Source organism: Acanthochromis polyacanthus, chromosome 5 (genome assembly GCF_021347895.1).
Source record: "Acanthochromis polyacanthus isolate Apoly-LR-REF ecotype Palm Island chromosome 5, KAUST_Apoly_ChrSc, whole genome shotgun sequence".
Taxonomy (NCBI): domain Eukaryota; kingdom Metazoa; phylum Chordata; class Actinopteri; family Pomacentridae; genus Acanthochromis; species Acanthochromis polyacanthus.
The window spans coordinates 2,972,735-3,529,633 of record NC_067117.1 but is presented as its reverse complement, the minus strand read 5'-3'; the positions used below and the strand labels follow the sequence as shown (position 1 = coordinate 3,529,633).

Sequence of the window (556,899 nt, the reverse complement as noted above, 5' to 3'; positions counted from 1 at the left end):
CATGTATTGGCCAAATTTGAGGTCCATTGGACTTACCCCCGATGAGTTATTAATCAGAAAAAATTTACAGTTCATTCAAGATGGCCGACTTCCTGTTGGGTTTAGGGCGTGGCCATGATTGACTTTTTCGTGTGTCCTGATGTGCTGCACACGCCCCCCAAATATTGTAGCTGTTGATGAAATGTTGTGGCAGTTGGCCTAATGACCACTTTTTTCAATTTTACAGGGGGCGCTATGGAGCCATTTTGCCACACGTGCGCAACTCCCATAAAATATCAAATTTTCATTGATTTGTTGCAGACAGTTGTGTCCAGGACTGAATTTTTAAAAATAAACTATGAAAAGGCTGAAAGCTCTCACAATCCCAGGCATCTTCACAAGTGCCTCCAGAGCCACATGCAATGAAAAGAAGTGATGAAATAGAATAGAATATGCGTTGTTGTAATTATACAGTGTATAACGAAATTGGAAAGCGTCTCCTTTTCAGTGCAAGAATATCTTAAGAAATAGTGCAAAACAGTCTGTTTACAAATTTACATGATAAATAAGAGTGAATATAAATAGCAGAGTGAATGAGGCAGTGGTTTATATTGCACATTTTTAATTATATTGTTGTCTGGGTGTTGGACAGTATTAAAAAAAGACACAAAATGACCACAAATAGACAAAAAATGAACACAAAAAGACAGAAAATTATCACAAATAACGTAAATGAAGTCACTTTTCCTGCAGCTCTTCGGTCCTTCCAGCAGGTGTGAGTGTTGAGCTTCACTGCACAGAAGAAACCTGCATGATTCATCGACGTCACTGTGTGTGTGTGTGTAGATGTGTGTGAACAGGTGTGAAACATGTTGTGTTGCATGTTTTCACATAGAGGAGAGAGCAATCAACAGATGTCTTACATTATGTACAACTGTACCGTGTGTGTGTGTGTGTGTGTGTGTGTGTGTGTGTGTGTGTGTGTGTGTGTGTGTGTGTGTGTGTGTGTGTGTGTGTGTGTGTGTGAGCGCGTGCGTGTCTGTGTTTTGTCGGACAGTGTCACTGAACTTAATGTGTTTTCATTTTTGCATTCCTTCCTCTGCTGAGCACCTTAAAATGACATATTGACAGCTCATTTTATTTGGCTCTGAAGAGGACACACACACACACACACACACACACACACACACACACACACACACACACACACACACACACACACACACACAGATCAAGTGTGTGTGTGTGAGATTCATTTTCAGCTCTGAATTCTGATTATGTTCACCAAGGCCACGGATGTAATGAGGTACACACACACACACACACACACACACACACACACACACACACACACACACACACACACACACACACACACACACACACACACACACACACACACACACACACACACACACACACACGTTTGTACTTCTATCTTAGTGAGGACATCCATAGGCGTAATGCATTTCCTAGAGCCTTACCCTAAACTTAACCATCACAACTGATTGCCTAAACTTAATCCTTACCCTAACCCTAACCAAACCTCAATTCATACCTGTTCTCTAAAAACAAGTCTTCACCCTCAAACATGGCTGTTTCAAAGTGAGGACCAGCCAAAATGTCCTCCCTTTGTAAAAATGTCCTCACTTTGATAGTTAAATGCAGAAAATGGTTCTCACAATGTCGCAAGTACAAGTACACACACACACACACACACACACACACACACACACACACACACACACACACACACACACACACACACACACACACACACACACACACACACACACACACACACACACACACACACAGCCCTGTAGCTGGAGGATGATTGGTCGACTCCCGGAGCTCTGATTTCCTGCGCAGTCGAACGCGCCAAGGTCACGTCTGCAGCCGACTCAGTGTGTGTGTGTCTGTGTGTCTGTGTAGACGTGTTTTAATGTTTGTGTGAAGAAAATAAAGTTCAAAAGCATTTTAACGTAACAGACAGACAGTGAACGCACCACAGACTGTATTTCTCGGGCTTCTTATCATGGTGCGTTCAGGTGCAGTGGAGCTTCTGTCTGGAGCCTCTAATTAGCTGCTACCTGTGGAGCAGCGTCTCTGAGCTGGAGGTCTGAGGAGAACTGTCACAGCGACGACTAAACCTCGTGGATTTGATCTTATCAGGCTGCTGGAGGAGCGTTATCGTCACATCCATCCCAAATATGAGAGCCGGCAGAGAGCAGCAACACCAGGAGTTCTGCTTCATCAGAGGAGATTTATGATCTTTATACCGACACATATCTGAGGTATAATAGATCTGGACGAGAAAAAGACATAACATTAGTAAAACGAAATAGAAAATGACCATAGAGACACAAAATGACTTATAATAGACCAAAAAAGACCACAAATAGACAATAAACAACACAAGGAGACACAAAATGTCTCAAAACAGACACAAACCAACTAAAAAGACACAAATTAACAAAAAAAATGACACAAAATGACTCAGAAAGACACAAAATGACCTGAAAGAGACATAAACTAACTAAAACTGAACCGAATTTCCCTTTCAGGGATGAATAAAGTGATTCTGATTCTAAAAAGACACACATTTACTTTTACAAAAACCTGACACAAATACAGCACAAAAATGACACCAAATGACCACAAAGAGACACAAACTAACTAAAAAGACACACATTTATTAATAAAATACACAGAATGACCACAAACAGACACAAAATGACTCAAAAGAGACAGAAAACAATCACAAAGAAACACAAATCACCACATAAAGACACAAAATAAGTCAAAAGAGACACAAAATGAGTCAAAACAGACATAAAATAACCTCAAAAAGACACAAAATGACAACAAGGAGACAGAAACTAACTAAAAAGACACAATTTTACAAAAAGACACGAAATTAACACAAAGAGACACAAAATGACCACAAAGAAACAGAAATTAACAAAAAAGACAAAAATTTACTAAAAAAAGACACAAAGTGACTAAAAAAAAACACACAAAATGACTCAAAAAAGACACAAAATGACCACAAAGAGACAGAAACTAACTAAAAAGATACAAAGTTACTTTTAAAAACATGACACAAACAAACCACAAAACGACACAAAATGACCACAAAGAGACAGAAACTAACTAAAAAGACACAAATTTACTAAAAAAAATGTCACAAAATGACCTCATGCTTCAGTCCTACCAAACAGGGTCTATTGTTGTGAGAAGCAGCTCAGATCCTGTCAGTTTCTGGTTTCAGAGGCTGTGTATTAATCAGCCTTCAGCTGCGATCAATCAGGCTGATGGACAAACCGATCGGTGCTGCTTCCTGCTGCTCTGGACAATCACATGAAGACGAGGATCTTTAGTCGCTGAGGAGCCTGAAATGAACCTGGAGCTCCATGAAAAGCCGTCTGGTCCTCAGTTTATGGGCCGTCGTGCTTTTTGTGTGTCTGTTTATGAGGCTCTAACCTGCACAGCAGAATCACCAGCGGCCACAAATTATAGAAACCACCGAGGAAAATCTGCTTTCTGTTCGGTTGTAAAATCCTCTGCAGGAGAAGACTGGAGCTGAGGCTTTTATTAGACCATATTTGTTGACATAAAATAAATCAGCGGAATGGACTGTTATCAGCTGCTGTTTACAGAGTATCACGACTATACACACATTTATTGTTGGATCTCTGAGATACTGAAGTAAAACCTAAAAACAGACAGATTCTCAATGGAGTTCTGAACTGTGTCTTTCTTGGGTTTCTAAGTAGATTTATAGGAATGTCTTTTTGATCTATCTTACACATAATGACCAAAACCTTAAAGAAAGACTGGATTTGTTGCTGTATGGTTCCTCAAAATCTTGTTTTTGTTTGTAATAATTTACTTTTTTTTGGTTTTTAGTCTGAGTTTGTGCACTGAATTATTGAATTCTTGGAATGTCTTTATGATCTATCCTGGACGTCTACAGAAGGGTTTGCTTAGGTGTTGTTTTCAGTAAACACTTTTGTGTTTTTAGTCATTGTTTGTGCAGATTTTGAGAAAGCAAAGAAGCAGAATTCTCTACCAGCACCTTCTATTTGCAGTAAATCATGACTATACATTCAACTGTCACTGGATCTCTGAGATACTGAAGGAACAGTAAAAACAGCCAGATTCTCAATGGAGTTCTGAAATGTGTCTTTCTTGGGTTTCTAAGCAGATTCATAAATGATCTATCCTTTACATAATGGTTTGGTTAGGTGTTGTTTTCCCCAAAAACGACCAATGCCTGCTGTTTTCCATCTGTATTATTTAACAGTTTTGTGTTTTTAGTCTTTATTCATGTACATTTTGAGTAAATAAAGCAGCAGAATCGTCTGTTAGCAGCTGCTGTTTACAGAGTATCATGACTATACATATAACTGTGTCTTAGGTTTCTAAGTAGATTTATGGTCCTGTCTTTATGATCTATCCTGTTTGTCTATGTTGTGATTAAAAGCTTAAACATCCATCTGTTTGGGTGTTGCTATTCCAAAACCAAAGAAACAGATTTATGGGTATGTCTTTATGATCTATTCTGTACATAATGATTCAAAACTTAAAGATTGATTGGATTTGTTGCGGTTTTGTTTCTAAAAATCTATTAATTCCTGTTAGTTTTGGTCTTTCTTTTTGAAGTCATCTGGTTCTAATGCAACAACGTGCAGCATAAAATCAAATCACAGAAAGATTTCCGCAATAAAACAGCGGGATTTGTTTTGTGTTGTGACCTGCAGTATTAAATATTAAACCATTCTTGCTGTGAATCTTTTTAAGTCATGCCATGTTTCCTCCTTCATCTGAATTTATTTAACTTCTGTTTCATTATTTTGCAGCTTTTGTCTGAAAACTTCGTCTCCACCCTCCTCTGTTCCTCTCCGGTGTCTCGTTTGATCTCTCTTCCTGTAGAAACGAGTGTGAAAATCAGTTTAGCTGTGTGTTAAAACACCAACATGGCTCCTGTTAGCGTAGTTCTGCCTCATGTTTCTGTCTCTGCGTTGCCTCCTCCTGAAAGAACGAATCAATCAGCGCTTAATGAGCTGCTGCCTTGAGAGGAATCCCGGCTTGAGGAACAGACGAGGCCTCTTATTATCCCGCCGCCGCCATCAGACCCACTCAGGACTTTTATTCTCCGTCAGAGAACGTCGCCGGAGCATCAAAGTGGGATCTGCAGCCGTCAAACCGCTGAAGATAATGAGGGGAATCGTCTTCAGGAAGCAGCAAGGTGAGAGTCATGATGAATCTCCCGTAACGATCCTCCAATAATAATAATAATAAAAAGAAACACATCAGAGATTCGGTTTGATGTGGGAACTCTGCAGGGAAGACAGAGTTAGGACTTGTTTTATCACCGACGTGAAGCGTTCGTGTGGGTGTTCAGCAGGAAGTTAGATTTACTGAAGTCCAACTCTTAACGTGGAGTCATCGGTAAAAGTCTGATTTATGAACTGTGGATTCATCAGAGCCTGCAGCACTTTGTGAGGACACGTTATTATCCTGTTAATTTCCTTCAAATGTCTTCATGATTTCTACATAAATCAGCTGATATTCATCTATAAATCACAGGATAATTACTGACAAAATACTCCAGATTTACCTTTAAAACAGTCAATAATTATGTAAAAAAGTGTCAAATACCTGGATATTAGTGCATGCATTCTTCTTCTCCTCCAACTTCTTCTTCTTCAACTTTTCCAACTTCTTCTTCTATAATTTCCCTAAATTCTTCTTCTTCTTCTTCTTCTACAATTTTTCTTCTTCTTCCCCAACTTCTTTTTTCATAATTTCTTCTTCTTATCCAACTTTTTCTTCTTCTGCTCAAACCTTTCTTCTTCTCTTCCTCCAACTACTTCTTCTTCTTGTCACAATCCGCTCCTCTGTCCTGTCTGTCTCTGTCTGTTTGTCTCCCATCCGCTCTTCTGCCCTGTCTTTCCCCTACAGCTCGGTGCCTGAGTGGAGTCTAGCTCCTCAGCTGACTCCACTCAGGCAATCAACTACCTGCACGGCTCCCGGACAGCTGACGATCATTCACTAACGACTCACCCCTGCAATAAAGACCGGCTCAGCCTTCCACTCCCTGCCAGAGCGTTAAACAAGAACCACGCAGTTCGGTTTGCTCTCTAGCCCCCTTCATGATCTGTTTGTTAAGTTTCTGCCAACTTCTGACCTTGCTTTCTCCTGCCTCCCTCAGATCAGCTGTCCGGGATCCCACGCCATCCTCCTTCCCCTCCGGCTTCCCCAACAAACCTTCACCAGTTACGCCTGCCTGGACCCCCCACTCCTGCCTGGATCCCTCACTCCTGCCTGGATCCCTCACTCCTGCCTGGATTCCCCACTCCTGCCTGGATCCTCCACTCCTGCCTGGACCCCCCGCTCCTGCCTGGATACCCCACTCCTGCCTGGACCCCCACTCCTGCCTGGACCCCCACTCCTGCCTGGACCCCCACTCCTGCCTGGAGCCCCACTCCTGCCTGGAACCCCCCTGCTTCTGCTCCCTGGCTTTTCCCACCCACCATTATTCATCCCCTCCAATAAATCCTTTACATCTCCTCTGGTCTTGGAGACGTGGTTCTCTGCTCGGGTCCAACTCGCTCGTTGTATGACAGAACGCTCTGGCCAGACATGGACCCGGAGAACTCGCTGTCAAAGCCGGACTGGCTCACTCCACCCGACATCAGGCAAGTCCACCAAACCTTTCGTCAGCTCACGGTCAAGTACCAGAAGATACTCAGTAAACTCACTGTTTTAACTGGCCAGGTATCCCAGGTAGCTCCCGACCCTGCCCTGTTGGTTCAATACAACCAAGCCTTTCAGGATGTTGCCGCCACTAAGGCACAATTGAACCAAAACATCGCCCTGCTCACTCAAGTTTCCTCATCTGCAGCCCAACCCGCGCCATCTTCCCCCCCACCAGCCCCAGGCCCAGCCAACACCCAGACCCTAACCGACGACACCTCCTCTCCCTTCTGGGGAACCCGACTAGCTCTCAAACCACCATCTAGGAAGCAGCATGTTCCCCGGAGAGGAGACACCCAGTCCCCGCCAATCGTGGAGCCGGTCATTGAACGACCTGGCTGCCTAGGACACCATACCAGGAGGTGCCGTGGCTCCCGCGATCTTGCCCCATCACCGCCCCTCTCTGACCCCCCACCCGTTGTCCACATGTCGTCCATCCTCCTGACCTCGGCTCCCCAGAACCGGACCCCGACCCCGACCTCTGCTCTCCAGAACCGGACCTCCGTTCCTCTCAATCAGACCCAACCCCTAGACACGCCTTGGGACATCTTCTCCTCCTGCGATGAGCACAGCGTTTATTTCAACACGTTATACGAGTTGTGGGAGAAGTGGAGGGAGGATCCCCAAGACGCAACCATAACCCTGGGCCGCAAGCTAGCAGGCCAGCGACCCGGATTAGCCAACCACTTACCTGCTTACATCTGTGACTTCCTGAGTGCTCCTCTGAGCGAGCCGCCTACTGGCTCCCCAAGCAGCCAACCGGGCCCTGTCTCCCTGCCGTCCATAGAACCACCTGCCAAGCGGCCGGGCCGTCGAAGACGTGAGGCCAGGAGGCATCGTGGCCCCCCGGCTCCAGTCTCCGCAGAGGTCGACGACGCCCCGCCTCCTGTTTCCGCGGAGGTCGACGACGCCCCGCCTCCTGTTTCCGCGGAGGTCGACGACGCCCCGCCTCCTGTTTCCGCGGAGGTCGACGACGCCCCGCCTCCTGTTTCCGCGGAGGTCGACGACGCCCCGCCTCCTGTTTCCGCGGAGGTCGACGACGCCCCGCCTCCTGTTTCCGCGGAGGTCGACGACGCCCCGCCTCCTGTTTCCGCGGAGGTCGACGACGCCCCGCCTCCTGTTTCCGCGGAGGTCGACGACGCCCCGCCTCCTGTTTCCGCGGAGGTCGACGACGCCCCGCCTCCTGTTTCCGCGGAGGTCGACGACGCCCCGCCTCCTGTTTCCGCGGAGGTCGACGACGCCCCGCCTCCTGTTTCCGCGGAGGTCGACGACGCCCCGCCTCCTGTTTCCGCGGAGGTCGACGACGCCCCGCCTCCTGTTTCCGCGGAGGTCGACGACGCCCCGCCTCCTGTTTCCGCGGAGGTCGACGACGCCCCGCCTCCAGTCCCCGCGGAGGTCGACGACGCCCCGCCTCCAGTCCCCGCGGAGGTCGACGACGCCCCGCCTCCAGTCCCCGCGGAGGTCGACGACGCCCCGCCTCCAGTCCCCGCGGAGGTCGACGACGCCCCGCCTCCAGTCCCCGCGGAGGTCGACGACGCCCCGCCTCCAGTCCCCGCGGAGGTCGACGACGCCCCGCCTCCAGTCCCCGCGACCTCAGCGGCCTTAGAAGGGCATAAGGCCATCCCTGAGCCCCTTAGGAGGCTCTGTGCCTTCCCTTCTGCACCGCCCCCGGAGGGGCCCCTGGATCCTGCGCCGCCCCCGGAGGGGCCCCTGGATCCTGCGCCGCCCCCGGAGGGGCCCCTGGATCCTGCGCCGCCCCCGGAGGGGCCCCTGGATCCTGCGCCGCCCCCGGAGGGGCCCCTGGATCCTGCGCCGCCCCCGGAGGGGCCCCTGGATCCTGCGCCGCCCCCGGAGGGGCCCCTGGATCCTGCGCCGCCCCCGCTTCCCGAGGAGGCCGTCGACGCCCCGCCCCCGCTTCCCGAGGAGGCCGTCGACGCCCCGCCTCCGCTCCCCGAGGAGGCCGTCGACGCCCCGCCTCCGCTCCCTGGAGCCTTCTCCAAGTCCATGAAGAGGCCTTGCGCTTCCCATCCTGCTCCGCCCCCGGAGGACCCACCTCCAACCCAGTTGTTTGTCCGGCCCCCGGGCCGCCCGCCGGAGCGGTCCCTCTGCCCTGTCCGGCCCCCGGGCCGCCCGCCGGAGCGGTCCCTCTGCCCTGTCCGGCCCCCGGGCCGCCCGCCGGAGCGGCCCCGCCTGTCTGTCCGGACCCCGGGCCGTCCTCGGAGGAGGACCCTCCGGCGAGTCCGGCTTTGGCCGGCCCCGCCTCCAGGCCCCCCGCTGAAGCGTGCCCTCCGCCCTGACCTTTCTCAAACCGTCCCGCTTTCGGGCCGTTCCCCAAGACGGACCCACCGGCTTGCCCAGCCTCGACCAGGCCGTCCACCGGAACGGACTCTCTGCCCTGCCCATCCACGTCCAGTCCGACCCCCAGGCCGTCCACCGGAACGGACTCTCCGTCCTGCCCATCCCCGGCCAGTCCGGCCCACGGTCCGTCCGCCGGAACGGATCCTCCGCCCATCGGAACGGACCCTCAGGCCTACTCATCCCCAGCCAGTCCGACCCACGGTCCGTCCGCCGGAACGGATCCTCCGCCTATCGGAACGGACCCTCAGGCCTACTCATCCCCAGTCAGTCCGACCCACGGTCCGTCCGCCGGAACGGATCCTCCGCCCATCGGAACGGACCCTCAGGCCTACTCATCCCCAGCCAGTCCGGCCCACGGTCCGCCCGCCGGAACGGACCCTCCGCCGACCGGAACGGACTCATCGGCCCACTCATCCTCAGCCAGTCCGACCCACGGTCCGTCCGCCGGAACGGATCCTCCGCCCATCGGAACGGACCCTCAGGCCTACTCATCCCCAGTCAGTCCGACCCACGGTCCGTCCGCCGGAACGGATCCTCCGCCCATCGGAACGGACCCTCAGGCCTACTCATCCCCAGCCAGTCCGACCCACGGTCCGCCCGCCGGAACGGACCCTCCGCCGACCGGAACGGACTCATCGGCCCACTCATCCTCAGCCAGTCCGACCCACGGTCCGTCCTCCGGAGAGGACCCTCCGCCCTGTCCATCCCCGGCCTGTCCGGCCTACGGTCCGTCCTCCGGAGAGGACCCTCCGCCCTGTCCATCCCCGGCCTGTCCGGCCTACGGTCCGTCCTCCGGAGAGGACCCTCCGCCCTGTCCGTCCCCGGCCTGTCCGGCCTGCGGTCCGTCCTCCGGAGCGGGCCCTCCGCCCTGTCCATCCCCGGCCTGTCCAGCCTACGGTCCGTCCTCCGGAGCGGACCCTCCGCCCTGTCCATCCCCGGCCTGCCCTGTTCTCAGTTCAGTCCGGTCTAGTCCCCGTCCTGCCCTGTTCTCAGTTCAGTCCGGTCCAGTCCCCGTCCTGCCCTGTTCTCAGTTCAGTCCGGTCCAGTCCTCAGCCTCGATCAGCTCAGTCTCTGTCCAGCTCAGCTCAGTCCAGTCCAGTCCTCAGCCTCGATCAGCTCAGTCTCTGTCCAGCTCAGCTCAGTCCAGTCCAGTCCTTTCCTTCGCTCAGCTCAGTCCAGTCCAGTCCTTTCCTTCGCTCAGCTCAGTCCAGTCCAGTCCTTTCCTTCGCTCAGCTCAGTCCAGTCCAGTCCTTTCCTTCGCTCAGCTCAGTCCAGTCCAGTCCTTTCCTTCGCTCAGCTCAGTCCAGTCCTTTCCTTCGCTCAGCTCAGTCCAGTCCTTTCCTTCGCTCGGCTCAGTCCAGTCCAGTCCTTTCCTTCGCTCAACTCAGTCCAGCTCAGTCCAGGCCAGTCCTGCCCTCAGTTCAGTTCAGTCCTGTCCTCAGTCTAGTCTTTAGTCCTGTCCATGTTCATTTCCTCTCCCAGTCCAGTTGTGCCAGGTCCAGTCCCAGCCTTGAGTTTCCTTCAGTCCCTCTCTCGTTTCTCTCCTTCCTGTCCCTCCCGTCCCCCCCGTCTTTCCCTCCCTCCCATCCCTCCTGTCGTTTTTTCTGCTCTTCCTGTCCTTTTTTGGTTCCTTCCGCTCGGTCTGGTCCCTGTTTGTATGCGTGTCTCTGTCTGCTCCTTGTTTGCCCCGGTGGGTTTGGTTGGGTCCATGGGGCGCCGGGAGGCGCCCGTTGAGGGGGGGTACTGTCACAATCCGCTCCTCTGTCCTGTCTGTCTCTGTCTGTTTGTCTCCCATCCGCTCTTCTGCCCTGTCTTTCCCCTACAGCTCGGTGCCTGAGTGGAGTCTAGCTCCTCAGCTGACTCCACTCAGGCAATCAACTACCTGCACGGCTCCCGGACAGCTGACGATCATTCACTAACGACTCACCCCTGCAATAAAGACCGGCTCAGCCTTCCACTCCCTGCCAGAGCGTTAAACAAGAACCACGCAGTTCGGTTTGCTCTCTAGCCCCCTTCATGATCTGTTTGTTAAGTTTCTGCCAACTTCTGACCTTGCTTTCTCCTGCCTCCCTCAGATCAGCTGTCCGGGATCCCACGCCATCCTCCTTCCCCTCCGGCTTCCCCAACAAACCTTCACCAGTTACGCCTGCCTGGACCCCCCACTCCTGCCTGGATCCCTCACTCCTGCCTGGATCCTCACTCCTGCCTGGATCCTCACTCCTGCCTGGATCCTCCACTCCTGCCTGGACCCCCCGCTCCTGCCTGGATACCCCACTCCTGCCTGGACCCCCACTCCTGCCTGGACCCCCACTCCTGCCTGGACCCCCACTCCTGCCTGGAGCCCCACTCCTGCCTGGAACCCCCCTGCTTCTGCTCCCTGGCTTTTCCCACCCACCATTATTCATCCCCTCCAATAAATCCTTTACATCTCCTCTGGTCTTGGAGACGTGGTTCTCTGCTCGGGTCCAACTCGCTCGTTGTATGACACTTCTACAATTTTTCTCCTTCTTCCAGCTTCTTCAATTTCTTCTTCTTCCCAAATTCTTCTTCTCCTTCTTCAACTTCTCCAACTTCTTCTGTTCTTCTTCTTCTTCTTCTTCAACTTCTTCATGTTCTACAACTTTTCTTCTTCTTCTCCAACTTCTTTTTCTCCTTCTTCCAGCTTCTTCAACATCTTCTTCTTCCCAAATTCTTTTTCTCCTTCTTCAACTTTTTCATGTACTAAAACTTTTCTTCTTCTTCTCCAACTTCTTCAATTTCTTCTTCAACTCTTTAAACTTCTTCCTCTTTAACATACCCAACTTCTTTTTCTTCTCATATTTCTTCTGCTTGTTTCCCAAACTATTCTTCTTTTTATCCAGACTCTTTATCTTCAACTTCTTCTTTCACAACTTCTTCTTCTTCTTCCTGTTCTTCTTCCCTTTCTTGCTGCTACCTGCTTTAGCATCAAGTCTGTTGGCGCTGTGTCTAACCTTGCCAGCAAGTGGATTTCTCGCGATATTTGTGAGTTCACAAATCTCTCAAGAAACCATCTTGCCCCGCTCCCGCCTTCACTTTTTGTACAGCACCAAGTTGGTTCGGGCCAATCACGAAGCAGTATTCGTGTGTGGGGCGGGATATCCGGGTGTGAAGACGACACCAAGCGCCAGTAGAGCAAAACAAACATGGCAACGGAGGACAACGATCGTGTAGATGCTGCTATTAAGTCAGTTTTAGCTGAATCTCCTATCACTTCTTTGAAGGAACAACAACGAGAGGCGCTTTGCACATTTCTGGATGGTAAAGATGTTTGTGCTTTTTTACCTACGGGTTTTGGTAAGAGTTTAATCTACCAATTGGCTCCGCTCGTTGTGAAGATCCCGCGATTGGCTAAAAACAAACCTGTCAGAGGCGGGACATACTGTTGCATTGTCCAATCCGTGCCTCTTTCCTCCGAACGGATTTACATGGAGCGGTCCCAGATTGATATTGTGGAGTACTATCAAGTACTACACAATTATTAATCTGGCTATTGCCAGGTTACGTTGTGTCCTCAATTAAAACAAATTCAATTATTCTTTACTGGTTAAATTCATTATGGATCTATTTGTGTTCTTTTTGTCTCTTTTTTTTAGTAATGTTGTGTCCTTTTTTTGGTCATTTTGCATCTTTGTTGTCACTTTTTGTCATGTCTGTGCAGCCACAGTTGTCTTCCTCTATGTGCTGATATAAACTATTGCATTAAATCCAACCCGTCCCGGCGTTTGTCTAGAAAAAGATAATATTTTCTCTTCAGCAGCTGCCTGGAGCAGAATCTGCAGTAAAGCTTTGCTTTATTATCTCTACCTCGTATTTCCTGCTGAGTTTTTTTGTTGTTGCGCGGCGTATAATTGATTTTGCTTCAGTTCTGCTGCAGATAATTTACGACGTCGCCGTCTCTTTGTTTAAAAGCTCGTTTTATCAGCGGCCTTGCTCCCCGCTCAGACAGAAACGTAAGCCGGCTGAATGTTTCTGGAGAAGCAGCTGCTAAGATAGTGTGTGCAGTATGAAGAAATACTCAAGTTGCTCCTGCTGGACGGATGGTAAACACAGCATGTCCAGAGAATAAACGAGCAGCTAACGGGTGAAGCATCCATCCTGACTACATGTAACCAAGCTTCTCAAATCTTTTCTGACTGAATGAAACTGGAACCATGTAGTTTACTCATTTTGTGTCACTTTGGTACAGATTTGTGTTAAATGTGATTGCTATTTGGTCCAACCTACTAAGACTGGACATCTGACTTGCATAGAAAAGTGAGGAGGGTTTGTACACGGACATGAAACAGCCAACAAGTGAAAACACAGACAACAGGAAAATAGGCACAAAACAGACAAAATGCATGCACAAAACAACAGAAAAAGAAAAAAAACAACAAGTTTTAGTTGGTTTGGATGGGTTTTTATCAATTAGGACCATTTTAGCTAATTTTGGACAGATTCCGAGTCTGTTATTTACACCCCCTGTTAAAAGTTTTAGGACACTGTCTCATTCAAATAAAGTAGAACCTGTCCTACAACTTTTGACAGGGGGTGTATTTCATCATGTGGATGGGATCAGGGCAGGACTCTGATCATACATGTAAAGTTTCAGGCAGATTGGAGCATGTTCAGGGCATTTACACAGCATTTGAAATTTCATGGCGAAGGATCAAAATTCCAGAGGCCGCCACGGACACGCCCTTTGACTTTGGAAACAGATTTTAATAACTTCGGATCATTAAGGCCTCCTGTATGTACTGGCCCAATTTGAGGTGAATTGGAGTTTCCCCCTAGGAGGAGTTCGGTCTAGAAAAAACTGAAAAATGGGCAAAATCTGACATTCAACGCAAAATAGCTCACTTCCTGTTTGGTTTGGAATGTGGCTGTCACTGACTTTTTTGTTCAGCCTGATGTGCTGCATATGTGTACCAAATTTGGTAGATACACCCCCTGTCAAAAGCTGTAGGACAGGTTCTACTTTATTTGAATGAGAAAGTGTCCTAAAACCTTTGACAGGGGGTGTACTTTAATTCACTTTTGGACAAGTTGATGCATTTTGGAAAAATACCTCCAGTTATTTTGTTTAATTAGAAGTTGCTGAGGTTTAATTGTTTAATCCAGAGCTGCATTTAGGGGCTATTAATTATGTGTGAACTAAGCTAAATGCACTTCTATCTGGTGAACTTTTTTAACGGTTAAGCAGCTCTCTCCTTTTTCTTTTTTCTTTTTCTTCCTGTTTCCCATCACTGACAAAACTTTAAAGCAGGAAGATACCATCTGTCTCAGCCGGTTACCTGCCAGGGAGAGTCCATCTCCACGTTCTTTTAAAAGGCCTCGTTTCTTCCCACAGCCTGATCTATTGATCTCTGAGTCAGCAACAGTGACCGACTTTTAATACACAACAGACACACAAAGCTAGAGGAGAGTTTGATTAAGCTAATCAGCCGCGATCATCCGAGAAGATTACCGAAAGTGATGTGTGTGAGTTTGCTGCAGTGTGTCTTTGTGCTTCTGTTTGTGTGTTGCCAGGCAGAGAAAGGTCTGACGATGCAGATAAGTTTCTGTCTGGTTCTGCAGACGTCGTATCTGTTTCTTGGATCGCCTCTGAAGCAGCGCATCGATTCGCTGCAGAAAAGAGCAGTGGAGCCGTTTTCTCATTCGCCGCCCGTCGACCAACTCCTGCAGCCGAATCCAAACTCCGTCAGTTGGACTTCAGGACGATGTATCCATGCCAAGATGCTTTCCATTTTCTTATGTTCTCCTTTACATGAGAAAAAAAGAAAGTATTGGTCACTGTTAGTGCAAGTTGATTCAAATTTATGAAGAAAAGTGATTGATGCTGGCCTACAGGGTCTGTCGAACAACACACAGGAAACACTCAGAAAGAAACGAACAATCAAAAATAGATGGACATACACACTTAAAACTGTCTAATGGTGGCAAAAACAGCCAAATTAGTCATTTCAGAGAGGCTCTTATCATTTACGACCATTTTTCATTTTTTCAGTTTTGTGCGAAATCCAAATGAATTTAGGAACTCTTTAATCATTTTGGACAGGTTTATATCATGTAGGACCATTAAAAACAAAACTTTTTCACTCAAATTTGGAGTATTTTGGATACATTTCAAGTTACTTTGGAAAACATTTAGTTATTTTGGACAGACTTCTATCATTCAGGATATTTTTTTAGCCCATTTTGGAGAAATTATGAGTCAGTTTGGACAAAAGTCATTTTGGACAGGTTTATAACATTTAGGATAATATCTACTCACTTTGGACAAATAATGAGTCATTTGTACACATTATTGGGTCATTATCAAAGATTTTGGGACAGGTTTGGGTTGTTTTGGACAGTTAAAACTCATTTTGGACAAATGTTGAGTCACTTTGGGTTAAACATGGACGTTTGCCATCTCGGTAAACACATCTTTCACCACTTTCTGACGTTTTTTAGATCTAACAGCTAACTGATCACCTCTGAAAATAATCGATAATGAAAGCAGTTGTGAGTTGCAGCTTTACTGGCACCCTGTATTTTTCTCTCCACAGGTCCAGCCGTTGGAGCTCCAGTTTCAGTTTCTCTTAGCTGACGGATCATTACCCTCCTCCATGAAGCTCCGCCGGGACTCGGCTGTCACCTCCCCGGCGGCTGGGACGAGTCGACCGGCGCTGAGGCGGTTAAAAGAACCACGGGTCGGTTAAAGGAGATAAATAGTCCTGCTGCCCTGAGGACAATAACTGTATCTCCTCTCTCCCCGTAAATACTTCTGTAAGAGAATCAATATGAGGAGGACCTGATAACTATCTGTCTCTGGGTGCCAACGTCGGGGTGTGTATGTGTGTGTGTTTGGTGTGTATGTGTGTGTGTGTGGTGTGTGTGTGTGTTTTGTGTCTATATATGTATGTTTGGTGTATATATGTGTGCATTGTGTGTGTGTGGTGTGTGTTTATACAGGGTGGGAAAGCAAAATGTCCTATTGACAAATTTGAATGTCCTGCCCAAACGGTGAGGGTAATCAAAACAATAATTAAAATCAAAGTTCCTTACCTTTAACCAATCTTTTTAGTATTTGTCAGACCTTGGTGCATTGTGAAGTGAGCAAGCAACAAGCAAAACGCAACAGGGTTTGTGATCTCCTGGATGCCCAAATCCCTCAGAAGGACATTGCCAAGATTGTTGGCATCAGTGAGAGGACCATTCGCCACATCCAGCATGCCAGACAATCCAGTTTGGGCACCAAGAGATCTCCAGATGGTCCTGGGAGTCTTGGGCTCAGATGGCAATAAGATGCCCCCCTACTTCTTCAAGTCAGATCAGAAAATTGGGGCTGATGTGTACTACAAAGTTCTGAGATACACCGTTTTGCCCTGGCTGAAGGCCACCTACCCTGACAACAACTATGTGTGGCAGCAAGATGGGGCTCCTGCTCACACATCAATTAAGGTCCAAAAGTTCTGTGAGGAGAATATGGCGAACTTCTGGCCCAAAGGCATTTGGCCCCCGAGCTCACCTGATCTACACCCCCTGGATTTTTTCTGATGGGGCGCCATTGAGTTGAGGACTAATACCACCCCTCATGCCAATATGGATTTACTTAAGGCTGCATTCTCCAGGGGCTGTATCGAGGCCTTTATCATGGCTGATGGAGGACAGATTGAATAAACATGTTCTGAAATCTTTAAATTTGTGTTCTTCAAGAAATCAGTTCAAAATTCCAAAGAATAAAAAGGTTATACCCATTTGTAGTTGTTTTTACCTGACAGGACATTTTCGCTTCCCCACCCTGTGTATGTGTGCGTTGTGTGTATATGTGTGTGTTTGGGGCGTATATATGTGTGCATTGTGTGCATATGTGTGCGTTGTGTGCGTATGTGTGTGCATTGTGTGCGTATGTGTGTGTATGTGTGCGTATTGTGTGCGTATATGTGCGTATGTGTCTGCGTTGTGTGCGTATGTGTGTGTTTGGGGCGTATATATGTGTGCATTGTGTGCATATGTGTGCGTTGTGTGCGTATGTGTGTGTATGTGTGCGTATTGTGTGCGTATGTGTGCGTATGTGTCTGCGTTGTGTGCGTATGTGTGTGTATGTGTGTGTTTGGGGCGTATATATGTGTGCTTTGTGTGCATATGTGTGCGTTGTGTGCGTATGTGTGTGTATGTGTGCGTATTGTGTGCATTGTGTGTGTCTCCCTTTGGTGCCTATTACTGAGGATTGTTGTTCAGGAGCTGCTGTGAGGCTCCACAGACCGTCGACCAGAACATCCATCCAGAGCATGAAAGTGATTTTGTCTCAGGCCAACACAGGATTGTAAAACTCTCTCTTTCTCCCCGTCCACAGTTTTCCTCGTCTCTTTGGATCTCCTCTCTGCGTCCTCCACTCCATCTTCAGTGAGATTTTCCTGTTTTATCCCAGAACTGACAGGTTTAAAAAACCTGCAAACTTGTCAAAAATCACCATAACGACGGCGTTTATCAGCCAGAAACTGTAAAAACTGAAAGAATTGTTGGGCTTTCAACTTTTCGGCGGTCCTTGAACGTGTCGTGTGACTTGACTGATCTTAAAAATAGTTTGTTTGTATCAGATCCTGTAGACAGCGGAAAATTTTAACCTCATCATCACAACATAAAGACACAATAAGAGATTAATTCAATCGCATGCCGAAGAGTAAAGTTGGGTCTTCAAAGTCTGAGAGGTTCTGTCATTAAACAAACTGATAGTGGTCTAACTGGGATATGATGCTACAAAAATGCAAGAACCTTATTGTTCTGAACTCATGGGTTGGAAAGACATACAAATTACAAATAAAATAGCATGATTTATCAGCCAGAAACTGTAAAAAAATCATCAACTTCCTGATGGTCCTTCAGCAAAATTAACCAAATCTGAGTTTTCAATCAAAACATTTGATCAAAATCACTTAATTCTACGTGTCTCATTTCAAAAAATCTACAAAATAACTCATTAGTACCAGATACTGTAGACAACCGAAGAATTCTAAGCTCATCATGACAACAGAAAAAGTGGAAATCAGGGTGTTGGACAGTACTTCAATCGAATGCCAAAGAGAAAAGTTGGGTCTTCAAAGTCTGAGAAGTTCATGAAAAGTTAAACTGTTAGTGGTCTAACTGGTGTATGATGATGCAAGAGATGCAAGAACCTCAACTTCCTGAACTTCTGGGTTTGAAAGACACGGTTTCTTCAAAAAAAAAAAAAAAGATGACATGATTTATCAGCCAGAAACTGACAAAAACTAGAGATATTCCATTAAACATTTCCAGCTAGAACAGTCCTTTACAACATTAACGATGTCTAGACTGGATTTATGATTCATTTAATGTTATATTGCTTGAAAAAAAAATGCTTTTCTTCCAAAAATAAGGACATTTCCAAGTGAGCCCAAACTTTTAAACGGTAGTGTAGGTCACCTCTATTTTCAATAAAGTCTTTTTTAAGCGTTAAAACAAACGTACCCACAATAATCACACATCCTCCTGAACACACTTTTCTGTGCGTCCTTTCCGTCACCTTCCTCCTCCCTCACCTCTTTAATCTCCTGCTGGCTGTCCTTGGCCTGCAGTTGAGATTCAGTTTTTCCTGAAAACCTCCTCTGTTTCTGGCTGCCTCCTCCTCCGTCATTGATCCACAGAGACCGTCCCATTACTGCGAGGCGAGCAGGAGGGAGGCTGATGGACGGATAAATCTGAAGGACGTCTGGACCTCTAAGAAATAAGAACATCTTCCAAACCCAGCTCTTTAAATTTAAATCCTCTCCACAGCTGAAGGAAAAACAGTGTGGTTTTGAGCGATCTGCGGGCCATTCCTGCCTTTAATAACTATTTGTCAGCAGGCGTGATGCACCTCGACTGCTCGCCGGCGGCGGCCAGGCTTGACAATGCTAATTCCTCAGGAAGCCACGCTGTCTTAAGCAACAAGTGAGGAGTGTGCATGAAAAATGGGCCAGAAAAGCCCCGCTGGAGCCGAGTGTTTGTGTTCCTCTTCCATTCTGCTGGGGAGAAATGAGGCGGCGCTGGCAGGCGGAGGCTTGGTGTTTGCATTGGAAAGTGCTCAGAAGCAGCAGGTGACACACAGGAGGCCTCAACGCCCGGCTTTTATATCCGAGGAGGAGTGGGGACTCTGCCCTCGAGCCTGTCTTTGGTACGTCGAGTCAGCAGAAAAACAGGCTCTTCAGAGACAAAAATGTTTTCTGCCAAAACATCCCAGCCTGCAGTGCGGTTTCTGCTGCTGTGGTTATTGAAGCGTCATCGTCTCGGTTTATTGTTCAGAAAGTTTGCAGCGACCTGAAGCACAGACTGAGGATGTTTGATATTTAACTGAAAACTGGAACCAAAGCGTGGCTGTTGTCTAAACTCACACTGTGGGATCATGAAGAGTGGGCACTCTGTCCTCGAGCCCTTCTTTGATATTTCTACCTGAAACAGAAGAGAAACTTTAAAAAGATAAATAAAATGTTAGAAAAGGCAGAACAGCTGGTTGTAATTTGTGATATTAAAAAGTCTCTGTTCAAATCTGGCCAATTTACATTTCACTCAAATCAGCAATTTTTTTTTAACAATACTTTCTACTTGACCATCAAGAGATGCAAAATGAGACAAAAAGACACAAAATGACCACAAAAGACAAATTACCAAAAAGAAGAAACACAAAATTATCTCACCCCAAAATACAAAATAGCTAAAAAGAGACAATTTTCACAGACACACAAATCATTAGATGCAGAATTGAGAAACACAAAATGTCCACAAAAAACTGAAATTGCAAGAAAATTACACAAAATGACCACAAAGAGACACAAAACAACCACAAAGACACTCTAAATTACCAACGAAAAAACACAAAATGGGCAAAAAGAGAAACAAAATCACCACAAAGAGACAGAAAGAGTTCAAGGTGTTGACTTTAACGCTAAATTCTCCAGTTATTGGTTTGAGATCTGGAGAATTCGGGATGTTCTGGATGAAAAAAACAGACGTCTGGGTTCCTGAAACCACAGAGCACCTGCAAACACAGAACTCATATAGGGTGGTTTGTCTAATGCGGCTACGAGGTTAGCATCAGAGCTAACACCTCAAAGTTCCTCGTTGATAACACGAAACACTAACAGCTGCAGACAGGACAAATAAAGTGTTTACCAGCCAGTGCTTCTGACTGTATTTCAGCCTTTTCCTACACGCTGCGGCCTGAATGGGAAATGAAAGGAGGGGGTGATACGTGTCAGGCTCTGCTAAAAGGCTTTGAACTGCAGACTCCATTATGTACTCAGTGGTTATAATAACTGATAAGACAAACAGCTGTCTCCTCCCGGCTGCTTCGCCTCATGAAGTGGCTGCTTATTGTAAAGCACTCCAAGCGCTGAGAGCCGACGCCGTACGAAAGGAAAAACCGGCGACAAAGCGAAAGCGGTGGAGCAGCGGGCCGAGATGTCCTTCTCCGAGCTCGTCGTTACCGCTGCAGGCTGTGTTTTCTGAATGTCAGCGGCACAGTTTGATGTCGCTCTCAAAATGCTGGTTTCACACCTCGGGAGGCTGCGTGGTAAATACCGTGACCCAATCAACCTTGAGCGGCATTTGGCAGAGCGCTGGAGGACAGCGGCGCCACCTAATTTCTGCTTAAATTATCAGCAGCCCCAGAACAATCTCTGACTGAAGGCGGCGGATATCTGAGGACGGAGCAACAGGAGCTCAGTTTACAGTTTACTGAGGAAAAATAACAGTTGTCAGATGCGATAATGTCTTACAGATTAACCCTCTGAACCCTAAACCACTGAAATTAATCCACTGGAAACTGTAGGAACATAAAGAATTGTCAAATATACATGTGGCTACAACTGGATAATGAACAAAATCTAGCTCTAAAATAGCGACATTTAACCAAAATTACTTTCTTCTACATGTCTCATGTATAATAAAATCTCAATGAGTAAATAAAATCAGTGATAGTTCTGCTAATCATGGCTGCAGTGGTTGTCCTCCAAAAATAAGTCTATAGATGCCAACAAAGACATGCAAAACAACCCAAATCGAACATAAAACCAATCTTCCTGTTGTGTTTTGTGCATGGGTGTCAATTACAATATTGTGCGTCTTGACCAGATACATATTTATACCAAACCTCATAGCTGTAGGTGACACGTCCAGGTAGTAGAGCCTGTTTGAAATTTTCCAGACGGCACTATTGAACCGTTTTGCTCACATCTTTGCAAGTTCCATAAAATATTACATTTCTGTGCAAATCTTCATGAGTTTTCAAGTATTTTTAGGCCTTCAAACTTGTGATACAAAAACTACGAAGAAAAAAACCCATGAGATTCAAGAGGGTCGTCGTTCCATTCCATACTCGAACCCTAACAGTCTGAGATTTAAATGATGTTGTACACTAACTTGTCAGTCTTTTAAATCTTTTCTTACTTAAGGATTCCTCTTAGCATTCGTGTCGTCCTGTGGGTCAAAACTGAGCTGTTTTAAAGTTTGAAAATGTGGAAGAAAATATATTTTCACGGTGATAACGTCCACATTTTCCACATTTTTTGGGAAATTTTTGAACATTTTTGGTGGAAACAAAAGAAATGTTAAAAGAAAAAGCTTCTTTCAGAACATTCACCAAAAATCAGCCAAAATCCAGTGAAATTTGCTGGATTTTGGCTGATTTTTTGGTGAATGTTCTTAAAGAAAATATTAGAAGTTCTACAGATATATATGTAATCACTTTAGATGTATTTAGAATTTTTGGGGAAGATTTTTTTTTACTCATTTTTTGAAAAATATTTACAAGAATTTTCTTTTCAAGTTTGGGGGATTGATTTAACATAAAACTTTTGAGGGAAACTTTTAAGGAATTATTGGAATTTTCTTCCTAAAGATTTTGCCAATTTTCAGAATTTGGGGGAATTTTTTTTGCTGAATTTTAGTTTTTTTTCAGACAAGGAAACTGTTCTGGCTCCATAAGAGCCACTTATATTTCTTTTTTTGTGTTAAAATTTGTTCATAGGGACTTTATTTGTTGTGTTGTTATGGTTTGACACTGTCCGGTTTATTTTGGTGTGACACCGGAAGTGATGCTGCCGACCACTTCCCGTCTAACGGCAACAGACAACGGCTGAGCTTCTTTTGTACCTGCCACACTGCGTTTTAAGCCAGCGCAGCCTGTAAGTTACTGGAATGATATGTTCTGCAAGCGTAAGCTTAGTACTAACTGCTAGGAGTTGTATAAGATGTTTCATGCCAGTAATTTATCCAAAATAATATGTTTTGCGAGACGTTAGCATAGACGCTAATTAGCCGTTCGCTAGCGTTAACGTTAGCCTGTTAGCCCGATAGCCCTTTGTAGATGTACTCGGCTGTGTAGTAGTCAGGAGACATTATGATTTATTCTTTACATATCAGCTTATACACAATATTCTGTTTCTTGTTTACAGTTTTACCATTCACTCGTTCATCAAAAATCCATGCCATGCATCCAGCAAATAAATAGGCAACAACGGTGTGTTTTTTTTCTGAGGTGATGGTTATCTGCCTGCTTAGCAAAGTGCAAGGGCAGGACAGAAGCAATTCTTTTGGCGCCGTAAATGAGGACAGCAGGAGGGTTAATGGAAGCTTTTGTAACTGTTCTTACATGTTTTTTTCATGTGTTGTTGTACAGTTTTTACTCTCTCTGTGCTCATGTTTCTTGTTTCTGTAGCACTGATAAATGACCACTTTTAAATAGAGTTTATTATTCCCATCTGACATTGTAGCTTTTTAGGAGTTTTTTTGCTGTTTGAGTCCTGTCTGTGGTAAATGTCTGATCGTGGTGCTGACTCTGGATCAAACGGCTTAAATTATGATGTACAGTGTAATAAACGGAGCCTCCGTGGCGATGTGATGAAGGCCAAACTTCCTAACAGAACCTCTTTGTTCTGGCGCTCAGTGTGAAACTGTCATCGGTTCGAATGTTTGCTTAGAATAATAATAATAATAAAGCCTATGTGTGTTTAGATGTGAAGGATTTTTATCACAGAGGAGCCCAGAGCTGCTCCAAAGTTTCCTGACTCGCTGCTCGGCGGTCCAGCACTCGGTGTTGGAACCTCATTACACACTGTGGAATCAATTTCTCCAAAGTTACGAGCAAATTATCCACACGGAGCTGCGTGCCTGGAATGAAGAGGCTCTTATTTAAATACAGCAGGCCGGAGAGTGGAGCTCTCTGCTGAGGTCGTCGTGACTTCAGGGGGAGGACCGAAGCAGCAGGAGTTTTTTAAAAGAGGAAATCAATGATGCTGCTGCAGAGCTGTGGAGGCAGTAATGAGGCAGGAGGAACACAGGACGCTTTGCTGATCTTTGTCCTCATTTTGCATCTCTGTGTGGTTATTTCATACCTCTGTGTAGTCATTTTGCATCCTATTTAACTAATTTTGTGTGTCTTTGAAACAATTTTTGCATCTCGTGGTTTTTTATCACCTTTTTGGAGTGATTCTGCATTTATTTATCATTATTCTGCATCCTGTTTTAATAATTTGTTCCCTTCCTGTGATCATTTTGCATCCCATTTTGTCTGTTTTTCTGGTCATTTTGTGTCACATTTTAGTCTTTTTAACATCTCTCTCGGAGCATGTCTTCATTTTGCATCCTTCTGAAGTCATTTTGCATCCCATTTAACTAATTTCATGAATTTCATGTGTCTTTGTGACCAGTTTGCATGCCATCTCATCATTCTTTATCATTTTGTGGTCATGTTGCGTGTCTTTAATCATTTTGCATCCCTTTGTGGTTATCTTATACCTCTGTGTATTCATTTAGCACCTTTTTGTAGTCATTTTGCATTTATTTATTATCATTTTGCATCCCATATAGCTAATTTTTTGTCTCTTCGTGATCATTTTGCATCCTATTTTATCGTTTTGTGTGTTTTTTTGGCAATTTTGTCACATTTTAGTCTTTTTTTACATCTCCCTTGGGGCATGTCTTCATTTTGCATCCTTTTGAAATCATTTTGCATCTTGTTTTTAGCCATCTTTGCATCTCATTTTTGACCTCCTTGTAATCAGTTTGCATCCCATTTAACTAATTTTATATGTCTTTGTGACCATTTTGCACGCCATCTTGTCATTCTTTAACCTTTTGTGGGCGTGTTGTGTGTCTTTAATCATTTTGCATCTCTTTGTGGTCGTGTTAAATCTCGTCTAACGTTTTCCCTCTGTCTTAATTTTAGATCTTGTTTGAGTCGTTTTGCATCTTTTTGTGTTTGTTTTGTGTATCATTCTTTCCATTTTATCTTCTTGGGGCTTGTGCGGTGTCTCTGTTGTCTTTTTGTGTTTCTCTGTGGTGTTTTGGTGGTTATTTTGTCTATTTTCCTTGTCCATCAGAACATGCTTCTAGCCGTTTCCACTCACCAATGTTTTTGTGACCGTATAATCATGCCACCAGTAATAACCCTGCAGATGATAAAACAGAAGCACCAAAGTGATGTCGGCCTTTACGAGATGACGGATAAGATCAAATAATTGAAGTTGTAAACTACAGAGAGGGTTTGTTTTCCGTCCTTATCTGGCAGTGACGGATGGACGGCTGCTGCTCATTCGGACTTTTCCCGCGTCTGATGGTCAATTATGTTCAGCTGGGATTGGTTCAACAAATCAATTTATGCCGGCTTCCACTCCGAGAAGCCGTCAATGACCGTGAATGACAATGCAGGATTATTGCGTCCAAAGTCGTGCACAAAGACAAAGTGGAGCACGAAGGCAAAGACGCTGAAGGCAAACAGATGTAGAGGAAGGCTTCAAATCCAACAGCACTCTGTTTGTTTGCTTTAGCTGTGTTTTCCTCATTTCATTAGAAAACGCAGTTAAGTCACAGATTTCATGCGATTTGTCCGGACCATCTGCTCGGTTTATAAGTTTTCTGCCACCAGCAGGCGGCTTCAGGAAAGTCCAGCGGAGTCGGAGCTGACGGTTTGTGATGGAGGTGAAAGTCTCCTGGTCCAAGCAGCTGATTGATTGTTTTTATTATTTTATGTTGTTTCCTGTTTGCTTTTTGTGCAGCAGATTGTAAAAGCTGGTTTTAAATCCCCTTCATCACAGTGTTGATTTGTCTTTATCGTAATGTCTCAGATTTGAACGCTTATTTGAAATGTTTATGAAATGGTTTTCATCATCTTTGGTCTGAATGTAAATCATCTCAATTATTTTCTTTAAAAATGAGATAATTGATGATTTAAACCAGTTTCTATTTGTGGTTGTTTTTGTTTCTTTCTAGTCATTTTGTATCTCTTTGTGGTCATTTTGTGTTGCTTTGTGATGGTTTTGTATCTCTTTGTATTTATTTTGTGTCTGCTTGGAGTCGAATTTGATCTCTTATTTTCGGTGTTTGTGTCTATTTGTTGCCATTTGTGGTCATTTTGTGTCTCTTTGTGGTCTTCAATTTCTTATCTTCCTCGTCTTTGCTCTCATTTCGTCTTTTTTTGTTGATTTGGGTTCCTTTTTGGCCCCTTTGTATTTCCTAGTGGTCATTTTGTGTTGCCTTGCATTGAATTTGTCCTATTTTTTTTAACTTTCTTGTGTTTCTTCTTAGTCATTTTGCATCTCTTTGTAGATGAATTTGATCTCCTTTTGGCTGTTCTGTGTTTCCTTGGAGTTGCTGTCTGTCTCTGTACGGTCATTTTGAATGTACTTTGTACTCGTTGTTGTTTGGGTTCCTTTCTGTATATTTTGTGTTTATTTGAGGTCATTTTGCATCTCTTTGTGGTTAAAGTTTCTCATTTTTGTTATTTTTGTCTTTCTGGTATTTTTGTCTTTGTGCTTGTTTTTGTCTGTTTTTGGTCATGTTTTTTTGCATCTCTTTGTGGTCATTTTGTCTCTTTGTGGTAATTTTGTGTCTCTGTGGTAATTTTCTGTCTCTTTGTTTGCAGTATGGTGGTAGATTTATTGTAATTTCTCTTACAGAGAACCATAATTTTTTTTCTCAAAGGAAACTCAGGAAGATTCACACCTGCTCACACTTTCCAAACATGACTTTTGAGGAAAGGTAATAACTTTTGTGTGTCTGTTCCTCATGTAAACACCGGCTGAATACTGAGTGAGTATCAGTGTCAGGAACACTGCAGGCAGTACATCAGTATGTAAACACCTCAGAGTCTCAGCTTGGATAATATTTGGAATAAAAAGCAATTAGCTCTGTTCTGTTTGCCACAGGGAGAGGTGTATGTCTGCATGCTAAACAAACACTCACCAGGCTTCTCTTCATGTTCAAACATTACATTTTCATTCTCTCTAAGTTCTCCTGTGTTAATTTAAAGACCACAAAATGGGTCCAGGAGGAGAGTCCGAGTGAGACGCAGGAAATGATCCCAGTATTTTCACTTTAAGATGGATTTTCCTCCTGGCATCTGTCTGAACATCGGCCCACTGTTCATAACCGCTCTGATTATACTTAACTTGTTACTGTGAGCTCATGTCAATGTGAGAATTACCACAAAAAAGCAAGACAATCCAAATGTGACAGAAAATGACCACAAGATGATGTGACATGACCAAAATGTGACACAAAAGGCCTAAAAGATGAAAAATGTGGTACAAAACAACCACAAAAAGTTGTAAAATGATTAAAGTATCATGCAGATCGATGAGAAAAAGTACAACAACTAAATTGGAATACAAAACAACCTCATTAAGATGTCAAACAACCAAAATGTGAAGGAAAATTGGCCACGAGATGATGTGACATAACAAGAACGCATAGCAAATGATGCCAAAAAGATGTAAAACAGGACAAATGTAACAGAAATTTAACATGAAATAATGTAAAAGTGCCAAAATATGATGTCAAACATCTACAAGATGATGTGACTTGACCAAAATGTGATGCACAATGACACCAAAAAAGATGAAAAACGACCCAAATGTGACAGAAATTTAGCATAAAAAACTGCCAAAATGAGACATAAAGGGCCAAAAAGATGTAAAACAACTAAAGTATGTTGCTAAAACAACCACAAAGTGTTACTATGTATTAATATGATGTAAATCTATGAAAAAAGTACAACTAAAACAACCTTATTAAGATTTAAAATTACCAAAAATTACAGGAAAATGCTCACAAAGATGTGAAATGAGCAGAGAGTCAAACAAAATGACCAAAAAAAGAAGCAAATGTGAAAATGTGTGAAATTTAACATGAAGAGGTTTAAAAATGTCAAGTTGTAATGCAAAAAAAAAACACACAAGATGATGAGATATGACCAAATGTAACATCAAAGGCCAAAAATAGATATAAAACACAACCACAAAAAGTTGCAAAATTACTAAAATAGGATGCAGAGAGTCAGACAAAATGACCAAAAAGATGCAACACAGAAAGAATGTGTTTGGGGTCACCCAGAAAATTTCATCTTTTCCTTGAAAACTCACACTTTTATTCATGTGCCAACATTACATTTTGACATTTTTACACTTTATGTTTCTGTCAGTGGTGCTCATTTATAAAATGTATGGTTGCAGAAAAAACTTGTTCCGATCACCTGCAAATTCTTTCTTAGTTTGTCTCTCTCATTATAGCACAATGCTTTGTCTACATACAGTTGTTCATGCACACACCAGACATACTGACAGCACACACACACACACATACACACAGTCTGGTTTGCCATTCCCGTGGGGACTTACCATTGACTCCCATTCACACCTAACCCCTAACCCTTACCCTAACCCTAACCTTAACCAACACCAAAACAATGCGTAACCCAAAAGAAACTTTTTTGTACTTTTACTTTTTTCAGTAACAACAACATGGCCAAGAAAACGCAGTTGCCACCCGTGGGGACCTCATTTTAGGTCCCCACCGTAAGATGAGTCCCCACCGATATAGATAAACATGTACACACACACACACACACACACACACACGAGTTCCCCGTTTTCGTGAATAGATATTTACACTTATACACACTTATGGCCCATCTGGGGACCCGCTATGAATTTACATCCATGCCCGTCTGTGTAAGGGGACATGCTTAGAGATTGTTCTTGTAATCTTAGGGACAGCCAAGATTATGGCTGAAACTGTTTACTGACCCGTGTAGGCCACACTGGTATGGTTGTTTTAAACATGTATTTCTGTTAAACAGTGAGTCTTGGTCGCTCATCAGGGTTTGTAAAGGTGGACAGACATTTTTGCTTTTTTAGGTTATTGGGTGAGAATCAGAACTCTCAAGTGTATTGATTTGGGTCATCGCTTTGATTTAGATCAGAGAACTTCAACCTCCAGTTCCAAATTGCTTTGTTTCATTACTGTGTGTAGTTGTGATTTACTCTATGATCTGATGCGGTGCTGCTGTCTCTCTAATGCTGCTGTTTTGTGATTCAGATTAGTTTTTTGTTTGAGCCATAGAAACGAAATTGTTTTTGGTAGAATAAGGGGAGAAGAGTTTATATGCCACTGAATATCATTGTGCATATGTTGATTTATAACTGTGGCCAATATTATGTCTGCTTAATGTGTCAGTGTGTCAAATTTGTGCCACTTCATTGTGATTTTATCAAACAAAAATAGAGATTTTTAGAGTAAGGTGATTTTTAGAGGAAGCTGCTGCTCTGTCAGAATTTTTCAGGTGAGAACGACAGTTAACTTATAAATGCTTATTTATGTCAGTTACTCTCTTAATTCACACGACAACATGCTCAAACAGAAGCCTTGATTTAAGGGAGAGATTTAGGTTTTCCAGTGAGGAAAGGAAAGTGAAAGTAATGGGGTTTTTTATTATAAAAGTCTGGAGGACAACAGTAGGAGATTAACAGCTGTGAAGTGGATACAATTGAACATGGATAGTTGAATAGCTGGGTGTGGCTCTGGTTTGTGTAATCTGTTATTACTGAATAAAGTTCGATCATATCGCCTATATGTTCCTCCTCAGTTTGCTTCTCTTCCTTTAGACACACAGTGAGGCTGTTGAGACACACAAGAAGAAGACCAATTCAAAATACAAGAAGGAACAGAAAACAAAGCTAGAAAGTACAAATAAATGAACAGAGGGGGACACAAACAGGAAAACACAGAAAGCATGGAGAAGGAAACACACAGGATAATAGTCTAACAGAACACGACAAGAATTTAAAGACAAGACATGGATCAGGCCTCTGTTTTCGAATTGTTGGACACAAAACCAGCACAAGTCTTCATCACCAACCGACTAAACTAGTTTGACAACTTGAACAACATGAGCTGATGTTTCCTGTTGGTACATGAGTCAGTTCTCTGGAATGAAACACACCCCATGAGTTACAGGTGAAAAAAGAGAAGTTGTGACAAAGCTCCACCCCTCACCTGGCTCACCTCAGACGCACCAGGAAACAGTTTGTGATTATTAATCAGTAAAGAGAAACTCAGACGATCAGACGGAGCTTCAGCGTCCTCAGACTGAGTCCAGCTACAACACTGCTGGTTCCAGCTGCTGACACTCCAAACACTGAAGGTGAGTCTGAGCAGAAACACCACTCAGAGTCAAAGGAGATTTCAGAGAACGCAGTGACTCACTGGACTCTGTGTCTGCTGTGTTTTAATAGTGATTTTTAATACATAGCAAATATGTAAATTAACACTTTCAAAGTAAAAAAACTAAGCAAAACTAACTCTAAACCACACACACACACACACACACACACACACACACACACACACACACACACACCTTCTCATTTAGTGTTTTTTCTTTATTTTCATGACTATTTCCATTGTAGATTTTCACTGAAGGCATCAACACTATGAATGAACACATATGGAATTATGCAGTAAACACAAAACTGAAATAAGTCATAATAAATATTTTAGATTATTCAAGCCAGCAGCAGCAGTGATCACACTCATTTCCTCCAGTAAGAATATGTTTTAGTTTTATGGATTTATGGACGTGGACTTCTGGACTCAGTTCGTCCAGCAGTGATTGTTGGACTGAACCTCCTTTATTACTGGGAGACAATCACCACCAACAAACATAACATTAAATCCAGCTGCTGACAGATGTGGGTCCACAGACTCTGTTCAAGCAGGAAAACCTTCTCAAGATGCTGAACTGTCAGAACTCTGTTGTCTATGATTGAAGTAAAATGACCCTGACTCACTGGACTCTGTGTCTGCTGTGTTTTCAGCTTCAATCACAGAACAAATGGCTTCCAGATCAGAGGAGGATTTCTGCTGTCCGGTCTGTCAGGACGTCTTCACAGATCCTGTTATTCTGTCATGTAGCCACAGCTTCTGTAGAGACTGTCTGAAGACCTGGTGGAGACAGAAACCAACACACAACTGTCCACTTTGTAAGAGAAGATCTTCAAGAGAAGATCCGCCTTCTAACCTGGTTTTAAAGAATCTGTGTGAGTCCTTCCGTCAGCAGAGATCTTCAGAGTCACTCTGCAGTTTACACTCTGACAAACTCTTCTGTCTGGATCATCAGCAGCCAGTGTGTGTCGTCTCCAGAGATTCACAAAAACACTCCAACCACAGATTCAGACCCATTGATGAAGCTGCACGACAACAAAAGAAGACACTTCAGGAAACTCTGAAGCCCTTAAAGGAGAAGCTGAAGGTTTCTGAACAAGTTAAAGTGGAGTTTGATCAAACAGCAGAACACATTAAGGTCCAGGCCCGACACACAGAGAGGCAGATTAAGGAGCAGTTTAAGAAGCTTCACCAGTTTCTGATAAAGGAAGAGGAGGCCAGGATGGCTGCACTGAGGGAGGAAGAGGAGCAGAAGACTGGGATGATGAAGGAGAAGATGGAGGCTCTAAGCAGAGAGATAGCAGATCTTTCAGACACAGTCAGAGCCACAGAGGAGCAGCTGAGAGCTGAAGACGTCTCATTCCTGCTAAACTACAAGGCTGCAGTGGAAAGAGTCCAGCGCTGCCTCCTGCTGGAGGATCCACAGCTGCTCTCAGGAGCTCTCATAGACCAGGCCAAACATGTGGGCAACCTGAGCTTCAACATCTGGAACAACATGAAGGACATGGTCTCCTACACTCCTCTCTATCTGGACCCAAACACTGCACATCCAGAACTCATCCTGTCTAAAGATCTGACCAGTGTGAGACGAGGAGATAAACAGCAGCTTCCCGATAATCCAGAGAGGTTTGATTATTACTTCTCTGTTCTGAGCTCTGAAGGCTTTGACTCAGGGACTCACAGCTGGAATGTTGAGGTTGGAAAAAATAAAATCTGGCAACTGGGTGTGTCAGAAGAGTCTGTCCAGAGGAAGGGAGAGATAGAGTCTGGATTATGGGGAATATCCTTCTATAATGGTAAATACTCAGCAGATTCACCACCAGCTCCCTCCACTGATCTTTCAGTGCAGAAGAAGCTCCAGAGGATCAGAGTGAATCTGGACTATAACAGAGGAAAGTTGTCGTTTTCTGATCCTGATACTGAAACAAACATTCACACCTTCAATCACACTTTCACTCAGAGGATGTTTGTGTACATTTACACTGATGGTAAAGTTCAGATTTCCCCATAGGTCTCAGTGACAGTGGAACAGATCAGTTAGAGATCAACAGGATCAATAGATTCAGAACGTCTCCTTGTTGTTGTTCTTTGTGTTTGTTGTTTTTACTAGTGGCTGTTTTTAAAAAAAAAAAAATCTGTATTGGGCTATTTCTTTTTCTGTGTCGAAATAGGTGCGAATCTAAAAAAAACAAAACAATATTTTTACCTTCATGCTCTGAAAATTTTCAGATTCAGGGGGAACTTTTTCAGATTTAGTTAATTTTCAACAAAATAACCAAGAAACTGTACTTTAAATTTTATAAAGTTTCCAACCAGTAAAAGTGATTCATGTTTGATTACATTTATGAGAAGTTCTTCACATTTGAACTCAGTTTTATTGAAAATATTAATTCAGTTGAAGTGTTTTCTATTTATGGTGGACATCTGTGTTTTAAGTTGGTTGCTGCATTTTAAGGTAGATGTCTGGGTTTGTGTATTTTATAGTTTTCATTTTAACACAAAAAACAGATAAATGTAAGTGATGTAAACAACAAAGATCTGTATTTCTTTAAATGTAACATGTCTGAAACTAGACTATTTTTCACTGCATTTAATAACTAAAGTATTCTTTTTTTTAAAATCAATGAACCTCAACATTTCACTGAAAATGGCTTATTTAATATCAAAAGGAGTTTAACTGGTGTTATGGATTTTCTGTGTTTTGTTAAATTGTAAATAATAACTAGTAAAATCCGAGAAAAATATTAATTTACACGTTGCCTACAAAAGCAAAAGCAAAACAAAGACAAAGCAAGACTGCAAATAATAAAATCTGTTTATTTTCACTGTTAATTATTTGTTCTTTAACAATGTGTGACTTTAAAATTACAATATAGTTTTTTGTTGTAGTTAAATCAGTTAAATATCAGAAGTCAGATTGTTTTCTGCAGTTAGAGATCAACAGGATCAATATATTCAAAATGTTTCTTTGTTTTAGTTTTTCTGGTGGTGGTTTATTCTTAATAGTGTTTTTGGATTTTTACATTTAGTGGATAAAAGTGGCGAGAATCTAAACAACAGCAAGAAGAAAGCAATATTTGTACCTTCGTATTGTTATTTGTTGTAACAGTATGAATATTTACAGATTTTGGGGGAAAATGTTTCAGATTTAGTTATTTTTTAATAAAATTAAAACAAGAAATTGTACTTTAAATTCCATAAAGTTTCCAATCAGTAAAAGTGATTCATATATAAATGTAACACTTTTGTTTTTGCTCCCATTTTTTATGAAATGAACTCAAAGATCTAAAACTTTTTCCACATACCAATATCACCATTTCTCTCAAATATTGTTCACAAATCTGTCTAAATCTGTGATAGTGAGCACTTCTCCTTTGCTGAGATAATCCATCCCACCTCACAGGTGTGCCATATCAAGATGCTGATTAGACACCATGATTAGTGCACAGGTGTGCCTTAGACTGCTGGGTGTGGCTCTGGTTTGTGTAATCTGTTATTACTGAATAAAGTTTGATCATATCACCTATATGTTCCTCCTTAGCTTGCTTCTCTTCCTTTAGACAAACAGTGAGGCTGTTGAGAAACACAAGATAAGACCAATTGAAAATATAACAAGAAGGAACATAAAACAAAGCTAGAAAGTACAAATAAATGAACAGAGAGCGACACAAACAGGAAAACATAGAAAACATGGAGAAGGAAACACACAGGATAAGAGTCTAACAGAACATGACAACAATTTATAGACAAAACGTGGATCAGGCCTCTGCTTTCGGATTGTTGGACACAAAACCAGCACAAGTCTTCATCACCACCTGACTCAACTAGTTTGACAACTTGAACAACACGAGCTGACGTTTGCTGTTGATACATGATTCACTTCTCTGGAATGAAACACACCCATGAGTTACAGGTGAAAAAAGAGAAGACGTGGCAAAGCTCCACCCCTCACCTGGCTCACCTCAGACACACCAGGAAAGAGTTTGTGATTCTTTCTTGGTTTAGAGACACTCAGACAATCAGATGGAGCTTCAGCGTCCTCAGACTGAGTCCAGCTACAACACTGCTGCTTCCAGCTGCTGACACTCCAAACACTGAAGGTGAGTCTGAGCAGAAACACCACTCAGAGTCAAAGGAGCTTTCAGAGAACGCAGTGACTCACTGGACTCTGTGTCTGCTGTGTTTTCAGCTCCACTCTCAGAACAAATGGCTTCCAGATCAGAGAAGGATCTCTGCTGTCCGGTCTGTCAGGACGTCTTCACAGATCCTGTTCTTCTGTCATGTAGCCACAGCTTCTGTAGAGACTGTCTGAAGACCTGGTGGAGGCAGAAACCAACACACGACTGTCCAGTTTGTAAGAGAAGATCTTCAAGAGAAGATCTGCCTTCTAACCTGGCTTTAAAGAATCTGTGTGAGTCCTTCCGGCCACAGAGATCTCAGAGATCTTCAAAGTCGGTCTTCACCAGTGAAGCTGCACAAGAACACAGGGAGAAACTTCAGGAAACTCTGAAGCCCTTGAAGGAGAAGCTGAAGGTTTCTGAACAAGTTAAAGTGGAGTTTGATCAAACAGCAGAACACATTAAGGTCCAGGCCCGACACACAGAGAGGCAGATTAAGGAGCAGCTTGAGAAGCTTCACCAGTTTCTGATAAAGGAAGAGGAGGCCAGGATGGCTGCACTGAGGGAGGAAGAGGAGCAGAAGACTGGGATGATGAAGGAGAAGATGGAGGCTCTGAGCAGAGAGATAGCAGATCTTTCAGACACAGTCAGAGCCACAGAGGAGCAGCTGAGAGCTGAAGACATCTCATTCCTGCTAAACTACAAGGCTGCAGTGGAAAGAGTCCAGCGCTGCCTCCTGCTGAAGGATCCACAGCTGCTCTCAGGAGCTCTCATAGACCAGGCCAAACATGTGGGCAACCTGAGCTTCAACATCTGGAACAACATGAAGGACATGGTCTCCTACACTCCTCTCATTCTGGACCCAAACACTGCAAATCCAAAACTCATCCTGTCTGAAGATCTGACCAGTGTAAGATTTGGAGATAAACAGCAGCTTCCTGATAATCCAGAGAGGATTGATTTTCACAACTCTGTTCTGAGCTCTGAAGGCTTCGACTCAGGAACTCACAACTGGAATGTCAACATTAGAGACAGTACAGACTGGGCTCTGGGTGTGTTAGAAGAGTCTGTCCAGAGAAAGGGAAGGATCCCATCTGGATTATGGGGAATATGGTTCTCTGAAGATAAATACTGTGCAGGTTCACCACCATCTCCCTTCATTGTTCTCTCAGTGCAGAAGAAGCTCCAGAGGATCAGAGTGAATCTGGACTGTAACAGAGGAAAGCTGTCCTTCTCTGATCTTGACACTAAAACACTCATACACACCTTCAATCACACTTTCACTCAGAGGATGTTTCCATTCATTAACACTTGGGATAAAGTGAAGATTTTACCAGAGAAGGTCTCAGTGACAGTGGAACAGATCAGTTAGAGATCAACAGGATCAATAGATTCAGAAAGTCTCTTTGTAGTTGTTCTTTCTGGTTGTGTTTTTTTCTGAATTGTGTATTTCACTTTGCATTGATTGATTTTATGTTGAAACAGGATGAATATTTTCCAATTCAGGGAAAACCTTTTGAGTTTTTTATTTTTAAGAAAATAATCGAGAAATTATACATTATTCTATATTCTATAAAATTTACAAACAAAAATGATTCATGTTTAATTATTCTTATGACAAGTTATATTTCAATTCAATTTCAATGAAATTATTGATTCAGTTGAAGTGTTTTCTGTTTAAGGTGGATGTCTGGGTTTGTGTTCATGTTTTCTGTAACGCTGCAGATAGAAGAGCTGAATCTGTCTCTGGTGATGTATCTCATACAATCTGCATTTTCCATGATCTTCTGAAAAACTGACTCATATAATTAAAAGTGACCACGGAAAAGACAAAAATTGCAAACAATACCAAGTGAAATCACAGAAAAAATGTTTACTAACTTGTTGACTATAAAAAACAAAACAAAACAAAAACAATCCAGCACTGTAAATAATGAAATATCTGTACTGTAACAAATGACAGTCTGTTCTTTTACAATGTGTGACTGTAAAATTACAATATTTCTTTTATTGTAGTTAAATATCAGGAACCGGATTGTTCTTCTGAGCAAAGAAGTTGCTTCTGGCAAAGCTATTTTTACCTAAGAAATTATGAAATAAAATTGATGACTACTGTAGTAAACCTAGAGTACAGCTTTTTTAAATGCAAAGAAATTTTTTTCGACTGATTAAAAATGAGAAGACATGAAGTGAAATTTGTGACATTACAAATCAAAACGAGGAGACATTATTTCACTGTTGCTGTTTTGAAGCAAAATAATGATTTTCCATTATATTTATAAAATGTCATCTGAAACCGGTATCGGTAAGGTCTGTGATCTTTTTAGTAAAATTTTTTAATTGTATTGAGATCACAAAATTTTAATATTTTTATGAGATATGAAGATATGCAGTCATATTTAATTAGTTGAAACTGTTTATTGATAAAATTAATGCTGGAATAGTTAAATGTTTGACCAGTGAAATATTTCAGCTAAATACATCAGTAAAACCTAATTTTCTGGAGATTAAAGTCAAATCCTGGAATATTTCAGTCAAATTCACGAAGTCCTGATTCTTTTTTATATGTCTCTTCTGGTAAGTTTCATGAGGTATTCAGTCAAATGTTTGACTTTTAAAGTCAAAGCTCAGAAATGATCGAATGTTTCTGCGTTTGCATCTAAAACACTTTGTGTAAAATTGCCGTGAATAGAAATTTGTGCCACCACAAACTTAATGTGAATGATTCACATTTGAATTTGTGTCACTGAACTTGAATGAGAAAATAAAAATCTGATTTTGAATCATACAAGCTGCTTTTTATTTATGAAACTGGAGCTGTATATTTCAACCTGAAATTGAATTCCGTTGCTTTCAAACTATATTTAATCCTCAGTCAAAATTCAACTTCTACATTTGGTTTTCATCTGCTGTCTAAAGAAATGGTTCTGCTGTATTTGGACGGAAATTAAAACACAGTACTGTAGTACAGACTTAGTTCTGCATCACTAACCGAAGATTGTGAAGAAGAGAGGTGAACGCCGGAAACTGTCCTGATGAGAAACAGTGAAAGAAGAGTCATCTGGCCAGTATAGTTGGTTTCAGTGTTATTGTAATCTGATTACTGGGCTTTATGCAAAAACAGCAACAGGCAGGTTTGACTTTACTTAATTCTGCAAAAGGTTGAATTCAGGAAGAAATGAGTATTTTACAACATACTGTGGTAGCATTCACACACTACTGGCTCTATTAATTGACCAGAGCAGTGCAAAGATGTGAATAGAAACATCTTCCTATCACACACATACAGACAGATAGTAAGGCTGTTGAAACAGTGCTACGAAGTGCACATACACACACAAGGTCCCCGTTTTGTGTGAAAAAAATTACACTCATGCACACATACAGCATCTGGGCACTCAAAATAACGCTTAAATACATGACCCTCTGTATACAGAGACTAGCTTGGCAATTATTCTCATAATCCTAGACACAACTGATAGCTTCCTGCTAAAACTGCTTGCCGAAAGAGGGCATAAAGCTTCTTTGAAAAAATGCAGGACGGCTGGGAACAGGTATAATATTTGGGCAAACAGGGTAACAGAGAGTAGTCTTCCTCAAAGTTGGAAATAATTTCACGAGCTGCTTATGCACCTATCAGATACATTTGAAATGAACACACTCACATACGCACATATGAGGCCCCATTTTGATGAAAGGTACTGACACACTCATACACCTTAGGTTTAAGAACCTACCACCTGGGGACCCAGTTATCCACTTACATATGCAAGCCTCCGTTTAAGGGCAGACACTTCGATATTATTTTCATTTATTTTGAGACCGGTCGGGGGTGAGAGAAAATTAAAGTTACATTCACACTAGAGCGCAATGACACCATTCAAAAGACACACCACCCATCCACCCACACACAAACACACACACACACAGATGTCATGCTGTGTACACATGCAACAGATGTGCTTAAAATGCTCATACACTCACACACGAGTTCCCCATTTTCGTAGAAAGATATGTACACTTATACACACTTATACTACATCTGGGGACCAGATATGAATTTACAACCACGATCGGCTGAATTAGGGGATGCGCTTAGAAATTATTCTTGTAATCTTGGAGACAACTAAGATTACTGCTGAAACTGTTTGCTGACCAGTATGGGCCACACTGGCATTGTTTCTTTGCACATGTATTTTTCTTAAACAGTGGAGTCTTTGGTCACTCATCAGAGTTTGTAAAGGTGGACAGACAATTTAGTTTTTCACGCTATTGGGAAAGAAGTCTCATGTGTATTGGTTTGGGTCATTGCTTTGATTTAGATCAGAGAACTTCAACCTGCAGTTCCACATTGCGGTCTCTCTAATGCTGCTATTATGTGATTTTTCTTTGTAGAGCATTCAGATTACTTATTTGTTTGAGCCATAGAAACTAAGCTGTTTTTGACAGAATAAAAGAAGAAGACTTTATATCCCATTGAATATCATTGTGCATGTCCTGATTTATAACTGTGGTCAATATCGTGTCTGCTTAATTTGTTAGTATATGAGTCAACTTTTGCCACGTTGTTGTGATTTTTATCACACCAAGATAGATTCTTAGAGCAAGCTGCTGCTCTGTCAGATAGAATCTTTTAGATGAGAATGACAGTTAACTTGTAAATGTATATTTATATCAGTTACTCTCTCAATTCCCATGACATGCTCAAACAGAAGCCTTGATTTAAAGGCATTATGGAGGATGTTTTTGTTGTTTAATTTGTCTGATTCACATAAAATGAATATACTGACCTTTAGTGGACTTGTATGTATGGTTTCTAAAAGAATTTTTTTAAAAAAAATTACTGTGGACATGGCAGGACCTGAAAAACATCCGCCAATCAACACGCTCGGACTGAGGCGTTTGCTTTGCTCCCTTTCCTGTCAATCAAAAATCTTCCGGCTCAGGCCCAGTTACATAGATTATGTACGCCTTGGACTTATGTGTTTTGTGTATGTGTTGCTTTGGTATAGCTTCGTAGTTTGCTGGCGACTTGTTTTGCTAATCTTTTTTTTACATAATGGCAGATAAAGATCCAGGGGGACCCAGCCGTAAAAGAAAGTCATTTTTTGAGGTCAGAGAAAATAAAAGACAACTGGATCGCGAGAATGCAAAAACAAAAGTGATTATTGGTGAGTCATTTGGGCGATGGCGTCAGCTCAAGCAACAAATGGACCTAAAGACAGATGCCTTGGTTGCTAAATTCCTTCTGGACAGGTAAAATGTATTATTGTATTATACCGCAGCTGTAGGCAGCTTCATGAGTGCTACGCAAGTTTCTGGAGGGGGGCGTTTCTTCGTAAATGCTAAGAGGGGGGAGGTTAGAGGAGGGTGAGGGAGAAGTTGTATGTGCGCATGCGCATGCTACGTTCAAAGTCGTAGGAAATTAAATCTCCTCTAATGTCTTTAAGTGAGAGATTTAGGTTTTCCAATGAGGAAAAGAAGCTGAGAATAATGTATTTTTAAATCAGTCTGGAGGACAATAGTAAATGATTAACAGCTGGAAAGTGGATAGCATAAAACATGGAAAGCTGAATAGATGGGTGTTATGCTGGTTTGCGTAATCTATTATTACTGAATAAAGTTTGATCATATCGCCTATATGTTCCTCCTCAGCTTGCTTCTCTTCCTTTAGACACACAGTGAGGCTGTTGAGGCACACAAGGAAGACAATTAAAAAAAAACAAGAAGGAGCAGAAAACAAAGCGAGAAAGCGCAAACAAATGAACAGAGGGAGACACAAACAGGTAAACTCAGAAAACATGGAGAAGGAAACACAAACGAAAACGAATTATCAGACAACAAAAATTTAAAGACAAGAAGTAGACCTGGCCTCTGATTTCAGACTGTTGAACACAAAAGCAGCTCAAGTCTTCATCACCGACCGAGTTAACTAGTTTGGCAACTTAAATTGCAGCTGACGTTTCCTGTTGACGCATGATTCAGTTCTCTGGAATGAAACACCCATGAGTTACAGGTGAAAAAACAGAAGACGTGACAAATCTCCACCCCTCACCTGGCTCACCTCAGACAAACCAGGAAACAATTTGTGATTCTTTCTCAGTACAGAGACACTCAGACGATCAGACAGAGCTTCAGCGTCCTCAGACTGAGTCCAGCTACAACACTGCTGCTTCCAGCTGCTGACACTCCAAACACGGAAGGTGAGTCTGAGCAGAAACACCACTCAGAGTCAAAGGAGCTTTCAGAGAACGCAGTGACTCACTGGACTCTGTGTCAGTTCAATTAAATTCAAACACTTTATTTATCCCTGAGGGTCAATTAAAAAGGCATAAAGAGCAGCATCAACAAGGAACAGGACAAGAACAACAGAACATCAGACAATAAAACTGACACAAAGTTCTATAGTTTAAATGTAAAAACAAAGTTCTATAATTTAAAAACAAAATTCTATCATTTAAAAGCGATTGACATGTCAAAGTGCTCTGTGCTTCACTCTAAGGTGCTATGTACACTTAGTTGTGGGGTTCATGCAATGTCTAGACAGGAAAGGGTCAGAGTTCAGAAGCTGGACTGCTGTGAGTACAAAAGTGGAACTCCTCCTTTTTGTTCTACAGCGTGGACATCTTAACCTACAGCCTGATAGGAGCCACTCAAATGCTAATTGTAATGTGTGTGAGGGGTCATGTAGGATCCTGTGAGCAGTGCAAGTTATTTGCTGGTTGCAATATATTGAAAGGGCTCTAACAGGGTGTCCAATGATTGTAGAACAGACTCTGGTGAGTAAGTTTGTGCGGTCCTGCAGATTAACTGAATTAAACTACAAGATGAATGAAAATGTTAACATGCTCTCAATGAAGGAGTGGTACGAAGTCAGTAAAAGTTTTTTGCTCACCCCAAAAGAACTCAGCTTCCAAAGAAGGTACTGTCTCTGGTGACACTTCTTGAGGATCTCCTCTGTATTGGAAGAAAACCACTAGAAGGCTGTCAAATACGGTGCCCAAGTATCCATACTCCACCACCACCTCCAAGGACTCCCAATCAATGGTGGTAGTGATGGCCTCTGCCAGTTGTCTCTGCTTGCTGGTGAATGTCACAATCACCTCTTTGGTCTTGGTTGGGTTCAGCTGGAGACCAGCGTCCTGAAGAGCAGAACTATTGTGTAGATTTGGTGCAGAGAGAACAGGACTGTGTGATCAGCAAATTTAACCAGGTGACAATGAGGCTGGCTGGACCTGCAGTCATCAGTGCAAAGGATGTAAAGAAGTGGTGATAAGACACAGCCCAGTGGGGAGCCGGTGGAGGTGTCAAGGATGTCTGAGTGTAGGCCGTTAACAAGCACCCTCTGTGACCGGTTGGTTATAAAGTCAGTAATCCACAAAGTGAGCAGGTGATCCAAATGGAAGCAGGTTACTAACATCTCAGCAAGAAAATGTGGCTGCATGGTGTTAAACACTGATGAGAAGTCCACAAACAGGAGCCTAGCGATGGAAGAAGGAGTGCATGGATGCGTGTGCATGGATGGTCTCCAATATGAATATTATAGCATCATCCAATCCTCAACCCTGCATGGGAACTGCAGTGGGTTCATAAAGTTATCAACAGATTTGGTGATGAAGTTTTCAACAATCCTCTCCATTGCTTTCATCACCAAGGACGTCACTGCCACAGGCCTCAGGTCATTTAGCACCTTGATGGAGCCCTTCTTGGGGAGGGGGATGACAGTGGAATGTTTCTACTTCTGGGGCACTGTGGTGCAGTTCATTGAGGTCTGGAAGAGTTGCTGGAATACCTTCCCCAGCTGCTCACCACAGTTCTTAAGGGTCTGCCCACATATGTTGTCAGGTCCAGTGGCAGTGTTGGATTTTGTCCTCTTGAGGGCTGTCACCACCTCTTCCCTTGTAAAGGTGATAGTGGAATTCCCAGGATGGAGTGAGGAAAGGATGTCCTTGAGCTCTGAGCTGCTGTCCTTTAAAAATCTTGTGAAGAAAGAATTGAGGTCATTAGATAAAGATGTTATGCTACTGCCATCAACCTGGATGTGTTTACGTCTGGATGTTGTGCAATTCAGAGCTGCCATGTTCTTTAGGCCCTGCCAGGCAGAGCGGAGGTTCCCCTGGGAAAAGGAGACTTCCTCCTTGTTCCTATGGTTCAGCTTGGCTTTCTTGATTGTACGCTTCACATCTCGATTAACCTCCTTCTTTTCCTCCTCTGAAACACTATAAAAAAATATTTTCTTCTTATTGAGTATTTGTTTTAATTCTTTAGAGACTCAGTGTTTATTGTTACGAAATACTGTAATGGTTTTGGTTGGGATTATACTGTCTGCTGTGTTTTCAGCTTCACTCACACAATAAATGGCTTCCAGCTCAGAGGAGGATCTCTGCTGTCCGGTCTGTCATGACGTCTTCAAAGATCCTGTTCTTCTGTCATGTAGCCACAGCTTCTGTAGAGACTGTCTGAAGACCTGGTGGAGACAGAAACCAACACATGACTGTCCACTTTGTCAGAGAAGATCTTCAAGAGAAGATCCACCTTCTAACCTGGCTTTAAAGAATCTGTGTGAGAACTTCCAACAGCAGAGAGCTCAGAGGTCTTCAGAGTCTCTCAATGAAGCTGCACGACAACACAGAGAGAAACTTCAGAATTCTCTGAAATCTTTAAAGAAAAAGCTGAAGGTTTCTGAACGAGTTAGAGTGGAGTTTGATCAAACAGCAGAACACATTAAGGTCCAGGCCCGACACACAGAGAGGCAGATTAAGGAGCAGTCTGAGAAGCTTCACCAGTTTCTGATAAAGGAAGAGGAGGCCAGGATGGCTGCACTGAGGGAGGAAGAGGAGCAGAAGACTGGGATGATGAAGGAGAAGATGGAGGCTCTGAGCAGAGAGATAGCAGATCTTTCAGACACAGTCAGAGCCACAGAGGAGCAGCTGAGAGCTGAAGACGTCTCATTCCTGCTAAACTACAAGGCTGCAGTGGAAAGAGTCCAGCGCTGCCTCCTGCTGGAGGATCCACAGCTGCTCTCAGGAGCTCTCATAGACCAGGCCAAACATGTGGGCAACCTGAGCTTCAACATCTGGAACAACATGAAGGACATGGTCTCCTACACTCCTCTCATTCTGGACCCAAACACTGCAAATCCAGAACTCATCCTGTCTGAAGATCTGACCAGTGTGAGACATGGAGATGAACAGCTGCTTCCTGATAATCCAGAGAGGTTTGATGAACACTTTTCTGTTCTGAGCTCTGAAGGCTTCGACTCAGGAACTCACAGCTGGAACGTCGACATGGGAGACAGTAAATACTGGGAACTGGGTTTGCTAGAAGAGTCCATCCAGAGGAAAGGAGACATAGATTCTAGATTATGGGGAATATGGTTCAATAATGGTAAATACTCAGCAGATTCACCACTAACATCCTCCTCTGTTCTCTCAGTGCAGAAGAAGCTCCAGAGGATCAGAGTGAATCTGGACTGTAACAGAGGAAAACTGTCCTTCTCTGATCTTGATACTAAAACACTCATACACACCTTCAATCACACTTTCACTCAGAGGATGTTTCCATTCATTGCTACTAATGGTAAAGCAAAGATTTTACCAGAGAAGTTCTCAGTGACAGTGGAACAGATCAGTTAGAGATCAACAGGATCAATAGATTCAGAAAGTCTCTTTGTTGTTGTTCTTTCTGGTTAGTGTTTTTTCTGAATTCTGTATTTGGCCTTTGATTGATTGATTTTATGTTGAAACAGTATGAATATTTTCTGATTCAGGGGAAACTTTTTGAGTTTTTTTTTAATTTTTAAGAAAATAATCAAGAAACTGTACTTTAAATTCTATGAAGTTTCCAGTCAGTAAAAGTGATTCATGTTTAATTACATTTATGACATTTTTTTATATTTCAATGTAAAGTGTTTTCTGTTGAAGGTGGACATCGAAGTTATAATGTGGACAACTGGGCTTTAAATGGATTTCTGGGTTTATGTAATGTATGATTTAAATTTTACATGAAAGTCCCACAGATGACAAATGTAAACTGTAAATAATATTCACATCAAATAAAAATTATTCTGTTATGGAATGAAGAAAGGTATACATTTTTAACTGTTGTTCTACAGATTTTCTCTGATTTGGTAAATTATAGAAATAATTATTTTCCCTTTAGCTCTGCCTCTGATTTCCTGCAACATTACTAGGAAAATAGACAGTGTATAGTACAGTGCCTTGTGAAAGTATTTGGCCCCCTTGAACTTTTCAACCTTTCGCCATATTTCAGGCTTCAAACATAAAGATATAAAATTTTAATTTTTTGTCAAGAATCAACAACAATTGGGACACAGTCATGAAGTGGAATGAAATTTATTGGATATTTTAAACTTTTTTAACAAATAAAAAACTGAAAAGTGGGGTGTGCAATATTATTCGGCCCTTTTACTTTCAGTGCAGCAAACTCACTCCAGAAGTTCAGTGAGGATCTCTGAATGATCCAATGTTGTCCTAAATGACTGATGATGATAAATAGAATCCACCTGTGAGTAATCAAGTCTCCGTATAAATGCACCTGCTCTGTGATAGTCTCAGGGTTCTGTTTAAAGTGCAGAGATCATCATGAAGACCAAGGAACACACCAGGCAGGTCCCAGATACTGTTGTGGAGAAGTTTCAAGCCGGATTTGGATATAAAAAGATTTCCCAAGCTTTAAACATCTCAAGGAGCACTGTGCAAGCAATCATATTGAAATGGAAGGAGTATCAGACCACTGCAAATCTACCAAGACCCAACCGTCCCTCTAAACTTTCACCTCCAACAAGGAGAAGACTGATCAGAGATGCAGCCAAGAGGCCCATGATCACTCTGGATGAACTGCAGAGATCTACAGCTGAGGTGGGAGAGTCTGTCCATCGGACAACAATCAGTCCAACACTGCACAAATCTGGCCTTTATGGAAGAGTGGCAAGAAGAAAGCCATTTCTCAAAGATATCCAGAAAAAGTCTCGTTTGAAGTTTGCCACAAGCAACCTGGGAGACACACCAAACATGTGGAAGAAGGTGCTCTGATCAGATGAAACCAAAATCCAACTTTTTGGCCACAATGCAAAACCATATGTTTGGCGTAAAAGCAACACAGCTCATCACTTTGAACACACCATCCCCACTGTCAGACATGATAGTGGCAGCCTCATAGTTTGGGCCTGCTTTTCTTCAGCAGGGACAGGGAAGATGGTTAAAATTGATGGAAAGATGAATGGAGCCAAATACAGGACCATTCTGGAAGAAAACCTGTTGGAGTCTGCAAAAGACCTGAGACTGGGACGGAGATTTATCTTCCAACAGGACAATGATCCAAAACATAAAGCCAAATCTACAATGGAACGGTTCACAAATAAACGTATCCAGGTGTTAGAATGGCCAAGTCAAAGTCCAGACCTGAATCCAATGGAGAATCTGTGGGCAGAGCTGAAGACTGCTGTTCACAAACACTCTCCATCCAACCTCACTGAGCTCGAGCTGTTTTGCAAGGAAGAATGGGCAAGAATTTCAGTCTCTGGATGTGCAAAACTGATAGAGACATACCCCAAGCGACTTGCAGCTGTAATTGCAGCAAAAGGTGGCGCTACAAAGTATTAATGCAAGGGGGCCGAATAATATTGCACGCCCCCCTTTTCAGGTTTTTATTTGTTAAAAAAGTTTAAAATATCCAATAAATTTCGTTCCACTTCACGATTGTGTCCCAATTGTTGTTGATTCTTGACAAAAAATTAAAATTTTATATCTTTATGTTTGAAGCCTGAAATGTGGCGAAAGGTTGAAAAGTTCAAGAGGGCCGAATACTTTCACAAGGCACTGTATGTGAAAGACTTTTTGTCCCCACAACCTCAAGTAAAGACTGTACATCAAGTTTATTTAATGCGGTAAAAGGAAACCATTATTACACAACAAAACAAATGTATTTCTCATGTCCTCCTGGGTCAGCTGACAGTCAATGCTGAAAACAGAATTTCCATTTCCAAGTCGTTTGTTTTCTTATCCTTTTAAAACTATTGCAGGATTCACTCAGTACATAATGTGGCATTTTAGGCTTTTCACTTCTTTTCATGATTCGTCGATTAACAAAATACGACAGAAATATACTCTGATATTAAGAGAAAGAACTGCATTAAGAGTGGATGAGTTCTTGGTGCTGAGGTCTGAATCTGTAATCTGACAACAGTAATCTGTTTGACAAATTTAATTTAAAAACTACCAGTAAAATGTTGATTCTTTCCAGTGGGTATCACCTCCAAAATGGCCACACTGGCATCATTTCTTTGCACATGTATTTCTGTTAAGCTGCATGGGCCCGAATACGGGCCCAAGATGGCCGGCTGAAGTTTAACGGCAAAACCATTTTTAGCTTCAAACGGGACGATAGAAACACTATACATCCATGGAAAGCTTAGAGTCTCATGAATCCGCCGGTATAAACCACTTTCAGATGTGATTACCACAGCGGGTAATATAAACACATTTCTAAAACAAACAACAAAAGTTTAAAGGGACACATAAAGGGCATAACTCACCTTCCGATGGTCTTTTACCAATCAACGATGAAAATAATCCACAAAAACCGGCCATAATCCAAGAGTAGTCATCCAGATAATACTAGCAAGTATCATATTTTGTCCAAAACATGTCAAGAAATAAGTAAATAATTCACAAATAGCTCGGCTCCGTGCGCGTCCACGTGGCGCATGGTGGCGCTGCGCGTTCCATAAGTCACTGCATTTTTATCCATAATTTTATGAAGCTTTATGTTATCTTCACGATCTCGGTCAGAAAATGGCGACTGGAGCCTCTGCCTTCGATCCCAGCCGCGTTTCAGCCAATCAAGTGACTCATCGCTGCCTCCGAAGCCGGAACAGCCAGGGTTTTGCAGCCCTGTGTGAGTTTTCACAAAATGAGAGGAGGAGATAAACAGCAGCTTCCTGATAATCCAGAGAGGTTTGATGGATACATCTCTGTTCTGAGCTCTCAAGGTTTCATCTCTGGAACTCACAGCTGGAATGTTGAGGTTGGAGACAGTAAACGCTGGACACTGGGTGTGTTGGAAGAGTCTGTCCAGAGGAAGGGAATCATTTTGTCTAGATTTTGGGGAATATTGTTCTATGAAAGTAAATACTCAGCACGTTCACCACCATCTCCCTCCACTGTTCTCTCAGTGCAGAAGAAGCTCCAGAGGATCAGAGTGAATCTGGACTGTAACAGAGGAAAGCTGTCCTCTGATCTTGATACTAAAACACTCATACACACCTTCAATCACACTTTCACTCAGAGGATGTTTCCGTTCATTGCTACTAAAGGTAAAGTTCAGATTTTACCAGAGGTCTCAGTGACAGTGGAACAGATCAGTTAGAGATCAACAGGATCAATAGATTCAGAACATGTCTTTCTTTTACTTTTTTGTAACACTGCAGATAGAAGAGCTGAATTTGCCTCTAATGATGTATCTGATGCAAACCAGAGTGAGAATGTGTGAGTGAATGAATAATGGGTCCATTGTGAAGCGCTTTGAGCGGCCAAAAAAGCGCTATATAAATCTAATCCATTGTTATTATTATTTATAATCTGCATTTTCCATGAACTTCTAAATAACTGAGTCAGATAATGAAAAATGACGACAGAAAAGACAAAAAATGCAGATAATACCAAGTAAAATACCATTAAAAAAATATGTATTTACTTGTTGACTGTAAAAACAAAAGGCAAAACAACAAAAAGCAACATTGTAAATAATAAAATCTGTTTTTTCACAAATAATAATCTGTTGTTTAACAAAGTGTGACTGTATAATAACAATATTTCTTTTACTGTCGTTAAATATCAGAAGTCATATTGTTATTCCTTTAAGGAGATGTTTGTGGCTAAACTGCGTTTACCTATGAAATTATTAAAGTTGCTCACTACTGTATTAAAACTTATATCACAGCTTTTTTTGAATGCAAAGAAAATCTATTGGACCGATTAACAGTGAGAAGATATGAAGTCAAATTTGTGACATTTCAAATAAATATGAGGATATATAATTTCACTGCTGCTATTTTGAAGCAAAATATTGATTTTTCCTTAAATTTATAACATCTTGTCATTTGAAAACTGTATCGGTCATGTTTCTGATCTGATAAGTAGCATTTTTCATTATTTTAAAATCACAAACTTTTCCATTGCAATAATGAGATTTGAAGAGATGTGAAGTTATATTTTATAAATTGAAATTGTATTTTCTTAATATTAATGCTAGAAAAGTTAACTGTTTGACAAATGAGATATTTAAGCTAAATACATAAAAACTTAATTTTCAGAATATTAAAGTCAAATCCTGGAATATTTCAGTCAAATTCATAAAGCCCTGACAGTTCCCTTATGTATCTATTTCAGTAAGTTTCATGAAATATTCAGTCAAATATGTGATCTTTAAAGTCAAACCTTAGAAATGACTAAATATTTCTATGTTTGCATGTGAAACACTTTGTGTAAAGTTGTTATGAGCAGAAATTTGTGCCACCAGAAACTAAATGTCAGTGATTCTGATTTAAATTTGTATTGCTGAACTTCACTGAGAAAATAAACATTTGAATTCTGATCATATAAATTGTTTTATATATTACACTGGAGCTGTACTTATTTAAACCTGAAATTAACTGCAAAAGTTTGAAATTGATTTTTTTTCTTTGCTCTAAAGCTGTAATAAATCCACAGTGAAAATTCAACATTCTGTTTTCTTCATCTGTCTAAAGAAATGGTTCTGCTGTGTTGGATTGTAATTAAAACACAGTATTGTAGTACAGACATGAATTCTACACCACTGACTGTAGTGAATGCAGGATTTGAAGAAGAGAGGTGAAATACTGAAACTGTTCTAATGAGAAACAATGAAAGAAGAGTGATCTGACCGATATAATCGGTATAAACATTACTGTAATCTGATTATTGGGCTTTATGCTAAGAGAACTAAAAGCCTGACAAAGGGTTGAAATATTGAATATTTTACAACATTCTGTGGTAACATCCACACACTGCTGGTTTTATTGGTTCACCAGAGCAGAGCAGAAATGTTAATGAAGACATCTGTCTTTCGTCTGTTTACTGCTGTCTGTTTAATTGTTGTGTTGTTACTTCATGTTTATTCATAAACTTTGCACTGTTTAGATCTTTCTTTAACAAAACTTTTATTCTGATAAGCACTCTACACATGAATATTTTATTCTGAAGGACTCTCTCTCAGAGAAGCAGGAAGTATAGTTGTGACAAGACGCAAACAGAGAAGATGTCAAACGTTTGCTGTCCGGCTCTTGGTTCAGTTGAATACGACCAACACAAAGGAGGCAATACGGTAAGTAAACATTTATGTTGCATAAATTGGTTAAAGATAGAAAGAGATTGCATATAAATATTAAAAAGCAACACTTTTGCATTAGACAAAAACTACTTGTATTTAAAAGTTGTTGTTTTTTTTACACAGAAAAATGGACAGGACAGCATGCATCGTTTTATTTACATTTGTTTCAGTTTTTCTCCATATTGATGTACCAAATGAAGAGCCTACAGTAAATGGTAAAGCTTAATACACAACTCTGTCATTTTTGGAGCAGAGTTTAGCTCACTGTTGAGCTGAAGCACATATATACACTTTGGTGAGAACAGCATAATTGCACCTCTTTACATTTTCCTTAACCTGAAAGTGCTAAACTAGAATTGAACAGAAAAGCGACATTGGTGTGTTTATAAACATTCATATATACACATACGAGGTCTTCATTTTTGTGGGAAAACATTTACACAAATACACACTCATACAATATCTGGGGACCCACTTATAACCTTACACAACCCTCAGACCGCAGTTGTAAGGAAATTTATGAGCTGTTTACACAACTACTAGATGAACTTTAAACAAACACACTCACATACATACACTTAAAGTAACTGTTTTAATAATAATAAAAATAATAAAACTTTATTTATAGAGCACTTTTCATGCACAAAATGCAGCCCAAAGTGTTTGAACAAAGTGATATAAAATATAACAGTTAAAAATAAACAGAGTAAAACAAGGAATACAACAATAAAAACATAAAACAAGAGAAATGCTAAAACAAAACAATAGCCGTGACAATAAAATCAACCAGAATAAAAAGCCAAATTAAAGAAATAGGTTTTCAGTTTCTTTTTAAAAATAGCCAAAGATTTTGCCAGTCTCAGATCTGGAGGGAGAGTGTTCCATAATTTAGGGCCATAAAAAGAAAAAGCAGCTTCACCCATTCTTTTGAGGGACACCTTGGGGACAGCTAAAAGACAGGGAGTAGAAGATCTGAGAGGTCTGGTAGGGACATAAGAAGAAAGGCAGTCACTGATATAAACAGGCGATAAATTATTAAAAGCTTTGTAAACAAATAAAAGAACCTTAAAATCAATCCTAAAAGAAACAGGTAACCAGTGCAGTGATCTGAGTTGAGGACTGATGTGCTCTCTCTTCCTTGTGTTTGTTAAAATCCTGACAGCCGCATTCTGAATAATTTGTAGTTTTTAAGTGTTTTCTTCGGAAGATTTGTAAAAAGGGAGTTACGATAGTCCAAACGACTTGTGATAAAAGCATGAACAAGTGTTTCAGCATCTTGTTGATTTAAAAAAGGTCTGATTTTGGTGAGGTTTGTGAGATGAAAAAAATGATGTTTTGGCAACTCTTTTAAAATGGCAATTGAAGGAATGTATTTTCACTCATACACACTTTAGGCTTAACAACCTACCATCTGGGGACCCGCTAATACACTTACACTGCTGTTCAAAAGTTTGGGGTCATGAAAACTCACAGTTTTTGTCATCTGCTAATATAATTGCACAAGGGTTTTCTCATCATCAGTTAGCCTTCAAATGATTAGCTCACACAATATACCACTTTTCAAAAATCATCCCTTTCCATTTATGACAATGAGGTCAAGAACAAAGGAAATCCACTCCGTGTTTTCTTGAATACCTTATCAGTCCAGTTCAAATAACCAACTCAAGTAATCCACTTCATGTTTTGAAGCAATCCAATGAATAAAACAATCAGAATGAGGAAGCTCTTTAACACTGTTCATTCACTTCAAGGGAAGACAATAATCCAAACTAAGGACACCAATGTTTGGTTCAGGAACGGAGGATTAAATGAAGAGAGGAGAGGCAACAACAGACAGACGGTAAGAACTGGTTTCACCTCACAGATAGTTGGAACACTTCCAGCAGGACTGAAGTACTGCAGGACAGAAACTCTTCACCTGAATGAAAAACACTCAGAGAGAAAATTTGTGACGCAGGAAGGGAACTGACTTCCTGTTTTCATGTGCCGTAGCCTCCAATCATCTACTGCTGTCACAAACTTTATTTAAACCTTTGTTTGATTGTTGTCAGTCCTGATTGTTGTGATTGCTGTAAGCTGTGAGACGTTGCAGAACATTTTAGATTTAATAGAAGAAAATCACTGCTGCCACTGACCTTTGAAGCTATCCTGCCTGTTGCAGCACGTTGAATAACCAAAGCAACCATGGTGGAATGTAACTAAGTACATTTACGCAAATGAGCACAGATTTGAAGCACTTAAACAGCTTTTGGTGCTTTAAAAATGTCACAAAACACAAAAATGTTTATGTAATTTAGTACATTTACTGATGTGATTACAGATTTGAGATGGCTATGCAGAATTTCCCACATAAAATATAAATTTTAAAATTACATTAACATCATTTACAAATTTAAGCCATAAATTAAATTGACCAACACTTTATTTGAGTACAGCTGAAATAATTAGTGGATAATCAGTTAGTGAACTGATAATTGTTGACAAAACTGGTGATGAGATTTCTGATTGCTTTAGTTTTGTTAACAATGAAACAATTGATTAATGAAGGGATTTTGGTTATTTTACATCTATTGTTTAAAAATGAACTATTGTCACACATTTACTCCACAGTTCTGAATTGTTTGCTTAACTAATTTAGTTTTTATGTTCTCCATACTTCATCCAGTCATCCTCAGCATTGGTTCATATCAAACCTTTAATCTGGGCTTTAGTTAAAATTTAACTACTGAACTTTTTTCAAGTATTTTTATGGTCTGGAATTCATGAGTCATTGCTTTTTTTTTTTGCCAGCAGCAGCAGAGGAGGCAGAGCAAAAGCGAAACTACACCAAATACCATGAAACCAAACAGCTGAAGACAACAGAGCTAAGGAGAGGTACTCACACACACAGGGGAAAACTAACAACTGAGGGAGCAAACAGGCTGAGGTCAGTCCAAAACATACAGGAGCACAACAGAGTCCAAGAGGGGGAATCCACAAAGGGGGGAGCAGAAGTGTCCATGAACCAACGTAGTCCAGAGGTGGTAGGTTTGGGTGGGGGAACTGAATCTGTGAAAACAAGTGAGTCAATGATCCAGCAAGGCTTGAAAGAAGGCACAGACCTTAAATAGCTGAGGTGGAGAACAGATGAGTAGTATTTAGCTGCTTACTGCCACTGACACTCATGGCAGTAATCAGCTGGTAGAGTGCAGGTAGCTCAAGAAGGTGAGTGACTGGGAGAAAGAGACAGGAGGGAGAGATGACAGACAGAGGGAGCCAAAGGAAAAAAGTCAAAACACACAGATGAGCAATAATGGAGAAGGAAAGGAAAAAGGAGGAAGAAGGGCAGGATCATAACAGTTCGAGTTTTATGGATTTATGTGGACTTCTGGACTCAGTTTGTCCAGCAGTGATTGTTGGACCGAACCCTCTTTTATTACTGGGAGACAATCACCACCAACAAACACAACATTAAATCCAGCTGCTGACAGATGTGGGTCCACAGACTCTGTTCAAGCAGGAAAACCTTCTCAAGATGCTGATGTTGTTGATGATCTGTGTCTGCTGTGTTTTCAGCTTCACTCACACAATAAATGGCTTCCAGATCAGAGGAGGATCTCTGCTGTCCGGTCTGTCAGGACGTCTTCAAAGATCCTGTTCTTCTGTCATGTAGCCACAGCTTCTGTAGAGACTGTCTGAAGACCTGGTGGAGACAGAAACCAACACACGACTGTCCACTTTGTAAGAGAAGATCTTCAAGAGAAGAACCAACTCGTAACCTGGTTCTAAACAATCTGTGCGAGTCCTTCCAGCAACAGAGATCTTCAGAGTTTTTCTGCAGATTCCACTCTGAGAAACTCAGACTCTTCTGTCTGGATCATCAGCAGCCAGTGTGTGTCGTCTGCAGATATTCAAAAAAACACTCTAACCACAGATTCATACCCATCGATGAAGCTGCACAAGAACACAGGAAGATACTTCAGGAAACTCTGAAGCCCTTAAAGGAGAAGCTGAAGGTTTCTGAACAAGTTAAAGTGAAGTTTGATCAAACAGCAAAACACATTAAGGTCCAGGCCCGACACACAGAGAGGCAGATTAAGGAGCAGTTTGAGAAGCTTCACCAGTTTCTGATAAAGGAAGAGGAGGCCAGGATGGCTGCACTGAGGGAGGAAGAGGAGCAGAAGACTGGGATGATGAAGGAGAAGATGGAGGCTCTGAGCAGAGAGATAGCAGATCTTTCAGACACAGTCAGAGCTACAGAGGAGCAGCTGAGAGCTGAAGACGTCTCATTCCTGCTAAACTACAAGGCTGCAGTGGAAAGAGTCCAGCGCTGCCTCCTGCTGGAGGATCCACAGCTGCTCTCAGGAGCTCTCATAGACCAGGCCAAACATGTGGGCAACCTGAGCTTCAACATCTGGAACAACATGAAGGACATGGTCTCCTATACTCCTCTCTTTCTGGACCCAAACACTGCATATCCAAAACTCATCCTGTCTAAAGATCTCACCAGTTTTACACGTGGAGATAAACAGCAGCTTCCTGATAATCCAGAGAGGTTTGATGGATACAGCTCTATTCTGAGCTCTGAAGGCTTCAACTCAGGGACTCACAGCTGGAATATTGAGGTTGGAGACAGTAAACGCTGGACACTGGGTGTGTTGGAAGAGTCTGTCCAGAGGAAAGGATGGATACAGTCTGGATTTTGGGGAATAGGGTTCTCTAGAGATAAATACTCAGCAGGTTCACCATCAACTCTCCTTACTGACCTCTCAGTGCAGAAGAAGCTCCAGAGGATCAGAGTGAATCTGGACTGTAACAGAGGAAAGCTGTCCTTCTCTGATCCTGATACTAAAACACTCATACACACCTTCAATCACACTTTCACTCAGAGGATGTTTCCGTACATTGCCAGTGGTGATAAAGTTCAGATTTTACCAGAGAAGTTCTCAGTGACAGTGGAACAGATCAGTTAGAGATCAACAGGATCAATAGATTCAGAACATCTGTTGTTTTTTCCTGAACTGTATATTTGGCTTACTACATTTCTCTGTAAAAATAGGTGAGAATAAAAAAAAGTATCTTTTCCGTCATCGTATGAATATTTTCATAGTCAGGGGAACTTTTTCAGATCTTGTTCATTTGTGATAAACTACCCAAGAAACTGTACTTTAAATTCTATGAAGTTTCCAAACAGTAAAAGTTGTTCATGTTAAAGTTTAAGTTGAAGTGTTTTCTGTTTAAGGTGGACGTCTGGGCTTGGGTTCAGTTTTTATGCTCAGCCTGCCAGTCAAAGATCAGTTATGATCCAGCAAAACTGTCAAACATGTTGCCAAAAATAATTTCTGGATCAAAAGTTGGAGTCATCCCAAGAAAGAGTCTTCATGCAGTCTGCAGAGTCTGATGCGAATAATGTTCATTCAATCCCGAGGCTGTAAGAACAAACATGAGCAAAATCTAGAGATTTTAACTGACTACACAAAGTCATAAATAACTATGGAGAATTCTTCTAAACTGTCTTCTTCCATTCTGGAAAGCCACAAACCATCGTCTTAAGAATCAGTCAGGATGTATGTGATGTAATCATATCAAAAGTTTTACCACCCTCTGTTTTATTTCAGATAGATTGGGATTATTTCTGCTTCGCTCACCGTGACCTTGGTTTCAACTCACGAGTGCAGACGGAAAGAGGAAATGCAGCCCCCTATAAACTGTTACGAATCGAGTGTGGTAGAACCCAAGCGCAGACTTAACAGACCGGCCACAGGTGTTAGAAGGAAAAAGGTTTTATTAAATCAAAAGTCAGGAATTACTACAACTAAGGATGGAACTTTGGGGGCAGCGCAAAACCAAACTACTCTAGTACTTACACGCAAAAACACAGAGGTCCTAAGAGGTACTCACTTAATGAGAGAATCAAACAACCAAACGAGCGGACAGGTTGAGAATACTTCAAAACGCAGAGTCCAAGATTGCGAGTCCGAACAGAGGGGAAGCAGCTGAGTCTAATGATGGCAAAATCGGAACAGTGTTTGGTATGCACTGAAACCCCAGTGGAACTTGTGATTCGAAACGCTGTTCCGAGGTCTGTATCAGAAGGACGATATCACGTGACGGTTCCATGTCGCGTTCCATGGAACGCCAACTGGTTTGAAACATCACGGTTGTTTTTGTTTCAGTAAAACGGAAGTGAATATGCGATGATCAAAGTGAACACGCGATGATCAAAGTGAACACGTGATGATCCTGTTATCCTTTTCCTAAAATTTAATAGTAAATAAAATACTACCATTACACAATATGAAAATGCCTATTATATGCAAAATATATCCAAGTTACATATATACTTTATATATAAAATAATCATTTCTTTTGCCCTGGCGTGATTATCTGTAAAACATTTAAAAGCAGTTGCAATCTGCAATTTTTTGCGAAGTCTTACCTCTCTGAGTGTCTTGTACTGAGCGTGCTTTTGGACTGAGAACTTAAAATGGATGGTGGTGGAAATCAGGTCATCTGTCTGGGAACACTTCGACCTTCCTGAAGCAAAAAAAGTGAAATGTTTGCATTGCATGCAACAGCTTGCATTTTGTAGTAATACCACAACTATGTGGAGACACCTGCGAACAAAACATCCGGACGTCTGCACGTCTAGCGCTACACAACCAAGTGCTGAATCAAACCGAGGCCAGCATGGTGTTTGTGGTAATGTATTCATGTCATTTTTATACACCTATACATTTATTGGTAGAGAGTGGAGTGAGAAGCTGTATTGATGCTACAGTGGGGAATTATACTGTCATGACAGCTCCAGTGTGCAGATAACGTGCCAGAAACAGAGGACCACACAGAAATCTCCATAAACACCTGAAAGAATAGCGCAAATAACACATAGTGCAAAGAAGTTGAAATACAAAATGGACAGCAATACAATAGTAAAAATTTACAAATGGTCAAAAATGAAACTTGAAAAAAAACATAAAGATTATTTATTCACATTTGTCATTACAAGAAATACAATCACTAAAAGAGATCATATTGTTCTACAGTTACATATAGTTACATAGATGTACAGTATAATACATGAAGTTGCACGGCAGCATTCCTTCTAACTCAGTCTTTTCTTGTTCTTTGACAGGGAGGCAAAAAGAATTAGATGAGGCCCTAGTTGACCTTATTGTGAAGGACTCACAACCTTTTTCAATTGTGGAAGATGAGGGTTTCAGGAACTTAGTTAAAAAAAACTTGACCCCAACTACATCCTTCCATCCAGGAACACACTGAAAACAATGCTGAAGTCCAGATATACTGAGACCAAAGAGAAAGCAATGGCTCAGTTGAAAAAGGTCAAAACTGTCAGCTTGACCTCAGATATGTGGACATCAATAAACATGGATGCTTACCTAGCAGTTACATGCCACTTTATTGATGAGAATGGAAAGCTTTCCACCACTGTACTTGGGGTCACTAATTTTCCTGAGACTCACACAGCTGAACACCTGAAGGAGGCAAAGAGCACTCTTTTACGTTCATGGGGGATCGGGAAGAACATTACATGCTTAGTCACTGATAATGCTGCCAATATGATAGCTTGTGCACAACGTTTGCAGGTACGTCATGTGCCTTGTTTTGCTCAAACACTGAATTTGGTGGTGAAACAAGCCATAGAGCAAACTCCTGCACTGCATGCTCTGCGTCTTCAATCTAGGCAGATAGTAGGCCTCTTCCGATCTAGTGCCAGTGCTAACCAGAAGCTTTTGGACATCCAGCTGCGAATGGGAAAACCAATGATGAAACTAATACAGGAAATAGAGACAAGATGGAACAGCACTTATGCAATGTTTGAGCGTCTGCTGGAGCAGCGTGAAGCAGTGGCAGCAGCCTTGGCCTGCTTGAACACAATTACAATTTGGAGTGACAACACTGCTGTACTGTTTGAGCGTGTTATTTTGAGATTGGCCACCAGATGTCGCTGTGGGGAGATGTTTCGAACGTTCCATAGGTTCGATTCTTTTTCTGAATCAATTGTTCCAAATGATTTGATCGCTTGATCGTTCCATTTTTGCCATCCCTAGTTGAGTCCAAAGATGAAGCAGTCCAGAAAGGAGTGGGTTTGTGGTGAACAGCAACACACATTTCTGTTTATTTAGCTGTTTTTAATGTGCCTAATGCTGACGTCTGTCCAGAGGTTTTAAGTATAAACCCACATCCTCTTGAGCAGTCATTCTCAGCAGTGCAGTCATGCTATCTGACCCTGTGGTTCCTCATTCTGGGCCTGATGCAGGTGTTGGACCTCAGCTCGGCCTCGCGGCAACACAAATCATTAAAAAGCGATTATGAGGGAGCAAACGGCGGCATCTGAAAGTCAGCCAGGAGTGAAATGGGACCAGCTGCTGCTCAGTGCTGCCTGCTCCCTGCTTTGTTAGCGGGGTAAGTGAGCCTGGAAGCCCAACACTCTGAACCTGGTGCAGCCCACTTTGTTTGGCTAATAAAATGCCTGCTGTGCACAGTTATTCACGCCTCCATTCATGCCTCTCAGTTAGACTACGCTCTGAGGATCAGGAGAGCCTCAAAGAACTCTTTGGTTCCTTGAAGAACCTTTAACACCTCAATCCAGAGAAGTTCTAATAACTTCAGACGGGGTTCCTGGAGGACTTTTAGGTGCAAGACACTTTATGCATGCATTTGCATTATACTTTACTTGATTTATTTGTACAACTTAGCTTTAATGTAATTGTGTACACTCCAAAATACAATAGAGAAGTCATGATTTGAATTTTACCCCACATGCTGTAGCTGCAATGCATTTTTGTGGAGGTTTTTTTCGTTTAATTTGAGTTGTCTTTGTGGTTTTGAATCACATTTGGCTTGTTTACATCTTCCTGAGGTTGTCTCCATTTAGTTTTTTGGTCATTTTGCATTTTTCTGTGGTTGTTTTGAGTCTATTTTGGTAGTTCTACATCTTTTTGTGGTTGTTTTGTGTCATGTTTTGGGTTATTTTGCATCTTTCTGTGGTTGTTTTGTGTCTCGTTTTGGTCATTTCATATCATTTTATGGTTGCTTTGCATCATATTTTTTATGTTTTCTTTAATATCCAAAGCTTGGTTGCATTTAGTTTTCATTGGCTGGATTTAATTTTGGTCATTTTGTGTCTTATTCTATTCATTTTACATCCTCTTGTGGCTGTTTTGCATCCCATTTTAATGGTTTTACATCTTATTTTTGGTCACTCAGTGTCTCTTTTTATTCATTTTAGATCTTTTTTCTCCTTGTTTTGTGTTATCTTTTGGTCATTTACATCTTTTGTTGAATGTTTGCATTCAATTTTGGCCATGCAGTGTCTCATTGTATTTATTTTACATCTTTTGTTGGTGTTTTGTGTTATTATTTTGGTCATTTTCCATCTGTTGGTGCTGTTTTGCATTGAATTGTGGTTAGGTATTGCTTCATTTTATTGTTTTGCATCTTTATGTTTTTTTGAGTTTACTTTTAGAAAACTTGACCCGTATAAATTTATTGTATAAACATTCCTAACACTGACTTCTGTGCACATTTTTACAGTGAACATGATGATCTTGGGTTTTTGTTGCTAGCTTTGCTTCTAGTTTGTGAATCATTCCTGTGTGTTTTCCTTTTCTGTTTCTTGTATCTCTCTGTTTGTCTACGCGTAGGTTTTATGACTCTTTTCAACTAATTCATGTTTTAATTTTGAAACCTGCTTTCCTCGTGCGTCGCTTGGGTTTTTACTAGTTTGCTTTTTCACTTCCTATTGATTGTCCTGATTAGTTTCACCTGTGTGCAGTCTCTCCAGTCAGTTCTGAGAGTTTAAACACTCTTGTGTCACTCTTTTTTTAACTTCCTGTTTTCATGTAAGTTTCTTTTACTTTTGCTTCTGGTTTGTTGATTACTGTAGATTTTGGATGAAGTTTGCCTGGATTACCAGCTGCATTTTGTTTGTTTGTGTGTACATGCAGTAAGTTTTGTTTGTTTTAAAGTTTGTTCTTTTCCACAACCTCAGCAGCAAACCCCACATACTGTATGTGAAACATTTTAGTTGTTGCCCATTTTGCTGATTTTTACATGTTTTTTTGCAGCATATTTAGGTTGTTTATATCTTCCTGAGGTTGTCTCCATTTAGTTATTTGGTCGTTTTGTGTCTTTTTATGGTTGCTTTGGTCACATTTTTGGTTGTTTTACAAATTTTCCCGATCGTTTGCATTTTTTAAACTTCAGTCCAAAACTGATGCAGAGAATGGAAACTCTGCTTCCCCAGTCAGTTTGCTTTATTCTGCTTTGTTGAAGATGAAGGAACGCTAACGCAATATATTCATCCTGAAGCACCGTGCACAATGATGGAGGCTAGTAAGTATTATTTTTTTAACTTTTAGACTCGTGAAGTCCTCTAAAATTTAATTTCTATGGTGTTATAAAGATCTCAAATACTGACATCACAAACTATGTGCCACTTGTTTTAATTGTGGTAATTTTACATGTTTAAGTTGTTTTTCTGTCTTGTTTTGAGATAGATAGATACTTTATTAATCCTGAGGGAAACTGTAACTGTTTGTCTTCTTTTTTACAGAGCCTGACATGTTTCCAAACCATGACATGTACTTTTGGTGTCTTAACTTAACAAGCAAAAGTGTATGAGAGAGCGGGATATTTTCCTTGAACTAACCACATAGATTTAATGTTTGAACTTAACCAGATAATGTGAGAAAACCTTTAGTCCCAGACTGATGAGCCCCTGTCCACGTTGGGATGGGAACTCTGCTTTACTGGGTGAAAGTCCATCGCTGGTTTCTGGACGACTCTTCTTCTTCTTTTCCTTTCGGCTTTTCCCTTCAGGAGTCTCCACAGTGAATCAATTGCCTCCATCTAACCCTGTCTGCTGCATCCTCTTCTCTCACACCAACCACCTTCATGTCCTCTTTAACCACATCCATAAACCTCCTCTTTGGTCTTCCTCTCGGCCTCCTGCCTGGCAGTGGGAAACTCAGCATCCTTCTACCAATATATTCACTCTCTCTCCTCTGGACATGTCTTAACCATCTCAGTCTGGCCTCTCTGACTTTATCTCCAAAGCCTCTAACATGTGCTGTCCCTCTGATGTACTCATTCCTGATCCTATCCATCCTGGTCACTCCCAAAGAGAACCTCAGCATCTTCAGTTCTGCTACCTCCCGCTCTGCCTCCTGTCTTTTCCTCAGGGACACTGTCTCCAGACCAAACAACATGGCTGGTCTCACCACAGTTTTGTAAACCTTTCCTTTCATTTTAGCTGAAACTCTTCTATCACACATCACACCTGACACTTTTCTCCTGCCTGCCTGTACACGCTTCTTCACCTCTTTTCCACACTCTCCATTGCTCTGGACTGTTGACCCTCTCTGATGTTTTATTTCAAAACAAAACTTCCCTCTAGCAATGCAGGCATCACCTACAGACACATGACATTAATGCAGGATGAAATACACCAGAATGAGCCTTTAACATCTCTTCTGCTCCTCAGGACTGAACTCTGGTACTGCATCTTCAGTTTTTTTGTTGTTTTTTTTTAACATCCTCCAATGAGACATTCCTGTATTTAGAGTCAAACCCCAGCAGCTGGAGGTCTGTGCTGATGCAGTGATGTGTGGCAGCTGTCTGCTGTTGGACAACAAACCTGCCCACCGTCTTCAAACCTTTTCACGCTTTTGTCAAACACCATCAATCAGCGGCTGATTTGACAAAAGGCCCGGCAGAGCGCTGGCTCGAAGCTGCAGACGCCGCAGGGACCCAGCCGGGCCGATCTACGTGTCCGTCCTCCATCCAGCAGAGCCGGGCGTCCATCTCAATCATCCTCACCCTCCACCGGCCCACGGCGAGCGTCCCCCCGGGGCACGGGGGAGGCAGCAAGAAGAAGAAGGAAAAGTTAGGCTGAGGAGAAAGTGCAGCTGCATTACAGGTTTTCTCTGCTTAACCGTCCTTATACCTTGTCTTAAAAAAAATCCCAGAATTTCTAAAAATTTGCAAAACCTTCAGGAAGAAAATTCCAATAATTCCTTGAAAGTTTCCCTTAAAAGTTTTATTTAAAAAAAATAAAAATCCCCCAAATTTCCCCGAAAAATCCTTGTAAATATTTTCAAAAAATGAATAAAAATCTTGAAAAAAAATTTCTAAAAATATCTCAAGTTATTACATATATATCAGGAAAACGTCTAATAATTTCTTTAAGGACGTTCACCAAAAATCGACCAAAATCCAGCGAAATTCGCTGGATTTGTTTTTTTGTGTGTGACTGTTCAAGTTTTTTTTCCACCAAAAAATGTTCAAAAATGTTGAAGATGTGGACATCAGAAGTTTCACTGTGTAAAATATATATTTTTAAACACCCTTTAAGCTGTAAAACGAGTCGGTCTGACCCACAGGATGACACCAGGGTTAAACACCACAAAGACAAACCGATCTCTTCAGTGTTTCTGTGGCGTTTAGCCGCCATCCCAGGTGAAGGTAAGGGGCTCGAGTAAATCAATTTTTTTCATGTTTTATAACTGAAGTTCACGTCAACCCTCTGTCTGTGTGTAATGTGTAGTTTCTCAGACATCGAAGACGTGCAGATTCTGATGAAAACGCCTGCTCACATAGAATTATTTGCATAAGTTTATTACAAAGAAGACCAGGATCGATCAGGCACCGTGGATACCAGGAGCATTCTCAGCCGGTATGGATAACTCTGCTTCAATCACAGAGAGAGCTCACTTATACAGGTTTGTGTATGCAGAGTTCTCTTCACATTTTTCATCACAAACAGGTCCTCATTTTCTCCATATAATGTTCACCATTCCAAGATGTCCCAGGCACAAAGACCTCTTCTGTTTAAGTATTTCTAGGAGTAACACAGACATTCCCAAACTATTGTATGAGCAACATCTACCTCTGGTCAGATACTAAAGAAGAGGAAGCTCATGTCTGATACTAGAAATGTTATCTGGAGATGGGTAGCGGTAAGATGTTAACCCTTTGATGCAAAATGAACAAAAAATGTTTGTTGTAAAACCACCACAATGGTGTGCAAAACAACGACAAGAGGACAGATAGAAAGCATTTTTTTTCTGGAACATGTCTTTCAAACTACAAGAACTTGAAAAGAAAGTAGCATTTTGGGTGGAATAAGCCTTTAACAATGAAAAATCTTGGAGAGAAATTTACATTTTTGTCAAAGATGCATGTAAGTCTATCAGTACCTGAACAGAAAGTATTACTTTTGGTGGACTAGAACATTAAGAATTTGTTATTTTTGATGGAACAAATCTTTAAAACTACACGAACTTGGACAGAAAATAGTATTTTGGGTGGACTATACCTTTAAAGCTATAAGAACTTGGACAGAAAGCAGTATTTTTGGTTGAACAGATCATTAAAACCATAGGAACCTGGACAGAAGGTACTATTTTGGGTTGACTATACCTGTAAAACTAAGTACCTGAACAGAAAGTAATATTTTTGGTGGACGAGAACTATAAGAACTTGGACAGAAAGTGATATTTTGGGTGAACTGTATCTTAAAACTATAAGCACCTGAGCAGAAAGTAAGATTTTTTTGTGAAATAAACCTTCAAAACTAAAAGAACTTGGACAGAAAGTGATATTTCTTTGTCAAATATATCTTAAGAACTATAAGTTCTTAAAGAGAAAGTCGTCTGTTTGGTGGAATAACCCTTTAAAATGATAGTAACCTGGACAGAAAGTAGCATTTCACACCACCTGAAACTTTGCATTGGAGCTGTAACAACTGAAAGTGTAAAAGTTGTAGCTGTTTCTGTGATTCTTCACAGCGATGAACAACAAAGAGCCTCTGGGCTGAACTTCAGTCCTGCTGAGTAAGCAGGAAAGAGCAAAGAAGACATCCGGGGTGAAAATCCTCCATAATTTATACTGCAGGTGAGCTCTGCCGGCTAATGTAGCTTAATATTTAATTTAATGGTTCTGGCACAAAGTTCCACTCCTGAGCTTGTGTGTGGGACCTGTTGTGCAGCTCCTGGAGGAACGCTTTCACACCAGCCTTCAGCTCGTCCTCGGCAGAAGATGAAGTGAAACCGAGATTATTAAGAGGCGGTTCAGGTGAAAGGGAAGGACACAGTTAGCAGCAGCCTTCAGCCCGGCTCTCCATGTGAAAGAGTTTGTGCTGACTCTCAGCAGAAGGTAGGAACCTCTGTGAAATATTCACCGAGTCTGTCCGGGTGCAGAAAATTACTCTAAACGGCAATATTTGTAGTGGAAAGTGTTGACGTGAGATGATGGGAGCTCTCCAGAGGAAAACAGACATTCGCAGAGTTCGCAGTGTTTGCAGATGTTTATTGCTCGGGGCTTCCTCGTCACATTTCGCTTCATCATTCGCCAACCAGCCTCAAGAAGCAGCAGGAAAAACACACTTGTGTCCACAGCAGAGACATCCCCAGACTGTGCTGCAGATTTCCCAGTTTGTTAGAAATGAAGATATCTGCAGGCCACATGTCAACAAGGAGATGAAATATAAACGGAGAAACAAAAACAGTATTTCTGATGGAATAGACCTTTAAGACCATAAGACGTTGGACAGAAATCAGTATTTTAGGTGGACTAAGCATTTGAAACTAAAAGAACTTGGACAGAAAGTGGTATTTTTTTGTCAAATATGTGTATAACGCTATCAGTACCTGGACAGAAAGTAAAACTTTTGGTGCACCAGAACTATAAAAACTACAAGAAGTTGGACAGAAAGTAGTATTATTGATGGAATAAACCTTTAACATTTAAAAAAAATTAGGCAGCAAGTGGTAATTTTGTCAAATATACATTTGAAGCATCAACATCATGATGCTGCCACCACCATGCTTCACGTCATGATGCTGCCTCCACCGTGCTTCACGTCATGATGCTGCCACCACCATGCTTCACGTCATGATGCTGCCTCCACCGTGCTTCACATCATGATGCTGCCACCACCGTGCTTCACGTCATGATGCTGCCTCCACCGTGCTTCACGTCATGATGCTGCCACCAGAGTGCTTCACGTCATGATGCTGCCACCACCGTGCTTCACGTCATGATGCTGCCTCCACCGTGCTTCACGTCATGATGCTGCCACCACCGTGCTTCGCGTCATGATGCTGCCACCACCGTGCTTCGCGTCATGATGCTGCCACCACCGTGCTTCGCGTCATGATGCTGCCTCCACCGTGCTTCGCGTCATGATGCTGCCTCCACCGTGCTTCTCGTCATGATGCTGCCTCCACCGTGCTTCTCGTCATGATGCTGCCACCACCGTGCTTCGCGTCATGATGCTGCCACCACCGTGCTTCGCGTCATGATGCTGCCTCCACCGTGCTTCGCGTCATGATGCTGCCACCACCGTGCTTCGCGTCATGATGCTGCCACCACCGTGCTTCGCGTCATGATGCTGCCTCCACCATGCTTCGCGTCATGATGCTGCCACCACCGTGCTTCACGGTGGGTTTTTTGGTGTGCTAATGATGATATGCAATACATACCGTCTAGTCTAATGCATAAAAAGATGAGTTATGCGTTATACGTAACTTTTCAACAGGGTTGCTTGGAATTTGCTTTTGTTCTAATGTATAGTTAGATCCAGGAATACTGATCTACCAGAGACTGGACCTTTCAGATACAGGAGTCTTTATAGTAAAATCATTCAGACACATTCACTACAGTCAGATAATCTCCTTGTCACTAGAATTAGATGAGTCATTTTAATGAACTACTTTGCAGAAATATATTTTCACTTTAATTTGAGTTTTTTCTTGTAAATTCTTGCCAAAAAAGTCAAATTAAATAGACCAAAGACTACATGTTGAAAAGCAGTAAAAGGGAAAAACTTCTGAGAGGAGTGAAAACTTTTTTTTTAATGGTTACTTTAATTTGCTACTTGAGCTGAGTGGATAAAGTGCACAAATTTTCCAATAGATTTTAATTTCTGAGATCAGTCAAAGCTGCTAACTGGACCCACAGAGGAGTTTTTATTCTGCCAGAAAACTCACAAGTTAAGCTCACTCACACTTTAAAAGACTTTGTCGAAGAGGTCAGGACATTTTCTCTCAACTTTAGAGGCAACAGGAAGATAAAATCAGGCCCCAAACTTCCACTCGTACTGCTGAGGAGACTCTTTTCCCTCTTCTTCTCCGTCCTTCCTGTCCTCTTTTGCTCTTTTTGGATTTTCTGTGCTCCTATTCTGAAGTGGCTGACTGTGTGGGTGGAAGAGATGAGTTGTTTGTGCCATGCTCCTTTAAATCAAAGGCGAGGGGAAGGCTGTGCTTTAATCATATTTCACGCCGACCTCACTTATCTTCCTCGCCTGTTGTTTAAGGCCTGTCACAGCAGATATATCAGCCTCTGTCTGACTGCTACAGCATGGGAAGGCTGCAAACACACTGTATTCTGTATTCTCACTGACTTGACAAATTATGCAGAAAGAACATAAGTGTAAAATAGCCGACAGGGCGGCGGCCTGCTACGATGTGGAAACAGGGCGCTGAGCAATGAGAGGAATCACAATGCATTCACATTTTCTCTGGAAATGCCAAGGTCTAGCATTTTTCCTGAAGTAAGCAGGCAGTCAGGCCTGCAGTCCATGAACTGTTTCGTTTCTGTGACGGCGCACAACAACAGCAACACAAAAAGGCAGCAGCCTGAAGGTTACAGTGACGAACTTCTGACCTGAAGATTCAAATCCACCCGACGATGGCGAGAACGACGAGGTGAGACGACAACTACAGCAAATACAGTAAACAATAGAGGTACACTACCTTTAAAAGTTTGAGGTCACTTAGAAATGCCCTTATTTTTGAAAGAAAGGCTGTTTTTTTTCAATGAAGATAACATTAAATGAATTAGAAATGCAGTGGAGACATTGTTAATGTGGTAAATGACTATTCTAGCTGTAAATGTTTAATGGAATATCTCCGTAGGGGTACAGAGGAACATTTCCAGCAACCATCACTCCTGTGTTCTAATGCTACATTGTGTTAGCTAATGTTGTTGAAAGGCTCATTGATGATTAGAAAACCCTTGTGTAGTTATGTTAGCACATGGATAAAAGTGGGAGACTTCATGGTAAACAGTTTAAGAACACCGATCAGGCAAAACATTATGACAACTGGCCTAATATTGTGTTGGCCCCCCTTATGGGGTTAGAAACGCTCTGAACCATTGGGTCTGGACCAGAGATCCTCTCAGGGTGCCTAATAGGATCTGGACCAGGATGCTGGCAGAGGATCCTTTAGGTACTCTGGGCTGTGCAGTGGGGTCTCTGGGAATCAAACTTGTTCCACTGCATCCTGTTGACGCTTCATCTGGAGGTCTTAGACGACTGTCATGTTCCTCAAGAGGTTTTTGCGACGTGGTGGGATCCATTTTCCTATTGCCAAGAAACACAAGTTTTATAAACACATAGGAAATGCAACAAGTCACACTAAATATACAAATGAATTCTACACACATGCATTACCGTTTAAATATTGCTTATTTAATGTCCTTGTCCAAACCAGTTGTGCTCTCTGAGGAGTCCTTAATTATCCCCCGAACACGACTCTGAGCTGTAAATAAAAACAGGAAACTGATGCGGGGCTTATTTATTATTTAGTGTCGGAGGCCACTGTTTAAGATTGGCAGTCTTTGTTAATTATTTTTTTGATTCTTCTGTAGCATTTAATTAATTGACAGCAGTAATTAATTCCGGGGGTGTCATTCACACTTTAATCTGCAGCCACCGTCTGCCGCTGTTTACACACCGCTGACTTTATACAGGACACATGCAGCCCTGCAATGCTAACCTCTCACCTCCCTCATATATTAACGGGAGATACGCACCATAATTAAGCTTATTAATTTCCCTTTTTATGAAAAAAAAACAGCCCCAAGTCTGTTGTTCCTGCCTGCACACGCTTAGGGAACTAGTAATGCAATATTTTATAGATAAATATGTATAAGCTGGTTTCTGGCTGAGAGGAAAACATTATTGATGATGAAAATCATTACAGGTGCAATATATTTTTCAAAAAAGCTCATGGTCTTGTCACCAGGGGAAACATGCTAAAGATTTATGCCTCTTTTTTCTTTTGTCTCCTGCATTTGAATATTCACGGCAACCAGGTTTTGTTTCAAATGGGAACACTCACATTAAGTCTCATGTTTGTAATCAAAGCATGTCTGAAAATAAAAGAAGAGATGCGTTATTGATCGCTGCAGACCGAGCACTGCAGCAAATTTAACGTCTGAGAGAAACGGGTGGAGAATCTGCAGCTCATGTTAATTAGATACAGACAGAATAAACAAACAAAGATGTACAGCTACATGCAAAGTTATTCAACCCTCTTGTCATTTTTGACATTTTGGCAAAATGAACAACATTACAACTGCAGGCGATTATCAAATCATGATAGGGGAACAGTTAGCGTTTTGGAATATGAAAAAATGAGCAATACTGCTACTAGTGGTAGGCGGACTAACTGACTCATGGAGGGCAACACCCAGGCAAGAGCAGTGTAAACACTAGACTAAAACTGAAGCAATAACAAAAAGCGAAGCACTCATTGACTCGATTACTTTAGATTGTACTAAGAAACAAAAGCAAAGCACGCTAATGGCTCGAAAACTCTAGGTTTAACTATGGAACTGAAACGAAGCACAACTAAACAACTCTAAGGCTGGACTATAAACTAAAGCAGAGAGCACTCTGGCTTACTGTAGGACAAAAGAAGCTTACGAAGGTTACAAAAAAACTCTAAAGCAAGGCAAAACGAGAACTCAAGCTGGCGGATGCTCGGACTGGACTCTGGCTTGGCAGGTATGGATTCCAGGGCAGTAATGGTAAGACGCCAGGTGGAGTGAATCATCTCTTGGAGGTTTGTCCTTAGAAGCGGCTGCTGTTTCGGGGAATTCAGGTGGAGGACAGTCAGTTACTATGGGTTGGTACGTACTCAAGACTGAGGCCCCATCCACACGAAGACAAACCGAGGTCTAAACGCACAAGTTTCTTGCCGAATCTGTGTATCATCCACACGAAGACGGCGTTTTGGGGGTCTGTAAACGATCATTTTTGAAACCAGGTTCCTGAGTGGAAAGATTTTGAAATCCCGTATACGCAGCTCCGTGTTCACTGGCTCTCCGCTACTTTTCAGATACGCTTGCGTCATAGTTTTGTATCTTCATTGACACGCCTGCGCCACACACGGCAACGACAACAACAATGGCGGCGTACAGTGTAGCAAACATGCTGATGAAGCTAGTGACCCTACTATCCCTGTTGCAGCAAAATCTCCTTCTTCTCAACCACCACCGAGTTGAACAAACAATTATCGAGGACACATTACGACACTTTATGGATACACCCCGGAAAAGGACCCACTGTTTTTTCTTCTGTTTGCGCGTGTTTCCGTCATATCGTTACAGCGCCCCTCGAGGTCTGTCATGTGCTTTACAGCGTTTCCATGCGTATCGAGTGCATTCATGTAGACACACACATTTTCTGAGACGCCTTCGTCTTTATAGCGATCGTTTTTGAAACCGTTAAGCGTTGGATGGGGCCTAAAACTTAGAAACACGAGCAATGGTTACAAGGCGTGTCACAATCCAGCATCGAGAGATGGGTGGCGTCTGGTTAAATAGCAGAAGAGGGAGGCTTGACTGATCGAGCTTCCACCTGTTCCTGATCAAGATGAGCCACACCTGCCACCGCAATTATCCCCCGGAGGCACCTAAAAAGGGAGAGAGGAAAAAAGGAGAGGGAGAGAGAGCACTAGCCAGAGCTGCCAGCCTGACACAAGAGTACCAATGGGGGGAAACCCAGCAGGTTCCTCGAGGTTCTTCTACTTTGAAGAGCGCGTGATGAAATCTTGCACGTCATTCTGAAACCGATGCTGCACAAATAACCATCAAAACTGGGAAATGCTGCCCTTCTGATGAAATCTGTGCAGACTGTGTGACCGACGAGGACGTTTCTCCTGCAGCTTCCTCTGAGGTTTGACCTCAGATCCAATAAGAGGGAGAGTCACAGCTGTGTGCTCGGCTCCATTTGTTCAGCGGCGAGGAGACGATCCATCACACGACAACCGCCGGTCACATGACAGCGGTCAGACGACCACGGAGGGACCAGGTGAGGACATAAAACTCAGACAAAACGAAACGAGAGCTTCACACTGTCTGGATTGTGTTTCTTTGTGGTCACTGTTGTGTCTTGTTTAATCGTTTTCTGTGCCTTTGGTGTCATTTTATTTCCGTTAGTGCATGTTTGGTGCCTCTTGGCGACCACGTGGTGTCTTTTTGTGGTCATTTTAAACAGTTTTTGTTGTAGTTTTCCATCTTTTTGTGGTGATGTCAGGTTTCTTTGTGTCTTTGCATTTGTCTTTGTGGTCATCTTTTCTTGTTGTGCCTTTGACTTCATTTCTCACTTTTGTTTTGTAGTTTTCCATCCCTGTTCAGTGTTTTTGTGTTTCTTTGTGGCCTTTGTTTGTCTTTTTCATGTCTTTGTCATCATTTGGTCTCTTCTGAGTTGCTTTGTCTCTTTTGTGGTCATTTCTCATGTTCTTGTTGGAGTTTTCCACTCCTTCGTGGTGGTTTTGCATTTGTTCTTGGTGTTTATGGGTTCCTCATGTTCATTTTGATGATTATTCATGTCTTTTTTTCATTTGTTGTTGTAGTTTTTCATCTTTTTGTGGTGTTTTTGTGTTTCTTTGCATTAATTTGTGTCCTTTTGTAGTTGTCTTGTGTGTCTTTGGTCTTATTCTATTTTTCTTAGAGGTTATGTGTGGCCATTTTTCTACATCTTGTGGTCATTTTTCACTTTTTAGTTATAATTTTCCATTGAGTACTGGCTGTTTTGTGTTTCTTCTTGCATGTCTTTGTGGTCATTTGGCTTCTTCAGGGTTGTTTCGTGTCTCTGCATCGATTTTCCTGTTTTTTGATCATTTGCACCTCTATGTGATCCTTTTGTGGTCATTTTTTTCACTTTTTTGTTGTAATTTTCATCATCTTTTGTGTCTCTGTGTTTCTTAGTGTCCATTTTTTTAAACTTATGTTATAGTTTTCCATTCCTTTGTGGTGTTTTTGTGCTTTGAGGTACAAATTCTCATCTTTTGTAGTGGTTTTGTGTTTCTTCTTGGTGCTTTGGGGCTTGTTTTGTTCAGTTTCATGTCTCTGTGATTATTTTTTTTGTGATTTGTGGTCATTTTTCACTTTTTTTGTTATAGTTTTCTGTTTAGTCTTTGCACATCTATGTGGTCATTCGGTCTCTTCGGGGTTTTTTTTCTTTTCTTTTTTATTGCATTTTTGTGCTTTTTTTGTGGTCATTTTGATGAGGGTACAAAAAACGGGACACAAAATGACCACAAAGAGACGCGTATCAGATTAGTAGCGACTGCACGGAAACGCGAATGTTTCTGCGGTTGTTTGTTTTGGTCGTTCATTAGCTTTGACAGAATTAAAACCACATTTGTTCCGAGTGATTTATCTCCGTGTATTTATAGAACGGCCCTCGTCTGTATCCTCTGTGGCGTTTTGTAATTTTCCCTCCGCCTCCTCCACAAACACAAATGAGACGCGATGTGTCGGCAGTCCATCACCGCCCTGCTCCTCAGCCGCTCCGCCATCTCCTCCTCATGACTTATTGAACAGGTCGGCCAGCTGCGTTTCCTGTGTTGCTAGTAATGGTAGTGAAAGCCATTTGTCACAACAACCCTCACCTTCGCTGGAGGAGAAACTGCAGGAAAAAAGCATGTCAGGACATAAATGATTGCCACCTTGATCCCAGCTGCCCACCAATCTTCCCCTTGCCACTTTCTGAAAAGCTGCGACACGGTCAGGTCGCTGAAATCCATACATTTCAAATGAAACAGCCGTTGTTCCCAGAGATTAATACGTCTCACCGGGAGTAATACAGGAAAGCTTGATGTACCTGTCAGGAAAATAAACGGCAGAGAAAAGAAACACAAGTTTGAAATTATCTTTGAGTGCGGAGAGGTGCACAAGCTGCCTGCGGGTTTGATCTCCACAAAACTAATCCCAGCCGGTGTTTACAGCTGCTTACCGTGGATTTTGGTTTTGACTGTGAGAAATTTAACACTATTTTTCTGATAAAGAGGCTTTGAGTTTGACAGAAGAAGCAGAAAACGTTATTATCTCCTGCCACAGGTTGTAGACAGGCTGCAGTAATTCACTGAAAAGTTTCAGCTAATTAAAAACACAGACCTCCACAAAGCAACTCCTGTCTCTTTCAAAAAGGATAATTCTGCTTCATTTTGGCCCGCTGTGGTTCCTATTAAAATCTTTTGCGCTCCCTGCAGCTTTTCAAAAATCATTTTTAACATAGAACCTGTTTTCAGACTGTTATGCTGCTGTTATCGCTGGGATAATTTACACTGAGACTTTTTTTTGTAGCATAGTTCGAAACAACAGTTGGTATTTATCATATATGTTTTATCTTCTAAGCCTATTTTCTGTAAACTTTATGTTTTGGACTGATTTGGTTCATAAGCTGGCAGCACAGCAGAGCTTTATAGGTATGACAGCTGTGGTGAAACAATATCTCAGAATTAGTCTGACAATTAGCCTGACAGCTAATCTGACAGTAAGTCATAAAGCTAGTATTACAATTAGCCTAACAGTTAGTCTTACAGCTAATTTGACAGTTAACCTAAAAGCCAGTCTGATGATGAGCCTGACAGCTAATCTGACAATTAGCTTGATAGAAGAGCCTGCCAGGTAGCTATACAGTTGGACTGACAGCTAATCTGACAGTTAACCTGAAAACTAGTCAGACAATTAGCCTGAAATCTAGTCTGACAATTAGTCAGCCATACGGCTAGTATGACATTCTGATAGTAAGTCATAAAGGTAGTATTACAATTAGCCTGATAGCGAGTCTTACAGCTAATCTGACAGTTAGCCTAACAGTCAGTCTGATGATTAGCCTGACAGTTAGCTTGACAGTAGAGTCTGTCAGGTAGCTGGACAGTTGGTCTGACAGCTACTCTTACAGCTAATCTGACAATTAATCTAACAATCTGATGATTAGTCAGATAGTTAGCCTGACAATTAGTCTTATACTAAGCCTGACTGTTAACCTACAAATTAGCTTGACAGCTAGCCTGACTGCAGAGCTTTACAGTTAGTCTGTCAGTTAGCCTGACATCTAATCTGGCAGCTATCCTGACATCAAGTCCACACTCGTCTACTGACTTGCAAGTATGGACTAGTGAGAACCCCTCCCAGTTAATGTGCAGCTGGAACACCAGTGTACTTGATGTCAACACCTCAGTTCATCTGATGTGTTTATCTTTACCATGAAAAACAATAAAATGGAATCAGATATAACACAGCCCTGCATATTTATGTTTTAAGATAAAAACTGTGTGTGTGTGTGTGTGTGTGTGTGTGTGTGTGTGTGTGTGTGTGTGTGTGTGTGTGTGTGTGTGTGTGTGTGTGTGTGTGTTTATATATATATATCTCCTCACTTCAAGACTGGTCAACTCAGTTTTTAAAAGGTGGACTCTCGTTTGGTTTGACTGTAGACAAAACAATCTGGTTTTATTTACGGCTTTAACACGAAGTACAGAAGTCCCAACCCGGTCTCACGGGGATTCGTGAAACTGTCACGTAAGTTTTAGTTTCGGTTTCGTGCGCACCAACACGATTTCGTCATGTTTTTCGTGCCGCTCACCACGAAATGTTTTTCGCTGTGGTAATCACATCTGAAAGTGGTTTATACCGGCGGATTCATGACGATCTAAGCTGTCCATCGGCGTATACTGCTTGTGTGATCGCGTTTGCGGCCGCCGGCCGCCGGACATTCTTGAAATTCCTATGCAAATTGGTAAGTGTACCACCGGCTTATGGTTAGGTTATGGTTAGGTTAGGGTTAGGGTTATGTTTAGGGACGATGTCATGCAAAATATAGCGTTGGATTCGCCACGGTTTTACATTAAAAATATAATATACACATTCTTTTGAAATACGTTCTGAGTGGCACGAAAAGTCCGCCGTTTAAAATACATTGGTGCGCATTTCGTGGTGAGCAGCACGAAAAACATGACGAAATCGTGTTGGTGCACACGAAACCGAAACTAAAACTTACGTGACAGTTTCCCGAATCCCCGTGAGATCGGGCTGGAAGTCCATGGTTTTGTTGCAGGACATGGTGACGAGAAAATGCACACACAAAGTGCAAGTTCATCCATGTCAAACATGAAAAACAAACAACAAACTAGAGGATATTGTTGAGTAAGCCAAGCAAACATTTACTCAAGCACACCGCAAAGGTTAAACATTTCTGACTGTCGCTTGACATCGTCCATTTGTTGATGTCTAAGAGGTTTCCTTCAAGAAAGAAACATTTTGAAACATGATCCTGTTGATCTCTAACTGATCTATTCCACTGTCACTGAGAACTTCTCTGGTAAAATCTTTACTTTCCCACCAGTATAAATGAGTGGAAACATCCTCTGAGTGAAAGTGTGATTGAAGGTGTGTATGAGGGTTTTAGTATCAAGATCAGAGAAGGACAGCTTTCCTCTGTTACAGTCCAGATTCACTCTGATCCTCTGGAGCTTCTTCTGCACTGAGAGAACAGTGGAGGAAATTAGTGGTGAACCTGCTGAGTATTTACCTTCAGAGAACAATATTCTCCATAATCCAGACTGTATCCATCCCTTCCTCTGGACAGACTCTTCTAACACACCCAGTTCCCAGAATTTACTGTCTCCAACCTCAACATTCCAGCTGTGAGTTCCTGAGTTGAAGCCTTCAGAGCTCAGAATGAAGCCATGAAGATCAAATCTCTCTGGATTATCAGGAAGCTGCTGTTCATCTCCTACCGTCACACTGGTCAGATCTTCAGACAGGATGAGTTCTGGATTTGCAGAGTTTGGGTCCAGAATGAGAGGAGTGTAGGAGACCATGTCCTTCATGTTGTTCCAGATGTTGAAGCTCAGGTTGCCCACATGTTTGGCCTGGTCTATGAGAGCTCCTGAGAGCAGCTGTGGATCCTTCAGCAGGAGGCAGCGCTGGACTCTTTCCACTGCAGCCTTGTAGTTTAGCAGGAATGAGACGTCTTCAGCTCTCAGCTGCTCCTCTGTGGCTCTGACTGTGTCTGAAAGATCTGCTATCTCTCTGCTCAGAGCCTCCATCTTCTCCTTCATCATCCCAGTCTTCTGCTCCTCTTCCTCTCTCAGTGCAGCCATCCTGGCCTCCTCTTCCTTTATCAGAAACTGGTGAAGCTTCTCAAACTGCTCCTTAATCTGCCTCTCTGTGTGTTGGGCCTGGACATTAATGTGTTCTGCTGTTTGATCAAACTTCACTTTAACTCGTTCAGAAACCTTCAGCTTTTTCTTTAAAGATTTCAGAGTTTCCTGAAGTTCCTTCCTTTGTTGTCGTGCAGCTTCATTGATGGGTCTGAATCTGTGGTTGGAGTGTTTTTTAGAATGTTTGCAGACGACACACACTGGCTGATGATGATCCAGACAGAAGAATTTGAGTTTCTCAGAGTGTAAACTGCAGAAAGACTCTGAAGATCTCTGAGATCTCTGCTGCTTGAAGGACTCACACAGATTCTTTAAAACCAGGTTACGAGGTGGTTTAGACTTTGAAGATCTTCTCTGACAAACTGGACAGTCGCGTGTTGGTTTCCGTCTCCACCAGGTCTTCAGACAGTCTCTACAGAAGCTGTGGCTACATGACAGAAGAACAGGATCTGTGAAGACGTCCTGACAGACCGGACAGCAGAGATCCTCCTCTGATCTGGAATCCATTTATTGTGTGAGTGAATCTGAAAACACAGCAGACACAGAGTCCAGTGAGTCACTAAGTTCTCTGAAATCTCCTTTGACTCTGAGTGGTGTTTCTGCTCAGACTCACCTTCAGTGTTTGGAGTGTCAGCAGCTGGAAGCAGCAGTGTTGTAGCTGGACTCAGTCTGAGGACGCTGAAGCTCCGTCTGATGGTCTGAGTTTCTCTTGACTGAGAAAGAATCACAAACTGTTTCCTGGTTTGTGTGAGATGAGCCAGGTGAGGGGCGGAGCTTCGTCACAGCACTTCTCTTGCTTCAACTCTAACTCAGGGGTGTGTTTCATTCCAGAGAACTGAATCATTTGTCAGAGGGCGTGTCATTTGTGTGTGTGTTATCTGACTGAAGAAGATCTTCTAAATGCTTTTTTTCTGCTCTGCTGCACAGGCAGCTTGTTTGAAGCACAGAATCGTTCATTTTTAGAAGGTTTAAATCTGAATTCACTGCACCCTCTTCTGTATCAGAAAGAATCAGAGCAGAATTAAATTCAACTTTTGCAAACACAACACATTCCTATGATTCAGTGCTTCACCTTCAGATTGATTTGAATACATTTGAATGTTAAACTGCTGCATAAATAAAGACTTTCTCTGCCATTGGTCGCTTTGAAACAGACTTTTCAAAGAGCTTCATAGTCCATAATAACGTAGACACTTTAAATGCAATAAAATAAAGAATCCTGTTGCAACGACATTGAAAATGAACTTTTTCAATGTGCTTTTCATGGACGGTCACACAATCTGTGGTTACTGTCTGTAATAACAGTAGGACGGCATCAATTTTTGTTGTATTTTACTTGTTTTGTGTCTGTGTGGTTATTTAATGCCTTTTGTGGACGTTTTGTCTCTTTGTGGTTGTTTTGTGTCAGATTATACTTGTTTTGGCTCTTTGTCGATTGTCTGTCTGTATATGTAGCCCTGTGACAGACTGGTGACCTGTCCAGGGTGTCCCCTGCCTTCGCCCGAGTCAGCTGGGATAGACTCCAGCACCCCCCATGACCCTAGTGAGGATAAAGCGGTGGATAGAGAATGGATGGATGGATGGATGGATGTCTCTTTGTCAATGTCGTGGGGGATTTTGTAGATATTTTGGCTGTGTTATATTACTTTGCTTAGGATTTTTTTGTTTTGTGTCCAGCTTTTCGTATTTTGTGTTTTGTTGGATAGTTTGTCTCTTTGTGGTTGTTTTGCATCAATTTATGTCTGATGTTAGAATCAGAATTAGAATATTTATTGTCATTGTCACAAGGACAACGAAATTACGCTCGGAGCATCCATACAACAGAGTTGATAAGTGCAAAAAAAAAAAAAGACCTCACAGTAATAAATATCATAAATAGTCCAGTACTCACAATAATAAATACTAAATACCGTAAATCACCCAGTGCAACAAAGACATAACCGTTGGGGAAGAAGGATCACGAGAGAGGGGGGTGGTGAATAGTGACAATCTGCAACTATGCAAACCAGATCAGATTTATAATTGGTGGATATGGTTATTGTCCGTGAGAATGGGGGAGCAGAGAGGGGAGAGGGGCAGAATTGAGTAGCCTCACAGCCTGTGGATACAGACTGTTGGCCAGTCTTGCAGTTTTGGCCTGTATGGACCTGTACCTCCTCCCTGAAGGCAGCAGGTGGAAAAGGTGGTTAGCAGGATGGTGCTGGTCTCGCATGATGTTGTGCACTCTCCTCAAGCAGCGGGCGGAGAAGATGGTGTTGATCTCAGGGAGAGTAGTTCCAATGATTCTCTCCGCAGCATTGACCACCCGCTGGAGAGCCTGTTGGTCAGCCTTAGTGCAGCTGGAGAACCACACTAAGAACCCATATGTCAGAACACTATTGATGGCACAGTTGTAAAAGTTCACCATCGAAGGTCTGGGGATGCGAGTGCTCCTCAGCTTCCTCAGGTAATAGAGGCGTTGCTGTGCCTTGCCCACCGCTGTGGCAACGTGGTCACTCCAGCACAGGTCCTCAGTCAGTATTACTCCCAGGAATTTGAAACTTCTCACCCTCTCCACCACATCGTTGCCTATAAAGAGCGGTTGGTGGTTGATGCGTCTTTTCCTATGGAAGTCCACCACCATCTCCTTGGTCTTTTTGGTGTTTAGAGCCAGATTATTATTGAGACACCATGACTCCAGATGTTATTTGTTTTGTATGTCTTTGTGGTCATGTCATGTCTGTTTTTGGATGTTTTTTCTCTTTTTGGTTGTTTTGCATCAATATTTGTGGCATTTTAATTACTTTTTATATCTTTGTGATCGTTTTGTGCCTTACTTTCATTACATTACATCAATTTTTGTCTGATTTTGCTTCTTATCTCTCATCCATCCATCAATCCACACACATCCATCCATCCATCCATCCATCCATCCATCCATCCATCCATCCACACACATACTATCCATCCAAACCTAGTTTTAGGGCTCAGAGGGTCTAAAAAGAAGCCGTTTTGTCCTCTTACATCAGTTTTCCAACAGCCAAATGACTTCCAGATGTTTCAACTCTCATTTTATTCTAGCGACAGGCAGAAATATCTCCTCACCTTAAGATTTGTCAGCTGTTTTTAAAAGATGGACTCTTTGTGTCCCTATAGGGAAGAAACAGCTCAACAACCAGGACCTTTGGTTTGGTTGTAGACAGAACAATCTGTTTTTATTAAAGGCTGAACAATGAGTACAGAAATCTAAACACCCCTCCAACAAAATACTCCAACAAAATACTCCCCTTTCTTCTTCTTGTCACCATTTTAAATATGTAGTCCTCCCAAAATTCTCAGTTTTCCTCTAAATATGGTGACAGGATAATACGCACACAAAGTGCTAGTTCATCCATGCCAAACATGAAAAACAAACTAGAACCAAGCTAAAAGCTATTGTTGAGTAAGCCAAACAGACGTTTACTCAAGCACACTGCAAAGGTCAAATGTTTTTGACTGCTGGTTGGCATTGTTCATTTGTTGATGTCTAAGAGGTTCAGTTCTTTGACTTTTTCCTTCAAGAAAGAAACATTTTGAAACATGATCCTGTTGATCTCTAACTTATCTGTTCCTGTCAGGCTGGCTGCTGCCAGGCCTAAATAGTGCCTCCCTTCTCTCTCTCTCTCTCTTTCAGGGTGGCTCAGCAGTGCAGTGGCAACGGCAGGTGTGTCTCATCAGCAGCGCACAGCCAGAAGTAGGAGCAGGTGGAGATCGTTCAATCAAGCACACCCTGCCTCAGTTTAACCAGACGCCTCACAACCCTCAAACGCTGGATTGTGACACATCGTGTAGGAGCTGTGTAGACATTGTTGCCAGTCAATTCATGTTTGTACTCTGTTCTACAGTAATCTCCACTGTCTTCATCTCTTCTAGTTGTGGCTCCATCTGCTCCTAGTAGAGTTTCCTACTCACCATCAGCACTGGATCTCAGTCTCCGTCTCAGCAAGAGAGGACTTCACCCCAGACCGTCACACACCTTTGGGCGTCTCTTCCATTCACCTTCCGCCTCCATTGCTCTCCACCACCTGGCCCTGCACTCTGGCTTCCTGCACGGTGAACCGTCCCGAGCATACCTAATGAATTTGTGTTTATTCTGTCGTCGATCGTAGCATCTGCTCCCGTACCGAGCAGCCTTTGAAGTAGTTGTTAATCGTAGCATTCCCTCGAACGTAGAGGTTAAAGTAATAGGTTGTTTCGTAGTGTTAAAGTGTTGCCTACCGAGAGTTGTGTGATTTGTGTTATTCGTAGTAGTTGTAGTTCCAGCCACAAGTAGTCGCTGTGTGTATTTTTGAGATCGAGGATTTAGTTTCTGGTTGTTGCCACCATCTTGGTTGTAGTTTTTGGTAAACCTCTGTAAATAAAACCCTTTTATGTTTAACTGAGACTGTCTGTCATTTCCTGAGCCGACCCAAAATCCTAACAGTTCCACTGTCACTGAGACCTTCTCTGGTAAAATTTGAACTTTACCATCAGTGGCAATGTAAAGAAACATCCTCTGAGTGAAAGTGTGTATGAGTGTTTTAGTATCAGGATCAGAGAAGGACAGCTTTCCTCTGTTACAGTCCAGATTAACTCTGATCCTCTGGAGCTTCTTCTGCACTGAAAGATCAGTGGAGGGAGCTGATGGAGACCACGCTCAGTATTTACCTTCAAAGAACAATATTCTCCAAAATCCAGTTTGTATCCATCCCATCCTCTGGACAGACTCTTCTACCACACCCAGTGTAGTGTCCAGGTCAGAGGGTTGTGTATGTAAGGTTATAAGCAGGTCCCCAAATGCTGTATGAGTGTGATATGAATGAGTATGTTTCCTATCCTTTTCACCTGAAAGATTCTGTTTGACAGAGCAACAGTTTACTCTGAAAATCTCTATTTTTGTTTGATTAAAATCACGACAAGGTGGCAAAACTTTGAGCCATAAACTAAGTGATTAATCTGGCACGATTTTGACCACAATTATAAACCAACACATGCACAATGATACTCAATGGGATATAAACTCATCTCCTTTTATTCTACCAAAAACAACTTGGTTTCTATGAAAAAATCAATTAATCTGAATATTTTACATACAGGAATCTCATAACAGCAGCATTGCATCAGATCATAGAGTAAATCACAACTACACACAAAAATGAAAGAAAGCAATTTGGAACTAGAGGTTAAAGCTCTCTGGTCTAAATCAGAGTGATGACCCAAACCAATACACTTGGGTCTTGTTCTTCTCTCCCAATAACCTAAAAACCAAAAATATCTGTCCACCTTTACATGCTCTATTAAGAGACCAAAGACTCCACTGTTTAACAGAAATATGTGTGCAAAGAAACGATGCCAGCGTGGCCATTTTGGAGGTGACGCCCACTGTAAAAAATGAACATTTTTCTCATGGTTTTTAACTAAAATTCTCAAACAGATTACTGTTTTTTCACAGATTTTCCCCATTTTGTAAAAAATTTTAATAAATGGATCAAGTCACTCATGCCTCGGACACAACTTATGGGCAGAAATTAATCTGAAGGATTTATTTTTGAGTTTGTATTGCTCATCTTCAAAAAAAAAAAAATTGGAATCATATAATTTGAATCTCTTTGCTCTCAAAGTATTCCAACATAGTAATTTAACTTGTTCATTTAAACAAGAGCTACAGGGGTTTAACTACATGTGCAGCGTATAAGACAGCATGTTTAAAGAGAAGCAAAGTCTCAGAGGTAGTGACTTCTTGTAAAAATGAGGCGGATGGACAGTAGTTCAGTGGAGCAGAGATGAGGGATGAAATCTAAACAGTTCAGTGATTTACAGGATATAAAGTGGTTCAGGGTTGGGATTCATAAAGACTTGTTCTGCTAGTTAGACTGATTGAAATGTTCATCCTGTGTGAAGAAACTGTTGTGGTCTGTGTCTGTTTTGGACTTCAGTGCTGTGTAGTTCCTACCAGAGGACTTGGAGCAGGTTGTGTCCAGGGTGTGGTGGGTCTGCAGTGATGTTACCTGTCCCTCAGGAAGCAGAATATTCAGCCTGTCTGCACACATGTACAGGCAGAAAAAAAAACATGACAACTAAAACCTGTACATCAATATTCCTGTTAGAAATGAATGTTAACCAAACTGAACTCCAAATGTAATTATTACAATATTCTTTGGTGGCTTTTACAGACTTGCAGCTATATCAGTTCATCAGTGCAGGAATGTGTGACGTAAATATGATTTACGCAGATTTATTTATGTGTATGGCAATAAGTCAAAACTTACTTTTTATGTTTTATATAATACAGAACAATATTATATTATTTACAACACTGTATAATATATCATCCAATATAATATAATAGCAAATACTATAGCATAAATTCTACAATATGATACAATGTAGCTTAACTTAATGTAACATGATGTAATAAATCATAATATAATATAATATAATGACATCATATAATGTATTGTAATTTTAAAAAATACATACAATGTAATTTCTTTCACTCCTCTGAACTAATTTCAACAGTTTCTACAGCTGAGTCATCAACATGTCTTTTAGAGCCTATCCCAACTAAACTGTTCAAGGATTGTAATTGGTGCTATATAAATGAAATTGAATAATACACTGTCTATAATTTAACAAATCAAAGAAAATCTGTAGAACAAGTTCAAATTATATACCTTTAGTTATTGCATAAAAGAATCATTTTTATTTGATGTGGACATTATTTACAATTTTGATTTGATTTTTAAGATTGATTAAATGAAGAAAATTCCATTGTGATTTTACTCATTGTTTTCTGTAGTTCAATGATACAGTGCAAATCTGTAAATGTAATTGAATATGAATCACTTTTACTGACTGGAAACTTTATAGAATTTAATCTGCAGTTTCTTGTTATTTTATTGAAAAAAATAATTAAATCTCAAAAAGTTTCCCCTGAATCTGAAAATATTCATAGAATGCAGGTAAAAATATTGTTTGTTTAGATTCTCATCTATTTCTACAGAGAAAAGTAAAAAGCCAAATACACAATTCAGAAAAAAAACAACCACCAAAAAGAACATCAACAAACAGACATTCTGAATATATTGATCCTGTTGATCTTTAACGGATCTGTTTCACTGCCACTGAGACCTTCTCTGGTAAAATCTGAACTTTACCACCAACTTTGTCATCAGTGTAAATTAATGGAAACATCCTCTGAGTGAAAGTGTGATAGAAGGTGTGTATGTGTGTTTTAGTATCAAGATCAGAGAAGGACAGCTTTCCTCTGTTACAGTCCAGATTCACTCTGATCCTCTGGAGCTTCTTCTGCACTGAGAGAACCGTGACAGGAGCTGATGATGAACGTGCCAAGTATTTATCTCCATAGAACCATGTTCCCCAAAATCCAGACTGTATCTTTGCCTTCCTCTGGACAGACTCTTCTATCACACCCAGTGTCCAGCGTTTACTGTCTCCAACCTCAACATTCCAGCTGTGAGTTCCTGAGTCAAAGCCTTCAGAGCTCAGAACAGAGAAAGAAGAATCAAACCTCTCTGGATTATCAGGAAGCTGCTGTTCATCTCCTCGTGTCACACTGGTCAGATCTTCAGACAGGAGGAGTTCTGAACCAGCAGTGTTTGGGTCCAGAATGAGAGGAGTGTAGGAGACCATGTCCTTCATGTTGTTCCAGATGTTGAAGCTCAGGTTGCCCACATGTTTGGCCTGGTCTATGAGAGCTCCTGAGAGCAGCTGTGGATCCTCCAGCAGGAGGCAGCGCTGGACTCTTTCCACTGCAGCCTTGCAGTTTAGCAGGAATGAGACGTCTTCAGCTCTCAGCTGCTCCTCTGTGGCTCTGACTGTGTCTGAAAGATCTGCTATCTCTCTGCTCAGAGCCTCCATCTTCTCCTTCATCATCCCAGTCTTCTGCTCATCTTCCTCCCTCAGTGCAGCCATCCTGGCCTCCTCTTCCTTTATCAGAAACTGGTGAAGCTTCTCAAACTGCTCCTTAATCTGCCTCTCTGTGTGTCGGGCCTGGACCTTAATGTGTTCTGCTGTTTGATCAAACTCCACTTTAACTTGTTCAGAAACCTTCAGCTTCTCCTTCAAGGGCTTCAGAGTTTCCTGAAGTATCTTCTTTTGTTGTTGTGCAGCTTCATCGATGGGTCTAAATCTGTGGTTGGAGTGTTTTTGTGAATCTCTACAGACGAGACACACTGGCTGATGATGATCCAGACAGAAGAGTTTGAGTTTCTCAGAGTGTAAACTGCAGAGAGACTCTAAAGATCTCTGAGATCTCTGCTGACAGAAGGACTCACACAGATTGTTTAAAACCAGGTTAGAAGGTGGATCTTCTCTTGAAGATCTTCTCTTACAAAGTGGACAGTCGTGTGTTGGTTTCTGTCTCCACCAGGTCTTCAGACAGTCTCTACAGAAGCTGTGGCTACAGGACAGAACAACAGGATCTGTGAAGATGTCCTGACAGACCGGACAGCAGAGATCCTTCTCTGATCTGGAAGCCATTTATTATGTGAGTGAATCTGAAAACACAGCAGACACAGAGTCCAGTGAATCAATGTCACATGAAAACATTCACATTTCACTTCAGTCATAAACAACAGAGTTGTGACACTTCAGTGTTTTTAGTTCAAAAAGCAGCACAACCTCCTCAAATCTTTATGTCGTCACTCTGCATCCAATTTGGTTCTTTTACATCTCTTTGTGGTTCTTGTAGTGGACATTTAAATGTCCAGTACAAGACAACCCTCAACAACTTGAGGGTTGTTTTCCACTCCTTTAGAGAAATTACTTTCTCATCTTCTAGCACAGTTGCTGAGATTGGTGATTTGGTTCTGTTTCTATTATTATAGGTTGCTTTGCTCTTTTTTTACATTAGTGATTGTTTTACATCACAGTTTGAACATTTCAAAAGTGGTGTCAACAGTTAATTATTGACTCAGATCTGTACTCATTTGAGTAAATGTACTTAATTACATTCCACCACAGTTGCTTTGGTTATACAACGTGCTGCGACTGGTAGGATTGGCTCAAAGGTCAATGGCAGCAGTAATTTCCTTCTATTGAATCTAAAATCTTCTGCAAATTCTCACAGCTTACAACAATCACAATCGTGACATGCATACTGTTGATTCTTTGTAATTGAATCATTAATTGAAAAGGCCGTGTTCTAAATAATCGCAATGTGGAGTTCAATTAATGAGCTCATTTATTTGGTGGATAACAGATGTCAAACAGGTGACTCTCACATGAGAACGATGGCAGCAAATGTTGTACATGCTGGTTACAGTGCATTTTTGAGTGAAACTGAGTAAAACAGGTCATTGCATTGTTCAGAGGAAGAGCATACTTTGATTAAAAAGTTGTTTGGATGAAAGAAAATGATCGGCTGCTCGGCTACAATGATCTCAAATGCTTTTAAATGGCAAACAATACCAGCAAGACGTGGAAGAAAATGGAAAGCAATCATTCGAATGTATCGAAGAATCGCCAAAATGACAAAGACTCAGCCAATGATCACCGCCAGGGAGGTCAGGGAAGGTCTGAAGTTACTTGTGAGCACTGGAACAATTAGAAGATGTGAAGCCAAGCTATGGGCAAGAAGCCCTCACAAAGTCGTATTGTTGCAAAAACGACGAGCTGAAGACATTCCGACTGACCAAAGAACACAATGACTGCCCTAAAGAGAAATGGTGCAACATTTTGTAAACCGATGAAAGCAAGATTGTTATTTTTGGGTCAAGACAAACACTGAATTTCAAGCCACAATACACGGTGAAGACGGTGAAGCATGGTGGTGGAAGCATCATGATGTGGGGATGTTTCTCATACTAAGGAGTCGGGCCCATTTATCACATAGGGATCATGGATCAGTTTGAACACATCAGAATACTTGAAGAGGTCATGTTGTCTTATGCCGAAGAGGAAATTACCTAATTGGATTCCGTTCATTTTGTCCTTTCTTTTTCTAGAATAGTGTGACTGTTAAACCAACAGCTAAATTAGGAAAGTATGATTTTACCTTGCTGACATATTTCGACTGTGTCTGGAGTCGTCGTCAGAGCGTCATCCGATGTGTGATGACGTGTCCTTTTTATCATGTGACTGTCAGACCGGCCATGCCCCCCGCCATCCGGTGGTCTCTGGAGGATGGAATCCCAGGTATTATAGGTTGTAGGCCCCCTCGTCCCGGTTCATGGAGCAGCTCACCCTCTTCTTGATCTCAATGGCCTCTTTAATCCATTGTATTTGTTGGCCTCCGATGTTAAAATGATCTCCTGTCCCAGTCCATGATGTGATTATTTCTTTGACAGTGGTCCGTGACGACTGATTTTGTTTTCTTGATTGGCTTTTTCTTTTTGTGCTCTTGTGAGTCGTCCAGTTGTGTTGAATGATGTACCTGTTTCGCCAATGTATGTTTTCTCACAAGATTTGAACGGAATTTCATATATGATGTTGCATTTATTGTCTGGTTCTATTTTATCTTTTGGACAAAATAATAGCTGCCGGAGTTTTGTATGTAGTTTCACTGCTGTGTTAATGTTGTGTTTTTTCATTATGCATTGTATGGGTTCTGTTCTCCCTCGGATATATGGAATGGTGATTATGTACAGAATTATGTGCATAATCAGATTCAGACAGATCTGTCAGATCGGCCACATGATAAACAGGACACGTCATCACACGTTGGATGATGCTCTGAAGAATATTGCAGATACAGTCGAAACATGTCAGAAAGGCAAAACCATACGTTCCTTATTTAGATGTCGGTTTAAAAGTAACGCTATTCCATAACAGGGAAATCACATAGAAATGGACGATTAAACAAAACAGCCACCCCAAACATACCAGCAAGCGAGCAGCATCTTGGTTTCAGACCAACAAGATTAAAGTTATGGAGCGGCCAGTGCCATCCCTGGACCTAATCCAATACAAAACTTGTGGGGTTACATCAAAAATGCTGTTTCTGAGGCAAAACCAAGAAATACAGAGATACTGTGGAGTGTCATCCAATCATCCTGGGCTGGAATACCTGTTCACAGGTACCAGAACTTGGTCAACTCCATGCAATACAGATGTGAAGCAGTTTTCAGAAACGGTGGTTCTACAACTAAATATTAATCCAGTGATTCACAGGAAGGTTAAATCTTAAAGCAGTTATCAGTTTATATAGTAAATATTGGAGTTTGTTAAGAAAAAATGCAGACATTTCTAAGTTCTCTGAAAGCTCCTTTGACTCTGAGTGGTGTTTCTGCTCAGACTCACCTTCAGTGTTTGGAGTGTCAGCAGCTGGAAGCAGCAGTGTTGTAGCTGGACTCAGTCTGAGGACGCTGAAGCTCCGTCTGATCGTCTGAGTGTCTCTTTACACAGAAAGAATGAAAAACTGTTTCCTGGTTTTTCTGAGGTGAGCCAGGTGAGGGGCTGAGCTTCCTCATACCACATCTCCTGCCTACCCTGTTATTCTGTGTGTGTTTCATTCCACAGAAATGATTAAATCAGTTTAGCTGGTAGTGTACAGCAGGATGTCACAAGAGTCGAAAATCAGTTTTAGGTTTAAGTCAGTGAAATAATAGTTTGCTGCTGTTTGCACACAGATGAGCTTCTGACCACAGAATGAATCCAGAAAAACCTCATCAATCTGTTCAAGCTATAATCCATATGAGGGTTATGATTGACTTTTTTTGAAGGCTTAAATTTTCTCTTACATTTAAACTGAGTTTCAATCAAACAAACAAACTTTGATTGATTGAAACTCACCCAGAATCAGAGATTATTTTATTATCAGTCACCTTCAGTGTTTGGAGTGTCAGCAGCTGGAAGCAGCAGTGTTGTAGCTGGACTCAGTCTGAGGACGCTGAAGCTCCGTCTGATTGTCTGAGTGTCTCTTTACTGAGAAAGAATCCTGGTTCATCTGAGGTGAGGGGTGGAGTCTCGTCATCCTCTTCTCTTGCTTCACCTGTAACTCAGGGGTGTGTTTTCTTCCAGAGAACTGAATCATGTATCAACAGGAAACATCAGCTGATGTTGTTTAAGTTGTCAAACTAGTTGAGTCGGTTGGTGATGAAGACTTGTGCTGGTTTTGTGTTCAACAGTCTGAAAGCAGAGGCCTGATCCACATTTTGTCTTTAAAATTTTTGCTGTCTTCTGTTAGACTCTTTTCCTGTGTGTTTTCCTTCTCCATGTTTTTATGTTTTCCTGTTTGTGTCTCCCTCTGTTCATTTATTTGTACTTTCTAGCTTTGTTTTCTGTTCTTTCTTGTTGTATTTTGAATTGGTCTTCTTCTTGTGTGTCTCAACAGCCTCACTGTGTGTCTAAAGGAAGAGAAGGAAGCTGAGGAGGAACATATAGGTGATATGATCAACCTTTATTGAGTAATAATAGATTACACAAACCTGCACCACACCGAGCTATTCAAATATCCATGCTTTATTCTATACACTTTACAGCTGATGGTCACCTACAATTGTCCTCCAGACTTCTAAAAAATACATTCAGTCTCACTTTCCTTTCCTCACTGGAAAACCTAAATCCCTCCCTGAAATCAAGGCTCCTTTTGAATTGAGAAATCAACTGAAATGAATTAACGTATGTAAGTTTACTGTCCTGTCACCTAAACTATTTGGGTCAATAAGTGTCAATAAGCAGGACCCCAGATGGTAGGTTCTTAAACCTGTAGTGTGGATGACTGTCAATAACTTCCTTCAAAACGGGGACCTTGTGTGTGAGTGTGGTTGTTTAAAGATCATCTGGTAGGTGTGTAAACGGCTCATGAAATGCCTTCCAACTGAGGTCAGAGGGTTGTGTATGTAAGGTTATAAGCAGGCCCCCAAATGTTGTATGAATGTGTATGTGTGTAAATGAGGATGTATGTGTGTGATATGAATGAGTATAAGTTTGCTGTCCGTCTCAACTGAAAGATTCTATTTGACAGAGCAGTTTACTCTGAAAATCTCTATTTTTGTTTGATAAAATCATGACAAGGTGGCAAAACTTTGACTCATAAACTGATTAATCTGGCACGATTTCGACCACAGTTATAAATTAGGACATGCACAATGATATTCAGTGGGATATAAACTCTTCTTCTTTTATTTTACCAAAACAACTTGGTTTCTGTGGCAGAAACAATAAATAATCTGAATATTTACATACAGAAATCTCATAACAGCAGCATTAGAGAGACAGCATCACAGATCAGATCATAGCGTAAATCACAACTACACACAAAAATGAAACAAAAAAATTTGGAACTAAAGGTTAAAGTTCTGTGGTCTAAATCAGAGCAATGATCTAAACAATTACGCTTGTGTCTTCTACTTCACTTCCAACAAGCTAAAACACTAAAATTGTCTCTCCACTTTTACATGCTCCGATGAGTGACCAAAGACTCCACTGTTTAACAGAAATACATGTGCAAAGAAACGATGCCATGTGGCCAATTTGGAGGTGACGCCTCCAAAACTGCACCTTTCAGAGTGTCCTTTAATTGTGGGCAGTCTAAGGCACACCTGTGCACTAATCATGGTGTCTAATCAGCATCTTGATATGGCACACCTGTGAGGTGGGATGGATTATCTCAGCAAAGGAGAAGTGCTCACTGTCACACATTTAGACAGATTTGTGAACAATATTTGTGAGAAATGGTGATATTGTGGATGTGGAAAAGGTTTTAGATCTTTGAGTTCATCTCATAAAAAATGGGAGCAAAAACAAAAGTGTTGCGTTTATAATTTTGTTGAGTGTATTATTAGTAGGGCTTCTGTGAAGGGTGGGGCATCCCATCCATATGCGTCGAGTTGACCAGATGAACCAGTTTCTTCCACTGCTGGTGTTCTTGGGCCAGCAGCCCTGCGTCCTCCACAGCAACTCCGTGATATTTGAGGTCACCCGCAACGACGTCGAGCCATCGGGTGCGGGGCTTGCTTCGTGGTCGTGTCCAGCCTACGGAGACTGGAGAATGGCTCTCGTTGGATGGTCAAGCGGAAGGCGGAGGACATGACCAAACTAGTGGGTGTGGCGTTGCGCGGGCAAGCAAGATGCTCTGGGCTGGCAGGTAAGGGCACTAAGCACTGCGTTGGAAACCTGCTGGGGCAACCTGATGATTTCGATGGTTCTGAAAGCCCTGCTACCAAAACCATCTATTCTTGCAGCCAGAGTTTCATTTCAGGGCCATGTTTCTGAGCCATAAACCAGCATGGAGAGTACTGCTGAGTTGTAGATGTGGAGCATCGTTTTGCATGAGATAGTCTGGTGCCACCAGAGTGGTTTCCAGAGAAACTGCAGAACTGATGGTGGCAGGGCTCTTCTGCGAGGTTAGTATGTTGTCCAAAGTGTCACAAAGACATCATAGTATTGTATGTCATCCAAAATGTCACAAAAATGTCATAGTTTAGTATGTCATCCAAAATGTCACAAAAACGTCATAGTTTAGTATGTCGTTGTTTTGGACAACTGCTCTCTAGGGTTTTTTTCACAGCCCACTTCACATTATTTCATCATATGGAATATTTTTACGAAATGTTGAAAAAATGGCATTTTTTTCGACATACTACACTATGGCATTTTTTTTGGATGAAATTCATGATGATTTTTTTTCAAAGATAACTGCTCTATAGTGTCTTTCACGGCCTACTTTACATTATTTCATCATATGGCATGTTTTTATGACATGTTGAAAAAATGGCATTTTTTTCAACATATTATACTCTGGTGTTTTTTTTGGACAAAATTCATCATGAGTTTTTTTCAAAGAAAACTGGTCTATAGTGTTTTTCACTGCCTACTTTACATTATTTCATCACATGGCATGTTTTTTTTAATATTTTGTTTTTGCTTTTATTTTTTGATAGTTGCAGTGAAGACAGACAGGAAACATGGAAGTGGAGTAGGGGGAAGACATGCAGCAAAGGGCCATGAGCAGGAATCGAACCCGGGCCGCTGTGTTGGAGACCAGTCCCTGTACATGGGTTGCCCGCTTAGCCTGTTGAGCTATACGGGAGCCCCATGTGGCTTGTTTTTATGACATGTTGAAAAAATGGCATTTTTTTTCGATATATTATGGCGTTTTTTTTGGACAAACTTTAAGATGAGTTTTTTTTCAAAGAAAACTGCTCTATCGTGTTTTTCACGGCCTAGTTTACATTATTTCATCATATGGCTTGTTTTTATGACATGTTGAAAAAATGGCATTTTTTTCGACATACTACACTATGGCATTTTTTTGGACAAAATTCATGATGATTTTTTTTTCAAAGAAAACTGCTCTATAGTGTCTTTCACGGCCTACTTTACATTATTTCATCATATGGCTTGTTTTTATGACATGTTGAAAAAATGGCCTTTTTTTTCGACATAGTATACAATGGCGTTTTTTTTGGACAAAATTCATGATGATTTTTTTTCACCGAAAAGTGCTCTATAGTGTTTTTCACGGCCTACTTTACATTACTTCATCATATGGCATGTTTTTATGACATGTTGAAAAAATGGCCTTTTTTTTCGACATAGTATACAATGGCGTTTTTTTTGGACAAAACTCATGATGATTTTTTTTCAACGAAAAGTGCTCTATAGTGTTTTTCACGGCCTACTTTACATTATTTCATCATATGGCATGTTTTTATGACATGTTGAAAAAATGGCATTTTTTTTCGACATACTATACTATGGCATTTTTTTGGACAAAATCCATGATTTTTTTTTTCAAAGAAAACTGCTCTATAGTGTTTTTCACGGCCTACTTTACATTATTTCATCATATGGCATGTTTTTATGACATGTTGAAAAAATGGCATTTTTTTTCGACATACTATACTATGGCGTTTTTTTGCACAAAATTCATGATGATTTTTATTTCAAAGAAAACTGCTCTATAGTGTTTTTCACGGCCTACTTTACATTTTTTCTTTATATCGCATGTTTTTATGACATGTTGAAAAAATGGCATTTTTTCGACATACTATACTATGTAGGGGGGAAGACATGCAGCAAAGGCCCGTGAGCATGAATTGAACCCGGGCCGCCGTGTTGGAGACCAGCCCCTGTACATGGGTTGCCCGCTTAGCCTGTTGAGCGATACGGGAGCCCCGTGTTGCTTGTTTTTATGCCATGTTTAAAAAAATGGCATTTTTTTCGACATATACTCTGGTGTTTTTTTTGGACAAAATTCATCATGAGTTTTTTTCAAAGAAATGTGCTCTATAGTGTTTTTCATGGCCTACTTCACAATAATTCATCATATGGCATGTTTTTTAAAAGTATTTTGTTCATGCTTTTATTTTTTGATAGTCGTCGTGAAGACAGACAGAAAATGGGGAAGCGGAGTAGGGGGAAGACATGCAGCACAGGGACGTGAGCAGGAATCAAACCCGGGCCGCTGTGTTGGAGACCAGCCCCTGAACATGGGTTGCCCGCTTAGCTTGTTGAGCTATACGGGAACCCCACATGGCTCGTTTTTATGACATGTTGAAAAAATGACATTTTTTTTTCGACATACTATACTATGGCATTTTTTGGGACCAAATTCATCATGATTTTTATTTCAAAGAAAAGTGCTCTATTGTGTTTTTCAGGGCCTACTTTACATTATTTCATCATATGGCATGTTTTTACGACATGTTGAAAAAATGGCATTTTTTCGACATAGTATACTATGGCGGTTTTTTTTGGACAAAATTCATGCTGATTTCTTTTTTTCAAAGAAAAGTGCTCTATAGTGTTTTTCATGGCCGACTTTACATTATTTCATCATATGGCATGTTTTTATGACATGTTGAAAAAATGGCCTTTTTTTTCGTCATACTACACTATGGCATTTTTTTTGGACAAAATTCATGCTGATTTCTTTTTTTCAAAGATAAGTGCTCTGTCGTGTCTTTCACGGCCTACTTTACATTATTTCATCACATGGCATGTTTTTAATATTTTGTTTTTGCTTTTATTTTTTGCTTGTCGCAGTGAAGACAGACAGGAAACATGGAAGTGGAGTAGGGGGAAGACATGCAGCAAAGGGCCGTGAGCAGGAATCGAACCTGGGCCGCTGTGTTGGAGACCAGCCCCTGTACATGGGTTGCCCGCTTAGCCTGTTGAGCTATACGGGAGCCCCATGTGGCTTGTTTTTATGACATGTTGAAAAAATGGCATTTTTTTTCGATATATTATGGCGTTTTTTTTGGACAAAATTTCTGATGAGTTTTTTTTCAAAGATAACTGCTCTATAGTGTTTTTCACGGCCTACTTTACATTATTTCATCATATGGCTTGTTTTTATGACATGTTGAAAAAATGGCATTTTTTTCGACATAGTATACAATGGCGTTTTTTTTGGACAAAATTCATGATGATTTTTTTTCAAAGATAACTGCTCTATAGTGTCTTTCACGGCCGACTTTACATTATTTCATCATATGGCTTGTTTTTATGACATGTTGAAAAAATGGCATTTTTTTCGACATAGTATACAATGGCGTTTTTTTGGACAAAATTCATGATGATTTTTTTTCAACGAAAAGTGCTCTATAGTGTTTTTCACGGCCTACTTTACATTACTTCATCATATGGCATGTTTTTATGACATGTTGAAAAAATGGCCTTTTTTTTCGACATACTATACTATGGCATTTTTTTTGGACAAAATTCATGATTTTTTTTCAAAGATAAGTGCTCTATAGTGTCTTTCACGGCCTACTTTACATTATTTCATCATATGGCATGTTTTTACGACATGTTGAAAAAATGACCTTTTTTTTCGACATACTATACTATGGCATTTTTTTTGGACAAAATCCATGATTTTTTTTTTCAAAGAAAACTGCTCTATAGTGTTTTTCACGGCCTACTTTACATTATTTCATCATATGGCATGTTTTTATGACATGTTGAAAAAATGGCATTTTTTTCGACATACTATATACTATGGTGTTTTTTTGCACAAAATTCATGATGATTTTTATTTCAAAGAAAACTGCTCTATAGTGTTTTTCACGGCCTACTTTACATTTTTTCTTTATATCGCATGTTTTTATGACATGTTGAAAAAATGGCATTTTTCGACGTACTATACTATGGCATTTTTTTTTTTGGACCAAATTCATGACGATATTTTTTTCAAAGAAAACTGCTCGACAGTGTTTTTCACGGCCTACTTTACATTATTTCATCATATGGCATGTTTTTATGACATGTTGAAAAAATGGCATTTTTTTTCGACATACTATACAATGGCGTTTTTTTGGACAAAATTCATGATGATTCTTTTTTTCAAAGAGAACTGCTCTATCGTGTTTTTCACGGCCAACTTTACATTATTTCATCACATGGCATGTTTTTTTAATTTTATTTTTTGATAGTTGCAGTGAAGACACAGGAAACATGGAGGTGGTGTAGGGGGAAGACATGCAGCAAAGGGCCGTGAGCAGGCATCGAACCTGGGCCGCTGTGTTGGAGACCAGCCCCTGTACATGGGTTGCCCGCTTAGCCTGTTGAGCTATACGGGAGCCCCATGTGGCTTGTTTTTATGACATGTTGAAAAAATGGCATTTTTTTTCGATATATTATGGCGTTTTTCTTGGACAAAATTTCTGATGAGTTTTTTTTCAAAGAAAACTGCTCTATCGTGTTTTTCACGGCCGAGTTTACATTATTTCATCATATGGCATGTTTTTATGACATGTTGAAAAAATGGCCTTTTTTTTCGACATAGTATACAATGGCGTTTTTTTTGGACAAAATTCATGATGATTTTTTTTTCAACGAAAACTACTCTATCGTGTTTTTCACGGCCTACTTTACATTATTTCATCATATGGCATGTTTTTACGACATGTTGAAAAAATGACCTTTTTTCGACATACTATACTATGGCGTTTTTTTGGACAAAATTCATGATGATTCTTTTTTTCAAAGAAAACTGCTCTATAGTGTTTTTCACAATAATTCATGACATGGCATGTTTTTTTAATGTTTTGTTTTTGCTTGTCACAGTGAAGACAGACAGGAAACATTTAAGTGGAGTAGGGGGAAGACATGCAGCACAGGGCTGTGAGCAGGAATCGAACCCGGGCCGCCGTGTTGGAGACCAGCCCCTGAACATGGGTTGCCTGCTTAGCCTGTTGAGCTATACGGGATACCCACATGGCTTGTTTTTATGACATGTTGAAAAAATGGCATTTTTTTCGACATATTATACTCTGGTGTTTTTTTTGGACAAAATTCATCATGAGTTTTTTTCAAAGAAATGTGCTCTATAGTGTTTTTCATGGCCTACTTCACAATAATTCATCATATGGCATGTTTTTTAAAAGTATTTTGTTCATGCTTTTATTTTTTGATAGTCGTAGTGAAGACAGACAGAAAATGGGGAAGTGGAGTAGGGGGAAGACATGCAGCACAGGGACGTGAGCAGGAATCGAACCCGGGCCGCTGTGTTGGAGACCAGCCCCTGAACATGGGTTGCCCGCTTAGCCTGTTGAGCTATACGGGAGCCCCATGTGGCTTGTTTTTATGACATGTTGAAAAAATGACATTTTTTTTTCGACATACTATACTATGGCATTTTTTGGGACCAAATTCATCATGATTTTTATTTCAAAGAAAAGTGCTCTATAGTGTTTTTCAGGGCCTACTTTACATTATTTCATCATATGGCATGTTTTTATGACATGTTGAAAAAATGGCCTTTTTTTTCGACATAGTATACAATGGCGTTTTTTTTGGAAAAAATTCATGACGATATTTTTTTCAAAGAAAACTACTCTATCGTGTTTTTCATGGCCTACTTTACATTATTTCATCATATGGCATGTTTTTATGACATGTTGAAAAAATGACCTTTTTTTTCGACATAGTATACAATGGCGTTTTTTTTGGAAAAAATTCATGACGATATTTTTTTCAAAGAAAACTACTCTATCGTGTTTTTCATGGCCTACTTTACATTATTTCATCATATGGCTTGTTTTTATGACATGTTGAAAAAATGGCATTTTTTTCGACATGGTGGGTTTTTTTGGACAACATTCATCATGAGTTTTTTTCAAAGAAATGTGCTCTATAGTGTTTTTCATGGCCTATTTACAATAATTCATCACATGGCATGTTTTTCTTAATATTTTGTTTTTGCTTTTATTTTTTGATAGTCGCAGTGAAGACAGACAGAAAATGGGGAAGTGGAGTAGGGGGAAGACATGCAGCACAGGGCCGTGAGCAGGAATCAAACCCGGGCCGCCGTGTTGGAGACCAGCCCCTGAACATGGGTTGCTCGCTTAGCTTGTTGAGCTATACGGGAACCCCACATGGCTTGTTTTTATGACATGTTGAAAAAATGGCATTTTTTTTCGACATATACTCTGGTGTTTTTTTTGGACAAAATTCATCATGAGTTTTTTTCAAAGAAAACTGCTCTATAGTGTTTTTCACGGCCTACTTTACATTTTTTCTTTATATCGCATGTTTTTATGACATGTTGAAAAAATGGCATTTTTTTCGACATGGCGGGTTTTTTTGGACAAAATTCATCAGGAGTTTTTTTCAAAGGAAACTGCTCTATCGTGTTTTTCATGGCCTATTTTACTATAATTCATCACATGGCATATTTTTTGATAGTCACAGTGAAGACAGGGAGGTGGAGTCGCGGGAAGACATGCAGCAAAGGGCCGTGAGCAGGAATCGAACCCGGGCCGTTGTGTTGGAGTCCAGTCCCTGCACAGGGGTTGCTCGCTTAGCCTGTTGAGCTATACGGGAACCCTACATGGTTTGTTTTTATGACATGTTGAAAAAATGGCATTTTTTTCGACATACTATACTATGGCATTTTTTTGGACAAAATTCATCATGATTTTTTTTCAACGAAAAGTGCTCTATAGTGTTTTTCACGGCCTACTTTACATTACTTCATCATATGGAATGTTTTTATGACATGTTGAAAAAATGGCCTTTTTTTCGACATAGTATACTATGACGTTGTTTTTGGACAAAATTCATGATGATTCTATTTTCAAGGAAAACTGCTCTATAGTGTTTTTCATGGGCTACTTTACATTATTTCATCTTATGGCATGTTTTTACGACATGTTGAAAAAATGACCTTTTTTTCGACATACTATACTATGGCGTTTTTTTGGACAAAATTCATGATGATTCTTTTTTTCAAAGAAAACTGCTCTATAGTGTTTTTCACAATAGTTCATGACATGGCATGTTTTTTAATGTTTTGTTTTTGCTTGTCACAGTGAAGACAGACAGGAAACATGGAAGTGGAGTAGGGGGAAGACATGCAGCACAGGGCTGTGAGCAGGAATCGAACCCGGGCCGCCGTGTTGGAGACCAGCCCCTGAACATGGGTTGCCTGCTTAGCCTGTTGAGCTATACGGGATCCCCACATGGCTTGTTTTTATGACATGTTGAAAAAATGGCATTTTTTTCGATATCTTATGGCTTTTTTTTTTTTGGACAAAATTCATGATGAGTTTTTTTTCAAAGAAAACTGCTCTATAGTGTTTTTCACGGCCTACTTTACATTATTTCATCATATGGCTTGTTTTTACGACATGTTGAAAAAATGGCATTTTTTTCGACGTGGTTTTTTTTGGAACAAAATTCATCATGATTTTTTTTCAAAGAAATGTGCTCTATAGTGTTTTTCATGGCCTATTTTACAGTAATTCATCACATGGCATGTTTTTTTTTAATATTTTGTTTTTATTTTTTGATTGTCACAGTGAAAACAGACAGGAAACATGGAAATGGAGTAGGGGGGAAGACATGCAGCAAAGGGCCGTGAGCAGGAATCGAACCCGGGCTGCTGTGTTGGAGACCAGCCCCTGAACATGGGTTGCTCGCTTAGCCTGTTGAGCTATACAGGATCCTCACATGGCTTGTTTTTATGACATGTTGAAAACATGGCATTTTTTTCGACATATTATACTCTGGTGTTTTTTTTGGACAAAATTCATCATGAGTTTTTTTCAAAGATATGTGCTCTATAGTGTTTTTCATGGCCTACTTCACAATAATTCATCATATGGCATGTTTTTTAAAAGTATTTTGTTCATGCTTTTATTTTTTGATAGTCGTAGTGAAGACAGACAGAAAATGGGGAAGTGGAGTAGGGGGAAGACATGCAGCACAGGGCCGTGAGCAGGAATCAAACCCGGGCCGCCGTGTTGGAGACCAGCCCCTGAACATGGGTTGCTCGCTTAGCTTGTTGAGCTATACGGGAACCCCACATGGTTTGTTTTTATGACATGTTGAAAAAATGGCATTTTTTTCGACATACTATACTACGGCATAATTTTTGGACAAAATTCATGATGTTTTTTTTCAAAGAAAAGTGCTCTATAGTGTTTTTCATGGCCTACTTTACATTATTTCATCATATGGCATGTTTTTAAGACATGTTGAAAAAATGGCATTTTTTTCGATATACTATACTATGGCGTTTTTTTGGACAAAATTCATGACGATATTTTTTTCAAAGAAAACTGCTCTGCAGTGTTTTTCATGGCCTACTTTACATTTTTTCTTTATATGGCATGTTTTTATTTTATTTCCGCCCAGTTCTTTTGATGGAGTCGTCAGGAGACTTCTTCTTAAAATCAAAAGTATTTATTACAGCAACATTGAATGCGCGATACAGAGCTCTGGGCCTGAATCCTCTGTCCCTAACCAACAACAAGTGTTCGGTCAGTTCGGATGGAATCAGACCGCTAACCGTACCTGGCCCAGTCTTCTTATACTCCAACAGTGCGTATAGCTATCCAGGTCATGTTGCTGGCCGCTCCCTCCAGTGCTGCGTTGGTCCGCTCTCCTCTTTCAATGCAGATGTTTTGTCATTATCGCTCACATAGGAATGACTTCACCGCTGCAAAGCAAGATCAGAGACTGCACACACAACAAGCTCAATGTTCTTTACTGATTACGGCTTACGTCAAAAACTGTCTGTACTTTTATTATCAAAAACTGTCTGTATTTTGATTATCAATCACCTTATGTCTTGATCATGCTTGCATTCAATCACATGAGTAATAAGTCAAATAAAGCATAAGCTCCTTCTTATCGATTCTGGACTTCTCTTTGTTTCATTACAGTCACACCATGGTAATGATGCTCTTGACTTTCCTATTCCTCAGAACCAATATAACTCTTTAATATGCACTCTTAGCAAATCATAAAACACACCATTTCCCACAATTCCCCCTTTTGGCCTAAGCTAACCTTAGGCCAACACAAAAGATTTTACACCATAGAGGATACAGGCACTAGCTCCTCTTCTTCTTCAAGTGGATTTTCTGCCATGAGTGCTCTGAATTCATCGCTCAACATTACCTCGGACACAGTTCTGCTTATTGTCTTAGTCATGAGTGTTCTGAAAAATGGAATGATGCAACAAGTGAATATGAAGAGTAACAGCATTATTATGAGAATAGGTGTGCTCGCATAGCTTTCTTTTCTGGATCGTTTTTAAGTTGATTTGCTAATTTAAGAACTGTTTGTGTGAGCTCCTCAAGTTCCCAGTGCATATCGTTCATCCTGTTTCCTAAATCTGCTGTTCCGTACATGGGGAGAAAGCGTCCTAAAGAAGACTCTTATATCTGAGACGAGTGGTGGAGATCTAGTTGTGGAAGCGTCAGAACGTTTCCTTCGTCTTGACGTTGCACGACGAATGACGGTAACACCTGACTTGGGAATCACAAGAGCTGCAGGCTGTAGTTTAGCTAAATAGCACGCCCCACACCACCCATGGGGGAGATACAAATAGACCCTAAGGCCATGGCCCCAAACGTGGTCAGCCGGGCAGGAGAACCCTCCCGTGTGTGGAACCCCTATATTTATAATAAGTTCAGACACCCATCCCATCACATCGCCACGGATTCCCACGGCAGTGAAGTTGATTAGTTTTGCCCAACCTTCCTCACACCGAGAACCGCTGCACAGGGGATGGCTTCAAACACCTTCCATAGGAAAGTAATTCGTACAGTTTGCCACGCCAAGGTCCACGTCTCCCTCAGCACAGCTCCTCCTAAAACACAGTGATGGTGTGTTTGGATACAATTTTACCGTCAGATATGTCGTCCAAAATGTCACAACAACATGATGGTTTAGTATGTCATCCAAAATGTCACAAAAATGTCATAGGTTTGTATGTCTTACAGAATGCGACAAATAAGTCATAGTTTAGTATGTCGTCCAAAATATCAGAAATAAAGTCATAGTATTACGTCCTGCTGGTGGCGCTAAGGGGTATGGGGCAGGAAATAATACAAGAAAAACCAAGATGTAAAATGGAAAACTAAAATTGTGAATTTAATAATCAATGAAGTAAGTTATACAACAAAAGGTGTCCCAAAGGGTAAATACAAATGATACAAATGATGTTTAACAAACAATAAAAGTAACTAATTAGATAACAAAAATAAGGATTTAACTAAGTCAACTGGTTTAACTAAAGTTTAGCTTCTTTAACGGAAACAACAAAGGCTAAAGAAAACTAAACATAACAAGTGTCTCAACTAAATACAAGTCACAAAATAACAAGGCTAGCCAAGGTGACAGAACCAAAATGAAGAGACACAACACAACGAGGGACTGGGCCAAATGAGCCCAGCCGGCGAGCAGCTGGAAACAGTTCATATTTAACGGGGCGCCAGAACCAGGTGGCCACAGATGATTGGCTGAGGGCACAGGTGGAGAAGCCAATCCACAGGACTGAACCAAGGCGGGAACTCAGGAACCAACCAGGACCGGAGGGAGGAGCCACAACATTTCACGGGGTCCACAGCGTCTCCAATCACCACACACGAGTCTCAAGCAGCATATTTGCATACAAAATAAGCAGAGAAGCACGAGAGGCAGCGTTACTAACTAAGGGCCGAGCTGAGCCCGTAACACATAGTTTAGTATGTCGTCCAAAATATCAGAAATAAAGTCATAGTTTAGTATGCTGTTCAAATTATCATAAATAAAGTCATAGTTTAGTATGTCGTCCAAAATATCAGAAATAAAGTCATAGTTTAGTATGCTGTTCAAATTATCATAAATAAAGTCATAGTTTAGTATGTCGTCCAAATTATCATAAATAAAGTCATAGTTTAGTATGTCGTTCAAAATATCGGAAATAAAGTCATAGTTTAGTATGTCGTTCAAATTATCATAAATAAAGTCATAGTTTAGTATGTCGTCCAAAATATCAGAAATAAAGTCATAGTTTAGTATGCTGTTCAAATTATCATAAATAAAGTCATAGTTTAGTATGTCGTTCAAAATATCATAAATAAAGTCATAGTTTAGTATGTCGTTCAAAATATCATAAATAAAGTCATAGTTTAGTTTGTCGTCTAAATGTCATTAAAACATCATAGTTCAGAATGTCCTCTAAAATAACAACAATAGGTCCCAACAAACATTTTTCAATTCCTCCCACCTGCTCCATATTTTGGTCATCTATGTAGCACACCCCAGCCAGAAAATGGTGAAGCTCTTGATGTTTCACAAAGGATTTATTCACATTCAGCTGTCAGCCTTATTTTGAACACAAATTCACCTTTCTGTCCTTCACTCCTTTCTTCAGGAAACACCGTAAGAGCCTGTTCTCATTCCAGTTCGGTGCTTTGAAGTTTAGACACATTCTTTGTTGTTTTTCAGCTCTTCAATCTGCAGCGTCACATAAAACCTGAACACAAACACATCTTAAAACCCAGACATCCACCTTAAAACCCAGATGTCCACCTTAAGCAGAAAACACATCAACTGAAACAACATTCTCAATAAAGCCAAATTTAAATATGAATACCTTGTCATAAATATAATTAAACATGAATTACTTTTATTGATTGGAAACTTTATAGCATTTAAAGTACAGTTTCTTGTTTTTATGTTTTATATTAAAAATGAACTAAATCTGAAAAAGTTTCACCTGAATCTGAAAATATTCATGCTGTTACAATGAAGGTTAAAATTTTACAGTCAGACATTGTTAAAGAACAAATAATTATCAACAATGAAAATACAGAGACTTTATTATTTACGGCTTTGGTTGGTCTTGATTTTTCTTTACAGTCAACATGTAAATTAATACCTTTTCTGTAATTTTACTCATTATTATCTACAAATGAACAAAACACAGAAAATCTGTTGAACACCAGTTAAAATCATTTGATATGCTTTAATATTTAATCAGCCCTTTTCGGTGAAATCTTGACTTACATTTATTTTAAAAAAGAGAGAAAACGTTGGTGAGTTAAGTGCAGTGAAAAATATTCTATTTTCAAACAAGAAGTTACTTTGATAGAAATACAGATCATTGTACACATTATTTACATTTGCCGTCTTTTTTGCGTTAATATGTAAAATGTATCATCTATAATTTAACAAATGAGTCAATTTGTAGAATCCGAATAAAAAAGCTATTTCTAACATTTTTCAATCTTTAATCCAAAAACATTTTTAAACGGCAAACATCTGTGGAAAAAGTTCTATTTTTCTGCTGATTTACAAACAGTGGAAACATTTGTTAAAATACAGAGTTTTGGAACCAAAATGACTTAAAATTTGGATCTGTTTTTCTTTTGTTTTTATGGTCATAATGTATATTTATCATTATTGGATATGATCTATAAACTGACAACACAGAGAAACCCTGTTCAACAACAGCTCACAATCATGCAAAATATTCATCAAAAATACATAAACTTTGGGACTTAAAGACAGTCAAAGAAAGATTCAGCTTTTTAATTAGCAGTGTTACATAAAAGTGGAACAGAAACCACGTTAAAACATCTGCCCTAAATAGAAAACATTTTAACTGAATTAAACATGAATCCCTTTTACTGATTGGAAACTTTATAAAATCTAAAGTACAGTTTCTTGATTATTTGATTAAAAGTTAACTAAATCCAAAAAAATCCACTTGAATGTGAAAATATTCATGGTTTGAAGGTAAAATGTAAAAAAAGAAATATAAAAAGACAAAAATGCAACCACCAACAACAACCAGAAAAACAACAACAAAGAGACGTTCTGAATCTATTGATCCTGTTGATCTCTAACTGATCTGTTCCACTGTCACTGAGACCTTCTCTGGTAGAATCTTTAGTTTACCATCACTGTTCATGATCAGAATCATCTTCTGGGTGAAAGTGTGATTGAAGGTGTGTATGAGTGTTTTAGTATCAAGATCAGAGAAGGACAGCTTTCCTCTGTTACAGTCCAGATTCACTCTGATCCTCTGGAGCTTCTTCTGCACTGAGAGAACAGTGGAGGGAGATAATGGAGACCATGAATAGTATTTATCTTCAAGGAAGCTTATTGCCCAAAATCCAGACCGTATCCTTCCCTTCCTCTGGACAGACTCTTCTAACACACCAAGTGTCCAGCGTTTACTGTCTCCAACCTCAACATTCCAGCTGTGAGTTCCTGAGTTGAAGCCTTCAGAGCTCAGAACAGAGATGTGAATGTCAAACCTCTCTGGATTATCAGGAAGCTGCTGTTTATCTCCTCGTCTCACACTGGTCAGATCTTCAGACAGGATGAGTTTTGGATGTGCAGTGTTTGGGTCCAGAATGAGAGGAGTGTAGGAGACCATGTCCTTCATGTTGTTCCAGATGTTGAAGCTCAGGTTGCCCACATGTTTGGCCTGGTCTATGAGAGCTCCTGAGAGCAGCTGTGGATCCTCCAGCAGGAGGCAGCGCTGGACTCTTTCCACTGCAGCCTTGTAGTTTAGCAGGAATGAGACGTCTTCAGCTCTCAGCTGCTCCTCTGTGGCTCTGACTGTGTCTGAAAGATCTGCTATCTCTCTGCTCAGAGCCTCCATCTTCTCCTTCATCATCCCAGTCTTCTGCTCCTCTTCCTCCCTCAGTGCAGCCATCCTGGCCTCCTCTTCCTTTATCAGAAACTGGTGAAGCTTCTGAAACTGCTCCTTAATCTGCCTCTCTGTGTGTCGGGCCTGGACCTTAATGTGTTCTGCTGTTTGATCAAACTCCACTTTAACTTGTTCAGAAACCTTCAGCTTCTTCTTTAAGGGCTTCAGAGTTTCCTGAAGTTTCTCCCTGTGTTCTTGTGCAGCTTTATTGATGGGTCTGAATCTGTGGTTGGAGTGTTTTTGTGAATCTCTGCAGACGACATACACTGGCTGATGATGATCCAGACAGAAGAACTTGAGTTTCTCAGAGTGTAAACAGCAGAGAAACTCTGAAGATCTCTGCTGCTGGAAGTTCTCACACAGATTCTTTAAAACCAGGTTACAAGGTGGTTCTTCTCTTGAAGATCTTCTCTTACAAACTGGACAGTCGTGTGTTGGTTTCTGTCTCCACCAGGTCTTCAGACAGTCTCTACAGAAGCTGTGGCTACATGACAGAAGAACAGGATCTGTGAAGACGTCCTGACAGACCGGACAGCAGAGATCCTCCTCTGAGCTGGAAGCCATTTATTGTGTGAGTGAATCTGAAAACACAGCAGACACAGAGTCCAGTGAGTCACTGCATTCTCTGAAAGCTCCTTTGACTCTGAGTGGTGTTTCTGCTCAGACTCACCTTCAGTGTTTGGAGTGTCAGCAGCTGGAAGCAGCAGTGTTGTAGCTGGACTCAGTCTGAGGACACTGAAGCTCCGTCTGATCGTCTGAGTTTCTCTTTACCGAGAAAGAATCACAAACTGTTTCCTGGTTTGTGTGAGATGAGCCAGTTGAGGGGTGGAGCTTCGCCACAGCACTTCTCTTGCTTCAACTGTAACTCTGGGGTGTGTTTCATTTCAGAGAACTGAATCATGCATCAACAGGAAACGTCAGCTGATGTTCAAGTTCACTGTCTGTAATAAAAGTAGGACAGTCTGTGGTTAGTTCACTGTCTGGAATAAAAGTAGGACAGCAGAGTTTGTCATTCATCCATGAGATTAGAATGTTTTTTTAACTCATTTTCAGATTAACACATCAGAGGAGAATTCGTCTGTATCTCAGGGAGCTTCGACCAGAAGAAGAGTTTTATTCCATTTTTCCAGTTTGTTGAATAAAACTTTGACCTTCCTTCTGCCTGATACAACAAAACCACAAACACAGTTAACCTCCACTTGTCAAGGAAAATAGTTTCTGTCAGTTCAGGGACTCTGCAGTGAAGAACACAACCTTTAGTGTTCCACTTTGATGTGCATTATTAAAAACAAGAAGACTTATTGTGGATGTTTTGTTTCTTATTGTGCTGTTGCTTGTCTGATTTTACTTCTTTTGCGCTGTTTAACAACTGATGTGAATTGTTGTGGGTCTCTTTGTGGATGTCTAATACTCATTATCACTGTTTTGCATCATTTAATATCATATTTTAGTTCGTTTTGTGTATCTCTGAGGTCATTTTCTATATTTATGCTGGTTTTGTATCTTATTTTGGTTGTTTTCCATCCATTTTTGTCACATTTTACTTATTTTGTGTCTCTTTGTGTTTGTTTTGCATCAGTTGATGAATGATATTATTTGTTTTGTTTCTCTTCTTGGTTGGTTTGTGTCTTATTTTGGTTTTTTCCATCAATTTTGGTCTTATTTTGCTTGTTCTATGCATCCTTGTGGTTCTTTTACATCAGTTGATGGATGATATGACTTGTTTTGTGCATCTTTGTGGTTATTTCATATCTCTTTTTGAATGAATGGATGGATGATTGATCCTGTTGATCTCTAACTGCAGAATAACAATCTGACTTCTGATATTACACTGATTTATCTACAGGAAAAAATATGCTGTAATTTTACAGTCAGACATTGTTAAAGAACAAATAATTATCAACAATGAAAATACAGAGACTTTATTATTTACGGCTTTGGTTGGTCTTTATTTTTCTTTACAGTCAACATGTAAATTAATACCTTTTCTGTAATTTTACTCATTATTATCTACAAATGAACAAAACACAGAAAATCTGTTGAACACCAGTTAAAATCATTTGATATGCTTTAATATTTAATCAGCCCTTTTCGGTGAAATCTTGACTTACATTTATTTTAAAAAAAGAGAGAAAACGTTGGTGAGTTAAGTGCAGTGAAAAATATTCTATTTTCAAACAAGAAGTTACTTTGATAGAAATACAGATCATTGTACACATTATTTACATTTGTCGTCTTTTTAGCGTTAATATGTAAAATGTATCATCTATAATTTAACAAATGAGTCAATTTGTAGAATCCAAATAAAAACTTATTTCTAACATTTTTCAATCTTTAATCCAAAAACATTTTTAAACAGCAAACATCTGTGGAAAAAGTTCTATTTTTCTGCTGATTTACAAACAGTGGAAACATTTGTTAAAATACAGAGTTTTGAAACCAAAATGACTTAAAATTTGGATCTGTTTTTCTTTTGTTTTTATGGTCATAATGTATATTGATCATTATTGGATATGATCTATAAACTGACAACACAGAGAAACCCTGTTCAACAACAGCTCACAATCATGAAAATATTCATCAAAAATACATAAACTTTGGGGCTTAAAGACAGTCAAAGAAAGATTCAGCTTTTCAATTAGCAGTGTTACATAAAAGTGGAACAGAAACACATTAAAACATCTACCCTAAATAGAAAACATTTTAACTGAATTAAACATGAATCCCTTTTACTGATTGGAAACTTTATAAAATCTAAAGTACAGTTTCTTGATTATTTGATTAAAAGTTAACTAAAGCCAAAAAAATCCACTTGAGTGTGAAAATATTCATGGTTTGAAGGTAAAATGTAAAAAAGAAATATAAAAAGACAAAAATGCAACCACCACCAACAACAACCAGAAAAACAACAACAAAGAGACGTTCTGAATCTATTGATCCTGTTGATCTCTAACTGATCTGTTCCACTGTCACTGAGACCTTCTCTGGTAAAATCTGAACTTTATCACCATTCTCAAAGTACGGAAACATCCTCTGAGTGAAAGTGTGATTGAAGGTGTGTATGAGTGTTTTAGTGTCAAGATCAGAGAAGGACAGCTTTCCTCTGTTACAGTCCAGATTCACTCTGATCCTCTGGAGTTTCTTCTGCACTGAGAGAACAATGAAGGGAGATGGTGGTGAACGTGTATAGCATTTATCTCCAAAGAGCCCTATTCCACAAAATCCAGACCGCATCATTCCCTTCCTCTTGACAGACTCTTCTATCACAGCCAGTGACCAGCATTTACTGTCTCCAACCTCAACATCCCAGCTGTGAGTTCCTGAGTTGAAGCCTTCAGAGCTCAGAACAGAGATGAAATAATCAAACCTCTCTGGATTATCAGGAAGCTGCTGTTTATCTCCACGTCTCACACTGGTCAGATCTTCAGACAGGAGGAGGTTTGGATGTGCAGTGTTTGGGTCCAGAATGAGAGGAGTGTAGGAGACCATGTCCTTCATGTTGTTCCAGATGTTGAAGCTCAGGTTGCCCACATGTTTGGCCTGGTCTATGAGAGCTCCTGAGAGCAGCTGTGGATCCTCCAGCAGGAGGCAGCGCTGGACTCTTTCCACTGCAGCCTTGTAGTTTAGCAGGAATGAGACGTCTTCAGCTCTCAGCTGCTCCTCTGTGGCTCTGACTGTGTCTGAAAGATCTGCTATCTCTCTGCTCAGAGCCTCCATCTTCTCCTTCATCATCCCAGTCTTCTGCTCCTCTTCCTCCCTCAGTGCAGCCATCCTGGCCTCCTCTTCCTTTATCAGAAACTGGTGAAGCTTCTCAAACTGCTCCTTAATCTGCCTCTCTGTGTGTCGGGCCTGGACCTTAATGTGTTTTGCTGTTTGATCAAACTTCACTTTAACTTGTTCAGAAACCTTCAGTTTCTCCTTTAAGGGCTTCAGAGTTTCCTGAAGTTCCTTCTTTTGTTGTCGTGCTTCTTCATCAATGGGTCTGAATCTGTGGTTGGAGTGTTTTTGTGAATGACTGCAGACGACACACACTGGCTGCTGATGATCCAGACAGAAGAGTTTGAGTTTCTCAGAGTGTAAACTGCAGAAAGACTCTGAAGATCTCTGAGATCTCTGCTGCTGGAAGGACTCACACAAATTCTTTAAAACCAGGTTACAAGGTGGATTTGTTTTTGAAGATCTTGTCTTACAAACTGGACAGTCGCGTGTTGGTTTCTGTCTCCACCAGGTCTTCAGACAGTCTCTACAGAAGCTGTGGCTACATGACAGAAGAACAGGATCTTTGAAGACGTCCTGACAGACCGGACAGCAGAGATCCTCCTCTGATCTGGAATCCATTTATTGTGTGAGTGAAGCTGAAAACACAGCAGACACAGAGTCCAGTGAGTCACTGCGTTCTCTGAAAGCTCCTTTGACTCTGAGTGGTGTTTCTGCTCAGACTCACCTTCAGTGTTTGGAGTGTCAGCAGCTGGAAGCAGCAGTGTTGTAGCTGGACTCAGTCTGAGGACACTGAAGCTCCGTCTGATCGTCTGAGTTTCTCTTTACCGAGAAAGAATCACAAACTGTTTCCTGGTTTGTGTGAGATGAGCCAGTTGAGGGGTGGAGCTTCGCCACAGCACTTCTCTTGCTTCAACTGTAACTCTGGGGTGTGTTTCATTTCAGAGAACTGAATCATGCATCAACAGGAAACATCAGCTGATGTTCAAGTTCACTGTCTGGAATAAAAGTAGGACAGTCTGTGGTTAGTTCACTGTCTGTAATAAAAGTAGGACAGCAGAGTTTGTCATTCATCCATGAGATCAGAATGTTTTTTCCACTAATTTTCAGATTAACACATCAGAGGAGAATTCGTCTGTATCTCAGGGAGCATCGACCAGAAGAAGAGTTTTATTCCATTTTTCCAGTTTGTTGAAGAAAACTTTGACCTTCCTTCTGCCTGATACAACAAAACCACAAACACAGTTAACCTCCACTTGTCAAGGAAAATAGTTTCTGTCAGTTCAGGGACTCTGCAGTGAAGAACACAACCTTTAGTGTTCCACTTTGATGTGCATTATTAAAAACAAGAAGACTTATTGTGGATGTTTTGTTTCTTATTGTGCTGTTGCTTGTCTGATTTTACTTCTTTTGCGCTGTTTAACAACTGATGTGAATTGTTGTGGGTCTCTTTGTGGATGTCTAAAACTCATTATCACTGTTTTGCATCATTTAATATCAGATTTTAGTTCGTTTTGTGTATCTCTGAGGTCATTTTCTATCTTTATGGTTGTTTTGTATCTTATTTTGGTTGTTTTCCATCCATTTTTGTCACATTTTACTTATTTTGTGTCTCTTTGTGTTTGTTTTGCATCAGTTGATGAATGATATTATTTGTTTTGTTTCTCTTTTTGGTTGGTTTGTGTCTTATTTTGGTAGTTTTCATCAATTTTGGTCTTATTTTGCTTGTTCTATGCATCCTTGTGGTTCTTTTACATCAGTTTATGGATGATATGACTTGTTTTGTGCATCTTTGTGGTTATTTCATATCTCTTTTTGAATGAATGGATGGATGATTGATCCTGTTGATCTCTAACTGCAGAATAACAATCTGACTTCTGATATTACACTGATTTATCTACAGGAAAAAATATGCTGTAATTTTACAGTCAGACATTGTTAAAGAACAAATAATTATCAACAATGAAAATACAGAGACTTTATTATTTACGGCTTTGGTTGGTCTTTATTTTCTTTACAGTCAACATGTAAATTAATACCTTTTCTGTAATTTTACTCATTATTATCTACAAATGAACAAAACACAGAAAATCTGTTGAACACCAGTTAAAATCATTTGATATGCTTTAATATTTAATCAGCCCTTTTCGGTGAAATCTTGACTTACATTTATTTTAAAAAAAGAGAGAAAACGTTGGTGAGTTAAGTGCAGTGAAAAATATTCTATTTTCAAACAAGAAGTTACTTTGATAGAAATACAGATCATTGTACACATTATTTACATTTGTCGTCTTTTTAGCGTTAATATGTAAAATGTATCATCTATAATTTAACAAATGAGTCAATTTGTAGAATCCAAATAAAAACTTATTTCTAACATTTTTCAATCTTTAATCCAAAAACATTTTTAAACAGCAAACATCTGTGGAAAAAGTTCTATTTTTCTGCTGATTTACAAACAGTGGAAACATTTGTTAAAATACAGAGTTTTGAAACCAAAATGACTTAAAATTTGGATCTGTTTTTCTTTTGTTTTTATGGTCATAATGTATATTTATCATTATTGGATATGATCTATAAACTGACAACACAGAGAAACCCTGTTCAACAACAGCTCACAATCATGAAAATATTCATCAAAAATACATAAACTTTGGGACTTAAAGACAGTCAAAGAAAGATTCAGCTTTTCAATTAGCAGTGTTACATAAAAGTGGAACAGAAACCACGTTAAAACATCTGCCCTAAATAGAAAACATTTTAACTGAATTAAACATGAATCCCTTTTACTGATTGGAAACTTTATAAAATCTAAAGTACAGTTTCTTGATTATTTGATTAAAAGTTAACTAAAGCCAAAAAAATCCACTTGAATGTGAAAATATTCATGGTTTGAAGGTAAAATGTAAAGAAAGAAATATAAAAAGACAAAAATGCAACCACCAACAACAACCAGAAAAACAACAACAAAGAGACGTTCTGAATCTATTGATCCTGTTGATCTCTAACTGATCTGTTCCACTGTCACTGAGACCTTCTCTGGTAAAATCTGAACTTTACCACCAGGAAAAATATACGGAAACATCCTCTGAGTGAAAGTGTGATTGAAGGTGTGTATGAGTGTTTTAGTATCAAGATCAGAGAAGGACAGCTTTCCTCTGTTACAGTCCAGATTCACTCTGATCCTCTGGAGTTTCTTCTGCACTGAGAGATCAGTGAAAAAAGTTAGTGGTGAATCTGCTGAGTATTGACCATTACTGAACAATATTCTCCATAATCCAGACTGTATCCATCCTTTCCTCTGGACAGACTCTTCTAACACACCAAGTGTCCAGCATTTACTGTCTCCAACCTCAACATTCCAGCTGTGAGTTCCTGAGTTGAAGCCTTCAGAGCTCAGAACAAAGACGCAATCGTCAAACCTCTCTGGATTATCAGGAAGCTGCTGTTTATCTCCTCGTCTCACACTGGTTAGATCTTCAGACAGGATGACTTCTGGATGTGCAGTGCTTGGGTCCAGAATGAGAGGAGTGTAGGAGACCATGTCCTTCATGTTGTTCCAGATGTTGAAGCTCAGGTTGCCCACATGTTTGGCCTGGTCTATGAGAGCTCCTGAGAGCAGCTGTGGATCCTCCAGCAGGAGGCAGCGCTGGACTCTTTCCACTGCAGCCTTGCAGTTTAGCAGGAATGAGACGTCTTCAGCTCTCAGCTGCTCCTCTGTGGCTCTGACTGTGTCTGAAAGATCTGCTATCTCTCTGCTCAGAGCCTCCATCTTCTCCTTCATCATCCCAGTCTTCTGCTCCTCTTCCTCCCTCAGTGCAGCCATCCTGGCCTCCTCTTCCTTTATCAGAAACTGGTGAAGCTTCTCAAACTGCTCCTTAATCTGCCTCTCTGTGTGTCGGGCCTGGACCTTAATGTGTTCTGCTGTTTGATCAAACTTCACTTTAACTTGTTCAGAAACCTTCAGCTTCTCCTTTAAGGGTTTCAGAGTTTCCTGAAGTTCCTTCTTTTGTTGTCGTGCAGCTTCATCGATGGGTCTGAATCTGTGGTTGAAGTGTTTTTCTGAATCTCTGCAGACGACACACACTGGCTGCTGATGATCCAGACAGAAGAGTTTGAGTTTCTCAGAGTGTAAACTGCAGAGAGACTCTGAAGATCTCTGAGATCTCTGCTGATGGAAGGACTCACACAGATTCTTTAAAACCAGGTTACAAGGTGGATCTTCTCTTGAAGATCTTCTCTTACAAACTGGACAGTCGTGTGCTGGTTTCTGTCTCCACCAGGTCTTCAGACAGTCTCTACAGAAGCTGTGGCTACATGACAGAAGAACAGGATCTGTGAAGACGTCCTGACAGACCGGACAGCAGAGATCCTCCTCTGAGCTGGAAGCCATTTATTGTGTGAGTGAAGCTGAAAACACAGCAGACACAGAGTCCAATGAGTCACTGCATTCTCTGAAAGCTCCTTTGACTCTGAGTGGTGTTTCTGCTCAGACTCACCTTCAGTGTTTGGAGTGTCAGCAGCTGGAAGCAGCAGTGTTGTAGCTGGACTCAGTCTGAGGACGCTGAAGCTCCGTCTGATCGTCTGAGTTTCTCTTTACCGAGAAAGAATCACAAACTGTTTCCTGGTTTGTGTGAGATGAGCCAGTTGAGGGGTGGAGCTTCGCCACAGCACTTCTCTTGCTTCGACTGTAACTCTGGGGTGTGTTTCATTCCAGGAAACCGAATCATGCATCAACAGGAAACATCAGCTGATGTTCAAGTTCACTGTCTGGAATAAAAGTAGGACAGTCTGTGGTTAGTTCACTGTCTGTAATAAAAGTAGGACAGCAGAGTTTGTCATTCATCCATGAGATTAGAATGTTTTTTCACTCATTTTCAGATTAACACATTAGAGGAGAATTCGTCTGTATCTCAGGGAACTTCGACCAGAAGAAGAGTTTTATTCCATTTTTCCAGTTTGTTGAAGAAAACTTTGACCTTCCTTCTGCCTGATACAACAAAACCACAAACACAGTTAACCTCCACTTGTCAAGGAAAATAGTTTCTGTCAGTTCAGGGACTCTGCAGTGAAGAACACAACCTTTAGTGTTCCACTTTTATGTGCATTATTAAAAACAAGAAGACTTGTTGTGGATGTTTTGTTTCTTATTGTGCTGTTGCTTGTCTGATTTTACTTCTTTTGCGCTGTTTAACAACTGATGTGAATTGTTGTGGGTCTCTTTGTGGATGTCTAAAACTCATTATCACTGTTTTGCATCATTTAATATCAGATTTTAGTTCGTTTTGTGTATCTCTGAGGTCATTTTCTATATTTATGCTGGTTTTGTATCTTATTTTGGTTGTTTTCCATCCATTTTTGTCACATTTTACTTATTTTGTGTCTCTTTGTGTTTGTTTTGCATCAGTTGATGAATGTTATTATTTCTTTTGTTTCTCTTCTTGGTTGGTTTGTGTCTTATTTTGGTAGTTTTCATCAATTTTGTTCTTATTTTGCTTGTTCTATGCATCCTTGTGGTTCTTTTACATCAGTTTATGGATGATATGACTTGTTTTGTGCATCTTTGTGGTTATTTCATATCTCTTTTTGAATGAATGGATGGATGATTGATCCTGTTGATCTCTAACTGCAGAATAACAATCTGACTTCTGATATGACACTGATTTATCTACAGGAAAAAATATGCTGTAATTTTACAGTCAGACATTGTTAAAGAACAAATAATTATCAACAATGAAAATACAGAGACTTTATTATTTACGGCTTTGGTTGGTCTTGATTTTTCTTTACAGTCAACATGTAAATTAATACTTTTTCTGTAATTTTACTCATTATTATCTACAAATGAACAAAACACAGAAAATCTGTTGAACACCAGTTAAAATCATTTGATATGCTTTAATATTTAATAAGCCCTTTTCGGTGAAATCTTGACTTACATTTATTTTAAAAAAGAGAGAAAACTTTGGTGATTTAAATGCAGGGAAAAATATTCTATTTTCAAACAAGAAGTTACTTTGATAGAAATACAGATCATTGTACACATTATTTACATTTGCCGTCTTTTTTTGCGTTAATATGTAAAATGTATCATCTATAATTTAACAAATGAGTCAATTTGTAGAATCCAAATAAAAAGTTATTTCTAACATTTTTCAAACTTTAATCAAAAAACATTTTTAAACGGCAAACATCTGTGGAAAAAGTTCTATTTTTCTGCTGATTTACAAACAGTGGAAACATTTGTTAAAATACAGAGTTTTGGAACCAAAATGACTTAAAATTTGGATCTGTTTTTCTTTTGTTTTTATGGTCATAATGTATATTTATCATTATTGGATATGATCTATAAACTGACAACACAGAGAAACCCTGTTCAACAACAGCTCACAATCATGAAAATATTCATCAAAAATACATAAACTTTGGGGCTTAAAGACAGTCAAAGAAAGATTCAGCTTTTCAATTAGCAGTGTTACATAAAAGTGGAACAGAAACACGTTAAAACATCTGCCCTAAATAGAAAACATTTTAACTGAATTAAACATGAATCCCTTTTACTGATTGGAAACTTTATAAAATCTAAAGTACAGTTTCTTGATTATTTGATTAAAAGTTAACTAAATCCAAAAAAATCCACTTGAATGTGAAAATATTCATGGGTTGAAGGTAAAATGTAAAAAAAGAAATATAAAAAGACAAAAATGCAACCAACAACAACAACAACCAGAAAAACAACAACAAAGAGACGTTCTGAATCTATTGATCCTGTTGATCTCTAACTGATCTGTTCCACTGTCACTGAGACCTTCTCTGGTAAAATCTGAACTTTATCACCATTCTCAAAGTACGGAAACATCCTCTGAGTGAAAGTGTGATTGAAGGTGTGTATGAGTGTTTTAGTGTCAAGATCAGAGAAGGACAGCTTTCCTCTGTTACAGTCCAGATTCACTCTGATCCTCTGGAGCTTCTTCTGCACTGAGAGAACAATGAAGGGAGATGGTGGTGAACGTGTATAGCATTTATCTCCAAAGAGCCCTATTCCACAAAATCCAGACCGCATCATTCCCTTCCTCTTGACAGACTCTTCTATCACAGCCAGTGACCAGCATTTACTGTCTCCAACCTCAACATCCCAGCTGTGAGTTCCTGAGTTGAAGCCTTCAGAGCTCAGAACAGAGATGAAATAATCAAACCTCTCTGGATTATCAGGAAGCTGCTGTTTATCTCCACGTCTCACACTGGTCAGATCTTCAGACAGGAGGAGGTTTGGATGTGCAGTGTTTGGGTCCAGAATGAGAGGAGTGTAGGAGACCATGTCCTTCATGTTGTTCCAGATGTTGAAGCTCAGGTTGCCCACATGTTTGGCCTGGTCTATGAGAGCTCCTGAGAGCAGCTGTGGATCCTCCAGCAGGAGGCAGCGCTGGACTCTTTCCACTGCAGCCTTGTAGTTTAGCAGGAATGAGACGTCTTCAGCTCTCAGCTGCTCCTCTGTGGCTCTGACTGTGTCTGAAAGATCTGCTATCTCTCTGCTCAGAGCCTCCATCTTCTCCTTCATCATCCCAGTCTTCTGCTCCTCTTCCTCCCTCAGTGCAGCCATCCTGGCCTCCTCTTCCTTTATCAGAAACTGGTGAAGCTTCTCAAACTGCTCCTTAATCTGCCTCTCTGTGTGTCGGGCCTGGACCTTAATGTGTTTTGCTGTTTGATCAAACTTCACTTTAACTTGTTCAGAAACCTTCAGTTTCTCCTTTAAGGGCTTCAGAGTTTCCTGAAGTTCCTTCTTTTGTTGTCGTGCTTCTTCATCAATGGGTCTGAATCTGTGGTTGGAGTGTTTTTGTGAATGACTGCAGACGACACACACTGGCTGATGATGATCCAGACAGAAGAGTTTGAGTTTCTCAGAGTGTAAACTGCAGAAAGACTCTGAAGATCTCTGCTGCTGGAAGGACTCACACAAATTCTTTAAAACCAGGTTACAAGGTGGATTTGTTTTTGAAGATCTTGTCTTACAAACTGGACAGTCGCGTGTTGGTTTCTGTCTCCACCAGGTCTTCAGACAGTCTCTACAGAAGCTGTGGCTACATGACAGAAGAACAGGATCTTTGAAGACGTCCTGACAGACCGGACAGCAGAGATCCTCCTCTGATCTGGAATCCATTTATTGTGTGAGTGAAGCTGAAAACACAGCAGACACAGAGTCCAGTGAGTCACTGCGTTCTCTGAAAGCTCCTTTGACTCTGAGTGGTGTTTCTGCTCAGACTCACCTTCAGTGTTTGGAGTGTCAGCAGCTGGAAGCAGCAGTGTTGTAGCTGGACTCAGTCTGAGGACACTGAAGCTCCGTCTGATCGTCTGAGTTTCTCTTTACCGAGAAAGAATCACAAACTGTTTCCTGGTTTGTGTGAGATGAGCCAGTTGAGGGGCGGAGCTTCGCCACAGCACTTCTCTTGCTTCAACTGTAACTCTGGGGTGTGTTTCATTTCAGAGAACTGAATCATGCATCAACAGGAAACATCAGCTGATGTTCAAGTTCACTGTCTGGAATAAAAGTAGGACAGTCTGTGGTTAGTTCACTGTCTGTAATAAAAGTAGGACAGCAGAGTTTGTCATTCATCCATGAGATCAGAATGTTTTTTCCACTAATTTTCAGATTAACACATCAGAGGAGAATTCGTCTGTATCTCAGGGAGCATCGACCAGAAGAAGAGTTTTATTCCATTTTTCCAGTTTGTTGAAGAAAACTTTGACCTTCCTTCTGCCTGATACAACAAAACCACAAACACAGTTAACCTCCACTTGTCAAGGAAAATAGTTTCTGTCAGTTCAGGGACTCTGCAGTGAAGAACACAACCTTTAGTGTTCCACTTTTATGTGCATTATTAAAAACAAGAAGACTTGTTGTGGATGTTTTGTTTCTTATTGTGCTGTTGCTTGTCTGATTTTACTTCTTTTGCGCTGTTTAACAACTGATGTGAATTGTTGTGGGTCTCTTTGTGGATGTCTAAAACTCATTATCACTGTTTTGCATCATTTAATATCAGATTTTAGTTCGTTTTGTGTATCTCTGAGGTCATTTTCTATATTTATGCTGGTTTTGTATCTTATTTTGGTTGTTTTCCATCCATTTTTGTCACATTTTACTTATTTTGTGTCTCTTTGTGTTTGTTTTGCATCAGTTGATGAATGTTATTATTTCTTTTGTTTCTCTTCTTGGTTGGTTTGTGTCTTATTTTGGTAGTTTTCATCAATTTTGTTCTTATTTTGCTTGTTCTATGCATCCTTGTGGTTCTTTTACATCAGTTGATGGATGATATGACTTGTTTTGTGCATCTTTGTGGTTATTTCATATCTCTTTTTGAATGAATGGATGGATGATTGATCCTGTTGATCTCTAACTGCAGAATAACAATCTGACTTCTGATATTACACTGATTTATCTACAGGAAAAAATATGCTGTAATTTTACAGTCAGACATTGTTAAAGAACAAATAATTATCAACAATGAAAATACAGAGACTTTATTATTTACGGCTTTGGTTGGTCTTTATTTTTCTTTACAGTCAACATGTAAATTAATACTTTTTCTGTAATTTTACTCATTATTATCTACAAATGAACAAAACACAGAAAATCTGTTGAACACCAGTTAAAATCATTTGATATGCTTTAATATTTAATCAGCCCTTTTCGGTGAAATCTTGACTTACATTTATTTAAAAAAAAGAGAGAAAACGTTGGTGAGTTAAGTGCAGTGAAAAATATTGTATTTTCCAACAAGAAGTTACTTTGATAGAAATACAGATCATTGTACACATTATTTACATTTGCCGTCTTTTTTGCGTTAATATGTAAAATGTATCATCTATAATTTAACAAATGAGTCAATTTGTAGAATCCGAATAAAAAAGCTATTTCTAACATTTTTCAATCTTAATCAAAAAACATTTTTAAACAGCAAACATCTGTGGAAAAAGTTCTATTTTTCTGCTGATTTACAAACAGTGGAAACATTTGTTAAAATACAGAGTTTTGGAACCAAAATGACTTAAAATTTGGATCTGTTTTCTTTGTTTTTATGGTCATAATGTATATTTATCATTATTGGATATGATCTATAAACTGACAACACAGAGAAACCCTGTTCAACAACAGCTCACAATCATGCAAAATATTCATCAAAAATACATAAACTTTGGGGCTTAAAGACAGTCAAAGAAAGATTCAGCTTTTTAATTAGCAGTGTTACATAAAAGTGGAACAGAAACCACGTTAAAACATCTGCCCTAAATAGAAAACATTTTAACTGAATTAAACATGAATCCCTTTTACTGATTGGAAACTTTATAAAATCTAAAGTACAGTTTCTTGATTATTTGATTAAAAGTTAACTAAATCCAAAAAAATCCACTTGAATGTGAAAATATTCATGGTTTGAAGGTAAAATGTAAAAAAAGAAATATAAAAAGACAAAAATGCAACCACCACCAACAACAACCAGAAAAACAACAACAAAGAGACGTTCTGAATCTATTGATCCTGTTGATCTCTAACTGATCTGTTCCACTGTCACTGAGACCTTCTCTGGTAAAATCTGAACTTTACCTTTAGTGGCAATGAGTGGAAACATCCTCTGAGTGAAAGTGTGATTGAAGGTGTGTATGAGTGTTTTAGTATCAGGATCAGAGAAGGACAGCTTTCCTCTGTTACAGTCCAGATTCACTCTGATCCTCTGGAGCTTCTTCTGCACTGAGAGAACAATGAAGGGAGATGGTGGTGAACCTGCAAAGTATTTATCTTTATAGAACCATATTCCCCATAATCCAGACTTTATCTCTCCCTTCCTCTTGACAGACTCTTCTATCACACCAAGTGTCCAGCGTTTACTGTCTCCAACCTCAACATTCCAGCTGTGAGTTCCTGAGTTGAAGCCTTCAGAGCTCAGAACACGGGAGTAACGATCAAACCTCTCTGGATTATCAGGAAGCTGCTGTTCATCTCCAAATCTCACACTGGTCAGATCTTCAGACAGGATGAGTGCTGGATATGCAGTGTTTGGGTCCAGAATGAGAGGAGTGTAGGAGACCATGTCCTTCATGTTGTTCCAGATGTTGAAGCTCAGGTTGCCCACATGTTTGGCCTGGTCTATGAGAGCTCCTGAGAGCAGCTGTGGATCCTCCAGCAGGAGGCAGCGCTGGACTCTTTCCACTGCAGCCTTGTAGTTTAGCAGGAATGAGACGTCTTCAGCTCTCAGCTGCTCCTCTGTGGCTCTGACTGTGTCTGAAAGATCTGCTATCTCTCTGCTCAGAGCCTCCATCTTCTCCTTCATCATCCCAGTCTTCTGCTCCTCTTCCTCCCTCAGTGCAGCCATCCTGGCCTCCTCTTCCTTTATCAGAAACTGGTGAAGCTTCTCAAACTGCTCCTTAATCTGCCTCTCTGTGTGTCGGGCCTGGACCTTAATGTATTCTGCTGTTTGATCAAACTCCACTTTAACTTGTTCAGAAACCTTCAGCTTCTCCTTTAAGGGCTTCAGAGTTTCCTGAAGTATCTTCCTGTGTTCTTGTGCAGCTTCATCGATGGGTCTGAATCTGTGGTTGGAGTGATTTTCTGAATCTCTGCAGACGACACACACTGGCTGATGATGATCCAGACAGAAGAGTTTGAGTTTCTCAGAGTGTAAACTGCAGAGAGACTCTGAAGATCTCTGAGATCTCTGCTGCCTGAAGGACTCGCACAGATTCTTTAAAACCAGGTTACAAGGTGGATCTTCTCTTGAAGATCTTTTCCTACAAACTGGACAGTCGTGTGTTGGATTCTGTCTCCACCAGGTCTTCAGACAGTCTCTACAGAAGCTGTGGCTACATGACAGAAGAACAGGATCTGTGAAGACGTCCTGACAGACCGGACAGCAGAGATCCTCCTCTGATCTGGAAGCCATTTATTGTGAGTGAAGCTGAAAACACAGCAGACACAGAGTCCAGTGAGTCACTGCATTCTCTGAAAGCTCCTTTCACTCTGAGTGGTGTTTCTGCTCAGACTCACCTTCAGTGTTTGGAGTGTCAGCAACTGGAAGCAGCAGTGTTGTAGCTGGACTCAGTCTGAGGACGATGAAGCTCCGTCTGATGGTCTGAGTTTCTCTTTACCGAGAAAGAATCACAAACTGTTTCCTGGTGTGTCTGAGATGAGCCAGGTGAGGGGTGGAGCTTCCTCATACCTCTTCTCTTGCTTCACATTTAACTCTGGGGTGTGTTTCATTCCAGGAAACTGAATCATGCATCAACAGGAAGTTGAAGTTCACTGTCTGTAATAAAAGTAGGACAGCAGAGTTTGTCATTCATCCATGAGATCAGAATGTTTTTTCACTAATTTTCAGATTAACACATTAGAGGAGAATTCATCTGTATCTCAGGGAGCTTCTACCAGAAGAAGAGTTTTATTTCATTTTTCCAGTTTGTTGAATAAAACTTTGACCTTCCTTCTGCCTGATACAACAAAACCACAAACACAGTTAACCTCCACTTGTCAAGGAAATAGTTTCTGTCAGTTCAGGGACTCTGCAGTGAAGAACACAACCTTTAGTGTTCCACTTTGATGTGCATTATTAAAAACAAGAAGACTTATTGTGGATGTTTTGTTTCTTATTGTGCTGTTGCTTGTCTGATTTTACTTCTTTTGCGCTGTTTAACAACTGATGTGAATTGTTGTGGGTCTCTTTGTGGATGTCTAAAACTCATTATCACTGTTTTGCATCATTTAATATCAGATTTTAGTTCGTTTTGTGTATCTCTGAGGTCATTTTCTATATTTATGCTGGTTTTGTATCTTATTTTGGTTGTTTTCCATCCATTTTTGTCACATTTTACTTATTTTGTGTCTCTTTGTGTTTGTTTTGCATCAGTTGATGAATGATATTATTTGTTTTGTTTCTCTTTTTGGTTGGTTTGTGTCTTATTTTGGTAGTTTTCCATCAATTTTGTTCTTATTTTGCTTGTTCTATGCATCCTTGTGGTTCTTTTACATCAGTTGATGGATGATATGACTTGTTTTGTGCATCTTTGTGGTTATTTCATATCTCTTTTTGAATGAATGGATGGATGATTGATCCTGTTGATCTCTAACTGCAGAATAACAATCTGACTTCTGATATTACACTGATTTATCTACAGGAAAAAATATGCTGTAATTTTACAGTCAGACATTGTTAAAGAACAAATAATTATCAACAATGAAAATACAGAGACTTTATTATTTACGGCTTTGGTTGGTCTTGATTTTTCTTTACAGTCAACATGTAAATTAATACCTTTTCTGTAATTTTACTCATTATTATCTACAAATTAATAAAACACAGAAAATCTGTTGAACACCAGTTAAAATCATTTGATATGCTTTAATATTTAATCAGCCCTTTTCGGTGAAATCTTGACTTACATTTATTTTAAAAAAGAGAGAAAACTTTGGTGATTTAAATGCAGTGAAAAATATTCTATTTTCAAACAAGAAGTTACTTTGATAGAAATACAGATCATTGTACACATTATTTACATTTGCCGTCTTTTTTGCGTTAATATGTAAAATGTATCATCTATAATTTAACAAATGAGTCAATTTGTAGAATCCAAATAAAAAGTTATTTCTAACATTTTTCAATCTTAATCAAAAAACATAATTAAACGGCAAACATCTGTGGAAAAAGTTCTATTTTTCTGCTGATTTACAAACAGTGGAAACATTTGTTAAAATACAGAGTTTTGGAACCAAAATGACTTAAAATTTGGATCTGTTTTTCTTTTGTTTTTATGGTCATAATGTATATTGATCATTATTGGATATGATCTATAAACTGACAACACAGAGAAACCCTGTTCAACAACAGCTCACAATCATGAAAATATTCATCAAAAATACATAAACTTTGGGGCTTAAAGACAGTCAAAGAAAGATTCAGCTTTTCAATTAGCAGTGTTACATAAAAGTGGAACAGAAACACGTTAAAACATCTGCCCTAAATAGAAAACATTTTAACTGAATTAAACATGAATCCCTTTTACTGATTGGAAACTTTATAAAATCTAAAGTACAGTTTCTTGATTATTTGATTAAAAGTTAACTAAATCCAAAAAAATCCACTTGAATGTGAAAATATTCATAGCATGAAGGTAAAATGTGAAAAAAGAAATATAAAAAGACAAAAATGCAACCACCACCAACAACCAGAAAAACAACAACAAAGAGACGTTCTGAATCTATTGATCCTGTTGATCTCTAACTGATCTGTTCCACTGTCACTGAGACCTTCTCTGGTAGAATCTGAACTTTATCAAGAGTGCCAATGAACGGAAACATCCTCTGAGTGAAAGTGTGATTGAAGGTGTGTATGAGTGTTTTAGTATCAGGATCAGAGAAGGACAGTTTTCCTCTGTTACAGTCCAGATTCACTCTGATCCTCTGGAGCTTCTTCTGCACTGAGAGATCAGTGAGGAGAAATGGTGGTGAACATGCTGAGTATTTATCTTGAGAGAACCATATTCTCCATAATCCAGACCATATCAGTCCTTTCCTCTGATCAGACTCTTCTATCACACCCAGTCCCCAGTATTTACTGTCTCCAACCTCAACATTCCAGCTGTGAGTTCCTGAGTTGAAGCCTTCAGAGCTCAGAACAAAGATGGAACGATCAAACCTCTCTGGATTATCAGGAAGCTGCTGTTTATCTCCTCCTCTCACACTGGTCAGATCTTCAGACAGGATGAGTCTTGGATGTGCAGTGTTTGGGTCCAGAATGAGAGGAGTGTAGGAGACCATGTCCTTCATGTTGTTCCAGATGTTGAAGCTCAGGTTGCCCACATGTTTGGCCTGGTCTATGAGAGCTCCTGAGAGCAGCTGTGGATCCTCCAGCAGGAGGCAGCGCTGGACTCTTTCCACTGCAGCCTTGTAGTTTAGCAGGAATGAGACGTCTTCAGCTCTCAGCTGCTCCTCTGTGGCTCTGACTGTGTCTGAAAGATCTGCTATCTCTCTGCTCAGAGCCTCCATCTTCTCCTTCATCATCCCAGTCTTCTGCTCCTCTTCCTCCCTCAGTGCAGCCATCCTGGCCTCCTCTTCCTTTATCAGAAACTGGTGAAGCTTCTCAAACTGCTCCTTAATCTGCCTCTCTGTGTGTCGGGCCTGGACCTTAATGTGTTCTGCTGTTTGATCAAACTCCACTTTAACTTGTTCAGAAACCTTCAGCTTCTCCTTTAAGGGTTTCAGAGTTTCCTGAAGTTCCTTCTTTTGTTGTCGTGCAGCTTCATCGATGGGTCTGAATGTGTGGTTGGAGTGGTTTTCTGAATCTCTGCAGACGACACACACTGGCTGCTGATGATCCAGACAGAAGAGTTTGAGTTTCTCAGAGTGTAAACTGCAGAGAGACTCTGAAGATCTCTGAGATCTCTGCTGCTTGAAGGACTCACACAGATTCTTTAAAACCAGGTTACAAGGTGGATCTTCTCTTGAAGATCTTCTCTTACAAACTGGACAGTCATGTGTTGGTTTCTGTCTCCACCAGGTCTTCAGACAGTCTCTACAGAAGCTGTGGCTACATGACAGAAGAACAGGATCTGTGAAGACGTCCTGACAGACCGGACAGCAGAGATCCTCCTCTGATCTGGAAGCCATTTATTGTGAGGGAATCTGAAAACACAGCAGACACAGAGTCCAGTGAGTCACTAATTTCTCTGAAAGCTCCTTTGACTCTGAGTGGTGTTTCTGCTCAGACTCACCTTCAGTGTTTGGAGTGTCAGCAGCTGGAAGCAGCAGTGTTGTAGCTGGACTCAGTCTGAGGACGCTGAAGCTCCGTCTGATCGTCTGTTTCTTTACACAGGAAGAATCACAAACTGTTTCCTGGTTTGTGTGAGATGAGCCAGTTGAGGGGCGGAGCTTCCTCATACCTCTTCTCTTGCTTCAACTGTAACTCTGGGGTGTGTTTCATTCCAGGAAACTGAATCATGCATCAACAGGAAGTTGAAGTTCACTGTCTGTAATAAAAGTAGGACAGCAGAGTTTGTCATTCATCCATGAGATTAGAATGTTTTTTCACTAATTTTCAGATTAACACATTAGAGGAGAATTCGTCTGTATCTCAGGGAGCTTCGACCAGAAGAAGAGTTTTATTCCATTTTTCCAGTTTGTTGAAGAAAACTTTGACCTTCCTTCTGCCTGATACAACAAAACCACAAACACAGTTAACCTCCACTTGTCAAGGAAAATAGTTTCTGTCAGTTCAGGGACTCTGCAGTGAAGAACACAACCTTTAGTGTTCCACTTTGATGTGCATTATTAAAAACAAGAAGACTTATTGTGGATGTTTTGTTTCTTATTGTGCTGTTGCTTGTCTGATTTTACTTCTTTTGCGCTGTTTAACAACTGATGTGAATTGTTGTGGGTCTCTTTGTGGATGTCTAAAACTCATTATCACTGTTTTGCATCATTTAATATCAGATTTTAGTTCGTTTTGTGTCTCTCTGAGGTCATTTTCTATCTTTATGGTTGTTTTGTATCTTATTTTGGTTGTTTTCCATCCATTTTTGTCACATTTTACTTATTTTGTGTCTCTTTGTGTTTGTTTTGCATCAGTTGATGAATGTTATTATTTCTTTTGTTTCTCTTCTTGGTTGGTTTGTGTCTTATTTTGGTAGTTTTCATCAATTTTGTTCTTATTTTGCTTGTTCTATGCATCCTTGTGGTTCTTTTACATCAGTTTATGGATGATATGACTTGTTTTGTGCATCTTTGTGGTTATTTCATATCTCTTTTTGAATGAATGGATGGATGATTGATCCTGTTGATCTCTAACTGCAGAATAACAATCTGACTTCTGATATGACACTGATTTATCTACAGGAAAAAATATGTTGTAATTTTACAGTCAGACATTGTTAAAGAACAAATAATTATCAACAATGAAAATACAGAGACTTTATTATTTACGGCTTTGGTTGGTCTTGATTTTTCTTTACAGTCAACATGTAAATTAATACTTTTTCTGTAATTTTACTCATTATTATCTACAAATGAACAAAACACAGAAAATCTGTTGAACACCAGTTAAAATCATTTGATATGCTTTAATATTTAATCAGCCCTTTTCGGTGAAATCTTGACTTACATTTATTTTAAAAAAGAGAGAAAACTTTGGTGATTTAAATGCAGTGAAAAATATTCTATTTTCAAACAAGAAGTTACTTTGATAGAAATACAGATCATTGTACACATTATTTACATTTGCCGTCTTTTTTGTGTTAATATGTAAAATGTATCATCTATAATTTAACAAATGAGTCAATTTGTAGAATCCAAATAAAAAGTTATTTCTAACATTTTTCAATCTTAATCAAAAAACATTTTTAAACGGCAAACATCTGTGGAAAAAGTTCTATTTTTCTGCTGATTTACAAACAGTGGAAACATTTGTTAAAATACAGAGTTTGGAACCAAAATGACTTAAAATTTGGATCTGTTTTTCTTTTGTTTTTATGGTCATAATGTATATTTATCATTATTGGATATGATCTATAAACTGACAACACAGAGAAACCCTGTTCAACAACAGCTCACAATCATGAAAATATTCATCAAAAATACATAAACTTTGGGGCTTAAAGACAGTCAAAGAAAGATTCAGCTTTTCAATTAGCAGTGTTACATAAAAGTGGAACAGAAACCACGTTAAAACATCTGCCCTAAATAGAAAACATTTTAACTGAATTAAACATGAATCCCTTTTACTGATTGGAAACTTTATAAAATCTAAAGTACAGTTTCTTGATTATTGGATTAAAAGTTAACTAAATCCAAAAAAAACCACTTGAATGTGAAAATATTCATGGTTTGAAGGTAAAATGTAAAAAAAGAAATATAAAAAGACAAAAATGCAACCACCAACAACAACCAGAAAAACAACAACAAAGAGACGTTCTGAATCTATTGATCCTGTTGATCTCTAACTGATCTGTTCCACTGTCACTGAGACCTTCTCTGGTAAAATCTGAACTTTACCAAGAGTGGAAATGTACGGAAACATCCTCTGAGTGAAAGTGTGATTGAAGGTGTGTATGAGTGTTTTAGTATCAAGATCAGAGAAGGACAGCTTTCCTCTGTTATAGTCCAGATTCACTCTGATCCTCTGGAGCTTCTTCTGCACTGAGAGAACAGCGGAGGAAATTAGTGTTGAACCTGCTGAGTATTTATCATTATTGAACCATATTCTCCATATTCCAGACAGTATCCATCCTTTCCTCTTATCAGACTCTTCTATCACACCAAGTGTCCAGCGTTTACTGTCTCCAACCTCAACATTCCAGCTGTGAGTTCCTGAGTTGAAGCCTTCAGAGCTCAGAACAGAGATGTCTTCAGCAAACCTCTCTGGATTATCAGGAAGCTGCTGTTTAGCTCCTCCTCTCACACTGGTCAGATCTTCAGACAGGATGAGTCTTGGATGTGCAGTGCTTGGGTCCAGAATGAGAGGAGTGTAGGAGACCATGTCCTTCATGTTGTTCCAGATGTTGAAGCTCAGGTTGCCCACATGTTTGGCCTGGTCTATGAGAGCTCCTGAGAGCAGCTGTGGATCCTCCAGCAGGAGGCAGCGCTGGACTCTTTCCACTGCAGCCTTGTAGTTTAGCAGGAATGAGATGTCTTCAGCTCTCAGCTGCTCCTCTGTGGCTCTGACTGTGTCTGAAAGATCTGCTATCTCTCTGCTCAGAGCCTCCATCTTCTCCTTCATCATCCCAGTCTTCTGCTCCTCTTCCTCCCTCAGTGCAGCCATCCTGGCCTCCTCTTCCTTTATCAGAAACTGGTGAAGCTTCTCAAACTGCTCCTTAATCTGCCTCTCTGTGTGTCGGGCCTGGACCTTAATGTGTTCTGTTGTTTGATCAAACTCCACTTTAACTTGTTCAGAATCCTTCAGCTTCTCCTTTAAGGGCTGCAGAGTTTCCTGAAGTTTCTTCTTTTGTTGTCGTGCAGCTTCATTGATGGGTCTGAATCTGTGGTTGAAGTGTTTTTCTGAATCTCTGCAGATGACACACACTGGCTGCTGATGATCCAGACAGAAGAGTTTGAGTTTCTCAGAGTGTAAACTGCAGAGAGACTCTGAAGATCTCTGAGATCTCTGCTGCTGGAAGGACTCACACAGATTCTTTAAAACCAGGTTAGAAGGTGGATCTTCTCTTGAAGATCTTCTCTCACAAACTGGACAGTCCCGTGTTGGTTTCTGTCTCCACCAGGTCTTCAGACAGTCTCTACAGAAGCTGTGGCTACATGACAGAAGAACAGGATCTGTGAAGACGTCCTGACAGACCGGACAGCAGAGATCCTCCTCTGATCTGGAAGCCATTTATTGTGAGTGAATCTGAAAACACAGCAGACACAGAGTCCAGTGAGTCACTGCGTTCTCTGAAAGCTCCTTTGACTCTGAGTGGTGTTTCTGCTCAGACTCACCTTCAGTGTTTGGAGTGTCAGCAACTGGAAGCAGCAGTGTTGTAGCTGGACTCAGTCTGAGGACGATGAAGCTCCGTCTGATCGTCTGAGTTTCTCTTTACCGAGAAAGAATCACAAACTGTTTCCTGGTTTGTGTGAGATGAGCCAGTTGAGGGGTGGAGCTTCGCCACAGCACTTCTCTTGCTTCAACTGTAACTCTGGGGTGTGTTTCATTTCAGAGAACTGAATCATGCATCAACAGGAAACATCAGCTAATGTTCAAGTTCACTGTCTGTAATAAAAGTAGGACAGCAGAGTTTGTCATTCATCCATGAGATTAGAATGTTTTTCACTCATTTTCAGATTAACACATTAGAGGAGAATTCGTCTGTATCTCAGGGAGCATCGACCAGAAGAAGAGTTTTATTCCATTTTTCCAGTTTGTTGAAGAAAACTTTGACCTTCCTTCTGCCTGATACAACAAAACCACAAACACAGTTAACCTCCACTTGTCAAGGAAAATAGTTTCTGTCAGTTCAGGGACTCTGCAGTGAAGAACACAACCTTTAGTGTTCCACTTTTATGTGCATTATTAAAAACAAGAAGACTTGTTGTGGATGTTTTGTTTCTTATTGTGCTGTTGCTTGTCTGATTTTACTTCTTTTGCGCTGTTTAACAACTGATGTGAATTGTTGTGGGTCTCTTTGTGGATGTCTAAAACTCATTATCACTGTTTTGCATCATTTAATATCAGATTTTAGTTCGTTTTGTGTATCTCTGAGGTCATTTTCTATATTTATGCTGGTTTTGTATCTTATTTTGGTTGTTTTCCATCCATTTTTGTCACATTTTACTTATTTTGTGTCTCTTTGTGTTTGTTTTGCATCAGTTGATGAATGTTATTATTTCTTTTGTTTCTCTTTTTGGTTGGTTTGTGTCTTATTTTGGTAGTTTTCATCAATTTTGTTCTTATTTTGCTTGTTCTATGCATCCTTGTGGTTCTTTTACATCAGTTTATGGATGATATGACTTGTTTTGTGCATCTTTGTGGTTATTTCATATCTCTTTTTGAATGAATGGATGGATGATTGATCCTGTTGATCTCTAACTGCAGAATAACAATCTGACTTCTGATATTACACTGATTTATCTACAGGAAAAAATATGTTGTAATTTTACAGTCAGACATTGTTAAAGAACAAATAATTATCAACAATGAAAATACAGAGACTTTATTATTTACGGCTTTGGTTGGTCTTGATTTTTCTTTACAGTCAACATGTAAATTAATACCTTTTCTGTAATTTTACTCATTATTATCTACAAATGAACAAAACACAGAAAATCTGTTGAACACCAGTTAAAATCATTTGATATGCTTTAATATTTAATAAGCCCTTTTCGGTGAAATCTTGACTTACATTTATTTTAAAAAAGAGAGAAAACTTTGGTGATTTAAATGCAGGGAAAAATATTCTATTTTCAAACAAGAAGTTACTTTGATAGAAATACAGATCATTGTACACATTATTTACATTTGCCGTCTTTTTTGCGTTAATATGTAAAATGTATCATCTATAATTTAACAAATGAGTCAATTTGTAGAATCCAAATAAAAAAGTTATTTCTAACATTTTTCAATCTTTAATCCAAAAACATTTTTAAACAGCAAACATCTGTGGAAAAAGTTTTATTTTTCTGCTGATTTACAAACAGTGGAAACATTTGTTAAAATACAGAGTTTTGGAACCAAAATGACTTAAAATTTGGATCCGTTTTGTTTTTATGGTCATAATGTATATTTATCATTATTGGATATGATCTATAAACTGACAACACAGAGAAACCCTGTTCAACAACAGCTCACAATCATGAAAATATTCATCAAAAATACATAAACTTTGGGACTTAAAGACAGTCAAAGAAAGATTCAGCTTTTCAATTAGCAGTGTTACATAAAAGTGGAACAGAAACACATTAAAACATCTGCCCTAAATAGAAAACATTTTAACTGAATTAAACATGAATCCCTTTTACTGATTGGAAACTTTATAAAATCTAAAGTACAGTTTCTTGATTATTTGATTAAAAGTTAACTAAATCCAAAAAAATCCACTTGAATGTGAAAATATTCATGGTTTGAAGGTAAAATGTAAAAAAAGAAATATAAAAAGACAAAAATGCAACCACCACCAACAACCAGAAAAACAACAACAAAGAGACGTTCTGAATCTATTGATCCTGTTGATCTCTAACTGATCTGTTCCACTGTCACTGAGACCTTCTCTGGTAGAATCTGAACTTTATCACCAGTGCCAATGAACGGAAACATCCTCTGAGTGAAAGTGAGATTGAAGGTGTGTATGAGTGTTTTAGTATCAGGATCAGAGAAGGACAGTTTTCCTCTGTTACAGTCCAGATTCACTCTGATCCTCTGGAACTTCTTCTGCACTGAGAGATCAGTGAGGAGAAATGGTGGTGAACATGCTGAGTATTTATCTTGAGAGAACCATATTCTCCATAATCCAGACCATATCAGTCCTTTCCTCTGATCAGACTCTTCTATCACACCCAGTCCCCAGTATTTACTGTCTCCAACCTCAACATTCCAGCTGTGAGTTCCTGAGTTGAAGCCTTCAGAGCTCAGAACAAAGATGGAACGATCAAACCTCTCTGGATTATCAGGAAGCTGCTGTTTATCTCCTCGTCTCACACTGGTCAGATCTTCAGACAGGATGAGTTCTGGATGTGCAGTGTTTGGGTCCAGAATGAGAGGAGTGTAGGAGACCATGTCCTTCATGTTGTTCCAGATGTTGAAGCTCAGGTTGCCCACATGTTTGGCCTGGTCTATGAGAGCTCCTGAGAGCAGCTGTGGATCCTCCAGCAGGAGGCAGCGCTGGACTCTTTCCACTGCAGCCTTGTAGTTTAGCAGGAATGAGACGTCTTCAGCTCTCAGCTGCTCCTCTGTGGCTCTGACTGTGTCTGAAAGATCTGCTATCTCTCTGCTCAGAGCCTCCATCTTCTCCTTCATCATCCCAGTCTTCTGCTCCTCTTCCTCCCTCAGTGCAGCCATCCTGGCCTCCTCTTCCTTTATCAGAAACTGGTGAAGCTTCTCAAACTGCTCCTTAATCTGCCTCTCTGTGTGTCGGGCCTGGACCTTAATGTGTTCTGCTGTTTGATCAAACTCCACTTTAACTTGTTCAGAAACCTTCAGCTTCTCCTTTAAGGGCTTCAGAGTTTCCTGAAGTTCCTCCCTGTGTTCTTGTGCAGCTTCATCAATGGGTCTGAATCTGTGGTTGGAGTGTTTTTGTGAATCTCTGCAGACGACACACACTGGCTGCTGATGATCCAGACAGAAGAGTTTGAGTTTCTCAGAGTGTAAACTGCAGAGAGACTCTGAAGATCTCTGAGATCTCTGCTGCTGGAAGGACTCACACAGATTCTTTAAAACCAGGTTAGAAGGTGGATCTTCTCTTGAAGATCTTCTCTTACAAACTGGACAGTTGTGTGTTGGTTTCTGTCTCCACCAGGTCTTCAGACAGTCTCTACAGAAGCTGTGGCTACATGACAGAATAACAGGATCTGTGAAGACGTCCTGACAGACCGGACAGCAGAGATCCTCCTCTGATCTGGAATCCATTTGTTCTGTGAGTGAATCTGAAAACACAGCAGACACAGAGTCCAGTGAGTCGAGGTGAAAACATTCAGATTTCACTTCAATCATAAACAACAAAGTTCTGACAGTTCAGCATCTTGAGAAGGTTTTCCTGCTTGAACAGAGTCTGTGGACCCACATCTGTCAGCAGCTGGATTTAATGTTGTGTTTGTTGGTGGTGATTGTCTCCCAGTAATAAAGGAGGTTCGGTCCAACAATCACTGCTGGACGAACTGAGTCCAGAAGTCCATAAATCCATAAAATTAGAACATGTTCTTACTGGAGGAAATGAGTGTGATCACTGCTGCTGCTGGCAGATAAGTTGACATCATTCAGTTACAGACCATAAAAATACTTTTAGAAGGTCCACAAGTTAAATTTTAACCAAAGCCCAGATTAAAGTGTTGATATGAACCAATGCTGAGGACGACTGGATGAAGTATGGATACATAAAGGACAAAATTAGTTGAGCAAACAATTCAGAACTGGAGAGTAAATGTGGGGCAGTAATAAATGTCATCACAAGCCTATCAAAAATGATCACATTATTAGTTTACTAATTGATTACCAAAATTAGCCATTATTTTGTAATTGCTTTACGTCACATTTTGAACATTCTTACATCTCTTCTGATCATCGTGCACCACATTTAGGCCATTTCTTGCTCTTTTTATGATTGTTTTCCCTCACAGTTTGGTTGTTTAACATCATAGTCGCTATTTTGTGTAACTTTTAAAAAGTCTAAAGTGCAATCAACAGTCATCACAGTAATTATCGACTCAAATCTGTATTAAAGGGATAGTTCGGGATTTTTGGCATGAATCTGTACGGCATCCCCATCAGCAGTGTTGTTCATTCACACAGACTTACTGCCGACAGCGTCCAGTGAGCAGAGATCCGGTCCGGTTTTGGTCCAGACGAAAGTAGTCCGGCAAGTTTGCTGGGGTCACGAAAATAAAGCGTTTTTCTTCTCAAACCAATATGTGTTGGAAAGAGTGATATATTTGCATTACAAAACCGTTGTCCACGAAAAAGTCAGACCTTGTAAACGACTGGCACTATTTTCTCTCCCTTCATATCACTCCGCGCTGCCTCCAGCTGGCAGCCGCGCAGGTTTCACTTTGTTTACTGCTCGTAAAGTTAACAACAACAACATGTCTGACTACGACAGCGACGATGAATATGTTGACTTCAGCATTCAGCCAAGGGGATATCTTTATGAACCCGAATATACTGAAGCCGAAATTCACCAGATGGAGTTAGAACGGGCAGAGAGAGCTAAAAATTAAGAGACACCTACTCACCAGTGGGGCTTGGGACCTTAAAAGTATTAGAAATACTGCACAGAAGTGTTCTAACACCCCTGGGTTCCATTCTACACAAACTTGTGTGATAACTTAGCAAACTGGAGCTTTCTAGGTACCTCAGTTTGGAAAATATGAGCTCCCAAAGTTGGACGAGATTTTTAATTGGCTATTTTTGGTGGCAAAAATCTCAGTGTGGCACAGGTACCAGAGACCCCAAATTTTTCTACAAGACAGTTCCATCTGTCTTCTATCACTGTACAAAAAAGCAGCAGGGTTATATTTGTAGTTACTGAGATATTCTTACTCAAAATGGCATGGGTGATGTCAAAATGGTTTTTTGCTTTTCAGTACTTTAAATTGGGATACAAGTATTAGTAGTCATTCCAATGGTAGTATTATGTATGTTTTGTTCTTTTTGAAATGTTAGTTGTTAAAGGTGACTACCTTCAAAAAGTGTAATGACATGTTGACACCCATTTGCAATGCATGCATGTAATTATAACACACACATACAAATTACATGTACTAACTTGAACTCAGGGAGCTCTGTAGTAGTTTATGGTTGAGTAATTTAAAAATACAACAATAATGTTGAATTTTACAGTATCAGTGCAGTGGGATTAAACATGTTAAATTTAATTGTACAATGTCATGTTACAAGCAAAAGAACCTAAACCTAAGTTATAACTTAGGTATACCTAAGTTATACCATTACACTTTTTGAAGGTAGTGATTCACAGGAAGGTTAAATCTTAAAACAGTTTTAGTTTATACAGTAAATATTGGAGTTTGTAAAGAAAATGCAGACACTTGTAAGTTCTCTGAAAGCTCCTTTGACTCTGAGTGGTGTTTCTGCTCAGACTCACCTTCAGTGTTTGGAGTGTCAGCAGCTGGAAGCAGCAGTGTTGTAGCTGGACTCAGTCTGAGGACGCTGAAGCTCCGTCTGATCGTCTGAGTTTCTCTTTACTGAGAAAGAATCTCAAACTGTTTCCTGGTTTGTCTGAGGTGAACCAGGTGAGGGGTGTAGTTTCGTCACACCTGTTCTCTTTGCTTTACCTGTAACTCAAGGGTGTGTTTCATTCCACAACAATGACTAAACCGTTGGCACGTCAGCTGGTAGGGTGCAGCAGGATGTTGAAACAATCTAAGTTTTACTTGTTTTATGTCTCTTTGTGTACGTATTGTGTTTCTCTCTGTGTTTTTTTTTTTTGCATCAGTTTTGTCTGATTTTACTTGCTTTGTGTCCCATTTTGGTTGCTTTAGGTGACTTTTTGGATGCTTCCGATCACTTTCTGTCTCACTTTAGTGGTCTTGTGTGTCTTTCTGGAACATTTTGCAGGTGAAGACGAAGTTTCCCCTCACCCACTGCGTGCCACTTTTCTTTCTCCTTTCAGTTCTGTGGAGTTTTTGGGTCCTTCGCTGTGTTTAATTGATCCGTCGGTGTTTGAGCGGCCCGTCTCCCAGCGCTGCTTTCGCCCAGCTGGAGGTCTCGTCTGGAACCTGTTTTGCAGTCACAACGTGGGGATGCAGGAGATCAAAGGCCGGAGCAGAACACATCAGCTGCTGCGCCTCGTCCAGCCGCCCAGCATGGCGCCTTATCAGAGTGGAGCAGGAAGAAGTCGTTTCCTCGGTGGACTGCAGCCTGAGCAGGAAAATAGAGAAAATATTTAGGTGAAGGTGTGTGGCAGAGGTGGCCCGATGGGAAACTCGTTTACAGTTTGCTGAATGTCTTGTCAGCATGCTGTGGAAGCATCAGAATGAAACACGACATACATGTGGAAATAGAAAGAACTCAAGTCTGACAACAGACTCCTTTCCGTCATTTTGGCTGTTTTGTGTCTCAATTTATTTATTTAGCATATTTTAACATCAAATTTCCTTCTTGTTGTCGTTTTTTTTTTTTGTCTCTCTGTCGGTGTTTAGTGTCTTTTGTGGATGCTTTGATGTATTTGGTGACGGTTTTGACTTGTTTTGTGTATCTGTGTCATAATTTTTTGTCTCTGTCGATATTTACTGTCTGTCACTGTCTGCGATTGTTTAGTGTCTCTTTGTGAATGTTTTGATTGATTTTGCATCTCATTTTACTTGTTTTGTGTCCCTTTGTTGATGTTTTGGTGATGCTGGTTGTTTTACATCATTTTGTTTCTGATTTTGCTTATTTTGTGTGTCATTGTTTTGTGTCCCTTTGATTGTTTTGCTCAATTTTGCATTGGGTTTCACTTATTTTGTGTCTCTGTGGTCATTTTTGTCACTTTGTTCATGTTTTGTCTCCGATTTTGGTTGTTTTGCATCATTTTGTGTCTCTTTGTGCTTGTTTTGTGTCTGTTTTTAGTCGTTTTCTATCAGTTTGTCTCTCATTTTGCTTGTTTTATGTCTCTTTGTTGAAATTTTTGTCTCTTTGTGATTGTTTTGCCCAATTTTGCATCTGATTTTACTTGTTTTGTGTCTTCGTGGTCATTTTTGTCAATTTGTTCATGTGTTGTCTCACATTTTGGTTGTTTTGCATCATTTTGTTTCTAGTTTTACTCATTTTGTGTCCCTGTGTTGTCATTTTGTGTCTCTTTGTGGATTTTTTGTGTCTGTTTCTGGTTGTTTTGCTCAATTTTTCATCTGATTTTACTTGTTTTGTGTCTCTTTGTAGTTGTCTCGATTCATTTGGTGTCTGAATTTTTGTTGTTGTGTTTGATATTTGTTTGAGGTCATTGTTGAATTCTTTGCGGTCACTTTGTGAGTCTTTGTGGTTGTTTTGTGTTTGCTCTGTGCCATTGTTTACATGTATCTGTGGTCACTTTGTGGCTGGTTGTGATTGTTTTGCATCTTCTAGAGTCTATTTTGTAGGGTTTTGTGTGACCTTCTGATCATTTAGCATCGTTTTGTGGTCACTCTCGATGGATCTTTGTGGTTGTTTTGTGTGTCTTTGTGGTTACTTTGCATTTATTCTCTGAAGGTTTTCATCTCCTTAAGGTCACTTGGTGTCTCTAAAGTTGCTATAAGTCATTTGCATATCTTCTTCGTCACTTTGTGTCTCTTTGTGGTTGCTTAGTGTCTCTAATTGCTTTACCTCTCTTTGTGTTTGTTTTTTGTCCGTGTGAGGTTGATGTCAGTGTCTTTGTGGTCATTTTTGTGTCTCATTGCACCATTTTGCCTCCCAGCCTGAGCCTCCTGACACTTCATGCCTGGTGTGTCAGTGTAATAATCCATTCATGAGTCTCCAGTATATTTAAAAATGACGCCCTCCTTAAATGTACGACACCCGACTGAAGCGCTGCAGGTGATGATGAGTTTAAACACCTGGGAGTTCACATTCACCTCCAGCTCCACCAATGCTGCTCCTGCTGCTGACTCATTTTATTTCTGTGACAGTGGGGACTCTGTAAATAAGTGTAAGCCTACCAGCAGACTCTGGCTGCTTTATGGTGTTCTTCTCTTGTAAAGTAAATCTCCTTTTAATGCAGCCAAGAAAAATCCCTGCCGACCGCAAAGCTATGAGCAAAAAGTGTTATCAGACTTCTAAGCGGCTCAGGCCATCTGTTACCCAAAATAACTGCAAGAGCAGCCGTCTGACTCCCTCTCTGTTCTGCACTGATGTACATTTATTTACCCAGAGAAGGAGAGAGGAGGATCTGTGCAGCGCCGCAAACCTCCAGGGCTTTGTTCTCCTGAAAGAGATCAGTCATCAGTCGCCGCTGAGCTGCTCAATCCCAGAATGACATCTTTTACACCGAAGCTCAGCAGAACAATTTATCTGTCGACTCTGAACGCAGCCTGAGAAAGAAACCGTGAGACTATGGATGGATGGATGGACGGACTGATGGATAAATGGACAGACGGACGGATGGATGGATGGACGGACGGATGGATTGATGGATAGATGGCTGGATGGATGGACAGACGGATGGAAGGAAGGACGGACGGATGGATAGAAGGACGGATGGATGGATGGATGGATGGAAGGAGGGATGGATGGATGGATGGATGGATGGATGGATGGATGGATGGAAGGAAGGATGGATGGATAGAAGGATGATGGATGGATGGATCGATGGACGGACGGACGGACGGACGGATAGAAGGACAGATGGATGGACAGAAGGATGGATGGATGGACGGATGGATGGATGGACAGATGGATGGATGGATGGAAGGAAGGATGGATAGTAGGATGGATGGATGGATGGATGGATGGAAGGAAGGATGGATAGTAGGATGGATGGATGGATGGGTTTCTAGATGAGGGCTGGATGGATGGATGGATGATGGATGGATGGATGGATGGATGGATGATGGATGGATAGAAGGATGGATGGGTTTCTAGATGGAAGGATGGATGGATGGGTTTGTAGATGGATGGACGGATGGATGATGGATGGATGGCTGGATGGACGGATGGATGGATGGGTTTGTAGATGGATGGATGGATGGATGGATGATGGATGGGTTTGTAGATGGATGGATGGATGGATGATGGATGGGTTTGTAGATGATGGATGGATGGATGGATGATGGACGGATGGGTTTGTAGATGGATGGATGGATGGATGGATGATGGATGGGTTTGTAGATGATGGATGGATGGATGGATGATGGACGGATGGGTTTGTAGATGGATGGATGGAATTGTAGGAACTGATTATAGACTTGACTTGACAACTGGTTCCAACTTGATTTTAAACTGGTTTTAGACTCGGTTTGCACTTAGTTTAGGGCTTGCAAGAGTAAATGAAAGATTGAATACATGAAACATTACAAGAATACATTTTTAACTGGTATTCAATTCAATTTAATTCAATTTTATTTATATAGCGTCAATTACAGTCAAATTGTCTCAAGACGCTTTACAGAACCCATATGCCTGACCCCCAGAGCAAGCCCAAAGGCGACAGTGGCAAGGAAAACACCCTTTTAACAGGGAAGAAACCTCGAGCAGAACCCGGCTCTATATAGGGGGGACCCATCTGCCTGCTGGTCGGGCGGGTTGGGAAGGACAGGGTTTTAAACTTGGATATGGACTGGTTTTGAAATTGTTACGGACTGCTATTGGACTTGACAATTTCTACTTTCATTTAAGGATGAATTTGGACTTTTAAGCTGTTTTAGGTTTTAGGCTGGTTCATAAACTTTGTTATGGACAGACTTTAGACTGGCTGAGGATTGAGAATTGGATTTGATTGGACTGGTTTTAGACTGGTTTAGAGCAGGTTTACAACTAGTTTTGGTCATTGGTATTTTGATTAAAGGCTAGTTTGAGACCTGATTTTAAATTGGTTTTAGACTTGCTGTGGATTGAGATTCTGACTCGATTTTGACTGGTTTATACTGGTTTTAGATTGAGTTTAGACAGATTTTTAACTGGTTTTTAAACTGGTTTTAGCCCGGTTTTACACTGCTTTTGGACTGGTTTAGATTGGTTTTAAACTGGTTTTAATTGCTCTTTGGCAGATTTTTAACTGGTTTTGGACTTGGTTTCTGGTTTGGTTGTAAACTTTTTGTAAACTGGTTTCATATTTGGTTTTAGACGGAATTTAGACAGATATTAAACTGCTTTTTGACTGGATTTGGACTTGGTTTTAAACGAATTTTGGACAGATATTAAACAGTTTTTTGACTGATTTTAGACTTAGTTTTAGACTGAGTTTACGTTGGTTTTAGGCTGTTCAACTGGTTTTAGAATTAATGAATTGATGCGACATTGAGACGCTTCCTGATGGTAATGGAGGAGAATTTAACATCTATATTTTCCCTCTTTCTAACTCTCAGACTTGGCCTTAAACATCTTGTAAACTCTCCCTTTATCTTTGGTTGAATCTGCTCATCACAGTTGCTGCACGGTGTCGGCTGGATTGACGGATCGGCCGCTCGCCGTTTTTTTTTTTTTTGTCATTTGTATAGTTCTTTTGTACATCTTTTTGGTTGTTTGTATCGAAGGTTGGTTGTTTTGTGTTGATTTTGGAAATTTTGAGTCTAATTTTGGTAAATTTGTGTCTAATTTTGGCTGTTTTGTGTCTAATTATGGTTGTTTCTGTCTCAGTTTGGTTATTTTTTGTCTAATTTCTGTGCCCCACACACCCCACTATTTGAGAAACACTGTTTTAAGGTGGATGTGTGAGGACCTTGTAGGTGGAATACTTCCTGAAACCAACCTTTTAGGTCAACATTCAAAGATTTAAGGTGAAATATTCCTTTAAACCAACCTAAATTTCATGTTTTGATCATTACCAAATGAAAAACCTCAACCCAGACTCCTCATAATGACGTCTGAGATTTATGCTGCTGTTATTTGTTTAGTCCAGACTAAATGACAGAAATCCACAACTGTAATTTTATTTCAGGACTCGGTTATTAAATGTCAAAACAATCCCTGTGACTCTAAAAACTCAATAGCTTTACAAACTCTAAGATTAAACTCCACAAGGATCCAAAAGAAGTTGGACTTCTGCATGAGAGCTTTAGTTATTCTTCATCTACTTCCTGAAAAGTTTGGTTAATAAAAAAAGACTAAAACTAAGATTTTCAGCTGAACTAAAGACAGACTTTGTGATTTTTCTGCGCACATGTTGTGTTGTTGTAAACTTACTCTTTCACCCCCTGGAAACCAGCGTTTGTCCTGTTTTTGTGTCGCTCCTAGACAGCCAGTCATAATGTTTTTTGAGCAACACACCATACTATGACGTTTTTACAGTGAAGGTTCTACTATGGAACCAGTTTGACATGTTCAGGCGTTCTTTGTGTGAAAACTCAGAGATTTCAGAGATCAGAGGTTTTCAACTTTCTTTGTTAACTTTCTGCTTCAACGTTAAACTAAATTTCCTTCACTAAGCCAGCCCTCTGGACTTCCAGTAAGCTGTGTTCCTATTGGCTGTCCAGGTGGCTGCTTGGTGTCATCAGGAACACCTGAGCAGCTCAGTGTCTTCCTGCTTTATGTCTGCAGTCAAACATTTCCTCTGCTTCTCTTCACTGAACCGGGTTTGGTTCTATTGCTTTAGTTTGTTCTTTAGGCGTTGGCTTGCAGCTTCCAGCAGTAAAATCCTCTTTAATGTGTTTCTTGGTGTGTTTTAGGGCTTTGTACTGGATAGTTGTCTTGGTAAATGTGGTTCTTTAGCCACAGTTAGCACATGGTGCTAATGTGTGCAGTGATTAGTGGGTTTGGTGCAGCTGAGTTGTGTCTTTATCTTGGCTGTAGTGAGTCTTTAGAGGTTTTTGGTTGTTTGTGAACCAACGTTGGTTGTCCAGAAGGTAAGAGTTCCTGTCCTGATTCTCTGTTTAAAGAGCTTCTCTGGTAGGCTGCAGGAGACTTTAGCGTTTGGGTTGTGCTAGTTTGGTTTTTGTACGGTTTCATTTGGACGACTATCTTGAGGCCCCTCCATGTGGTTTAGTGAGGTTTTCTGGAACAGTTCTACAAAGCAACCTGCAGAAGAGACTTTGAGAGTTTTTAGGAAGTTCTGGAGACCAGACTGTAGAGCAGCACAAACATTTGTCAGCAGTTTGAGCAGGAGAAGGTGAGCTTCAGAGTAGAAATGAGAAGGAAACCTTGTTGACCCGTGTGGTGAGGTCCTATACCAAGAGTTTGAGCAGGTTGTGAAGAGTCTGTAGTTCTTTGGTCTGAAAGCACCAGAAGAGTCGACTCATTAAAGGAGAAAACAGGAGATATTGTTGGTTCTTCTGTTGCTCTGCAGTTTCCTTAGACTGAATATCAAGTTTCTATTTCAAATGATTTACCGTGTGAGCCCAAGAACACTTCAGTAAACTCCCTCCATCCCCTGAACAAAACATATTTTATTACCATGTTAAATCTTTTTTTTTAATGTTTTTGAGTTTTAATCATAGTTTGTTCTCTTTGCTTGTTTAGTTTTGTCATCTGTGTGAAAGGTGCTAAACAAATAAAATTGAATTGATAAACTGAATAAGTGACTAACTCATGATTGTGACAACAGAAGTATTTTTATTGTGATTTAAAGGTTTGTTTCATTTTTAAGGTTGGGGTTAAAAATCTTGACAGGAAAAAAGATTAAAGAAATAAACATTAAAAAGGCAATTAAATCAAAGGAAAAACATTTAATACAATAAAACTTTTAAAAAGAAAATTAAACATTAAATACAATTAAATTATATTTAACAGTAAAAATAGTAATTTATGAAATTAAACAAGATACAAAACATGTAATTATAAAATGAAACATTTAAAAAAATATTAGACATTAAAGATTAAATATTTTAGATAAACATTTAAAAAGTAGAATTAAACAAGAATATTAAACATTTAAAAAGACAAAACATTTAGTTAAAAAATTAAATCTTTAAGACAATAAAACTTTAAATAGGAATTAAACAGAAAATACAATGAAGCATTTAAAAGAAAATTAAACATTAAAAGGTGTTAACATTTAAAAAGAAAAACCTTCAAGATTTTATCTAAAAATTAAACATTGGGAAAGAAAAACACATTTTTCAAACAAGCCGATAAAACAATTAAACATTAAAAAGACAAAACATTTAAAAATTAAATCAGACATTAGAAAAGAATAAAAGGTGAGAAAAGAGCAAAACTAAATATTTAAGAAGAATCAAACTAAAGACAAAACATTTGAAAAGACACCAGTTAGACTTTAGAAGATCAAATTAAACAGAAGAGACGATAAAACGATGAAAAAGAGCAAAAACAGATCAAGGTCTGAAAGCGTTTTCTAGGCTGAAATGAAAACATCAAGTTGTTTCTTCAAACATTTCCTCTTTCTGTGTTCTTGGTTTGATTGTGGACAGATTTACTAAGAGCTCATTTCAGAAAACTGCTTTCCAGATAAAGTCTACTAGTAGTTGAAGGCATCGATCAAAATAATGTTACCTTCTGATCTCCACAAACTTTACTGTTCAGTGAAGAGAATCAAAGTTTGTTCAGGATTTCTAAAGAACCCACAGGTGAAGGTCTGAGAAGAACTCAGATGGATGGTCTAAATGTGAAATCAAGACTCATGGTCACAAGTTTTAAGGCTTCTGTTCACCACAAATTTCAAACTAACACAGAAGTACTGAGAAACTTTTAAAACTTCAGTCCTCAGACTGTCTGAAGGTTCAAACTAACACAGAACTACTCAGGAACTGAGAAGATATCAGTCCTTGGACTGTCTGAAAGTTAAATCTAGCAGAGATCTACTGTGGGACTTAGAAAATTTCAGCCCTCAGACTGAGTGAAAGCTCAGGTCCTGAGGACTCGGGAGGTGTGGAGGCTTTGGAAAGTCTTGGAACTGAGGGTTCAACCCTCCAGCACAAAGGCTGAAGTCCAACCTCCTGAGAAAAACGGTCGAGTCGAGACGCAAGTTAAAAAAAAACCTCAAAAACGACAAAAAATAGATGATAAATGTGCAAAAAAAAAGAAGAATTAGTATCTGAGCAAGTAGCTCAGGGGGTAAGAAGAGAGACTACCAAGTGGAAGGTAGTAGGATCAAGACCTACCACTGGCATTTTTCTTCCTTTCTTTGTCTAAGTTTTTCAGAAAATTTAAGGAGGATCTGCTCTTGAACCAGTGACCTGCAGCTCCATAGGCCAACCCTTAACTCCTTAACTCACTGAACTACAGATCAGATAAAAAGACATAAACTCGTCGTCCCTTTGACATCGTAGTTTCTGTTCCTAATAAAGTGACCACATGGGTGGAGCCAAGGCGGAGTCTGGGTGGAGTCAGGGCGGAGAGTAGGCGGGAAGGTGGGTGGCAGCCTCCCCCCCCCCGAGGAGTTTTTCGAAAATCCGAGTCTTGACGGGTTTTCTCGAGTTTCTGGAGTTTCCACGAGGTCAGAGGCAGAACAAGTTGTCATGAAGAGGTGTTGAAGGTGAGGATGGAGTAACTTTTTACAGCGACTAGAAGGAAGACGACTAGAAGAGCAGGTCTTTAACCAGCGTCCCTAAAATCCATGGAGTCGCTCCAGAGAAATGAAGGGAGGTCAACTTTTATCAGCCTCCATCCAGATGTTCAACTTGATATCTTTACTTTGAGATTTTTAGCACCACAAACCTTTAGTATCACACTTTATGATCATTTATTAGGACTTTAATGGAATCCAGCAGCAGATTTAGTTTTTGTTCACAAACTTTATTCTTGTCGTCGTGGGACTGCAGGATTTAAAACTGTTCCTTCTATCTGACCTTATGTTTATTAGTTTTAGTGGAGAAAGTTATTTTAATTGTCCATTAGTCTGTTAAAAACCAAATAATAAATTGGATTCGTCAAGAGGTTTAAATTTCTTACTTTTTCATATTTTAAATATGACAAAAAATATAAAAATAAAGCGTCTTGAGACAATTTGACCTGTAATTGGCGTTCTATAAATAAAATTGGATTTAAATTGTATGTATCTTGTAATGTTGGAGGAATTCAGCCATATATGTTGGAAAACACATTTTCTTTGTCCATTAATCTGTTGATTCTTTTCTCCACTAATTCATTTCTTGTTTTGGTTTATAAAATGTCAAACCCAAATATATTCAGTTTACTGTCATAAAAACCAAAAAGATTTACATTCATGATGCAGGAATCAGACAGTTTTTCACTTTTATCTTAGTTTAGTCACAAAGATCGCTGATAATGTGTGAATTGTTGCAGCTTGTGAGCCGTAGAAGGTTTTAATGTTTGGGGCCGAGTGTCAGAAAACCTTTAGAAACCAACATCAACAAAACACTCAAAGATTTTAACATCATTAAAGGGAACTCCAACTTTTGCATGACAATGTCTAATTAAAGGACATTTATTTCCAACGTAAATGTGTGATATTCATCCTCTGGAGCTTCTCTTCACATCGTCTTCCACCTGGACTGGTTTGGTCGGGAGCATGAGCAACAAACATGTGAAAAACTGCACTTTAACATCAATGAATGACACTGAAGTTTAATCTCTACATAAATGAGACTGAGTCTGGATGTGCTGCTCTGTCATTAACTCCTAAGTTTAGGGAAAGTTCAAACAAAAGAGGACAGTTCAGATAAGACTAGAGAATGAGCTGATTTTGAACAAACATCTCAGACTTTCTGAGCTTCAGCACCTCCAGCAAGATATTTGAACAACAAGCAACTCCAGAGATCCAGAAGTTGCAGAGTTAGCTTTAGCTGAGCCACAGAACATGTGGGACGCTAACCTAGCAAACATTTCAGACTTTTCTCTGTGAATTCTGAGAAATAATTTCCTATTTAATGACAGAGCTACACATCTGAACTCAGCCTCATTAAAACAGACTCTAATTCAGTGTCATCCATCCATATTAAAGTGCAGTTACCCAAAATGTTTGTTGATGAGCTCCAACAAAACCTGTCCAGGTAGAAGGCCACTTTGACAAACAGGAAGTGGAAGATTCCAAACAGATTTATAGAAGGGGGAACCGGACTGTACTAAGTGTGGTCCAGTATAGAGGGGTGTTTTGTGGGTTTTTAACATAGACTGTATATATGGTGGACGTAGCATCTGGCTCCAGAATTGAAGCCCACCCGGAAGTGTCAAAAACTTGCAATATCACGCCGTCCGCTAGGGTTGGCTCCAAAAAGCTTTATCTCCATAGACCCCAATTCATTTTTGGAAAAAATAAAATTTGATAGACTGATTTTCTACAGCTCAGGATTTTTTCCCCGTTAGTTTTCATGGTCAAAATGAGAGATCAGGTGGCCGATCTTAAAATAAATCAATACTGAATTTTAAATAAATCGTTAAAGTTGGCGGAGCCAGGGGGCGTGGCTATACTTGATGGACAGCAACAGAAGCCTCTGCGGTAAAATGTGGGCGGGATAAGAGAGTCCTCAGCCAATCCTGCCCCTAGTTGCTCTCCAGTCTGTTTGATGACGCTTTTTACGTCACTGGCTCCAAAAAATCCAAAACGGCGACCAGGAAGTAGCAAAATCCAGGCTTCATTTTCTCGGCGTTGAAACCAACGGGTGACGTCACGGTTAGTTTACGCCTGGTTTTTAACCCCACAATATATGTTTGACTTTGTTTTTTCATAAATTTAAAAGTATATTTATATGAAGCTAGGGTCATATGGCCAGCCCTACCCACCAGAAGGATTCATCATTGGTATATTTTCATATACATGGCAATCCTTGGACTGCTGCCTACCTACATTTGCTCCTTAACAGCACAGAAAAGTTGCGATCGTCACCCGCTCCGCTCACAAGATCATCTGTTGCTCTCAGTTCCGTATGTTCGTACTGAGCTGGGTAAAAAGGCTTTTGCTTATTCTGCACCTTCTGCCTGGAATGTGTTGCAGAAAGACTTCAGAAACTGCAAGTTCTTGAGGCCATTTCCACAACTTGTACTTGTTTTTTATAACTTGTTTGTAAATGTTATTATTGTTGTTCTTTTTTATTTATTAATTAATTTATTTTTTGTATATTAATCATGTCTTAACTGTGTGATTTTATAACTGTTTTGTATTTGCGGCTGCCTATCTTGGCCAAGACTCCCTTGAAAAAGAGGTTCTTCCTGGTTAAATAAAGGTTAAAGTAAAAAAATAATAAAATAAAGATGAAAATTCACAGATATAGTGTGGCCCCCAGTAGGGCTTGGGGAAAAAATGAGGCCGTCTTTGTCATTAAAGTTGCCCATCCCTGAATTAGAGTGTGAAGTTTCGGACAGTCTTCCTCTCCTTTAACTCGTTGCTCGCTGTGCTCTGGGTGGTAATTCCAGCCCTCCATGGTATGAGGCTCTAGAAAAGTTGGCCCACTTGGCCCATCGCATGGCAGCGGTGTTATATATACAAATACAGCCACCATTCCCACTTCGCAATGGTCGGCCGCTAAAGCAGAACCGACCCTTTTCTCGCCTCGCTCCGAATCGCTGGAACACCTCGAACTTTTTTCCCTTAAAAAAAAACCCTTCTTTCCCCGTTCGGCCTTATCAGAGAAAAAAAATCAGAGCTGAGGTTGAGAGAAAAAATTGAGCCTGGATGTTGAGAAGTTTCTGTGTTTTTTTTTTCATAAGGGGCCACAAAGTAAAGCAGCCGAGTGGGCGTGAAGGGGAAACCAGGACAAAGTGAGCAGCCACTTGGTATGCTGGGATGTTCTGTGGTTCTGCGTGGGCGCTGAAGGAAACCTGCAGCGTGAAATGTGGACGTACGTAGAAACGCATGCTGAGATGCTCCCGGCGTGAGCTAATCAGGGTTCCTCCTGCAGAGACGACGAATGTTTGACTCCGACTAAAGAGGCTTCAGGCGACATTTAGAATAAAAGAAACACATACAGAAGTCTACAGCAGTCATTAATTAGAGTTTAATTTCCTAGAACATTACAACAGAAGTGACCACCTCTGTGTGAGTCATTTGTGTTATTTTGTGTCGATATCTGTCTTCTTTGTGTCGTTTGGCGTCTTGTTTGTGTCGTTTGGCGACTTGTTTGTTTCGTTTCGTGTTTTGTTTGTGTTGTTTGGTGCTTTGTTTGTGTCGATTGGCGTCTTGTTTGTGTCGTTTGGCGTCTTGTTTGTGTCATTTGGTGTCGTTTGGTGTCTTGTTTGTGTTTTTTTTGTCTCATTTGTGTTGTTTTGTCCCGTTTCTTCCTCCTGATTGCTTTTTCTTCTACTGTATGGAAAATGACGAGGGGCTTTTCTAGTTATGGTTGGATCTTTAACCCTCAACCCAAAGACACAGAGTGATGTTTGGGATGTGACTCGTCAAACTCACTCTGTCCTGGCATAATTCACTTCTCCTTTATTCTTTGCGACTTGAAATTTGTCCAAAATGACAAAAGTCTGTCAGAAGTCACCAGAAACTTTCCTATGACGACTCCAAAATTGTCAAAAGTTACTCAAAGCTGATCCAAAATAACTTGGAACTTGTTGAAAATGACTCTAAACTTGTCCCAAAGTACTCAAAGTTGTCCAAAAACATTCAAAATGATTTCAGATTTGTCCTTAATAACAAAGACTTGTACAAGCTGAGTTCTCAAAATGACTCTAAATGTTTCCAAAACAGATCAAAATGTGTCCAAAATGCTGAAAATCTGTCCTTAATGATTGAAACTTAAACAAAATTACTGTAGCATGGCTCTAATCCTGTCCAACATGACAACACACAAAATGACCATGAAGAGTTGCCAAATGATTTTGGTCGTCTTTGTGGTCATTTTGTGTCTTTGTGGTCATTTTCTTTGTTAATTTGTGGTTATATTGTGTTTCTTTGTGGTCATTTTGGGTCTTTGTGGTCATTTTGTGTCTTTGTGGTCATTTTCTTTGTTAATTTGTGGTTATTTTGTGTTTCTTTGAGGTCATTTTGTGTCTTTGTGGTCATTTTCTTTGTTATTTTGTGGTTATTTTCTTTGTCTTTGTGGTAATTTTGTGTCTTTGTGGTCATTTTCTTTGTTAATTTGTGGTTATATTGTGTTTCTTTGTGGTCATTTTGGGTCTTTGTGGTCATTTTGTGTCTTTGTGGTCATTTTCTTTGTTAATTTGTGGTTATTTTGTGTTTCTTTGAGGTAATTTTGTGTCTTTGTGGTCATTTTCTTTGTTAATTTGTGGTTATATTGTGTTTCTTTGTGGTCATTTTGGGTCTTTGTGGTCATTTTGTGTCTTTGTGGTCATTTTCTTTGTTATTTTGTGGTTATTTTGTGTTTCTTTGAGGTAATTTTGTGTCTTTGTGGTCATTTTCTTTGTTAATTTGTGGTTATATTGTGTTTCTTTGTGGTCATTTTGGGTCTTTGTGGTCATTTTGTGTCTTTGTGGTCATTTTCTTTGTTAATTTGTGGTTATTTTCTGTGTCTTTGAGGTCATTTTGTGTCTTTGTGGTCATTTTCTTTGTTAATTTGTGGTTATTTTGTGTTTCTTTGAGGTCATTTTGGGTCTTTGTGGTTGTTTTGTGTCTCTTTGTCAGACATATTTCGGGTAAAAACAGAGCGTCAGGATCCAGTTCAGGAGCTCATATTTTAAATCAGTTCTGTCATTCTTCAAACACGACATCATCCACAGTTTGCTCCGTCTCTAAACAAACTCTTTAAATGCAGCTCAGTTTAAACGAAAACCTCAAAGGCCTGAAATGAGAAACCATCAGATGATTCAGTTTCCTAAAAACACTAAAACCAGCAGGAAACGTTCTGTTCGGCAGTGAAGCTGACAGGAAATGAGATTGAAGTGCTCTGAATGAAGGACGTTAAAGCAGTGTAAACAGTAAATAAGGCTCAGAGTGGATCTATGGCAGCGGCTGGTCGTAGAAGTCTCTGAATGTGGCCACCAGCAGCTCCTACATCTGTCTATGAAGGTGTTTCTAAAGCATGTTGTCATGGTAACGGCAGCTCCGCTCCATGCTGCAGGAAGTTAAAGGAGAAGAGAAAAGATGCACCGAGCTGCGAGTGTTTTCATGAATCGCTGCTCCATCTTTTATTTTTTAAACACTTTTTCTGGTAGATAAAATTTAAAAAGAAAAAATTATTTTATTCATTCTGCAGGAGTCGTAATTCTCCCGTTACAGCTTTGTTTCTTTGAGCGCTTTAGGTAGAGTTTGGAGTCATTTTGAACATATTTTTACTGCTGGACAAGATTTACGCCACCCTGTGGTGAATTTCAGCATTTTTCAAGTCATTGAGGAAACATTATAATCTGCTATGGAAACCTTCTGAGCCTTTTTTTGACAAGCTTTTTCCATTTCAGGTTATTTCTGACATGTTTTCAGTCCTTTTTGCAAGTCAAATTGTACGAGTCTTTGTTATTAAAGACAAATCTGAACTCATTTTGATTTTTTTTGACAATTTTGAGTACTTAAGGGCAAGTTTTGAGTCATATTTGACAAGCTTTTGTGATTTTGCTCAAGTTTCAGGTCATTTTCAGCATATTTTCAGTCATTTTGGACACATTTTCAGTCATTTTTGGTTTGTTTTCAGTCATTTTAGACATATATTCAGCCATTTTAGACACATTTTCAGCCATTTTGGGAATGTTTTCATGCATTTTGGACATATTTTCAGTCATTTTGGGCATGTTTTCAGTCACTTTGGGCATGTTTTCAGTCATTTTGGACATATTTTCAGTCATTTTGGACACATTTTCAGTCATTTTGGGCCTGTTTTCAGTCATTTTGGACATTTTATGAATAATTTTGGCAAAGATTTGAGTCATTGTGTCCAGGTTTTTGTCATTAAGGACAAGTTATAACTCAATTTGAATTATTTATATCGTTATTTTTTGACAATTTTGAGTAGTTTGATGCAAGTTTCAAATCATTTTGGACATGTTTTATGATGCTGGACAGATAAGGTGTCATGTGGTAAATCTGGTCATTAAGGACACATTTTTGTCATTTTGGACAGGTTTCAAGTCATTTTGTACATATTTGGACATTTCATGCCTCTGTGTGTTAATTTTGTGTATCTTTGTATCTCTTTATGGTCATTTTGGGTCTTTTGTGGTCATTTTCTGTCTTTAAAGGCCATTTTACATCTGTTAAAGATGATTTTGTGTCTCTCTGTGGTAGTTTCTCTTGTGTATTTGATCATTTTGTATCTTTTTGTGGTCACTTTGCATCTCTTAAAGATCACTTTGTGTCTAAGGTGTTTTGTGGTCGTTTTTATGTCTCTTTGAGGTCATATTTGATCTCTTTCCTGTGTCTTATGTCGGTGTTGTTCCGCTTTATTGCCGACCTGAGCAGCCTCTGCAGTTAGGGGCAGAGAGTGATGACGTGACTCGGTGTTTCTCCGTCATCAGCTCCTGGAAGATTCCCACTCTGGTTGTGTGTGCGGTCCCCATCCATCACCGGCAGCCGGTGGGTGCCCGGGCGACGCTGTGTTTATGCAACTTAAAGAGCTTTTCTCTGCCCCGCCACATTGATGTATCGCCCGGCAGCCCAGAACAGATGATGTGTGCACCGGGAGGATAGCAGAATGGATGAGGGGCCGGCCAGCCCAGTGCACCTCGCTGGGAGAACCTGTCGATATTCATGTTAATAACGACAGCCAGAATGGAGTGTCGGGGATGAAATGGGGTCGGCCGTCGCTGTGGTTTTTGTTGGAAGATTTAAAGGCTTTTACTGGGAATGTTTCGGCTTTTTACTGCACAGCGGAACATCTGCCAATAGTGTTGTTTATGACAGAAAGAGTGAAGGCTGTGGAGTGAAAGAGGACCATAGAGGTTTAATGTGACCTGGGTTTGTTATGACTATGTTAGTATTGGGGATTGTACATCTTTTTGTGGTCAGTTTGTGACTCTTTGTGGTCATTTGTGTCTCTTTGTGGTCATTTAGTGTCTTTTGTGGTCATTTTGTGTCTCTTTGTGGTCATTTTGTGTCTTTTTGTGGTCATTTTGTGTCTTTTGTGGTCATTTTGTGACTCTTTGTGGTCATTTGTGTCTCTTTGTGGTCATTTTGTGTCTTTTGTGGTCATTTTGTGTCTTTTGTGGTCATTTTGTGACTCTTTGTGGTCATTTTTGCAAATTGTACTTTTGAATTTGCTTCTCTTTGTGGTCATTTTGTCTTTTGTGGTCGTTTTGTCTTTTTATGCGTCTTTGTGGTCATTTCGTGTCTCCAAGTTCATTTTGCGTCCCCTTTTGGATATTTCGATGTGTATTTGTTTTCATTTTGTGTCTCTTTGTGTTTGCAATGCGCCCCCTTGTGATCATTTTATGTCTCTTTATGGTCATTTTGTCTCTCTTTGTGATCATTTTTCTTGATTTTCTGGTTGTTATGTCTCTGAGGTCACTTTGCATCTCTTTATGGTCATTTTAAATCTGTTTGCAGTCATTTTTAAATCTGTTAAAGGTGATTTTGTGTCTCTTAAAGGTGATTTTGTGTTCTTTTATGCTAATTTTGTGTCTCTTGGTGATCATTTTGTTTTGTTTTTTTGTGATGATTTTCTTGTTTCTGTGGTTGTTTTATGTCTCTTTGTAGTCATTTTGTGTTTCAAATGTCATTTTGTGCCTTTTTGTGACCATTCTTTTGCCTCTTTGTGGTCATTTTGCGCATATTTGTTTTTATTTTGCATCTCTTTGTGGTTTGTTTGTGTCTGTCTGGTCATTTTGCACATATATATGACAATTTTGTGGTCATTTTGTGTCTTTTTGTACCAATTTTGTGCATCTTTGTGGTGGGTTTTGTCATTTTGTGGTGATTTTGCATCTCTTTGTGATCATTTTGTGTATTTTTGTGCTAGTTCTGCATCTCTTTCTACTAGTTTGGTGGTTGTTTTGCGTCCAGTTGTTTGGACTTCTTTATCTGCTCTTTTTTTGGTGGTTTTGTGTTTCTTTGTGGTTGTTTTGCGTCTTTCTGTGATTATTTGCATTTACAGGGAATGTCTGCACAGTGGAACATCTGCCACTGTTTGTGACAGAAAGAGTGAAGTCTGTGGAGTGAAAGGGGACTGCCGAGGCTCTAATGTGACGTGGGTTTTGTTTTGAGTGTTCGAGGTTTTTTGGGATGTTGTGAGACATTGGAAGTGACAGCGCTGACTGCTGAGGCTGTTTCAGGTTCTGCATTTACAGCCGAAGCTCTGATTGAATGTTGCTGACTTGGATTTAAATTAACTCTGAAATCTGTAAATTTCCATGAACGCCTCATTGTGAGCTGGTGAGAGACGCAACGGAAAAAACTAATATTTAACCTTTTCAACCCTGAACAGACTGTTTTTGTCTCATTTTTTCTTCACTGTTGGATCATTTTTCACTGCAATATAAAGTCCTGCAGCTCTGTGGAAACAGAATAGAGCTCAGAAATGTCTTCTGTGTTTTTAAAACGGACATATTACTTTAACAGAGTCATTCCATCTCAAATCGTCAAACTTTTAGAACAATTTCTGCTCAAAAATCTCTGATCTGCCTGAACTTTATGAAGATATTTTTAAAGATGTTTGTGAAGTTTTTTTGCAGATTGAAATTTGAGGTTGTTTTTGTATTTGTTGACATTTTTTTTCTCTTTGTGGTGTCACCTTGTAGTTATTTTGTGTCTGCAATGTCATTTTGTGCATCTTTGTGGTAGCTTTTTTTTATTTTATTGTGAGTTTGTGCATTTTTGTGGTCATTTTGTGACAATTTTGTGATCATTTTTCTTGATTTTCTGAGAAATTGAGAGGTATTCGGGGATCATCTGTGACTGATTTAGGAATAGGTTTAATAATTGACTTGTAGCATGCAGAGGGGATAATACCATGTTCAAAGAAAAAATAGAATAAATCATAGAGCACGTTCAGGAGTGATGGAGATTTTAAGACTTCATTCTCTTCCACTTCCATAGCCTTCCTCAGCTTGGCCTTTTTGAGTGCATCATCCACTTCCTGCAACGTAACGTTAAAAGTAAGGAACCTATCTGACTGGCACCTATCAGTAGCACCACTACTCATGTAAAACTCAAGATCCTCCTTCACTTTAACAGAGACATCATAAGACACTGAATCCAAACTATTCGCCATTCGTCCAGAAAATAGAATAAAGAAATCCTGTTCCTGTTTTTTGACCACAGCACCATTTTCTAAAATAACTTCCATCAGAATGACCTTACCCAACTTATTGATCTCTTTCCATAACTGTTGTGGATTGCTTGTTTGTAAATGATCGAGCTTTAGCGCCTGACCTCTTAAAAATCTTCTTTTATAAACTCTTAAATATTTACCAAAGAGCGATTGCTTCTGCTTATAGTTCCCCCTCAGCTCCATTTTATCCTGTAATACCATGGAATTAAGAAACTCTCTTTCAGCTGTTTTACACTCATTCCATAACTTTTGAAGATGGGCATTCCAAAAGGGTTTTGAATTTCCTTTAAAATTCTGAAGGTTTTTATTAGTTTGTATCGTTTAGCATGAATTAATTTCATCACTTATCAATTTACAAAAACCACTGTACCACAGATCAACATCATTCTGAGTATTTTGACATAATTCTGTTTTTTCTCCAAGCTCCAGTACTGCAGTTTGACATGGGGTGGATGTCAGGAAGGTCTCAGCGAGTGGCCTCTGTCTTCTTTTAGAATCACAAACTAATGCAACACATACAAGCCAGCTCACCAAACTTGCTAGTGCTACATGCTAGTGCTACATGCTAATGCTACATGCTAATGCTACATGCTAAAATACTGCACTACTTCAGCCATGCTCAGCACAGACAGAGACCATACAACAAGACTTCATCAAAGATGCAAGTACCAACGGCTAACTGCTAGCTGCTAATGCTACCTAACAAGAAAAACAAACAAAAGAAAAAGACAAAGACACTATTTTTAAACCACTGACTTACCTGAGATGGCTGAATGGTCCCAAAAAGATCCTTTCAGGCCACTCCCCCACCTTTTCTACACTTCCTCTTCCTGGATCTCTGCCCATTGGAGGAAGGAAAAGAAGGCGGGGCAAGCAGAGTGAAGGAGAGGGCGTGTCTTCTGGGGTGGGTTTGCATCTCTCTGTGGTCATATTGTGTCTCTGTGGCCCTTTATCTGCTTCTTTGTGGCCATTTTGTGTCTCCAGGTTCATTTTGTGTGTCCTTGCGGTGGTTTCATGTCCATTTCTTGCCATTTTGTGTGTCGTTGTGGTGGTTATGCATCCCCTTGTGGTAATTTTCTGTCTTTTTGTGACAATTTTGTGTGTCTTTGTGGTTGCTGTGTCATTTTGTGTCGTTGTGGTCATTTTATGTCTTTTTCTGATCATTTTGTGTGTCTTTGTGGTTATTTTGTGTCATTTTGTGGTCATTTTTGATGTCTTTGTAGTCAGTTTGTGTCTTTGTTGACATTTTGCATCTCTTTGTGGTCAGTTTGTGTCTTTTTGTGTTTTTTTTGTGTCATTGTTGATCTCTTTGTAGTCAGTTTGTGTCTTTGTTGACATTTTGCATTTCTGTGGTAATTTTGTGTCTTTTTGTAGTCAGTTTTTCGTGACCATTCTTTTGCCTTTTTGTTGACATTTTGCATCACTTTGTGATCATTTTGTGTCTCCAAGTTCATATTTCTGTGGTTGTTGGTTTTTTGTTGTCATTTTGTGTCTTTTTTTGACCATCTTTTGCCTCTTTGTGGCAGGTTTTTTCATTTTGTGGTGATTTTAAGTCTCTTTATGGTCATTTTGTGTGTTTTGGTGCTATTTCTGCATCTTTTTTTACTAGTTTGGTGGTTGTTCTGCATCTCTTTGTGTTCTTCTTGTATCCTCGTGTTTCTATCCGACTCTGGGAACCTTCAGTTGTTCAGCGTCTCTATCTCGAGCGTTTATAAAAGCAGCATGTCAAAGCTTGAGCCGGCCAGTCTTGCTCTCTTTCAGCTCCTTACTGAATGAGGGAGGCGGTGGTGTTGGCGGGGGGTGACAGGATTCTTTGGCAGGCGGGTTAATAACTTGCTTTGCTCTGGACGCCTTAAATTGGTTTCCATTGACACCTGCTATCTCTCAGCCGATAGCGGCGAGGACCTCATCAGGTGTAAAGACGCTGATGCTGTGGAGTCAAATAAGCCTCTATAACTTTTACTGACGCCGTGTCAAATCCTCCAGACCCGCGGTGACGTCGTCTTTCAGCTCCGTCACTCCTGGACCGACCTCGATGCCCGGCAGAGATAAACCATTCACATCCATTCATTCTGCTTTAATTGCCTCGCCACGAGGTTGGGCTTATCTCAAATTAGACGCTCGAATATTGAAATATTTGTCATTGCCGGGCTGTTCTTTTTGTTCCTGTTTTGTCAAGAAGAGGAAGATGATCCGGTGCGGGGCATGAAGAGGCAGAGATGAACGTCTGCTGAGAAACAGGAAGTAAAACTCAGCAGTTTGAGCTTTAACAGCTGGAAGTAAATAAAAGCCGTCATCATCGTCTGGTATTAAACGAGCCCAGCAGGTAAATTATTAACGACCAGAAGATCAATAACCTCCATCATGAAGGAAACAGATTTTCTATTGATCAGAAACACTCTGAGCTTCAAGTTTCAGTTTCGGAGCTTTAAGAGCTGCAGTCAGTAATGAGCTCGGCTTTATTTTTTGTCTTTGTCCGAATTAATATTTATCAGGTTTCCTTCAGTTCTTGTGTCTTTTTGTGCTCATCTTGCGTCTCCTTGTGGTTATGCTGTGTGTTTTGTGAACATTTTGTGTGTCTTTGTGGTCATTTTGTGTCTTTCTGAGGTTGTTTTGTCTCTTTGTGTTTATGTTGTATCTGTTTGTGGTTGTTTTTTGTCTCTGTGTGGTTATTTAGTTTCTCTTTGTGATCATTTTGTGTCTTGTTGTGCTTGTTTTTTGTCTGATCATTCTGTGTTTGTGGTAGTTTTCTGTGTTTTTCACGGTTTTTGTTTGTTAAGGTTTTGTGTGTCTTTATGCTCATTGTGGTTATGTTGTGTGTTTTTGTGTTCATTTTTTGTCTCCTTGTGGTCATTTTATCGTTTTGTGGTCTCTTTGTGGTTGTTTTGTGTCCTTTTGTGTGAATTTTGTGTTACTTTGTGGTCAGTCTTTGTGTCTTTCCAGTCATTTTGTGTTTCTCTGTAGCAGTGTGTGTCTTTTTCTGGTTGTTTGTGTCTCTTTGTGGTGCTTTTTCACATCCTCCTGGTGTCTTATATGATCTATGATGGTGATTTTTTTTAAAAATTTGTCCCACCATTTCCAAGAAATGGCCACAAAATCCCAAATCCAGGTTGAAGAACTCGGTTTGCAGCCTGTGAGGAAACTTCCAGTCCGTCTCCCAGTGCTCCCAGTTTACAGCAGCTTCAAACAGTGGACTAAAAGTAAAAACCAACGAGCTCGTGAAGCCTTTGTGTTCTCAGGTCAGGATTAGTCTTTAATTAAGCTCACATCAACGTTTCCCTTCCAACTTAGGAAACTTTCTCCAGTTATTAGTGGAAGGAGAAGCTTCCTTTTGCGCTGCAGTGGCTCCGCAGAGCTTCGTCAGCAGGTTTCCTCATATCACCGTCCTAATGCTCATCTCATCCTGCCTCCTACAAACACTAATTGGTTTGGCGGTGACGGATCTAATTGGACACTGGAGGTTGGTTGTGTGAATCCACGCGAAGCCGGCGCTCTTATCTGCCGCTCAGAAAGACGGATGAGGACGAACCGCCTCGTGATTATTTCCAGGGGAATCGGCGTGACGGCGGGGGAGGCAAAGTTTTTTAATCCTGTCCGTTTGTCCGTCTGAGACTGAAGCTCATAATCACACTGTTGTTTTTTTACATTACTTTAACACACTGATATCATTAAAGTACACACTAGTGTCGTCATTAGTTAAGCTGAAATCTGTCCTCTCTGATGACAGACACAGAAAAAGACACAAACAGCGTCTCTATGTCCTCTTCAGCTCGACAAAGTCAGCTTTGTGTGTATTTGTGCTCACTTTGTGACTCTTTCTGGTCATTTAGAGTATTTTTGTGTCTGTTTTCAATTTGTTCGTTGTCCTTTTTAAATTCTTTGTCATCGTTTCCCGTTCCTTTATTGTGGTTTTGTGTCTTTTTGTGGTCATTCTAAGTCTCTTTGTAGTCATTTTCTGTGTTGTTGTGATGTTTTGGGTCTTTGCTGTCATTTTTTTTCTTCTTGTAGTGGTTTTGTGTCTGTTTGTGTTGGTTTTGTTTCTGTTGTTTTTTCGTCTCTTTGTGTTGGTTTTGTTTCTGTTTGTGTTATTTTTTTCATCTCTTTGTGTTGGTTTTGTTTCTGTTTGTGGTATTTTTGTGTCTCTTTGTGTTGGTTTTGTTTCTGTTTGTGGTATTTTTGTGTCTCTTTGCGTTGGTTTCGTTTCCATTCGTGGTGTTTTTGTGTCTCTGTGTTGGTTTCGTTTCCATTCGTGGTGTTTTTGTGTTTGTTTGCTTTGGTTTTCTTTCTGTTTGTGTTGTTTTTTCATCTCTTTGCGTTGGTTTCGTTTCCATTCGTGCTGTTTTTGTGTCTCTTTGCATTGGTTTTCTTTTGGTTTGTGTTGTTTTTTCATCTCTTTGCGTTGGTTTCGTTTCCATTCGTGCTGTTTTTGTGTCTCCTTGGTCATTACTTCTCTCTCGTTTTGCCCTGAGGACTAAAGTGAGTCTTCAGTGATTCCACACTCCATTTCATTGCTGTTGTTGACCTTTAGTTTGTCGGTCGCAGCGGTTTTGCGTTGTGTAGTTGATCCCAGATCCCTGCTGTTGGCTGTAGGGCTTGAAGCTGTCGTCTGGGTTCCGTTCACGGCTTCATTCTGTCCAGACATTCAGACCGATGCCTCCCAGTGTCTGGGCTTTGATGAATCCTGGATGAATTACAGTTAAAGTCCTCGCTGTTGTTGTCTTAGTGTGTCCACAACACACAGCAGAGTGTTGTTTCGTTTCTGTTAGTAGTTCTGTGTCTCTTTTTATTTATTCCATCTATTTGTGTCATTGTTTACTTCTTTGTGGGACGTTTCTATCCCTTTGTGATGGTTTTTTATGTTGTTTTGTGCCTCTTTATTGCCATTTTGGGTTTCTTTATGGTTCTCCTTCACCTGTACTGTAGTTTTCTATCACTTTAATAGAAGTAATTTTACATAAACTAAATTTAAATGTCTTTACAGTAAATGTTCTCGTCCTCCTTCCCTCCCTGATTGTTGCTGAAGTCTCTCTAAACCTCCTTGTTTTTGGCGACGGGCCACCACGATCCCCAAACACACATTTATTCTCCTGCAACACAAACTTATCTCGCCGTCGTAGATAAAGATTTTTATAGCGAGCGAGGGGTTATCAGAGCCACGCGTTCAGGATCTGCAGACGTTCTTTTATCGACGATGTTCAATGGAAAACAAGCCTCTCAGGAATGAAGACGGAGTGCTTCGTTTTCCAAAAATCGCCCATGCGCTGCAGATATATGAAGTTTTTATCCTCAAAGGGACCAAGTTAAATCTCAATTTCAGGCCCAAGAAACAGAGTCCATTGAAGAGTTCATTTTGTGTCTGTGTGCGATCGTTTTGTGTGTCTTTTTTGGTTATTTTGTGTTTCTGTGGTCCTTTCTTGTCTTTTTTTAGTCTTTTTTGTGTCCGTTTTTGGTTGTTTTGCAGTTTCTTTTGGTCATTCCTCGAGTGTTTTTGTGGTCTTTTGTGTCTATTTGTGGTCATTTTGTGTGTCTTTGTGGTTATTTTGTGTCTTTGTGGTCTTTTTGTGTCTCTTTTTGGCAATTTTAAAGTCTCATTTGTCGTTCTGCACAACTTTCTGATTGTTCTGCATCTTTCTTTGGTCATTTTCTCTCTCAGTCTGGTTGTTTTGCAGTCTCTTTTGATTTGTTTTGTGCGTTTGTGGTCTTTTTGCATGTCTTTATGGTCATTTTGAGTTTCTTCATTGTCATTTGTGTCTCTTTATGGTTTTTTGTATCTATTTATGGTCTTTTTGTGTCTCTTTATAGTCATTTTCTGTCTCTTTGTCGTCATTTTGCATCTCTTTACGATCATTTTGCGTTTCTTTGTGGTCTTTTGCGCCTCTTTATGGTGATTTTGCACCTCCTTGTGGTTTTCCTTTGACGGCCACCAACGATCCCCAGACACACATTCGCTCTCCACCTATGACATGAACTTATCTCGCCGTCGTAGATAAAGATTTTTACAGCAAGCGAGGGGTTATCAGAGCAGTGCGTTCAGGATCTGCAGACGTTCTTTTATCGACGATACTTAATGGAAAACAAGCCTCTCAGGAATGAAGACGGAGTGCTTCGTTTTCCAAAAACCGCCCATGCGCTGCAGATATTTGCAGCTTTTATCCTCAAAGGGACCAAGTTAAATCTCACTGTGAGTCCAGTTAAGAAGCTTTTACGGACACAAACACAGCAAACAGCGTGCAGGGATTGTATATAAAAAAAATAACCAAATGTTTTTATTTCATGTTGATACATTCTTGGACAACACCACAGAATAGTTGCATGAGTGGCCAAATGTAAATCTCTCCCACAACGTTGGCACATAAGCAGCAAGGGCAACATGAATATACTGAGTACAAACAGTAGAAAACATACATGCTTCCTGTTTTTTTTCCCCCAAAACAAGTATTTTTCTTTTTTTTTAAATATATACTCTTCTTTTTCTCCCACAAGTTTCCAGGAAAATAAGAAACCGATCAAAGCCATATTCTGCCGTGTGAGAAAGAATCCGAGTAAAGGAACGGAAAATAAAAGGAAAACCAGAAACGGTACAATTCAGAGCAGACAGGTGGAATCGACTGTGCCGTGAGGATTCTTTTTTTTTTTACTTCTTTTTTTGTTTTGCTTTTTTCTCTTTTTTTTTTAAATCTGATTCGGTTTCAACATCGAACATATCAGGCATGCATTGACGACCTCGACATCAACACCTTTTGGTTGCAGTCCATGAAATCACCGGATATTCAGCCCGTTATCATCATCATCATCATCATCATCATCATCAGCAAACACTTAGAAAACACTGGAGAAGTCGTGTGTGTGTGTGTTTGTGTGGAGAAGGAACACACATGTCGGGATGGGAAAGCTTTCATCAATGACCACAGACGTCTCAAACAAACACCACCTTTTTTCGTTTTCTTCTCGGCTCTGCGCTCACGGCCAGCGGACCGTCAAAGTCAAGCTTTTTTCTTTTCTTTTTCAGACTCGCAGACGGTTTTTACAAGCGTCTGACGGAGGAAAAAAAATGATGGATTTCCAAGAAAATGCTACGAGTTTGGATGGAACCTGTTGGACGATTAAAGCCTCTGAAAGCTGGGTTTGGATCATGAACCTAAAAATGGTGTGAACACTGAGAGGAGTCAGTTATTGGAGTGTAACTGCTGGTTTCTCTGCTTACTGTGAAGTCCAAGTGCAGCAAAGGTTTTAAACACTAAAGCTGCAATAACTGATGATCTGTTCATTAGTTTCACGTCTAAATTCTGTGACTGCAGCGTCTTAAATGTGAATATTTCCTGGTTTCTTTCCTCCTCTATGACAGTAAACTGTACATTTTTTGGCTTTTGGAAACACTGATGGACGTTTTTCACAGTTTTCTGACATCTTACAGACCAAACAGCCGGCCGATTAATCCTTAAAATAATAGTTAGCTCGAGGAGGAACCGTCATCAAACCAGACTCCAATTTAAAAAGTTCAATTAATTTTTATTATTTTTAGCTCTGATTTGGTCACATCCAAATAATTTTAGAATCAGATCAGTTATTAGTTGATGTTTAACAGAACAACGTCCAATAGAGCCTTCAGTCTACAATCTACAATAACTGCATTTTTAAATTAGATGATTTTTTCAGAGCTTTTCTCAGTGAATAGTAATTATTTTACAGAGTTTTAATCATGTCAAGTTCTTCTTGTACTTTATGACTTTGACTTCATGAGATTTTACTAAACTTTAAAAGGTTTGTAGAAGCTTTCTGTTGCCAGAATCAAATCTGAAGGTGTTAATAATGCCTTAAACAATGTTAATGTCCTAAAAAATTGGATAAAAGAGTTTAAAGATGTTCCAAAAAATACAAAAAATATGATACCAATGTCTGCCATCTTGGAAAATGGCTTCCATTTTTACTTCATTCCAAATTTGCAGCCAATAAATGCCAAATTTGATGCTGGTTTGGTCAGTTATCTGCATGTATTTCAATAAAAATAATAATAATGATGTTCATGGCTGCCGTCTCACAGCAAAGAATGCGAGGAAATAAATTTTCAGTGGCTTTACAGACGTCCATTTTTTTTGCTTGCTTAAAGGTTTTTTTGACGTTTAAATGACAAAAATCAGAGTCCGGTTGGCAGCGTGAGCAAAGCCCTCCAAATCCCAAAGCGAAGAATATGGCTTTAATAAAAACGAAAAATAACAAAAAAAACTTTGTGCATCCAAGAAGCAAAACAGAACCAGAACCATCGCAAACGAAAGCAACCGGACCGACCGGAGGAGGCCGACGTAACGCCATAAAGACCAGCACACGGGTTGACAGGAAGGTTGGAAAACTTGCAGTTTGGAAGTACGTAAAGAGACGAGGGGAGGCGGGCGGGCTCGTGGTCGGCTGCTTCGTTTGACATCATCGGCGTGGAAACCCGTCAGCGCCGCCGAGCGCCACCTGGAGGCTGCAACACGACCGCCGGCTCCCACCAGCAGGTTATTTTTTTCATCTTCCTCGCCTTCTGTGTGTTTTTTCTCTTTTAAAAGCGCCTCCGTCTCTTTGCTTTCTCTTCGACCGAGTGAGTGTCTGAAAGGAAAAAGTCCCAGCAGGCTTTGCTTCTCAGTCTCTGGCGGGCAGTGAAGCACACGAAACTTTTAAAATAAAAAAAACATCCTTCCGTCCGTCTATTTTTTTCTCCGGTTTCTTGTTTTTAGCCAGCAGGGCAGGAGACCAGACATCTCCCGCCGTCATCGCTCTCTCTGCAGTCTGATGGAGGAATGCCATTAGATCACAAGGTCGTTGTAGCTCACATATTTCTTCTTGGCTGCTGGACCTATTAACGGGCAGAGAACAGATAAAAAACAAAGATCAGCGTCGCTCCGTGCGGCTGCTGTAATATTAAAGATGAAGGTTAACGACGGAGGTGAAATGAGTTAATGGCGGAGGTGAATTCAATCATGGCCGTGGTTTTAAATAAGACTTGAGTTATGAACTCTCAGCAGCGAGGACACCGACGGGCGGCCTCATTACCAACCCAGCTGTCTTTACTTTACTTTTAGCTCAGAGGTCGGCTTTTCTGGGTGTTGAGAGGTCATAAGTCAAGAGTTGGAGGCAGCAGAAGACGAAACGAGACAAATCCTGAGCTATTAGTTTGTGCAAAAATAAGAACTCTGAATCATTGAAACTCTCTTTAGTTAGGGGCGCTGTGTCGCTGAAATAAGAGGAGAAACCAGCACAAAGAGGATAAAGAGCTGGAGGTGGACATAAATCAGCTTTCTTAGTTGGTTGCACTGGGACATGAGTTCGTCACACAAATTTTAATCCACTTTGCATGCTGGGAAACAGTCGTCTTTGCAAAATAATGTTGATGATGTAAAGAATGTGACTTGAGACTTCATATTTGATGTTAATCTGTCAGCCCTGAGTCAGGTTACAGAGTTAATCCAATATTAATCCTGATTTTGGCTTCACACAATTTAAAGAACACGACTGACTGCAAACCTGTAGATAAATGCAGCCTTGTCCTCTGACTCTGTTCACGCTGACAATAACTGATGGAGACTAGAAGCTTCTCTGTGCACAATGGAAAATTGTCCATAATTATTGAAAAATTGGCCAGAAAGTTTTGAAATGCGTCCAAAATGTATCAAAACCTGTCTGACACACTCTAAACCTGAGCAAAATGTTTAACAAAATGAACTCCTCTGGTTTCAGGTAAATCTCTGTTAAAAACAAAGTCATTCAAAATCACTCAAAATTTGCCCCAAATGTCTGCAAACTTGTCCAAAATTGCTGAAATTATTAAAAGCATCTTGAAACTTTTCCAAAATTACTACAAATTTATCCAAAATGACTCAAAACTTGTCCAAAAAATATTTAAAATATGTCCAAAATTATCCCAAATTTGTCAAAAACTGCTGAAAACTAAACTTGACCAAAGTTTTTAACAAAATCAGATCATCTCAGACTTGTGGTGGATTTGTTCTTTTGTCCGTTCACCAGTTTAAAGTCCAAAGATGTGTCATTTTCCATCACAAATAACAAAAAAACTCCATATTTTGGAGCTAAAAACCAACAAATGTTGAACATATTTGCTTTAAAAGTTCATCATTAAGGGTTAAATTTCTCTACAACTCTACATAACTGGGGGATCCACTTTCTGTTGTTTGGAATTATTGCTAAAAACAGCTGAAAATGTGCAATAACAGGAAGTATTAATTCTTGCAATTTATTTCGTCCATGTGGGGTTTTCTCTTGTGCTTTGGGTAGTTTGAAGTGAAACTGTTGATACATTTTATTCCACATCTTTGGTTTAAAAGTTGAACCAGTACAAACTTTCTACATCAGGCTTGAATTTTTCTTCTTGAAGTTTTAAATATTGTCTCAGACTTGCTGTTGGTTTGTTCATGTGTCATTTTCTATCATAAATCCTAAAAATCCCAATATTTTGTAGCTGAAAACCAACAATTGTTTGCTTAAAGGTTAGCCATTGAGGGTTAAAATTCTCTTCATAACTTGAGAATCCACTTTCTGTTGTTTGGAATTATTGTTAAAAACAGCTGAAAATATGCAAATATTATTAATTCTTGCAACTTATTTTTGTCCATGTTGGGTTTCTCTCATACTTCAGGTACTATGAAGTGAAGCTGTTGTTCAATTATATTCCAAGTCTTTTAGTTTAATAGTTTAACCAGCAGAAACCCTCTAGATGAGACGTTTTACATTAAAGACGGCATCATTTTCATTGTTGGGAGGGAAATCTATGACTGTGGGGTTGTTGGATGTACAGGATGTGATTAATCTACTGAAACTTCAGTTTCTACATTAAACTGCATAAACATCAAAGGTCTACAGGTTTTCAGTTTCTTGTTTTTATAAATTGTGCAGCAGAAGCAGCTTCTGTTTCAAAGACCACACCGACTGCAGAGGCATGAAAATAGAGCCGTCAGACTCTAAATGAGGCGGCGTTCCTGTAGATATCTGCCCCCCTGCAGCTCTGCTCCCCCATCCCCGCCTCTGGAGACCCTCGGTGTTCGTTCGGTGACAAATGGCCTCGAGCCAGAAGCCCTTCATCAATCACGCCGGGAAGATAAAAGAGAAAATGACTCTGTTTGCATATTAAGGCCTGACGGTGTCACTGAACCACTCTGACTTCGCCATGATGTGAAGCAGCCGGCGACGAGTCCGACGGGCCGAACGTCCAATCTGAGAAGATCTACGACCGCAACGTCCGACTACTGATGAGGTACGGAGCGGCAGCAGCTCCTCAACTGGTAGCAAAAACGCCCCGAATTACACTAAAATTAACAATTCAGTATTCGTGTCAAATCATCAAAGGCCTTCTGCTCAACCATCAAACTTTTTTTTAATGGATATTTTAAAGTTTTAGACTGATATGTCAAGTATGTCCTAAGATAAACTTTTCTTCTAATTGCCCATCGACCCACTTTGAGCCGGGGCTATTTTTGAACCACAACATCTCACGAACTATTTAAGATAAAAGCCGGAAAATGTAACCGTTCATTCTCATTGTCTCATTGATTCAGAATCTGTAATGCTGGACTTATCCGTCAGAAATGATACAAGGAACGACTGATTAGATTGTGGGAGTGTTTCTGAGTCCCATCAATTCCCTCCGCCTGCTACATATTTAGGTCACGTGATTCAGTATCCGTACATAACCTACACATGCAAAACATACGCCTGTGCTCACCACAACGTCATTGTATGTGGGGGTACGTCTATATTAAATAGCCACATTCTATGTTCCTGTGATTTTTGCCACAATTTTTTTCAAGATTTCAGCCCTAGTATCGTATCGTAGTACTTTTCTTGTTTCATTAAATGGGGTTACTGCCTAGCTCAGCTTTAATGCAGCTGAATATTTAAACTATTATCAAAGGGTTTCCCTCTTGAGAACAGTTTTATAGACATTAATGGTGCTAACAGGTAAACCTGACATGCTCTCTGATGTTCTTCTGCTTCTTTCTGCTTCTAAAATCTACCAGATGTTTTGAATGGAGTTAAAAGAAAACAACAGCTTGAGGTGAATTCATTCATCGCTCACTGCTATATTCCTACATCCATTCCTCAAAATGAAATTTCAGGGGGGACTTACGTACGTGGAAGTGTAAAAAATAAGGCAAAACCCCCAGAGGAATAAATGCTGTAGAAGCATTTCACTCGCAAGAAAAGACGGCTTGTCAGGATTCTTTCTGAGAGCAGCTGGAGACGTATAGAAGCCTTTGTTGCATAAGGAATCAGCGTTTGGAGAAAGGCAGAGAGGCCCTTATAAGAGGAGAATCAGACAGATTTGGCCTTTGAAGAGTGGCCGGAACCAGAAGAACGGAGGAGATAGAAGTCTTTGTTGTCGGGGAATAGGCTGCAGGAGCAGAGAGGATGGAGGAGGAGAGGAGGGTATGACTGCAGAGACGAGATGAAGCCGTCTGAAGTGACTGAAGGCTATTACAGAGTCGATGGGTGAGGAGGAGGCGAGGAAGCCAGATTGGAAAGAGAGAGGAATTTTCATAAATCGAGGGACTGTACGGCCGGTAAACCTCGAGGCCGAATGACAGAATTGAAGAGGGGGAAGCGGTGTTTGGGGCCGACAGATGGCCGGTCCGGTCTGCTGGGAGTCCTGACCGAGCTGCTGCTGCTGCCAGCTGGGCTGCTGCTGCTCCACCAGGAGTCGGTTCTGAGCAGGAAGCCGGGCCGGCCGCCACCGTGTGGATAACACAGCAGCCCCCCGCCAAGCCACAGCTAACAGGACTGATTGATGAGCCATAATTATCGGCTCTCCGTGGGCGGCACCGGGGACGCTCTCCTGCTGGGCCTTCATTATTTATACTCACAGCCGTGGCTTCACGTCCACCAGAGCCTCTGCTCCAGTGGCTTCAATACAACCTCACATTTAGCATTCCTCTCATCAGTCTGTAAATGAACAGCATCACGACTCCACATCCGCTGGAGACTGCAGCTCCCTCCGAAGATAACAACCGACGCAACTGCTTAAAGAATGAACATGGAGCAGATTTCTATATCAGAGCTGCAGCTAAGAAACTCCACAAACGTTAACATTACTTCAGCTACCCCAGTAAAACACCAAGCAACTTTGCAACACAATCGGAAATCTATCACTGAACCACTTCTGTGTCGGTGATGCAGCCATTGGAGCTTGATACCCTAATTCCTATACCAGCTAACATTGCTAACAACCAGCTAACAACATAAACAAACATCTAATGTCACTCACAACTCGTCAACAACATAAAGAAGCACCTAAAAATACAAACAACCATCTGACAAACAGACAACTTTTCTAGCAATGCTAATAACTAGCCAAGAATGCTGATAAACATCTAATACTGCTAACAATCAACTTACAACACAGACAAAGAGCTATCATCCCTCACAACCTGGTAACACCTACCTACCAACATTGTCAACTAGCCTATGTTGCTAACAATAAGTTAAAAACAGTAATCTCCAGCTAACCACGGCTAATGTTGCTAACAATCAGTAACACTGACAGCCATCTAAAAACATTGAAAAACAGCTAATGTCACTTGCAACCTAATAACATCCATAACAAATACTTCATGTTACTAACAAATGTGGAAATAACAGTAACCCGCTAACAAAAAGCTAATATTGCTAATAACAAGGTAACAGCACAAACAACCCCAAACAATAGTGATGAAAAACGAAAATTGTTCACAGCCTGCTAACAACAAAGTAAAATTACTAACAACAATAACCACCACACTGACTACTAGCTAACATTGCTCACAACAAACTAAAAATACCAAATAAACAAACAGCCAATACAATGGAAAGAACGACAAGAAACTAAAGTTGCTTGAAATTAGCTAACAATAACAACCACCCAAGAACACAAACAACTCACACTTTTCACAAACAGCTATTGTTGCTAATACCCTGCTAACAGCTAGCAGCGTTAACAACACTGACAAACAGCGAATATTGCTAAATTTGGTAACGATGCAATGAAACCACTAAACGACTGACAAGAAGCTAAAGTTCCTAGCAAACTTGCTAGCATTTTTCACTCACAGCTAATGTCGCTAACAACTGGCATTGTTAACAACACTGACAAACAGATGCCACTAACAGCAAGAAATGAAAAGCGAACAGTGCTAACAATCAACCAAGAACACTGACAAATGGCTAAAGTCGCTAACAACAAGCTAACAACCAGCTAACAGTTGGTTAGCATCCTTAAAAGCTGGACAGTACAGTATTTTTAGAATACTGTACTGGTACTTTTACTTCAGTAAAGTATCTGAGTACTCCATCAGAAGCTGCAGCTGAACACAGACCTTGTTTTTGTCAGTTTATTTGTCATAAAATCGTAGGCTAAAGTGCAGCCGGAGCTGTCCAGCAGCAGCAGCAGTAAATGTGCTGCTCAAATCAGACACAGTGAAGAGGCAATTTATTTCTATTTAACTCTCTCTCTGGACCGACTCCCTCCTCTTCTCCTCAAACCTCCACAAGGAAATGGATCAAGGTCAGGACAGCAGCAGCAGAAGAAGAAGATTAATTTGCTCTTACCTCTGATAAATTATGAAATTAGCCTGTCGGGGAGAAAAACATTATTTGGTGAGTCGTCCCTGAGGGAATCCCACTGCGAGCTCACATTTCAATTCGTGCACTTTTCTTTATTTTTTTATTTTGAGGAACATCTGAAGATTTACTTTAATTTTTCTCAGTGACTTGGAGCAGAAAAGGTTGTTTTTGATGGAAATTCAGCGAAGTCAGTCTTTAAGACGTTTCAGTTTGATGTTTACAGAATCCTGCAACAGGAAAAACACCTGTATGACATCATTGTTGACCTGCTGACAGCTGAACAGGTGAGAGGACTCGCTTCCTGAAGTTATCACGACATCAATTTTAACCCACAACAATCTCCTCTTTTGATTTACAATTAAGTCAGAGTCTTTGTGGCTGTTTTGTGTCTCTTCATGGTCATTTTGTGTCTCTTTGTGGTCATTTTGTGTCTCTTTGTGGTCATTTTGTGTCTCTTCATGGTCATTTTGTGTCTCTTTGTGGTCATTTTGTGTCTCTTCATGGTCATTTTGTGTCTCTTCATGGTCATTTTGTGTCTCTTTTGTGGTCATTTTGTGTCTCTTCGTGGTCATTTTCTGTCTCTTTGTGGTCATTTTCGGTCTCTTTGTGGTCATTTTGTGTCTCTGTGGTCATTTTGTGTCTCTAAATGGTCATTTTGTCTCTCTTTGTGGTCATTTTGTGTCTCTTAATGGTCATTTTCTGTCTCTTTGTAGTCATTTTGTGTCTCTTCATGGTCATTTTGTGTCTCTTCGTGGTCATTTTGTGTCTATTCATGGTAATTTTGTGTCTCTTAATGGTCATTTGTGTCTATTTGTGCTCATTTTGTGTCTCTTTGTCAGATGGTTTTCCACCAATCAACACTGTGTGAAGTCGTATTAATCCATCACAGTCGAGCTGAGACGATTATGCTAATCAATACATCTGACAGGTATCTTTCTTTAAGAATCAATCGCTTGTTCGCCGTCAGAAAACAGTTTGAACGGCGTCGTTCGTCTTTATTCTGTCTGAGCAGCTGTCAACAAGCAAAAATGAGTTTCCTGTCACAGAAAACTGGCAGATATTCTCATCAGAGGATCAATCGGTGCGATCTAAACTTATTGATTGATCAGCTGGAGCTCTGTGGCGTCCGGTGAAGAAGCAACCGTGTCTCCAAGAAATTAAGTTATTGAGTTATTTTAATTAAGTCTTTAAACTGCAGTTTCTGTTTGAGTAAATAAGTTTGTGAGGAGGTCGGGGTTAGATGGAGGGTCGACAAGGCTCAGAACCTTTATAAACATTATTTATGACATCCTGCAGGTGATTTGGTTCAAGTTTACAAATAAATACACACTTTATTACATGAATGTTTAATTAATAACTCAGTCTGATCCTGAGTTTCCATTCTATTTGGGAATAATTCTCTTATAATTATACTTAAATTCAGTTTGCAGTCTTGAATTTCTGATTGCTATTTCTCAGAGACACGGCTGTAGAAACTTTAGATTACCTGATTTAAACACACGACTAGCAGCCGTTGATGCATTTAGTAAAATCTTCTTGTTCTCACTGAGAGTCACATGTTCAGTAATTGTGACGCTGAAGCCGGTTAGCATCAATAAATCTGCTGTTTGTAATATTCTATGACCTAAAAACATATCAACTCACTGTTTTCTTCCTGTAAAGAACTTTGATTTGTTGTAAACTGCTGAATCAATAAAGTTTCATTGATTTATTTACAACAAAGCTTTGTTTTATAAAACGAAAACTGCATCTGCAACCATTTAATCGATTCAATTCGTCACCGACTGTGTAGTTTTAGTGATTTAGAAAATAAACGTCTAAATCCTCTGATTGAATGCTAGTTTTCTGTTTCACTACAATTCAGTAAAAATAAAATAAAAGACAGAAAATGAACAGAGGAAGTCCTAAATCTGTATGGTAGCGTCTCAATCAAAGAATTTCCTTTCGGATTAATAAAGTTTAATCATATTTCTTCCCTTAAAAGAGGAATTTGTACAAATTCAGGGATTTAGGCTTCTTAAATGTGAATATTTTCTGGTCTCTTTCCTCCTTTGTGACACTAAGCTGAATACTTTGTGACAAAACAAGACATTTTCCAGCATTTTATAGATCAAACAACTGATCGATCAATCCAAAAAATCAGTGGATCAATTAGCAACACAAATCATCATTAGTTACAGCTCAGCTCTGAAATATCTCTGACAAATCAAGGAGCTTTTTCACTACTTTATGACATTTAATTACCTAAACAGAACACATTTTTAAAGAAAAAAAGTCTAAATTCTGTGATTTTGGCTTCTTAAATGTTAATATTTTCTGGTTTCTTTCCTCCTCTGTGGACATAAATTGAATATTTTTGAGAAAAAAAAGACATTAATCGCCATTTTCTGACATTTTATCGACCAAACAACTAATCGATCGATAGAGAACCATCCTCAGGTGGTTGGCAGTTGTAGTTCTGCTCTGAAGATGTCTCTTTGGGCGGATTTCTGATGTTTGATGGCCTCGGTCTGCTTTTAGTTTCAGTCTGAACCTGGGACTCTCAGCAGTGAAGAGAAGCAGAAGAATTTACTAAAGTTTTCCCTCAAAGAAACGGCTTCAGCGTTGTCGGGTTACAGAATGACATCAGAGCTCCTGCATCGCTCTACTCACTGTTGGGGTCGACGTTCTCGCACAGCTCCGTCTTGGCCTCGCCGTTGGGCCGGTCGCTGGCTTTGTGGGACAGCCGGGTGGACATGGTGGCCGCCGTGACGACCGCCTTGAAGGACCGCTTCCTCTTCTGCACGTTGAGCTCCGGGTGGAAGATGATGACGTAGACTTTGGGCATGTAGAGCATCCCGAGGGCGACGGACGCGCTCAGGTTCATGGAGATGGTCAGCGTGGTCGTCTGGATGTAGAGCTGCAGCAGAGAGAGAGCCGATAAAAGCAGAATTTACCAGAAAAACTCGGTCTGTCCATGAGAACAACAAATTATGACCTCAGAATCAGTATATTCAGAAGGTTTTACCTTCAAACTGTGGATGTTACAAAGAGTTACGCGCAGTTAAAGTACGGAGAAGTTGTAATTTTTTCACATTTGTATCACTTTTTTCATTATTTTTTCCCAGTCATGAACAAAATCCAACTAAATGAACCAAATATCACCAAAATTATGAATAAAAGTGGTGTTGAAAAGAGTCAAATAGCCCCATAAAGATATTGAAAAATGTAATAAAATGCTTGACAAAGATAAAAAATGGTGAAAAGGAGAATGAAATAGCCCCACATCATTGACAGGAAGAAGAAAATGTGAACAAAAGGTTCATAACTATTAATAAAATGTAAGAATATTAATAGAAAGGCTCGAAAATATTGAGAAAAATAGTAGAAAAACAGTAAAAGAATACCCAAATACAAGAAAAATAACCATAAAAGATGCACAAGAACCAAAATAAGATGACAATAGAAACAAAAATATGTAAAATGACCAAAGCAATATAAAAAACAGCCACAAAAAGATGTAAAATTACATAATGAAGACAAATAGGAGGCACAAACTGTTGCAAAATGACAAAAACAAGATACAAAACAAGCACAAAATGATGTAAAATTACCAAAACAATTATATAATGAAATAAAATGAACAAAACGGAACAAAAAACAACCACCAAAAGAATGAAATTACCAAAATGAGACAAACAAGCACAAAAAGAAGTAAAATGACAAAACAAGACAAAACTGAAACAAAAAGATGTAAAAATTACAAAAAATAAGCCACAAAACAACCACAAAAAATGTAAAATTACAACAAATAAGCTACAAAACATGTAAAATAACCAAAAAAAGACAAAAAAAACCCCAACAAGAAACATAAAATGGCCAAAATAAGAGACAAAACAGCCACAAAAATATGCAAAAGGCTAAAAATGACAAAAAACAGCCACAGAAAGATGCAACATTGCAAAAATAAGCCACAAAGAAAACACAAAAACACTGGTATTGGTTACACAAAACAAGCAAAAAAAGACGTAAAATTACCAACATAACACACAAAACCACAACAAAAGGTATTAAATTACCTAAAAAAGAGACAAAACAACCAAAAAAATATGTAAAAGCACCAAAACAAGACAAAACTGAAACAAAAAGATGTAAAGTGACCAAAATAAGAGGCAAGACAGCCACAAAGAGGTTTAAAATGGCAAAAATAAGACACAAAACAAGCAAAAAAGATGTAAAATTACCAACATAACACACAAACCCACAACAAAAAGGTACAAAATTACCTAAAAAGAGACAAAACAACCATAAAAATGTGCAAAAGGACCAACATAAGTCCCAAAACAACAACAAAAGTCTCTCAAATAAACGTTACTAAAACTTAAAGCTCCCAGTTTTCCATACTTAACGATTCTCTTTACTCAAATACAAAAAATAAAACATAATTCTGTCCATTATTTACACGGTAATGGAGGTTTATCAGTAAGATTTCTGCCTGAAAAGGTTCAAGAGACTCTGAAGACGAAGTCAGAGTTTCTTGTCTCTGCAGTAAATATCATTAAAACTAATTAAAGACCAAACTCTGGTAATTAGGAGTCGTGATCGGGACTTTACAGGAAAACACGGCGGAGTTACGACGTCGTTTACGAGGCGCTGAATCTCCATCGACCGTCTGAACCACAACCAAAGATTTGTTGGAGAACCGAACTCCTGAGGCTTTTTACGAGCGGCTGAAGGATGCTTTTTATTTCGTCCTCGACCCTCTCTACTGCTTTACGCTCCGTGTTCATTGCCTTTGAATCCGTGGCCCCGTGAACCCAACGGAGCGCCGATATGGGCCCCAGATGAACGCCTGAAGAGGAACGCCGAGCCGTAATGGGCTTCCTCTCGTCTTTATGGCCGTCGCCGTCTGACGGATGATGTGAGGATTCAGAAAGCAGCAGCAGAAACCGTCAGACGTTTTCTCGCTTCGCTGAACACATCAGAACCCTCTGGAGCAGCCGGCAGGTTCAAAAGGATGTTTTTATTCAACAAAGAGAGACTAAAACGATGCCAATTATCAGCCAGAAACTGTAGAAACAGAAGAAATCACTGAAAATGAGCCAGACCTGATCTGAAAACTGTGATGTTTTCATTACGTCTCATTGAAAATTCTGCAAAAATAAAGTGTTTGCACCAAGTTCTTTATAAAAGATCAAGAAATAAAAAACTTCCTGGGGTGAAATGTTGCTCCTACGCAACTAAACTGCAATTTTAATGAAATTTTGAAGGAAGGAAATGACAAAAATAAGACACAAAAGATGTAAAATTACAGAATGAAGACACAAAACAGCAACAAAAACATAAAATGACCAAACAAAGATGTAAAGTGTTTGCTCTCCTTCACTCTGTTTCCACAGAGCTGCACGGCTTTTTTTTTTTTTTTTGCAGTAAAAAATGAACCACGGTGAGTAAAAAACGTAAGAGGAACTACAACCAGCCAGAAGGGGGAAGTCTTGATGATTTTTTCTGGAAATTTCCAGCTGAAAAACCTCCTTCAGATTTATTAAGAGCAGCTCCACAGCTGTGAGGTCAAACTGAACAACCTCTGGCTCTGCGGGTCCAAAACGGCAGCGAGAATCACAAAGAATGTAATTTAACGGCTTCTTCACAGCCGTGGAGGTCAAAGGATGATGGACGGACAGCAGACCTGGTGGCCGGTCGCAGCAGGAAGGACTCTGCTGCAGAATGAGGTGAACTGAGCTGCTGTGATGATACAATATCTGTAAATCCCTCTGCACAAAACCACAACGCTGCTATTCAACAAAAACCTGCTGCATGTAGATGGAGTCTGAAAACGTCCTTTTGTGCTGCAGACAAACAGAACAATGAAGAGATGGAAACCGTAAAATCCACCTTTGATGGGATTTCAAAGCAGCACAGCTCCAGCGTGTGCGTCAGTGTTTGTCATCTGTTGCGTTTGAAGAGTTTGTGTGTCAGCGGGGCGTAAACGGTCCATTAATTAGCCAAACGAAGGGCGAGGGTTCATTAACGCTCCGAAGAGACACATGGAGTTGTCTAACCCTGACCCAAAAACGACACAAAACCACCACAAAGGACGAAAAATGACCACAAAGAGAAACAAAATGACCAAAGATGAGCACAAAGTGACCCTAAAACAACACAAAACCACTGTAGAGATACAAAATTATCTCAAAGAAGTAAAAAAAAAACCCCTGAGAGACCCAAATTGACCAAAAAGAAACACAAAACCACCACAAAACGACTTAAACCACTGCAAAGACATGAAAAAAGAGATGCAGTACAACCAGAAATTGACACGAAAACACCACAAAGAGACACAAGATGACCATAAAGAGACACTGAACCACTGCAAAGGGACACAAAAGCACCACAGAGACACAAAACAACCACAAAGAGACACAAAACAACCACAGAGACACAAAACAACCACAAAGAGACAATAAACAACCACAAAGAGACACAAAACAACCACATAATGATGAGACAAGGACACACAACCACCATGAAGAGACACAAAACCACTTCAAAGCGACACAAAATTACCACTGAGACATAAAATTACCATAGAGATACTAAACCATCACAAATAGACACAAAATGACCACAAAGTGACACAAAACTACCATGAAAAAGTGGAAAAATCCACCTTTGATGGGATTTCAAAGCAGCACAGCTCCAGCCTGTGCGTCAGTGTTTGTCATCTGTTGCGTTTGAAGAGTTTGTGTCAGCGGGGCGTAAACGGTCCATTAATTAGCCAAACGAAGGGCGAGGGTTCATTAACGCTCTGAGGAGTCGAGGTGGGAGGGGAAACGCTCAGACCAGCGGCATGCTGGGAAACTGGGGCAAAGTTGTTGTTCACGACATTCAAGCATCCATCCGACTACATCTGTTGTGTTCAATGTGTGTCCAATATCCTGTTTCAAAGCTACATCAAACAGACACAAAACAACCGCAAAAGGATGCAAAATGACCACAAGAAGAAACAAAACCACCACAAAGATGTGGAAGAAGACCTCAGTGATGCAAAATGACCAAAAAGAAACACGAAACCACTGCAAAACAACACAACCACTGCAAATACATGTAAAAAGACTGTCAACAGACACAAAATGACCACAAAGAGATGCAAAAGGACCACAAAGAGACACAAAAGGATGACAAAGAGACACAAAATGACCAGAAAGAGACGCAAAATTCTAAAATTCTACAATTTCATTTAGCAGACACTTTTGTCCAAAGCGACGTACAACACAAGCAAGAATTCAGACATAAGGAAAAACCTTTAGTAAGTGCAAAAAGTGCTTCAAGTGCGATTGGTCAAAGGTGTTGCCATCCAGTAGCAGAAGTGCCAACCACCCCCCCCTTTTTTTTCAAATGACCACAAAGAGACGCAAAATGACCACAAAGAGATGCAAAATGACCACAAAGAGATGCAAAAGTATGACAAAGAGATGCAAAAGTATGACAAAGAGATGCAAAAGGATGACAAACAGACACAAAGCCACCACAAACAGACGCAAACGACCTCAAAAGAATCTCTAAGAAACTCAAAATGACCTCAAACTAAAGCTGAGCAGCAGCAGTTCCACACTGTGGTCACAGCGAACGTCTTCTCTTCCAGCTCCTCTGCTCTGACCTTAAATCTTCTCCTGTTTCGCATCTCTATCAGTTCTCCCGCCGTCGGACGGAAGCAGCCGAGCGTTGGGCCTCATGTGGAGGCGAACAAACTACAGTAGCAACAATTATGTAAGAAAACAGCGGGGAGCTCAGCTGGACGTCTGCTGCACACAGAACAAAGAAAACAACATCACGCTTCTCTTTCTACTCGTCCTCCAGGGAAAACACATTCAGAGGCAAACAATGAAGCACGTCAGAGATGAAAACATGAACAACAACGCTCAGCCACGAACAGATAGGTGACTGAAGACGATCCCACACAGGAATCAGCTGACAGACGAGCAACGTTTGGGTGAAAAGGCAGCCAGATGTGCAACAAGAGAGACAGCTGTGGGTCTGATGCGTGACCATGGAAACGGAGAACGTAAACATAATGAAACGTGACGCAGACATCTGGAGGAGCAGCAGAGTTAAACGTTACGGAGAAACGCCTGAAAGGGTGGCATGTGAAGGAATGTTCAACACAACGCAGAGACACAAAACAACCACAAGAATGAGCCCAAAGAGAAAAAAAAGACAACAACAAAGTACAATAAAATAACCCTAAAGATACACAAAACGACCACAAAGAGATATAAAATGACGACAAAAACATGCTCGAAGACCACAAAAAGATGCAAAATGTCTACAAAGGCACGCAACACAACTCCAGAGGGGCACGATGTGATGCAAAGAAACACAAAAGACCCATAAAATGACGCAGAGACCCCAAAGAGAGGCTGAAGGACAGAAAAGAGACGCTAAATGTCGACACAGAACAACAGTAAAGAGACACAAAATAACCACAGAAGACGAAGAAGACGAATAAGAAGACAAAGAAGAAGACGAAGACGACGAAGAAGAAGACAAAGAAGAAGAAGACGAAGAAGACAAAGAAGAAGACAAAGAAGAAGACGAAGAAGAAGACAAAGAAGAAGATGAAGAAGAAGAAGACGAAGACAAAGAAGAAGACGAAGACAGAAGACAAAGAAGATGAAGAAGAAGACAAAGAAGACGAAGACGAAGAAGAAGACAAAGACAAAGAAGACGAAAACGAAGAAGATGAAGAAGAAGAAGACGAAAACGAAGAAGATGAAGAAGAAGAAGGAGGACAAGAAGAAGAAGACGAAGAAGACGAAGAAGAACTGCTTTGAACCAGAACCAACAGTAAACATCAGAAGACATCTGGACTCTGATGATGAATCTTACATTTCTAGCTCCTCGTTTGTCTCGCTTCAGTTTCCGACTATCAAACTGTTCCTCCTGCATTGTTCTAGTTCAGAGGAATGATAACGAGGATCTTCTCATCTATTCAGACGTCCAGATTTGTCTCTTAGAGGTGTGTGAAGAACAGCAGCTTTAGGATCTGGACCGTCTGGATTCTGCTGCAGGTCTGAGCTTCCATAAAGAAACTGTGTTCACTGACCTACATCCACTCTGCAGATGACTCATGCAGTACTCCTGAGCACATGTGTGCACGTGTGGGTCAAGGACTCCGTATTCTAATTCAACACGATATAAATGGAAAGTGTCACCAGAGAGATAAAAGAGGCTGAAGCTACTGAACCGAAGCCTGAGCTCCTCTGAATACAAACATTCATTATTTCTCCTCCATTACATTACGGAGGCAAACATTGTAGGCTTCATGGCATACCGCAGCCTTCCATCCAATCTGCATGTGATTTGTGAACTTGGAGAAGTTTTATGACACAGAAATGTTCCTATAAATCCCACCTGGTAGTAAAGCTGAGGTGGTCCATGTTAACCCTCCTTCAGGAGATAAATCCTCCACCTTACTTTCATTCTCTGAACCACAAAACCACCAGCAGGGTTCAAACTTTCTGTTTCTATATTAAAAATGTTACCAAAAATCTGCCAGAAATGTCTGACTTTTAACTTTCTGATGGTGCTTGAAATTCTTGTCATAAAAGCTAAGCTTAAACCCCTCCTAAAATCACTGTATTTTCAGTAAAAACATTCCATCAATAAAAAAAATAAAGTCAGCATGGCTCAGGAACAGTGAACAGAGGAGCAGGTTGATGGAGATCCATTTAGCATGGAGAAACATGTTTCTACAGATGATGAGCAGAGACTCAAAAATTGACTGAATACTGTCCAAAATGAATCAGTATGACCATAACGACTCAACAATAGCCATTTAGAACAAGTTGCAAGCAATTCTGGACAGTTTTCAAGTTATTTCAGAGAAGTTTTGAATCACTTTGGGCTGCTTTTTGGGTCATTTTAGAATATTTAATGCTACCTAAGAAACATGACCACAAAAAGATGCAAAATGACAAAAAAACACGCAAAATGACCATAAATTGATGAAAAATGACCACAAAATGATGCAAAATGGCTGCAAAATTATGCAAAATGACCGCAAAAAGATGCAAAATGACCACAAAAAGATGCAAAATGACCAAAAAAAGATACAAAATGACCGCAAAAAGATGCAAAATGACCGCAAAAAGATGCAAAATGACCGCAAAAAGATGCAAAATGACAACAAAACAATGCAAAATGACCACAAAAAAGATGCAAAATGACCACAAAATGATGCAAAATGACCAAAAAAAGATACAAAATGACCGCAAAAAGATGCAAAATGACCACAAAATGATGCAAAATGACAACAAAACGATGCAAAATGACCACAAAAAAGATGCAAAATGACCACAAAATGATGCAAAATGACAACAAAAAGATCCAAATAAGCAAATTGATAACAAAAGATGTAAAATGACAACAAAAACACACAAAATGACTACAAATGGCATGCAAAATGATGACAAAAAGATGCAAAATGACAAAAAACGCAAAATGACAACAAAAACACGCAAAATGACCACAAAATAAGCAAACTGACCACAAAAAGATTCAAACTTACTACAAAACGATGCAAAATAACCACAAAAAGACCCAAAATGCTAACAAAAGACGCAAAATTATCAACAAGTCACAGCTGTTCTGTTTCCATGAAGGCACAGGACTTTATCTGGCAGTTAAAAATCAGCCCACGGTGAGTAAAAACCACCCAGAACCTGCTGCAGGTCAGAGTGTTAGAAGTGACCAGTAGAGGGCGACATGCTGCTCTGGGTGGGTCTCTGAGGTCCACTCTGATGGATGACTCCCTGCTGCTGTGATGATCCCTGAGGCCCCTGTGTGGCCCCCGGCTGATTAATGAAGTGTGATCAGGATTCCTGAGGACGCTGCATCGCCGCCCTGCTGACTGTGTTTAGATTTATAGCTCACATGTGGAATGTTCTGTCTGGGAAAGCTGCACTTTCACACATCTTTGAGTGTGGTGGTGTAAGGAAACACAGACGGAGTGGCTGTGAAGAAGCCTCTGATCCGACCGGAAGCCTCACAATCCCTCAGAGCAGGAATCGAAGACGCTGCCACTTGTTTACGGTGATGTGGCATCAGAGTCGGCTGTAATGTATTCAGAGCTTTAACCGGTGCTCAGAGACGAAACAAACGTCAACACAAAGTCAGGTTTTGCTCTGACGCTGAGCCAAACCAACACTGCTCTGAAGGTACGCTGATTAAAGAACAGATTATTCAGCTACAGGACTCCAAACAACTCACAGCCAACAGATTGTAACACAAGATTCGTGGTTTTGAAAACACAGAGCTCAGCAAGCAACAGACAAAAATGACTATAAAGAGATACAAAACAACCACAAAGAGACACAAGAGTACCACAACAATTCCTTAAAACCAGTCGTCTATGCAGCATAAATGTAAATCTGTCCACGTGTTCAGCTTCTTTCATTGAAAACTCACCTGAAATGCTAGGCTAATGCTAATGCTAATTTAGCAGCACATGAAGGGTTAAACTGGAGACAGAATGAGAGGAGATTAGATGCAGGATCACGGCTGTGGAGGAGGAGGAAGAGGAAGATGTTACGCAGCGATAAGAAGGGAAATGAGGAAAGGTTAAGTGGAGGTTTGGTCTGGATGATGAATGAAAGGGAGGAGCAGGAGGAGCAGGAGGAGGAGGAGAAAAAGGACGAGGAAGAGGAGGAAGCAAATCAGGAGGTGATAAAGGAAGATTAAGAGGAGCTGAGAGAGATGGAGGAGGATGAGGAAGAGGGGATGAAGGAGGAGGAGGAAGAGGAAGATGTTACGCAGCGATAAGAAGGGAAATGAGGAAAGGTTAAGTGGAGGCTTGGTCTGGATGATGAATGAATGGGAGGAGGAAGAGGAGGAGGAGGAAGAGGACAAAGAGAAGGAGGAGGAGAGTTCAGAGTGGAAGACTGATGGAGACGTCAGAGAGTTTATGATAAAGAAAGATGTGGAGGAGCTGAGAGAGATGGAGGAAGATGAAGAGAAGGAAGAGGAAGAGGTGACGAAGGAGGAGGAAGCGAAGGAGGAGATGATGGAGGAGTAAGAGAAGCTGAGAGAGATAGAGGAGGAAGATGAGAAGGAGCAAGAAAGTCAGGATGAGGAGGTGATGAAGGAGGGTGAAGAGGAAGAGAAAATGGTGAAAGAGGAGGAGCTGAGAGAGATGAAGGAGGTGGAGGAAGAGGAGTTGATGAAGGAGGAAGTGAGAGAGATGGATCGAAGAAGGAGGAAGTGATGAAGGAGGAGGAGGAAGAGGAAGCGAAGGAAGGTGAGAGAGGAAGAGGAGGAGGTGATGAAGAAAGAGAAGGAAGAAGAGAAGGAGCAGGAAAGGGAGGAAGATGATGAGAAGGTGTTGGAGGAGGTGATGAAGGAGTTTTTTTTTTTCAGTTAGAATCAGTTTAAATGTAAACTAAACACTAAAATAATCCAGCTGCTCTGACTAAACATCCTGATCTTTGGTAGTTTCTGGGTTAAACCAGGAAACCTTAAATCAGAATAAAAGACGCTCAGCTGGACTTTTCTTAATTAGTGACTGAAAATTTAAACCATGCAGTTTTCATTTTGTGTCGAGCATCAAATCCAGTCCTGATGTAAAACGTCGACTCTAACCCGTCGGTCTGCTGGAGGTTCCAGATCAGACTTTAGAAGAGTCTGTTGTCTTAAACCGACCTCATTAGCTGCTGGAAGAGCTGAAGCCGACCAGACAGAAGAAGCTCCGCAGTGAATCCACGCTGACGCTGAGGCACATAATCAATACGTTAGAGGAGGATGTCGTTGGAGCAGATTACACGCTGCTGGATTCCTCTCGGCTGCGACCTCGTCGTGTTCGTACGGGTGTTACAGAACCGACGGGTTAAAGGCCTGCTTTCATTTGCATTTCAAACATTTGCTCTACTTTAACCCCTTCACGCCTCCAGTTTGCTTTGTTCTCCTCAGCAGCTTTACAAGAGCAAATATTCTGCACATTAACAGCTTCTATTGGAATATATTTACATGATTTAACCTTCTAAAGGAGCAGCGTTTTCTTTGAAAAAAATGACAAAATTACATCGTTCACCAGCTGGAAACTGTAAAAATGACCACAAAGAGACATAAAATGACTGCAAAACTATCAGAGAGGGATCCAAAGAGACAAGAGGGACACAAAACCTGCTAAAAAGATGCAAAATAACCACAAAGAGACTCTAAAGTACTAGAAAGGGATGTAGAACAACCACAATGAGACACAGAATAGCTACAAAAAGTTGTAAAATGACCACAAACAGATGCAAAATGAGTCCAGAGACACACACAGTACCACAAGGAGGCAAAAGCAACACAAAACCTCCACGCAGAGATTCAACATGACAGCAAAGATTCAAAGCTGCCAGAAAAAGGCCAAAACTGCAACAAAGATGTACAAAATGATGACAAAAAGGACAAAATAATTATACAGAAACACAAAACTACTACAAAGGCACAAAGACAAAAGACGCAAAACAGCCACAAAAGATGCAAAATGACAAAAACAAAACACAAAATTATTGTAAAGGGACACAAAAGTAATACAAGGAGATGTAACACAAATACAGTGAAATGCAAAGTGACCACAAAGAGATAAGAATAAAAAGGGGCACAAAACAACCAAAAAGGATGTAAAAGAACTACAAAGACACAAAATAACCATAAAGAGACTCAAAAGTACGACAAAAAGATGTGAAATGACCGCAATGAGACTCAAAGCCAGCGTGAAATGATGAAAATTCATCACAGAACGACCACAAAGAGACACAAAATGACAAAAAAACACAGAATGACTATAAAGGGACATAAAAGTACTACAAGGAGATGCATCATAATGACAGTGGCAGGTTTTTGTTTACAGTTTTCTTGACTTTTAGTTGATGAAAACTAAATTATAAAGGTGTCCCCTTCTGCTCAGAAACATTTCTTTGCAGTTTTGTTGATTGAATAATCATAAACATAAAAGATTTGTTCGGCTGCAGTTACTGATTTAGTCATTTGTTGGTTATTTTCAGGATTGTTTGTATCAGGAAATACAGAAAAATGTGGATCAGTGTTTCCTCAAAGATGGCAAATGTCTTCTTTTATTAAAAAATATAGTAAAAACAGGCAAATATTAGCAGATTTTAGCATCACAACTAGAGCAGATTTGCAGTTTTTCTTGTCATATTTCATTATAAACTCAATATTTGCAGTTTTTTTTAACTTTAAAACTAAAATTATAATGGTGTCGCCTTCTGCTCATGAAGATTTTTGCAGTTTTATTGACTAATTAATCAAAAATAATAAAAAAAAGAATTGTTAGTTGTGGCAAAAGGTATTAGCATGACAGCTAGTTAGCCTGACATTACCTGGCATTAGCCTGACCGTTAGCTGAACTGTTAGTCTGAAAGTTTGGGGCCGTTTACACGAGCACGCTTGCAGGTAAAAACGTCAAAATATTTCAACAAAACACCCTATTGTTTATACGAGGACGGTGTTTTGGGGGCCTAAAAACGCAAAAATTTGAAACCGGCCTCCAGAGTGGAAAAGTAGAAAACGCTCCGCCGTTACGTTTCCGTCTAAACAGCAAAACTTTGCCGAGATCTGACCACGTCGCGTACGCGATTACGTCACATACGTACGCCAGTGCTTTGGTTTGCCGGCCGGTACAAGGACGTAAACAAAGATGTGTGATTATTTCCATCCTTCGTACCTTCAAGCGACTCTGGCAGCTCTATGTACACTACAGGAGTCGTACCAACAAACGTACAGAATCTGTACAGTTTCCATTCATGAACATTTACCACGGTGGAGATCCGAAAAGGGAGATAGTACGCATGCACGTAGACATAGCAGAGTTTTATCACAGCGCCACCCAGCTGCCTGGCATGCATATCCAATCGATCTATAGAGTCACCGTATATACGCAGATTTCCTTCAAAACTGCTCGTCTAAACGTGAAATAACAGGACGCCACTTTTGCGTTTTCTGTTAAGATGGTCCTCGTGTAAACGGCCCCTTAGCCTTCACATTTATACCTGATCTAATACCCGACAGGTGTTAGTGCTGTGGCTAACGATAGCGAGTTATTTGTCGGTTATTTTCAGGATTGTTTGGTCAGAAAATGGCGAAAAATGTCGATCGGTGTTTCCACAAAGATGACAAAGGTCTCGTTTTGCCAAAGATGTTCAGTTTTCTGTCACAGAGGAGGAAAGAAACCAGAAAATATTCGCATTTTAGAAGCACAGAACTGAGACCTGTCGGTTAATTGATTATCAGCATCAACAGTTTCAGCTCCGGTGTTGCGGCTGCTGACTTTGTGGATTCTGTTTGTTAGATGTCGACTTTGCAGCCACTCACCTATCAAAAGAGAGTTTCTTCTGTCGCTATCAGAGCTGAAGAGATAAAAATATAATCTCCAGAAGGAAAAGAAGAGCTGCTGCATGGCGACACCAAAAAGAAACGACTGGCTGAGATCTGTTCTCGTCAGAAAGCGTCTCCTGATATCTCTGAATCGCTGCTTCAACAACAGCCTTCTGTTCTTCTTCCAGCAGCAGCAGCGGTCTGATAACGCTGCAAGTGCCGGCCGTGCTGCCGCATTTTGATCTCCGGTTTTCTATGTAAAGTGGCCAATTTTGTCACAAATCGGCCTCGAGGGGCTTTAAGCTGCCCCCCGCCGCCCTCAGAGCGCCGCCGGTGCCCACAACCCTCTTCACTCCACATGTTGTTTGTCTTGTCGGATCCTCTGCGGTTTTATGTTCTGCAGCTCTTATTTTACTCCAGTGATTTACAGCACAGAAAAGAAACGCTTAGAATCACTTTAATGTCAAATGATTCTAAACCGTGTCACCTCTCATGAGTCATAAGCTGAACAGTCGAGTATTTCCTTCTAAAAACAATCTTTTTTTAAAACTTTTTGTGGTCTTTTGTTGTCTTTATGTGGTCATTTTTTGTCTTTGTGAGGTAATTTTCTGACTATTTGTGGACATTTTGTCATCACTTTTTCTCTTTTTGTGGTCATTCTTCGTCTTTTTGTGTTTTTTCTGACTTTTTGTGGTCATTCTTTGACTTTCTGTGGTCTGTTTTTGGTTTTTTGAGGTCATTTTTTGACTTTTTGTGGTAATTTTCTGACTTTGTGGTCATCTTTTGTCTTTTTGTTGACGGTTAGAATCACTTTAATGTCAAATGATTCTAAACCGTGTCACCTCTCCTTATTCATAAGCTGAACAGTCGAGTATTTCCTTTTAAAAACAATCTTTTTTTTTAAATTTTTTGTGGTCTTTTGTTGTCTTTTATAGTCATTTTTTGTCTTTGTGAGGTAATTTTCTGACTATTTGTGGTCCTTTTGTCATCACTTTTTCTCTTTTTGTGGTCATTCTTCGTCTTTTTGTGTTTTTTCTGACTTTTTGTGGTCATTCTTTGACTTTCTGTGGTCTGTTTTTGGTTTTTTGAGGTCATTTTTTGACTTTTTGTGGTAATTTTCTGACTTTGTGGTCATCTTTTGTCTTTTTGTTGACGGTTAGAATCACTTTAATGTCAAATGATTCTAAACCGTGTCACCTCTCCTTATTCATAAGCTGAACAGTCGAGTATTTCCTTTTAAAAACAATCTTTTTTTTAAATTTTTTGTGGTCTTTTGTTGTCTTTTATAGTCATTTTTTGTCTTTGTGAGGTAATTTTCTGACTATTTGTGGTCCTTTTGTCATCATTTTTTCTCTTTTTGTGGTCATTCTTCGTCTTTTTGTGTTTTTTCTGACTTTTTGTGGTCATTCTTTGACTTTCTGTGGTCTGTTTTTGGTTTTTTGAGGTCATTTTTTGACTTTTTGTGGTCATATTTTGACTTTTTGTTGACGGTTAGAATCACTTTAATGTCAAATGATTCCAAACCGTGTCACCTCTCATTATTTATTAGCTGAACAGTCGAGTATTTCCTTCTGAAAACAATCGAAAACAGCGGCTGCATGAGCGGCAAAGGTGTTCAGATTCACCACAATCACATCGGAGCTTCTACGGGAGAACTAAGAGAAAGTTACTCAAGAAAGATCCCAGCGAGGACGTGTGAAGTACTGAAGAAACTAAAGGTTAGAATCTCAGGAATGGAAGAACTTTAGCTGCATTGAGTTCCTACTAAACCACCCAACTGTTCAACCCAGAAGTAATCTGATTACTGTGAGGCAGTACAGTTTGACGTTTGGGTGATCTTTCACAGCTTGTACCGGCTGACGGTGTAAAGTGTAGGACACTGAGGAGGAGGGCCAGGTGGAAAACACAAACATTAATGGAGGCCATAAAACGCAGGCTGCATGAAGAGAAGACATTAGCATTACAAATAGCGCCGTCTCCAGTTAAATCAGTCGGACGGCGGCGGTTTCAGCTGTAACGATGTCTCCGAGGTTTGACCTTGGTGCTTTGCATAAGGAGATGAACGGACGTGGAGGGGAGCCGAAGAAGAAGAAGAAGAAGAAGAAGAAGCGGCGTTCTCGGCTGATTTATTCATGAACTGCAGATCGCAGCTTCACGTCGCCACTCGATACACGAAACCACGATGTCGACGCTAGAATGGGACGCCATGGCAACGAGGGCTCTCCATTAACGGTCCGCATGAATAAAGCCGAGGCGGTCACAGGAAGAAACATCTGTTTCCTGACAAACAACACAGCTGTTCTCAGAGCGGTTCTGGAGGTTCCTACGTACATTCAGAGCTGCAGATCCTCAGAGTCTCCACCGTTTTTGGTCAATTTACCGTCATTTTCTGTTTTTTTTTCTTTTATGTCTCTATGTGGTTGTGGTCATTTCTGTGTCTGTGATTGTTTTATATTTCTCTGTGATCATTTTGTGTCTGTAAGCATTTTGTAGGACATTTGTCATGGTTTTGCATCAATGTGTTGGTTTTCTGTGTTATTGCGGTCATTTTGTATCTTTTTGTAGCCGTTTTGTGTCTATTTGTGGTCATTTAGTGTGACTTTTTCATTACTTTTTGTGTCTGTGACCGTTTTCTGTCGCTCAGTGGCCATTTTATTTCCTTTTGTGTTTTAGCAGCACAATTTTTATCTATTTGTAGTGGTTTTGTTCAGTTCAGTTCAGTTCAGTAAATTTATTTCAAACCTGCACACAGCTCTTTTGACAACAGACATAAAATTATATCTTGGTTTGAAAAGGGGATGGATGAAGCAAAAGCTTTTAAATTTCCAACCCCCCACTCACCATCACAAAAACATTACAATACAAGAAAAAAAAAACAACAAAAACAAAAACTAACTACAGAGATAAACATACAAAGACAGACGGGCCCACCTTCGCTGACTCTAACCCCCACCCAACTCATCATCAACATCATCCTCATCATCATCATCGTGTGTGTGTAAGCACTTTTCCAGTGCCGCACACATCCACACAGCCAAAGGCATCAGTCTCTCTGTTGCAAATATTTCAACATAACATTCCTTTTAAATGCTTTTTTAAACTGATTAATATTTTTGCAAGCTCTATCATCTTCTGCAAGTTTATTCCATAATTGAACTCCACGAACAGAAATACACATTGATTTTAAAGTATTCTCACTTTTGGTTGATAAAGCATATTAGTTCCTCTCAAATAATAAGAACGATGGATATTTCTATCATGAAAAAGACTTTGTATATTTGCAGGAAGAGAGTTTCTAGATGCCTTAAACATTATTTGTGCTGTTTTAAAATCGACCAAATCATATAATTTCAGATCAGACGATTTTAGAAAAAGAGGATTAGTGTGGTCATAATACTGTACACCATGCACAACTCTTATTGCCCGCTTTTGTAATACAATTAGAGGAAGTAAATTGGTTTTATAACAATTACCCCAGACTTCAACACAGTAATTTAGATATGACATTACAAATGAATTATATAAAATGAGTAGTGCACTATGATTAAGAGCATGACTAGGTCTCCTCATAACGCCGACACATTTGGCAACTTTTGTTTGCAAATAACTAATATGTGGTTTCCATGATATCTTTTCATCAATTACAACACCTAAAAATACATTTTGTTTCACTCTCTCAATAGTGATGTTGTCAATGATAATTTGTACAGGTATGTCATGTCTTTTTTGACCAAATGACATAAGTTTTGTCTTTTTTAAATTCAAGGATAATTTATTGGCATTAAACCACTTCTTTAGTTTAACTAATTCAACCGTTATCTGCACCAAAAGTTGTTTCATATCATGCCCTGAACATATTATATTTGTATCATCTGCAAAAAGTACAAATTTAAACAATTTGGATATTTTAACCATGTCATTAATATACATTATGAATAAAGTGGGACCCAGTATTGATCCTTGTGGAACCCCACATGTTACATTCCTAGACCCTGATTTATTTTTGTCCATATGTACATATTGAAGTCTCTCAGTCAAATAACTTTGTAACCATTGTTTGACTATTCCTCTGATGCCATAGCTCTCCATTTTATTAATTAAGATTTGATGATCGATGGTGTCGACTGATTTAACTGGAGTGCTCCCTGTAAGTTAATGTTTTGACCGTGCGATGCATCATAATCATCCGATCTTGGCCGTTCTTCAGCTCTCGGCGGTAAAAAGTCAGATTTTACTTCCACCGGTCCGTCTACTGGGACCTTGAACCTGCAGCGTATTCATCACAATTCGACACCATCTGATAAATCCTGAATGAGTGCGACACCGCCTACACACAGGAGGACACACACGCCATATCTGGCTGTTACATTTACAGCAAATCCCTCTTCAGGCGACAGCAAACAGCTTTTATCGGCATGAGAATAGGACGCCGTTGAGCACACAGAGGCTAATCCCCCTGCTTTATTTCACATTAGAAAACCTGCACTGCAGCTCCATGTGTGTGTCTGTGTGTGTGTGTTTGTGCGCGGCGTTTTTCCATCCGTTTGTTCAGAATGAGGTGGAAAAGTTTGTCCACGGCTCCGGAAAGTAAAGAAATAACCTTAAACAAGCATCACTCTGTGAAATCTAATCTGATGCTTTAAAAGACCTTTTAAAGACAGTTCACAAGAATCTGCTGTGGTAGCTTTGCCTATTTGTAGTCATTCTTTGTCTTTTTGTGGTGATTTTCTGACTTTTTGTGGTCATTCTTTGTCTTTTTGTGGTCATTCTTTGTCTTTTTGTTGCCATTTTTGTCTTTTTGTGGTTATTCTTTGTCTTTTTGTTGCCATTTTTGTCTTTTTGTGGTTATTCTTTGTCTTTTTGTGGTCATTATTTGTCTTTTTGTTGCCATTTTTGTCTTTTTGTGGTTATTCTTTGTCTTTTTGTGGTTATTCTTTGTCTTTTTGTGGTTATTCTTTGTCTTTTTGTTGCCATTTTTGTCTTTTTGTGGTTATTCTTTGTCTTTTTGTTGCCATTTTTGTCTTTTTGTGGTCATTCTTTGTCTTTTTGTGGTCATTCTTTGTCTTTTTGTTGCAATTTTTGTCATTTTGTGGTTATTCTTTGTCTTTTTGTGGTTATTCTTTGTCTTTTTGTGGTCATTCTTTGTCTTTTTGTGGTCATTCTTTGTCTTTTTGTTGCCATTCTTTGTCTTTTTGTGGTCATTTTTTGTCTTTTTGTGGTCATTCTTTGTCTTTTTGTGGTCATTCTTTGTCTTTTTGTGGTCATTCTTTGTCTTTTTGTGGTCATTCTTTGTCTTTTTGTTGCCATTTTTGTCTTTTTGTGGTTATTCTTTGTCTTTTTGTGGTTATTCTTTGTCTTTTTGTGGTCATTTTTTTACTTTTTGTTGCCATTTTTGTCTTTTTGTAGTAATTCTTTGTCTTTTTGTGGTTATTTTTTTTACTTTTTGTTGCCATTTTTGTCTTTTTGTAGTAATTCTTTGTCTTTTTGTTGTCATTTTTTAAAACTTTTGTTGCCACTTTTGTCTTTTTGTGGTCATTCTTTGTGGTCTGTTTTGCCTTTTTGTGATCATTTTTTGCCTTTTGTGGTCTTGTTTTAGTTGTTGTGGTGTTTTTGTGACTTTTGTGGTCAATTTTGACTTTTAGTAGTCATTTTCTGACTGTTTTTGGCATTTTTTTTTAACTTTATGTGGTAATTTTCTGTCTTTCTGTGGCCTTTTTGTCTTCTTCTGACTTTTTGTGGTCATTTCCTGTCTCTGTGGTCATGTTTTAACTGTTTGTGGTCATTGTCTGATGAATTGTGGTCATTTTTTTTAACTTATTGTGGTCTTTTTTTCCACCTTTTGTCTTTCTTATTATGTAGACGTTCTGTGTTTGTTTGTGGTAGTTTCATGTCTTTGCTGTTGTTTTGTGTCTTAGTTTGTCTTTCTGTGGTTGTTTTGTGTCTTAGTTTGTCTTTCTGTGGTTGTTTTGTGTCTTAGTTTGTCTTTCTGTGGTTGTTTTGTGTCTTGGTGTGCATCTCTTCGTGGCAGTTTTATGATTTTTGTGGTAATGTTTTGTCTTTTTGTGGTAGTTTTGTATCTGTTGATGGTAATTTTCTGTTTCTTTTTGGTAATGTTCTGTCTGAGGTCATCTTGTGTCTTTATTCATGTGTCGTGGTGATACTTCTGTGTTTTGTGTCTATTTTGTGTCTAAATTTGTGAGTGTGCATCTCATTGTGGTAGTTTTATGCTTTTTGTGTGCGTTGTGTGTCCCTTTGTGGTAATTTTTTGTCTTTTCTGTTCATTTTATGTCTCAGTTTCTCTTTTTGTGGTCCTTTTGTGTCTTGTTTTGGTTGCTTTGCATTTTTGTGGTCATTTTTTTCCGGGTTTTGGCTCGTTTATGAGGTGGTTGTTGTGGTTGTTGTGTCTCTTTGCGGTGATTCTACATTTCTCATCTTCATTTTGTGTCTCTTAAATCATCTTTGCGACAACATGTGGCCTTAATTCATGACACGTTAACGATCATCATGCTTTCTGTGGCTGTTTTATACACGTGTGTGTGTGTGTGTGTGTGTGTATGTTTTGTGCACTCTCATTAGTGTCAGTTACATGTACATAGATATATATGTGTGGGAGGATATTTGTTTCTTCTCTTGATGTTTTCTTGACGTGTTTTTCTTTCCATTTGTCGTGCCTCTTGAACGCAGCCTCCTCACCCCTCCTCCTCCTTTTATGACATCACTCTGGCTCCTCCCCCTCATGGCATCCGACCTCTTTGCCTTCCCTCTTTATTTGCTCGCCACCTGCGTGTTTCTGAATGTAAAAGTTGTGCGCTTCCGTGTGTGTTTGTGTATTCTCTGTGTGTTTGTTTGTGTGCTTGTGTGTGTGTTTGTGTATTCTCTGTGTGTGTGTTTGTGTGTTTGTGTGCAGCAGCTCCTTCTTCTTCATCTCATCTGTATTCTGCTCGTCTCAGAGCTGGTGGGTAACGACAAGCAGCAAAGGCCGAGATGTCACTGCTGCTGACGTCAAGCCTCCACACACACACACACACACACACACACACACACACACACACACACACACACACACACACACACACACACACACACACACACACACACACACACACACCTCCATCCTCGCTGTGTTTACGGCCCGTTCAGACCTGCATCATTCATGTCAGTCACATCATCATTCAGACATGAGTAGCAGCGCTCTGAGCTCTAGGAGGTGATTCAGGGACAGTTTGTGTCTCGTTGTGGTGATTTTACATTTCTTTGTGATCACTTCACATTTTTGGTTGTCATGTTGTGCCTCCTCGTTTTATTTCACTTTGTCATTTTGTGAGTTTTTGTGGGCGTTTTGCATCTTTGTGGTCGTTTTGTGTATCTTTGTTTTTACTTTGTGCCTTTTTGTGGTTGCTTTGTGTCTCTGTTTCTTTTGTGTCTCCTTTTGGTTGTTTTGCATCTATTTGAGGTTGTTTTGTGTCTTCATGGTTGTTTTGTGTCTGTTGTCATTTTGTGTGTCTGTGGTGCAAAACACCGACAAAAAGACACAAAAGATTGTGTCTTTTTGTCAGTGTTTTGAATCTCTGTAGTTGTGTCTTTGTGGTTGTGTGTCTTTGTTGTCATTTTGTGTCTCTTCGTGGTTGTTTTGTGTCTCTTTGTAGTTTTGTGTCTCTGTTTTGTTGTTTTGTGTCTCTGTAGTTGTGTCTTTGTGGTTGTTGTGAGGGTCTTTGTTGTCATTTTGTGTCTCTGTGGTTCTTTTGTATCTTTTTGTGGGTGTTTAGTGTCTCTTTGTGGTTGTTTAGTGTCTCTTTGTGGTTGTTTTGTGTCTCTTTGTAGTTGTTTTGTGTCGCTGTTTTATTGTTTTGCGTCTCTGTATTGTGTCTTTGTGGTTGTTGTGTGTGTCTTTGTTGTCACTTGAGGTAGTTTTGTGTCTTTTTGTTGCTGTCGTTTTCTGTGTCTTTGTGGTCGTTTTTTCCCCTTTTTTGGTTGTTTTGCCGCTTAGTGTCCTTATTTTACATTTTCCTGGTCATGCTGTGTTTCTTTTTTTTATCATTTTGTTTGTTTGATTTTGTTTACTGTGGTTTTGTGTCTTTTTTGTTGTCTCAGAGCTATTTGTGGTGTTTTTTTTTAACCGTTTTTCTGGTCATTTTGTGTCTCTTTTCAGCCATTTTGTTCGTCTTTGTGATCATATTTTGTTTTGCACATTTTGTTGCCTTATTTTTCTTTTCTTTTTGTCTCTTTGTGTTCATATTTTATCTTATTTTGCTGCTTTCAGTGAAGTCTTTTCCCAGCTTTCAGCATTGATCCTCACTGAGAGCAAAGACTCGGCTTGCTTCCAAAATCACAGAACGTTTTCGTCATCCACTTTCTCCACAATGTCACTTTTTTTTTTTTTTTGCAAACTCTAGCTTCCATAAAACTAAAACTTTACTGTGATGAAAACAGAGGCTAACAGCTTCCAGTAATGAGGCTCAGCGGTAATGAATGTAATGCAGAGTTTGACTAATAGGAGCTGAAGTTTATTACATTATCATATTTTGTTGGCAGCAGTCTTATGTCGTCTATCTGAGTGTGAATGGAATCAATAGAGGGTCGCTCAGGACGTCTGCAGGACTTCAACACTCAAACAGGCACAGAATCTTCTCAAAAAGACCTCGGATGAAATTATAAAGTCTTAAATTACACGTAAGAATTTTGTTCTTTCTTGCCATTAACAGCAACACAAGTCAGACATTTTTATATATAATAATATATTATTAATGTTCAGAATTTCAAAGACGACCAATGACCACACAAATGAAACACAAGACACCAAAAACAAAGAGCACAGAATGTTCAAAACAAATAAAAATTTCCACAAAATGCTAGAACATGACTCAGAGATTCAAACAAATGCTCAGAAAGAAAAATGAGCAGGAAGAGAAGTGGCTCTGATTTCCAGGTCAGTTCTGCTGTTTTGCGTCTCTGTGGTTGTTTGTGTATTTTGTGGTCATTTTGTGTCTGTTTTTGGTCATTTTGTTTGTCCTTGTGGTTGTTTCTTGTGTCTCTTTGTGGTTTTTTGTACGCCTTTATGCTTGTTTGTGTATTTTGTGGTCAATTTATGTCTATTTTCGGTCGCTTTTTGTGTCTTTGTGGTTGTGTTTGTGTCTCTTTATGGTTGTTTTGTGTATTTTTTTGGTTGTTTTTGTGTCTTTGTGGTCATTTTGTGTCTCCTTTTGGTTGCTTTATGGGTCTTTGTAGTTGTTTTTTGTGTATTTTGTGGCTGTTTTGTGTCTCTTTGTGGTTGTTTTGTGTCTATTTTATGTCTCTTTGGTCGTTTTGTTTGTCTTTGTGGTTGTTTTTGTGTATTTTATGTTTCTCTTTGGTCGTTTTGTTTGTGTTTGTGGTTGTTTTTGTGTCTCTGTGGTTGTTTGTATATTTTGTGGTCATTTTATGTCTATTTTTGGGAGCTTTCTGTGTCTTTGTAGTTGTTTTTTGTGTATTTTGTGGTTGTTTTGTATCTCTGTGTATTTTATGTTTCTCTTTGGTCATTTTGTTTCTCTTTGTGGTTGTTTCTTGTGTCTCTGTGGTCATTTTATATCTCTTTTTGGTCGCTTTGTGGGTCTCTGTGGTTGTTTTTGTGTATTTTATGTTTCTCTTTGGTCGTTTTGTTTCTCTTTGTGGTTGTTTCTTGTGTCTCTGTGGTCATTTTATATCTCTTTTTGGTCGCTTTGTGGGTCTCTGTGGTTGTTTTTGTGTATTTTATGTTTCTCTTTGGTCATTTTGTTTGTCTTTGTGGTTGTTTCTTGTGTCTCTGTGGTCATTTTATATCTCTTTTTGGTCGCTTTGTGGGTCTCTGTGGTTGTTTTTGTGTATTTTATGTTTCTCTTTGGTCGTTTTCTTTGTCTTTGTGGTTGTTTTTTGTGTGTCTTTGTGGTGGTTTTTTGTGTCTCTTTGTGGTTGTTTTCCGTAAAATGTCTAAAATGTGACTCGGAGATTCAAACAAATGCTCAGAAAGAGACACGAAGCAACTGAAACGAGGAGGAAAATGACCAGAAGAGAAGTGGCTGTGATTTCCAGCTTAGTTCTGCTGATGATCTGATGTCAGTCAGGCCTGTATGAGTGTATCTGACTGAAAACCGGCAGCTCATCGTCGGTGTGGAGGAGGTGAAATCACAGCGGAGCAGCTGATGAGGCCTGACGTCTGCAGCTCTGCAGGAAAAACCCTCCGAACCGAACATAAACCCTCCTATATCTGTTTCCTCTCCGCCGTCTTCTCGCTTTCTCTTTGGTCTCTGGGCTCGGATCGCTCTGTTTCCTCCTCCTCCTCCCTCTGCTGCTTTATCTCACATCTCTTATCTGTCGGCTGCAGCTTTTTATGATCCTTTTCCCTTATCGGCTGCTTCTCACTACAAAGTAAATAACTTCACCTTATCTTCACATTTGTGACCTGTTAATTATCAGGAAGAAGACACCTGACTGACGACTGATGTTTAACTTTCTCTGTTCCTGCAGCGGAATCCGAAACTGTTTGAACTGTTTGATTGATAACGCGGCTGTAATTCCAGATGGTTTCATTGAATCAATACACATCAACAGAGCTCAGTTTGATGCAATTCTCAACGCGTCTGACTTTGTTTTTCTCTTTTACTGCATAATTAAAGCACAACGCAGAAAAAAAAGTGACAGAAGAGAAGAAACAGTCAAACTAACCGTCAACTGGAGGACGAAAACATACAAATGAAACCAAATCAAGACGAGAAACAAGCAAACAGAGACGTAAAATGACCAAGCTGCACCAGAACCAAAAGCACAAACAAAATCCCAAAAATATGTTGCAAAACCACACTAAAGACAAAAAAATGCACAAAAAAGGCACAAAATGACCAAAACAACAACAGTTATGCAAAAAAAAAGGACCAAAATATGGTGCAAAATGAGTAACAGAGCAAATTCTGCAAAACATGACCAACATATCATTATAAAGAGCAAAAAGAGCCAATCAAATACCAAGAAAGGGAGTCAGATACATACAAAATGACCAAAATGATGCACAAAACAAACTGAGGGACAAAACTACTCAAACGAGGCAAAAACACCAAAATGAGGCACAGAACGACCAAAATGAGGCACAAAATGACCAAAATGAGGCACAAGATGACCAAAATAAGATACAAAACGACCAAAACGAGGCACAAAACGACCAAAATGAGGCACAAAATGACCAAAATAAGATACAAAACGACCAAAACGAGGCACAAAACGACCAAAATGAGGCACAAAATGACCAAAATAAGATACAAAACGACCAAAACGAGGCACAAAACGACCAAAATGAGGCACAAAATGACCAAAATGAGGCACAAAATGACCAAAATGAGGAACAAAACGACCAAAATAAGACACAAAACGACCAAAACGAGGCACAAAGCGACCAAAATGAGGCACAAAATGACCAAAATGAGGCACAAAATGACCAAAATAAGACACAAAACGACCAAAACGAGGCACAAAACGACCAAAATAAGACACAAAACGACCAAAACGAGGCACAAAACGACCAAAACGAGGCACAAAATGACCAAAATGAGGCACAAAATGACCAAAATAAGACACAAAACGACCAAAACGAGGCACAAAACGACCAAAATGAGGAACAAAACGACCAAAATAAGACACAAAACGACCAAAATGTGGCACAAAATGACCAAAATAAGACACAAAATGACCAAAATAAGGCACAAAATGACCAAAATAAGGCACAAAACAATTAAGATGAGGCACAAAATGACCAAAGCGAAACATTAAATTGGCACAAAACAAAGAAGAGTTGAGAAATTTCACCACAGATGGAGCTTGACATGTTAACAGCACTTTCAGTCCTCATTTAAAGTGTTGCAGGAGCTCTAGGAGCAGAGCATCACTGCACAAGGAAACTTATGGTTAACAGTTATGGCGACCAAGTATAAATAAGTTGCTGCTTTTTTCCTTCTTTTCCCCTATTTTCTGTTACTGTTTCCTTTTACTACAAGAAAAACTAACCAAAAACGGCCTCGCAGCAGGAACAGCTCAGTGTGTGGGGTGAGGAGCAGAGCTGTGTTCAGCTTTAGGATCGCCTCTTTGAGCAGATTATCAGAGTGGCCTGATGCAATGTGAGTGGACAAGTGTTCCCCTGAGGACAGGACAGCGGTCCATCAAGGTTTAGTCCAGTCCATGTCTGAGACACTCAGAGCGGCTCAGTCCTTCCGGTGAGATCAGACCGGAGCGAGGCGGTGTCACCTGATAAGGTTCACCTCCAGCAGCTCTAATCTCTGCCTCTGGCTCCGAGCTTCAATCACCGGCAGCTCAGGTATTAGAGGGATATTTGTACTTCATCAAAACGCAATTTAAATTCACCCCGCCGCTAATGCCGGAGAAGTTCAAGAGAGGCTCCAGAGTTCAGCCTGATAGTGTTGCTGTTTCACGGATTCTACAGGCCTGTTACGCAAAGTTTTTAAACTCTAACAGAGCTGACGGCTCAGGGGCGTTATTTGGAATTTTAAGGTTTTTGTGCCGTTAAGAAGATTTGGTCAGCACCTCGTCTAAAAAGAAGTGATGTGACAGAAGAGAAGCCAAAGGCCAAAGTAGAAAAGTTAACAAATGGAAAAAAGTACGAAGACGAGATTTACAACGAGCAAAATCAGACACAAAATGACCAGGACAACCAAAACTAGACGTAAAACGACTGAAACAAGAGGTGAAACAGCCAAAACAAGACGCAAAATGATCAAAATGAGGAACAAATAGACCAGAGCAGTCAAAATAAAATTCAAAATTACCAAAATGAGACACAAAATATCCAAAATGACACCCAAAACTACAGAAATGAGATGCACAATGTCCAAAATGACACACAAAACTACCAAAATGAGAAGCAAAAACGACCGAAATGAGACCCAGAACTACTGAAATGAGATGCAAAATGAGACACAGAACTACCACTGTGGCTTCTCTCCACATACTCATGCTCTGTGTTGTCCACTGTATGCTGGAATACCAATAAACATCCCACTACACCAAACTTTGAAAGACTCTGAGTGAAATTTCTTCCACAGTTGTAATCTTCTAACCAAAGGAAAACATTGATATTAATAAACGTAGAAGGTTTCCGTCTGGTTCTTACCTTCTCCGCTGACTGCGACGTGCCGAAGAAGATGGGGATGAAGGCGAGCCACACGATGCAGGTGGTGTACATGGTGAAGCCGATGGGTTTGGCCTCGTTAAAGTTCTCGGGGACGCCGCGGGTCTTTATGGCGTAAACAGTACACGTCACCATCAGCAAGATACTGTAACCCAGCGAGCAGATGATCTGCAGATCCGTGATGTCGCATTTCAGCACGCCTCGCGCCAGGTCCGGGTTGATGGTCTTCTGCTCGTCGTAGTCCACGATGGTGTTGGGCGGATCCACGCTGAACCACACCAGAACCCCCAGCAGCTGCACCGAGATCAGGCTGGAGGTGATGGCCAGCTGCGAGGTGGGGCTGATCAGCCGCGGCGCCGTCACCGACTTCTTGCCCTGTTCGAAGATCCGGTAGATGCGGTTGGTTTTGGTGAGCAGGGCGGCGTAGCTGATGCACATGCCGAGGCCGAGGAAGATCCTCCTGAAGGAGCAGACGCCGACGTCCGGCTTGGCGATCATGACGAAGGTGATGATGTAGCACAGGAAGATTCCGGTCAGGAGGACGTAGCTCAGCTCGCGGCCCGACGCCCGGACGATGGGCGTGTCGTTGTAGCGTACGAACGTGGCCATGACGAAGATGGTGGCGATGATGCCCAGCATGGCCAGGAAGACGGGGATCACGGCCCACGGAGAGTGCCACTCCAGCTTGATGATGGGGATGGGCTGGCAGGACGAGCGGTTGGCGCTGGGCCTCATGTTGTAGGAGCACAGCTTGCAGTTGAACTCGTCCGGCTGGTACTGGTAGCCGTCGCAGGGCTCGCAGTGCCAGCAGCACGGCATGCCCTTCACCACCTTCTTCCTCTCGCCGGCTTTACAGGGAAGGCTGCAGACGGAGGTGGGAACGTCCTGCTCGCCCCGAGGCCACTGCATGTCCTCCATCTGCAGAGGAAACAGCAAGCAGAACCAAGAGTCACTGGAATCAACATTCAACATTTGGCTGCTTATCTTACCAGCTGATTCCTGATAAACTGAACTAAATGCGCTACTTTGGCTCTGATGCAGCTGCTTCTCTGTAGTCAACACCAGCAATAACTGATCGTTTATGAAATCAAATGTGTCAAAGATTGAACAGAGACGTGCACTTTGAGACTGAAGTGAAGCTTTATAAAACAGCTTCTACCACTGACAGCCCATAATAAACAAATATAACCAATCTAAAATGAGATGTAAAACAACCAAAATGAGAAATGCCTCAATGAGACACAAAAACAAAATAAGACGCAACAAGACCAGAAAACAAACACTAGGAACAACTAAAACTGAGACACAAAAAGAGCAAATTGTGACACAAAATGTCTAAAAGGAGACACAAAAAGACCAAAATGAGATTCAATAAATCCCAAATGACGCTCAAAAGAATCAAAATGAAATAAAAATGACCCAAATGAGACAAAAAAAAAAATCCAAAACAAGACTCAATACATCCCAAAACAGTATTAAAACTGTCAAAATTTGCCAAATGAGAAAAAAAATTAGACACAAAACGACCAAAATTAGACACAAAATGTCCAAAATGACATTTCAGACATCCTATATAAGACTCAAAACAGACAAAATGTGCCAAAAAACGAATAAAATAAAGCACTAAACAACCAAAATAAGAGAAACAACCAAGAACAGGTCACAAAACAATTAAAATGAGACACAAAATGTCCAAAATGAGACTTCATACTTCCCAAATATCACTCAAAACAGACAAATGTGCCAAACAAAGACAATAAAATGAGATACAAAACAACCACAACAAGAGAAACAACCAAAAACAGGTCACAAAACAACTAAAACTAGACACAAAATGTCCAAAGTGGTACTTCATACATCCCAAATAAGATGCAAAACAGATAAAATGTGGAAAAAATTAAAGTGCCATGCAAAACAACCAAAATCGGACAAAACAACCAAGCTGGGAAAACAAAATGACCCTATTGACACAGAAAATGTCAAAAATGAAAACCGCCACCAAACTGTTTCAAACCAGTTTCCTTAATTACTTCAAATGTAAAGTTAAATTATGTTTAAAAAAACAGCCACACATGATAAAGGTTACAATTATTTTGATAAGAAGTGAATAAAGTGCAACACTGCAGACAAAAAGAGACACAACATAACCTAATTTTTTATACAAAATGTCCAAAATAAGACTCAAAACAACCGGAATATTACAAAACATCGTCAAAAACAAAGTGGAAGTAGCAGATGTTGCTGAGGTTGGAAGAAAAAACTTAACCTGAGGCTCAAAATGAGCACTAAAGAGTCCAAATTTTGACAAAATCCATCTAAAATGACACAAAAAATCACCAAAATGAGACCAACTATCCGTAAATAAGACGCAGAACTACCAAACTGAGACACACGGTGTAAAAGTCCACCACACCGTGAAGCCGGTTTTCAGGATCGACTGCGGTTTTTACGACGTCTCGGCCTCAGATTTATCACGGAGATCTGATCTGACGTTCAGCTCGGATTTGCTTTGGCTCGGGCTTGTTGCTCCGGCTGAGGTCTTATTGATCTGACAGCTGACTGCTGCTAATGAGTAATGAATACTCTATTAGTGGAACGTCAATACGGATAAATTCCACCTGGATCTACTCCGACTGCAGCAGCGATGAGTGGGAGGACCGACGCACAGCTGGAGGGTGGAAATCTGGTTGGTCTAGATCCTCAGAACCTCCTCTAACACGAACAGTCAATGTTATTATGAACCGGCAGCTCAAGCTTCTTTCACGTGGGAAAGTTTAGTCATCCATCCATCCATCCATCCATCCACCACTTTATCCTCACTAGGGTCGCTGGGGTGCTGGAGCCTCAGCACAATTAAAAAGAAATGAAGGGCAAAACAGGAGCAAATGTTTCCAAAATAAGAAGTAAGACATCCAAAAATGAGAGAGAAGACAGCTAAGATGAGAAAAAAAATCAACAAATGAGATACTAAACAACCACAAATGTCTAAAATGAGAGCTATGACATCAACAAGATGCAGAAAACACCAAAAACAAAGACAAAAAACTAAAATGTAAAATGAAAAAACCTAAAATATGAGGCATTAAACAGCCAAAAAAGACCTAAAATGTCCAAAGTAAGACGTATAATGGTAATAAAACGCAAAACCAACAAAATTAGACTAAAATGGATAAAATGAGGCAAAAAAAATGCCTAAAATGAGAAACAAACTGTCCAAAATGAGACACAAATTGACCAAAATGAGACACAATTGTCCAAAATGAGAAAAAAATTGTCCAAAATGAGACACAAACTGTCCAAAATGAGAAACAAATTGTCCAAAATGAGACACAAACTGTCCAAAATGAGACACAAACTGTCCAAAATGAGAAACAAATTGTCCAAAATGAGACACAAATTGTCCAAAATGAGACACAAATTGTCCAAAATGAGAAACAAATTGTCCAAAATGAGACACAAACTGTCCAAAATGAGAAACAAATTGTCCAAAATGAGACCCGCAAAATGCAAAACCATGAAAATGAAGTAAAATACTCAAAATGAGACCCAACAAAACAACAAAACGAGACAAAGATCTTTCAAATAATCTCCCTAATGAGATGACAAATTGTAAAACCAACAAAATTCGATACTAAACCATCAAAATGGCCAAAATGGACCAAAAAAAAAAAGTAAAATGAGTCTTTTAACATTATTAATATATAAAACTACCAAAATGAGAAAAAGAAAAACATCCAAAAAAGATGGAAAGTGTCCAAAATGAGATGTATAATAGTAGCAAAATGTAAAACCACCAAAATGAAACCAGAAAAGCATCTAAACTGAGATATTAAACAACAAAAATTAGATGCAAAACAACCAACAACTTCACATCAGGAGTCATGACGTCTGTAAAACGTCTAATTTTATTCAACCAAAGTCCAAATATGTAAAAACATTGAGCTTACAATGAGATATGACAAAGAAAGCAGGACATTTTCACATCTGACAGGCTGTGGAAATGTCAAATTAATCAATCAGGCTAAGATAAAGAAGCAACAACCTCTGAACATTTCTGTCAGGTGCTGCAGTTAAACCAGTTCAGAGCCGTCTGTCTGAGTTAATGCTCCAATTCTGGAGCTTCTTTACTTCATGGAAACCAGGAAGCCGACGACAGTTTGAAAAGTCTGACATTATTATTAATAATCCATTTGAAAAAGGCGGAGCGGATTAGGCAGAAGTGTCCTGAATATTTAATTTTCAATATGCCATTATTTGAAACGAGCTAAAATGCAAAAAGCCTGAAAATGAGTTCCAGAGTCTGGAGAAGCTCTGCTGACTGACGGGAGGCCGGAGAGTCTTATATACACATTTAATACCAAAGAAAACCCGCTAAACTACCAAAATGAGGCATAAAATGTTCAAAATGAGATGCTAAACTACCAAAATGAGACATAAAATGTTCAAAATGAGATGCTAAACTAACAAAATGAGACATAAAATGTCCAAAATGAGATGCAAAATGTCTAAAAATAGACCTAAAATGACCAAAATTAGAAAGAAAACTTCCAAAAATAGACACAAAACTACCAAAATGAAACAAAAAACTACCAAAATGAGTCAAAAAAGGTCCAAAATGAGACACGAAACTACCGAAATGAGACATAAAATGTTCAAAATGAGATGCTAAACTACCAAAATGAGACATAAAATGTTCAAAATGAGATGCTAAACTAACAAAATGAGACATAAAATGTCCAAAATGAGATGCAAAATGTCTAAAAATAGACCTAAAATGACCAAAATTAGAAAGAAAACTTCCAAAAATAGACACAAAGCTACCAAAATGAAACAAAAAACTACCAAAATGAGTCAAAAAAGGTCCAAAATGAGACACGAAACTACCGAAATGAGACATAAAATGTTCAAAATGAGATGCTAAACTACCAAAATGAGACATAAAATGTTCAAAATGAGATGCTAAACTAACAAAATGAGACATAAAATGTCCAAAATGAGATGCAAAATGTCTAAAAATAGACCTAAAATGACCAAAATTAGAAAGAAAACTTCAAAAAATAGACACAAAGCTACCAAAATGAAACAAAAAACTACCAAAATGAGATAAAAATGTCCAAAATGAGACACGAAACTACTGAAATGAGATTCAAAATGTCTAAAAATAGACCTAAAATGACCAAAATTAGAAAGAAAACTTCTAAAAACAGACACAAAACTACCAAAATGAAACAAAGAGCTACCAAAATCAGACAGAAAATGATCAAAGTCTGATGCCAAACATCTAAAGTGAGACTTAAAATGTTCAAAGTGAAGCGAAAAATGTCCAAAAACAGACATGTAATTTTGGATATTAGGCGCTAAACCTCTTAAATTAGGTATAAAATATCCACAATGAGACCCAGAATCGTGTAAATTGGACACGATCTGTCTGAAATCAAACTCAAAGCGTCCAAAAATCTCACATCTAACGTTAATGAGTTGTAAAATTACCAAAAAGAGACGCAAGATGCTCAAAATGAGACAGAAAACATCCAGAATGACCAAAGTCTGTGAGGAAGCAGAGGAGACTTTAAAATGCAGCGTATTATTATTGTTAATATTTCATCTGAACGGGACGGAGAGGATCAGTCACAAGTGTCCTGAATATTTAATTTTCAATATGGGATGATGTGAAATGATGTAAAGATCCTGTAAATCAGGTCCAGGCTCTTGTTGAAGGAGCTCTGCTGATTTATTGATGTCAGAAACTGGTAGAGTGAGACGTTTAATACCAACGAGACGTAAAACTACCGAAATGAGACAAATAATGACCAGAATTAGACACAAAATGTTAAAAATGATTATAAAAATCACCAAAACCATACACAAAACTTCTAAAATCAGACCTATAAAGTCTAAAGCCTGATTTAAAATGACCAAAACTAGAAATAAAACTTATAAAATAAGACACAAACCTTATAAATCAGACCTAAAGTGACCAAATTTATACCTAAATGGACCAGAATGGGACACATAATGACCACAATTAGACACAAACTGAGCAGATTTAGACCTAAAATGACTAAAATTAGACATAAAACGTCTAAAATGAGACAAACTGATCAAAATTAGCCCCAAAAATATAAAAATTAGACCGAAAATTACCAAAAAATTCTAATATAAAACACAAACTGGCCAAAAATTGACCTAAAATGACCAAAACTAGACCTAAAATGACCAAAACTAGACCTAAAATAACCAAAACTAGACATAAAATGACTAAAATTAGACCTAAAATGTACAAAACTAGACCTAAAATGATCAAAACCAGACCTAAAATGACTAATATTTGACCTAAACCAGACCTAAAATGATGCATAATGTCCTAAATGAGAGCTAACATTGTGGTAGGAGCTCTGCTGACTGAAGCAGTGACTGTGTTTTGGTGGTTTTAGTGTCTGAAGGTTTCTGAAGGACTCGGGGGGAATCCAGGATGATGCCGTGACCCACAGCTGATCAGTTCCACCAAGCCGAGGACGTCCTCAGACAGATTATCTACAAAGAGCAATCTGAATGAGCCGTTGGTTCCGGCACCCGGAGGAAAGTTAAAAACCCACTCTGGATGTTATCTCCAGCCGCCCTCACCCCGACTCCCCCAGACTCCCAGCGTGGAGCCGATAACCTGCAGGATGAAACGCTGCACCGAGCCGACGGCCTGATCGGCCCCGGGCTGCTGTTTGGCCACGGTGAAGATCCAGAAGCAGAAAGAGAGAAAAAAAAAAACAACAGCCTCTAATCCTCTGAAAGGCAGCCGGCCAAACCGAGGAGGAAAAAGAAAAGAGAAAAGCATCTCTTCCTCCCACTCTCCTCCTTTCTCTTCACGTCTATTGTGGCTTTCTGGGCACTTCATCACATCCATCCATCACATCCATCATCACATCCATCCATCACATCCATCATCACATCCATCCATCACGTCCATCCATCACGTCCATCCATCACATCCATCCATCAATCACATCATCCATCCATCCATCACATCCATCAATCACATCCATCCATCCCATCCATCAATCACATCCATCCATCCCATCCATCCATCCATCCATCTCATCCATCCATCCATCCATCACATCCATCATCCATCCATCCATCCATCCATCCATCCATCCATCACATCCATCCATCACATCCATCCATCGCATCCATCCATCGCGTCCATCCATCACGTCCATCCATCACGTCCATCCATCACATCCATCCATCAATCACATCATCCATCCATCCATCACATCCATCAATCACATCCATCCATCCCATCCATCAATCACATCCATCCATCCCATCCATCCATCCATCCATCTCATCCATCCATCCATCACATCCATCATCCATCCATCCATCCATCCATCCATCACATCCATCCATCGCATCCATCCATCACGTCCATCCATCACGTCCATCCATCACGTCCATCCATCACATCCATCCATCACGTCCATCCATCACATCCATCACATCCATCTATCACATCATCCATCCATCCATCACATCCATCAATCACATCCATCCATCCCATCCATCACATCCATCAATCACATCCATCCATCCCATCCATCCATCTCATCCATCCATCCATCACATCCATCATCCATCCATCCATCCATCCATCCATCCATCACATCCATCCATCCATCACATCCATCCATCACATCCATCACATCGATCCATCACATCCATCCACCCATCACATCCATCCATCACATCCATCACGTCCATCCATCACATCCATTCACCCATCACATCCATCCATCACATCCATCCATCCATCCATCACGTCCATCCATCACATCCATCCATCCATCACATCCATCCATCCACCCATCACATCCATCCATCACATCCATCCACCCATCACATCCATCCATCACATCCATCCACCCATCACATCCATCCATCACATCCATTCACCCATCACATCCATCCATCACATCCATCCATCACATCCATCCATCACATCCATCCATCCATCCATCACGTCCATCCATCACATCCATTCATCCATCACATCCATCCATCACATCCATCCATCACATCCATCCATCCATCCATCACATCCATCCCATCCATCCCATCCTCAGCTTCTAACGCACGGTCACAGCTAAGCAAAGACCTCCACCGAGAATGATGCATCCAATGCCAAGGAGATATGAAACTATTGAGATATCAAAATGAGACACAGAACATCCAGAATGACCCTATTAGTCACAGAAAGTTCCATATGACACTCAAAACATCAAAAATGGTACAAAAATTTACCAAAGTCTGCTGAAAAATGTCTAAAATGAGACATAAAATGTTCAAACTGAGATTTTAAAAAAATGTTCCGAGACACAGAACTTCCAGAATGAGACATAAAATGACCAAAATGATGCACAATGTGACCAGAGACAAATAACCTTTAAAATTAAGCACTAAATCTCCCAAATCAAACCGAAAATGTCCAAAATTAGACCTAAAATGTCCCGAATTAAACATAAAATGATGAAACTTAGACATAAAAAATTTCCAAATTAGATTCAAAATGTCCAAAATGAGACACAATGTGCAGAATGTGACCAAACAGAAACACATACAGGAACTGAACCACTAAATAAGACATAAAATGACCAAAATGTCAACATGTAACACTGAAAATGAGAGCCTGCCTGCCTGCCTCTCAAACGGAGCTCAGACGCCACAAACCGGATCAATCATTTAGATGGAGACAGCATCTGTCAGCGGGGCTCTTCAATAATTCACTGAGGTCTTTGAAGAGTGTCACAGCTGCTGGAGAACCAATCAGAACCCTGAAACCCGCCACATGTTCCTCTGCAGCTGGAGACCGTCCTCATCAGAGGTTCAGTCCAACAGGCTTCAGACGAGATGAAATAAACACAATTCAAAGTCAAACCAGACAATATATGCCGTCAGTACTGAAGGAAATCTCTCAGAATATTCAGTCTGCTTTTGGAGTCGACGGCAGCTAAACGATGACAAAATGTTGTTTGTAATTATTGTCACAACATGCCTGAGAGGAATTTACTGCTGCCAAAAAACAACAACAGACCAGAAACAGATAAAATGACAAAGATAAAATGCAAACCAGCTAAAATGAGACTCTAAACAACCACATGGTGTAAAATAAGAGGGAAAGTGAGCGAAATGAGACACAAAAACATGGGAAAAAGAAGATGTACAACAACCAAAAAGAGACAGAACAGCAACAAACAGACGTAAAGCAAAAAAAAAATATGCAAGACACATCACAAATAGATGCAAAAGGAACAAAACAACTATGAAATGTGTATCACCACAAAGAGACGTAAAACAAACACAAAACAACAATACAGACACAAAAGAGATGAAAAAGAGCCACAAAGAAACACAAAACAACTATAGACACACGAAACAACCACAAAGACACACAAAAAAACAACCACAAAAAGATGCAAAACAACCACAAAGAGACACAAAACAACCACAAAAAGATGCAAAACAACCACAAAGAGACACAAAACAACCACAAAAGATGCAAAACAACCACAAAGAGACACAAAACAACCACAAAAAGATGCAAAATAACCACAAAAAGATACAAAACAACCACAAAGAGACGTAAAAAACACAAAGCAACAATACAGACACAAAAGAACCACAAAGAAAAAACAAAACAACTACAGAGACACACGAAACAATCACAAAGAGACACAAAATAACCACAAAAAGATGCAAACAACCACAAAAAGACACAAAACAACCACTAAGAGACACAAAATAACCACAAAAGACACGAAAACCACAGAGACATAAAAAACACCAAACAACTACAGAGACACACAAAACAACCACAAAAGATGCAAAATAACCACAAAAAGATGCAAAACAACCACAAAAAGAGGCAAAATAACCACAAAAAGATTCAAAACAACCACAGAGATGTAAAACAATTACAGAGACACACAACAACCACAAAAAGACACAAAAAACACAAACAACAACAAAGAGACACAACAGGGACAGAAAAGAATAACAGATACAGTAAAAACACAAATAGACACAAACAACCACAAAGAGAAGCAAAACTATACAAAGTGTTGTCCTAAAACAAACAGCGAAAGAAGCAGAACATCTGATAAACCCAACGTGAAACTCTCTGTTTTTTTCTAACAATCTGTGATGCTCTTTAATCACTCAGCGGATGTTAAGAAAGGATCAGGGCTGAATAATGAGCTTAATATCTGTCACCAGGAGGTCCAGATTCCTGACTGGACGGCTGATGTTGAAGAGAAACAAACTAAAAAAAAACCACAAGAAAGAGCCGAATTCTGCAGATGTTTTCTTTCTGCAGCGAGTCCAAACAACCTCCTCCTCTCCTTCTATTCCCGTCTTCCCGGCTGGTCTTATCAGTCCTCGGCAGACCTCCGGCTGCTCTGCTCTGCTGTCACACCGCCGATAAACCGCCGGCCCACCTTCGTGTCGTGTGTGCTGCGGGTCAGGTGAAAGAGGCCCGACGTCGCTCCGAATAAAGACGCTGTAAAGTGTCCAGAACAAACAGCTGGGAGGCAGCAGAAAGAGCACCCCGTCCTGCCTCTGCAGATAAAGCGCCTCTTTCTCTGCCTCTTTCGCTCCGTTCTCTCTCCTTTCATGTGTTCCTGTTTCTGAAGGTATCACCCAGAGACCCGACAAATTCACCGACAAATCAACAACAACACAACTCCTCCGAGCTTGAATCTAATCGGCCACTAGCAGGCGTAAAACAGCCACAAGGTGAGGCAAGAAGAACAAAATAAACTGCAAAATGAGACACAAAACGACCTCAACGAGACACAACACAGCCAAAATGTGATACTAAGCGGTAAAAAGTGACATAAAACAGATACAAAGAGACACGTATACACAAATTACACCTAAATTAGACACAAAACTTCTAAAATGAGACACAAATTGACCAAAAATGAATAAAGTTGGACCTAAACGTACCAAAATCAGACCTAAATGAGCCAAATTAGATACAACACTTCTAAATGAGACAATCTGACCAAACGTCAGTGTTGGGCAGTAACGTCACTACAAATAGCGTCGTTAGTAGTTTAACTACATTTTTCTGTAACGACGTGGTAGTGTCGTTGTTTACAAAATCAAAAAACGTTTCAACAGCTTAGCTGATCTTTTGGTCATGTAGCGCGGTAGCGAACGCAAAAAGCTACATTAAAAATGATTAATGTTGAACTGCTTGAAGCGGAGCTTTCTGCTCTGCTGCAGTCTCATCTCACACTTTTAAGGATCAGACAGTGACATCCTCTCCAAACGCCGACATGTCTGTGTCGACCAATAGAAGCGGAGGAACTGTTGATGTCGTCATTCAACAATCCCTTCCACTGCATCCACACACACACAGACGCTCGCTTCAGTTTTTGAGTTTTTGTGAAAAAACGGAGAAAAGTTGTTTTCAGATACCTACTGTGCCAACCCAGTGCGAAGTTTCTGTCAACTTCAAAGACGTCAAATACAAATGTGAGAACCCATATACAGGTGACTACCGAATATGCACAACCAGCAGCCATTAGCTAACCACCACATGTCAACCGCAGTATAAGATGCACACACAAACGAGCTACTTTTCAACATCTAAAATTCGCGTGGCAGTAAATTAATTAAATTAAGCGTAAGGTTGTGGTGGCAGTGTGTGAATATGTATAAATTGGGGGATTAAATAAACTGATACATATAGGAGGGAAGAGGTATGGGAGAAAACGAGGTAACAGTAAAACCAAAATCTGTCTTCTTCAGTATTACTGTTGACACTAATGAGCAAATGGCTGAAAAAAATAACAGAAAGGGAAACAAAAGTGATGGCATAAATGATTAAATATCTTAATCTTACACTCAAGACCAAAATTGAGTTAAGTAGTAGTGGATACAGCACTTTGGGAAAGCATTGAATGATTTTACATAGATATTAGACTTAAGAAATAAAACTTGATTTAATACCCAAATTATGTATAAAATTGTCTTACTATAATATTGCTTACTTTATATGGAAATGATATCAAATGTAACCTATTATACCCTCCAATGTAAGTGGTGTGTTAATATAAGCTACTGCAACTTAATTATCAGATACATTATGTCTGCAATACAAACTAAAAAGAAAATCAAAACAATGATTTCTAATGTAAAAAGGTTGATTCATTTTAAATATAGCTCCACATATTCCTCAGTGTATCAACTTACTAAGTTTGGAGCACTGAGAACAAAAATGATGGTTTAATAATAAACAAGTCAGCATTTTCTTGTCTCCGTTTGACTGACTTCATTAGTCCCTGAAATTTTTTGGTAAGAAAAAAAAGGAACTTGAATGTATTAAGCTACTTTGGCCGTATTGCTGTAGCTTAGCTTGCTACATTTCTGTGGGTCATCGCTTCAGTGTAGTAAAGCTTGATTTAACACGGAGTAGCTGGTAGCTTAGCTCATTACAGTTTCCAAGTAGCTTGCCCAACACTGCCAAACGTAGCCCAAAAATGACCAAAACTTAATCTAAAATTACAAAAAATAGACCGAAAATGATCACAACCAGATCTATACTAGACCTAAAATGACCAAAACCAGATTTAAAATGATCAAAACTAAACATAAAAAGACCAAAATTAGACATAAAATGACCAAAACCAGACTTAAAATGATAAAACTAGATTTAAAATGACCACAACTAGATCAAAAATGATTAAAACTAGACATAGAATGACTGAAATTGGACATAAAATGACCAAAACTAGACATGAAATGACTTAAATTAGACATAAAATGACCAAAACTAGATGTAAAATGACCAGAAGAGACCTAAAATCACCAAAACTAGACATAAAATGATTAAAACTAGATGTAAAATGACCAAAACTAGACATAAAATGATCAAAAAAGTCTTAAAATGACCAAAGCTAGACACAGAATTATCAAAACTAGACCACAAATGACCAAAACTAGACATAAAATGACTGAAATTAGACATATAATGACCAAAACTAGACATTAAATGACTGAAATTAGACATAAAATGACCAAAACCAGACTCAAAATGATAAAAACTAGATGTAAAATGACCACAACTAGACCAAAAATGATTAAAACTAGACATAGAATGACTGAAATTGGACATAAAATGACCAAAACTAGACATGAAATGACTGAAATTAGACATAAAATGACCAAAACTAGATGTAAAATGACCATAAGAGACCTAAAATCACCAAAACTAGACAGAAAATGATTAAAACTAGACATAAAATGACCAAAACTAGACATAAAATGACCAAAACTAGACCTAAAACAATGTTTCTTTTACATAGGGTTGTGTTTACTGTGTGTAGTGTTGTGTTTTTGTATTTTGTGTATTTTTGACGGTTATTCTCTAAACACCTAATCCTGCCTCTCATCATCTCCTTCCTCCTCCTCCATGTTTCCCACAGCTGCAGTTCTGTGTTTGGCCTTCGAGGGGCTCCACGTCCTTCACTTCCTGACTTTAAAAACCCTCACAGTGATGGGGATCTACACACGGTTGCCATGGAGACGTGCTTTCTCTCTTTTTTTCTGGCCTTGACTGTGGATCGCCCCGCATCCTCCTGACTGTGTCGTCGTCGCTTCATCACCCGACTGCAGCTGCAGCACAACACATTTCATTCCCTCTCTGCGGAGAAAAGCTGATTTTCTGTGACTGTGCGGCGGCCGGATGCTCGCTGAACATCGTCTCGGTCGAGTCACGCTCGCTCAGCCGCTCGCCGCTCGAATGCAGTCGCAGCAAACTGCAAAAACAGCGAGTGTTTGTCAGAGCGTGGAGGCTCAGTTTGTTCTGCGGTCACGATCCTTAAAGATTTCACAGTGAAAACACAGAAACTCTGTTTTGACGTTCACCCAGACAGCAGACAGGAAGATACTCAACACGCCTCATAAATCTGGGCTCAAACGTCGCTGATAGTTCAGGAGATTTGAGCTAAATCTGAAGTGGTGGGTTCACTTTTAATAAAAGAGCGGAACTTGTCGACTCTGAGGCCCCAAACACTTTCAGATATGGAGCCGTCGCAAAAATGCAGCCACTGAGAGACACAAAACAACCACAAAGAGACACAAAACAACCACAAAGATATGTAAAAATTAACAAAACCACAAGAGAGACATGAAACAACCACAAAGACACAAACAACCAAACCAAATTAGACACAGAATGAGACATAATACAACCAAAACAGTCATAAAATAGACACAAAGAGATACAAAACAACTAAAGAAAGAAGACATAAAACCAACACAAAGAGGTGTGAAACAGCAACAATTAGGTCCAGGAACACTTCTAGAGACACAAAATGAACAAAACATGCAACAAAAATACAACCAAATTGACACAAAACAGCCACCAAGAGACATAAAACAGACAAAAAGAGATGTGACAGAGGCAGAAATAGTCTAAAAACAACAACAAAGAAGTGCAAAAAGAGACAAAAAATGACCGAAATTGGACATAAAACAGCCTCACATCAACAAACAGTCACAAAGAGACGTAAAACAACCACAAAAGACACAAAACAACCACAAAGAGACACGAAACAACCATAAAAAGACACAAACAACCATAAAGAGATACAAAACAACCATAAAGACACAAAACAACCACAAAAAGACACAAAACAACCACAAAAGACACAAAACAACCACAAAGAGACATGAAACAACATAAAAAGACACAAAACAACCATAAAGACACAAAACAACTAACAAAAAGACACAAAATAACCACAAAAAGACACAAAACAACCACAAAAGGCATAAAATATCCACAATACATAAAACAACCATAAAGAGATGTTAAACATCCAGAAAATGATGTAACACAACCACAAAAAGACACAAACAACCAACAAAAAGATACACAACAACCACAGAGACACAAAACAACCACAAACAGGCACAAAACAACCACAAAAAGACACAAAACAACCACAAAGAGACACAAAACAATCACAAAAAGACACAAAACAACCACAAGAGACACAAACAACCACAAAAAGACACAAAACAACCACAAAGAGACACAAAATAACCACAAAGAGACACAAAACAAACAAAAAAGGCACAAAACAACCACAAAAATACACAAACAAGCACAAAGGGAAACAAAACAACCACAAAGAGACACAAACAACCACAAAAGTCATAAAATATCCACAATAATACATAAAACAACCATAAAGAGATGTTAAACATCCAGAAAATGACGTAACACAACCACAAAGTGACGTAAACTGAACAAAATAAGGTCATGAACATTCAGCAAACTGTAGTAAAATCACATGTCGCCTCTTAATAATTGCTTCTGTTAATTAGAAAAGTAATCAAAACTTCTGATCCGACCAGCGGGCAGCTACACAAACACACAAACAGACACACAATCTCACAGCGGCTAGCTTCCTCCCTGTTATTATTATTTGCCGCACTCATTAAGCCACCGACTGTGGATCGTGATTAAATTGATTAATTGAACGGAAAAGGGAAATAAAGCGCGCTCAGTTAGCAGATTAGCAGCGCTGACAGGAAACGCAGCGATCAGAGCGGCGTCACCACGGCGACAGCATCGTTCCCGCTGCGGTGATGTGGACGTTACCGAGGACGACCAGAGGCATCAGCACAGACAGGAAGTGAGGAATCAGATTCTCCTGTCCCTGTTAATGATTAAAACACATCAAAAACATTAGTAAACTATTATTATTATTATTATTTTAAGGGGCTAAAGCTACTTTATAATTGATAAATTTTGGTCTCTGAACTGATTGAAACTGTTTTTTTAATTATCTAATGATTGTAGACCTATGGTATTATTATTATTATTGTTACACAAATATAGATGAATAATAATAATAATAGAGCAGTTTTTTCAAATGTCCACGGGTGTTTAACTATTAATTTTTTCGAACTTTTCCATGCAGCTCTCCTCATCAGCTTTAGAACAAGTTGTTGCAGTGATTTTCATTAAATATTTTAATTATTTAGCATCATGTCCACCAAATCATCACAAAAAAAAGGTGAAAATCTGAACAAATCCAGCAGGAAATAAAGCAAAATGATCCTTTTACATCTGGACAGTTCAGCAAAATTAGCGGTTCCTTAAAGTACACTGCAAAAACTCAAACTCTTACCAAGTCTGTTTGCCTTGTTTTTAGTCTAAATGTCTCATCACACTTTATTTAAGATGAACTCACTTAACAAAGGACATTTCAGCAGGATGGAGGGACTTATTTTAGTCAAACAATCTTGAAATTATCTTGCCTTAACCCTTCTGTCGTCCTCGAGGTCAAATTGACTCGTTTTAAAGTTTCAAAATGTGGAAAAAAAAATATTTTCACAGTGAAAAAGTCCACATTTTAAATTTTTTTTGGTAAATTTAAGAACATTTTCGGTTTAAAAAATAAATGTTAAAAAAAATGTTTCTTTAAGAACATTCACAAAAAATCAACCAAAATCCAGCGAAATTCGCTGGATTTTGGTTGATTTTTTTTGTGAATGTTCTTAAAGAAAATATTAGAAGTTTTACTGATATTTATGGAATCACTTTTTTTAGGATTTTTTAAGGAAGATTTTTATTCATTTTTTGAAAATATTTACAATTTTTACATATATAATTTTATTTTTTAAATGTTTATTTCTTGCCAAATTTGAGGATTTTTTTTTCAAAATAAATAAAACTTTTAAAGGAGACTTTTAAGGAATTTTCTTCCTGGAGGTTTTGCAAATTTTTCTAAATTTGGGGAATTTTTTGCTGAATTTTTGGATTTTTTTCAGAGAAGGAAACAATATTTTTCAGTGCCGTAAATGAGGACAAGAGGACGCCTAAGCTTTACAATCCTGGTAAAATGGAGCTTAAAATAAGTTTTCCAGCTAATTTTAAGATCTCAACGTTCTAAATATCAAATCTTATTTCAAGAAATCTTACCAAGACTTGTTCTATTGGCAGATTTTTCACTTACTTCAAGGTAAAAGCTCCTTGAAATAAGTTTTTATCCTTATTTTGAGAGGGGCATTTTTTTTCTTCAGTGTAGAATAAGGTGAGAAAGGAGCTCCTGTAATTATCTACTTTATAACCAAACTCCTGTCTAAAAAAATCTCGCTGCTGCAGTGGAAGAGTTTAAAAGTTCCCACAGGTTTGTGTTGTTCTTAAAGCAGAGATATCAGGAGAGTTTCGTACACGACTTCCCGAACGGCGGCGAGGATTAAAACCGATTTAAATCGGAGAGGAAAGAACCTTCCGGCCTTTACTGTTAATCCCGGGAGCGACGTTCGACGTCTTCTTCGCCCCGGCGTCTTTGATTCCTGCGTTATTTCAGCTCCTAAACGTCCCGCTGACAGTTTCAAAGAACAGCTAGGAGGGTGTTTTCACTCCACAGGTGAGAAATCGAGTGCCTTTGTTCTCTCGTTCGGCCGCTGAATACATCTGAATAAAACACCGTCTTCAAAGGAATGTTGTGGGGAGGGGGAAAAAACGGGAAAATAAGAAGAACTGCATTCCTTTTCAGACACAACACAAGACAGGAGACGAACGGCATCCCTTCAGTTCGTCTCTGAGACATTAAACAGGCCGGAAAGGATGTAAAACAAACACAAAGAAACAAAAATGACAAAAATGGGACACAAAACAACCACAGAGTGATGCAGAAAAAGAAGGAATAAAGCAACAACTAGGACAAAAACGATGAAAATGAGGCACAAAGCAAAGTAATTGAGTAACTAAACCACTGAAATGTAGCATAAAATCATTAAAATAAGCCATAAAACCACTAAAGTAAGGTAAAAACACCACAATGATTCATAAAAGCATGAAAATGAGTCACAAAGCCACCAGTGTTGGGGAAAAAATGCCAAATTTAGGCGCTAAATGTCAGTAATAAGGTATAAAATGAAGAAAACAAGCCATAAAAACAACAAAAAAGAGCCACAAAACCAACAAAATGAGGCTCAAAACCAACAATACAAAGCCTAAAATCATGACAATGAGTCACAAAATCATCTAAACGAGGTAAAAACAACTAAAACGTAAGGAAATTAGGAACAAAACGTGTAAGATGACAAGAAGAGGCACAAAACAACCAAAAATGAGGCATAAAACTACCAAACTAAGGCACAAAACAAACAGATTGAGTCAGAAAGCCACAAAAATGAGGAAGAAAGCAACAAATATGACAAAAAATAAAGAAAAGTCACAAATTTAGGCGCTAAATGCCAGTAATGAGGTATAAAATTAAGAAAACAAGGCATAAAAACAACAAAAAGAGGCTCAAAACCAACAAAATCAAGCCTAAAATCATGACAATGAGTGACAAAGACATCTAAATGAGGTAAAAACAATTAAAATGTTAGAAAATTATCCACAAAATTTCCAAAATAAGGCATAAGATGTCAAGAAGAGGCACAAAACAACCAAAAATGAGGCATAAAACTACCAAACTAAGGCACAAAACAAACAGATTGAGTCAGAAAGCCACAAAAAAATGAGGAAGAAAGCAACAAATATGACAAAAAATGATGAAAAGACACGAAACAAAGTAATTGAGTCACGAAACCACAAAAAATGTAGGATAAAATCATGACAAGAAGCCATAAAACCACCAAAGTAGGCCAAAAAACTAGCAAAAACCTGAGAGTAAAATGATAAAAAAAGCACAGAAGCACCTAACTGAGGCTCAAAACCACCAAAATGATGCCTAAAATCACAGAAATGAGTCATAAAAGCACCAAAATGAGGCATTAAATGACAAAACGAGGCACAAACACAATAAAAAAGAGGCAAAAAAACTTCCAAAATTAGCCCCAAAACATCAAAATATGCCTAAAATCACTGAAATGAGTCATAAAAGCACCAAAATGAGGCATTAAATGACAAAACGAGGCACAAACACAATAAAAAGAGGCAAAAAAACTACCAAAATTAGCCTCAAAACAACCAAAATGATGCCTAAAATCACAGAAATGAGTCATAAAAGCACCAAAATGAGGCATTAAATGACAAAACGAGGCACAAACACAATAAAAAGAGGCAAAAAACTACCAAAATTAGCCCCAAAACAACCAAAATGATGCCTAAAATCACAGAATTGAGTCATAAAAGCACCAAAATGAGGCATTAAATGACAAAACGAGGCACAAACACAATAAAAAGAGGCAAAAAACTTCCAAAATTAGCCCCAAAACCATCAAAATAATGCCTGAAATCACAGAAATGAGTCATAAAAGCACCAAAATGAGGCATTAAATGACCAAACGAGGCACAAAAACAATAAAAAGAGGCAAAAAACTTCCAAAATTAGCCCCAAAACAACCAAAATGATGCCTAAAATGACAGAAATGAGTCATAAAAGCACCAAAATGAGGCATTAAATGACCAAACGAGGCACAAACACAATAAAAACGAGGCAAAAAACTTCCAAAATTAGCCCCAAAACCATCAAAATAATGCCTGAAATCACAGAAATGAGTCATAAAAGCACCAAAATGAGGCATTAAATGACAAAACGAGGCACAAACACAATAAAAAGAGGCAAAAAACTTCCAAAATTAGCCCCAAAACCATCAAAATAATGCCTGAAATCACAGAAATGAGTCATAAAAGCACCAAAATGAGGCATTAAATGACCAAACGAGGCACAAAAACAATAAAAAGAGGCAAAAAACTACCAAAATTAGCCCCAAAACAACCAAAATGAGACAGAAAACCACTAAAAAAAGAAAAATTCTGCATAAAATGACTGCGATGTGATGTAAACTGACAACAAGGACTGAAAAACTGACGGAGAATTGTCCTTATGACTATTGAGCTTCTCAGCGGTGTGATGATAACCGGGCTGTTTTCTGAATCAAACATCTTTTCAGCTGATGGATCCAGCGGTGCGGCAGGAAGGCGGCTTTTATCGAACGTTTCTGAAGCAACGAGCGCAGCGGAGGAGGAAAACCAACGCTGAAGATGTGACCACAGGACGCTTCACATTTATCATGGATGCAACCAGCAGAGCAATTCATTCTGGGAGCATCACGCTGCGATTTAAGAGGCGAGGCATCTGCATAACGCTGAGGTCAAGGCCGCTTTATTCAAATCAGGAGCTTCCAGCATGACTCACTGCCTCCAAAACTCTCCTGGAAAACTTTTAAACCGATTGCTGGGCTGAAATGAAGACAGATGTATGAGCAAAACGACCAAAACGAGGCAGAAAATGACCGAAATCAGGCACAAATTGACCAAAATGAGGTATAGCAGGACCAAAATCAGGCACAAAGCAAGCTAAAGGAGACACAGAATGACAAAAACGAGGTAAAATTAGCCACAAAACAACCAAAATAAGGCACTAAATGACCATAATGAGGTACAAAATGACCACACTGACAGAAAATTATGAAAATGAAGCACAAAAAGATAAAAAAAAAATATGTAAGAAGCAACAAAATTAAGGCAAAATTACCAAAAATGTAAAAAATGACCACAATGAGACACAAAATGACCAAAACTAGACATAAAATGACCAGGAAACGACCAAAATGTCAGACAAAAGGACCAAAAACAGGCAGAAAACAACCAAAATGAGGCTTAAAATGACCACATTAGGGCACAAAATGCTGACAATGAAGCACAAAATGACCAAAATGAAAAAAACAGGGATTAAAACAACCACTATAACGCATAAAATAATGAAACTGAAGCACAAAATGACAACAAAAATGAGGCAAAATTGTGACACAAAATGACCATAGCCAGGCACAAAATCAAATGAGACAAAAAATGACCAAAACAAAGCATAAAACGACAAAAATGAAAACCTGGCACAAAAAAAGGCAGAAAGCAACCAAAAGGTGACACAAAACAATCAAAATAGGACACAAAACAACCAAAATGAGACACAAAATGACCAAAACAAGACACAAAACGACCAAAATAAGACACAAAACGACCAAAATGAGACACAAAATGACCAAAACGAGACACAAAACGACCAAAACGAGACACAAAATGACCAAAACGAGACACAAAACGACCAAAATAAGACACAAAATGACCAAAATGAGACACAAAACGACCAAAATGCGACACAAAATGACCAAAATAAGACACAAAATGACCAAAATGAGACACAAAACGACCAAAATGAGACACAAAATGACCAAAACGAGACACAAAACGACCAAAATGAGACACAAAATGACCAAAACGAGACACAAAACGACCAAAATGAGACACAAAATGACCAAAATGAGACACAAAATGACCAAAACAAGACACAAAACGACCAAAATGCGACACAAAATGACCAAAATAAGACACAAAATGACTAAAATGAGACACAAAATGACCAAAATGAGACACAAAACAACCAAAATAAGATAAGACACAAAACAACCAAAATGAGACACAAAATGACCAAAATTAGACACAACGCAACCAAAGAGGGGCACAAATCCACCAAAAATGATGCAGGTTATCATGAAAATGAAGAATAAAATGACGAAAATGAGCGAAAAAAAAACAACCATGATGGGGCATGAAACGACAAAAATGAGGCAAAAATCGACCAAAAAGACATAAAACTATCAAAATCTATCAAAAATACCAACATTAGGGTCAAAATCACTGAAATTTTGGCAGAAAAACAAATAAAATGAGACAGAAATAAAGCAAAACAACAAGTTCTCCATAGAAATTACCACAGAATGAGCAATTAAAGCTGAACGTTCCTCACATTTAAGGCAAAAAAATGTATTCATATTGAAACACTTTATTATGAGAAAGTCTTATTGTACTTTCATCTATTTCTCATTTCACATCCAGCTCTCTTGCTCTTTATCTGCCGGCTCGCTCCTTTTGTTTGCTTCAGATGAGCTCATTTCTCTAATTCGTGTTGCATCGTGTCGATACATGAACTTTCTGATGAATTTGCTGCTCAGTCTGCTGCAGTTTCAGGGTCGCCGTTCTAATATTTCTGTTTCTCGTTGTCGAGGTGGGAGGCTGAGTGGGAGTCTGATCTGAAGAACGCCGCATAAATTCATTTACCATCCAGGAGTTTGTGTTTGGAGAAGACGGAAAGTTCCGGTTAAAGCTCAGAGGACGCACTGGAAGGCTTAAAATGGATTATTTCTCACCTCACCGAGAGCAAAAAGACCAAGATGAGGCAGAAAATGACCAAAAGTTGGCACAGAATGACAAACATGAAGCATAAACCAACGAAAATTAGCCGCACAACAACCACAAATAATGCATAAAATGAGGAACAGAGGCACAAAACACCCCAAATGAGGCATGAAATGACTACATTCTAGGGCACAAAATGATGAAAATGAAGCATAAAATGACACGAAGTAGTCAAGAAACAACATAAAATAGGCAAGATGACCAAAATGAGACACAAAACTATCAAAAATGAGGCACGTAATAAGCCAAACTTGGCACAAAACGACAAAAATGAGACACAAAATGACCTAAACATGGCACAAAACAATCAAAATGTGGCACAACACAACAAAAGAAGGCACTAAATGATCAAACTAAAGCACAAAACGACCAAAATGAGACAGAAAATGACCAAAAAAGGCAAAAAAATGACCAAAATGAGACACAAAATGACCTAATTGAGTCAATTAATGACCAAAACCTGGCACAAAACGACCAAAACGAAACAAAAAATGACCAAAAAAGGCAAAAAATGACCAAAACTTAGGCACAAATCAACTAAAATGAGGCACAAAATGACCAAAGCAAAGCAGAAAACAATGAATGTGATACATAAAATTATGAAAATAAAGCAAAAAATGGCAAAATTGGGCAAGAAATAACAAAAATTAGGCAAGATGACCAAAATGAGACACAAAACTATCAAAATGAAACACAAAATAACCAAACTTGGCACAAAACGACAAAAATGAAACACAAAATGACCAAAAAAGGCAAAAAATGACCAAAAATTAGGCACAAATCAACTAAAATGAGTCACAAAATGACCAAAACAAAGCAGAAAAAATTGAATGTGATACATAAAATTATGAAAATGAAGCAAAAAATGGCAAAATTGGGCAAGAAATAACAAAAATTAAGCAAAAATGAGGCACAAAATGCGAGTTTGTGTTTGGAGGCGACAGAGAGTTCTGGTTAAAGCTCAGACTATTGACTGGAAGATGGATTTTAGAGCACATCAGAGACTCTTAAAACATGATTCTGACATCCAGGGCTCATCGGAGGACTGAAGCCAAACTCCTGAAGCAAACCTTAAAGACCGAGGTCAGACATCCTAACGAGGCTCAGCGGATCCTCCTCTGCTTTCACACATGAAAGATCTCAGAAAAAGTGGCTGCTGAAGGGTCGCTTTCACCTCTAACAGCCAAGGACGCCTTCCACCCTTTGAAACCGCCGTCTGATCTCAGCAGACCTCGAGGAAGCTTCCCGCAGAAGCACCGGGACAAAGACGAATAGATAAAGCTCAAGAACATTCAGTTACAAACTGAAGGGGTTCTGGGTCATTTCAGGGAAAAGTGTTGGAAGTTTGAAGCATTAGAGTCCGAACACGGCTGTCCGAAAACAGGAAAAGAAAATCTGCCTGTCCGCATTTACATGAAGAGATTCTAGAAAACAACGGAGCAACATCAAAATGACCACATTAGAGCACAAAACAACCAAAACGGAGCACAAATGAGACACAAAATGACAAAAAATAGGCACAAAACCATCAAAATGACCGCATTAAAGCACAAAACGACTAAAACGGAGCACAAATGAGGCACAAAACGACAAAAATTAGGCACAAAATCATCAAAATGACCACATTAAAGCACAAAATGACCAAAACGGAGCACAAATGAGGCACAAAATGACAAAATTAGGCACAAAACCATCAAAATGACCACATTAAAGCACAAAACGACCAAAACGGAGCACAACTGAGACATAAAACGACAAAAATTAGGCACAAAACCATCAAAATGACCACATGAAAGTACTACCGGTGAAAAAATAAATAAACAGAGCCTCAAACGCTGCTTCAAGAAAAAAATAATTTCAATCGAGAGGTTTGGCGTCATAAAAAAATGAAAAATGTTGGAAATTTGCAGCATTAAAATGTCAATCAGAACCCTAACAGCCGATCCGTCTGTTTCCACACAGATTCCTCCATGTGTGTACGTTGTGTTGAGTTGTGTGTGTTTTGTATGTTGAGTTGTGCGTCCGCTCCCTGCTGAGCTCTTTGACAGCAGCTATAATCGTCCTGTCAGATCACTGAGCTGCTCCATGTGTGTTTGAGGACTGGATGTTTCCTTCAGAGACACCGAGAAGACTTTAATTATGAACAATGTTAACCCTGGAAACCCGAAACCTGCTGCAGAGTGTCAGAGATGTGTTCGCTTTAAAAAAACCCAAAAAAACCCAATGAAAATAACAAAACAAAAAGCCAAGGCACTAAATGAGCAACATGAGAAACAACACAATCAAACCTAGGCATTAAATGACCAAAACCAGACACAAACAACCAAAAACAGGCACAAAATTAACCAGAATTAGCCAGAAAGCATCAAAATCAGACAAATATCAGCAAAATGAGACAGAAAGGGACCAAAACAGACAAAAATGAAACAGGAAATGACAAAACAAATAACATTTAGGGTAATTTTGTTTCTCATTTGAGTAAATTTGTGTCTTGTTTTAGTGACTTTGTGGCTCGTGTTAATAAATTTGTTTCTCGTTTTCATAACTTTGTTTCTCATTTTAATAATTTTCTCATTTTCATAACTTTGTTTCTCATTTTAATAATTTTGTTTCTCATTTTCATGAGTTTGTTTCTCATTTTTGTCACTTTCTTATTTCAGTAAATTAGTTTCTCATTTGGTTAATTTTGTTTCTCATTTTCATAACTTTGTTTCTCATTTTAATAATTTTCTCATTTTCATAACTTTGTTTCTCATTTTAATAATTTTGTTTCTCATTTTCATGACTTTGTTTCTCATTTTTGTCACTTTCTCATTTCAGTAAATTTGATTCTCATTTGGTTAATTTTGTTTCTCGTTTTGATGAATTTTGTTTCTTATTTTGGTAAAATTGGTAATCTTCAATTTCACTATTGCTTGTTTTAGTCATTTTCTGCCTCATTTTAATAATTCCCCTTTATCTATTGTCATTTTTTGTCTAATTTTTTTTGTAATTGTCTGATTTCGATGCTTTGTCTCATTTCGGTTGATTTTGTTTCTCATTGTAGTTGTTATCTTAAAACTAAAAGTCATAGGAGTCGCTGTAAAAACCATCATGTCGTACATGGTCTTTAGAAGTGGATGGACATTTTTGTTTCTTTGGGATTAATACATTTCTGTCTTCTGTTTTATTGTGTCTTATCTTATTTGACCTAAAAAAAAACAGAATACAGACAATAAAGGCTCAGTTTCAGTTTCTTTAGAGTCGCTGCAGTTCAGTCCTACCACAGCTTATATTTCCTTCAGAAGAACTGAAGACAATTTAGATTCCAGTTGGATTTTTCTCTTTTCTCTCGGTAAGACGAAGCCACCAGCCTCCTGCCCTCAGTTATTGTCCTCATCCACGTCTTTTAACTGCATCTGATGAACGTCTGAACCTTTCCCTGGATCCGTCCCGGCTCTGAGGGTCGTAGAAAGGCCACGTTCCTGAGTCTGTCCTGGTTTTATTGTGGGCCTTTTATCATTTTTATTCTCCATCTCTGCTGTGAAGGCGTCGCTTTCTCAGCTCTTCCTCCCACGTTCTGTCTGTTTGCTTTCAAAACCTTCGTCTGCTGACTTCAAGTCTCACAGACATTTTCAGGGTTTCAGTGACGTCCTGTGACTCTTTATTTTATTCATTAGTTCACAGATAAAACGCTGTTTTCTTGGGATTCTGCGGTAAAATGTGTCACTGGTTCAGTGAATGGATCTGAAGAGAAGCTAAAAGCTGCAGTGAGTCCAGTTTGTACACCTTAACATTATTTATTGTTGTTTTCTCTTTGCTGGGAAATTATCAATATATATTAAGTAAAATCACATTAGTAATTGCAATAATACACTCAACAAAAATATAAACGCAACACTTGTTTTTGCTCCCATTTTTTATGAGATGAACTCAAAGATCTAAAACTTTTTCCACATACACAATATCACCATTTCTCTCAAATAGTGTTCACAAATCTGTCTAAATCTGTGATAGTGAGCACTTCTCCTTTGCTGAGATAATCCATCCCACCTTAGACTGACCACACTAAAGTTTGGAGCAGAGTCGGTTCTACGAGAAACGCTGAGGAGAGACGGCTGTGAACGGCGCTTTAACTCAACAGGAAGTGAACGTTTGAACCGAGGATCACATCTGGAAACATCAGGAACCGTCCAGAACAGAGACGTGATGAGATTTATCGACAGAGCCAGACTTTATTAGAAGTTTAGATCATTTTAGATGAGATTCAGGCTGATCGTTTCAGACCGGCTGTAGAAAACATGAATCCACATCCTGACATGATAAAACTGAAATCTGGTCAGTTTCTATGTTGGGTTTGTCTCTTTTCTCTCATTTTGATGCTTTCTGTCTCATTTCACTTACATCTGTCTCATTTTAGTTGTTTTTGTTTAATTTTCTGTCTTATTTTGGTCATTTTTGCATTGAGTTTTTGGCATCAAATTTGTAATTTTTTCTTACATTGTGCATTTTGATTATTTTTGATTATTTTCTGTCTCATTATCAGTCTCATTTGGTGATTTTGTGGAATATTTTTTCATTCTCACCTCATTTTATGATTCATTTTTGTCTGTTTTTGGTAATTTTCTGTCTCATTTTAAGTATTTTTTGCCTCATCTTTTGTCTCATTCTGATGTTTTTTCTCATTTTAGCAGATTTTTTCTTTTTTGGTGCTTTTTGTTCATGTTTGGTGATTCTCATTTCATTTTCAGTTTCGTTGTTGTCTGTTTTGGTCATTTGCAGTCCCATGTTTTGTAATTTTTGCCTCATTTTTGTTTCTCATTTTGGACATTTTTTGGTCTCTTTTGGGTTATGTCTGTCTATAGTGCCAGGCTTCCTTGAAAACTTAGCAAATTTTAGACTGGATTTCACTGAGGTAAAATATTTATTTCTGTTAGGGCCAGTTTTGGAAAACGCCGGTACATTTACATCTACAGTACCAGATTTCAATCAGATTTTTGCCACTTTTAGGGCAGATTTAACTCAGTTTTTTCTGTTTTTAAAAACACAAACCCAAACCGCTGCATAAACATCCATAGAACCAGACTTCATTTACTATTTAACTAATTTTCGACTTTATGTCTTCAGCTCGTTTGGTTGCTTTTTGTTTACGCAGAACTTCCTCTGTCCCGCTGTGTTTGAAAAGTAAGAATCCAGGTTGTTTTTCTTCAGCAGATTAAAGTCCTTTGAGGCTGGGGAGAAGTTTTTTATCGGTAGCTTTGTTCTTGAGTTTTGACGCTCAGGAGGCAGCACCACTGCCAGCAACAGAACAGGATTAAAAAGCTGCTTCTGTAACGGGTTCGACTCGAGTGTTGGAGTTGGAAAAGTGGATTCGGGATAAATTAAATGTTGTCACTGTGTCGTCCTGAGCTCAGCAGTCTGTGGAAGTTATTAAATGATGTTTGCTGGTGTCGGTATAATGTGCAGACTCATCATCGGCCGTTTCCTAAATGAAGCCTTAATCCTGGATGTGAACTGTTTAATCCACCCACAGCAAGGCAGATTACATTGTGGTGCAGCTCTGATTACAGAATCCAACATTTCCTCCCGTTTATGAATTATTTACGTGACTTCGGCCATCGTCTCATCATTGTGGGTTTTAAATCCGTGGTGCAGGTGTTTGTAACGTCAGACAAAAAAACGCAGAGACGTGAATTTAATTTAATCATCTCAGCTGGTTTTTCTTTTTGCTATTTCCAGCTGTAAATGCTTTGTGGTTTTTTATCCAGTGTTTTGTCTCTCTGGCTCTCATCAGTGGCGAAAGGAAACGGATAAAATAAACAAAATCAAACTTTAATATCAAATTTAAAAAAAAATCTCCTGCCATTAGCATCAGACAGCTCATGTAAGCTCTTGTTGAATGTTCTTAGCATCTTTTAGCTCCCATTAGCTAAAGAAAGCTTCAGCTGAGTTCCCCTTTGAGCTCCGGATTACTTCTACCAGCACCTGATTGATTTTTTGCAGATTCAATTAGCTTCTATTAGCTCCTGCTAGCTCTATATAGTACCTATTAGCTTGTATGTTAGCATTTGTTAGCTAAAAATATTCCTTGTAAACTCTTTGTGGCTGCTATTAGCTAAAGAAAGTTTCATTTAGCTCCCGATTTTCCCTTTAAGCTAGCTCCGGATTGCTTCTGTTAGCACCTGATTGCCTTTTCGTAGATTCAATTAGCTTCTATTAGCTCCTGCTAGCTCCCGATAGCACCTATTAGCTCGTATGTTAGCTTTGTTAGCTAAAAATATTCCTTGTAAACTCTTTGTGGCTGCTATTAGCTAAAGAAAGTTTCATTTAGCTCCTGTTTTCCCCTTTAAGCTAGCTCCGGATTGCTTAGCATCTGATTGCCTTTTCGTAGATTCAATTAGCTTCTTTTAGCTCCTGTTAGCTCCAGATAGCACCTATTAGCAACTTTATCCACTGTCTGCACCAGACATCTTGTTTTAGCCTTGAAGTTTACTTTTGATAGCTCAGTATAGTTCCTGTTAACTCCTCATGGTTCATGTTAGCTGCTGTCACGTAAAAAAAGTTTCATTTAGCTCATGTTTTCCCCTTATTTTGGTCCCTTGATTGGATTTTTGTCTGATTTTGGCCATGTTGTGTATCATTTTTGCCAAATTTTTGTCAGATTTGAGTAATTTGTTGTCTTATTTTGGTTGCTTTGTCCCATTTTCACTTAATATTTTGATCGTTTTCATCTGATTTGATCATTTGATGAATTTCTTTGGTCTTTTTATGTCATTTTCGTTACTTTGTCTCATTTTGCTGCTTTTTCTTAAAATCCCATTGTGGTCATTTTCGCCTCATGATTGTCTCATTTGTGCAATTTTGTCTCTTTTTTGGTCATTTTTGTCTCATTTGGGTAAATTGTCCTATTTTGGTTGTTTTGTCTCATTTTAGCGTCATTTGTTCTTTTTTGTCATATTTTGGTCATTTTCACCTCATTTTTGTCTGATTCCAGTAATTTTGTGTCCATTTTTGTCATTTTGGTGTCATTTTAGTCATTTGTTCTCTCATTTTGGTTGTTTTGTCTCATTTTGGTAATGATGTGACTTATTTTTGCTGTTCTTCTTACTTTGGTCCCTTTTGTCTCATAATTGTCTGATTTTGGCCATCGTGTGTCCTGTTTCAGTTATTTCTGCCTCATAATTGTCTGATTTTGGCCATCGTATTTCCCGTTTCAGTCATTTCTGCCTCATAATTCTCTGATTTCGGTTGTTTTGTGTCCTGTTTCAGTTGTTTCTGCCTCATAATTGCCTGATTTTGGCTGTTTTGTGTCCTGTTTCAGTCATTTCTGCCTCATAATTCTCTGATTTCGGTTGTTTTGTGTCCTGTTTCAGTTGTTTCTGCCTCATAATTGCCTGATTTTGGCTGTTTTGTGTCCTGTTTTGGTCATTTTTGTCTCATTTCCTTAGTTTCTTATTCATTTTGTCACAGTTCTCAAATCATATTTATTTCCAAACAAAACAACGTTCCCCTCAGCACCGTTTTGAGAATCCGTTTAGTTGTGTAGAGATATAATTTTGTGGAGACTGAACTGTGATGTCGATGCATTCTAAGCATCATCGATTAAACCATCGGATGGTGGCAGCAGAAATAAATCTTTTCATAACCCTTCGTTTTGCTCAGCTTTTATCTGCAGGTTTTCATCTCCAACAACCTCCACTAACGAGCAGCTGAGAGGTGAAACTCAGGATGGAGGTGGCTCAGATCAGGTGAACAGAATCCCCACTGGGAAACCTTTTTCAGATTCAGATCCAGGCCCAGCGGGAGCAGCAGGACGAGGCGTCCGCCGACCTTTGAGGGCTCGTGATGATTAGTTCAGGCCTTGAGAAGAACAGACGTCCTGCAGGTTGACGGACGAGTCGAGCAGATGTACAAACCTCCACAGGCTCTGAAGTGTCAGAATGATGAAGGATTTCAGAGCCGCTGACGTTCGGACTGTCGGCGCCGAACGATCCGAGTCAGCGATCATCTGTCAGGATCCAAAGACCACCGAGGACGGAGGAGGCTGATCCAGGAGCTAAAAGTCCATATAGGACGGAGGTTCGACTCAATTCTGGCTCATTTTGGTCATTTAGTGTCTCATTTTTGCCTATTTAGGTCATTTTTTGTATTATGTTGATCATTCTGTGTCTCATTTCGGTGCTATAAGTTAAATTCTGGTAATTTTTATCATTTCTGTCTTATTTTGGTCATTTTTTCCTCATTTCTGTAGAATTTTGGTCATGTTGTTCAATGTGTTTGTCTTTTTTAGGTTATTTTGCCACATTTTCTGTCTTATTTTGATCATTTTGACTCATTTTCTGTCTTATTTTGGTTACTTTAATCTCATTTTCTGTCTTATTTTGGTCATTTTGCCCATTTTCTGTGTTATTTTGGTCATTTTTATCAGTTTTTTTGTCTTGTTTTGGTAATTTTTCCATATATTCTGTCGTATTTTGACTCATTTTGGTAATTTTGCCCCATTTTCTATCTTATTTCGGTCATTTTCATCTAGGTTTCTATCTTATTTTGATCATATCGCCTCATTTTCTGTCTCATTGTGGTAGTTTTGACTTATTTAGTCTTATTTTAGTTACTTTTATCAAATTTTCTCTCTTATTTTGGTCATTTTTATGAAATTTTCTGTCTTATCCTGGTAATTTTCATAATTCTGTCTTATTTTGGTAATTTTGCCTTACTTGCGGTCTTATTGTGGTAGTTTTGCCTCATTTAGTCTCATTTTAGTTACTTTTATCAAACTTTCTGTTTTATTTTCGTCGTTTTCTTCTCTTTTTCTGTCTCATTTTAGTCGTTTTTGCCTCATTTTAGTCATTTTTGGGTCATTTTCACCGTTTTTGTTTCACATTTTGGTTGTTTTTGCCTCATTTTGGTCAGCTCATGTATAATTTTTGCCGTATTTTGTTCAGTTTGAAATATTTTTCATGCTGCTGTGAAAGGACTGTGCCAATTCCGCCAATGAAACATCCCTGTATCATAAACCAGGATTTTACTGAACCAGTGCGTGAACAGGTGCTTCCTAATGCTAACGCTAACAGGCGGTCAGAGACAGAAAGCAGCTCAGAGTTTGGATGTGAAAACTACATTTCCTGAGGAGAAAAACACTGAAGCTCTTCCACCAGAAGAACACCTGTAACCACGGTAACCGAACACAAAGACACTGAGGAGACTTCAGCTCGTGGCTTCGTCTGCTCCCACACAGCGCCGTCGTGTATTTCAGGGTTTCATAAGTCCACGTTTGAGCTGAAGTCTGCTCTAACTGGGGCAGAGCAGCGCTGACTAAATGAGATTTGTCCCGAGAAGTTTTCTGCCGCAGCGTGAACACGAGTGGATTCGGGCTGAGAGAGTCGTCCCGCTGCAGATTACGGCCACATAAACCCTGACGGAGGCCCATCAGACCGAGACGCCTCCTGATTGACCCATTAAGCTCCAGCAAAGCCCCGTGCAGGCAGCAAAGCAGAGCTACAGCAGAATGGAGTCCACTGCTGTATGTACGGAGACGACTAACAGGAAGTTTACGACAATCCTGCGTCTGGTTCAGAATCATGACAATAAAGTCACAGAACCAGACAAGTCACAGACGTCCACGTCAGGAGAATTCAGTCACACATTACAGCAGGAGTTTCCTTTCATCACTGGTCGTTTAGTGTCTACTGTTGGTCGTTTAGTGTCTACTGTTGGTCGTTTAGTGTCTATTGTTGGTCGTTTAGTGTCTATTGTTGGTCGTTTAGTGTTTATTGTTGGTCGTTTAGTGTCTATTGTTGGTCGTTTAGTGTCTATTGTTGGTCGTTTAGTGTCTACTGTTGGTCGTTTAGTGTCTACTGTTGGTCGTTTAGTGTCTACTGTTGGTCGTTTAGTGTCTACTGTTGGTCGTTTAGTGTCTACTGTTGGTCGTTTAGTGTCTATTGTTGGTCGTTTAGTGTCTATTGTTGGTCGTTTAGTGTTTATTGTTGGTCGTTTAGTGTCTATTGTTGGTCGTTTAGTGTCTATTGTTGGTCGTTTAGTGTCTACTGTTGGTCGTTTAGTGTTTATTGTTGGTCGTTTAGTGTCTACTGTTGGTCGTTTAGTGTTTATTGTTGGTCGTTTAGTGTCTACTGTTGGTCGTTTAGTGTCTACTGTTGGTCGTTTAGTGTCTACTGTTGGTCGTTTAGTGTTTATTGTTGGTCGTTTAGTGTCTACTGTTGGTCGTTTAGTGTTTATTGTTGGTCGTTTAGTGTCTACTGTTGGTCGTTTAGTGTCTACTGTTGGTCGTTTAGTGTTTATTGTTGGTCGTTTAGTGTCTATTGTTGGTCGTTTAGTGTCTATTGTTGGTCGTTTAGTGTCTACTGTTGGTCGTTTAGTGTCTACTGTTGGTCGTTTAGTGTCTATTGTTGGTCGTTTAGTGTCTACTGTTGGTCGTTTAGTGTTTATTGTTGGTCGTTTAGTGTCTACTGTTGGTCGTTTAGTGTCTACTGTTGGTCGTTTAGTGTCTACTGTTGGTCGTTTAGTGTTTATTGTTGGTCGTTTAGTGTCTACTGTTGGTCGTTTAGTGTCTACTGTTGGTCGTTTAGTGTTTATTGTTGGTCGTTTAGTGTCTACTGTTGGTCGTTTAGTGTTATTGTTGGTCGTTTAGTGTCTACTGTTGGTCGTTTAGTGTCTACTGTTGGTCGTTTAGTGTCTACTGTTGGTCGTTTAGTGTCTACTGTTGGTCGTTTAGTGTTTATTGTTGGTCGTTTAGTGTCTACTGTTGGTCGTTTAGTGGTTATTGTTGGTCGTTTAGTGTCTACTGTTGGTCGTTTAGTGTCTACTGTTGGTCGTTTAGTGTCTATTGTTGGTCGTTTAGTGTCTATTGTTGGTCTTTTAGTGTCTATTGTTGGTCGTTTAGTGTCTACTGTTGGTCGTTTAGTGTCTACTGTTGGTCGTTTCATTTCCCATTTTGCATCTTTTTGGGTCTATTTGTGGTCATTTTGTGTGTCTTTGTAGTTATTTTGGATCCTGTTTAGTCATTTTGTGTCTTTTGCAGGAATTTTGCACCTTGGCTGCAATTTTTGTTTCTCCTTGCAGTCATTTTAGACATTTGTGCATCTTTGTTGTGGTAATATCGTTTTGCTTCAGCTTGTGGTCTTTTTGTGTCTCTTTCTGGGCATTTTGCGTCTTTTTGGCCGTACTTTTGCACCACAGATGTTCTTTTGCATTTCAATTTTGAATCTTTTTGTGATCATTTTGTCTCTCTGTGGTCATTTTGTGCCCCAGTTGTTGTTTTGTGTCTCTTTGAGGTTATTTAGATTCTATTTTATTGTCATTTTGTGTCTTTGTTGTTCTTCTGTGTTTCTCTGTGGCCATTTTGCGTCTCTTGTGACTCTGTATTTATCCTCTTCTAGTCATTTTGCATCTTGGAGGTTGCTGTGTGTGTGTTTGTGCGTTATTCTGCATCTCTTTGTGGTTTGTTTGCATGTCTCTGTTGTCATTTTGCCTTTCTTTGTGGTGTAACTTTCCACAGCCTCCAGCAGGACTTTTCTTCTTTTCCTCTGTGAACAGCAGCAGTTCAGGTGAAGGTTACTTCTCCTCTCCATGCACCTTTGATGTGGAGCTGAGAAGCAGCTGCACGTGTTCTTGGACGTATAGTTTAGGTAATGGCTCCCCTCTGAGAACGCACGACGCAGCACAAAGGGAAGACGAAGGCAGAGGGGCGATAACGGGCCGAATAGCAACAGCTCCGCCACATCTGGCACACCGGAGGCTATCGAGGTGAATAATTTAGTGTTGTGAAGAGGCACAGACATGGCCTTGAATGCAGAAGCACAGGCAGCCCTACACACTGCTGTGTACCTGCCACACGACAGGCTTTAAATCTGGACAACGGTGGAAAAACAAAAGGAAACTCCGTTATATTCATGTTTATCTTTCTGGGTTTAAGGTTTTAAAAGCTCAGTTCCCTCCTAGCAGTGATATTGCTCTGTCGGTTTATCAGTTGTGGTCATTTTCTGTCTCTTTGTGATGGTTTTGCATTTGGTTGTTGTTTTTTTGGTACTTTGGAGGCTTTTGTGTCCTGTCTCTTGTTGTTTTTCATCTTTGTGGTCATTTTGTGTCTTTGTGGTCATTTTGCTTTGGTTTGTTGTAATTTTGTGCATTTTTGTGGTCATTTTGTGCCTCTTTGCGGTCATTTTGTGTCTCTTTGCAGTCATTTTGTGTCTCTTTGTGGTCATTTTGTGTCTTTGTGGTCATTTTGCTTTGGTTTGTTGTAATTTTGTGCATTTTTGTGGTCATTTTGTGCCTCTTTGCGGTCATTTTGTGTCTCTTTGCAGTCATTTTGTGTCTCTTTGCGGTCATTTTGTGTCTCTTTGCGGTCATTTTGTGCCTTTTGTGGTCATTTTGAGTCTCTTTGCGGTCATTTTGTGCCTTTTGCGGTAATTTTGTGTCTCTTTGTGGTCATTTTGTGTCTCTTTGTGGTCATTTTGTGCCTTTTCTGGTCATTTTGTGCCTCTTTGCGATCATTTTGTGTCTCTTTGCGGTCATTTTGTGCCTCTTTGCGGTCATTTTGTGCCTCTTTGCGGTCATTTTGTGCCTTTTGTGGTCATTTTGTGTCTCTTTGCGGTCATTTTGTGCCTCTTTGTGGTCATTTTGTGCCTTTTCTGGTCATTTTGTGTCTCTTTGTGGTCATTTTGTGCCTCTTTGTGGTCATTTTGTGCCTCTTTGTGGTCATTTTGTTGCTCTTTGTGGTCATTTTATTTCAGTTTGTTGTATTTTTGTGGTCATTTTTGTGGTCCTCTTGTGGTTGTTCTGTATTTATTTGTGGTCTTTTTGCACCCTGGTCGTCATTTCAGTTGTCCTTGTTGTCGTTCTGTTTCTCTTGTGGTCCTTTTGCTTTTCATTTCTAGCAGTCATTGATCAGTTTCTTTCTGGTTTGTCTTTTTTTTAAACCAACTAAAACCAGAACATTCATCGGGTGGAGCTGAGCCTCCTCCATCATCAGCTCCTGTACATCTCCACAGTCAGGACACACAATTCCAACACACACTGGATTTTCATACCGTCACACGTCTGATGCTTTATCTTAGATGGATCACACTCGCACACAAACAGACACACACTCCCATCACAGTAGAAGCCAGTCAGATCCTCCAGTGCGCTACCAGAGTGATACCAGAGAAAAGTAATTCTCAGGAGAAACTTTCTGGAAACCGTAAGCTGTTCCTGAACAAATATAATTCAGCACCAAAGTCTGAAAGTTTTCCAGCATCAGAGAAGAAAAATGAAACACAGACAGCGGCCAGAGTAATAAAACAGCGCACAGTACACCTGTGTCTCTTTATAGTCATTTTGAATCCATTTATTGTAGTTTTGCTTCATTTTGTGTCTTTATGAGGTCATTTTATTGTAATTTGGAGTCTCTTTATGGTCATTTTGCATCTAGTTGTTGTCATTTCGCTTCATTTTGTTGTCATTCTGTCTCTTTTTGGAGTCATTTTTGCCTAATTTTTGTGTCTCTCTGTTTATTTTGCATTGATTTGTTGTCATTTTGCAGTCATTTCACATCTTTCTGTTGGCATTTTGTTGGTGTTTGGAGTCTCTTTATGGTCATTTTCCATCTAGTTGTAGTCATTTTGCTTCTCTCATGCACATTTTGTGTCTTTTTTGAGGACATTTTGCCACTAGTTGTTGTCATTTTGCTTCATTTTGCATCATTTCTTGTCTCTTTATGGTCATTATGCATCTAGTTGTTGTCATTTTGTCTCTTTTTGCTGTCATTTTGCCTAATTTTCGTGTCTCTGTGGTTATTTTGCATTGATTTGTTGTCATTTTGCTTCATTTTGTAGTCACTTCACATCTTTCTGTTGGCATTTTGATGGTGTTTGGAGTTTCTTTATGGTCATTTTCCATCTAGTTGTAGTCATTTTGCTTCTCTCATGCACATTTTGTGTCTTTTTTGAGGACATTTTGCCACTAGTTGTTGTCATTTTGCTTCATTTTGCATCATTTCTTGTCTCTTTATGGTCATTATGCATCTAGTTGTTGTCATTTTGTCTCTTTTTGCTGTCATTTTTGCCTAATTTTGTGTCTCTCTGTTTATTTTGCATTGATTTGTTGTCATTTTGCAGTCATTTCACATCTTTCTGTTGGCATTTTGTTGGTGTTTGGAGTCTCTTTATGGTCATTTTCCATCTAGTTGTAGTCATTTTGCTTCTCTCATGCACATTTTGTGTCTTTTTTGAGGACATTTTGCCACTAGTTGTTGTCATTTTGCTTCATTTTGCATCATTTCTTGTCTCTTTATGGTCATTATGCATCTAGTTGTTGTCATTTTGTCTCTTTTTGCTGTCATTTTGCCTAATTTTCGTGTCTCTGTGGTTATTTTGCATTGATTTGTTGTCATTTTGCTTCATTTTGTAGTCACTTCACATCTTTCTGTTGGCATTTTGATGGTGTTTGGAGTTTCTTTATGGTCATTTTCCATCTAGTTGTAGTCATTTTGCTTCTCTCATGCACATTTTGTGTCTTTTTTGAGGACATTTTGCCACTAGTTGTTGTCATTTTGCTTCATTTTGCATCATTTCTTGTCTCTTTATGGTCATTATGCATCTAGTTGTTGTCATTCTGTCTCTTTTTGCTGTCATTTTTGCCTATTTTTGTGTCTCTCTGTTTATTTTGCATTGATTTGTTGTCATTTTGCAGTCATTTCACATCTTTCTGTTGGCATTTTGTTGGTGTTTGGAGTTTCTTTATGGTCATTTTCCATCTAGTTGTAGTCATTTTGCTTCTCTCATGCACATTTTGTGTCTTTTTTGAGGACCTTTTGCCACTAGTTGTTGTCATTTTGCTTCATTTTGCATCATTTCTTGTCTCTTTATGGTCATTATGCATCTAGTTGTTGTCATTTTGTCTCTTTTTGCTGTCATTTTGCCTAATTTTCGTGTCTCTGTGGTTATTTTGCATTGATTTGTTGTCATTTTGCTTCATTTTGTAGTCACTTCACTTCTTTCTGTTGGCATTTTGATGGTGTTTGGAGTCTCTTTATGGTCATTTTTCATCTAGTTGTCATTTTGCTTCTCATGTACATTTTGTGTCTTTTTTGTGGACATTTTGCAACTAGTTGTCATTTTGCATTATTTTTTGTCTCTGTGGTTATTTTGCATCAATTTGTTGTCATTTTACTTCATTTTGTAGTCAATTCGCATCGTTTTGTTGGCATTTTGTGTCACTTTGATGTAATTTTACTTCATTTTGTTTTCATTTTTTTGTCATTTTGTATTCTTGTGGTCATGTTTCATCCCTTTGGGGTCATTTTTTATCGTTCTGTTGTCATTTTGCATCTCTGTTTTTGTTATGAATTTCTTCGTGGCCATTTTGTGTCTTTTTGCAGCCACTATGTGTGGCTTTATGATCATTTTGAGGTTCTTTAGGGGCATTTTGCATCTCTGTTGCCTTTATGTGTCTCTTTGTGGCCATTTTGCATCTTTTTATTGTCATCTTGTTTCTCCTTGTGGTCATTTGGTCTCACTAATTTATCCAAACTATTCACTTACTGTGTGTGTTTGATTTTGCACCAAATAAAACCGTAAACTGCTCCAGAAGAAACATAATGCAGCGCCACAGAGCCTGAAACTCTTCCAGCATCAGAGAGGAATAATGAAACACAGACAGCAACTATTAAAACTGGAGCTGATCGATGATGACACAACCAGCTCTGATAACACGTCCGTGAACCACACAGGAAGTGGCCTTTCTCAGACTGGACGGAAAATAGCTGCAGCCGGTGCAAATAACGGTAAACTCGGCTCCATTCCTTCACATTTGCTGCAGCTTCACTGAGGTCCATCTGGCCGGATCACACGGCCTAATAAATTGGTAAACCTCTCACACAATCAGATAATCTTCTGTGCTATAAGTCCTGACCGAGCCTCCAATTAGCTCCAGCATGGAAGAGCCAAATCTGGTGTAAACTGGCCGGCTAATCCTCCAGCGAGTCCCAGTCTGAGTCAGACGGAAACACATCAGCAGCCGGCCGACGTGGCGCTGGGACTTATTAATACAGTCAGATGCAAATTCTCCAAAACCTCGCCCTCGCCGAGAAAAGAACAAGCGAGCGGATGTTTTGCGATGTTATTGTGCAAGTCTGCAGTTATCGGAACACGAGATCGGATGTAATTAACGACTGCAGGATGGATCGCTGCCGTCGCCGCGCTGACACCCGCATGCATATTCATGTCGACGCTAACTGTGCATCTGCTTTCAGCACATCTGATGCTGTTTTACATTCTGCTGTCGCCCGAAAATAGATTGAGCTCCTGCGTCTACAGCTGGATCGACCTGTGAAGGGGCCCCTGGGCGACATACGGGGCCCGACACACAGCGGTTCTCAATCAAGGATGTGTCGATTCACTCCGTTCTCCCCAAAGAGAATCCAGGAGAAACATTTATTCCCTTTGTTTTCGGCTAAACCTGTTTCCATTTTGGTTGTTGTGGCAGCAAATCAAAGGATTTATCCTCCTGGTGTGAGACTCGGGTGCAACACTAAAGTCAAATGAACAATATCAGACTGGCTCAGATGGAAAACTATCAGTCGACAATGAGACAGTTACCAGATAGGGCTTGAATGGAGTAATGATGTATAGTAATCCAAAGAAAAATCTATTAAGAAAAAACAAATAGTACCTTCTCTGAAACCAGTCAATTAGATCCAAGGGAAAAAACAGAAATCTGGATGTTATCGAGAGATCAGAAATGTCTGCAAGATGACTACAAAGAGACGCAAAACCACCACAAAATGACAACAAGAAGACACCGAAACAACACAGAGACATAAAACTGCCACAAAGAGACACAAAAAACACCAAAGAGACTCAAAGCAACCACAAAGACACAAAATGACCACAAGAAGACACCAAAACAAAACAAAGAGACATCAAGGAACCACAAAGAGACACAAAACAATCACAGAGACTCAAAGCAATTACAAAGAGACACAAAATGACCATAAAGAGACTCAAAGAAACCATAGAGACACAAATTGCCAACAAAGAACTCTCCCCCCAAAAAAATCAGACATGAAATGACCATAAAGAGTCAACAAAACAATTACGATGACACAAAGCCACCACAAAGAGAAGCAAAACAAACCACAAAGGGATGCAAACCCACCGCAAAAAGACACAAAAACAACTATAGAATGACACAAAAAAACCCACAAAGAGACAAAAAAGAAGAGACGCAAAATGACTACAAAGAGGTAGAGATACAAAACTACCACAAAATGAAACAACAACTACAAAGGGACGCAAAATGACCACAAAGAGTCACAAAACAACTACAATGACACAAAACCACAACAAACAGACACAAAATGATCAAGTACAAACAGAAAACAATCCTCAAGAGACAAAACAAGGTTAAAAAGACACAAAATGACCACAAAAGTACACAAAATGGCAATAAAGAGGCACAAAATGCAGTTAATCTGTTGATGAACTTGAATGCATTTTACCCGCAGCCTAATTAGCCTGAATGAATTCTGGCTATTTTATACTGAAATGATATCGACCCAAAAAAAACAGACCAGCCGCACATAGTCAGATGATTTCTGGAACTAGAGCTACATCAACTGGGGAGCCAAGCAAACAAAGAAAAAAATATTGAGGAACACAACACAGACAGTTTAGTAAGTTAGGAGCTGACTCCAAACTAACTCAGTGACGTAATTGTTGTCCTGCGGTGGGATTTCCTCAGCACAAGCCTCAGAAACACTGAGAACAGCATAATAAAGACTCATCTCTGTGCAGTCCAAACTAGTTCCCAGCACTCAACACACCACAAACGTCTCTTCACAACAGAAATAACGACATCTCCTCAACCCCATGTTTCGCCATCTTCAGGATCGTCATATTTTCCACACTCTGCACGATTTCACCCTCAGATTAACTGTGTTGTATTTAAAAACTCACGTTGAGCTGCAGCGTCTCCGTCCACTGTCCAATCACACGGTATCCTGGTCCGCTCACGTTGTTCCACTGGTACTGAAACAGATCATAGCGTCCGGGAGCGTCGCCGTTACGGTTGAACGTCACCGAAGTACCAGCACTTCCTGTGGAGGAGAACAGGTATTTGATCAGTCGACACATCAATGAATCCACAGTTGTAATGGTCTCCATGTACATTTGGTAAATGATAAATGTAAAACTACCATCAGGAGCAGATTTCAACTCTTATTTGCTGATACAGGTAAAGTTATAGAAAGACATCCTAGTGTCACTAAATTCATAGAGACAGCTAACTACACAAAAAAAGTCACAAAACGACAGCTAGCTACACAGCTAAAGTCACAAAAAGACCACAACCACTGCTAAAGTAGCAAAAAAATGCCAAAAGCTACAGCTAAAGTCACATAGAGATAGCTAACTGCATGGCTAAACATAAACAAAGGTCCAACAACAAGCTAAAGTCATAAAAAGATAACTAACTACACAATTAGAGTAATAGGAGGATGGCTATCCTGCTGAAAAAATTCAGAGAAACCATCAGGCATATTCTATTGGTTTCTAATGATTCCTGATGGTTTCTAATGGTTTTTCCTAATGGTATTCTAATGGATTTTCTAGCAGGGTAACTCCAGGCCAAAGTTCAAGAAAGATTGCCAAAACCACTAACGTCATAGAAAGACAGCTAACTGCACAGCTAATGTCAGAGAGTCCACAACCATTGCTAAGGTCATCAAAAAATGTTAACTGCAAAGCTAAAGTCATGGCGAGACAATTAACTATGCAAATAAAGTCAGAAAAGATAGCTAACTGCACAGCTAAAGTCACAAAAGGCCACAACCACTGCTAAAGTAGCAGAAAAATGCCAAGTACAAAGCTAAAGCTACAGCTAAAGTCACATAGAGACAGCTAACTGCATGGCTAAACATAAACAAAGATCCAGCAACAAACCAAAGTCATAAAAAGATAACTAACTACACAACTGGAGTAATAGGAGGATGGCTAACTACAGGCCAAAGTTCAAGAAAGATGGCCAACACCACTAACGTCATAGAAAGACAACTAACTGCACAGCTAATGTCAGAGAGTCCAAAACCATTGCTAAGGTCATCAAAAAATGTTAATTGCAAAGCTAAAGCCATGGAGAGACAATTAACTACGCAAATAAAGTCAGAAAGGATTGCTAACTGCACAGCTAAAGTCATAAAAAGACCACAACCACTGCTAAAGTAGCAGAAAAATGCCAAGTACAAAGCTAAAGCTACAGCTAAAGTCACATAGAGCGAGCTAACTGCATGGCTAAACACAAACAATGATCCAACAACAAGCAAAGGCCATAAAAAGATAACTATATACACAATTGGAGTAATAGGAGGATGGCTAACTACAGGCCAAAGTTCAAGAAAGATGGCCAAAACCACTAACGTCATAGAAAGACAACTAACTACACAGCTAAAGTCATAAAAAGGTGGCTGGCACTGCTAATGTCATTAAAAAATGACTAACTATACAACTAAAGTCATAGAAAGACAAATGGAAAAATGTTCACTTTATTATTCCCTTAGGTAACTCCATTTTAAGTCATAAAAAGGATGGCTAACAAATGTTAAAGTCATTACAAAACATCTAAATACAAGTTTAAGTCAAAGTAATGATGGCTAACAATGCTAAAGTCATAAAAAAGTGTTTACTACAAGCTTAAGTCATAGAAAGACAGCTAACTCCATGACTAAAGTAACAGAAAGACAGATAACTACATAGTTAAAGCCATAAAAAGAATCCCCTAAAACGATGGCTCACAATGCTAAAGTCATAACATAAAAGCTTACTACAAGCTGAAGTCATAGAAAAACAGCTTACTACATAATTTAAGTCATAAAAAGCTAGCTAACTGCACAGTTAAAGTCATATAAAGGATGGTTTTGTTAAAGTCACAAAAAACAGCTTGCTACAGAATTAAAATGATAGAAAGAGCCATAAAAACAATTGCTAACAAAGATAAAGTCATAAAAAAGACAGCAAACTACACAGCTAAATTCATGAAAACCTTAAGATTTAACCATCAACATCTCTTATAACCAGTAAATCAATATTCATCACACTGGAACTACTGGCTGGTCTACAACGTTAGCTGTCTGTTTGCCTGCAATGGTACATTTATATTTCATAACATTTTACTGTCTGTAAAAACAGACGATAGCGAGTCGGATGCAGCTTAACTCATCTCGTCCAAACATGCTTTTTTGTGGTTTAGCTGAACTGAGCAGCCGGCGGACAGAAGACGGACGTGACAGCCAGCGTGGTTCTGACAGTTTCTCTGAGAGGATTTTGGAGGACGGCTTGTCTCTCCGACTTTGTTTATTCGTCTGTTTGTTTGTGCTCTGCGGCGCCGTGGAGACCCCCTCAAACACATTGTTTTTATTTTATTCACTTTGACTCACGCCGCTCTGCAGCAGGCCACGACGTCTCTCTTTCAAGTCTCTATTTAATTTACAGCAAAAAAGGGGGAAGGAAGGCGGACGGGGAAAACAGAAATGTAGTGAAAAGAGAAGAAACGGGGGGCTGGCAGACAGAGGCAAGAGGACAGAGTGTTGGTTAGAATGAAACGCAGAATATGCAGATATCCTCGGGTCAGAAACGACTGTTTTGGCAGGAAGCTCTGCTGATTACTGCAGCGTTTTTATGAGTATTTTTTCTCTCAGCACCTCTGGAGTGTAAAAGTTGCTCGGTAGCTGCAAACACCGTTACAGGATGCTTTTTCTCTTTCATATTCTGCCGTGTGTTTTATTCATCACAGCTCTGTTTGCGTGAGACACAAAGGCAGAGTTATTTTTATTTGTGAGCGTGTGCATGAAGCGTTGTTCGTACAGATTAAGAAAACATGCACGCATGTAGAAGCATGTCTGGTTGTTGCATGCTTGGTGGGATTAATGTTGGCAACCTGAGATAAGACCAGAATAAAAACTGTCAGAGTTCTTCCTCTGTCTGCGCCTCTTTCAGGAAGGAAAATGTCAAACACGTCTGTTTTTATTGCTGCATTTTGTTTTCATCGATACGCTCACTGTGGCACTTTGGGAAAACATGAAAGATTTACAAAGATATTTGAACGTTTCCTCGCAGAACTGCACTGTTTCCACTCAGGTTTTGTGTGTGCACAAAGTGAAAATGTGTATATGAGATACAAAAAACACAGAATCCCACAAGGAACACTGTTTTAACACAAAATATCTGAGTTTGACTGTCTGGAATTACAATTACAGATATCAGATACAGACATCATCATAGAAAGACAGCAAACTACATGATTAAAGTCATAGAAAGACAAGTAACGAGACAGTTAAAGGCAAAAGAAGACAGCTACCTACGAGGTTCATGATGGCTAACAAGCTAAAATCATAAAAAGACAGCTAACTACATAACTATAGTAAAGGAAGACTGCTAAATGCAAGTCAGTCATAGAAAGACAGCAAACTACACAGCTGAAGTCATAAAAATGATGGACAACAATGCTAAACTTATAAAAAGATAGCTAACTGCACAATTAAAGTAAAAGAAAGACAGCTAACTGCACAATTGAAGTAAAAGAACGACAGCTAACTTCAAGCCTAAGTCATAGAAAAGCAGCTAACTACACAGCTAAAGTCATAAAAATGATGGCTAACAATGCAAAAGTCATAAAAAAGACAGCTAGCCACAAGCTAAAGTCACAAAAAGGATGGCTAACAATGCTAAAGTCATAAGAAGACAACTAACTACAAGCGGAAGTCATAAGAAGACAACTAACTACAAGCGGAAGTCATAAAAACAGAGCTAACTACACAGCTAACGTCATAAAAAGGCTGGCTAGCAAATGCTAAAGTCATTAAAAACAGCTAAATACAAGCTAAAGTCATAATATTGGTGGCTAACAATGCTAAGATCATAGAAAGACAAATAACTTTATAATTAAAGTCAAAGAAAGACAGCTAAAAACACAACGGAAGTTATTAAAAGGATGCTTAACAATGCTAAAGTCATACAAAGACGGCTAACTACAAACTAAAGTTCTGAAAATGATGGCTAACAATGGTAAAGTCAAAAGAAGAGAACTAACTACAAGCTGAGTCATAAAAAGAAAGCTAAATACACAGCTAAAGTCATAAAAAGGCTGGCTAGCAAATGCTAAAGTCATTAAAAACAGCTAAATACAAGCTAAAGTCACAATTTTGATGGCTAACAATGCTAAAATCATAGAAAGACAAATAATTTTATAATTAAAGTCAAATAAAGATAGCTAACAGCACAGCGAAAGTTATTAAAATTATGTTTAACAATGCTAAAGTCATAGAAAGACAGCTAACTACAAGCTAAAGTTATGAAAATGATGGCTAACAATGCTAAAGTCAAAAGAAGAGAACTAACTACAAGCTCAAGACATAAAAGGTAGCTAATAACAGGCCCAAATCATAGAAAGACAGCTAACTACACAGCTAATTATAAGATAAATTCATTAAAAAAAGAATGGCTAAAAATGCTAAAGTCATAAGAAAACAGCTAAATACAAGCCAGAATTACAGAAAGGCAGCTAACTACATGATTAAAGTGATATAAAGACAGGTAAACGCAGCTAAAGTTATAAAAAGGATGGACACTTCAAATCAATGCAGTGCTCTAACGTACAAAACACTATATGAATAAATCCTGTCTGTGTGCAGAGTTCTTCCCTGTTTGCTCCTCATTCAGAAGGTAAATGTCAAACACATTTGTTTTCATCAGTTTTTATCACTCTCCCACAAAACATTAAGGCTTTACTGTGATATTCAGACATTTCCTCACAGAACTGCACTGAGTTTTTTTTGGTCCACAAAGTGAAAATGTGCATGAAAACAAGTGGCTGGAAACCCAAGAAGATCTGCTGAGCCACAGCTGCCTGGTTCAGAGCCAGCAGCAGACGCACTGATTAGCCCGAGATGCTGCAGGATTAGACAAGATAACACTTTATTGTGCGCTCACATGGAAATCTGTCCTGCAGCTCATGCTCCGACAATCAGCAGAACCATCACAGAACATAAAAGAACGTTTGCAGGAACGGTTTGGGTGGCAGCAGCAGGGGGTCCTTCACCTTCTCGACTCCTCTGTTGATTCAGTGCAGCTACAGCTTAAAAACCAAAGATTTCTGCTTAATATTAAGCTTCTTTCATCTGCAGGAACAAAGCCCTTATCGGCTCCTTTCATGAGGGCATCAGAACAAAAAGAAATGGCATTTACTGGATGTAATTCCACTTCTATAAGAACGTAGGAAATAGAACAACCAGCCACCACAAGGTTACGCTCCTGCATAAACTGCATTCTTTGTCAAACTGAGACTACAGTGCATGAAATTGTGAATTACTTGAGGGTGAGCCGAATCTTTGAGCATGTTCCGACTACAGGAACGTCTTTCAGGGACGATTTTAATGTAGAAAATGGAAACTTTAGAAAATAAGTAAATTAAAAAGAATATAAACAAATAAGCAGGCTAATATTTCAAAAGCTGGGGGAGGAAAGTCTTGAAAAATAACCAATAAACACCAGTGAATAATGTCCACATTTAAAAAAAAATCTGTATGTTTACAACATCTGACTGAAAAAAAATACACAATTTTTACTGTAATTAAAATAGCAAAAAATAACATGTGATTTTACAGAGTTTTCATTAAAAAAAGAGGTAAATAAAGAAGTAAATTAAGTAATAAAAAGGGGGAAATACTAACTGTTATTTTACATTTTTTTTCAGTTTTGATAAAAGACAGATGGTATTTAAAAAATTAAAATCCAACAAAAAACATAATTTACTTTTTTCATTATTAAACAAAATGGAAAACAGCCTGAGACTGTAAATAATGTCCACATCAAAAATCTGGATTTTTAAAAATAATAATTTCTTCTATTTACCACATTTGACTGTAAAAAAATACATTTTTTTCTTTTATTTAAATTGGCAGAAAAATTTAATAAAAGTTATGTCTATCAAGAAATGAATTTTTTTTACATATTTTTCCTGTTTGATAAATTACAAATATTACCCAGTAAAATGACAGAAAAAATATTAATTCATTTGTTTGCTCTAAAAAAAGCAAAAATAAAATGAAAAACAGACCAAACTGTGACTAATGTCCACATCAACAATCCGTTGTTTTTTTTTGTTTGTTTGTTTTTTTTTACAAATTTGTTATTTTTCAGTGCCTGATTTTAAAAACAAAAAACATTATTCTACTACATTATGTCAGCTAAAATATCATTGTCTTCCAGATATTTGCCGTTTGTTTTTAATTTAAATTTATTTTTTTAAATCATTTTACAGCTACTGAATTTCTAAAAGGGACAATGTTTTTATGTTGAATTGAAAGTAATTAAAAATATCTTGAAGTGGAATTATGAAATGTCAGAATTTAACAACTGGTAAAACTGACAGAGTTTATCCTGGAAGAATGACGATGTTGCGATCTGAAATGTTCTCTCCCAGACAGATCCAGTCTGGATGTTAAAATGTCGTCTCACATCCTGAACGCTTGTAGTAAATCTACTCAGAGGAACACTTTGTTCCTGCTGATTGCTTTTTACTAAAAAAAAAATCACCTTTATGAAGAGTGTCTATCTGAGCTGAAAGCAAACTCGACAGAATTCCTCCAGTCCTCTGATGTGAAGCACATCTAATATGCAAATCTGATCACTTCTCCTCCGCTGGAGATTCAGAGCAATTATCCTCCCAGAAGTGGAAGACTTATCTGAGATCGCAGGTCTGGATCTGAAAACCAGTCCAGACGAAGATAAAGCAGAAAACAGCAGCTTTTACTGCTTCTCCTCTGGTCTCAGGATCATTTGCTTTTTAAAAAGTGACCTTTATAGTAGAACCACAACTACAGATGATAGTTTTACTTCTTATTATGCACCATAAATACACACACGTGCTAAATATAAGAAGAAATGCCAGAACTAAGTGCACTCTTAGTAGTAGAAGAACCTCAAAGAATCTTTTTTTTGCCTCCAAATAACATGCAAACTGGCATTTTGTATCTCCGTAGTCTTCCAAAATAACCACAGAGACACAAAACAATCACAGAGATGAAAAAGCGATCAAAAAACTGAAATATTCCACAACGAGACACCAAATCAAAGCAGACTCTATAGATAAAGAAACAAATCAATGAAAAAGATGTACAAAATGATCACAAAGAACCACAAAGAAGACAAAAACAGACACAAAATGACTACAAAGAGAAACAAAATGATCACAAAGACACAAAAATGACCATAAAAAGACACAAAACCACAAAAAGAGATGAGACACAAAACAACCACAAAGAGACACAAAATGACCACAAAGAGATACAAAACAACCACAAAAAGACACAAACAACCATAGACACAAAACAACTACAAAAAGACACAAAATGACCACAAAGAGACACAAAACGACCACAAAAATGGATGAGACACAAAATGACCACAAAAAGACACAAAACAACCACAAAAAAAGATGAGGCACAAAACAACCACAAAGAGACACAAAACAACCACAAAGAGACACAAAACAACCACAAAGGGATACAAAATGATCAGAAAGAGACACAAAACAACCACAAAGAGACAGAAAACAACCACAAAGAGAGATCAGGCACAAAACAACCACAAAGAGACACAAAACAACCATAAAGAGACACAAAACAACCACAAAGAGACAGAAAACAACCACAAAAGACACAAAACAACCACAATAAGAGATGAGGCACAAAACAACCACAAAGAGACAGAAAACAACCACAAAGAGACACTAAACAACCACAAAGAGACAGAAAACAACCACAAATAGACACAAAACAACCACAAAAAGAGATGAGGCACAAAACAACCACAAAGAGACAGAAAACAACCATAAAGAGACACAAAACAACCACAAAAAGAGATGAGGCACAAAACAACCACAAAGAGACAGAAAACAACCACAAAGAGACAGAAAACAACCATAAAGAGATACAAAACGATCACAAACCCAGTAGATTCTGTGTATTATAGAAATATGAATATTTTGTTGTCGTATTGAACTAAAGTAAAGCATTAAAGATTCGTATTCCTTCATCATAAAATGAACCAAACTGATTAAATTCTGTTCATAATCATGTCAGGTAACTCTACAACACGGCTGTAACACGGTTCCTCCTGGACTTCCTGTTTGAACTCTCCCTCCAGCAGACGGTTTCCTGAATTGAGCTGTTAGAGGTTCCTCCAGGAACCCCTGAAGCAAACAAGGTTCCTCTGACGTCCCCAGAGCTCCTCCAGGCTCTTCTGGTTCCAGCTCACCCTTTATCCAGAAACATCTCATCTGCTGCTCTTATGTATAATTCCTCCCAGGAAACAAGCTCAAACGGACTCCACGTTTTGTTCATAAAATACAGTTCTGGTCCTCTTAGACGCTACGGATGGAAGAGAAAACGACATGAACTGGTCCAAATGTACGATAACGTTAGCGGGAGATGTAGAGTTTCTGAAGGATCTAGTCGGCTTTCATTTGAAGGAGCCATTATTATGCTAGTTTGTGGTTTTATAACTGTATTAGATGTTCACTTATGTAAATGTTAATTTTCCTCATATCGTGTTGTTGCAGCGTCTCCTCTCAAGTAAACGTCTAAAATGTTCAGTTTGAATTGTTTAAAGAGCTAAATTTAAATTCAGAGCCGAGGCACCCCTTCTGAGATTCTCTTTATGGGAATTTTGTCTCTTTGTGGTTGTTTTGTGTCTTTGTGTGGTTGTTTTGTGTCTCTTTGTTTGTTTTGTGTCTCTTTGTGGTCATTTTGTGTCTTTTATGGTTGCTTTGTGTCTCTGAGTTTTTTTGTCTCTTTGTGTTTGTTTTGTGTCTCTGTGGTTGTTTTGTGTCTCCTTGTGGTTGTTTTGTGTCTCTGTGATTGTTTTGTGTCTCTTTGTGGTCATTTTGTGTCTCTGAGTTTTTTGTCTCTTTGTGTTTGTTTTCTGTCTCTGTGGTTGTTTTGTGTCTCTGTGGTTGTTTTATGTCTCCTTGTGGTTGTTTTGTGTCTCTTTGTGGTTGTTTTGTGTCTCTTTGTGGTTGTTTTGTGTCTCTTTGTGGTTGTTTTGTGTCTCTTTGTGATTGTTTTGTGTATCTTTATGGTTGTTTTGTGTCTCCTTGTGATTGTTTTGTGTCTCTGTGATTGTTTTGTGTCTGTTTGTGGTCATTTTGTGTCTCTTTATGGTTGTTTGTGTCTCTTTGTGGTCATTTTGTGTCTTTTATGGTTGTTTTGCGTCTCTTTATGGTTGTTTTGTGTCCCTTTGTGATTGTTTTGCATCTCTGTGGTTGTTTTGTCTCTCTTTCTGGTTGTTTTGTGTCTCTATGTGGTTTTTTTGTGTCTCTTTCTGGTTGTTTTGTGTCTCTATGTGGTTTTTTTGTGTCTCTTTCTGGTTGTTGTCTGTCTCTTTCTGGTTGTTTTGTGTTTGCTTGTGGTTGTTTTGTGTCTCTGTGATTGTTTTGTGTCTCTTTGTGGTCATTTTGTGTCTCTGAGTTTTTTGTCTCTTTGTGTTTGTTTTGTGTCTCTGTGTTTGTTTTGTGTCTCTGTGGTTGTTTTATGTCTCCTTGTGGTTGTTTTGTGTCTCCTTGTGGTTGTTTTGTGTCTCCTTGTGGTTGTTTTGTGTCTCTTTGTGGTTGTTTTGTGTCTCTTTGTGGTTGTTTTGTGTCTCCTTGTGGTTGTTTTGTGTCTCTTTGTGGTTGTTTTGTGTCTCTTTGTGGTTGTTTTGTGTCTCCTTGTGGTTGTTTTGTGTCTCCTTGTGATTGTTTTGTGTCTCTTTGTGATTGTTTTGTGTATCTTTATGGTTGTTTTGTGTCTCCTTGTGATTGTTTTGTGTCTCTGTGATTGTTTTGTGTCTCTTTGTGGTCATTTTGTGTCTCTTTATGGTTGTTTGTGTCTCTTTGTGGTCATTTTGTGTCTTTTATGGTTGTTTTGCGTGTCTTTATGGTTGTTTTGTGTCCCTTTGTGATTGTTTTGCGTCTCTGTGGTTGTTTTGTCTCTCTTTCTGGTTGTTTTGTGTCTCTATGTGGTTTTTTTGTGTCTCTTTCTGGTTGTTGTCTGTCTCTTTCTGGTTGTTTTGTGTTTGCTTGTGGTTGTTTTGTGTCTCTTTATGGTTGTTTTGCGTCTCTTTATGGTTGTTTTGTGTCCCTTTGTGATTGTTTTGCGTCTCTGTGGTTGTTTTGTCTCTCTTTCTGGTTGTTTTGTGTCTCTATGTGGTTTTTTTGTGTCTCTTTCTGGTTGTTGTCTGTCTCTTTCTGGTTGTTTTGTGTTTGCTTGTGGTTGTTTTGTGTCTCTTTATGGTTGTTTTGTGTCTCTATGTGGTTGTTCTGTGTCTCTTTGTGGTGATTTTGTGGCTTTTATGGTTGTTTTGTCTCTCTTTCTGGTTGTTTTGTGTCTCTCTGTGGTTGTTTTGTCTCTCTTTCTGGTTGTTTTGTGTCTCTATGTGGTTGTTTTGTGTCTCTTTCTGGTTGTTGTGTGTCTCTTTGTGGTTGTTTTGTGTTTGCTTGTGGTTGTTTTGCGTCTCGTGGTTCTTTTGAGATGTCAAACAACCACAGAAAGACACAAAATGACCAGAAAGATGTAAAACAACCAAAACCCCGGTCGATTCTGTGTTTTATAGAAGTATTTATATTTTTCTAATGTTGTCATCTTGAACTAAATTAAAGCATTAGATATTGTTATTCATTTATCATAAATGAACCAAACTGATTTAATTCTGCTTATAATGGTGTCTGAACCAAACAGAGGTCCAGCTGCTGGGTTAAAAGCTACGGATCGACCTTTAGATCTGAAACCGGTTCCCTCGTTTTCCGGTCGATATTTGACTCCTGGTTCCAGAAAGATAAAACTTTGGAATGAAACCTTTTGCTGCACATTTTATCTCAGAGAATTGATCGTCTTCCTGTGAAAGATTCAACATGTGGAGGATTTGAAGCGGGGCTGAGAGCAGAGCGGCTGATTCTTCTTCTTTTATTATTTCTTTGTCTGAGTAATTATAAGGACTGCCACTTCCATTTTAAATCAGCACATTGCAGCTTTGCTAATTACCTGATAAAAGAGTCTCTGCGGGGCCGATTTGCGAGGCCCCGTCTCATGCATTAAAACCATAAAACCGTGCAGATTAATATTAGGAGTTCCACAGGTTACGCTGCAAATAGCCCATTATGAAAATTGAATATTGTAATATTTATAGAACCGGTTAAAGGAAGGGAAGTGTTTCACATTTAAGTTCTGTGTGAAGTCCAACAGGTCAAAACCCAACAAGTCATCTTTACATGTCTGTTTGTGGTTGTTTTGTGTGTCTTTGTGTGTGTTTTATTGTTTCTTTATGCTCATTTTGTGTCTCTTTAGGCTGTTTAATGCCTAAATGGTTGCTTTATGCTTCTGTGTGGTCAATTTCTGTCTCTTTGTGGTTGTTTTGTGTTTATCTGTGGTTGTTTTGTGTCTCTTTTAGGTTGATTTATCTCTATATCTCGTTATTTTCTGTCTCTTTGTGGTAATTTTGTGTTTATCTGTGGTTGTTTTGTGTCTCTTTTTGGTTGATTTGTCTATTTGTGGTTGCTTTGTGTCTCTTTTGGCTTATTTCTTTCTATATCTGGTTGTTTTCTGTCTGTTTGTGGTCATTTTGTGTTTATTCGTGATTGTTTTGTGTCTCTTTGTGCTCATTTTGTGTCTTGTTGTGGTTGTTTTGGGTTTGTTTTTGGATGATTTGTCTCTATTTGTGTTTGTTTTGTTTTGGTTGATTTGTCTATTTGTGGTTGTTTTGTGTCTGTTTTTGGTTGTTTTGTCTCTTTTTGTGGTTGTTTTCTGTCTCTTTGTGCTCATTTTGCGTTTATTTGTGGTTGTTTTGTGTCTCTTTGTGCTCATTTTGTGTCTTGTTGTGGTTGTTTTTGGAGGATTTGTCTCTATTTGTGTTTGTTTTGTGTTTTGTTTTGGTTGATTTGTCTATTTGTGGTTGTTTTGTGTCTGTTTTTGGTTGTTTTGTCTCTTTTGTGGTTGTTTTGTGTTTCTTTATGGTTGATTTGTCTATTTGTGGTTGTTTTATGTTTGTTTTTGAATGATTTGTCTCTATTTGTGGTTGTTTTGTGTTTTGTTTTGTTTGATTTGTCTCTTTTTGTGGTTGCTTTGTGTCTCTCTTTGGCTGATTTCACTCTATATCTGGTTGTTTTGTGTCTCTTTCTGCTCATTTTGTGTCTTGTTGTGGCTGTTTTGTTCCTTTCTGTGATAGTTCTGGATCTGTAGAGACCTCGTGGGGATTTTGTGTCACTTTATTGTTATTTTGAGTCTCTCTGTGGTGATTTTGTGGTTATTTTGCAGTTGTTATATGACTCTGTGTGCCTTTGTTTGTTTGTTTGTCCTGTCATGCTTGTTTTGTGTCTCCTTAGGCTGGTTTATGCCTCTATGGTTGTTTTATGTTTCTGTGTGGTCAATTTCTGTCACTTCCTGGTTATTTTGTGATTGTTTTGTGTCTCTTTGTTATATTTTGTGTCTCTCTGATCATTTTGTGGTTGTTTTATGTCTCCTGGTGTTTGTTTTGTGTCTCTTTCTGGTTGCTTTGTGTGTCCATTGTGACTATGTGTTTCTTTTTAGTCCTGTTTTTTTTTGTCAGTGGTTGTTTTGGATTCGCTTTGTGTATCCGTGGTGACTGTGTGTCTCGTATTTTCTTTTTTTTGTTCGTTTTCTGTCTCTTTGTGGTTGTTTACCATCTCTGTTTGGTGTCGGACCTCCTGACTGCGGTTCTGTCTACATTCATTAGTTGTTGTGATCAAACAGTTGTCTAGTGTTCACTGTGATGAGCCTCTTTTAGCTCCAGTTTTGCTCTCCACTGGCTGCTGGAGGAAACATCTGGATCTTTAGCGTACAGAGGCTGAAAAACAGCGAGCTGAACGTTAATTCTTCTGATAAAAACCTCCTTCCATCCACGGTAACGGCATCATTTCCCTCCTTTAGAGAGTAAACCATCAGCTCAGCCTTCAGCCTGGGTCGGCTGCCAGAGTAAAGACAATAACGCCGCTACAATAGCACCGCATTACATTTGCATTTTGGCCGCAGAAGAACTTATAAAGCGTCTCCGTCTCCCGTTATTGGACGCCTGGAAAGCCGAGCAGGTTATGAAACTCCTCAGGCGCTTTATTCTGCAAAACGCTGAACGGGAGGAAAGTTTGTGAGGATCCACAAGTTCCACCTCCTGGAGGAATCGATAGACGGGGCAGTAAAAGTCTCATTATTACCCCTTTAAAGAGCAGATATTAACCACTTGTCCCGTTTGTAAACTTGTTCAGTTTCCTCCACTGATTCAGACTTTAGGGGTTTTACCAACAAGTTGTTTCCTTCATTCGTCTCCACAATAAAACATGTTTAAAACTGAGGAAGAAACTGGAAAACAACAGGATGTATTTCTAATTTTATGGTCATTTTGTGTCTCTTCTTGGTTGTTTTGTGTCTCTTTGTGGTTGTTTTGTGTCCCTTTGTGGTTGTTTTGTGTCTCTTTGCGATCATTTTGTATATCGTAGTTGTTTTGTGTCTGTTTGTGGTCATTTTGTGTCTCTTTGTGGTTGTTTTGTGTCTCCTTGTGGTTGTTTTGTGTCTCTTTGTGGTTGTTTTGTGTCTCTTTGTGGTTGTTTTGTGTCTCTTTGTGTCCGTTTTGTGTCTCCTTGTGGTTGTTTTGTGTCTCCTTGTCCTTGTTTTGTGTCTCTTTGCTATTATTTTGCATATCTTAGTTGTTTTGTGTCTGTTTGTGGTCATTTTGTGTCTCTTTGTGGTTGTTTTGTGTCTCCTTGTGGTTGTTTTGTGTCTCCTTGTGGTTGTTTTGTGTCTCCTTGTGGTTGTTTTGTGTCTTTTTGTGGTTGTTTTCTGTCTTTTTGTGGTTGTTTTCTGTCTTTGTAGTTGTTTTGTGTCTCTTTGTGGTTGTTTTGTGTCTCTGCGATTATTTTGCATATCTTAGTTGTCTTGTGTCGTCATTTTATGTCTTTTTGGTTGCTTGGTGTCTCTGAAGTAGAAGAATGTCTTTATTGTCATTATACAGAATTGCTATCACTGAAGGGGGAAGCTAACCACAGCTCTCTCTTGTGTCTCTTTGTGTTCATATTCTGTCTCTTTGCTATCACTTTGTGTATATTTATGATTGCATTGTGTCTCTTTGCAGTAGTTTGCCTCTGTCTAGTCATTTAGTGTGTCTGTGGTCGGTTTTGTCTCTTTGCGGTGTTTTTGTTGTGTTTCTTTGTCGTCTTTTACGGCTGTTTTGAGCCCCATTGTGGACATATTTCAGTCTCCTATAAACCTGACATCATATTTCAGCCTCTCCTTTTAAATCCAGCTCAGGTTTTCAGACCTGCCTCGGCTTCATTTGGGTGTTTTGATAGAATCGCTTTAACAGATTCATAAAACGGCTTCATAGGAGAGGGACGGCGGTGACGGCTGCAGATAAAAGCCTCTTTAGGAGTCGACGTCGAGGCGTTTTATCAGCAGCAGCGTTTTTATCGGCAGTCTGACACTCTTTCTGTGCGGCTCGTAAACGTTTTCTGGCCTTGAGGCTCAGATCTTTACGGCTCACCGTTGAAGCTGACGCTGCGGATGTACTTGAGCAGCTTCTTGCCCCCGGCCAGGTCCATCTCGGGGCAGATGCCGGAGTTTTCTGGACACAGGTCTCGCTGCATGTTGTGGAGGGCGTGGGCCATGGCGTAGACGGCGTCGATCACGAACTGGACCTTCCCCTCCTGCTCGTACTTGGAGTCGATGCCGATCCGCTCCTGACCTGAAAACACAGCAGACACGTTCAGAAATCACCGCTTTGCTGCGAGAAACACGGAAAACGAAGGCAGCGGTTTGAGATGAACTTGTTCTGCGGTTCTGCTTTCACCCTGGACGGTCTGAAGCTTCTGGTTTTATCAGTTTGTCTTCAGAAATGTTGACATAAACTAAATAAAGCAGTAAATATTTCAGCTGCTAGTTCTCACAAAGAAAATAAAACACTGGAAAATAATACAAATATAAATAATATGAAATAATTAACATAGACATTGTCAACAAAAAATAATGTTTTAATTCTTTTTCTTTGGCTTTTAAATGTTTAATTACATTTAAATCAGCAAAACACAGATTGATTTTTCCCATTTTTTTTTGTTCAATTACAGATAAATCCTCAATTTTTGCTGTATGTTTGTATCATGTCGTTATTTGTAGTTGTTGATATTTTTGTTGTTATTTTATATCTTTGGTCCTTTCAGGCACTTTATTGTGGATATTTTTTACGCTTTTGTTATAATTTTGCATCTTTTTTTTGTTATTTTATTTGATTTTGTGGCTGTTTTATGTCTTTTTGTTGTCGTTTTATATCTTTTTGAGGATATTTTAGATCTTTTTGTGATCGTTCTACATCTTTTTGTGGTTGTTTTACACCTTTGTGTGGTTATTTTGCATGTTTTTGTCGTTTATATCTTTTTGTTATAATTGTATGCCTTCTGTATCCATTTTCAGCTTATTGTAGTTGTTTTATTTGATTTTGTGGTCGTTTTTTTATCTTTTTGTTGTTTTATATCTTTTTGAGGATATTTTATATCTTTTTGTGATCGTTCTACATCTTTTTGTGGATATTTTTTACGCTTTTGTTATAATTTTGCATCTTTTTTTGGTTATTTTATTTTATTTTGTGGTCGTTTTATATCTTATTGAGGATATTTTATATCTTTCTGTGATCGTTCTACATCTTTTTGTGGTTGTTTTACACCTTTTTGAGGATATTTTGCATGTTTTTGTCGTTTATATCTTTTTGTTATTATTTTATGTCTTCTGTGGCTATTTTCATCTTTTTGTGGTTGTTTTACACCTTTTTGAGGATAGTTTGCATGTTTTTATAGTTGTTTTACATCTTTTGGTCGCTGTTTTATGTCTTTGTGGTCGTTTTATAACTTTTTGTGGTTGTTTTACATCTTTTTAATCTTATTTTGCATGTTTTTATAGTTGTTTTACATCTTTTGGTCGCTGTTTTATGTCTTTGTGGTCGTTTTTTTATAACTTTTTGTGGTTGTTTCACATCTTTTTAAGATTATTTTGCATGTTTTTATAGTTGTTTTACATCTTTTGGTCGCTGTTTTATTTCTTTGTGGTCATTGTTTTATAACTTTTTATAGTTGTTTTACATCTTTTAGTCGTTTTATGTCTTTGTGGTCGTTGTTTTATAACTTTTTGTGGTTGTTTTACATCTTTTTAATCTTATTTTGCATGTTTTTATAGTTGTTTTACATCTTTTAGTCGTTTTATGTCTTTGTGGTCGTTTTATAACTTTAGCTGGTTGTTTTACATCTTTTTAATCTTATTTTGCATGTTTTTATAGTTGTTTTACATCTTTTAGTCGTTTTATGTCTTTGTGGTCGTTTTATAACTTTTGCTGGTTGTTTTACATCTTTTTAATCTTATTTTGCATGTTTTTATAGTTGTTTTACATCTTTTGGTCGTTGTTTTATGTCTTTGTGGTCATTTTATAACTTTTGCTGGTTGCTTTGCATAATTTTGTGGTCCTTTTGCATCTTTTTGTGATTAATCTTTTAAATTAATTTCCATTTTTTCCACTCTGATTTCACTGGATGCTGCAGGACACTGACATCCAGGCTTTACCACTTTTAGCACCACCTGAATTCTGTTGTAAATTAGAATATATGTTTTTTAATTATCTGATATTAAAGGTGTTTGATGCATCGATTTATCTGCAGCAGTTTAAAGTTTAGCAGAAGAACAGCGGCTCTGTTGATTGTTTGCTGAGTCACTGATGACAATGAAGGAGACGCATGCAGATAAATTCAGACAATCAGGAGGCGACGGCATTCCTGTGAAGAACAATTACTGAGCTCAAGAGGCTAAAAACACTGAAGCTGTTTGACTTTAGAGAGACTCTTCTGCTTCTTCTTACAGTTATTTTAGTTTCTCTTCACTTCTGACTGAAGCAGGAAGAGAAAAGTTTCCTCTGTCTGAACCCAACAACCCGAACCCTGCCGACGATTTATCAGCAAGAAACTGTAAAAACAGAGAGAAACGGCGGTTTTTCCAACTTTCAGACAGTCCTTGAACTCATCATGTGTGGTATTTAGTTCCAACAGGAAAATTAATAAAGTTTCAGGTTAAAATTGCGAAATTTCAACAAAATCCCTTCATTCAAAATGTCTCATTTTAAAGTTTCTCTGTTGGTGTACAAAAAAGCAGATTGAGGGTTGCATCTTTTTGTTGATATTTTGCATCTTTTTGTTGATAGTTTGCATCTTTTTGTTGATATTTTGCATCTTTTGTTGACACTTTGCATCTTTTTGTTGACACTTTGCATCTTTTTGTTGATATTTTGCATCTTTTGTTGACACTTTGCATCTTTTTGTTGACACTTTGCATCTTTTTGTTGATATTTTGCATCTTTTTGCTGATATTTTGCATCATTTTGTTGATATTTTGCGTCTTTTTGCTGATATTTTGCATCTTTTTGTTGATATTTTGCATCTTTTTGCTGATATTTTGCATCTTTTTGGTGATATTTTGCATCATTTTGTTGATATTTTGCATCACTGTTGATATTTTGCATCACTGGTGATATTTTGCATCTTTTTGCTGATATTTTGCATCTTTTTTGTCATTTTGCATCTTTTCTTATTTCTTTTCCATCTTTTTTTGTGGCCATTTTACATTTTTTTGTGATTGCATCTTATTGATAATTTGCATCTTCTTTTTTTTTTTTTTTATCATTTTGCATCTTTTTGAAGTTGTTTTTTATCTTTATGTGGTCACTTTACATGTTTATGTGGTTGTTCTACATCTTATTGTGGTTATTTTGCATAATTTTGTTGCCCTTTAGCATCTCTTTGTGGTCCTTTCACATCTTTTTATGATTATCTAGCATCTTTTTCTGACTGTTTCACATATTTTTTGGGATCCTTTTGCGTCTTTTTCTGGTTGTTTTACATCTTTTGTGGTTAATTTATGCCTTACTGTTGATATTTTTCATCTTTGCTGATCCTTTTGCATCTTTTTCTGGTTGTTTTACATTTTTTTGTGGCTGTTACACATGCTTTTGTGCTTATTTTGCAATTTTTAATGGTAATTGAACATCTTTTTTTGATGTTTTACATTTTTTTGTGGTCCTTTTGCATCTTTTTCTGTTTGTTTTACATTTTTTTGTGGCTGTTACACATGCTTGTGCTTATTTTTGCAACTTTTTATGATTATTTAGCATCTTTTTGTTGATGTTTTATATCTTTTTGTGGTGTTTTTGCATCATTTCTGGTCTTTTTTTAGCATCTTTTTAGGGTAATTTACATCGTATTGTTGATGTGTTACATCTTCTGCTGGCCCTGTTGCATCTTTTTCTGACTGTTTTACATATTTTTGGGATCCTTTTACATTTCAGCTTGTCACATATGTGTCTGTGTTGAATTCTCTGTCAGTAATAACATCAGGATTGTGCGTTCATCTCAGCAGATTATCATTTTCATCAGGGTAATGAAACAGAAAGCAGCAGATGCAGAGTTTTATTCGACGTGTCGGTGGACGCCGTTTTCCCTCCACAAACACCCAGTTCAGTAATTAATGCAGAGAATCTGGTGTAAGTCACAGTTTTCGGAGGGCGTTTGATCTGCAGTCTTTTATAGAAGCAGAAAATACTCAAACGTTCATTTGGACGAGTTCGGCGGCTTCAGGACAAAACCAGACGTTAATTTAAAGTCTTCCCTGCAGTTTCTGCTAAATGGGTTAATAACACAAATAATTGCCCTAGTTGTGGCAGCGACTGTTTATCCGGGGGTAAAAAGCGTTCGCCTCGGAGGAGCGGCAGCATCCAGCAGGTCGACCTACTGCTGAGAACATCTGAAGCCGCAGACGGACTCGTTAGCTTAAATCCAGTAAAGTCACGTCTGAAGGCAGCAGCAGCTTTTAGTCCAGTTTAATGAGTGTTTACTGCAGCTCTGCCCACCACAGCCACGTTTCTCTTCCTAAATATTTAAAACAAAACAGCAAATGATTCACGGTTTCATTAGGAAGTCGTCTGAATATTTACAAACCCTGCGATCGCCTGGACAGCGCTGAACGTTTTACAGAAAAAGTGAGAAATAAACAACAGAAACGCAAAGAGAAAGTCACATTTATGAGCTTAAAATTTTAAGGATGAAGTTGTAAAATTGTTTTAAAAAAAAAAGGAAAAATAATAGGTAGAAACTAAAAGTACATGATGAAGAGTCAAAGTTTTGGCATCAAAATTAGAGATAAAAACGTCTAATTAAGGGACAAAAAGTGACATGTGACTCACTCAATAGGCTTTAAGGACAAAAATATCAAATTATGAGGTAAAAACTATAATCTGAAAAGGTAGAAAATATATATTTTTTTACTTACACAGCTACAGTTATGTGATAAATCAAAAAATTCAATTTATGCATTTAAAAGATAAAACTACAAGACAATTAGTACAGCCAACTATAAACAGATCCAAAATGACCAGAAAGAGACAGAAAATCACCACAAAAGGACACAAATAAGTGCAAAAAGACACAAAATGAACACAAAACTACACAAAACAACCACAAAGACACGCAAAATGACCACAGAGAGACACAACGCAAATTCACATAGATGCAAAGCACCTGCAAAGACACAAATCAACCATAAAAAGATACACAAAATGACAAAAAAATACACAAAACAACCAAAAAAGACACAAAACAACCAAAAATGACACAAAACAAGCACAAAGACACACAAAAGGACCACAGAGAGACACAACGCAAAATCATATAGACGCAAAGCCCCTACAAAGACACAAAACAACCAAAAAAAGACACAAAACAACCACAAAGAGACACAAAACAACCAAAAAAGACACAAAACAAGCACAAAGAGACACATAACGACCACAAAGAGACACAAAACAACCACAAAAAGACACAAAACGACCAAAGAAAGATACAAAACAACTAAACAAAACACACAAAACAACCAAAAAAGACACAAAACAACCAAAAAGACACAAAACGACCAAAGAAAGACACAAAACTAAAAAAAATACACAAAACAACCTAAAAAGACACAAAACAACCAAAAAAGCCACAAAACAACCAAAAAGACACAAAAAACTAAAAAGACACAAAACAACCAAAAAAGCCACAAAACAACAAAAAAAGACAAAACAACCAAAAAAAAGACACAAAACAACCACAAAGACACGCAAAATGACCACAGAGAGACACAACGCAAATTCACATAGATGCAAAGCACCTGCAAAGATACAAATCAACCATAAAAAGATACACAAAATGACAAAAAAATACACAAAACAACCAAAAAAGACACAAAACAACCAAAAATGACACAAAACAAGCACAAAGACACACAAAACAAGCACAAAGACACACAAAAGGACCACAAAGACACACAAAACGACCACAAAGAGACACAAAACAACCACAAAGAGACATGTGAAAAACTAAAGAGACAGAGAATGGCTGTTCCTGCGGTCACTCAGAGCTAAACGATATGCGAGTCTTTAACTCCTGAAGCTGGATCTGAGTTTCTTCGGCGTTTTCAGACGGTTTATTCACATCCTGAACACGGTGAACGTTCTGCTGCTCTGACTTCCACCCCAGAGCTTCCTTTAATCGTCTGACTGAGCGGCTGTTTGAACAGGCGAGTCCACGGCCCGAAACCGTCTCGGATATGAAGCCGTCAGACTGCAGCCGAGTTATTCGTTGTTGTGTTTGTAGCCGCTGATTTCAGGATTCATTATCGCTCGCTCACAGGTCTGTGGAGGGCAGAGGTTTGTTAGCGAGGCGCCGCCGCTCGGCTCCATGTTTTATTCACGACTCTCAGGAAGCGGCGGGAGGCGAGGAATCGCTCGCTGCTCAGGGTTCAGCGGAAACACGCAGGAAGATAATTATCTGACAAACAGCGACGACGGCGACGCGTCTCCGCTCAGAATCACGCTGACTTCTCACTTGTTGATTCAGAGATGCTGTTTCTGAGTCACTGAACAGGTCTGAGGGTCCACACCTTCCTCTACTGTCAACTAAATAGTACAGTTTACTGTAGAGAAAACAGGAAAACGGCAAAAAAGAAACAACCACAAAAGGGGTAAAGAGATAGCAATCACCAAGAAAGAGACGCAAAAACAACCACAGAGACACAAAACAATTAAAGAGACTATTTAAAAGAGATTCAAAACAAACAGAGAAACACAAAACGATTCAAAAAGATGTAAAATGAAAACGAAAAAGGTGAAAAGCCACGAGAAAGAGGCGCAACACAACCGCAAAGAGACACAAAGAAACAAAACAAAGGAACTGCAAAAGACCCGGAACTGCTACAGAGACAGCAGACACCAAAAAGAGACGCAAAACAATTAAATGGAGACACAAGACTATTTAAAGGAGACACAACACAATCAGAGAGAAAAACAAAAAGATTGAAAAATGATGAAAAATGACCACAAAGAGACACAAAATGCCCTTAAAGATGCAATTCAAAGAGACAGAGACACAAAACAACCACAAAAGGACATGGAATAAAAATAAACAGACACAAAACAATCACAGAGACAAAAAATGACAAAGACACACAAAACAACTACAAACAGACATAAAATGACACTAAAAAGACACAAAACAACCATGAAAAGACACAAAATGAAAATAAACGGACACAAAACAATCACAGAGACAAAAAATGACAATAGAGACACACAAAACAACTACAAAAAGACATAAAATGACAATAAAAAGACACAAAACAACCATAAAAAGACACAAAATGAAAATAAACAGACACAAAACAATCACAGAGACAAAAAATGACAATAGAGACACACAAAACAACTACAAAAAGACCTAAAATGACACTAAAAAGACACAAAACAACCATAAAAAGACACAAAATGAAAACAAACAGACACAAAACAGCCAGAAAGAGACCTACAGTGAGCACAAAGAGAGGTACAATTCTAACAGAGATTCAAAACAACTACAAAAAGACACAAAATACCAACAAAGAGAGAAATGGTGACTACAGAGAGACTCCAAACAGCCACAAAACGAGATGAAAACAATGAAAAAACGAACACAAACGTCCTTCCTGGTGGTCTGCCGCCCGGTTTGGTGAACAAACTGCAGCTCTGGAGGTTTGACACCTTCACAAAGCCGAACAAAGACTTTTCACGCCGATTTAATCAACCTAACAACCCTGAGAACACAACAGGAAGTTAGAGTTAGAGAGCCAGCTGTAAACCCTCCTGTTTGGTAGATGCTGTAAATAAAGACTGCTGCTGTGTGGTCGCCCTCGTGCCTCGCTGGGTTTGGTTTCTGCTCTCCGGTCTGCTGCTCTGAACAGAAGGACTGCTCATTATGGAGCAGAAGATTCAGCTCTGCGAGGCCAAGACGATCCCAGCGACTCGAATCAAAACCGAGACGGAGGCAGGAGAGTCGGCATCGGCGTGAACTTCTGCAAAGTTCAAATCTTCAGAGAACAGCGGAGAAAAAGCAGCCGGACGAGATAATGTTCAGGCGGATCGATGGTCCTAACAGAACGGGTTCATTAGTGTTCAAGGCCTGTTCACGCCGTCACACCGGGTCACTAATGGCCGAGCGCCATCGACCGCCGTCCGGAGAGGCTCCCGGGCTTCTGTTTAACATCGCAAACGCAGCGCCGCAGAAAGACAGAAAAAAAAGCCAATACGCAATGATAGTGTTCATTAGAGCAGGATGCTGGAGTCTCCTCATCTCAGAGGAAGTACTGGAGTATCTACAGGACAGAGTACTCGAGTACCTGATGTTTAATCATTGGATAGATCACACACTTTACTGTTACACATGTCATTTACTGCAGCTGTTCAGTGACACATGAAAGTTAAATCTGAATCGACATAAAAGTGAGAAAGAACTGGATGTGATTATTCTGCATCATGTCAGGAGGATCGGGTTATTCTTTTCAGTGTTCGAAACCCTGGCCTTCCACAATGTAGAGACCACAAAAAAGAATCACCAAATAACCTTAAAAACTACCAAAAGATGCAGAACAACTACAGAGAGACGAAAAAAGCACAGAAAGAAATACTAAACTGCTACAGAGAGACGCAAAACGAGTGCTTAGAATCAGAAAAATACCAAAAAGGGATGCAAAAAGACAACAAAAAGAAAAAAACAACCTAAAAGACAAAACAACTTTAAAAAATGATGTAAAACAAGTATAAATTTGTGAAAAGTGATATTAAAGGATACAAAAAAAATCACAACATGGAAAATAACCAAAACAGAGATGCAAAACAACCGCAGAGACACAAAACACCTAAAACAGGTGTAAAATTAATGTAAAAAGATATAAAACTACCACAAGATGAAAAACAACCAAACAGAGATGAAAAACGACTTACAAAAGATGCAAAACGACTTAAAAAATTATGCAAAACAACTACAAACTGGTGCAAAATGACTGGAAAAAGACACAAAACCATCACAAGATGCAAAACGACCATAAAGTGTTGCAAAACGAATATAAAGTGTTGCAAAACGAATATAAAGTGTTGCAAAACAAATATAAAGTGTTGCAAAACGAATATAAAGTTTTGCAAAACAACCATAGTGTTGCAAAACGAATATAAAGTGTTGCAAAACGACCATAAAGTGTTGCAAAACGACCATAAAGTCTTGCAAAACGACCATAAAATGTTACAAAACGACCATGAAGTCTTGTAAAATGACCATAAAGTTTTGCAAAACGACAATAGTGTTGCAAAACGAATATAAAGTGTTGCAAAACAACCATAAAGTTTTGCAAAACGACCATAAAGTGTTGCAAAACGAATATAAAGTGTTGCAAAACGACCATAAAGTCTTGCAAAATGACCATAAAATGTTACAAAACGACCATGAAGTCTTGCAAAACGACCATAAAGTTTTGCAAAACGACCATAGTGTTGCAAAACGAATATAAAGTGTTGCAAAACGAATATAAAGTGTTGCAAAACGACCATAAAGTGTTGCAAAACGACCATAAAGTGTTGCAAAACGAATATAAAGTGTTGCAAAACGAATATAAAGTGTTGCAAAACAACCATAAAGTTTTGCAAAACGACCATAAAGTGTTGCAAAACGAATATAAAGTGTTGCAAAACGACCATGAAGTCTTGCAAAACGACCATAAAGTTTTGCAAAACGACCATAGTGTTGCAAAACGAATATAAAGTGTTGCAAAACGAATATAAAGTGTTGCAAAACGACCATAAAGTGTTGCAAAACGAATATAAAGTGTTGCAAAACGACCATAAAGTGTTGCAAAATGAATATAAAGTGTTGCAAAACGACCATAAAGTGTAGCAAAACAACTATAAAGTGCTGCAAAACGACCATAAAGTCTTGCAAAACGACCATAAAATGTTACAAAACAACCATAAAGTTTTGCAAAACGACCATAGAGTGTTGCAAAACGACCATAGAGTTTTGCAAAACGACCATAGAGTGTTGCAAAATGACCATAAAGTCTTGCAAAATGACCATAAAATGTTACAAAACAACCATAAAGTTTTGCAAAACAACCATAAAATGTTACAAAACGACCATAAAGTTTTGCAAAACGACCGTAGTGTTGCAAAACGACCATAGAGTGTTGCAAAATGACCATAAAGTCTTGCAAAATGACCATAAAAAGACCCAAAACAACCACACAGGAGCACAAAACTGCTACCAATGGATGCAAAATAACTACAAAGCAGCACAAAACAAGCAAACAAACTATGGAGAAATGACTGGTGTGTTTGAATTCCTGTGGCTCATCGTCATCGGGAACCAGACTCTACTGGACCGTCACACCTGGCTGGACTCACCTGTGCACTTCCTGCTGCTGTCGTCCTTCTTGGAGGAGCTCATCAGTTTGCAGTTGAAGTTCTCCTCCCAATACTCGGCGAACCACACGTTCCTGCGGTTGTTCTCCAGAGTCCGCGACGTGAAGTACGCATCGAAGCCTGAAAGACGAGCGGCGAGAAAACAAAAACAGAGGAGAGGGTTCATTCATTAGGCGCTAACTGCCACAATCACAGAGGCACTCGGGCGTAAACAGCCGTCTCCTAATGTACGGAAGTGTTTATCCGCTCATCTGTGGCGCATTTTAATCGGTGCTTTTATGAAGAGCGTCGTCTGGGGGGGAGGACTTCATTTTTAGAAAACAAACGGCAGAGATAAACGGCGGCGTCGACCTTTCCTGGCAGCAGGCGAGGCTTAAAAAAGATACCTTGGGAGCCGGTGCCAGCTGAAAACGTTGTGTAACGCTGCCCGAACATATGCCAAGACAGCAACAACAGAAGAAAGCTCGCATATGGAAATAAAAACCCTGGCAAGAGCAGCAAACTCCGCAGGGATGAATAGAAACGGAGCGGCAGATCACCAGGAATAGCTCGAAACATGTAACCTTTGCACAAACCACAAAGGCCTGCGAGATGCGGAAGGAGGCGCGTAGGTTTCTAATCGCATAAGTAAATTAAGAGATTAGCGCTAACTATGAACAGAAACACACTCCCAAACAAGAAAGAGGTCAAAGAAACAGGATTTTATTCATCCGTCGGCAAATAATACAAATTATAAAATCATTTCTGGGTTCAAAACGACCCACCAGCAGTGAAAAAAATTAGAAAAACAAAAGCTTTATGCAATGAAGCAGGCAGCCAGAGGAGCAGCTACACTCACACTGCTTCATTTATATCTATATATATATCTATATATATATATATAGATATATATATGCTATTTATCTGGTTTTTATTATTCTGGTGCTGCAGGAAAAACAATGGAAACTGTTGATGCTCCAGATGTGGAACTGATGAATCTGCAGCTTTGATAAAGATCACGGAGATGAAGTTTCAAAGAGCAAAGACGCTCAGCTTTACAAATGCTCAGCAGACTGTGAATGACCGTAAATCACATTACACGGTCTGCAGTGAAAATGAACGCCTGGAGAGTGACAGAAATCATAAAAACGAGACGCAAAATCATAAAAACGAGACATGCAATTATGAAAATGAGACATACAATTATGAAAATGAGACACAAAATCACAACAAGACACAAAATTACCAAAAAACGAGACACAACATGATAAAAACAAGGCACAAAAATTCAAAAACAATACACAAAATTATAAAAATGAGACACAAAATCACTAAAATGAGACAAAACAAGACACAAAATCCCAAAAACGAGACCTAAAATTGCAAAAATGAGGCACAAAATCACAATGAGACACAAAATCTTCAAAACAAGACACAAAATCACAGAAAAGAGACAAAATCATCAAAATGAGACACAAAATCACAGAAAAGAGACACAAAATCATCAAAATAAGACACAAAATCACAGAAAACAAGACACAAAATCATCAAAACGAAACACAAAATCATCAAAATGAGACAAAATCATCAAAACAAGACACAAAATTACCAAAACAAGACACAAAATCATCAAAACAAGACACAAAATCACAGAAGAGACACAAAATCATCAGCACGAGACACAAAATCACCAAAACAAGACACAAAATCATCAAAACGAGACACAAAATCATCAAAATGAGACACAAAATCATCAAAACAAGACAAAATCATCAAAATGAGACACAAAATCATCAAAAAAAGACACAAAATCACAGAAAAGAGACACAAAATCATCAAAACAAGACACAAAATCATCAAAACAAGACTCAAAATCATCAAAATGAGACACAAAATCATCAAAATGAGACACAAAATTACAAAAACACAAAGAAAATCATAAAAATAAGACACAAGACCACAAAAAAGTGCGTTATATTACACAGAAGACCTTTCTGAGTTGGAGGACTTCACATTGCAGAGAAAAATGAGCCTTTGGTGAAACCCAACGACTGTAAAGTGTCGGAGTTCAGCGGGTTAATGTGAACACGCTAAACTGAAACACGCTGTAATGATCCTTTAACGGCTCCAACCCTCCGGCGCTGAGCTGCTGTTGATGAAGGCGGCCGTTATCGCGCCGGAAAAGAAAATATTTCACGTTTTTACCGCGGAACGACGGCTCACAGGAGACGGCTGGGAGACTCCAAGGCCTGAAAAATGGAAGATATTTTAAAAAAGACATGGAGTCAGAATGCATTTACTCCAGCGTTGACGGCTCTGTCTCCTCTACTCTATCACTCACAATCGTCAGGACAGGAAATGGAGTTATGGCCGGACGAGTCCTTTATCTTAAGGACTCCACTTAATCACCTTCCTGTGATAGGCAGTCCACTCCTCTCCACCCGTCAACGATACTGCTCAGATGTCCTTGACACCGCGAGATGGTGTCACCGACGCATGAATTTTAATCATTTCTGACGGCCTAAAATTAGGATCTTGACCTCAGTGAGTTCCACAGTGGAGTCAGCAGAGTGGGAGGATCGGCGAGATCCACGGCGACGGCGGGTTAAACCCAGACATAAAACGACACGAAGAGAAAAAGAGTTGAAAAGACTCCATTACGGTGATCCATGATTCAGCCGGAGACGAAGACCGGAGACGAGGACGACGCCGGAAACCATAAATCATCCTGAACCCAAGTTACAGGCACCTTTCAGCTGATTTTAACTATTATTTATTTAGTTATCACAGCCCTGCAGCATCTGAATGTTAGAGTCATTGATCGCCAAGGGTAAGCTAACAGGCTAAACGGTTTACCTGCTACATTAAGTCCATTACTGTGGCTTTGTTTATCACCATTAGCTTTTAACCAACAACGTACAGCTAACTAGACCGATATTTAATCAACATTTGATCGAATACTGTTAATTATGTAACTGATTAAAAATATGTTGACCAATAAAGCCAATTATGTGGCTTTGTCTACTGTCTATCTGTCACCATTAGCTTTTAATTATTTTTTTGCACAACCAACAGCTAACCGAATTTCCCTTCGGGGATGAATAAAGTGATTCTATTCTATTCTATTCTATTCTATTCTAACTAAGCAGGTACGTAGCTAGTTAGACAACTGGGTAGATACTACAGATGTTAATAATTAATCAGCATTTGTTCAATTGCTGTTAATAATGTAACTGATAGACAATATGTTGACCATTACTGTGACTTTGTTTACAATTAGCTTGTAGCTTTTTGTACAACCTATAGCTAACTAAAAAGGTACATAGCTAATTAGACCGGCAGGTAGGTAGTAAGATAGGGAGGTATGACGGTAACTAGACGGACAGGTAGACCAATAGAAAGGTAGGTAGGTAGGTAGGTCAGTACCTAGCTAGGTAGACAGCTAGACAGTTCCTTAGACAGGAAGGTACTTAGGTAGCTATCTAGCTAAACATTTAGGTAGGGAGTTAGACAGGTAGCTAACCTGGTAGGTAAATAAACAGGTAGGTAGGCAGGAAAGTTAATTCTTCTTTTTCACCCCATTTTCACTTAGTTAAATATTTGGTTTACTTCAGAATATATCAGAACTATTCAGTCATTACATTTAGCTAACTCCACCCATCCATCTTCTTTGTATCCAGAGTTGGGTCTGGATGGCAGCAGCTTAATCAGCTTACACACGTGGACAAAATTGTTGGTACCCCTCAGTTAAAGAAGGAAAAACCCACAATTCTCACTGAAATCACTTGAAACTCACAAAAGTAACAATAAATAAAAATTTATTGAAAATTAAATAATCAAAAACAGCCATTACTTTTGAATTGTTGATTAACATAATTATTTTAAAAAACAAACTAATGAAACAGGCCTGGACAAAAATGATGGTACCTCTATAAAAGATTAAAAACTATTTGACCAGAGTGACATGATTAACTCAGGTGTGTCATTTAATTGACATCACAGGTGTTTCCAAACTCATAATCAGTCAGTCTGCCTATTTAAAGGGAGACAAGTAGTCACCCTGCTGTTTGGTGAAAAGGTGTGTACCACACTGAACATGGACAACAGAAAGCGAAGGAGAGAACTGTCCCAGGACATCCGAAAAAAAATTATAGACAAACATCTTAAAGGTAAAGGCTATAAGACCATCTCTAAACAGCTTGAAGTTCCTGTGACAACAGTGGCTCATATTATTCAGAAGTTCAAGACCCACGGGACAGTAGCCAACCTCCCTGGACGTGGCCGCAAGAGGAAAATTGATGACAAATTGAAGAGACGGATCGTTGGAATTGTATCCAAAGAGCCCAGAGCAACCTCCAAAGAAATTAAAGGTGAACTCCAAGGCCAAGGTACATCAGTGTCAGATCGCACCATTCGTCGTTGTTTGAGCCAAAGTGGACTTCATGGGAGACGACCAAGGAGGACACCACTGCTGAAAGAAACTCATAAAAAAGCCAGACTGGAATTTGCAAAAATGCATGTTGACAAGCCACAAAGCTTCTGGGAGAATGTCCTTTGGACAGATGAGACCAAACTGGAGCTTTTTGGTAAGGCACATCAACTCTATGTTCATAGACTCAAAAACCAAGCATACGAAGAAAAGAACACTGTCCCTACGGTGAAACATGGAGGAGGCTCAGTAATGTTTTGGGGCTGCTTTGCTGCATCTGGCACAGGGTGTCTTGAAAGTGTGCAAGGTACGATGAAATCTGAAGACTATCAAGGCATTCTGGAGAGAAATGTGCTGCCTAGTGTCAGAAAGCTTGGTCTCAGTCGCAGGTCATGGGTCTTCCAACAGGACAACGATCCAAAACACACAGCCAAAAACACCCAAGAATGGCTGAGAGAAAAGCGTTGGACTATTCTAAAGTGTCCTTCTATGAGCCCAGATCTGAATCCCATTGAACATATGTGGAAGGAGCTGAAACATGCCATTTGGAGAAGACACCCATCAAACCTGAGACAACTGGAGCTGTTTGCTCATGAGGAGTGGGCCAAAATACCTGTTGACAGCTGCAGAACGCTCATTGACAAATACAGAAATCGTTTAATTGCAGTGATTGCCTCAAAAGGTTGTGCAACAAAATATTAAGTTATGGGTACCATCATTTTTGTCCAGCCCTATTTCATTAGTTTGTTTTTTTTAAATAATTATGTTAATCAACAATTCAAAAGTGATGGCTGATTTTGATTATTTAATTTTCAATAAATTTTTATTTATTGTTACTTTTGTGAGTTTCAAGTGATTTCAGTGAGAATTGTGGGTTTTTCCTTCTTTAACTGAGGGGTACCAACAATTTTGTCCACGTGTGTATTTCAGACGACTCTCCCAAAAAACGTTTTCCGGTTCATACTCGGGGATCTTGAGGTGTTCAAAAGACAGATGAGGTACGTAATCCGTTAAAAACAGTTCTGGGTCTCCCTCATGGCCTCCTCCAGCTAGATGTACCTGGAAAACCAATAAAGGAAGCCGCCCAGGAGGTTTGATAATCAGATGTCAGATCCTCACCTGATCTCTAACACCTTACAGAAGAAACTCATTTCTACAGTGGACAGCTGGAACCTAAATCAGCTCCATCTTTACCCCGATGGACAGACATGTAGCTGCTATTCAACATCTGGACTGTTGATTCGCTACAGAACTACCTCCACCTCATTATTTTTACAACTTTATTACAAATCCTGTCTTCAGCAGCATGTCTTCAGCTCCTGTATCGTGATATCTACTTTCTGTGATCCGTTTCCAGCCTGGCGGTGGATGCCACCGGCTCTGTCAGGTTTCAATCACAGAAGCAGATTTTCTCTCAGAAAAACAAATCATCTTTGCCGTGTGCCGGCTGCATCACTAATGCCGGGTTTCCTTCCTACTGTGTGATCCGTCTGCGACTTTGATGCAGCAGGAAGACGGAGGACGCTCAAACTAGGGCAGCCATGATGGCCATCTCTCAAGATATTTGACTGACAAGCAGGCAGTTTGATCTCGACGGGCTGCAGAGGGACAGCTGTGCTGCTGCCGTCTATTTCAAGACTTCTTTTTTGAATAATGAATGCAAACAGAAAAAACTCGGCTGATGTGTTTAGATACATGCTACGAAAGGCTTCTGCTTCAAATAACCTTGAGGAGCAAAAGAGAACGGTAACGAGGCTGTTTCAGGGATGCGATGTCATGATTTTCATTTTCCGTACGGCGACAGTCTGCGTGCGTTTAGTCTCCATCAGCTCAGCAGCCGGCTTATTCTGCTCCAAAGCCACAAAGAACAAATGAACAGACATTAAACTGTGTCTGACTGAAGGGCAGATTATTCCTGCAGCATCTCCACGCAGCTTGAAATAAAACTAAATTAGAAATGTCCTTGTAATTACTCGTTGGAAAGGAGCATTAGTGCAACAGTATGCAGAGCATACGTCTGAAAAAATGTGGGGATTCCACAATAATTGCATCTGGATGTAACCTCGAGGGCGAACTCGGTGTTTGATCTTAATTTATATGAATCCCTGATGGGACGTAGCCTACTTTATGGAGCATAAAATGTCAGATCAGACTTTGTCTTCGGGTCCTGAGGAGAAGCTGCAGAACGGAGTAACAACCACCCCACCATTGTTTGATAAACACAAAGAGCAGACTGTTTTATTAATGTGATACACAGCTCCGGCTTCCCTGCTCTCACGGTTCAACATCATCTGTAGCAGAGTGGATTCAGATCTGTGTCGAAGAGGCCTTGTTTGTTTTCTGCGAGGCCATCCAACCGTCGCTGTGAGCATCCACCGTAGCAACAACATCCAGCCGTGTGGGAAACACCAAATCTGAGGTGTTGGAGCTAGAAACGTCCGGATCGGGTTTGTTTCCTGTAGCGGTGTTTGTTACGCTGGAAAAAACGCTCCTCTCAGAACAAGAAATAAAACTTATTTCAAGGAACTTTTACCTCGAAATAAGTGAAAAAATCTGCCAACAGAACGAGTGAAAAAAAGCTTGGTAAGATTTCTTAAAATAAGATATATTTAGATATTGAGATCTTAAAATTAGCTGGAAAACTTTCTTTAAGCTCTATTTTAGCAGGACTGTCAAGCTGAGGTGTCTTAAAATAAGCCAGACATTCTAAAAAAACAATAGTTTTTCACTCAAAAATAGATTTTTGCTTTCATGTAACCTCCTAATTTGAGATGTTTTAATCCTCCTGTTGTCCTCATTTATGGGCATCAAAAAAATATTGTTTCCTTGTCTGAAAAAAAATCCCCAAAATCAGCAAAAAAAAATTCCCCAAATTACTGCAAATTTGCACAAACCTTCAGGAAGAAAATTACAATAATTCCTTCAAAGTTTTATTTTAAAATAATCCCCCAAATTTGGCAAGAAAATTCTTGTAAATATTTTCCAAAAATGAGTAAAAATCTTCCAAAAAAATCCCAAAAATAACTATATTGATTACATACATATCAGTAAAATTTATAATATTTTCTTTAAGAATATTCACAAAAAATGAACCAAAATCCAGAGAAATTTGCTGCATTTTGGTTGATTTTTATGTGAATGTTCTTAAGAAACATTTTTAACTTTTCTTTTTTTCCACCAAAAAATGTTCAAAGATTTCCCAGAAATGTTGAAAATGTGGACATCAGAAGTTTCACCGTGAAAATATATATTTTTTCCCACATTTTCAAACTTTAAAACGGGTAAATTTTGACCCGCAGGACGACACGAGGGTTAGCAATGTCTAGACTGGATTCATGATTCATTTCATATTATCTTCACTAAAAAAAAATGCTTTTCTTTTTAAAATAAGGACATTTCTAAGTGACCCCAAACTCACGAAATTAATTCTTGTCTATACCGATCAGTTGAAGCTGATGTGAAAAGTCTGCTCTCAGATGTACGTCGCTTTGGACAGAAGCTAAATGAAACTGTAGAATTGTAGAAAAGCAGCGAAATAACTTCACATCGTCATCATTTCATTTTTTTCCGTTAGCTTTGGTCACATAAACTAAAAAAAAAAAACATTTGTAGCATTCATCTCTTCTGAGCACTTCCAGACCACGACCGCCGCCGTCTTGAAGTGTGGTTGCCATGGCTACAGGTGTTATTCTGGTCTGTGGCGAGGTTGGAGGGAAAAGGCTCTGCAGCGATGCAGCAGACGGACCCAGTAAATCCAGGTTTCGCTTCCAGAGCAGCAGGTCGGGTTCATCCAGTAAACGGCTGGACGACGTTAGCGCACCAACCCAGCATCCAGACGCAGCGCCGCCATTCATCCCGGAAATGATCCGTTCCTTCTCACAGCAGCACAAACGACATCTGACTGAAAGTTAAGTTCACAACACCTCAACAGATCAGAACAGCTCAGTTTATTTTTACATAAATGTCGGCCGCTGCCTGAATGTTCACAGTTTGCTGCTTCTCGTCGCAACTGGAAGATGAATTTAGTTCGCAGGTGTGTTTAAAACGTCAGAAAACATCACTGCCTGAGCATCTTTTCAACGGCAGACCAGCAGGTGAATCTGACAAACAAGATGAAATTCAGTGTGACAGAGGAAACCTTCACTATACACATTGCATTCATTAAATGAGACAGTTCAGAACTCCATTGAGAATTCGTCTATTTTTGGGTTTCCTTCAGTGTCACAGTGATCCAGTTACACTTGTCTGAACATCTGTGATTTACTGCAAACAGGAGCTGCTAATAGATGATTCTGCTGCTCTACTTTTGCAAAATGTACACAAATAAAGACTAAAACACAACAATTTTAAATAAGAAATCCTAAAAAATAGAAGGAACAGAGGTTTTTGAGAAGCTGCGATGTAATTCTCATTTATTATATCGATGTCTACAAATCTACTTAGAGGACAGTTCAGAACTCCATTGAGAATCTGTCTGTTTTTAGGTTTCCTTTGGTATCACACAGATCTAGTGATAATTGTATGTATAGTCGTGATTCACTGCAAACAGGAACTGATAATAGAGAATTCTGCTGCTTTTAAGTCAACATTCTGACTAAATAAACACATTAAAGCGAAAAAAAAAAAAAACAACTACTAAATATCCATCCTGATCATTCTAAAGTATGCTTTCTTGTCTAAAACAGTCAGTAGTTTTGCAGGTGAAGGTTTTTTATCGTAGATCCACAGAGAAATGTTGTTTTCAGATGAATATTTGTAGACGTTTGTATCTTCACCTCTGTGCAGTTCGACGTAAAGAACATTTTCTTAACGACAAGTCGAGACTTCGAGTCACAGAAACAAAATCGTGTTTCGTTTTTTTGTTCTTTTTGGCTGTGATGTTGTTTTTCAGAGCAAATTCTGTTATTTTTAAAGCGACGTGGGAGCAAACGGCAGTTTATTTCCAGCCGACACGAATCAGCAAAACAAGGACGACGACCTTGATTTGAACGGAGACGGAATGTTTGCGGCGATAAGAGAAAAAATAACGAGGAAAAGCGTTTCTCAAGCTGATAATCAGCAGCTGGAGTCCAGGTGAAGGCCACTTCTCTCAGCCTGAAAACTTGTTTTTAATCAGATTTACTGGAAGTGGAAGCTCCTCGGCTCTCTGGGTCGCAGGATGGAAAACAAAAACAAAACAAACGCAAAGCCAGAAGAGCAAAACAAGCAGAGTTGTTTTCTGTTTCACACGAGGACAAGTAATAAAAGCTCCGTTATTCTGTGTTTTAAAGGAGGTTTAAGAGCGTTTGGTGAGTTTTTGGTGAAGCAGAGGAGAGATGGTGTCGCCAGTTTGCACAGTTTTAAAGTTTTTATTCACAAGAAAAGCATGAAATTAAAAATGAATCCACCACAGTTAGCGAGCAGCTCATTTACATTTGGAGGAGCAAAGAAAATGTGTGGTTTTTACACTATTTTCTTTAAAGTTTTTGTTGTTTGTTGAGTCATTGATAATAACTAGTCACTGAAAACAAAAAATCTTAAATATATACATAAAATATGTTCAGAATTCTAATGAAAAAAGGCCAAAATTGTCAATAATGTCCACACTGAAATCATTACTTGTGATTTTTACAACATTTGACTGTAAATTGCAGCACTTTCACTTTATTTAAATGTGCAAAAATCTAATTATTTTACAGATATTGCTGTTATTATGGGATATATGTTGTTGATTGTTAATATGAATAAATGTCGGATAGATAAGAATTTTGAGTGAAAAATTATATTTCTTGCTGTATTTAAGCAAAAAACTGTAAAATATTATAAATATGTGCTGTTCTTTCAGAGCTACATTGTGTATAATGTATAGTTTTTTACATCGAGTGAAATCCCAGAAAAAAAAATTACATGTTGATTGTGAAAACTAGAAAACTAAACTGCAAAAAAACAATGTCAACATTCAATCTGTATTTTTTAAAAAAGAGTAATTTCTTTTATCTTTTATAACATTTGATGGTAAAATGCTGCATTTTAATGTATTTAAATCAGTAAAACTGTTGTAATTTTATTGATCTCTGCTGTTATTTAAGAGAAAAGCTGCATATATGACGGATTAAAAAAATCTTAAATAATTTTTTGAACTGTTCATTTTCACTTTTTTCAGTTTTGTTGGAAACTTAAAGTAAAATCAAAGAAAAAAGATTAATTTACATGTTAATAATAATAAAAATGAGTTAAAAAATAATAATAGAGAAATAACACATCAAAAACCTTTTTTTCAAGCAAATAATATTTTTTACAACATTTGATTTTAATTAAAAATTGTATAATTTTCCTGTATTTAAGTCAGATCAAACTACAGTTATTTAATTATATTTGCTGTTATTTGGAAGAAAAATTAATGATTGAAAAAGATTTTCTAACACCAATATTTCACAGATTTTTCTTGTTTATTAAATTAAGTTAAAGATCATTATTAAAATCACAGACAAAACATTATTCTACAGGTTTATGCTAAAACTATAAATAACATTTCCATTAAAAAATCTGCATACACCCCCCTGTCAAAAGTTTTGAGACGGGTTCTCATTTATTTGAATGAGAAAGTGTCTCAAAACTTTTGACAGGGGGTGTATCTGTTGTATTCTTTTTAGATATTTTTGTGATTTTCATTGCTTTTTCTAACAGTTTTTGTGCATTACATTTTCCATTTTTATTTAATATATTTTTTCAGGCCCCATGCTGACAGATTCTCATTTTTTAAATTTTTTTAGGAGATTTGCTTTTTTTTTTTTCCAGTGTACAACCTAATGTGAGTGTGTGTTTGCAGAATTAACATCTAGTTGGTGCCAAAAACTGAGTTTTCCACTTCCTCCCTTAAATAATTACACAATAAAGGGAAATAAACTCTCCGCAAACACTAAATAAAGCTGCAACAAATCAGCACTAAACCATCTGCAGGAGGTAATAACGGCGGTCAGGACGGTAAAAGCAGGCTGCAGATGAAAGTCCATCAATGGATCGGAAAGTCTCACAGCTCAAGTTTAATGAAGAACGGACGAGTTTCTGCTGCTGAACCATCGATTGAGCCCAACTCTTCCCTCGTCTGCCCGTTTAATGACGCCATTAATCGGCTTTTTCTTATTCTTCAGCTGCCAGGACGCCGTTAACAGCGACGCTAATGACAACAAGCAACGACTCCCACGGCTTCGTTGATGTGGAAATAAGCTCCAAACCAGGAATCAGAGCCTCAGACTTCAAAAGCCCAAAGGTTCTTTAAAGATCTTCAAAAAAAACGCAGCAGAAGTCGGCGTTCAAGGTCAGCAGAGTTAAGAGTCAACAAAAAACCTGAGAGCAGTTCTTAGCAGCAGCTAGCATCACCAGAAGCACTGATCTAACCAATCAGGTTGCTGTAAGTGTGTTTCCACAAAACTGTCAATAAACTGGACATCAATGCACTAAACTATCAATAACCTGAATATAAAAGCACACAATAATCAATTATCTGGATTCAACACACAAAATGATCAATAAAGTGGATGTCAGTGCAGAAAAGTGTCAGACTAGAAAGGAAACACACAAACTATGAATACACTGGAAATTACATGACAAAACTATCTAGAAACTGCATATCAACACAAAAATGATCAATAACCTGGATATCAACACATAAAAATGTCAATAAACTGGATATCAGTGCAGAAAAGTGTCAGTAAATTGAATATTAAAGCAGAAAACGATCAATAAATTGGATATTCTGCACCACAAAACCAGGGTTCTCACCAGCGTATGTCAGTTTAACCCTTTAAGCTGCAGTCAATTCCAGCCATTTTCCAGTACAAAAAAAATCGCTAATATTCTATTTGTAAATAAAAAAATATGACGAGAATACAGAGAGTATTGGACGCGCATCGCGAGGTGCATTTCCTTGAAAACGACCGATTCGTGGATTTTATACCGACTTCAGGACATGTTTTTGGACAAAATAGTTTACTGGCTTGTGTCATCTGGACGTAAAAGGTTGGATTATGGCCGTTTTTTGTGGAATATTTTTTTCTGTGTGTAATAATGAACCCGGAAATGTGAGTCGCGCTGTGTGCGTTGAAGCCGTGTATAGAGAACGGATGGATGAATATTCGTTTTGTCGGACAATGTGTTTTTCTCACCCGCTGTGGTAATCACATCTGAAAGTGGTTTATACCGGCGGATTCATGAGAATCTAAGCTTTCCATCGGCGTATAGTGTTTGTATAATCGTGTTTGCAGCCGTTGGACATTCTTGAAATTCCTATGCAAATTAGTAAGTGTACCGCCGGCGGTACACTGAAGTTTAACGGGTTAAAAGATTACGCTGTGATTAGGGCCGCTACGCTGTTATTTTGACAGATAAAACCAACTGGATATCTGTGCACAAAACTATCGGTAAACTGGATATCAACATAAAAAAGTGTCAGTAATCACCAACAACCAGACTAGGTGAAGGTTTAATTGTAACAGTAGTTTTATTTGTTGCTGTGAAAGTCTGAAAGGTTCGATGTCAAAGTTATCCGGCTCCATCAGACGTGACAGTGAAGTCCACCTCAGCGTTTTCCTGCTGTCGATGACTTACTGCGACCTCCTGTCACATTTTCTCTGCCCGTCCTTTCTAATATTTCCTGCTGTATCCAATGAGGTGAAACTGGTCCAGTGAAGTCTGGCGGCCCTCAGATGAGCGACCTTGCAGCCGAGGTCGCTCCTGGCGGCGGCCACGTTGGCCGGCGCGAGGCGTCCGTCCCAGAATAGTTTGTGACGTGAATGCAGCGCTGGCTGATGTGCAGCGACCTGCTCCGTTAGCCTCCTCACCTCCAGGCCAGCAAAGTCAAACCGGCTCCGTCCCATCGCGAGCGTCGCATCGAATCCCTGTCAGGACGCCATCGCTGCTTCACCAGCCGCCATCTGGAGCTCACAGCTCGCCAACACGTCTCCGTCCAGCTTCACGCTCCGCAACCCAAAGGTATCCGCTTCAAAGCTCACTGTGGTTTGGAGAGTTCAGCGGCGTACTGTCCTTTACCAAAGGGTTTAAAACAGCATGTCAGCAGTAAGGATGCTGCTGACGCTGATCTTTGAATATTAGGAGGGTCAGGTAACCTGGACACAACACACAAAACGATCAAATAAACTGGACGCCAACACACAAAACTATCAATAAACTGGACACCAACACACAAAACTATCAATAACTGGACACCCAACACACAAAACTATCAATAAACTGGACACCAACCACACAAACTATCAATAAACTGGACACCAACACACAAACGATCAATAAACTGGACGCCAACACACAAAACTATCAATAAACTGACACCCAACACACAAAACTATCAATAAACTGGACACCAACACACAAAACTATCAATAAACTGGACACCAACACACAAAACGATCAATAAACTGGACACCAACACACAAAACTATCAATAACTGGACACCAACACACAAAACGATCATAAACTGGACACCAAACACAATATGAATAAACTGGACACAACACACAAAACTATCAATAAACTGCACGCCAACACACAAAACTATCAACAAACTGGATGCCAACACATAAAACGAACAATAAACTGGACACCAACACACAAAACTATCAATAAACTGGACACCAACACACAAAACGATCAATAAACTGGACACCAACACACAAACGATCAATAAACTGGACACCAACACACAAAACGATCATAAACTGGACACCAACACACAAAACTATCAATAAACTGGACACCAACACACAAAACGATCAATAAACTGGACACCAACACACAAAACTATGAATAAACTGGACACCAACACACAAAACTATCAATAAACTGCACGCCAACACACAAAACTATCAACAAACTGGATGCCAACACATAAAACGAACAATAAACTGGACACCAACACACAAAACAATCAATAAACTGGATACCAACACAGAAACAATCAATAAACTGGATGCCAACACACAAAAACAATCAATAAACTGGACACCAACACACAAAACTATCAATAAACTGGACACCAACACACAAAATTATCAATAACCTGGACGCCAACACACAAAACTATCAATAAACTGGATGCCAACACACAAAACTATCAATAAACTGGATACCAACACACAAAACTATCAATAACTGGATGCCAACACACAAAACGAACAATAAACTGGACACCAACACACAAACAATCAATAAACTGGATACCAACACAGAAAACAATCAATAAACTGGATGCCAACACACAAAACAATCAATAAACTGGACACCAACACACAAAACAATCAATAAACTGGACACCAACACACAAATTATCAATAACCTGGACGCCAACACACAAAACTATCAATAAACTGGATGCCAACACACAAAACTATCAATAAACTGGATACCAACACACAAAACTATCAATAAACTGGATGCCAACACACAAAACGAACAATAAACTGGACACCAACACACAAAACTATCAATAAACTGCACGCCAACACACAAAACTATCAACAAAACTGGATGCCAACACACAAAACGAACAATAAACTGGACACCAACACACAAACAATCAATAAACTGGATACCAACACAGAAAACAATCAATAAACTGGATGCCAACACACAAACAATCAATAAACTGGACACCAACACACAAAACAATCAATAAACTGGACACCAACACACAAAATTATCAATAACCTGGACGCCAAACACACAAAACTATCAATAAACTGGATGCCAACACACAAAACTATCAATAACTGGATACCCAACACACAAAACTATCAATAAACTGGATGCCAACACACAAAACTATCAATAAACTGGATACCAACACACAAAACAATCAATAAACTGGATGCCAACACACAAAAACAATCAATAAAACTGGACGCCAACACACAAAACAATCAATAAACTGGACACCAACACAAAAAATTATCAATAACCTGGACGCCAACACACAAAACGATCAATAAACTGGATGCCAACACACAAAACGATCAATAAACTGGATACCAACACACAAAACAATCAATAAACTGGACTCCAACACACAAAACTATCAATAAACTGGATGCCAACACACAAAACGATCAATAAACTGGACACCAACACACAAAACAATCAATAACCTGGACGCCAACACACAAAACTATCAATAAACTGGATGCCAACACACAAAACTATCAATAAACTGGATGCCAACACACAAAACGAACAATAAACTGGATACCAACACACAAAACGATCAATAAACTGGACACCAACACACAAAACGATCAATAAACTGGATACCAACACACAAAACTATCAATAAACTGGATACCAACACACAAAACGATCAATAAACTGGACACCAACACACAAAACTATCGATAAACTGGATGCCAACACACAAAACTATCGATAAACTGGATACCAACACACAAAACTATCAATAAACTGGATACCAACACACAAAACTATCAATAAACTGGATACCAACACACAAAACGATCAATAAACTGGACACCAACACACAAAAAAAATAAACTGGATGCCAACACACAAAACTATCAATAAACTGGACACCAACACACAAAACTATCGATAAACTGGATACCAACACACAAAACTATCAATAAACTGGACACCAACACACAAAACTATCGATAAACTGGATACCAACACACAAAACTATCAATAAACTGGACGCCAACACACAAAACTATCAATAAACTGGATGCCAACACAAAAAACTATCGATAAACTGGATACCAACACACAAAACTGTCAATAAACTGGATGCCAACACAAAAAACTATCGATAAACTGGATACCAACACACAAAACTACCAATAAACTGGACACCAACACAAAAAACTATCGATAAACTGGACACCAACACACAAAACTATCAATAAACTGGATACCATCAATAAACTGGATACCAACACAAAAAACTATCAATAAACTGGATGCCAACACACAAAACTATCAATAAACTGGATGCCAACACAAAAAACTATCAATAAACTGGACACCAACACACAAAATCATCAATAAACTGGACACCAACACAAAAAACTATCAATAAACTGGATACCATCAATAAACTGGATACCAACACAAAAAACTATCAATAAACTGGATGCCAACACAAAAAACTATCAATAAACTGGACACCAACACACAAAACCATCAATAAACTGGACACCAACACAAAAAACTATCAATAAACTGGATGCCAACACAAAAAACTATCGATAAACTGGATACCAACACACAAAACTGTCAATAAACTGGATACCAACACAAAAAACTATCGATAAACTGGATACCAACACACAAAACTACCAATAAACTGGACACCAACACAAAAAACTATCGATAAACTGGACACCAACACACAAAACTATCAATAAACTGGATACCATCAATAAACTGGATACCAACACAAAAAACTATCAATAAACTGGATGCCAACACACAAAACTATCAATAAACTGGATGCCAACACAAAAAAACTATCAATAAACTGGACACCAACACACAAAACCATCAATAAACTGGACACCAACACAAAAAACTATCAATAAACTGGATACCATCAATAAACTGGATACCAACACAAAAAACTATCAATAAACTGGATGCCAACACAAAAAACTATCAATAAACTGGACACCAACACACAAAACCATCAATAAACTGGACACCAACACAAAAAACTATCAATAAACTGGATGCCAACACACAAAACTATCAATAAACTGGATGCCATCAATAAACTGGATACCAACACAAAAAACTATCAATAAACTGGATGCCAACACACAAAACTATCAATAAACTGGATGCCAACACAAAAAACTATCAATAAACTGGACACCAACACACAAAACCATCAATAAACTGGACACCAACACAAAAACTATCAATAAACTGGATGCCAACACACAAAACCATCAATAAACTGGACACCAACACACAAAACTATCAATAAACTGGATACCATCAATAAACTGGATACCAACACACAAAACTATCAATAAACTGGATACCAACACAAAAAACTATCGATAAACTGGATACCAACACACAAAACTATCAATAACCTGGACACCAACACAAAAAAAAATAACTATCAACAACCTGGATACCAACACGCAAAACGATCAATAAACTGGATGCCACACACAATTATCAATAAAGTGGATATCAATGCAGAAAACTTAAATAACCTGAATATCAAGACACAAAACTATCAATATGTAGATATAAACAAACCAAGCAACCAATAATCTGTATATAACAAACCAAATGAATCAATAACCTGGATATAATGCAGCAAACTACCAATAATGTGGATGTAAACAAACTGTTCTTAAAAATCATAATTTTATGCTCTTTCTAATTTCAAGCTACTGTATAACTGTGTCACTGTGACCTCATATAACCCAGTGTACCCAGTAAACTTCCATGGTCTAACTTTGACCTTGAAAATGCAACAAGTTGATCCTTCAAGCAGCCGGCTGAAACTGGCTGCTCAGAAACTGATAATACCTCTGGAACATCTTTATGTGCCTGTTGAAAAGCTAAGCTGTTTCCACCTACTGCAGTCACTCACTCAGACTCTGTTCAAGTCATTCCTTCTGCAAGTAAAACTTTGCTTTGACTTCACAGATGACTATTTATTTGGAGAAGTCAGAACTCCACTGAAGAATTTTCCTGACACAAACCAAACTACCAATAAACTGGATGTAAACACTCAAACTGAAGTACCATAACAATGTATCTGTCAAATAAAAACGGTCCTAGATGAGCTAACCGTTGCCATGGTGACGCATTGATCCATCAAACCTGAAGGATTCATGGAAGCTGCTGCGGTTCAAAGACCCAAGCGTTGCTCTGAGGGTTTGTGGAGCGTTCTGAGGGGAACCTAAAGGTGGACTTTCAGATGTTCTGCTGCTGCAGGGGAACTGATTCACCTCCCAGGGTTCCAGCTCTTTAAAGATGAAACTTCACCGTCTTTTAATTCCAACATAGACACCGTCGGTGAGCGTTCAGAGCGAGTCTAAATCTCTTTTCCTGGCGGGGAGCTAATGAAAGATCCACAGGAAGCATTTACCGTCGACTCGGTTCACCTTAAACGACAATTATGGTGGAAAATTCAGTCTTCTTCAAAAGTTTGTGTCCTTTTATTTCACTCGGGTTACATTTTCATCTTCTTTATTTGACGTTCCAATGGAATTATTCAACATTTTCGTAACAGAGCTGCAACGATATCATATGATGATGGCATTACTGCTGAAAAACACTCAAATTTGTGCTTTTAAAAATTAGTCTGTTTTATCTCTTTTTTGGGGGGAAATTCACTCAAAATACAATCTTTAAGAAATATTTTTTTTTACTTATCCACATTAAAGACATATTTTTTGGTTTTCGCAACTAAATCAACATTATAATGAGCGGAATACTTAAAAAAATAAGAATCATAACACAAAAATAAGTAAATTTAAATAAATGTTCTCAATTCACAAATACAAACCATATGGTAGAAAAAAATATATTGCTATCTATTAAATTTGTATTTTTATTTGTTTATTGTGTGTTTTGTCCATTTTTTGGCAAATTAACTTTCCGTCAAAATATATATTTAAAAAAAATATATACACTAATTGGCATTAAATATAAATTTTTGCTTCTATTAATTAAATCAAAGTTACAATAATTCATTCTAATGAATTTTTAAATGTTTTTTTAACTAGACTCATTCAACTTTATCCTTTGAGAGAGTTTGTTTAGATAAACAAATAAATAAATTTAAATAAATGTTCTTAATTCATAAATGTATAACTTGCCATACAAACCATATTGCACAAAAAACTAAAAATGATATAAAATATTGCTATTCATTGTATTTGGGGTTTTTCTTCATTTATTGTGTAGTTTCCTACCTCATAGCAGTTTTCTGTTGTGGGATTGATTCCCAAAGTAGCAGCCGCATCGAGACTTCCTTCCACAAACAACAACCTCTACGCATTAACGTTCCCCCTCGACAAAAACTACTAAAAAAACAACAACAAGTAAGAGCCATCTGGGGTCGCCGGCTACAACCCGAGTCAAGCTCCGACTCTAATGGCCAGAACTGAAGCTAAGCGCCACCGGCTGCCGGGGACGACGCCAGCAAACAAGAGAGGAAAAAAAGTCAATTACCGGCCCTTATTTAGCCGAGCCTTGAGTGGAGAAAACAATTGGAGAAAGTCGTTTAAGGCCCTTATTTAAGATAAGACTAATCCTCAGTTTGAAAGGGAAGCAGAGGAGGTGGACCCGGAGACGCCGAGGCACGAACGGCGGCGATAAAAGGAAATAATGAGATTCACTCGCAGCTTTTTTTCCTTCCCGTGTTACCAAAAACACGCTGTTGCCAGTCCCCAGAATAATGACGTCCTCAGAGAGCGGCTGGATTTATGGTTTTATTAGCCGGAGAAGACAGTCTGCATTCACAACACCGTTACCACTCTCCATTCATATGTCATTTAGAGGAAAGTCGAGTCGCTGAAGCAGAACTTTTACTCAAATAATGTGGATTCTCCTGTTTGTTTCCACTTCGCACCTGCACTTTTTATTCTACCATGTTCTGACAGCTTCAGATCTACAAATCTTATTGCAATTAGGTTGTGTAGAAATCCTGAGGGTTTAATCTCTAATATACCCTGAAAATGTGCCTCTCTTCACTTTACTCTTCTCTTACAGATAATTGCTTTTATTTGAACTCAAAAACAATCTATCAAGGACATAAAAATGGTACTAAAAAAATGTATTAGGGTCCGAGCACCAAGGAACCTCTTGGAAGGCGTATTTTTTTATTATACTTTCTTCTTAGGACGAAACAAAGCGTGCTTTTGAGGCCCTAAACATATTCGAAAACGTGAAAAGTTGCGCACATATCAGGACCGGAGAAAAATTTGATATTTTAAGGGAAAGGAAAATGAGTGTGGCAAAATGGCTCAATAGCACCCCCTAAAATATTGTGAAGATTCAGGCCCAGAATCACGTTTCACCTACAGCAATGAAATTCAGTAGGCACATGTAGCAAAAAAGCCTCTTGTACAGATACCCCAACCGAACAGGAAGTCGCCATTTTAACTATGTGTCGTATTTTGGACTATTTTGGATCATTTCTGCACATTTTCGAAAGCTGTAAACTCAAACATGGTAACCCCAAGAGAGCTGAAATTTGGAGAGGATGTACACCAGGCATGGCCCTGATGACATTCATAGGCCGATACACAGTCAGAGTGATAGCGCCACCTGGTGGATGGGTCGCCATGAAACAGGAAGTCCTGTCAAACTAGCCTGTACATGCTCCAATCTGTCTCAAATTTTACATGTTGTTGATCCTCAGGGCCAGTAACCCCCTAATTAACTTATTCAGCTGTCAGGGAATCACCGGACCAGCTCTCCATCCTTCGGGTCCGGTCCTACTGCCCCTGAGATCTACTCAGAGGGATGCTGCAGAACTGTTAAGCTGGTAGACGAGGAAAATTCGCCTGGCTTTCTCACTGCCTTCATCCAGACGCCTATCCCTGCTTCCTCTGACAATTAATTTAACCGAGTAGCCACTTCGGTATAGTTAAATTTAACCACCAGACACACCTGTTAACGGCAGCTTCTCCTCTCATGGATCTTGCACTTGGTAAGTTGCTAGGTTTAACTCAGAGGTTATGGACATATAGACAACCTCTAGGATATGTTTATACAGGGCCAACCTGGCCCCTATAATTAGGTAACCTTTCAGAACCTCTGCTATTGTTATGCACGCTGTAATCTGACTTTCTACCACCAGGGCTAGATGTATAAGTATTCATTCAGGGATAAAAATAGCACTTGCAATTTGTTGTCTTTAATTGCAGAATAATGCTTTATTAAAATATATTTAGCAAGGGCGTAGCAATAGCTCTTAATCATCAGACAATTAATCAAACATCAATATTCTTTCAATTGTTTAACACGACTCATCAGTGGAACTATGCTTTCATAAAAGAGAAGTAATAATCACCCAGATTACATAATTTGGAGGGAGAGCAGCCACGGTGTGGCCACACCCGGCTGCTCACCTGAGACCCGACAAGTGTTTGAGACCCGCCGGGGCCCAGGGGGAAGTGGACGGGGATCTAGACCAGATTTAGATCTGCATGTATCCATTTTTGTTGTTTGGGCCAATAAACTTTGTTAATCCATTCAGGTGTTATTCCTCACATGGAAAATAGAGTTCAGTAATGTTCCTTCAGACAGCATTATTTCCAGATCACAGTTCTGTAACCCTCAATGCAGAAAAAGCAGTACTTTGGTCCATAATTCCAATAGAACAGTTATTCCTTTGCAGATCATGTTGAATTCCCCGTCCGAGTTACGTGGTAAAATCCCCTTTGCTCAGGGCATTTCTAGCCTGGTTTGCATCAAGCGACTATCACCCAACGACTCCCAACTTGCGTCTCGATCAGATGTAATTTATAGTTTACTGATCCTTATGCATATGCAATGACTCCATGATCTCATACTAAATTAATTTGAGCAATAACTTCATCTCTACCCCCTCCCAACTCACACACTTGTACCATGCACCGATCGCATGGACACTTCCACTTTTAAGGAACTGAAACTGTCTGTTTTGGACTGTCCAGACAGCCCATCTTGCCCCCCCGATCTCTCCTGTCTGCAGCTCAGCACAGGCTCCTGATCAGGAAATGGAAAAGCAGATGTCAGCCTCTAACTGTCGCTGACATCCCATTGTGCAATCTTTTCCACAATGTGTACAGACTTATTAAAAAACCCAATCTATTCTGAGTTTAATCTTTACGGTGAACACTTGACCCTAGTTCACTTACCTTTTGACTTCTCCCTCATTACCAAGTTAAAACCCTCTTATTTTAACAGTTATCAAAACTCTTTCTAAAACATCTCAGTTTCATAGTAATCAAAACTCTTAAAAGCATTCCCATTTCATAAAGCATAAGTTCCTCTTTTTAATCAAATCTATCAAACACATCAGTTTCCTATGGTAACCAAAAACATCACTTTTCACAGTGAGCTGCTCTTCTGATTTCTACACTGTTTCAACATTAAGGAATGTAAGAAATAGACACTTGGTTAGTTCAAACATATTCATTAGGTTATGGCATAATCTGATCCTAAATCACAGGTTATAATATCACAATGTTCCCTTATTTAGCTGTTGTTCTGTCAGAGTCTCCCCTTTGTGGCTGATTCTGGGATCTCATATCTCTGTGCTTCACAACAATGTGTGATCAGAGTCTGGTCTTGATGACATCCATAAGTCGATATACATTGACAGGGATAGCGCCACCTGGTGGACATGCTTGGATTCTCTGACCAGCAAGGATGTGAGGACCCGACCAGCGATGCTTGCAGCTTTAATTTTTTTTTTTTGTTTTGTTTTTACAGAGTTTCCCTGTTTGGTTAAATTAAAGATAATATTGAGTAAAATCACAAAAAGAAGGATTTATTTAAATGCTAATCATTACAATAGTTTGTAACTATATATAATTTTTAAGCAATTTACTGTTATTGTACAGATTTTGTAGTTTTGTTAAGTTGCAGATAACATCGAGTAAAATAGCAGAAAAATTGGAATAATTTATCTATTATGAAATATAAAAAGAGGCTAAGACTGTATCTTCAACAATGATTGACCATAAAATCACAGTTTACAAGAGAAAAAATGACAACAATATCAAGTATAGAATAAACATTTCAATGGATAATTAGAGGATCAATGATAGAATCCAGAATCCAGGTTGTGTTCATTTGTCATTTATTTGCAGATTAACATGAAACTGAATCACAGGTTTGTCAACAGTTTAGAAGCAACACAAAACACATCAACATAATTAAAATACACCAAGTCAGATTATTAAATGACTACTCACTGCAATAAAATGTCATTATTTTCCACCAGAAAATCCACAAGAAAATACAAATCCAACAAATTCTGTCCATACATCCCTGTGGAATAAAAATCTGATTTTTCCATCACCTCAGCTGGTTCCATAAATGCATCACAAACATGAAATTGAAGAAACATGAATTCAAAATAAACGGAAAGCAAACAGCAGATTCAGAAGGACATTAAAAGTCATTTGCTGTTACATTTTCATTCAATGTTTAAGTTGCTAAATAGTTTCTGAGAAGGTAAAATGTGAAAACATGGAAATATTTGCAATAAAATGCGAAGAATTAAATGTGAATTTAGTAATCTCATGTGTCAAGCTGATACAGATGCACATTTTCTGTTTGTTGTTGATGTTTAAATATTTCATTTGTAAAAACTGTCACTCAGTGGCTCAGAGAGGAGTCAGTTTTTTTTTTATCTTTTAGATGATAAACTGACAGAAAACATTAAACACTGACTCAAATCCTTTCAGACAAACTGGTTGTTCAACAACAATAATCTCAGCAGTCACACAGAAAATATCAAACCACAAAAAAATTAAAAAGTGAAACAAAAAAATAAAGAAATGTCTCAGAAGCTGAAAGCAGATTTTAAAATGACCGAAACATTTAAGAATCAATCATTTCCGTCGTCATGTGACTAATTAATGTTGCAGAAGTAAACTGTAGATCATGAACTTACATCAGGGCTGAACATGAACTGACCCTCAGACACTGGAGTTACTCTATTTGAGTTTCAGGAACTCTACAGTGTCGTCTTCGTGGTAAAGATAAACTCCAGTATGTATGGGCTCAGTGAATGTGGTCTGGACTCTGTGGAGGAGAGTCATGGTTTCAGAGACGCTGTAAAAAGACAGAATACCTGCTTTGTGATCCAGATAAACTCCGAGTCTGGAGGACCAAGGACCAGAGACAGGAGTTCTAGTGTTGTTGTGTGAAAATGAATAACTGCAGATGTCACAAAATAAAGACCAAGATTTTTCATTTTGTCCAAATACAGAGTCATGAAAGTTTCCGTTTCTGCAGATACTCTTGTATGCGGCCGCTAGAAAAAGTCCTCTTCCGCTCCACTCCACCTCCCAGTAACAACGCCCAGTCAGACTCTCTTTGCTCAGGACCTGCCAACATCGAGTGAATCTGTGTGGATGATCAGGATAACGTTGTTCTTCTTCCATTGCTGTTACTGTTCTGTTCCCTTCAGATAAGAACAGCCATTCGTTTGCTGTGTTTGGATCCAGAGTGATTTTTCTTGAATATTTAAGGAATTCAGCTCTGGTCTTTGGTTCTAGTTCTGGTTGTGGTTCATCTTCAGGTCCAGCATAGCAGTGGCCATCAGCAGCAGCTTGGAGTCCAGTCTTCTTCAGCTCCTCCACTAACTCTGCTAACATGACGTTTTTCTCCAGGACAGGCTCGGTGTGAAAGTCTTCCTGCACTGAGGGCAGCTGTAGGTTCTCTTACCATCCTCTCCATCCCAGTGTATTTTAATACAGTCCATGCAGTAGTTGTGTCCACAGGAAGTAGTGACCGGATCCTTCAGTTGATCCAGACAGATGGAACAAGAGAATTTCTCTGAAAGAAGATTTCTTTGCTGCGCCATTTCTCTTCTCGGTCACACAGACGATTAGAGTTTGAGTGCAGATCTGAAGGGGAGGAACCAGGAAATGAGTGGAAATATGAGTTGCTGTGTTTGTAGAACAGGAAGAGGAGGAGGGTTATCAGGCTGAGGTTAAGTCCAGAAAGAGCAGAGAGATGTTGAGTGTTGAACCTTTTTACAGCAGATTTATTTCTCATTCAAACTCTCAGACAACAGCTTAAAAAACTTAAATGAAAATATTTAATGTTCACGTGACTTAGACCTTGGCTGAGTGGCTTTTATAACGGACATAGTTCCTGATCACAAGTGACAAATGTAACCCTTTAAATGCCAGTTTGTTTATGTAATTTCACTGTTATTTATTTATGAAAACAAATACAAAATGAGTTATTATTAATATAATCAGTGGTGGATTATAAATTTTGACCTGTGACTATCACAATCAGTTTAACGTTTGCTTCCATAATTGTAGCTATTATCATCATTATTTTATCTATATTTTTTTCTAAAGTCAGTCCTGATCATGACAATTAAATATTCATCAATTTTTAGGATTAAACCATTTAAATGGCAGTCTGTTTACATGTTACTGTTGTTTTTTTTAAATAAAAAAAACACAAAAACTGATATATTTTTTATACAATTAGTGCTGAGAAATATTTTACTCTTATCACAGTTTGGTATATGTCAATGAGCAATAATTTTAGTTTGATGAATTGCTGTTATTAATATTATGTGCAGCATCAGATTTAATGAAAAAAATCACTTGAGACCTTCAGGACAACAGTAGTAGTAATAATAGTACTAATTAAAGCTGCAAGCATCATTAAACGGACCCTCGCACACACATGTCGGGACGTGGCGCACGTGGAGGTGTGGCTTAGCTGAACAATGTCAAGGATTATATCAGTTTCTAGCACAGTACGTGTAAATGTAATGACTACAACTTCCTGTTACCAACAGGTGGTGCTATGACTGTGACTCACTTTTGGAACGTAGACATTTTCAGACTCAAACTCTTGTCCAGTTCTCGAATTTGGTCCAGGTTGGATCTTGTACAGCTGTTGCCAGAGGTGGCAGTATGACTGTGAATGGATATTAGCATGTGGATGTGATCAGAACAGGACTCTGATCAAACATGTAAAGTCTGAGGCAGATTGGAGCATGTACAGGGGAGTTAGACAGCACTTCCTGTTTCATGACGAAGCATCAAAGTTCAGGGGGCTGTTGGAAGATTATTTAACTTGTCATCATTAAGGCCTGTTCCAGAAACTGGACAAATCTGAGGTGTCTTCGAGATAGCCCCTATGAGGAGTTAAATCCTGAAAATGGGCAAAAATCACAAAAAATCTCACAGTTAAAGCAAAATGGTCGACTTCCTGTTGGGTTTAGGATATGGCTCCGTGAGACTTTTTTGTGCGTCCTGATGTGCTACATGTGGCTACCAAATCTGGTAGGTGTCGGTGAAACGTCCTGCCTGTAGTAGAGGCTACAACGTCTCATAAAACATCTAATTTGTCGCTAGTTCTGATGCGTGTGCAAATTTCATGAGTTGCTGAGCATGTTTAGGTCTCAAAAATGTGATTGTTCTGGGCGAGAAATGATTCCCTTCATTCCAACAGGTTTACATGAAGTATTTGAGTTAAAATACTGCAACACCTGAAGTGCGTTTTCCTTTGTAGAGTCCATAAATACCCAGCATGCCTCAGTGTAATCATTTCATGTCACATTATATCAGCACGGCCATTAAGCTGAATCAGCACTCAGAAGACTTTTACAGTTCGAAATAAAAAGCGAAGACATTTCCTCCAAACACACCGGGGGATCGTGGAGGCCGGGAGGTGTTTCAACGGAACAAGGAGAAGAAGAAGAGCGGTAAGGATGCTGAGGCCGATCAGCGTCAGCGGATCTCCTCCCCATCGCTTTGCCGTTTGTCAGATCAGCGTTGAAGTTCACGCCGAGGAAGAACAATCGGTGTCGACGGGCTGCCAGGGAGCATCGCGGCAATAAAGACAATCCAGGAAACAGACAGAAATAGACGCTGGGGATCAAGTGGCTACACATCAGGCTGCAGCAGGATTTTCATCGAGTCACATCTCGGTTGTTGTTGTGAAAAAAGCTAAACCGAAATCCTCCTCTGTAGGGTCTCAATCAGCAGCAGAATCAGGATCTATTCATTTGTTCATTTCATCAGGCCAGAGTTAATAAAGGTTCCCTGCAAAGCTTCTGTCATCGTAAAGTCAAATCTTTGTTCGTCTTTAAGCCTCGTCCTGTTTGCCCTCTGATGAAAGGATCGTTGCTCATCCAGATTTTTCCTCAGACCGCCCGTCATACTGCAGAATTCTGTCTGCCCCTTTATGCCCAGAAAACCTCCATTTCCATAAATCACCTGTCAGACGAGGAGAACAAAAGGCATGGCGGAGCACGTCGAGGGGACGGTGTTTACGAGCACACCGCCTCCGGTCGTGACCAAGGTTACGGCTACATGACGGTCCTGACCCGAGACAGAAAAACATCTTCGAGGAACTGAGAAGGTCAGAAATTCATGTTCCAGCAAAAACACTTATTGAGGCTTTGATATGTGGCTTAGAAAATATGACTTTCAGCACCGGAGGGGAAAAACAAAGAAATCATGTTTTACTTCTCGTCTACGCGTTAACAGATTTATTCTTCCGTCTTTGTGTGAGGAAGCAGAAAAGTCCTAAACTGTGAAAAAACCTTCATCTAGAAGTCCGTTCTGATCAGGAGTCTTCATTATATTGCCGAGCGTGTTTGTTTTTTGAGATAGAAGACAAATAATTTCTCTCAGTTAAGGTTCTGCAGTGTAAAATGAAGCTTGATATCAAGTACTGTTATTGTTCAGAGGGTCAACGTAAGCAAAGCGTTCATCTGTAAGCGTCTAATCAGGAATGGATCAAGTTCAAAGTGTAGAGTAGTGGTGATCGCGATTAAAGAAATTGATCTAATTAATTTGAGGCTTTGTGATTGAATTAAACGTGATTAATCACTTTTTTAAAATATTTGACACAACACGTCAAGTTTTTCAATTCAAACCAATTTTGGTTGACAGATGAATCAATGACTTGTCTCTTTGTTGTCATTTAGTGTGACTTTACTGTCGGTTTCTGCATCTTTGTTGTTGTTTTGTGCCTCTTTGTGGTTGTTTTGTGTGTCTTTGTTGTTGTTTTACATCTTTTTGATCAAACTAATTCATTTCCTTCTTGCCAGGAGTCAAACAAACTCAAGTCTGTGTCAGTGTCTGAAGCGACAGTCAGCGGCTAGTTAATGTAGCTTAGCATGCAGACTTAACCACAGTCAACAGCACAGACACACAATAAAATAACAAGCAGGATTTCAGTGGAATGAACTCATCTTTTCTTATTAGTTTAATATTAAGGCAATCGAACACAATTAAAATGACCGGTTTTAAATTTGGGTCCACTTAAGAACTCATAAATAGAGATACGAGTAGAATAATGACCTGCAGGAGCTTCTCTCCTCTCATTAATTTAAATTAAATTAAGGCCTCGGCAGACTTTACCCAGGACACTTGTTCCTCTTCTGATTAATACTTGGAGGAAACTGTTGAGGACATAAACTTTAAGGCTTTTAAATAAGTTGTTTGTCTTGAACTGAGGGATTGCGTTAAATTCTTTCCAACTTGAATTATTACTCTAAAAGACTGTTTCTGCATGACAATTTAACAAAGGGACTGGTCGAATCGTATTGTAATTGTGGATACTGCATGTTTTTGTGACATTATCTGTCTCTTTGTGGCTATTTTGTGTCTTTTATGGTCATTTTGTGTCTCTTTGTAGTCATTTTGTGTCTTTGTGGTCATTTTGTGCTCTTTGTGGTCATTTTGTGTGTCTTTGTGGTCATTTTGTGTCTCTTTGAGGTCATTTTGTGTCTCTTTGAGGTCATTTTGTGTGTCTTTGTGGTCTTTAGTGTCTCTGAGGTCATTTTGTGTCTCTTTGTGGTCATTTTGTGTCTTTCTGGTCATTTTGTATCTCTTTGTGGTCATTTGTGTCTCTTTGTGGTCATTTCTTGTCTTTGTGGTCATTTTGTGTGTCTTTGTGGCTGTTTTGTGTCTTTTTGTGGTCGTTTTGTGTCTCTTTGTGGTCATTTTGTGTCTCTGAGGTCATTTTGTGTGTCTTTGTGGTCATTTAGTGTCTCTGAGGTCATTTTGTGTCTCTTTGTGTCTTTTGTGTCTTTCTGGTCATTTTGTATCTCTTTGTGGTCATTTTGTATCTCTTTGTGGTCATTTTCTGTGTCTTTGTGGTCATTTTGTGTGTCTTTGTGGCTGTTTTGTGTCTTTTGTGGTCTTTGTGTCTCTTTGTGGTCATTTTGTGTCTCTTTGTGGTCATTTTGTGTGTCTTTGTGGTCATTTTGTGTGTCTTTGTGGTCGTTTTGTGTCTCTTTGTGGTCTTTTGTGTCTTTGTGGTCATTTTGTGTGTCTTTGTGGTCATTTTGTGTCTTTGTGGTCATTTTGTGTCTCTTGTGGTCATTTTGTATCTTGTGGTCATTTTGTGTCTTTTGGTCATTTCTGTGTCTTTGTGGTCATTTTGTGTCTGTTTCTGTCCATTTCATGTATCTTTGTGGTCATTTTGTGGGTCTTTATGATGATTTTGTGCCACTTTCTGGTCATTTTGTGTGTCTTGTGGTGGTTTTGTTGTTTTTGTGGTTGTTTTGTGTCTCTTTGTGGTCATTTTGTGTCTCTTTGTGGTCATTTTTGTGACTTTGTGGTCATTTTGTGTCTTTGTGGTCGTTTTGTGTCCCTTTGTGGTCTTTTTGTATCTCTTTGTGGTCATTTTGTGTGTCTTTTTGGTCATTTTGTGTGTCTTTGTGGTCATTTTGTGTCTCTTTGTGTTCATTTTATGTGTCTTTGTGGTCATTTTATGTCTCTTTGTGGTCATTTTGTGTCTCTTTGTGGTCATTTTGTGTCTCCTTGCAGTTGTTATTCATCTGTTTGAGGTTGTTTTGTGCTTCTTTGTCATCATTTTGCACCTCTTTTTGATATTATTGTTTGAATCCTTGTGCTCATTTGCCTCTAGATCCAGATTCAACTTTTGGTTCATGGCTGCAGCTGCATCCTGATCATCCTGCTGTTCTTTCGTCAAAACATCCGACAAAAACAAACCTTTCAGACAACGATGACTGAACCAAACACACCAGATCCAGAACTTCACTTTACTGCCGTCTGGTCGCACAAACAGAAACTTAAGATGGAGAAAATCTCGGCCACAACAGCCCTGAACAAACACAGACTGTACTGTACAGATTTCAAGTGTCTTTGTGGATCTATTTAAATGGTTTTAACATCACCAGATGTCCTTCAAACATATGAAAAACACGACACCCGGCTCACCACAAGCAAAGATTCCAGCAACCATCAAGGCAGCGCCAAGAAGAAACTAAATAAGAGCTGCTTCTCAGAGAGCCAGGCATCATTTAAAGCAAACCAAAATTAAATTTCCAACAACAGAGAGAAAACTTTCCTCTTTGTTCGAGCAGTGAAAGTTTAATAAAACTAAGATACCGGCTTCCTGCAGATACGGCAGTGCTGACGGCGGCGGAATAATGATGGCACATAATCATCATCAAACGAGTCCTGTGCAATTTTGTGTCACAGGAAACCCAAGAAACGGAGGGAAGTGAATGTTCCCAATGATGATTGAGTTTTTCTGAAGTTCTGCTTATTCAGGAGGCAGGAGAATGTGCAGCAGCGAAGACTTCGGTTTCACAGATAAGAACATTTGAGGATGAGCTCAAAAGGACGGGACGAGCAGAGAAACGCAGCGGCTTTAATTCCACCTCCTAATTTTCTGTGTGTAAACTTCAAACTCAGACACGTTTTCGCAGCGGAGAGCGGCGTGAAGTTGTGAACGGGGACGGACTCACCGCTGATGGTGGCTCTCTTCGGCAGGATGGTGATGGCTCCGACGGCGGCTTCCTCCAGCTGGTTGATGGGACTGTTTTTGGCCCCCAGCTGTCAGAGCCGATCCACAGGAAGTGACCCACCTGGTCGGCTCGCTTGCTGGCGTTCAGGACACCCCTGCATCCAAACACACAGCATACAACGACAGTGAGTGCACCGGTGTGAAATATCACTGAAATGTTGAAAGATTAGACTCAATAAATGCATTATTTCTGATCTGAACAGTTGGTATCAAAAAGACTATAGTGAAAATTCAAGCCCCAAAGTAGAAACTTAACAAAACCGAGTCCACTTGTGAGTTCCATTCAGTCTAATGGCATCAACATGGTTGTAAAATGAGCTGTGAACAGTAGAATTTCCTCAGTTTTGGACCGATCAGGTGTATCGGTGTCTTCATCATGGCTCCACATGGAAATGAACTGGCAAAAGAAGTGAAAATCTGACTGTAAGACTCCAAAGACATTGAAAAGATCCATTAAGATCAACTAAAAATCAGTGAACCAGTGTTAGCAGCAATCAGGAGCTCTAGAAGAAACCATCGTAGCCACTAATCAGGGCTGTAGTGGTCATCCTCCTAAAATGAGCCCATAGACGTCAACAAAGACATGAAAAACAACCAAAAGGTGACACAAAAGAACTCAAGTAAGACACACAACAACAAGGAAGACATGCAAAAGTCTGCAGTTCACCTGTAGTTTCCAATCAGTCTAACCTGCATGAACATGGTAATGAAATGAGCTGTGAACAGCAGAATTTTCTCAGTTTTTTGACCTATTGGCTGTATCTGTGTCTTCATCATGGCTCCACATGGAAAAGAACTGGCAGAAGAAGTGAAAATCTGACTGTAAGACTCCAAAGATATCGAAAAGGATCCATGAAGATCAACTAAACATCAGTGAACCACAGTGTCAGCAGCAATCAGGAGGTCTAGAAGGAGTCATAGTTCACTGATCATGGCTGCAGTGGTCGTCCTCCGAAAATGACATCATTTTAGTTTTAGTTTGCTAAAGACCATGGAAAGAAGTTTGATGAATTGGGAGCTCATTCTTTGGTCAGAGGATGAACGGTTCGGCTCAGATGGAGTCCAGCATGTTTGAACAGTGAATGCATCGTCCTGACAGTGAAACATGGAGGTGGAAGTCTGATGATATGAGAGAAGACTTTTAGATGAGTGTCTGTGGATAAATCAAAACACCGGCTGATAAGACATGAGAACCTACATTTTAAACTAAACTTCAGTTACCTGATGTCTTCGTCGGAGGCGAACAGGATGACCGCCCGGGCGTAGCGGGTCTCCAGCAGCAGGCGGATGATTTTATCAAAGTCGGACGGTTTGTGGTCGTGAGGGATCTTCAGGGACTGAGCGATGCAGATTCCACCTGAGGAGACAAAACAAAGGGCAGCGTAAACCTACAGAGGTTTAGAAACGAATTTGTGACTTTTCCTGATCACTTTGTCGCAAAGGGTTTGTTTAGCAACATGTTGTCGATATTTGCCGCCACGTTATAGTGGTTTTATGCATACTTTGCATCTCTCTCTGGGGATTTTATGTCTTTTATGGGTATTTTCTATCTGTTTGTGGTCGTATTGTGTCTTTTTATGAGTGCTTATGTCGTTGTTTTGTGTTTGTTTGTGGTCATTAATGTCTTTTTGTGGTCATCATTTGTGTCTCTTTGTGGTCATTTGTGTCTTTTGTGGTCATTTATTATCTTTTTGTGGTTATTTGTGTCTTTTTGTGGTCATTATTATCTTTTTGTGGTCATTTAGTGTCTTTTTGTGGTTGTTTTGTGCTGATTTGTGCTCATTTTGTGTCTATGGATACTTTATGTCTTCATGGTCATTTTGTGTTTCTTTGTGAGAATTTTCTTTTTTTGGTTGTTTTGTGTCTCCTTGTGGTCCTTTTATGTCTCTTTGTGGTCGTTTTGTGTCTCTTAATGTTCCTTTTATGTCTCTTTGTGGTTGTTTTGTCTCTTTTGGTTGATTTGTGTCTCTTTGTAGTCGTTTTGAGTCTCTTTGTGGTTGTTTTGTGTCTCTGTGGTCCTTTTATGTCTCTTTGTGGTCGTTTTGTGACTCTTTGTAGTTGTTTTGAGTCTCTTTGTGATCGTTTTGTGTCTCTTTGTGGTCGTTTTGTGTCTCTTTGTAGTTGTTTTGTGTCTCTTTGTGGTCCTTTTATGTCTCTTGGTGATCGTTTAATTTCTCTTTGTAGTCGTTTTGTGTCTCTTTGTGATTGTTTTGTGTCTCTTTGTAGTCGTTTTGTGTCTCTTAATGTTCCTTTTATGTTTCTTTGTGGTTGTTTTGTCTCTTTTGGTCATTTTGTGTCTCTGTGGTCGTTTTGTGTCTCTTTGTGGTCGTTTTGTGACTCTTTGTAGTCGTTTTGTGTCTCTTTTGGTCGCATTATGTCTCTTTGTAGTCATTTATGTCTCTTCGTGGTTGTTTTGTGCCTCTTTGAGGGATCTTCAGGGACTCACTGAGCAGACGAACCAAAGGGCAGCGTTAACCCACACAGGTTTAAAAACTGTAATTTATGGATTTTGCCGTCGATGACTTCAACCTTTGAGGAACCTGGTGGAGCAGATGGAGTAACTCTCTGCTGCTGACATTTCATCAAACCACCTACGATTCGGTAAAAGTCTGAGAGCTGCAGGCTGAGACGCTGCTCCTTTCAATAAATGTCACTCAGATGCAGCTTCTTCTTCTTCTCTTTTCCACAGTCGGTTTTAGCAGTGAGTCAGAGGCTTTATGGGAGCTTTAAATTTTAATATGACTCCTATCTGACGGAGGAATATCAAAGAGCAAATACCATCCAGTTACACTGAACCGCTGCAGAGTTACCATAAATAACCTCAAACACTGGGACTGATTATTGGTAGAAGATTCACTGATCTTATTGATCGTTCTTCAGGTTTCTGGTGGAATTATTTCCTCATCAACAACCTCCCACACAGACTTACTGCAGAGAGGATTTATGTTGTGGTTTTTTTGTGTCTTTGTTTTCATTTTATGTCTCTTTGTGGTCATTATTTATCTCTTTGTTGTTGTTTTGCATCTTTTTATAGTTGTCTTGTGTCTTTGTGGGCGTGTTGTGTTTCTTCGTGAGCATTTTGTGTCTCTTAATGATGATTTTGTGCCTTTTGTGGTGGTTTTGTGTCTCTTTGTGGTCATTTTACATTTCTATGTGTTGGTTTTGTGTCTTTTGTGGTCATTTTGTGTCTGTTTCTGTCCATTTCATGTATCTTTGTGGTCATTTTGTGTGTCTTTATGATGATTTTGTGCCACTTTCTGGTCATTTTGTGTGTCTTTGTGGTGGTTTTGTGTCTCTTTACTGTGTTTTTTTGCCTATTTTTGTTCATTTTTGACTCTTTGCAGTGATCTTGTGTGACTTTGTGGTGGTTTTGTGCCTCCTTTTGTTCATTTTGTGTCTCTCTGTGGTCATTTTACATTTCTATGTGTTGGTTTTGTGTCTTTTGTGGTCATTTTGTGTCTGTTTCTGTCCATTTCATGTATCTTTGTGGTCATTTTGTGCGTCTTTATGTTGATTTTGTGCCACTTTCTGGTGGTTTTGCATCTATTTAAGGACATTTGGTATATTTGTGGTCATTTTTTTTGTGGTGGTTTTGTGTTTCTTTTTGTTTATTCTGTGCCTCCTAATTTTGTGTCTCTTTATGGTAGTTTTGTGCATCTTTCTGGTGGTTTTGTGTCTCTTTCTGGTCATTTTGTGTCCCATTGTGGCCACATGTTGGACTTGTCGACCTGCTATTCCACAAAGTGTTGTTTGTCTTCATCACTATAAAGTTGTACTCTATCATGAATCCCCTCTGAGGTCCAGTCAGAGTCTTTGCTAGAACTCGTGACTCCTTCAGCAGGAAGCTGCAGACGATGAATGAAACCCGGAGAAGGTTCAGCGGTTGCGTTTATGTGTTCGACCTTTTCACTCGGGCTCCATTTGACTGCTCTGCATCGATAAAACACAGCGAGCCTCCAGCTGTGAGCTCAGCTGCAGCGTTCAGAGGTTAATGGAGTCTTCACAGGGAGTCGCATTCTTATCACATTCACACAGAAGAAACACGACGTCCTGCTTCCTCCTCTGATTCCTGCTGCCGCTCACCTTCACGTTCTCTGTTCTGTCGTTTTAAAACCACAGCGGCACTGTGTTCCTCCAACATTATCCAGAAAGGATCAGAGTTGAATAAAAACTTCCACTTTCAGTTCTCAAACAGTTCTAGGATGAGACGGAGCCAGAATTTAATTTATGTATCTCATTAGTTTGCTTTTTATTCATTATTTGGACATTTTGACCTTTTAAATCAGATAACTATCCGTTTTTATGAAAGAATTAGATGTGTCATTTCTTGATGTTTTCATTTTTTGTATCATCAAATTTGGTTTTCATAATGAATTATCACTGTATTCAATATTATTTCCCCGAAATAAAATCACATCATTCAGTGTTATCGTTGATCTTGTAATCGCATCTTGTCTTTATTTGTCATAATTCTAACTTCATTACTAATAATTCTGTTTTGTGATTCAATGAATGTCATTGTTTGTCAATATGGACACAAAATAACGACCACAAGGAGGCAAACACAACCACAGAAAGGCACAGAAATTTCATGAAGAGATGCAAAACAGTCACGGAAAATGACTACAAAGAGACAAAAAACAACCACAAAAGGATCCAAAACTGCCACTACAATAAACAACCATAAAGAGAAGCAAAATGACCACAAAGAGACATAAATTATTAACAAAGCTACACAAAGTGACCAAAAACGGCCACAATGAGAAATAAAAGGACTGCAAAAAGATGTAACATAACCACAAAACGATACAAAATCAAAACAAAGAGACACAAAATGGTCATAAAATGACACAAAACGACCACCACTTGACACTGAACAATCATAAAGACATAAAAACACAGTCACTCAAAAATGCCCACAGATACAAAAACAACCAAAAAGAGGTACAAAACAGCCAAAAAGAGATACGAAACAGCCAAAAAGAGATACGAAACAGCCAAAAAGAGATATGAAACAGCCAAAAATAGACTTAAAACAAGCACAAAGAGATACAAAACAGCCAAAAATAGACTTAAGACAAGCACAAAGAGACATCTAATAAGCATAAAGTGATACAAAATGACCCCAGAGACACAAAACACCCAAAAAGATACAAAACAGCCAAAAAACAGATACAAAACAACCAAAAACAGACTTAAAACAACCAAAAAGAGATACAAAACAGCCAAAAACAGATACAAAACAGCCAAAAATAGACTTAAGACAAGCACAGAGACATCTAATAAGCATAAAGTGATACAAAATGACCCCAGAGACACAAAACAGCCAAAAAGATACAAAACAGCCAAAAAATAGATACAAAACAACCAAAAATAGACTTAAAACAACCAAAAAGAGATACACCAGCCACAAGGATCACCATTTGCAGACACACTAAAACACTAAGTGGATTTTTGCTGTGCGTCTCATCCGTTAGTGGGTTGGCTGCTTGTTGTGTTACGTTTTGGGTTGAAATCAGTGTGACCGTCCCCCAGGTCACCATGGAAACCATCACACGTTGCTGCGAGCAGCGTCACAGAGACATTTGTAGAGGATGTGAATGTGTTGGACCTGCTGCTGTCAGTCTGAATGCTGAGAAGAAAACGCCTCCGACTCATCCACGTTGACTCATCTGATCTAACGGGCTTCATGATTCTATTCACCGTAGATTTAAGGTTTGAAATGAGGATTCAAACACCATGCTGACAACAAGGTGTTCAGCTGAGATCTGTGTTTACGGTCGGGCTGATTACTGAGTGGATATATAAACACTGTTCGCCGGCAAAACATCCCAGAAAAGATGCAAAATGACCTCAGAGAGACACAAAATGATCCAAAGAAGACGCAGAACGAACACAAACATAAAGTTACAAACATAGGGACGCCCAACCACGACATATAGGTACTAAATGACGCAAAACAACTTAAAAATTACCTCAAAGAAAAACAAAAAAGAACCGCAATATGCACATAGAGACACAAAATGACTGCAAGGACACAAAATGGTCTTAGAGAGACAAAAACATCCACAAAAGGACATCAACAAAATAACTCAAAATTACCTCAAAGACGCAACATCAACAAAAAACAACAAAACAACCACAAAGAGACAAAACGACCACAAAAAGATGCAAAATGACCACAAAGTGACCGACAAGAGACATTAAACAACAACAAGGAGATAAATAATGGCTACAGCGAAATAGTGTGATCACAAAAAGACAAAACAACCACAAAAAGACGCAAAATGACCAAAAAAAGACGCAAAATTACAACAAAAAGATGCAAAGCAACCATAAAAAGACAGAAAATGACCACAAAAAGACACAAAATGACTAGAAAAAGATGCAAAACAATCATAAAAAGATGCAAAATAACCACAAAAAGACATTTTGTCTCCCCAAGGAGACAAAAATTGACCACAAAAAGGTGCAAAATGATCACAAATGGGTGCAAAATGACCACAAAAAGACACAAAATGACCAGAAAAAGACAGAAAATGACCACAAAAAGATGGAAAATGACCCCAAGGAGACAAAAAATGACCACAATAAGCTACAAAATGATCACAAATGGGTGCAAAATGACCACAAAAAGAAACAAATTGATCACAAGGAGAATAAAATGACCACAACAAGACGCAAATGACCTCAAAGAGGCATTAATCAATCAAGTAATGGCTACAGAGACACAAAAATGGTCACTTGGGTTGACAAAACAACCACAAAACAACCACAAAACGATCTCAAAAAGCAATGCAAATAAAGACCAACTAAAAACGACTGCAAAGTGACAGAAAGCAACCGCAGAGATGCCAAACAAACACAAATCAACTGAGAGAGAGCCCAGAAGACACCCAAAGACCAAAGCAAGCTGAAGTGAAGGCCGTCATAACACCCAGCTGACAACAAAGCTGTTATGAACCGTTACCTCCTAAAACTGCAGGAAAAGTTCTCATCACCAGTAAAGTCCTACCATGAACCACAAATGAACCAGCAAAAAAATAACTCAGCGACACAGAAAACCTCTTTTCAGACCGGTGACAGAAACCCCTCCATCCTGCCGCCAACGAGAAAAACAACCAACGTAGTTAACGTTTCGAATTATACAGCGACACGCGTGAGACAGCTGTCAGAAACAACGAGACGTAAAGTCAAACAGAACCTGATCGATTGGAAATAAACTAGAGGTGGAGAGGCCAGTAAACCTGAGAGAAAGTGACCGGACAAAAGAATGGGTGAAGAAAAATGTGAGGAGGAGGAGCAGGAGGACTGGGAGGCAGAAAAGGAGGAGGAAGACTTATAGGCAGAAAAGAGAGGAGCAGGAGATGAGGAGAACAGAAAAGAGGAGGAACAGGAAGAATGAGGAGACAGAAAAGAGGAGGAACAGGAAGAATGAGGAGACAGAAAAGAGGAGGAACAGGAAGAATGAGGAGACAGAAAAGAGGAGGAACAGGAAGAATGAGGAGACAGAAAAGAGGAACAGGAAGAATGAGGAGACAGAAAAGAGGAGGAACAGGAAGAATGAGGAGACAGAAAGAGGAGGAACAGGAAGAATGAGGAGACAGAAAAGAGGAGGAACAGGAAGAAGAGGAGACAGAAAAGAGGAGGAACAGGAAGAATGAGGAGACAGAAAAGAGGAACAGGAAGAATGAGGAAAAGAGGAGGAACAAGAATGAGGAGACAGAAAAGAGGAGGAACAGGAAGAATGAGGAGACAGAAAAGAGGAGGAACAGGAAGAATGAGGAGACAGAAAAGGAGGAACAGGAAGAATGAGGAGACAGAAAAGAGGAGGAACAGGAAGAATGAGGAGACAGAAAGAGGAGGAACAGGAAGAATGAGGAGACAGAAAAGGAGGAACAGGAAGAATGAGGAGACAGAAAAGAGAGAACAGGAAGAATGAGGAGACAGAAAAGGAGGAACAGGAAGAATGAGGAGACAGAAAAGAGGAGGAACAGGAAGAATGAGGAGACAGAAAGAGGAGGAACAGGAAGAATGAGGAGACAGAAAAGGAGGAACAGGAAGAAAAAGAGGAGACAGAAAAGAGGAGGAACAGGAAGAATGAGGAGACAGAAAAGGAGGAACAGGAAGAATGAGGAGCAGAAAAGAGGAGGAAGACTACGAGGCAGAAAGGAGGAAGATCCGCCATAAAACCCCACCAAAGTCCGAAGGTGTGTTTAAACCAACAGGAGTTTGTCGCTGCACTTTTCTGCAATCATTTAAATTAAATAAACTCTGATGTGACATAAACTCGCCTTGTTGCTGTAATTAAACTGTAAAGAAAAAAAATCTGCCAGTAAAAGGTTTCAGAAGAAAAAGAACATTAAAAAGAGGAAAGTGCAAAAACTGTAGAAATAAAATAAAATAAAATGCAAATATCAGTAAAATAACGATAATTTCAGCTCATTTGAATGTTGTAACACACTAAAAGAATTTGTGAAAGTAAAGATTTTTGATGTAAACATTTTTAGGTTTGGCAGTTTTTTGTTAAGTAACTTTTTTCTTAGTTCTTTTTTGTAAATTTTTTGTTAAGTGACAAAAAAAAGTTTTTCTGTAATTTTGCTAGGTATTATTTGTGGAATATATGTAAAATTATATATTTTTATTAAGAATTTTCCTTTCAAACAACAGATAATATCAGTGAAATATCATACTTTTATTTTGTTAATTTTGTGTTTTTTTTAAAAAAATATTATTATTATTATTTGTTATTATTAATTTTATATGTAAATTTATATTTTTTTATTATCTATAGTTTTACAAAACAGTGAAACATAAAACTGTTCACTATTTTCAGCCCTAAATCTCTGTAAGTTTTCTTTCAAATAACAGTAAATATGTGAAAAATAATTAAACAAAAGGAAGTTTTTGGCTCATTCAGATAAACTAAAAATAGAGCAATTTCACTGTCAATTTTTTGAAAAAGAACAAATTACTCTTTTTAAAAATACAGATTTTTGATGCAGATGTTTTTGTTAGAGTTGACGTGTAAATTAACTCCTTTTTGTGTGATTTAAGTCGAGTTTTCTTTCATATAACACCAAATATCTCTAAAATAGTGACATCCAATTAAAAAGCACTAATTAAGTGGATTTTTCGTCTGTTTGTCAAACTCAAGAATCAACAATAATTTACCATTTGTAAAACGTAAACAATTTTTATGGTTAACATGTAAATATATATATTTTTTACATTATTTATAGTTTTTAAGTTCTTAATCTCTTTTTTTTATTTCAAATTACAGCAAATGTCTGAATAAAAACCTTTTTCTAAATTAAATGCAAATGTTATTTACAGCTATTTAATTTATTTATTTATAAACGGTCAAACAAACAAAGATGTTTTTATGATTAATATGTAATTTAAATTTTTAAATTATTCAGGGTTTTTCCAGTCCTTAAACGACTTCATTTCTTTCTCAAATTACAGCAAATGTCTGAAAAAAAGCTTTTATTCTGATTCAAATACAGTAAAAATGTGTAATTTTATGGTGAAACAATGTAAAAATACAGATTATCTATTTATTTATGTATTTATTTTGTTATTTACATACTTTCTTGGCATATTATTTTTCTTTTAAAGTGTCCAGAAACAGAAAAAGCAGAACAGCGGTGGATTACAGAGTGACAGAAAAACTATTAAAGTACAAAATGAGCCTCGGAGGTTAAAAACAAACGATAAAACGCTGCAGTTACACTTTTCCTGATTCCCGCGGCTAATTAATTCATCTAAATGTCCGTTCTGTGCAGCTGATGACTGAAAACAGAAATTATTCATGCAGCTTTTTTTGATTTTTTTGTGGAAACTCGTCGTTTTTCGACACACACTGATGCAGAATCCTCCTGTACCTCCCTCATCACAAAGCGGTCGGCGTGACGACAGCGAGCATCCGTGAGATCGAACTGTGAAACATTAATGCGGAGAACGGGATCAGAACATTTCCCAGAGGAAGAGGCTGAAATGATTAAAACATGCCGGCTGGGAGAATCTCTGCATCTTCGCCTCCTTTTTCTTCTTCACTCTCCACATTCGAGCCGCAGAGAACAGACAGAGAACGAACGAACGGCGAGACGGAAAAAGACGCTTAAATGGAGAGAAATGAGTCAGAAATAACCTCTAATGAGACTCTAAAGCTGCACAAAACCTCAGAATCACAGTTTAGTGAACAATACGGCTTCAATCATAACAAATATTTAATAATTAAATATTATAAATTTACAATTTATTCATTTTTTTTCTTTCAATCAATGGCAACTGTCTGCAAAATAATTAGATTTTTTTATTTTGAATACAACAAAAATAGTGTAATTGAGCAAGTGTTGTAAAAGAACTTATTATTATTGTTATTATTACTATATTTTTTTTAAAATATAGATTTTTTTTCTGTAATTTTACTAATAATTATCTGTAATTTAACAAAACGGAAAATTAATAAAACTGCAGTAAATCGTAATGAAGAGGCTCCACCTGGTGGGACGACCAGGTACTACAGATAATTTATAGAATAGTTCCTGATAAAATTACTGACTTCTATTTGATAGAAATGATTAATTGTTTGATCAGCTGTGTTTTTTCAGATCAGAGTGAAACCTGCTGTGATGTTTTATGAGACGTTAGAAAGATTTCAATAAAAATTAGCTGCAGCAGAAACGCTGTCAGTGGGATTTACTGCCCCCTGGAGGCCAAACATGAAACAGCACAGCTCTAACTGGAGGCAGGTTTGTTTAAACTCCAACAGAAATCCTATTTTAAGTCATTTTTTCTCCTTCTTTTGGTTCTCACCATCGCTCAATCAAACTTTCTCGACTTCTTCGTCTCGCTGAGCTTTACAAGCGGCCCACAGATTGGATTTTTCTCCGTCTGCTCATTAAAAACGTTACGGCTCGGATAGGAAACAGCGGATCCGCCGCCTCCCGGTTATTTATTGTTTGTGCTGACGGCAGAGAAACGAGAACAAACATGAATTTTCATGCAGATTCGTCCTCGTGGGGAAGCGGCAGCAGAAGTTCTGTGAGAAAGGTTTCTGGTGTTTGGATCCCAGGTGACGAGCAGCTCTCTGGATCTCACAGCTGGAAACATCTGGATCCGTCCCAGGAGTTCAGAGGAAGACTCCAGAGGCTCGTTCTTAGCGGGTTATCAAAAAAGAAACAAGCGGCCGTCGTTTCAGATGTCGACGATGATGTCAAGTTTGTTCCTGTAGATAATTTAGCAAAAACGCCATTTAATGTTTTTTTTAATTCTTTCTCCATTTTTTCATATAATGTAAAATGTCTCTAAAATGATGATCGCTTTTCTTTTTGGGGGGGTTTAATGTTACGTTCTTGTTATACAGTCTTATGAGTTGTTTGTTCTCTGTAATTTAACAAAACTAGAAAAAATGTAAAATGTTATTAAATGAAATTAAAATATATTTAGCATTTTTTAATCCTTAAAATACGTTTTTATTTGAAATTGCATCAAATATCTACAAAAACAAGGATTTATTTGGTGATTTAAATGCAGTTTTTAAAAAAAATTAAAGTTGTAATTTTACAGTCAAATGTTGGAAAATGCAGATTTTTTTTATGTGGAGATTCTTTATAGTTTTGGCCTGTTATTCCACAGTTAATTATTTTTTCTGTTATTAAAGCCAACTTTACACTCTTTACCTTCTGCTGTAGAGATTCAGTGACAAAACAGAAACAAACACTGATAAAGCTGCAAAAACGCGACATAAATACATCATTTACATTTAATTTTCCATCAGATAAAACCCTCAGATGCAGATTTACTGGCAGTTATTCAGCAGAGTGTATGAAAAAGTAAAAGCTGACCTCTGAGCCGGCGATGAATCGGCTGTGAAAGTGGATCTGAGCTTCTTAAAGTTAATTAATGACACCAGCAGGTACATTTTGACCCCTCTGAACCCTAATTATGGGATTAATAACGCCGTTAATGCTTTATAAACAGGTCGGTAGCATTAAAAACTGGACATACAGCTAATCATCTCCATAAAGATCCTTCTGCTTTACTTCAGTCTGCTGTATTTCCCACTAATCCACTCAATTCTGAGCATTTTCTGTCACAGTTTTGTTCACCGTTTTACTCATTTTTCACAGCAATCTGAAGTCCTGTGGCTCTGTGGAAACAGAAAAACCATGAAGAAGGAGAGAGAACTAAGAAAATAGCTAAAATATGGTGAAAATGTGAAAAATGTCCATCAGTGCTTCTCCTCAGGTCTTGTTTAGCTCACAAGGCAAAACAATCATAAGAAAATGGAAAAAAAAGTAGATTTTCTGACTATTTACTTGACAAAAATGGAAAAAAAAACAACTATAATTAACATGCATGATGTTTATCCAAATGTCCACATGTGCTACTAATACTGTAAAAAAATCCACATATTATAGAGATTTATTTACATTTCATTCTCTCTGGTCTGAGTAAACACTGGCTACAGTTCAGGCGAAAACTGTGAATTTTTTGTCACTTGACTGTTGGTAAATCTGAGTCAATCGTAGCTCAATAGTTGTACAAAGTGGCTTAAATTTTTTTTTTATTTTACCAAATCTGTTTAGAGCAAAAGGTATATTTTTGGCGGATTTTTATCTGAGAGATGTAGAATGAAGGGATTTAGAATTTTCATTGCCTGGAAAATCCAGACTGACTTTATTTATGTATTAATATAAATACAAATAAAGGCAGTCTGGCATTGTGATGATAGGAGACGATTTCAAAAAGGAGGGGCTAACGAATGCAGCTTGAACGAGAAAGAACCAATCAGCGTAACACGGATGTGACGCACAAACAAATCGACCTTGAAGTCCATGTAGTCAAAACAACAATGCATGCAGCCGAGAAAGCGTCGCGGTGAACGATTACTGCCGTTTTTGTCACAAAAATCTGCGAATACATGGGGTACTCTCAAGTACAACACTTATTTTTGAAAAGGCTACGCAACAAAAGACTCCTTCCGAACGATTAGCGGTGTTAGGAATAACTTTGTTAATGTTTGTGTTTGGTTATGGGAGGTGCGCAGGTGTTTTATGGGTAATCCAGGCGCTGAAGATGACGCAGCATTAACTCCCGCCTCGTGCTATGATTGGTCGTACCAAACTTTCCCGGGAGGGAAACGTGATTCAATTCGCCCAATGCCAAACTGACTCTCCTGTATCTCCTAACATGGAGATAGGAGATTACATGGAGATTCAGTTTGGATTTTCCAAGCTTGAATTTTCAGGTTCATTTTACTGATGGAGCAGCACTGATGAGCATTTTAAGGATCTTCCAAAAGTTGAAAATCCAACAAGTCTTCCTTTTCTTGAGTATCTTGACTGATAATTGGTGTAATTGTGGAGCACGAACTTGCAGAAACTTTGACCAAACTCCAAACTTCAGCTCCTTCCGGCTGCATCAGAGTTATTTTTTTTTAAGCTGCAGAACAAGTCGCTGGTGAATCCGGTGTTTCCAGTTGAGGGTGGACTCGAGGAGGAGGAGGATGAAAGCTGCACCGAGCGGCTTCCTCTCAGCGGGAGAGGCCTTGATCTTGACCGTCAGCTGTCTGAGAGGTTTCCAGCAAACGGCCGATGAAAGCTCTCGCTGACGAATCAACACACCAGACTGGAAATCCATCGGAGGCTTCACACTCGTGGTGGAGCGTAAACATCCAGTGGAAGCAGAGCGCCGTGGCCTGAAAAGATCAGGATGAATAATCCTCGCTGATGCAGCCCCCTGGACGCTCCTCAACGCTGAACCGAGCTTTCATTTGATGGAGCTTTAGTGGACGAAACTGTACAAAAAAAGACTCACGTTGAAGTAAAAACAGACTTCTGCAAAGTCGTGTTGATGAATAAAAAATGTAAAATCTGTGTTTACTCCCTTCAAGTCAGAATTTAGTAGAAACACTGAATCCATCATTGATGCTGAGACGGTGTCAGTCAGCCTGAACGTCATGATGCTGCCACCACAGTGTGGACGGTGTGTTTGTGATGATGTTCAGTGTTTGATATCCACCAGCCTCTAGTCTGATGGACATAAAGCTCCATCCTGCTCTCCTCAGACCAAACAACCTTCTTCCAGGTGTCTTCAGAGTCTCCACATGTCTCCTGGTGAACTCTAGTCCAGATTTAATTGGAGCTTTTTCCATCAGAGTCTTTCTCTTTGTCTCCATAAAGCTTTGACTGGTGAAGAACAGACAACAGTTGTTGGATGAACAGTCTCTAACATCTCAGCTGCTGAAGCTGGAACTCCTTCAGAGGAGTCATAGGAGTCTTGGTGGCTCCCTCTCTAGTCTCTTTCTTCTCGGTCTCTCAGGTCTTGAGGACGTCCTGCTCTAGTCAGATTTATTCATGTTCCATCTTCCTTCCATTTCTTCATGATGGATTTAACTGGACTCCAGGAGATCTTCAGGAACTTTAAATGTTCTTGTATCGTCCAGACTGATGCTTTTCAACAACCTTTTCTCAGAGTTTCTTGGTTCTTTAGTCTTCATGGTGCAGTTCTATCCAGGAGTTCTGATCCACCAGAGACTGGACCTTCTAGAAACATTCCCTGACCTCAGATCATCTTTATTTCTCTACTTATGTGTGACCTGGGACTTTACTTTGACACAAAGGGGTCTTTTCTAGTAAACTTTCATCAATGACTGTGATTCATTGTTAAAAATCGATCAAAGGGCTATAAATCGTGACATCCACATGTTTGTTGTCGTGATGACGGCTTCAGTAAGTCGCTGGTAACAGTTCTGGGAGCTGTAATCCAATGAGAGATGAGGATTTCTTTGTCTTTTGACAGATGCCGTTCAGAGGCACCACGCTGACCCCGGCTTCAGCCTCCCACCCTGCCACTTTTCATTAATGATCGCCGAGGAGCGTTTCAAAGCTGTGATGCTATGTGACCGCCAGAAGCTACAGTTTCAAATTAAAGGGAAGACAGCGTGACGGACGGCTTCTGTTGCTGCTCGTTAGACGACCGGACGGACTACGTTCATCACGGTGACATACGCCTTTCTGGACCAAACATCAAATGATGCTGATTTCTGAAATGTGTTTGTCTCTGGAGAACACACTTTTATTTCCTCAGTAAAGCTGTCCACAGACTCTATAAACTTCATTCATTGTACATTAGCTTAAAACAGGTAGATTAATCTGAGCTAACGCAGACTGAAAGACTCACTGTAAACACACTAAAAACATTTAATAAACCTAAAATCATCCCAGAATGCAAACTTTTCGTAGAAAAACCACATTTTACCAATACTTTTGTGTCTCTATGTGGTTTTGTTTATATTTGTGATCATGCTGTGCCTCTTTGTGGTTAAATTTGTCATTTTGTGGTTGTTTTGCTGTTTACAAAGTTTGTCATATCTGGATGAAATAAAAGACAACTTGAAGGTCTCTGGAATTATCTTTCTCAAATGAAATGTGAACTTCTTAAATTATCGTAAATTGAATCTATGTTTTAGAGAGTTAGTCAGCCGTTTCTTTCATTTAAATACAGAAGATATTGACACAGTAATCTGCATCAATCTAACTGATACTGAAAACGTTGCTTCCAGCTCTGATTTACCGCCACTGCATCAATTTAAAGTTTGATTGTTTCTGGTTCTGCTGTTCTCTGATTTTCCTGCTTCATCCCTGCAGCTGCCTAAATAAAGGCCGTAACAATAATCTGAAGAGTCGCTGGGGCTTCTTGGTTTTAAGCAGAAAACTATGAAAGCAGAGTCCATAAATTTTCAGCGAATAAGAGACGCTTTCAGCCCAGATTTCCCACGAGGCCTTTCTCGGGGGAGATGCATCATACATGAAGGGTGGAGAACTCGGTGAGGACGGAGGCAGTCCGAGCTGGAGGAGATATTCCCGGCTGCCGGGGCGAGGGCTCTGCCTCATTAGAGATGATGAATGTGGAGAAGCAGCGAGCGGCGGGAGGCTGACGGACGACCAGCCGCACCGCCAACATCACCCATTCAGGACATGTCCGCACCACAGCGCGTCATTGCAAAGAGAAAACCGACCGGCCTCGGCTCCATCTGCGGATTTCACCGTCCACACGACTGCCTCTTTAAATGACAGAAATCCAGATTAATATCAGAGAAATGCAGGATTTCACTCAGGAGGAGACGCAAAGCAGCTTCCAGCTTCTAGCCATCAATAATTCCAACTGAAACAGCCGGTCACAGTGCTAGCTAGCAGGCTAATGAACACGGGAAGCTAACTAACTGTAGCAGCCTAAAAGATGAAAAAAAACATCTGCACACTCATCAGGTATTTATAATGCAGCTCTGAGATCCCTGCCTGTAAGGTGTTTTGAGTCACCATAAGTAATACCTACATCAGGGGTCCAACATGAGGCCCGCGGTCCAAAACCAGTCCTCCAGAGGGTCCAATTCGGCCTCAAAGTTTAAAAATCCCAGAGAAGACGTTAACTGCAGATTGTAAATTAGTAAAACTATAAATTTAAAATAATTTCTAGACCATGACAAGTTGTTTGATCATGTGAAATACTGGATTGTTGATTGTTCTTTCGTCATTTTGTGTCTCATTTTTGTAATATTTTGTCTTCTTGTTTTTGTCTGACTTTTGTCTCATGTTTGTTGCTTTGTTTCTGTTTGGTTCGTGTGGTTCGTTTTGTCACGCTTGTGTTTTTTGTTTTACTTTTGTCATTTTGTGTCTAATTTTTGTAATATTTTGTCTTGTTGTTTTTTGTCTGACTTTTGTCTCTTGTTTGTTGTTTTGTTTCTGTTTTTTCTCATGTAATTTGTTTTGTCATGCTTGTGTTTTTTGTCTTTTTTTGTCATTTTGTGTTTTGCTTTATTCGTTGTTTTATGGATTGTTTGTGTCATTTTCTGGGGTTTTCTTTGCCTCCCTTGTGCTGCTTATCTACTTTTTTGTCGTTTTGTTTCTCGCTTTTGTCATTTTTGGTCTTGTTTGTGGAGTTTTCTGTCTCGTTTTTTTTTTTTGCTTTCTAACTTTTTTGTCTCATTTTTTTGTCATTCTATATCACATTTTTGTAATATTTTCTCTTCTTTTGTCTGACTTTAAATGTAGAAATTTTCAGAATGTACTTTGTTTTACACTAAAACAAAGGAAAAATGTGGAATTGTGGTTATTTATAGGCTATTATGGTCTGGTTTTACTGGTCACTTGAGACCAGACTGGGCTGAATATGGAACCTGAATTAAGATGAGTTTGACATCCCTGACCTAGAGTCACCTTTCACTAACTTTAACACCTTGAATCATCTCCCACCTGGCAGTTTGTCACCATTTCCCATTTAGTTATTGGTCACTTGACAGTTTCACCACGATTACCATCTTGAGACATGCCTCACCTGGCAGTTTCACCATAAGCAACATCTCTAGTCATCTTTCACCTGGTAGTTTCACACCTATTTTGTGTGAGTCATCCCTTACCTGGAAGTTTCAAGAAGAATCAAACAAGAGTCTCCTCCTACCTTCTACTACTATGCTAGCAAAGTGAAACTAAAGCCTGCAGGTTCCAGGTAAGGAAGTCAAATGTGTTTGAAATTAGATAAAACTATCAACCTGGCAGTTTCAGCAAATTTACCACCTTGAGTGATCTCCAACTTGGAAGTTTGTCACCATTTCCCCATTTAGTCATCCCTCACCTGGCAGTTCTACCACAAAAATACTTTGAGTCAAACCTCACCTGGCAGTTTGTCACCATTTAGTCATTGATCACCTGGCAGTTTGTCACCATTTAGTCATTGATCACCTGGCAGTTTCACCCCAAAAACACTTTCAATAATCTCGTACTTGGCATTTTAAACACGATTACCACCTTAAGTCTTCCCTCACCTGGCAGTTTCTCTAGGAATCAAAACAGGAGCTTTCTACTGAAGTCCAACACCAGGCTGCTATCAGGTGAAAAAAAAGGCAGATTTGTTTGAAATGAGACCAAACTGTTGATTCAAACTGCACAAAGCAAACAGGCGCTAACGGTTTCCGTCCTGTGTTCTCGCCCTCCTCCTCACAGCTCCGGTGTTTCCTCGCCTTCGTTCTGCCGCCTCCTCCCTCCTCTGCTTTATGACTCGCTCTCGGTGCTTCTGCTGATGAGTTGGGGGGAAATAAACTGCTCTGAGGGCCGCGATCGCAGCCAAACAGCCCCTCCATGGACCCATCCACCCCGGGGAGCTCATCAATTGACACTGGATTTGCTACAATAACTGCCAGAGAGAAGAATGAACCCCGCGGTTCATGAACGCAAACAGCAGCTGCCACTCCGGAGAGGGAGATGACACACCTGCAGCAGCACATACATGCACACACGCACGCACACGCACACAGCATCACACGTGTTGGCTTTAAAATTAACATTCACCGAGCAGAAACTGCAGAATCACGACACAGCGCCTCCACATCTTCAGATCTCTACCGGCTCAGACAGTAAATGAGCAGAGAGCCGTTCACACATTTTGTGGAGTTCAGGCTGTTAAAGACGGATAACGTCCTTTAACTCCAGCCGGCGTGTCGCTGTTTGCTGAGGCAGTCGAACCGCTGGACCGTGTTCAGCCACATTTTACAGAGTTAAGGGAGGCAACGGGAGATAATTAACCCTCTGAAGCCCGAAACCTGCTGCCGGGTTTGAAAGGCGGGTTATATTTTTAAAGAAATGACAAGATGGCACCATTTATCGACCAGAAACTGTAAAAACAAGATAGTTTGTTAACTTTCAGAAAGACTCCAATCAAAAAATGGTAAAAATCTGGCAGCAGGGACGCTTGAAAACACACAAAAAAATGGAACAATATTGAAAATAACAGCAAAAATACTTTTATTTTGGCACATTTAGAAACTGCTAAACAGTGTAATCTGACTGTTTTTGTGTAAAAGAACAAATTCCAGTTTGTGTGAATACTTTTTTCCATAAAAAATGGACCACACCGCAATTAAGTACAATAAACACGCTCCGCTTAAAACATCCCCTGCCTTATATATAGTGCCTCTAAGTGCAAGAAATAATAATACAGACTGGAAGATACACCTACAAAATGAATACATCTTCACTACAAAAAAACAGTCAGGTCACATTACCAACAGGCTTAGTGTGCGCAATATGAATGAAATCCCTCAAGCAGTTTCAGAGATATGCTCCGGAAACGACAAAAATATTTGGAGTGCCTCACTATGACCTTGAAAATCAGGTCAAGGTCATGCACCCCAAAAGGTACATCTATACTATATGGAGATGGCCTGGGTGCAATATGAAATCCCTCAAGTAGTTTCTGAGATAAGCTGCAGAAATGAAATGTGGATGTACGTACGTACAGACGGACATACAGGACGGACATACAGACAGACGGACATACAGACGGACATACAGACGGACGGACATACAGACGGACATACAGACGGACGGACATACAGACGGACGGACATACAGACGGACATACAGACGGACAGACGACAGACCAGACGGACAGACATACAGACGGACATACAGACGGACGGACATACAGACGGACATACAGACGGACATACAGACGGACGGACATACAGACGGACATACAGACGGACGGACATACAGACGGACATACAGACGGACATACAGACGGACGTGCCACGCCAATATCCCCCTCCGTGCCTACGGCCGGCGGGGGATAAAAACGAAAGTGTATTATCTCTTTTTATGTTGTTGTTTTGTGTCTCATTTGAGTTGTTCTGTGTTCCATTTTGGGTGCTTTTCATGTCTTTGTTGGACTCATTTCAGGAGGACAACCACTGCAGCCATGATCAGTGGAGCTATGACTCCTTCTAGACCTCCTGGTTTGCTGCTGACACGTGGCCCATCGACTTTTCATTGATCTTCTTGGATCTTTTCCCATCTTTATGAAGCCACATAAGCAGATTTTTTAACTTCCTCTGTTCAGTTCTTGTCCATGTGGAGCCATGATGCAGACACAGCTACATCCCATAGCTCCATGTTCACAGCTGATTCTAGATCCATAATTTATGCTGATTGGAAATCACAGTTTAGCTTCAGTCGTCACAGCCTGATTCACTTTTACCACATTAAGCTTCCACTTTGGGGCCTGAATGTTTAATGTGGTCTTTCTGAAGCGTTTGTTTCTCAGTTGTTCATGCTCCACTGGTCGTGCATACATTTCCGTGATACTTCTCAGGGTCGCACTCACTCCTGCTGCATTCTGTAACTACAGCTTCTTGTTTATAAAGCACAACAAAGGCCATTTAATTGCTCTGGACGCCTTCATGTTGGCGCGACCTTCGCTCTGGAACCGTGTTGCTGGAAAACAACAGAAGCGGAGGTCCCAGGTGGAACCACTCAGACCTGCAGCAAAGAACCGACACGGTTTTCAAGCGTGTTTAATTGAGTGGCGAGGGTGAAGAGAAATTAAAGCGAGATCGGAGTCTGCTGCCGGTTGAGAGGAGCATCTCTGCCCGCTCTAATGGAACCCGTGTGAATGAACGTCGCATTAATTGGGATCTAAAAACGAACCAGCCGAATGTTTTCACTCGGGTCCGCATTCGCTCCTTTTCATGTATATTTTTAGCAACACAAACACGGCGCTCGTCACATGATCTTCATTTGTGCTGCTAATTTTAGCCTCCGCGTGCAGGTTTGGGCTCCGAGCGGCCGTCGGGATAAATGAGTTCTCTGTGGTCGTTTCCCTTTACCTCAACCTGCTGTAAAAGCCCTCACTTTAACCCACCGGTGGGCTTCAAATAAATGATATATTCCAAATACTACATCAAAATGACACCATTTATCAACTGTAAAAACAAGAAGAAATGATCAGATTTTAAATTTTCTGAAGGTCCTGAACACATCATGTCTTCACATCAAATCGAAGCTTAAATTTGTGATAGTTCAGCAAATCATGGTATTCTAAAATAAACAATTTCCTCAAAGCAGGTTCAGAAAAAGACAAAAAATTCTACACTCCTTAAGGAAACTAAAAAGTTTGAATGACTGAGCTGTGACCAACAGTCAGGCGACAAAAAAATCTGAGGGTTTTAGGTTGAATTGCAGAGGAAACAAGCATATAAATAAATAAATTAAATGTAAACAGTTAATATTAAGGGTCGCAATATTTTTTTCATTGTTGGAAAATTGTTGGACATGTTTACTGCAGGATTTTTTCAGTTTCATCACTATTAATGATTAAAAAAAAAATCTACTTTTTGCAAATTTTTAATAATTTCTGCATTCTAAATGTGTCATACGTAAAAACGCCCAGAAAACATTATTTTCATGATTTTTCTGTTTCCAGGACTTCATATCGCAGTGAAAAATGAACCCACAATGAGGAAAAATGCAAACAAACGCCCAGAAACTGCTCAGAGTTTGTGAAGGCTCTCCTTCTAAATAAATTCATAGCAATTACGGGCGAGTTCACAGAGTTGACTCACATTTTACTGTAGAAGCACATTAAAAATTAAAGCTGTAAGTGACGACAAAAACAGAAAATGAAACACGACTCAGAACTTCAGGAGTCAGACGGACCAAAGACACTAATGTGGGTTTAAACAGGATGTTGGAGAAACTTTTAAGCAGAAATAATGTTAGGAAATGAGGTTCGTCTTAACAGAGCCAGCATCAAGAAACTGGCTGACAATTAAGGACAAATTCACTGCGCTACTGGAGTCATTCTTGCAGAAATTAAATCAAGAATTAAAGCCATCAAAGACGAAAACAGAGAATGAAACATGAGTCAGCACTTCAGGAGTTTTGAGGAACCAAAGACACAAATGTGGGTTTTAAACAAGACCTTACAAATGTTGGAAAATGAGGTTTATCCTCAACAAGTATCTTTGAGAAATACTAAAATGAGCCTGAATAAAACAGCAAAAAAAACAACACCCGTAAACTGTTCAGAGTTCAGAGTTTAACCTGCAGGAGTTAAACTGGACGATTGAGGACGAGTTATTTAGTCTAATGACGTCTTTACTGAGGAAACAAAGTCAAAAATTGAGGTTCTAACAGACAAAAAACTCAGAGACAGAGTAGAAAGTGATTCAGAGCTTCAAGAGTCTGAGGAACCAAAGACAGGAATGTGGGTTTAAGAAGATCTTGAAGAAATTTTCCCCTAAAAACCAAATGTTGGAAAATATTTAGCAAGTGTCTGTGAAAAATATTTAAAATTTGTCTGAGTTAAAGTGCAAAAAAAAAAAAAAACACCCGTAAACTGCTCAGAGTTCAGAAGTTTAACCTGCAGAAGTTTCTGAAGACTCTGGATGACTGAGGATGAGTTTATTTACTCTCCTGACGTCTTTACTGCAGAAACAAGGAAGCTAGTTATTAGCCTAGGGATGCTACTGATTAGCCTTTGGATGCTATTGATTCGTCTTGTGATGGTGGTTATTAGCCTAGGAATGCTATTGATTAGCCTTGCGGTGGTGGTTATAAGCTAAGGAATGCTATTGATTAGCCTTGCGGTGGTGGTTATTAGCCTTTGGATGCTATTGATTAGCCTTGCGATGATGGTTTTAGCCTAGGAATGCTATTGATTAGCCTTGTGATGATGGTTTTTAGCCTAGGAATGCTATTGATTAGCCTTGTGATGGTGGTTATTAGCCTAGGAATGCTATTGATTAGCCTTGCGATGGTGGTTTTAGCCTAGGAATGCTATTGATTAGCCTTGCGATGATGGTTTTTCGCCTAGGAATGCTATTGATTAGCCTTGCGATGATGGTTATTAGCCTAGGAATGCTATTGATTAGCCTTGCGATGATGGTTTTAGCCTAGAATGCTATTGATTAGCCCTTGCGATGATGGTTTTTAGCCTAGGAATGCTATTGATTAGCCTTGCGATGATGGTTATTAGCCTAGGAATGCTATTGATTAGCCTTGCGATGATGGTTTTAGCCTAGAAATGCTATTGATTAGCCTTGCGATGATTGGTTTTAGCCTAGGAATGCTATTGATTAGCCTTGCGATGATGGTTTTAGCCTAGGAATGCTATTGATTAGCCTTGTGATGGTGGTTATTAGCCTGACGTCTTCACTGCAGAAACAAGGTCAAAATTGAAGTTCTAACAGACTGAAAACTCAAAAACATTAAAAACCAATAGATAATGTAGGTTTTATCAGGAACAAGCTAAAACAAATGTTGGAAGATGGGGTTTGTCTGTGAAAAATACTAAAAATGAGCCTGATGTGACAAGAGCACAGAAACACCGGACACTGTTTGTAGTTGGGAGGGTTGAAGAGCTCTGGTTGGGCAGCTTGTTGCTCTGCTTTATGGAGGAGTTTAGCGTGATGAGTTAAGCTACAGGCTAAGATGAACTCGGGCCTGGTCTCTTGCATGAGAAGCCAGAAGCCCGATGGGGATGTGATGGAGTTCAGGGCTCTGGGGGAAGAAGCTGCTGCTGGACGCTGGTTCTAACTCGGGCAGAAATAATGCGACTCTTGCATGCGATGGAGGTGGAAAGCTCCGGGGGTTTAGCGCCAGATGCACAGGTAGAGCAGATGTTCAGAGACACAACAAATCACTCCTTCAGCCGTCCCTTCGACCGATTCTACGACACTCTGATCTGCAATCAGACGTTTATCTGAGATAAATTCACTTCTGGATGTCTAAAAGGATCAGAGTGGGATTCGAGTCCTGTGGGATCAAATGTGAACTCGAGGGAGGCAAGAGATGAAAAGATGAACGAGGCGGGTTTTAGCACAACAAACTGAAAGAAAATCAAGTCTGACGTGCATTTCCCAGTTCTGACTGGTCAAAAAATGCAAAATATTGAAGAACATCAGCAGAAAGTTCACCTCCTAAGATAAAGCACTTCTTCCTGAACAGATGAAAGAAGATACTATTGAGAAATATATACAGAAATGGTGATTTGTCGTTTTACACAGCATTTACTGTATTTAAATCAGCAAAAACAACATTTATTTTACAGGTATTTGCTGTAATTTAGAGGAAAGATTATCTATCCCTCTCTGAAATTCCAGCACCGGAAAAAAAAATGCTGGCTCCACATACTGTAGATATTTAACTATTTACATTTAAAATGTATTCATTCTGTCTGCTTTGTTGATAAAGAAAACAAACAAACAAATTCACTTTCTCCAGTTAAGTAAAAAAATTTTTTTTTTAAATTTTGTCACATTAATGCAGAATTTCTTATGTTTTCTTTTTATATCATGTGGAATAAACGGGTATTTCTGGTGAATTTTGGAATGACTTTGTCTGTCCTGCTGCAATTATAAACAAAAAAATTTGTTTACAAAAGCAGTTCCTCCATAGCCTAGCCATGCTAGATTCCATGTTTCTGACGGCACAAGGGTTAGGGAAGCTCGACAGGGAGGGAGGCGGGCTAAAAGGTTGTCTATCAAATCCCTCTGCAGCAATTGGGTAGGTATACAACCAATCACGCAACGATAGGCTGACGTGGTTCCGAGAGCACCGGCGGATTGTGGTGGCTAAGTCCCATTAGCTTCCCAACCAGCGGAGCCAACTGGTATATTAAGGATTTGCCATATCCCGTCGGCATAAGTCAATACGTCTTTCTTCTCAATGAAACACTTAAGTGCCGTCCTTTGTTTATCTTTCAAGTTGAATTTTAGCTTCAAATCTTTAAGGGCTGTGGCCAAAGCCGAGTCCAAAGATAACTGTTTATTGTGCGTCGGTTGTTTCTGTCAGAATCGTTGCGCCTCTGTCGTCACTGTCGTTACGCCCGCCTTCTGACTCTACACTTCATGGTGATTGGTCCGGCCGTTTTAGGAGCATCCAACCTCGAGCCTTATGGAGGGTACCGAGACCCACCCTGGCAGAGAATTAAATTCGTTGCCGTGGGTTGTCTAGCGCGGCTAGGCTAGTTCCTCCATGTTTTACGGAAGGACTCTGTGGAAACACTGCCTGCAGTTCAATCTGAAAAAATTCAGAATTTTTGTCACATGACTGTTGGTCACAGTTGAGTCAGTCTTGATTTCATGATTGGACCAAAATGTGCAGAATTTTTTATTTTATTTTACTGCATGTATTGCAAATTGTTGTTTTTGATGACTGTTTTAGTGATTTAATCCATCCTGCTGCAACTGTAAACATTACATGCAGTTCAGTCTAAAAATTCTTTGAATTTTTGTCACATGACTATTAGTTACAGATGAGTGGGTCATGGCTTCCTCTTGCACAAAAATACACAGAGTTTTTTTGTATTATTTTCACTGCATATGTTGAAAATGGTACATTTTTGGTGATTTTTTAAAAATGAGTTAATTTAGCATGACTGGCTTTCCGTATGTTTGTGGCTCAGCAGTCGACTATAAACCAAAGCTGCTGCTGATGTAACCGAATGAAACATAAAATATTCTCTGTGAAGGGAGAAGAGGTTCCTCGCTGCCGTTTGAACGAGCGGATCGATTCAGGACGGAGCGTTCGCAGTAAAAAACCTCTTTCACTGTGTTAAAATTGGCCCCTGGCTGCAGCTTGTAGCGCTGACGGCTGCAACGGCGGCGGTGGCGTCATGACTGGATGTTTGTTAGGATTCAGTAAAACAGCGTCACCGTCTAACGTCTGAACGGAGGACGTCCCTGAAGTGAAACATCTAAAGGAGATAAAAGAGGAAACTGCTGAGGCTGCAGAGGAGCAGCTGAATTATTGAAACGCTGCTTTAACCCTTCTGTGTTCACTGTTGCTGTTGATCCACGAATAAAGCTTCTTTAAATTAGAAAAAAACAAATTTTAAAGGATAAACTACCTGGAATGGTTGTTTACAGCAAATAATGCCACGCTGATATTGATTAAGAAGTAAGGAAGTAAACTTTATTTATATAGCACCTTTCACAGATATAAAATCATATCTAAAACACAAGGAAGCTAGTTATTAGCCTAGGGATGCTACTGATTAGCCTTGTGATGGTAGCTGTTAGACTTGAGATACTATTGAGTAGAATTGCTATTGAATCATATGGGGACGCTAATTATTAGCCTTCGGATGCCACTGATTAGCCTTGGGATGCTATTGATTCAAATGGAGATGCTAATTTTTAGCCTTCAGATGCTATTGGTTAGCCTTGGGTTGCCATTGATACATACAGGAATGTTATTAATTAGGCTTGAGATGTTAGTATTTAGCATTTGGATGCTATTGATTAGCCTTAGGATGCTATTGATCAATCTAGGGGATGCTATTATTTTGACCTGGGGATGTTAATAGAGTAGCTTCAACTGTAATGTAGTTATTAGGCTTGGTAAGCTAATTATATATAGGCTTGAGTTGATAGTATTAGCCTTGTCGATACCATGTTGATAAGCCCTAGAAAGCCAGCAATAGCTACTGTGATGGAATAGTTACCTAAGCCACTCGGGCCGGTGCGTATTGATTAACCTTGGGTAGTTATTGATTCATATAAGGATGCTAGTTGGTTTGCCTTGGGATACTAATTATTGGTCCAATGCCATGCTTTAGTATGTGGATGCTAGTTATTAGTCATTAGGGATGCTAGCTGATTAATATAAGAATGTTAGTTACTAGCCTTGGGATGCTGTTGATTAGCCCTGTGATGGTAGTTATTAGGCTTAGGGTGCTATTGATTAATATAGGGATGCTAGTTACCCGCCTTGGGACACTAGTTATAAGCCTAAGGATGCTATTGATTAGTCTTATGATGGTGGCTATTAGCCTAGGAATGGTATTGATTAGCCTTATGATGGTGGTTATTAGCCTAGGAATGGTATTGATTAGCCTTGCGATGGTGGCTACCAGTCTTAGGGTGCTGTTGATTAGCCTTGGGATGCTATTGAATAATATAGCGATGCTAGTTATTAGTCTAGGGATACTAGTTATTAGCCTAGGGATGCTATTGATTAGCCTTGCGATGGTGGTTATTAGCCTGGGGATGCTCATCATTAGCCTTAGGGTACAGATAAGCTACGCTACAGAAATCGCTTAATGAGACTGTGTGCTGCAGAGAACAAAGACTAAACGACAAATTCATTTATCACAGCTTCAAACACGACAAATATTATTTCTGCAGCGTTTACAGCCATGTTGAAGTCAGCGAGTGCAGTTACAACACGGACAGATGTGCACTCACACATCTGGATTAATGCGACACAGCTGTTCATCTCCGCTAATGGAAGCAGCAGCCACTCTGTAATTTCAGCGCTAACAGGAGGCTAATAAAGGGACCGCAGTCAATTATTGACCGGAGGAATGAACATTTGATGAGCTGCTGTTACTCAGCAGAGAGAGGGAGGATGGAGGAGGAAGCCGAGGCTGACAGTCGTCCTTGTTCTCTGGAAAAAAGCTGATTCTAAATGTATAAAAGCAGGAGAATCTCCCAGGTTCCCTTCACATTAATTGCATTAATTGGTCTTTATTTCATGTTGATCAAACTGCTTAAATTTCCGCCCAGAAAAGCCACAGAAATGTTGTATTATTGAGCAGAACTGTGGCGGTTCCTTTCTTTAATAATCAACTGACAGTTCGCCGTGTGAAATTCACTTTTCTGGGCGGAAAATGAGCGGTTTGAGAAGTGATTAATGGTTTAAATCCTCCTCAGACATGAATAGTTTCTGTTTTTTTCTGTGATTCAAACTCTTCTGACATTTGAATAAACCCACTCAGGCTTCAGGGGATCATTTTTGGCAATTTTTCCACCTTTTTTTAATGGCATTTTAAACTCTGAACAGTTAATTGATGAGGGAAATTAACAGTTTGCTGCAGTCTGACAGCTCTCCTGTGATAGATTAATAGAAGCTTAGCTCAACTTTTCTTCTTTCACACACACACGCAGAAAAAAATAAAATATATTAAACACAAACAAACAATTCAGATCTTAAATTAGATTTCATGTCTTTCTGCAGCACCGGAACATATGGTGGACGTCGGAGGAGTTGACGTGCTGCGCTGCAAATTTGAAATAAATTGGCAAATAACCGCATTGTGTCAACTCTGCTAATACAGACCACAGCTGGTTGTCAATAACATCTTGATAAAGTGACACAAACTGTGAAAAATGTTGTTTTTTTTGACTCATCGGCCATCAAAAAAAAAAAAAAAAAGACGTAGAGTTAATTGTCATGAGAAGCTGGAAAACCAACAAACATTCGCATTGGACAAGAAAGTTTGGGGATTTTACGATGAACGAACAGATGGTGGTCAAGGAAACGAGCAGGAGGTTGCTGGGTTACCATGGTAACCAGCCTCCAACTGGTAATGAGGTAGAACGTGAACACGACTGTAGAAACCCGAGTAACTCTGTTCATCATCTATTTTACTCTAAATGGGGTCGTAATTTACCAAACGAAGGAACTCACGATTGAGACTCACAAACTCGTTAGGGAAATGTTTGCAGAGGCAATAAATCAAGCGAGAAGTGGGATCATTTCCTCGTTTATACGGCGCTGATAAAAAATAAAAAAAAAGCATTCACCTCTGTTGGGAGTTTTCCCGTCTGAATTTAATTTGGCTCCGTTGACGAGAACGTACAGAAAAAAAAGACTTGAAACCACAGATTTCTACAAAGCAACGCTGCTAATTAAAAATATGAAATAAGTAACTGCATAAATATTCACCTATTTCAAGCCAGTTAATTAGTAAATAAACCTTCAACTGAAGCTCCATCATTGATCCTGTTAGTCTCAATCAGTCTGAACATCTGGATGCTGCAGTTCATTCTTCTCCATAAACTGTTAAACTCTGTCAAGTTCCACAGGAATTATGAGTAAACAACATTTTTTTAAAGTCCAGATATTAATTCTCAGTTAGATTGAGGTCTGGACTCTGACTTGGCCTCCAGAACTTCAGACTTGTCATCTGTAATCCATTTCTGAGGATCTTTGACCGTTTGCTTCGACTCATCGTCTGGATTTAAAACCATTCTTCTCCGAGTTAAGGTTCTCTTCACACTGCATCAGTTGTCCTCCAGGATTTTTCTGCTTTCATTTACCTCTACCTTACAAGTCTTCCAGCTGCCTGAGAAACATCATGATGATGCCACCACCATGCTGCAACATGATGCTGCCACCACTTGGGCTGGGCAATATGACGATATATACGTCTGGACGATAGAAAATGTCTATCGTTTTATGTGGAAGATCCTATCGTTTATATCGCAGTGTCGCAAAACACCTTTACGGCAGTATTTACGTCACCGACGTGCCTTACGGCAAGCCCAGGCACGCGGCAGTGTTTGCCAGCTTAGCGACTTTCTCACGAAATCTAGCGACTTTCCAAAGCGTCCTTAGCAACTTTTTTTGTCAAAAGCGACTAGCAACAAATCTAGCGACTTTTTCTGCCGTTTTGAAGACTGATAGGAAAACTCGGATCATTCTGCAGTTACTGTTTTCAACATGCAGCAGGTGCCTGCTGTGAGCTTCTCCCCCTCCCAGAGCACAGGCTGTCAGTCCAGTAACCCCACAGCAGTCCCAGTGTCTGATTAGAGGACACACATCCTCGCGGCCAGACGGTAGATGAATCGCACATGCACAAAGTCACTACAGATCCCATCCAGCACTTACGGAGCGGGATATAAACAAAAATGTTTCTTCACTGTCATACTAAAATAAACCACAGCATTAGTCTCCGGTTCAAAAAAATATTTTGGGTGTTTTATACTCACTTTTTGGTCTCTTCCACAACATTATTCCTCTCTCTACAACATTGATTACAATTACATGCAACTGGGAAATATGCAAATTAGGCGATGACGTCATTTAGCGACTTCTATCGACTTTAGGGACAGCCAATAGCGACTTTCCTTACTGAGGAGTTGGCAACAGTGGCACGCCGGCTAAAACATAAACAGCTATGGAGGAAGACAGTGGACTGGACTCAGAAGAACAATCTAAACAACAAGATGAACGAACAACCAGCTCAAACCGACGAGCTTGTACCTAAAGAGGGGGAACTTCTGTCATATGGCGGTGGTTTGGATTTAAAAAGACCGCAAGGATCAGACTACCGTACTTTGTAAGGTATGCCGCCTGCCCGGTCCCAACAACAGACTCAAACACGAAGTAAGCATTTTGTTTATGTTTATGCTCTATCGTGATGTATACCGTATCGGGATATAAAATTTTGGTCATATCGCCCAGTCCTAGCCACCACCGTGCTTCACATCATGATGCTGCCTCACTGTGCTTCACATCATGATGCTGCCACCACGTGCTTCACATCATGATGCTGCCCTCCACCGTGCTTCACATCATGATGCTGCCACCACCGTGCTTCACATCATGATGCTACCTCCACCGTGCTTCACATCATGATGCTGCCACCACCGTGCTTCACATCATGATGCTGCCACCACCGTGCTTCACATCATGATGCTGCCTCCACCGTGCTTCACATCATGATGCTGCCTCCACCGTGCTTCACATCATGATGCTGCCTCCACCGTGCTTCACATCATGATGCTGCCACCACCGTGCTTCACATCATGATGCTGCCTCCACCGTGCTTCACATCATGATGCTACCTCCACCGTGCTTCACATCATGATGCTGCCACCACCGTGCTTCACATCATGATGCTGCCTCCACCGTGCTTCACATCATGATGCTGCCTCCACCGTGCTTCACATCATGATGCTGCCACCACCGTGCTTCACATCATGATGCTGCCACCACCGTGCTTCACATCATGATGCTGCCTCCACCGTGCTTCACATCATGATGCTGCCACCACCGTGCTTCACATCATGATGCTGCCTCCACCGTGCTTCACATCATGATGCTGCCTCCACCGTGCTTCACATCATGATGCTGCCACCACCGTGCTTCACATCATGATGCTGCACCCACCGTGCTTCACATCATGATGCTACCTCCACCGTGCTTCACATCATGATGCCGCCACCACCCGTGCTTCACATCATGATGCTGCTCCACCGGCATCACATCATGGTCCTCCAGAGGATCCAATACGATCCTCAAAGTGTAAAAATTACAGAGAAGACATTAACTGCAGATTGTAAATTAGTAAAACTAATAAATTTTAAATAATTTCTCGACCATGAAAAGTTGTTTTGATCATGAAGTAAAACATTAGATTATTGATTGTTCTTTCGTTACTTGTGTCTCATTTTTGTGACATTTTCGCTTGTTTTGTTGTTTCTTTTGTCTGATTTTTGCCTCATGTTTATATTGTTTCGTGTCTGGTTTCGTTGTTCTGTGTTTCCAATTTTGTCTCACTTGTGGTTTTTTTTGTCTTATTTTTGTAATTTTGTGTTTGCTTTATTCATTGTTTTGTATAACGTTGTGTCATTTTTGTGGTGTTTTTTTGCTTGCTTGTGCTGCTTATCTACTTTTTTGTCAATTTGTTTCTCCCGCTTTTTGTGATTTTGTCTCGTTCGTGTAGTTTCTGTCTCATTTTTTGTCGCTTTTGTAACTTTTTGTCTCATTTTGTTTGTCTTTGCTTCATGTCATTTCTTGTTTCACATTTTTGTAACATTTTCTCGTGCTTTGTTGATTTTTGCCTTTTTTGTCTGAACTTTAAATGTGAACATTTTCAGAATATACTTTTTTTTTACAATAAAACAAAGGGAAAATGTGGAATGAGGTTATTTATAGGCCTGTTATGGTCTTGATTTTACTGCTCACTTAAATTGGGCTGAATGTGGAACCTGAACTAAAATTAGCTTGACATACAGTGTCATCATGATCCTTTCTGCCTTCACATGTTTGTATTTAGGTTCTATTAAACAGACAAAACAGACATTCACCAAAGTTACCGATACATTCGACAGAGAGTGTTATTAGTTCTTTAAATCTGTTGCAGATATCGCTATAAAACCACCAGTTATCTTTTCGTAGATTTACTTTTTATAACACGCAGATAAACAAAGTGGCTGTAAACTGCTTTAAATATGTGGAATAAAGGAGTTTTTTGTGCAGACACAGTTTCATCAGTGAGCTGTTTGAACAGATTCACCTTCAGCTTCATCATGACTCATTATGACGACGTTAGAGAATAATAAACTGCATTACAGAGGTTTTAATCTGCACTCATTCGGTCCTACAGGGTTGAATAATGTTACATAAACGTTAGCTTGCAGACAGAATGACTTGGATTCGCTCAGAGAGTGCAGCTTAGATCATGAGGATAATAACGGCCGCTCCTGGTTTGCATGTCTCGTCCTGCACACGCTGCTTGTATGTAATAATGTCAATCTGAAAGCAAACACAGCAGCAGCAGCGTTCACGTCTGTCTCCGTGACGATAATGGACTTAAAGCTCTCTGTGCATCACGCCAGCATCCGTCATGAGAAGGTCCCCGTTGATTTACTGACTTTTGAATCCCCAGAAGCCCAAAAATGAACCTCCAGACCTAAAACGAAGAGCTGACGTGCAGAAAAATCAATTAACAACTCACTGATTGATGCTTTCAGTCAGTTCTTAAGCTCCAAATTACCCGACGCTGCTTCTCCGATGTGAATACTTGACAGGTTTACCAGCCTGGTTTCAGGGCACTTTCATCAAGGCTGGGTCACGACATGAGCAAATTGGAAGAAGCTGCTCCGGCAGGTTTAAGCTACTTAACTGGATCAACGTAATTGCTGGAAATTATTACTAATCTAATTATTTCTAATCTAATTATTGCTGATCTGTTTGTTGGACACTTGTGCGGCTGACTCCGGCTGGTGAATTCATGTTCTGTGATCAGAACGTGACATAAAAACCTATTTTCTGTTTTTTTTAAACCTCTGACAGTGTTCTAAAGCTAATAATCAATGTTGCTAATTAAATCCAAACACCTTCACACACTTCAATCCTGAACAAAGAATGAATGAAGCATTTACAAACACAACACGTCCTTGATTCTTCAGCTGATTCTCTGTAAGTTATTATTTTACAGGCTTTCATGCCCAATTCCATGTGGATAGAAAGGATTCAGTGCTATTTTAAGATTAGCAAGCCCGCTATCATGCTATCGGTGATCCGGGGGGGAATTATGGTGGCGGGATTTCTTAGTTCAGTTACTTTATTGCTTATTCTGAAGCTGTTTTCCCGAAATCTTTATGGACGCAGCGTACGATCGAGCCGAGTGTCAGGAAGACGGATGGACTCATATGTGAAGCTATGACTGAGTGTCAGCGAGAATCATCAGCTGATAAATGAGGCAGAACTGTGCATGTCGACATGTCTGCAGCTCCGTTTTAATGCGTTTAGGCTGAAAACTCTCCCAACAGTTGGACAGAAAATGTCCTGAGCTGAACTGAAGAGACACAAAAAGAAGACGGAAATGGATCGCAAAGATACAAAATGACCACAAAGCGGCAAAAAAGACAAAAACGTGATGCAAAATAAAGATGATGAGACGCAAAAACAAACACAGGCGGTGCAAGGTGACCAAATGAAGATGCAAATTACCACAAAAGAGCCACAAAATGACTAAAACGTGTCCCAAAAACGAGTCAAAACGACCACAAAATGCAGAAAATGACCAGATAGAAATCCAAACCTGACCAGATACACCCCCTGTCAAACATTTTGAGACAGGTTCTAATTTATTTGAATGAGAAAGTGTCTTAAAACTTTTGAGAGGAGGTGTATATCACACATGCAAAAAGACCGCAAAGTGATGAAAAATCATCACAAAGACACAAAACAACTGCAAACAATGCAAAATGACCACAAACACATAAAATGACCATGAAGAGACACAAAACAATCACAAAGAGACACAAAATGACCATAAAGTGATGCAAAATCATCATAAAATGAAACAAAACAACCACAAAGAGACACAAAATGACCATAAAGTGATGCAAAATCATCATAAAATGAAACAAAACAACCACAAAGAGACACAAAATGACCATAAAGTGATTCAAAATCATCATAAAATGAAACAAAACAACCACAAAGAGACACAAAATGACCATAAAGTGATTCAAAATCATCATAAAATGAAACAAAACAACCACAAAGAGACACAAAATGACCATAAAGTGATTCAAAATCATCATAAAATGAAACAAAACAACCACAAAGAGACACAAAATGACCATAAAGTGATGCAAAATCATCATCAAATGAAACAAAACAACCACAAAGAGACACAAAATGACCATAAAGTGATGCAAAATCATCATCAAATGAAACAAAACCACAAAGAGACACAAAATGACCATAAAGTGATGCAAAATCATCATAAACAGACACAAGATCTCACAGAAATGTGAAAAAACAAAAGTAAGACACAAAGCAACCCCTACTACACATATAATGACCAGAATGAGTCCCAAAATGTCACGAAACAACCATGAATACACAAAATGACCACAAAGAAACACAAAATGATGACAGACAAGCGCAGAAGCATCACAAAGTTGTGTAAAACAACCAAAGCAAGACACAAAATGACCACAAAGAGATGGAAAAATGGCTACAAAGGGAGAAAAACTGACCAGAACAAGATGTAAAACTGCCACAAAAAGACTGAAAATGTATTACAGACACAAAATGACCACAAAGAAACAAAAGAACGACCACAGAGAGGCGCTCATGACAACACTTTGATTCTAGCATCACTTCTTCGTTTTTCCCATTTGAACTTGAACTCCACGTCCTCCCACGAACACTCCTGCCATCAAACGCGGCGCATTAGATCACTTGATCCCAGTTCTGCTCTTTTGAGTCGCCGTTTTAAGCTCTTTAGCTTATCTGGAGGGAGGAACGGGGCTAGTTTCAGAGGATGCTGTCTGCTCTTATCTCCCCTCTTTTGGCCCGGAGACACGACGGACGCCGAGCGATTGTGGAGGAGCTTCGGCTTCGCTTTCCGCTCGACGGCGGGGGAATCCACGAGCGAGATGAAACCTGTGAGTCATCGCTGCGCCGCAATCAGCCATACACCTGCTGCCGCCTTTAATTCAGCCCTTAACCTCTATTCAACCACGAGGAGTCACATCTGTGCCAAGAAGAAACGAAAACAGACGAAGCAGCAGCGAATGAGTCACTTAATGTGTTCGATTATTACGTTATTGACAGGATTTAAGGTCATGGATCAGCAGCTGCACGAAAAATCAAACTGCTTTAAACTATTTTCACCGTGTCGCTTCAGGAATTCAAGCTAAAGATGCTTCAGAATGGATCATTTGTCCATCAGGGCTTTATATCTCAAAATTACACTTGACGGAGAAAATCATTCTGAGGAAGAGATATCGAAAATTCGAGGGAATTACAGTCGGAAAAAGTCTGCTCTGGACGTGCTGCGGATTTGGAATGCGGAAAAAGAAAAAGGAGAAAGAACCGTTGGTGATTTTATTCTCGCCGACGGACGGATTTACTGAAGAGACTGATGAGGCAGAAGACCCCGAGTTTAAAGGGTCAGAGGGCTTCGGCTGGAAAGATCCCAGAAAGAGACGGAAAATGAGCTGAAACATGACAGAAAGGAGGCACAAAAGGTACAAAATCACCACAAGGTGACACAAAAAGGCAAAAATGTGATGCAAAATGAAGACGATGAGATGCAAAACAACCACAAAAAGACAGATAATGATCACAAACATGCACAAAGCAACCACAAAAAGACAGATAATGATCACAAACATGCACAAAACAACCACAAAAGACAGATAATGATCACAAACATGCACAAAGCAACCACAAAAAGACAGATAATGATCACAAACATGCACAAAACAACCACAAAAAGACAGATAATGATCACAAACATGCACAAAGCAACCACAAAAAGACAGATAATGATCACAAACATGCACAAAACAACCACAAAAAGACAGATAATGATCACAAACATTCACAAAACAACAAACAGACGCAAAATATCCATAAAAAGACACAGAATTATCAGACAGACGCAAAACGGGATGCAAGGTGACCGAATGAAGAAGCAAATGATAACAAAACAACAAAAATAAACACATTTGTTGTTTTGTCTGTCTTTGTGGTCATTTTGAGTACTTTGTGGTCCTTTTGTGTCTTTTTGTGGTCATTTTGTGTCCTTTATAGCTGTTTTGTGTCCTTTTGTGGACAGTTTGTTCATTTTTGGTTGTTTTGAGTCTTTTAAGGGTCTTTTTGTGTCTTTTATGGTTGCTTTGTGTCCTTTTGTGGTTATTTTGTGTCAGATTTTGATAATTTTGTGTCTAATTGTGGTCATTTAGTGTCTCTTTGTGGTCACTGTGTGTCTGTGATCTTTGTGTCTCTTTGTAGTCATTTTGTGTATCTTTGTAGTCATTTTATGTCTTTTTGGGTCATTTTGTGTCCTTTTGTGGACATTTTGTGTTTCTTTGTGGTCATTTTATTTCTTTTTGTGGTCATTTTGTGTTTTTTCTGGTGATTTTGTGTTTTTTTCTGGTCATTTTGTGTCTCTTTGTGGTCATTTTGTGTCTTTTATGGTCATTTTGTGTCCTTTTGTGGCCGTTTTGTGTCCTTTTGTGGCTGTTTTGTGTCCTTTTGTGGCCGTTTTGTGTCCTTTTGTGGTCATTTTGTGTCCTTTCGTGGTCATTTAGTGTCTTTTGTGGTCATTTAGTGTCTTTTGTGGTCATTTTGTGTCTTTTATGGTCATTTTGTGTCCTTTTACGCTCGTTTTGTGTCCTTTTGTAGTCATTTTGTGTTCATTAATGATAGCTTTGTGTACAGTTGTGCCTCAGGTTCACACAAAGACTCTCCATCCTGAAACATTCATGTGTCTTTGACTTGTAAGTGCAGCCCGCGGGACGCCGTTAAACGTCTCTCTAAAGTGCTTGTTTGTGAATCAGATTGGGTTTTTTTTCCTTTGTGGGTTTGTTCTCTAAGTGGAGAAGCGAGGGGAGGAACTCTGCTGAAGAATGACGGCCTGCTGGGCTGAAAAAACATTAGTCCAGCCTCCGAAGAACACGACTGAAGATCTTCTGTGACCTGGGGCAGACGGATCTCTCAGTGAATCTCTTCAGACCGTCCAGACGGACTCCTGGAGGCCTGATGGAGTAAATTCCACCTCTCTGTTCATTTCCTTTTTATTTCCGCGGTGGCGATGAGCGCCTTGTCGCTGCTCGGTGTTTACGGCGGCAGAGGAGACCAATAACCGTCTGACGGACGCCTTCCGGGATTCTCAGGTAATCAAATAGGCAAATTAGCCGGCGTATTAAGTGCTGCTCTGCTGCTCGTACCGCTGCAGCCTAATGAATGCATAAACAAACACACTGAGGGGACGCAGGTTCAGGAAGGAGATGGAGGACGACGGAGAAGCAAACAGCTGACAACTGAAGCTGTGATTACGACCTGAGAGTCTGAAGAGAGCGCCACAAATCTCCACACCGAACGTTGTCATCACAGAAAAGTCCACCATCTGCTGCTCATAATGTCAAAAACACTTCTAAAAATATCCTTTTTTAGTTTTTAACGGTTGTTTTTGAACAACTGACACACGTTTTACAGATTTATCCCAGAAAAAATAAACTAATTACTATAGTATTCTTCATAATACATATTATTATGTATTATTGCTGTTTAAAGGGGGATGGATGGATGGATGGATGGATGATGGATGATAGATGGATGGATGGATGATAGATGGATGGATGGATGGATGGATGGATGGATGATAGATGGATGGATGGATGGATAGATTATGGATGGATGATGGATGATAGATGGATGGATGGATAGATTATGGATGGATGATGGATGGATGGATGGATGATGGATAGATTATGGATGGATGATAGATGGATGGATGATGGATGGATGGATGGATGGATGATGGATAGATTATGGATGGATGATAGATGATGGATGGATGAATGGATGGATGGAAGGATGGGTGATGGATGGATGGATGGATGGATGGATAGATGGATGGATGATGGATGGGTGATGGATGGATGGATGATGGATGGATGGATGGATGATGGATGGATGGATGGAAGGATGGATGGATAGATGATGGATGGATGATAGATGATGGATGGATGATGGATGGATGGATGATGGATAGATGATGGATGGATGATGGATGGATGGATGATGGATGGATGGATGATGGATAGATGATGGATGGATGATGGATGGATAATGGATGGATGATGGATGGATGGATGGATGATGGATGACGGATGATGGATGGATGATGGATGGATGGATGGATGGATGGATGGATGGATGATGGAAAATTAAAACAAATCAGAGAATTTTATGACTGAGATGGAATGAGTCATTATGGGAAGTTCTGTTTTGTTGTTTTTGAAGAAAAATCTGCATATTAACAATTAAAAATGGTAAATTGTATTTATCGGGATTTTCTAATATTATTTATTGATTTTAACGTTACAGAATTCCCATGTTTTGTTGAATTACAGATAAAATTTAGAACAAAAAGAATTAACTAGCATGCTGATTTACAGTTATTATTTATTTTATTTTTGTTTCTTTACACAGAGTTTTTTCTGGCATCTTTGCAGCAAGATTTTAGCCTTTTTGTTTTGTTTTGTTCCGGAAATCAGTTTCTTTCTGTGAGATAAAAGAAAAAAAAAATTGATGAATTCAGAGTCTTTATAACGACTGAGATAAGAGCTAAAAACTGAAATAACCCTGAAATAATCTGACTGAGGAAGAACCTGAACCTGCTGCTTATTCAAAGTTCAGATAAGAGAGAAACTTTAACCGCTAATCAGCCGGCACACGACTAATTATCACCGTGTGTGTGTGTGTGTGTGTGTGTGTGTGTGTGTGTGTGTGTGTGTGTGTGTGTGTGTGTGTGTGTGTGAGAGAGAGAGAGAGAGAGATAGAAGGAAGCTGCTGAGATCAATACAGTCTGGATTAGTCACTGAGAAGATAACACACACAAACTGCTTTAAATTCTGCAGGTCTTGAACCTTTTGAACCATTTGGAGCGTTCTTGTATTTTTATTTCGGATGAGTTTTTGGTATTTTGAAAATCTTGTAGCCATTGTGAGCAAGTTTTTGTCCTTTTGGGAAGATTTTAACGACATTTTGAGGAGCTGAATGTATTTTGGACAATCGCTTTGTTGTCATTTTTGCCAAACACAACAAGAACACATCCAGAGCACCGATGATGGTTTTAACCCTCGTGTTGTCCTGTGGGTCAAAATTGACTCGTTTTAAAGTTCGAAAATGTGGGGAAAACCACATATTTCACAGTTAAAACTTCCACATTTTCAGCATTTTTGGAAAATTTCTGATTTTTTTTTGGTGGAAAAAAAAGAAATGTTAAAAAAAAGTTTCTTTAAGAACATTCGGGGGGAAAAATCAACCAAAGTCCAGCAACAATTCGCTGAATTTTTTTTCTGAATGTTCTTAAAGAAAATATTCGAAGTTTTACTGATATATCTGAAATCACTTTAGATATTTTTAGGATTTTTTTGGAAGATTTTTATTTTTTTTAAATATTCCAAATTTATTTTTTATTTCTTGCCAAATTTGGGAATTTTTTAAAATAAAATGTTTAAGAGAAACTTCTAATGAATTTGCTTCCTGAAGATTTTGCAATTTTTTAAATAAATTTGGGGAATTTTTTTGATGAATTTTTGGATTTTTTTCAGACAAAGAAACAATATTTTTTGGTGCCGTAAATGAGGAAAACAGGAGGGCTAAACTGCTGCAGTTTTATTATTCAAACCCCACAAAAGTGAAGTTCTAAAGCTCTGACAGCGCTGCTTTTTGCTCTGAAAAGTAGATTGTATAATCTAAGTGAAAGCTCAACATTTTCCTCACTTATCGCTGATCTCAGTGACAAAAAAAGCAGCTGTTTGACACGTTTCTAATCATTTTCTAGCTCTTCCAGTAACTTCTAACCTCCCAGAGTCTGTTGTTTGTCTTCATGAAATCGAGAACATCGTAGGAGTTTTCCTTTCATGAAGACCTGCATCGACGGCCATCAGTGAGGATCTCTGGCGTCCTTCGATAATCCCCTAAAATCTGCGGCTCATAAATGTCACCCAACCGGCGACTGTGGAGAGTCATCAGATCGTCCAAATGTCAGCCGGATTATTCAGAGAGCAAATCAACAGCTCATTAGTTCCTGACTCAACAGTTTGCGTCTCACCGGCTCGGCATTCCTTGATGTTTTTTTATCTTGTTAGCCGGGATTTATTCACATTAAAGCGTCAGAATCCTCGGTGAGCAGCTTTTATCCGTCGACTGCCACTGGATTAGCGCGATACTGAAGGAAGCTCACACAACAGACACAACCTGAGGCAGATTCTGCTGCTGGAAGTCCGGCTTTCTTTGATTTCTAAGCAGGTTTGTGGCCAAAATGTTATCAGAGATGACAATAGCTCAAGAACGTCTGGCTAGGAGCACTTTTAATGGAATAATGAGACTAAATTAAACAAACACAGGCGCAAAAGAACAACAGTAAACACCGTGCAGGCTTAGAGCACTTCATTCTAACACTTTATCCTCACAGAAAATCACACTGAAGTTTGTGAAAAGTATAGAAAATAGGGACTACATTCAGCAGTTTTAAGCAGTAGTAGTAAGAGGTATTTACTGTTATTTCACACATTGTTAAACTAAACGTTAAAAATCACTGAGAAAAGAAAAACTCACTCGATAACCCGACAAAAAACAGGATGATTCCAAAATTAGTCCTAAGGGGATTCGAAACAATAGAAATTAGACACAAAATGAGGCGCAAACAGCCAAAACTCAATGCAAAATGAGACATAAAACAACCACAAGAACACACAAAATCACAACAGAAAGTCAAAATTAGACACAAACTAAGATGCAAAAAGACCCAAATGGAGCAAAAATACCAAAATTAGATACAAAAAGGATCTAAATAAAACTATGGAAGAACGACAAAATGAGCAAACCAGTTCATATATTGTGTCTGGACTGTGGTGGTCTCATATCACGCCCAGTTTGCTTGACTTCAGGGTCAACATATTGATCTTATTATGATCGAGCAGGTCGATAACATTTGCAGAAAATCTTGGCATCGACTCCAGCACAAAACATCACATTAGGGTTCGACAATAATCCAAAGTACAGGAGCTGCTGTTTGCAAAATTCACGAGCAACAGAAGAGCCAACAAGTGCAGCTGCAGGCAGGAATCTCTAGCGGCTTGCCGAGTTTCCACAACTGAGAGACGACAAATGCAACTTTCAAACTGCACAGCGGCGACTCTGCAGGAGCTCCTTCATCGCTACAACGGCAGCTCGTGTTCGGCAGCTTTCAGCGGCAGCAGAGCGTTCAGAAAGAGAGGAAGCCGAGCACGAAAGACGTGACGCCTTCCGCTGAAAACCTCAACGGTTCGTCTCAGGTTTCATGTTGCCCACCAGCTAGTTTGGTTTCCGTTTGCTCCATTTTATCTCAACCACATCTTTTCAAAATCCTGCGCCTGTACAACATAACTGCACTCTCAATTATGCTTTAAAGGGATGTAATTTTATTTTTAAAAATTAACTAATTTATCACCGTTGATGCTGCACTAAAGGCTTAAAGAGCCACTAAATCTACATTAGAATGGGAGGATGGTAGGGCTGGCCCGAATAGTGGTTTCTGGTCTCCGGATATTTGGGCTCTATTAAAGACGAATATCCAAATATTCATTCCGCCCCGTAACGTCCAACGGGGGCGGGGGGCAGCGCGGGGTGGAGACGGCCCGAATATTCGGATCCATTCGTCTCGTCTTCTGGACCAGAGGAGACCTGCCTGAGTATTCGGATCCATTCGTCTGGTCTCCCGGACGCAAATTTTGTACACTGCCTTCCTTTTGTCTTCAGTTAAACTGAAGAATTCCCAAACAGCGGAGGTCTTCAGCATCTTGTCTTGTGTTTATGCAACAAAGTGAAGCGTGACATCAGAGTCGGCAGCCACCCGGCCATTCAGGTGGTGGTAAGAAACATGAATGGAGGAGCCGAGATGAGCCGAACACGACGGGATGAGCCGAAGTGGACCGAAGGTGAAGAGACGAGCTCTGAATATTTTCGTCTGGGGGGAGGAGGGGGTGATCACATCGACATATGTGTATATGTTATAGACATATGTGTATATGTTTATGTGATCACATGACGAGATGAGCTGATATGATCTGATGTGGGCCGAAGGTGGAGGGAAGACAGTAACGCCGAATATTCGTTCTGCCCGGTAACATCCGACCGGGGGTGGATGGGGCGGGCCGAATATTCGGATACCAAAATTAATATCCGGATAGTGTCGTAGCGAATGAATATTCGGATATTCGGGTCCAGCCCTAAAGGATGGAGGCATAAACCAAAGAGCATATTTTTTAATGATTTCTGAAGACGTTTAAGAGGGTTGTTCATATAAAACAACCAAAAAGAGATGCAAAACCACCACAATGAGAAACTAAATGATAAACATGAGAAAGAAAAAGGACCAAAATCAGGCAACAAAAGATCAAAACAAGATCCAAAACTACGGAAATGAGACACACAATGACCAAAATTTGATGCAAAATGACCAAAATGAGAAAGAAAAAGGACCACAATGAGACAAGTCAACCACAAAATGACAAATCAGACACAAATAACCAAAAGAAGACACAAAATGACGTCAGAAAGTCAAAATTGGATGCAAAAAACCAAACTGTGAAAGAATTTTGCCAAATTGACAGAGAAAACAATAAAAAATAGGATGCAAAAAGCCCAACTGGAGCAAAAATGCCAACATTAGATTCAAAAAGGACCAAAATAACACTATGAAAACGTGACAAAATGATCAAACTGAGACAAACAACACAATCTGGCCCAAAACTGTCAAACTTGAACCAAATTTAAATGCAAAAAATCCCTACTAAAATGAGCCAAAATGCAAAACAACAACTTTTCAACGATATTGATTTGACTCCTTCTAAATACAAGTTATTACTTACAGAAGTGCCGCGGGAACAAATTGAATCCCAATCTTTAGGCTGCTTTTGTCATGTTCAGTCGAGATATGTTGATTAGAAACGTATTGATACAGAGAAAGTCATCCAGCAGAAAACGTACTTCAATCAAACCGTCATTAGAAATGAAGTTCAGTTGTAAAGGATTCCAGCTTTGCATGGCTGCCATGACACCATGAAAACATCCTTCCTCTTTCACCACCAAACAGAGCCACAAGCAGCAGATCTCAGCGTCTTACCTGCTTCTCTGGACAGCTGCATGAAGGCGTCCACCCCCTTCTCCCCATAGCTGCCCTCTGAGGCCACTGTGGAGACGTAGTTCCAGCCCATGGCCTTCACGATGTCCACCATCGCCTGGGCCTGGAAGCTGTCCGGAGGGACGACCCGGGAGAAGAAGTCGTACCGCCGGTCGTCGCTGAGCTCTGGGGCCGTGGATGCATAGCTGATCTGTGGGATCTGAGGGAAAAGGAAACGTTTGGAAGTTGAAGCTGTACGTTGATGCGATATGTTAATGTAAGAAACAGTCTGTAACAGCGTGAAAGTCATAAAGGTGACATTAAGTTCTGGTTTGGAAATGGTTGGATGAGTCACATTTTAGGAGATAATAGTAAATATCCGAGATGATCCCCGAATGATGGTGCAGGAGGAAACAAAGACTCCAGAAAATCATCAGAACAACACCGTGAACCCAAACCAAAACACCTCCAACTCAAACCAGCTGACTGTTTACGATGCTGAGTTCAGGGTACAAAATTCACTGTTAAGCTCTGCGACATGGTGCATTCTGGGAAAATGTCCAGTCACCTGAGACCTGTAGAAGGATGACTGAAAGGACTGACGGGTGAATTACCAAAAGACCTCAAAGATACTCAAACCAACTACAGAGACTCAAATCAACCACAGATCACTGCTTCAACTCGGTCTGAACGGGAACTGTTATTAAGTTAGAAGTTTATGGACTGTGACACAGACTCAGTCCTTTTTGGACTTGGATGAGGCACCTTTCAGACTGTCTCAGCACAGAATATGTTCCTTTTGGACTCTGTCTTAAAGTGTTTTAAACTCTTTTTTTCTTCACTTTTTGAAACTGGGCTCGACTTGACTCCCTTTCTGTTTGTCTTGACTTGAACTCAAGTTCTGGATTGATCCCCTTTTGGTTTGTGTCTTGATTTTGAATGAACAATGAACTGTTCCTCCAATTTTTGGACTTGGATCTTCTAGACCTGGACTCAGATCCTTTCTGATTGGGTCTTGACTAACACTCTGCTCCTTTTGGATTCTCAACTCTGACTTAACTCTTTTCAGACTTGGGCTCAACACCTTCTGGACTCTTGATCTGAATTTGCATCATTTGTATTTTTTTTTTTACTTAATCTTGACTTGGCCGTGGTCCTTTCTGGACTCTGTCTTGACTTCAACCTATTCCCTTTCAGAATTAACTCGGGCTGAGCTCATTTTTAGGCTTGGACTGAACCCCTTTTTAGAACCAAACCTAGCTTGGAATCAACCTCTTTTGGACTAGGTCCTGTTTATTTGCTACTGTCTTGACCTGGACTTTGCCCCTCTAGACTACTGGTTCTGCTCTGACTTAAACCTTAACAGGAATGTTGGACATGTATGGGACCTTATCATAACTTGACAGTCTTGACTGTGACGCCACCCCTTTTAGACTGTATCTTGACTCGGAATCAGGTCCTTATTGGACATAGACGCCACACCTTTTAGACTTGAACCTGGCACAGAACTGACCTCTTTTGGACTAGGCCCTGTTTTTTAGATCTGTCTTAACTTTGACTCTTCAACCCCTTTTGAACTGTTGGAGCTGCTCAGACTTGGACTGAATTTGCACCAGTTTTATTTTCTTAACTTTATCTAGAGTCGGTCTTGGTCCCCTTTGGACAATGTTTTGATCTGAACTCACCTTTTTGATTCGGACTACCTAAGTTTGTCTTCAGAGCTGTTCCGCTTGAGTCCACTAAGTAGATGGAGCAGCTAACTGCTAATAGATTTCTGTTAGCAATTAGCTTCTATCCGAGTATCTGGATGTAAATATTTTATGACACCTGTAGAAGCAGCACCACTTTCAGAGAGAGATTATGGGGAACAGCTGCACAGGAAAAGTGGATTTAAGAGCTCAGCTGCTGAAGTTAATGACAGTTAATCAATGCAAGATGTTTCGCATAAAAAGCTGTTAGATGAGGGGAAGCCCAGTGTTTGCTCTAAAACCAGCCTGACACGGCGAGGGGTGAATACTTAAACAGTAATTACACGAAATCTGCTGGAGGTCGGGGATTATTTGATCTCTGTCCATCAAGGTCTCCAATAACGGCCGCTAGAAATTAAATTTCATCCTTCAGGAAAATCTCAGAGAAACTGTGAAAGTTGCAAATCCCCCCCGACCAGATATTCCCTCCAATTAGCCTTTGATCTGAGGGAACACAGCATTATGTGGCTTAAAGCTGGACGGATGCTAATGTAGCAGAAGGTTAAAGCTCCCAGATATGCTGCAGATTTATTATTCAGGGTTCATTATTTCTTATTATTTTTATGGAGAGAAAGAAAATAAACAACACAAAGATCTGGGAGGAATTGTGAAATTCTATTTGCAGCACAAACAGTATTTTTTAGTTTCTCTTTTTTTTTAACTGCAGCATATAATCAGCAGCTTATTTTCCTCCTCTTTGTGTCTCTGGAGGCGTTTTTTAGCATCACGTCAGCCAAACATCAGTTTCTAACCAGAAAAATAAACCCGACCAATGCTTCAGGAATCAGACACCAAATATTTTATCCTATCCACATTAATTATATCTACAGATAAGTTATATATTCCAGTCTGTCATTTTTATTAATATAATACATATGTCATGCAACTTTTATGATTAATTTTAACAAATATAATAATCATCTTTTTCTAGCAATGTTAGAATTATTTGTATTCATACAAAATACATTTTTATGGTCATTTTTTAAGGTATTTGTTGAGCAATTTGTTTTCAATATTGAGGAATTTTATTAAGATTTTTTTTAACATATATATATATATTTATCAGTCTTTTAGCAAATATTTTTGTGGCATTCTGTGACAGGCTTTTTTCAGACACTTTATTACCGTTTTACAGGCTGTAATTCAGGCATTTTATTTTGAATTACTGTGATATTTCAACCACATTAAAATAAAATTCTATTATATTCCATCATTTTCACGTACTTTTTTGTGATTTATTTTGACATTTTATTTATTTTTTTTACTTTTTTAAGCCTTTTAAAAAAATGTTTCATTATTATTGTTTTGATTTTATCAGAATATTTTTGAAATTCTATAATTATTTTTAGACTGATTTTTGCGACATTTTATTTAGAATTTTTTTCACTTTTTAAAACAATTTCTTTGGACATTTTACAATCAAACATTAATATTTTCAGACAGGTCATTATGTTTTTTGTCTTTACGTTCTGCTGCTCTTCTCTCTTTGGACATGTAAGCTGTCACATTAATTCGGCTTCATTATTGTTATTATAATTAATTTATTTCCGTGTCTATAAAGTCTTCATTGTTATTTGCTGGTGATGAATCTAAACCTGATGACGGGATGTTCAAAAGACAGAAACTCACAGAGAAACGACGACAGAAATCAAAAGTAAAAGAAAGAGTTTCCGTTTTTTTCTCTTGTTTTTCAGATGAACAGAGCCGCAGGTCTGAGCTTTACTGTCCTTGAAACGAAGCCGAACGTGTTTAAAGTTTTATGGCTTCAGAGTCGCTTGCTGAGGTCTGCAGGGACACAAACAGAAAGTCATAAAAACTGAAGTTCACACCGAGAAGCCTGCAGACAAACTGAACCACAGCCTGAAGTTTCTGTTCGGTTCTGACTGCAGCTACCAGAGACTCAGAGAAGATAAAACCTCGTCTGCAGCGACAGAAGACGACAAGTTGGACTCTTTAAAACATCAAAACTAATACGATGAGGATCATTTTCAGATTTCAGAGCAGCAGAATCATCACTGGAAACAAAACCGTTTAATTTTTTTTTTTAAATTACTTTCCTGGAAACTTTCTTCACAATTTCTTAAAATAATAATAATTTTAAAATATTTTTTTAAAAGACATTGGAAGTGGTTTCATGTTTCTTGGTGTAATAAACTATCAGAAAAATTATCTGCCAGAAAAATCTGAACGAATAAATATATTTGCATAAATACTTATTAAATTATTTTTAAGAAAATGACAAATATAAGTACGATGTCCAAGATTGGTGTCTAAATAAACTGAGCTAAAAATTTTGACAGTATTACCTGGAAAACGTTTAAAAAATGTCTAAAATAAAATAAAATAATTCTGAAAAATTATTATTATTATTATTATTATTAATATATTATAATAATATAATTATTATTATTAAATTATTATTCTGAAAATTTGTTAATGTCCTAAAATAAGAAAACAACAATTGTTTTTAAAAATAAAAACATAAAATATCTTAAAATCATTTTTTTGCGAACTGTTTGCAAATACTTGGAGTGTTTTCTTTTATCTTATTCTCATTGTTTTCTGACTTTTTGCATCAATTATGCCTTATTTTTGTGTAATTTAGATCATTTTATGTTGAATTTTGTTCAGTTTGCATTTTTTAATTGCCATTTCTTTTTAGACACTGCATTATTTTATTTATTTTTTGTTGCTTTGTTATTATTTTGTAATTATTTTTGGTCATTTGATGCTCATTTCTGATTGCTGTGTGGCTCTTTGCAGTAATTTTGCATCTGTATGGCTTCATTTTGCGCTTCCTTATGAAGTTTTTCTGTGTTTTCTGTGTTTTTTGGTCTTTTTTGGTATTTTCTGTTTCGTTTCTGATTATTCTATGGCTCTTTGTAATAATTTTGCCTTCGTTTGTGAAAATTTTGCGTCTCATGACATTTTGAGGCTTTTTTGGGCTCATTTAACATGTTTTTTTTTTGGCTGTGAAAAGCGTATTTTCAGTTGTCGTTAAGATTACAGTCTCTGTTCAACATGTCATTCCCCTGAACTGATTAAAAAACTACAAAATTCCCATGGGTTGGGCGTCTCTGCCCCGACAAGGGGCGACAGTCCACTTACTGTCTGATATATCCCGACTGTGACTCGCCGTTAGCGGATAATCAAGTGCTCGTAATGTTTACGGGGGATAAATATGAGGCCTGGCAGCCGACCAGAAGCCTGACGGATTAGACTCGTGAGCAGCCCGGTCGTCCCTCCTGCTTCCATCAGACCTGCTGCCATCCCTCTTTCATCCCCGGACATGGAAAGGTCGGCATCTTGACAGCTTCAATAAAACACCACCGGCGCTACGACGCCGTTCCAGCTAAACCCGCATCGATCCAGGAGGAGAAAGTGAGCTGAGAGGAGGGCGGCAGGAATGATGATGACTGACGGAAGCCAGAGAGGAAAAACAACCAGCGATGTTCACAGGAAGTAAGGAGTAGAAGAAAAAAATCAACCAGAGATGTTCACAGGAAGTAAGGAGTAGAAGAAAAAAATCAACCAGAGATGTTCACAGGAAGTAAGGAGTAGAAGAAAAAAATCAACCAGAGATGTTCACAGGAAGTAAGGAGAAGAAGAAAAAAATCAACCAGAGATGTTCACAGGAAGTAGGGAGAAGAAGAAAAAAATCAACCAGAGATGTTCACAGGAAGTAAGGAGAAGAAGAAAAAAATCAACCAGAGATGTTCACAGGAAGTAGGGAGAAGAAGAAAAAAATCAACCAGAGATGTTCACAGGAAGTAAGGAGAAGAAGAAAAAAATCAACCAGAGATGTTCACAGGAAGTAAGGAGAAGAAGAAAAAATCAACCAGAGATGTTCACAGGAAGTAAGGAGAAGAAGAAAAAAATCAACCAGAGATGTTCACAGGAAGTAGGGAGAAGAAGAAAAAAATCAACCAGAGATGTTCACAGGAAGTAGGGAGAAGAAGAAAAACAACCAGAGATGTTCACAGGAAGTAAGGAGAAGAAGAAAAAAATCAACCAGAGATGTTCACAGGAAGTAAGGAGAAGAAGAAAAAAATCAACCAGAGATGTTCACAGGAAGTAAGGAGTAGAAGAAAAAAAATCAACCAGAGATGTTCACAGGAAGTAAGGAGTAGAAGAAAAAAAATCAACCAGAGATGTTCACAGGAAGTAAGGAGAAGAAGAAAAAATCAACCAGAGATGTTCACAGGAAGTAAGGAGTAGAAGAAAAAAATCAACCAGAGATGTTCACAGGAAGTAGGGAGAAGAAGAAAAAAATCAACCAGAGATGTTCACAGGAAGTAAGGAGAAGAAGAAAAAAATCAACCAGAGATGTTCACAGGAAGTAGGGAGAAGAAGAAAAAAATCAACCAGAGATGTTCACAGGAAGTAAGGAGAAGAAGAAAAAAATCAACCAGAGATGTTCACAGGAAGTAAGGAGAAGAAGAAAAAAATCAACCAGAGATGTTCACAGGAAGTAAGGAGAAGAAGAAAAAAATCAACCAGAGATGTTCACAGGAAGTAGGGAGAAGAAGAAAAAAATCAACCAGAGATGTTCACAGGAAGTAAGGAGTAGAAGAAAAACAACCAGAGATGTTCACAGGAAGTAAGGAGTAGAAGAAAAACAACCAGAGATGTTCACAGGAAGTAAGGAGTAGAAGAAAAACAACCAGAGATGTTCACAGGAAGTAAGGAGTAGAAGAAAAACAACCAGAGATGTTCACAGGAAGTAGGGAGAAGAAGAAAAACAACCAGAGATGTTCACAGGAAGTAAGGAGTAGAAGAAAAACAACCAGAGATGTTCACAGGTCCTTTATTCTTTTTTGACTTTCTAACTTTTTCGTCTCATTTCTTGCTTTGTTTCGTTCCGTTTTTGTTTCTCACTTTCATCATTTTGTGTCTCATTTTTGTAATATTTTGTCTTGTCATTGTTGTTTTTTGTCTTTTTCTAAAGTAAAATACATTATTTAGTTCCAGATAGCTGTGACGAAACGTTGTGTTCCTTTGTAGACATTCTGTGATCTGGAAGTTGTAATGTGGAAATGATAAACTGAGGATGAATGTTGCTGAAAATGAACTTACTTTTCTTGAGAATTTTCAGGTTGTTCATGATGTTTTACAAAAAAGATAGTTCCTTAAATGTGCACATTTTCAAAATGGACTTTTTTTCATTAAACAAAGGAAAGATCTGAAGTTGTGATTATTTATAGATTATTATGCTGTGATTTCATTGGTCACTGGAGTTCAAACTGGGCTGAATGTGGTCCTGAACTAGAACGAGTTTGACGCCCCTCAGTTAGACGCTGTGGATGTATGTGAGCGGTGCAGGTCACAACATTACATTGTGATGCTCGTCGCCGCTCTCCTGTATCTCTGACAGATCTGTGCTGCTCCTCTAATTAGCCGGCGGGCCACATCTGCTGCAGCGTCAGACCGTGTGATCTCTGAACCAAATTGAGCCGACAGCTGCCCACGCAACACATATGGCAGCGAGCGGCGAGGCTGGTGATGAGGCGCCGACCGGACGTCGCTCGGCCCCGACAGGCGTGTTTGGGCTCACGTGTGTGACGCGGGAGGTCATCACGGAGGTTTACAGGACAAACGGCACCTCCAGCAGAGCGTCGGCGTTACAGGGATATCAGAGTCGCAAGAATACGCAACTGCAATGTGAATTTGATCCTTTCTGTTCTCACCTTAGCAGGAGCAGATTTATGAAGTGTGATTAGATAAATGGGACCATAAACGACACTAAATAACCAAGATGAGACACAAGACGTCCGGAATAAGTCACAAAACAAGAAAAAAAAAAGCACACAAAGGGCCAAAAATGCACAGAAAACAACCAAAACAAGACTCAAAGCAACTGCAATGAGACATGAGGCAACCAAACAAAACAGCTTAAGCAAAGCACAAAATGACCAATATAAGACAAAAAATGACCAAAATGAGACACAAAACAGCCAAAATGAGACACAGAACTACCAAAATGAGACACAAAATGACAAAAATGAGACATAAAATGAACAAAATGAGACACAAAACAACCAAAATGACACACAAAATGACAAAAATGAGACACAAAATTAACAAAATGAGACATAAAATTACCCAAATGAGACACAAAAGAACCAAAATGAGACAAAACAAACAAATTGAGACAAAACAAACAAAAAGAGACAAAAAATGACAAAAATGAGACACAAAACAGCCAAAATGAGACACAGAACTACCAAAATGAGACACAAAATGACAAAAATTAGACAAAAAATTAACAAAATGAGACACAAAACAACCAAAATGACACACAAAATGACAAAAATGAGACACAAAATTAACAAAATGAGACACAAAACAGCCACAATGAGACACAAAATGACAAAAATGAGACACAAAATTAACAATCTGAGACACAAAATTACCCAAATGAGACACAAAACAACCAAAATGAGACAAAACAAACAAAATGAGACAAAAAGACAAAAATGAGACAAAAATGAGACAAAAATAAAAAAAATGAGACACAAAACAGCCAAAATGAGCCACAGAACTACCAAAATGAGCCACAAAATTAACAAAATGAGACACAAAACAGCCACAATGAGACACAAAATGACAAAAATGAGACACAAAATTAACAAACTGAGACACAAAATTACCCAAATGAGACGCAAAACAACCAAAATGAGAAACACAACAACCAAAATGAGACAATGAATGACCAAAATGAGACATACAGCAGCCAAAATGAGACATAAAAATGATAAAAATGAGAGAAAACTGAGACGAGACAAAAAATGAGACAAAACAATTGAAATAAGACACAAAACAACCAAAAGAGACAATTCATGACCAAAATGAGAAACACAACAGCCAAAATGAGATGTGAAACAACTAAAATGAGACATAAAACTGATAAATATGAGACAGAACAACTGAAACGAGACACAAAATGAGACAAAACAATCAAAATGACACAAAACAACTGAAACGAGACACAAAATAAGGCCCAAAACAATTAAAATGAGGCACAGAATGACCACAAAGGCACACTAAATGACTACTAGGACCCAAATGGCTACAATAAGACAATAACACAGAACTGTACACATTCATCCGCTCGCTGTGATTCTCCCTGGACGACCAAATGAAGCAGAAAGCTCCTCCCTGACTCACCGCCTGTGTCACCCTGCCAGTGTGTTCATTGTTTTCATCACTCTGTTTGTAAAACAGCGCATCAGCATCCAGCTCCGCTCTGAGTCACCGCCAGTCTGACAAACTCCACTGACTCACCGTCTTCATCCTTTCATCCTCCACCTCCTCTAATCTTCTGACTCGCCGTTTCCACTCGGCCTCCTCGTCAGCCGCCAGCTCGTTTGGCGACATCAGACGAGGACGAGAGCGGAGACGGCGGGCGAGCGCTCTGACATTTCTGTGATTTAACGGGCCGACGAGGTGAAGCCGCGATACGTGCCGCTCGTTTGAAGATGTGCGTGTTCGTTTGTGACAACGTGCCGGTTAAAATGTGTGCTGTATGTTTCTGAGCCACTTCAGCATGTAACGTGAGCATATGCAGACGATAAACAAGTACAAAGAGACGGAAAATGACCAGAAAAACAAGGAAAACAGTGACATAAAAACACTAAATGACTGCAAGAGACAGAAAACAACCGCAGAGACACACAAAATACAAAGAGATGCAAAAACAAACAGAAGCAAAATAACCAGAAGAACACCTGAAATGTCTACAAAGAGAAACAAAATGACTTCAAAACACGCTTAAAGAACACAGAGACACTCAGCAGTTACAAAGATGTGCAAAACTGCCATAAAAATGTGTAAAATGATGACAAAGAGAAGAAAACTGACCAGAAAAACAAACAAAACAATTACAAAGAGGCACAAAACGGCTATATAAACACGTCAAATGACTACAAAGAGAAGCAAAATGATCAGAAAAACACCCGAAAAGCCTACAAATGGGAAACAAAATGACTACAAAACACGCTTAAAGAACACAGAGACACTCAGCAGTTACAAAGAGACGCAAAATGGCTACAAAAACATGTAAAATGATGACAAAGAGAAGCAAAATGACAAGAAAAACACGCGAAATAAATACAAAGAGGAACAAAACGGCTACAAAAACACACAAACTGACTATAAAGAGAAGCAAAATGACCAGAAAATCAAACAAAGCTAGCAAGAGATGCAAACCGGCTACAAAAACACGTCAAACAACTACAAAGAGAAGCAAAATGACCAGAAAAACACCTGAAATGCCTCAAAACAAGACAAAATGACTAGAAAATGCACTTAAAGACCACAAAGAGACACTCAGCAGCTACTAAGAGATGCAAAACGGCCACAAAAGCACATAAAATGACTAGAAAGAGACACAAAACAGCCATGAAGATGAAAAAAATGACTATAAAGATGCAAAAGTACTCCAACAACATAAAAAACGACTACAACCAAACACAAAACAACTCTAAAGTGATGCAAAACAACTCTAAAGAGACGAAAAACAACTCTAATAAGATACAAAATGATTCCAAAGAGTCGCAAAGTAACAACAAAGACACACATCACTACTACAAAAACTATACAGAGACACATAATGACTGCCAGAGATGCAAAATGACCACAAAGAGACACCAAATGACTACAAATGTGCAAAATGATGAAAAAAAATATATGCAAAATAACTACAAAGATGAAAGATAATGGCATAAAATAGACTAAACAACTGCAGGGAGATGAAAATGACAATAAAATGACAAATAAAATTAATACAAAATATGAAAAATGATGACAAAGAGACACAAAACAACCACAAAGAGACACAAAATCAGTGTTTCCCCTCCCATATAACCGACGAGGCGGGCCACCTCGCTGATATAGGCCACCTGTCGACATTGCCGCTTCACTGGTCCCTGGCAAAAAAAAAAAAAGCTGAAAGTGACCCTACCACCTCACAGCCATTTCAACTCAGGGGAAACACTGCAAAATGACCACAAAAGCATGTAGAACGACGACAAAAAGATAGAAAATGACTCAAAAGAGACACAAAATGATTACAAAGGAAACACTGCTTGAACCTAATAATGAGAGCTACGGTATTAAAACGACGACACACATTTTAAACATAAACGGCTGAGACTGCATAAGAGAAGCGTGTTTGTGTAAAGAACCTCTGGGCGGTTCCCTGAAGGAGTGTGAGGTCCTCGGCTCTGGTTTCAGCGCTCGGCCTACACTTCCATCGGTGAATATAAAGACTAATAATACCGTTTGGCTCCCACTTGAGTGGCTCGAGTGGGAGGTGTGTTAGGAGCGCTGTTAAATAAGACTCTGATGGAGGATCTGCAGAAACACCTGAACCTCCTCCACACCCAGCGAGTCTGGATAGGATTCCCTGAGCAGAGAGACGCGGAACCATCGCAGAAACGCACAAAAATGATGGCGAAGAAACATAAAACGGCTACAAAGAGTGGCTCAAGGGTGACAGAGAAATGTAAAAAAGGACACTAAACAACTGCAAAGCCATGCAAAAATGGCTAAAAAAGAAGAAGAGACATAAGTAAAGTGATGCAAAATGACTACAAAGACGCGTTAAACAACTACAGACACAAAACAACTACGAGACAATAAAATGACTGCAAAGAGATGCAAATTTGCTCCAAAGATGCAAAATGACAGGGCTAAAAAACAACGTAAAACTACTAAAAGGAAACACAAAATAAATACCATAAAGAGATGCAGTACGGCTAGAAAGAGACACAAAACAACTACAAAGCTGCAAAATGACAACAAAGAAGCCAAAATGACCACAAAGCAACCACAGAGACATGAAATTACAACTACAAAGATGCAAAATGACTACAAAGACATGATAGATGGCTAAAGAGAGAAACAAAACAGCTACAGAGAGACACAAAATAGCTCCAAAAAGACGCAGCACGGCTATAAAGAGACACAAAATGACTGCAAAGAGACAAAAAAAACAACGACAAAGAGACATAAGTTTGTGCCAAAGATGCAAATTGACTACGAAAACCTAAATGGCCACAAAACAATGCAAACCTTCTGAAAGGAAACATGAAATGAGTACAAAGATGCAAAATGACTACAAAAAGACACAAAATTACAACGAAGACGCAGCATGGCGAAAAACATAGACATAAAATGACTGCAAAGAGACACAAAATTACTATGAAAAAAATGGAAAATCACCACAAAACGACAAAAATTACTACTATTGGAGGGGAAATGTCTATAAGGAGACACAAAACGACTACAGAGATGAAAAAATGACTATAAAAACACAATAAATGGATACAAAGTGAAACTGACAGTGGAGAATAAAAAACATCCACAAATAGACTCAAAATGATCAAAACATGTAAAGCGACGACAATAACATGCAAAAACAATGACAAAGACACGCAATATGTCTACAAAGAGACATAAATGACGCCAAAGACACAAAAACTACCACAAAAAGGCACAAAACTACCGCAGAGACACAAAATGACTCCAAAAATAACATTAAGAAGCGATGTACGGTTCAAACCTATCACCTGAGACCAGATAATAACAGATCAGAAAAATGGACGTTTGAGGACGAGGGGACGCCATTAGAAGGATCTCTGACTTTTAAATGACGAGCTTCCTGCTGATAAATCCTCAATGAGCTCACTGAACAGAATGGCATGGGTCCAGGTACAGTGAACATTTTAATTTGTGAGGCTACGAGGGAGAAATGATTTAAACAGCACCAGAGGAGCTGAAGACAGAGCTGGGAATCTGTCTCTTTGTGGTCGTTTGTGTCTTTTTTTTGTTGTTTTGTGTGTTTTTATGGTCATTTCTTGTCTCTTTGCAGTTGTCTTTTGTCCTTTTATTGTCATTTGTCTGTCTTTGTGGACATTGTGAGTCATTTTGTGATTGTTTAATGTCTCTTTGCGGTTGTTTTGTTCTCTTTATAGCTGTTTTGTGTCTTTGTAGTTATTTTGTGTCTGTTTTGTGATTGTTAAGTGTCTTTATGTGGTTGTTTTGTGTCTGTGGAGTCATTTTATGTCTATTTGTGGTGTGTTTATGTCTTTTATGGTTGTTTTTGTCTCTTTATGGCTGTTTTGTGTCTCTTTGTGGTTGTTTTGTGTCTCTGTTGTAATTTTGTGTCTCTTTGTGGTTGTTTTGTGTTTCTTTGTGGTTGTTTTGTGTCTCTTTGCAGTCAGTCTGTGTCTCTGTGGTTGTTTTGTGTTTTTTTGTGGTTGTTTTGTGTCTTTTTGTGGTCATTTTATGCTTCTTTGTCATCGTTCTGCGTCTCTTTGTGGACGTACTGTGTCTCTTAGGAGTTGTATTGTGTCTCTTTTGAGTTGGTTTGTGTCTCTTTGTAGTCATTTCCTGCCTCTTTGTGGTTGTTTTGTCTTTTAATGGTTGTTTTGTGTCTCTTTGTGGTTGTTTTGTGTCTCTTTGTGATAGTCGTTTTGGTAGTCTGGAAGTGTTTTGTACCACTTTGTAGTAGTTTTTTGTCTTTTTGTGCTTGTCCTGCATCTCTTCATAGTTGTTGTTTTGAAGCCGTTTTGCATCCAGTTGCAGTTGTTTGCATCTCTTTGAAGTAGTTTTGTGCCTCTTTGTGGTCACTGTGTCCCTTTGTTGTTTTGTGTCTATGTAGTTGTGTTGCATCTACTTGTAGGTTTTTGCATCTTTCTGTGATAGTGTCTTTTTGTGGTTGTCTTGCACATTTTTGTGTTCACCTTGTGTGTCGTTGTTGTTCTGCATCTCGTTGTCGTCACTTTGTGCCTCTTTGTGTTTGTTTTGTATATATTTCTGTTCATTTTGGTTGTGTTTGTGGTTTTATGTCATTTTGTGGTTGTTTTGTGCCTCTTTGTAGTTGTTTTGTGTCTTTTTGTAATTGTTTTGCATCATTTTGTGACTTTTTGTAGTCATGTTGCATTGTGAAAACAACCACGAAAACACTGAAAAAAAAAAAAACTATTTAAAAAAACAAGTCTGTTTATCGCTGGTTGAAGTTCATCTCCAAACTCTGACACTTGTTATTCTGGTTAAAGTTCCTGTTTTCCTGCAGGTCGGCTCGTGTTTTTTTGCTTTTTTCGTCCATTTCCAACATGAATGGAGCAGCTCTCACACAGAGCAGGTGAGAGGATTTAATTGCAACACTGATTTGGACCAGATGTGGACAATCAGAGCCGAGCTGTTTACAGCCGACTCGCCGTAAACTCTGATTTATTCTCCACCATAACCAACCGGGATTCTCCTCCTGGGAGTTCATCAAGTTTACGACGCTGCAGGAAACACATTGGTCGTTTTAAAATGTTCATCAAGCAGCAGAAGAAGAATTTAGACAGAGAAAGATCATCAGCTCATCTGGATTGATTTATGGTTTACCACTGACTACATTAAAAATGAGTAATTTTATATTAGTTTTATAAATATATAACAGTGAAATTAGGTAAACAAACGGGCATTTAAAGGGTTACATTTGTCAGTTGCAGTCAGGACTGATGTTGGTTGAATGGAATGAAGCTCAGCCTGATAACACGCCTCTTCTTCCTGATCTACTAACACAACAGCTCATATTTCCACACCTTTCCAGGTTCCTCCCCTTCAGATCTGCACTCTGGAAGAAGCTGACAGAAACCGTTCACTGCAGGGACACATGCTTTGTCGATCAGAGCTCAGACTAGTTTCAGGTACGAGGAAGTCAAACACAAACAGTCTGTGTGACCAAGAAGAGAAATGGCACAGCAAAGAAATCAGCCACATGTAAAGAAATTCTCTTGTTCCATCTGTCTGGATCTACTGAAGGATCCGGTCACTACTTCCTGTGGACACAGCTACTGCATGGACTGCATTAAAACACACTGGGATGGAGAGGATGGTCAGAGAATCTACAACTGTCCTCAGTGTGGGAAGACTTTCTCACCAAGACCTGACCTGGAGAAACACGTCCTGTTAGCAGAGTTAGTGGAGGAGCTGAAGAAGACTGGACTCCAAGCTGCTGCTGATGATCACTGCTATGCTGGACCTGAAGATGTGGCCTGTGATGTCTGCACTGGGAGGAAGATGAAGGCTGTCAAGTCCTGTCTCGGCTGTCTGATTTCCTACTGTGAAAATCACCTCCGACCTCACTATGATGTGGCTCGACTCAAGAAACACCAGCTGGTGGAGCCCTCCAAGAACCTCCAGGAGAACATCTGCTCTCGTCATGATGAGGTGATGAAGATTTTTTGTGTAACTGATCAGCAGTTGATCTGTTATCTCTGCACAATGGATGAACATAAAGGACATGAAACCGTCCCAGCAGCAGCAGAAAGGAAGAAGAAGCAGAAGGAGCTGGAGGTGAGTCGACTGAACATCCAGCAGAGAATCCAGGACAGACAGAAAGATGTGGAGCTGCTTCAACAGGAGCTGGAGGCCATCAATGTCTATGCTGATAAAACAGTGGAGGAAAGTGAGAAGATGCTCACCCAGATGATCCATCTCATCCAGAATAGAGGCCGAGATGTGGAGCAGCAGATCAGATCCCAGCAGGAGACTGAAGTGAATCGAGTCAAAGAGCTTCAAGAGAAGCTGGAGCAGGAGATCAGAGATCTGAAGAGGAAAGACGCTGAGCTGAAGCAGCTCTCAGATACACCAGATCACAGCCACTTTCTCCTCAGCTACCCCTCAGTGTCAGCACTCAGTGAGTCCACACGCTCATCCAGCATCAACATCCGTCCTCTGAGACACTTTGAGGACGTGACAGCAGCTGTGAAAGAGCTCAGAGATCAACTAGATCAACTACAGGACATTCTGAGGGACATGTGGACAAACACCTCACTGCCAATCACCGAAGAGGATGTTTTACGGTCACAACCAAAACCAGAACTAGAACCAGAACTAGAACCAGAACCAGAACCAGAACCAGAGCCAGAGCCAGAACCAGAACCCGAACCCGAACCCGAACCAGAGCCAAAACCACAGCCAGAACCAGAGCCAGAACCAGAACCAGAGACCAGAGCTGGATTCTTAAAACATTCAAGAGAAATCCCTCTGGGTCCAAACACAGCAAACAGACGTCTGGGATTATCCAAAGTAGACAGAAGAGTCACCTTCACGGAAAGTCGCCATTCTCCAACTGACGTTTTAGTGTCAGGACCACAAGCAGAAGCAGAGACCAGAGCTGGATTCATTAAAGTTTCAAGACAAATCACTCTGGATCCAAACACAGCAAACAGACAGCTGTTATTATCTGAAGGGAACAGAAAAGTAACATTTATGCAAGAAGAACAACGTTATCCTGATCATCCAGAAAGATTCACTTATTTTCGGCAGGTCCTGAGTAAAGAGAGTCTGACTGGATATTGTTACTGGGAGATGGAGTGGAGAGGAAGAGGGATTTATGTCGCGGTTGCTTACAAGAACATCTGCAGAACAGGAAACTCAAATGAATGTGGATTTGGACAAAATGACAAATCTTGGTCTTTACTCTGTGACACCCACAGTTATAAATTTTGCTACAACAACACTGAAACTCCCATCTCTAGTCCTCCGGCCTCCAGAATCGGAGTTTATCTGGATCACACAGCAGGTATTCTGTCTTTTTACAGCGTCTCTAAAACCATGACTCTCCTCCACACAGTCCAGACCACATTCACTGAGCCCATACATGCTGGAGTTTGGGTTTTCTATGGAACCACTGCAGAGTTCCTGAAACTCAAATAGAGTAACTCCAGTGTCTGAGTCAGTTCATGTTCAGCCCTGATTTAAGTTCATGATCTACAGTTTATTTCTGTAGTTGCAGCATTAATTAGTCACATGATGATGGAACTGATTGATTCTTAAATGTTTGTCATTTTTAAAATCTGCTTTCAGCTTCTGAAACATTTCTTGATTTCATTTTTCATATCTGACAAGAAACTGTATGTTTTGTCGGTTTATGATTCCAACTGTTGAACTGTGGAGCTGTGGGGCAATCAAATATTAGTTTGTTTTAGTATTTTCTGACATTTTACGCTCAAAATGATTCATGTCCTGTAATCATAGTTTCATCATTTCAGTCTGATTGAATGGATCCTGTCTTTTTGCGCCCACCTTGTGAAAACTGGGGCCTGCTGTGATTGGTCAACTGTCCTGACAGAAGTCAGCTAATGTCGGCTTCTCACATCTCAGTACATAGAGATCATCTCCATTGAAAAGAACTGTAAAACTGTCATCCTGGTGCCACATGAAGGCCAAATATTACTAAAATGGGGATACAGGAGGTTCTACCGGCATCCTGGTACCAGATAAGAGCCAGATAAGAGCCAGATGTTCACGTTTCAGAAGCTGAAAGCAGATTTGAAAATTACTAAAATATTTAAGAATCAATGAGTTTGGCTTGATTGGTGCACGAGGCCAAGAAGGTGATAGAGTGACTACTAATCCTTTCAGTCCATTTTTGAACAAACTGTTATGAGACAAGCCCAGAGGATAGTGAATGAGCCATCACATATCCTAAACTTAGAATACGAGCTCGTACCTTCAGGTAGACGATATAGAGCCACTAACTACAAACTCAACCATTGAAAGGATTCATTTCTTCCAACCGCCATCAAATTCCTGAACAATGCTGCTTGAGGCCGAGGATTGTGCATTAATTTTCATCGTAGCTTTACTACGGTGATTTTTACTATGGTGTATGTATCGGTTATGTGTTATGTCATGGGCTATCTGCAATACTGTTATGTAACTGTTGTTGAGATGGCATTGTTTGTTGTCATTGTGGCTGTTGAGGCATTTATGGTACAGTTGCTGTGTCTCAGTACATAGAGTATATTGTATTTGAGTCAATGTTTAATGTTTTGTGTGAATTTGTAATCTAAAAGTGAAAAAAACAATAGAAAATGTGCATCTGCATCAGCTTGACACATGAAATTATTAAATACATGTTTTATTCTTTGCATTTTAGTGTAAATATTTCCATGTTTTCACATTTTACCTGTTCAGAAACTATTTAGCAACTTTGCTTCTCTTTCACAGGGATATACAGTATGTACAGAATGTGTTCGATGTGTATTTTATTGTGGATTTTCTGCAGGAAAATAATGATATTTTATAGCAGTCAGTAGTCATTAAATAATCTGACTTGGTGATTTGTTAAATCTTGTTGGTGTGTTTTGTTTTGCTTCTAAACTGTCAACAAATTTATGATTCAGCTTCACGTTAATCTGCAAATAAACGACAATAAATGAACAGAAGCTGGATTCTGGATTCTATCATTGATGCTCTAATTACACATTGAAATGGTTATTCTATATTTGATATTGTTGTCTTTTTTTTACCAAAACAATAACATGTTTTAGGCCTTAACATGCTCAAAAACTCAGGAAAATTTGCACACACATCACAACTTGTGACAATTGACATATTTGGACTGGTATTTGTGTGTAGAAAAATGGCTCCATAGCACCCCCTGGAACATTTATAACATCGACGATGGACAGAACGTTTCACCTACATCTACCTAAGTTGATAGTCACATGTCACATGTAGCATGTCAGTGACTGAAGTTTGAGTTTTTCTGCTTTTTTTTATGCTTTTGTGTGTGATATTTCACATAATTTTAGCCTGAATGAGTGGTATGCTGTAAATGATCATCATATTCTCTGCAAACTTGGAATTCTTGTGGAAATATTTTTAGTTACTGTCAGATGCCACTAGATTTTTACAGGCTTTTGCCTGCATACAATCCACCTGCTGGAGTACAGCACACAAAGCTCTGCTGATCTTCATCTACCAGCCCTGGGTCTTGACTGTTAGTTACTGCCTGAGCTTCTCTTGCTAGCTACAGCCTGAGCTTCTCCTGCTAGCTACAGCCCGGGCCTCTACTGTTAGCTACAGCCCGGGCCTCCACTGTTAGCTACAGCTTGGGCCTCCACTGTTAGCTACAGCCTGGGCCTCCACTGTTAGCTACAGCCTGGGCCTTCACTGTTAGCTACAGCCTGGGCCTCCACTGTTAGCTACAGCCTGAGCCTCCACTGTTAGCTACAGCCTGGGCCTTCACTGTTAGCTACAGCCTGAGCTTCTCCTGCTAGCTACAGCCTGGGCCTCTACTGTTAGCTACAGCCTGAGCTTGTATTGCTCATTACAGCCTGGACTTCTGTGAGCTACAGCCAAAATAATAATAACAATGAATCAAAATAAATTTATTACTCCCAGACTGTGATAAGAATAAAATACTTCTCAGTACTAATTGCATAAAAATATTTCAGTTGTTGTATTTTTTGACTTCGAAAAAAACCTGACAGTGGCATCTTGTAAACAAACATTTACACAGCTATTTACATGAGTTAATGTTGTAAATTAGTAAACATTTAGTTGTCGTGATCAGTGCTGATTTCGGTTTAAAAAATAGAGAATTAAGGAAGCGAAAGTAGGAAAATGATATAAACAAAAAATTGTTTGTGTCCTGTAGTTCTTGAGTCTGTTTGTTCATAAAACATCAGATTCAACATCAATAATCTTTGATATATTCCTGATTGTGATACTCAAAAGACAGAATTTTTCATTTATCACTGATTTAAAACCAAGTATTTTTACATTTGTTCAAAAAACCAATAACAGTGAAACTGCATGAATAAGCTGGCATTTAAAGGGTTAAATTTGTCACTTGAGATCAAGATCAATGACGGTTAAAAAAAAAGCGACTCAGCAGAAGTCTAAACAAAGAAAACGTAATATTTTCATCACAACGTTGTTGATGCGGAAATTTTTATCAGTGAGGAAATCTGAGTAAGTTGTTTCAACTGTCGTCTGAGGGTTGAATGAGAAATGAGCTCTGCTGTAAAAAGGTTCAACACTCAGCGTCTCTCTGCTCTTCCTGGAATCAAGCTCAGCCTGATAACCCTCCTCTTCCAGATCGACAAACACAACAGCTCCACTCCACCCATTTCCTGGTTCCTCCCCTTCAGATCTGCACTCTGCAGATGGCTGGTAGAGCTGACAGGGCCTGTTTACTGCAGGAGCACATGATTTGTCGATCAGAGTTCAGACGAGTTCAATGTATGAGAAAGTGAAACTCAAACAGTCTGTGTGACCGAGAGCAGAAATGGCGCAGCAAAGAAATCAGCCGGATGCAGAGAAATTCTCTTGCTTCATCTGTGTGGATCTACTGAAGGATCCGGTCACTACTTCCTGTGGACACAACTTCTGCATGGACTGTATTAAAACACACTGGGATGAAGAGGATGGTCAGAGAACCTACAGCTGCCCTCAATGCAGGAAGATTTTCACACCGAGGCCTGACCTGGAGAAAAACGTCCTGTTAGCAGAGTTACTGGGACTGGCAATCAATGAAGTGGATGTTTCACTGTCAGGACCAGAACCAAAGACCAGAGCTGGATTCTTAAAATGTTCGAGAGAAATCACTCTGGATCCAAACACAGCACACGGACGTCTGGAATTATCTGAAGGAGACAGAAAAGTCTCCAACAGATCCATTGGATATTGTCAGGTCCTGAGTAAAGAGAGTCTGACTGGATGTTGCTACTGGGAGGTGGAGTGGAGAGGAGAAGGAGTTTATGTAGCGGTCGCATACAAGAATATTTGCAGAGATGGAGGCTTATATGAATGCGGATTTGGACTCAATTACAAATCTTGGACTTTACGTTGTGACACCAACAGTTATTCATTTTGGTACAACAACTCTGAAACTCCCGTCTCCGGTCCTCAGTCCTCCAGAATCGGAGTTTATCTGGATCACACAGCAGGTATTCTGTCTTTCTACAGCGTCTCCAAAACCATGACTCTCCTCCACAGAGTCCAGACCACATTCACTGAGCCCATACATGCTGGAGTTTGTCTTGTCTTTGATTCAGACACTGCAGAGTTCCTGAAACTCAAATAGAGTGACTCCAGTATCTGAGGGTCAGTTCATGTTCAGCCCTGATTTAAGTTCATGATCTGCAGTTTACTTCTGTAGTTGCAGCATTAATTAGTCACATGATGGTGGAACTGATTGATTTTTAAATGTTTCAGTTATTTTAAAATCTGCTTTCAGCTTCTGAAACATTTCTTCATTTTATTTTTCATATTTGACAAGAAACTGAATGTTTTGTGGGTTTTGGATTCAAACTATTCAACTGTTGAGCTGTGGAGCATTAAAATGTTTGTTTTAGTATTTTCTTTTGTTTTACATTAAAAATGATTGACAGAGAAAATAATCAGCATGAAATAATCATTAACTGAAGTCATGTAATCCATAGTTTCATCATTTCTGTTTGATTGAATGGATTTGAGTCAATGTTTAATGTTTTGTGTGAATTTATCATCTAAAAGTTAAGAATTAGTAAAAGGATTTATGACCAAACCACTCAGTGACAGTTTTTACAGGTGAAATATTTAAACATCAACAACAGAAAATGTGCATCTGTACCAGCTTGACACATGAAATCACTAAATTCACATTTATTCTTTGTTTTTTATTGTCAATATTGTTTTCACATTTTAACCTTCTCAGAAACTATTTTGCAATTTAAGAGTTGAATGTAAATGTAGCAGTAAATGACTTTTAATGTCCTTCTGAATCTGCTGTTTGCTTTCCTTTCACTTGAATTTATGTTTCTTCAATTTCATGTTAGTGATGCATTTATGGAACCAGCTGAGGTGATGGAAAAATCAGATTTTTATTCCAATGTGCACTTCATTTCTCTTTGACATGTATATATGTACAGAATTTATGGGATTTATGTTTTATTGTGGATTTTCTGGTTGAAAAAACATGATATTTTATAGTACTCAGTATACATTTGATAAACTGACTTGGTGGTTTTTAAAATTTTGTTGTTGTGTTTTGTTTTGTTTCTAAAAAGTCGATAAACTGTGATTCAGCTTCATGGTAATCTGCAAATAAACAACAATAAATGAACAGAGCCTGGATTCTGGATTCTATCATTGATGCTCTAATTATACATTGAAATTATTTTTCTATATTTGATATTGTTGTCATTTTTACCGTTGCCAGACACTCTGCGACATAATCCTTGACGTTGGTCAGCTCAGTCTCAGCTCCTTGAAATTTTCTGCCACACCTCCACATGCACCACATCCACACGTGTGAAAGGGCCTAATGCAGCTTTATTCAATGTCCTATTGCTGCTGTATAATGGTAATTTCCCCGCTGTGGGATTAATAAAGGTTTAATATATCTATCTATCTATCTATTTAGGGTCAAAGCCCCAATTGGTGCAAAGACTCTAATGAAACCTATGGATTTCGTTTTCTGTTTATTTCTTATTATTCTTTCTTTGGTAGACTTTTCATTTGGACTTTGAAGGCCTAAAATACGCAAACACATGAAACTTTGCATGCATATCAGTACCAGAGAACAATTTGATATTTTAGGGGAACTGCATAAGTGTGAGCTAAAATGACTCCATAGCGCCACCTGGACATTTATTCCTGCAGTACATGTCACTGAGAGTTTAGACATTTGATGCACATATGTAACTCGTCAAGATGCACAAAAATGTAATTGACAACCATGTCCAAAACCCAACAGGAAGTCGGACATTTTGAATCATGCGTCGTATTTTGGATGATTTTGGACCAATTTTTGCACATTTTCAAAAGCTATAAACTCAAAGGGGGTAACTCTGACAGATCTGAAATTTGGACAAGATGGATACCAAGCATGGGTAATGAAAAGTTATGAAAATACTCTGCAATAATCTGAGGGTGTGGAAATGGTTGCCCCCAGAATTTTGATGTTTGATACAGGAAAAGCTGTGTAATTGGCCTGTACATGCTCCAATCTGCCTCAAACTTTACATGTCTTATCAGAGTCCAGGTCTGATGACATCCGTAGGTCAAAATACAGTCGCAGTGATCGCACCAGGTGGCGGACATTTTGCATGCCTTGCTATGAAACAGGAAATGCTGTCTAAATCCCCATGCTCAATCTGCCTCAGACTTTACATGTTTAGCCAGAGTCCTGCCCTGACCACATCCATATGCTAATATCCATTCAAAGTTATAACACCAGCTGCTGGCAACAGTAAAAGACATGTTTCATGTTTTGATGTACTACCATTATTAACCTCAAACATGGTGCCACAAGCCTGAAGACACTGATGATGATTCATGGAGAAAACTGTGAGTTGTCATCAAACAGCATGTCTATGGCGATGTGGTGCATTTTAATGTATCACCATCAAAACTTAAGTGTTTCTATCTCAGCTGCATAAGATCCAACCTGGACCAAGTTTCAGATGCTAGACAAGAGTCCGGATCTGAAAATGTCCATGTTCCAAAAGTGAGTCACAGCCATAGTGCCACCTACTGGCAACAGGAAGTTGTAGCCATTATAATTGCACATACCGTTACCAGAAACTCTGTGATATAATCCATGACACTGGTACGTGAAGTGTCAGCTCCTTAAAATTTCTGCCACACCTCCACGTGCACCACGTCCCGACATGAAAGTGCAAAGGTCCATTCAATGATGGTTGCAGCTTTAATTATGACTATTATAACTACTACTATTCTCCTTGAGGTCTCAAGAGGTCTCAAGTGATTTTTTCTTTACATCTGCTGCTGCACAAAATCATAGTAATAACAATGCATCACACCAAATTCACTGCTTACTGACATATCCCAGACTGTGAAAAGAGTAAAATATTTCTTATTAATTGCATGAAAAATGTATGACTTATGATCAGAATCGATGTCAAATCGATGTTAAATAAAAGCAACTCAGTCAAAGTTTAAATAATGTTAACATGTAATACATTCATATTTTTGTCAGTGAGGAAATCTGAGTAAGTTTTTATTAAACTGCTGTCTGTGGGTTGAATGAGAAATGAGTTCTGCTGTAAAAAGTTTCGACACTCAGCGTCTCTCTGCAGTTCCTGGAATTAAACTCAATCTGATAACCCTCCTCCTCTTCCTGATCTACAAACACAACAGCTCATATTTCCACACATTTCCTGGTTCCTCCCTTTCAGATCTGCACTCGAATTCAAACAGTCTGTGTGACCGAGAGCAGAAATGGCGCAGCAAAGAGATCAGCCGGATGCAGAGAAATTCTCTTGTTCCATCTGTCTGGATCTACTGAAGGATCCGGTCACTACTTCCTGTGGACACAGCTACTGCATGGACTGTATTAAAGCACACTGGGATGGAGAGGATGGTAAGAGAATCTACAGCTGCCCTCAGTGCAGGAAGACTTTCAAGCACAGGCCTGACCTGCAGAAAAGCATCTTATTAGCAGAGTTAGTGGAGGAGCTGAAGAAGACTGGACTCCAAGCTGCTGCTGATGATCACTGCTATGCTGGACCTGAAGATGTGGCCTGTGATGTCTGCACTGGGAGGAAGATGAAGGCTGTCAAGTCCTGTCTGGTCTGTTTAGCTTCTTATTGTGAAAATCACCTCCAACTTCACTATGATTCACCACCATTAAAGAAACACCAGCTGGTGGAGCCCTCCAAGAACCTCCAGGAGAACATCTGCTCAAACGCTGAAGTTGATGATTTACTGTCAGAACCAGAGCCAAAGACCAGAGATGGATTCTTAAAATATTCTAGACAAATCACTCTGGATCCAAACACAGTACATAAAGATCTGTTACTTTGTGGGAGGAACAGAAAAGTAACTTTGAGTGAACAAAAACAACGTTACCCCGATCATCCAGACAGATTCACTGATTATTGGCAGGTTCTGAGTAAAGAGAGTCTGACCGGACGTTGTTACTGGGAGGTGGAGTGGAGCGGAATAGGAGTTCATGTAGCGGTCGCATACAAGAACATCTGCAGAAAAGGAAGCTCAGATGAATGTATATTTGGACTAAATGACAAATCTTGGTCTTTACGTTACACCAACAAGTATAAGTTTTTCTACAACAACACTAAAATTCCTGTCTCTGGTCCTTGGTCCTCCAGAATCGGAGTCTATCTGGATCACAGAGCAGGTATTCTGTCTTTCTACAGCGTCTCTAAAACCATGACTCTCCTCCACAGAGTCCAGACCACATTCACTGAGCCCATACATGCTGGAGTTCAGCTTTGCGGTGATGCAGGTTGGTTGTTCAATTCTGCAACCATTGCAGAGTTCGTTAAACTCAGATAAAGTAATTCCAGTGTCTGAGGGTCGGTTCGTGTTTAGTCCAGATCTAAGTTCACGATCTACAGTTTACTTTTGTAGTTGCAGCATTAATTAGTGTTTTGGATTCTGTCGAGAGGAGCTGAGGTATGAGATCCCAGAGACAGCCAAATAGTACGGACTTCTGGCATAAGTAGGTAGAATAAAGGGATTGCATTTTACAAGTATTAAAATCTGTTGATTTTATGAATTGATTATAAGGTCACTTGAATAATGTGTGCTCACATGCCAGTAGGACGATCTAACTGTATGATTAATTATGTTAACCTACAGATTACGCATATTTACACAGTAATTAATTTTTAATCTGTAAGAATTATACCCTGATGATTTTATGATTTGTTATGCTGTAACCTGCTGATTTTATGGTTGATTATACTGAGGCCTGATAATCATACGCTCACATTAGAATGATTCATAAGCATTAAGTTTGAGGTATTGAATGGTGATTTAAAATGAGTTTGACAATCCAAGTAAGTCTGAGATTGCACAATGGATGTCAAAAGTAGGATGTGGCTAACTGCCAGTAAAATGAATACGTTTGCAACTCTGGACGCATGCAAGCAGTCGCACTTTCTTAAACTTGGTTGTTTTTCAACTGAAATGTGGAACTAAAATGTGGAAGCGGTTGAGAGTTGAGACACTGCAGAGTGTCGCGATGAGACTTGAGAAAGAGTGCAAGTTAGGAGAGAGAATATGTTGTAATGCACATATCTATGGGGAATTCTGCTTTTGTTTGAAAATGAAGAGACACTATGTTTGGAGTTTTTTGGGAGTTCTCTGCTGAAAACAGAAAACATCTGAGGAAGATAAGAGTACACTTAGCAATTAGAGGAGTCTGTATGGTCTGTGAATCTGTCCAGAAGGAGTAATGGATTGTTCTCTTTGTCCTGCTTGAAGACAACAGAGGAATAACTTATCTGCATGAAGGACTGTTTCTCAAATGGACCAGAGCAGTGATTCTCAAACTCTTTCTGTCAGGACCAACTTTGGAAGATAACCCCCACCAAGTGCTTATTTGGCAAGTATGAACACAAGTCAAGACTTGCATATTTGGTTTTGAGCAACGGACAGCGCAGTTTGAGTATTGTGCACTGCAAAAAACAGGCCAACGTTAAAACAACAGTTCAGCTAATTAGTTTCACGTAGACAGACCTTTTCCTCACAGTCACTCACCTGCCCCCCTGTCAACACACACTTTGAGAAACACTGGACTATAGGAATAGTAAAGAGACCAACACTCACTCCTTTGGAACTACAAATGTGGATTACAACTGTTCGGTCCAAATGGAAAAAGGACCACAACTAGAACTAGAACCAGAACCAGAGCCAGAACCAGAGCCAGAGACCAGAGCTGGATTCTTAAAATATTCAAAAGAAATCACTCTGGATCCAAACACAGCAAAGACACATACGTTATTAACTGAAGGTAAAAGAAAAGTCAGCTTCATGGAAAGTCCCCATTCTCTGTCTGACGTTTTACTGTCAGGACCACAAGCACAAGCAGAGGCCAGAGCTGGATTCACAAAATTTTCAAGACAAATCACTCTGGATCCAAACACAGCAAACAGACAGCTGTTATTATCTGAAGGGAACAGAAAAGTAACATTTGTGCAAAAAGAACAACGTTATCCTGATCATCCAGAAAGATTCACTTATTTTCGGCAGGTCCTGAGTAAAGAGAGTCTGACTGGATGTTGTTACTGGGAGGTGGAGTGGAGAAGAAGAGGGATTTATGTCGCGGTTGCTTCCAAGAATATCCGCAGAACAGGAAACTCAATTGAATGTGGATTTGGACAAAATGACAAATCTTGGTCTTTACTCTGTGACACCCACAGTTATAAATTTTGCTACAACAACACTGAAACTCCCATCTCTAGTCCTCCGGCCTCCAGAATCGGAGTTTATCTGGATCACGGAGCAGGTATTCTGTCTTTCTACAGCGTCTCTAAAACCATAACTCTCCTCCACATAGTCCAGACCACATTCACTGAGCCCATACATGCTGGAGTTTGGGTTTTCTATGGAACCACTGCAGAGTTCCTCAAACTCAAATAGAGTAACTTCAGCGTCTGAGGGTTGGTTCATGTTCAGCCCTGATTTAAGTTCGTGATCTACAGTTGCAGCATTAATTAGTCACATGACGACGGAAATGATTGATTCTTAAATGTTTCAGTCATTTTTAAATCTGCTTTCAGCTTCTGAAACATTTCTTGATTTCATTTTTCATATCTGACAAGAAACTGTATGTTTTGTCGGTTTTTGATTCCAACTGTTGAACTGTTGAGCTGTGAGGCAATCAAATATTTGCTTGTTTTAGTATTTTCTGACATTTTATGCTTAAAATGATTGACAGAGAAAATAATCAGCATGAAGTAATCATTAACTGAAGTTCTGTAATCCATCATTTCATCATTTCTGTTTTATATTTTCTGTGTGACAGCTGAGATAATTGTTGAACAACCAGTTTGTCTGAAAGGATTTGAGCCAATGTTTCATGTTTTCTGAGAATTCATGACACAAAAGTGCAAAAAAAGAAAAAAAAAATGAACCGACACCGTTTTATTTCTTCTTTTGTGTCTTTGCAGCAGTTTTGTGTGTATCGATATGAGTTTGACACATGAGATTATGTAATTCACATTGTATTCTTTGTATTTTATTGTAAATATGTTCATGTTTTCACATTTTACCTTCTCAGAAACTATTTAGCAACTTAAAAGTTGAATGTAAATGTAACAGTAAATGACTTTTAATGTACTTCTGAATCTGCTGTTTGCTTTCCTTTCACTTGAATTCATGTTTCTTCAATCTCATGTTAGTGATGCATTTATGGAGCCAGCTGAGGTGAAGGAAAAATCAGCTTTTTATTCCAATGTGCACTTCATTTCTCTTTGACACAGATATATGTACAGAATTTATGGGATTTGTGTTTTATTGTGGATTTTCTGGTTGAAAAAAAATTATATTTTATAGTACTCAGTAGACATTTGATAATCTGACTTGGTGTGTTTTGATTTGCTTCTAAAAAATCAACAAATTTGTGATTCTGCTTCATGTTAATCTGCAAATAAACGACAATAAATGAACAGAGCCTGGATTCTGGACTCTATCATTGATCCTCTAATGAGACATTGACATGATTACTACATATTTGATATTGCTGTCATTTTTTTTCTCCTGTGAACTGTATTAAAGGGGTTAGTGTTCTTGCAGTTGTATCAGAAAGTGTTTCAGACAAACAAAACTTACTTTCATCTAACTGGACCGAAAAGTTTGATCTGATTTCTCCTTTAAGTCATGTCTTTAGTTTTATTTTTGTGACCCAAGCACTGACAGTGTGTCGGACCCTGTTGGAAGGAAAGAAATTCATTCTCGTTCAAAACAATCACATTTTTGAGGTCGAAACTTGCTCAAAAACTCTTGAAAATTTGCACATGTATCACAATTGGCGACAAACTACATTTTTGGACTTGTGCATGTGTGTGACAAATGGCTCCATAGCGCCCCCTGTAACATTTGTAACATCGACTATAGGCAGGACACTTCACCTACATCTACCAAAGTTGGTAGCCACATGTAGCACGTCAGGACGCACAAAAAAGCATCTTGGAGGCATAACCTAAACCGAACGAGAAGTTGGCCATTTTGCTTTAACTGTGAGATTTTTTTCCCCCTCATTTTCATGGTTTAACTCCTCATAGGGGGTAACTCCAGGACACCTCAGATTTGGCCAGTTCATACAACAGGCCTTAATGATGAAAATTTATTAAAATCTTCCACAACAGTCAAAGGGCGTGGCCATGGCGACCTCCAGAGCTTTGATGGTTCACCATGAAACAGGAAGTGCTGTCTAACGCCACTGTACATGCTCCAATCTGCCTCAAACTTTACATGTTTGATTCGAGTCTGGGACTGATCACATCCAAATGCTAAAATCCATTCACAGTCATAGTGCCACCTGCTGGAAACAGCTGCACATGATCCAATCTGGACCAAATTTCAGATGCTGGACAAGACTCCTTGTCTGAAGACATGTAGGCTGAATCCCAAACCGCCCCCTACACACTATCCCTACACACTATCCCTCCGTTTGCGCGTTCCCGCGGAGGGTCCTCCATATTAAGGGCCGTCCCAAACCGTGTAGTGCGGAGGGAGAGTGGACTGTTCAGCCCTTAAATAGCGAGTCTGCATCGATGCTCACTCTCGACAACTTTTTCAGGAAGTGCAACGTTGAAATGGAGGAGGAAACAAACATATCGATGAAGTTCCACATGCGTCCATAATTTCTCCCACGCCTTTTTCACACTGACAGAACATCACAAAGAGTGGTGAAAAAAGATAAATCAAAAGAAACAAATCTTCTTCTCTGCTAACGTTTGATTTTATTGTGCACCCCCTGACACCTAAAAATTTGAACACAACTGACAGAATTCATTTATTCATTCATTCATTTGTTGGATTTCAAATACCAGATAATAGGATTGGAAAACGTGGGATGACTTCAAATTATTTGAAGCAGAATGTAGCCCCTACATCATTGCCTGCAACCTGTGCCACAGCTCTACAGCCATGCACAGTAGGCATCTTTGTGTTACCATGGCGATGACATCTTCCGTTTTCCAGTGAGGTGACAGGGCGTCCCAATACGTCATTGGGGTGTCCCATTCCTGACGATCGTATTTATACCCTCCCCCTTCAATTAAAGTGCCCTCCACAGCTGCGAGTGTGACTTCTTTTGGAGTGACACTCGGTAGTGTAGTGGGAGTGTGTAGGGGGCGGTTTGGGATTCAGCCCTAGGTTCCAAAAGTGAGTCACAGTCACAGTGCCACCTATTGGAAACAGGAAGTTGTAGCCATTATATTTACACATACCATTGCAAGAAACTCTGTGATATAATCCTTGACATTGGTCAGCTAAATGTCAACTCCTTGAAATTTCTGCCACACCTCCACATGCACCATGTCCCTACATGGATGTGCAAGGACTCATTCAACAATGCTTACAGCTTTAATTATTACTATTATGACTACTACTATTGTCTTTGAGATCTTAAGCGATTTTTGTCATTCAATCAAATGCTACATAAAATAATAAAAACAACACCACATCAAATTAAATGTATTGCTCACTGACATGCCTCAGACTGTGATAAAAGCAAAATACTTCTCAGTACTAATTGCATAAAAGATCTGAATCAACGTCAGTCATCTTTGATATGTTCCTAAATGTGATAATTAAAAGACAGAATTTATCATTTACCACAAATTATATTAAAAATAAGTCATTACGTATTTGTTTTCATAAAAATAACAGTGAAACTGCGTAAACAAACTGGCATTTAAAGGGTTAAATTTGTGGATCGATGTCGGTTAAAACAAGCGACTCAGCAAAAGTCTAAATAAAGTAAACGTAATATTTTCATCACTGCATTTTTGATGAGCATATGTTTATCGGTGAGGAAATTTGAGTAAGTGTTTTAAACTGTCGTTTGAGGGCTGAATGAGAATTAAATTCTGCTGTAAAAAGGTTCAACACTCAGCATCTCTCTGCTCTTCCTGGAATTAACCTCAACCTGATAACCTGCTTCATATTCCTGCTCTGCAACCACAACAGCTCCACTCTGACCACACATTTCCTGGTTGCTCCCCTTCAGATCTGCACTCTGGACACGAACCGTTCGCTGCAGGAACACATGATTTGTAGATCAGAGCTCAGACTAGTTTCAGGTACGAGGAAGTCAAACACAAATAGTCTGTGTGACGGAGAGAAGAAATGGCGCAGCAAAGAAATCAGCCGGATGAAGAAATTCCATCTGTCTGGATCTACTGAAGGATCCGGTCACTACTTCCTGTGGACACAGCTACTGCATGGACTGTATTAAAACACACTGGGATGGAGAGGATGGTCAGAGAATCTACAGCTGTCCTCAGTGTGGGAAGACTTTCACACCGAGGCCTGACCTGGAGAAACACGTCCTGTTAGCAGAGTTAGTGGAGGATCTGAAGAAGACTGGACTCCAAGCTGCTGCTGATGATCACTGCTATGCTGGACCTGAAGATGTGGCCTGTGATGTCTGCACTGGGAGGAAGAGGAAGGCTGTCAAGTCCTGTCTCGGCTGCCTGATTTCCTACTGCGACAATCACCTCCAACCTCACTATGATGTGGCTCAACTCAAGAAACACCAGCTGGTGGAGCCCTCCAAGAACCTCCAAGAGAACATCTGCTCTCGTCATGGACAGATGATGGAGATTTTCTGTCACACTGATCAGCAGTTGATCTGTTATCTCTGCACCATAGAGCTGGAGGTGAGTCGACTGAACATCCAGCAGAGAATCAAGTACAGACAGAAAGATGTGGAGCTGCTTCAACAGGAGCTGGAGGACATCAATGTATCTGCTCATAAAACAGTGGAGGACAGTGAGAAGATGTTGACCGAGATGATCCATCTCATCAAGAACAGATGCTCTGATGTGAAGCAGCAGATCAGATCTCAGCAGGAGACTGAAGTGAATCGAGTCAAAGAGCTTCGAGAGAAGCTGGAGCAGGAGATCAGAGATCTGAAGAAGAAAGATGCTGAGCTGAAGCAGTTCTCAGTTACACCAGATCACAACCACTTTCTCCTCAACTACTGCATCAACATCCGTCCTCGAAGACGCTTTGAGGACGTGACAGCAGCTGTTAAAGAGCTCAGAGATCAACTACAGGACATTCTGAGGGACATGTGGACAAACATCTCACTGGCAATCACTGAAGTGGATGTTTTACTGTCAGAACCACAACCAAAGACCAGAGATGAGTTCTTAAAGTATTCAAGAGAAATCACTCTGGATCCAAACACAGCACACAGAGGGCTGTTATTATCTGAAGGGAACAGAAAAGTAACTTTTACGAGAGAAGAACAACATTATGATGGAGGCAACGGTGAAGATGATGATGAAGATGATGATGGAGACGATGATGGAGACGGTGATGGAGACATTGATGGAGACAATGATGGAGAAGATGATGCACACGGAGACGGAGACGGTGATGGAATTTTCTGCGACACAGCTCAGATTATTGTTGATGGAGAACCTGATTGTCTGAACGGATTTGAGTCAATGTTTAATGTTTTCTGAGAATTTGTGACATGAAAGCACGAAAAAACAGACTCCTCACTGAACCACTGAGTGACAGTTTTTACAGGTGAAATATTTAAACAACAAACAGAAAATGGACATCTGTATCAGCTTGACACGAGATTACTAAATTTACATTTAATTCTTCGCATTTTATTGTAAATGTTTCCATGTTTTCACATTTTACCTTCTCAGAAACTATTTCGCAACTGAAGAGTTGATTGAAAATGTAACAGTAAATGATTTTTAATGTCCTTCTGAATCTGGTCTTTGCTTTCCGTTTATTTTGAATTCATGTTTCTTCAATCTCATGTTAGTGATGCATTTATGGAACCAGCTGAGGTGATGGAAAAATCAGCTTTTATTCAAATGTGCACTTAATTTCTTTTTCACAGGGACACGTACAGAATTTTATACTTCATTGTGGATTTTCTGATGGAAAAAAAAGATATTTCATTGCAGTCAGTAGTCATTTAATAATCTGACTTGGTGATTTTTAATTTTGTTCACGTGTTTTGTTTTGCTTCCAAACTGTCCACAAACTTGTGATTCAACTTCACGTTAATCTGCAAATAAACGACAATAAATGAACACAACCTGGACTCTGAATTCTTGAGGCCTAAAATGCTCAAAAACTCATGAAACTTTCTCAAGCAGATCAGAACTGCCTACAAATTACATATTTTATTTGGACATGTACATTTGTGTGGAAAAATGGCTCCATAGCGTCCCCTGGAACATTTGTAACATCTGCTACAGACAGGACGTTTCACTTGCATCTACTGAAGTTGATAGCCACATGCAACACGTCAGGATGCACAAAAAAAAAAAAAAACTTGGCGCCAGATCCTAAACCCAGGAAGTCGGGTATTTTGATTTCATTATGAGATATTTTTTTGTCATTTTTGCTCATTTTCAGGGTTTAACTCCTCATAAGGTTTAACTCCAAGACACCTCAGATTTGTCCAATTTATGCAACAGGCCTTAATGAGGAAAAGTTATTAAAATCTTCCACAACAGTCAAAGGGCGTTGCCATGGCAACCCGTTGAATTTTGATGCTTCGCCATGAAACAGGAAGTGCTGTCTAACTCCCCTGTACATGCTCCAATCTGCCTCAAACTTTACATGTTTGATCAGAGTCCTGACCTGATCACATCCACATGCTAATATCCATTCACAGTCATACTGCCACCTGCTGGAAACAGCTGCACATGATTCAATCTGGACCAAGTTTCACATGCTGGACAAGAGTCCGGATCTGAAGACATCCAGGTTCCAAAAGTGAGTCACAGTCATAGCGTCAACTGTTGGTAACAGGAAGTAGAAAATCATAAATGTATTGAATATGAGCTCTTCAGGTTTGAAAAATCTGACTGTCATCTTCATTTCCTTCTTCTGCTGATGTGAAAGCATGAAACAAAAGCAAAAATTGGAGGATTTCATTGAACAGAAACACACATTTTCTTCAATAACAGGTTAAAAGGATGTGAACAACACCAATAAACTTACAATCCACAGCTGTTTCAATATTTGATTCACTGCTGATCAGATGAAAGTCGAAGCAGCTGAACTATGTCTAATAATGAGGAGTGTTTTGTTGTTCTGATTTGCTGTTTTTGGCATTCCACCAAAGCTCAATTGTTGACAAAGTTTTATAGGAGGTCCAACATGCTGCTGAAGTTCAAACTGACTGTAAACGTATAAATCAGGACCATAAATTCTGTCAATGATCAAACTGTTCCACTTCCTGCAGTCTGTATGAACCAGACTGATAACCCTCCCTTCTCTCCAGCAGAGTCCAGCCTCCTCCCCTTTTATAGATCTACCAGCTTAGGGATTGGTGGAATCAGAATGCTGACAAATAATGAGCTGACAAACCCAACTGCTGCGGATCAGCGTCCAAAGGTTGACGATAATAAAGTTGGGTTTGGCCTCCTGCGTGACTCTTACTTGCTGTAACATTTGCAGTTGCTGAGAGGAGAAATGGCGCAGCAAAGCAATCAGCCGGATTCAAAGAAATTCTCTTGTTCCATCTGTCTGGATCTACTGAAGGATCCGGTCACTACTTCCTGTGGACACAGCTACTGCATGGACTGTATTAAAACACACTGGGATGGAGAGGATGGTCAGAGAATCTACAGCTGCCCTCAGTGCAGGAAGACTTTCACACCAAGGCCTGTCCTGGAGAAAAACGTCCTGTTAGCAGAGTTAGTGGAGGATCTGAAGAAGACTGGACTCCAAGCTGCTGCTGATGATCACTGCTATGCTGGACCTGAAGATGTGGCCTGTGATGTCTGCACTGGGAGGAAGATGAAGGCTGTCAAGTCCTGTCTTAGCTGCTTGATTTCCTACTGCGACAATCACCTCCAACCTCACTATGATGTGGCTCGACTCAAGAAACACCAGCTGATGGAGCCCTCCCAGAACCTCCAGGAGAACATCTGCTCTCGTCATGATAAGATGATGGAGATTTTCTGTCGCAGTGATCAGCAGTTGATCTGTTATCTCTGCACAATGGATGGACATAAAGGCCATGAAACAGTCCCAGCAGCAGCAGAAAGGAAGAAGAAGCAGAAGAAGCTGAAGGTGAGTCGACTGAACATCCAGCAGAGAATCCAGGACAGACAGAAAGATGTGGAGCTGCTTCAACAAGAGCAGGAGGACATCAATGTATCTGCTCATAAAACAGTGGAGGACAGTGAGAAGATGTTCACCCAGATGATCCATCTCATCCAGAGACGACGCCAAGATGTGAAGCAGCAGATCAGATCCCAGCAGGAGACTGAAGTGAATCGAGTCACAGAGCTTCAAGAGAAGCTGGAGCAGGAGATCAGAGATCTGAAGAGGAAAGACGCTGAGCTGAAGCAGCTCTCAGAGACCCCAGATCACAGCCACTTTCTCCTCAACTACCCCTCAGTGTCAGCACTCAGTGAGTCCACACACTCATCCAGCATCAACATCTGTCCTCTGAGACACTTTGAGGACGTGACAGCAGCTGTGAAAGAGCTCAGAGATCAACTACAGGACATTCTGGGGGACACATGGACAAACACCTCACTGCCAATCACCGAAGAGGATGTTCCACTGTCAGGACAAGAACCAGAACCAGAACCAGAACCAAAGACCAGAGATGAGTTCTTAAAATATTCAAGAAAAATCACTCTGGATCCAAACACAGCATTCAGATGTCTGGAATTGTCTGAGGAGAACAAAAGAGTGACAGTAATGAGAGAAGAACAATGTTATCCTGATCATCCAGACAGATTCATTGACTATTTTCAGGTTCTGAGTAAAGAGAGTCTGACTGGACGTTGTTACTGGGAGGTGCAGTGGAGAGGAAGAGTTTACGTAGCGGTCGCATACAAGAATATCTGCAGAGACGGAAACTCAAATGAATGTATATTTGGACGGAATGACAAATCTTGGGCTTTACGTTGTCATACCAACAGTTACACATTTTTGTACAACAACACTGAAACTCTTGTCTCTGGTCCTCGGTCCTCCAGACTCGGAGTTTATCTGGATCACAGAGCAGGTATTCTGTCTTTCTACAGCGTCTCTGAAATCATGACTCTCCTCCATAGAGTCCAGACCACATTCACTGAGCCCGTACATGCTGGCGTTTATCTTTTCGGCTATGGAGTCACTGCAGAGTTCCTAAAACTCAAATAGAGTAACTCCAGTGTCTGAGGGTTGGTTCATGTTCAGTCCTGATTTAAGTTCATGATGTACAGTTTACTTCTGTAGTTGCAGCATTAATTAGTCACATGACGATGGAAGTGATTGATTCTTAAATGTTTTAGCCATTTTAAAATCTGCGTTCAGCTTCTGAAATGAGAATATCTGGTTTTTATCTGGCACCAGGATGCCAGTGTTTCCATTTTAATATTCTTTGGCCTTCATGTGGCACCAGAATGACAGTTTCACAATTGTGTCCCCTGGAGATGATGCTCTATATACTGAGATGTGAGGAGCCGGAAGTGCCTGGCTTCTCTTGGGACAGCTGACCAATCACAGCAGGCCGCGATTTTAACAAGGTGGGCTTAAAAACACTGGAGCTAAAACCGCGCATTTCATAGTGTAATGAGAATTCCTGAAGCAATGTAGAAACAAGGATGTCATTCGGTTTTCAAACAATAAAAATGTGATGTTGATTTTCATGATGTTGAAATTTCACAATGAGGCAGACGTGTTGGTTCAGTGTGGAAGCAGTAACATGGTGGGTCTCAGTTTAAAGCATCAAGACACAGGAAGTGATGTTTGATGGAGGTTTGTGTTGATCCTGACAAGTTTTCTGACTTGTCACTGAACCTCTGAGTGGCACAGTTTTTACCGGTGAAATATTTAAACCTAAACAAGAAACAGAAATGTGCATCTGTTTCAGCTTGACACGTGAAATAACTAAATTCAAATTTAATTCTTTGCATTGTATTATAATTATTTCCATGTTTTTTCACATTTTACCTTCTCAGAAACAATTTAGCAGCTGAAGAGTTGATTGAAAAGTAAATTACTTTTAATGTCCTTCTGAATCTGCTGTTTGCTTTCCTTTCATTTGAATTCATGTTTCTTCAATCTCATCTTAGTGATGCATTTATGGAACCAGCTGAGGTGATGGAAAAATCAGATTTTTATTCCACTGAGTTGGATTTATTTTATTTATTTATTTTGTGAATCTTGTGATGGAAAATAATGATATTTTATTGCAGTCAGTAGTCATTTAATAATCTGACTTGGTGACTTTTAAAAATTTGTTGATTGGTTTCGTTTTGCTTCTAAACTGTTGACAAACTTGTGATTCAGTTTCATGTTAATCTGCAAATAGACGACAATTAATGAACAGAGTCTGGATTCTGGATTCCATCATTGATGCTCTAATTATACATTGAAAGGATTATTCTCGATTTGATTTTCTTGTCATTTTTTCTCCTGTAAACTGTATTAAAGGGGTTAGTGTTCCTTCAGTTGTATCAGAAAGTGTCTCATTTTACCAAAATTTACAAGGAGTTAACTCCAAGACACCTCAGGTTTGTGCAGTTTATACAGCAGGCCTTTATGATGAAAAGTTATTCAAATCTTCCACAACAGCAAAAGGGCTTTGATGCTTCACCAAGAAACAGGAAGTGCTGTCTAACTCCACTGTACATCATCCAATCCTTCACAAACTTTACATGTTTGATCAGAGTCCTCCGCTGATAATATCCACATGCTAATGTCCATTCACAGTCATGGCGCCACCTGCTGGCAACAAGAAAGAAGATGTTTTACGCTTTGATGTACTCATTCCTGAAAATTTCTGCCAAATGCAGAAAGATGCAACATGTCCCAACATACATGTGCGAGGGTCTGGTCAACGATACTTGCAGCTTTAATTATTGCTATTATTACTACTACTATTGTCCTGTAGGTTTCAAGTCTTTTTTTCTCATTAAATCTGATGCTGCACAAAGTAATTACAATGTATCTCTGTGAGGACCCATCCAATGATGCTTCTTGCTTTAATTTTTTATTTTTAATGCTTGATTTTTTCAATAACGACCTGGTCAAGAGGCGGCATATAACAAGATGAAGAACAGAAACAGGTTGCAGACACAGCAAATCAGACAGTATTACAAAAATAAAACACACAAAGACTTTTAAAAACAGAAAGGCTAAAAAGGCTAAAAACAAGTGCAGTGGTCCTGAAGTGTTTCTGTAGCTGATTTTTTTAAATGACAAGAGTGATATGTTTGAGGAGAGTTTTAGAGAAGAACAAAAAGTAGGAAATAAGATCTCTGCATCCAGAACAAAAACCCTGAATCCTGTCTTTCCTCAGTAAACCAGTAGGAAAAACTGCATCAAACCAAGCTGCAGACCTGCAGCCAGTTTCTCTCTAACAGGGGATTCCTGGCGTTTCCTCTCAGAGTTTCAGCGTCACGCTGACGGAGGAGGATGAAGCTAAAACAGGAAGCTGGTGGGTGGATGTGTTTGCTGGGCGAAGCTCTCTGATCTCGGTTGGCTGTCGGTTCTGGAAGCAGGACGAGGCTGTTGGCAGCTTCTCTTTCTGGGATTGGCTCTGAAGTGGCGCTAATATGCTAATTCCCTCCCGCTAACTGAGGAAAGTCCCTGATGGAGGTTGCAGAGCTGCAAAGGATCTATTTATAACAGCAGCCAGGAGCAGGTGGACGATTCAGAACAGAATTCCACCAGAAACATACCAGAAATATACCCGAAACATACTAGAAATATACCAGAAATACACTAGAAATATACCCAGAACATACCCAAACATACCAGAAATATATCAGAAATATACCAGAAATACACTAGAAATATACCAGAAATGTACTAGAAATATACTCGAAATGTAAGAGATATCCCAAAATTATACCTGAAACATGCCAGAATCATTCCAGCAATATACAAGAAAAATACCGGAAACATACCAAAACTATATCAGAAATATACCAGAAATATATTAGACATACACCAGAAATGCACTAGAAATATACTCAAAATATATCAGAAATATACCATAAATATCCCAGAAACACATCAGAAATATACCATAAACATACTAGGAATATAGAGATAAACACATCAGAAATATACCATAAACATACTAGAAATATAGAGATAAACACATCAGAAATATACCATAAACATACTAGGAATATACAGATAAACACATTAGAAATATACCATAAACATATCAGATATTTCACAGGCTAATGTAAGGTCAGGCTGCTGCAGGGAGGTTTCATGACAAATATGAGCTAATTTGTTAAACTCAGCCTTCAGTAATGAGATTTTCAGCTCAAACATGTTGTACAAGTCTGACCATTTAAACCAGTCAAAGTTCCCAGTTTGCTGAACAGGAAACACGAGCAGCTAATGAAGCGTGAACTCGAGTCCAGCAGCTTCCACTCTGTTTTTCTAATGGAAGTCGCTGTGGAGCTTTTTAATTGGATTCTGCTCTGGTTTCTTCTGACATTTTAATGATTCTTTGTGGTTTTGTTTGCATAATAAGGAGGAGAAGATGTCAGCAGGAAGAAGACCAAGAAGAAGAAGAAGAAGGCGTGGAGAGAAGAAGGAAACCAAGAAGAAGGTTTTTATCGACATGTCGTCATCTCTAACTGCATCATTAGTGTCTGATGAACTGCAGCAGGCTTTCTTCACTTTCTGACACTCGGCTGTGAAATGTTTCCATCTAATCAGATTAAATCAGACGTTATTGATCCTCATCAGGATCCTGACACATCACAGACAGATGACGAGGTCAGAAAAGAACGATTAGACTGAAAGACTTCAAAAATTTAGGAAGAAGTCTGACGTACATTTAATCTTTTTCCATCTGCAAGAGAGGTCGGCAAAAACAAGCTGACAAGTAATCTGCAAAGTGCATAAAAACACAGCATCTACAGAGCAAAACTGTATTCGTTCCAGGCTGTAAATATGTGTATTTCTACTAGAAAGTTGGGCATTTCAGCATTAGAGTCTGTGGAGATGGACTCGCTTTTGGAGCAGCCTCAAGTGGACTTTGAAGGAACTGCAGTTTTTCAGCTCTGGACTTTGCTGCTTCGCCTCAACAAGAAAAAAAAATGTAATTTTATGTGCCGCCAAAAACAATAAAGCTATCCACAGCCTCACACGTGATCAGGTCACACAACTGGATGGAGATCTCAACTACAGTGAGCTAAATGTCAGCTCCAGGCAGCTAGTTTAGCTGCTTCCTTTCAGTAAGACTGAAAATCAGAAAAAAAGCACAATTTTTGCTCTACTTCTCGGCAACGCACCATAGTACAAATATCAGAATTTTAACGCAATAAAATCTAAAAAAACTTGGATATTAATGTGTGAAAGTGAGGAAAATCCTGGATACTAATGCAAGAACTGTCATAGCCCTGGATGATACAGACAAAAACATCAAAAACCTGAATATTAACGCACTAAAGTATTGCAGACCTGGATATTGATGCATAAAAGCTTCAGAAACTTAGATATTATTGTAGCAAGCATCCATAAACCTGGATGTAAATGCACTAAAATATCAAAAACCTGATATTAAAGCATCAGTGTCTCATAAATGTAGACATTAACACATCAAAGTGTCAAAAACCTGGATTTTAAGGCGCTGAAATATCTAAAACCTCCATAATATTGAACAGAAGTGTCAAAACCCTGAATATAATCGCAGGAACAACCCAAAACTTGGATGTTAAGGCACTAAAATATCAAAAAATTTCAATATTGACCAATAAATTTATCAAAAACCTGGATATTTAGGCACCAAAATGTCAAAAAACTGCATTTTTGTTTTTATTGGAGTGTAAGATCTGCATGGAGTTGCATAAAATGTGCAGTAAAGTCCAAGCAGCTCTCAGATAAAGGTATCTGATTATTCAAACTGACTTTACTTTAGTCCTATTTCCTGCTGAATGATTTTCACTCTGGCTGCTCGCTCAGATATGATATTCCGCAGCCTGTAACTGATGATTCTCAGTTTTCAGGAGCGTTTTTTTGTCATTTTTTTAAAATAAAAACCTTTCTGACGGAGGAAACCTGTGACGGCGGCTCGTCTGGATTCTCTGGAGCGAGTCGGTGCTTCCAGGATTCTGTGAGCTCAGCATTCATCAGGAACCACGCTGAGGTTTGGACCCAACTACCAAACAGCTCAGCGTAGATCCTCCTACGTTTCCTCAGCCAGAGATCCAGAGGTTTGTTTGTGACGGGTCCCGACTCCACAAGGCGACCTGAATGTTTCAATGAGCCCAGGCCTCCGGGGACGAATACATCTCCATAAGTAGAGCCGAGAAAGTTTAAATGCTGCCGTTTATTAATCCTCCACAGTTACTGTGACCGATTGTAAAAAACAATGTAGTTTATCTGTTCTAGTCCGAGAAGATTTTAAAAGTGTGTGAAACCTTTAAGACGCCAGAAAATAGAGAACCACAAGAAAAACAATTCCATGAGTCTAAACCGACGTCGTCAAAAAGCTTCTCATTTCCAAAACTCAAAGACATTCAGTCAACAACAGCATCAAACCAGAAAAAACAGCAAACGCTCATTTCATTTTTTTCACGAAACCTTCAAAATTTGGAAAGAAAAACGGACATAAATGGATTACATGATGCAGCAAAAAGTACAACATCTGCTCTGTTTCCATCAAGAGTCTCAACGCCAAGGCGCAAAAGTATCAGAATCTGGATTTGGACTCATTAAAATTTAAAAAACCTAAAAAAAAAAAAGTGTCATACAGAGATATGCAAAGACATGCATGTACCAAACAATCAAAAAGCTGGATAATAATATTATAAATCTGGATTTAAAGGCATCAAAGTCTCGAAATCTACATTTTAACTAATTAAAGTGTCATAGACGAAGATATTAATGCACTAATGTATCACAAACCTGAATAACAATCTATAAACACCTCATAAAGCTGGAAATGAAGGCATTAGAGTGTCTAAAACCTGGATATGCACACACCAAACAGCCAAAAGCCTGAACGTTAAAGCACAAAAGTATCATACTCTGGATATTAATACATTCAAATGTCAACAAGCGCTAACGTAGTAATAACCTGAAAAACAACACAGACAAGTCTCATAAACCTGGATATTAAGGGATTAAAGTGTAAAAAAAAAACCCAAAAAATGGATATCCATGTACCAAACAATCAAAAACTTAGATACTAGCGGACAAAAGTAGCAAAGTGTGGATATTAATGCATTAAAGTTTTAAAAGTTTGAATACTGACATATCAAAGTGTCAGAAATCTGGATATGCACATACTAAACCACTCCAAAACATCATATTAATGCACAAAAGAATCAAAATCTGGATATTAATGCATGTAAGTGTCAACAACCTGAACACTGCCACATTAAAATGTCAAGTCTCAATAATGTAGCTTTTAACACCTAGATATTAACATATCATAGTGTCAAAAACCCTGACATGCACGGATCAACGTAACAACATAAAACCCGATATTAATTCAAAAACATGTCAAAATCTGGGTATTAGCACAACAAAGTGTCAAAAACCTGGCTATTAAGGCATTAATGTGTCACAAACCTAGATATGTCTGCACCAAACAACTCCAAGAAATCCTGTTAAGGCACAAAAGTATCAAAATCTGGATATTAATACATTAAAGTATCAACGAACTGGACTTAAATGCACTAATGTAGCAAAAACCTGGATATGCAGGTACCAAACAATCAAAAATCCTGGATATTAACACATTAAGCTGTCCAAAACCAGGATATTATTACATTATAGTGTTTAAAACCTGGATATTATTACATTATAGTGTATAAAACCAGGATATTAACACATTAAACTGTCCAAAACCAGGATATTAATACATTATAGTGTATAAAACCTGGATATTATTACATTATAGTGTCTAAAACCTGGATATTATTACATTATAGTGTCTAAAACCTGGATATTAATACATTATAGTGTCTAAAACCTGGATATTAATACATTATAGTGTCTAAAACCAGGATATTATTACATTATAGTGTATAAAACCAGGATATTAACACATTAAACTGTCCAAAACCAGGATATTAATACATTATAGTGTATAAAACCTGGATATTATTACATTATAGTGTCTAAAACCTGGATATTATTACATTATAGTGTCTAAAACCTGGATATTATTACATTAGTGTCTAAAACCTGGATATTATTACATTAAACTGTCTAAAATCAGGATATTAACACATTATAGTGTCCAAAACCAGGATATTATTACATTATAGTGTCTAAAACCAGGATATTAATACATTATAGTGTCTAAAACCTGGATATTATTACATTATAGTGTATAAAACCTGGATATTATTACATTATAGCGTATAAAACCTGGATATTAGTGCACGGAACTACAAAAACACGCGTGTTCACATCAGCTGACATGAAATCAAATATGATTTATATTTGAATTTGTTTTGCACAATTTGAACAATTGAAACACAGGAAGCATTAGAATCCTAGAATTTGAATTTATTAATTTGGAAATATAAATTTAAAGTTTGTAGCTGATAAAAGAATGATTCTCTATGCAGACGACACCCCGCTATTAAGTCAGTCCACTCGTTATAGAAAGAATTCCAAATACAGGTGAAAATTCCTGTATTCTTTCACATCCCAATATAGATTCAAGTATAATTTATACCTAAATACTGCAATATTGTGCAGCCTCATTGTGTTTCTTACACAAATGCACCTCAAAGCTGGTTAATTCCACTGATTTGTCCGTGTGAACAGGAGCGTAAATGAGTAGAAATGAAGGCTCTTTCTTGTGTTTTTCTTGACTTTCTTACTGCATCAAATGTATGAATATAAAACTGCAGTATTTAAACAGTTCCTCCTCCTGGGCTGCTCCTCGGGTTGCCTCTTCCTGTTTTGCTGTGAGGTTTTGCAGATTCGTTCTATAAACAAAGTCTGAAGCGCTCGTTACCGTCGGCTCCGGCGGGCCCCTCCACTCGGTCCTCGGAGCCTCAGACCGGAGGATTCTTTACCGAGCGACGTGGGCGAGGAAAACAGAGGAGGGTTTTTAATCTTGAAAGAGGCAAACGTCCGCCTGGAGCAGCGAGAGAAATCTGGCAGCAGGAAAGGAAAGGAAAGGAAAGGATGACCCGACGTAAACCAGAACCTCCACAGAAAAACCGACAACAAAGTGCAGTAAAGCTGGAAGTTAAAAACCAGCCGAGGAACTGAGCGAGTTTTGGGGTTGAGTTTCATGAACCAGGATATTAAAGCATTGAAGGGTCAAAAAATATTAAAGTGCATCTATTGATGATCATTTTACATCTCCTTGCTGTCATTTTGCATATTTTTGTCATCATTTTGTGTCTTTTTCTGATATTTTTGCATCTTATTTCAGTCATTTTGCAGTTCTTTAATGGCATCTCTTTGTGGTAATTTTGCACCTGTCACCGCCTTTTTGTCTCTAACATCTCTTTGTAATCATTTTTGTGGGTTTTTGTGTCATTTTGTGACATTTTTGTGCCCTATTTTAGTCATTTTGCATCTCGTTTTGATCCCTATGTGGCTATTTGCAAATATTTTTGCAGAGTATTTCAGTCATTTTGCCTCTTGTGGTCATTTTGTGTCTCTGCAATCATTTGTCATCCTATTTTAATACCTTGGCATCTCTTTATGGTCATTTTGCATGTTTTTGTGGTCATTCTGTGTGTTTTTGTGATATTTCACATCTTATTTAAGCCATTTTGCATCTCTCTGTGATTGTTTTGCGTCCCCGTTTTGTTATTTTGTGTCTCCTTGTGCTCCTTTTGTCACTCTCTGTAACAATTGTGCATCTTGTTTGATAATTTAGCATCTCTATCTGTTGTAATTTTGCATCACTTTGTGTTTCTTTAGTCATCATGTGATCATTTTGCATGTTTTTGTTGTCCTCTTGTGCCTTTCTATGATACTTTTGCAACCTATTTTTGTCATTGTATGTCTGTTTGTGGTAATTTTCTTTCTCCTTGGAGTGACTGTGCATCCAGTTTTGATCATTTTGCATCTTATTCTTGTTATTTTGCATCTCTTTGTGATAATTTAGCTTCTGTTTGTGGTCATTTTGTGCCATTTTATGCTATCATAGTGTCCTATTGTGCTCATTTTTGAAGTTGTGCATCTCTCTGTGGCAACTTAGCATCTGAGTTTATTCATTTGGCAACTATTTGTGGTCATTTTGTGGTATTTTCTTTGCTCCCTATTAGTCATTTTGCAAATCTATATGCTAGCTGGCAGCAGAGATTCAGTCATAAAACACATATTTTCAGATCCCGTGTCACAAATTTATTATCACATTTTACACCCAGTGCAACCAAACATCTGCAAATCTGCTTTAAAAATTACAGCAAAAAGACCACTCATCTATAAATCAATGCAAACAGCAGCTGCTGTTCGGTCGAGGTTACATTTTTACAGCAAAAATGATTTAGTTTGTTAACAAACAAACTTAACAAACGCCGTTACAGTGAAATAACCCGCCAGCTAGCAGCAGATATAACGTTAGCAGTGGAGCTAAAGGTCGCTAAACCTCTAAATAAATCACACTGCTGCTGTGTTTGACCACATACGGCCTTTGTTACTGCAGCTGCACTCTTTATATTAATGTTCTTTAGCAACAACATGCATGAGCGGGTTTCTCCACTCAGTCAGATACAGCCAGTGCCTGTTCAGGACGGTCGAGGAGAAGAACTAAACCAGATGTTAAACGCCCTTCAGCGATGCGATCTTTGCTCAACAGAGCAGACCGGGAAGGCACAGCGAGTTTGTGGGGTGATAATTAAAAGGTGACATGATAGGAAATAGTTGCAGAATCAGGGAACAGGGCATGCTTTCTGCTTGAATTTTTCTTTAACACTAAAATGCACAACGCAAAGGGGTGGTTTTACTCTTTTATAGCAGCTGAATATTTGGTGTAAACTGCTTGTGCACTCAACTGACCTGATTAAATTTTTAAAAAACTGACTGGACATGATTTTTTTTATTGAGCATAAAAACTGTTCAGGTAAGCAGAAAAAGTCTATACAGTCAGCTCAAAGTGGCGTTATACGGTCCTATATGGTGAAAATCAATTTTTTTTGTGCTTTGTGGTGTTTATAAGCATGGAGGTGTGAAATAAAAGCTGTAAGTAGATGAAGATGCTTTCTTCTGCCTTTTCTAAAGATCCTCTACAGCTAGGTATCGGTTTAGCTGCTTCTGCTAACTTTAAAATGTCTGAGCAAAGAGTAAAACTGAACAAATGTTCTGCTGTAGGCTGTAAGAGTGAACACAAGACTCTTCATGCACCTGCAACATGAAGCTAGTTCAGTAAACCCAGGCTGTCCTCACATGATCTGGTTTAGATCAATATAACAATGGCTGTCATGCTAAGTGATCATGTGTGACTGGTTATTAACTCCGCAAGTCAGGCCTGAGTGTCTGAATTTCTGACCTGAGTTCACATAAAGAGGCAACGTTGACACCAGAAGACCAAAGTTAAACGACTGAAGATTGTTTGCTAAAGTTGTCCATAAGCAGCTAAAAACAGGCGACGCTGCTAGCTAGGTTATGGACAAGGAGTTGAAACATTTTGCTAAAACTGTTAGCTAATGTTGTGGATAAACAGTTGAAGTTGTTAGCTTAAGTTATGGATGAACAGTTGAAACTAAAACAGGTTAAACAGCTAGTCAACATTATGGATAAACAGCTGAAGTTGTTAGCTAATGACAGCTGGCTGTAAGTAACTGTTGTTGTTCATTTTCTGTCTCTTTGAGGTTGTTTTGAGTTTCTGTAGTCTTTTTGTGTCTCATTTGCAGTCTCAGTGTGGTCATTTCCTGTCTCTGTGGCTGTTTTAAATCTCTTTATAGTCTCTGTTTTTAATCTCTTTATAGTCTCTGTTTGTTTTAAATCTCTTTATAGTCTCTTTAAGGTTGTTTTGAATATTTTTGTGGCTGTGTTGAATCTCTTTTTGGTCTTTTTCTTTTCAGTCTTTTTCTGCTTGTTTTGAATATTTTTGTGGTTGTTTTAAACAGGGATGGGAATTTTCCGCGGATCCGCGGATTTCGTTTCAAGGATCCGCGGATTTCATTTAAAGTTTGAACACTTTATTGTTAACGACGTTAACAAGCTGTCGTTCGATCGTAAACGGACCAGCGATTGGAAGTCGCTGCGCCGCTGCTTTGAATTGTCTTGTGTTTGTTTTGAATATTTTTGTTTTTGCTTTGAATCTCTTTGTGATCTTTTTGAGTTTGTTTTTTATCTCTTCATAGTCACTTTGTGGTTGTTTTGAATCTTTTTGTGGCTGTGTTGAATCTCTTTATAGTCTTTTTGTGTCTTTTTGTGGTTGTTTATAATCTCTCTGTAGTCTTTTTGTGGTTGTTTTGCATCTCTTTATAGTCTTTTTTGTCTTTTTGTGGTTGTTTTGCATCTCTATAGTCTTTTGTGTCTTTTTGTGGTTGTTTTGCATCTCTGTAATCCTGCCGTGTCTCTTCTGGTCTTTTGTACACCCCTTGCTTTAGGTCCTCTGACTCTTTGACCTTTATAAGAGTTGACATTTGGAGCTGTTGTTACTTCCAGAGAGATTACATTCAAACACAGACGTTTGCTGCCGCTCACATGAACGCTGCAGACACACCAACACTCAGCTCCGCTCTGCAGGTAGAACTCAGACGATGTTCTCTAACAGAAATGTCACTGTCAGACGAGTTTTCCGTTAGTTCCCTTGCAGCAGCGTTGCTCTAATCAGTCCCCTCCCCACTGCTCTTGATGCATGACTTCTCAGCCTGCCAGATGGTCCTGTACAATATCTCATCACTATTAATTCCACCGATGCAGCTACTCATTAATGAGGACTCCTACACATAACAGCTGCAGCAGGTGCTCCGCGGCGGCAACGTTTCCATTACACTTTTATTTAAATTTGTCGTTTCCGTGTTCCGTTGGACAGGAGCTTGTAAAACACGAGGTCGGGACAGCGGCGGCGGCGACGCGATGCTGCGCCGACGTGATTTTAATGAGATACGCTGGGATTTTACACTTGTTCTTTCTCAGGCGTCTTTAGAGCGACAAGATCTGTTTTTTTCTTCTCCCCATAAACCACTCGTGAATCACAACACGTAGGAAACACTGTGAAGCTGCAAATTCAGCAGCTGGAATTAACTCCAGACCTCTGATCTCCTGAACCTGTCAGCAATAAGGAGGCACAGCTGGACAAAAAAAACTGCTTATCAGTCAGTCTGTGGAATTGGACACTCGATAAAAATGTCTGTTATTGTAATATTTCTGTTGTAGGGATTTTATGTCGTTCTGTAGCTGATTTTTGTCTCTTTGCATTAGTTTGGTGTGTCTTTACAGTTGCCTTGTGGCTTTTATTTGGCAGTTATTTGCATCTTTGCAGTAGTTTTGTCATCTTGTGATTATTTTGTGTCTTTTTGCAGCTGTTATCTGTCTCTTTGTAGTAGCTTTGTGTCTCTTTGTAGTTGCTTTGTGTCTCTTTGTAGTTGTTTGGTGTCTCTTGTAGTAGCTTTGTGTCTCTTTGTAGTAGCTTTTTGTCTCTTTGTAGTTGTTTGGTGTCTCTTTGTAGTAGCTTTGTGTGTCCTTGTAGTCGTTTGGTGTCTCTTTGTAGTAGCTTTGTGTGTCCTTGTAGTTGTTTGGTGTCTCTTGTAGTAGCTTTGCGTCTCTTTGTAGTTGTTTGGTGTCTCTTGTAGTAGCTTTGTGTGTCTTTGTAGTTGTTTGGTGTCTCTTGTAGTAGCTTTGTGTCTCTTTGTAGTTGTTTGGTGTCTCTTTGTAGTAGCTTTGTGTGTCCTTGTAGTTGTTTGGTGTCTCTTGTAGTAGCTTTGCGTCTCTTTGTAGTTGTTTGGTGTCTCTTGTAGTAGCTTTGTGTGTCTTTGTAGTTGTTTGGTGTCTCTTGTAGTAGCTTTGTGTCTCTTTGTAGTTGTTTGCTGTCTCTTGTAGTAGCTTTGCGTCTCTTTGTAGTTGTTTGGTGTCTCTTGTAGTAGCTTTGTGTGTCCTTGTAGTTGTTTGGTGTCTCTTGTAGTAGCTTTGCGTCTCTTTGTAGTTGTTTGGTGTCTCTTTGTAGTTGTTTGGTGTCTCTTTGTAGTAGCTTTGTGTGTCTTTGTAGTTGTTTGGTGTCTCTTGTAGTAGCTTTGTGTCTCTTTGTAGTAGCTTTATTTCTCTTTGTAGTTGTTTGGTGTCTTTTTGTAGTAGCTTTGTCTCTCTTTGTAGTCGTTTGGTGTCTTTTTGTCGCTGTTATTTGTCTCTTTTTAGTAGCTTTGTGTATCTGTGTAGCAGTAGTTATGAGTTGATTTGTATCTTTTGGTAGCTGTTATTTGTCTCCTTTCAGTAGCATGCATCTTTGTACTTATCTGTATTTTTGTAGTAGCTTTGTATATCTTTGTAGTAGCTTTGTGTCTCTTAGTGGTAGTTTTGTGTCTCTTTGTGGTAGTTTTATGACTCTTTATAGTTGTTTTGTGTCTTTTTGGGGTGTTGCTTGTGTTTTTGCACTACCATCTATCTTAGTTCTATCGTAGTTTTCTGTCTCTTTGTCATTGATTTGTGCCTTTTTGTAGCCGTTATCTGTTATCTTTGTAGTAGTTTTGTGTCTTTTTGAAGTGGCTTTATTTATTTGTCGCTTTCATGTCTCTGTGTTGTTTTTGTTTCTTTGTAGTTGCTCGTTGTCTTTTCTAGTCATGTTGTGTCTCTTTACAGTTATTTTCCGTGTTTTTGTAGCTACAGTTTGTCCCTGTAGTGATTTGAAATATTTTCATAGCCGTTTCACGTCTCATTGTTGTTTATTCTCTTTGGGTCGTTGCTTTGTGTGTTTTTGGTAGCCGTTTTGTGTCTTTTCGTAGTTGCTTTGTGTCTTCTTGTAGCTGTAATTTGCCTCTTTACAGTCATTTTTTTGTCTCTTTTTGCATTTTGTGTCTCTTTGCGGTCCTTTCGTGTATTCTTGCTGCCATTATTTTTGTGTTGTAATAGTTTAGCGTCTTTCTCTGGCTGTTTTGTGTCTCTTTCTGGTGTCGGTTGCAGCAGGTCGGTTCAGGTCCTTCCTACACTCTCAGAGACAAACAGGGAAGCCGTGGCCTCATTCTGCTGCTAAATTACCCACACAGCGCTGCACCGAGCCAGATATCATTACCTCGTTCCCCGCACTCCTCCAGGATAAATTCTGCTGCCGAGCGTTTCCTAATCATCAAAACAAGGAGCTTTCCAGCGCGACTCGCCGCTAAACAGTCGAAGAGGCTGAAAATAATTGAGCAGAGACATTCTGCTGCTGGAGGAGACGAAAAACAAAGAGATCCCGCGTTTTCACGAAGCGTCAGAAAGAAATGAGAGTCATTACGACAGAAACAGAGTGTCATGTCTGTTTGTGGTTGTTTGGGTCATTTTGCATGTTGTAGTGCTAGTTTTGTCTCTTTGTGGTCGATTTATGGCTGTTTTGTGTGTCTTTATAGTTATTTTATGTGTCTTTGTGGTCGCTTTTCTTCATTGTCTATTTGTTTGTATCTCTTTCTGGTCATCTTCTGTCTTTTCTGATCATTTTGTGTCTCTTTTTAGTTGCTTTGTGTCTCTTTTTGGTCGTTTTGTGTCTATTTATAACCATTTTGTGTGTCTTTATAGTTATTTTATGTGTCTGTGGTCGTTTTTCTTCATTTTCTATTTGTTTTGAGTCTCTTTCTGGTCATCTTCTGTCTTTTCTGATCATTTTGTGTCTCTTTTTAGTTGCTTTGTGTCTCTTTTTGGTCGTTTTGTGTCTATTTATAACCATTTTGTGTGTCTTTATAGTTATTTTATGTATCTTTGTGGTCGCTTTTCTTCATTGTCTGTTTTGTATCTCCTTCTGGTCATCTTCTGTCTTTTCTGATCATTTTGCATCTCTTTTTGGTCGTTTTGTGTCTATTTATAACCATTTTGTGGGTCTTTATAGTTATTTTATGTGTCTTTGTGGTCGCTTTTCTTCATTTTCTATTTGTTTTGTATCTCTTTCTGGTCATCTTCTGTCTTTTCTGATCATTTGCTTCTCTTTTTGGTCGTTTTGTGTCTATTTGCAACCATTTTGTGTGTCTTTATAGTTATTTTATGTGTCTGTGGTCGTTTTTCTTCATTTTCTATTTGTTTTGAGTTTCTTTCTGATCATCTTCTGTCTTTTCTGATCATTTTGTGTCTCTTTTTAGTTGCTTTGCGTCTCTTTTTGGTCGTTTTGTGTCTATTTATAACCATTTTGTGTGTCTTTATAGTTATTTTATGTGTCTGTGGTCGTTTTTCTTCATTTTCTATTTGTTTTGAGTCTCTTTCTGGTCATCTTCTGTCTTTTCTGATCATTTTGTGTCTCTTTTTAGTTGCTTTGTGTCTCTTTTTGGTCGTTTTGTGTCTATAACCATTTTGTGTGTCTTTTGTCATTGCTTGGTCTCTCGAGTCATTTGTGTCTTACTGCAGTTGATTTGCGTCCCTTTTAGTTGTTTTACGTCTCCTTGGGTCATTTTACATCTCTTTCTGGCCTTCTTTTGGTCACTTTGTGCCTTTTTGTCGTCATTTTGTTGCCACCTGTTACTACAGGACAATAAATGAGACCAGCAATGTCAGCATTTAGCACAGAGAAGACGGACGGGTTTCTGCAAACCCACTTGTCAGTTTCTTATAATGCAGTCTTGAGGGTCCTCACCAGGCCATCTACCAACCATTTGTGAGTTAGTTCCAGGCAGGCGTGAACTAACCGTGCCGTCACCCGTTGGTTTCAACGCCGAGAAAATGAAGCCCGGATTTTGCTACTTCCTGGTCGCCGTTTTGGATTTTTTGGAGCCAGTGACGTAAAAAGCGTCATCAAACAGACTGGACCGGAGAGCAACTCAGGTCTATGGGACTGTCAATCAAGTATAGCCACGCCCCCTGACTCCGCCAACTTTAACGATTTATTTAAAATTCAGTATTGATTTATTTTAAGATCAGCCACCTGATCTCTCATTTTGACCATGAAAACTAAATGGAAAAAATCCTGAGCTGTAGAACATCAGTCTATCAAATTTTATTCTTTCCAAAAATGAATTGGGGTCTATGGAGCAAAAGCTTTTTGGAGCCAACCCTAGTGGACGGCGTGATATTGCAAGTTTTTGACACTTCCGGGTTGGCTTCAATTCTGGAGCCAGATGCTACGTCCATCTTTATATACAGTCTGTGGTTCCAGGATGAAGGTAAAAAAAAAATCTTCAAAAGCCAGCAAGAAGCTTGAAAGCTATTTAACTTTGCCGCATGATAAGATTATTGATGTTCTGCTAGTGCACCACTAATAAATAAGTAGCTTCATTGGTTTATTTGGCAGCCATCTGTAGAGAATGGGGGATGTTAGGAATCTGTCAGAACAGTTTGGACACATTTAATATTCTCTCCGTCCAGACAGAGAAATCAAACCGAAGCAAATTACACAAACAAACATCCACTTCACCCGGAACAGCGACACGTTTGTCCCACAATGAATGTTGGCACTTTGAATCAGCGGCTCAATTACGCGTCATCACAAAAGATCCCGCCTCTTCAGAAGCACTTAGAAACCTGAAAGGACGTTAATTTAACCAGAAACTGCCTGTTGCTCTGCTCGTCTCTCAACAACAACAGGCTCAAATGGGTTTTGTCTGCTTCTGTTTCCTGTCTTTGGATCTCATTTCGGATGTTTTGTGTCTCATTTATGGTGGTTTTTTGTCAGTTTGTACATTTGTGTGTAACTTTAACGATTTTCATGGTCAGTTGGTGTCTAATTTTGGTCGTTTTGTGTGTAATGTCACTTGTTTTGGTCTTGCTTTGGTCATTTTATGAAGAATTTTGTTTGCTTTTTGTCATATTTTGGTCATTTTGTAGTTATTTTAGTGCTTTTTGCCTCATGTTGGTTGTTTTATGTGTCACTCGGGTTGTTTTTGACTCATTTTGGTCATTAGTGTATCATTTTGTGTCTCATTTTAGTTTTTATTGCTTTATTTTGGATTCATTTCATAAGATATGTGTCTCATGTTGGTCATTTCTATCTCTTTTTGGCTGTTTCTGTTGAATTTAGGTAATTTTGTGTCTCATTTTGGTCACTTAAGGTCCTATTTTGGTTCAATTTGGTTGTTTTGAGGGTCATTTTAGCCATTTTATGAGCGAATTTGGTTGTTATTGACAAAGTCTGATCATTTTGTGTTTTAATTTGTGTCACCGCTGCTGGAAAATCCTGACATTTCCTCTAAAATCCATTCATTCGTCGTGCCTCATTGAACAATTTGCCAAAAGGAAGCCTGTGAAAAAACAAAATTCAATGTTTACTGGTGCACCTGGATGTTTTTTCACTTTTCTAAATGAATGACAAGCATGTTAATTTCTTTTAGTGGAGATGGACAAACTGGAAAAGCACAGATGGAGGTTTAGAAGTGAGAAGGTGAAGGGATGACCAGATGCAGAGCTGACAGGATGGATGAGGAGGAGGAGGAGGACGTTTTGACTGGTTATTAGTGCTGCCCTGGACTAGACATCCGTCCTCCTACACGTCACGTTTCCTCTCCTTCTAATTGGACTGTCACACCTCGGACCGGCGGCCTGAGGCGAGGCCACGTGACGGCCGGACGCCCGTCTGACCGAGCAGAGAAAGAAGAAGACAGAATGTGTCGAGGTTCATCCAGCTGTGGCTGAAAATCAGACGGAGGTCGGACAGCCTCACCTGAACCCAGAGATTTAAATAGAAAATACCGCCAGAGGAGCCGCTTTTTATCGGAAAAGATCCAGTTCTTACAAAGGATCGCCCAGAGTAAGAGTATTTTATTGGTTTCTGTTACCTTTTGGTGGTTTTATGTCTCATTTTAGTGGTTTTGTGTCTCATTTTGGTTGTTTTACGTATGATTTTAGTCGTTTTGTGTCTCAGTTTAGTTGTCGTCATTACATTTTGGTCATTTCATGTCTAATTTTTGTTGTTTTCTGTTTAATTTGGGCTGTTTTATGTATATTGTTGGTCATTTGCGTCTCATTTTGACTGTTTTGTGCTTAATTTGGGCTGTTTTATGTCTCATTTCGTCATTTATATTTCATTTTTGCTGTTTTCTGCTTAATTTGGGTTGCTTCATATATAATTTTGGTCATTTGTGTCTCAATTTGGTCGTTTTGCATTTTATTCTGGCCATTTTGTGTCCAATTTTGGTTGTTTTGTGTCGAATTTTGGGTTGTTTTGTGTCCACTTTTGGTTGTTTTGTGTCCACTTTTGGTTGTTTTGTTGATTATGTTTAGTTATTTTGCGTCACGTTGTGGTTGTGTCACGTTCATGTTGTTCTGTTTCTCATTGGGGTCATTTGTGTTTCATTTTGATAATCTTGTGTTATATTTTAGCCATTTTGTGTCATTTGCGTCCAATTTGGATAATTTGTGTCCTATTTTTGTGTCTCATTTCGAACATTTGAGTCACTTTTGTCTCATATTTTGGTTATTTGGCGTCGCATTTTGACCAGTTTGTGTCTCATTTTTGTTGTTTTCTCTTTAATTTGGGTTGCTTTATGTATAATTTTGGTCATTTGTGTCTAATTTTGATTGTGCTGTGGCTCACCTTGGTTGTGTTGTATGTTATTCTGGCCATTTTGTGTCTCATTTTGGTTGACTGTGCCTAATTTTTGTCATTTGTGTCCCATTTGGACCATTTTGTATCTTATTTTTGTACCTCATTTTGAACATTTGAGCCATTTTAGTCTGGTATTTTGTTTATTTGGGGCCATATTTTGACCACTTTATGTTTCATTTTTGGTTGTTTCATTGAGATAATTGGTGCGTCTTTTTTTCATTGATCAAACTATTTTCTGTGTCTGACAGACTTCAGTTATTTTCTTTCATTAATTGAACTGTTCTGCAGCATTTACTTCTTTTACTGCTGTTTTGTACCATCAGTCTTTTTGAAACAGGTTTTATTAAATCTGTTTATTCCCAATGTGCCGTTTTATCTCCATTTTTCACATCACTTCACCTTATTCTTGTTGCGTTTGTGTCCTGTGGCCTATTTTGTGTCGTAAACCTGGATGTAAATAAAGTTTGGCTGTTGATGGATACCTGCAGCTCCGTTGAGGTTCTGACCCGAGCATCTTGATGTTCGAAGCAGAAGCAGTGAAGTCGGCTGATTGACGTGTGGAATTGCCGCAGAGCGTTTATCCCGGCGGTCGCCAACAACGCCGCTCGCTTTCACAGATGAAGCCGTTTTATGCAAACCACGGCGCTGATTGTTCCCCCTGCATGCGTGAGTGCAATCACATTTACATTTTAGTCGCTGAGGTTCACAAAGAGCGGCATTGATCGCACACAGGTGAGCCCGTCGCATTTCATTACAGTGAAGCCCTTCTTCGCTTAAACATCTGAGACGACGACGAGGCGGCGGATGCCAGCGTCCGAGAGTCGCTGCAGACAAAGCTCCGCCGCTGCACAAACAGAAAACCAAGAGGCGATGAGATGTCAGGATAATTAGCTGCTTTCTGTCAGAACGAACACGCGGCGCTCGGATCGCCGCTCGCTGCCACATTAGTTAGAAGGACGGTTTGTCTCGAGGCCTCGACACGTCACTTTAATGCTCCCAACCCGAAGACGCGCGAAGACGGACAGATCTGCATGTTTAGACTCTGTTCACACACAGCTGGGTTAGCTCAATGCTAATGTTAATTCAGCAATGGAATTGTTGGTTTTTCATGGTTTGGCTTGGACCTGGTTTCAGGATGATTTTAGACAGTTTATGGACTTGGTTTTGGACTCCATCTGAAACCAGTGTTTTGTGGGTTTTCAGCTTGTTCTGGACATAGTTTATGGCTGGTTTTAGACTGGACTTGGTTTCAGAATAGTGTGAATGGGTTTATGGACTTGGTTTTGAATTTAATATCGAAGAAATTTATGTCTGGCTTTTGGCTCATTTTAGATCTAGTTTCGGACTGCTTCTGGATGTTGTTTAAGGCTGGTTTTAGACTACGTTTGGACTTGTTTTTGAACTTTGTTTTGATTTGGTTTCAGAAGATTTGAGACTGTTTTTAGACTTGCTTTGGAACTTGATCCTAAACTAGTTTACAGCTGATTTTGGATTTGGATTTAGTTTGAACTTTGCTTTGATTTGGTTTCAGAAGATTTGAGGCTGTTTTTAGACTTGCTTTGGAACTTGATCCTAAACTAGTTTGCAGCTGATTTTGGATTTGGATTTAGTTTGAACTTTGTTTAGATTTGGTTTCAGAATGGTTTTGGACTTGATCTTGAACTAGTTTATGTCAGTTTTTTGGTTGGTTTTAGATGTAATTTCGGACAGGTCTTGTTTTGGTATGGTTTCAGTGTTAAACTTGGTTTTAGACTAGTTTTGGACCTGGTTTCAGGCTGCTTTTGGACTTGACTTGAATTTGAACTTTGTTTTGATTTGGTTTTAGAATGGTTTTGAAGAGTTTCTGGAACTAGTTTACAGCTGGTTTAAGATATAGTTTCAGACAGGTTTTGGACTTGGTTTATGACTGGTTTTAAGCTAGTTGTAGACCTGGTTTCAGGTTGTTCTTGGGCATAGTTTGGACGTGGATCTTGAAATAGTTTAGAGCTGGTTTTGGATTTGTTTTTGACTCAGTCTTAACATGGCTTTTGACAGTTTTATGACTTGGTTTTGAACTAATTTGCAGCAAGTTTTCAGATGGTTTTAGATCTAGTTTCAGACTGGTTTTGGACTTGATTTAGGCTTAGTTTAGGGGTAGTCTTGACTGGTTTTGGACTTTGTTTCAGACTGACTTTGACTGATTTTGGCCTTGATTTTCGATGTGATCTAAGACTGCCATCAGACTGGTTTGGAACTTGGTTTTGACGTCAGTTTTGGGCTGATTTTGGAATAATTTTAGCCTGACTTAGTCTGATTTTACACTAATTGTAGGTTTGCAGCTGTTTTTTGTTCTTTCACTTTAGTTTTCACACTAGTTTTAACCTTGGATCTGGATTTGGTTTCGGACTGGTTTTGAACTTGGCGAAGGGTTGATTTTGGACTATGAAGAACTTGGAGCTTCTATGGATTTGGGCTGGAATGGATGTAAATAGACTTAGCGCCATCAGTGCCATTCTGGGTGAAGCGTACTGTCAGCATTGACCCAGTCTTAGCAGCATTTTTTAGCTGCTAAACACATTAATTACCACTGACAGCTGCACACATAGTCGGTACTAAATAGTATTACTTGTGCTGAAAAGGTCAAGTCTCCCTTCAAGCACAAGATTGTGACCTTAAAGGAACTTACGTAAAGGTTAGCGATGTATTAGTTGGCTTTGCTTCAGTACATGCACAGAAATGAACCCGTATCCGGACACCAGCACAGAGAAAGCCGAGTTTAGCCTCAGCGAGCTTTAGAAAGAGGAGAAAAAGTGTAATTTCTCACGGCTTAGACAGCCAGGAGACCATCAGATCTGTGCTGCAAAGCCTGGAAATGAGTTTCGTGTGTGCTCATGTAAATTCAGCTGCAGCTGGCGGAGCGATCTTCGACTGTCTGCCGCTCCTCTGACACCATAAACTTGTTCTGGGTCTACCTGATTTTCTGGACGATTCTGCTGCAGAGGATTGATAATGATAGAAAACGCACACAAACACCAGCACACTCGCACACACACAACACAACCCACCATGTGACCGGCGTCTCGGTGGAGCGTCGCCGTGTGATGACGGCTGTGATCTATAATTAATTCGCGGCTGTAGGAATGTAACGGGGAAAGATAAATCACTTTAATACCGTGGAAATATATAAATAAAAGAAAAGAGGGAATAAGATAACATTGCGCTGAGGAGCGGGGGAGGGGGGGGCAGGAAGTGGGCTGTGGAGGCATCGACACACATAATTGATGGCGCCGTAAAATCGCTGCCATGAGTGGGTAACCGAGAGCGTCTCGGAGATTAAACACATTCAGATGAGTCTTCCTCGCCCTCCTCTTCTTCCTCCTCTACAACTTCTCACCACGTCTCTTCACGGAGGCGTAACGTCTGTTTTTGGGATCCCTTCGTAGATAAATAATCTGCCGTCGCTGCCCTCGGATTTGTGAAATCCAGTCCTTTAATCTGAATTTCTGGCTGTTTATACAAAGCCACGCAGGCAGAAATTTGAGGGGTTTTTATTCAAATAGAGCCGAGCAGTGAATTGAATTGAAACAATGCAATTAGCGAACAGTGCAGTTAGAGTTTATTTAGCTTGAATGTGCGATACTTCGATGCAGCTCCTGAGCCGTGAATGACCTGCTTCAACGTCAGCGATTGTTCACAGAAAGGTTCTCTTATTAGTTTTAATTCTTTAATAATTTAACTGAACAGAGTCACAGCTTCAGTGAAAGTCTGCTACTTTGTGTGCCGCTCCAAAAATGGCAGATCTGGTTTAGAGGGTTTGAGACAGTTTTTAGACTTGATACTGAACTTGATCTCAAACTAGTTAACAGCTGGTTTTGGATTTAGATTTAGTTTGAACTTGATTTTGAATTTTGTTTAGATTTGATTTCAGAATGGTTTTGGGGGGTTTTGGGGGGTTTTGGGGTTGGTTTTGAACTAGCTTTTTGTTGGTTTTAGATGTAATTTCAGACAGTTCTTGTACTGGTTTCGTGCTGGACCTGGTTTCAGGCTGCTTTTGGACTTGAGTTGGACTTGGTTTTGAACTTGGTTTTGATTTGGTTTTGGAGTAGTTTTGAAGAGTTTCTGGAACTTGATCTAGAACTAGTTTACGGCGGATTTTAGATCTAGTTTCAGACAGATTTTGGACTTGATTTATGACTGGTTTTAGGCTAGTTTTAGACCTGTCTTTAGGTTGTTTTGGACATGGTTTCGACTTGGATCTTCAACTAGTTTAGGACTTGGTTTTGATTCAGTTTTAAAATGGTTTGGTACAGTTCTATGGCTTGGTTTTGAATTTGATTTCGAACTAGTTTTCGGATGGTTTTAGATCTACTTTAAAACTGGTTCTGGATTTGGTTTAGGGTTGGTTTTAGTCTACGTTTGGACCTGGTGTCAGGCTGGTTTTGGACTTGATTTGAGCTTTGTTTTGGTTTACTTGCTGCTAAACGGTTAAGATTGGTGGTTTGAACACGAAGACGAAAGCAGAAACAGCAACAAAAACCAAAAGACAACAACTTCAGTTGAACGTCTTGAATTTATCCTGATAAAAGTCACAGTAAGTGGTCGTAAAGTTTTCTTATATTGGACCTTTCACAGCACAAAGTCACAGTGCTACAAAGAAAATCAACATAAGCCCATTAAAATAACAAAAAACAGTAGATTCAAAGTTAGATAAATAGTCGTATTAAAAGTTACAAGAGCATACAGATTAAAAACCTAGCCGAGGGAAAACCTAAATTGAACATCTCATAAACCCGAGAGAGCTTTAAACAAACCAAACACTCAACAAAACACAGTGAGACTAATCAAAACAGCAGAAACATCTCTTTGTAGAATACAATCCAGCACAAACGACACCTTCCAAAATAACCAGGAAGTCAACAGAACTTTAAGTTGACTTCATTGAACTCCCAGCAGTTTTAGGGTGTTTTTATTTGCTCCTGTCGCAGTTTTATTCACTGTGGGCCCATTTTTCACTGAAATACAGACACCTACACCTCTACAGAGGAACACTGAACCTCTCCAAGACAAAAACTAAATGCTAGAACCATCACAAAAGAAGAATTTACTGAGCTAAATGTTTTCAGTCTCACATAGCCGGAAGCACAGAATGGTCTGACTGCACCTCATTAGCATTCATCCAGAAGGGAAATAAACCTGCTGACTTGTTTATATTTGTTTTTTAAAACCAATCATCTCGGGAGGAGTTAAGTAAGGATGCTGCAATGCCGTTCACTGAAAGGACTTGGTTTTGAGCTTTGGTTTTGGCCAGGTTTTGATCTTAACCTTGAACTAGTTTACAGCTGATTTTAGAGCTAGTTTTAGACTAGTTTCAGACCAGGTTTAAGGCTGCTTTTAGACTCGAGTTTGGACTAATTTTGGACCTGGTATCAGCCTGGTTTTGGACATCGTTTGGACTTGGTTTTGAACTTTGGTTTGTTTTTGGCCAGGTTTTGAACTTCACCTTGAACTAGTTTACAGCTGATTTTAGAGCTAGTTTTAGACTAGCTTTGGACGTCGTTTAAGGCTGACATTGGACATCGTTTTGGACTAGTTTTGAGCCTGCTGTGAAAAATGAAGCAGATCTGTGAGGTTTTACAGTTTCAGATTGGTAAATGATAAACAGATTTCGAGACAGAGAACATACTTTTTTCATTCCCACTCTCACTCCCACCAGTTGAAGCAGACGGCCGCCTTTCCTGAGCTTGATTCTGTCGGAAAACCCTATTTTGTGTGTTTTGTTTGCTCCCACCATCACTCCAATCCAAGCATCTTTAATTGTTGAATTTTTGCTCTCAGTTTATAATGCATAACGTTTGTACTTTACGATGCTAAGTGCTGTGAGATGACATGTTGTGAATCTGCACTATATAAATAAAACTGAACAGGACTGAATACTTTTTACCTTCCTTTGTGATCGCATTCTTTAAACCTGTATCTGGTTTGAACTGTTGTCTCTGCATCTGTTTCCCAGCTGCAGCGTTGCTAGCAGAGCTGAATCAAGGCTGACTCTCCTAAATCTGGCCGAGAGTTTGTAAATTTGCCCCCGAGGAGCGAAATTAACCAACACCTCCGACCGTTCAACAACTTCTTCACACGGAGCTTCTCACGGCTGATAATGAGCCGTAAACACCAGGGACGACTTGGCTTTCAGCTGAGCTCTGCAATACAGCGGCAGGATTAGCAGGCCGGATAATCGAATTACCCTTTCCCAAACTCAGCATCCGCCATCGGAGTGCCTCTGAGCAAGGCAGGAAGTGTTAAACGCAAGCTGACAGCCGGACTCTGCAGAGATTCGTCCGGACAGAGTTCTGGACGCGGGTTGTTCGTTGGATCTTTCTCACGGATTTCAGTTTCGGGAAGACAAGTCGGTTTGTTCTGAGGCTGCTGATGAGTTCTGTGAACCAGCAGCGACGTCAAGACGCCTGGAGCTGAAACGTTAGAGGGTCTGGATGTGGAAAATCACCCCGATGGTCCTCAAACGTCAAGTCTTTAGATGCAACCCTCACGCAAAGATGAGAACGCTTCTGTCTTTTTCATATTTAATTTGACTGTTAATGCAAAAGCAAAAAAATGGAAAAGAAAATTGTTAAGATCAGAATCTTAAGGATATAATCAGGACTGATTAAAATACGTAAAAACTGGTTGGCTCAAAACAAATCTGGTTCTGTACAAGTAGAAAAGAATATGATAACAACATGATATAACAGATCAAATTGAGACACAAAATAACTAAATTAAGGCACAAACTGACAAAATAAGGCATAAAATGACCAAACTGAGACACAAACTGACCATTTTAAAAAATTATTACAGTTAGGGATTATTTTATTTGATTGTTTAATAATTTTATGTCTTAATTTGGACATTTTGCACCTCAATTTGGTCATTTTATGTCTTATGTTGCTCATTTTGTCCTTAATTTGGTCATTTTGTGCCTGAATTTGGTCATTTTGTGTGTTAATTTGGTCATTTTGTGCTTAATTTGGTCATTTTGTGTCTCAGTTTGGTCATTTTATGTCTTATTTTGCTCATTTTGTGCCTTAATTTGGTCATTTTCATTTTTAATTTGACTGTGTTAATGCAAAACAAAAAAAGGCAAATTTCAAAAGTTAAAATCAGGACCTTAAGGACAAATGATGATTAAACTATAATCACCACAGATGAAAATGAGTAAAAAAAAAAACAAAACTGTTATTTAAAAACAAATCCTGCTCCTTGCAAGTAGAAAATAACATAAACATATTGAATAATCAAATAAAATAATCCCTTACTGTAATTATGTAAAAAATAATTCCCCACTTAGCATTTATTGTACGGTAACACAAGACAACAAACTGACGTTTTAAAGGGTAAAAGTCGTGTAAATAAATGAATATTTGGTGGTTTTGACCAGGGTTGGTGTTGGCTGAAAGTCAGACTCAGTGAAAGCGGAATCTAACATCATCAACTAATATTTTTATAGCCGTTATTCTGGTTTTGATGAAGAAACTTTTGACATTTTAACTTTAACATCCTTAGTGTGAGGGTTTTTATTGTTCAAATCTGACGATACACAAAAAATAAGACTGTCAGTGTTGTCGCTAATCACTCATAAGTCTTAAACTATGATAGAATCAAAAAAGAATCTTCCACTTACCAATAATTATATGGAAAAGAAGAACGTCCTTAAGTCTTCTCTGTGAGGTTTCTTTCATATTTTCTCCACATTTTGCTCTTACACTCGAGGAATCCTTTAAAGACAGTTAAACACTGAGGACTAAAGATATTTCTGCTCCCTTTGACTTCGTCTTAACAGAGTTCACGGCGATACACAAAGAAAATAAACTGCTTCCAGACGTGTTGATTTAATTCCCGTCGTGTTCCTCCTTCATTTGTTGTTTTCTCTTCACCGTTATCTGCAGAACAGGTTTGTTTGGTGGTTTCTTCTATTGATTTCTGCAGAACTTTCCTCTTTTCATCCTCTGACCAATTTAGTGTTTTTTTTTCATGCTTTAGTCCGCTGCCATTTTTTACTGTTAAAGTCAAACTCTATGAGACGAAAACGGCTGTTAGAAGCTCTCGATGTCAAGGGAACTGTAGAATTTTACACCTATCAAGTCTCTTTTAATGCCAGAAATACCCTAATGTTCAATATAAAGAGAAGTTAACCCTATGTGTCATATTTAAGGTGAAAAATGAGGGTGTTTGGTGCAACCGGCTCGTGGAACTTCTCAAGGACTTATTAAGACGTATCACAAGGTAACATCCATTAGTGGTAAAAATCTCTGGAGCTGCTGCATCCCGACTCCAAAAAGTTCTTGGACATCAAACATCAACGATGAAAAACCCCAAAAATCCCACAAACTACATTACTGGAGCTCAAACGGACCTTTGGAAGGAAACAGCACCAATCACATAAAAACCAACCCAACCAGAAAAAATTACAGTCAACAGACAAAATAAACCAGATTCTGAGCTCCTACAGTTACAGCAAACTTAGATGATAAATACATGTGTTTCTAAAAAAATCTTTTCAGTGGAGCCCTGCAGGGAGGATTAAATCAGAAAACCACATGGATTTAGTCTTTTTTTTTTTGGTCTCGATTTGGTTATTTGGCATCTCAGTTTTGGAATTTTGTGATTAATTTGGTCATTTTGTGTCTAAATGTGATCATTTTGTGTCTTGATTTGGTCATTTTGTGTCTCATTTTTGTCATTTTGTGACTTTTTATGTCTTAATTTGGTCAATTTCTGTCTCAATTTGATTATTTTCTGTCTAAATTTGGTATTTTTTGTCTTGATTTGGTCATTTTGTGTCTCAGTTGTGTCATTTTGTGACTTTTTATGTCTTGATTTGTACAATTTCTGTCTCAGTTTGATCATTTTCTGTCTAAATTTAGTCATTTTGTGTCCCAATTTGGTTAATTTGGTCATTTTGTATCTCAGTTTGGTCATTTTTGCGTCTCAAAGTGGTCATTTTGTGCCTAAATTTAGTCATTTTGTGTTCCAGTTTGATCATTTTATGTCTGACTTTGGTCAATTTGTGTCTTAATTAGCTTAATTTGGTCATTTAGTGTCCCAATTTGGTTAATTTGGTCATTTTGTGTCCTAATTTGATAATTTCATATCTTAATTTGGTCAATCTGTGTTTATTTTGCCCATTTTGTGTCTTAATTTAGTCATTTGTGTCTCCATTTGATCATTTTGTTTCTCAACATTACTTAAATAATTCTGCAGTCTATAATTTGAGGCAGAGAAATCAAATGTAGGCGATTATAAAAGTGGGCCAAACGCATACAAGAAAGAATGTAGGAAGAAAGCAGCAGAAGTAAAGTTTACACCTTCAGTTTCTTTCTCCTGCTACCGAGGATGTGGGTTGATTTCCACAGAAGCTGTTATTTTTCTCCTGTTCGTGATCTGCAGCTAATTGAAAACACGAGTGGACCGACGCACGTTGTTTTGCCACAGCGGGAATTCTGCAAGCTCTGCAGGAAAGCTAATTAAAATCCGGCCTCTGAAACAAGAAGAAAATGTTGTTTAGATTCAGCAGCAGCTCGTACAGTCAGCCAATTAGAAGCGCCCTGAGTGTCAACACGACGTTAGTCCAAATGAAGATCCGTCTGATTAGCGGCAGTCGTGTCACAGAGACTCATGAAGCTGATCGACGAGCTTCAGCTCCAATCGGCTTCCAGCGGCTCGTGAGGATCTGGATTCCCGGTCGGCTAAAAGCGGCGACTGTGAGTGTTTGTGAATTCAGCATCTGTTGTTTGTCGGCGGCCCTCCAGCCCCGGGGCCCGAATACCAACAGAAGCGCTGATAATGACGGCAGGAAAGCAAACAGAGATAACAGGAGGAGGAGAGGGGAGGCAAACAGACCGAAGGAGGGAGGAACACCAATCTAACGATGACGCAAACAAAAGCAGGCACTCAAGTCCTGCAGGAAACTCTGCAGCTGCAGCAGATAAAGAAGAATGATGGAGTCATTTTATGTCTTAATTTGGTCATTTTGTGTCTCAGATTGGTCATTTTGTGTCTTAATTTAGTTACTATGGTCAACTTTGTCTTAATTTGGTCGTTTTGTGTCTCAGTTTGGTCATTTTGTGTCTTAATTTGGTGAATTTGGTCATTTTATGTCCCAATTTGATACTTTTATGTCTTAATTTGGTCATTTTGTGTCTCAGTCTGGTCATTTTGTGTCTCAGTTTGTTAAATTTGGTCATTTTGTGTCCCACTTTGATGATTTAATGTCTTGATTTGGCCAATTCGTGTCTTAATTTGGTCGTTTGGTGTCTCGGGTTGATCATTTTATGTCTTGATTTGGTTAATTTGTTCATTTTATGTCACAATTTGATCACTTTATGTCTTAATTTGGTCAATATGTGTCCCAATTTGGTCATTTTGTGTTCCAGCTTGATCATTTTGTGTTTCAGATTGGTCATTTTGTGCCTTAATTTAGTTATTGTGGTCAACTTTTGTCTTAATTTGGTCATTTTGTGTCCCTAGTTTGATCATTTTATGTCTTAATTTGGTGAATTTGGTCATTTTATGTCCCAATTTGATTATTTTGTGTCTTAATTTGATCATTGTATGTCCCAATTTGATCAGTATATGTCTTAATTTGGTCAATTTGTGTCTTAATTTGGTTGTTTCATGTCTCAATCTGGTCATTTTGGGTCTTAGTTTGGTCAATTTGGTCATTTTGTGTCCCATTTTGATGATTTATTGTCTTGATTTGGTCAATTCGTGTCTTAATTTGGTCATTTTGTGTCCCGGTTTGATCACTTTCTGTCTTAATTTGGTCAATTTGTGTCTCAGTTTGGTAAGTTTGTGTCTAAATGAACAAAGAAGAAGAAGCTGCAGAAGCTCTCAATTTGGTCATTTTATATCACAATATTTTTATCATTGCTTTTTTCTCAATTTGGCCGTTTGGTGTCTTCATTTGGTCATTTTATGTCTCACTTTAGTCATATTATGTCTCCTATTTGTCTTTTTTACTCTATTTTGCCATTTCCATTACATTTCAATCATTTTTGTCTCATTTCTTGTCATTTTCTCTCTTATTTTGGTTGTTTTGTTTCAGATTTTGACCTGCAGCGATGACGTGTAACGATGTCGTCCAACCATGAAGCCATCAGCGGCTCAACCGTGACCAACAGTTAAACAGTTTGTAGGTTGAACTGCAGCCAGTGTTTCCGCAGAGCACCACTTTGGATTAGTGATTAGTCTTCTGACTGTGCTTTAACAGTGTTTTCATACATGATGTCAGAACAGATGATTGTTAATCGTCTCGTTACTTTGAAGGTTTGTGGAAGCGTGTGAACGCTGAGCTGAGATAAAACCATCATCTCTGAGAGTCTGAGGAGCTAAAACACCTCCACAGTCTCTTCTGTGTGAAACGGAATAAATGTCAGATGATCCCCGGTGGCTTCGGTTTGCACCCTGCCGGCATCAGAGAGTTTAATCCTCACAGCGAGTCAGACTGCACACATCAGAGGTCAGGGTTAGAAAGAACGACACAACTCCTAATGTTCCCTCTGTTTTAGAGCAAAATGTTCACGTTGAAGGAATTACCTTTTTACAAATTATTACAAACAACCTGAAGTTTATGAATAAAAATTGATTCTGTTTCAGCAACATTCAGCCTCGTTATGGTCAAAACGACAAAAGTCAGACAAAAAAAACTACAAAAACAAGACAAAATTATACAAAAATGAAACACAAAATGGCAAAAAATAATGGGAAAATGAAAGAAAAAAACTACAAAAGCATGAAACAAAACGACAAACGACAAAAAAAGACAAAAAACAAAAACAAGGCAAAATATTACAAAAATGAGACACAAAATAGCAAAAAATAATTGACAAATGATAGACAAAAAAAAACTACAAAAGCATGAAACAAAACGACAAATGAAAAAATCAGACAAAAAACACAAAAACAGCAAAAGTAAGACAAAATAATACAAAAATGAAACACAAAATGACAAAAAAAATGAGGCAAACGACACGAAACAAAACACAAAAGGGACAAAAAAGTTGGACAAAAAATTTTGTGCCTCATTTTCATTATTTTGTGTCTCAATTTTGCATGAAATTAAGTGTAACAAATGTACGAAAATAAAGTCAGAATAATGAAGAGGAATACAGTAAAACTAAAATCTATACTGTTTAAAAAATTCAAGAACAGAATCAAAAATAGTCTGAATATTTGAAGCATTAAGGAGAAATTCTGCGGTAATAAATTCAGCTACAGGAAACTTATTTTTCTACAGAGACGATTAGGATCTGCTTCTTGTCTTTTCATCCTCTTGTTTATCTTTGTTTACCCGCCTCCTCGGACGGCTGGATGTCCAATTAGACGTCCATTGTTGTGTTGTGCTCTTGTGTTGCGTTCAGGCTCAGAGCTGCTGATTAGGGACTGAAGGAAATCAGTGTCAAACTAATTGATTACACCGACTTCATTAAATTCTGATTTAATGAGTTTATAATCAAAACTATTTTCCGCCAGGTTAATTCAATTTGGGCTGCGACTCATAGCCGGCTGGTGCATTCAGGGACCGCTTGGTGACGATTTACTGTAAAACTGCTGCAGGAACTGAAAGCAACTAAAGTTCTTTTGTTACTGAGATTCTAGTCTTTGGTTTCTTCAGCTTTATTTCTGATGATTGAATCCTTATGCTGATCTCTGCTGAAGTGTTCTGCTGCTCTAACTTTCTCTTTAAAATACCCCAAATGTCTTCTGTTGGATTCAGGTCTGGACACAAACTGTCCAATCATTTATGACTAAATTTGAGCCATTTTGGAAACTTTTTCGGAGAAAAAAAGTCCAATTTGGGACTAAATTCAAGTCATTTTGTTCAAATTTTGACTCATTTTGAACAAAATTTGAGTCAAACTGACTTATTCTCGACTTCCTGGTTCTCATTTTGTTCTTGTGTCAAAACTCTTGAGTGATTTTGTTTTTTGGATCCTTGTCCTGCGAGAATGTTCTTATTCTTTATGCTTCTGCAGACTAGAAGTCATCTGGTCAGTACTTTCCACCTCTGTGCTTCACTGTCAGGACTGTGCATTCACTGTCGTGGTCCTGACTAGAAGGGACACAAAATCACCACAAAGAGGCACAAAATGACCAAGAAGAGACATAAAATGTCCACAAAGACAGACAAAAATGCCTCCGTGTTCCACTGTCAGGACCGTGCCTTCACTGGTAGTCCTGGTCAGGTTCACACCAAACATTTATCCTCAGACATCCATGGTGTATCTGTAAATGTCATCAACACCTTTTGCACTCATTCAGCCTCATATCATCACGCTTCCACCTCCGTGCTTCACTGTCAGGACTGTGCATTCGCTGTGGTAGTCCTGACTTGAAGAGACACAAAAGTACAACAAAGAAGCACCAAATGACCAAGAAAACTTATCGAACCAGTACAAAGATCACGGCTCACTGTGGTAACTCTAGCCAGAAGAGACACATATCGACCATAAAGAGACACAAAACAACCAAGAAAAGTCATTAACCCATTACAAAGACATACAAAAATGCCTTGGTGAGTCACTGTCAGGACTGTGCGTTCACTGTTTGTTGGTCTTACTGATGTTTAGTTGATCTTCTTGGGTCTTTTTCCATCTTTGTGAAGTCTTACAGTTAGATTCTTTTCCATGTGGAGCCATGATGCAGACATAGATTCATCTCATAGGTCCAAAACTGAGGACGTTCTGCTGTTTACAGCGCATTGTAGAACCGTGTTGATGCAATTAGACCGACTGGAAATCACAGATGGACTTTTCTGACTTTTGCTGCTTCAGTTTCTACCTCAGGTCCTGAATTTTAATTAGCCTTTCTAAAGTTTTGGTTTTTGATCTCCTTTATAAGAGGAGATATTTGACTGTTCAGAAACAGAACGACTGGTAGAAATAATGCAGCTACTGAGAGCTGCTGCGGTTTCTGTGATCAGCGTTACTATACTGAACTCTCACACATTTTGCTTTCTGTTTTAAACCCTGCTGCAGCTGTGCTCTGCAGTCCGGCTGCAGCAGAGTGTAATCCATGTTTAATGAAAGCTCATTTTGTGTTTATTAAAAAGCTGCTCAGCGGAATCTGAAGGACGACAAACATGAATATAGAGAGGAAATCATTTGTTTTCACTAAATTATCTCTGCTGGGATTCATTTCAAAACAACAGAACAAGAAGGAGAGCAGCGACAACAGAACGAAGTAAAACCTTACAGACAGTGAATGCACCACAGACAGTGAACGTACCACAGATCGTTACTACAGACAGTGAAAGCACCACAGACCGTTACTACAGGCAGTGAACGCACCACAGTCAGTGAACGCACCGCAGACCGTTACTACAGACAGTGAACACACCACAGACTGTTACTACAGGCAGTGAAAGCACCACAGATCGTTACTACAGGCAGTGAAAGCACCACAGATCGTTACTACAGGCGGTGAACGCACCACAGACCGTTACTACAGGCGGTGAACGCACCACAGACCGTTACTACAGGCGGTGAACGCACCTCAGACCGTTACTACAGGCGGTGAACGCACCGCAGACCGTTACTACAGACAGTGAACGCACCGCAGACCGTTACTACAGACAGTGAACGCACCGCAGACCGTTACTACAGACACTGAACGCACCACAGACCGTTACTACAGGCGATGAACGCACCACAGACCGTTACTACAGGCGATGAACGCACCACAGACCGTTACTACAGACACTGAACGCACCACAGACCGTTACTACAGGCGATGAACGCACCACAGACAGTGAACGCACCGCAGACCGTTACTACAGACAGTGAACGCACCGCAGACCGTTACTACAGGCAGTGAACGCACCGCAGACAGTGAACGCACCGCAGACCGTTACTACAGACAGTGAACGCACCGCAGACCATTACTAAAGACGGTGAACGCACCGCAGACCGTTACTACAGACGGTGAACGCACCGCAGACCGTTACTACAGACGGTGAACGCACCGCAGACCGTTACTACAGACGGTGAACGCAACGCAGACCGTTACTACAGGCGGTGAACGCAACGCAGACCGTTACTACAGGCGGTGAACGCACCGCAGACAGTGAGCGCACCGCAGACCGTTACTACAGGCGGTGAACGCACCGCAGACCGTTACTACAGGCGGTGAACGCACCGCAGACCGTTACTACAGGCGGTGAAAGCACCACAGACCGTTACTACAGGCGGTGAAAGCACCACAGACCGTTACTACAGGCGGTGAAAGCACCACAGACCGTTACTACAGACAGTGAACGCACCACAGACCGTTACTACAGACAGTGAACGCACCACAGACCGTTACTACAGACAGTGAACGCACCACAGACCGTTACTACAGACAGTGAACGCACCACAGACTGTTACTACAGGCAGTGAAAGCACCACAGATCGTTACTACAGGCGGTGAACGCACCACAGACAGTGAACGCACCGCAGACCGTTACTACAGACAGTGAACGCACCGCAGACCGTTACTACAGACAGTGAACGCACCGCAGACCGTTACTACAGGCGGTGAACGCACCACAGAGTGAACGCACCGCAGACCGTTACTACAGACAGTGAACGCACCGCAGACCGTTACTACAGGCAGTGAACGCACCACAGACAGTGAACGCACCGCAGACCGTTACCACAGACGGTGAACGCACCGCAGACCGTTACTACAGACGGTGAACGCACCGCAGACCGTTACCACAGACGGTGAACGCACCGCAGACCGTTACTACAGACGGTGAACGCACCGCAGACCGTTACTACAGGCGGTGAACGCACCTCAGACCGTTACTACAGGCGGTGAACGCACCGCAGACCGTTACTACAGACGGTGAACGCACCGCAGACCGTTACTACAGACAGTGAACGCACCGCAGACCGTTACTACAGACGCTGAACGCACCACAGACCGTTACTACAGGCGATGAACGCACCACAGACCGTTACTACAGGCGATGAACGCACCACAGACCGTTACTACAGACACTGAACGCACCACAGACCGTTACTACAGGCGATGAACGCACCACAGACAGTGAACGCACCGCAGACCGTTACTACAGACAGTGAACGCACCGCAGACCGTTACTACAGACAGTGAACGCACCGCAGACCGTTACTACAGGCGGTGAACGCACCACAGAGTGAACGCACCGCAGACCATTACTACAGACAGTGAACGCACCGCAGACCGTTACTACAGGCAGTGAACGCACCACAGACGGTGAACGCACCGCAGACCGTTACTACAGACGGTGAACGCACCGCAGACCGTTACTACAGACGGTGAACGCACCGCAGACCGTTACTACAGACGGTGAACGCACCGCAGACCGTTACTACAGACGGTGAACGCACCGCAGACCGTTACTACAGACGGTGAACGCACCGCAGACCGTTACTACAGGCGGTGAATGCACCGCAGACCGTTACTAAAGACGGTGAACGCACCGCAGACCGTTACTACAGACGGTGAACGCACCGCAGACCGTTACTACAGACGGTGAATGCACCGCAGACCGTTACTACAGGCGGTGAACGCACCGCAGACCGTTACTACAGGCGGTGAACGCACCGCAGACCGTTACTACAGGCGGTGAATGCACCGCAGACCGTTACTAAAGACGGTGAACGCACCGCAGACCGTTACTACAGACGGTGAACGCACCGCAGACCGTTACTACAGACGGTGAATGCACCGCAGACCGTTACTACAGGCGGTGAACGCACCGCAGACCGTTACTACAGGCGGTGAACGCACCGCAGACCGTTACTACAGGCGGTGAATGCACCGCAGACAGTGAACGCACTGCAGACCGTTACTACAGGCGGTGAACGCACCGCAGACCGTTACTACAGACAGTGAACGCACCGCAGACCGTTACTACAGGCGGTGAACGCACCACAGAGTGAACGCACCGCAGACCGTTACTACAGACAGTGAACGCACCGCAGACCGTTACTACAGGCAGTGAACGCACCACAGACGGTGAACGCACCGCAGACCGTTACTACAGACGGTGAACGCACCGCAGACCGTTACTACAGACGGTGAACGCACCGCAGACCGTTACTACAGACGGTGAACGCACCGCAGACCGTTACTACAGACGGTGAACGCACCGCAGACCGTTACTACAGACGGTGAACGCACCGCAGACCGTTACTACAGACGGTGAACGCACCGCAGACCGTTACTACAGGCGGTGAACGCACCGCAGACCGTTACTACAGGCGGTGAACGCACCGCAGACCGTTACTACAGGCGGTGAACGCACCGCAGACCGTTACTAAAGACGGTGAACGCACCGCAGACCGTTACTACAGACGGTGAACGCACCGCAGACCGTTACTACAGACGGTGAACGCACCGCAGACCGTTACTACAGACGGTGAACGCACCGCAGACCGTTACTACAGACGGTGAACGCACCGCAGACCGTTACTACAGACGGTGAACGCACCGCAGACCGTTACTACAGGCGGTGAACGCACCGCAGACCGTTACTACAGGCGGTGAATGCACCGCAGACCGTTACTAAAGACGGTGAACGCACCGCAGACCGTTACTAAAGACAGTGAACGCACCGCAGACCGTTACTACAGACGGTGAACGCACCGCAGACCGTTACTACAGGCGGTGAACGCACCGCAGACAGTGAACGCACCGCAGACCGTTACTACAGGCGGTGAACGCACCGCAGACCGTTACTAAAGACAGTGAACGCACCGCAGACCGTTACTACAGACGGTGAACGCACCGCAAACCGTTACTACAGGCGGTGAACGCACCGCAGACCGTTACTACAGGCGGTGAACGCACCGCAGACCGTTACTACAGGCGGTGAACGCACCGCAGACCGTTACTACAGGCGGTGAACGCACCGCAGACCGTTACTACAGACGGTGAACGCACCACAGACCGTTACTACAGGCGGTGAACGCACCGCAGACCGTTACTACAGGCGGTGAAAGCACCACAGACCGTTACTACAGACAGTGAATGCACCACAGACCGTTACTACAGACAGTGAACGCACCACAGACCGTTACTACAGACAGTGAATGCACCACAGACCGTTACTACAGACAGTGAACGCACCACAGACTGTTACTACAGACAGTGAACGCACCACAGATTGTCCTACTGTTACTACAGACCGTGAACTCATCATAGACTGTTATTATAGACCATGAACTAACCACAGACTGTCCGACTGTTATTCCAGACAGTGAACACACCACAGATTGAGCCTCTAACTCTTCCTGTCAGTCCCCCTCTGTGGGAGGACTCTCGTTACGGCACTAACGAAGAAGAAAACGTCGGCGACGGGCCGACTGAGGGTCCCGGCGCCCCAGTTTACGACATTAATGAGCAGAAGAGGTTATGTGAAGCGTGGAAACGGGAGCAGACGAAGGTTGACGAGGAGATAAAGAGACGGCGCTCAGACAGGAAAACACCAGGGAGTGTTTCATTGTCACAGCGGAGACACAGAAAAGTTCAGAAAACAAAGTAAAAATATCACAAAGCAGACGACAGCAACAGAGAGAGATGCAGTTAGAGGAGAGAAAAAGACGCGCAAATAAATAAATGTCAACATAAATAAATAACTAAATCAATAAATATGACAATAAATGCAGTTTGGTAATGAAGGAGGACGCTGAACTTTATCTGGGTTGTTTATTTATGGAGCTCTACATCGACAGGAATAAAGTCCTGAACTTCTCATTTCACAAATCTGCAGCAGATAAACTGTTGATTATTTGTTGGTTCTGGCTTCTCTCTGTTTTGCCATTTTACTTTAACTTTGCTGTACATGGAATAACTGAGTTTTGGACTCAAGAAGGCAGAAAAAATGTAAAAAATAAAAAATAATTAAAATCTGTAAAATACGGTAAAAAGTGTAAATAAAACAGAAAATATGTGTATAATAAGAATGTTTTAGTTGATTTAAATTCAAAAAATGTAATTTCAAAGTCAAACATTGTGAAAGAATGAATGAATTATTTACATTTTTACAGAATTCTTTCCTCTCTGTAGGAAGATGTTTCACGCTGAATGGATCTCCAGCAACTTCTCTTGATTTTCGTGTCATGTCTTCGGTGGTTCTGTGTCTCTTTTTTTGTCGTTCAGCATTTCATTTTGATGGTTTTGTTGCATTTTTGTGATTTTGCATCTCATTTTTGTTGCTTTCTGTCTCGTTTAGATGGTTTTGTGTTTTGTTTTTCAGAATTTGTGTCTCGTTTTTGTGATTTTGTCTTGTTTTGATTGTTTTGCATCTCATTTTTGTCATTTTTTGTCTAATTTTTGTGATTTTCTGTCTTTTTGTGACAGTTTTGTCCGTTTGTGGTCATTTTGTCTTCGTCATTGTACTTCCATATCTCCAGACTTTTCCTCTCTCCTCTGCTCATCATCAGTAGAAACATGTTTCTCCATGCTGAATGGATCTCCAACAGCTTTCTGCATTTATTTGATTTATTCAGGAGCTTAAATTAGTGGAAACACCGCCTGCAGTTCAACCTGGAAGCTCTTTTTCTTACCAGAATCAGGTTAATCCAAATAGTTTCACCGTTTCTGGCTGATAAATAGTGTCACCTTGCTGATTGTTTTAAAAAGATAAATGCTTTTCTAACCCGTTTGGAAGGTTTTGGGGTTCAGCGTTTCAATCCAAAGGTTGATTTAACTGCAGTTTATGAATCTGACTTTCCAGGGAAACATGGATGTTTGCTGTATTAATTCAGATTAAATCCATAATAAATCCCTTTCCCGTGCCTGCTCCGGTAAAACCTGGTTTTTGCAGTGCAGTGAGCAGCAGAACTGTTGTGTTTTAACTTGCAGCAGAGCTTCCTCCTCCTACTCTCCATTTCCAAACACTGCACTCAGACTGCAGCTGCATACAGATGTTCCACGTTCTCACTCCAGCTAAGCAGAAACTCAGCAAACCTCCTGATTATCATCCCAGAGAGAAGAAGAAGGAGAACCGGCTCTTCATACAAACCAATCCAGTCCTGAAATCTAAAAACGGGTTCTTCTTCAGGTTCTAAGCAGATTTATGGACACATGTTTGTGGTTTATCCTCTATGTCTGTATAAAAAAACTGGATGTCTGTTGTTTTATTCTGGATTCAGTTACAATCTCTTATTCTTAGTCTTGATTTGGGCACATTTTGAGAAGAAAAATCAGGAGAATTCTCTATCAGCAGCTTCTGTTTACAGAGTATCACGACGAAACACACAACTGTCACTGGATCTCTGTGACACTGAAGGAAACCTAAAAACAGACAGATTCTCAATGGAGTTCTGCACAAGGAGCTTCTTCTTAAACTCATGATTTCATAGCACATCGACATCATGAATAAAAGCTTAAAGATCGACTGAATTAAGTGTCATTTCTCAAAAATAAATCAATTTCTGTTTGCTCTGGTCTGTGTTAATTTACAGTTTTTTGTTTTTTGTCTTCTTTTGTGCACATTTTGAGAAAATAAAGCAGCAGAATTCTCCATCAGCAGCTTCTGTTTGCAGAGCATCACGACTAAACACACAACTATCACTGTACAACGAGCATGTTGTTGTTTTTAGCATGTTTGCGTCACGTCTCCATCTACACCTCCTTCATTGTTGCTCTGTTTCAGCACTGAACCCACATTTCATGAGATACTTCAACACTAAACAACATCAGTGAGCCTCGCTGTGGCTGGAGGGTTCATCCTCTGAGGACTATGAAACTTAAACACCTGCTGAGATGTGGACGCTCCGGTTCCATGAGCGTCTTTAATAAAGGCCGGATGAGGAGAACAAAAGGCTGGAATCAGCGAATAACGAGGCGAAACAGAAACAGGAGCTTGGAAGAGGGAGGCGGCGACTGGGAGAAATAATGAAATCATTAATTAGAGCACGTAGCCGAGGCTTCGTTCTGCTGCAAATCTGCTGGGAGTTTAAAAAAGAGAAACACAATGGCTTCTGCGCTGCCCTTTTCTTCTTTGTTCTCCGTCTTCGGAGCAGATCGAGCTGAATTACTGCGATTCACCGGAGAGGAGCTGCAGGAGCTGAATCAGCCTCCTGTCCGGCCATCGCATCCTTCTGTTGTGCTCAGAGTTCACGAGGTTAAAACGAGGAAACGTCTCGGCCCAGAGGAGGAGTGAAAGCGGAGCAGCTGTGCAGCTTCAGGCCAGAGAGCTGCAGTGAAGCAGTCTGAGCCGAAGCGACAGTCTGAACGCCGCTGCAGCTGCACCGCCGGCCACGCTGCTGCCACGTTCCTGCTCCTCAGAGGATGAATCACAGCAACCAAAGGAACCCTGACGGCTCCGGGGCTTCCTGGAGGAAACTTTAACAGCTCGGGAAGGAGAAGAGGCTGCAGCAGGAACCTACTTTTACTGTAAGCCGAGCAAAATGTGACGCAAAGGAAACACAAGGAGATGTAAGGAAACCTATGAGGCACAAATCTACAACAAAAAGATGTAAAGCAACCTAAATAAGACACAAAACAACCAAAATGTGACACAAAACAACCAAAATGTGACACAAATCTACAATAAAAAGATGTAAAGCAACCCAAATAAGACACAAAACAACCCAAATAAGACACAAAACAACCCAAATAAGACACAAAACAACCCAAATAAGACACAAAACAACCTAAATAAGACACAAATCTACAACAAAAAGATGTAAAGCAACCCAAATAAGACACAAAACAACCCAAATAAGACACAAAACAACCCAAATGAGACACAAAACAACCCAAATAAGACACAAATCTACAACAAAAAGATGTAAAGCAACCCAAATAAGACACAAAACAACCCAAATAAGACACAAAACAACCCAAATGAGACACAAAACAACCCAAATAAGACACAAAGCAACCCAAATGAGACACAAAACAACCAAAATGTGACACAAATCTACAACAAAAAGATGTAAAGCAACCCAAATAAGACACAAAACAACCCAAATAAGACACAAAACAACCCAAATAAGACACAAAGCAACCCAAGTGAGACACAAAACAACCAAAATGTGACACAAATCTACAATAAAAAGATGTAAAGCAACCCAAATAAGACACAAACAACCCAAATGAGACACAAAACAACCAAAATGTGACACAAATCTACAATAAAAAGATGTAAAGCAACCCAAATAAGACACAAACAACCCAAATGAGACACAAAACAACCAAAATGTGACACAAATCTACAACAAAAAGATGTAAAGCAACCCAAATAAGACACAAAACAACCCAAATAAGACACAAACAACCCAAATAAGACACAAAACAACCCAAATAAGACACAAACAACCCAAATGAGACACAAAACAACCAAAATGTGTTTTTCCTCATATTTTTGTCACTTTATGTTTTGCTTTGTCGTTTCATGTGCCATTTTGTGTTTTTTTTGTCTTGTTTTTGTCATTTATCCATTTTTTGTTGCTTCGTAACTTATTTGTCTAATTTTTTGTCTCTTTTTTGTTTTATTCTGTGTCCTTTGTCTCATTTTTCGTGGTTTTGTGTCTCATTTTTGCAATATTTTGTCTTTTTTTGTTGTCATTTTTGTCTGACTTTTGTTGTTTTGATCATTAATTGGTCCACTTGTGATGGAACTGGGCTGAATGTGGAACCTGAACTAAAATGAGTTTGTTTGGTGAACTGTTATTGATCGGTAAACGGATCGTAGACGCTTTAATGTCACCACTCCTATTTGTAACACTCATATTAATCCTGATTAATGAACAAACTACATGCTGTTACTAGCTCACTTTTATTTACATCAATCCCAAATTTCGGTTTTTGGCATTCATCAACACAAATCATCAATATCAACACGTACTGATCGATCTCTAGAGGACAGGAAACCTTAAAAAACTAAACTTTCCAGCCCCTGAACGCATCACGTCCCTACAGATAATAAACCAGGAACGTCGGTCCAACAAAACCCTGATGCATGATGGGAAATAACCAGCAGATCTGAGCGTCGTCGCTTTGAAACGAGCTGAAAAGGACCTAACGCTTCTGGAGGATCTACGGCTGCAGCTTCACGGCCTCCAGAGCTTCACTTTACTCCGGGAGTCTGAGGAGAATCCACAAACTCAGATTACAGACCCAGGAAGTGTCGGAGCTTCTCCTCGGTCTGCGTGAAATAGATTCGGTGGATTTGTCCCGGAGGAGAAGTCCACGTCGAGTCTCTTAAATCCGGTTCAGGTTCTGTATGGAGTCAATCATCCTGAGCTGCAGCGAAGCACCAGTCCATCAAACGGACGGCTGGAGGAGAATCTGGACTTATTCTCATTTTACGCACGTTTGTGCGTCTCCGAATAAACAAAAACATCAATAAAATCACACAAATAGACTCCAAGATGAGATGAAATAACATTAAAAATATGCAACTGTGAAAAATCACACGATTAAAATCAAGTTTAAACAGTAAGTCTAATTTATTGGATTTTTTTTGTTGTTTTTTTGAAAGATTTTTCCTGTTTTGTTCAATCATAGATAATGACTAGAAAATTATACTGATTTTTTGCTATTTCTTTTTTGGGACATTTTTCTGTATTTTTTTAAAAACACAAACGTCAATTCGAGTTTCTTTTCTGGTCGTTTCATCTTAATTTGCATCTGTTTGTGTTCATTTTCACGACCCCCCCCCAGTAAATGCACTCTTTTGCCAAAAGTTATTCCACTTGCATCATCAAAATGATCCAAAAACACATGTTGCACATAGGGCTGGCCCGAATAGCGGTTTCTGGTCTCTCAATATTCGGGTCCTATTAAAGACGAATATCCGGATATTCATTCCGCCCCCTAACGTCCGATGGGGGGGTGGGGGTGGTGGAGACGTCGCGGCCCGAATATTCTGATCCGTTCGTCTTCCAGACCGGAGGAGACCCGCCTGAGTATTTGGATCAATTCCTCTGGTCTCTCTCTCAGACGCAAATTTTGCACACTGCCTTCGTTTTGGAGGGCTTCAGCATCTTGTCTTGTGTTTATGCAACGAAGTGAAGCGTGACATCAGAGTCAGCAGCAATCCGGCCATTTGGGTGGTGGTAAGAAACACGAATGGAGGAGCTGAGATGAGCCGAACACGACGGGACGAGCCGAAGTGGACCGAAGGCGAAGGGAAGAGACGAGACTTTCGTCTGAGGAGAGGAGGGGGTGATCACATAGACATATGTGTAGATGTTTATGTGATCACAGGACGGGATGTGGGACGAAAGGCGGAGGGAAGACAGTAACGCTGCGTATTCTTTCCGCCCGGTAATGTCCGACTGGGGGGAGGGGGGGTCGAGGCCGAATATTCAGATACCAAAATTAATATCCCGATACCGCCGTAGCGAACGAATATTCGGATATTCGGGTCCAGCCCTAGTTGCATGAAGGTTGGAGTCAGTTTTCGTCTTAAATCTGACGGTTTATGCATCAAACTTCCTACTGCACACATAAAAACTTCCATCCTTCACCACATTTAACCTGCACGACCACAATAAATAAACAGGATTTGAGTTCCTCTGCTCAGTTTCCACCATGTTTAACGGCTTCACGCAGCCAGCAGCTCGTTATTCTGGTGTTTTGTGTCCATGAGGTGCTTCTGCCTTCAGACCGGAGTGATTCATTGGTGACTCATGCCGGATCTGAGAGTTTTCTGAAGAGGAGAATCCGTCGTCTCCATTCAGACCCGCAGGAATCCTGTTAGCGGCCGATTAACAGCGTTTGGAGTTCCTGAGCGGCTCCGTGTTTATTTAAACCCGTCAAAAAGACTCACTGCTGTTTTTGGCGACGGGGAAATGTGGCGTGAAGCTTCAGGTCGTATCGCTGCTTCCTGCACAGGAACCAGAAATACGGAAAATGTGGCGGCTTTCACGCTCAGTTTAGATGTTTAGACTCAACCTGAAGTGTTTTATGGCGACGGTTTGTATGATTTCTCCTTTTGTTCGGGTTCTTTGAAGCTTTAAAGTCAGTTAAATCGACAAAATGAGGACTGAAACTTGCTGCGGTGGAATAAAAGAGTTAACAGTGAAGGTCATCACAGATAAAATGAGTTTTCAAAGACATTTCCTCGACTGGAGCTGCGAGATCAAGTTTATTTTATGGTGTTTTCGAAGTAAAACACGTGGACCTTGACTCACTCAGAAATCTTCTCAGTTAGGAGTTCCACTGTTCTGAATTCACTGCATCTGAAACCGACTGAAAAGTACAAAAAATGAACACAAACAGATGGAAAACTCCAGCAGACAACACCTACGAATGTTCAGAACAGCCAGAAAACCTTCAAACCAAAGAACTCCAACCAGGATCCACCAAACATGAAGAAACTTAAGACTGACTCCGACTTCCTGAGACGTTAAACCAAAACCAAACTAGAGGTTCATCTGAAGATAAACGGGTCAAAACCGGAGCTGATTCTTCTAGAAAAGTCTTCTGAGCTGAACCCTCCATGACCCATTTGGCTCCAGGTCCATCAGGTCAGAACCAGAAAAAGACTCGAAGAGGACACGAAGAAGGCAGAAACCGGGTCAGGAAAGGACCGAGGACAGAGTTTTATTGACTTCCTGTCCTTCTGATATCTGATATTAGTGGGATAAACGGTCCTCTCCTTGTTTTACCTCATTTTAGTCATGGCTTTAGTCTTGTTTTAATGGTTTTATGTGTTATTTTGGTCATTTGATGTCTCATGTTGGTTGTTTTGTTTAAGCTGTTGGTTTTGTAATTTTTGCTGTTTTCATTTCAGTCTTTTGACATTTAGTCTTTTTGGGTTTTTTTGTTTTAGCTAATTGATAATTTTATGTCTAATTTGTTTTGTTTTTTAGCTAATTCTGGTTATTTTATCTCTAATCTGATTATTTTTAAGTTATTTTTGGCCATTTTATGTCTCATTTGGGTCATTTTGTGTCTGATTTTGGCTGTTTCTATTTATTTTCATCTTTTTGTGTAATTCTGATACTATCCAGATTATATTTTTATGATTCTGTGTTATATCTTCTTGTTGTCTCATTTCACTTGTCTCATTTAAGTCTTTTCAACAGTGTGTTTTTATTACTTTTTAATCCTTTTTTGTCTTATTTTGGTCATTTCATGTCTCATTTTAGTCTTCTCTCTTTATTATTTTGATCTTTTTTGGTCATTTGTGAATTTCTCTTTGGAGATTAATAAAGTATCTATCTATCTATCTATCTATCTATCTATCATTTCATGTCTCATTTTAGTTGTTTCTATTTATTACTTTGATGTTTTTTGGTTATTTCCGCCATCTCTACCTCATGGCGGCTAATGCTAACGCTCGCTTCCCGTTTGCAAAACCTGTTCAGAAGTCAGCGATGTGACGACAAACTTTCATTCACGGCGGGACATTTGATTAAAGAAGTTATTGTTTAGACAAGTAAACAAGCTGTAACCATGGCAACCGTTCACAACAAAGATGGCCGACGCTGCAGCCTGAAGAAAATCGACCAAAAAAAGAGACTAAAACTAAGCAGAAAGCTTTCATTTCTGCTCTGCTGTCGGCCTTCACTCTGGGTGTATATTTTATTTTATTTAAACTGGGAGGTTTGTGCAGATTTACATGAGTTTCCCTGTAAAATAAAAAAAGAAAAGAAAAGGCCGTCTGCAGTAATGAAGGCCATAAAAAGGATCAACAGATAGCCAGTGATTTAATAAGCGAACACAGCGGATTTAGATCCTCTCCAGGCTGCATTTCATGGCCCTGAAGACCTTTAACATAATCAGAGGCGATAAGAGATGCAGCCGGCAGATAGAGGCGACTTAAAGTAAAACCCAGAGTGAGGAGATACGAGTTCTAAGAACAGAGAAGGAGAAAAGGACGATTCGTCTTCAGGCTGATCTGTGAAAACCGAAAACCTGCAGCAGCATCAGACGTTTAAACAGTTTTACTCAAAGAATATTCTTCTTCGTTGGTGTTTTCCCTCACAGCTGCATCAGTTCCAGGTTTTATCATCCAGCAGCTTTACAGACGGCTTTTAATGAGCTTATTGTTGTTTTCCGCAACAAAAGCAGAGTTTAGGCTCATCTTGGATCCATTTATTTAACCTAATTAATGCAGAGTTCTGTCTAGCTTTAACCTTAATGCATGAATTAATCAGATAATTTATCAGATTACATAATATTGTTGGTTTTTGCCTTTAATATTTAAGGTAGTCTGGTGGGTTTTGCATAATTAGTAGCACAGCAGGGGCTTAAAAGTCGCGTCTAAACTTGCTGGGCTCATTATTTTAAAGCGCTTTGGTTCCACAGGGGTGGTTTTAAATGCACTGAACTCCAAATATATGACTGCAGGATTGCCTCATTTTGTTGTTTTGTCTTTTTTTGTCTCATTTTGGTCTCCTCCGGTTTACGTTTGTAATTTTGTCGGGTGTGTTTGTTTTTGTGTCTCCTTTTCGTTGTTTTGGTTTAATTTTGTCTCATTTCATTCTTTTCTACCTTCGTTTTGTCATTGTGTGTCTTAATTTGATTGTTATGAATCTCATTTCAGGTGCTTTAAGTCCATTTTTACTTGTTTTATATCTTGTTTTGGGGTTTTTTATTTGTTATTTTGGTTGTTTTGTGTCTCGTTACTGTCTTTTTGTGTCCCATTTAGTAGTTTTGCTTCTTTTTTGTGTTTGTTTTGTCCGTTTTGGTCACTTTTTGTCATTTTATATCAGTTTTGTCTCATTTGGGTCCTCTCTAGTTTACCTTTGTCATTTTGTTGGTTGCATCGTTTGCTTTTGTGTCTCATTTTGGTTGTTTTGTGTCCTATTTAGTAGTTTTTTGTTTGTTTCGTCTTATTTTTGGTCACTTTTTGTGTCATTTTGGTCCTTTTTAATCAATTTTATTAGATTTTTTAGCATCATTGCCTCATTTCAGGTTCAATAAATGGAAGATTAAAAATCAGATTTATTTAAATGCGCTGCTTTACAGAATACCTAACGACAGGCGTTCAAATGCAAAAAAGTTCCAGTTTATCTAACATTGTAATAAGTTCCCTAAAAGCTACCACATTAAGACAAAAAGCAACTTTTTTCCTCCACTTCTACATCTGCCAACCTAAAAACGTGTTTTCATGTGTGTTTATAATGGTAACTTTTTAAAAATCTTTTGAATATTCTATAAATATGAAAAACTACTTTTTATTCACAATCAACTGAAGTAGTAGTTTGTTGGTTGAACATAGTTTCATTTGAGGTGGTTGTTGTTGTGCTCAAGCATTAGTTTGAACATTAAACATAGAAGGTTTATAGAAGCAAGGTGTGCTTGGTGTCAAAATTTAGGGAAATTCCTGTAATTTCACATGATGTCTTTTATTTTTTGATACCACCTATCCCAGATGCTGATATTGACCTTTGAATCTGAAGGTCGGACAGATATGTTTGATTTTTAGCTGTTCATATTTCATGCATTACATACCATAGCACTTTCATTTTATACAGATCCAATCCTTAGATAGCCAAATTATACCACATAAAATCTCTAATGGATATGATGATTAGTTTTTGTGTAATGGGTGGCCAAATGTAGCAGTTTACAAGTTCGTGATGGATAAACTCGCACCTTTGTCATTCTCTGTAACATGCAATTATAAATATAAATATTTTCACATTTCTGAGGACTATAGGTCACTGTGAAATGATTCTGAAAATTTCAGATCTCTATCTTTTGTTGTTCAGAAGTTATAGAAGTCTGAAAATGGTCCAAAATTTCAAGTCTTAATTTCGGCTGCAATAGTAGGGTACCCCCTACCTACTTCAAATGGCCATAACTTTGAAACTAATGACAATAAAGCATTCAACTTTTGGATTTTCCCATCATATATAATGTACTAAATGTATGTAAAAACTTAGCAAAATCTGAGAGGGTCAGGTGGATACCACTGGTTGAAATGATATGGAATCACCCGTTACTTTTAGGTAATATATAAATAAAAATGACTCTGGAAGATCTTTAAAATCCCAAACTAGGACAAATCTTACAAGAGCAAACACTTGTTCTGTCCTAAAAAAGAGAAAATCCAGGTAGGACGCAAGAAAAAGAGTTAATAAATGAAAAAAGTGAAAAAAACAGGCGATAAATCTGCCATGAAATCTCAAAAATCAGCAAAGCTGAATGCAGAACACTTCAATTAAGTGAAATAAATGAGTCATTTCATTCATATAAATCGTGCACGTTCGTCAATTAAACTTTGTATAAATTGCAGTACTGTTGGGTCCGGCCCGTCATGTTTGACCTCGTTGGTCATCAGTCCATCTGAACAAATTGCCTTAACCTTTAAAATCCAAAACTGACAACAAATGCAACACCTGTCACTTCTACAAAGACAAGATCCAGGCGGGATGGAAAGAAAAATGCTTCCAAATATCTATCAGCCAACAGGAAAGCTGCAAAAACCAACAAAAGTTAAAACAAGAGCAGAAAGGATTAAACTAGTCTGGTAATGTGTTTGCCTCCATAATGTTGTGGGTTCTAACCTTAATATTCCAACTTGTTGGGTAAATTCATTGTTTTTTCTCTTCTATGAATCACTTTGACTCAACAGCTGTTTCAAGTGTCCCCTGTGACGTGACTTAAACCTTTAAAATACAAAACATGACAGCAAACAGACACCTGTCACTGATATATGAAGACTATATAGGTAGGATGCAGCAAAAAACATCAAGAAATGTCAGTAAAGCTGCAACAAAAGGTGATAAATCTGCAATAAAACCTCACAAACCAACAAAATTGAAGGTGAAACCTATAAAACAAGACCTAAGAGACAGAAATCAGAAGCATAACATGCAGGTACGTCACTAAATTCTGCAGAAAAACAGAAAATTGTTGGTTCTAAACTTGACATTTAAACTCATCAGGTAAATTTGCAAAGATAGTACAACATTTTGGATCAGCAGCTGATGTTTTAAATGTTCTATGTGACACAGCTTGACCTTTAAAATCCAAAACTAACAACAGATCCAACAACAACAGACATCTGTCACTGATATATAAAGACTATCCATGCAGGATGCAGCAAAAAACACCAAGAAATGCCACTAAAGCCGCAAAAACAGGCAATGAATCTGCAATAAATCCTCAAAAAGCAACAAAACTGAATGTAGAACAGTTAAAACAAGACCTGCAATGTTTAAATTAGTCACAATATTCATTTTGTTCCATAGTATTGTAGGTTCTTAACCTTAATATTCCAATTTGTTGGGTATTTTCTTTATTGTTAAGCACTTGGAGTCAGCAGCTGTTTAAACTGTTCTTTGTGATGCAACTCAAACCTTCAAAACCCAAAACAAACCACAAATCCATCAACAACAGACAGCTGTCACTGATAAAGACTATCCATGTATGACGCAGCAAAAAACACCAAGAAATGTCAAGAAAGCGGCAGAAAAATCAGATAAATCTGCAATAAAACCTCACAAAGCAACAGATCCGAATGCTGAACAGTTTAAAAAAAGACCAGAAATATTAAAGTTGGTCAGTTACTCATGTGGCTCCCTCATATTGTAGGTTCAACAACACACACCTGTCACTGATAAAGACGATCCAGGCAGGATGCAGCAAAAATAGTGGAAAATGTCCATAAATCAGGTGTAAAGCTGCAGAAACAAGAGATGAATCTGCAATAACAACCTCAAAACTCGACAAATCTGAATGGAAAATCATTACAATAAGACCAGAAATCATAAAGTTGGTCAGGTAATTGTTTGGCTCCATTATATTGTAGGTTCAACAACAGACACCTGTCACTGATAAAGACGATCCATGTAGGACTTAGCAAAAAAACCCATTAAGAAATGTCAAAAAAGCTGCAAAAACAGGCGATAAATCTGCAATAAAACCTCTAAAAGCAACAAATCTGAATGGAAAACAGTTAAAATAAGACCAGAAATGTTTAAGTTAATCAGATTATTACTTTGGCTTCATCATGCTGTAGGTTCTATGGGTTCAGCAACAGACACTTGTCACTAAAATATAAAGATTAATGCAGGATGTAGGAAAAAACACCATGAAATGTCAATAAAGCTGCAACAACAGGCGATAAATCTGCAATAAAACCTCTAAAAGCAACAAATCTGAATGGAAAACAGTTAAAACAAGACCAGAAATGTTTAAGTTAGTCAGATAATCATGTGGCTCCATCATACTGTAGGCTCAACAACACACACCTGTCACTAAATAAAGACTATCCGTGGAGGATGCAGCAAAAAACACAAAGAAATGTCAATAAATCAGGTCTAAAGCTGCAAAAACACACGATCAAATTATAACAAAACCTCAAAAACCAACAAAACCGAATGCAGAACCTTTAAAACCAGACCACAGAAACAGAAACCGCATCTGACGGCGCAGATCTGGTCTTTCTGAGGAACCAGAGCTGGAACCAGAACCGGACTCTGCACCACCACCACCAGCAGAGAACCAAACCGAACCGAACCGCACCGGGAGGCCCTCGGCGCGGCTCGTGCTCCGCCGGTAACGTACCTGGAAGAGCCGCAGGATGTTGGCCACCATGATGGACACGGAGCTGGCGGACGCGCCGACCACCCCAACAACTTTCTCGGGCTTCACGAACACCGGCGGCTCCCCGTTGGTGCAGCGGACGTCCGACGTGTCCTTCTGGATCAGCGCCTGCACGAACGTCAGCGACTGCTCCAGCGCGTACGTGTCCCGCGAGCAGGTGTCCAGGACCCGCGCGCCCAGGGTCACGTTGGGCAGCAGCTCTTCGTCGCCGTTGATCTGGTCCAGCGCGTACATCATCGCCTCCAGCCGGTGGATGCCGTTCTCCTTCTTGATGTCCCCGCACGGCATCCCCGGGACCCCCCTGGCGTGCACCGGGAACAGCCCCCCCAGCGTCACGTCGCCCTCCACCCGGATCGAGTGCGGCGCGTAAATCTCCTGGGAGCCGGCCAGGTCCAGGAGGGCTTGGAGCAGCCACAGGAAGCGGAGCAGCTGGGGGGGTCTACCGGAGCGCCTGCTGGCCATGACCGGATTCGGAACACGCAGAACCGCCGCGCTTCTCTGGAGAGTTTCAGAAATCCAACAGTTCATTCCCAGAAATGAAGCAAAACACGCGCGCACACACCCGCTCAGGACGCAGTAATTCCGCAGGTGGAGCTCCAGCACCCGCACCGAGGCTTCAGCAGCGCGTTGTCCGCGTCAGGAGAGCGCAGAGCCGCCGCCGCTGCTGCCGCTGCCGCTGCTGCACTCTGCCGCTTGTTGCTCCCATTCCAGAAACAAAGAGGAAAAGCGCAGCATCAGTGGGAAGAAGAAGAAGAAGAAGAAGAAGAAGAAGGAAAAGAACAAGAAGAAGAAGCGCTCCGTGAACTCCTCCAGCCACTCACACTAAACCCGCCCAGCCGCGGTCACATCCCGGAGACGCGGCGGAGGATCCGGACCTGAGCGCACCTGCGGATCCGCGTCACACCTTCAGTTAGTTTCCTCAAAGCCCGGAGACGCGAAGGCGGCGGCGGGGAGGAGAGCGAAAACTGAGAGCCGAGCCGTGGGTGACACCACCTCCTCACCCGCTCCTCACCCCCTCCTCCACCTGTCTGCGAACTGCGCAGGAACTGGAGACGCGCGGCCGTCGGCGTCTCTGCCGCTCGGAAAAGTGTCCGAACGAGGCGGTCGGTGAGCGGGATGAAGAGTCCTGACGGAGCCGGAGGATGGATGGAGCCCTGCTGCGTCCCTCCACCATCCACAGCTATACCTCTGTCTCTCTCCCCCTCTCTCTCTCTCTCTTTTTCTCACACACACGCACGCACGAATCCACACGCACGCACGAAGCACCCTCGTGCGCGCGCACACTCCACCCACGCGCGTTTGTGTAATTATCAGTGTGAGGCTCCCGCTGCCAAAACACACACAATGAAGGGAACCGGTCCGTGATGGAGAGTTCTTATGAATGACTGCATCACTGCACATCAGCAGCAAAGTGTCCAAACAGCGTTTCAAAATCGAAAACGGAATACAATTCTAGAATACATGCATGAAAAATGAAGCTGTGTTAAAAAATCTGGTGTATTTAAGCTTAAAAATCATAAATGAAAGCAGACGGCTGAATATTAGCATCAGTTAAAGAGTAAAATGAACTTTAAAGAAGCGATTTGAAGCTTCACCATTTTCTGTCATTCAACAATTACTAAAGAAAATACCTGTTAGCTGTGCCGATAATGAGAATAACTTCTGTTTTTAAGGCCTTCGGGTCTCCATTGAGGGATTAATTCAATCTAGCAGTTTTTTTATGTTAATGACCCACAAAGAGACAAAATATGACCGCAAATGCACTCAAAGAGGTGAAAATGGCTGAAAATGACCACAAAATAGACAAAGTGACCAAAAATGACTATAAAAATTAAATGACCACAAAATGACCATAAAATGGCCTTCTAATATCCATAAAGTGACCATAAAATAACTATAAAATAGCCATAAAAGGATCAGAAAGTTACCACAAAATAACCAGAAAACAGTGAAAAAAAGAACACAACATGACCACAAAGTGACCATAAAATTACCACAAAATAAGCATAAAACAGTTCAAAGTAGTTATTGTTGTAAAACCGTCTTTTAAATCAAAATATTTCCCTCAACCAAACATTAGGTGCATAAACACGACTGCACCATTTTACTGCTCTGCTCCCCACATTAGAACCGAGACACTCCTGTTTTGTTTTACAATCAAAATGCCTTTTAAGGACCAAATCGGTCATCAAAAAAGTGACTGCAGCTCTGATTAAAATTCATTTAATGCATCAGAAAACCCAGATTTCATTGGCGTGGGTTGTATTTTAAAGATTAAAGCTCCCAGGATGATTTAAAACTGATCCATAAATCATCCTGATCACACATTTCTTTATCGGTTTCATATAAAGTTTCATTAAAAGCAGAAAGTCCCGCGTTTTTGAGCCATATAAAAGCAGCCATAGATGGAAATAAATTAAACAATGGAGCTTGAACAAGTCAGTTTTTGGAAAATCTTAATTTTTTGGGGTGACATCAGCCTTCTTTATAAACGTCTAGTCATTGTTGAACTCATTTTAACTGCATAGCAACAGAATTTTTGCATTGTAAAGTTTAAAAATACGAAAAATTCCGCGCATTTTACAGTTTTCTGATATTAAACTCATCATCTTGTTATATTACTGTAGACTGTTGCTCTGAATAGATAGATAGTGACACGAGTTGGCATTTAGCCAGCTCCTATCCCTGGGAAAGTGATCGCCGCTGTGCCTACGGTTCGCTGTGCGCACTTGCATATGGCCTCTCCTTTCCAAATGTGTCCGTAGCACCGCCTTCCCGTGGCGCCCCCTGTTCTCACAGAGATTGCTGCAGATGCGACCGAATGCCCGGCGGAATAACTGGGCGATGGGCAGACTGGGCTCACTTTAGCCTTGGTTGGCAGCCAGTCCAGGAGAAGGAAAACTCTGATTCCAAACCCTCGAGTGCCTGGCGTGCTGGACTACTGGATGCGAGATGGCCCTGGGTCAGAGACGAGAGACAGGGTTCAGCAGCCATGCCCCAGCCTGGGTTACTGCTCCTGTGCCACCGGGGAAGGTTCTTGAGCCAATGGCTAGAAGAAGGACACTCTGATGTAAAACCTACAGACTGGCAGCCTGCTGAGCCACTGAGGAACCTAAAGAGTGGGACCAGTTGGCGCGCACTGACTTTCACTTTAAAACTACGCAGCGCAGGCGGGAAGAGGAGGAAAACGTCTCACGCATGGACAACTCCAGGATGCCTAAAGCCGTCTTCTACGGTGAACCACGACAAGGCAAACGTGATCGTGGGGCCCCTCGAAAACGCTTCAAGGATCAACTGAAGCGGCAGCTCACCCAACAAATATAGTGAGTGGGAGCAACTGGCTGAAAACAGAACAGAATGGAGAGCAACCATCAAGTCAGCGGCAGAAAAGTTTGAGGACAGACTTATTCTTCATCCTACTCCTGTACTTGTACATGGGATGTGTGTATTCTGTGCTGTATAAATTGTATCCATTTGTTGATTTTTCATGCATTACCATGGAAAAGAATAAATGAAATGAAAAAAAAAAGCAGAAGCGGCAGAGAAACGTCAACGACAAAAGGACTCAGCAAGCCAGCTGCCATCTGACACCACATACGTGTGACCACAGTGCTCGAGGGTCCCCAAGTCTGGAATAGGCCTCTACAGCCACCGCCGAGCCTGTCGCCGGACATCCACCCCCCCCTTCCCAGTGATCTTCGCACGCAAAGAAACCGCCACCGACAAGAAAACATTTGCAGATTTAAGTTGAGGGAATGAGTTGATTTTTCACCATTTTCTGTCTTTAATTTAACAATTACTAAAGAAAATATCTGTTGGCTGCGGTGAAAATGAAAGTAACTTTTGTTTTTCAGGCTTCCAGGTCTCCACTGATGGATTCATTCCACCCAACAAGGTTTTTTTTTTTTACTGTTAATTACACATAAAGAGACACAAGATGACTACAAATGCACTAAAAGGGGTGACAAAGACTCAAAATGACCACAATATGACCATTAATAAGTCAAATAAGTAGATTTTTCACCATTTTCTGTCTTTAATTTAACAATTATTAAAGAAAAAATACGTGTTAGCTGTGCTGATACTGAAAGTCACTTTTGTTTTTCAGGCTTCCAGGTCTCCAGTGATGGATTCATTCGACCCAACAAGGTTTTTTTAATATTAATTCCACACAAAGAGGTGTCAAAGTCACAAATTGATAAGTCGAATAAGTTGATTTTTCATCATTTCTGTCATTAATTTAACAATTACTGAAGAAAGCACCTGTTATTTGTGCTGATAATGAGAATGACTTTTATTTTTCAGGCCTTCAGATCTCCAGTGACGGATTAATTCAACCCAACAGGATTTTTTTTAAAAAATGTTCATTGCCGGACGGAATGAAAAACTTTGAGCTCACCTGAAATAATTCCGTGAGCCTCGTTTCTAATTACTCAGAGAATGGAAACGTTAATTCATTATATTCTGCAAAATATTAATGAGGAAAAACTCTGCGTTTCCTCAGTGAGTGCTTCATCACCTGAGGCTGCTTCTGATTGGTCGATTCTGATTCCTTTTGTCCAAATCCTGAATTAACTCTCGGTGGCTCGATAACTGGAGAGAACAGTTTAAGAAGAGCTCAACAGAAGAATAGTCAGCTTTATTTTTGCCAAATGAATGCAAGGTGCACTCACGAAGTTCAAAAGTTACGTCTTTACAAAACAAAAACAGTACGTGATCTAATTTTGCCTTCTCGTGCTCCCAGTGCTCTGAACACCCGCTACGTTCCCTGGAAGTTGCGTTCTGACCACCTGCATTTGTAAATTCAGCTAAAACTTGTGCTGAGAGCAAAACGTGGCATTTAGCTTCAAACTGATCTTCCTACAGTCCCTGAACTTTCTGATTACACCTTGCAGTTGTGCAGCGATGCTCGGCTCCCAGTGCTCCCCAACATTTGTAATGGAATAGGACGTCCTGTTCTGCAAACATGTCAAGAACCATCTGCAAGCAATGCTCTAAACTGACTCAAGACAGCAAAAATTCAACTTGAATTTAAATTCAGGGAAGTGGAAGAAGTTGAAGCCAGGCAAATCTGGTGAGCAGAGCAAAGATTTTGTTGTTGTGGTCGAAAACAATAAAATGACTCAAAATGTGTCAAAAACTAGTAAAAGACGACTCAGAATTGTCTAAAGTAACCAGTCCCTCCAGGACTTTGTGATGTTGCGATCGCGCGAAGTCAACCAATCTCCACGAATTTTGCGCGGCCTTGCAGTTTTGTCCAATCACCGCCTCCCGTGAGTTCCACCAATCATAGCAGCTCCCAGAGCAAACGTAATGCGCGTACGTCATCGAATTCACTTCCTGTTTATGGTTTGAAGATGCAGACGTGTGCGATCATAGATATGTGTGCGATACTAATGCAGTCGAACTGAAGAAGCCTCTTGGATGAGAGGTGAAACGTCTTCAAGGAACTTTCTTAAAGTCCAGTGGATTGATTTAAACTACTTTGGATGACTTAAAACATAGAAACTTTTATCGCAATTTTTTTAGAAAAGCTGCCACGAATTCAGGCATTTTCGGCCGCAACAATCACAAAAAAACGAAATCCTGGAGGGACTGAGTAACTTATGATTCCGCAGGACTTCCATTTTTGTGATGACAGAATGTGTCGTTTGCTCTTGCCACGGTGAAACTGCAGATGCGAGTTTTCAAAACCGGACTTTTACGTGCTGCAGGAGCACGAGGAGCAGAGTATCTGTGCACAGGGAGACAACTTCAACAGGGATTGTGAGCATTTTTACATCAGGTGATATGATGTTGCTAACAGAAAGATTATTTGGCTTTAACAGTATAAAACTGAGCTGCAGTGAAGCTTCAGCGCCCCCTGCTGGTGACATGTGGTTTACATTTAGTGATTTACAGCTTGTTTGTTGTCGGACTTGCTCAGAGGGAGTCGAAACTTTCTATATCATGTCAGTATAACTTGAAAAATAAACACATGCAACACATTTATTTCTGAGCTACACGTTCTTTTGTTTCCATTTCTGACGCTTACATGCACCGTGTCGCTTCATTTCACATTCTCCCCCGTTTTAAAATGCAAAAAGACTCTCAGAGGAGAAATAAATGCGAGGGTCGCCTTCCAGCAGCTGCACACATTTATTAGCCGTGTTTCTTTGCGGTCGGTTTCCATCATGTTCCTCTGAAATCAGCATCGCTCACATTAGTCCCAGCTGGGTGGAGCATTAGCAGAAAAGACGACGACAGGTTAACCTGCATCTGACCCACGTTTGACTGACATCAAAGCTGAGTGATGACAGGGTTCACCGGTTCAGCCGCAGTCGCTGGATAAAAGTCAGATTATGGTGAAACATCTGTAAGAAACGATCGTAAACTGGCCACAAAATGACTGCGAAGGCAAAAAGACACTGAAAATGAAGGAAAATAATCAGAGTGATGTGAAAAGTTATCACAAATGTTGCACAAAAGTCACAGAATGGTCAAAAACACAGTCAAAATGATGACGTAGAGGCTCAAAACATCCACAAAGAAACACAAAATGACCACAAATGCACTGAAAGGGAAGACTCAAAATGACCATAAAAATGATCATAAAATGGATACAAATGACCACAAAGTCACCCAATAGACAAAAGATGACAACAAAGACATCGAAAGTTAAAATTACCAACAAAAGACACCCACAAAGAGATGCACTGATGCATTCCAAATGAGGATTAAGACTTAAAATGGCCACGAAATGGCAAAAGATGGCAAGAAAGACAGTCAAAATGTACGATATTTTTCAAAAGGACACTAAAATTTATCACAAAATAGTCAAAAAACAGTCAAAAAGATGATTTAGACTCTCAAAACAGCCACAAATACACACAAAATGACCACAAAATGGCCAAAGATACACTCAAAATGACTTAAAAGAACCAGCAAAGATACAAGATGACCACCAGTGCACTCAAAGGGATAACAGAGACTCATAGTGACCATAAATGACAACAAAATGACCATAAAATGGACTTAAATGACTACAAAATGACCAAACAGACAACAGATGACAACAAAGACACTGAAAATGTAGCAAAATAATCAGAAACACGTGAAAAATTATCACAGATGTGCCACAAAATAGTCACAAAATGGTCAAAGACAATCAAAATGATGACGTAGAGACTCAAAATATCCACAAAGAAACGCAAAATGACCATGAAATGGTCAAACACACATGACTAAAAATGCATAAGAACCTACAAAGAGACACAAAATGACCACCAATGCACTCAAAAGGATGAAAAAGACTCAAAATGACCATAAAATGAGCATACATGACTACAAAATGACCAAAAAGACAACAGATGACGACAAAGACACTGGAAATGTAGGAAAATAACCAGAGAGATACTAAAATCTACCACAAAATAGTCAAAAACAGAGTCCAAATGATGACACTGGCCACAAAATGACCATCAAATAGATTATAAAATGGCCACAAAATGACTATCAAACAACCATAAAATGGCCATAAAATGAAAATTATCACTAAATGACAACAAATTGACTATAAAATGGCTACAAAACGACCATGAAATAACCATAAAATGGCCATAAAATGAAAATTACCACAAATTGACTATAAAATTGCAACAAAATGACTATAAAATAACCATAAAAAGGCCATAAAATGAAAATTACCACAATTGGCTATAAAATGGCCACAAAATGACCAGAAAATAGCCAGAAAATGTCCATAAAATGATAATGATCACAAAATGACAACAAATTAACTACAAAATGGCCACAAAATGACTATAAAATAACCATAAAATGGTCATAAAATGAAAATTACCACAAACTGACTATAAAATGACAACAAATTAACTATAAAATGGCCACAAAATAACTATAAAATAACCATAAAATGGCCATAAAATGAAAATGACCACAAAATGACCATCAAATAGCCTTAAAATGACCATACAATGGAAAATGCCTACAAAATGACTTTCAGATTTTCAGAGGATTTTCTCTCGAGCCAGCTGACATGAATCCAGTAGAAATGGCATAAAGTGATGAACGATGATCTCAGAGGAAGGTTTTCCATCAGCAGAGGGAGGATCAGCAGCCAGAGAACCCATCTAATGACGGTCAGATCTTAAAAACTGATCAAATGCAGCTGAAATCCGTCGTGACGAGAACCAGATTAACGGCGATATGAGAGACGTCCATACAGACCGATTTCTGCTGCTGCTGTTTGTATCACGGTGTCATTTCAAATTTAAAATGTTTGACGTCACAGAGAACAGAGCAGAATAAAGCCTGGCAGCCTCTCTGTTTACTCCCAGCGTGTTTACAGGTTGTTTACCGGCTGCAGAACCCCCGTTGTTTGTGTTTTGGTCACCAGATGATCACACCTGCTCACATTCTCACTTCCGTCCTCTCTGACCGGCGTCGCTTTCGGTTGGACGCTGTGAAGCCGAGACCTGCAGGAGACGCTTTAATGTGGATGCACAGCGGCAGCTACATGTGTTCTGATGTTTAAAAAATAACAGCGTAAGAATCAGCAAAAAAATCAGCCGTCAGAGCTGCAGATGTTCGAGGCAGAAGGACCGAGTTCTGGTACATTTAAACATCTGACGAATAAAGAAAACATGTCAGATGAGATGATAAAGCTGATTTATGTGATGGAAGATAAAAAGAGAGACACAAAATGATCAAAACAACACAGAAAATGTCGACAAAGACAACTAGTCAGACGGTTTAGTTCTATTTCCAGACTGTTTGGTCAAAAAACTGCCAACAAACGTCTTCAAACATCTTTTTTTGTTCCATTAAATATCCAGTTTTAGGTCAAATCCAAGAAAAATGCAAAATATACAAGCAGTTTTTCACTGTTTCTGCCTAAAAAGTTCCTGAAATAATCAATAAAACGCCACAAAAACAGTTTCAAACATCCTCTGTTGTTCCGCTAAATTTCAGTTTCAGGTCATGTTTTGAGGAAATACCAAACATGTCATTCCTTTTCCACTGTTGGTGAAGAAAAGTTTGATAAAATAGTTTCCGTTTTCCTCGTTCAGTGCAAATATTAGAAATAATTAGAAAAGTTTTTCACTAAATATCCAGTTTCAGGTCATATACAGGAAAAAATAAATAAATATTTGACTTATTTTCACTATTTTTGCCCCAAAAAAAAGCCAAAACATTTGATTAAATGACTGAAATAGTTGGTGTTTCCTCAACCAATGGAAATATTACAAACAATTTGTAGAAGTAAAGTACTCGGTAATGATTATTTCATTATTTATTCCAGTGCAGATTATTTTATCCATTAATAGATTCTTGTAGTTGATTAAAAAAAATCACAAAAACTGTTTCAAACATCTTGTTTTGTTCCACTAAATATCCAGTTTCAGGTCATATATAACAAAGATACCAAATACTTGACTATTTTTTACTATTGTTGCCCAAAAATCTCTTGAAATCATTCATTAATTGATCGAAATAGTTGCTGTTTAAAGTAATTACTAATGATTATTTTAATTATTGATTAAACCAAAATCCAGTGAAATTCGCTGGATTTTGGTTGATTTGTTTTCTGACTGTTCTTAAAGGAAATATAAGAAGTTTTACGGATATATATATGGAATCACTTTAGACATTTTTAGGTTTTTTTTTGAGGATTTTTATTCATTTTTTGGAAGTATTTGCAATTTTGATATTTTTTTTCTTTTTTTAAATTTTAATTTCTTTCCAAAATTGGGGATTTTTAAAAAAAATAAAACAAAGCTTTTTCTTCACGAAACTTTTTATAAATTTGGGGAATTTTTTGCTGAATTTTTGGATTTTTTTTCAGACAGGGAAACAATATTTCTTGGTGCCGTAAATGAGGACAACAGGAGGGTTAAGACACCTAAGCTTAACAATCCTGGTAAAATATAACTGAAAATAAAGTTTTCCAGCTAATTTTAAGATCTCAGTGTTCTAAATATCACATCTTATTTCAATAAATCTTACCAAGCCATTTTTAAATTGTTCTTTTGGCAGATTTTTTCACTCATTTTAAGGTAAAAGTTCCTTGAGAGGGGCATTTTTTCCAGCGAACACGTTGCTTGTTGCAGATTCGTTGTAAATCGTCTTCGAACTGGAGGAGCCGCTTCAGTCCGATGGCAGGAACCGCTGCGCTCCTGCTGTTAATTGACCCTGGATGTGTTTTCCCATGATGCTCTGCAGCGGTCCGGCGTCGCTGGAGCAGCTCGGCGGTAAGTGGCGACATCATGAACAGCGTCTCGGTTGGTTAACGCTGCAGATTAAATGAATATACAGACGCAGCGGGAAGCCGATCGGCCGGAACGAGAAGCCGTCTGCTGAACTCCTCCACACAGATGTGGAGTTTCTGCAGCAGGAGGGAAGCAGAACGAACGTCTGAACGACGGACTGAGAGGAATTTAAAATGATCTGGATGAGATTCAGACTCCTGATGGAAAAAAGCAAACTCAAAGGAGGATTTTGGTTCATTTTAACCAGAAAAATTTTGCTTCTGACGCTTTAATCTTGCATTTAAATGTTTAGTTTCTGCAAATGTTAGCAGGGTTTTATGGAAAGTTAATTAAACAGCAACAGAGAGACACAAAACCGACACAAAAACATACAAAACAATGACAATGAGATATGAAAGGAACACAAAAAGGTGGGAAACGACTCCAGAGAGACACAGAAGGGCCGCAGAGACGCAAAACAACCACAAAAACATGTAAAATGACAACAATAAGACATAAAACACGCAAAACAATTCCAGAGAGACATATAGGGACTACAAAGAGACGCAAAACAACCACAAAAGCATGTAAAATGATGACAATAAGACATAAAACACGCAAAACAATTCCAGAGAGACATATAAGGACTACAAAGAGACACAAAACAACCACAAAAGCATGTAAAATGATGACAATAAGACATAAAACAAGCACAAAAACACACAAAACAATTCCAGAGAGACATATAAGGACTACAAAGAGACGCAAAACAACCACAAAAACATGTAAAATGATGACAATAAGACATAAAACAAGCACAAAAACACGCAAAACAATTCCAGAGAGACATATAGGGACTACAAGAGGCGCAAAACAACCACAAAAGCATGTAAAATGATGACAATAAGACATAAAACAAGCAGAAAAACACGCAAAACAATTCCAGAGAGACATATAGGGACTACAAGAGACGCAAAACAACCACAAAAGCATGTAAAATGATGACAATAAGACATAAAACAAGCAGAAAAACACGCAAAACAATTCCAGAGAGACATATAAGGACTACAAAGAGACGCAAAACAACCACAAAACATGTAAAATGATGACAATAAGACATAAAACAAGCACAAAAACACGCAAAACAATTCCAGAGAGACATATAAGGACTACAAAGAGACGCAAAACAACCACAAAAACATGTAAAATGATGACAATAAGACATAAAACAAGCAGAAAAACACGCAAAACAATTCCAGAGAGACATATAAGGACTACAAAGAGACGCAAAACAACCACAAAAACATGTAAAATGATGACAATAAGACATAAAACAAGCACAAAAACACAGAAAATTACTCCAGAGACACATAAAACAACCACAAAAAATGCAAAAATGATGACAATGAGTAACAAAATGAACACAGAAAGGTGGAAAATGACTCCAGAGAGACACATAAGGATCACAAAGAGATGCAAAATGACTACAAAACAACAAAGAAACAAAAACAATGACGATGAGACACAAAACAAGTACAAAAACATGCAAAACGGATCCAGAGAGAGACACAAAACAACAACAAAGAAACACAAAACTACCATAAATAATCATAAAATGACTACAGATATGCAACGATTGCAATGAAAGATGTAAAATTACCACAAAAGGACACAAAACAACCACAAAGAGACACAAAACAACTACAAAAGACACAGAAGAACTGCAAAGTGACATAAAACAATTTTAAAAGATGCAAAACAACCACAAAGACACACAAAACAACTAAAGAGACAAAACACAACAACAAAGACACACAAAACAACTACAAAGTGATGCAAAACAACCATAAAGAGACACAAAACGAAAACAAAGAGATGCAAAACAACTAAAAATAGACACAAAACAACCACAAATAGACAATAACTCACCATAAACACATGCAAAACAATCTTAAAGACATAGAGACACTAAAAATGACGATAAAAAGACAACAACACAACTACAGAATGAGCCCACACAGATGCAAGAACATACAAGATGACCTCAAAGAGACACAAAATGACCACAAACACATGTAAAACGATCAAAGATATGCAAAAAACTGCACTGAGAAAATGTAAAATTACCACAAAGTGACACAAAACAACCACAAAGAGACACCAAAGCTTGACTCTCAGTCTCTGTCCACGTCCTGCCACGACTCCAGACTTATTCTCCGTTTTCCGTTTGCTGCTCGGCTGCTAATTAACATCGTCGGCTTTGACACGACACGTCGGCCTCAAACAACTCGACCAGACAGACGCTGAAGGATCAAACGCTCCCAAACGCCTCGGCCTTCAGTCAGACGCTGCACTCGAACGCATCACGGAGACATCTGACGGAAACGTCGACAGGATTCATCAGACAGGAAGTGGACGATCGACTGAACGCCTCCGAGAATACGAATGATCCGATTACCAAGTGTGGACATGCAATTGGAGCAGAATCTACAGCGTTGCTACTGCTGGATTTGCATTGATGGGACTTACAATCTGCAGTGAAATAAAAAATATGGAACAACACAACACTACAAATACTAACCGTACTTTCACACCGGAAAGCAAATATTCCATCCAATTTTGGCTGATGGGGTCGCGTTAAACCCAAAGATGTTTTCTTTGACTAAAAAAAGACAAATTGACACAATTAATCAGAGAAAACCAACCATAAAATGACAACCAACAGTGACAAAACTGCAAGAAATCACAAAGAAACTACAAAGACACACAAAACAACCACAAAGAAACACAAAAGAACCACAAAGAGACAAAAGAACCAAAAAGAGACACAAAACAACTACAAAAAACACAACTACAAAGAGAAACACAACTACAAAGAGACACACAAGAACCAAAAAGAGATGCAAAACAACTACAAAAACATAACCACAAAGAGACACAAAAGAACCATGAATAGACACAAAACAACCACAAAGAGATGCACAACTGCAAAGACGCAAAACTTCAATAAGAAGCAAAACAGCCACAAGGACACAAAACAACCACAAAGAGACAAACAAACAACCAAAAGAGACACAAAACAACCACAAAGAGACACAAAACAACCACAAAGAGACAAACAAACAACCAAAAGAGACACAAAACAACCACAAAGAGACACAAAACAACCACAAAGAGACAAAAAAACAACCAAAAGAGACACAAAACAACCACAAAGAGACAAAAAAACAACCAAAAGAGACACAAACAACCACAAAGAGACAAAAAACAACCAAAAGAGACACAAAACAACCACAAAGAGACACAAAGAAATTACAAAGAGACACAAAATAACCAAAAAGAGACACAAAGAAATTACAAAGAGACACAAAATAACCAAAAAGAGATGCAAACAACCACAAAGAGACACAAAACAACCACAAAGAGACAAAAAACAACCAAAAGAGACACAAAACAACCACAAAGAGACACAAAACAACCACAAAGAGACAAAAACAACCAAAAGAGACACAAAACAACCACAAAGAGACAAAAAACAACCAAAAGAGACACAAAACAACCACAAAGAGACACAAAGAAATTACAAAGAGACACAAAATAACCAAAAAGAGATGCAAAACAATTACAAAGAGACATAAAACAACCACAAAGAGATGCACAACTACAAAGACGCAAAACTTCAATAAGAAGCAAAACAACCACAAAAAGATACAAAACAACTCTAAAGAGACACAAAACTGACCACAAAGAGACACAAAACAACCAGAAAGAGACACAAAACAACCACAGAGACACAAAACTGACCACGAATAGATGCAAAGCAATCTTAAAGACACAAAGACACTAAAAATTACAAAAAAAACCGCAACAACAAACTACAGACTACAAAAAAAGCTCATACAGACATAAAAAGAGACAAGATGATCACAAAGAGACACAAAACAACCACAAAAGAGACACAAACGACCACAAATAGCCCCAAACAACAACACAAAACACTTGTCCTGGCTGTTCTGTTTCCATGGAGGTGCAGGATGTTAGATTGCAGAGAAAAATGAGCCCACAGGGAAGAAAAATGAGACAGGACCATGAAAAACAAGCAGAAACCGCCTCGTGTACAACAAGATCTAAGTACAACAGCTCTTCTTCAGATCCTTCTCCAAAGAAACACCTCCAACCTCCAGCCCACCAGACTGAAGCCACTCCAGAAGATCCTCCATCACGACGTGTTGAGCAGGACTCTAGAAGTGGAGGGGATCGATGTGTTTTCACGGCTCAGCTGAACAGTAAACTGTATTGATCTGCCAGAGGAGGTTTTACCGTCTGGTCAGCAGCCATAAAAACCATAAACACCTGATGGACAAGTGTGAGGACGGAGAACATGCACACCAGTAGAGAATAACACAAAGAATAACCTGCCAAGTTTCTCCACTTAGTAATGAGGTGAGAAAAAAGGCTCCGGATCATGTTTCTGTTGTGTTTTACGCTTCAGACTGGTGTAGAGATTCAAACATTTTATATCAGAGCTCCCTGCTGCTACCACAACGAGACCCAAAGCAACGACAAAAAGGCACACGACGACAACTAGGAAACATCAGATGACTTAAAGGGTGTGAAACAACTTCAAAAAGACATAAAAGGACTAAAAAAATATTCAAAACAACAACAAAAATAGATAAACTAACTGCAAGGACAGACAACAAGCACAGAAAGACTAAAAACAACCACAAAGAGACACATAAAACCCCACAAAAGACAAAAACAACCACAAAGAGACAAAAAACAACCACAAAAATTTAAAAAAACAACCACAAAGAGACACAAAACAACCACAAAAATTCAAAAAACAACCACAAAGAGACACACATCAACCACAAAGAGACACAAAACAACCACAAAGAGACACAAAACAACCACAAAAAGACAAAAAACAACCACAAAGAGACCAAAAAAAAAGCCCACAAAATATGCAAAACAATCACAAAGGGATAAAAAATAACCACAAAACAACTACAGAGAGACACAAAACAACCACAAAAAGACAACACAACAGACTGGCTTGAAATTTGATTAGAATTCCCAAAAATTGTCCAAAATGACTCAACAAAATGTCAAAAATTAGTTAAATTTCTCCAAGACAATACAAAATTTGTCTAGTTTTACTAATAGCTAGCTAGCTAGCTAAGATAGGTAAACTTTTTTAAAATTACTTGATGCTACAGAACTACTTGAAATTTGTCCAGAATGACCAAAACTTGTAGAAGATGACTCTAAACATATTGAAATATTAGTCAGTAGTTGTTCAAACACATGTCCAAAGTGGTTCAAAATGTATCCAAAATGCCAAAAAGCTAGCTAGCTAAACCAGACGGAAAACTTTTTTACCATCTAGATGCTGCAGAATTCATTGAGATGACAGAAATAGTCAGCAACGATGCCGACCCTTTACGGATGGTCGTCAAACACCATCTGGTCAAACAGGAAGAGGCTCCACCTGGTGGTACAACCAGGTACTGCAGCTGATCCACAATACATTTTCTGATTCGTTACTGTGGCAGATAATTGATTAGCACGCTGAAAAGCACGATCGCACGCCAATTCATTTGAATATTTGGAGTCCACAGATGACGAGTTTATCGAAACTGAAGACGAGACCCTGAGGACGGAAAAGTAACATAGAAATATATGTCATACCTTTGGAACCTGGAGGTGTTTTGAAGGAAGAAAACTGCTGCCAGACTCGGAAAACCTCCATTTGTCCGTGGAATCTGTGTGGAAGCAGAAGGAAAACACATCACTGGAAAACCCTGCAGAGTTTTCAGGCTTGTCGTCGAACGCTAAACACACAGAAATGCTGCGACGCTTTACGTTGGGAGTGTTTCAAATAAGCCATCAATCACTGAAATCACTTTAGTTTTGTCCCTGACTCTTTTCTTCTGTTTTTATTTGGTTGGAAACATAAAATGTGAAGAAATTGCACCATAAACTAACTAAACTCCAAAGGGTGCCCAAGAAAAAAAAAAAAAAAGTTTATGGAGCCGAGAAAACACATTATAGAATATAAAAGTTGTAGAAAACTCATTATAACTTTTCCTCAACGAACCGACTGAACCTTCAACCTTTAGTTCAGCTCAAAAAAAAACCCCTAATAAAAATGTCAGATTCAGATGTGCAGCAGGTACAGATACAGTCCAGCTCCACTGGGAATATGTTCTTATTTACTCTCTCCTTTTAATGTATCGAATCTTATTTTATGCCCAAGGATGAATATTTCAAAGCAGAGCATTTTAACAACATGCTGAATAATGCAGGGGCTCGGTTTAACAGTGATCAATGGAGAATGAATCAAAAGGCAACAAAGAGACGCAAAACAGCTATGAAAGAATGCAGAACAGAGCAATGCAACACAACTATAGAAAGAGAGAAACACCTACAGGAATACAGAGATGCAAAATGACTGCAAAGACGCACAAAAAACAACTACAAAGAAAAACAGAATGCCTGCAAAGAGAAGGAAAACAACTACAAAAAGACGCAAAATGACTAAGAAGAACCGCAAAATGAGCACAGACACACACCAAGTGATGACAAAGTGACACAAAACAACCACAAAGAACCACAAAATGAGCACAAAAACACACCAAGTGATGACAAAGTGACACAAAACAACCACAAAGAACCACAAAATGAGCACAAAAACACACCAAATGATTACAAATGACACAAAACAACCACAAAGAACCACAAAATGAGCACAAAAACACACCAAATGATTACAAAGTGACACAAAACAACCACAAAGAACCACAAAATGAGCACAAAAACACACCAAGTGATGACAGTGACACAAAACAACCACAAAGAACCACAAAATGAGCACAAAAACACACCAAGTGATGACAGTGACACAAAACAACCACAAAGAACCACAAAATGAGCACAAAACACACCAAATGATTACAAAGTGACACAAAACAACCACAAAGAACCACAAAATGAGCACAAAAACACACCAAATGATGACAAAGTGACACAAAACAACCACAAAGAACCACAAAATGAGCACAAAAACACACCAAATGATTACAAAGTGACACAAAACAACCACAAAGAACCACAAAATGAGCACAAAAACACACCAAATGATTACAAAGTGACACAAAACAACCACAAAGAACCACAAAATGAGCACAAAAACACACCAAGTGATGACAGTGACAAAACAACCACAAAGAACCACAAAATGAGCACAAAAACACACCAAATGATTACAAAGTGACACAAAACAACCACAAAGAACCACAAAAACACACCAAATGATTACAAATGACACAAAACAACCACAAAGAACCACAAAATGAGCACAAAAACACACCAAGTGATGACAGTGACACAAAACAACCACAAAGAACCACAAAATGAGCACAAAAACACACCGAGTGATTACAAATGACACAAAACAACCACAAAGAACCACAAAATGAGCACAAAAACACATCGAGTGATTACAAAGTGACACAAAACCACCACAAAAGGATGCAAAATCATTACAAAGAGATGACAAATGAGCACAAAGGTGCAAAATGACCACATAGGGCCACAAAACTAGCACAAGCACACACAAAACTGCCGTAAAGAGATACAAAACAAGCATGCAAAGATGCAAACAGAAAACACAGAAGTGGGTAAAAACAAAAAACAAAATAACCAAAAAGACATGAAAAAGTACATCCAAGGCACAAAATGACCACAAACAGACACAAAAGAACTACAAAGAGACACAAAAAACACAACCAAACCAGTTACAGATACAGCGCAGGCCTACAGGGAAGCTGTTCTCTGCTTATTTACTCTCACGTCTTCCTGCACTGATTCTCGTTTCGTGGCTGAGGATGAATATTTCAGAGCCTATCGCCGATGAGCAACATCCTGAATAATGCAGGCCGGCGGTTAGAGGAGCCACGAAAGTCGAGCGGGAGGCGTGTCGGTCAGAAACCTCCCACCATTAAAACCTCATTTATTCATGAGCCCGGCTGAAGGACGATCTCCGGGTTCCTCCTGGGAGAGTTCTCAGCTGAAAAACCATAAAGCCTCTTGTGGAGACGCCGATGATCCCGCTGGAGACCAATTCTGAAAGCTTTTCATAATAGAGAGCGAGAACGCCATTAGCTCTGAGTGGGCGATCAACGGCTTCTCAAACAGGACTCATTTCTTCTTGGAAAGTTTTATAGCGACGGGCTGCACACGCTGGAGCTGGTGCAGAGATAAAAACATATTAAACTGCAGGGGAAACGCACGGCTTGATATTTTCCTTGATTTGTTTCCTTCCACTGAACCAGCGTTCAAACTGATTTGATCGACCAATCAGAGGCTCATTCACCTAAATAATCCTACAGTGGCAGCGCCTCGAGACAAATGAACTCAAATAACTGAAAAAGGATCGGAAAATTATGCAAAAGTATAACAACAACATGGAAAATGATCACAAAGAGACACAAAATGATCACAGAAACCTGAAAAATGACCACGAAGATATGTAAACAGACTACAGACTGCACAAAATGATTACAAAGAGCAAAGAAATACAGCAAAGAGAGGCAAAAATACCCGAAAGAACCGCAAAATGATCGCAATGAGATGCAAAATGACAAAAAAAAGATGCAAAATCACCACAAAAACGCACAAAATGACCACATAGACACAAAATGACCACAAAGAGATGCAAAACGACCACAGTGATGCAACACAACTATAAAAAGACAAATAACAATGACCAGAAAGAGACACAAAATGACCACAAAGAGTCAAAAACAACCTAAAAGACATACACAGTGACTGCGAAAAGTAATGGAGTAGGCTCAAAAGACAGAAGACAACCACAAAGTGAACAAAAATGACGACAAAGAGACACAAAATGAAGACAAACAGGCATAAAATAACTACAAAAAAAACGCGAATTAACCAGTAATCGACACAAAATGACCACAAACACATGACAAATTATTTAAAAAGATGCAAAACACCACAGAGGGACACAAAACAACTTTTAAAAAAGTAACCAGAAAGAGACACAAAATGACCTCAAAAAGATACAATATGACTAAAAATGATGCAAAAGAACCACCAACACACAGAGATGGCTACAAAAGCACACAAAATGACTACAAAGAGACTCAAACAACAAAAAAACATCACAAAACAACCACAAAAGCATGCAAAATGATGACACAGAGATGGAAAAATTAGTGCAAAGAAGCATAAAATAACCACAAGGAGACACAAAGTGAACACAAAAAGTTTAAAAACAACCAAGAAAGGAAAACAACCACAAAAAGACAAAACAACAACACAGACACAAAACAACCACAAAAAGACACAAAACAACCACAAAAAGACACAAAGCGAGCACAAAAAGTTTCAATACAACTAAGAAAAGGAAAACAACTACAAAAAGGCACAAAACAACCACAAAGTGAAACAAAACAACAACAAAGAGACACAAAAAACACAAATAAAAACAAAACAACCACACAGAGACAAAAAACAACCACAAAGAGACACAAAACAACAACAAAGAGACACAAAACAACCACAAAGAGACACAAAACAACCACAAAAGACATACAACAACCACAAAGAGACACAAAGCAAGCACAAAAAGTTTCAATACAACTAAGAAAAGGAAAACAACTACAAAAAGGCACAAAACAACCACAAAGTGAAACAAAACAACCACAAATAAACACAAAACAACAACAAAGTGACACAAAAAAACACAAATAAAACAAAACAACCACACAGAGACAAAAAACAACCACAAAGAGACACAAAACAACAACAAAGAGACACAAAACAACCACAAAGAGACACAAAACAACCACAAAAAGACACAAAACAACCACAAAGTGAAACAAAACAACCACAAATAAACACAAAACAACAACAAAGTGACACAAAAAAACCACAAATAAAACAAAACAACAACAAAGAGACACAAAACCACCACAAATAAACACAAAACAACCACAAAGTGACACAAAACTACCACAAATAAACACAAAACAACCACAAAGTGACACAAAACCACCACAAATAAACACAGAACAACCACAAAGAGACACAAAACAACCACAAAACCACCACAAATAAACACAAAACAACAACAAAGAGACACAAAACCACCACAAATAAACACAAAACAACCACAAAGAGACACAAAACCATCACAAATAAACACAAAACAACCACAAAGAGACACAAAATGAGCACAGAAAAATGCTAAGTGACCAAAAAGAGACACCACATGGCTTCAAAAGACAGAAATCAATCACAAAGTGACAAAAAGTGACGTCAAGTCAATGCAAAACGGCTGCAGAAGTAAAAACAAACAAACAGAGCCATAATTAATGCGGATAATAAGCTTCACCCTGTCAGTAAAGTGTGAATATAATCTGTGTATTTGTGAGGAAATAACGCTGACTGAGCCCTGAAGCGTATAATTTAATCAACACCTCAGAGAGCGTCAGGATAAACACGGTCACATGTCAGAACAGGAGGAATTATGGAAGACAGAAGAGTTAGACATGTTTAAATCAAACCTGCATGATCTGTTTACATTACACATGAAAGACAGAAATAAACATCTGTCAACCTGGGGGGCTTTGTTTTCTCACTGACGACTCATTTAATGTCTCTAACTGTGGAGGTGGAAGAGAGTTCACAGACTGAACTAATTGGAAAATAAATCTTGAAAACAACAAAAGAAATAGCTCAATAGAAACAGACGAAGAAAAGACATGGGAATTTAGAGAATTCTGTCAAATCTGAAGCCGTTTTGAAGCCAAAAACAACAAAAACAGAAACATTAATTGTTAAAACTGTCACTAACTAGATATAAAAAAGATAAATAGAATGAGCAATTCTTGGAGAAATTGCAGGTGTGATTGCAGCTACTTGATAATGTAAAGCTCCTCCCCCTGTCAAAAGTTTTGAGACAGGTTCTCATTTATTTGAATGAGAAACTGTCTCAAAACTTTTGACAGTTGGTGTAAGTAGGCATCACTATTTTTTCCTCCATTAAGTCATGCTTCCTTGTGTTCTAAAAGATAATTATTTGCCTAAAGCTGGTCGTATAGTATTGCTGCACTGTAATGAATCACTCCAAAAATGCAGCTAAATTCTAACACTGGTGCTCAGATTTTCCAAAATACGGTTAAATGTAGTCGAATGCTGCGCTTTTTGTTTAAAAGCAGAAAACAGGGATGACGATGATGCTGTAAACTGAACAAAAACTGTTTGTAGAGATGGAAGATGACCACAGAGAACCACAAAAAGATTCAAAATAACAGCAAAGAAATGGAAAATTACGACAAATAACCACAAAATTGCCACAAAGTGCAGCAAAATGACCAGAAAACAAGCACAAAGACAGGTATGAGGACCACAAAAACCACAAAAAGAAGCAAAATTACAACAAAAAAAGCAAAAAATTTACCACAACAAGACACAAAATAACCACGATGAATGATAATGAAGCTGTAAATTGAACAACAACTGTTCACAAAGCGCTGGTTTGTGAATATTTAGGCAGTTTAATAGAGAAAATTCCCATGTGAAGAAGTAAAACGGGCTCTTCTTGGAGAAATTGAGGTGTGATTGCTGAAATCTGACATAAGAGGAGACGATAAGAATAGATAGCACTGATCACTTCACCTTAATGCCCTCAGACAGGATCATTTTATGATAGTTTTTCCTTCGATTCTAAAATATATTCATGAGACTACCACGTATCACTTTGACTTATGTTCCCATTTCATAAAAATGGAGCTTTATGAACCTTTATCCTTTATTTTTTAGGTGCTTTTGTGTTTTTTGCGTTTATTTTTTAGTTTATAAGTCTCAATTCTGTATCATAAAGATTTTTATTAATGCTTTACATCTGAATTTTACTGTTCTACACATTTTTAAATTAAAAAATGTTCTAATTTACCCATAACTACACCTCACACTGATTACAGAAGCAGCACCATAAATCCGCCACAAAAACTCCTTAAACAGGTGCAGCAGCCTCCAGTATTTTGTGTGTTTTTACAGGAAAACTTGTCGTGATGCAGATTCTCTCCACTCAGTGAGAAATTTCCCGACAACAACCCGTTTCCGCGGTAACCAGAGCAGCTGCAGAGGTCAGGAAGAAGAGGCAGAATTAAAGTCCAAAAACAGCAGCAGCCGGAGGAGGACAGTTGGGCTCATCGGGATCTCTGGAGGAAGGAGAAGCTGGGCGGTAATTGGTGATTCCTCGATGACAGCAACCTGAGCCTCAGCGGAGCCCAGAGCTACACTTTACATTATTCTGTGGTGACTTTTTCTTTTAGAGTCACGGCGCTGAAAAACAAACTTTAAACTCCACAGCAGAGAAAACTGAAAACCCAAAACCAACACCTGAGTTTGCCGGGATGAACAGCTTGCCAGTGTCTCTAACACCAGTAAATGAGGGACAATTTATGGCTTAGGAGGTCCAAAAAAGGTCCAAGTGATGGAAATTTAGTTGTACAGATGCAAAAAGACCATAAAGAGCCACAGAAAGATGCTACGTAACCATAAAAAGATGCAAAATACCACAAAGAGCCACAAAATTATCACAAAAAACACCAAATGACCACAAAGAATCATAAAATGACCACAAAGGACCGCAATGAACCACAAAATTATCACAAAGAACCACAAAAAAGATGCAAAATACCACAAGGAACCACAAAAAGATCACAAAGAACCTAAAAATGACAACAAAGAACCACAAAATGATCTCAAAGGCCCAAAAAATGACCACAGTGAACCACAAAATGACGTCAAAGAACCACAAAATGACATCAAATGACCACAAAATGACCACAAAGAACCACAAAATGACGTCAAAGAACCACAAAATGACCACAAAGGACCACAAAATTATAACAAAAAAAATACAAAATGACCACAAAGAATCCCAAAATGACCACAAAGAACGACAACATGACCACAAAGCACCAAAAAATGACCTCAAAGAACCACAAAATGACCACAAATGATCACAAAGAACCACAAAATGACCACAAAGGACCACAAAATGATCAAATTAGAACAAAAAGCAAAAACAATTCCACAAAAAGATGCAAAATTATGACAAGAAGAAAACAATGTACCCCGATTGGATCCAAAATAACATCAAAAAGAAGCAAAATGACCCCAAAAAAAAGGTGCAAAATAACCACGAAGTAATGCAAAATGGACACAGAAAGACACAAAAAGAAGAAGAGTGGGGCAGATTTTCAAAAACCGACTGTGGTTCTGTGTTCTTTTGTGATAATTTCATGTTTCTTTGTGGTCATTTCGTGGTTCTTTGTGGTCATTTCGTGGTTCTTTGTGGTCATTTCGTGGTTCTTTGTGGTCATTTCGTGGTTCTTTGTGGTCATTTCATGGTTCTTTGTGATCATTTTATGGTTCTTTGTGATCATTTTATGGTTCTTTGTGGTCATTTCGTGGTTCTTTGTGGTCATTTCATGGTTCTTTGTGGTCATTTCATGGTTCTTTGTGATCATTTTATGGTTCTTTGTGATCATTTTATGGTTCTTTGTGGTCATTTCGTGGTTCTTTGTGGTCATTTCGTGGTTCTTTGTGGTCATTTCATGGTTCTTTGTGGTCATTTCATGGTTCTTTGTGATCATTTTATGGTTCTTTGTGATCATTTTATGGTTCTTTGTGGTCATTTCGTGGTTCTTTGTGATCATTTCATGGTTCTTTGTGATCATTTTATGGTTCTTTGTGGTCATTTTGTGGTTCATTGCGGTCATTTTGTGGTTCTTTGTGGTCATTTCATGGTTCTTTGTGGTCATTTCGTGGTTCTTTGTGGTCATTTCGTGGTTCTTTGTGGTCATTTCGTGGTTCTTTGTCTTCATTTTATGGTTCTTTGTGGTCATTTTGTGGTTCTTTGTGGTCATTTTGTGGTTCTTTGTGGTCATTTCATGGTTCTTTGTGGTCATTTCATGGTTCTTTGTGATCATTTTATGGTTCTTTGTGATCATTTCGTGGTTCTTTGTGGTCATTTCGTGGTTCTTTGTCTTCATTTTATGGTTCTTTGTGATCATTTTATGGTTCTTTGTGATCATTTTATGGTTCTTTGTTGTCATTTTATGGTTCTTTGTGATCATTTTGTGGTTCTTTGTGGTCATTTCGTGGTTCTTTGTGGTCATTTCGTGGTTCTTTGTCTTCATTTTATGGTTCTTTGTGGTCATTTTGTGGTTCTTTGTGATCATTTTGTGGTTCTTTGTGGTCATTTCATGGTTCTTTGTGATCATTTTATGGTTCTTTGTGATCATTTCATGGTTCTTTGTGATCATTTTATGGTTCTTTGTGGTCATTTCATGGTTCTTTGTGATCATTTAATGGTTCTTTGTGGTCATTTTGTGGTTCATTGCGGTCATTTTGTGGTTCTTTGTGGTCATTTTGTGGTTCTTTGTGGTCATTTTATGGTTCTTTGTAGTCATTTTGCATCCTTTTGTGGTCCTTTGCGGTCATTTCATACATTTTTCTTTGCTGATTTTCTATTTGCTGGAAAATAGATCATCTTTTCGTCCCCAGATCGCTACTTGAGTATGAACCAAACAAACAGCCTTCCATCAGTTTTCACACCGGGCTGTTATTTATGTTGACATCCAGAGTAAATAAAACAACATGTTACTGTAAACACAGAGTAAAGGCTGCAGGGTTTTAGGGTTCTGTAGGAGAACCAGCGGATCTGAAAGCCGTCGTGAGGATCCGGTGTCATTTTCCGTCTTATCTGCCGTGGAGATTATTCTAATTCTGGAGGCCGGCGGCGGCTATCAGGTGCCAATTACTGCCTTCACCGTCTTTTCCCGCATAATTATCCTCAGATTATTCAACCTCCAGAGAGAAAAGCACAGAACCGGCCTTCCTCTGAGAGAGAGAAATCTGAAAATGATATTTATTTCAGCTGAAAGAGAAACGACTGAAGACTGACAGAAAGAAAAGAGAAGGAGATAAAATAATAACAAGCTTTAAGGTCAGATAAAATATCTGAATTATCAGCTGCAAATCTGCACTGAAATGAAAATAAATACAAAGATGCCAGAAAAAATAAGTTTAAAACATGTTGGAATAAAAGTACCACATCATATGTGTAAAATAATGATATTATACATATGTACACATATATATCCAATCATCAAACTAGTTTCATTTTTAATCCAAATACAAAGCAAGAAAACAGTGTTTGGCCATTTGGTGGGTGGGTAGGTAGCTAAGGGGGCAATTACTTTTTCACATTAAACGAAATGGGCTAATTATTCTGTCAGTAAGTAAAATTATCATCTAAAAACTGTATTTTGTGTTTTCTTGGGCTTTCTTTGTCCTACATTAAAGTCTGTTTGATGATCTGAAACATTTATGCGTGACAAATACACAGAAGTAGAAGATTTATGGAAGGATGGATGGATGGATGGACGGACGGATGGATGGATGGATGGATAGATGATAGATGGATGGATAGATGATAGATGGATAGATGAACGGATGGACGGATGGATGGATAGATGGATGGAGAGATGGAGAGATAGATGGATGGATGGATGGATGGATGGATTGGTGATGGATGGATGGATGGATGGATGGATAGATGGATGGATAGATGATAGATGGATGGATAGATGATAGATGGATGGATAGATGAATTGATGATGATAGATGGATGGATGGATAGATGATAGATGGATGGATGGATAGATGGATAGATGATGGATAGATGGATGGATGGATGGATGGAGAGATGGATAGATGGACGGATGGATAGATGGATAGATGAACGGATGGAGGGATGGATGGATAGATGGATTGATGATGGATGGATGGATGGATGGATAGAGTGATCTCAGGGTGTAAATGTGTTTTTTATTCGACCATACTTTAGTTAAATCCCTGTAAAGCTGCTCTGACTCGACTCCACTGATCAAACTGAGTGTTTTTTTTTCACTTTAAACGCAGAAGATGAGAATCCGACACATTCCTGCTCAGAAACTTTCATACTTTAAACGAGGACAGAAGAGAAAAACGTGTCTCCAGGAAACTGAATCTGCATTCACCAGGTTTCTAAGAAGGTTTGCTGATTTTGTGCTGTTCCTCATAGGACTCTCCAGAATGAACACATATTTTAGACGGAGGATTATTGAGAGACAGATTTACTTTAACCTTATCAGCAGGAATAAAGACTGAAGGCCACTCACTAACCTTTACATCAACCTTTCATTCTGTTCAGGGACCACAGCGCTACAAACTGCTGCACAAAACGACTTTTCTGATCGTTTATTGAACAAACTGCTGCTTTGATGAACTTAGAATCGGCGCAAAGCTTCACAGATGAACTTGTGATTCTAACAAAACATTCAACACTTCATTATTCATGTTCAGGGAGCAGACAGTGGGACAAATCACAAGTCTAATATATATAAATATATAACATTTTGTTCAGTGTGAAAAAGTAATTGCCCCCTGAGTCCCTGAGCTACCCATTTACCAAATGACCAAATAGTGTTTTCTGGGAGTATTTTGTCTTAGAATAAAAATCAGTTTGATGATCTGAAACATTCATGTGTGACAAATGTGTAGAAATATACAATTTCTGTTGGGGAAATACTATGTATAAGTATATATATTTATATTTATACACTACCGGTCAAACGTTTTAGAACACCTCAACATTTCCATTATTTTTTGTTGAAATTCGAGTAGTTCAAATGCGATGAAGAGCATAAAATGGAACAAAGGTTAGTGGTGAACTGCCAGAGGTTAAAGAAAGGTGAGGTTAACCAAAACTGCATTTAGAATTATACAAAAAGGCTTTTTTCAGGGAACAAGAAATGACTTTAAAGCTGTTCTGCAGAAATTCGAGGTTGATTAGGCCTTGAAAGTTGGTGCTACAACCACAAAACGGCCACAAAGGACCATAAAATCACCACAGAGAACCACAAAAAGATGTGAAATACCACAAAGAACCACGAAACGAGCACAAAGGACCACAAAGAACCATGAAATATGACCATATCCAAAATAACGACAAAAAGAAGCAAAATGACCAAAAAAGATGCAAAATAACCACAAAGTGATGCAAAATGGCTGCAAAAAGATGCAAAAAATGAGGCAAATTTTGTAAAACTGGCTGTGGTTCTTCATGGCCATTTTTGTCTTGTTTTTTTTGTGTGTGGTCATTTTGCATCTTTTGTGATAATTTATGGTTCTTTGTGGTCATTTTATGGTCATTTTGTAGTTGTTGTGGTCATTTTGCATCTTTTGTGGTTCTCTGATAATTTTATGGTTGTTTGTGGTCATTTTGTTTTTTGTTTGTGGTCATTTTGTGGTTGTTTGTGGTCATTTTGTGGTTGTTTGTGGTCATTTTGTTTTTTGTTTGTGGTCATTTTGTTTTTTGTTTGTGGTCATTTTGTGGTTGTTTGTGGTCATTTTGTTTCGTGTTTGTGGTCATTTTTTGGTTGTTTGTGGTCATTTTGTTTTTGTTTGTGGTCATTTTGTTTTTTGTTTGTGGTCATTTTGTTTTTTGTTTGTGGTCATTTTGTTTTTTGTTTGTGGTCATTTTGTGGTTGTTTGTGGTCATTTTGTGGTTGTTTGTGGTCATTTTGTTTTTTGTTTGTGGTCATTTTGTTTTTTGTTTGTGGTCATTTTGTGGTTGTTTGTGGTCATTTTGTGGTTGTTTGTGGTCATTTTGTTTTTTGTTTGTGGTCATTTTGTTTTTTGTTTGTGGTCATTTTGTTTTTTGTTTGTGGTCATTTTGTGGTTGTTTGTGGTCATTTTGTTTTTGTTTGTGGTCATTTTGTTTTTTGTTTGTGGTCATTTTGTGGTTGTTTGTGGTCATTTTGTTTTTTGTTTGTGGTCATTTTGTGGTTGTTTGTGGTCATTTTGTTTTTTGTTTGTGGTCATTTTGTTTTGTGTTTGTGGTCATTTTGCATTTTTCTATGGTTCCTACAGGGGTTCTACCTTTTCTAGATTACTTCCAACCCCCTTTCTCTGCATAAAGTAGAGTTGAACATTGTAGCTCCAAACCCTCCAGAGCATTGAGGGTATAGAGCAGGATTGTACTGGAATTTATTTGTGAGTTTGTCGCTAAAAAACTAAAACAGTCCATCTCATTAAAATGACAGAAAATCAACAGATTTCTTGAATTTTCTCATCATTCTTCTGCCAGTTTGAATCTTTTTCTGCGTCACTGAGAAAAGTGAGCAGCAGGAGGGAAGATGAACGTCGCTCATTTTGTCTCTAAACGGCATTTTATACGATGAAAAAAGTGTTTTCAGTTTGGAATAATTAACCGAATCTGTTTACCTGAGTGCGATTGTGCTGCAGACAAAAGTCGAATCAATCTTATTTGTTCCTGCTCCGTCAGAGGCCCATTAATATTTATGGCGCCACTAATAGCTGCTCCACAATCTGCTGCTGCTCTTTAAGGAGGATTTTTTCCTGATTAATTAGCTGAAGTCGGGTTTGAACAGATTTATAGAAGCAGGATTCCAGGTGTCGCTCACAGTTAATCTGCTGCTCCGTCTTCGTTCCACGTCAGAGATTTTCTAATGTTTACGCTCGTTTTGACTATTAAAGAAGATTTGTGGCACATTTATCCCAGTTTAGCTCTTTGGTTTGATCACGGTCTCACGGGGATTCGTGAAACTGTCATGTCAGTTTTTGTTTCGGTTTCGTGCGCACCAACACGATGTCGTCATGTTTTTCGTGCCGCTCACCACGTGCGAAACCCGCTGTGGTAATCACATCTGAAAGTGGTTTATACCGGCGGATTCATGACGATCTAAGCTGTCCATCGGCGTTTGCGGCCGCCGGACATCACATCTGAAAGTGGTTTATACCGGCGGATTCATGACGATTTAAGCTGTCCAACGGTGTTTGCGGCCGCCGCCGCGGCTGCCGCTGCAGCCAGATGTCTGGCAGCCGCAATGGCGGCCGCGGTGGCGGCCGCAATGGCGGCCGCGGTGGCGGCCGCAAACGCCGATGGACAGCTTAAATCGTCATGAATCCGCCGGTATAAACCACTTTGGTTCGTGAAACTGACGTGACAGTTTCACGAATCCCCGTGAGACCGGGTTTGATCACAGTACATTAAATAAAACACAATAAAGTGAAATCCTGACTTATTGTTTCTTATTACAGTTTTAGTGCAAAAATCTGTGAGACAGGATCAATAAAAGACGATCAATGAACCATGTATGGGTTAAAATGATCAGGTTCACAATGCTAGAATGCTTAGCCGCTATTGTGTTTACCTCTAGTATTGGTGTACCATTTTAACATGCTAACATTTGTAAATTAGCACACAATTTAGCATGCTAATATTTACAAAATAGTGCACATTATAGCATGCTGACCTTTGCAAATTAGTGCACATTTTATGCTGTTAGCATTTGTGACTTAATGAACAATTTAGCATGTTAGCATTTGTACAAAGCTCGCATTCGCATGGTTACATTTACAAATTAGCACACATTGTAGCATGCCAATATTTGCAAATTAACACATTTTAGAATGCAAACATTTGTTATTTAATTCAGATTTTAGCATGTGAACATTTACAAAAAGAGTTCGTTAGCATGCTGACAGTTACAAATAATGCACAAATTAGCATGTTAATATGTTTAAAAGGGCACACGTTAGCATGCTAATATTTGCGAATTAGCACACATTGTAGCTTGCAAATAAAAAATTTCAGAATGCCGACATTTGTGAATTAACTTTCATTTCAGCATGTTAACATCTGCAACGAAGCTTATATTTTAGCATGATGACATTTACAAAAACAGCAGCAAATTAATGCACAATTTATCATGTCAATATTTGAAAAAAGCGCAAATTAGCACACTAAAGTTTACAAATTAGCGCAGATGATAGTATGCCAATATTTGCAAATGACAACACATTTCAAAATTAATGATATCACTCACAGTTTAGCTCAGTTTTGCGAACTAATGCACATTTTGCATGCTAACATTTGCAAATATACATGCTAATATTTGCAAATTAGCACACATGGTAGCATGTTAGCATTTGCAAATTCGCCGACAAGTTAGCACATCAGTATATACAAATTAGTAAACATTTGCATGCTAACATTTAAAAATTAGCACACAAATTTGAATGCTAATATTTAAGAAAATCAGCGCACAAATTAGCATGATCATATTTACGAATTAGTGCACAAGTTAGCATGCTATACTTTTGCCAATTGGCACATGCTGTCAAGCTAAAGCTGATGGAAATGTCATCATTTCAACTCAGTCCTTAGAAAATTATGTCTCTGTATAACTTAGCTGCATCCTTGATCATTTTTTAAAGCAGTCTCAGACTTCCTGTTTAATGCGGGTTTTCAACATAAAGCATCAAATGTTAACGTTAAAAATATACAGTGAATGGGGCAGTTGAGTCTTGTAAATGAATGCAGCTTTGACATTAAAGGTATGAATAATTCGTGAAGTGATTTTATTTTGTAAAAATAACAGAGAAATAGCCAAAATTCATTAATAACTTAAAAAATTATGTATTATTCCCTTTTGCCACTTAAAATCATATCATTTTCAGCCAGAACAAACCTTTTCATTGCATAAAATCCACTATAAATCTAAGTAGTCCCTCACTAGATGTCTTTTACTGTGTTCCTTCTGTATTTTCCCTCTGACTGTATCTTCAGCTCCATATTCTCCCTCCAGAGCACCCAGTCGGTGGTTTCTCTGCAGATTCTTGTCTGGTCGGAGCAGTGAAGCGACTCTAACATCTCGCTGTAGATGTCTCAGAATCAGAGACGTTACCTGAGGCCTGCACAGGTACGCTCCTACTTCACATGTAGCCCACTTTAATTGGACTGTTCTCCGTTTCCTCCCATGAAAACCCGCTGCCTCTTTAGCTCACGGCTCCATGTAAACACAAGCAGCCTGCATGTTTTATGGATCTAAGTTATTTATTTATCCCGAGGAGCCTCTGGGCTTCGTGTCAGGCCCTACTCTAACAGCGACTCTCTGGATGTTCCCTCCGGCAGAGTCCCGCATTAATATCACTCCCACGATGCAGTGCACCGGCGCCGGAGTGGATAAAGACAGAAAACGTTGTCATCTCCACTGACTCCAGGAGAGGAACCGGAATGTTTCCAAACACTGGGAGCAGATAGCAGCAGCTGAGCCGCAGTCAGCAGCGTTTTAAAAGGAAATCATTTCCAACTTCTGCTGCAGTGGAGTTCAAAGAGAGTCCAACAGGAGAAGACTCAAGTTTCAAACTCTTTGTGCTGCATTAATGATGAGCATCACACGTACAAATATGAACATATCTGTGAATAAATAACCTAATGTTGGACTTTATTTCATCTATCTCGGGATAAAACCCAACCAGAAGCTTCAATTTCTCATTTGTATCAATGAGAAGTTGACCAGATGCTGCAAATAATGAGCTTGTTTAAGGATTAAAACGAACATTTTATTTAAGATGTCACTCTGATCTGATGCAGTCAGGTAAGAATATTAAATAATTATCAAAAATAAGGAGGAAATATTGTCATATACTGAGATTAATCAGATATAAATTCAAATTTTAAGGGGCTAAATGACTGCAGGAGCGGTGATTTCATAATAAAGAGGAATTAAAGCCCACACAAGTCACATCTTGGATCATTATTAGCATTCATTGTTGCATTTTTAGTTGCGGTTTGGTTAAATTTAGGCACCAAAACTACTTGGTTAAAGTAAATACAAAAAGTATTGAAGTTTTCCCTTTTTATTGCTTTTCAACATTGAAAAAAAAAAATCATGTGGCAGCATCATGACGTGAAGCACGGTGGTGGCAGCATCATGACGTGAAGCACGGTGGTGGCAGCATCATGACGTGAAGCACGGTGGTGGCAGCATCATGACGTGAAGCACGGTGGAGGCAGCATCATGACGTGAAGCACGGTGGAGGCAGCATCATGATGTGAAGCACGGTGGTGGCAGTATCATGATGTGAAGCATGGTGGAGGTAGCATCATGATGTGAAGCACGGTGGAGGCAGCATCATGATGTGAAGCACGGTGGAGGCAGCATCATGATGAGAAGCATGGTGGAGGCAGCATCATGATGTGAAGCACGGTGGAGGCAGCATCATGATGTGAAGCATGGTGGAGGCAGCATCATGATGTGAAGCATGGTGGAGGCAGCATCATGATGTGAAGCATGGTGGAGGCAGCATCATGACGTGAAGCACGGTGGTGGCAGCATCATGATGACAAGCACGGTGGTGGCAGCATCATGATGAGAAGCATGGTGGAGGCAGCATCATGATGTGAAGCACGGTGGTGGCAGCATCATGATGAGAAGCATGGTGGAGGCAGCATCATGATGTGAAGCATGGTGGAGGCAGCATCATGATGTGAAGCATGGTGGAGGCAGCATCATGATGTGAAGCACGGTGGTGGCAGCATCATGATGACAAGCACGGTGGTGGCAGCATCATGATGAGAAGCATGGTGGTGGCAGCATCATGATGTGAAGCACGGTGGAGGCAGCATCATGGTGTGAAGCATGGTGGTGGCAGCATCATTAAGTGAAGCATGGTGGAGGCAGCATCATGATGACAAGCATGGTGGTGGCAGCATCATGATGCATGTAAAGCACAGTGGTGCCCCTGAATAAAAAACTAGATATTAACTAGTTACTTTACTTATAATTTACTGGAATAATATTTAATTAGATTTTGCTGCTGTGCACTTTTATTTCAGTAAGATTACTATTTATGATGTAGTATTTTTACTTTGTTGTATTGGTATTCCTACTGAAGAAAAAGATTTGAACACTTCTTTATGACTGTTGGCTCCTTATTATCCAGCAAATTAAACGCTAAACTTTATTTTAGAGGCACAACATGAAGTATTTATGTTTTTGTCAGTGATGCAGTACTATATGTGGATTTTTTTGTGTAAATCTTAGCTGAAATATCAGCAAATAATCAGTATTTTAATGATGAAAATTCAATAATTATAAAAATATCAGTCAGAAACTAAAAGAACTGAATGAGCAAAGCTGACGATATGAGATAGATAAAATAAATAAACAGCTGATTCCAGTCGCAGTAAATTAACCGCGACCAGTGAACAGAAAAGTGGGTTTTCCTGAATAAAGGAGTGAATTAAAAAGCAGTTTCCTCCATCGATGTCCGGCCTGTAAGTGATGGGACTCATTAGAAACGACTCTGCGTGTCACCTCCATTCTCCCGCTGCTCCACCAAGCTTAAAATGCAATTTGAAGAATAATCACATCGTTATGTGGCCCGGCTCTTATCGCCTTACCGAGATCTGCATCGTTGATTACCGCCACCCACCGAAAGTCAACAAAGACGGCATCCGGCCATTCAGTCCGAGGAAGAAGCGACGCCGAGACGAGGGAGCTTTTGTTGCGTCTGCTGATTGGAAAAGAGCTCGACGCTGGAGACTCTCCACGCTGTTTTTGTTCATTTACCTTCATCCTCAGCAGGTGGATTGATGAAAACGCATCCTGCTGCTCTCAATTATCCACTACGACGAGTTTGTCCTTTATAATGTTCTCGTCTGGGCAGCATGTCTTGTAATAAATTGCAAAATAAAAGCAACACCAACCCTATAATGTCTTTAGATCCTCCATTAACGCACCTTTACATCGACCTGGACGAACATGAGTCAGGTTGAAGTGATAGAGTTCTTGTTTGTACCGATCAGTCGTCTCCAGTTTCAAAGTAGTTACGATTTTGTAAAAATTAAAGAATTTTAAAGCCTCCAACAGCTTTTTAAAGCTTTGGTTTCTGCAATTGAAGGTTTTTCTAACAAAACTTTATCAGCTAAAATTAGGTTTAGAGTTCCTCAGGGATCAATGCCAGGTCCTCTTTTATTCCCATTTTACAGCTTGACTGTACAAATATTTCACCATCATGACCTTCCTGCCACATGTTATAGGTCATATTTATTTTTTAAAAAGGTGCAGAAAGCTTTTCTGTCGTTGAAAGTTATTCTCTGAAAGTATGTCAGAAATTGTGTCTTTATCAGCTAGATTTGGAGTTCCTCCGGGATTATTGCTGTGTCCTCTTTTATGACTGAAATAAGATGCGAAATGACCACAAAGATGTAAAAATTGACTAAATTAGGTTGCCAAACAAGTAAAATGAGACACAAAACGATTCCTTTGAGATGCAAAAGAGCAGCAAAATGTAGCAAAATCCCTGGAATATGATGAAAATGACCTAAAGCGCATGCAAAATGACTACAGAGAAGCAAAATGACTGAAACAGGATCCAAAATGATTTGAGGAAGTGCAAAACAATCAGAGATGCCAAATAACAACTAAAGCATGCACAAACACTAACATGAAAGGCAAAAAAATCGGAATCGCATAATTGGTCATTATGCAAAAAGATGCATAATGACCAATAAAAGATGCAAAATGATCACAGAGAGACACTAAAAGATCATAAAGAGATGAAAAATGATCACTAAAAGATGCAAAATGATTAAAATAAGATGCACATTACTAAAAACAGACAACATTTCAAAAACACTATTAAAGAAATGCATAATGACCAGTAAAAATACAAAACTACTAATATAAGATGCAAAATCATCACAAGGAGACACTAAAAGACTACAAAGAGACCAAAATAACTAAGATAGGATGCCAGATGAGTAAAATGAGACACATAATGATCATAAAGAGATGCAAAATTACTAGAACGTGATGCAAAAGGACCTAAAGCACTCGCAAGATGACCACAGAAATGCAAAACGATCAAAGATATGTCAAATAACAACTAAAACATGGATAAATACCAACATGAAAGGCAAAGACGTTTTCCCTAGAGACACAAAATGACCAATAAAAGATGTAACACAAAGTGACACTTACTGATCATAAAGAGATGAAAAATGATTTCAAGCAGAGACAAAATGACCATAATGAGATGCAAAATGATTAAAAAGAGATGCACATCGACCAAAAACAGACACAAAATTAAAAACAAGACCATCAAAAAGATGCAAAATGACCATTTAAAGATGCTAAATGGCTAAAATAGGATGTCAAATGACCACCAAGAGACACTACAAGACTATAAAAAGACCTGAATGATTGAACTTCATACAGATCTGTGGGGAACCGTATGTCAGCTGATGACCAGATCTCGTCCCCGTGGAGGTCGAGTGTTCTGGTTTCACCTTTAATCCGTCATGAAGAACAAACACTTCTGAATCTCCTCCTGCCTTTGAAGCTGTGACTCAGCATCAAACAGCTCAACACGTCGCCCTTTAGCGGGTCAAACCCTCATCAGACGGCAGATTATTACCTGCCGGAGAGTCCACTCGTTAATCAATCACCACATTATGTTCGTACATTTGTAGAGCTGCAGGAAACAGCGTCGCCATCGACTTCCTGTCTGCGTCAAACGGGGGAGGAAGCCGTAATCACCAACTGGATTATTTGGCTGTAAATCAGCCGTCTCACCTGCCCGACCTTTAATGACGAGCCGCCGCCATGTCTGACGGCCTCTGATTAAAGCCGAGCAGGGAGACGGGATTAATTTGCCTCCCGCCGAGGTGAGGGAGGAAGGGGGGAGGAAGGGGGGAGGAGGAGCATCGACGGGGAAAGTAAACACAGACATCAAAGTCATGGAGGGAAAAATCAATGTATCCTGGTTACAAAGAAAAGGCCACGGAAACATCGATACCACCTCCCAGAGTCTGGATTTACTAATGGTGCCAATAATAATAATAATCATAAAACTATTGTTTTAAGAAGCACGGAGTCAGAGTCTCTTGGTGTTTTTTCTTTCATAAAAGATAAATCTAACCCTACAAAAGAGCTAAATAATGACTAAAATAGCACGTAAAATGACCTGACAAAGATGGACAATGAGCCCAAGGATTCAACAAAAAGACACAAAATGACCAAAAAGGAGATTAAAAACGACTGCAAAAAGAGACTAAGCAACTTCAAAATGGTGCTAGGGTTCTAAAATATGATGCAAAAAGTTGGGAAATGATTAAAGCAGGATGAAAAATGACCACAAAGACATGCACGACAACTAAAACGAGACACAAAATGAGTAAAATGAGATGCAAAATCAATACAAAGACACACAAAATGACCACAAAGACATGCACGACAACTAAAACAAGATACAAAGAGACACAAAATGACTAAAATGGGATGCAAAATCAATACAAAGACACACAAAATGACCACAAGGAGATGCACAATGAATAAGCCAAGATGCAAAATGGCCTAAAACAGATGGACAACAACCTCAAGAAGGCAAAGAATGACTTGAACTGGATGCAAAAGGAGATTAAAAATGACGGCAAAAAGGATGCAAAAAATTACAGGAAGTTGCAAAGGGACTAAAATATGATGTGGATGACAGCAAAAATGTGGAAAATGACCACTATGATACCTTAAACTACCAGAGAGAGATGCAAAATAACTAAGGATGCAAAAAAATGACTCAAATGGGATGCAAAATGAGCACAAAGAGATTAAACAGCAAGAAAATGACTAGAATTGGACGGACGGACGGGCGGATAGACAGGGATGAAAAATGACCACTACCACAAAGACACACAAAATAAACCCAAGGAGAACAAAATAGCTCAATCTGGAGGCAAAATGACCACAAACAGACACAAGACGTCCACAGACAGACCATAAACAAATGCAAAAATCACTAAAAAGAGTTGAGAAATGACCAAAAGGAGATTAAGAATGCCAACAAAAAGGTCCAAAAGGCATTAAAATGGGATGAATCCGACCACAGAGAAACCCAAAGTCACTGCAAAGACAAACAAAATGCCTAAATTGGGATGTCAAAAGACCAAAAGTAGTTGTGAAATAATCACAAAAAGACACAAAATGGTCATTAATTAATCCAGATATTTTATCTGCAGCTCCAGTGAAACCAGTAGGAGACCTTTTTCCTCCCATTATCCTCCTCATATCCAGTCTGTGGGTTCATTAACAGCTAACAGGACAAACTAACCTCTGCTCCCTTTAAAAATCAGACGCCAGCTGAGCTATTTCTGGGTGACCTGTTGGAAATAAAAAGTTGGTATTCTTAACAATGGACCCGTTTTAAACTGGGCTAATTGGCAGAACATCGTCCAGCTGGGATTTAAACCAGTTCCCGCTGGGTTTCATGTTTCCTCTACAGCAGCGCACACTTTCAGTGGCATCACCAAATCAAATTTATGGAACGGACCCCTGGTCTACCCCAGAAAAGACAGAATGTGGCCAGAATAGAACTCAGAATAACCACACAGAGTTGGAAAGTGAACAAAATGGGATGCAAAATGACCACAAAGAGATGGAAAATGGATTAAATTGGATGTGAAACGGCTACAGAGACGTAAAGTGACAACAGAGTAATACAAAATGTCTAAACTAGCAAATGACCACAAAGACATAACAACCACAATGAGATAAAAAATGTTCACACAGATACAAGATGACCAAAATGGGATGCAAAATTACCACAACAACATAGAAAATGACTAAGATAGGATGAAAAATGGCAAAACAGACACAAAATGGCCACAAAGAGACACAAAATGACCACAAAGGCAAAAAAGTGACCACAAAAAGATGTAAAATCACTACAAAGATACAAAAAATGACTGCCAAGACACAAAATGACCACAAAGAGACGTAAAATGGCCAAAGAGACACAAAACGACCACAAAGAGACACAAAATGACCACAAAGAGACACAAAATGACCACAAAGACAAATAAAATGACCACAAAGAGACACAAAATGGCCACAAAGAGACACAAAATGACCACAAAGACACATAAAACGACCACAAAGAGACACAAAATGACCACAAAGACACATAAAATGACCACAAAGAGACGTAAAATAAATAAAATGTGATGTAAAATGACCACAAAGGGACTAACTGACTAACAATCAATCACAAAGAGGTGACAATGCCCTGAAGTCGTATGTGCCTTGTGTTTTGTTGTATTTGTGTTTCTGGGGCCTCTCATGCCGGCCTCCAGGGGCCCTTTTGTTCCAGAATCCTCCAGGTTTGGCTCCGTGGACGTGAAACGTTCACGCTGTATGCAATCCATCATAATCCTGACTGGAGACGTTCTGTTGTCTCTCAGAAGTTGATGTTTGGTGAAACCCCAGAGTCCCAGCAGTAATTAGCAACACGCGCTCATCAGGGGCTCTAATTCCACAGATATCCACCCTGAACGGATCCACCGTGAACGGATCCACCGCCGCTGAACTGCATTTCTCCCTGTAATGTTCTGAACATGATTCCTCCTGAACGCTCCGTGTTCACAGAGTTACATTAAAGACAAAACAGCTTTATTCAGACTATTCCATGCCACCGTCTGACCCCTGAGTTTACATTTATCTATTTGTAGCAAATGAACGGCTCATGTAAACGTCACAGTGACCATAAGTGACCAAAATCAGGTGAAAAACCACAAAAAATACATGCAAGGTGGCTCACAGTGATGCAAAATAACAAAAATGATGTAAAAATACCAAAATCAGATGAAAAAAACACCAAAAATAGAGGCAAAATAACTCAAAGTGATGCAAAATGATCAAAATTAGATGTAAAATGATTCACATCAGATGCAAAATGCCCAAATTATGCAAAATTATCACAGAGACTCTGTATAACAAAAAATCTGAGGCAAAAGGACCAAAATTCTATGTATAATTACCTAAATTAAATGCAACATGACCGAAAGCTGATACAAAATGAACAAAATCAGATGCAAAATGACAAAAACAAATACCAAATGGCCAAAATTAGATGCGAAAAGAGTAAAAACAGATACAACATTCCCAAAAAAAGATGCAAAAAGACAAAAATTTGATACAAAATTACCAAAATCAAATATCAAATGCTCAAAAGCAAATGCAAAATGATCAGACAGTCAAGATAACTAAAACCGGATGCAAAATGTCCAAAACACTGATGCAAAATGATAAAAACTGATGCAAAATCATCAAAAACTAATGCAAAATGATTAAAATCAGACACACAACAACTAAAAACAGATGCAAAATGACCAAAAAGATATGCAAAATGAGCAAAAATGGATGCAAAATGACTAAAATCAGATACAAAAAGATGAAAATTGGAGCAAAATGACGAGAATCAGACACAAACTGACTTAATCTTTTCTCATCTTATTTTATCACATGTTAAAAACGGACGCTAAACGTCTAAAATCAGATGTAAAATTACCAAAATTAGGTGCATAATGACTCAAGGCACATGCATAATAACTAAAAATCTGATGTAAAATGACCACAATTAGACAAAAGTACCTAAATCAGATGCAAAACAACCTAAATTTGATGCAAAACGACCTAAATTAGATTCAAGATGACCAATAACATCTGTGAAATGATGACAGTCTACAAATGACTGAAATTAAAAGCAAGATGACCAAAAACAGATGCAGAACGTCCAAAAATTGAAAACAAAAATGATCACAGAGACAAAAATCTACAAAAAAACAGATGCAAAATGACCAAAATATGATACAAAAGGACTGAAATCAGGTGCAAAAGGACCAAAAACTGATGCAAAATAATCAAAAGCTGATGAAGAATGATCACAGAGACTCAACAAAATGGAAAATTGGATGCAAAACGAGAAGCAATAGATGCAAAATGATCAGAGAGACTCTATGTGACTAAAATAGGACATAACCCACTAAACGATGACTAAGAGTCAGTAAATGACTGAACTAACGACTAAAGTGAATAAACTTCTGGTGTGAACATCACAGAACCATCAGAGCTTCAGTAGAACTGATTCTTCTTCTGGTTCTTGGACACGTTTCCTCTTTAATCCTGGAGGTTTTAGTGGAAAAAAACGGATGTATCTGTGTTTAATTTTCTTGTTTAATCACTTTTTAACAGTAATCACAACAGCAGAAACATCATTTCTAGTACTATTGGTTGAATCTGTGACTGATCTGAACTCTTGTCTGCTCTGGTGGAACGTTCAGAACAACAGCTGTTGCAAACTGTTCCCAGGATGACTGATTGAAAACATCTCCTTGGAGTCCAGGACGGAAAAAGAGGATCCGGTTTCCCGAAGAGCAGGAATTCCCTGAACTTCCATGACCTCCAACACAAATAAAACAAACATGCCAAAACAATAAATGATTGTGGTCCTCAAATGCCCTTTTTCTTGGAAAGCTGCAGGAAGCTGATGCATTTTCTCCTCATGACTGAGATTTTATGAAACTTCTCATTTCCCTGAATCTCTACAACGATGTGAAGAGTTTAAAGAGTTAGTTTGACCCACAGAGACTCAATGACATGATAAAACAGACGGAGAATGACTGAAACGGCATAAGAAATGATCACAGAAAGATACTAAATCGTCTCATCTTACTTTATCTCATATCATATTTTTTCTCATGTCATCTCATCTGTTTTATCTCTTTACATTTGATCTAATCTCATCTGTCTTCTCATTTGGTCTACTTTTATATATTATTATTTTATCTTATCTTAAAATTTATCTCATGCCATTTTATTTTATCTCATCTCATTTTTGTCTCATCTTATCTTAGATTTTGTCTCATGGCATGTAATTTGATCTTATTTTATATTATCTCATCCCATCTCATCTTCTCTCATTTTATCTCATCTTATTTTATCTTATTTAATCTCATCTCATTTTATCTTGTTTTATCTCTCCTTATCTCATCTTATATTTTATCTAATCGTATCTCATCTTATTTCATTTTATCTTATCTTATATTTATCTCATAGCATCTTATTTTATCTCACCTTATCTTATTTTATCTCAGTTTTATCTCATTTCACATTATCTTATGATATCTCATCTGACATCATCTCATGTCATGTTATTTCTCTCATCCGATTTAATCTCATGTCATCTTATATTTTATCTTATGTTGTCTTATTTCATCTTTTATTCGATTTTGTCATTTAATTCTCTCTTCTCATTTTATCTCATCCTCTCTCATGTCATCTTGTTTTATTTCATTTTATATTATCTTATCCCATCTCATTTTATCACATCTTATATTTTCTAATCTAATTCTATCTCAATTCATTTGATCTCATCTTATTTTATCTCATGCCATCTTATTTTGTCTCATCTCATCTTATACAATTAAAGTATCCTAAAATTATACTTTAAAACATCTTTAAAGCTGTGAGTTTCACGTTAGAGGTAACAGAGTAAAAACTGGAATATTTCCTGTAATTATTGTGTAACTCTAGAGGCTTAAAACATTGAAATAAAGCGTGTCAGCTTCAGTACTCGACTAGAACATGCTTAATTATGTGGTTTATATTTTCTATCACCTCTTCCTCGGCCCTGACATTCCTCACGTACTTCATTACCACCTGCTGCTTTGTTAGCGGCTGCTTCCTTTCCTCGCTCCAACACGACGACCTCCATCTTCAGCAACGTACCTGCAGGCTAAACGCTAATTTCTCGCCGACATCCGTGATGACCTGCACACGCCTGCTTTTCTTCCCTCGGCTGTGCGGAGCTGTAATCAGCCGAGGTGTTCTGACCACATGATTATCCCTCTCATATTGTATTTAAACGCCGGAACGAGCGCCCTGCAATTAAGGCAGCCAGAGTCGGGTTGTTCTGAAGCCGTCGGATGGATTGTTCTGCTTTCTAAAGGCTGATTTCATTTCCTCCTCGCCATGGCTTTCAATGCCGAGTCGCATTTATCAGGGATGGTGAAGAAGAGAAATTATTAAAGCTCATAAGTCAGACTATTTTCCCCCCACAATGACAGCATTCTTCAGGGAATTATAATGCACCATGTCGAGCATTATCGCTGCAGTTTGATTCACTCTGAAAGAGAAGACAGCTGCTCAAGTCAGAGCCGATGGTGTGAACGGACCGACAGCGACGAAATGGGACTCGATGGAATCACGGGGAGATGCTGAATGACCGGGGATGAAAAATGACTTAAAGAAGCTGCAAAATCATTAAAACACAATGCAAAATAATCACAACTAGACTCAAAATGACCACAACTAGGCCCAAAATGACCAAAACTAGACCGAAAATAATCAAAACTAGACTGAAAATAATCAAATCTAGACCCAAAATGATCACAACTAGACTCAAAATGACCACAACTGCTAACAAAATAATCAAAACTAGACCCAAAATAATCACAACTAGACCCAAAATGATCATAACTAGACCCAAAATGATCACAACTACACCCAAAATAATCCCAACTAGACCCAAAATGACCACAACTAGACTGAAAATAATCAAAACTAGACCGAAAATAATCAAATCTAGACCCAAAATGATCACAACTAGACTCAAAATGACCACAACTAGGCCCAAAATGATCACAACTACACACAAAATAATCAAAACTAGACCCAAAATGACCAAAACTAGACCCATAATGACCAAAACTAGACCCAAAATAATCACAACTACACCCAAACAACAAGCCCTCAAACTCATATGACCACACAGGTCGTATGTACGTGCCCATGAAATACGACCCATGAGAGCGTGTTTTAGATTAGCGCCCCTACGGAGACAGGAAGGCATTATGGGATTTAATTTGCAAAACGGCTTTTCCCTCACTTTAGCAAGACATGTTTAGGGTTATGGTTAGGGTTAGTGTTAGTCTTAGTGTTAGGTCAAAGTTTGTTCATGGTGACGTTTTAGCTGAGACACCGGAGTGTCGATATTTACTCAACCGCTAGAGGTCACTTAACTTCAAAACGTAACACTCGGTCGTAATATGGGCGTGTACAGACAACCTATGTGGTCGTTTTTTCAAGGAGGACAGGCTCCAACCAAAATGATAACAACTGGACCCAAAATGATCACAGCTACACCCAAAATGATCAGAAATAGATGCAAAATGAATGAAAAATGATGACAAAAGGATGCAAAACAAATAAAAAGTGGTGCAAAATGATCACATTAAGATGCTAAATCAACAAACTAGGATTCAAAATGACTTAAAAAGGTGCAAAATGATCAGGAAAGAAGCAAAATAATTCAAATGTATCGCAAAATGATCAAACATGGATACACAATGACCACAAAGGGATGCAAAATGGTGGCAAAGGATGCAAAATAGCAAAAATGTGATGCAAAATGTTCAGAGAGATGCTAAATGACCAAGGATTCAAAATGACAAAAAAAAAGGAGCAAAATGATCAGAAGTAGATGCAAAATAAGCCCAAAGAAATGCAAAAAGAACACAAAAGGATTCAAAATTATTGAATCATTATCATTTTGGTTTGTATTTTTCACTAACTATGTAAAATCTGGACCTTTTTGTGTTTTATTTTGGTAAATCTACATCCATCTTTGGTCTTAATTTTGTTGAGTCAGATTTTTCTCCAACCTAAAGTTTGGTTCACTGATTGATAAGAAAGGTAGTAACCAGAAAACATCACATTTGTGGAGTTTAAGAATCCAGATTTTACTTGGTTTACTGTAAAATAAAACAACTGTGATCATATTTTTGTGCATTCACTGTAATAATTTATGTTTCTCACCTAATGATGGTCTGTTTAATTGCTGTAAACAACTATACTAAGCTAAATCGGTTGGAAATTAGCCCAAAACCGCTGTAGAACTGAAATACTTTAAGATGAGTTAATATTTACGCAACTTGTAGCATCATAACAGTTATCACAGTAGTTTTTCTGTTTAAACTCTGCTTCCTGTGGAGTCCAGACGAGTCTATGGGTCTTTAGAAACCATTGTTATTCACTGAGATGATCCACATTCTCATGGTGGCCATCGACTGAGTAATAGGACGATGTTTTATCGTCTCCAGTCCTCCGAGGCTTCGTTGACCTTTCATGAAGCTCCTGAGGTCAGCGTTGATAAACTCTGTCTCCATAACGAACTCGTCACGTCAAACATGCATCATCGCCATGCTCCTCTCTGCATTATCGACCTTTTAACGGCTGTGAAATTATTATTATTACTGAGGAGGAATCTATGTGTGGCATTTGTTTGTCTGCATAGACTCGATGCTCAACAGCTAAAGATGAAGAAGATTCATGTTTCTAGAAATTTATCTGAAAGTCTTCTAATTTTCAGCAGGAAAATGATGAATTCTTTATTAAGTTATCTGTAATGTTGTGGTTTTATCGGTTAAATCACAAGATACATGAAAATGCTCTTTGGAAGTTCATTTTAGTAATCTTGAGTCCCATTTTGTAGCTTTATGTCTCATTTAGGTCGTTTCAAGTCTCATTTTTCTCAGTTTGAGTCTGATTTTGTAATTTTGTATCTCATATAGGTCATTTTGAATCTCATTTTGCAGTTTTATGTCTCACTGAGGTCATTTCAAGTCTCATTTTTCTCATTTTGGTCATTCTGAGTCTTCTTTTGGTCATTTCGTGTCTCATTTAGGTAATCTAATGTCTCATTTTGTAGTTTCATGTCTCATTGAGGCAACTTTGAGTCTCATTTTGTCTCATTTAGGTCATTTCAAGTCTAATTTTTCTCATTTTGTGCATCTCTCTTTCAGTTTCGTGCCTTATTTTTCAAGTCTCATTTAGGTCATTTTTAGTCTTATCGTTGTCATTTTCTGTCTCAGGTAATTTCAAGTCTTATTTTTCTCATTTTCTGTCTCATTTAGGTCATTTTAAGTCTAATTTTTCTCATTTTGAGTCTGATTAGGTCATTTAGTGTCTCATTTTTGAGTTTCACATCTCACTTAAGTCTCATTTTGTAGTTTTACATTTCATTTTTGTAATTTTGTTTCTCTTTTTATAGTTTTATGTCTCATTTTGCAGTTTTAGGTCTCATTTAGGTCATTCTGAGTCTCTTTTTGTGATTTTGTGTCTCATTTAAGTAATTCTGAGGTTGTTTAATGTCTCATTTGGGTTTGGTGGTATTTAATTTCACTTTTTATGCAATATTTTGGTCATTGTGCATGTAACTATTTTAAATTTGTGTCTCATTCTGGCCGTTGTGCATCTCTCTCTTTCGGTTTCGTGCCTTATTTTTGGTCGACATCATGACAATTAAGCATCATTTTCTGAATAAAGAACATTAACGCAGACCATCTGAATGACATCAACTCTAACTTCAACAACAGCTTTTTGTGTTTTACGTCTGATCATCTGGATCCTGAATCTTTTCTCTTCAAGCAGATTCCTCGACCATCGAGTTCCTGAAAGTTAAACTTTAACTGCTGCCGTTTCAACCCGACACTTTAAATCTCAACATCGACTCTTTGTTCCTGCAGTTTGAGCGAGAAGAAGTAAAAAGTGAGAACATAAAGAAGCTCTGCGGTGACACATTTATTAAGGTGATGAATTGCTTTTGGACGAGACATCTTGTCCTGCCTCGTGCCACAAAAGTATGATTTATGATCACCTCCGAGTTCACTGTCAGAAAACAATACCGGAGGAATTATCGGCATTTGAGAATCTGTGTAATACAAATTAATGATCACATCAGACGATGAGCCGGCCGGACCTCGCCGAGTTACGCTCCTTAACGGGCTGTTTTGAAACGTTAATCAATGAGTGACAAAGCCATAACTCAGAGCGGAGAAGAGGGAAAAACAAGCTGCTTTTATTTTCACCTTCGTCGTGAAAAACGGTTTCTCATTTTGTAGTTCGTTTCATTTAGGTCATTTTAAGTCTCGTTTCTCTCATTTTGTGTCTCGTTAAGTAGTTTTGTGCCTCATTTTGAGTCTCATTTTTCTCATTTTGCCTTTAATTTTTCTCATTCCGAGTCTCTTTTGGTAGTTCTGTGTCTCATCTATATCATTTTGAGTGTTGTTTTGTAGTTTTGTGTCTCATTTACACACGTGGACAAAATTGTTGGTACCGCTCAGTTAAAGAAGGAAAAACCCACAATTCTCACTGAAATCACTTGAAACTCACAAAAGTAACAATAAATAAAAATTTATTGAAAATTAAATAATCAAAAACAGCCATTACTTTTGAATTGTTGATTAACATAATTATTTAAAAAAACAAACTAATGAAACAGGCCTGGACAAAAATGATGGTACCTCTATAAAAGATTGAAAACTATTTGACCAGAGTGACATGATTAACTCAGGTGTGTCATTTAATTGACATCACAGGTGTTTCCAAACTCATAATCAGTCAGTCTGCCTATTTAAAGGGAGACAAGTAATCACCCTGCTGTTTGGTGAAAAGGTGTGTACCACACTGAACATGGACAACAGAAAGCGAAGGAGAGAATTGTCCCAGGACATCCGAAAAAAAATGATAGACAAACATCTTAAAGGTAAAGGCTATAAGACCATCTCTAAACAGCTTGAAGTTCCTGTGACAACAGTGGCTCATATTATTCAGAAGTTCAAGACCCACGGGACAGTAGCCAACCTCCCTGGACGTGGCCGCAAGAGGAAAATTGATGACAAATTGAAGAGACGGATCGTTGGAATTGTATCCAAAGAGCCCAGAGCAACCTCCAAAGAAATTAAAGGTGAACTCCAAGGCCAAGGTACATCAGTGTCAGATCGCACCATTCGTCGTTGTTTGAGCCAAAGTGGACTTCATGGGAGACGACCAAGGAGGACACCACTGCTGAAAAAAACTCATAAAAAAGCGAGACTGGAATTTGCAAAAATGCATGTTGACAAGCCACAAAGCTTCTGGGAGAATGTCCTTTGGACAGATGAGACCAAACTGGAGCTTTTTGGTAAGGCACATCAACTCTATGTTCATAGACTCAAAAACCAAGCATACGAAGAAAAGAACACTGTCCCTACGGTGAAACATGGAGGAGGCTCAGTAATGTTTTGGGGCTGCTTTGCTGCATCTGGCACAGGGTGTCTTGAAAGTGTGCAAGGTACGATGAAATCTGAAGACTATCAAGGCATTCTGGAGAGAAATGTGCTGCCTAGTGTCAGAAAGCTTGGTCTCAGTCGCAGGTCATGGGTCTTCCAACAGGACAACGATCCAAAACACACAGCCAAAAACACCCAAGAATGGCTGAGAGAAAAGCGTTGGACTATTCTAAAGTGGCCTTCTATGAGCCCAGATCTGAATCCCATTGAACATATGTGGAAGGAGCTGAAACATGCCATTTGGAGAAGACACCCATCAAACCTGAGACAACTGGAGCTGTTTGCTCATGAGGAGTGGGCCAAAATACCTGTTGACAGCTGCAGAACGCTCATTGACAAATACAGAAATCGTTTAATTGCAGTGATTGCCTCAAAAGGTTGTGCAACAAAATATTAAGTTATGGGTACCATCATTTTTGTCCAGCCCTATTTCATTAGTTTGTTTTTTTAAATAATTATGTTAATCAACAATTCAAAAGTGATGGCTGATTTTGATGATTTAATTTTCAATAAATTTTTATTTATTGTTACTTTTGTGAGTTTCAAGTGATTTCAGTGAGAATTGTGGGTTTTTCCTTCTTTAACTGAGGGGTACCAACAATTTTGTCCACGTGTGTAGGTCATTTCAAGTCTCAGTTTTCTTATTTTCTGTCTCATTTAGGTCATTTCAAGTTTCAGTTTTCTGTCTCATTTAGGTCATTTGAGTCTCATTTAGGTCATTTTGACTCTTATTTTTCTCATTTTGTGTCTCATTTTGTAATTGTATATCTAGTTTATGTAATTTCAAGTCACAGTTTTGTCATTTTGAGAACAATACTGGGGTGACTTATCAGCATTTGAGAATCTGTGTAATACAAATTAATGATCACATCAGACGGCGAGCTTTCCTGGACCTCTCTGAATTATGCTCCTTAACGGGCTGTTTTGAAATGTTAAATCAATGCGTTTCAAAGCCATAACTCGGAGCAGAGAGAAGAGGAAAAGCAAGCTGCTTTTATTTTCACTTGCATCGTGGAAAATGCAGCTCCGGCTTCGTCTGAATGTGAAGAGTGACGATGATCAGCTCCACTTCAGCTCAGGAGACTCTCACTCATTCCACAGTCATTCATCACACACTCACCAGCATCATTTCTCGATTATTAGAATGAAAAGCCCAATTAAAGGCCCTTTTCTGATTCTGCAGACTGAGTGGGCTCATGTCTGGGTTCATGGAACGCAACAATCACAGATTTGGATTCATTTTCAGTGTTTCCTACGGCGAGGAACAAGATGAGACACGTGACAGTTATAAAAAAAAGCATAAATGGAATCAAGAGATCAGCAGTCCTGTTGAGTCGAGAGAAAACAACCACAAAGAAACACAAAATGACCACAAAGAAGCAAGTATGCCCACAAATACGCACAAAATTATCAGAAATAGACAAAATATTGCCAGAAAGAGACAAAAATGACCAGAAATTGACATAAAATGAGCATAAAGACACAAAATGACCATAAAGAGACAACAAATTATCGAAATATGATAGAAAGAGATATAAAAGAACCATAAACAAAAATAAATACGACTAGAAACTGACAAAAAATGACCATAAAGAAACTAAAACGACTAGAAAGACACAAAATTACCGAAAATAGACAAAGAAAGCTCCAGAAAGAGACAAAAAACGACTTCTAATAACCAAACTGTGGTTTTAATGTTGTGGCTGATTGGTTTCTAGAACCAACAGCAGCTGTAATAGTCTGGATTTGATGGAGGCTGATGGCCATTTGGTAAATAAGAAATAAACAGCTGACACACCTCGTTTAGTGTGTTTGTGAATGTGCACCTCTGACTGTCCGTTTAGCTGGAATTAATCGCGTTTCAGAGCTGCTGAAGAGCTTTATTTACATTTTACATTTGATTTCATCATCGCTGTTGATAAAAAGCTGCAGAAATCCTCATTTCACCTGAAAGTCGGCTTCTGGGTTTGTTGGTCTCAGTGGGTCTGTTTGATTTAAATCTCTGGACGTTCGAGGGTTTCTGTCTGCTACACTTCATTCATCTCTGCAGTGAATTCAATTTATCTGGAGTCCAGACTGTTTTTATGTGTAAGTGAGGGATGCTGATTGAAAGATAAACTTCAGAAGAAATAACCGAATAAGTTAAATTCAAACGAGATCTTGTTGTCATTTTATGTCTCAATTCACATCTCGTTTGGTCTCAGATTTTTTCTTATTTAGTTTTGTCTCATTTTATCAAAGAATTCATCTTATTTTGTATCTCAGTTTGTCAAATATTTCTTCAAATTTTGTGTCTCGTATTTCATCTCATTTTATCAAATATTTCATCTCATTTGTGTCTCATTTTAAACCAGCTTTGGACATCTTGTGTCTCATTTTATGTCTCACTTTGTCTTTCATTTTGCATCAATTCTGGTCTCATTTTGAGCATTTTGTGTCACATTCGTCACCTCTTTTTGTGGTTTTGTGTTGCAGTTTGCATCAGTTGTGGGCTTTTTTCTCCATCTTTCTCCCTGCAGATTTATTTTCTCAGTTTTCCTCAGGACTGAGGTAAGTGAATCTACTTCATCTGGTGTCTTCTAAACACATCTCACTCTCCAGTGTCTGAACGAATCACCTCTCTGAATCGAACATCTCATGTTCGTCTGGCGTCGAACAAGCAAATCCACTCTGGCCGTCTTTTAGCATGAGCGAGTTTCAAACTCGGCCTTTTAGCACCTCATATGCGCCGTCACCTAGCTTCTGGTGATGCAGAGATCATCCGGAGTCCAGAGACAGAAGAAAAACCCTCAGAAACTACGCTGTGGAGGTTTCTCACGCCGCTCTTCCTCCTCTTCCTCGTCGTCGTGGTGAGAACTGATACGTAACGGCAGCGGTGGGACTGTGAAGCCTGCAAATAACAACACGCATATCTGGGTGGTTGCCATGGAGACGGAGTGGGAGCCCACGAGGTGCGATGGGAGATGCTGTAGCAGTGCGGCTGTAATGTCAGGCGGCATCTTCCTCCTCATCCTCCAAACAGTTTCCATCTCCTGATGTTGACGTGTCGGTCGGAGACAGAAGCTGTTTCTTTAAAGCTCCAGACATGAATCACATCCTGCTGACGACCGGTTTTTATTAGCAGACAAACTGTAGGTGAACAGACTGATGTGTGTCAGACTGCAGAGGAGATCAGTGGAGTGTTTTCAACAGGTTCTGGACAACAGCGGAGCTCAGAGGACGGAAATCTGTCAGCCTAAGATCGGCCTGTTTCCTCTGGTTTTGGTGTTTTCAAGGGATTTCTTCATGCAAAATTGCCAAACTGATCATTTTACTGATGTGGTTTGCAAAGATTTGATTTGTGAGACACAAAATTACCATAAAATGACACAAAAGGCCCAGAAGAGGTGCCAAAAGGCTGCAAAGACTCACAAAACAAACACAGAGGCATAAAAGAACCACAAAAACGCTAAACAACCAGAAAAATCCCAAAAAAAGTCCTGAAAGACACAAAATGACTACAAAAAGACACAAAACAACCGTAAAAAGACAAAAAATAACTATGAAAAGACACAAAATGACTATTAAATGGCACAAAACGACCATAAGACATAAAAGACTACAAAAAGAGACAAAACGACTATTAAGACACAAAATGACCACAAAAGCAGACAAAATGACTATACAAAGACACAAAACAACTACAAAGCACACAACAACTGTAATAGATACAAAATGACGACGAAGAGACACAAAATGACCATAAAAAGAAACAAAATGACCATAAAACGACACAGAATCACCATAAAAGACACAAAATGACTCAAAGACATAAAACGACCATAAAAAGTCACAAAATGAATATAAAAAGACACAAACGACTATAAAGCCACAAAAAGACCACCAAAAGACATAAAATGACTACAACAACACATAAAATGACAATAAAAAAGACACAAAACGACCATAAAAAGTCACAAAATTACTATAAAAGAGACAGAGCAACCATAAAGACACAAAATGATCATAAAAAGATACACAATTACTATAAAAAGACAAAACGATTATAAAAAGACACAAAGCAACCATAAAAAGACACAAAAACTCAACCGCTAAAAGACGGAACCATGAAAGGATCTGCTGCTAACTCCTCTGGACATCTTGAGACCAAACAAAATATCCGTTTTTACCAATCTGATGATTAAAGATGGGATCTGCCCATCAGCTCGGATCTGATCTGAGCTTTAATATTAATAATTTGTGCCTTCAACTAAAATCTCCTGCTCCATTATGTAACATCTTTAAGAATTTATGCTCACAAATGACTGAACTCTGCTCTGGGTTTAATATATTCTGTGTTTTGACATGAGCGCTGCTCGTAGACAAGGAAGACGCTGAGGTTTATGACCTCAGGCACCGAAACATTAAAGGTTTCTGGGTAAGAAGAGGCTTGACATCCTCCAGGAATTCATTTAATTTACTTCAGTTCAGTTTGGTTTATTTATTTTACACCAAAACAACCTGGTTAAGGTGTGGTCGACTGGTCTGGAAGTAAAACTAGACGAAAAACAACCAAAGACGTAAAACGACCAAAATGCGACAAAACAACCACAAAAAGATGTGTCCCTCATTTCATCTCATTTTTCATCCCATTTTGTCTCATTTGTCATTTTGTGTCTCATTTTTGTCATTTTCCTTCTCATTTTGTTTCTCATTTTTCTAATTTTCCTTCTCCTTTTGCCTCATTTAGTCTCATTTTTGATTCATTTTTGTCATTTTCCTTCTCATTTTTTGTCATTTGGTTTCTCATTGTTCTAATTTTCCTTCCCATTTTACCTCATTTAGTCTCATTTTTGTTTCATTTTGTCATTTTCCTTCTCATTTTACCTCATTTGAGTTATTTTGGTCATTTCATTTGATGTAATTTTGTCAGAATTGTATCCTTTTGCACCTCATTTTACCTCATTCCATCCTATTTTTATCATGCTGCAATTGTAGCTTCAGCGTGCTAATCTTCGCTCACAATAAAACATTTACACAGCAGAATCCATCAATCTGATCAGTCTGATTGACAAAAACAGCTGCTACATGCCAGAACTTCCTGTATTTTTAAAGGTTAACCTGAAAAGGCAGCAGATATGTTTCCTGTATTTACATCCAGGTAAGGACAGCACTGATTCCTGGATGAAGTTTTGTTGAAACCCTCTCAGCTGCACTCGTCTTTTTTCAGCTGTTTTGAGCCCAAATAAAGCCTTATGTGTTGGAGTGTGGTATTTATCTTACTGATTCCTCCGTGTGGATCCATTGAATGTAGTGGACATAAAGAGCATGAAATCCAATAGAGACAAAGAGGAACAATGAGCTGATATCCCGTTCAGCAGCAGTGAACTCTGGGTAATAAATCAATGCAGCTGACAATTGTCCAGCAGTCGGTTCGTCCCGACGCTCCGAGCTCCTAAAGGCCAACCAGCTAAACATGTTGAAAGGCCATCCATGCTGATCAGAAGGATCCTGAGGGGCCGTCGGTCTTATCTGGCCTCCTGCTGGTCGCCTGTTAGACGATAGCAGCCGGCTGGAGCTCACCAGGGACCTGATAAGCTACAAATTAGAGGCCAGCAGAGGAACCGACCATGAAAGTATCGAGGACTGCTAGCCGGGCGACAAGACCTCCTTTAAATACTGATCCAGCTCTATGCGTGACAGCAGAGATTTTGGGTTTATTATATGGCAGAAACACCATGTAATTATTCTGGACCACAGCGACAGCGGCTGCATTTCTAATGAGGAGTCTGAGATCACTCAGCTTCCCTGCTGTGAGACAAGGTTCAACTGAAACTTGTTAGAGAAAGTCTGAAGGCAGACAATCACTGAAATGGGAGACAAATGAGAGAAAATGAGACGCAAAGCAACCAGAAGGACATAAAAACAGAAGAAACTATGGTGGAAAATGCCTAAAATTAAAGAAAACGAGATACGAAACCACAAAAATAAGATGAGATGAGACATGTCATGACAAAAATAAGATGAAATGAGAGACAACAAGATTTGAAACGACAAAAGTGAGGCATAATGTGAGATGATGAGATGCCAATCGATGAAATATAATGCAAAACAACTAAAATGAGACACAAAGCTATACAAAATGACACATTATTATCCACAACAGGAAGAAATTAGATGACAAAAAGAGAGGAAAATTGACCAAAATGAGATGCAAAATTAGAGAAAATGAAAGAAATGAAATGCAAAATGATAAAAACGAGACAAAATGAGACACAAAACAACTAAAATGAGACCAAATGAGACCTAAAATTATATAAAGGAAATGAAATATGATGTAAAATGCCAAAAAATGAACAAAATGCCACACAAACTGTCCAAAATGAGAAAAATTAGATAAGAAATGAAAAAAATGAAAGAAATGAGACTCAAAATGAACAAAATGTGAGAAAACGAGACGCAAGATGGCCAATACAAGAAAAAAAACAAGACATGATACAACCAAAATCAGAAAGACGTAAAATTACAAAAAAAAAAGAGATGCAAATGACCAAAACAAGAATATACAGCACAAAGTACCAAAATAAGAGAAAATGAGATGCAAAACAAGTAAAATGAGACCAAATGAGACTTTAAACAACATAAATTAGAAAAAATTTAGATGAAAAAATGCAAAAAATTTAAGAAATGAGACTCAAAATGATCATGAGAAAATGAGATGCAAAAGGTCACACAATGAAACAAAAGCTAATGAAATGAGAGAAAATGAGACACAAAGTGACTAAAATGAGACGCAAAAATCACTGAAATGAAACACCAACAACTGAAATGAGACAAAATAGGAAAACAACTCGTACAATGAAGAAAATTGAGACACAAAATGAGACACAAAGCGACCAAAATAAGAAAAAAAGACACTCAAAATTTCCAAAATGAGACTACATAAGACAAAAAGGAGACACAAGATGACCAAAATGGGAAATCTTGATGCAAAGTTGAGAACCGAAGGATTCTTTAGATGTCAGAAACACCTTGTAATTACTCAGAACTGTATCTCTCATGCAGCGTCTATGTTCACTCATCATCTACTTCCTGCCGTTAGAGAAGGTCTGAACTTCTATAAAATCTGTTCATGATGGCAGAATGAAAAAAAAACGACCTCCTGCAGCTCACATTCATTCATCAGAACATCAGAGTCGTGTTGAACTCACCCTGCTGAGAGCACTCGGTGTTCTCAGCTCAGACCTTCTCATTAATCCCATTTGGACCTTCATCATCATGGACAGATGTAAGAACAGGTGGATCAGAGGACCAGAGAGCTTCACCTGTAAAATAACACAAGAAGAGATGATAAATAAGACAAAATGAGAGGAAAGGACTAAACAAAAACGACCAAGATGAGAGATAATGAGAGAAAATGAGATGCAGCATGACAAACATGAGACTAAATTAGATAAAAATAAGACATACAGCGACTAAAATGTGAGAAAATAGAGTCAAAAACAGTCAAAGACGACACAAACAAATATGAAATTGAAGCAAACTGAACTAAATTAGGCAGAAAATGACCAAACGAGTTGCAAAATTTCCAAAATGAGACTCAAATGATCAAAATTTAGATGTAAACAGCAAAAATGAGGCAAAAACGTCCAAATGAAACACAAACAACTGAAAAGGAATAAAAACAACCGACATTAGGCAAAAATAAACTAACAAAATGATACACCTAATTACCAAAATGAGGCTCAAACATCCAAACATGAGACATAAATGGACTCATTTACATCCTGGAGACCCTCTGAATGACTTATACAGCGGTCACAGTGCAGTAAAACACAAATACTTCATCTTTGTGGTAGTTTTGTGAGCTGTAGTCGGGATAAATACATGACAGTCTGCAGTAAAACAGCCTGTGATGATCCAAAGGTCATCGGCCAACATGTTGATGGATCCTCTGGTCTTACAGCAGCTCCGTCATGCTTTCTATTTCCACACTTCTCCGGTTTACAGTTTGCTGCTCGTCAAACGTTTCCCGGCGGCCGAATCTCTCTCCAGCGTTCGGCGTCGTGACCTTTTGGCGGTTAACGGGGCTCCGTCAGGAATCCGGACACGTTCAGGCTCCATGATGCCGGACGGAGCTCCAACGCCTCGTTCATGACATTAATCCAGCAGTCTGCAGGTCGAGGTTTATTCCCAGAGTCAAGGACACAGTCATCCATCATGCAGCAGAGACGAACTCTAACCCGTCAGGAAACCATCCAGCCTCCTCCAAGCAGCAGGGAACGCTTTGAGCTGGAAGATTCAGCTCAGAAACACGAGAAATAAAGATTGGAGGTCGTTCAGAATCCATCAGGTCAGATTATCAGACGCTTCTACAGCTCTTGGGGTCTTCAAATCAAACACTTTTAAATTACCAGATAAGGCTCACATGTTTAAAAATCAAGGGAAATGAAACGACTACCAAAATAAGATGCAAAACTACCACAAAAAAAGAGGCAAAGCAACATAAAAGAGTCTCAAAATGACCAAAATAAGACACAATTTCACACAAAATGAGGAAAATTAAACACAAATGACCAAAATTCAGATGCAAAACAATCAAAAAGAGACAGAAATGACTCTGAAATAGACGCAAATGATGTCTCAGAAGACCAAAATTTGGCAAAAAAAACCCCAAATCACACGCAAAAATTGCTAAATCAGATACAATACCAATGAAATGAGGCACAAAATAAGAAAAATTTGACACAAAGAACCAAAAGTTAGATGCAAACATCCAAAAAGAGGCAAAAACAACCACGGCATGTAAAAAAAACAACAAAATGAAGCACAAAACAAAAAGAGGCAAAAATGACCAAAATCAGATGTAAAACAACCAAAATGAGCCACAAATGACCAAAACCAGGTGCTAAATATCCAGAATGAGGCACAAACAGCTAAAAACAAGAAGAAACCAGCAAAAATGAGGCGAAACCAACTGAAAATCGGACACAAAATGACCAAAATCAAATGTGAAACAACTAAATTGAGACATAAAACTTGAAAAAGGAGACAAATTGAGACACAACCTACTAAAATGAAAAGCAAAACAACCAAAATGAGACAACACAGGCAAAATAAGAGACAACCAATTAAAAATATGATGCAAAACAGCAAAAACAACCAAGAATTAAACATAAAATGACCAAAATCAGGTGCTGAATAACCAAAGTGAGGCACAACTGACTTAAAATAAGAAACAAAAGAGAAAAAAGGAGGCAAAACTAACCACAAATGTGACACAAGATGACCAAAACTGCATGGGAGACTCCCAAAATGACCAAAATCAGATGGAAAACAACTAAAATGAGGCACAGAACTTGAAAAATGAGCCAAAATGTTGTGTAAATGATTAAAAATGAGGCTAAAACAGCCACACTGAGCCGTTATGTCCCATCACTGAGTATCAGATTGTTGTTCCAGGCGGTGAACTGATGTTTTCATCGGGTGTAAAAATCTAAAGAGCAGGAAAAGGAGCCTCTCCTGAATGACAACTGGCTTAATTCTCCAGAGCTCAGCAATGAAGGTTTCATGACTTTATTAGACAAGGCATCGGAGCGGGAGGGAGAAGGGTTAAAGAAGAAGAAGAGGAGAGTTTCTCCCATGATGCCCTGCTGCATTCAGCTTGTTAGTTTGCTGGGGGCTGCGTGACGGTCGCTTCCTCCCCTCAGTGGGGTGTTAGAGCGACGAGACGAGGCCGGAGGCGGCAGCAGAGAAACACAGCGAGGAGGATGGAAGGATGGAGACGAGAGTGGAGGCTAAATCCAGTCAGGAAAGGCACGAATGAAGGGTGGAGAAGCCAGAAAAGAGACAAAAGAGGCAAAAACATCCCAAACCAGATGCAAATGAGACAAAAACAACTAAAATCAGCCACAAAACAGCCAAAAAGAGGCAGAAACAACCAAAACCAGACGCAAAATGAGACAAAAACAACTAAAATCAGCCACAAAACAACCAAAAAGAGGCAAAAACATCCCAAACCAGATACAAAATGAGACAAAAACAACTAAAATCAGCCACAAAACAGCCAAAAAGAGGCAAAAACATCCAAAACCAGATGCAGAATGAGACAAAAACAACTAAAATCAGCCACAAAACAGCCAAAAAGAGGCAAAAACAACCAAAACCAGATGCAAAATAAGACAAAAACAACTAAAATCAGCCACAAAACAGACAAAAAGAGGCAAAAACATCCCAAACCAGATACAAAATGAGACAAAAACAACTAAAATCATCCACAAAACAGCCAAAAAGAGGCAAAAACATCCAAAACCAGATGCAGAATGAGACAAAAACAACTAAAATCAGCCACAAAACAGCCAAAAAGAGGCAAAAACAACCAAAACCAGATGCAAATTGAGACAAAAACAACTAAAATCAGCCACAAAACAGCCAAAAAGAGGCAAAAACATCCAAAACCAGATGCAAAATGAGACAGAAATAACTAAAATCAGCCACAAAATAGCCAAAAAGAGGCAGAAACAACCAAAACCAGATGCAAAATGAGACAAAAACAACTAAAATCAGCCACAAAACAGCCAAAAAGAGGCAAAACATCCAAAACCAGATGCAAAATGAGACAAAAACAACTAAAATCAGCCACAAAACAGCCAAAAAGAGGCAAAAACAACCAAACCAGATGCAAAATGAGACAAAACAACTAAAATCAGCCACAACACAGACAAAAAGAGGCAAAACAACCAAACCAGATGCAAAATGACCAAAATCAGACAGAAAGGATTGAAAAGTGACACAAAATGCGACACAAATGAGACAAATGTGACAGAAACAAGTGAAAAAGAGATGCTCAGAGGGAGGCAGGTTAGAACGGAGGATTAATCTAATGTGGAAAAAGATGAATGAAGGATGGAGGCCAGAGGGGAGGAGGAAGAGGAGGAGGAAGAAGAGGAGGAGGAAGAAGAGGAGGAAGAAGAGGAGGAGGACGCTAAGAAGTGCAGCTGAGCTGTGGAGGTGAGAACCGAGGATGGGGGAGGATGACGAGGACGATGAAGGATGCAGTGATGCATGAGAGAATCCTGAGGCGCCTCCAGGCCTTTTCCACCATCAGAGGGAGGATTCCAGCCACGGCAGGGACTCCACGTGGAGGGATGTCGAGATCTGAGGACAGTTTAAACCTGAAACAGCAAAAAAACAGGCAAAAAAATCCAAAATAAGACGGAAAAATAACAAAAATCAGACACAAAACAACCGAGATGAAACACAAAGTGAGCAAAATAATACAAAACCGACTAAAGGGATGCAAAACATGCAAAATGAGGCAAAAACATTTTAAATCACATGCAAAAAGACAAAAATCAAATAGAAAAAAGAAAAATAAGACGCAAAATGAGACATAATCAAATAAAAATATGATGCACAGCAACCAAACTGAGACAAAAACATCAAAATCTGGTACAAAACTTAAAAAATGAGACAAAATAAGACATAATTGACTAAATATGAGTTACAAAACAACCAAAATCAAATGCAAAACATCTGAAAGAAAACACAAAACCGAAAAAAAATCTGATAAAATGAGACACATGAATAAAATGTGATGCAAAATGACACAAAAAAAAAATCGTACGCAAAACTGCAGAGAGACATAAAACTTGAAAAATGGGACAAACTGAGACGCAAATGATTAAATATGAAATACACAACAATCAAAATGAGGCTAAACCTGTTTAAAATCACATACAAAATGACAAAAACTAGATGCAAAACATCCAAACTGAGGCAAAAACAACCAAAATAAGCAGCAAAATAACACAAATCTGGTGCAAAACAACTAGAATAAGACACAAAATGAACAAAATGAGACATAACCGAATAAAAATGTGATGTCAAAAGCCCAAAATGAGGCAGAAACGACCTAAATCTGATGAAAAACAACTGAAGTCAGACAGGAAGCTAGAAAAATGGGACAAAATGAGACAGAAATTATTAAAAATGAAACGCACAACAACTAAAATGAGGCAAAAACACGCAAAATCAACCACAAACTTATAAAAATGACATATCCAATAAAAAACTTAAATGGAAAACAACCAAGATAAGGCAAAAACAACCAAAATCAGAAACAAAACAACTAGAATCAGATGCAATATGGACAAAATGAGCCAAACAACAAAGATTTGTGAGTAAAAAACACTTTTTGAGGTGACAGTGGAGCTGTGGGGATTAAAAGCTCCCGCTGAGCAGCAGCTCACAGACGTTTGATGTGTTTCTAGCTGCTGTTTCTCTGTTTATTAGGAGATTCTACTTCATCTGGTTCCTCACTGACCTACAGAACTCTGCTAAGTTTAAACCTCTACAGCTGGAAGCAACCAGGATGAAGCAATGACAGATAGAATCTAGACCCTCCAGAAAAACACGGGCGGAAACCCTTCATTCCGCGGGCTGAAACCCTTCATTCCGCGGGCGGAAACCCTTCATTCCGCGGGCTGAAACCCTTCATTATGGCGGGCGGAAACCCTTGACTATGGCGGGCTGAAACCCTTCATTCCGCGGGCTGAAACCCTTCATTGCGCGGGCTGAAACCCTTCATTGCGCGGGCTGAAACCCTTCATTCCCCGGGCGAAAACCCTTCATTCCGCGGGCTGAACCCTTCATTCCGCGGGCTGAAACCCTTCATTCCGTGGGCGGAAACCCTTCATTGCGCGGGCTGAAACCCTTCATTCCCCGGGCGAAAACCCTTCATTCCGCGGGCTGAAACCCTTCATTCCGCGGGCTGAAACCCTTCATTCCGCGGGCTGAAACCCTTCATTCCGCGGGCTGAAACCCTTCATTCCGCGGGCGGAAACCCTTCATTCCGCGGGCTGAAACCCTTCATTCCGCGGGCTGAAACCCTTCATTCCGCGGGCGGAAACCCTTCATTCCGCGGGCGCAAACCCTTCATTCCGCGGGCTGAAACCCTTCATTCCGCGGGCGGAAACCCTTCATTCCGCGGGCTGAAACCCTTCATTCCGCGGGCGGAAACCCTTCATTCCGCGGGCTGAAACCCTTCATTCCGCGGGCGGAAACCCTTCATTGCGCGGGCGGAAACCCTTCATTGCGCGGGCTGAAACCCTTCATTCCCCGGGCGAAAACCCTTCATTCCGCGGGCTGAAAACCCTTCATTCCGCGGGCTGAAACCCTTCATTCCGCGGGCTGAAACCCTTCATTCCGCGGGCTGAAACCCTTCATTCCGCGGGCTGAAACCCTTCATTCCGCGGGCTGAAACCCTTCATTCCGCGGGCTGAAACCCTTCATTCCGCGGGCTGAAACCCTTCATTGCGCGGGCTGAAACCCTTCATTGCGCGGGCTGAAACCCTTCATTGCGCGGGCTGAACCCTTCATTCCGCGGGCTGAAACCCTTCATTCCGCGGGCTGAAACCCCTTCATTCCGCGGGCTGAAACCCTTCATTATGGCGGGCTGAAACCCTTCATTATGGCGGGCTGAAACCCTTCATTCCGCGGGCTGAAACCCTTCATTCCGCGGGCGGAAACCCTTCATTCCGCGGGCGGAAACCCTTCATTCCGCGGGCGGAAACCCTTCATTCCGCGGGCTGAAACCCTTCATTCCGCGGGCTGAAGCCCTTCATTATGGCGGGCGGAAACCCTTGATTATGGCGGGCTGAAACCCTTCATTCCGCGGGCTGAAACCCTTCATTCCGCGGGCGGAAACCCTTCATTCCGCGGGCTGAAACCCTTCATTATGGCGGGCGGAAACCCTTGATTATGGCGGGCTGAAACCCTTCATTCCGCGGGCTGAAACCCTTCATTCCGCGGGCTGAAACCCTTCATTCCGCGGGCTGAAACCCTTCATTCCGCGGGCTGAAACCCTTCATTCCGCGGGCTGAAACCCTTCATTCCGCGGGCTGAAACCCTTCATTCCGCGGGCTGAAACCCTTCATTATGGCGGGGCGGAAACCCTTGATTATGGCGGGCTGAAACCCTTCATTCCGCGGGCGGAAACCCTTCATTCCGCGGGCTGAAACCCTTCATTTCGCGGGCTGAAACCCTTCATTTCGCGGGCTGAAACCCTTCATTTCGCGGGCTGAAACCCTTCATTCCGCGGGCTGAAACCCTTGATTATGGCGGGCGGAAACCCTTGATTATGGCAGGCTGAAACCCTTCATTCCGCGGGCTGAAACCCTTCATTTCGCGGGCTGAAACCCTTCATTCCGCGGGCTGAAACCCTTCATTTCACGGGCTGAAACCCTTCATTCCGCGGGCTGAAACCCTTCATTTCGCGGGCTGAAACCCTTCATTCCGCGGGCTAAAATCCTTCATTCCGCGGGGCTAAAATCCTTGATTATGTGAATAAATGTGCAGGGTTTTTATGCCATTTTATGCGGGGAAATTGCGGAAAGTTGCAAAGTATGCGAATAGTTGTGAAATATGCAAAAAGATGCAAATTATGTAAGAACAGGGATAAAAGGTGATTCTTCTCCTACATCCTGTTACTAGGCTACCACTGAATGAAAAAGAGCAATATAAGATAAACAGACACATCACAGTAAGTGCTGTCAATGTTTCATTTATTATCAGCTTAAGCAGGACTTAAACATTCCTCAATCACAAATTTCTCAGAAATAAAACATTCTTTCTGCTTAGTTATACTTTGAGGCAGAGCAAACTACCTGCTCCAGTGTTTTCAAACACAGTTTAATCTTAACTGCTGAACATCAACTTTGAACTCTAAAAATAACAGCTCTCCATGAGCCAATACTACTGGTCTAAATATCAGAGCCTTATGGCACTTTGGGGAACCCTGCTCAGTGCAATCATTGAACAATACCATATTGATATGCAATAATGTACAAAACAAAATGAAACAAAGTGCAATCTCTGGTGCATGAAAAAATTAGGTCACAAAAAATAATGATCCAATCCGATCTGCTGTCCTTTCTCCCTCTCTCTCAAAACAATGCATCAGTTTTCTGAAAAATTAAATGACAAAAATAGAGAAAACTAAGAATAATAACAGAATACAATCAAATCAAAATTATTCATCATCCTCGATCCCCTCTTCCTCAGCGTCATGCCCTCCCACTCCTCCATCTCCCCTCTCTCTTTCGTTCCCTCTCAAACGGGCCACTCCCATGCGTTCGTTGTGGCAAAAAAGTTCCCTCCACTTTCGTGCAGTAAATCTGGGTACTGTTATTGCCCGGTCTCCGGCTGAAATATTCGTAGGTAAATGTGATCTTTGAGCATTTACCATTCTTGTTATTCGTCTCCGAGCGCCGCGCTCCGCATCAGCTCGTGCTTCTAGTGTGTGTGTGAATGTGTGAACTGATGACGTCAGGCCGGGCGTCACATAAAAACTCACTCACAGCTCCATTTATATCGGTTATAGTTTTCTCATTTTATGCGGAAATTGTGAAATCAAGCGGGACCCGCATATTTCTCTTTTTTTTCGTGGAAATGTGAGATTCTTGCGGGAATTATGCGGCCTTTTGGGAAATAATTGACCCCCGCATAATCAGCGGCATTTTGGTGATTAATGCGGGAATTCATGCGATCGCATAATCGCGTTTTTCTGGAGGGTCTAATAATCAGACAGAAAATGACCAAAATCAGATGCAAAATGACTGAAATGAGACATAAGGCAAGAAAAATTTGGCACAACCAACTACAAATGAGGCAAAAAGTACTAAAATCAGACACAAAATGACCCAAATTATGCAAAAAAAACCATTCAAAACCAGATGCAAAATGGCAAAAATGAGACAGAAAACTGACAAAATGAGACACAACTGACTAAAAGTGAGATTGAAAAGAATCAAAATGACCAAAATCAGTTTGTGTCTCTTTGTGGTCATTTTTCATCTCTTTGTTGTAAGTTTGCGTCTCTTTGTTGTCAGTTTGTGTCTCTTTGTGGTCAGTTTGTGTCTCTTTGTGGTCAGTTTGTGTCTCTTTGTGGTCAGTTTGTGTCTCTGTCGTCAGCAGAAACACCTGCTGACTTTCTGGTCTTTTTGTCTCTCTAACAGTAGAGCCCTGTTGTGTTTGTGATGTTGTTTAAAAGTTCAGGTTGTGGGTTCGTGACCTTCTGTCAGCAGCTGTTTGTTCTTCCACAGTGACCTTGGATGCGACGTTGAGGTGCTGCCAGCTGCTGGTGAAGGATTGTGGCCCGAGGCGATCGATAAACTGTATTTGTGCTGTTTATCCTCAGCTTTACAATCCTTTAGAGGCCACACGGCCGGCATCACGCACGACGCTAGGTTTAAGGACTTACAGCTGCACGGCTGATCATTTTCTGCAATCGTTATTCGACGATGAGGCAAAAACAACCAAAAGAAGACACAAAACAACCAAAATGAGACAAAAAAGGGATTAAAATGAGACACAAAACAACCAAAATGAGACAAAAAAGGGATTAAAATGAGACACAAAACAACCAAAATGAGACAAAAAAGGGATTAAAATGAGACACAAAACAAGCAAAATGAGACACAAAACAAGCAAAAAAAATGAGATACAAAACAACCAAAATGCGACATAAAATGACTAAATTAAGACACAAAACGACCAAAATGAGACACAAAACCAAAATGCGACAAAAATGACTAAAATGAGACACAAAATGACTAAAATAAGACCCAAAATGAGACACAAAAGGACTAAAATGAGACACAAATCAACCAAAATGAGACACAAAAGGACTAAAATGAGACACAAATCAACCAAAATGAGACACAAAAGGACTAAAATGAGATACAAAACAAGCAAAATGAGACACAAAATGACCAAAGTGGGTCTAATTGTGGTCGGTTTACATCTCTTTGTTCTAGATTTGTGTCTTTATGGATGTTTTGTGGCTCTTTGAGGTGATTTTGGCCGTTCCACAACTATTTTGTAGCTTCTAAGCTGCTGATAATTCTTGGAGCTGCATTTATTTGATCCAGATTTTGGTCATGGTTGATCAGCAGTGTGTTTAAAATGTAGACGTCAGCGTTTCTGCACTGCAGAGCTAAACAAGCTGACAGGATGTGGCTCTGATTAGGTGATTCAATATTTCTCCCGGTTATTTCATGTATGTTGCTTTGCTGATTTCCTCGCCTTTCTGACTCCTACAGTGGAATCAAACAGGTCACATGTGATCAAAGTGCACCAAACACAGCTTATTAAACCATCTGGCCAGAGGGAAATCACTGTTATGCTGTTTTTCTGCTCTCTCAGGTGCGTTTAATCGCTGAATCATAGCTCAGGCTGCTTCTCTCCGAGTCTCTAGTCGCTCTTTTTTACAACACAGGGACGGAAATGAGCGCTCTTTAAAGTCTGAGAAGCCGCTGAAACAGGAATAAAACCAAAATCTACTGTCTGGAGCGTGGTTAAGAAGGAAGAACCCCACAGGTGGAGGTATAAAGGAAGAGCTCCACCGCTGATGACAGAAAAATCCTCTGTTACCTTTAAAATAAACACCTGGAGGAAAGATCAGGATCAGAAATATAGAAGTCACTCTGAAAGCAGCAGGAAACCAGAGAAACAGCTGTCAGATCAGAAGTTGTTTTTAAAGATTCTACTTCCTGTTTCAGTCATTATCAAGGCTCTGTTTTTACTTTTTCGTCCAAGCTCCACTTCTTCTTCCTGCACACTAATAACTGATTTAAAATTAGAAATAAATTCTAACAAACAGTCTCTACTAATCAGAGTCCAGGTTTTAATACATACAGGAAAATATGATGTAGGTAAAAAGAAAACCCATAAAAGATGAGGTTCAAAAAAAGTTTCATACAAACTTTTAATGTAATTCAACAGTTTGTCTTTTTTCAATGATTTCATCTTATTTGTGTTTCTCTGTGGTACTTTTGTGTCTCTTTCTTGTAGTTTTGCATCTCTTTGCTCTAAGAATCTGTTTTGTACTTCTTCACATCAAGACTCAGTTTTTACTTCATCACGTATTCATGTCCTCCTCTATAAACTGATCAAAAAGTTTTTCTGATTATTTTTGCGTCATTATTATTGTCCGTATCTGACTGTGTTGTTTGTAGAAAGACGGCGTTCGGAAGGAAGCTGAATCCTAATTTCCTCGATCGGAGTCGGTAAACTTTCCTTCCCATCCAGATGTTTTGGTTGGTGTCTCCGTAATAAAGCTCCAATGATGAGCTCCACCGCTCTAGCAAGACAATCGCTCCCCTTATTGTCGGAGGTAAACAATTCTTAGAGGATTAGTGGCCAGACTACACGTCACATCCCACTGCCTCACTTGTAAAAGGCTTATTTGAATTACAAAAAAAATGAAGCTAAAAATCCCCAACGCAGCTGGCGAACACGCAGCGCTAATTAGCCACTGCTAAGCAGTTTACCGACACAAAGACGGTAAATTATGACTTTACTGACTGTGGAGGGGAAACAGGATGAAATATACAGAGAGCAATCTCCACAACAACCACATGGCTTCCTGTAAAACTCTGGACATGCATGTTCCCCAGAAGATAAACCCAGTTATTTGACAATATTTTTCTCTGGTGCCACCCAAAAGTTGACATATTTTACTTTTTAGTGAATATCTTTCCATCTATTTAGCAAGAGGATGGGTTGTGGCCATCTTCAATACAACATTCATCATCCCCAGAGGATGAATTCTACGGTCTTTGATGATCATCTGACTTTCTGTTAGTGCGACTATCAAGTTCTCATATGTGGTTTTCATTTAAATATCTCAAGAACTATTTAACAGATCGTGATGCAGTCTGTCTTAGATGTTCATGTTCCCTAGAGGATCTGACTTTGATGATGAGTCTGGATGATACCGGACCCTACTGACTTTGATGCTACTCTGAGCTTCTCATTTGCGGTTATTAATTGCAACAATTGTTGGACGGCTTGTGATGCAGATTGGTTAAAGTGTTCATGTTCTCTAGAAGATGATTCCTGCTTTTGCTGTTTTAACTTAAATATCTCAACAACTACTGGATGGATTGTTATTCAGTCTGGATCAAGTTGTCATGTTCCCCAGAGGATGAATGTCAATGATTCTGAGAATACTCCAGCCTTCCGTTAATGCTACTCAGTGGTTGTAATTGAAGTATCTCAAGAACAATTTAATGAATCCTGATGCAGTCTAGCTTAGATGTTCATGCTCCCGAGAGGATAGACCCTACTGACTTAGACGATTGCCTGACTTGTCTTTATGGCTACTCTGAGCTTCTCATGTGTGTTTGTATCTAAATATCTCAATAACTGTTAAATGGATTGTGACGCAGACTGGTTCAGGCGTTCATGTTCTCCAGAAGATGATTCCTGCTTTTGCAGTTTTAATCTTAACATCTCAACAACTACTGGATGGATTGTTATTCAGTCTGGATCACTTGTTCCCCTGAGGATGAATCTCAATGATTCTGATGATCCTCTCGCTTTCCTTTAATGTTACTCATTGGTTGTAATTGAAGTATCTCAAGAACTATTTAACGGATCGTGATGCAGTCTGGCTTAGATGTTCATGCTCCCCAGAGAGGGACCCTACTGAACTTTCTTTATTGCTACTCTGGGGTTCAAAAATTATGTTATTTATTGAAATATCTCAAAAAAAAAAAACAGTGTATAGACATTGGCACAGACTGCATTGGGTGTTCATTTTCCTCAGATGATGAACCCCAGTGACCTGGATTATCCCCTGACTGTTCCTCTATCACCACCAGCAGCTTGAAATCCTTGGAAGGTTTCTCTATGAAACCTCAGGAAGTCTTTTCTAGGGCTCATGAGTGTACAGATGTTTTAAAATTTGATGATAATTCTTGGGGCACCAAGAGGTTATCACTCTTCTTATTTTACACTGACACTCATCGTCCCCAGAGGATGAATCCTCGTGACTTTGATGATCATCTGACCTTTCTTTAGTGCTACTCTGAGGTTCAAAATTGTAGTTTTTATCTAAATATCTCAAAAAGTAGTGGAACAGTTGGAACACAGACTGCTCGAGGTCTTCGTGTTCCTCCGAGGATGAATTTGACTTTCATGATCTCCTGACTTTACATGTTCAACATTTGTGGTAGTGATTAAAGAGAAGGTTTTCTACTACTTCAATTTTTGTTAATAAAGTAGAAATTTGTGGCTTTCAATTAAAGATTTTACAGCAAATGGATAGATTATTGATTTATTTTAAACTATTGCCAATATTTTTGGACGTTCTAATGCTAATGAGAATAAGAATGAGCAGAAACGCTGCTCGTTGTCTCCTAAAGCCTCCATGTTACATGACTTATTAATGCCGCACTGAGCTGCGTCGCATGTTTGACATCCGTGCTGCTACGTGATGTGAATGAGGTCACGGCGGATTTCTGGGATCATACATGTGCAGCTTTAACATGCGTATTCGGATCCATGAAGACGCCCCTGACAGCAAACGACACAGTGATCCAGCTTTAATCCTGACAGTGCAGGGAGGATTTAAAAAGGCGACCCCTAATCGGCGTTCAAAGGACACCTGAGCTTTCAGACTAATATCCACAATTCCCTGCACCTGCAATCTCTGTACACAGACATTGAGGCTCTCTGGATATTTAGCTTTAAATGTCACATTTAAACCAACATTAGGCCTTCTCTTTACTCAGGGCCGGCTACTTCCAACCCATTAAAATGGTCAATTTAACGGCCTTTATGACAAGAATTCACTAAAAAGACTCTTTATAAATATATCTCTTGGAGTCCAGCTAAATTCATCATTTAAAAATGGAAGGAATGTGGAACATGTGGAAATCTGACTGAGATTTTCATCCATAAAAAATGAGTGACTGAATAAGAAGAGACTGGAAGAACACTGATCATCATCACAAACAACTATCCCGACTGTGGAGCATGGTGGTGGCAGCATCATTAAATGAAGCATGGTGTGGCAACATTATTATATAAAGCATGGTGGTGGCAGCATCATTAAATGAAGCATGGTGGTGGCGACATCATTAAATGAAGCATGGTGGTGGCAACATCATATAAAGCATGGTGGTGGCACGTCATTATATAAAGCATGGTGGTGGCAACATCATTATATAAAGCATGGTGGTGGCAACATCATTATAAAGCATGGTGGTGGCAGCATCATTAAATGAAGCATGGTGGTGGCAACATCATTATATAAAGCATGGTGGTGGCAACATCATTATATAAAGCATGGTGGTGGCAGCATCATTAAATGAAGCATGGTGGTGGCAACATCATTATATAAAGCATGGTGGTGGCAGCATCATTAAATGAAGCATGGTGGTGGCAGCATCATTATATAAAGCATGGTGTGGCAGCATCATGATGTGAAGCACGGTGGCTTCTTTTCAGAGAAAATTAGACATCCGATTGTGTTTTATTTGTAATTAAGTGAATATTAATGGCTCTTATTAACATTTCTGACATTTTTCACACAAACATAAACCAGTTAATACAGAAAGTAACAGTCAGATGATCTAATAATGACAATAACTGTTGGCTGCAGCCTTACAGTTGACGGATTAATATGACCTTCACAGGTTTATCATGTTAATTAGTGGATGAACAGAGAAAATGACTCGATAGAAGCTGGAATAATTCAGCTGTTACAGTTGTAAACGGTTTTATACGTCAATAGAGCAGATTTCTGGTTAATAAAATGCTCTCAGATCAGCTCAGCGAAGAATCCTGCAGAATGTTTGATGCAATCAGGTTAATGATCAGAATAATAATCCTACGTTTGAGTGAATTACACTAACGGCCATGTGACCCGCAGCATCGTTACAGTCATGAGCTCACAGTGCATTATTATTATCATCATTATATTATAGCATCTTATATAGAAATGCAGATTAGGAGAACTGAACTGTAATCTGAATCCATGAATCTGCAGCTGGAAACCAGGACAAGCTGTTCTCCAAACAAAACCATGTACAACTGAGACACATTTTTTTCTTTACTTTCTCTCATTTTCAACATTATGTAAATCATTTTGGTCATTTTTGTCTCATCTTAAATATTTTTGCTTCATCTTGGTCATTTTGTCCTTTTTTTCCCCCTTTCTCATTCTCATCATTTCTTTCTCATTTGCAACATTTCGTCCCTCATTTTGATCATTTTTTGTCAACTTGGTTGTTCTTTGTCCATATTTAGGTATCTTTTGACTCATTTTCTGTGTCATTTTTGTTGTTTTTGTGTCATTTTGCATCTCATCTTAGTAATTTATGCTTCATTTTGGCTATTTTCTTTCTCATTATCATCATTTCTTTCCGATCTTCAACATTGTATGGATCACTTTGGCCATTTTCTGTCTCCTTTTTGTTGTTTTTTGTCATTTTCTGTCTTATCTTAGTAATTTTTGTCTCATTTTGGCCATTTTCTTTCTCATCATTTCATTCTCATTTTCAACATTTTGTGCATCATTTTGATCATTTTTTTGTCAACTTGGTTGCTCTTTTTCAATATTTAGGTATCTTGCGACTCATTTTCTTTCTCATTCTTGTGTCATTTTGCATCTCATCTTAGCAATTGTTGCTTGATTTTGGCCATTTTCTTTCTCATTCTCATAATTTCTTTCCGATTTTCAACATTTTATGGATCACTTTGGCCATTTTCTGTCTCCTTATTGTTGTTTTTTGTCATTTTTGTCTTATCTTAATAATTTTTGTCTCGTTTGGGTCATTTTTCTACATTTTCTTTCTCATTCTCATCATTTCATTCTCATTTTCAACATTTTGTGCCTCACTTTGATCATTTTTTGTCAACTTGGTTGTTGTTTTTTTCATTATTTAGGTCTCTTGCGACTAATTTTTTTCTCATTTGTGTCATTTTGCATCTCATCTTAGCAATTGTTGCTTGATTTTGGACATTTTCATTCTAATTCTCATAATTTCTTTGTCATTTTCAACATTTTGAGTCTTATTTTGGCCATTTTCTGTCTCATTTTTGTTGATTTTGCGTCAAAAACAATAACAACGTTAGCATTCATCATCCTTTGACTTCCTGCTCTCCTTTACTGACATTTGGTCTTTTTAATCTCAGAGAAAAGTGGCAGCTCTTCCCTCCGACTGAACCGTTCGTCTGTTTTTACTTCACAAAGACGAACATCTCAAACACAAACTCGAGTTTCACGAGTCTGAAAGGAAACAAAAACAACACGACAGCTCGGAGAGAAACGACACAAAGCTGGTCAGCTGATGAAAGACGCAACAACAGCAGTCGATTAGACTTCAAAGATTCTGCTTTACTCCGCATCAAAACACAAAACAACTGCAGAGTCACACAAAAAACACTACAGGGATTCAGCAGTGAAGGAACCCAAACAAGTAGGAATGGATTGGAATTAATCAGAAGAACAAGAAGCAGCAGATCTGAGTTTGGACAGAAAAGAGAAACGGAAACAACGAAGCCTCTATGCAGAAAAACTCCATGTACATTTAGTTTTCTGTGTTGATCCTCATTCATCCATGCAGCATTCTTTGTCTGCAGCCTGTTTCCACAAAACTCTCACGATGATCAGCAGCTTATAAGATACAGTTTTTGTTTGTTTTTTGTTTTTTTACCAGAATGACGCAAAACAATCAGAGGGATGCAAATCTACAACAAAAAGATGCAAAACTACAACAAAAAGATGCAAAACCACAACAAAAAGATGTAAAACTACAACAAAAAGATGCAAAACTACAACAAAAAGATGCAAATCTACAACAAAAAGATGCAAAACTACAACAAAAAGATGCAAAACCACAACAAAAAGATGCAAATCTACAACAAAAAGATGCAAAACGACAAAAAAGATGCAAAACTACAACAAAAAGATGCAAATCTACAACAAAAAGATGCAAATATACAAAGAGATATAAAAACAACAAATAGATGCAAAACTACAAGAAAGATAAAACAACAAAACTACAACAAATGAAAATGTGGAATTTGAAGTTTACAGGTGCTTTTGTGTAACTCCTGCATGGCTTTTATTTTCTGTATTAATGAGTGAAATAACTTTCTTACTCATAAATAAAATCAGGGCAGAACAGAATCCCAGCGGATCTGTAATACAAAGTATTACACTCAAAATACGCCAAGAAAATCTGTTTTATTTTCTGTTTGTCTGATGTTTTCACTGCAGATCAATGTAAACTGGTATGTTTTTTTAATGTTGATCAGATGGTGTCTCTGTGGTGTTTATCATGCATAAGCCAGGTGGATCAGAGAGCTAACGACTGCTGCAGTCTGACTCCTTTAATGCACTCAGTAAATCAGACGATTGATTAGCGCTCAGAGCCAAACAACAACAAGCGCTCGTACGCTTTTATGGTGAGGATTCGTCACGCTGAGCCCCGGAGCTCCATGTTTCCATTAAAACCAACTTTCTGCTGCTCTGCCCTAAGCCAAATGACTCATGTAAAACAGGAAGTTAATGAAGGAACTAATAGCAGCTGCAGCAGGTTATCGATCTCAGGAGCAGCAATAAAAGGAATGGAAGCAGGATCAGTCAGACACTGGGTCAGGACCAGAAACACTAGGCCTCATTTTGTTCTCATTTGAGTCATTTTATGTCTCATTTTATTTCTAATTTGATGTATTTTGTGTCTCATCTTAGTTGTTTGTTTCATTTATGTCTCATTTTATTTCTAATTCTTACGTATTGTGTCTCGTTTTGGTCACTTTGTGTCTTATCTTAGTTGTTTTGTCTCATGTTTATTTCCCATTTTGCCTCATTGTATTTCTCATTTTTGTCATTTTATGTCTCGATTTGGTCATTTTATCTCATTTTGGCTTCTCATATTAGTTATTTTATTGAATTTTGTTTGTCATTTAAGACATTTCATTTCTAATTTTGGTCAATTTGTCTCATTTTTATTTCTCATTTTAGACATTTTTGTGTCTCATTTTATTTCTAATTTGATGTATTTGTGTCTCATCTTAGTTGTTTTGTTCATTTTATTTCCCATTTGAGCATTTTATGTCTCATTTTATTTCTAATCTACGTATTTTGTGTCTCGTTTGGTCACTTGTGTCTTATCTTAGTTGTTTTGTCTCATTTTATTCCCATTTTGTGTCTCGTTTTGCCTCATGTATTTCTCATTTTTGTCATTTTATGTCTCGATTGTCATTTATTCATTTTGCTTCTCATATTAGTTATTTTATTGAATTTTGTTTGTCACTTAAGACATTTCATTTCTAATTTTGGTCAATTTGTCTCATTTATTCTTATTTAGACATTTTGTGTCTCATTTTGTCCATTTGTTTCTCCTTTTTCTCACTTTTGTGCTCATTGGTCATTTTATCGAATTTGGTTTCTCATTTTAGTTTGTTTGTGTCTCATTTTTTTTCTCATTTTACCCATTTTCTGTATCATTTTGTTTATCATTTGTCTTTTGTGTCTCATTTGGTCGTTCTGTCTCATTTGCAGAATAATGCCTGTAACCATGGTAACCGTCGATGCTGACCAAAGTTAAGTAGCATCAGGTGCCAAATTAAATGCTGTGGAAGGACTGCCTGCTCCAGCTCACTCTGACTGTTTTCAGTGTATTGTTTCTTTATTCTCAGATGGTATTTGTTTCACTATATTATGAACATGTTCTGCTTGTCCATGCACGCTACGCTCACCGCCCCATCGGATCCTCTCATAAAGACGTATGAAATTAATTTCAGGCCCCGATGAATCGCGACGACTCCTCCGGTGGGGGATCGGGTGTCGTATTAGATTCTGGAATCGGTTTTCTAACGAGCCGCCATCGGGCTTCTGGCAGGAGGAAACCGAGATTGGACGATTTCACACTGACAGCTAATAAAACCTCCAACATTGAGTCCAAACTAAACTCTGAAAACACGTCGTCTTCGAGTCGCTCAGTTCAAACAATCAGGTGGTTTTTACATCAACACAATGAGTAAATAATATCTGAACGGCTTAAAAGAGACACTGATGTGTTTTATTACATTTTTTTCTGAAATTTGGGAGTTGTTGGCTACATTTTTAAATGTAATCATGATAATTTGTGTCTTATCTTAGTTGCTTTATACTCGTTAATTTTTTTTTTTTTTTTTTTTTTTTTAACAGATTTTGGTCTTTCTGTGCGTCTATTTGCCTAATTATGGTCATTTTGTGTAAATTACTGGTTTTTTTGTGGCTCAGTTTGGTTATTCCATGTTTATTCAGTCTTTTTTGTCTCATTTTCATTATTTTACTCAGAATTTGGTCATTTTGTGTCGTCATTTTTGATCATTTTGTGTCTTTATCTGCGTTATTTAGTGGGTTAAATTCAGAGCCAGGAGGCAGAGCTCGCTGGATATTGGTTCAGAAGCCTCCAGCATAAAGCCAATCTGAGCTCTGTGAGGGTGAAGATGGAGGAAGAAGCTCCTGCAGAAACCCCGAGGCCGCAGACTGATGATGTCCATCAGGTCACAGACTCGGCTTTGTACCTGAAGGACCGGAGCAGAGGTCAGAGTGGGCGGCAGAGATGAGAGGAAGGAGGTCATGTGGAAAACAACGGTTCACTGGTATTACTTCCTCCACTCATGAGTGACGCCTCCGAGGTTCCCGTCTGGTAAAACACCGTCAGAAAAGACGGAGAGGAAGCAGCAGAGAAGGAATCTGAGGAAGGGTTCTTGCTGCTCTCATGTCACGTAGAGAGATGAGGTTTTCTATTTCCTCGATGAATTTAGTTCAGCCTCTGCAGACAGATCACAAGAAGACCTCCAACTGGGAGTCCAGAACTCTGAGAAAAAATCTTAGTAGATGGAAACATTCACAGGGTTTGTTGTTGATTACATTGCATTGTACTATTTGCATTTCTTTATGGCTCTTTTTGTGTCTCTTTTTAGGTCATTTGTGTCATTTTGTAGTTGTTTTGTGTCTCTTTGTGGTATTTGTGTCTTTCTTGTAATTTTGTGCTTCTTGCCATCGTTTTTGTGTCTCTGTGGGCTTTTGTTGTCTCTTTGCTGCCATTTTGTGTCTATTTTTGGTCGTTTTATGTCCTTTTTGATCATTTTGTGTCTCTTTGTGGTTGTTTTGTGTCGATTTTTTCTTCTATTTGTCTCTTTTTTTCATTGTCTCTTTTTAGTTCATGTTGCATTTCTTTTGGTCATGTTTCTCTTTTTGGTCATATTGCATCTCTTTCTTCATATTTTGCCGTCTTTTGGTTGTCTTCTATCTCTTTTTGGTCATTTTGAGTTTCTTTCTGGTCATTTGAGCCTCTTTGTTGTTGTTTTGTGCTCTTTGTGGCTGTGTAACAGGTGGTTTTATCTCTGACCAAGTGACCAACATGAGACAAAAACAACCAAAAGACCTTCAGAACAACCAAACTATCGGAATGCGATGGATCATGAAGACACAAAATGAAACAAACAACCGAATGAGACAAAAAAATGACTCAAAAGACACAATTCAAAGACACAATATGACCAAAGTTGGGCAGAACAATTCAATTTAGCACAAAACGACCAAAAAGAGTCACAAAACAGCATTATTTTGGTAGTTTTTGTGTCTTTCTGTGTCTCTTTTAGTTGTTTTGTGTCCGATTTTAATGTGATTTTGCTCCATTTTGATCATTTTAAGTGTCTTTACGATGTTTTTATGTCGTTTTTTGTTCATTTTTGAGTTTTAAAAAGCATAACCGTCCAGATGTTTGGGAGAATCTGCAGGACTTTCTCCAATTAAACACAGTGTCATTAAATTTGTCTCCACTGATTAGCAGCAACCAGATTATTAATTCATGCCTTTATTTTCCTTTCCGTCTAACAGAGACAACAATAAACCGTCTCTTTAAACAGAAAGACAAACGTCGTCTGAAATGAAGAAGGACGAGGAGTCCGCTCAGCTTTTCATTAAGACGGATAAAAGGAGGCAGGGAAAATCCTAAAAAAGAAACAGAAAGAATAAAAGCCATGGAGAAAAAAGGCTCTTTGTGGGAATGAACAGGGATTGTAGGCCGATGAGTCGGACTTTCAGCTTTCCTGTTGGTGTTTTCATTGGATGGATGATCCAGTAAATCCTCTAGGACCGTTCTGATGAGCTCACAGGGACATGAAAAGACGAAAACGCAACAGAAATAACAATCCTCCGACTTCGAGACTCCAGGTTTGGTTTGAACAGCACAGAGATGTTGGACATAAAAAGAAGAACAACGCTTTAATCCTGGATTAAATACAACTAATATTTTGACAATTTTATATCTCGTTTCAGCGTTTTAGGTCGTTTTTGTTTCATTTTGCATCTCATCACAGACATTTTGTGTCATTATCTACCTCAGCCTCACACGATTTGGTGTTATTCTGTGTTTTTTGTTCTTTGTGTCTCTTTTTCTTCATTTTGAATCATTCTGTGTCTCCTTGTGGTATTTTGTATTTCTTTTGGTCACTTGTGTCTGTTTGGATTCTCTTCTCAGTTCTTTTGTGCCTCTTTTTAGGTCATTTTGAGAACATTTGTGGTTGTTTTCTGTCTTTTTGTGGCTGTTTTTGGTCTATTTAAAGTTCTTTAATGTCTCTTTTGTGTTCCTTTGTAGCTGTTTTTTGTCTCCTTGTTGATGTGTTGCGTCTCGTTGACATTTTGTGTCTGTTGGTGACATATTATCTGTCTTTTGTCATTTTGTGTCTCCGTTTTGTGTGGTTGTTTTGTGTCTCTTTGTGGTTGTTTTGTGTCTCTTTGTTGACATTTGTGTCTCACATTAATTTACATTTGAAGCTTAAACTGGAGATAAAATTGACACCAATAATTAGTATTTTGACAAATATTAATTGACACAAAAAAAAAAAAGAGCCTCAAAGGGCATCAGAAATATCCTAAAAATATAAATATATATCTTTTGTCTCTTTGTTTAGTTTAGAATTCTTTTTTGTTTTATTTTTTACAGAGGACATTTTGAATATCTGGGTTTTTTTCATGACAGGTCACAAAATATTGTCAAAAGTACAAAAAAGTTGAATTTCTTCCATGTTTTTTAGAACTTGGTTGTAAATAATAAATGAACGAAACTGAAATAAACTAAAAAGTGGATATTTATGCACCAAAACAGGAGAAAAAAATCTGATTTATTTAGTAAATTTCCTCATTTCTTAAAAAGAAATCATCGTATAAACCAACAGATGTGACGATTAAACTCCTCCAGCTGGTTACTGAAATTAAAAAATGTTTTATTACAAGTTTTTCCTTCAATTTAATGTTTAAATGTGCAGAAATCTGCATTAACAGAAAACTGAAAAACTCTGGTTTCATTCTGTTGATGGATTAAAGTTTTTTTAAAGAACAAATTAATTTTCTTCATGGTTTAAAAATAAAAACTTTCTATTAGATGACAAAAAATCTTCAATAAGAGAAATTAGAAGAAGAAAAAAAACAGTGAAATTCCAGATATTATTTTTGGGAAACCATCAACTAAATGAAAGATGAACATTTCGGATGGTTTGATTTAACATTCCTATTTCTGTTTTGTAATTTAATGATAATTTATTCAGATTTAAACATTAAATTTAAGAAACAAAGAAAAGGAATTGCATGGTTTATTTATCTGCTGGTTTAAATGATGGATTAAAGTTAAATCATTTCAGAAAAACTGCAGAAATCATTAAATACGGTCAGTTAGAAAATAAAATACATTTTCTCTGTGGTTCGGGGAAAAAAAGTTCCATAAATGAGGCTGGAAATAATAATAATAAAAAAATACAGTCTGCAGCCAGAAAATTAAATTCTTTCCATATTTTCAGGAAGAAAAAGTTCTAAATCTTCTATAAATCAGGCTGTGAATGATAAATATTATATATTACATAACTAAATATTTAAAAAGTAGTTTGATCCGAAAAAAAGAAGCAACAATCTACATATATTTCCAAAACAGAAAAAAAACCTAAATTAATGAGTTTTTTGATTTTTTCTTTTTGCTGATCTACAAATAAAAAAAATGTAATTAATAATGAAAAACTAAAATAATAAAAATAAAGCAATATTGTGCATTAATGCTTGTTTTATTGTAATTTTATTAAATAAAATTTTAATTGAATTACATTTATTTACAATAAAAAAATGAATAAAAATAAAAACGAAATTAAATCAAAATTAAATTAAACTGAATTAAATTAAATAAAAATAACTGCAATCAAAATTAATTAAATTAAAATAAACAAAATTGAATTGAATTAAAATAAAAAAATAACATACATAAAATGAAAATAAACGTAATTAAAGTAAATTCAAATAACATGAAATGAAATTAGAATCAAAAATAAGATTCAATAAAAGTAAATAAAATAAGAAAAAATCAAATTGAATTAAAATAAAAATTAAAAAATACATAAAAATAAATGACATAAAATTCATTGAATTAAATTAAAAAATTAAATTTAATAAAAATAAAATAAAAATAAACATTTTTAATTAAATTAGACTAAAAATAAAATAAATGTCTTTTTTTTCCTTTTGTGTGTTTTTCTTTTCCATGATCCTGAAATACGACCACTGAAATTAAATCATGCATCAATTTATGGAACTAAAAAAATAAAACAATAAACTGAAGAAAAAAAAAAACCCGTGTTCAGCATCACTGTTAAATTTAAATCATCCGGTTTTATCCCAGATTTAAAATATATGACAGAAATGGTCACTAAATAAACAGGAATAAATCAAAAACATTCACAGTATGAAGATAAAACTTTACACGGCTTCATTAAACCTTCTAAAATTACTGTAAGTAAAAGTTTTCACGTCCTGACCAAAGAGGAAAACCCTGAAATTAGAGCTTTGTTCAAGTACAATCAGAACAAACATCAACCTGCTGCTGAGAATAAATCTGTGATAAGTGGAAGAGACGCCGTAAATCAGGTCCTGAACTCGTTAAACGATCTGTCGCTTCGTTTAGACTCACCGTTTGGAGGCTATTGATCGATCAGAGTCCATGGACAGTCTGTCTGCAGCATCACGATCAGTAATCAGCAATCTGTCCACTGTTTGGACATTATTAAAGGGCAGCAGCATAAAAAGCTCTAAACTGCAGTTATTGATGATGAAATCTGACCTTTGGCTGCTGCAGGTTTGTTAACAATCATCCAAACGAAAACCTGATAAAGGATCAATAAATGGATGCTGTTCTAAAAGAAAAACATCCAAATGACTGGAAATTGGTCCAAAATATCAGAAACTTGAGACGGAAATCTTCTAAAGAGGTGAACTTTCGTCCAAAATGAGTTCAAATGTGGTAGCAGACTGAAAATCTGTTCAGAATACCTCAGATCATGTCCAACTGTTTGTAAAATGACTCAAAACTCAAAACAACATTGTTGAAAAAACCTTAAGTATTGGCAAAAATAATAAAATTGATCCAAAATGACTCAAAATTTGTTAGAAATGCTCAAAATTTGTCCAAATTAGTTAAATTTAGACCAAAATCACCTGAAATTTGTCCACAATGACTCCATGTTTGTATAAATGGAGGAAACTGGTCTCAAAGCACTTGAAATTTGTCCAAAAATGACAACAAAATGTCCAAAATGACTCTAAAATGAGCTACAGTTCATTAAAATGACAAAAAAACAATCCAAAGTGACACAAAATTTGTTCCAAACACCTAAAATCACATTCAAAATCCTAAAATTTTTTCCAGAATTTCTTGATGTTTGTCCAAAACAACAGAAACTTGTGACATAAAACTTGTAAAGAGTTAAACATTTGTTTAAAATGACTCCAGAATTGTATAAAGGGCAAAAACTGGTCTGAAAGATGTCAAAACTTCTCCAAAATGATTTTAAAAAATCCAAAATTTGTGGCAGAAACCACCAACAACCACCTTCAAACACTATCAAGCTCTACCAGCTAGCTAAATGTTAGCTTAGCATGTTGCTATCAGTGTTAGCTTCCAGCTCAAACCACCAGAACCTCCTTGATCAAACAAGAAGAAGCGGATTCCAGATTTAGTTCCTCTCACCTCTTTAATCCATGCTTCCTGTCATCATGTTGAAGGTTCAGATCTTCATGGTAGAACCTCCAGAGATGTTTCAGGTTCCTCTGAGTCTTTAATCCATGCTTCCTCTGGTCATATTGAAGGTTCAGATCTTCATGGTAGAACCTCCAGAGATGTTTCAGGTTCCTCTGAGTCTTTAATCCATGCTTCCTCTGGTCATATTGAAGGTTCAGATCTTCATGGTAGAACCTCCAGAGATTTCAGGTTCCTCTGAGTCTTTAATCCATGCTTCCTGTCGTCATATTGAAGGTTCAGATCTTCATGGTAGAACCTCCAGAGATCTTTCAGGTTCCTCTGAGTCTTTAATCCATGCTTCCTCTGGTCATATTGAAGGTTCAGATCTTCATGGTAGAACCTCCAGAGATCTTTCAGGTCCTCTGAGTCTTTAATCCATGCTTCCTCTGGTCATATTGAAGGTTCAGATCTTCATGGTAGAACCTCCAGAGATCTTTCAGGTTCCTCTGAGTCTTTAATCCATGCTTCCTGTCGTCATATTGAAGGTTCAGATCTTCATGGTAGAACCTCCAGTGATCATCTTCAGGTTCCTCCAGAGCTCCAGAGATGGTTGTGTTCCAGCAGGTTCCTCACTCTGGTCTTCAAACTTCTGCTTCACCTGGAAACTGGCCATGAGTTCCACTTCCTGTTTCAGGCTCCGCCCACATTCACTGATGTTGCATTCAAGTCACCTCCAAAGTTGGAAATGTTCCACATTTTCTCAACATTTACGGTTTTTACTCAGTTTGTTCATGTTTTGTTGTGTTTTTATCTGTTTTGTGGAGAAATCAGGAGTTCACCAGGTCTCTTTGTAGATGTTAAGAGTCTTGTTTATGGTTTAATGGATATTTTAAGTCTATGTGTGATTGTTTTATGTATTTTTGTGATCATTTTGCATGTCTTTGTTGTGTTTTGTGTGTTTTTATGGTCATTTTCAGACTTTTTTATGGTTGTTTTGTGTCTCTTTGTGGTCATTTGTGTTTTTTGTGATTATTTGACATTTATTTGTGGTGTTTTGTGTCTCTTTGTGGTTTTTTGTGATTATTTGACATTTATTTGTGGTGTTTTGTGTCTCTTTGTGGTTTTTTGTGATTATTTGACATTTATTTGTGGTGTTTTGTCTCTTTGTGGTTTTTTGTGATTATTTTATATTTATTTGTGGTGTTTTGTGTCTCTTTGTGGTCATTTGTGGGTTTTTTGTGATTATTTGATATTTATTTGTGGTGTTTTGTGTCTATTTGTGGTCATTTTAAATGCCTTTGTTGTGTTTTGTGTGTTTTATGGTAATTTCCAGACTTTTATGGCTGCTTTGTGGGGGGTTTGTTCATTTTATGCATCTTTGTGGTTATTTTCTGCCTCTCTGAGTTTGTTTTCCATCTCTTTATATGACTTGAACTCTGGTTAAATCACAGATCTGAGGTCAGATTATTGCTGCTCTTTATTTCAGCTTCATTTTCTGCTCCGAGCAGTAAACCGGTAGAAGTTGTGGGCCTGGGGATGTTGATTCCAGTTTATTAGGCTGCAGATGAATTTACCGGCAGCATCACCAAACCTCATTAGTTCCCATCAGCCCACACACCAAAATCAATCTGGCTTTATCTGGCGTCTGATGAGGGGAAGTCTGTGGAAGGATTGAGTTTGAAGTGGAGTGCAGCGGCTCTGGGCATGTCGCTGATTTTGTTTTTATATCTGTATTTATGATTCAGCAGGTGAGATTCAATTTGCTCTCCTTCCACTGGATGCCGTCTGCACTTCATCTTCACACGGCTCCGAGCACGGGGATGTTTTCTCCTCTCTCTGGAGGCGCAGATGAACTGGTGGAAAGATGATTTCCTCTTTGAATGATGGGGACTTTTAGTGCTTTTATTTTTTCACCGCTCTGCCTGTTGAATTCACTGGAAGGAGGAAGGAGAGGAAACGACCTTTAACCTGCTTCTGACATGGAAAAATAAGAGAAGGAAACAGAGTTTCATTCTGTGTGGTCATTTTCAGTCTGTTTGTGGTGATTTTGTGTGTTTTTGTCATCGTTTTGTGTTGCTTTGTGGTCATTTCATGTCTGTTTCTCGTAATTTTGCATCTATTTGTTGTGGTTTCATGTATATTTTTGGTAAATTTGTGTCTATTTGTTGTTGTTTTGTGTCCATTTGTTGTTGTTTTGTGTCTACTTGCTGTTTTGTGTCTATTTTTCTTGTTTCATGTCTATTTTTGGTAAATTTGTGTCTATTTGTTGTTGTTTTGTGTGTATTGTTGTTGTTTTTGTCTATTTGTGGTTGTTTCATGTCTATTTTGGTAAATTTGTGTCTATTTGTTGTTGTTTTGTGTCTATTTGTTCTTGTTTCATGTCTATTTGTGGTTGTTTTGTGTCTATTTGTGGTTGTTTTGTGTCTATTTGTGGTTGTTTTGTGTCTATTTGTTGTTGTTTTGTGTCTATTTGTGGTTGTTTTGTGTCCATTTGTTGTTGTTTTGTATCTATTTGTGGTTGTTTTGTGTCTATTTGTTGTTGTTTTGTGTCTATTTGTTGTTGTTTTGTGTCTATTTGTTGTTTTGTGTCTATTTGTGGTTGTTTTGTGTCTAATTGTTGTTGTTTTGTGTCTAATTGTTGTTGTTTTGTGTCTATTTGTGGTTGTTTTGTGTCTATTTGTGGTTGTTTGTGTCTATTTGTTGTTGTTTTGTGTCTATTTGTGGTTGTTTTGTGTCTAATTGTTGTTGTTTTGTGTCTATTTGTGGTTGTTTTGTGTCTATTTGTGGTTGTTTTGTGTCTATTTGTTGTTGTTTTGTGTCTATTTGTTGTTGTTTTGTGTGTTTTTGTTGTCATTTTGTGTCTCATTGTTGTTATTGCAAAGAGATGCAAAATGGCCTTAAAGACATGCAAAAAAAACCTCAAAGAAACGCACAACTATGACAGCGAGACACAAAATGACAACAAAAACATCCAAAACAACAAATGTAGACTTTTTAACTCATACCTTTTACTTTAAAGATCAACATTTACATTTTAACTCAGTTTTGACTGTGACAGACTGGTGACCTGTCCAGGGTGTCCCCTGCCTTCACCCCAGTCAGCTGGGATAGACTCCAGCACCCCCCATGACCCTAGAGAGGATAAAGCGGTGGATAGAGAATGGATGGATGGATGGATGGATGGATGGATGGATGGATGGATGGATGGATGGATGGAACTCAATTTTGACCTCTGAACTGAAAATTTAGACTTTAAATCTCATAATTTAGGCTTTAAAGCCAAAACATTGGACCTTTTAACTCATGATTTTGGTTTTAAAGCTCATAATTGTGACTTTTTAACTCCGGTTTTTGACTTTGTAGATCACAATTTTGATCTTTAAACTGAAAACTTGACTTTAAAGATCAAAAGTTTGACTTTTGACTCACAATTTTGACTTTTACCTCATAATTTTGATTTTAAAGCTCATAATTTAGACTCTGAAGCTCATAATTTTGACTTTAAATATAATTTAGACCTTTTAACTCACAATTTCGACTTTTTAACTCATAATTTTGACCCCTTTAATTATAGTTTTGACTTTTTTAGTCCTTTTAATTCGACTTTAAAGCTCAGAATTTTGACTTTAAAGCTCATAATTTGGACTGTTTAACTAATAATTTATCCCTTTTAAACTCATAATTTGGACTGTTTAACTCATAATTTGGACTGTTTAACTCATAATTTATCCCTTTTAACTCATAATTTGGACTGTTTAACTCATAATTTGGACTGTTTAACTCATAATTGATCCCTTTTAACTCCTAATTTGACTGTTTAACTCCTAATTTATCCCTTTTAACTCATAATTTAGGCCTCTTTAACTCCTAATTTTGACATTAAAGCTCATAATTGTGATTTTCAGCCGAACACAGACCATTCCACTGAGCTGCAGCGCCACAACAGGATCCCAGCAGCAGCAGAATTAAAGGTCAGGCTTGTTTTCAGGGAGCAGAATCTGTTTTCTGACTTTCCACAGCGACGTTCAAAGATCCCGAAGCTCCGGAGGTTTTCCTCGTTTGTCGTCGTCCAGAGGGAAGCCGGACCATTATATTATGGAAATTGCAGCTCCAGCCGGTGATTAATCACCATCCAGCACACGGACAGATCACCACAAACCACACACTCTGAACACACACACAGACCCACAAACACACAAACCTCTGCACGCTTCAAATGTCGCCTCGCCTCCTGAGAATAACGGAGCTTCTTTCCGCCAAATCCTCTGACTTTAGACACAGGAAGCAACGACAGAAATGTGCCAAATGACCACAGAAAGAGACACAATTACCATAAAAATACACAAATAAACCAACACCACTTTAAAAACCCACAAAATATAAAAGAAGAACCACAAACATGCACAAAAAGGCCATAAAATATTACACAATAGTCACAACAACATCCAAAATAACGATAAAAATACACAAGACTATTCCAAACAACAACAGAACATGCCGAATGATCACAAAATACACAAAATGGCCATAAAAATATACAAACTGACAACAAAGAGACTCAAGCTAACCACAAATATATTCCAAACGGATCATAAAAGTACAAAAAATATTAAATTATGAGCATTAAAATGCAGAAAAAGACTCACAAACATCACAAAGAAACTTAAAATGACTGAAAAAAGAGCATAAAAATACTTAAAATGAGCACAAAAACTATTCAAACTAATCAGAAAAACACACAAATGACCATAAACGGATTAAACCGATCACAAAATATTTATAACAGCACATGGAAATCCTTAAAATGATCACAAAAATTAAAGAAAATGACAACGAAGACACTCAAACTGAAACACTCCAAAGGATGCTAAAACAGACAAACTAATGACAGAAATGCTCACAATGACCACCGAAATACAAAAAAACTGGCATATAATGAGCAAAAAATACATTAAAACACTCAAAAGGGACACAGAAATACTCCAAAGTACTTAAAATATTGAAAAAAATGACGAACAAAATAATCATAGTGACTAACAAGCGCACACAAAAAATATTAATATTGACCACAAAACATGAAGTTCTCATACTGCTGACAAAAATACGCAAATAACCACAGATATACCAGAAACGATGACAAAAATACACAAAAAAAATACTCAGAATGACTGCAAAAATACAGCCAAAACACAAAAACTGCCCCCAGAAACATTCAAAAGGATCAGAAAATACAGAACAATTCTCAATATGAGCATAAAAATGACTTAAAATGACTGAAAAAGAGCTGAAAAATACTTCAAATGACTGAAAAAGTGTATTAAAATACACAAAACGACCACAAAATGTCCAAAATGACCAGAAAGGGATTCAAACTGATCAGAAAATACTCATAATGACCACAAAAACATCAAAACTACTCACATTGGTGGCAAAAATACACAAATAACCACAGATATACCGAGAACAATGACAAAAATATACCAAAATCACATAAACTGCCCACAGAAACACACAAAAAGGATCAGAAAATACAGAAAAATACTCATTATGAGCATTAAAAATGATTTAAAATGACTGAAAATGACCATAAAAACACACAAACTCATCCAGAATGAGGCTACAGGACAGTTTTTACATTTTCAGTGTTTGGATTGAATCATAAAATGTAAAAGAAAACATGACGTTTCTTGTTCTGTTCATGAATTAATTTAAGTCGATTCTCAGTCTGAACATGAAAACAACAAAAGTCATAAATCTCCATCTGGACTGAAACATGTTTGGACTTAAATAAATCCACTTTTCTAACGGTGTGGATGAAAATGATCCAATCTGTTACATGAAAAAGACTTTTCCCTTGGTACTGATGACTGTAAATGAGCTTTAATCTCCGTTTAACGACGTGTTTTTGAAACATTTTCTGCCGTTTCCTGGTTGGGTTCCTGCAGCAGAACAAATGCTGAATAAATCTTTGTTCCCTCCAGATGTTAGAGAGTCTCGGAGGAAGATTCACCGCCTTCAAAGGTCAAATATTGATCCAGTCGCTGCATAAATACAACGTTAACGTCCATAAGTCAGAGTTTAAATGAGGCTAATTTCCACAGAACCCAGCAGGGAATCACTGCAGCGAATGGAAGAGGAGGTGAAGTACCGAAAAATCTGAGAAAATAAACAAAATATACTCAGAATGAACAAAAAAAAGTGTGAAAAATAGTCACACTGATAACCAAAATTACACACAAATCCTCAAAACACTCAAACGGTCCACAAAGATGCTTTATAGCAATACACAAAATGATGAAAAAAATACAAAAAAATGCTCATAGTGACCACAAAAATACACAATAAATACTCAGAATGACCACGAAATAGTCTAAAGAACCTTAAAACACACAAAAACACTCAATAATACCATGAACACGCTCAACATTACCACAAAAATTCACAAAGAAACACTCCAAATGATCACAAAATAAAGAAATTCAAAACACACAAAAATACTCAATAATATCATGAAACACACTCAAACGATCATAAAAGTACACAAAATGACCACAAAGAGACACAAAACATCAACAGAGATGCAAAATGACCACAAAATACAGAAAATATCACAAAAAAGACCCACAAAGACCATAAAATATTCTATGGGACCTCAAAATACTCGATAACACCACAAAAAAAAAACACACAAACAACAATAAGAGATGCAAAATGAATCCAAATAGACATTAAACATCAACAAAGACAAAATGTCCACAAGGAGAAAGAAAATGACCAAAAGTGACTCAAAATGAACACAAATAGGCACAAATAATCACAAAGAGACACAAACAACAACAAAGAGATGTAAAATGACCAAAAAATACAGAAAAAAGCACAAAAGATGACCCAAAACATCCGCAAAGACACACAAAACAATCTCAAAAAGACCAAAGCATCTGGGCCTGGTCTCTTGTTGATCTTTTCCACTACGTCCCAGATTCTGATTGGCTTTTATCTCAGAACAACATTGAACGTGTTTGGTAGGAACCTGATTTTAAGGAGTCCGGAGAACCCTGAGAGTCACCAGAACTACATCTCACCTCGTTGTGAAACCAACCAGAACTATCATCGGACCTTTAAACTACTTCCTGTTTGTGGTCAGACGTCTGGATCTCGGCGGTTCCTTCATCTGATCGACTCTGAACTCTGTCTGTGGCCTCGTAGTGACGGTGGGCCGAGGCGCCATCTGCTTCCTGTTTCTGAGGGACCCGAGGAGCCGGTCGGACCAGAATGCTAATGAGGAGCACAGATGGAACCGAATGGAGGTCCAGCTGACGTAATGGATCCCTAATTACTCCCACAGAACGAGTCACAGTGTCAGAGGAAATGGAATTTTATGCCGGTTTGTTTGTCTTTATGTGATTCCCTTTTTATTCCGCCTTAAATCTGAACCTACGACTTTCAGACAAACGCATAAAAACCCGTCTGCTGCTGGAAACAAACACAGTCTCACCTCCTCTGCTTGACTTTGTGGGTGTTTTTGCTTTTGTTTTGATCAAAATGAAGGTTGTTTCCTCAACAGTTTCTTTAGTTTGACAGACAGAGTGGTAAAAAGAGACACAAAACCTCCACAAAGTGACCACAAATAGACACAAATCACAACAATGGACACAAAATGTTATCAAATAGACACAAAACAACCACAGTGAGACTAAAAATGACCACAAAATACTCTAAAGAATCTCAAAATACACAAAACACTCAACAATACCTCGGAAAACACTCAAAATGACCTCAAGCAGATGCAAAAAATGAACAAGGAGAAAGAAAATGACCAAAAAATGACTCAAAACATAGAGACACAAAACAACCACGAAGAGACTAAAACGACCACAAAAATCAAAAAGAGACCGCAAATTGACACAAAATAACCACAAAAAGACACAAAGCATCAACAACCCCCACTCCCCACAAAGGAGCACAAAACATTCACAAAAAGACAAAAAATACAATAAATAGACACAAAATAGCAAGAAAGACAAAAAAACATCCACCAAAAACTAAAATGACCACAAAATGTCACAAAATAACCATAAATTGACACAAAACAATCACAAAAACACACAAAGCATCAAACAGAGACTCAAGATGACCAAAAAAGGCACAACACACAAACACGAAATAGCCACAATTAGACAAAAAATAAGAAGTAGACACTTTTTAGTCTGTCTTAGTGTTCATTTTGTGTGTCTTTGTCTTGTTTAGTCCATCGTTGGGATCATTTTCTGTCCCTTTGGTTCTTTTTGCCCATCTTAGTGTTCATTTGCATCTCTTTGTGTCTTTTAGTCCATCTTAGTCTTCATTTTGGGTCTTTTTTGTGTCTTTTAGCCCATCTTAGAAGTCCTTTTGTGTCTCTAAGTGTCTTTTCACCTATCTTAGAGGTCATGTTGTGTCTTTTAGTCCATCCTAGAGGTCTTTTTATGTCTCTTTGAGTCTTTTAACCATTCTTAGTAGACATTTTGAGTCTTTTTTGTGTCTATTCGACCATCTTAGAGGTCTTTCTGTGTCTCTAAGTGTCTTTCAGCCCATCTTAGAGGTCTTTTTGTGTCTCTGTGTGTCTGTTACTCCATCTCAGTCTTCATTTTGGGTCTTTTTTGTGGCTTTTAGTTCATCTTAGTGGCCATTTGGCGTCTTTTCTCCCATCTTAGAGGTCATGTTGTGTCTTTTAGCCCATCCTGGAGGTCTTTTTATGTCTCTTTGTGTCTTTTAGCCATTCTTAGTAGACATTTTGTGTCTCTAAGTGTCTTTTAGCCCATCTTAGTGTTCATTTGCGTCTTTTTGTGTCTTTTAGTCCATCTTAGAGGTCTTTTTTGTGTCTCTAAGTGTCTTAGACCATCTTAGAGATCATTTTGCGTCTCTTTGTGGTGGTTTTCCATCCTTTTCTGATGGTTTTGTGTATCTGTTTTGATCTGGTGTCTCTTTGAGGTTGTTATGTGTCTCTCTTGGGGTCATTTTGCGTTTCTTTCTTATCGTTTTGCACGTCTTTGCACTCTGCTGCGTCTCTAAGGTGGTTTTGCACCTATCTGAGGAGTTCTCGCATCACTTTGTGCCGCATCTTTTGTCGTCCTCTGATTAAATGCCAGCAGTCGGGTGCTGCCGAAGCCCCAGAGATCGGTCGCTAAGCCCTCCGTGGGGAAACATGAACCATAACAACCCGCTGAGTCGCTCAGGGCGCTGTTGGGTGTGCGTTGTTGTGTTGAACCGAAGCCACACACCGACTGTACGCTGGCGGAGAGCAGCCAGAAGAAAAGAATAAATACATGAAAAGCAGCAGCGCTAATTAAAAGTGCTCGCTGGCTGCATCCCAGAGCCGCTCCGGGCTTCGACTGGAGTCCAGATCCGGACCTGCAGACTCACAACCAAACTGCTGGAACCTGACTTCTAACTGACGTCTTGTTTTTGCTCTCATTATGCTGTCGCAGTGTTGGTAATTTGTCGGGAGCCCAGTATGGTTTCTGAATTTTGATTAAGGCGGCCCTAATGAGCTGTGACTGTTAATGAGCCAGCTGCATCGTCTTCCTTTGCTCCTCCTGATTGCCGTTTCACTTTGTTTTGTTCTGCAGATTCATATCACGCCGAACGTCACAGTCGCTGCCGACGGCGTGATTAATGTGGAACAAACACTCCGAAGAAATATCAATACAGATGTGGACGTCCAGCAGCTTCACAAACACTTCAGGCTCAGAGAAAAGCTGAACTATGAGCTCAAAAAGTAAAAATGATGACAAAACTACGTTTGAGCTGAAGATGTGTGAGATTAAAAGCCAGAAAAACGTAAACTACAATCTAAAAATGTTTCTTTCTAAATTTAAAAGCCAAAATTATGATAAAAAATCAAATCAGAAGCAAAAATTAAGTGTAAATGCTACATAAAAAAGTATGACTTATGAACTAGTAACAAAACTATGAGCTAACAAAAACAACAATTATGACAAAACTAAATTTGAGCAGAAGATACGCAAATTTAAAGCCAGAAAATCATAAATTATCATCTAAAAATGTTAATTTCTCAATTTTTAAGCTAAAATTATGAGAAAAAATTAATCAGAAGCAAACAGAAATCTATTTTATTCTAAAAAAATGTATAATTTATAACTGAATAACCAAAAATATGAGCTAAAAAAGAAAAAATTATGACAAATTTAAAGCTTGAAAAAAGGTAAATTAAGTTTAAAATCCAAAATTGTAAAGAAAAAAACTAAATCAGACACTAGAAGAAAAATAAATTAGAAAAATAAGCATGACTTCTAACCAAAGAACCAAAACTTTGAGCGAATAAAAGTTTTTTTTTTTTTTAAAATATGACCTAAAGAAAATCTAAATTAGTTGCTAAAATGTTAACATTAGAAGCTACAAGGTTCTAAGTTCTAAATGATGGAATTATGAGCTATAAAGTCTGAATTAATAATGAGCTAAAATAAACCTGAACTGGGAGCTTAAAGGTAAGAAAAAGGCAAAAAAAAAAAAAAAAAAAAGCTAATAAAAGCAATGTGTAAGCTAAAGGAATGCTAACGTTAAAAGCTATATATATAACATATATACCGTATTCTGAATTTTATGTTAAAAAATGAAGTAAAATCATGAGAAAACTACCTTTAAAGAATGATCAAAATATATCTAAATTATTCCATAAAAATTCTAAATCACGATTCCAAAATATGAAAAGCACGTGCTAAAACATATTAATTATGAGCTAAAAGTCAAATGTCTGAGCTGAAGAGTTCTGTTATTAGTTAAAAAAAATGAGTTCACTCATCAACTGTTTTATGTCAGAACTTTGACTGAATCCGTCACATTTCTGACTTTCTGTGAATATTTTCCAGTCCAGCGCGTTTCTTGTTTTCGCTCCATAAATCAGCTCCTGGACCTTCAGCTGTTTGGACGAACGTCTGAATGGGTGATGAATGAGACGTGAAAACTCCTCTGAGTGGAAAACAAACGTGACATTTCCTCGTCTGCTGCACTTTATGTGATGAATAATAAACGCCGACAAAACGCTGACTGCCGACGAGCGACCGATCAACACTTGATCTCACTTTGAGGAATTTCTTAGGTTCAAACAAGCAGAATGAAACGCTTCCAGGTTCTCGAACGGTGAAATGCTATTTAAATCCGTCTCCTGGTTTCACTCACATCCACATAAATATCTCAGCAAGGATTTTGATGAACTTATTCTACCTTGTACTCCATGAAAAGTAGCTGCTTATGCAACTCCTCTAAAGCTGGGCTCTGGGTTTATTTACATCTAAGAACTTCCTTCTTACCTTTGTGTTTTCAGGACAACAACTCCTCAAACCTGTGGAGGTTTCAGGACAAACAGAAGCCATGTTAGAAAGTCTACAGTAAATAATTTATCATGAAATGCATCGAAAACCAGAGGACGAACTGTTGAAAAACACCCCAAAGACATAATGGTCGAAATTGTAGTTTTCACTCCGTTTTTGTGTAGAAACTCTTGTGTGATTGTGTGCTTTAGAACGTTTTCGTGCTGGAATATTCCTCTCCTTCAAGCTTCTGCAGACTGGAAGTCGTCTTGTATTTTCCCACTTCCATGCATTCACTGTCAGAGTCCTCACTAAGAGAAACATAAAATTGCCACACAAAGACACAAAGGGACCGAGAACAGACATAAAACAACCACAAAGACATTTGAAGATGATTGTGTGCTTCACTGTCAGGACTATACATTCACTGTGGTAGTCTTGACTAGAAGGGACAAAAAATCGCCACATAAAGACACAAAGGGACCAAGAAGAGACGAAAAATGACCACAAAGACACACAAAATTCCTCTACGGTTCACAGTCGGGGCTATGCCTTCACCGTGGTCATCCTGGTCACTTCGACACCAAACATGCTGGACTCCATCTGAGCCCAACTAATTTATCTTCATCTGACCAAAGAATGTTCTCCAACATTCATCAGGCTTCTTAAGTTTCTTCTTACAGTTTTGTGCTAAGCATCAACAAAAGTCTATTTCTTGTCCTCGGTTCACAGAGGTTGATGTTCTGAAGTGTCTTTCACTGTCTGAGCTTCACTCTGACTCTGGTTTCCATTGATAACTCCTGAACCAAGTCTGAAGCAGCTGTCGTCTGTTTTTACAGCTGGATGGTGAAAGTCGTTCACTGTCTGTGGAGTCATGTGAGGACGACCACTGCAGCCATGATCAGTGGAACTATGACTCCTTCTAGACCTCCTGATTACTGCTGACACTGTGGTTCATCGAGTTTTCGTTGACCTTCCTTGATCCTTTTCCAGCTTTTAAAGTCTCTCAGTCAGATTTTTCTGTTTCTCTACCACTTCTTTTGAAGACACAGATGCAGCTGATAGGTCCAAAACTGAGAAAGTTCTGCTGTTCACAGCTCATTTTAGAACCATGTTGATGAAGTTAAACTGACTGGAAGTTACAAGTGGACTGTGCTTTTGGGACCTGACTTTTTTTTTCAATAAAATGTTTCTAAAGTATTTGCTTTAGATTATCCATCAGAAGAAACCCTGCACTGCTTGACTACATCTAGACGAAACTAACTCTACCCTAGTCTGAAAATGTAATTATTAAGAGGCTGCAATAGTTTATTTTTATATACAGTTTTAAATGATTAAAACTTCTTAGCTGCTTTTTTGGTTCCTCAATAAATCTTGACAACTTTGGTGAGTTTTTGTTTGGTGCCACCACCAGGAAAACACTTTAATATGTCCCAAACTGATGAGTCTCACTAATAGCTGGTCTTCAACTGAGCATAGTTGAGTTGTCTTTATTTTAAATGAACAAAATGAAATGCTGGTCATCTGATTTAAAAGAAGCTTTATTGCTCAGGTAATAGATGTAACCAGTTTCAACACATTTAGTTGTTTTCCAGTTTAATTCCACTGTGTCTGAGTGAATGTCAGGGTTTGAATTTTCTGTCCTGCGTCTTTTATCTTTGGGAGTTTCCTCCCCCAAGGTTCAGCTGTCAAAGACAGTGAAGCCTGGACTCTAAACAAGCTGTGACATCTCAGTGCAATTTAAAAGCTGACAGACTCAGAGGCGGACAGTGAAATTATTCAGCAGAGGAGATGACTGATATCCTGACATTTACTTGTCACTTTGTGTCACCACCGAGCTCTCTGTTCGACTGAACTTAATACTGAGGCTCAACTTTTCCAGGAGCTCACAGCTTCATGTACAGGGCAAGAAGTAAAAAAGCAATCTGTTTTAGCGTCACTCCATCTCAAAAAGTTCAGGCTTGTCCATCTCATATTTGTCTGATTCTTTCTTCTGTGCGTACATGTTTAGTAAGCATGTTTGGTGTGAACCTGACCAGGATGACCACAGTGAATGCATCGTCCTGACAGTGATGCATGAAGCCATTTTTTATGTCTTTGTGGTTGTTTCATGTCTCTTTGTGATAGTTTTGGGTCTCATAGTCAGTCAGTCAGCACCCTTTACCTACTCCATCTGAGCCACGATGAATCCCATAGATGTTTAAAGCTCATTTTAAAAAAGTATTTTTTGAAAAAAAAAAGTGATGTCATTTAAATTTTCGAAATGGAATGGAGATGATCTGAGGTCAGTGAATGTGTCTCAGTGATGGTTTTTATATAGACTCCTGTATCTGAAGGTCCAGTCTCTGGTGGATCAGAACTCCTGGATAGAACTACACCTTGATGACTGAAGAACCAAGAAGCTCTGAGAAAAGGTTGTTGAAAAGCATCAGTCAGGACGATACAAGAACATTTCCAAGTTCCCGAAGATCTCTTGGAGTCCAACTAAATCCATCATTAAGAAATGGAAGGAAGATGGAACATGAATAAATCTGACTAGAGCAGGACGTCCTCAAGACCTGAGAGACCGAGAAGAAAGAGACTAGAGAGGGAGGCTACCAAGACTCCTATGACTCCTCTGAAGGAGTTCCAGCTTCAGCAGCTGAGATGTTAGAGACTGTTCATCCAACAACTGTTGTCTGTTCTTCACCAGTCAAAGCTTTATGGAGACAAAGAGAAAGACTCTGATGGAAAAAGCTCCAATTAAATCTGGACTAGAGTTCACCAGAAGACATGTGGAGACTCTGAAGACACCTGGAGGAAGGTTGTTTGGTCTGAGGAGAGCAGGATGGAGCTTTTAAAGAATCAGACTAGATGATATGTTTGATGGACACCAAACACTGAACATCATCACAAAGAAACCATCCCCACTGTGAAGCACGGTGGTGGCAGCATCATGATGTGAGGATGTTTCTCTGTAGTAGGCCTTGGAAGGCTCGTAAAGGTGGAGGATAGGGAACTTTACACGGATGAATACTTATGCAATCATTTCTTTTATGTTTTGTACTTTTAATTCAATAACATTATTCAGCAGGAATCTGTTTAGACTTTGATACACGGTTTGCTATCAAGATGTAACAGATAAACAGTTGACTAGTATGAATTCAGCTCTGACCAAACTGAGGTAAACATTGACTGATTTGTATGAAGTCGACTGTATCTACTTGTAAAAACGTTGATGTTGAGGTGGCAGAACTGGAGGGACCTGAAGTGCTCCTGAATACTGAAACAGGAATTAAATCATTAAAAACTCTGCAGGTGTTCCTCTAATCTGACCATAAGGGCACCTGTTGTGGGCTTGATTTGAAACAACGTACAGAACGTCACTCCCATTACGCTGCCTTTACACACAAAGCCCAGATTAAAGTGCAAAGGACCTGCCAGATATTTTTAACAATGAACCCGAGATGAGATCCAGCTTCCCAAAATAGGTCTTACACAATACCCCCGTCCCATTCGCTTCAAAGAGCCAGACAGCGTAATGAGGGTGCTGAGATTCTCTGAGCTGCAGAGGTAGCCCTGAGAGAAGACGCCGAGTTCCACATGATGAAACTAATCCTGCAAAACAAGGCAGACAGAAACCCTTCAGGGGAAGCTACAACCACGGCGTTCCCCTCAGAACGAGGTGATTCCTTCTTATGGCCGATTCCTGTTGGACGTACTAAAGACATAAAGTAGAGTTCATCACGTCAAGACTGTCGGATTTAAAATGTTGAACTGTGTCAGGGAGGGAAAATTAGATATCTTATATACCCTGTAGTTGTGTGCAAAGTCTTACACAACACTTTCATTCCCAACATAGATGGAGGGTTATGACCGATAACTGTTCAGTGGCTTGTCTCCAAGACGCTCAGAGGAAATAGTCCTGAACAGAACCGTTTGTCTCCCAGTAAAGCAGGACAACCAAAGGAAATAAGATGTTTGATACGCAGAGAAGAGATTCTGACTCACCGGATGTAGACTGAAGGCATAAGGATACCATTGGCTTTGTAGTTTTGATGGCTCTCTATCTCCCCTATGCTATCTGCATACAGAAACAACAACAACAAACTCTAGGAAGACACCTACATACTAAAAATGTTAAATCTGCAGAGGATTTGAATCGTGCGGGGAGGCAGCCATGCCAGCTCTTTTTGGTGAATTAGCCATTTTAATGACAACAATCGGCTCCCTTCATGCAAATGTTCCACCAAAACAATCCTCCTGGCCATCACTGAAAGGAAACACCAACTTGAACAATCCATACCAACCATCTTACTTTCACTTTCAGTTTGTGTTTGCTGAAAGTGTCCGACTAGTTCTAAGGTTTGTCACAACACCATGTGACTAATGAATTCTAAACCCCTTTTTCATTCATGTTGAATGTTGTACCAAGGAACGCTTCACTTGATTTTAAATGCACAAAATTAATGTAATTGAAAATGGGTGTGATTTTCAATGGTACCACATTTTGTAAAAATAATTTGAAGCACTATAATTTGGAAACCATGAATTGTCTTTAAATCTAGTAACAATAACATGGAACTCTTCCACTTGGTACACTATCTGATCGCCATCATAGGCATGTTCCAATATTGGCCATAAAAGCTGAAAATGGAGTTTTATTTGTAATTTTTCCTCATAAAGATGCCTCTGACTGGCAACATACTTGGCATTGTTAAAGTTTCTATTGATGCCTGTGAGAATTAAATAAAATCCAGCCTCTTTCGTTTAGAAAACAAAGATTTATGGTTAGTGGAATATTGGAGGAGGCTGAAACAGAATTTTATTTTACCAAATTGACACCACCATATAACCGGTCTGTATTATTCTGTCAACACATGGTTGTACCATTGACAATCAGATGTACATATCAATGAACCTGCAGCATTTCAGGACTTTAGCTACACACATGGACAAAATTGTTGGTACCCCTCAGTTAAAGAAGGAAAAACCCACAATTCTCACTGAAATCACTTGAAACTCACAAAAGTAACAATAAATAAAAATTTATTGAAAATTAAATCATCAAAATCAGCCATCACTTTTGAATTGTTGATTAACATAATTATTTAAAAAAACAAACTAATGAAATAGGGCTGGACAAAAATGATGGTACCCATAACTTAATATTTTGTTGCACAACCTTTTGAGGCAATCACTGCAATTAAACGATTTCTGTATTTGTCAATGAGCGTTCTGCAGCTGTCAACAGGTATTTTGGCCCACTCCTCATGAGCAAACAGCTCCAGTTGTCTCAGGTTTGATGGGTGTCTTCTCCAAATGGCATGTTTCAGCTCCTTCCACATATGTTCAATGGGATTCAGATCTGGGCTCATAGAAGGCCACTTTAGAATAGTCCAACGCTTTTCTCTCAGCCATTCTTGGGTGTTTTTGGCTGTGTGTTTTGGATCGTTGTCCTGTTGGAAGACCCATGACCTGCGACTGAGACCAAGCTTTCTGACACTAGGCAGCACATTTCTCTCCAGAATGCCTTGATAGTCTTCAGATTTCATCGTACCTTGCACACTTTCAAGACACCCTGTGCCAGATGCAGCAAAGCAGCCCCAAAACATTACTGAGCCTCCTCCATGTTTCACCGTAGGGACAGGGTTCTTTTCTTCGTATGCTTGGTTTTTGAGTCTATGAACATAGAGTTGATGTGCCTTACCAAAAAGCTCCAGTTTGGTCTCATCTGTCCAAAGGACATTCTCCCAGAAGCTTTGTGGCTTGTCAACATGCATTTTTGCAAATTCCAGTCTGGCTTTTTTATGAGTTTTTTTCAGCAGCGGTGTCCTCCTTGGTCGTCTCCCATGAAGTCCACTTTGGCTCAAACAATGACGAATGGTGCGATCTGACACTGATGTACCTTGGCCTTGGAGTTCACCTTTAATTTCTTTGGAGGTTGCTCTGGGCTCTTTGGATACAATTCGAGCGATCCGTCTCTTCAATTTGTCATCAATTTTCCTCTTGCGGCCACGTCCAGGGAGGTTGGCTACTGTCCCGTGGGTCTTGAACTTCTGAATAATATGAGCCACTGTTGTCACAGGAACTTCAAGCTGTTTAGAGATGGTCTTATAGCCTTTACCTTTAAGATGTTTGTCTATCATTTTTTTTCGGATGTCCTGGGACAATTCTCTCCTTCGCTTTCTGCTGTCCATGTTCAGTGTGGTACACACCTTTTCACCAAACAGCAGGGTGACTACTTGTCTCCCTTTAAATAGGCAGACTGACTGATTATGAGTTTGGAAACACCTGTGATGTCAATTAAATGACACACCTGAGTTAATCATGTCACTCTGGTCAAATAGTTTTCAATCTTTTATAGAGGTACCATCATTTTTGTCCAGGCCTGTTTCATTAGTTTGTTTTTTTTAATAATTATGTTAATCAACAATTCAAAAGTGATGGCTGTTTTTGATTATTTAATTTTCAATAAATTTTTATTTATTGTTACTTTTGTGAGTTTCAAGTGATTTCAGTGAGAATTGTGGGTTTTTCCTTCTTTAACTGAGGGGTACCAACAATTTTGTCCACGTGTGTACATTGCTTACTCCACCAAACCTGAGTTTTTACATAAGCAAATTATCAGATGTAGTCAGATTCATAGTTATTCCACTAGATTAGCAGCTGATGGTCAAATTACATCACCATGTCCAAAATACAATGCTTTGAAAAAGGCGGTTATTTATCGTGCCATCAAACTTTGGAATAGCTGCCCCCTGCACATACGACAATCTTACAGCAAAGCCTCATTCAAACACCATCTTAGAATGCACCACTTGGCGGCTGAGCAATAATCCCGACCGACAAGTATGATGTCCTATTTCTGGTTCTGTTTGTTCCCGTTGACTGAATGATTGGTCTGATATCAACTTGTCACTGTAAACATGATGGACATTAGAAGTCTATTTTGACTCATGTGATCCAGAAGCATGATCTTTTGATGTAAGGTTGCCTTCTTTTTTGGACCCCAGGAAGACCAGCTGGTGCCGTTAGCATCAGCTAATGGGGATCCTTTTAAATAAATAAATAAATAAATAATTTGTCAAGTTATGGCTTCAAACATCGATCCACAGATTGGCGCAAAGCATGTTTGGTGTGAACCTGACCAGGACTCGCAGTGGATGCAAGTAAAGCACAGAAGGCATGTTTTTACTGTCTTTGTGGTCGTTTCACGTCTCTTCTTGGTCATTTTATGTCTCTTTGTGGTAATTATGTGTCTTTCATAGTCTGGATAGCCACAATGAATGCACAGTCCTGATAGCGAAGCACAGAGGTGGGAATGTGATGATATGACTTTTAACTGTTTTTTTTCTAGTTTTCATGCACTCTGAACCACAACCTGCAGTTTAAAGCACATTTTTGAATCAGATCCTGTCATTTTGGTGCTCTGCAGTCTTTCCACGACAGCCGTCTCTGCTGCAGAGCGCTCTGAAAGACTAAAAACAACTAAACAAAAAGATCATTAAGAGAGTAAACCAGGCTTTCTCGGGCCCCTCGGGAACGTCTGCCTGCCCGTTCGTACGGTTTTGTTTTTTCCTTTCACAACCTCTCTCTCTGCAGCTAAGCAGTCCGGCCCTGCTGAAAGAAGTTCAATAATGCCAGCTTACTCTGCCTCATTACACTGTCTGGCTCTTTGAAAGTAAATGAGCAGAGGCTTTATTGTGAGGTGTCTATTTTAGGAAAGCAGCTCTGTATTCTGGAAGCCAGCATCGCTAATCTGAAGCCCAACTGAACGTAAACCATCCGTCCTCTGGTCGAGCCAAACTGTGCCAAGTCCATTTTTAAATGCTGGTTTTTCAGTGTAGACGAATGCTCCCGAGCACCGGAGCGTGAAATAGGAGCCATATCTGAATGTTTTACTCAGCCTGTTTCATTACACTGCAAAGGACAGACGACAAACAAGTAATGCAAACACAGAAAAAATGAATCAGCGGCTTTACCGGCCCGAGTCTAATGTGGAAATAGACCGTATGCAGGTAAAAAAAAAACAATAGGCCTGTTTTTAAACTTTAGTAACTTACTCTAGAAAGTTTCTGTTTTTCAAAAAAGGAAAAAGCACAGTATAAAGGCAACAGGATTATTTTTTAAAAGAAAAACTTGAATGGAAATTCTTAATGAAATAAAATAGAATCACAAAAATTGAGGTTATTAAAATGTAAATGCAGAGCGTTAGCTAAAATGCTAATTGTAAAGAACAAGAAAATAGAATTATAAAAATTTAAATGATTAAAATGTAAATGTGGAAGGTAAGTAAACTAAATAATAAATATAAATTTGCAATACTAAAAAATCTTATATAAAAATAAAGAATTGTAATTATTAAAATGTAAAGGCAAAGGCAAATATATTTATAGAACACATTTCAACAACGAGGCGATTCAAAGTGCTTTACAAAGACATTAAAACAGAAGATGACAACATTTATTAAAAAAACAAAAGAAAACATGTATGAAATAATTTTTAAAAATGTAGAATGTAAATGAAATAAAATAAAATTAAGATATATAAGTACAAAATATTTATAAAAGTAATAGAAAAATTATTAAAACAACATTAAAAATAATATAATAAAAATATTTCAAAAAAATTATCATTAAAAAATATGCATATGCCTAAAATAAATACACAAATGATGAAATAATTTTTGAAAAATATTTATGGCATTTCAAGGTAAAAAAAGAAAGAAAGAAAGAAAGAAAGAAAAGTGTGCAAACTATAATTAAATGAAAGTACAGAACAATTATAGTCATAAAACGTATTAATAATTAAATATAGCTGAGGAATTAGTGTTTAAAATTGTACTCTAAATATTGTAAAATAAAATAAAGAAAAATGTGGAAAATAATTAACTACATTTTCAAAATTAAAATACAACAAATTAATTTAATAAATCTGAGTAAAGATAATTATAATAATTCATGTGGAGACTGCAGATCCAGAAATCTCTTCTCTGCTCTTCAACGTGTTCTATGAGCACTTTACATGTCAGTTATTAATAAAACATGTTGGTGTTTTTCTTTCTTTGCTCTTTAACGTCTGGTGATGTAATTATCTCTGAGAATCTGGATTCCTGCAGGACGACGACGGCAAAGTGAGAAACGGGATCTGATGAAAGCTGACGGTTTTATGGAACGACTGCAGCGTTAGAATCCCTCCTCTTCCTCCCTCGTTCCTTCACTCCTTCCATACCTGAACCTTCCTCTCCTCCTCTTCCTCAGCAGCAATAAAAGATGAGTGTCCATCATCCATCCATCCTTTAGTTCCTCCCTTCTGTCATTATGAGCAAACAGAACAACGTCGTTGGCTCGAGGGGCTCAGCAGCAGCTTGTTTGTTTGTTTGTTTGTTTGTTTGTTTGTTTGTACCTGACAGGACGCTGTTTACCGCAGAGCCGATTCAAAGAGCAGAGGCATGAAAGAAACGTGGGAGAAAAATAAGAGACAAATATAATGAGAATGAAAAAGAAAAGAACTGCAGTGAAATGAAGTCAGAGGAGTTCAGAGTTACATCATCAGGAGCTCCTCCTGAAACCTGCAGCTTTTCTTCAAACTCGCACTTTAGATGATGCCGTTTGTTATTGTTGTTTTTAATATCTGATATTTCTGATGTAATGTAAACTGTTTGTTTTTTACTTTATCTCCAATTGAAGTCATAATAAGATGAAAAAGAGGTGCAATGATTAAATCATCACATGAATTCAAATAACACTGATATTTAAAAGAAAATTATAGTTTATTAGGCATTTCACATCATGCTGCTGCCACCACCGTGCTTCATATCATGATACTGCCACCACCATGCTTCAAGTCATGATACCACCACCACCATGTTTCACATTATAATGATGCCACCACCATGCTTCACATTATAATGCTGCCACCACCATGCTTCACATTATAATGATGCCACCACCATGCCTTATATTATCTATAAGTTATCATATTCAATAACCAAAAACAACAACCTAAAAGCAGCAACTTTTGCACTGAAAATTGCAAGCTTTGTCAAAAAATTTAGGTGGTTCCTACGTGAATTTTTGGTGAATTTCTCAGTTTAATGCCAGTTCTTACCTATTTTATATGCTGTCTGTGAATTATCATTTGCAAAATCCCTTTTACGACAACAACAACTTCCAAGCTGCGACCTACAGTTTGAAAATGTCAAGTTTTATCGTAAATTTAGGTGGCTCCTGCTTGACCTTATTGGTGAATTATCCAGTTTATGACAGTTCCCGACTCCCTTCGAGCAAATGTTCCACCAAAACCATCTTTTGCTTCGTTCAAAGTCTGTAAGGCCTCAAGAGATGGAAGATAAAACAGCTGCCGTCTCGATAATATCACCTACTTCGTGGCTTTAACTGGTTTGAAGTATCCACCAGTCCTTTCCAGTGTTGCTCATTTTAATTCACTGTATCACTGCTCAGTCCCCACTGGCTTCCTGACACTGATTTGTTTACCAAAAGTACTTTATTTCCAATAAATGTCCCACATTACAAATCGTCTCGCATCATTTTGTAAACAGAGATCCATCACACGCTGAAAAGCAGATTGGTTTTACAGTGGAGGGGCCAAACTTTTCCATTAAAATTCCCACTTTAACACTTGAGCCCGGCGCTCCCCTGCTGCAGCACAACAATCTGAGATCTATTACTGCGTGTAAACATCAATACGTCCCAAACTCCCCGATGGATACAGCGCAGGCATGACCCTCTGAGCTATTCAAATCATTACCGCCGCAACAATGAGATTCACCTTAACCCTCGTTGCTATGGTTACAGTCGAGCACTGAGCCCTGCTTCTGTCTTCTGTGAGCCTCGTACATTCTGCACGGTGGTTAGCATGTGCACACACAAACATATCTCTCTCTATATATATTTATACAGTGGAGAACCCGAAACAACCCCAAAAAACACCGAATGCTCACAACATGTGTCAATGTGTAACAACACACCAACCGGCTGCACCTGGTTACACACACACAATGTGGGCAAACGTATCCTCACGACTCATTAAAACAGCCGTGCTCCTCCTGAAAGCCACGGAAATTAAAACCCGTTTCATAATGCACAACCCCCAGTCTTTAGTTTGCCACAAAACAAAGCAAATAATCCACGAAAAGACAAATTTCTGCTTATTCTTTACCTAAAATGACCCAAACACAATGATTAACTGCCCAATAAGTTCTAATATGTAAGAAGGTGGGAGTCATTTTTCAGGCAGATTGTTGTTTTCAATCTTATAGAGTCATTCAGGGAAAAAAAAAATCGCTCATTGTGCTTTTTGCTGGTTTGCCCTGGGTGCTTTTCATTATGCTAATGTGTGTCTCTCATGTCTCTTTTAGCTAGGTAGGATCGTCACTGCTCGTCTCTTAAATCATTAGAAGATCCTCCGTGAGGGGAGAAAGAATGATTTATAAGAAATATGAGGACAGAAAAGTTGAGAAAGCATCAGTTAGCATCATGAAAAATAACCTATGTTTCATGAAAAGTATCATTAGTCTATCAAGCAGCTTTCCAAAGTTAATGCTAGCATCCTGATGTTGGCACAAAATTAGTCATTTGCATTCATTGTTTAGAGACTAGCATCCCGTGGCTAGTCGCTAGGATCCTAAGACTAGCAATTAGTTTTGGGATTGTAGTTTCTAGTCTTATGATGATAGTCTTATTCAGTAGCATCAAGCACTATTCCAAAACTACTGTTAATATCCTGATGCTAGCACCTTGCATCAGTAAGCTCTTCATTTGCTTTCAGTATTTAGAGATTAGCATCCCCTGACTAGTCGCTAGCATCCTAAGACTGGCAACTAGCATCCCAAAGCTAACTGTTACTAATCCTCCTCTAGCAACAAGCATCCCTAAGCTAGCCACTGGAAACCCAAGGTGAACATCTAAAGGGTAGCAACTAACATACATGGTCACGAGAAACTAATGGCAACACCTTGAACCCATTACGTAGCAAAGAGAATACAACAGAATAATACTTTATTGATCCTTTACAGGAAATTACTTTGTTACAGCAGCAAGTTAACAGACAGACAGCCCACAAACCCCTCAGAACACCAACACTAATAGTCATCAAGCATGACCATATGCATAGCATTCCAAGAAGAGCCATCACCATTCCTAGACTAGCAAAGATTACAGTCAAGCATCCACAGGCAAGTGACTAGCATCCTTAGGCTAATTATTAGCATTCCTAGTCAAAGTGACAAACATCCATAAACTTGCCAATATTTAATCCTTGTCTGTCAACTAGCATCCCTAAACTAGTCACGAGTAACTCTAGACTAGAAATTAGCATCCATAGACTCTTAAACAGATGCCAGTTGCTCAGTAATGGGTGCAAGGTATTCCCATTGGTTTCTCGTGACTTAGACTAACAAAGGCTGCAGTCTAGCATCGAAAGGCAAGCGACTAGCATCCCTGGCCAGTTGTTAGCATTTCTGCCAACTAGTCTGCCAATTAGCATCCCTAAGCTCCTTCCTAGCCTCCCCAGGATAGTAAACAGCAGCTATACATTAGTCACTAGCAACCAATGGCTAATGACGAGCATCAAATAAACTCCCTATGACAGTCAATAGCAACTAGCAACTAGCTTCCTCAAGTTAGGTATTTGCAACCAAAAGCTGGTGTTTTGCATCCAAAGGCAAGCATTAACTTCAAATTAGCATTACTAAACTAATCATTGGCACCTAACGACAAGCATTAGCAAGCTTGGAATTAGCATCCAAAGGCTAGTAGCTAGCTTTCTTGTGATTGTAATGGGACATTTAGACACACAGTGTTGTTTAATGTGCATGTAAGGTTGAAGACAGAAAATCTGAAGTAAATAAAACGATGTTTGGTGAAACAAAAGGTATGAACCATGCTTCACTTTTATACAACGCATCACATAAGGTTGTTTTTTTTTAAAACTCCAGGCAGGTGTTCCCGGTGGTGTGATTTAAAACCTTTATTGTGCTCTGACATGTGGTGCATTTACTCCAGCAAACATACGGAGCTAAAAGCTGCAGAGCATAGCGGCAGGCCAACACTCAGCAGAGTTCAGGAAAAGGTCGGATTGCGATCCGCTTTATTTTGCAAGAGAATCTTGGGAGTTATACACTTGTCGTGAAGCGAACTCGACAAACACTGCAGCAGATAAACACACACAGCAGCCCGAGGTCACGAGATTTTCCTGCAGGACTCATTTGAAGATACACTCCACTTTAGTATTCGGGGGAAGAATTCACCTCGATATCCGACAACAGGGTGCAGTTCTCATCCTCGGAGCCCCGACACCTGAACTCTGCAGACTGTGATGGTTGTTTCTTCACCTCCACTTTTTAGTTTTCCTCCGGGCGTCTTCAACTTTCCACCTTCCTCACTTCCATCTCTGACTCTGTGAATCATTTTAAAGCCCTGCCATGGATGTGTTGATGCTGCTGTATGGTTACGTGGTCACCGTTTCATCTATCTAACAACTGCTAGCATTAGCATGAAAACCAACTAAGTCTTCTGTGACTTGATAGTGATGGAAAAAAGGTTTGTTTAGGGAATGATCAGGGTTTGGGTGGGTTAGAACAAGTACTAGGTTAAGCTTTCAGCAACTTCGTCATGATAGTTAGGATAACATACAGGTGGTTTGAATAATTTTAGACAGTTCTTGTGGTTTGAAGTCCAGTGTTTCATCGACCCATCCATACACCCCAACCTCCTCCCAGCACTGGCTATGTGGCTCCATAACTATATCACCCAACTGTTTACTTTGGTCCTTATTTCAGAGAAAACCTTTGTAAATGCCAGCATGCCAACAAAGGATTAAAGAAAGCCTTAGCAAATGTCAGCTTGCTCACAGAGTGACAGAAAAATGTTTGTAAATGTTAGCATGCTAGCAGAGTAATTGAAAATGTTATGTTGACAAGCTAACAGCATCTGAGAAAATGTTACCATGGAGACACACTGTCACAGAAAATGTTAGCACATGTTAGCTTGCTAACAAAGGCTTGGACAAATTCTTAGCAAATGTTAGCAGTGCCAGAGAAAATGCTAACGCATGGTAGGGAGGTCGTGCTAGCATGCAAACAAAGTGCCAAAGAAAATGTTAGCATGCTAACACCATCAGTAAAATGTCATCTTGACAACAGATTAGCAGAAAAAAATATCAGCAGTTGTTAGCATGCTAACAGATTGGCAGAGAGTATATCGTAGATGTCAGCATGCTAACACACTAGACTAAAATGATGAATATTTTCAACACTAAAAGCTTGAACGTAGCCAGAGGGAACAGTTAAACAAATCTTGTTGGGAAGTTTGCTAATGAGACCGATGTCTCAGGTGGTCTCTAGAGGGTGCTAACATTAATTTTTTTGCTGATAGACAATTGATTAATGAATCGTTTACGCAAAAATGATGACGCTCCCATGAGCTTGGCTGTGCTTTGATAATTAGCGACTGTTAGCATGTTAATACACCAAAAGTGCACATAACTCAGCATGTTAGTGTGCACAGTAATGTGCTGCCCTGCAGGGTGTCGAGCCTTCATATGTTTTAACGAGCTGAAGGTCTAATTGCAGCTTCACTCACGCTGTTTATGCGAGTGTTTATGAAAAACATAATAAAGCAATAAGATGGCAGCTGCTCCAGAGGTGAGGCTCGGACCAGCGGGGCAAATCCCTCCTTTCATTTTTTACGTCTTTGTTTAATTAATGCTGGGAGACCGGCAGCTCACGGTTCTGCAGGGGAAGCTGTGGAAACGAAAGCTGCAACTTCATGCTGTCGGATTCGCAGGTTGTTCAGGCGAGGAGGCGACGTGTTTTCATACAGTCACTGTCAGAATGTGCTGCAGGGAGGAGGCGGTAGCATGTTGCTCTACGTCTTCCTGTCTCCACAAATACACGCCTCAGTAAATAAACCCTCTGTGTGTGTCGAACTGTGCTCGGCTATAAAAGTCTCTGCAGCATCTGTGCTCATCTATATTTTTTATTTCACTGCTCACTACGTGCACAACCGAGGCTGTACATGCACGTGTCCAAGAAATAGAAGGAAGCATGAGCTAAACATGGAGAGGTATACAGAGATACAGTTAGAAACAGAGCTGCTGGATGTTTATTGCCTGATTCCTTTAACACTGATAGCTGAGGAGCAGAATGAAAGATGGTCAGACATGTGAAGCTGCCAGCACTGGACAATCTTCTACTCTGTCATCTAAATAACTGTCTTCTCCAGGTCTGCTAACTGAATACCAGAGAAAACATTAAAGAATACTAACAGAGTATAAGACAAAATGTTAGCATGCAAAAACAGTACCAGAGAAAATGCTAATAAATGCTAGCATGCTAACAGAGTTCCAGAAAAAATGCTAGTAAATGTTTGCATGCTAACAGAGTATCTGTGAAAACATTAGCATGCTAACAGAATACTGTTAAATGCATTAGTTCAAATGCCAGCAAAAGACAACAGAGCATCTGAGAAAATGTTCGTAAATGCTAGCACGCTAGTTGAGTGTCAGAAAAAAATATTAGCAAATGTTAGAATGCTAACAGAATACCAGAGAAAATGTTAGAAAATGCTAACAGAGTATAAGAGAAAATGTTAAATGCATCATTAGCAGGCCAACATTAAAACATCAAAATGCAAACAAAACCTTGCTGTGACCACAACACTTTTAGCATTCTGTGTTGCACTGAGATTGTAATTTAGAAACTCTGCTCCAGCTGAACTGTTTCTTTTTTGTTTGTTTTGTTTTGTTTCTTTTGACAGGGACATGAAATTACTTTACAGTCAGGTGTTTGACAATCAATTACCCAACAACAGAAAAACAGCTGCTTGTCAGTATGTTGGTATATTGTTCATAAAAAAACTCAAGGGAAACGCTATTAGCTTAAATGTAACCCCGTGGCTCATCTGTTGATGCACAGCGTCTGTCGTTAACAGATCTTAAAAGCTTTAAATGCACCCAGAGGCTGAAGGAAACTGATGTATGAGGAGAGTCGACACACGGAGACGGTGAAGAAGAATGATTGGAGGACCTGGTTTAGCTGGACGAAGCTCCGCTGTGGCTTCATGAACGGCAGCAACACAGCGACTCAGCTCCTCTATAGGCTCCACACTGACTATATTTAACACACACACCTGCTCACCAGCACACACACCGACTCATGCTAACCCTCCTCGGTCCTCCTGAAGTGCAGAAATAAAAAATTCAATTAAAATGCCAGGAGTGCCGAGTGCCGAGGAATCACATACATTCATTACTGCTGCAATCTGTCAGGCAAGGACACGGAGGAGGGGGGGAGATCTCTTCGACTGCCTCCTTCCTCCACCTGATAATAGCCGGGGAGGAAGGGGGGAGGCAGGGAGGGGGAGGATTAAGAGGCCAAAGTCACAACAGTGATAATGGAGCCTTTGATTGTGATGATAATTCAGTTATAATTATAGGAGACAATGTGCCGTGAATTGGAGATGTGTGCATGACGTGAGTATAAAGGAGAGAAGAAGAAGAGCCGCTGACTGACTGATAGGAGGCAAAGCAGCAATTTAGAGCGAAGAAGAAGCAACAACTGCTCCCCTGTAAAGGAGAAGTTAGCATTCAGCTGTATGGATATGAAATACGTCCACCTGCACGCTGGAAACGTTTAAAACATTGTACTCCCCCCTCAAACTGACCATTAGGATGCCCTTAACTTTTATTTATTGTTTTTTTTTATTTGCTCCCAAACCTATCAGAGTAATATTTAGTATAAGTGTGGTATATTTAGTACCTGATACTGCTTTCCAAGACGATACTTATTTCAAGGAAAGGGGGTCCTCAGTTTACGATGTTGAGCGTTTCGTTATGTCAGAACTGGTTACATGGAACTAGTTGGTGGGTGGAGCGGATGAATACGTCGTCACGTGGCGCTATAAGAGGGCTTTGCTTACATTTGCTGGTTGTATGCCAACTTGAACTGTGCTACATTCGCTAACTTTTTGCCCTTCATTATGGCTCCCAAGTGTAAGTCAGACTCTGCTGATGGCAGTGCTTCGAAGACAAGGAAAGCCATCTCCATGGAAGTGAAATTAGATATAATAAAGCGCTCAGAACAGAGTGAAACACCGAAGAACATCAGCCGGTTACTTGGCCTAAGTCACACAGAAAACACACATTTTTAGATCAAGTTGTAGAAACAGTGCAACATATTCTGTTTTCTTCTTGTAAAATGACTCATACATGCATGAAAGTCACTGGCTTTCATGACTTTTCCGAAAAATTGATTGATATCGTGATGCATCAAACGGCTTTGTTTACATTTACACCGGAGTTCCAACTTACAGCGAAAATCAACTTCCAGTGATCTGTAGGAATGGAACTCCAACTAGCTAGGCGGATAAGTCAAATGATAGTCCACTTTTTCAGGAAAGCACCAAATTTGGTACAGACATAGTATATGACCATACAATTGATTTAAGAGGAGTACCCCAAAAATCTAAGCCCCCTGGTGGCCGCCATTTATAACACTGTTATAAATGGCTTTGTTGAATCCGCAGACCTTTAAACAATGGAGGTAGATCTTGAAAGTCACTTTGTATCTGCCGTATTAAGGGAGATATTACATAAATAGGTTTAGCAAGGTGGCCATGTTTGAATTCAAGATGGCGGCCACCAGGGCGCTTAGATTTTTGGGGTACTCCTCTTAAATCAATTGTATGGTCATATACTATGTCTTTACCAAATTTGGTGCTTTCCTGAAAAAGTGAACTATAGACCTCAAATTTCGGTCTTATCCACCTAACTAAACGTAAGGCCAAGACCCCCTGTATTGTATGTCAGCTGTAGGAGCCAGAATTTAGCTAATGAAGGTGCACCATGACAGAGACTTGTGTGAGTCTTACTGACCTGAAGCCAGGTCAAATTAGCACACTGATTCTTCATCCCATGGCCAACAGATGTAAATGACAAAATGGGCAAAGGTTTGCATCGATACTAATCACATCAAAGTTCCAGGTCCAGATCTTGATCATGTGCCCACAGGGACCATTTTCCTTCAAATATTGTAGATTAGTTTTAGCAACCAGAGGAAGGTAGGTATTTCAATGTACAAATTTAGCTAGTCAAAGAGCACCATGACAGAGACTTGTGAGTCTTACTGACCTCTGCCCAGTGAACATAGGTTTGTGCTGACATCTATCACATTGAAATTCCAGGTCCTCATTCTGATTTTGTGTGTCTACAGGGACGATTTTCCTTCATATACTGTAGATTAGCTGTAGCAATCAGAGGAAGGTAGGTACTTTCATGTACAAATTTAGATAGCAAAGGAGCACCATGACAGAGACTTGTGTGTTGTCAGGCAGCCCGATCTCACGGGGATTCGTGAAACTGTCACGTAAGTTTTAGTTTCGGTTTCGTGTGCACCAACACGATTTCGTCATGTTTTTCGTGCCGCTCACCACGAAATGCGCACCAATGTATTTTAAACGGCGGACTTTTCGTGCCACTCAGAACGTATTTCAAAAGAATGTGTATATTATATTTTTAATGTAAAACCGTGGCGAATCCAACGCTATATTTTGCATGACATCGTCCCTAAACATAACCCTAACCATAACCCTAACCATAAGCCGGTGGTACACTTACCAATTTGCATAGGAATTTCAAGAATGTCCGGCGGCCAGCGGCCGCAAACGCGATCGCACAAGCAGTATACGCCGATGGACAGCTTAGATCGTCATGAATCCGCCGGTATAAACCACTTTCAGATGTGATTACCACAGCGAAAAACATTTCGTGGTGAGCGGCACGAAAAACATGACGAAATCGTGTTGGTGCGCACGAAACCGAAACTAAAACTTACGTGACAGTTTCACGAATCCCCGTGAGACCGGGTTGTGTCAGGCCCCCATGTAAGTATAAAACGAAGGTCAAACTGGGATATTGATCCTACATATCTAGTAGAACACCTGAAGGACATTTTTGTACCTTTGTTTTTTAGCTTACATGCACTGATTGCTCAACACACTGCCGGCATTCATGTTTCCATCTTTAGGAACTTCAGTGTCATTGAGCCACTTTTTCTTTTTTTTTTTACAACATTAATGTTCTCTGACCTTGAAACTTGGAGCTCAGCTCAACATGCAGTTTCCAAGTCGGGTAATAAAGTTTTGGGGCAGCGTTCAGAGTTATGTAAAAAGTGATAAAGTGCCAGATGTCTGGGTGCCGTGTGGCAGCTCCACCAGCCACGTATACCATTAGTCATTTAGGTGACTTCCACGCTGGCGACGGTTTGTGTGATGTGCGTTAGGAGGCTCAACGGTGTGTAGAGAGCAGCTGTGTGAGTCAGCAGGAACTTCTGAGTCGAGGTAAAGTCACAGAGTCACGACGTCGGGGGAGGCAGGAGGGCCAGCTGAGCCGACTTAATGGTGGAGAAGGAGCCCGCATGTGGTCAATGCGTCACCGCCGCTTAGATAACGCTGACACAAGGCAGCGAGATGTGGACAACTTTCTGAGAGGGGGAAAGTTTCCAGACTTTCAAATGGCAAAAAGCACAATTTAATCAGTGAAAATTGGTTTGACAGCTGCGAGAGAACGAGCCCAACGCTTTAAATACAATTAGATTTAAACATTTAAACAGTTTAAAGCTGCTCCAGAGGATATTTCCATAACAACAGTGAGTCACAATGCAGTTTGTATGGGAAAGGAACTGCTCATGTAATTATTAGAGCTGTGTAATAAATTCCCTTGAACTCTGCACAGCTTTATAACATCTTTTATCTCTTTGATTAAATGTCAGCAGCACAAGTTTTCACCCATTTGTTTTAAAGTTTAACTGCTTTTTGAGAATAAATGTGAATTAATGCTATCAGCTACTGTAGTCATCTCTATTAGATGCTGAATAACCACCACAGAAGAAGACACAATCAAGTTAAAAACTTGATGAAAACAATTACAATAATGCAGTAGTCTTTGATTTCATGTCTGGTTTTATGGTTCCAACTGGTTCCATCTGGTTCCACTGGGTCTAACTGGTTCCAGCTAGTTCCACTGGTTCAAGTCATTTCCATTAGTTCAAACTGGTTCCACTGGTTTCAAATGGTTCTAATGTCTAATGTTTTTTGCACTATTCGGACTTTTAGTTTATTTTTGTTGTTGTTTTGTTTTGTTTTTACATTTCAACACTTTTTTGACCACATTGTAATGAACAAAAAGAAGTTAAATGGGTCAGTTTTGGAATTCTTACGACAACATTTTTGGACTCGGCAGGAAGTTCTGTTCAGAAAACCAGCAACTAAACAGGCAGATGTTTTCGTCTGGAGGTGGTGGAGACCAAAAGTGGAGCTAAAAGAAAGAGACGGAATTTAGAAATAATAAAAACAGAATTAAAAGGCAACAAATCAAACTACCTCAAAGCTCCCTTTGTGTATCACAGTGTCAATAAGACTGAACTAGAACGGCTCAGAAATAAACACATCTTTTCTTCTTTTACCTTTTCAACCAGCACTGGTTTGTCCATGAAAATAGACAACCTTGCATTTTTCTTCTCTGCTTTCATATTTCCAAACTAAACGTCAACTGTGAATAGCGCTAAATCTTCCTGAGCTCTGTTCGAGACAGTTTAATGTCAAAGTCAGTATTGACTCATGCAGATATTAATTCTTTGGAAGCTCAATTGGGGCATTTGCAGATCCTGAAAACTCTTAAAAAGTACTGAGTTCAGTTTGCTCACAGAAGGCCTGATGAACAATTAAATTTTAATACTGTTAGTAATAATGATTGTGACTGTCAGGAGACGCTCTGAACAAACACTGATATCCACACTGACTCTGGACTGAGCTTCAGGAGATCAGTCTCTAATAAATGGACTTATTATTTCCTAATTGCTTAATCTGTGCATCAGGTTCTAGCAGCTGAACTGGGTCGAGCTAATGCTAAAGGGTTAGTTAGATCAGGGAAATACAGACATTAATGGAGCTAAATTTATCTACTTATTCAGTGTTTGTAGTTCTTCTAGTCCCTGCTGGTTTTTCTTTAAACATTGTGAATTTCAGGTCTGTAGTGTGGACTGATTTAACTTCACTTATTTAACATTTGCTCAATATTTACTCAGAGTCGGCTCCAAACTAAGTGATGCCATGTCGAAGAAGTGATCGACATTGCTGCATTTTGTTCACGCAAACGAACAAAAAGAGAATTTAAACTTTATAAACAGCAGTTTGTGTATCAGCAGCTCAACAACCAACATGTAGTTCATCTAAAAACTGTGTTTCATTCGTCAATAGTTCTTGAGCTGCATCACCAGTCAACATATTTTCAGAAATCATACAAATATGGCCATTGGATTTCAGAGTCTCCACATGTCTTCTGGTGAACTCCAGATTTAATTTGAGCTTCTTTTTTTTTTTTAACAGAGTCTCTCTCTTTGCAGGTCTTGAAAGGCTTGTGAACGTACAACGTAGACCACTTTAAGAGGGCCAACACTTATGCAATGATTATTGTACATTTTATATTTCTAATTGTCAAAAACGTCAATTTAAATTGACCACAATTAAAGTGAAAGAAGGTTCTTTAGTGTAATGAGACCAAAATGGAGATTTTTGTCCATCAGACTAGATGTTTTTGGTTAACTCCAAACAATGAAGATCATCGCAAACAAAGCATCCCAACCGTGAAGCATGGTGGTGGCGTTAGCATGATCTGAAGCACGGTGGTGGCAGCATCATGATGAGAAGCACGGCGATGGCAGCATCATGATGAGAAGCACGGCGATGGCAGCATCATGATGAGAAGCACGGTGGTGGCAGCATCATGATGAGAAGCACGGCGATGGCAGTATCATGATGTGAAGCACGGTGGTGGCAGCATCATGATGAGAAGCACGGCGATGGCAGCATCATGATGAGAAGCACGGCGATGGCAGCATCATGATGAGAAGCACGGTGGTGGCAGCATCATGACGTGAAGCATGGCGGTGGCAGCGTCATGACGTGAAGCACGGTGGTGGCAGGGTCATGATGTGAAGCACGGTGGTGGCAGCATCATGATGTGAAGCACGGTGGTGGCAGCATCATGATGTGAAGCACGGTGGTGGCAGCATCATGATGAGAAGCACGGCGATGGCAGCATCATGATGTGAAGCACGGTGGTGGCAGCATCATGATGTGAAGCACGGTGGTGGCAGCATCATGATGTGAAGCACGGTGGTGACAGCATCATGATGTGAAGCACGGTGGTGGCAGCATCATGATGAGAAGCACGGTGGTGGCAGCATCATGATGTGAAGCACGGTGGAGGCAGCATCATGATGTGAAGCACGGCGGTGGCAGCATCATGATGTGAAGCACGGTGGTGGCAGCATCATGATGTGAAGCATGGTGGTGGTGTTAGCATGATGTGAAGCACGGTGGAGGCAGCATCATGATGTGAAGCACGGTGGTGGCAGCATCATGATGAGAAGCACGGCGGTGGCAGCATCATGATGTGAAGCACGGTGGAGGCAGCATCATGATGAGAAGCACGGCGATGGCAGCATCATGATGTGAAGCACGGTGGAGGCAGCATCATGATGTGAAGCACGGTGGAGGCAGCATCATGATGTGAAGCACGGTGGTGGCAGCATCATGATGAGAAGCACGGTGGAGGCAGCATCATGATGAGAAGCACGGTGGTGGCAGCATCATGATGAGAAGCACGGTGGTGGCAGCATCATGATGAGAAGCACGGTGGTGGCAGCATCATGATGTGAAGCACGGTGGTGGCAGCATCATGATGAGAAGCACGGTGGTGGCAGCATCATGATGAGAAGCACGGTGGTGGCAGCATCATGATGTGAAGCACGGTGGTGGCAGCATCATGATGAGAAGCACGGTGGTGGCAGCATCATGATGTGAAGCACGGTGGTGACAGCATCATGATGTGAAGCACGGTGGTGGCAGCATCATGATTTTAGGATGTTTCTCAGCGGCAGGTCTTGAAAGGTTCGTTCAGGTAGAGGGTAGTTTAATGCAGTCACTGATTTTTCATTTTATATCTCAATTGATTGGAATTATTTGGCAAAAATCTGTTTTCACCTTGACATGAATGAGGTTTTTTGGTAAAATCCTGTGAGAAAAGCTAAAATAAATTCACGACTCAGTGAAAAAAAGCAACAAAAGGGGAAAACTTCCAATGAGGCCAACACTTTATATAAACATTTGAATACTCCCAAAGTTTTACTACAAGTAGGAGTCTGACTTTACTTCATTGACGTCATGATCTTTTTTTGTTAACAGGATGCGACCTCCAGTGATAAACAACATTTCTTTTGTCTTCTCTGCTGCCGTGAAAACGCTCTGAACCCTGAATTTAGTACACAGCTGAAATATAATTCTCTCCAATTATTAAATTCTGTGCAGACTCAAGGCCTTCAACCCTGTTTCCTCGCCTTGTGAAATACAAATGCCTCAGGTGTGAGGACTGTACTCTCCTGCTCCAGCGCTGCATTTATTGGTATTTTCTGAGTGACCTTGTTAGTCTGACGGAGCAGGATGAGGGCCATCTGTGAGTCATCTCGCCTCCTTCCTCCTCCCGGTCCCTCGGGTCGCCGCTGTAATTGGCCCATTGATTGGTGACAAGCCCGATGCAGAGAGGTGGCGCACGGACAAACGGCCGAGTGACAGCCGGTGGAGATGATGCATACCTACGTCAAACCGGAGGCATAAACCTACACGAGCGAGATAGACACGGAGACGGGAGGGAGGCGGACAGGAAACAAAGACGAGGAGACGCGCTGACAGCGGAGACAGTGACAAATGAAAACATGTAAACCTGCAGGAAGAAGATCTGCTGCCGGAAAAACAAATAGACACAAAACAGAGAGAGTTAAACAGAAAAACATGTTTGTTTAGGAGGACAAACACACTGACAAGCAAAATGGGAGACAGTGAACGCACCACAGACTGTCCATCAGCATCATGACTTGAAGCATGGTGGTGACAGCATCATGATGTTAGATAAGCAGAAAAACACGTTTTACTGTTTGTTTATGAGGATAAACACGCTGACATGACAAAGAAGACAGTGAACGCACCACAGACTGTAATTACTGATATTTTAGTGATATTTTGTGAACTAAATATGAGCAGACAACCAAATCAAATAAAAATAAAGCAGCAGCTCTTTTATTTCAAAAAACAACAGCTTCATTCTGTCTACAGGATTCTTTCCATGTTGTTTCGATGTCTCGTTATCAGTCAGATGGTTCTAAGATGACAGACTGAGAACCAACCGTCTAATGAAACCGTTTATGTAAATAAATGTGTTGCAACCAGAATCCACCGCTGAAGGCCTGTGAGCATCAGCAGTGATTAAACGAGGTAAAGAGGCATAAATAAAGGCTTCAAATCTGTCACTCTGTTCTCATGTTATCATTGCATTTATAGCAAAAATGACAAGAGATTTTGCTGCACTTTCATAATTTTTAGTGAAAAAAATGCATTTAATTCATTGTAAGAGAAGCGGCAGACATGCAACTTTTAAGCTGGAATGTTTGACATCAATCAACTCACCTTCAATGTCAAGACGGCAACTCTGACATTTTATTTTTTATTCGCTGTCTTGTTGGACAGTGATGTTTCAGTGATGAATGGACCCCCTAAAACCCAAAACATGTGGATCAAACTGTCCATCCATCCATTCTCTATACACCGCTTTATCCTCACTAGGGTCATGGGGGGTGCTGGAGTCTATCCCAGCTGACTGGGGTGAAGGCAGGGGACACCCTGGACAGGTCACCAGTCTGTCACAGGGCTACATATACAGACACACAATCACACTCACATTCACACCTATGGACAATTTAGAGTAACCAATTAACCTCAGCATGTTTTTGGACTGTGGGAGGAAGCCGGAGTACCCGGAGAAAACCCACACATGCACAGGGAGAACATGCAAACTCCATGCAGAAAGATCCCAGGCCAGGCCGGGATTTGAACCAGGGATCTTCTTGCTGCAAAGCAAAAGTTCTAACCACTACTCCACTGTGCAGCCATGGATCAAACTGTGATAAACTATATTCCCTACCTCGATGGAACATCTTTATCGTCTCCAACACCGACGTGAAACGTCTGTTTACTGCCGTGGAATAACAAATTATAAGAAAAGTAATTGTAATTTTCTCTTTATTAATACCACACAGTGAAATAACGGGTTTTCCCTGCAGGACGGGAGAAGACAGGAAATCAATGAAGCGCTACTTTCACCCACTGTTATCAGAGACAGCGAACTAACCGCAGACTCGGTTAAATGCAGGTGTGTCAAACCCTTTCTAGCTCAGGGGCCACAAGTGGGCGGGACCAGTAAAATCACAGCGTAATAGCCTACAAATAACCACGAGTCCAAATTTTTCCTTAGATTTAATGCAAAAAGTACATTCTGAAAATGTCCACATTTACAGTCAGACAAAAAAAAACCCAAAACAACAAAAACAAGAGAAAATATTTCAAAAATTAAACAATAAAAAGACAAAAAAATGAGACAAACGACTCGAAACAAAACAGAAAAAAAAATCAGAATCTAATATTTTACTATATGATCAAAACAACTTGTCATGGTTAAGAAATTATTTTTAAATTTATAGTTTTACTGCACAGAGCAGAATGTTTGTTTATTTCACTCAGACTGAAACCAAATCTTTCTGTTTCCGGAGACGTGAGAGCAGCTTTACCCAGCAGTAGAGTCTGTCTGACTCATTCGCTTCCTGATCTTTGTGACTGAAAACAAACTCCTTATGGATGGTTTGTCATCCAGATTCAGGTTGTGAAATCGGAGCGAGCTTTTTAATCTTTCCTTCTTTTACCCTCTTGACAAATTAATGAAGTGAGTTCCTGACAGCTGCAAATGTCGTTGAGTAGAAAAGGAAATCCGTCGACGGCGGTCGCAGCCGATCTGGGAGCGTTTAGCTGCGATTTATTACTCCAAAAGGCCAGAGCCAGCAGCCATAAATCACCACCTGAAGTGTTTCTGTCTTCCAGGAGGAGACGAAACCCTGCGATCATGTCATCGACTTTTCTGACGAGCGGCAACAAAGCAGCTCTGCAATCTGGTGGTGAAGCTGCAGGAATCGATGCGAGTTCAGACTCAGGAGAGCTGAACACCAGGTCTCAGCACATTGAGCCAGATTCTCTTTTGTCTCTAAAGCTAGATATGAAAGTCGCTCAGAAAACCGAAGCACGGTGTGGCTTTAAGCTCCGTTTATTATCACCTGGACATGACGCTGGTGATCATTTGGATCAACAGTCTGTCTGGAGGGTTGTAAAGAACTGCTATCATCTTTAACATCTGCTGCTGTTGATCCAGAATCTGGAGGTTCTCTGAGATCTTCAGGTAGCCATTTTAAGAGAGGACAGTTTATCTTAAAGAAGGAGCTGAACGTTGATTTCTTGTTGTCTGGAGATGTTGAGTTGAAGGGGGTGTTTTTTGCTGAGATATCTGCAAGGCATGATGAGAGACAGAGTGTTCATCCAAGAAGAGTTGGGTATCATCAGCATAACGAAGAATTTAGACATCTAGTTGTGATGCTACTGGAACCAACTTCCTGTAGAACAGAGATTGCCCCCAACCGTAGTCATTTTTCAAAAGAAGACAGTTGTTTATCTCAAATAAGATGAGATGAGATATATTTATTCCAGAGGAAATTGTTTGAGGGGCTGGATGTTGATTTCTTGTTGTCCAGAGGGACTGGAGAGGTTGATTGAAGGTGGCATTTTTTCATCCATGCTGAGATATCTGCAAGGCATGATGAGATGCGGTCAGAGACGATGTGGTCGTCCAGAAAGAGTTGGGTATCATCAGCATAGTGGAGAATTTTGACTTTCTGCCATAATGCTGTTGGGACTTGTTTGTTTGTTTATTGTTTATTTCACAATTTTATTTACATTCATATTATATGTTGTTTTTTAAGTTGTGAAAAATGAACTCCCAAAAAGCTCACGCTTAAGGTCCTTACACACCGGGAGCGATGCGAATAAACGATGCGAAATTGCGAAATATTCGGATGCGAGTTTTGACGCACCTGTCCATACATATCAAGCACGATGCGTTTTTGCGACTTTCCGAAGGGGAGGAAGACGTTGCCGTAATGTATTTCCACCTCTTCTTCTGTTTTCCACCTGCCTGGCCACTCCTCGTCATTTCTCCCTCCTCTCTCTTCTTTCTCACGTACGTGTCCCTCAAATTCCTCCACATCTTCTTCACTTCTTCAACTATAAAGTATGAATAATAATAATATCTACCATATGCCACAGATACTAAAAGCAGAAAACACAACACCGGACGGATTATTTTCAGTTCTGATTAGATGCGTTGCGATGTCTTTCTGTCTTGATATCATGTACTGTAATGTGAGTCGGGGCCAGTACCGGGTAAGCAAAACATTAAACTATAATCCATAAACATAAGGTAACAACCGAGACCTAATTGATGACCGTGACATCAACGCAATTGACAGTGAAAAGTATGTTGTATGCCGGTGAATGGGATGTCGCACCAACACACAATCTGATTGGTCAGAAGTGGTCACAAAGAATGCGAAACTTTAGAAAAATCGACCATGATCCGAAAAAATAAATGCCGCAAAATCGCTGAGCGAGAAAACGTTGCCGATGTGAAAACGTGTATTGAAAGGATACAGGTTCGAAAAAAAATATTGACGTCCGAAAAAAACGCACGTAAAAAACGCACCCGGTGTGTAAGGACCTTTACAGACAGGAGTCCATGTCCACCAACTAACTAACTTCCTGTAGAGCCTATATTGTCACATAGTAATTTTTAAGAGAGGACAACTGTTTATCTCAAATAAGGAGATATTTTTGGTTTCCTTCCTAGTGTTGTCTATTAAAATATCAGGATTTAGAAATTATTTCCCATTTTTCAGTCCTTAATATACATAATTTTCTGCTAAATAATGGCAAATGCCTGCAAAATGACGTTTTCTCACTTAAATGCAGTAAAACTGGAGTAATTTTACAGTTTTTGATGTGAATGCTTTGTTTTTTCAAGTCCTAACAGTCATATTATTTGTTAGGCATCAACAAGTCCTGGTACTTCCAGTTGTTTTGTGAGTGATGAAGGGAAGGATTTTTCCTAACTTCAGCACAAGCAGTTGTCCAAAAACATCACAATGAGAGTCTTTCCACTGAGCTCATGAAATACCTGCAGCACCAGACAGCACCAAGATCCTCAGCATCTTCCAAAGCAAATAGAACAACGCCTTTAACTTAATTAAATACTCATCATGATGAATTACCTCCAACATGGAGACAGGATGGATCAGGATCTAACAGCAGGTTTCACAGTTGTTTTAGTACAGATTATCATCACATACAAAATTTTCATTGTTTAGGAAATCATAGATAAACTTCGCTGTTAGTTCTCTGGACATTGCAATAAGTTTAGATTTAGTCTGTGTCTGTCATCGATATTATGCGTGTGTGAATTATGTCATTTTTAACGGATTGATTTAAGCCAAAAATGTGAATTATGTCCTCTCTGAAAAGGGCTTTGTGTAACATGATGGAAAAATTGAGAAATGCAAAGTAACTGGCACAAAAATAAGACCTTAAATTTTGTAAATGATGGTGAAAAATGGATAACTGGACCATTACAATAGTATTTTTTTTGGCAGGATTTATCTGGAAACCGTAGTATTTGCCGTCTACGCTGAGATGTTGGGGATAGATTGGGATCAGCGGCTGTTTGAGCTGTTCAGGATGAGATGTTTGACTTTTACCATAGTGTTTTCCATCAGAATTTATCTGGATGTTTTCGTTGAGATGGTGAGGATAGTTTGGGATTGGCAGGATTGGAGATGGATGTGTAATTGGATATTGAGTTTGTTTGATTTGCTCAGGAGGAGATGTTTGATCTTTACCGTAGTGTTTTTGTTTTTTTTTTGGTCAGGATTTACCTGATAGTTGTAGCATGTGATGTCTTTGTTGAGATGTTGGGGATGGATTGGGATGTCTCACAAAACATATAAAGCAAGCTGCTTAAACTAGAAATATTAGGCGAGTTGCTCTTGAAATATCGCCAACATGTGGGGCAGCTTTGTTCATTAATTCCAGGAACGTATATTTCTTTAATGCGTTTCGACATTATTTGATCCAGCAGAGATGCCGGCGACAGCAGAGATGGACAGTGTGAGGATGTGAGCAGATAATCAGCTTTTAGGAAGCTTCCCTCTCTGCACCTGAGGACATTTTAATATCTGTTGGATGTGTGCGGCCGATCGTGACGGATCACCTAGGTTAAACTCAACCCGCTGAGCTGCTGTCCTCCTTTATCCGACCCACATCTGTGATCTGACACCAGGCCAGAGATCGAACGAAGGCGAGAACAGGGAGGCCGGAGGATTACACTTAAACACAGTTAGAGAAGGGGAAAGTTTAACTGTAGAGGACGACGGGGAAAGTTCTGCAGGTTCTGTTCACTTGAAGAACAAATTTAAAGTTAAAGCGTCTCATAAATAACAGCATGACTTTTTGTTAAAGTCAGAGGAGTGAAGGAACTTTATCTTCTAGTCTCTGACAGCTTTGAATCTTTCTCCACGTTGCCCTTTTCTTCAGTTTGTTTCATGCATCTGTATTCCTCTAATCGATAGTCAACAAATTTAGCAATCAATAATCTAATTATTATGGATATTAACAAACATTGTTCTAAATGTTGTTACAGTTTATTTGAAGCACAGCAACATAAATGGTTTGTTTACATCAACAACTCTGCACAAGAAGTGCTGTCTTGAGAACATTTGCGAAGTCTTTGCCATGGCGCCCACTGCTAGCTAAACTCCCACAATGCTCTCTGCTTCGGCTGGGATGCCGCATAAGACCCATTTTTAGTTACATAATAAGCCTTTTACGAAGAAGTTCTTTATGGAGAACCCTCAAACATGGTTCCTTTAGGCGTTGCTTCAATGAACTTTGGGTTCTTTCTCTGCCATTTTCTAAAAAGTTCTTTGTGGACAAACCTGGTTCTATTTTGAAAAGAGGACTTTTAAGTAAGATTTAAGCAAAAATATAAGAATTTGCAGCATTTCTTTGGACCACAGAAACATAAACGGTATGTTTACAACAGCAACTCTGCATGAAGAAAGCAGTCTTGAGGACATTTGTGCTCATTAACCACCACAGAAGCTATGGTGCCATGTCATGGTGCCCATTGCCAGCGAAACTCCCAAAATGCTCTCTGCTTTTTACAGTGATGCCATAGAAGAACCCTTTTAAGAACCATCAAAAAATAGTTGCTTTAGGCACCGTTTTAAAGAACTTCAGCCAAAATGGGTTCTTTAAGGGAACATTTTCTAGATCTTCTTTGTGGACGCACCTGGTTCCGTTTTGAAAACAGAACTTTTACGTAAGGTTTAACCAAAAAAAAAAAGTAAGAATTTGCAGCATTTCTTGATTCCTTCAATTGGAACCTGGTTAATGTTTTGAGTTCTGGACTGCTGATCAGACAGAACACCATGTAATAAGTTTTTAAGACTAAATTATGAACAGATTCATTAAAAGAATGACCATCAGTAGCTGTAATTTCAAGAAAAATGAAGAACCTTCAGTACTTTAAAGAATTACTGCATGAAAAGCGATCCCCAAAATAGAGAAGTTCTTCAGCAGACAAACCAGAAGAACTATTTAAGATACTTAACCATTAAATAACCAAAGCAACATAGTGATTTTGGTATGAATTACGTTTTGTAGCTTACAACCTTTGATAGTAAAATGTTTCTACTTTATATCTTGCTCCAGGCTTACAATAGTTATTGTATTCATACGATAATTTAGTCCAGGAGAAGAGACATTTTTGCAAATTTTTGATATTTGTGCATATTTTTTCCACCTTAATGTGGAGAACATAATTAAATGTACACATTTACTGGACAAAAATAAGAAACCTTACATGTAAAATGTGCCAGATGTTTTTAAATGCAACATATTCAAACTAAAGGGTAAACTTTGAGCTCGTTATCCACCCATCAGTGTTCATGTTTGGACATCTTTAACTTAGTTTTAATGTGCACCCCAAATCGCCCTATAATTTTGACACATCATATTTTATTACTTTATTTTCCTCCATAAAAACATTACAAGGCTGATTAGTACCCTGCTTGATCTTCCACTGCGGGGTCGCCACGTTAATGATGCATTACCGAAAACTGACCTCAGATCTGCTGCTAATGATCCGACCCCCAGAGTTAATTTTGCTACTTGAAGTTGATTTAGTCCTTTGATGAAACCGTGATTCAGAAAGTTAAATTCAACCCGTTCTGGTCTCATTTTTGACTTGTATGTACATTCTGCACATTTATCTGTATGGTTGCCAAGGACAGAGGTGTTATTATGGTCTGTGGCGAGGTAAATGCATTAGCATTCGCAGCTAATTGGTGTCAAATTCAGAAGATGATTCCTTCACTTGTTTTATAAAATCTTGTTTCCTGTCTGAGGATAATGACGTTTCTTTAGACCAACAGTGTCAAAGTCATCTTAGTTCAGGTTCCACATTCAGCCTAATTTGATCTGAAATGTTCTGGACCAGTAAAAATCGCAGCAAAATAACCACAACTCCAAATGTTTCCTTTGTTTTAGTGCAAAAATGTTCACATTGAAGGAATTATCCTTTAACATAACATCATGAACAATCTGAAATTTCTTTAGAAAATAAACTCAATGTCAGCAACATTCAGCCTCAGTTTATCATTTACACATTACAACTTACAGATCACAGAGTGTCTACAAAGGAACAACATTCAGTCACAGATATCTGGAACTGAACAATCTAGTATTTTACTTTATGATCAAAACAACTTGTCATAGTCTAGAAATTATTTTAAATTTATAGTTTTACTAATTTACAATCTGCAGTTAATGTCTTCCCTGGAATTTTTACACTTTGAGGGCCGGACTGGACCCTCGGGAGGACCGCTTTTGGCCCACGGACCACATTTTTGACACACATGCTTCAGACAGAGCGCCTTTTGAGAGCAATGTCAAAGATTAAATGCTAAGCTAATGTGTCCACATCATGTGCTAACTTGCCATTAGCGTAGCTTTTAATAAATGATACCTGCTCTCTGCATGTTCGAAGTTTATCTCGTTGCTTCCTGTTGTCTAAATCTTGTACAGTTTAGTTTATGAATGTGCTTCTTTCAAGAGTCGCCAGTGTTACAGACTACCTCTGGGATTTACAGACACTGATGGATGTTTATTTCTCAGAAAATAGGAAGCTCAGCACTAGGGATCAAATGTAAAGACTCTGGCTGGGTGAGGAAGGATAAAGTGTGAAGGGAAAGCCGGAGCAGATCCGTGAATTCAGGACAGATAGGACATTAAGTAAAGGCCGGACTCAGGAGGTTGTCTTATTTATAGTGATCCTACTTATGTCTCATAATATGGCATGATTTATACCAACAACACCTCTGAGAAGGATGGAGAGAGACGCAGCCAAGAGAGGATAATGGAGAGCAGGAGGAAGTGTAATCACCTGAAGAAGACGGTAAAAAAATCCATTTCGTGTGAGATGGAGAGATGCTTTTTCAGCCCTCGGTGGATAAACATTAGCCACATTCAGGAGGAATCAAAGCCACGTTTATTCACAGAGCGTGGATGAATGATGGAGGTGTGAAGAGACGCTAAAGGGTGAAGAGGTCTGGGGAGGTTTCAATGAGAATATAAGAAAGATGATGAAGTGCAACGAGAAATAAACACGACAACAACAAATACCACGAGGTTAAGTGTCGATGGATTGACGTAAATGTTGTACATGACGGAAAAGACACAGCATGGAGGCGGCTGATGGTTAGGAATCAAAGACCGAATATTTGTACTCCTGAGGATTTATAGCATCAGTGATAAGAAATGCACCATGTGTTCAGAATAGTTCCAGATCTCTTAACAGCACTAAAATCTGGTGCAATCTTATGTACTTTGACCTGAAAAAACAAGCTGACTGACTGACTGAACAGTTAAATTGACAGGTCAAATGTCTGCTGTTCTTCTTGGGTTTATCAGTTGAAAAAGCCTTCCTGTCATCATTGCGTCTGATGTTCCTATCCATCGTATGATGTTCCATTCATGTCAACAAGTTTTTTTTTTTTTTTAAAGAGAAACACTTGTTGACATGAGGTCTAGGAACATCAGACACAATGATGGCAAGAAGGCTTTTTTCAACTGATGAACCCAAGAAGAACAGCAGACATTTGACCTGTCCTGGTATTGCTGTATACCATTTAATACTTAAACAAAAGTATACCACAGAAGAAGCTTATCCCAGTGAATCCTGACTTGCTTTAAATCTGTGAGCACTGGTTGGAGGTCTTTAAGCATCACAGAAGTCTTTGTCATGGTGTCTCACTGCTAGCTAAACCTCCACGATGCTCTCTGAAGTCTTTGTCATGGTGCCTCACTGCTAGCTAAACCTCCACGATGCTCTCTGAAGTCTTTGTCATGGTGCCTCACTGCTAGCTAAACCTCCACGATGCTCTCTGAAGTCTTTGTCATGGTGCGTCACTGCTAGCTAAACCTCCACGATGCTCTCTGAAGTCTTTGTCATGGTGCCTCACTGCTAGCTAAACCTCCACGATGCTCTCTGAAGTCTTTGTCATGGTGCCTCACTGCTAGCTAAACCTCCACGATGCTCTCTGAAGTCTTTCTCATGGTGCCTCACAACTAGCTAAACCTCCCTGATGCTCTCTGAAGTCTTTGTCACGGTGCGTCACTGCTAGCTAAACCTCCCTGATGCTCTCTGAAGTCTTTGTCATGGTGCGTCACTGCTCGCTAAACCTCCACGATGCTCTCTGAAGTCTTTGTCATGGTGGCCCGTTGCTAGGAAAACCTCTACAATGCACTCTACTTACCAACATGAACTGCCTGTCAGTTCTGGTTGCTGTAGTGTTAAACAGTAAGAACAACCAGGTACTACAGCTAATCTACAATACTTAAAGTATGCATTTTCTTGGTAAATGATGGGTATCGGCTGACACTAAATACACACGTGGACAAAATTGTTGGTACCCCTCAGTTAAAGAAGGAAAAACCCACAATTCTCACTGAAATCACTTGAAACTCACAAAAGTAACAATAAATAAAAATTTATTGAAAATTAAATAATCAAAAACAGCCATTACTTTTGAATTGTTGATTAACAGAATTATTTTAAAAAACAAACTAATGAAACAGGCCTGGACAAAAATGATGGTACCTCTATAAAAGATTGAAAACTATTTGACCAGAGTGACATGATTAACTCAGGTGTGTCATTTAATTGACATCACAGGTGTTTCCAAACTCATAATCAGTCAGTTTGCCTATTTAAAGGGAGACAAGTAGTCACCCTGCTGTTTGGTGAAAAGGTGTGTACCACACTGAACATGGACAACAGAAAGCGAAGGAGAGAATTGTCCCAGGACATCCGAAAAAAATTGTAGACAAACATCTTAAAGGTAAAGGCTATAAGACCATCTCTAAACAGCTTGAAGTTCCTGTGACAACAGTGGCTCATATTATTCAGAAGTTCAAGACCCACGGGACAGTAGCCAACCTCCCTGGACGTGGCCGCAAGAGGAAAATTGATGACAAATTGAAGAGACGGATCGTTGGAATTGTATCCAAAGAGCCCAGAGCAACCTCCAAAGAAATTAAAGGTGAACTCCAAGGCCAAGGTACATCAGTGTCAGATCGCACCATTCGTCGTTGTTTGAGCCAAAGTGGACTTCATGGGAGACGACCAAGGAGGACACCACTGCTGAAAAAAACTCATAAAAAAGCCAGACTGGAATTTGCAAAAATGCATGTTGACAAGCCACAAAGCTTCTGGGAGAATGTCCTTTGGACAGATGAGACCAAACTGGAGCTTTTTGGTAAGGCACATCAACTCTATGTTCATAGACTCAAAAACCAAGCATACGAAGAAAAGAACACTGTCCCTACGGTGAAACATGGAGGAGGCTCAGTAATGTTTTGGGGCTGCTTTGCTGCATCTGGCACAGGGTGTCTTGAAAGTGTGCAAGGTACGATGAAATCTGAAGACTATCGAGGCATTCTGGAGAGAAATGTGCTGCTTAGTGTCAGAAAGCTTGGTCTCAGTCGCAGGTCATGGGTCTTCCAACAGGACAACGATCCAAAACACACAGCCAAAAACACCCAAGAATGGCTGAGAGAAAAGCGTTGGACTATTCTAAAGTGGCCTTCTATGAGCCCAGATCTGAATCCCATTGAACATATGTGGAAGGAGCTGAAACATGCCATTTGGAGAAGACACCCATCAAACCTGAGACAACTGGAGCTGTTTGCTCATGAAGAGTGGGCCAAAATACCTGTTGACAGCTGCAGAACGCTCATTGACAAATACAGAAATCGTTTAATTGCAGTGATTGCCTCAAAAGGTTGTGCAACAAAATATTAAGTTATGGGTACCATCATTTTTGTCCAGCCCTATTTCATTAGTTTGTTTTTTTAAATAATTATGTTAATCAACAATTCAAAAGTGATGGCTGATTTTGATTATTTAATTTTCAATAAATTTTTATTTATTGTTACTTTTGTGAGTTTCAAGTGATTTCAGTGAGAATTGTGGGTTTTTCCTTCTTTAACTGAGGGGTACCAACAATTTTGTCCACGTGTGTATTAAATCAATCGCATCAACTTGATGGCTGAAAACCTCGGATCCTGCGAATCAGTCTGCAGTTCCCAGGTGGAAAGTTGTTTAGTTGGTTGGTTGACCAACCTCTCATTGGTCAGACAGCCTCCGATGTTACTCTGTGTATATAAGGTCACATTAAAGGACACGATTATGTGGAAATAGAGACAAAAATGTGACATTAATGGAACTAAATTGATCTGTTTCCTTGACAATCTTTGTCCTGCTGGTTTTTCTTTAATCAGTGTGAATTTTAGGGTTGTAGTGTCCAGGTGGACTGGTTAATTGGATGGTTGATATGCTCTAATGAGAGGAAAATCAACAGCTCTCCAGGATTAATCTATTATTTTTAGCAGCGGGAGGTACAGACCACTACGTTTTCACTGCTTTAAACCGATCCAACCTAATGGAGACTGTTGGTCTGACTTATTTAATGAAGTTAAGTTTAAACTAATGTCAAAGAAGAAGAGTGTCTGAGCAATAAAGTATTTTATTCAGTTAGGGGGGAGAGAGTCACGGTTTTGTTTCCCTATTTTCTGTCTTCAAAATAAACTCAGTCTCATACAGTGACCAGAACCTGATGATTATCAGTCATTATCAGTCGTTATTTATTCTATCATTTGATGAATTCTGGTTTTCTGTCGTTGTTTGCTGTATTAGACATATGAAAAAAAATCCACAGACGATAAATTCTAGCTATGGCAAAGGAAGGATTTCTTGTTTCCATCTGTGAACCCCCCTATATTTTCATAACTTAAACCTAATGGAAACCACTAGGTCTGACTTATTGAACGTTTACTAAACATTACCATCCAACACAATGTTAAAGAAGTCTTCAACATGGCTGCATTTACCCTCCAGTCAATTGGTTAAAGTGTTGGCATTCTTTCAGCCGACCGAGATTCTGCAGAGTCACAGAAAAACTGCAAAGAACGATGAGGAAACTTGTAATGACTGAAAATGGATGTAAAAAGATGCTGGATTTCTTCCAGTCTGAATCCCGACGAAGTGGAAACTAAGTCCCAAATCAAGGTCCAGAGTCTAAGACTTAACAGAGTTCAAATGTCTAAAAAGCAGAGGCTTTTTAGACATTTAAAGATCTTCAAAAAAATCACCAGAAATCAGCATTCAGAGGCAGCAGGATTTATTGTCTGCACAAAATCCAAGAGTAGTTCTTAGCAGTTATAACACCCAAAGAAACACCAACAATACTGACCTGTACATTGTCTTTTATGCCGTGACAGACGGCATTTTTCTACATCTATAGGGCGTATGATTGAAGAGAGTTTTGATAGCATTATATTTTTTTAAATCAATTGATCAGATCATGACATCAGGTTATATTTCATCACTAGGTCACTCCCTACAGAGGACATCAGGTTATCATTATGTCATGTTTTACAGAGGACATGCTCAGACATGTTCAGACTTTGTCCTATTATTTTGAGACAGACTTCATGCACATTACACCTTTATGTAAAGTTAAGTTTCTTGAAAAAATTATATTGCATTAAGTTTACACCATTTTGACTTCCACATAAATCATTTTCTGACATGTCTTAGCGGTATTCTTTATCTTAATAGCATTTCCCATACTTTTAGTTTATTGCACCCAATAAATATTACACGACAATCCTTTAATGAGGACAGCGGTGGCCCTTGACTCATCCATTGCTTCGCAACCGTCGACATCTTCTACGATTTATACAAATTCAGCCGCTTAAATTAACCTCGTTCCCACAGCTGCAGCTCTGAGGCCACAGTTTGTTCTGTATATGGATCGCATCGGCTACTCTTTACACCAGCTTCCTGTCCGTCAAAGAATCGATTTTAAAATACTGCCAAAGCACTGGATGGTTCAGGGCCAAAATGCATTTCTGATCCACAGTTATGAACCATCTAGACCTCTCAGGACTGATATCCGCCCACAAAATCACAGCTTTCATTTTTACGCACCATGTATCTGGAACAAACTCAAAGAAGACTGCAGATCTGCTGAAACTGTAAATTTTTCATATTGAGGCTGAAGACTTCTGTGTTTGCTTCTGACTTAAAGATAATATAAAACTTTAATAATCCAGAGAGAAACTCAGAAAGATGCAAGTAATGTAGTAGGAAGCAATACGATGTCCATATGGTAAAATAGTGAAAATAAAAACAAGGAAGCTAAAAAAAGACGAGAACAGAGAAGTACTAATTAATGCTGCAACTATACTTGGGTAGTAAAGTAATATATAAAATATTCATCTCTACTTAAAACTTAAAACTGTGTTAGTTTGCTTTATGTTCTTTTTTCACATTGTCTCGATGCTTCTCAGATTTCCAAGGCCACAGTTTTGTTCTGAATACAGATCGCATCAGCTACTTTTTAGACCAGCTTTCAGTCCGGGACAGGATCGATTTTAAAATACTGCCAAAGCACTGGACGGTTCAGGCTAAAATACATTTCTGATCTGCTGTTATGAACCATCCAGTCCTCTTAGGCCTAAAATCCGCGCACAAAGTCAAAGCTTTCAGTTTTTACGCACAACGTATCTGGGACGAACTCCCAGAAAACTGCAGATCTGCTGCAACTTTCAGTTCTGAAGATTTGTGTTTGCTTCTGACCTAAAGATAACATGAAACTTTAATAATCCGGAAAGAAACTATGTAAGAAATAGAAAAGCGATAAGATGCTGGTACGGTACATTAGAGAAAATAAAAAAAAATATGCTAAAATAAGACAACAACAAAAAAGTACTAATTAATGCTGCAACTACTGAGGGAGTAAAGTAACATGTTGCGAATTAAATGCAAAATACTGCACATTAAAATTAAATGCTACACATGATACCAAATAAATCAAAAATGTTTTAAACTGCACTGCAGCTTTCTGTATCTCTACTTGAATCTTAAAACTGTGATAGTTTGCCTTATGTTCTTTTTTCCCCATTGTCTCAATGCTTCTTATATTTTATGTGCGGCTCTCTGAAATGCGTTGGTGTTGAAAAATGAGCTGCACGAAAACAGCCACTGCAGGAAAACACGATCATGCATGTGTGCGTTTGTGTGTGTGTGTGTTTGACGAGTCGACACACACCTCCCGAGTGCCTCACGACCAGCATCTGTTGCTACGTTACCACGGAAACAGAGTCAGACAACGACGGCAGAGCCAGTGCAGCAAAAAAAAAAAAAAATCATGAAAACACGCGGCAATGGAGGGAGATTCTGGCTCTTAGACAGTTTCAGCCGACACAATATCTCCACAGCATCTTATTTCCGGAGGATTGGATCTCGTTTTGTGTCTCGGTGAGGTTCTGAATCCATCTCATCTGACGAGAGACGAGTCAGGCCACAGAGAATCGAGTTTTAATCGCCTTTAAGATGAAGGGTTCGCCGTTGTTTGTCTGAAAACGTTCTGAGTTAGCGTGGTGAAAATGGACAGCAGGTTCAGTGTGTACCCTCAGACAGCACAAATCTCCTAAAATTGGCAACAAGACGACAAAGGATTTCCAGTTAATCTGTGTTTGGGGGGGAAAGTGAGTTCAAGCCCTCGCAGGCCCACCGGTGGAATCCAGCCTATTGTTGCATACCAATCCAATCAGCGCCGGTCCGGCCCCATCCATCACACTCAGCCCTATCAGTCTGGTCATTAGCGCTGCTACTGAACCATATTGCAGTTTCTGTTAACCCAAATGAGATGTCTGCAGTGCTGCCACGCTGTATTGTTCCCCACCGGCTTTTTGATCTATGCCTTCATTTCCTGCCGGAGCTCGAGTTGTTTGGCCTCAAACGAGGACATACGGCCGGTTTGTCGGCGGAGACGAACGCGAAGGGAGATTTTAAGAAAGATTACGGCTTATTTTACAGTGGCCGTCCCTCCTTTTCTTCTCGGTGTATTTAATTATTCATCCTAAGAGAACTTGCAGTGAAAAACCAGCTGGGCTTGTATGAAGCGGCGACAATCGCAGTGTGAATTTGAACAGACAGAACCTCAATCATCTGAACCAGACAAGAGCTGCCGGCAGGTTTAACAGACACATTATCGTTCAATAAACAGACTCTGTGCATCCCAGTCTCCACACATTACGTTCTGAAACAGCTACACGGCATTCACAATTATGTTTTGAGGGCAATGCAATTTCATTTGGAAAAGAACATCATTTGGGACCTGCGATGTGGTGTAAGAGGCAGCGAGTTTGACAAGAAAACAACCACAAAAAGATGTAAAATGACCAAAACAAGACAAGACAAAAAACACAAAAACTTGTAGATCAAAAAAAAACTCAAAAAGCCAACACAAACAAGTGTAAAAGGACCCAAAGCGGACACAAAACCACTATTGAAACATGTAAACAAAAAAAAAAAACAAAATAACCACAAAAAGATGTAAAATGATCAAAACAAGAAAAAAAAACAGAAATACTTGTATAACCAAAGAGACCAAAACAAGACACAAAGCAATTACAAGAAATGACACAAAACAACTACAAGAACATGTAAAATGACATAAATTAGAAAAAAAAATTATCACAAACAGACACAAAACAACCACAAAAATATGCAAAATGATTAATATCAGACATCAAACAACCACAGTAAGATGTAAGATGATTAAAACCAGACAAGACAACCACAAAAAGCCCAAAAAAAGCTCAAAAAGCCAACACAAACAAGTGCAAAAGGACCAAAACCACTATTGAAACATGTAAACAAATAAATCAACAAAACAACCACAAAATGACACAAATCAGAAACAGAACTACAAAAAGACACCAACAATCAAAACTAGACACAAAACAGCCACAAAGACAGAAATGGAACAAAACTAGACACAAACTAATGACAAAAATATGTAAAGCAGTCAGAATCAGACACAAAACAACCACGAAAAGAGGAAACACCCTAAACCAGACACAAAACAACCACAAAAAAGAACTAAAATGACACAAACCGGACACAAAACAACCACAAAAAGACCTAAAATGACACAAACCGGACACAAAACAACCACAAAAAGACCTAAAATGACACAAACCGGACACAAAACAACCACAAAAAGACCTAAAATGACACAAACTAGACATAAAACAACCACAAAAAGACCTAAAATGACACAAACCGGACACAAAACAACCACAAAAAGACCTAAAATGACACAAACCGGACACAAAACAACCACAAAAAGACCTAAAATGACACAAACCGGACACAAAACAACCACAAAAAGACCTAAAATGACACAAACTAGACACAAAACAACCACAAAAAGACCTAAAATGACACAAACTAGACACAAAACAACCACAAAAGACCTAAAATGACCCAAAACAGACACATAACAACCACAAAAACATCTAAAACAACAAAAGATGTAGAAAGACCAAAGCAAGATATATAACAACCACAAAAAGACGTAAAATGTCACAAAACAGACATAAAACACTTTATTCCTTTTTTTGTCTCCAGAAAAGAATAACGTTGTCGCGAGTCTGACAACCCTGATAATAAGACTTCCTTTCTGGTTTCTTTTTTGTCAAGAAAAATCACCAAACTGACACGATTTATCAGCCAGAAGCCGCAAAACCAGAAGAACTCAACAGATTCTTCAAACAAACCATGTGTGACACACAGCTCCGTGGGGAAAATTAACTAAATCTAAGAGTTGAAACCCCTCAGAGACGTCGTCCTCCATCCATCTCCCTCTGTTTCACCGTCAACCTCCTCCTCTTCCATTTTCAGACGCCCACTCTCATCATTTGTTCAGCTCGATTACGGAGAATCGGCCTCCGAATTCAGTCTCACGCTTTTAAAAAGGTTGTGAATGTCGTGGTTTCCTGCAGCGGAGATGGAAAATCAGATCGGAGGCTGGACGTGTGCTGGAGTCCTTTCTCTGTAACGGGTTTATGTGAGTCTGCCACAAAATCGAGACACAAAATTGCATAAAGGTGATAAAAATCACAAAACTGGGACACAAAACTATCAAAAGGAGACTCAAAATTGCAAAAATCTGACACAAAATCACAAAAACAAGACGCAAAGTCACAAAAAATGACACAAAACCATCAAAATGAGACAAAAAACCCACAAAAACAAGACACAAAAATCACCGAAAAGTGACACAACATCAAAGAATCGAAACACGAAAGCATCAAACGAAACTCAAAACCGAGACACAAAATCACAAATGAGTGGCAAAATCATCAAAACAAGACAGAAAATCAGAATTAAGTGACACAAAACCATCAAAAACGAGACACAAAATCAAACGAGACTTGAAATCGCAAAAAGCCGACCGAAAATCACAAAAATACGAAACAAAATCACAAAAATGAGACACAAAATCACAAAAATGAGACAAAATCACAAAAATGAGAAACAAAATCACAAAAATGAGAAACAAAACTGTCAAAATGAAACAAAACCACAAAAATGAGAAACAAAATCAGTAAAACAAGGCACAAATTCTTCAAAACGAGCTGCATAACAAGAAACAAAAGACGTAAAATGACAAAAACGAGACACAACACGTTGTTTGCTTTTTTATTCTGTAGAAAAGAATAACGAAGTCGACGGTTGATTTGAAGAACAAATAAAATCTTCATAAGAAAGCAGAATTTAATAAAGTTTATTTCATGTTTCTGATGCCAGCTCTGACTGATTGCTTTGCAGACGGTGTGTCAATAAAAACAAACTTTTATTGACACGGGAGCTCAGATTCATTAAGCCGAAGCCCGTAAGTCATAAATACACAATAAGTCTTTAATCAAACCCGCCGCCGCTGCAGCCGTGCTGAGGAAAACTAACGAGTCCACTTGAAAAATCGTGACTTACGCTTGCTTCACATTTGTAAAAAGGCAACACATAAATCAGACCCTCTGAATTTAAACCCACCGGCGGCTCCGACAGACGACTTATCTCCACATCACGCCGTTAATCAGAGCCAGAAACAGCTGGCAGCTTTTCAACTTTCAGTCCTTCAACTGCTCATCATCGCTTTAAAAATACCAAAATCTAAGCTTGAAATCAGGATATTACATCAAAAACATTCATGATACGTGTCTAAAATACACACAGTAAGTCCTCAATAAAATAAACTATTTACACAAGATTCAGTAAAAACAAAGTTCTGAGCTCCTCAGAACAATTAAGGAAACGCGACTGACTCAGCAGCGACCAACAGTTAAACATTAAGAGTTTCCAGGTTGAACTGCAGGCAGTGTTTCTACTAATAAAAGCCACCGGATGAAGAAAATAAAGGCAGCATGACTCAGAAACAGTGAACAGAGGAGCAAGGATACATTCAGCATGGCGAAACATCTTTCTACTGATGATGAGAAGAGTGAAGAGGAAAAGTCTGGAAACATGGAGACAGATAAATATCTACAGTATGTGGAGAGAAAATGACCACAAACAGACAAAACTGTCACAAAAACACACGAAATGAGACACAAAAACATCAAAACGAGACAGAAAATCGCAAAAACGAGAAACAAAATCATAAAAAAGTGACACAAAATCACAAAAATGAGACAAAAATCACAAAAACAAGATAAAATAACAAAAACGTGACACAAAATCATCAAAACGAGACACAAAATTGCAAAACCGAGACACAAAATCATCAAAACGAGACACAAAATTGCAAAACCGAGACACAAAATCATCAAAACGAGACACAAAATCATAAAAAAGTGACACAAAATCACAAAAATGAGACAAAATCACAAAACCTATACAGAAAATCACAAAAACAAGACACAAAATCATCAAAACGAGACAAAATTGCAAAAAAGCTACACAAAATCACAGAAACAAGACACAAAATCATCAAAGCGAGACTTAAATTCAGCTCCAGTGTGAATATTTTTCTTTTATACAGTCTTTGGGTTCTATTCAAAGGTTATACTAATTATATTTTTAAGAATTCTGAATAAAACATGCAAATTCCATCCACTTTCCCTCCGCTGCTGTTAAATACGACTTCATTGTTCCATCAAACCGCTGTAGATGAAGAAATGAAGAAACTAAAAGAGCTCCAGTCAAAGCTAAAGTATTTCTGACAGTTTCATTTATTAACGTTCGACGTTTCTGGGGATTTTTTTCTATAATCTGACGTTGACAAGAAAATGTGGGAGTGTGAACCGAGGATAAAGAAGACGTACTCCCTTAGACCTCCTTCAGTGATTGTCATTGTGTTTTTAAGGAGTAGATCTAGTTTGAGTATGTAGAATATGAGAAAAACTTTTAGAATTCCATGAAAAACATTAAAGGGATTATATTAGCTTCATTTACAGATCTATCCTGTTATTTTTGGACTCTACTGGAATGAATTTACAAGCATTTGTAGGCTTGCCGGCTTTCTACATACAGAAAACATCAGCAATAAAAACACTGATGAAGGAAGAAATGCACATTTTATTGCCGGAGGTTTGTTCCAACCAGACACAAAACGACCATAAAAAGACCTAAAGCGACCAAAACCAGACACCAAGCAATGACACAAAGATGTACCACGACGATAACAGGACACAAAACAACCACAAAAACATGTCAAACAACCAAACTGAGACACAAAACAGCTATACAAAGACCTAAAACGGTCAAAACCAGATACCAAGCAACTGCAGAAAGATTTACCACAATCATAACCGGACACAAAACAGCTACAAAGTGACCAAATTGGGACACAAAGCAACCAACGAACGATGCAAAAAAATGAAAGAAAGACAAAATATTGACAAATAGATGCAAAATAATCAACAGCACACACCAAAGAGGACATAAAACAACGTCCAAAAGATTTAAAATGACATAAACAGGTCACAAATCGATCACAAAAATGTGTGGAACAACCAAACTGAGACAAAAAACAGCTATACAAAGACCTAAAACGACCAAAACCAGACACCAAACTACAGAAAGATCTACCACAACCATAAGAGGACATAAAACAATCACTAAAAGACGTAAATCCATCAAATTTAGACACAAAACAACCACAAAAAGATGCAACAAAAACCCAAAACAAGACACAAAATGATGACAGATGGAAAATGACACAAATCTCAAACAGAACAACCATAAAAACACCAAAACGCCCAAAAACCAACACAAAACAACCACTAAAAACAAAAGAACTAAAACTGTACACAAAACAACCATAGAAAGACCTAAAAAGAGCCAAACCAGACACCAAATTACAGAAAGATCCCCCACAACCATGACCTGACACAAAACAACCACAAAAAGATGCAAAAACCCAAAACAAGACACAAAATGATGACAAATAGATGGAAAATGACACAAATCAGAAACAGAACAAGCATAAAACACCTAAAAAACACAAAACAACCACTAAAAAACATAAAAGAACTAAAACTGTACACAAAACAGCTACAAAACATTTGAAACAGCCACCAATGACCAAAACCAGACTCAGAAACGGCCAAGAAAAGACGTTAAACACTTGGGTTGAGAGTACATTGATTTAATGCGTAGATTAAACGCATTGTTTCCCTCATGTGTTGTAAATTCTTTGGTATTCAGTCTTTGTTGACTCTGCTCAGTGTCTTTATGTGAACGAGTGTCGATGCTCTTCTGTCTTTTCCTGCTGCCGGAGAACTCGATCCGTCTTTTCTCTGTTCTCGGCTCATAAAGTGTAAAACGTGTAAATGTTGGGGTAACGGCCGGAAAATCCTCGACGAGCCACTTTAACGTCTCCGAGAGAAACGATGCGTTCGCTGCACATTCTGATCTCTGAGGGATGTTTATCCACTTACCGCCTTCAGTCATCCTTCAGCTCCACAATAAGCCTTTGTGTCTGTTTCATAAGCGAGCGCATTAGTCTTTATGCACACAGATCATAAGTGGATTCTCCAGGGCTCTCTGCCATTTACAGTTTATACACTAGCTTCGTTTTCTGTCTTTTCGGCTGCAGAAATCACTCAACGTTTTGTGGTTTTCTTGGAAACACCATTTGACAGACTCTTGTCGTGTCTCCCGCTGCAGTTTCTTTTATATTTTCTTTCTGTTCCACTCTCCTGGGTCCAATTTCAATCCTCATAAAATCCCACTTCCTCCCAAATCATGAACCCTTTCTGTCTTTTTTTCTTCTCCTCGTCTAATTTGCCTGATTGTGCCGCCTCCTGATCGCACGACGGCAACCGTTTAATGTGTTAATTTCAAAACTTTAACCGTTTTAACTTTTCTTTCCTCTAAAGAACAGTGTGTAGACTAATTTACACTGCTATCTACTGGTAAAGTGCACCAGTGTCCATTCCTATCAACGGACTGTTTGCAATCCAGTCTCCACATCATGATGTTTCCGTACAACTACACTGTTTTTAGATATACATAAATTGCGATGAGACTCAAAATAATCATGAAAAGATGTAAAACAATCAAAATCCAATGCAAACAAACCCCACAGAACTGCAACACAACCAAAATGAGACACTGAAGAACTACAAAAATACCCAAAAAAGATAGAAAACAACCACATAAAGATGTAAAACAACCAAAATGAGACACAATACAGCCACAAAGACACATAAAATGACAAAAATCAGACAAAACAACCACAAAAAGACATAAAATGACCAACAGCAGACACAAAACAACCCTTAAAAAAACAAAATCCAGATACAATACAACCAGAAAAAGATGTAAATCGACCAAAACCAGAAACAAAACAACCACAGAAAGATGTAAATCAACCAAAACGAGACTCAAACAACAACAAAAACAAAAAAAGAAGATATGAAACAACCACATAAAAATGTAAAACAACCAACACATGACACAAAATAATCACGAAAAACATACAAAACCGGTAAATCCAATGTAAAACCATCAGATAGAAAACAACCACATAAAATGGCCAAAACCAATCATGAAAAGCCATATGTTGACCACAAACAGATCCAAAAAGATCCAAAAAGATGTAAAATGCCAAAAACGAGATACAACAGCCACAAAAATACGCAAAATGACCAAAACCAGACACAAAACACCAACAAAAAAGGACAAACAACCAAAATAAGACACAAAACAACCACAAAGACATCAAATCAACACAAAAAGACACAAAACAACCTAGAAAAAAAAACAATCAGCACATACAGCATCTTTGAGTTGGTAGAATCTTTGACATCCATGAAGTGTCAGAAACGTAAATTTAGACGAGTCGTCGGGTCTAACAGCCTGAAACAAACTGCCTGGTGAAGCAGAGTTTTTTCCTTTTCTGTTGAAGTTTACTTTCAGTTTTCACTTACTTCTTGTCTGGCTAACGAATCTAAACTTTGTGGTCAATCTGTACACAGTCAGATCAAGTTTCTTTCCACAGGAAGAAAATGAAGAGTAGAAGAACAGCGTTGACAATCAGACCACCCTGGAGATATAACTACCGTTCTGTTACAACACGAGTTAGTCAGTAAAAAAACCCAAAAAAAACCAAAAAGAAACTTTGTCTGAGAATCCATTAAACCACAGAGGACAGAGTCATCATCACCGAGGCCTTTTGTCTGCTAGAAGTAAAACATGAAGTTTTATAATACTCCAAACCCACGGTGGTGAACCTCGTCTCTCTCCAGTCAGACTCTTTAAGCTTTAAATCATTTTCCTCTGGCAGACGGCATTTTTCACTCTGTCTTGTTGAGCAGATTTTCTCTGTTTCATTTTAAGACTAAGTGTTTATATTTGTCATGAATTTATTTCCTCTGTGGCAGTAAAAAGTGATAGAGGAGCCTTCAGAAACCCCTGGTTGAGTTTAGTTAAGTTCAGGTGTAGGTTATGTTATAACTAGGTTAGATTAAAATGCAACACTCTCTACAGAAGAACACCTGTGTATCATTCAAAAACATCTTTTTTGTCCTCAAATTTAACAATATCCCAACTTTCTAATAAAGTATCCTTGAAAGTAAAGTACTTGTGTATCACCAGCGACCACCGTCTTTCTCATCTCGGCTGCAGTCTGTTTCTCGCTAAAAACGGACTGAAAGCCCTCGATAACCTACAGACAACTCAAAATGCAACACTCTCGACAGAAAATTGCTGTTATTTCAATAAAAAAAACAAAATTTTTTGCCCTCAAATTTAACACTACCCCAACATTTTACAAATATTCTTTCTAATAGTTTTACTGTATCCCCAGTGTCCACCATCCCTCTGCAGCCCGTTCCTCCAGCTGTCTGTACTATTACTGACTTCCACTGCTATACATATCTTTAACAGTGCTTAACTGGAAGACATTTTGATGAACATCTGCCGTTATTTAAATCAAAATGTGCCCTCAACATCACTGAACACATACTTAAAACACTCCCTAGCATAACAACATTAATGCTCTAAGACTCTCTGTCGATGATTTTGTTACTCCGGTGCCCTTTTTAAAAGTCAAATTTCTAGAAGAAAATGTAGTTTTATATATGAGTTGATGTGGTTAAAGGCTGTTGTCAGGTAGCAGAGAGGTTTCTGATAGAACAAAAAACAGAACCAAACTCTTTTAATCATTGTAATACTATCATTGTGAGTATTTCTCTCTGGGCACACTGCTGTATTTTTTAGATGTAACCATTACCATGCATATATAACTTGTTTACTTCTGAGAAGCACAACGTTTTATGCATGAAGAAACTATTGAGGCATGTTTTGTTTTGAGAGAAAAATCAAATAATAATGAAGAGATTTTGTTTGTTGTCCGTATAAAACACAGCCCCGCATAGACGTAGCTTTTTAAAATCTGTCCTTGTAGAGAAACAGGGTTTAAATGTGAATCTACAAGGACTCCACAGTGTTTCTGCACTCAGCCCCGAGTCATACGCTTTACTGATGAAAGCCAGCCACAGTCAGGAGGACGGAGACCGTTTTTTCTCTCTGCAAACAATCCTTAAAGAAGCTTCTGTCACCAAGAAAGCGACATCCTGTGGCACCTCATTAGTATGAAGCTTCCGTCCCGGTGTGCGACCTTTGCAACACGCCCGCTGAACTGGGCATGAAAATACCACGAGAGAACATTTCAAGGTCACAAAATACCAAGTAGTGGGAGTGTGAATGTTAATCTTATCGCCGGTTACGGAGCGTCTCCCAGGAACAATGAATCTCCACGGAACAGCGACTCGTAACAGTCGTTCTTTCCTGTACTTTTCCCTCTACGATCCATTGACTGTAGGGATCTTTCAGTCTGAGACATCGTAGTTACTGATGGGGCAAATTAAATCTCATTTCAGATGTCCCTGTGTTTTAATTATTATTATGACAATAGCTTTAACCGAGCGCTCGCAGATTGAGGGCAGCGGTCCAGACAGATAGCAGCGTTCCTCCATCTGTTAGCTGGAGGTGTTTGGAGGAACATTAACTATTAAGCCCTTTAGGCAGGAACTGTTGTTTTTCCTCATCACACTTGAACTGAATCTACAGTTTTAAACAAAAGCAGACGAGGTGAAGGGAGTCCTGAAGACGAGCCAAGTTTTAAAGCCCCGAGTGATTGTAAAAATGGAAATAAGAGAGCAGATGGATGTAGCTGAAGGCTGCTGCCGTCCAAACGTCAAGTCTGCTTTTCTTTCACGCTACGAGACAAAAACCTGTTTGTTAACTGCAAACACTTA

General features: G+C 39.3%; 13 protein-coding genes and 2 long non-coding RNA genes across 26 annotated transcripts; 7 read left to right on the top strand and 8 right to left on the bottom strand.

The window, feature by feature from the left end:
- The first annotated feature begins 30,242 nt into the window (after positions 1-30,242).
- On the top strand, positions 30,243-31,696 carry LOC110946693 (nuclear factor 7, brain-like). Its single transcript, XM_022188202.2, has one exon. It carries the CDS (start codon positions 30,254-30,256, stop codon positions 31,592-31,594), a length of 1,341 nt encoding a protein of 446 aa, XP_022043894.2. The 5' UTR covers positions 30,243-30,253; the 3' UTR covers positions 31,595-31,696.
- A 10,707-nt stretch (positions 31,697-42,403) lies between these two features.
- Positions 42,404-54,171, top strand: LOC127534229 (nuclear factor 7, brain-like). Its single transcript, XM_051948829.1, has 2 exons — positions 42,404-42,430; positions 53,120-54,171. Exon 2 carries the CDS (start codon positions 53,204-53,206, stop codon positions 54,023-54,025), a length of 822 nt encoding a protein of 273 aa, XP_051804789.1. The 5' UTR covers positions 42,404-42,430; positions 53,120-53,203; the 3' UTR covers positions 54,026-54,171.
- LOC127534230 (uncharacterized) lies at positions 48,989-52,511 on the top strand. Its single transcript, XR_007942271.1, has 3 exons — positions 48,989-49,067; positions 50,825-50,913; positions 51,867-52,511. It is a non-coding gene; the product is annotated as an uncharacterized LOC127534230 (long non-coding RNA).
- A 19,140-nt stretch (positions 54,172-73,311) lies between the features above and the next one.
- On the bottom strand, positions 73,312-86,204 carry LOC110968943 (nuclear factor 7, brain-like). 3 transcript variants are annotated; one of them, XM_051948898.1, is made up of 2 exons: positions 86,104-86,204; positions 73,312-74,844 (listed from the first exon to the last, which is right to left on the bottom strand). In XM_051948898.1, the coding sequence occupies exon 2, from the start codon at positions 74,825-74,827 to the stop codon at positions 73,448-73,450; it is 1,380 nt and encodes a 459-aa protein (XP_051804858.1). In that variant the 5' UTR covers positions 74,828-74,844; positions 86,104-86,204; the 3' UTR covers positions 73,312-73,447. The 3 variants fall into 3 exon arrangements, with proteins under 3 accessions (XP_051804858.1, XP_051804856.1, XP_051804855.1); XM_051948896.1 differs by lacking the exon at positions 86,104-86,204 and adding an exon at positions 85,580-85,671; XM_051948895.1 differs by lacking the exon at positions 86,104-86,204 and adding an exon at positions 74,934-75,196.
- On the bottom strand, positions 81,382-123,315 carry LOC127530242 (nuclear factor 7, brain-like). Of its 9 annotated transcripts, XM_051948883.1 has the most exons (4): positions 121,638-123,315; positions 109,846-110,294; positions 101,700-102,308; positions 81,383-81,778 (listed from the first exon to the last, which is right to left on the bottom strand). In XM_051948883.1, exons 2-4 carry the CDS (start codon positions 110,275-110,277, stop codon positions 81,419-81,421), a joined length of 1,401 nt encoding a protein of 466 aa, XP_051804843.1. In that variant the 5' UTR covers positions 110,278-110,294; positions 121,638-123,315; the 3' UTR covers positions 81,383-81,418. The 9 variants fall into 9 exon arrangements, 7 of the variants coding, with proteins under 7 accessions (XP_051804846.1, XP_051804843.1, XP_051804845.1 ...); XM_051948886.1 differs by lacking the exons at positions 109,846-110,294; positions 121,638-123,315 and adding an exon at positions 106,612-106,851 and having other exon boundaries at positions 81,382-81,778; positions 101,700-102,748; XM_051948885.1 differs by lacking the exons at positions 109,846-110,294; positions 121,638-123,315 and adding an exon at positions 110,384-111,678 and having other exon boundaries at positions 101,700-102,748.
- On the bottom strand, positions 112,077-114,272 carry LOC127534253 (nuclear factor 7, brain-like). The gene is made up of 2 exons (XM_051948894.1): positions 114,149-114,272; positions 112,077-114,059 (listed from the first exon to the last, which is right to left on the bottom strand). The coding sequence occupies exon 2, from the start codon at positions 114,040-114,042 to the stop codon at positions 112,663-112,665; it is 1,380 nt and encodes a 459-aa protein (XP_051804854.1). The 5' UTR covers positions 114,043-114,059; positions 114,149-114,272; the 3' UTR covers positions 112,077-112,662.
- LOC127534252 (nuclear factor 7, brain-like) lies at positions 116,177-117,832 on the bottom strand. Its single transcript, XM_051948893.1, has one exon. The coding sequence runs from the start codon at positions 117,815-117,817 to the stop codon at positions 116,429-116,431; it is 1,389 nt and encodes a 462-aa protein (XP_051804853.1). The 5' UTR covers positions 117,818-117,832; the 3' UTR covers positions 116,177-116,428.
- Positions 119,250-131,250, bottom strand: LOC127534250 (nuclear factor 7, brain-like). The gene is made up of 2 exons (XM_051948891.1): positions 131,157-131,250; positions 119,250-121,548 (listed from the first exon to the last, which is right to left on the bottom strand). The coding sequence occupies exon 2, from the start codon at positions 121,531-121,533 to the stop codon at positions 120,145-120,147; it is 1,389 nt and encodes a 462-aa protein (XP_051804851.1). The 5' UTR covers positions 121,534-121,548; positions 131,157-131,250; the 3' UTR covers positions 119,250-120,144.
- Positions 123,739-131,268, bottom strand: LOC127534251 (nuclear factor 7, brain-like). The gene is made up of 2 exons (XM_051948892.1): positions 131,157-131,268; positions 123,739-125,260 (listed from the first exon to the last, which is right to left on the bottom strand). The coding sequence occupies exon 2, from the start codon at positions 125,243-125,245 to the stop codon at positions 123,857-123,859; it is 1,389 nt and encodes a 462-aa protein (XP_051804852.1). The 5' UTR covers positions 125,246-125,260; positions 131,157-131,268; the 3' UTR covers positions 123,739-123,856.
- On the bottom strand, positions 127,331-129,221 carry LOC127534249 (nuclear factor 7, brain-like). Its single transcript, XM_051948882.1, has one exon. The coding sequence runs from the start codon at positions 129,050-129,052 to the stop codon at positions 127,580-127,582; it is 1,473 nt and encodes a 490-aa protein (XP_051804842.1). The 5' UTR covers positions 129,053-129,221; the 3' UTR covers positions 127,331-127,579.
- A 24,663-nt stretch (positions 131,269-155,931) lies between the features above and the next one.
- On the bottom strand, positions 155,932-418,615 carry LOC110966357 (metabotropic glutamate receptor 7). Its single transcript, XM_051948878.1, is given in 11 exon segments — positions 155,932-158,527; positions 166,933-167,179; positions 192,764-193,699; positions 232,949-233,088; positions 247,568-247,768; positions 257,849-257,986; positions 288,734-288,814; positions 288,817-288,887; positions 290,014-290,149; positions 331,798-332,014; positions 417,346-418,615. Coding segments are annotated over 11 exon segments (2,784 nt in total). The 5' UTR covers positions 417,913-418,615; the 3' UTR covers positions 155,932-158,477.
- LOC127534248 (tripartite motif-containing protein 16-like) lies at positions 345,262-349,774 on the top strand. The gene has a single exon (XM_051948879.1). The coding sequence runs from the start codon at positions 346,293-346,295 to the stop codon at positions 348,258-348,260; it is 1,968 nt and encodes a 655-aa protein (XP_051804839.1). The 5' UTR covers positions 345,262-346,292; the 3' UTR covers positions 348,261-349,774.
- Positions 351,182-359,762, top strand: LOC110966353 (tripartite motif-containing protein 16-like). 2 transcript variants are annotated; one of them, XM_051948899.1, is made up of 2 exons: positions 351,182-352,285; positions 356,482-359,762. In XM_051948899.1, the coding sequence occupies exons 1-2, from the start codon at positions 351,625-351,627 to the stop codon at positions 356,637-356,639; spliced, it is 819 nt and encodes a 272-aa protein (XP_051804859.1). In that variant the 5' UTR covers positions 351,182-351,624; the 3' UTR covers positions 356,640-359,762. The 2 variants fall into 2 exon arrangements, with proteins under 2 accessions (XP_051804859.1, XP_022071380.2); XM_022215688.2 differs by having other exon boundaries at positions 351,233-353,180; positions 359,517-359,762.
- On the top strand, positions 365,621-368,755 carry LOC110966354 (tripartite motif-containing protein 16-like). The gene has a single exon (XM_051948881.1). It carries the CDS (start codon positions 365,775-365,777, stop codon positions 367,461-367,463), a length of 1,689 nt encoding a protein of 562 aa, XP_051804841.1. The 5' UTR covers positions 365,621-365,774; the 3' UTR covers positions 367,464-368,755.
- Positions 418,615-423,375, top strand: LOC110965154 (uncharacterized). The gene is made up of 3 exons (XR_002596640.2): positions 418,615-421,279; positions 421,493-421,533; positions 421,690-423,375. It is a non-coding gene; the product is annotated as an uncharacterized LOC110965154 (long non-coding RNA).
- Positions 423,376-556,899: the final 133,524 nt, after the last annotated feature.

What these genes read in the sequence shown, in the direction of transcription:
- LOC110946693 (XM_022188202.2), top strand. Translation starts at nt 30,254, where the DNA reads ATGGCTTCCAGATCAGAGGAGGATTTCTGCTGTCCGGTCTGTCAGGAC.
- LOC127534229 (XM_051948829.1), top strand. Translation starts at nt 53,204, where the DNA reads ATGGCTGCACTGAGGGAGGAAGAGGAGCAGAAGACTGGGATGATGAAG.
- LOC110968943 (XM_051948898.1), bottom strand. Translation starts at nt 74,827, where the DNA reads ATGGATTCCAGATCAGAGGAGGATCTCTGCTGTCCGGTCTGTCAGGAC.
- LOC127530242 (XM_051948883.1), bottom strand. Translation starts at nt 110,277, where the DNA reads ATGGCTTCCAGCTCAGAGGAGGATCTCTGCTGTCCGGTCTGTCAGGAC. An exon ending in CCTTAAAGGAGAAGCTGAAG is followed by an intron (nt 102,309 to 109,845) that starts GTTTCTGAACAA and finishes AAGAAGCTGAAG; the next exon opens with GTTTCTGAACAAGTTAAAGT. An exon ending in CTCACAGCTGGAATGTTGAG is followed by an intron (nt 81,779 to 101,699) that starts GTTGGAGACAGT and finishes TGGAATGTTGAG; the next exon opens with GTTGGAGACAGTAAACGCTG.
- LOC127534253 (XM_051948894.1), bottom strand. Translation starts at nt 114,042, where the DNA reads ATGGATTCCAGATCAGAGGAGGATCTCTGCTGTCCGGTCTGTCAGGAC.
- LOC127534252 (XM_051948893.1), bottom strand. Translation starts at nt 117,817, where the DNA reads ATGGCTTCCAGATCAGAGGAGGATCTCTGCTGTCCGGTCTGTCAGGAC.
- LOC127534250 (XM_051948891.1), bottom strand. Translation starts at nt 121,533, where the DNA reads ATGGCTTCCAGATCAGAGGAGGATCTCTGCTGTCCGGTCTGTCAGGAC.
- LOC127534251 (XM_051948892.1), bottom strand. Translation starts at nt 125,245, where the DNA reads ATGGCTTCCAGATCAGAGGAGGATCTCTGCTGTCCGGTCTGTCAGGAC.
- LOC127534249 (XM_051948882.1), bottom strand. Translation starts at nt 129,052, where the DNA reads ATGATTGAAGTGAAATCTGAATGTTTTCACCTCGACTCACTGGACTCT.
- LOC127534248 (XM_051948879.1), top strand. Translation starts at nt 346,293, where the DNA reads ATGGCACAGCAAAGAAATCAGCCACATGTAAAGAAATTCTCTTGTTCC.
- LOC110966353 (XM_051948899.1), top strand. Translation starts at nt 351,625, where the DNA reads ATGGCGCAGCAAAGAAATCAGCCGGATGCAGAGAAATTCTCTTGCTTC. An exon ending in TTATCTGGATCACACAGCAG is followed by an intron (nt 352,286 to 356,481) that starts GTATTCTGTCTT and finishes ATCACAGAGCAG; the next exon opens with GTATTCTGTCTTTCTACAGC.
- LOC110966354 (XM_051948881.1), top strand. Translation starts at nt 365,775, where the DNA reads ATGGCGCAGCAAAGCAATCAGCCGGATTCAAAGAAATTCTCTTGTTCC.